This window comes from Lissotriton helveticus, chromosome 1_1 (genome assembly GCF_964261635.1).
Source record: "Lissotriton helveticus chromosome 1_1, aLisHel1.1, whole genome shotgun sequence".
Lineage (NCBI taxonomy): Eukaryota > Metazoa > Chordata > Amphibia > Caudata > Salamandridae > Lissotriton > Lissotriton helveticus.
Window position 1 is genome coordinate 1,999,699,572 of NC_136057.1, and position 576,716 is coordinate 2,000,276,287.

The 576,716-nt window shown below is 45.8% G+C and overlaps 1 protein-coding gene and 1 long non-coding RNA gene across 5 annotated transcripts; one reads left to right on the forward strand and one right to left on the reverse strand.

Moving 5' to 3' along the window:
* The first annotated feature begins 28,573 nt into the window (after window positions 1-28,573).
* CDC14A (cell division cycle 14A) lies at window positions 28,574-465,018 on the forward strand. Of its 4 annotated transcripts, none has more exons than XM_078644501.1 (17): window positions 29,293-30,209; window positions 51,453-51,543; window positions 78,740-78,815; window positions 101,332-101,373; window positions 147,564-147,656; window positions 187,900-187,979; window positions 271,593-271,659; window positions 300,025-300,087; window positions 321,496-321,583; window positions 334,177-334,407; window positions 354,183-354,321; window positions 360,616-360,775; window positions 395,799-395,914; window positions 439,674-439,721; window positions 450,823-450,951; window positions 451,836-452,172; window positions 462,832-465,018. In XM_078644501.1, the coding sequence occupies exons 1-17, from the start codon at window positions 30,113-30,115 to the stop codon at window positions 462,859-462,861; spliced, it is 1,887 nt and encodes a 628-aa protein (XP_078500627.1). In that variant the 5' UTR covers window positions 29,293-30,112; the 3' UTR covers window positions 462,862-465,018. The 4 variants fall into 4 exon arrangements, with proteins under 4 accessions (XP_078500647.1, XP_078500627.1, XP_078500637.1 ...); XM_078644505.1 differs by lacking the exon at window positions 29,293-30,209 and adding an exon at window positions 33,293-33,374; XM_078644521.1 differs by lacking the exon at window positions 451,836-452,172 and having other exon boundaries at window positions 28,574-30,209.
* On the reverse strand, window positions 248,942-250,514 carry LOC144755529 (uncharacterized). The gene is made up of 5 exons (XR_013594924.1): window positions 250,438-250,514; window positions 250,279-250,354; window positions 250,108-250,175; window positions 249,503-249,609; window positions 248,942-249,401 (listed from the first exon to the last, which is right to left on the reverse strand). It is a non-coding gene; the product is annotated as an uncharacterized LOC144755529 (long non-coding RNA).
* Window positions 465,019-576,716: the final 111,698 nt, after the last annotated feature.

Consider the following 576,716-nt stretch of genomic DNA (forward strand, 5'->3'; position numbering starts at 1 on the left):
GGAACTCCATTCCCACAGAAATAAAAACGCTCCCGACCATCGAGTTTTTCAAAAAGGCTCTCAAAACCTATTTTTTTAAGAGGGCCTACCCATGAGCAAATAGGACTTCGTAGTTGTGCTAGCTTCTGCATTTGATTTGATTAGGCGCCTTGACGCCCATTGGGCTTAGTCTGCGCATCTACAAGAATTGTTTCATTCATTCATTCATTCTGGAAGGGGTGTGGTAAATCTGACCATTTCTAGAATGCAAAGATGTCAGAGAGGAGTACACAAATGTACATTTGTGGGTATTTCCAAACTCCCAAGGCAAACATGCCTTAAATGCAAACTTCCCACCCCTTAAATGGGATTCACTATTGTGGATTTCCCTGCATTCGTGGAAGAGATACACACCTACCAGGAAGCCCTCTGTGAATTACCCGTAGTAATGGAAAAAGGACATTTGGTGGAATACTTACATTTAGGACGGTATTAAACTTTCTGTTTAGGGCTGAGAGTTTACAGAATATCGCAAAAAAAGGAATGATAAATTTAGAAGTGTCTACTGGTTGTTAGACAAAGTCTTTCAATCACAATTTTGAGATTAGATCTGAGAATGTAAGGTATACTGAACAAAGGATATGCACAAATGTTCTAAACTGTTATGCTTATAGGATAACATGTATAAGCTATATATTTATTCAGAGCAAATTGAAGTAAGATGTTATACCTTTTAAGCAAAGAGAAGGAAAACTCACGATAGCCTTAAATACATTACTGTTGCTTGCAACACAACCCGCATTCAAAAAGTGTCTGGAAGTCACAATGTAAAAAGAGATCTAGTATTTTCCAATTCAAGTGCATGTTTGAATCAAGTAACCTTTATGGACGAAATATGGGATAGGAAAGTGCTCTTCAGAGGAACATTTCCACCAGAAATGAGAAGGTTACGACAAATTTCCAGGGCAGGGTATAACAATAAAATGGGTCATGGGAGCCTTAAAGACGTTCTCAAAGGAAACAAGTTCCTGTGACTTATGCCACTCCACTCCAGAAGCTATAACACACATATTACTTGTCTGTTCATCAGCAGTGGAGGCCAGAAGGATTTCTAAGGTGATTAAAGAACAGAGTATGCAAGCCAATTTTCATAGCTCTCCATACTTTGTACAATCCTGATTCAAATAACTTCATAGCTCACAGGTTTTTGTGTGCTTATGTGTGACATTTTCATCTGGCTATATTGTGTACATGTAACATTCCAATGCCCTAATATGTGACGTTTTGAGTGATAATTTATTGCAAGTACAACAAAGCAACAATTTTCAGTTAAGAGATCAATTTAAGAACAATATGAAAATAATGAGCTGCGTTATGGAGCTTGGAAACAGTATGCAAGACAGTTATCATCACTTGGGACTTAGTGTGTATGCAGTATGAATGTTCTAGGATTACTTGGGATTTTAAGCTGCTGTTAGTCTTGTTAGGCACTGAGACACAATGCCACATGTGTTTTTATTGCTGATGTCTCAAGTGTGAGGTCAGTTAACACTAACCTGGCATGATAAAAGTAGACATACATACACCACCCATTGTCACCTACTTAATATCACACTCATATTAAGTGCAAAATCTTGTTTCTATAAACAAACTTCACATTATTACTGCAAACCCTAGATTTCTTTATGAGAAAAAATAAACAAGTTTCACAAGTCCTACATGAGTAGCTCATCCAGTCCAGGATCACGCAGGTCACCCAACTGACACTTGGAATCCGTGTATTTGTCTTGGGTACAAGAAGGAGCAGGCCCAGTCCTTCAGAGCTTCTACCAGCTCACAGACAGTAGGCGCCATCCTCTTCTGATCTCCAGGTCACAAAACTGTTCTGAAGTGGGTGCATTGAGATACCATATTTCTTTCTTTCACCAGCGTGAGTGTGGGTGACTCCTGGCCCCTTCTTAGCCAATGGAGTAAAAGTTCCCCAGGCCAACCCTACCCACTTTTTCAGCAGTTCCTGTATGCCTTCCTGCAAAGAGGCCCCAAATGCCATGTGTTTGGGTATTTTCAAGATGGCAAAAGGCTTCAGTCACACTAAACTTGGGTTCTGAGGGCTGGCTGTGTGTCTCTGGATTGTTATAGTTTCAAGTTTTATTTATTATGATAAGGAACTCTATTGAGGTCCACATAAAACAACATATACATACAAAGCAACAAATGTATAAAAAGTTTCCATCACAAACACTTGTAATAACTTAATACAGGTCCAAAAAACATTTGAAGAAGTTGTACAGTTTAAAAGCAAACATTTCATTGGGAGGGTTAATCAAGGCTGCCTTAAACAAAGATGCAGATAATATGTTAAGTTGTAAGCAAGTTGGTCTTAACCATCTACGCCTGCCAGGCATCAGTGCAGGGCAAACAAACATGACGTGATCTAGATCTTGATCATACAATTGGCAAAGATCACAGCGTGCCGAACAACCAAACCAGCTGGCATGTAAAACTTTTAGCGGAAGCAAATTGTGTCTTAATAAGTACACCAGTCGTCTCACACCATGGAAAATATTACAGTACATATACGGTTGAGCTTTCCGCAAGGTATAAGATTCAATCACAGGCGTACAACCTTTTTTCGCTAGGCAAAAGTCTCTATCTAGACTAAACCCCAATTCCCAGGAAACTGACTTCAAAACATTTTTTAATTGATGAGGGGACAATAGAAATAGAGTCTCCTCATCTAATTTCAATTGTAACACAGCAAATCTGAAGTTTTTTACAATCGATGAGAAGTCATTAAAAGATCCTAATAATTCATTTTTTATGAGGTTTCTTAAGGTATTGGGTTCACCTTTAGATAATGCTACTACCCAGCGTATAATACTAGCCAGACCTTGTACCCTGCTGCTACGTTTCAAGATGGCAAAAGGCTTCAGTCACACTAAACTTGGGTTCTGAGGGCTGGCTGTGTGTCTCTGGATTGTTATAGTAGTCAAAGTGTTTGGAACAGGTACTGTACCCACATAAAACCCACAAACAGGTCTAGTAGGACAAAAACAGGTAGGACAAAAGCAGGTCCAGGTCTTAGTAGGACAAAAGCAGGGTCATTTAGCAAATAGAAAATGGATACACAGAATTGTCTTGGCCTCCTGTTCTTTCCCTTTCAAGTGTGCCCCAAGTGTTATATGTAAACTCATAGATAGATGTCTGGTAGGACAAGAGCAGGGTTCTTCTGCACTCAGACAGTGGTATCTACAAGAATTGGCTAGGTATCCTGTTCTCTCCCATTCATATGCGTCCCAAATTTTATATGTGAACCTAGCAGACCTGTCAAGCAGGATTTGAGACTGTGCTGTCAAAACGAGGCCCACAGCACCCACCCTGCTTTTTGTTGCTGAATTCAATGGAGTAATTGAGGCCAGCCTATTGTTTGCTCCTGGGAGGCATTCACACCTTTCTCACACATATTCAGGGCTAATCACTGACTGGGAGGTGGCAGAGGCTTACACTAATTAGCCCTCTTACAGTTCAGGCATGTAAGGGGGAACTTTTTAAAACATACTTTTCCTTAATATTAATTTATAATCTGACTTCGCCATTGAATCAGATTTAATACCTATTAAAAATTGTTGTTTAATTATTTATGCAGATGGCCCCTTTCTGGAGTTATTCATATTAGTATTTTAATCTGCACTTTGGTTTTCTACATAGCACAGCTAGGCTTGCCACAGTGGAAAAAACATTTTGGGCGCTGTGAATGTAGGGGCATGGTAATATTAATTCTCTACATGCTCCATTTTTAAATACCATGCACCCTACCTTGTGGGCTGCAAAGTTTACATGGGGTGACTTACTAATACTTAAAATGGAGGTTGTCCCTTGCAAAAAGGGTTATTTTCATAGGTGGGCTGCAGGTCACTCTGCAGCAGTGAGACTACACAGGGTAGGCCTGAAGCCATGTTTGTAATGCCACTGTAGTGGATGGCACAATAGGTGCTGGAGTCCACTAGTGGCATTTAACTTCCTGGCCCTGGGTACACTTTGTAAAAGATATATTAGGGACTTATAGACACGTTAAACCTACCAATTAGGAATACGCCATGTTAACGATGCATAAACGGGTGGCACAGGCACTTGGCTATTGTTTAGCAAGGGTCAAGTGCACAGAGTTCTCAAGCCAGCAAACAAAAATAAGGTTCAGCACAGGTGCAAAATATAGGGTGACCATGCTGAAAGGGTGGATTTCCTACAATATTGTTTTCTGATAAGTGAGTTCACTTAGTTGAAAGGAAACAAAGACTACAAGTCAGAGAAAGCACAGCTAATTTAAATGAAAGCCCAAAATTAGAAAACTGGAATCCCCTTGACAATTAAGATTGTAGAAGGGCATTCCTGCCCTTCCTGTGACAAATATCATCCTAAATGCAAGTGCACAGCTTCTTCCAATAAATAGCATGACAAATTTATAAGCAACACATATGTATGCTCAACACAAACTATTCAGTAAATAAAGCCAGACCTACAAGTTTTGTGGTAGGCGTTCGCCGTACACTTACCAGCCCTGGCTGCCTTTCCTGTGCATACAAAGTGTTGACCTAAAACTGGAAGGGAGTCTGTAACCTGAGTGAGCTGGGATTGAGGGTTGGAGAATCAGGCCTCATAGGGGTCTTGCCACCAGGAAGCTCTAATAGTCTGCCTTTTTAAAATTAAATATTCATATTTTCATTCAGGTAGACTCGCTCTTTTCTAGTTGTACTAGTCTGAGTTGTGCTGGGGTTACTTTGATGGGCATCACTGTTGGTCTCCAGCAGCAGTGGTGAGCCTCACTGTTGGTCTGCAGCAGCAGTGGTGGGCCTCACTGTTGGTCTACAGCAGCAGTGGTGGTTCTCACTGTTGGTCTCCAGCATCAGTGGTGTGCCTCACTGTTGGTGTCCAGCATAAGTGGTGGGCCTCACTGTTGGTCTCCAGCAGCAGTGGTGGTGGGCCTCACTGTTGGTCTCCAGCAGCAGTGGTGGGCCTCACTGTTGGTCTCCAGCAGAAGTGGTGGGTCTCACTGTTGGTCTCCAGCAGCAGTGGTGTGTCTCACTGTTGGTCTTCAGCTGCAGTGGTGGGTCTCACTGTTGGTCTCCAGCAGCAGTGGTTGGCCTCACTGTTGGTCTCCAGCAGCAGTGGTGGGCCTCACTGTTGGTCTCCAGCAGCAGTGGTGGGTCTCACTGTAGGTCTTCAGCAGCAGTGGTGGGCCTAACTGTTGGTCTCCAGCAGCAGTGGTGGGCCTCACTGTTGGTGTCCAGCAGCAGAGGCAGCAGTGGTGGGCCTCACTGTTGGTCTCCAGCAGCACTGGTGGGTCTCACTGTAGGTCTTCAGCAGCAGTGGTGGGCCTAACTGTTGGTCTCCAGCAGCAGTGGTGGGCCTCACTGTTGGTGTCCAGCAGCAGAGGCAGCAGTGGTGGGCCTCTCTGTTGGTGTCCAGCAGCAGTGGTGGGCCTCACTGTTGGTCTCCAGCAGCAGTGGTGAGTCACACTGTTGGTCTCCAGAAGCTGTGGTGGGTTTCACTGTTAGTCTCCAGCAGCAGTGGTGGGCCTCACTGTTGGTGTCCAGCAGCAGAGGCAGCAGTGGTGGGCCTCACTGTTGGTCTCCAGCAGCAGTGGTGGGCCTCACTGTTGGTCTCCAGCAGCAGTGGTGGGCGTAACTGTTGGTCTCCAGCAGCAGTGGTGGGCCTCACTGTTGGTGTCCAGCTGCAGAGGCAGCAGTGGTGGGCCTCTCTGTTGGTGTCCAGCAGCAGAGGTGGGCCTCACTGTTGGTCTCCAGCAGCAGTGGTGGGCCTCACTGTTGGTGTCCAGCAGCAGAGGCAGCAGTGGTGGGCCTCACTGTTGGTGTCCAGCAGCAGAGGCAGCAGTGGTGGGCCTCTCTGTTGGTCTCCAGCAGCAGCGGTGGGCCTCACTGTTGGTCTCCAGCAGCAGTGGTGAGTCACACTGTTGGTCTCCAGAAGCTGTGGTGGGTTTCACTGTTGGTCTCCAGCAGCAGTGGTGAGTCACACTGTTAGTCTCCAGCAGCAGTGGTGGGCCTCACTGTTGGTGTCCAGCAGCAGAGGCAGCAGTGGTGGGCCTCTCTGTTGGTCTCCAGCAGCAGCGGTGGGCCTCACTGTTGGTCTCCAGCAGCAGTGGTGAGTCACACTGTTGGTCTCCAGAAGCTGTGGTGGGTTTCACTGTTGGTCTCCAGCAGCAGTGGTGAGTCACACTGTTAGTCTCCAGCAGCAGTGGTGGGCCTCACTGTTGGTGTCCAGCAGCAGAGGCAGCAGTGGTGGGCCTCACTGTTGGTGTCCAGCAGCAGAGGCAGCAGTGGTGGGCCTCTCTGTTGGTGTCCAGCAGCAGTGGTGGGCCTCACTGTTGGTCTCCAGCAGCAGTGGTGGGCCTCACTGTTGGTCTCCAGCAGCAGTGGTGGGCCTCACTGTTGGTCTCCAGCAGCAGTGGTGAGTCACACTGTTAGTCTCCAGCAGCAGTGGTGGGCCTCACTGTTGGTGTCCAGCAGCAGAGGCAGCAGTGGTGGGCCTCACTGTTGGTGTCCAGCAGCAGAGGCAGCAGTGGTGGGCCTCTCTGTTGGTGTCCAGCAGCAGTGGTGGGCCTCACTGTTGGTCTCCAGCAGCAGCGGTGGGTCTCACTGTAGGTCTCCAGCAGCTGTGTTGGGTCTCACTGTTGGTCTCCAGCAGCTGTGGTGGGCCTCATTTTTGGTCTCCAGCAGCAGTGGTTGGTCTCACTGTTGGTCTCCATCAACAGTGGTGGGCCTCACTGTTGGTCTCCAGCAGCAGTTGTGGGCCTCACTGTTGGTGTCCAGCAGCAGAGGCAGCAGTGGTGGGCCTCACTGTTGGTGTCCAGCAGCAGAGGCAGCAGTGGTGGGCCTCTCTGTTGGTCTCCAGCAGCAGCGGTGGGCCTCACTGTTGGTCTCCAGCAGCAGTGGTGAGTCACACTGTTGGTCTCCAGAAGCTGTGGTGGGTTTCACTGTTGGTCTCCAGCAGCAGTGGTGAGTCACACTGTTAGTCTCCAGCAGCAGTGGTGGGCCTCACTGTTGGTGTCCAGCAGCAGAGGCAGCAGTGGTGGGCCTCTCTGTTGGTCTCCAGCAGCAGCGGTGGGCCTCACTGTTGGTCTCCAGCAGCAGTGGTGAGTCACACTGTTGGTCTCCAGAAGCTGTGGTGGGTTTCACTGTTGGTCTCCAGCAGCAGTGGTGAGTCACACTGTTAGTCTCCAGCAGCAGTGGTGGGCCTCACTGTTGGTGTCCAGCTGCAGAGGCAGCAGTGGTGGGCCTCACTGTTGGTGTCCAGCAGCAGAGGCAGCAGTGGTGGGCCTCTCTGTTGGTGTCCAGCAGCAGTGGTGGGCCTCACTGTTGGTCTCCAGCAGCAGTGGTGGGCCTCACTGTTGGTCTCCAGCAGCAGTGGTGGGCCTCACTGTTGGTCTCCAGCAGCAGTGGTGAGTCACACTGTTAGTCTCCAGCAGCAGTGGTGGGCCTCACTGTTGGTGTCCAGCAGCAGAGGCAGCAGTGGTGGGCCTCACTGTTGGTGTCCAGCAGCAGAGGCAGCAGTGGTGGGCCTCTCTGTTGGTGTCCAGCAGCAGTGGTGGGCCTCACTGTTGGTCTCCAGCAGCAGTAGTGGACCTCACTGTTGGTCTCCAGCAGCTGTGTTGGGTCTCACTGTTGGTCTCCAGCAGCTGTGGTGGGCCTCATTGTTGGTCTCCAGCAGCAGTGGTGGGTCTCACTGTTGGTCCCCAGCAGCAGTGGCCCATCACAGCAGAGACTGTGATCTGGGTGTATTGCACTTCTTCTGCAGCCACTTGATCGAAATAAAATCAAGCTGAGGCCAGGAGTCTGAATGTATCCACAGCAACCTCTCATCTCATCAACCCTCTGGGTACTTGGCAATGGAGCACTAAATGACAGATGGCACTGGGTGTAATTCATGTGCTGACTGCTTTAGCATTTGGTAATCGAGACTCTAGACAGAGCGGAGCTAATGAAGAGCGATACTGCTTTTCAGTGCTTAACATGCACTGAAGTGCATTAGTTTCACCCATGTTGTGTGGCACTTGGCAAGGCTATAATTTCTACTTTAGATTATAAAGCGTATATATATATATTTTTAATGTAAATGATGAAATCTGTTCCAGATTGGTAAATGGCTTTTGTTGAAGCTCTGTTTTATGATAAAAAAAATATTTAAAAAAGAAACTTGTTTTGGGATTTCTTTTACTGGTGCAACAAGGCAACGGATGAAGTCCATACTCACTCACATAGGTGTTACCAAGGTTGAGTGTGTTTCTGAGGCTAGATGGAGGAGGTGTGAAACCTGAACACTTTCCCTCATTTGAGTATTTTAATGTCTGGCAAGCGGAACTTGAGGTGGTTGGCCAATGCCAAGGTCCTGCATATTCCTCAGCTATGTAGGTCTTTGGGATAAGGACTTGCACGAACAGCTGCAACTAAGATTTAACATAGGACTTGAGATGGACATGTCCAGAATCCTGTTTCTGAATCAATAGCGTATCCACTGTGTCATGGGGCCCAGTGACAAGAAGAGAAGCATTTTGGTGAATGCAGATATATGCTTTGATATTTTATTGATGCACAAAATTTAGAATCACCATGTGGTGCATAAGCTACAATAAATAAAGATTACGGGGCATGTTGTAGGTACTTGAAGGTATTCCAAAGAACCTGTAGGCAAAAGTAGAGAAGAGAGGCTAGTATTAGCTACGGGTAGCGCAAAATGGACGACTAAGCCCTAAGTGATTTGAGATATATGACGTTCTTCACACATCTCAAATCACTTAGGGATTAATCGTCTGGTTTGTGCTATCCATTACTAATACTAGCCTCTCTTCTCTACTTTTACTTACAGGTTCCCTGGAATACCTTAAGTTACCTACAACACGCACTGTAACATTTAATTATTGGTCCAGTATTAATCTGGATATGGATTGTAAACCCGATTTCTCATTTTTCTTTTCTCTTTTTCATTCTTGGGCAGCAATCTTTGTTTTTGGGCCAATATTGTCCTATTGATGAGCTCCAATCATGAAGGTCGAAACACAGTCGACATTTGCCGTTGAATTTATGGATCTTTTATTATACATGATATTCAGCAAAAAATATTGTATCTAAAACATGCATGCATAATAATTAATTAATTTTCTATGCTGCTTCTTTATTTCCATACTCACGTGTTCCACCTGCAGTTTGATGTCCCTGGAATCACAATTTAAAATCATAACTTATGGTGAAATCAGATTTTGAATTGTAATTCTGAAAATGACATTTTGAGAAAGTAAAAGACACACAAATGATGGACAGAGTGCAGAACAAATCAAACATTCACCCCCAGTCAAGAGATCTGGGTTAAATCCATCGTTCTTTTGCTCACCATGCCATCCCTGGTTAGACCCAGTCATATGCAAATCTGTATTGAAGCAAAAGAACTGGGAATCAAAGCCTACTTCGCCCGCACTAGTCTTAAAGTCCCTGTCAGTGTTAATGAAAAAAGGTGCAAACAACGGGCTGGAAGCACAATTCCCTATACTTCCATTAAATTAGAAGCTGATTCAAAGAACCTAGCATTCGTCAATCTACAAACACATGATAGCCCGGCACACTTTGAGTTTGAGTTTAAATTATTTCTAAAGCGCGCGTACACCTGGCGGTTTCATGGCGCTGTAGCTACTGAAGCCTCGGGGGACAGGGGGGGCATGGGAGGAATTATTGTGGGAAAGCTTGTGAAAATAGAAAGGTTTTTAGGGCCTTTCTGAAATAAGAGTATTGAGTTGAGGACCTGAGGTGATCAGGGAGGGAATTCCAAAAAGTGGGGGCAAGGGTGGAAAATTTTGAGCCTCCCCATTTTTTACGCCGAAAGCGGGGAACTGTCAGCAGGTGTTGGGAGGATGAGCGCAGTTCCCTAGCGGGGGTATAGGCTTTGATCTCGGAGGAGATAAAAGCAGGGGCGGAAACTCGCTGAGCCTGAAAAGTGATGCAACCCATCTTGAACTGGGAGCGTTCACGGATGGGAAGCCAGTGCAAGGATTTTAGAAGTGGGAGGGATATTAGCTTTGATTTTTGCGATTTTATCCAAGAAATAGAAATTCAAGGAATCGCATAAAGCCTGAGACGGGGGAGGTTTGAGGGTGGTTCTGTCAGAGTAAGCGAGCTTATGGACAATCGAGAAAATTTCTCTGGACTGGTTCTCGGCAGCTAAGATTTCCGAGGAGAAATAGGCCGTTTTGGTGATCAAGATAGTTTTTTTATATTGCGACAGGAGAGAAGTGTACTGGGCTTTGAGGTTGGGACAGTACTGTCGTCTCCAGGCTCGTTCGGCGTGGCGGACTGTAAGTTTTAAGGCCTTCAGTTCCTCGCCGAACCAGCGATTGGAGTCGTTCGCACGTCTGGAGGATATACATCTAAGGGGGGCGATTGAGTCACAGCCTGACAGGAGCCAGGAGTTGATGGAGTCTGCTTGTGCTGAGATAGGCAGACCAAATAAATCTGGGCTGGAGGAAGAGAGAGTGGTAGCCAGTGAGGCCACGTCCACCCGGCCCCAAGAGCGAACCCAGATGTTTTTGGGAGACGGGGGCTTGGTGGCTGGGCCAAGTAGTAAGGAAAAGGAAATCAGAAAGTGGTCGGACCACAAGCAGGGGGAGATAGAGAGGGACGTACTGGGACAGTTAAGAGACCAGATCTGGTCGAGGATGTGGCCCTGATTGTGAGTAGGGGAGAGGACATGAGGGTTGAAGTTGAGAGAACGAAGAGTATCCGAAAACTCTTTGGAAGTAGAGCATTCTGCTGGGTCGGAGGGCCAATAATTGAAGTCTCCAAGCACCATAATGGAGCAGTTGTTAACTGCTGGGGTGGCCACAAGTTCTTGAAACCCCACAAGGAAGGCTTGAGAGGGTTGGGGTGGGCGGTACATAAGTAAACAGGTAAGAGGTAAATTAAGGGAGAGGGAACGGACAACTAAGAAATCTGACGTGCAGATAGGGGGAAAAATAAGAGGCTGAAAGTGAAGTTCTTTGCGGGCGATCAGCGCGACACCCCCGCCCGATTTGCCAGATGGTCGGTCGGCGCGGAGCGCGTAGTAAGTGGGAGGAAGAGCTGCTAATAAAGAGAGGAGGGAGCAATCACGGAACCAGGTCTCTGTAAGGAATAAGAGATCAGGTTTGTGCAAGTCAAGTAGAACAGAGAGTTCATGATAATGCTTGACTGCGGAACGCGTATTGAGATAGTAAATGGAGAGGGGAGTGGGTTTGGGTACAGCAGGGGAATCGGAGCGAGAAGTAGGGGGGAGAGGGGAAGGGTGGGGCGGGGGGGAGAGAAGGGGTTGAGGCAACGAGTCCCAAACTCTTAATATGGTTGGACGTGGAGGCATCAATCGGCCACGGGCCTTGGAGTCGATGCAGCTGCGCGGATGAGTATAGTCTCGGTCGGGCGTAGTGAGGTGGCCCTAGGCTCGTTCGGTCGCGGACGGGTGCAGACGGGCTTGCCTTAGGCGCGCCTTCGGCGCGCAATCGACGCGCCGGCTGCGCTCGTCCGCTGCGCGTCCGGAAGAGGCACATGATTTGTGGTGGGCGAGGAGGCGGTGGGGGCCTGGCCTCGGTAAGGGGGCGTGGCCTCGGCACTCGCCGGAATGGAGTCGAAAGGTGGATTTGATGGGTGTCTTGCCGCAGCAGCGTTGAGTCGGCTGCGCGGGGAACAGGGATCAGATGGTAAGTGATGTTAAAATAGCTAAACACACAAGTGAAAACGAGCAATTTCAATATTTTAAAAACATTAAGTCGAGCTCCCGGCTTCCGCCTCAGGAGGTTTCAGGTAGACTGAATTGCATAATTTGCAGTAGATCAAAACAGTTCAAAAGGATCTAGTTCCATAGACAATTCGATGTTCGTTTTCAACTTATTCTTTATTTTTCATGCTTTAAAAACTTTTGAAAGCGCCACTTTTGAAACCGCCAACGGTGGATTTTAGTTTAATGCACAGGAGAGGTCCTTAATCGTGTCCGCTTCAAATGGTTCGCCAAAGTGCATGTCACATGCACTTTGGCAAACCAGGTGAAGCGGACACGATTAAGGACCTCTCCTGCGGGACCCGAACCACTGCATCCGGGATACTGCTCTTTACTAAAGACTTGCTATTTGTGAAATACTATCTTGAATACATGAGGAAGTGCATTAAACTAAAATCCAAAAATAACCAGTTGAGAACATATGAAAGATTCCAAATAGAACATTCGTTATTTACTTTTTAAAGCCCTGAAGAAGTCCCAGGAAGGGACGAAACGCGTTGGCGGTTTCAAAAGTGGCGCTTTCAAAAGTTTTTAAAGCATGAAAAATAAAGAATAAGTTGAAAACGAACATCGACTTGTCTATGGAACTAGATCCTTTTGAACTGTTTTGATCTACTGCAAATTATGTATAAAGTGTGCCGGGCTATCATGTGTTTGCAAATCTGTATTGACCCTGATTCTCATGAGAATGGTTCAGCCTGAAATGTCAAGCCAGGTCCTCTCTGGACCATAAACAAGCATCCTGGGACTTTTAGAAAGTTGGCATGTTCTTACTTTATCATTGTAACAACGAGAGAGGAAGGGAAAGAAATCAACGCTCCTAATCCCCTCGGACGAAATCAAAGGAACAACTAAGGAGCGTAATGCCGAAAGCAAGGAAAGAGCAAGCATGTAACAGTAACCCACGTTCGGAGTCACTTATATGAAAAACCTCTTCAGGTTGTTCAGAAGGCCCTCACTCACCAACCTGGTTGGTGACATGCTTCATCATTGGGCCCCACCAGGAGTGACCGAATGCCACCCTGGTGTGCTGCAACGGCAGGTTACTGCGGAGCTGTTTTTTTTTATGTGCAATGTGAAATAGAGTGATTTAAAAATATCCAAATTGTGTTAAAAAAAGTTTTATTAGTTTTGCCAATTGGATATGTATAAAAATGTGTAGGGTAAAAGACCTAAATTAGAAGTCCAGATTTACCCCTTGTGAGGTCAACATGTTTCTGCCTATGTGAAGGTAATTATACAGGCATTCGTCAGGACCAGTGAGAAAGAGTGTAGTGAAGGACCCCTGCGGTATGGGCCGCTAAGGCCCACCCTAACCTGGGATCACTAGTGTTAAAAAAGAAGTTCTCTTATACAAAGAAAAAAACAAGGAAGGTTTAGATATATCCATATCCATTGTTGAAGAATAACATGCTCAGGTGCTCGGGATGTGTGCGCATAGCCATATCAGACGCATGAGTGAATAAATAAAGAGTGTATGCAGGAATAACTTTAGCCCCGTGATGTTTGAGGGGAAGGATCCACGCAAAGGTACCCTAACGTGACTATATAAAATAACGCGGGCTAAATGGTGATAGTATGCCCACAAGATGCTAATACTTAGCATGTGTCTAGAACAATCAAAACAAACGAAGGTCTGGCACAATGCCTCAGTGATATTGGGCAAAATGGGTTAAATGAAAAAGGCAAAACCATCCTTATTGAGGACGCTAACTCTACAAGCACCATGGGTCTCGGGAGGGGGGGTGATAGCGAAAGTGGCACACCCTATGAAAGAAAATGGATGCAAAATTAATGCGGGGAAAATAGTAAAACAGGACCAAAGGACTTATCACGCCCTTGAAGCTAGGCACCCGCTTGGCACCTGCGTATACCTCGTAATGCCGGACTTTGAAGAACAACGTACTTACGGTGTTCGGGGTAAATGAAGGCTTAAGCCTAGGACGCCGCCTCTGACAGCGAGGGCGTCACAAGCAGAATGAGTGACGCAGAACGTGTCATCAAGTTTCTTGAGCCAGTGATAGGCTAGAGGGACAGACATGTGACCGTGACAGCCTGTCACGGGCCAGGTGCCATATCAGCGAAGTGGTGCGCCAATCAAAGCCGGTAATATAGCAAAGGATCCCGGTTGTCAGGGCGATCCTAAACAACAGCGTTACCGGCAAATACGGGGCTCTCCGTATGAATGTAAAATAAAAAAACAGAGACAAAGAGGCTAAATAACAAGCGCCGTACAGGAGCAGGCACAACTGAAGCCCATCTCCATATTGAAGCGCGCAGCTATGATGATTTATTGGACGCGCATATTTAATTAATGAGGCAATACACATGCAATTGCAAGTGGTGCACAGGTAGTCACCCTAGGTGCTGTAAATTACGAAAAATTACATTGGGGTACTTGAACAGTGCACAAAAAATGTACAAAAAACGTGTCCCAAAAGAAAATGTCGGGAGATCCACTCTGACAATCGGGATCCTTTGCTATATTACCGGCTTTGATTGGGGAACCACTTCGCTGATATGGTACCTGGCCTGTGACAGGCGGTCATGGTCACGTGTCTGTCCCTCTAGCCTATCACCAGCTCAAGAAACTTGATGACGCGTTCTGCGTCACTCATTCTGCTCGTGACGCCCTCACTGTCAGAGGCGGCGTCATGGCTTAAGCCTTCATTTACCCCGAACACCGCGAGTACGTTGTTCTTCGGGGTCCGGCATTACGAGGGATACGCAGGTTCCAAGCGGGTGCCTAGCTTCAAGGGCGTGAGTGCGGCTCTCCCTAGATAAGTACTTTGGTCCTGTTTTACTATTTTCCCCGCATTAATTTTGCATCCATTTTCTTTCGTAGGGTGTGCCACTTTCGCTATCACCCCCCTCCCGAGACCCACGGAGCTTGTAGAGTTAGCGTCCTCAGTAAGGATGGTTTTGCCTTTTTCATTAACCCATTTTGCCTAATATCACTGAGGCATTGTGCCAGATCATCGTTCGTTTTTATTGTTCTAGACACATGCTAAGTATTAGCATCTTGTGGGCATACTATCACCATTTAGCCCGTGTTATTTTATATAGCCACGTTAGGATACCTTTGGGGGGATCCTTCCCCTCAAACATCACGGGGCTAAAGTTATTCCTGTATGCGCACAAATACACTATTTATTCACTCATGCGTCTGATATGGCTATGAGCACACATCCCGAGCACCTGAGCATGTTATTCTTCAACAATGGATATGGATATATCTAAACCTTCATTGTTTTTTTCTTTGTCCTGTCTGTTGCATGTTACTGTCACTGTCTTTGTATGTTAAGATAAACTCGGTTCCACTCCATTGTGACAGAATCTTGATATAGTGTTTTTATATAAGAGAACTTCTTTTTTTAACACTAGTGATCCCAGGTGCGGGTGGGCCTTAGCGCGCCCATACCTCCGGGGTCCTTCACTACACTCTTTCACACTGGTCCTGACAAATGCCTGTATAATTACCTTCACATAGGCAGAAACATGATGACCTCACAAGGGGTAAATCTGGACTTCTAATTTAGGTCCTTTACCCTATACATATCCAATTGGCAAAACAAATAAAACTTTTTTTGACACAATTCGGATATTTTTAAATCACTCTATTTCACGTTGCACATTTTTTTTTTAAACAATTCCGCAGTAACCTGGCGTTGCAGCACACCAGGGTGGCATTCGGCCACTCCTGGTGGGGCCCAATGATGAAACATGTTCTTACTTTAGTCATTTGGTGCCTCCTGCATCTCTAAATACACGTCTGGTGTGAGTGACAGCTGGGATGTGTACATTCTCTTTAGGCAGCCACACACAAAGGGAGCTTAGGTGTGACTGATGGGCCATCCACATCCTGATGGGTGGGAAGAGCTGACACTTAAACCTGAATAGGCTGTGTCCTGTCCCTACACAAATGGCTGCATACCCCCCTGTAGTGAGTCTGGAGCCAGGGCCCAGAAGGGCAGGAACTATGTGCACTTCAAAGATGTCTTTCTGAAGTCTCCCCCACTTCAAAGGGCCAAGTGGGTATAAGTACTGGACCTCAGACACCACAACTTCAGTACACTTCTGGACCTGTGGATACTTTGTCAGGAAGAAGGACTGCTGTGCTGATGAAGACTGTCACTCTGCTGGACTGCTACTCTGTGGACTCCTGCTCTACTGACCTGCTGACCTCCTTGTCTGGGAGTGAGAAGGACTGGACCTGCATCTTTCCGATCCAGAACCAGAGTCACTCCAAGGGACTGCTGGCTTGCCTTCTGTTAGAAGACTCAGGGACATCAAAGACTTCCAACTCATCTACTTACAGCACCTGGACTCTGTTATCGGAGAGTCCTGCTCTGCAAAGTGGTGCCATTCGAGTCCTGGGCCATTAAAAGTGGGTATAAAGTGCTGCAATTGCCAAACTCCATGCATCGCCGTCCTTGCGTTGCTCGAAACCGGTGCATATCCTTTAACGATGACACATCGCTGATGGTACAAGTTGCATTGTACCATTAGTTTTGGTCTGGCGAATTAGGAGATTCCCAAATGGCAGCGATCATTTGTATAGCAATAGATATTATGTTGTCCGTTGGTCTCATTTTTTATTTATTTTTGGGGGGCCTACTTGAAAAGTAGGTGTTAGAAATTGGGCTTCTGGTTGGCAGAGGTATCTACCCTTTCCAAGAAGGACCAGCAATACTATTCAGCGTAAGTCAGGTACACACCATAAATTAACCTGTGCTCACCCTCTGGTAGCTTGTCACAGAGCAGTCAAGCTTAACTTAAGAGGCAATATGTAAAGTATTTGTGCCACACTTCAAACAGTTAAAACACCACAGAAAAATATTTCACACCTGGTTGAAAGAATAGAGCTTAATTTAATTAACAAAACAAGACAAAAATCCAATGAGTACAACCAGAGTTATGATTTTGTTTTCATTAAACAGAAATGTAGTGCTTAAAACGAGAAAACACCTACCAGGTCAAATCCAAAAGTTTAGGCTTACCCCAGTGGGGTGAGGGTTGGATACAGGGACCAACCTTTTGGCACTGCAAAGTACCTTGTTTGCGGTGTAGTGAAAATCCAATGTGTGGAGCAGAGGAGGCAATGCGTCTTTGTCGATCATTAGGATGTAGGCGATGTGTCGATTCCGAGCCACAGAAAGTTGGAAATGCGTTGGAAGCAGTAGCGGCTTGATATACTCATGGGCAGGGGGGGGGGGGGGGCGTTTAAAATAAAAATGAAAAAAAAACCATACCTGACCAGGCCCGTGCCACCTCTCCTGGGCCGGGTCCCGTGTTTGGTGTTTTTCTGCTCCGGAACAGGAACAGGAACAGGCTTGCTCCCTCCCCTCCAGTAAGCCAATCACAATGCTGCAATGGCATTGATGTGATTGGCGCGGACAGCGCCCAGCCGCACGCCTGTAGGGAGTCCATTTCCTCTATGTAGGCTGCATGCAGCCGACATAGAGAAAATGTAGAGTGGCCGACCTAACAGTCAAGGTACTCAAGAGTGGTGCAAGCCACTCCTCCACAACTCGCCCGCACCCAACCAGGCACACCCTCCTGCCGACCCCCAACCAGGCACACCCTGCCTTCTGCTTTATCGTAGTGCAAGAAGCAGAAACATAAAATGGTATTTAAAATACCATTTCATGTTTCTGCTTCTCTCACTGTTGAGTTCCAGTTTATACAAGGATTTATGACTCACATATTTTGGGCCGGCAGCCAATCATATAATTGAAACTGTGAACCATCAAATTCTTCCTCAAAACAATTAGGGACATTTTAGGGTTTTACATAATTTGTTATACTAATGGTGCAGAGGGAGGACAACTGGCTTACATATTAGAAGATCTGGTTAATGATGGCAGCTTGAGTGGCCAAGTGAAATGTGGCAAGTAGATGGGGCACATGTACGCCGCCAAGCATTGCAGAATGGGAATCAGACCCTGAATCGTGCTAGAGGGCAGAGGAGGTGTTCTATCAGAGCCATGGCTGCCCAAAAAAATGGGAGAAAGTGTGGGGGGCTGGTGAGACTTCAGGGGCACTGATGGGGGCTGTGTTAGGGTAGTCAGATACAAGCATCACAACTTTATAGTGTAACAGTTCTGATCCTCACATGTGAAAAGCTGGGCTGTAAAAGCACCGTTCATGATCTGCACTTTACAACCAATATTTGAACTGTATGGCATTATAGTGCCACCTTTATTACGTTGACAGCTGTGTTCATCTCCTCTATGCAATGTATGATGAGCAATGCTTTAATAAAGAGTTCTAAAAAAAAGCTTTTCCACATGCAGAGAAAAGTCAACATCCTAAGTCTCCCAGGGAGAAAGAATTAGAGATCCTGGGAGAAGCCAGGTAAAGCTTTAAGAGTTAGGTCTAGGAAGTGTTGAACGCTTTTGTGGTGTGGGTCCTGAGAGGTTGCTTAGCAACCAGTTATAAGGAGAGGCATGTTGAAATATACATTTTAGGTCTTTTCTGACTGTAGTCGTAATTAGATGTAGCATTCACTTCTGTGGGACCACACTACGCCAACTTGAAAATGTTACTGACTGTGTCTAGTGGTACAACTTTCTCCATAATACACTGGCAGATAATTAGACTCTCAGCAGCATATACCCCCACTGTGACCTTTTGGGGAGGACCTGGTAGGAGCTTTATTAGGCATTGAACATTTGCCACCGACACCTGCTTGACTGAGCTGCTCTTCTTGTGGGACACCAAGACCACCCTGCTCTCGGCATTGATATCATCATGGGTGGCCAAAGTAATGTTAAAAAAGACGCCTCTGGAAAAGACCTCCTCGCTATCCCACGGGCAAATAGTCAGACCACCACAAGGACTTTCCCCTATGCATCACCTGCGGTGGACGGCACAAACTCTGTATCAGCCGATGGAGACGAACCGGTCACCCGCGCCTTCCTAGAGATTTTCTTTGGTGTCCTGCAGGAAGGAAGATATTGCAACCCTTAAACAGGACATGGCAGCAGACATAAAGGGAATTACTGGAGATGTGAAGGAATCAGGTGAGTTACAAACATTGAACAAACTAACAACTCACACAGAGGGGAACTAGAAGCATATCGCAATGAACTGTTAGAGTTACAAGATAAGAACATGGAGCTACACAACCGGTCTTGGAGAGTCAATTTATGAATCAAAGGTGTTCCGCTTTAGGGGGCCTGGAAGATTATGTTCGCAGGATCTTTCAACATGTCGTACTAGACCTCACCCCACACGATATAGTATTAGGTAGGACACACAGAGCGGGACGTCCTGCTAAGACACCTGGTATACCCACAGCCATTTAGACATGTCTACATTATTACACTCAGAAAGAAACCATTATGGCAGCCATACGAGACCGCAATGTCATAGACTTCGAGGGTACCTAAGTCTGGTTGTATGAGGACCTTTCTCCCATTACCCTGCAACATAATCGCCTATTGAGGCCTAATACAGATGTCCTGAAGGAGAAAGGAATCCGCTACAGTTGGGCGCATCCATTCCGCCTTACCTTTGTGTGGAATGGTGAGACACGAACCGTGCGGACTTTGGAGGAAGCAAAAATAGTGTTGATAATTGATGAACTGCAAGGGGACGAGACCTCTTGTTCCCTTCCATGGAGTCCTTGACACTCATCAAGAGGTTCCAGATGTTCCACACGAATGAAGAAGACAGGAGCAACCAAACCAACTATAGTGGAGAGCTGTAAAGAACGAGCAGCCCTCCTTCGCCAACTTCAGCATTGTGACACTGTTTCCGACCTTGAAAATTATTGACAGACCCCATGCCTGCAGGGTGGGCACTGGGCCCCCCTCTCGATGTACACACAGTTGTTCACTCTCCTGTAGTGAGATGCTAGGAACCCAATTCCATTGTCCTGGAATAATTTGTGCTGGTGGCAGGGCTCCCTGCTCCACAGATCGATGTACATCCGGCCTTGGTTGTTGTGACATGGATCCCTCTTACATTGCTGATTGTGATCTTTGAGGGAGATCATCTCAGTTCAATTGTTTATCACTGTTGTTTTAGCTATTTCCTTATTTTCCCACCTCTCTCTAACTATCTATCCCTCACGCTGTGACATGGCCATCACGCATTCCCATCACATGGCCCGCCATTAAGACTTACCACCACTATTTTTTGTTTGGGCTATTCATACAAATCATCCCACCAGTGATTTATGGTTCACATAATTTGCTATAATGTCCGAGGTCTTAATGTACCTGCAAAACACTTGGCGCTCCTGTATATGCTACAGGAGTCCAGGTGTGACATCTGTCTCATTCAGGAGACACATCTCCGTTAGGCAGATTGGAGAAGCTTACAATCCCGATGGTTCGATTGTCAATATTTTTTGTCCGGCACAGGGAAAGGGGCAGGAGTGGCAATTCTCTAAGCCTCTCATTTCCCAGGCTGGGTTATTCAGACACAACCCGAGGTCCCTGGTAAACTTTTATCTCTTCGCACTACCATGCACACGTATACATTACGCTGAACACTTTATATGCACCAAATGACCATCAAGGAACTTTAATCTTTGACACACTGGGTCGGGTGATAGCCACTACAGGTACTGATGTTCTGATGGGGGGGGGGGACTTTTCAACCTAGTTCCTGATGCTGGCCTGGATAGATCCATACAACAGGCGGGACAAACAGGTACATTTTCTACACAGGGTTTAACACAACTAGCCACATATGGGCTTACAGACGTATGCATTTTTTTCAGCTGTACGCCATTCGTAGGCCAGGCTAGATCTTTACTTTACAACCCCCCTGTTTACTGGCTGCCACCACCGCAATCGATATTGGTGCAGCAGCACTTTTGGACCACATCCGCTTAATATCACCATACACTTGCCAGGCTGTGACGAGGGGGACCCGGACTCGGGCCCTCCAGGCTTACCTGTTACTATGTCCCCTCTTTCTGAACAACACACTGACTCCTGGAAGACGCCGGACATGGTGTACAACCCCGTGCTCTATACCGAGGACCAGTGTTTCTTTAACTGGGCGGAGCTGGACCCTGAACCCGCCCACCTATCACTGGTAAAACCCAGCCCAGAAATCCCACAGGTGTGTGATTCACCCGGAGGTAGAGAAGTAGAGTGGCGGCGAGAGGACGGAGCAGAGCGGAGGACGGAGGAGGCGAGAGAGGAAGAGCGGAGGACGGAGGAGGCGAGAGAGGAAGAGCGGAGGACGGAGGAGGCGAGAGAGGAAGAGCGGAGGACGGAGGAGGAGAGAGAGGAGGAGGCAGAAGGCGGAGACCGAGGAGCCCAGAACATCGAAGGGGAACGGAGAAGGGACCGAGACTGCAGCGACAAGCCAGGAGGCCAACGGGAAGGCGCATCGCCCAGCCACACTTCCCGGGAAGTGTGGCTAGAGCAGGTACGGTAACGCTTCACGGGTTGGGCGGGACGTAGGTGGGTCAAACCACCCTAAGAAACACTCGGCATTCAGTGCACTGTTTCCCCCTCCCCTCACTGCATCGGCACTTGTACCTGGGTAGTGAATCTGCACGTGTGTACCCTCACTCCCTTCCCCTATCCGCTTCCAAAGCACCAGGCTAACCCTGGTTTCTTTTTCTTTCCTGCTGCTGTGATCCGGTTCACCTTCGAAAACGGCGGAAGAGCGGCCTACAACTCCCAGAAGACAGCGGGAACCACGGCGGTTTGGAGCAGCAAAACACCTGACGGAGGACACAGAAAACCCCCTCCCCTACTACCGAGTGCCGGTCCAGAAGAGGCGGCTGTATAAAATAATAAAACCGGCTTTACCCACAACAGCGTTGTCCGTGAGTCTGTTCGATTCCCCACGCGAAAGCTCACAAGTGGTGGAGAATGCGGGCACTGAACTAGCCATCCAGGACACAAAGATGGAAGAAATGTTACAGGCACTCATTAAAGGCCAGGAACAATTGGGATGGGCGGTGGAGCAACAGCTTGCCTCCGCCCAGCAAGACAGAGACACCTTCAGGAATACAGTGGTGGCACGACTCGAGGGGATGCAACAGACAGCTGACCCTGCCACCAACCCGGTCAGAGACACCCGTCCGCCTCACACCCCCTCAGGTATATCCCTGCAAAAGTACATTACAGGCGAAGATCCCGACGCGTTCCTGACAAACTTTGAGAGAGTGGCATTGGCATGTGGGTGGCCATTGGAGAAATGGCCGTTTTTCCTCGCTCCTCTGTTGACCGGAGAGGCGCAGGCGGCCTACCAGGTCGCCAACAGTAACGGTCAGACCCCATACGGCCAGATTAAAGAGATCATCCTGGACCACCTAGGATTGAATGCGGAGGCCTACCGGGTACGCTTTCGCAAAGAAAGAGGGCTTACGGGGGACAATCCGAAAACCTTGTTCTTTCGGCTCTAGACTGCTGCCGATAAATGGCTCACCCCTATGACTAGCACGAAAGAGGAAATCATGGACAAGATTTACCTGAAGCAGTTCCTCGAGGCGCTTCCCTACGGGACACAGAGGTGGCTGAGGCAGCACTCCAACCTGTCGACTAAACAAGCCATGGAGATGGCTGCCACGTTTGTTCGGGCCCAGCCCCGGTTGCATACAAGTGAGCCGGAGAAACCCAATAGACCACCTTTCAGGCCGGACCGCCGACCTCGGGCCCCCCTGAGCTCCCAGTACCCTGCTTTGCGACCCCAGAGGCTCCACCATTCCGGGGCCCGCAGTGCTTCGACTGTGGGGCCTGGGGACATATCGCTTGCCTGTGCCCACAAAAACGTAACCAGGAGGAGCCCATGGAGGTCGGGTATATACCGAAAGCTGTTAGGTATACCGCAGAACTCGGAGTTGCATATCACGTACGTTTTAAAGTCAATGGGACTGTGGTCAGGGCACTCTTGGATTCAGGATGTACACAGTCCGTGATACAAGGATGTTTTGTGAGACCCCTCCAGGTAATGCCAGATGCCCTAGTCTATATAAAATGTGTGCACGGGGACGTTAAGGGCTACCCAGTGGCATATATTCCCATAGACCTGGAGGGTAGGAGTACACTGGTAGTGAAGGTAGGTGTGCTGGACGCCCTTCCCGAGAAACTCATATTAGGGACCGACAACCCCCACTTCCTAGACATGTTTGAGGGACAGGTACTAAAGGGCAGAACTCCCAACACACCTTCACTCCCTGCACTGACATCCCCTGACCCCTGGGAGGGACACAGGAGCTTTCGTTTTGCCCAGGCCAACGACTCCAACCTGTTCAACGCCTGGGAACAAGCCCATGTTGATCAGTACAATCCCCAGCCAAAATATCCCCGGTTTTTGATAAAAGATGACCTCCTATATAGACAGGCGAAACAGGAAGACCCGCTACAACTACTAGTCCCGACCTGTTTCAGGGAACAGATCTTGTTTTATGCCCACACACACTTATTGGCAGGCCACACAGGGAGCAAGAAGACCACCCAGAATGTGCTGAGAAACTTCTATTGGCCGGGAGTGTACCAAGACATCAAGACCCATTGTCAAACGTGCGATGTATGTCAACGCAAAAACACCCACCCACCGCCTGCTGTACCCCTACAACCACTCCCTATAATTGGAACCCCCTTCGAGAGAGTCGGCATGGATCTCATAGGCCCACTACCAAAGACGTGGAGGGGGCATCAATATGCCCTGGTGATCGTGGACTATGCCACACGCTTCCCAGAAGCCTTCTCCCTGAGACCCCCCACCTCAAGGAACATTGCTGAGAAGTTCCTAGAGTTGTTCTCAAGGGTGGGTTTTCCTAAAGAAATCCTTACGGATCAGGGGACCCCGTTCATGTCAAGAGTCATGAAGGAGGTATGTCAACTATTAGGCCTCCATCAGATCTGGACGTCTGTCTATCATCCTCAGACGGAGGGACTGGTGGAGTGTTATAACGGGACCCTGAAGTCCGTACTGAAGAAGATGCTCACGATGAATGGAAGCGACTGGGACCTACTGCTACCTTTGGCTTTGTATGTAATCCGAGGCCAGAAACAGAGTAGTTTGGGCTGCTCCTCCTTTGAGATGCTTTACGGAAGACAGCCCCGGAGTATTCTTGAGATGACCAAAGAGGTATGGGAAGCAGAGACTTCGGGTGAAACAAGAACCCTGTTGGAATACAGCCAAAACCTAAAAAACAAACTGGGAAAGATACGAGACCTGGCATTTTCACAATTGGAAACCAATCAAAAGAAGCAACAGACTCACTACGACAAGGGTAAGAAGTGGCGACATCTCATCATTGGCGACTGGGCACTAGTGTTACTGCCCTCCTTTACAAAAAAATTCTAGAACGAGTGGCAAGGACCATACAAAGTCATAGAGACGATAGGAAGGACAACCTATCGGCTACAACTGAGCGGGAGGAAAACACAGACATTCCACATAAACCTTCTGAAGAAGTGGTTGGGATCTCCACCCGTGTCGTACAACCTCGCATCCCCCACAGAAAACGTCCCAGAAACCACGTTGAGAGAACTGGTGATCAATGACGAATTATATCAGAGCGAACAAGAAGGGCTACAGAAGATTCTACGACCCTTTGAACCCATATTTTCCAACCTTCCGGGAACGACCAGATTGACGGAACACCGGATAGAGACCCCTGCGGGTGTCACCGTGAAGCAACGACCATATAGGATCCCAGCAGCAAAGAGGGAAGCAATAAGCAAAGAAGTAAAGGAAATGCTAAAACTAGGAGTGATCCGACCCTCCAGAAGCGAATGGTCTTCGCCCATAGTGATGGTGCCCAAACCGGACGGAAGCAGCAGATTCTGCATGGATTTCAGAGCGCTAAATGCAGTATCATCTTTCGATGCCTATCCCATTCCCAGGATAGACGAACTGATAGAGAAACTAGGGGACTCGAAGTACATCAGTACCCTTGACCCGACAAAAGGCTACTGGCAAGTCCCCTTGAGAGAAGAAGATCGAAAGAAGACAGCCTTCGCCACGCCAGATGGACTCTACGAGTTCAACGTACTCCCCTTCGGCTTAGACGGTGCCCCTGCCACCTTCCAGAGGCTAATGAATGAAGTGCTAAGAGAACATCAAGGATATAGTTCGGCGTATCTAGACGATATCATCATCTTCAGTCCATCATGGGACGAACACCTACAACACCTGCAGATTATCCTACAACAACTTCGCAGAGCCGGACTACACATCAACTCAAGAAAATCACGAATCGGGTTCCAGAAAGTCAAGTACTTAGGATACGTCCTGGGACACGGAGCCATAGAACCCCAGCTCGAAAAGGTTAGAGCCATATCCGATACCCCTTTCCCCAAGAATCAGAAAGAAATGAGAGCCTTCTTGGGGCTAGTAGGTTACTACCGGAGATTTATCCCCTCGTTTTCAGACATAGCAGCCCCGTTAACCGACACCTTAAAAAAACAACCCAAGAACCCCGACTTCCAGAGACCGACTCCCGCAATGTGGAAAGCCTTCCAGACCCTAAAAAGTGCTATCACGACAAGCCCAGTCCTTACCTCACCTGACTTCTCAAAACCCTTCATACTACACACAGACGCCTCCGACTTCGGCATAGGGGCCGTGCTGTCCCAAGAAACAGGGGCTGGGGTAGAACAACCCATCCTCTACATCAGTCGCAAATTGTTCCCTAGGGAGGTGAGGTACCCAGCAATTGAAAAGGAATATCTCGCCATAAGATGGGCTGTAGATAAGTTGCGCTATTACCTGGAGGGGCATTACTTTATCCTGTATACAGACCACTCCCCGCTCTTGTGGATGAGTCGCAATATCTCAAACAACCCCAGGGTCATGAGATGGTTCCTGGCCCTACAGCCGTTCAGGTTTCAAGTCCGACACAGAAAGGGGAAGGACAATGCCAACGCTCATTACCTGTCCCGTTATCCTCTCCCCGATCGGGAGAATCCTAGGGGGGAGGGGTGTGACGAGGGGGACCCGGACTCGGGCCCTCCAGGCTTACCTGTTACTATGTCCCTTCTTTCTGAACAGCACACTGACTCCTGGAAGACGCCGGACATGGTGTACAACCCCGTGCTCTATACCGAGGACCAGGGTTTCTTTAACTGGGCGGAGCTGGACCCTGAACCCGCCCACCTATCACTGGTAAAACCCAGCCCAGAAATCCCACAGGTGTGTGATTCACCCGGAGGTAGAGAAGGAGAGTGGCGGCGAGAAAACAGAGCAGAGCGGAGGACGGAGGAGGCGAGAGAGGAAGAGCGGAGGACGGAGGAGGCGAGAGAGGTGAGAGAGGAGGAGGCAGAAGGCGGAGACCGAGGAGCCCAGAACATCGAAGGGGAACGGAGAAGGGACCGAGACTGCAGCGACAAGCCAGGAGGCCAACGGGAAGGCGCATCGCCCAGCCACACTTCCCGGGAAGTGTGGCTAGAGCTGGTACGGTCACGCTTCACGGGTTGGGCGGGACGTAGGTGGGTCAAACCACCCTAAGAAACACTCGGCATTCCGTGCACTGTTTCCCCCCCCCCCCCTCACTGCATCGGCACTTGTACCTGAGTAGTGAATCTGCACGTGTGTACCCTCACTCCCTTCCCCTATCCGCTTCCAAAGCACCAGGCTAACCCTGGTTTATTTTTCTTTCCTGCTGCTGTGATCCGGGTCACCTTCGAAAACGGCGGAAGAGCGGCCTACAACTCCCAGAAGACAGAGGGAACACGGCGGTTTGGAGCAGCAAAACACCTGACGAGGACACAGAAAACCCCCTCCCCTACTACCGAGTGCCGGTCCAGAAGTGGCGGCTGTATAAAATAATAAAACCGGCTTTACCCACAACACCGTTGTCCGTGAGTCTGTTCGATTCCCCACGCGAAAGCTCACACAGGCCTAACCCCTCAAGACCATACTTAGCGCCTTAACCATAGGCTCTTAATATATGAGGAGCATATCATAGATATAGAATGTGTGATTAGCGACTTTCTGAACACCAATGATAACCCCAACACATCCATAGTCCTACTGTGGGACACTTTGAAAGCAATGCTAGGCGGTCGGCTGATCGCATTGGCAGCTCGTCTAAACCGGGACAGAAGAGTTAAGAGGATCACACCTGAGGGGAAGGCGAAGGAGCTAGAAGAAGCACACAAACAATTGGGCTCACATAAGACACGCCGCCAACTCATTGCAGGATGCAAACGGCTCAAGGCTTTACACATGGATAGGGCAGAATATGCCCTCTTACACACCAAACAGAAATACTATGCAGGAGGCAACAAAACAGGACACCTGACGCTTTGTTTACAGGCCCAAGCTGTAAGACAACGGGTGACTGAAATTGAAGGGCCCCAAGGCGATTGGCTATTTGTGGATGAGCAAATTGCCCAATCTGTCGAGCGCTTTTATGCCACTCTATATACGGCCGAGGAACTAAAGGAGGAAGACACTTCCTCGTACTTAAAGCTGGTCGACGTGGAACACTTGACACAGCAAGACGCCTCCCATTTAGATCATGACAATCAAATAGACAAGGTGCAGGCGGAGATTTCTCATTTGCAAACCGGTATGGCTCTGGGACAAGATGGTACACCTCTGATTTTTATAAATTGTTTGCAACTTCCCTGGCTCCCATACTCACCCGATTCTAAAACTCCTTAAGCATCACGGGCTCTCTAACCAACACTATGAAGCAGGCTACCATGAGAGTGCTGCCCAAGCCCGGTAAGGACTCCGTACATTGCTCATCCTACCAGCCACTTTCTTTATTAAATGTTGATGCTAAGATTTTTAACACAATATTGGCAAACCGACGGGCATCATACATGCAGGGCCTTATATCCCCTGATCAAGCTGGGTTTATCCCTGAAAAGGAACTGTAGTGACAATACCAAACGTCTCTGTCACCTCTTAGATAAAACTCAACGCACCTGGATTCCTGTGCTACTACTGTCGGTGGACACGGAGTAAGTGTTTCACCGGGTACACTGGCCTTACTTCTTCTCGATCCTTCAGAAGGTGGGCCTTGGTGAGAGGTTCTGGCGCTGGGTTGGGTGTAGCTATATGGGTCCTCGAGCAGCTGTATGGGTTAATGGCGTGACAGCCTCTCCCTCCGCCATTACCTCCAGCACCAGACAGAGCTGCCCTCTATCCCTGCTACTTTTTGCCCTATATATGAAACCCCTCGTGGAACATATTTGTGGGAATCCTACAATAACAGGTATGCATAGGTGCATAATAATGTCGGCCGCCAACTAAACAAATCCTGATGCTGTTTTCATGTTGGTTATATTAGTGAACAGCATGACAGCAGCACACGGATTGGATAGGGCAAGCAGACAAGGTGCTCCTATACAGACCAGGAGGCTGCGTCTGTGTTCCCTCAGCTCACATGTACAGCATAGGTTGAGCATAGCTGAAATACTCAGGTCAGGTTGGCCGTGGAAAAAGAAACTGCCAAACTGACATGCGCACTCCATTTCACTGCAATGGGCAGGGTGGTTGACAATCGTTATGCTTGGACCAGCACACATACGTAATCGGGTGTGGTAATAGAAGTCACTGCCGGGCCATAATTAAAGTCTCTTTGAAAGTAACTGAAACATTTTTATATTTTCTGTAATCGGCAACTGGTACGCAGCAAAGGAACACCCTGGCGCTCCTATGGATGCACCGCCCCTATGGGGCGCTCTTCCTGCATGAGCGCATCCTACATCCAGCATCAGACTGGTTCCCAAAAAGTTATGCTACTAAGCTACTCGTTAAGAGAAAGGCATCTGCATTTTCACGGAACTCACACAAATAACTTAAACAAGTCTATAATTACAGAAGTGGAGTGACACAAAATTATGTGACAAACCAACACAATCTGCAGCTACAATCGATAACAAATCGGGGCCTTTCTTCTTTCATTTGCCTAGTATGATTGACAACAGTGATACATTAAGTGAAAAATATATGGAGAAATTAAGTATTTTCAGTTACCCATAATGAATGGCCTTTTTCTGCGTGAAAAGGTCGTTAAATAGTTTCTAAGAAGGAAAACATTATTAATTTGGCAGCCGTCATAAACTATTGGAAAAGAAAATATATAAACATGTAAGTCATTTGCAAATTCCAGTGGAACGTAGGACCAAATAAAGTAGTAAAGACGGAGACAAGGTGTGGTTATTCTGTCCACAGAAAATGTGGGCTGGCCGTCCCTCAAAAAACTGGAAAATCATAGACAAAATAATAAGCCTAAAGAAAAGAGGGTTGTGGTAGCTAACGTGGTCTTGGTTGTTTGGGGCTAAGCAGCTAGGCAACTATCATTATGGAGATTAGGCAAGCATACAGTCCCTGCTTCGGTGTTCCTGTATTTATTTACGAATCTTGTGTTCTTGGTTCAACGCGGTCCTCAAAACGATTACACGTTTCGTGATAAATGGCGAAGTTTTGTCACTGTTTGCTAAAATTGAAGTTAATAACATGAACCATATACTTTACGATATTTATACTTGGATCTTCAAAAGTGAGAAACTTCTGCTGGAAGTGGCTTATGCGACATTTTTTATCATATATGCGCCTTATACGCCTTATTTGTTGATTTTTAAACACGTACAGCTGGCTGCGTAAAATGTTAAATGGCTCGTTGAAAGGCACCAGGGTAGCTGCATTCAGTTTATCGAGGGGACAGAAGGTCATAAACCACAGCTCTTTCAGTCCCCACCTGCTAGAGCTGAAAGGGGTCCCATCTGGCCAGAACTGCGTCTCGAAACTTCCATTGAAATGCGCTGGAGAGGGTGACTGTTAAGAAGGGTGGCGGAACTCTTACAAATGATGATAAAACGCCTCAAGGGTAGAATGCCGGTGTCCCGCGTAGAGCGCGGCCGGCCCTGCGGCTGGCAGACGCCGCCATAGCGCCGCGGTGCTCCTCTTCCCTCCCTTCCGCCCCGGCTCGTCTGCCAACACCGCGGTTCCTTCACTCCTACCCCGGCTCGGGCTGAGACAGAGGCGGGGAGAGCGACGGAGTGAAGCCGCCGCCGCCGAGAGACACAAACTTTCCCAGCCCAGCCTGGGCCGCGGCCTGTTCAGACGAAACAAAGCCTTAGCAACGGCCCCCTAGCGACCCCATGATTGGCGCGCGGTAACCATGTGATGTTTCTTTGGGATGTTGCTGGGAGCGATGCCGCCGACACTTTGCGTTGGGTGAAGCCATGGAGGGCAGCAGCGGGCACGGGCAGCGGCAGCGGCGGAGCGGGCTGTGAGGGGAGCCGCGGGGCCGGGCGCAGAGTCGGCGGAGGCGGCGGCAGCCGGGCCGACTGCGGGGTTCCAGCGCTCCGCCTGACTTCTAGACTCCGCCGAGCCGGGCGCGCCGAGCCTCGCGGGCTGCTTCCTTCCTGCTGCCCCGCTGATGATACGGGACGGCCCCACCGGCGGCAGCAGCCCCCGGCTCCTCGGCGGCATGGCCGAGTCTACCGAGCTCATCGGGGCTTCAGAATTTATTAAAGGTGAGGCGTTTCTGCCCCTCGGGGACTCAAGACATCCCGGGCTCTCCCTCCCAGCTACTCCAGCTCTGCCACTCCTACTTCTGTCCACAGCCCCCCTGGCTTCTGCTGCGCATTCCGCCTCATGGGTTTCAGCCTCTGTGCCCTCTTGCCCTGCTCTCATATCCAAAGTCTATTCCAGTCTCTGAGTTTATTCTTGCCTCTTATGCCGCCTCAAGCCGCTGCTCTCCACTGACCCCGTTATTCCAGGGTTCGCTTCTGAGTATTCGTGGTGGTGTTCATCACCAGGCACTGTGTTGCAGCATCCAATTTCCTCTACGATTGGAACCCACACTTTTTAAATTCCAACATTAGTTTATGATTCTATTCTCGAATATAATCTTTGGCTTTTGTTCAGAGTTCTATCTTCCCAGTCTTTGCGTTCCAGCGTTTACAGTTTGTTTTACTCCATAACTTCCAGGGTCCCAGCCACAGACACTTCTCCATGGCCTCTGCGAACAACTTAACCCCAGTGCCCCTTCTTTTCTGCACTTGCTGGTCCGTTCTTTCCCTTTTCTCCAGTGGTCTGCCACTTGGTAAAATCCTATGGGTTCTGCCTGTCACTTTTGTCTACAAGAATCTATGCAGCATACCAGAGTCCTCTACCTTCTTTCCAATCGCCTCCTGGTGCCCGAAATGTAAGCCAGGAAAATGGTACTCTGACCGAATGTTAAAAGCTGGACGAATTTTGGGTGCAGTGGGCATTTCTCATACTTCGGGGTTTGGTATTCCAGGGTTGGACCTGACCCAGTAGCTCGTGTGGACTGCTCTATTGGAGCAGGACCAAGGCACATTTACCTAGTCCCGGCTTCAAGTGGCATAGTGGAGGGGTAGAGCTTTTGCAAACATTCCACCTTTGTGTTTTCTGATGTTTGATGTGTATGCCAATGCGTTTATCCCATGTTTGCTGGGCCACAGGACTCAAGATATTTCTCACTGTTGAGGCCTAACTAGGCTGCAATGGGGCTGGAGTGGCTTTTGTTCCCATTCAGGGGGGACCTTGCCTAGCAGTTTGGGCTGGACTGTTGCCATTGGAGCAGCACCAATTCTTGCTTGCAAGTGTCTTAGTGGACAAACCATGTCGGACTATAACACAGACAAAGACATCTTGCTCAGTGGCTGAAACGTCTGCAAGCTTTCAGCCAATCACCTTTGTGATTTCCTGGCACTATTGCACCTAATGATATCTGTATACCTTGCATTGACCTTTGAAGGCCGTATTACCAGTCCTATCTCAGAATGTGTCAAGTAAGGATCGAAGGCATGTTCATCTCAGCTTCCAAGTCCTATGTCTACCTCTAAAACAACTAGGAGTTTTTAACAGAACCAGACAGTACAAGGACATCTACACATGGTATGGCAAGTTGCAAATGGTATAAGCAGAACATTCTCTGCATACTAGACCCCCCAATATCTGTTTTACAGTTTAAACCTTCCTGTCTCCTGAGCCTGTAGCTTACACCCTACCTCTGGCTATTACATCCCCACCGTCTCTGATTCTCTGGTTTCAGAGTCCTCCTGTGCATTTTTAAGCTTCTAGTCTGTGGTGTCACCTGGAGCCTTGAGGTCCCTGTAATTCTTAGCCTGTGGTCCTGAGGTCTTCTTGCTCTTTTAAGCATGTATCCCTTTTTATGAACCCGTTCCTGTTTTTTGTCTTGGCAGTAACAATTTCACTTAAGTCTGTGTCCCGACCCTCTGGAGGCGGTGCCAGGTGTTCCATTCTCTACCCAGCCCCTGTCCATTTAATCGCGGGCATGGGGTCCAGACTATGAGGTCTATATTACCCCAGATGGGAAACATTTGCCTTTCTGGTGGTCTCAGGCCCAGGGAAGGCATGCTCCCTCTAGCAACCACCTCCTTTAAGTCAGCCCCTAATTCCACTTTTTATTAGGCTCCTTTAAGTGTCTGACCTGGCATTTGAGTATTTCCTCCACAACAGGGGATTTGACCCTGGAACATACCCCTTTTATCTTATGGATTTTTTGAGTCTTCTTCCACACATGTTTTTGATCAACACAATCAGTCTCCTCAGTTTTTCCTTCGCCCACTACCCTTCTTTCAAGTTAAGGCCATTGTTTATCTGTGGAGATGTCTGTTCCTTTGGTGTCAGCAACAGACACACCCTTTGCCCTATCTTAAATACTTCCCTCGGTTACTGTCCTAGAAAATACCCAGAAACAATCCCCTATTACATTGCCAATTTGTGCACCTCTTCCCACTTGAACTCTATAAAGTACCCCTTGATGCAGGATTGAAGTTAAATATTTCTCACTGATGTAGGGAGTATACAGTCGTCATTCCGGGGGATTGTGGATAGACAATAATGGAAAAGTCCTTGTTCAATCTGTGTCCATGGTTTGCTTGTGTACAGGCAAGGAGATGGAAAACGTCCAGCTTGCGCCAACTTGAGTCGCTCATGAGCTTTTTCACCATGGTATTGCTTTGCTTATGCTTTTATTGTAAACCTAACATTTATTGTAAACTGACAGTAATTGTTCCTCAACTGCTAGAGGCCATGTTGCCAGAACCCCAGTATATGGCCAAAATAGAAGCTGAGCCCAACTAAAACGAGGGGTGTGCAGCTCTGTTAGTAAGTTTTTATATCTATATCGCTATTTATATAGCATGAACCTAGCTGGGGCACCATGCATTGTGGGTGATGTTAGTATTCCATACAAGACCGAGTACCTCCAGAGGGTGTTTGTCTTTGAACTACACAATTTACATCGCATTTCACGATTTTACCCCTTCACACATCTATATTTTTAGTGACGGCGACAGTAAGTGATTTTCTCAGAATTGCTTGTTTATTTGGTCAAGTGCCGAGTCGTGATTCGAGCCCGGTATCCATCATCGGCAGGGGCGCTTAACCGCTAGACAACATAGATCACCTCCCTGTTAGTGCTATCTTTTGATTGGACCGACTCTTGGCGCAGCTTCCGCGAGCTGGCAGTCAGTGCTGAAGTCCGGCACTCTTATCGTTTCGGACTCTCTCTGGCAGATAGGGAATTTCCCAGATTCAGACTTTCTGGCAAGTGAAAGAAGCCGAGAGCTGAAAATAAATGTACGCACTCTCTAGAGAAAGGGCAGGCCGCAGCCACGCCAACTTCATCAATTGGGCCACCTCGAGTAAGTGTCATTGAAGCTGTCCTGCATGCGTGGTAAAAGGGGGAGCGAGTTCAAATAAAGGTGTCACACCGGAGGCCGGGCTGCAATGAAAACTTGTTTGCTGCATACATAAATTTAAGGATTTATAAATAGATAAGTGCTAAAAACACTTAATCGCTTGAGGGCAATGTCTGCCTGTAAACAGAACTTTTAACAACATTTGTTTGGCTCTCTGTATCGCCTGAATTCGATGCCTCGCCTGCACGCCCATCCCTGTCTTTGGCTTGCTTGAAACGCCCATCCATTGTCTTTGGCCTGCTTGAGTGATCGCTGAGACCTTTGCAGAGAACTTTTTATGTCCGTAGTACAATTGTTCCTGTCAGAATCCGGTCTGTTCAAAAGGGCATATTATCTAGTTTAATTTTCAGCTGCAGATTAAACGTGCTGCGTCTTGTTTACTTGTTGGGTTACTCTTCTGTGTATGTCACAGGCTTGATCTGATATGAGTTTTGAGGTGTGTTTACCCACTGTAAAATCTTTTTCATCGATATAGATCAAGGGCATTTGTGACTTTAATCTATTAACAAGTACATTTCCTTTAAGGGGTGTTATGTGCTGGTATGAGTAAGGGTCTGTTTTCAAGGTTTTCACCAGGCTTTAAAAAAGTACCTATCATGCTTGTATTTAAGGTTTCAAAAATCACACCACCTTTTAAAATGTAATTTGCCACCTCCATTATGTACTTTGATATGTAGGCTGCAAGGGTTTTGTAAAACTTGGCCAGCAAGCCATTGCTTTTTGTAGCTGGACCGTTCGGAACGGATGACCAAATTATGTGCTATAATCAGGACCACTGGAATTATGCTGCATGCGAGGGCCAAATTATGCGACGGGATTGCATAAATTATGTGGCAAGAAAAGGCAAATTATGTGGCTTAATGCAGCACACTTTGTGATCGTATTACTTCATTATTTTCTCAGTTATAAACTGAACACAGTCAGGGCATTGGTTGCTCCTCATTTATTACCCGTTTACCACCCAATTGTAGCAATAAGCACCAGAAAGGTGACTAGTCCACCTTTGCGAAAGGTATTCCACTGCGCAGCAACTTGTCACTGCATTGTAAGTAACTTTTGAACCGTTAGAAACTATTTTTTGGGGTTACAATCTGCATATTATGGATTATATGGCACCTGCGGCAAAACCGGAGGCCGCATAATTCCAGTGGCCCTGGTTATAATGCAGCATAGTTGTAACCCTATATTCAGTACTTTTTCATTTTCACACAATACTGTACGGGCAAAAATGTCACCTCATTAGTATATATTTAACACATGAATACAGCAATCAGCAACTGAAAGCTGGCCAGTTAACCTTGCACTCCTTGACACCACGTGTGGCACTTTTTAAGTAACTTTTGACCCATTTGAGTTGGATTATTTTTTGTTGACATTTGTAAATCATGCAGCAGCTAGTGGATGATGTGTCAAGTAAATTAGATCCAACATTATGCATAAAAGGCATAAATCATTTAATAGTGTTCCTGGCCAGGGCTATAGTGACATAGGATCCCTTGCTGAAATGTACTTTCAGAATCCATGTCACTATTACATTGGTTTTGCAACATTGCAACAGAGCTGCTAAAATTTTAAATAGAGCGTAGAAGCGCTTTTCAGCCGGGCCACTGGATATATTGTTAAGGGAAAGCAAAAAAGAAAACATTTTAGTAAGAGCATATATAGTGTGATAATGATACAGGTAATATCAACCATTAAGCATTTGGAATGATAACATTTTCATTTAAACAGTACTTGTGATTGTGTGAGAGGTGATGTCTTGTTTTGTAGCTCACTTTTATTAGTAAAACAAATTGTTTTTGTTCATGTTTAGTATTTTTTCTCTTAAAACGATTGCAGTATACCAAGGAACAAAATAGGGTCTTTCTCTTAGAACTAGGGGGTTCATCAGGAGTAAGGAACAAAGTGGAAAGGAAAACCGGGGGCAAAAGGAATGGATACAATCACAGCAGGGTTAACCTCCAGGAAGGAAAGATTTGTATTAAAATCTTGGAATTTGCAGTTATGCAGGCACTTGTTCCTCCGAACACCCTTGGGCATCTCTGAACCTTGATATCAGGATCTACCTTCTAGATTATAACATCTAGTTAAACCATCCAATATGGTCTATTGCTATAGCGACACTTGCCTGTTAATAGATTGAGCTCGCCTTATATCATCAAATTATTCGAGTCTCCAAGGCATCTATTTATCATTTAAGGAATCTAATGTGTTTAGCCTTTCCTCCATTTTCCGCAAATGATTATAGCCATGAAAAAGTTTATTCAAGCTAGCCTTTATTTTAGTAATTTGGTCTACCAAAAACAGTTGCTGAACAAACTGCAGCATATCCAAAATTGAACAACCCATATAGTTTTTACATTGTAAAAATTGTGTTCCCTAACCAGCTCCATTGGCTGCCAGTTCATAATAAATATATAAAATTTAAATCTGTATGTATCGGTCATCGGGAGCGTAAGAGAGCTGGTGCAGTTTTTCCTTAGATTACATTTTTGACCTATATTCCCAAATAAATCATGGATGAAAGTCTAAAGTGTTTTAAATGGCCCCAAGTTTAGATACAAAATACACTCAATGTGTACTGATTTCTGCTTTTATTCAATCCCTTGCCAGACACTCAATTAATACCGGGTTGACCTACCAGAATATGATCTGATTGTGCCACATGTTTGCTTAATGTAGTTACATGGTTAAGTTGTCAAAGTTAAGTGTACCAAACATGTCCCTCCACCCTCCACTACACTAATATTCACCCTCCGCTTCAGGTTACCTTTCTCCAGCCGGCCTTTCCCTCTGGACATGGCAGTTCCATCCACACTCCACTACGACTGTTTCCATGCACTACGTCTTCTACAGACATTCCTTGGTGGGAATGGGTGCTGGCTCGGTTTTGGGCACCCCCAGAGTCTGTGTAAGCTCCCTGTGTTGTATTTCTCACCCGTACCACCCCGTCTCTTCCCTTCTAGTGGGAGATCTGGACCTATGAGTTGACACCCAAGGTCTCCTAAGGCCTCTCTTAGGCCCCCTAACTCAAGAAACCTACCTGCAACTCTAGAAACGTCCTATTTGTCTACTGAACTTAGTATCCTGAAACACCAAGGGGTTGTGCCATCCATTTAGAAGAGCCAAAATCCAAGGCTATTGTTAGGAGCTAGCGGGCGACTTAGTACTCTTCCAAGAAACAAAGATTGGTTTTAAGGAAGCCCTGTTAATGAGCAAGTGCTTGGTGTCAGAATTGACTTGTTCTGAAGCTTGCGGGGGAAAAAGTGATACTTATCCATCGCTCCTAAAAATCTGGTCTATTGATAATTGCATTAGAACACAACACCAATGGCAGATGGCTACTTACCAGACTGAACATCGGTGCAAATGGTCTTTGTTATGAAAATATACACTCCCAACATTGACAATCCAATATTTTGGCCTACACTTAATAAGAAATTAGCAGACATCCCACAAGATTCGAAAATGATACTGGGAGGAGATTTTAACTTCCCAGTGGATCCTATTCTAGATCGCCACTCAGCCTTCAAACACAGAACCCCTATAACACACAAACAGATGTGCAGCCTATGCTCATCACACCACCTCCTAGACTTTTGGAGACTACACAACCCAAAGGGCAATGACTCACATTTTACTCTCTGCCTCACTCAAGCTATTCCCGCATTAACTATTTCCTTATTGATGTCTCACTTTGAAGAGCCACTTATGAAACAAAGATCCACCCCATCATCGTATCAGACCACTCTGCAATATCATTTTCCATTCTTAACCTTCCTGATAAAGGTGAGAATCAAATTTGGCATTTAGTCAAATACAAAAAAATGATCCAGATGTTGCCGAACTAAAGAATGAAGTAGAACACTTCTTCAGTGAAAATAAACATTTGGTCACATCCTCTGTAATTCTATGGGATGCATTTAAATGCGCCATAGGATGGCAAATAAACAAATGTTCCCAGAAAATAGAGAAATTAAAGGAACCCTACAAACTCTAGATACTGAAATCAAAAACAAGGAGGAACTGTTTAGAGACACTAACAATAAGTCCTTGCTTAAGAACATCAAACAATTAAAATACACCTATAACTCCACTGTCGGCAAACAAGCATACCTCTGTGTGCATGCTCAAAAATCGAAGCCACTTCTTTTTCACAGTAGAGCCGACAAAATGCTTGCCTCCACTCGTAAATTTAAAAACTTTAATAACCAAATCATACATATTAAGGCCCAATATGGGTCTCAGAAATGTAACTCAAAAGAGATAATTGAGGTCTTTAACAACGTATGCGATAAACGTTTACATGCCACAAAAGTAAAAACCACAAAACAAAATGCCTTGAATTTCTGAACTCCCTCCCTATGGCTTCAGTCTCCCATTCCAAAAGGACGAGCCTATATTAGCCAATAGAAACAGAAGAGATTGTTTAGGCAATAAAATCAATTCGCTCTGGGAAGGTACCAGGCCTAGATGGCTTCCCCATAATTTTCAATAAAACATTCACAAACTGTCATCAGACATCTTAAAAATACCCTTGATCACTCCGTTCTTCAAGGGGAGGTCTCTGGTATAGCCTCTGAGGTCACCATTGTGGTGATTTCCAAAGAGGACAAAGACCACTCCGACCCCAAAAACTTTCACCCCATCTCACTACGGAATATGAAGACCAAAATATTTGCCATCGTCCTTGCTGCCAGATTAGAAAGTTGCATCCCCAAACTTATCCATAACTCCAAAACGGGCTTTGTCGAAGGTAGTCTTGCCAGACACAACATTTGCATATTTTGCCACACAATAGAAGAGGCCTTCTCCTTTCCTCACACCTGACAGCGGCGATCGCACTCAATGCTGAAAAGGCCATTTGATAAGGTCTCCTGGCCTTTCCTCCGCGGTGTGCTGGAGTCTCATAACCTCAGCAACTCACTTATTAATCTGGTTATGGCTCTTTATGCGAATTCCAAAGCTAATATCAGGATAAACAGCCAATGCTAAAATCAGGATAAACTGCAACATCTCTACATCCTTTGACCTACACCAGGGTACAAGGCAGGGGTGCCCTCTTTCCCCTTGCTCGCTTCTGAAATTAAGGGACTGCAATTTGGCTCTTAATAATACTAAACCATGGCATAGGCATATTACATTGAAAATGTAATCATGAGTATCCCCAACATCATCCACAAGTTTTCTGGGGTTCCTGGATATACTTTAAACAAAGACAAAACCAAGGTCTTTCCCCTGAACTTCTTATGCTTTCCCTCACACTTGGTCACCACAGGTCTTAAATTACAGCCCAAATGATAGACATATCTAGGAATTTGGTTTAGCAATGATCTAACTGAAACAACACAGTATAATGAATCCCAGACAATCACCAACGTTAAAGACCTGCTTGCCTTCTGCTCGCCCAAACACATCTCTTGGTGGGGTAGGCTTCAACATCTCAAGAGGATGATCACACCATTAGTGAATTTTGTGTCATCCACGCTTCCCCTGAAACTATCTCCTTCCTTTTTCCAAGAAATTGATTAGATAACTTCCAAATTCCTTTGGAGTGATAAGAGTGAGGATCTCATATAAGGCCCTTAGGAATAGTTTCCTTCAGGGAAGTTGTAACTTCCCGAACTGGAACCTCTACCAATCAGCCTTCCTGACAGCACAGGGTGTATTCTGGGTAATCAGGTTGGGTTCCTCTCCAGAGAAAGAAATGAAAAAAATATTGGCATATGGTGCATTTTAAGGCAAATGAATGTAGCTATAAAAGCAATGCTTATTAAGCAGTTGGAATGTAGTCTTGAAATATTAAACACATTAAAAACTGCCCCGAATCTTACTGCATTAATATGTTCAACAGTTACTGTAATGTGTTACCCTCGTTCTTTTTGAACTTTTTAATCTATGTTTACTTTGTGATTTTTTTAAAGTTTTTTAATGAAATGTCTAATGTACTTTATGTATATTTTTTAATGATTTGTTATCACTGTGATAAAATGTTAAAATTTGAATAAATACACAAAGTATATATATTTTTCCATACAACTATTTTCTGGCTTTCTTTTTTATCTTGACTTGAATTTAAAGGATGTGTGCTATAGTGGTTTAATTTTGCAATCTTTGGTGGTCTATTGACTGTATTGTTTGGCCTATGTTCTGTAATTTAGCCTCCTGCTCTATATACACTTGTGTGATTGGTATTGTTAAACATTTTATACTAACTAGGTACCATTATTTCACTCTTCACCAACTTAGTGGTAAATTTGTGGGACAAATTTGGTTTATAATCCCTGAAACACCCAACACCCTGCACTGGCTGGATATAGAACAGAGCATATGCTCCCCCTTTTATATTTCATCCTTCATTACAATGTTGAGGTTTAAACCCTCTCAATCCCATTGTGTTCGTACAGACACTGAATGCGTTGAAACCTATTTATAACTCCAGGTTGGCCTCATTATGGCACAATTCTAAAATTAATGTTGAAGTAGCAGCAAATATTGCACATTTGTAGGCTTTCAAAGGCATCAGGCTAATCTGGGATGTATTCGATGACAACAATGATCTACTCTCTTTTTCTGAATTGGCCAAAACATAACCTTTCTAACCTAGACTTAGTCAGCTTTCTAAAGATCAAAGTTAAACTGTCCAAGCTCAATCATTCCAAATACTCAATCCTATCTGCCTGACTTACTGCTTGGCAGTTTTCAGGTCATATTGCCTCAAGATGTGCAGTGGCGGCTGGTGACTTTTGAAAGTGATGGGGGCGTAAACGCTGGGCATGACTTTTATATATCGAGCGATGTGAACAAGTTCAATTGACAAACCTGGGGTTCAGGTTGGGTTCCTCTCCAGAGAAAGAAATGAAAAAAATATTGGCATATGGTGCATTTTAAGGCAAATGAATGTAGCTATAAAAGCAATGCTTATTAAGCAGTTGGAATGTAGTCTTGAAATATTAAACACATTAAAAACTGCCCCGAATCTTACTGCATTAATATGTTCAACAGTTACTGTAATGTGTTAAATGTACAGCATGACAGCTTTAGACCCGTAAAATGTATGCTTGCCCAGTGTCTTGCACTGCACGCAGCATTAATTTTGGAAACATATGCTCTAACCAGACTTCCAAAAGCACCCAAAGATGCTGCTGGTAACCAGTCATATAGCATGTCATATACATTTCTGTGATACCTATAGTGTGCCATCTGACCGGTATTTTGGTTTCTCTCTGATCTGTAATTTTATCCAGATAAATGATACAGCAACTGAAATGCACCGGAACCCTATCAGTATGATTGGCTTTGTCACTGGGTGTTAGCTGTTTAAAGATAAATGAGTAACAACAATGATCTCTTATCAATAACTAACATTGGAAATGTTTACATTCTGAAATAGTGAGTCTGTGAATTAAATAGCATTGAGGTATGTGGAAAGAGTTTTGACCTTCAGTTATGTGTGCTTGTTAGATATGTATCTTCTTTTTCTCTGCATATCCTGTCCATCTGCACATCTTCAACTCCTTTTCTTTCCTCTTCTGGATCCTCTTTTCACTCTTCCCCGAATGCACTTCCTCCCATCTGTCACTTCACTGCCCCCAACATGCACTGCACTCCCTCAAATTTAAGCACTTTAATTTCTCTTACTTTTGCCTTGTAAATATTTTGCCATCTGTGTACCCCCTTCACACACACATCCACAGAATTTCAGTTGCAAATGGAATACATAAACCTTGTTCTTTGTGCTCTGCAGAGGGGCCAACCCACTGATAGGCACTTTGTTTGGATTCAGCTTTAGCACCTGTATGCTCAATCAAAGCCCCCTCATAAAACACCTGACATAGATTAAGCCTCAAAGTATGCACAGAAAAAAAAATATAAAATAGCTAACTCTTGGGGAATGCAAGATTAAGTAAAGCATGTGAAATAAGAGACAAACTAAATCGTTGTAATGTAAGTCAATCCAGGTTTTTGGCATCTAGTTAACTTGGGTGCATGAAGACAGGGCCAGTTTTAATGTCCTACATCAGAGAACTGTCAACTGTAAGCACATGTTCACAGTAAGCACATATCTCTCACTTTGGGCTTGACTCGGATATTTGGATCAACTTTGCAAGGGAACAAGAACCCCTGCTCCCTATTTGGATCTATTTCGGGGGGAACAAATACAGCAGCTCCTCTTCTAAAGGAGCGAGTGATCTGCAGCGGGGGCGTGGGGTGTCCCAGTGGGAGAGGTTAGCGTGATGAGGGGTCTCAACACAATATACATAACACAACATTAGCAGGCAGACTGGTACCATTACTGAGAACAATGCACCAAATCAGACGCCCTTACATCCACTCCCACATATGGCGAAAGGGTGGGATCTTCGCCTTTGAATGACGTACATCTGAAATCATGCAGGGATGAAGTCTCCAACGCTCGAAACCGTGACGCTTATTGCGTCACTGGCCTAGAGAGTGCATACAACCCAAGTTCACAATGGCAATGAAGGGCTTTAAACAGAAACCCTGTGTTGTGCATCACAGTTAAAAAAGTTGATTTATTGCCTGGCTACCGTCTCCTGTTTGAAAGCGAGGCAGGGGCGAGTCGTTTATCGTACTTGGTCGCTTGGAAAACATAGTCCATAGAGCTGTACGAATCTGCTCTGGTAGGCTCTATCACTCCGAATGCCATTCCAGAACCGATTCAGTCAGCGCTAAGGGTTTCCAGGCATCATACTTGGTCGTTCGGAAGTGTGAACGATTCGGTTGGAAACAAGGGCTCTGGATCGGTTTAGGCAAAGCCGAATCAGATTCAGAGCCCTTCCGACAGAGATCTGAATCGACCCCATAGTGTTTAATAAGTGCTGTGTTTGCTGGTGGTGGGCACCAGCACTCCTTCTTGTATAAGAAGGACTTACTCATCCGACTGGGACCCAGAGCAAAGGAGAAAAGTGCCAAAAAATAGGGATGAGTAATAGAAAAGGTGGAAAACAGGGAGAAAGGAAAAAAGCAGAGAGGAGAAACAACCTACAACAGATAGATGGAAATGTCAGGAGGTGGAAGAAAAAGGTATGAGAGTCTAGCCAATCTTTGTTTTTAGCAACCCTGGCATTTGCATTGTCAGGATTGTGCACCTCATGGAAACTCGTAATTATTATTTTCTGCACATTGGGGTAGATGATTGGAGTTGCTCCACGGATCACTTTCTTCAGATTCGGGATAAGAGCGAAACTGTATTTTCCTGCACTCTTAGCATTCTCTGTACTCATATGAGACTCTGGGGCAGCCAGACATGGCAGTGTCCACGAGGCAATGTACTCCGCAACTGCATGCCCCAGGACTCTGAGTTCCTTCAAGCATTAGACCCTACTTACAGACCACTCACTGTGGAATGGTGTCCTGCCAAGTTGCCAACAATGATTTTGTTTGACTGTTGTCGCTAAAATAATAAGCCATTTTGATTACATAGTTTGTAAATATTTGCATGTGTTTCTCTTAATGTAAATGTGTATGTAATTAGTGTAGACGTGCCCCATGGTAAGGATTACAGCGCAACGTATGTGTTATTGCGGGTTTTGTAATGCCGTACCCCATTGGCGACTTGGGCAGTATGCTCTTAAATGCTTAGCCATCTCGAAGTTTGTTTGATACGTTTGACCTTTCTGAGTGGGAGGGTCTATGAGTGCGGGTGTCAGGGGCATGGGAGGACTTACAAAAGCCCAGTCTCCTTCAGAGCTCTGTAGTAGTTTATCATGATAATAGAACTGAAATCTTACTGTGCATATGTTGACCGAATTTTTCATCTTCTAGAGCATATTTTTGATTAAATACTTTGGTATTGCGTGGGTTTCCAGGTATTTGAAAAACATATTGTCCTTCTATCAGCTTTCATATTTTTTTGTAGTATTGCCCTATTGTCTTGAAAAATAGATGCACACGATTCTAAACCCAACGTTGTGCATACCCTGCTGAAAACCACCACTGTTGGGCCAGGGTTCAGATTACTGCACTCTTTCCCCTTCTTGTTTCTCAGACACAGTAGACTTGTTTCCAGGTATTTCGCAAGTATGTGTTGACTTGATTTGCCCAAATTAAGATGCTGTTTGACTAACTTTTCATGCTTGTTAAATGTGGTTTATATGAGAATCGTAGGAGGGATGGACCCAGTGGCTTTAAGCTGACTCGCATCAGCACAAAAATACCAAAACTGCACCAACTGATAAACTAGGCCACGAACAACCTACCTACCTCAAGAGGCCTCCAACTATGTTTTGTTAGTTTTAAACACCGTCATTGAGAAAGCATTATCGCAGATTTGTTTTATTGTGGCAAGCCTGCCAGCAGATTTGGCCCGTACACAATCATCAAAGGAGAGGATTTTCACTTTATGGTTCTGATTGACATCCATCAAATGAAGTTTCACACTTGTCTGTAATGTTCGTCAGATCTGCTTAGGTAAAACATTGCTGCTGTTGAGAGCCATCAACCTGCATTCTTCATGGTGAGTCACTAAGGGTTTCTTTAATCCAGTGACAATTAATTTTATGAGACCATATTGCACGGCCAGTAGTCTCTGTACTAAGAGAAGCTCGCGTGTTTTACGATATGGCACAATCTTCCTGCCTTACTGCACCCAAAGGCAGCAGTGGCATTGTTGGGTTGGTTAAATAAATTAGTGGATATATTTACTGCAATTAACAAAGGGTGTTTTATTTGCTTTAGGTGATTGAGGCAGGAGGTAAAAAGTAAAGATAGTGAACAAAAGCGAGCACATTGGAAAGATATGACTGAGTAGTTTGAGACAGAGACCGAGTCATTTAGATGAATGACAGACCCGTAGATTGTATACTGTTGACCTCAGTGTCTACTAAATTTAGATTGTAGAACATGATCCCAGAGTTCTGCATTTTTTTTAATAGATCTTGCATCCCATTTTGATTTTAAGCTGTATGCAGTCTTATTCGTATAGTATGGAGTCTCTAATTTGTTTTTTTTAACCTATATTTGACGGTATTTCTAAGTTTCAGAGAAGAGGGTGGTCCTTGTTTTAGCATTTACACCATTGGCAGGCTCTATCTTCATCCCATTTGAAGACCATCATTCCATGGTTCTCAGAATGTCCCCCCTCCAGAATTTAGAATGTTAATAAAGTTCCTTGTGGACTGGGGGTTGCTGCGGACCGGAATAACAGGCGTGGAGGCCGTATATACTGGGCTATGGTAGCTGTTTTTATTGTTCGGTTTAACAAGTGAAACAGGAGTAGGTACAGAGGTCTGGGGTGAAGCTGTAGTCGTCTCCCAGGAATATACCGGCTGATGGATCGTCCGGAGGTCTTCACGTCTTCCTGGGCGTTGGGATAACCTCGGAGGGAGATAGAGAAGCAGGGGTTAGTCCTTCCAGCATGGACTATTCAAGTACTGTTACCAACACCAGGGTCGTGCGGGAATAAAGAGGACCGTGAGGAGGGGAACGGGCAGGGGGTAGACGGGAAGGGATCAAGGAGGTGTGGAAAGGGTATAAGAGAGGTGCTCCTGTGGTGGGTCGGGGTGTAGGGACTATGATACAAGTTCTAAGTGCAGTGTCTCTACGTTCTATTATATACAGTGCTTAAGGGTGCTCTATCAGTGCGTGCAATATCTATATAATTACAAGTAGTTACAACTATATACAAAGGGGACACGGAGACGGTAACAAGGTACTCACGTGCCCCGCCGTAACTCTCCCGAGAGTTACGGCCGCTCTCCAGCCACCTCCAGAGGACTCCACCACTCCTCGGTCCAGACGTCCTCCAACTCTCCGTCTTCGATCCTCGCACTCCTTCCGCTCTCCGTCAATGGTTCGCTGCGCGCTGTCTCCTGCCACGAGTCGGCTATCGGGAACGCTCTCCTCTCTTCGTCGTCGGCTTTTGAATGTCCAGGTCCTGGGAAGGGGGTGGGACTTCCGGTTTCCCGGTAGACTGCTTCCGGTTCGGGACTTCCGGTTCCCCGGTAGGCTGTTTCCGGTTCGGGTCTTCCGGGTTCCAGGTGTTCGGGGTTCTCTGTTTCTGGGAAGGGCCGGTGTCTGGTCCTCTGGTCTCGTACCTGCATAGGGAATAAAGAAGAAGGACTCCCGGTCGTCAGAGACGCAGGAGGGTTAGAGGTCGTGGTACCCCCACACGGGTGTCGCCCGGTAGAGGTAGGTGGTATCCCCCTTCCACATCCCCTTTCCCTAGCTGTCTTTCTTGTGGGGGAGGATGGCGGGGGATATCTGGACAGGTAATCCGCATTGCCCTGCTCGGCCCCCTTCCTATGCAAGGTCTGGAATCTGTAGGGCTGTAGGGATAAAAACCAACGGAGCACTCTGGCGTTATGTCCCCTGTTACGTGCCATCCACTCTAGAGGAGCGTGATCCGTGTATAGAACGAATTCCCGCCCCTCCAGATAGTAACGCAGGCTCTCTATGGCCCATTTAATGGCCAGGGCTTCCTTTTCGACTACCGCGTAGTTTACCTCACGAGGGAAGAGTTTCCTGCTAAGGTAGAGGATAGGCCTCTCTATGCCTGCCTGGTCTTTTTGGGAGAGGACTGCTCCCAGTCCCTGTTCTGAGGCGTCGGTTTGGAGAATAAAGGGTCGCGTGTAATCGGGACTGATGAGAACCGGCTCAGAGAGCAGTGCTTGTTTAAGGGTCCGAAAAGCTGTCAGCATCAGAGGGGAGGGATGTCGTAACAAGGATTCTGTTCCCGTGTTCTTCTTTAGGAGATCTGTTAGGGGCACGGCTAACTGAGAAAAATTAGGGATGAACCTCCGATAATATCCTAAAAGCCCAAGGAAAGCCCGGAGATCCTTTTTGGTTTGTGGGAAGGGTATTGACTGGATGGCCTTTATTTTATTATCTTGGGGTCGTATGACCCCCTTCCCAAGGAGGTAACCAAGGTACTTGACTGTTTGTGCAGCAAGAGTGGTTTTAGCGGGGTTGATAGTGAACCCGTGTTCCCCCAAAGAGGTGATCACCCGTGTCAGGTGGGACAGATGCTCTGGCCAGTCATCGCTGTATATGACTATATCGTCAAGGTATGCTCCTGCGTATCGGGCATGAGGCTGCAGAACAACGTTCATAGCCCGTTGAAAGGTTGCTGGGGCCCCATGAAGCCCGAAAGGCATTACTTTGAATTGGAATAGTCCGTCAGGCGTAGAAAACGCCGTTTTCTTTTTGTCCTCACTCTTCAGGGGGATTTGCCAGTATCCCTTGCAGAGATCCAGCGTGCTGATGTAGCGAGCCCGTCCAATGCGTTCTATCATCTCGTCTACTCTGGGCAGCGGATACGTATCAAAACTCGAAACTTTATTGACTTCCCTAAAGTCAATACAAAACCTCGTGGAGCCATCGGGTTTGGGAACAAGCACGATGGGTGAGTTCCAGCAACTGATAGACGGCTCGATAACTCCCATTTTCATCATTTCTTGGGTTTCTTCTTGGATGATTTTCCGGCGGGCTTCTGGGACGCGATAGGGGCTCTGTCTCACGACCTTTCCTGGTTCTGTATGGATCGCATGTTCTATGACCGTGGTGTGTCCCGGAGAAGTGGAAAACACCCTTTGTATGGGGGACAAGACAGTCCTGAGGTCATCCCGTTGTTTCGGGGGTAGGTCTGGATCTACACAACTCTCGAAGAGTGGCCTCCCGGGATCAATCGCGTTGGACAGCACTGGTTGGGGGCCCTCCCATTTCTTAAGCAGATTGATGTGATAGATCTGTCTCTGGTTACGGGTATGATCTAATTCTATTTCGTATGTAACGGGTGTTACCTGTCTCGTCACCGGATATGGTCCCTGCCATTGTCCCAGCAGTTTGTGATCGGATGAGGGAAGGAGGAGTAGCACGAGGTCTCCGGGGGCGAAGGTTCTGGCTTTGGCTCCTCTGTCATATTGTCGCTTTTGTGTAGCCTGGGCGGTCAATAGGTTCTGCCTCACTATTTCCCTGATCTGGCCCAAGTGAGTCTTGAGGTTGGCAACATATTCGGGCAGGGGTCGGGTACGATCGGGCTCGGCTTCCCATGCCTCCCGTGCCATATCCAGGAGGGTTCTAGGGGGCCTTCCGTAGAGTAGTTCATATGGCGAATACCCTGTGCTGCTCTGGACCTTGCAACGGATAGCAAAGAGGGCCAACGGAAGCATTTCCTCCCAGCGACGACTTTCTAGACCCAACAATTTCTTGAGAGTGGTTTTCAGGGTTGCGTTATAACGTTCTACGAGTCCGTCGGTCTGGGGGTGGTAGGCCGAGGTCCTGATTTGTTTAATGCCCAGTTGCAAACATACTTGACGCATGAGAGAAGAGACAAACGGGGTTCCCTGGTCCGTCAAGATCTCTCGGGGAAAACCCACTCGGGTGAAGATGGTTACAAGGGCTCTTGCTATGTTTTGTGTGGTGGGATGTTTCAGTGGAACGGCCTCTGGAAACCGAGTGGCGTAGTCTACGAGAACGAGAGCATACCGACATCCGCTCTTTGAGGGCAACATGGGGCCTATCAGGTCCATCCCAACCCTAGTGAACGGGACATCTATGAGGGGGAGCGGCTGAAGGGGAACTCTTGGGGGCCGGTATCGACTGTTCTTTTGACACACCGGACACTCTTTGCAGTATTGGCTCACTTGTTTGTGTACGCCCGGCCAATAGAATTTTTCCAGTATCGTTTGTCCGGTTTTGTCGTCCCCGAAATGCCCTCCCAACAAATGACTATGGGCCAAAAAAAGTACTTTGTCGCGAAAGGGACCGGGAACGAGCAGCTGTGGTTCTTGTTGGGGTCCGCACTTCCTGTACAACAGACCATTTCGTTTAAAGAAATAGGGACATACGTGCAAGGGATCCTCATTTTCCTGGGCACGTCCCCAGGCGTCTTGTAACACCGGGTCCTCTTGTTGGGCTGCACGAAATTCCCGGTCGGTTTCCCATGGATGCGGGTCCACCTGAACAGTATAGGCAGGGGCGTATGTCCTTTTTTCTTTCTTCTTTTGCCGTCTGGTCTTTGGGACTTTGGTTGTAGGCTCTACGGGAGGCGGGTTTCTGGAAAAGGGAGCCTCGGACCACCATTTCTCCAAGGAATTCGTAGCATCATGCAACAGACGGGGTAGTCCATGATAATCGCTACCCAGGATAACCTGTTCCGGCAGGTTGGGTACTAGGCCCACGTTAAGAGGACTTCTTTCTCCGGAGGGTTGTTGTACTTGTACACGGGTGGTGGGATATCTTCTGGTGTCACCGTGTACGCATTGGATGTCAACGGTGCCAGTCATAGGCCCCATTGGACTGGCCATTTCTTGAGGCCTTAACACGCTTTGCCGACAACCGGAGTCGGCTAAAGCCATCATGGGGTAGCCATAAATTCTCACCGGACACCGGAAGGGAGGAGGACTGGCATCCGTGGTGAGACACACATAGTTCCGAGCCAGTCCAACCTCCATTGGTTCCTCCTTCTGTGGACAGAACCGTGCAATGTGGCCATATCCCCCACAGTGGTAGCATTGAGGGCCGGGATGACTTGGTCTTGGAATCACCGGAAAGGGAACAAAAGGGATAGGTTCTGGTTTTCGAGGTACTAATGGCCTCAGTGTTCGGGGATGACTTCCATGGATCGTTCGTGCTGGAGGTTCGTCCTTCTTCTGGGAGTCTTGTGCACGGCTGAAGGCGCTTGCAATCTCGACCGCAGTGTCTAGGGTGAGTCTTGAGTGCTGACGGACCCATTTCTGTGTAGCCGGGTGAAGGGAGGCCAGGAATTGCTCCAGGTATATCTTAACCATTATTTCCTCCTTGGTAGACGTGGCAGGCTTCAGCCAGCGATTGGTTAGGTCTTGGATGCGAAACGACAGGGCTCGGGGTGTTTCCTGTGGTCCCTCACGCACCTGTCGCAGTCGTGCCCTGTAGGTCTCATCATCGATTCCAAGCCGTTCAAGGATGCATGTCTTTATATCCTGGTACGGTGTCAGCCCTTGGATGTTGGCCTGTTGGAACGCCGCCTGGAGTTCCCCCGTCAGCAGTGGCCCAAGATAGTGGCTCCAGCGATCAACTGGCCAAGCAGCCGCCTGAGCCAAACGCTCAAAGTTTGTAAAAAAGAAGTCCGGGTCCTCTCCTGAAACGTATTTCTGTAATACCACTGAGGGCAATGCAGTCGCGGGTTTAGATTGCCCCATGACTTCGACTAGTTTCCCAAGGGCTCGGTCTTGAGCGGTGTCCTGATCTTTCAGGACGTCGTGCAGCTGGCCACGGTCGTCTTCGGCCGTCTTGAGAAACCGCTCCATCATCTTCCCAAGAAGATCCTGACTTTCTGCGAGTTGCTTCACGGCGGCCTCCATGCTTCCGGATCCCACTTCTGACACCAAGTGTGGACTGGGGGTTGCTGCGGACCGGAATAACAGGCGTGGAGGCCGTATATACTGGGCTATGGTAGCTGTTTTTATTGTTCGGTTTAACAAGTGAAACAGGAGTAGGTACAGAGGTCTGGGGTGAAGCTGTAGTCGTCTCCCAGGAATATACCGGCTGATGGATCGTCCGGAGGTCTTCACGTCTTCCTGGGCGTTGGGATAACCTCAGAGGGAGATAGAGAAGCAGGGGTTAGTCCTTCCAGCATGGACTATTCAAGTACTGTTACCAACACCAGGGTCGTGCGGGAATAAAGAGGACCGTGAGGAGGGGAACGGGCAGGGGGTAGACGGGAAGGGATCAAGGAGGTGTGGAAAGGGTATAAGAGAGGTGCTCCTGTGGTGGGTCGGGGTGTAGGGACTATGATACAAGTTCTAAGTGCAGTGTCTCTACGTTCTATTATATACAGTGCTTAAGGGTGCTCTATCAGTGCGTGCAATATCTATATAATTACAAGTAGTTACAACTATATACAAAGGGGACACGGAGACGGTAACAAGGTACTCGCGTGCCCCGCCGTAACTCTCCCGAGAGTTACGGCCGCTCTCCAGCCACCTCCAGAGGACTCCACCACTCCTCGGTCCAGACGTCCTCCAACTCTCCGTTTTCGATCCTCGCACTCCTTCCGCTCTCCGTCAATGGTTCGCTGCGCGCTGTCTCCTGCCACGAGTCGGCTATCGGGAACGCTCTCCTCTCTTCGTCGTCGGCTTTTGAATGTCCAGGTCCTGGGAAGGGGGTGGGACTTCCGGTTTCCCGGTAGACTGCTTCCGGTTCGGGACTTCCGGTTCCCCGGTAGGCTGTTTCCGGTTCGGGTCTTCCGGGTTCCAGGTGTTCGGGGTTCTCTGTTTCTGGGAAGGGCCGGTGTCTGGCCCTCTGGTCTCGTACCTGCATAGGGAATAAAGAAGAAGGACTCCCGGTCGTCAGAGACGCAGGAGGGTTAGAGGTCGTGGTACCCCCACACGGGTGTCGCCCGGTAGAGGTAGGTGGTATCCCCCTTCCACATTCCTACATTGAATTGGGTCCACATTTAATGAACTACGTGGCACACAGGCTACATAATTATTTGCTCCAGTTCTCCCTTTATGCCGCAGTTTAGAATCGGTACATTGTGCATGAAATCTGTATACTCTGCACATTTTATTGCAGGATGAATAATAATATAAAAGTATTTGTACATTTTCTGTGTATTCGGTTGGCATTGTCTGTCTTCTTCATATAGACCAGGAGGCTTACAAGCAAGTATGACTGAGCGAGAATTGTACCCAGAGCCAGGCTAGCCTGCCGTTCACATGTTCATTATGCATAGTAAAGAAGATGTAGTTTATTATACGATGCCTCTGCCAAGACATGATCTGCAGAAAATGAGATTGATTTAATTTCTCGAGTGCAGCAGAGTGAAATGCCTTTCGAGGCAGCCAGTCTGCAGGAAAGAAACCAATTACAGCCAGCATTCATCGACTGGTCTTCATGTTTCCCTCTAGTATAACTTGCAGGTGTCAACAATGCACCGTGTAATGGAATAAGCATTGATCCAACCAAACAGTGTCGCGGACCTGACCACTCCGTGCATTATTTCTCAGAATTTATGCTCCAGGATTTTTCAGATCTGTCGATTGTGTTTTCAATCTAGTTTTATCAACTGTCTTTCAGATCGATTATATTTTGCAACTCTGAGGAATAAGCCAAAGAGCACCGGCAACACCCACTATTTCTGTACGGACGAAGAACTGGTCTACGAAAAGTAAGTGCATGGTGCTTTGATGTCGGTTGCATGTAATTAATGTGTTGTGAGTGCTCCTTGGTTAGATGTGATTGATTGTGATGTGATTTAATTAATGTCTGTGGTGGAAGAATCAAAATCACCTGGATGAGCTATGTATATTCTTTTATTTACTGTTTATAGGTTTAGTGCAATAATTTATTACGGAGTTGCGATAAATTGTTGCCTTGTTTTTGGTTGGGCTGGTAATGAGGACTTCTTCAGTTTTGTTTTTGCAAATGAGCCTGTTCTTTTCAAGGGAGTTTGAATGAAAAGTGGGGGGTGTCATTGAGGCCAGATGGTGTCTGGCCTCAGAAGCATCTTTTTCATTATAACATATAAAATAATGTCATATATTGGAAGGGGAAAAGTGGAACATGTGAGGGTGTTTACTGTATTATGGCCTTTAAGCTGTTAAGTGTTCCAGATAAAATTATCTGGATTTGCAATAGGCAGATGAATGACTCCAGAAGAATCCGTGTTCTTCTGATATATAATGTTGAAAATAACACCCCACAAGATACTGTTTTTGTGCTAGTTAACCCGTTTCATGCGCCCGCGATTTTGCGGAAGTGCGGCACTTCTGCAAAACGGGTGGGACCTCGTCGGCAGCACTGGGCAGGTAGTGCTGCCGTCGGTCATGGAAGGGGTTAATATCTCCAAATATTTGCGTGTCAGAAAATAGAATTGAGCCATGACCCCTGCTCCTACTAAGTTATCTCAAGCAAGGCTCCTCCAGGCCCGTCCAGTAACGTTAGTTTGGTTCTGTACTGACTTCTAGTTTATATTTCAAAATAGAAGTGAACATTTATGTAGCACACCTACAAATGACGAGTTATATTGTGGCACTGTTAACCTATGATGACAACAGGAAGATACTAATTTGTCAACTTTAGAAGGACAAACATCTGAGTTCTCTTCACTGTGATTCGCACCGATGAAATTGGTTTGTACAGAGGGAGCCGTCTTGTAAATATCGATTGTCTTTGGTTTGTGCTTCTGCTTTTTGCTTTGGCATGATAGACTTGGATAGAGCTTTTCAGAGTAGGTAAACTTTATATGAAGCCAACTTGTTCCGTGGTGAAACCCTGACCAATAATACCAGTGTGGAATATCCTATCAGAAGCCGGCTGTTTCAGCCATTTTTGGACTCCATTATCAAGTGACTCGTGTTCTAGTGTTTATATATTGTGTTTAATACAACAAATTCAGGTTTTAGATGTATGGATGTCTGCAATCAGCTGTTTAACTTGAGGTGTGTTCCTAATGGGCAGGCCAAAAAGTAGGTCTTTTCAGCCAATATTCAGGTTCACTGCATAAGAGGTGCCAATGTACTTCAAGGTTCATATACATAGAGCCCATCAGTGGCTTCGTGTACCTTGAGAGCAAGTTGCCTGCGTGGTTTGTACTGACCCTGCTATTATGAGATCACTGAGAATTTAACTCCTGTCCCAAAATGTATTAAGTTCTGGCATAAGGCGACTGTGGTGTAACCGGGGATGTATGATTATTCTGCACACAGTATTCTGTTGTAAAATAAAATGGAAGTTTCTAGTGAAGAGCTGTCGAAAATGGGGTTTAAGAAGCAGTTATTGAGAAAATTAACTTTTGTGTGCCTCGAAATGTCCAACGCCATTACACTTCTTACCAATAATTTAATTTTGTTAAGGATTACAGTTATAATAAAATGCCTATGTAAGTCATATGGAACAAATGTCGAGACTAGTCTCCAAGGTCACTTTTTGAGTTTACAGACACTTTTATTTACATTCTCACTTACCTAAACTATCTTCTTCACCATTATGAATCTTCTTTGATTTTGTAAAATTGCGCTGTGCAAGTCAAACAGGTTACAAGCAAAATGCATTGGCTGGCAGTTAGAAATGAGGGTCACTAGTTAGCAATGTTTTGCGCCTTGTCCAAGAAGAGACCCTTCCTTCTAGTCAGGATAAGGGAGTTACACTCCTAAAATAACCCCTGCTCACACCCTTGGTAGCTTGACATGAGCAGTCCGGCTTATCTTAAAGGCAGTGTGTGAAGCATTTGCACATAACCAACAGTAACACAGTGTAAGCACTACAAAAGTACACCACACCAGTTTAGAAAAATATCCAATATTTTTATATACTTGAGACAAGACGAAAAAAAGATATAAATCCACAATACAGTACTTAGAAATCTTCAGTTATCAAAATAAACGTGAAATAATGTTCCTGGAAGTCAATAGCACTGTCTGGGGCTATCCAACGTTGTGAGGAACAAATTCCAAACAGATCTGGCTGACCGCAGAGTCGCCGGTCAGCTATGGTGTCGGGAAGACCCACAAAACAGTAACTTTAGAAACGCAGGCCGTTGGTGACCTCGCATTGAGCTCTGAAAGCACGGCGTCGGTTCCGGTGTTCGGTGCAGGAGTCGTTGGGCATGTGAAGTCACACTCGTTGCAGATTGAACTCCTCGCGGTTGAAGTCAGGAGCGATGGCTGCAGGTCATCGGGTGCTGCAGTGCGACGTGCTGCGGTGTGGCGTGCAATGCCCATGGGTCGCGGTGCAAGCAGCGGCTCGGTGGCGGTGTCAGATGGTGTCATTCTTGAGCCCAGGGTCGCGGTGCAAAGTGATGTGGTGCTCGTTGCGGTGCTGGCAGGTCACGGTGCAAGCATCGTCATTGTTATTGCTGAAGCGCTGTCGTCGGCCGACGAACTGGAGTCAACGGCGGCGGTAGGCCATGGCTCCGGTGCGGGATGAGGACTGTGCATCCTGTAACTTTACGAGCAGTGTCCTTGTACCATGGTGCAAGCAGCAGCGTCGATTGCCGGTGTGAAGCGTTGTCGTCTGGGATACCAAGGCGACGAGGCAAAGAGAGGCAGTGCCCACAGGTCACGGTGCAAGCATCGGCTCGGTGGCGGCGTCAGCAGGCGTTGTCGGTGAGATCAAGGTTGCGATGCGCCAGTGCCTTATGCGGTGCCTTATGCGGTGCCTTGAGGACACAGAGTGGGCAGCGGTGTCGTAGACTGTGTCGGGTTGCTTTTTCTTCTGTTGCAGCACAAAACACAGTCCCCAGTGCTGAGGGCAGAAGAACTTGAAATCTTTGCTGTTCCTGAGACTTCTTGAACAGGGGGCACGCTCTACCTCAAGCACCTGGAGAAACTCACAAAAAGAGATTGCAGAAAGTTCAAGTTCAGTCCTTTCACTGCCCAAGACAGAAGCAGCCACTGCAGGCCAAAACAGCAAAGCACACAGCAAAGTGGTAGTTCCTCCTCCCAGCTTCTCCAGCTCTTCTTCTTGGCAGTATTCTTTGTCCAAAAGAGTTCTAAAGTTCTGGGGTCTGTGCCTCCATAGTTATACCACCAAATCCTTTGTTCTCTGAAGGCAGAGAGTGTCTGTATCCAGCCAAAACCAGTTCTGTCCTCATTGGTGCAGCTTCATGGCAGTGGCAGAGGGTGGAAACGGCATTGTGCAAGGCAGACCAGGCCCATTCAGGTGCAAGGAAATCTCCTCCCACTACTCTAAATGCAACCCAGGTCTATTCAGCCCAGCCCTGACCCATCAGACCTCTGGAGCCGCGGCCCCTCCCCAGCCCCTGTCATCTAAAAGCCAGACATGCAATACGCAAATCTAGCAGAGGCACACTGGATAGTTAGGCAAGAAAATACCTACTTTCTAAAAGTGGTATTTTCAAACACATAATGTAAAAATCACCCTCACTAAAAGATACATTTTAACATTCTGAGTTCAGGCATACTAAACGTTATTTTCCCACCTTGTTCCCAGGGCCGGTTATGTTTATAAGATGTTGTAAACAAACTCCCCATTCTGTCCTACGGGAACAGGCAGCTTTGCAATATACTGTAATTCACCACCAGGACATATCACACACAGCATTACATGTCCTACCTCTAACATACCCTGCACCCTGCCCACAAGGGTACATTGGGCCTACCTTTTGGGTGACTGCCATGTAGAACAAGCATTTACAATGCAACGGTTTCGCCTTAGGAAAAGTTTGAGCTATTGGCATTGTAAATGACAAAATTTGTATTTATGTGTTGGTTTTGAAAACAGATAAATAAATGGCATTGTCCTTTACATTGCCAATAGCTCTAACTTTTCCAAAGGCGAAACCGTTGCATTGTAAATGCTTGTTTTTCATTCCGCTTAAAGCCCTGGAAACAACACCATATCACAGTCGCCTCAAGTCCTAGCACTGCATCATGCATGAATCGTGCCCTCCACTTTTTCAGATTGCCTATGTGCAGGGGCATAGTGAACCCTCCGCCACCCCACCCCTTGCTTTAGGAACCACAGCAAGGGTGACATTCTTGATGGGCCTCTTCTGTCTGGAACTCTGCAGATGAAGGCTCAGTTCATAATTACTATGAAAAGGTTGGCGAGTGAGTAAGTGAAGGGATGGATGGATGGATGGATTGGTGAATGAATGATTGAAAAGGTGAATAGATGGATAATGGGCCAAAGGATGGATGGATGAGTGAAAGGGTGGATGATCTGTGAGTGAATGGGTGGATGGATGAGTGAAACGATGGATGAGTGATAGGGTCAATGGATGGATTCACGAGTGGATGAGTAGATGGATAAGTGGGTGGATGGATGGAAGGAAGGATGGCTAAGTGAAAGGGTCGATGGAGAGAGAAAGGGAGGATGGATTGATGACTGAAAAGGTGAATGGGTGAAAGGATGAGTGACTGGATGGATGAGTAAGTGAAAGGATAGCTGGATGGGTGAAAGGGTAAATGGCTGGATGGAATGGATTAGTGTACGGATGGATAGGGTGAAAAGGTGGAGGGATGGATGAGTGAAATGATGGCTGAAAGGATACACAATGGATAGGTTTGCAAAAGGATGAATATGTTTGGATAGAAATGGGATTACTTATATACTATTGTGCGACCTCCTTTGATGTATCTGTAAAACCTACCTTTTGTCCCGAAGATTTGTCCTGAATTTTGACGCCCTGTCCTGAATTTTGACCCTTTGTCCTGAATTTTTACACTCACCGTCCTGAATTTGCACCCATGACAGTTGGTCACCCTAGTTCAAAGTCTGGGGATAAAAAACAGTCCTGGTCCCCAGGAATAAGTGCTGGTGATCATCACCTGCAGGTACCGCGCACACCAGGCCCTGCTTCCCTTCTGAAGTCGCAAGACGCATGCACGCACATTTACTGTCTGTCACCAAGGCACGTCTTTCGGAAAGGTAAAAATACACACATGAAAAGTGATTTCTGTTTATCTGGCACGAGTTAAATCCCGGGGGATTTGGTGTTTTCTGAGATTTTACGGATTATGTTCAGTGAGGAAACTAATTAAACTCAACGAAGAGGGAGAGATGGAATCCTACAGGGTTTAGAAATGCGTGGTCACATCGCAGCTCTCAGAGCGGCTGTGTCAGTCACACAACAGGGCCAGTCACTCTGACATGTCAGTGGTGCTTGGAACATAGTCAGCCTGATGCTTCTGGTAGGGCTGAATCGAGTCCCTTTACTTGGTGCTCGGAGGCCTGTAGGGCTGCGGGAGGGTCAGTCACGTCAAGCTGGTGTTTCCAAAGGGCTATCAAGGTTCGGGAAAGTCAGTCACGTGTCAGGCTATTAAATGTGGATTTAACGGACGATGTAGTCACGAATGTCCTTTTTGACACAAAGAAAACCACCCACCTGGCAGTCAGCTGGCTGGCATCCGTCGAGCTGGGTCTGGTGGCGCGCTCCCCCCGGTGGCTGATGGAGAGAGACCCGCGGGCATCTGCGAAGGAACCAAGAATGGATGTGAGCGCCCCAGGCCGAGAGAGGGAACAGAACAGCCTATAGTGGAAAACAGAGTCTAATATGTTCAAAGTAATGAACTGAAGTTAATTGACAGGGAATGACTTGATGCGGATGAAAATGGACGAGTGGGAAAAAAGTGCAGCACAGTGGATAAACGTGGTAACCTGTGAGGCACTATATAAACAGAGTAACAAACAACAACAGTGGGAAATAGTGTGAAAACTTTGCATACTAAGGGCCACATGCATAAAAAGACAAGCACTCACCTCGGGAACAACGGAGGCCCAGCACGGAGCGGGCATTTCGGCAACCCCGCCCACGGTAATGTGCGCTCGGTAACACATGAAGCACACGGACAGGGGGGGGCGGGAATGGACGGGGGGGTGGGGGGGCGGGAACGGAAACAGAGTAACAAACAACAACAGTGGGAAATAGTGTGAAAACTTTGCATACTAAGGGCCACATGCATAAAAAGACAAGCACTCACCTCGGGAACAACGGAGGCCCAGCACGGAGCGGGCATTTCGGCAACCCCGCCCACGGTAATGTGCGCTCGGTAACGCATGAAGCACACGGACAGGGGGGGGCGGGAATGGACGGGGGGTGGGGGGCGGGAACGGAAACAGAGTAACAAACAACAACAGTGGGAAATAGTGTGAAAACTTTGCATACTAAGGGCCACATGCATAAAAAGACAAGCACTCACCTCGGGAACAACGGAGGCCCAGCACGGAGCGGGCATTTCGGCAACCCCGCCCACGGTAATGTGCGCTCGGTAACACATGAAGCACACGGACAGGGGGGGGGGCGGGAATGGACGGGGGAGCGGGAACGGAGAGCGGGAGGGGGGTCGGGACGGCTTCCTCCGTTGGCGGTCGGCCGAGGAATGGCCCAAAAAACCTGGTAAACAAAAAAAAAAATAAACCCCGCCCACGGCCGCGATGACTACACAGAGGGAACGCCCATGGAAAAAATCTCGGGAACGCCCCTGAATCTGGTCCGTGAATGACGGACAGATCTCTGTTCCAATGGCTAGCCTCCATTTATGGAGCTAGCCAATGGGACAGGGGGGCGTATTCCAGAGTCCTTACTGAAATCAAGAGATTTCTCCTGGAGCGGAGCTTACGCTCCGTTCTCCAGGCGAAACCTAAAAAGGGAAGGTTGGGGCCTAGCAAGTGGGTGCACTTGCCAGGTCGACATGGCAGTTACAAACTGCGCACAGACCCACAGGTGGTTGGTCTAAGTTACCTTTTCAGGGCTACTTCTATGGGTGGGACAATCAGTGCTTCAAACCCACTAGTAGCATTTGATTTATAGGCTCTGGCACTCTCAGTGCACTTTACTAGGGCCTCACCAGTACATAAAATATGCCAATCATGGAAACACCAATCAATAACATAATTTACAACCGGAGCCCTTGCACTTTAACACTGAACAGCAGTGAGAAAGTGCGCAGAGAAACTAAACCAGCAAAAACAGAGTCTAAACCTAGAGGTCCAAAAGCAACAAGACAGGGGAAACACGCCAAAAGATGCCAAGTCTAACACTGGCTATGTGTCTTTATCTCTGAACAATAAGCAATAAAGATTGGTGAAACCTTCTTGAGTCTGATAATTATTGATTGTGTACAAATTACTACATGACAGAAAAGGGTCACAGTTCTGAAATAAGTAAAAGTTCCTTCTTCTATATGCATTTACTTTGAGAACCACGCCAACATGCATGGACATTGAGTTTTAGACTAAAAAAAATTCCACTGTACTTTCCCAGATTACATTCATAAATGTCACTGTTCTAGATTTACTACAGGGGTGTATTTTTACGATTCAGTGTTTGCAGTCCATGCCTATAGATCTTCCACATGGGAATGCCATACCTTAAAATGATCCGGGTAGGGTGTGCGACTGCGGCGTTCATTTCGGAATCTTTTACAAGCATGTTTTGGCAGTTGAAATGTAATGTTTTTTATTGAAATGGGGGATGGAATATATCTGTTGTTTCCAAATGTTGGTCTCTTGCCGAAATCTTTTGCCAAGTGAAGACAATTGTTTTGAGTCTTATGCTAAACGTAAGAATATTTTTTATGTTCTCCTCATAATGTTATGTATGGACAAAGTTACAATGAAGGAAATTCAAAGTGACATGCAGTATCTTATCATTATCAGCAGTCTTTCTAGTGCTAAATTGTAGCGAAGTGATCTTCCAAAGTCTAGAGTTCTTGTGGTCTTTGTATATGTTTAATTAACCGCACGTCACCGGTTTAAGTCCTTGTGGGCCCGCTCAGCCTTTCATCCCCCAAGATCGATAAACTAAGCATGATCGAGTTGTACACGAAACGTGATTAGCTTGACCCATGGGTATGGCATTAGTTTCCTTACTCTTGTATATTGGATCATTCGTGTACCAAATTGCTGCTTTGTATCTAGGTGAACAAGGACAGTCCGGAAAAATGACAGCAAATCATTTGCTCTACTCACCGTTCTCTTAGGTTGCCTTCCCATTGGTCCCTTCCATTTTGGATATTCAAAAGGTTTGACTGGACTATTCAGTCCCTTTCCCTACCTAGCTTGGAATGTCTATGCACGCTTTGGCCTTGCGTACAACGCACATGCCTAACAGATTTACGTAATATTGTATGTTGTAAGGTCTGGCTACAGGCAGCTTTAGATATTTTCATATTTTAGCCTGTCATATAGACACAGTGCTATTGACTAATGGTGCGTACTCATTCATTTATTTTACTTTGCTGTGACAACAATGTTTGATTTACAGCATTTTGTGTTCACATAGTAAAGGCGTGTGTGCGCATAGGCTTTATGGAATTAAAATATGGATGTGGTTCAATAATCACTCCCACTCCAATCGCAATCCCGGAAGACGTTTGGACTCTATTTGTGACTACATTATATGCTCCTAATGGTCCAATGGGGGATACATGTAATCTCGCCCCAAATAGTGAGCAAAAAATAATACTCCCTACTGACAAATCCATAGCTACCGTGATAATGAGTATGCGCTCTTCCGGAGCTATGGGTCCTGATGAACTCCCCATGTCAATAATTAAGCAGGATGTTACTTCTTGGAGTAGGATTCTTCTTCCAATATTTCAAGCATGCTTTTTATCTAGAACTGTCCCCGAATCTTGGAGGGGAAGTATATTAATCCCGATATTTAAAAAGGGTGACCGGGAGATGCCATCTAATTACCGTCTAATAGCTCTATTAGACTCAATAGGGAAAATTTTCGCTAAATGCCTTTTAATGTTAATCATGGAATGGGCAGAATCCAATAAGATCTTACCCATGGAACAAACAGGTTTCCGTGAAGAGCATGGAACGCTAGACAACCTGACATTATTGCAGGTGATTACTGACAAATATGTTCGTGTCCGTGGTGGTGGCATATACGCCGCATTTATAGATTTCTCCACGGCGTTTGACAAAGTGGATCGTCCAACGCTGTGGAGAAAGCTGGCTGTATTGGGTATGCCCGGATACCTACTTGAATTGGTTAGGTCTCTGCATTCGAACACATGGTGTATGGTGCTACAAGGTGGAGAAAGGGGTCTCACTCAATCCATCCCCTCCCAGAATGGGCTCAAACAAGGGTGCATTTTGGCGCCTATACTGTTCTCTTTATATACGGCCGACCTACCAACCTCAATTACAGCTTGTGAGGGACTAGCCCCAATAATTGGAGGGTCTGCAATATCGATCCTAATGTATGCAGACGACATACTTGTTTTAGATTTGACCCCGAAGGGTTTATCTAATCGTCTACATGCACTGAGCCAATTCGCTGTAGCACATCATATGAAAATTAATAAATCGAAAAGTAAAATCATGTGCATTTTTGGTAAGAAAAAATGTAGGTCAGGAAGTTATAATTGGTTTATTGGTGGACAAAAACTCGAGGTGGTTAAAACCTATACCTTTTTAGGTAAAATAATATCTGCAAATCTTAGTGAGAACCCCCACATCGAACATAACTCTCGCAAAGCACTGGCCCATGGCACAGGGTTATGTTCGCTATATAATGCCACCGGGAAGAGACATTTTTCTCTCTTTCTGGATATATTTAGAGCAAAAGTTCCCGCTACTCTACTATATGGAATTGAATTAGTGGAGTTGAAACATTGGGGATTTCTGCAAAAAATGGAAGGAAAGGTATTGCGGAAAATTTCATCTTTTAACAATGCTTGTTCTATATCTTCATGTAGGTTGGAATTCGGACTCCGAAGTTGTTGGGTACAGGGGCTGGTCGCTCTCGTAAGATGGGTAGCCTGCTTGGCCAGAGGTAAATCTGGTACCCTAAGAGAAGTTATTAAAAAAGAACTATTGGGCAATTTTAACGAGTTCTCGTTATTAGTAAAAAGCTTTAGGAAAGCAGTAGCTCTGTTAGAGTTGGATGAGAGTACCTTATTTTTACTCTCACCCTTAGAACTAAAGTCTAAACTAAAATGTATATCTTGGGAACTCTGTTATAAGTTGGATATCCTTGCCCAATCAAGTCTGAAAGGTAGGGAATTACTTCTAAAAACATATATTCCAAGGCAGACCCAACAATACCTGATTTGGAATATTCCCCATGGAGTCCGTAGACTATGGTACCTTTTACGACATGATTTGCTTCCACTTAATTTACTTTTAGCAAAATGGTATGGGGGATCTCCATTATGCTATCTTTGTAATAGTGCTGTACAGGATCGTAATCACGTCTTGTTTATTTGTCCTGCATTGCGCTCTTTGCGCCATAAATGGTTAAAACCAATCTGTTTACATTTAGGAATTGTAAATGCAAAAATGTTCTTCCAAGCACTTTACTGCCCTCCAAATGAAATGTTTTGTTGCAGAATTTTTAAATTTTTCAAAGGGTTCTTAAATATTTATTAATGATGTACAGTGAGAAGTTGATGATTGCTTTACTCGCCGATAATGTAGTGTTTTTCCTCTTGTTGTATGTTGCTATTTTTCAACTATTTTAATTGTATAATGGTGTGTTTAATTTTATGTGGCCCTCTTTGAGAGCCAAAACATAATAAACTTTTTGACTTTGACTTTGAATTAAAATATTGACCTTTTGTCAAAAGTATCTACTATACAATATATGTGTAATAGGCCTTTTAAGTTCCCCTATTACAATGCAGACCTCCTCTTCCGATCCCTTTTCATAACTTCTTTCTTTGAGGGTACATCTTAACTCTGCTAATGCAATCTTTTCAGCTTGGGGCCCTAGTCCCAGCTTCCATGTTATAATCCACCATGTTGCTTCATTACGGGATTCTCATTCTAAGATACTTGGGTGTAACACACCAAAAGTCACAACTATTACTGAACGTTCACACTTAAAAATACGCCAGACAAATTGGCATTGCCGATATTTATTTCTTCGAGACAGGCCTAGATGTCGGCATTGATATCTTGATGGATGAATGGATGGGAGTGGTGGTTCATATTTGCATGGATGGGTGGATTTATAAATTACCACATACATTTGCCATTCATGGTGAAAATGTGTTGCGGATTTTAAGCGATTTAGTGCATTTACTAAATTGACTTTTTGCTGCAGTTCATGCTGGGTAGTGGTTACTGACTGCCGGTAACTGTTAACCACTTCCTCTTGGTCTAGATTTGTGCTCTTGCTGCACTGAGCAGTAGCACAGGCTGTGTTTATGTGCCAGAAGCCGGGTAATAGGCTGTTGAGATAAATTACTCTATTCCGATGCAGTACTTGGGTTTGTGGAAATCCAACGTATATCAATCACTCCCTTTCAGTTAGGCATGCTGTAAAATGTGCATTAAAAAACAAATAGCTTTTGGCCACTGAAAGGAGGGGACCTACTTTCAGACAAAGCTCCAGTGATGTATGAACATCTAGTTCAAGTGGCGGAAGACCTTACCACCATTTGCCCCTCACCGAGCTGTGATCAGGACACCTTAAGTCAGACTCCCTTATACATGGCTAGTAGATTTAGCATGAATGCATATAAAGGGGCAATGAAGCCAACCCTCACACAAGCATGTGAAAAAGCACGTGACTGATTGTTTTATAGCACACAACTAGGTCTCCTATGTCAGATCTGTCGCCTGACACCTGGACCAACAGATGATTTTGCTTGGAAATGTGCAGTTTTCTAATTTGTTTTCACCTCTCCTTTTGCATATCCTCTTTTCCTGTAAATCAGAAAGGAATTTTCCGCTGTTTCACTTTTCAAATTTCATGATGGAGGTAGGACTTTTTAGTTGGATCGCTGCCCAGGCAACTCCATTGGCTTCCTCCAGAGGTGCAGCTGCTTTTCTAGGCGGCTTGTCTTGCTTTCAGGAAAGCCCGTTTTGGTTCGCCTCTTACTAATCAGGCAAAAGAAATACTGTGGAGGTGTGATATTGGCATGCCTGTCTTGTTGAAGCTCCAGCATTTTGACAGCGCATGGTACTAAATTTTAAAACAGTTTCTTATGCTGTGGGCCTTTCCACCTTTTACTAAATTTGGAGTGAGACCCACTACCCAGTTTTCAATAGCGTGGATACCCTGTATGAGGACTGTTTTAGTTCTATAACGGGATGCGCTTGATTGTAGCTCACTTTCATACAAAGTGAAAGGGGTAAGTAAGCTCTAAATAAAGACAAACCCATTTCAGCTCCACTACTTCATGAAACCTGCAGCTTACTCAACGAGCTGCGAAGGTGGTAGTTGATGAAAGAATCTGTAAAGTGATAAATGCACACAACCCTTCGTTGAGTTAGAAGGCGGGCCTCGTCGTCGGGTGATCACTGTTAGCACTGAGTCCGGATAATGGTGCCCAAGTTTCCAAGGACCTTACAGGGCTGGGCAGGGTTTCTGGTTCACATTTTGACCTTTACTTGAACCCCTGCCGCAAGTAGGCCGCTGTCCCCTCAAAGAAGTTGCAACACAGAGTTGTCAGTAAAGTTTGAATTGACTCTCCTTCGCTGGGCTCGGGACTTCTGTCTCCATTGACAGCCATTACTAACAGTGCCTGACAAAAAGTAGCCGCACAGACACATTGGTAATCTCATCTCGGGAAAGTAAATGACCCTTTTAACACCACAGAGACCCTTATTATCTTCATCGTCAATCTAGAACCTGTGGAGTACATGGCGCGGAGTGCTGGCTGTCAGTTGTGCAGAGAGTAATACGTGCTTGCTGAAAATCTGCACTTCAGGCCTGGAGCCGCCATGAGTGACGGGCCCGCTGTGCACTATTCTTAGCCACCGAGGAACAGCATGGCGTTCGGTGCTGTTCCAGTGTAGGGTGACGCAGATTCCTTTGCTTTGCGCCTCAGCCACCACAAAGGCAGTGCTGCAGGTTACAATTTTGTATGTCAGACAGCTTGTGTTGGAGCACAGACAAACAACTGCATTTTGTCAATTCATATTTGCTTCGTTGTCCTAATTTGTGAGTCTGAAATAACACCATGTGGGTGGTTGAGAGGAGAAAAGGACGACTACTGCTGTTTTGTTTGGCCACCAGCTTCAGTTAGGGGCTACTGGTTCAAACGTGGTCCTATTAAAACTTGTCCCAGGGTGAACCTCCACTCCACACTGGCCACCTTGCCGCCTTAGCCCTTCTTGAGAACTCCTGTGGGGAGGCTCTGGAGTGAGCCACACTGGTCTGAGAAGCAAGTTATGTAACCGGCACACAGTGCTCTCCTTTAAATGAGGTATTTTACGCCGCAAGGAGCAGGCGTGGTACTTGGCTTCTAGGGCTTATCTTGTTTTTTAAGTTGACGCCTGCTTTTTATTTTCATAACCTTTGACTAAACTTTGATTGGGCTGTTTTTGAGGAGGCATATGGCAGTGAATTACTCAACACAGCACATTAAATTACTCAAGTCTATTGCAGGGATTTTTAGTTTCGGTATTGGTCATCTACCAAGTGTTTGTTGCTATAGAATTGTGAATATTTTTCTAATATGTCGTCTTTTGCCACCTCTAGGTCTATTTTATGTCTTCTGCATGGGATTTGAGATTTATCTCATGCACTGCTTTAACAAGATCTTAATCTCTGTTCTGTGCTAATCTTGCTCTACTGTGGACTTCAGAGCTGGTCGCAGTAGTCGTTGGTAACTTTCTGAACAGTGGTATCACAACTCCTCATTCTAATGTTAGTCTCTTCTGTTTGTGTGATTTAGCTACTTTAAGGTCAATTCATTTGAAGACTGAAGACCTCCCTCTTGTTCAACTCCTTGCCACCATTGCTGCCCCATATACTGCTGTTTAGAATTAGGAGCAGCAAATTAGAATTACTGAAACGTAGGGTTGCCTCAGTAATTCAGATTGGCTGCCATTCAGTCAATCAGAATTGTCTCCATTTGTAGACAATTTTGTTTGGCTTCTGGTCAGCCGGTCGGAATACGTCAGGCACCCTGATGCATAGACTGCCCTTTGCAAGGTGAGTGGTGCTGATGGGAGATCTCCCATTTGTCTTCTGTTGCCTGGTGTTTAATATCGCCCACTATTACACACATTTTTAACATTTGTAGATCCTGGAAATGAAAGTTTGAATAATGATTTTCTTATGAAACTTGTGGAGCAAAGTACTTATATTTTAACCATCTCCACGCCTAACACAGCTACCCCAGACTGTGAATCGTCCCACTTCTCACCAGACCCCAGAATAGTTTCAACTATTTACAGGACTTCCCAGGTAGGTATACACTGTAGATACTGATCTTAAAAAAGCTTCTCATTTCTTCCCCCAAATTGATTATTTTCTCACACATACCACCCCTACCTACAAAAAAGCCCTGTAAAGCCAGACAAGGTTGGTTCACTTCTCTGCACTCCCACCTCTACTTGCACCACATGAACTTGTATTCTTTTGTGTGCACTTTAAATGCTCAGACAAAAGTTGTAGGTGCATGACTGTAACTTAATTTTTTTCCAAACTTAGAGAGTTACAACTTTGTGGAAGTGCACCTATTTTGAATTAAATGTCACTGGCCACTACTGGCTCTACTCGGAACTTCTTTTACACTACCTTAAGCATAGGATTTGCATACTCTACACGTCCTATGTGTACGATATGCACACATGTTAAAGCGTGAATTCCAATAGCGTTACTTGTGAATTATTTTTTCCCAGCGTAAGTCTCACATTGATGCACACAAGCTTTGTAAAATAGATCTCCAGACGTGTTATCTAGGTATCGTTTTCTTTTTTTTTTTTTTTTTGGTGGGGGGGTTTTTCGGGTGGTGGGATAAGGGAATATGTTGTAAAGTGCTCACATTTATTTCCAAGTGCATTTCAGAGAAAACAGAGACCCCCTTCCCAGTCTTTATGGTCTCTGTCACCAATTCATCTGATATGTATTGAACAACAACGTTCAACAGTGAACCTAGAACACCGCACAAACCTAAGCATTTTTCTCTTGGACACACCAGACTTTTTTTTTCAAAGGACTGTCTGCCAGACAATCTAGTCTGTTAGTGTTGTTTAAAACTGGAGCATTATTTTGCTTGATAATTCTTTAAACAGAAAAAAAGCTCTGCACAATTAAATATCAGATTACATTGTCAATGATTCCAGCAAACAAAACCTATTAGACAATCTAAAATTACTAGATCAAATATTTCTCAAAATACTCTTTGAGTTCGTCTAACAGCTCACTAATAACTACTTGCAAAATGGAAATAAATGTACGTATGGAAGTGGAAAATGTTTTCAAAGGCGTTTTAAAAAAAAATATATGGAGTCTTCAGTCGTTCCTGCTCGCAGATAAGGACACACTTTAAGCCAGGGAAAGGTTTAAAAAAAAAAAAAAAAAAAAAAAGAATTGTACGCGTATTGGTTATTGATGATCGAAATTGTTTACCCTGACCATAATGCAGCCTTCCAGGGGCATGCAGTGAGGATGCATTTGGAGAGGAGAGCTATGATCATAGTAGAGAGCATTGGTGTCTGTGTGACCACTGCATGGGAACCATCACATGGCCCAGGGTGAATTTGGGAAGCGTGGTTGATAACTCATTCCTTGGTTCCATCCAGGGTGAAAGTGATGCATGGAAACTTTTAATAATATTTGGCCACTCAAAAATGTTGCACTATTTTCAAAAAGAAGACTGGGCATCTGAATAGAAAAAAACCTTCAAATAGTTCTGTTTTAGTATTTTGTAATTGAAATCCTAGTGACCCGTCTCATGCAGATTTTGAAGATTTACCTAGCTGAATGCTTCTTAGGAGCCTGATTTCAGGACTGGGTTGCCATCTACGAGCACTGAAAGTAACTCTGCTTTCCTTTTGCCCATAGGTCCCCGCCAGAACCCATGGCCTTTAAGTGCAATGCAGATCTCTGCTTCTGTTGCACGATCAACATATAACCTACACATTTGCTGCAGGGCAGAGTGCCATATAGAAAGCATTAATTGTGCGTTGAAAAAAACTACATTTGTTAGATGATCCAACGAGTTAAGTGAATTTACCACAGTAAGTAGTGTCTTGAGGTGTCCATTACATAGGATTTGTATGGACATTTCGTTAAATGCCAAGAGGGTTATATTAGCTGAAAGACCCATGACTATCTTCCATAACTGTACAGCGAAGATGTTTTTCTTCCACTATGAAAGATAAAATGAAGTTTGTGGAACATTAATCATTGTCTACTGAACGATGAAGGTTCAAGCCTCCTGCAACAACTCTGAAGGTCATGTACGCAACTCTAGTCCGTCACCTCAAAGGAGCAGGGTTGGATGACCATGAACATCTTCACGCCTAAAAACATCATCCATGGTTTCAACAGATGCACAGCCGTGGCCCGTGAAGGGAGTTTCGGAGAGGGCAGAGAGGCGGTGCGCGGCGGGGGAGGGGCAGGGTGGGGGGTGCTAAAAACCGGAGTATGGATAATTGAAGGTAAGTAAACAATTTAATTAATAAAACTCATTTTGTAGCGCGCCCTGCATCGCAAAATGCAATGCAGGGTGCGCTACGAAATATGTTTGATTTATTAAATTGTTTCTTACCTTCAATTATCCATTCTCCGGTTTTTAGCACCCCACACCCTGCCCCGCCTCGCCTCTCCGCCCCACCATAACTCCCTCCACGGGCCGTGGCTGCAGATGCAGTCTGCCACTGCCACCCCAAACCACAAAGACTGGGTGCAACCAACCTGGTAGAAACCGAAGTGATCATTTGAACATTTCGGTCACAGTCATGCCTTCCGTATTGGTTACAGCAAAAACACAAATAATTTCATGACTGTTATAGTAGTTAGGCCTATATTTTCCTTTAAGCTGCATTTCTCCACCCCACCAAAATATACATTGTTTCTGCAAATAGTGCAGAGGAAGAATGGCAGCACCCTTGCTTCTGCTGACACAGACTGATGGGTTGTACTGTTGGAGGAACACGGGCAAATGACAAATTGTCCTGCTGGCACAGCTAATGGGGCCCCTGGCCCTGTTTCACAGTAGCACTTTATGGAATTACCTGGCATTGAGGATGTCTACTCGTGCGGTAAAGCTCACCCAGAAAAAAAACAATCTAGATGTGACCACCAGAGATATGCGGAAGAAGTAATCAAAAGTGCAGCAAAAAAGTAGGCAAAGATCACTAACTTGGCTAGACTCGGAGCAGAATCTGCTCAGAGTCGACATCGGACACAACATTTGGATTAGCGGTGAGGTATTTTTAATCACTGGAAGTTGCTTGGCTATAAAATGTAATATTTAAAGATCTAGTGAGGTTGCCGGTTACCTCATATACTCTTTTATACTGTAAGAACTGTGACGAAGAAGAAGGGCACATACGATTTGTTATCACTGTTTAATAATAAAAGATTTAATCTTATCAAAATGAGTCGAGTGATATTGGTCCAGAACATTCTGTAGGGCCTACCTCTAGTCTAGACTCAAGAAATGTATTTAAAGTCTTAGAACTGCAAAAATGGAAAGATGGATTTCAGGCAAGCATTCTTCATAATTAATCTCCATGTGAAGCTCCCAAAATGGTGCACCTTCTTCAAATGCCCATTCAAATACATGTTTTTTCACCTTACTTTGGATTTAACTCTGTTTATCATCAACCTGTATTTCACATCTCTGGGCCCTAAATGGATCCAGAAGAAAAGACAGTTGGGCCAAGCCAACATCTTTTAGTTGTAGGATGGAGCGAGCACCAGTGTACATTCAGACTGCTCTCATGCATTTCAACCGAGAGATTACAAAAATTACGACTGGGCAAGTACCCAAAGTATGTCCCCTGGAGGTGCCACAATGTCAGTGGTCCTTACCTTTATGCTGACCAGTTGCAGTCCAGATTTGGTTGAGTGCACCCACGTGACAGCGCCCACACACTGTACTCCCTGGGCTCACCAACTGGTAGTAGAAAACTAGGATAAAAGCGCAGGGTACCGTCCTACAAAGTTGTTCCTGGAACTATCAGAGCTATAAAGCTAATTCATATGGATGCCTCCTAGGGCAGCTGACCAGAGCCTACAAGTCACTAACTAAGACGAGGGTTGAAGGGGGAAACCAATATGACCTCCTTAAGCTGAAAATGGACTGATACAGGCTTTTTCAAAACCATTGGAGGGAGGCTGGGTTGATATATGCTCCCCACCCTCTCCTTCCCGGAGTGTGGTCTTGTTAACTTAGTTTAACCTTCGTTCAGTTTTGTGCTGCAAGGAACTTGTGATGCTTGAATAGCTCACTTCTTCGCAGTGACCTCCTCACATGCATCAGTGAGCTTCATCTTGTTTTTTCTCTCACTGGTCAGTGGCCTGCTCCTCTTCTTATAAGAGACAGTACAGCATCGCCCGTCTTGAAAGATAGTTTGTGGCAACAGGGCATCATATCTGGCAGCTTCGTAGAATATTGGTGAGTTCCAAAGTCAATAAAACTACCTGCTGTATGGGGCCATTTTGTATTGTGCTTAGTGGGCTGTAGTGGGCTAGTCATAGCACAAACTTTAAAACTTGAACAATATGCTAGTCTCAGATGGTGTGAATCTTCCAAGACTATCTAACAGACGTGTAGAATTGATCATATCAACTGGTCCAACTAGGTGTATGTGCTTTGACTTACAACAACTTTTAAATCTTTGGTTGGTTGGGGGACACCTGGCACAGCATAAGAAAGGTGGCTCCAGTGTTATGAGAGGCAGAAATGTTTCGGTTTTAGAAAGTTGTAGATCTCCTCCTCTAGCCTGACCTAGTGTTGGATATCGAGCCAGTGGCTAGATGAATGCAAGTTGTTGTCATGTTCAGTGGAAGACAGGCCTACCTTTGTGTAAGCAATCACCATGACCTCCATGAGATACTCTGAACCTTGCACGTGGTACCTTCAGCACAGAGCATTCAGCAAACCATTGCTAGGATACTATGAAATGTAAATGTTAAAGTAACTGTGGCCCTGCGACTATTATTAGTCCCTGGGTCACTAACCATGTCTTTTCACAATCTGTAGCCTCAGGAGCCACTAGCCACCCTCCACTATTGTTAAGGGTACGCTTTAGATGACCCTCAAGGCCAGCAGATCCTTGACCACCACTGGTGAATGTCACAGAATTAATGGAACACCTCCATTGAGCCTGCATGTTGAGGTAACTGATGGAAAATGCACAGTAAGAACAGAAAGTTGAACGCATGGAGGTTTCCCAGCTTTCCCAGCCAAGCAAGAATTTTTTTTATTCATGCAATACTTTTCCTCCTCGGGCTACCAGTGAACCACCTTTGAACCTTAGTTGCAGAGTTTCGAGATGTTAACACAATTTACAGAAAGTAATGAAAATTCGTGATCTGGATGAAAGTGAACATACACTGTTTGCAATTAGCAAAACCAGGCTGGATGAGAATGAGCCTTTCCTGTGAACTTTACTCACCTTGATATCCAGAACCTCAGAGGAGCTGGTCATCTGGGCTACCATCTGAGGGTTATTTGTACATGCAACAGAATTGTTTGGCATCACCATTACAGAAGGGGTTATTGGGCCGGTCTCTGAATAGGGATGCTGATTTCAATAAGCATCATAGAGGTTGCACTGTCTCAACTCCGCTTGTGCATCCAGGACTCTAAAGTGTTTTGAGGTAGATGAACAAATGAAATTATATTGGAGTATTAATGACCAATCGAAAGAAAATAAACTGAAATTGGATTGTTCTTCCATTTGTCCCTCTTCGAGAACCAAATCCTTCATCCACCACGTGTTTGTATGTATAATATGCTGCCAGATATGGCTGGGAGAGACATGGGGTTGGCTCACATATATTTAATTGAGTCTGGGAGTTCCCTTTGGAGAGAGATTTTAGAGAGGAATGGTTCTTCCTGGCCTTTGTGTTCATCCTGAACTCCACCCATGCAGAAAAGAATGGTAGTACTTGTGGTACAGAAAGCTTTCTCCCTCTGTAGTGAAGCTTTCCTTTGTGACTTCTATGGGACTGTGAAGTGCCACTCTTGCCTATTGCAATCCTAAAGCACTGTGGTTGCCCAGGTGAAGCCTACATGGATTTCATGAAAATGACTGATGCCTGCTTAGAACCATACTAGGGCACGCTACCAGTGTTACATCGGGAATCAGGTTTAGGCTTTCACTGTAGCGTGGCGTGTAATTCATCAATACCTTTCAGGGCCATGACTTCCGTTGCTGCTGTAAGGGGATACAACTGTAGTGCATCTTGTCCAACCAGTTCAGGCATTACAGTTATCTGTTGTGCCTGCTTCATCTTGATTTTTCTACTCGCCTTCTTTTATTCTAATTGATGCACTTAAAATCCAGAGTGCTGTTGGAGCAGTACATCTAGTCACTGAATGCTGTAATTTCTCAGTCGAATGGTTGCGGTTGTGTTGAGGCTTCCATTGTTGTCCTCTTACTAGCCCAATCTTCAGTCCTGCCTGTGACTTGCGAAGATGCTGTTGTGGGCTTGCATGTTAATCGTTGGCCTGGAGCAAGGAGGCCAGCCTTCTATTTGTTTCTCGTCTTGTGATCCAATGCGATCCTAGGCAGAAGAGTTCACTTCCCTGTCTCACTTAAAATCCCTAAGCTTTGAAACTATGGTAATTTAGATCCAAGGTACGCATACAACATTTACATTGTTGCATCGTTTGAGTGAACTTGGTGGGTCCATTTTCTAATTATTGAGGTAGAGAAAAATTCACGTCTGGTGCCACGACCAGGCAAGATGAGACGGTCGCCTAGAATGCCACCAGAAATGGAACACCAGATGACCCAAACAAATACAATATGGGCCTATTGCCATATGGGAGAGAAGATGCCAAAAGGTGCACACCCAGAATGCAAAAAATCATTGTACTTGCCTCATAATTAATTTATTTTACCTTTGTGTGCTGTACTAGGGCTCAGCAATGTATGTCCTCGTGAATTGACTTTGTAATACCATTTAGCAATCAGTTGAGACCATATAATCTTTGATGTGGGAGATATTAATCTGTCACATGTTAAATAGACACAAGGTTGGGTTAACTTGCCGGTGATTTAGGACTAGTGAGCTAGTGAATCGACTACCCTTCTTGAGTGTTGTATTGCAACATTTATATAATGCTTAGCCACCCCTATGTGAGACACTGAAGTGCTTGCCTTCATGGGTGACATGCTACGTACGCCATGTAGGGTATGTGGTTGGAAGTGTGTTGTCTTTGTTTTGGTCTTGTATGGGAAGTGTATCCATGTTGCACCTTGGACCACTGAGGTGTCGTTATCATGGTATGGGGTGCAGCACTTAGCAGTTTGATCGATGACGTGTAAGAGCTGGGTAGAACAAATACATAAAGGAATAGTCTTCTCAAGGGCTCTATGCTCATCCAGAAACATTTTTTTATGTCTTCAACCTGTGTATTAGTTAGCATTTTAAGATCTGTTTCCACGAACATTGATGCACTGGCCCTGTTCTTCTCTAATGTTACAGATAAAGTGGTCCTAGACGTTTTATTCTAAATATGGTTATTTGTACTTATTTAGCTATATATAATTTCTAAATACCCAGGTCCTTGGACTATCATTGGGTCACCCCATATATAGTAACCTGTTCTTCTCTAAGACATGCTGCGGAGACTCTGGGTGTCCCAAACAAGGCTTCGATGTGTGACAATAGTGAAGCTAAGCAAGGAACTGTGTTGGTTGGGGAGAAACATGCAAATTGCTATTCTCTTAAAATGTCGCCCTGCGTGCAACATGGTCTCATTCAGTCTTGGAGGACGAGGATGGACAGGGCGTTTCATTCTCGCTAGTGGTGTGGGTGTTATACCAGCCAGTTACATGTGTGGTGCACCTTTTTGATCCTCTAGCAGCGGGGAGGGCCCTCTGCATGACGTGCAGTGTTCAGTGAATTTCTAACGGCGTGACGTGCTCTTTCCCTCTCCCTTCTCCCACCAAAGCCCTAACATAACATAGCTATACTACATTTGATTGACTGCTTGTAGCTCAGACCTACTTGCAGTCTGTTTCATGATTTCCATATTTATCCTGTAGACTCTGCTGTTGTAGAGGGTTTCATTGCTTGCTGTGTCTTAACGCTGAAAGCGTTGTACGACAGATTATCGCAGACATAACCTATTATGTAGGGTTGCATGGCTGATAGCATGTGGTATTCCCCACATGTTACATATACAGAGTACCCAACATGCACAAACTAACTTGCAGGGATTGAGAGCTGAAATCCTATTTTGTGTATTGGCATAATGAAATCACAAATGTACAGGCAGACACATCGCTGGCCAAACCGTATCACTCTTTGCTTCAGTTGCCTCATATACCAAGTTTTACTATTGCTTGGAAACTGGCTTAAGGGTGATATTAAGTGGTTTGTAAATAAACGTGCGCATTGGCAGTGTATGCTGGTTTCTTTGAGGTGTTATGTTTGATCCTGGTGCTTCAAACGTGGCTGTGCAGTAATGTCTGGACAGCCTGTTCATTCTTTGCCAGCAACACTTACTATAACAAAACTAAGGAACTAAGGACTTTAGGTGTGAAAAAGTTAAATATCTGTAGAAAACTGCAGGTCTGATGGTGAGCAACAAACTAATCCCGTACCAGAGGAGACAAATATTATTTTTTCAATAAGCAACTTCAGTCGATTATGAGGAAGACACTTATTTACGACTCCATGGAGAGACAAAATGAAGCCACCGTGATTTTGTAAGAAAACATGCTAAAACTCCATAATGTCGTGAGACCTCCCCAAACAAGAAGACCACATCAGGGTGACTTAGACCTATCCTGATATCCCCCTCCTTGTACAGCCGGGGAACAATGAAATTCTAATGGAGGTGAGAGAATAGGCAGCTAAGAAAAGTGAAAGTTATCATGGTGCTCAGTTCACTTGTGCTGTATGGGAACATCTGTTGTGGCCGGGTTCCACCTAACTATAATTGTAGGCCTTGTAATTTAGAAAAACTCAAGCAGGCCAGGTAGAGGATACTGGCTTGAGCTCCTGATGGCATAAATTATTCCCATAAATTCTGCAAGTTACTTCTACTAGCAATTATGGAGGTCTAACGTCTGGAAAAAATAAAATTTGTTTACCATTTCGCATGACCTTGAACTTCCGAGTAGCCCTTTTCATTACCATATCAAGTTGTTTGGTCTCCTGTAAAGTGAGTAGCATATGCACTGGGACACAACTGCATCCCATCGACCTCTTGGTGGCAGGTATGTTGCATTTTTCAAGAATACCGTGAAAGCACCGTCACTCAGAGGCCCTTATTATTTCAAAAAGCTCTCAGTTGACATATGAAGGTAGACCCCCTTTATTGTTCCAACTCAGTTGTCTTCTTCTAGGTACCATTTTCCAGGCACCTTGTAGATGCTACAGGAGGCCTTTTACACTTAAAATAGATACAGTAGTGTGTTGTTGAAAATTAGTGAAACCATCATTGTTTCCTGCAGTTTAATAACAGCAATGTGGATGCCTCCACCCCTGCCACTCTGGTCACCGAGGCCTCCAACATGACCTCCAACTCCGACACTTTGGTCTTGACATTAGTCATCTTGTAGAGATACTCAAGTCATTCCATTAGAGCCTTCTCACTGACTGTGACACTGGCTCCTTTATCTCTGTTTAGTTCTGCACTAAATGCTGGTGGGCCAAACCAACAGTAACAATGAATGAATTGCTTATTATAATATATTGCACATCATTTACCTCGGCAAGAGGTGTCCAGGCACTATCCTTAAAGGAAAAGAAAAAATGACAGACGGACAAAAGACAGCCTTACAGTTAAGGCAAAAAGGTAAGTCTTCAATTGCTTACAAAAGCTTAGAAAATTATTTTGTGCTCTCAATGATAACGGTATGGTGTTCCAACCTTGAAGTTATTACTGAGAATCTTCTCCTATTCCCACTTTTCTTAAATTTGAAACACAAAGTTGATATTGAGATGCTGATCTCAAAATCTAATGTCATATGGCAAACAAAAAGTGAGGCCATGTAGTTGTCAATTCTTGTATCATGGTGTGTTTTGTGGCATACACTTAGTGTCTTAAAAAGGCTCCTATTTACCACTGGCAGCCAGTGAAGCTTGTGGAGATGATTTGCGATTGACAATGTATGGTTTAGTAGTGGCTGTTCTGTTATCCGAGACGCCTTTTTAGGAGACTGCAGGAATACTTTATTTGGCTCTTATCAAGGAGGCCAACACATCGCATGCAGCTACTTGACCGAGCATACTTGATATCATCACAAACCAGGTCCGGACTGGATCTGCCCACAGAACCTTTCTACAAGCATCGTACTCGCCATACCCATTGTCTGATAATCTTGCCCTGACAAAGTTTAACCTTTGAACGAAATGTGTTGGCTGATGTTTTGCACAAATCCCATGGATTTTTTAAAATAAAGATTGAAAAATCTCACTCTGTGTTTATTCAATACTGCTTCTGTGATCTTCCCAAAAAGTGGAAGTGGAGATATGGGTTGGTAGTTGAAAATTATTAGAGGGTCCAGAGGTTTTATTCAAAAGCAGAGTGACTAGTGCTTCTTTCCACAAAAGTGAAACCATTTCTGACTGAAGGGAGGAATTAAAATTCACAAGTTTAGGGGTTCTCACTCCTTCCGTCAGCACAGATGTGTCCTTGTATGGTCTTGCTTTATTGGGTTTACCTATTCAAGTAAGCAGCACCAGTATAGCGAGCCAACAGAGAAAATATATATCGCACCTCCACTCCTCAAAGTTCAACATGGCATAGGGACTCTGCCAACTCCAGGCCTCTTACACTGGCATTCGGCAAACCAGTTTACGTGCCCTTAGGTATACTAAACCCATTACTTGTGAACACAACTGATCCTAGAACTAAAATTGCCACCTGGGGTAACATTTGATGCACCAACCTGTTTCAGCGCAATCCTTCTCACTGAGAGCAACTCCTCTGCAACTGTGCATGTACAGCTGCATTCTGCCAAACTGCTGTTTTATCATCTTGGTTATCTCTGTTCGGCTCCTGCAAGCTACGATTGAAGCAGTACCAGCACCGATACTCATGAGGTGTCACTATTGGCAATGAGACTTCCCCTTAAGGCTGTGGTTCCCAAACTGTGCGCCGCTGCACCCCAGTGCGCCGTAATGAGGTGCCAGGGGCGCCGCGCACACTAGGGTGACCAACCGTCCGTAAATTCCACGGGCCGTCCCTACGCCTTTTATCTTTAATTTTGGCCATCACAGGGAGCAGCGCTGCTCCCCTGTGAGAGGCCTCACCCCTGCTGATGGAGCCGCCTCGCACTCCTCCAGGAGCACAAGAGCAGCCCCTCCCGCCCATTGTCATTCAGTATGGGGCTGATTGCCACATACAGAATGACAATGGGGCAGTCAGGGGTGTTCAAGCATGTGGTGGCGGCCTCCTGCCTCAGTGTACAGAATGGCTTTCTGTTAGATAAAAAGTAAAACGCCCATGCTGCAATGTTAGAGAACACTTCATTTAAAGAAGCCTGTGAAATAAGTTTAAAAGAACAGGTTATCGTTCTTTCACTGTCTCATCAATTTTTAACTGAAGTATTTTCAATATTATATTCAACAAAGCCATGGTTGCTGCTTTTTATTTTAAGGAACTAGCAACCATTGACAAAGCCAATAGTCCTGGCTTGTTGTTGGTGCAATGATACTAGCTGTATTATATATCTGGATGCAATGACAGAAATCACATAATACCAGTCGGGCGCAACACTATGCTAAGCGCAGATTTTTAGCCTAGGTGTTTTAAACTGCGCTCTTAATTACATCCAGCACCCCCTTTGACGAGACCCCCCAGTTTTTTTTTACACTGCTTAAAGCCCTGGAAACAACACCATGTTACAGTAACCTCATATCCTGGTACTGTGCATCATGCGTGACTTCTACGTTTTCAGTCTGCCTATGTGCAGGGGCATAGTGAACTCTCCCCCACCGCACCCCACCCCTTGCTGTAGTTCGTTCTTGATAGGCCTCTTCTGCCTGCAACTCTGCAGACAAAGGCTCAGCTCATAATGTGGAAAGGTGGGTGAGTAAATAAGTGAAGGAATGTCTGAATGGCTGGATGAATCACTGAAAGGATGCATGTATGAATGAAAGGGGGAATGGATAGATAATGAAAGGATGGATGGATGAATGAATGAGTAGAAGTATGGATGAGAGAAAAGGTAAATAGATGGATGTATGGGTGGAAAGGTAGATGGATGGGTAAAAGTGTGGATGGGTGTGTGTGTGGATGGATGGATGAGTGAAAGGGTAGATGATGGGTAAGTGGATGGATGAATTGATAAGTGAAATGGTGAATGGATGGATGAGTGAAAGGGTGGATGTAAGGATTGATGAGTTGGTGAAAGGGGGTAGATGGACAAAAGGATGGATAGATGAGTGAAGTGAAAGGGTGGATTGAAGAGAGAACGGATGGCTGGATGAGTGAACGGATGGTTGGATGAGTGAAATAATGCGTCCCAATTACTTTAAGGAAGATAACAGGAGGTAGATACCACCCACCCACCGGTAAAAAAATGGTGGGGAGCCACGGCCAACTGTCGATTAGGTCAAGGGAGCCACATGTCAAAAAAGTTTGGCTTAAGGTGACCGAAACTTCGCTTCTCGTGGCTGTTGCAGAGAGCTTGGGGAGAAGCCACTCCTACAGCTTGTGTGACCACACTCCCTTTGTAGGGACTTTTGAGAGTTCTGAATCTAGGCTGTGGAATAAACTACAGTGGTGTTCAAAACATTGACCTTGTTTTATTTGCTTTTGCCTCGTTTAGTATGCATTTAATTTTATATTTGATCAAACAGAGGCTGGGTGGGGGTGACGTAGTGGGGGGGATGGGGTAGTCTTTTTGGTGTGACACTAAAAGCATGTATAATTGAATTTTTCCCTGAGAAAAATATAGCAATGTATTTCAGTGTTGGTATTTTTTATTCATAAATGAGCAAAAATCGTTATTACACAGCAGTATTCTGAATATTTTGACTAATTGACGCATCTTTCCAGTTTTTATGCAGATTTTGGCCCTCTAAACTTGGCATTATTGTATCGCTACTGCTGTAGATTGAACAAGAAGTTTAAGGTGAGTTGGCGCCGCTCCCACCTGTTTGCATGTGCATTGAAATGGTCCGCCTTGGGTTTCAGAAATCAGCGCGCGCCTCTGCTGCGGGCGGGGAAGGGAAGCAAGGCTGCGCGCGAATGTCGGGGGCGGCTTGACCTTGAGCCCTCGACAGAGCTCCTCCTGTCTCGCCGCCACTTGGAATCTGCCGAGAACTCGATATCGTCGCCTTTTATGTTTGGCAGGCGAACCACAAAGGGCATGTTCACCTCTTTCTCTGCCTCAGTTGAGTTGTAATGCAAGCTGAAGGGAGTCCGTGAAGTAGGGAGCCTAGCAGTGGAAGCCAAGGCTATTTTTGGTTGTCAGCTAATGAGGGTTACTCCGGTTCCCGCCATTCATTAGTGCAGCTAACCCCCCCCCCCCCCTTCTTCCCCTAGCATTTCTCATCTTGCTCATTGTTGTTAGGAAGAAATCACGATATTGAGGAAACACTTGGTAAACAGTATTTTTAGAGAGAAAGGTGTTGACCATGCTAACCGGCAACTGCAAATTGCCATGTTTGGTAGTGAAAAATGTGGTTTTTACTTCCTAACTGGGCATTAAGTGTGAAGAGTGTACATTTATCAAGACTAGAAACGAATTCACAAAGCCTCACTTTGCAACCAAAAAAATCCCTAGAACTATCATATTGTAACAGTGTGTATCACATTGTAGTAGCTAGCTCTGCACAACATGGTGTTTCACTTTTCATAATGTAACTCAGTTGCGGTTGTCACTGCCTGTGTATTTATAAATATCTTTATGCATAAAGATTAGTGGTAAGTCGATTAAAACTTCACCTTTGTGCTGGCTCTACGCCTGAGGCTACTGTAGTGAAGTGTGCTGTACTGGAGAAAGTTTAGCTTTCTCCTCTGGCATTGCTGGATCTTGGTGGGTCAGTGCAGAGGTAAAGCTATTTGTATGTTTGGGGCAACGCCGGTGGGTCATTGTAACCTCGGAAGAGAGTGACTGCTTCAGGCAATGAGCAGCATGTGGCTCTGATAAAGTAACAAACATAGGTTATGTTATGTTAAATTATATTTATAGAGCGCCCATCACCGGACTGTCTCTATGACTCCATCCTTGCCCGTAGCAGGATTTCCTACCTGTAGAAGTAGAACCACGAAGTGTCCACTTAGCATGTCAGACTCATGCCTGTGCCGCAAGCTACTTTACACCTGAATTAAATGCTTGGGCTCTTAATGGGGCCTTGAGTTTCGCTGCTTTGATTTGTCGAGATCAATGTAAGGGGAGAGGGGTTGGCCTAACGGCTAAGGCGCTCGACCTCGGACCTGGGGATCTGGGTTCGAGTCTCGGTAACGACGCCAAAATCCCCCTGTGATTCTGGGCAAATCACTTAATCTCCCCGTGCCTAAAAAAAATGAAAGTGCGCCCTCATGTAATGTAACTGGTGCTATGTAAAGCGCTCTGATAACTGATTCGGTTCGGTTCTAGTTCGCGCTATATAAAACTCTGCAAAAAAAAAAAAAAAAAAAATGTACCCCATTAGTGCAGGTGAGGATGATGTTGGGCGGCCTGTTTTTATTGGTCCTTTTCCTTCTTTCATTGAACTGCGGGCCAACTGCTGAAGAAGTTGAAACAACTCCTAAGATGATGCGGGGGAGATTTTGCTAGCAAGCCTTTATTTGTGCAATTTTATATAGCGCAAACTTTACCCGAAGGTGTCAGAGCGCTTTACATAGGATCCAGTTGAAAACATAAGGACTGACGGTTACATGCGTAAAAATGATTGCAAATTTTTGCATTACATAAGAACCAGTTGAAAGCATACAGACTTAGGATTACATGCGTTACAAAACAAAAGGTACAAACAGAAAAAATTGCAAATGTACAAGAGATAAAGTCACACAAGGAGGAGATACAAATGGATATACTCAAGGCCTATACTAGTGATATCTCTATCAACATAGGGAGGGGATACACATGGATATACTCTAAGAGTCACATAGGAATGGTAGAGAGCACAGCAGACTACTGCATATACTAGTGCTTAGAGTTATCTCTATATACATAGGGAAGGGGTAAGACTGGATATACTCTAAGAGTCACATAGGAATGGTAGAGAGCATAGCGGACTTGTATAGATAGTAACATTGGAGGCAAGAGCAGGCTTGGCTGTGGCAGTCAAAGGGGCGTCTTACTCTTGGATTTGGCTTCAGTGTTGTAACTCAAAATTAGGCACCCTCCCTCCTACTGAATTTGATTAGGAACCCTGAAAATTGCAATTGGGGATTGAAGCACCTGTGTTTGCCCCTGCCTCTCTGGACTTTTAAGCACCTTAACTACTTGTTTTTCTGCATGAGTTAACCGTGGAAAGATCGGGACCAAACTCCCTTTTTATGTGTGTGTCATGTTGTAGACCAGTGAATTCTGGAGCAGCACAATCCTTACTTGCATTACAAAGTGCTATTGTCTACAGATTTCTATCATATTACAGTTTTTTGTGCAATCCCATAGTCTTTACCTAAACACATGCTTTACCTTCACAGAAAGGCTCTGTGCAAGAACATGTTCCTCAGCACACATTTGTAGAGCCTCTTATGGGGGCTTCCTGCTTAGTGGGTGTGGCTTTAGATCAGTGGTATTCATGCATAATTGTTCAGTCTTTAAAGCAATTTTACTTTCTTAATTATAGTAGAATTGTCTCGTCCATCAGCAGTGTGGCCCACTTTAGTGGGTAGAGCTTAATTTTAGGTATGAGCTCGCATGATACTTTAGTCATCTGGTAAATTCCAGTTCTGAAACTTTCATACACCACAACTTCAACCTGAAGGGGAATCTCTCCTGATCCTCTTGGAGGAGGAATTGGACAAGGACGGAATCACAATGCCGGCCGGCTTCTTCCTTTCCCTCTTGTCTTTGGCTCTGGCCCAGGCATCTCGGTTTCTATCTGGTCTGTCGTACTGCATTTGAATGTTCTTCCTTGAATTGTGGAACTGCCTTCTGTCGGCTCCTGTGACTCAGTTGTTCTTAAAAACAAATCCAATCTGTGTTCATTGTTTGAATCCACAATCCTAGCGTTTGGGGTTTGTGCATGATGAGTTGATCCCTTTTACATTAATGAGGTAATGTTTCTCCGTTTACCTGGAGGCCTCGTTCTTTGTTACATGTTTACAGGGTTTATAAATTCCGCTTTTGTCCTGCTGCACTAGCACTGTAATGTTTATTACTTTGTATTTGTAATGGGCGGCACAGCTATCTTCTAGGTACCCATCAACAAACAAACCATATTCGAATTCTATTGTGTATACTTACTATTTAGATGCAAATCACGTTATTTGAACTAATCTTCATATGCTTTGTTTCTCATCCCTTTCATCTGTTGCTTCTAAATAAAACTGCAATGTTTTTGTGTTCATTGTATTTTATTGAATAAAATGCATTTTTCTTTCAACGGTCATCTGCAGATCAATGTTTCTTAATCTCTCTTAGTTAAGTTATACCTGTTACTTAGTCCACATGTGTTTTTAGTTCAACATGTTTTGAGTTTATTTTGGATCTGAGGACAAAAGGTACATGAATGCAGTCTTCATTCAACCAGTTGTCCGGAGTTGCCTATTGATGGACGTGGAGTACATTTTACGTGGACTGTTGGGACCCTATTCTTTTGGCTAAGAAGGTGCGATATGCTCAGATGAATGTGTCCTGTTCGCTGTCTAATCCTATAGTCCCTCATCATTCCTTGTCTCTTCAAAATTCCATGCAAAAACCCCTAAACTCCGGTATTGAAGACATACCTGATCATGTTGGAGGTATAATGGTTTTTAGCAGAGACATTGTGGCCTCTGAGGAATTATCCAAGCACACAATTGTCAATTGCCGACCCCTCCGAGTCTAGACTGCAAATTCCTTGCATTTTAATGTATTAAACTCCCTCATAAACTTTTATTATTTTACGTTCAGTTCATTATAGAGGTGAACAGCAGTTACACGTACCAGTGCTTTTAACTAACAATTATCAAGAGTGCTAATTACATAGGGAAGGAGAATCTGTACTGTACAACCTGCCTTAATTGTCCTCTATGAGCATTGTGTTTGTAATGATATAGAGCCGTGCTGCAAGTGCACAGCCCTTCCTTGACCTTAGCTTACAAGGTCTAACCCACGCACTGCTAATGGTTCTTTGGGTATTTGCTTTGTTCTTCGGCAAAGAGAAGAATTTTTAAGTTGAAAAAGCATTGTTCCCATCCCTTCCACCCTTCATCATTTACAGTGCCTCGCTTGGGGCAGCGCCCCGTCCTGTTCTCTAGCTTGTTGGACCAAAAACCTGGGTAGTGCTTCCAACAACTGCTAATAGATGGAAATTGCTTTGACCAGAAGGACTGCAATACTTGCCTTTCTTGGCTTTTTAATACAGAAAATCTCTACCTTCTCTCCTAACTTAGTTTTTTTGATGATTCATTTTCTGTTTTTACTATTAAGAATGTAAACCAGTTTTTGAGATTACAGTCAAAGGATTACAAACCATATTTGTGTCAAAAATTCGATGTCTACCATGGTTTTGTCTAAACGATACTACATGGCCAACAAGCAGACAGTGCATCATGCTGCCACATTGTACCATGCATTGAGAGTAAGAGCTAAATATCTTATGTCTTAAGTTCTCCCAGCATGAGCCTTCCTTCCACTTTGTCAATTGAGCCCAGTTTTCAGGTGCTTTTCTGCACAAAAGGTCCTAATACGATTTTTTTCTGTTTGTCAACCTTTTTGGGTTGCTAAAGAAAGACTGCTATAACCAGAAAACAATTTGAAACCACATTCATATGCCTGTTCCTGACACTTTTACTTTGAGCAACACTAGGTTTTCCCTGCTGGCATATTTCAGATCTCCCACACGTTTGGTGGTATCAAGGAGTGACCGTTTTTATTCAGTTGTCTCTTGTTCTCAGCCCCATTAGCCATTTTAAAAACTTCGAGGAAATAACAGAGGAGCACACCACAACTATGCTTGAAAAGATGCAATCCGGCAGATCCAGCGTCCCCACAAATCCTATCCAAAATTGAAAAAAGTCTCATTCCTAATCTCACCAAAATCCTAAATCTGTCACTAACGCAGTCTAAATTTTCAAATGGATTCCGCTGCACTTTCGCTTACCCTTGGTGCAGGGTTTAATCATAAACCGCCTGGACTATGGTAATGCGCTGCTTGTATTCATAAATGAAAAACTACTATCCAAACTCCAAGTGCTGCAGAACACCGCAGCTAGGCTAGTGTTAAACCTTCCTCCACGTTCACCATCGGCCCCCTCTCTAAAAACGCTTCACTGGCTCCCTATCAAAAAGAGGATCACATTTAAGATATGCTGCCTGGTACAAAAAACTGTTAACAATAATGGCCCAATCTATCTGACAAAGAAATTGAGTAAATACCAACCAGTAAGAACACTTCGCTCGGCCAGCAAACACCTCCTGACCGTTCCAAAGGTCCGCACGGTGAAAAACGGCAGCAGGTCTTTCTCCAGAACAGCACCGGAGATATGGAACACTCTACCTCTGCAGCTCCGTCTTGAAACAAATCGCAAGACTTTTCGTAAAGCCCTAAAACATGGCTTTTCTAAAAACTATCTGGTCTGATTTGCCTTTCAGCTAGCGCTATGAGACCTACGGGTGATATGGGCGCTTAACAAAAACCAATACATACATACATACATTCTAACACCAGTCCACATATACAGTCATCATCTGTAGTCCGTTGCATGATCTCTGTGTGGGATCCCACTGGTGATAAAATACCCTGAATCCTCAATTTTCCCTCCCACAGATAGGCAAGGACCATAATATGGGCCATCACGACTGTTGTCTTCAGTTACGTTGTGTGACCATGGCAAGCTGTATAGATTGAACCTAGACAAAAGGCAGCAGAGGGCTGTATGTGAACAAAGGGACAGAAACAGCCAATGAGTGATTTCATTTGTAGATTGATTCTTAGAAAAGAATGAGGCTGTTGCTGCATTGTGATGTGTTCTTTTAGTGAGGTGCGTCTTTAGCTGGTTCCTACATTCAAGTGGAGTTGAAGCAGTCTTAATGGATATAGTGATGTTGTTCCAGAGCCTGGATGCTTACATGGAGAAGGCCTTCGGCCTTCATTTTTCTTTGTTGCACTGTTTGTTTTCTAGTCTGATGGTGTTCTACCCGCAGGTGTTTTGAGTCACCACAGTTGGTGAGCTTGTTGGCTAGATAAGCAGTTGTGGAAGTCTTAAAGGCTTTGTAGATGATGCAGGTGGTTTAAAGACATTACAGGTGTGCAAGGATATTGATGATATGATAAAATTCCTTCAGACTCTTAATTAGGCGTTATGCAGCATATAGGATGCCCTTAGGGAAGGGGCAGTACAGAGCAGATGTTACTGCCATCCAGATGCAAGAGTACAAGTATTCGAGAGGAGTTGGCACCAGCATGTCTTGTTGTTCTTACCAGTGTGCTCCGTGAGGTTCACTTCAGTGTCCAAAGTCAATCTGGGTGACCTGGTGTTGTGTAAAGGTTGTAGATCGAATATGTTCATGTTGTTGACCCATGTTTGTTCTAGTTGTTGCTTGTTCCAGGTGAATAGCAGTAATTTGGTTTTGGAGGGGCAGAGCATCAGGTAGGTTGTGTAATTCTAATCAAGATAAGCTGCAGGCAGTGCTTGAGGCAAGACTTCATATTAGAATGGTGGGTCTTGGGTTTGTTAAATGTTCGTGGTGTTCAGTGAGTAAAGTACAAAGGGCCTCAGTATAGAGTTTGAAGATGACTGGAGAACAAATGGAACCCTTTGGGACTCCACCAGTGTTAGGAAGTTTCTGGGACCTGGAGAATCCCATGTTAACTGACTGGTGTTAGTTGGATAGATAAAAGAAGAGCTACTGAAAGTTACTGCTGTTGAATCTCATTTGAGACTTCAGTTAAGTTTTAACTTTAGGTTCTCAGTGGAAAAGCCCTTGAAGGATCTGAAGGTTTGTCATTACCCTTTTAGGCTGAATGTTGGGTGTTTTGATGCTGTGCAAGAAGATGGGGATGGCAAGGTGGTCAGTCCAGTGCAGGGGTTAAAGGACATTTGCATTAGATGTTTGGTTAAAGGACAGGTTTGATGATATGATCTTTGCAGTCACCAATAGCATATCCCCTTCTTTTAGTTTCTTTTCTCTAATTACAATTTTGTTTTTTTACTTTGTCATGGCCTGTAGGATGAGGATTATGATGACAGTCACGGTCAGTCATTGCTCTTCTTCCTCTGTTAACTGCAAGCAAACTGAAAATATCTGGTTGCAATTAAGCAAGTTCAGTTCAGCTGCTCCAAAACAGACTTGTTAGTTGTCCTTTAAGTCAATTTATGGACACTTGGCTAGCTTGCTTGTCCCACTGCCTGACTCCAGCTCAGCAGGTTTGACAGTTGGGGCTCCTTTTGAACGTGGCATTTTCCAAGAAGTCCTTCATCTCAACACTAGGCAAGACTGGCTTTTCATAATTGATGGTTTCAGAAAAGATCCTTAATTTATCTTTCGTATTCAGAAAGTATCCATGCAGCGGCCCCCTTTGTCCTCTTACTGATGAACTGAGAGATGGGCTCTATTTTAGCCTGCCTAAATACCAGCTGTGTCTTCTTCCATCGCGGCTACAACATTTTGAGGCTCAGACTTTGTTAGCATAGTCAAAGCAGAGATATTTCTTCTGCAAGGTCGTTCAGTGGAAAACGTGCATTTTAATTTCTGTAGGCACAGGTCCTTCTACTTCCAAGCATTGTATGCAATTTTGAAAGAAATCAATTCACCATATATCCTGAGCAATCCATGTTCGACCACCACGCCGTGGCTTCAGTTGAGTCCCATTGGACTGAAACCAGTCTTAAGTTGCTTGTGTTCCAGTTTAGACAAGACCTGGCTTGGCAGTTTGGGGTGAACGGTTTCTATTGGAGCAGGACCAAGACTAGCTGGGTTGGGTCTACTTTGAGGTGGCTTGGGAGTCAAAAAAAGGATGGACTGTGATTCTGCTCTGAGTACCAGTGGCTGAGATTAACTCACACATTCCATCCATCACTTTTTTGTTTACTTCACTGGAATGGGCTAGAATCTGGTCAATTGAACCTCTACCCCACCACCCATGCACCTTAAGGGAAATGCTGCTACATCAGGGGCTGAGTGAAGGTGAAACTCAAAGGTCTGTATACTACCTGGATTGAGAAGGGAAGTCATGTCATCTGGTTTGTGGTCGGGCTTCCCTTTTGAAAGAGACTCCATGTGTTGTCGGTGAAGAGTTAATTTATGGGCCTTTCCTGCAATCAGGGGGGGTGGGGGTTTAGGTCTTGCTTTTTTCCTGCCGGCTACTTACCATTGGTTCACTCCACTGTTCTTCTTTGCTACCCCCTAATTCGTTGGCTTTGCTGGTACATCACTTCCGTTCAAGTGTGAGGCGCATGGTAAAGTACAGTTTCTCTAGGCTTTGGTTCTTCTGCTGTTGTGTGGGAGAACTCTTTTTTTTTTTTTTTTTTCATTCTTTACTTTACCCCGTCGTCAGCACTTGTCAGTGCTTGTATGCGCTGATGTGTCCTTGTTTCCTCCTATTAGCGTTCCTCAGGAGTGATTGCCTTTGTTTTTCCTGTGCGAGTGCTTCACACCCTGATGCCAGTAAGCTTTACACGAGTTTACTCATTAAAGCATTTTGGAAATTAAGTGTCCGCTTTATAAAGTAGTACAAGAAATAATGCTAGTGGGAAAACTAAATTGAAAAATAAAGGAGTTTGCACCATACAGAATATATTTCAAATTTCCAATTTGAAAATGTTCATAACTCGCATTCTTTAAAATAATTGTCATTTTGTATTCCTGAAACTGTATGTAATTGAAAAGAGAACTGGAACTATCTTTGTTCTAAAAAGAAACCAACATTGTCTCAAAATGGCTACTACATGCATGTTAGGTGGTCTAGTTAAAGGTTCCAGGAAGTCTTTCTTCTATTTTTAAATCATTGCTTGTAGCTCTGTCAGGTACGTGTAAAAGTTGCAATGGCAAGTTCTGTGACATCAAGATGCAGTGTGAATACAGCTTCCTCCCTTTTGCTTGTGAGCGCATGATAGGATCCTCCCGTAGGATTACAACACCTGGTTTGAACAGCATGACTACCAGCCGCTTCTTAACCCACTGTGCTAACCATGCCTTCTGATCGTGTGACTGTAGTTGGAGAGCTCAAGAAACGCATCTCCGTCTTGCCGACACAATGACCAAGAATAAAGGTGAGGCAGTAGAGTAAATGATAGGAGGCGGAGTGTCCAGATGTCCACACTAGGCCTCCCATGGTTGCCAGTAAGGCAAGCACACAGGCCTTGTTTTTTTTTTTTTTTTTTTTGTGAAAACCTTTATTTATCTTATGCATAGTACACAGCGTCTGCCTACAACCACTACGGGCCGGCCGCTATGACAATCAACAACATTCCAGGTCGTCTTACTATGCGGAAAAGCTAAAAATAGGAGCGCTACGGTGTATTAGCAGCAGACATAAGAAGAATAACGTAGGTTTCATTTTATAAATTGAAAGAGGTGTCATACATTCAGACCAGACTACCGAAAGGGCGAGCCATACGACATAGTATCAATTAAAGGAGCAGCAATAGTTAGGATTTGTGCGTTGAACATTGTAGGCAGGATACATAAACACTATACTTCATTCCGCGCCAGTCAGTGCCCACCCAGTCGATATATCCCTTCAGGATTTATTTGCAAACTTAACCACTATATAGCAGGATGTGAGAGGGCACATTCTTACAGCAGGAAGAAAGGATCCAGTGTCATACAATAAAGCGAATTTTACTTGGAACAAGCCATGTAGGAGGATACACGCCCTCTAAGAAATATAATTGGGAAGTGAAAACAGGATATGCGAGCATTCAATGGCTGTGTACTAATATCAACGCCGTACACACAAAATCCAATAAACAGTGCAAACAACATAAGCACAAAGTGCTAAACCCTTCCCAAAAAGAACACCACCCAACCCCCCCGTCTGACCTAAAATATACGAAAAAATGAAAAAGGAAAAAGAAATACAAAAGAAAGAAAAAGAAAAGAGAAAAAGGAATACAGCCAAAACCAAGAAGAATAAAGAAGGCCATAGGAACAAAAAAACCAATAAAAAACAACAACACCCCTCCCCCATGCCCCCACCCCGCACCCCTGCATGTGGCTACGGCCCACCCCCTAGCAGCGTGCCTGTCGCCCATTAGGAACCCGAAATATAGACAAGAGAATAAGAGAAACAAGAAGAGAGGGGATAAAACACAAAAGGTAAAAAGAAGGAAAAGAAGAAAACCAACAACCCACGAATGGGAAAGAAATGTGAGGGAGATTCCCAGTGTGGGAACCCCGACCCTCCCCCCACCGCCACATAACGTTCGATTACTTAAAAATTAAAGTCAGAACAGTAGGAGCACCCACTAAAACAGGATGATGTAATCGCTACGCAGTTCAATTCACACAGGAGGGTGAGGAACTCCCCAGTAGTGACAATGGCACCCGGAGCACACTTGAGACCCACGGGCCCCCAGGATCGATGGTACAGATCGCACACGTCTTGAGATGTCGGGCCAGGTGGAAAGCACGAACTGGAGCACCCAGGTCAGTCCAGGAGAAACCAAAGTCTCGTAAAAGTCACAAGGAGCGGCCCATCGATCGCCAGCAACCGCCATCCACGGGGCCAAGTATACTGTAGTCGATCTGCTGCGAACCTCCCAGGAGTATTCAAAGGAAGCATGTCCACACTGCAGCCACCATGAAGTCCCATCCATCACCGGCCGTAGCCCCTTCGCAGGGGATAGCAACATTTATCTCGCAAGCAGTAACGGGCAAAACTAGTGATGGCTTACAAGTAAGCATTGGTGAAAAATAACCGGAACAGTCTCACGCCATTTCCAGAATAGAATAAAACGGCCCCATAGAGATATCCGTTCGCCCTCTCTCAGCATCCAACATACTCGGCCGCCGCCATATCTAGATAGATTCCATCAAGTCGCCATTTTCCCAGGAAGCACCACCACAGCGCAGCACAGTAAGGCTGAAGAATCGCCGGCCCCCGCCAGAATTACGATTCACCGATGCCCCAGTTATGAAGTAGCACAGGATAACAGTCTCCCCCACCACAGGGTATTGTTCACAGGCCCCCCCAGCACGAAAATGACACGTCGATATCGTGCCCCACTGGCACAAGTGAGCCGGGGCGTGTAGCACAGTTCAGTACGCACAGGCATGCAATGTACCTCCAGGGAGACAAGGCGCCATTCCCTTAGTCCGGCTGCCGATGAAAGGCGCTGGGGGGGAGGGGGGAGAAGCATCCAGCACAAAAGGGCTGTGCATCGCGTCTTGTAGAGGGCTCCGGCGGTGTCGAGAGGTTCACTGAGCGCCATGGTGGGAGATCGGCGTCTCACAGGATAATGTGGCTGCTGGTATTGAACCGGCAGCCGGGTGCACAACAGCGCGAGGTCCCGGTCGCCGGCATCAGACGGGCCGCCCAGAGCGGAGGAGCAGATCTTCGTCCCTGGGGCTCCGATTTTCGCCGGAGTCGGACGCCCCATCACAGCGTCCCCTCCGACGAACAAAAGCTCCGTTCTTGCGCGGGGCATGTAGGTAAATCGGGCGGCGAGGGGAGAAGGTCGGCGGAGCCGGGACTCCGTGCGGCCATCTTGGTCGCCGACCCGGCTCCGCCCCCACACAGGCCTTGTTTTGACTCACCCCCGCCTCCACCTAATTTTTTTTTCTCAGTACTTTTTTGAGCTTGTTTGTTAGGCATGGGCATTTGTGATGCAGCTCCAGTGCCTGTCAAGAGTTCCGCAGCAGTATTCTTCAGAGGTTTAATGTATCTCAGCTGACGCTGCATGTATCGTCGCTGCCAAGTGGTAGCAGTATCCTGCAGCACCATCAAGAGCACCTAACTTTCAGTCAACAGCCATTACATTTTGGAACTTGTAATTTTGCATTTCCAGTATGGTTCTACAGGCGTCCCAAGTGCTCTCACCTGATGTGGGGTTTCATTGGCAGTTGTGGTCAAACATGTCGCACTTGATCAGACATTCGTATTCCTTTTTACAGGCTCCATGTTCTTATTCGTTCATAGTCTGTTTCTGTTTTTTTATTGTGAAGGGTACATGATTTGCCACTTGGCCCGTTACGGTTGTCTTCGTTTTTAGGCGTTCCTCTATACAACACTCTAGTCATGGCGCTGTATAGTACCACTGACGCCTGAAGTGGTCGGTTTGCCCAATACTGCCTCATAGAAGTGCTGCATATATTGTCAAGCGTGCACAGATCTTACATTAGCACAATTTCTGGTGCTTTGCCTGCAAGTGCGATAGTAGATACCTGCAAAAAAAGATGCTTTTGGGTTGTGTGCGCCATGTAAGTGTACTGAACCAGTCCGTTAGAAAACTTCAAGTTTAGGGTTGCTTATACAGGAACAGAAGGACATTAATGTTCAGAATCAAACTTCAAAATGGCGAAAAAGAAAAAATGCTGAATCAAACCCCCATCTGTGCTTTAAGGCTGTTGCGCTTTACCATAGAGCAATGACACTGCGCAGCTGATGGCTTTGGTTTCCCTGCAAATCCTTACCGGTTCCTCTGACTCACAGTGGTGGGGCCCACAACATGGTCACTGGTGGAATCTGCATAACACAATGGTGGGGGTTATCGAGGGAGGCACTGGAGGTTCATTTTCACCACATTCGCTTTGAATATACCAACCAACCAAGAGGACTCTAAAAACAAGCATTTGAAGTAAAATAGGTCTCACATTTGTTAGTTTGTGCTGTTGGCATTGTAAATGACAATGTCTTTTATTTCCGTTTAAAAACCTGCAAGCAGTGATTAAACTTGCACTTCAGGAGCGTAACACAGGCCCCTGCAGCCCCCTCGGTGCAGGGGGCCCCCTCACCCTCCAGGGGGCCCTGTCAGCACCGCACTTCTGCTGGGGAGCTCTAGATTGAGTCCGGAGGGGGCCCCTTCACTTACCCTGCACGAGGGCCCCCTCAAGGTTCGTTATGCCACTGACGCACTTTGCAGGTTTTCTTAACACATAAATAAAAGGTATTGTCATTTACCATACCAATAGCTGAAACCCTCGCAAATGCTAGACCTATTGCATTGCAAATGCTGGTTTTATTTCTTTTTTTAGCGCAATAGAATGCATTCCTCACTAGCAGGATTCCACTCGTTGTTAAAAAGTAAGGATGTGGAAGAGGGACTTTGAACAATCAGTAATTCGAGTAGTATGTTTCTAGTGTTCATAAACGTCTTGAAAACGCAGCATACTTTGTGCCCCATTCCAAAAGGAGAAAGAAGCAGTCGCAGAAATAGATGAAAAACATAATTCTAGAAAAATTAAGAACATCCTTTAAAAGAAAATATTAAGTCCTATGTTCTCCCCATGCCTAAATGAAGCCGTCAATCAGAATAACTAACTTAAATTATTATTTTTCGACCCACGGTGCGTTGGGCAAAGTATGTTTGGACTTGTTTTAATTTCTGCCTTTTTGTTGAAACGCATTTGCCTTTGTGGCTCTGGAGCATATCGGATGCATGGCCGTGTAAAGCACATTTTGCACCAGTAGGTATGATGTTAATGAAGTCTCCAAAATATTAGGCACTTATTTCAGTTTTTTGGGGGGCGTTTGTGGACCAGGACTGGAACATGAGATTATTATACATTTTGAATTTGGCCAATTGGATATCCCAACTTGAATGTGGGGGACTGAGTTTGGCAGCTGTATTTACAAGTTTGCATTAAAAATTTTAATAAAATTTCGCTTCCCTGCATATTCAGCTCCATGTTACCATTACATGCAAGGTTTTCCACAGCATCATCCGCAGTTTCGCTGATTACATACATCTTTGCGCAGCTCATTTGGCCTCTAGTTTTCAGTATTAGGACATTAAAATCACACCAGTTGTCAGATGTCCACTTTAGGCATTTTATACAGATTTTCCCGTTTTCTGTTTTTTAATGAGCTCCTTCCGCGGAGCCTGCATATAATTTAAAGCTGGAGCTAGGTTAGACATGTTTTAATTGACGCCCACTCCTTGTTCGATCTGACTTGCCTCTTCTCCTGCATCCAACCATGCCTTTTTCGGTGTCTTATTTTTTCAGACGGCTAAAGAACCTCCCTCAGGGATTCCATGGTGTGGCCTGAGCTGCCGACTTCGAAGCCGATGCGAACCAGGTTCGAGTCTCTGCGTCAATATCCTGTGATTCTGGGCAAATCACTTAATCTCCCTGTGCCTTCAATTCAGCGCCTTGAGACCATCACGGGTGATTTGCCGCGCTTTACAAATCCTGGATTGTGATGAGTGTGCAATACGTCAAATTTGTCTTTACTTTATCGAACATGGAGGTGATTACCATACAATAGCCTTGGTTAAGCCGGTATAAAATTCCATCTGTGTACGCTTTTAGTTGGAGATTGTCTTGTTCAGTGTATGCTGAGCAGATTGTGGTTCTTGCCCTTAGATGCCTCAGTTGCTATATATTTTTTTCCTTTATCAATTTTACTATGGTGACCTTTTTGAATTTGAGCTATTTTACCAGCTACAAATATCTGAATATAGGGCGTTGTAATCTGAAGAATGAGGTGATGAGCAGTTGTTGCTCTGGTAGATCACAGAGGGGATATTGTTATATAAGCGAATATTTTTATTGCAACAGTTTAATTGAAGCATGCCAAAATATGTAGTATAATAAAAGTAATACAAAAACGAAAGCAACGTTAACATAGTCACAAACGTATGCAATCACTTCAGCATTTTGTAGTTCATTAGCTACATGTACACACTACCTATTCTTGTTAGCAACTGAGATGATGCGAGGAACTGATTTAACAGCTTTCAAATGAGCACCGTTTGAGAAATCTTGGCCTGATTCATTAACACAAAATTCTTTTGGAAGTAGCATATCAAGCCAGACATTCATTTACTCAGATGTTTTGACATTGCCAAGAATGTTGTGAAGTAGTTCTTAATTTTTGGATCTCTAGCAGCCCCCGTAACCTGGAAGAAGTTTGCTATGTGGCAGTTTTGCATATGTTTCACAGGATCTACTAGTTGAAATTGGTTCATTATCCGCTACCTTGGCTGATTCGTGCAACTGAATACAGAAGTTGGTATAATTATTTCACAGCTCAATAATGCTGCCTGATGGGTTCCTCCCGGACCAGTCTGGACAGGGCATTCTATTTTGCTGTTCTCACCCTAAATGAAAAAAACAGTAACTTCGATGACTGCATTCTCAACCCGGATCCAATGTCGCCTTCCAAGTGAATCCCCTACACTGTAGCTGCCTTGTGGGGAACGTCTTTCCAGAATATCTTCCCTGCCTCCTTTTCATCTATGGATGTTTTACAATATGGTAACCAAATTGTCACCATTTGTAATTATGGGTACCAGTTTCACGGGACATGCTTTTATTAATAGTGTAGATGAGTAACCTCAGTATTAACGCCCCCCCTTTAATATGCTACTCTGTTACTTGGTGAAGTATGGCTCCCAACGTAATTTATTGTTAATCATAATATCTATCGGTTTGTAGTTAGTCATGCTGGTCAACTGCTGACCCTTCAAGAACCACTTTTTATTCTTCGATGGCGTCCCGAAAAATACACGACTAAGTATTTGAGAAGTTTATAGTAGGGGAATCCATTCAGCATTGACAAACATCGCGCCTAATCCACATGGCAAGCCTACTGGAGTGTACTCCGGGAGCCACATATGCTCCGCTCACGAGATGAACCTAATTGCTTTTTTGCCACACTGTGTGGTCTGTGCGAAGTCATCATTTAGGTCTAGCGGTTACAGATCGTCTTCCTGCCTGAACCTATTCCAAGTCCCACGTGCAAAATACAGCTTTCTTATGATCAGTTCTCTAGGAGTGACCACCCATTGCGCGAAGCCCTATGAATACCGTCAAAGATGTTTGAGTAGTCTACAAATGCCCACTAAAAAGGAGCCACTCATCATTTAAGATCTTACTATGATGGTTCCCGCCATTGTTCTGTGCACCGTCGACGACCTTTTTCTGGAAAATAACATTCTCGTAGAGGCAGAACCCTAGCATCTGTAATTAAAATATTCAACTTATCCAGTAGTGCCCCAGCTAATTCTACAGTCTTAGTGTTGCTAAGATTCTATATCAATATGTCTGCACTTTTGTTGCACTTTATATAAAAAGGAAAGGAGTATTGTATACTGTATACACCGACTTTTTGCTGGAGGTAGGGTTGTGATTCTGTTTAACTAGTGGTTATAGTATTCTAACAAAGTACACGGACAATATATTCAATTCAAAGTATGGTCTAGTTTTTTATGCATACTTAGCTTTTAGTTCGCTATATTTTCTTTTTTTTCCTTTCCATTTCTGCAGCAGAGTGCAGGCACACAACCTGTCAAAAATGAGCGATTGGCCATCTGTTATCACAAGTTTTGAAATACTTGTGAAACAACTTCCTTTTCTGTAATATGCTGTGAAAGCGCAGAACATTTTTTTAAATCTATATATGAAGCAGTTGATTTTTCTTGTTACCTCCGGGTGTCCGTTTACTCAAAGCATGTTTTGTTGGCACTCCTCTTTCCCATGCTCTGCCACTTTCCCTCATGCCCCTTCATCAGACCACTTTTCACTCACACAATGCCTTTTATTCGCTACCAAACCCACACCACACACCGCTCCCTCTATTCGCTCACCTCCCTTGCCCTTTCTACTCACCCCTCACAATTCCCTCTTCTCTCACTACACTTTTTCACAATCCTCTCCCCTCTTGGTTTTTCTACTCCTCTCCTTTCAACCCCACCATCACACTCCCCTCTCTCTCTTCATACCTCGCGGTCCTCTCCACCCTCCCAGTTTCCTTCTCTCCACCTCTCCTCCTCCCCCCCCCCCTTCTCCTTTCTCTCCCCCCCGTCCCTCCCAAACTCATGACTCCATATCTGCTCTGGTCCTGCTGTCACTCCACTCACCTCCGTTCCCGGATCATCCTCTGGCTCCTCATTAATGTTTTCTTGGTGGTCTCTACGTGACGCCAATTAGTTTTGAAAAAACATATTTTTTTTTTACCCAAAGCATCATAGCTTATTCAAACACCTTAACTAACGCTGTCAGGGAAGTACTGCCCATAATGAAGTTATTGTTGCCAATCCGAGCCCTCACAGCGTCTGTCACCCTACTTGATTATTCTTTTTTCAAATACTCCCTAAATTTGTTACTAAAAAAAAACCAACAAAAAACCAGCTGCGCGATGTACCTGCTCACTTCTGGTTGTTGCGAATATCATACACATGCAGGGGGAGTGGCGCACCCGATAAAGGACAGAAATTTACCAGGAATGGAGCTGATGCAGTTTGTGTTATTATGGTAACAGAAATTCTGTGAAATCCGAGAATTAGAGTTCTTTGCTAACAAAGTCTAGCAAGAAGTACTTTTTTTTTTTTTTTTTTTGAACAGGGCACAATATTTTTTTTTGCTTTAGGGATGAGGTAAACTGAGAAACCCACCCGCCGTCTCTGCTCTGCAGAGGTCTAGCAGACCTGTTTCTTGCAGTTGGGTGGTTTGGCATTTGAGCAACGCCTACTTGAGGTCTTCTACAGTTTTCAACCCAAAATAGAAATGGATTTATCAACGAGTGCTTGTGCCCCACCGAGGGGCGGACTTTCACCACTTGATGGCCAGCTAAGATGGAAGGATGATCAGCTCAGGAAATTATCACGCAGTCTTGTGATAACTGCTTCAACGCACACTTGCCGAGCACACCAGAAAGGGAATGACAACGTGGTCCCTAGACACTTGTCATAAACAAAATATAGCAATAGTTATTTTTCTTTCTGTCTGGGAGAAACTAGGGTCAGTACGGAAACTCTGACCTCTTTCTACACCCATTCGGAGGAAGCTCTAGAAAGGATGCTCATAGAAGAGCAGCCTGTGCCTTCCACCCTATTGTCATAGAAACCTCCAAAACTTGTGTAGTGTTGTGGCATTCCTCTCAAACTCCTGTTGCACAGACCTCTAGCTTCTAGCAGTTGTCAGTCATCCGAGTGGGCATGTGGAACTGAAAGATTGGTTGAAGGTCCCTTCGAGCGCAGGGCCAACATGAAGGGTACTTATGCGATTGGGTGCCCTGGGTACTGAGTATTAGTGGGGGTACAGAATAGACCCCTACCTCCCACTTTCTGGTTTTCGACGCATTGAACAGCTTTCCACTGGGAGGTGAACTAAACATTGATGCCTCTGCTTTATTTCTTTTTCCTTTTTAGAACTACTTAACTCCAATAATACCAAAATGCTTTGTAGTATCGGAGTTTTTTAAGTCTGTAATGCCATGGTGCGCTGTTCTTGAAATCCTTTTTGTGCAGATGCGTTTCCAGCCCAGGTCTCCAAGATTAATCTTGGACTATCACTGGGTGAAAACCTAGGACTTCTAAGGTAGTGACCTGAAGTAATATGTCAAACCTAGCTGAACCTGGATCTAAAGGAAACCTTGGAAAATATCTGAATGGCAGCGCCATATTGCACAGAACAGGTCCTCTTCAGGAATATATGTAGGCGCTACGTAGGTTTTTGCGTTAAAGTGGGCTGAACAATTGGACAGCAAGCTTTCCAAATATATATGGTATAAAAGCATAGGTTTTATAGGAAGTTCTGAACAGCGTATTACTTTAAGCATTATTTATCTGCAGCAGCAATAAATTCCTCTAAGTGCCTAGAGTAGAACGATAAATGTCTGACATTCCCGTAGGCCTGCTTATCAGAGCAATTGCTGGGTCAGGAGTATCCCTAGGTAGATTCAGCCCTGAGCAGGCCCATGAACCTCAGCTTACTGTTGTGTTTCTGCTCTGGAAGGTGGGTGTGTAAGGTTTGCAAAAACGAAAGGAATGCAAAAGGTTTCCAAATTCTGATTTGAATTGCTTCATCACACCCCAATGCAGACTGTTCATTGTTTCCACTTCTTCCTGTCCGCTCTCATAGTGAATGTGTCGAGAACGTGCTGTTATCCTGGAAGCGCGTTATTGTTTCATAATAACAACTGAGATGCGTTGCTGCTTTCCCCAGTTGCTCAGGTTTGGTTGAAAGGTCTATTGTCAGCTTTCAGTAAAGTTCACTCATTTCGTTCACTCTAGTCTAGACTGTGTGAATTTCGATTGTCTTTTAGCCTGGAGCAGAGGTTACCAAACTTTTTAGAACCACGACCCCCTTTTAGAAGAACAAAGTAACGCGACCCACCTACCTTGTATGGAAATGAAGCGCGCTGATTTTTTAATACAGCTAAAGCATCATGTGGTAGCGCATTATCATTTACAGACCGCACATTTTCCATTGAAATGGCCACTATATTTGCAAAGTTCACAGATAAGGAAATCGTGTCGTGTTTCTTTGACTTTCTCATATGTGTATTACAAAGTGTCTTGATTTGCTTTGATGCTATTAAAATCGGTTTCTCGCACACTTGAGAATTACAAAATAAGTAATTCAATTTGCTTTCTTAACTGCTGGATACATTCAATTAATTTACAGGTATTTACATTGTGTTTACTGCAAAAAGCAAAATCCAACATTGTCACATAATTCACTTTAAAAATTCCTCCCACTTTGCAGTTAGAGAAACTACAAGAATAATGCAGCCTGACATTTGATCTCGGTCTCTGAATCACTGGCAAATGTGACAAGTTAAACACCGAATTTAAAGCCTCTTTGTTGCTCTGATTTTTGTCACCCACCAAAAATCAGCTCACCACCCGTCAGTCGGTTGCACCTTCGCCAATTTGCTAATACAATAGATATAAATCATTTTTTTTGTTGAGCGCGCTTATCACCCTGAGGGTATCTATTCGATCAGCCAGGTCTTGTCTGCTCCTGAACTCAGCGAGGGATGGTGATGTTCGGGGGTGAGTGGGGAGGTCGTTCCAGACTTTGGCTGCGAGGTGGGAGAAGGAGCGACTTCCGGTTTGGGTGCGATGGATGCGTGGGACGGTGGCGAGGGTGGCAGACCGCTGGTGTCTGATGGGCTGGCAGAAGCTCAGGGGTTGTTGAGGTATTCTGGTCCACGAACCTTGCTTGACCCTTTCTCTAAAAATGCCCAAATTCAATAAAGTGCTCGCATAGCAGTGGGCACAAGAGCTCTTATCACTAAATTATGTTCATTTAACCAGTCTGTGGGGGTATTAACCGTGCATTTATCGTTCTTTTTTGGCTGAGAAGTATCTGAAACAACTTTGAAGGCAGATTGCATGCAGGTTAGGTATGTTATTGGCTGCCTTTACAAAGGGCTATTGTGTTGCCAAATGTATCTTCGGTTTTATTTTGGCTTGCAAAGAAGAAAAGCTTGTACAATAGTTGAATTAAGGCGCTCTATTCATGCTGTCTGGATTCACGTACCTCACCGACTCGAGTTTCTACTGATATCCTTTTACTGCCTTGGTCCAGAGGATTGCTGCAGAGGTGAAAGAGCTCTTTCTTCAGGAAGGTGCAGTCGAGTTCTGCTAGTCCTTTCTAAGGACGGATTCTTTGAGTATTCGCTCTCTTCTTTGCCCTGGGCACATGGAAGTTTGTACAAAGCTCTCAATGAAGTAAATGACACCACTAGACCCCATCCGCGGCATTGAAAGGGGAGGGCTGGGACATTGAGTGCTTAAGTGGGAGGGGCAACAATGAGACAACCTTATTGCGTGGCAGCATGGAGGGGTTGGGGACACGTAAGCCATCAGTCAGACCTGCCCATTTCCTTCCGTCATTGTCAACAAATTGACACAGTGGAGACCTTATTTTCGCCCCATCCTCACTTCGTATACATAGCAAAGGCTGTGGACGCTTTCAGAATGGTTAAATTAACCTGCAACGTGTTTTCAATGAAAGGAATTGAAATGCACTTTCCTGTGTTGTCCTGTCACTGTGATTGTGTGAATCCTGCGTGACCTTTGAGCTCGTCAGCGTACCAGCTGGACTCCTGACTCCACAATTCTGAGGGAACAAGGGACAGGAAGTGGGATGACCAAGGGGCGTCCTGAGACTATAAGGAGGAAGATAGTGTCTGAGAGTCGCTCTGCCATCTGTAGGCCACTTACGGCCTAATTATGATTGTGGACCGCCATAGCCACTGTCCAGCAGTCGGATCGCCCTGTTACAACCTGGCGGTATTGAGGCCGCAATATGCTTAACGGTGCAGCCGCTGCACTGCCAAGCATATTAAGTATTGCCGCTCTGCCACGGTGTTCATGGCGGTGAGCCCGCCATGAAAACTGTGGCAGAGATTAAACCAAGGGGGCCCCTGTAGGGCCCCCTATTTCCTCAGGGCCATGGGGTGCATGCAGTGGGGCACATGTTGTACCCACCTGTGTGCATGCACCCCAGTTCCTGCATGGCATGGACAGCACCAGTCCATGCAGTGCAGGAACTGCCTTTGACGCTCCCATTCCAGTGCCTTTTTCATAGGCACCGCCGTGGGACCGCCAAAGAGCCGCCCACCAGAGACAAAAAAGTAATAATCTGGTGGGCGGTGTCTGTACAACTTCGGCGGTCTTGGAGTGGGACGGCGGCGTGGCTGCCCCGCTTCAAGGCTGCCAAAGTCGTAATTAGGCCCTCAGAATGTATTAGACATAACTGCAGTACCCAAGTTGTGTGTCTCTTTCCTGCCTCATGATGCAAAAGCCATTCTTAAGAATGGTTTGGTGTGTGTCTCATTGAGTGGCCTACTCTTGCTTTTCGTAATGAATGTTTCCAATACTTTCTGAAAGGACCAAAATAAATTTTAGAGCCACCTAATGTTTCCAAATCAAAACTTAGTCACCACTTGTCAAATAATGCCAGTAATGGTGTACTTCTATTAATGTAACTAAGTCGGAAATATGTGCTCTACAGCTGATGTAAGTAACACTGTTCTGGTACACTTTTTACTTAATGTGTCTTCCTCCCCAGAGTACATGATTCAGGTGTACAGTGACATCGCCGACTCCACTCTGAATGGGCAAGTTCCACCCCACACACAATAGCAGCGCAGTTTAGGTATTGTGTACTGATTTGTGGCGGCGTTGCCAAAGTCGCAGGGCTTCCCTCTACATGTTTTATGCTAGCTGCACCACAAGAATGCAGAGTACAAGAGGCGTGTCTTAGTTTCAGCTTTCCTTTTAACTCTTGGCTCTCAAATTGTTTTCTGAAGTACTGCAGCCTAGTGTAGCTGTACAGAAAGATAATCCTATCGTCAAGGAAGTAAATACTTCAGGCTGGGTGTAACATTGATTGATGTATTGCAATCTATATTTTTTGTTGTTCGAGGGCTTTTAATAGAAGTTTGTTTGCGTGACCAACTTTTTAGAGGAAAGGCTGCTCAATCCAGGTAGTGCTGTTTGCGGGAGTGGTGGGAGATGGGTAAAGTTTTTTTTAAAATTTATTTTTAATTTTTACTTTAGTTGATGTCTTTTTTTTTACTTTTGATAGCATGTTGCAATCATGAAGATGGGTAAATATATGAAACATGTCTTATTTTGTGCAGCAAAAGAACTTCCTCAGAAATCTTGTTCTAAGAAGATTGAAGGTAATTTGCCAGGAAGTCCTGCTTGTTTTGCTGACCTGTTTGTTTGGAGCAGTGATTCCCATGGGGATGAGCTGCTCTGTGGATGGTGGTGTGGTCAGCATGTCACTGAGCGGGAATGCACCCTTACCTAACGACACTGCAGTGTTTGCTACCCTAACTTGTATGAAATGCTTTGACCTATATACACATTGCCACTGCGGTGAATCACCCCACGCTTGTGTGATCTGCACCCTTGAAGTCCTTGTAACCGCACCACCAGAAAGAGTGTAACCACGCACAACTGTTTGTGTTTCCGGTTGGAGGAGCGATGGCTTGTGTGATGCACATTTCTCTGGGTACCTTGCATGCATTCGATCTGTGCCGTGATCCATGAATTGGGGTGCGTTCATTGTGGGACTTGCACAAGAAGCTGTAAGGCATGAATCTCATGTCTCCAAAATGGTTATTTCAGACATGCTGACCTGATTATATCCTACAATTATGGAAAAGTGCAAAAAACTTCTAACAAACCCAGGAAAACACGTTTTCAGAATAGTAAAAGTAGGTAGCAAGCCCACATGTTATATCGTAGTGGGAAGGGGTTTTCTGTAGAGGAAAAGCCTTCTGGAGGAGAAAATAACTTTACATATAAAATTGCAGATTTTTACCTGATTTATTATTGCGTGGCTTCAGCTAGTGAAAAATCAGCGTTAGGAAAATTTGGGAAAAATTCAGCGCTTTGACCTCTTTAACTAAATGTTTTGTGCATTACGTACGGGGAGAACAGCCAATGTAACAGTGTGTTTTCTGACTCACCTGCATTTTCGCATTCAATATATTTTTGTATTCTACTCTTTGCCATACCACTGAAGTCCTTTTTAAGCAGGACTCTTCTTTACCATTTCTGTGTCCGCCTGATGCCATATAAAGCAACCGTTCTTATGTCCACCTGATGCCATACAATACAAGGCATAGACAAATCAGGAATCTGACCACAACTAAGTTCTTGTAAATCCAAAAACATTGCTTCTCTGGGGTAATCTGACTATGGCATGGAGCAGTCTAATGGAAGAGGTGTAGAAAAAAAGACTTGGTGGTGTTCAAAGAAGCTGCTTAAAATAGTTTTTGAAATAAAAAAATACCTGGAATATTGTTAATGAGTGAATGCAAAGGAAACAAGAGGCCACTCAAACCAGAAGTTGGATCAGCAAGGCTCAGAACTCCGGATCAAAAGATGGTGAAAACAAGTTATTCTTTAGGGGTCTTCAGCATCAGTCTCTGACGATAAATTTCAATATAAAGATTCTTTGCAGCAGAATGCTAGTCCCGAGTAATCCATGCATAAAATCCTCTCTACAATTCTGTGGAATAAGAATATACTGAGTACAATAATCCAAACTAGATTGTAGGAGTAAATGACCCATAATGATGATCTAACCCCATTATAAGCAGGATTCAGGGATTCCAACAGTACTATCGACCAGGTATTTATAGTCCAGTTGTTGTATTGGAAAGTTGTTACCTTGGGCATGGGTCAACTATGCCTTTTTTTGTCGACCTTCGCTCGGCCTTTGACCTAGTCCCTAGAAAAACCTTGTGGAGGGTTCTTGCTGAAATGGGGATCCCTGGTTACTTGTTAAACAAGTGAGCTGTGGCGGCGTAGGAGAGCTGACTGATCCGACTGATCCTATTGCAGTGAATAGAGGGGTGAGGCAAAGATGCTTCTTTGCTCCAACATTTTCGTTGTAGATCAATGAGTTTGTTGGTTATCTTGAGTTGTGTGCCAACGATGCACCCAAGCTGACCAACCTACCTGCACCTATGTTCATAGATGATACCCTATTGCTCTCAAAACCTCCAATGGGCCTCCAGCTTGTGTTGGGTCGATTTGTTATTTTTTGTAGAGAGAGGCCTTGAGATTCGCTGGAATAAAACAAAATATATGGTCTTGAACCCAGCGCACTTAAATAGGGCAAATACTAGGCTTGCATAGACCACCCTTGAGTGAGTATGTACCATTGATTACTTGGGCTTGACTCTAACGGGAGACCTGGGATGGCATTTGCACCTTAAGTATCGCAGACTCAAATTAGAGCAAGTGGTGGGAGGCATCATTAAGATGTTATTACAATCCCACTTTCACCCAATCCAGTCAGCCTTTGAAATTTACAATTCACAAGCTTTAGGGTGGCATGTTATGGAGCTAAACTACGTGAAATTCCCCATTCAGCAGTAGTAAATTGCTTCAGGCGGCAGTTGATTGGGCTTCCGGTTGGTACTCCCCTTCTTTCGCTCATGCTAGACCTTGGGTTAAGACCTGTCAAGACCAAGGTAGTGCTGCGCCCCCTACTCTATTGGAGAAGAGTCTGGTTCATCCCAGAGCTCACTTTATATCGAAAAGGCCTAGAGGAAATTCTGTCCATACCTAGTTCAACTGGCATCCCATGGATTAGGTATATCAAAGCCACCTTTCAGGAAATAGAGCTAGAGTCTGTGGAGTTCACCTGGTGCAGCAATGGCAATTTCTAAGACCCTAGTTAAAACTAAGCACTGGCAATTCAAGGACTCTGTACTGCATTCCCAGCCGGGTGGAGGTTCCCTGATAGAAGCTTTTCTGGCTGTTAAAAACTCTAGCAGGATGGAGAGTTTCCTGAATTAAATTAATCCGCCACTAGCCAGGCGATTGTGCATAAAGGTTCAGTATGGAAACCACCTGGCCATTTTACAGCTAAATGGGCTAATCGCAACAACAGGGATCCCAATGTCTTTTGAGTGGGACCCCTATAGAAACTGTTGAGCACACCCTGTTCTGTCATTTCTACCATAATTGCAAGAAAAGATGGATTGTTCCCCTATGGCAGAACCTGGGAATTAAAGGGCATTTGGTGCCTGCTCGGATACTGAGATATGACGAAAGTAGCCCAATTGAGGTAAGCAGATTCTTGTTAGGCATGTGTAATATTAGACCGAATAAGAGGGCAGCTCCAGCTGCATTAGTGTTTCATGAATTAACATTGAGTGTTTTCTGATGCTGTACTGTAAAATTTTATCCAAGGGTTGGATTACCTAGGGAAGTTGATCAGGCACAAGACACTTTATGATGTGAAATCTGATGAATTGTTAATCCCTGTTCTTCAATTACTTGAAGTTGGCTAAAATAAAAGGGAGGTTGTATCCTATGATATAGGGGACATAGGGGACAGACTGTTCCATATGTTTTTATTTACTTTTAGTTTCACTTTTAAGATTGTTTTTATAACTTTACATGTTTTTGTTTTTGTATCCTGCTTTTAGGGCTTAGAGCCGAAATAAAGCATTTTGACGGACTGATAGAGTACAATAGTTTCAGATTTTCAACTGCGTGTGTTTCAGATACATGTGTTATTTCTGAGTAGTTCTATAGTAGACATTTAGAAAATTCATGGTGCTAGATGGCTGGAGGATGATCCAACCCATATTTCACCCTCTCTTGAAACTCTTGTGTTAGGAATTGGTCCCCACCCACCTATGACACTACTCCCTGTCTGCCCCCCTTCACCCAACTAGAGGTTGGAGTGTTCCCCGGCTCCTAGATGGAACTCTATGTTTTCCGGACAAGTTGACTATTGTTTTCAAATGGCGTCATGTCTTTTATCCACCGAGACACAGCCAAAATGTTTCTATTGATTTTTTACAACACGGTTTAGTGAATACTGGAAAATTCAGTAGTCCGTTTGCCACTCGATGTTTATTTCAGTTTTGATCTCCAGGGTTAGCACTGCTCCCATGTTTCACAGTGTTCTTTTTATCTACTCTCTGCTCCAAGTCTGTCAAATCAATATCTGCAGAAGTAATAGTCATCTCCGTTTTCTTCACCCTGTATTTACTTTCAGTGTCCCTTTGTATGTGTAAAACGTCTAAACCGACAATCAGAACATTTCCTCCATGAGATATTTCTTAACATCTGCTACAGTGGTGACTTTACGTACCTTAATGTGTCTCCTTCCTTTGTTTACTTTCCTCCTCACATAATGACTTTTATATAACCTGTTTAGTTCCTCATTTCCCCCTCTGTCCACATACAGCTGCCAAAGAATGATATTCTGTTGTTGTAGTTATGAAAGTTCAACCCCTTAAGTGCTGAGGAACCCCCTGAAATACTCGCCCCTGCTAAGGAAAGTTTCTATCCCTGCCCGGCCATTTACTAACTCTTGAATTGACTGCTCCATTTCAGTCTGTTTTCCAGAATTTTATCTTTGTGTAGTATAAAGGGAAGTAAATGGAGGGCATGGCTTTGATGGGTGCAATGAACAGTGTAGTAATGAGTACCACTTAGTCCTTGCCGAGTACAAGCTTCAATATAGTTGACTCTCCTCTGTTGCAGGAATGCAATCTGCAAAGTGTCGATCCTGCAGCCTTGAAATGTCCTCCACAATAAGTGGAGTATAGGCTACTGCTTCTTTAGGAGTAGGACTAACAAGAACTGTCAACTCGCAGTCAAGGAAGGATATCCGCCTTCCTGTTGTAATCTGACAATAGACCACATTCATTATATGCTACCACATAGATCCAGGGGCTAGCCAAATTCTTGTACCATGTGTGAATTTTAAAATTTGCATCCTGTGGTTGAAGCAGCTGGTCAGCTTCATCAACTGCACCCATGTACTTGGGCTTATGTGCTTCTGCAAACCGCGACCCTCATCATGCATTGACGTGAGCAGGTATGCTTCCCATCTGTCTCAGAATGTCACAGCTTACAGTTTATTGCACCTGCACTGACTGTTTAAGAGCTCTTTACACACTAGCACCTGAGAGCATCTTTTTTGATGTCTTTAAATTGTCCCATACGCCACTGTAACACATTTATCCAGCTCATTGAACAGCTCTACACCTTTATAAAAATTGTCCTTAAACATTTATGAAAGAGTGATTGAGTAAGAGCGCACAGAATCTTTTCACAAGTTCCTAATATGGAAGGGCGACCTAAATAACAATTTGTGTAGACCTTTTCAGTAAAGCCTCATAGGCTGTATGTGTTAATGGTTTAACTCTTGCACCGCATGTAAAGCTTGATGCCACACCAAGGTCTCATATTTGGTATACATTGCCTGAACAGCGCTTGCCCTTTGTAAAGGTGTCAAAGGCTTCGCCAACTGCTATATTCTGGAATGTAAATCTCTAGAAACTTGGTAGAGAAATGCTCAACAGGCTGAATTTGAAACAGTCTATCTTGGCCTGGATTATTCCGTGGTATAGCTTCAGAGTTTTCACTGTAGTACAGCATAGGTTGCAGAATAAAAAACATCTACCCCAGTCAGAAGGGAAGCTGAGAATTGCCTACATCGTAGGAGAAGACCAATACGATTATACATAGGGTTTGAACAATATTCCTATGGCCAGTGTCGGGATCTAAACATTCTTTAACTCCCCAAGTGAGGAAGGAGTCCACATGTGTGCTCTAGAATGAGTGTCTTCATGTACCATTAATAACTGTTCAACATGCAGATTTGTTTGCTGCACAATTTCCTCAAGGAATAAATAATTCACAAAAAGTTGGAATTAGTCAAGTGCCAGTATATATGCAGTGTTGACTTTACATCTATCATCTCCAGGGAAAGTAAGAATCAGAGGCTGTAATCTTTTAGGGGGTTGCCCAGTCAGCAGCACCCTTGCTGTGCACTGCACCAAGGATTGTGATACACTCCTGTTGTCCCTCAGTGACACAGATTGTGATTGTGAAGGGATTTGAAGACTGCATTGCTGCCCTGCATGGCCTTGCTCTTCAGACTCATTTGAAGAGGGGTCCTTACCTGATATCAATTCATCAGCTGAAAAATCCCTTCCAGATTTTAATCCTCTCCCTCGGATACAGTCTCATTATTGAATCCTGCCTCAGAGCTCTACTCCGTTACTTAAGTCATCCAACCAGCAGTCGTCCTACCAGAAGTCATGTTTGTTTCTTATCTAAACATTTTCGCCTAAAATACTGTATACTAGCATACAGAGGTACTCGTAGAAATGTATGATGGTTAGAGTGTGAGTTTGAGCAGAATATGAGAGTGCAAAGCAGTGCAAGCTAAAGAAGGGTATACAGTATTAAAAAAACGAAATGTCTAATTGGAGGCAGAAAAACACTGGAAGCAGTCTACGAATTTAAAGTGAAATTCAAACTTCTCCAGAGGCCGTTGTGGTTCAGCACAAAGCTGCAGGCCAGTGTTTTGTGTGTGAGGTGTCTAAAGTGCATACCTTTAACTCCGAAATTCTCTGAGTTAATGCATACACTTTAGATAGTACAAGTCTGAAATACAGCGAAGCAATTTCTGCTTACACTTTCCAACTTCTGTCTGCATTTCGTGCATTAATTCAGTAAAATTCATGGTTATATGTATTACCTTTAGACACCTCAAGGGCAAGCTCTTCATGATATGGCCCCAGAAGCACAGGCTTCGCAATGTCTCATAAACAACTTCGATGGGAAGATTAAAATAAAATATTTCAACTTGCATCACATACATCAGTAAGGCAAACTGAAATGCAATTATAATACCAATATTAAGAGAAGCAACAAAGCAACATTGTTTGTGATCGGATGACAAAAAGCAGTTTGGGCATAAACTCACTCGATGTTTCCAAAATAGGATTACAATTCATGGGAGAGGGACACTTTTCGAAAAAGGAGTCTCTCCCCTTTCCTGTGTTGTCTTTCTTAACACGGTTTGCCCCGGGTGTAGCACAAGGCCCCTGGTGCAAACATTTTAAGAACAAAATGGCACGTTGTGAATGTCTTGGTTGTCCAGTCAGGAGGGCAGTGTCTTAATCGGCCCACCACATGCTAGGAAAAATACAGAACATTATTTTTGCCTTCAAAGGGGGATGGGGTAGGGGGGTGGAGGGAAAGCCAACAACGTATGCCAGGCTGGGACCCCTGCTCCTTACCCTGGGCACAAAACACTGTAGCGGCTGGCCGGGAATGAGGGTGGAGGGGCGGGGGATGGAGGGTGGTGGGGGCGACAAAAATAAATACCACTTAACTCTTTTAGCGCCCGTGTCTCTCCTCCGCTTCTCCGGCAAGTCCCGGAACCAGGATGCACCCAGGCTCCCCATAGCCAACCACACTGCTCCAATGCACGTTGTGATTGGCTCCCCTAAGCCAATCTCCATGTTGCAGTGCAGCACTGTGATTGGTCTGAGCGCCTTGGACCAGTGCTCAGAGGGGGACTGGGGGCCTGGGCATGTTCCCCACAAGGCTGTGTAAAGCACCATGGTGGGGAACATGCTAAGTGCGCAGGACTGTTCGGCAGGTCCGAGACGGCCGGCCAAGCAGTCATGCTCACTTGGTGTGTAAACCACTCCTCCACCTGTGCCACCTGCCCCGCCCTAACCGAGCGCTGAACCTGCGAAAATGTGAATGAAATGAAATAGCATTTATAAAGCGCATTATTACCTGAAGGCATCCCAGCGCTGGCGCAGAAACCGCCATAAACTGTGGCAATCAGTTAGGGAAAAGCCAGGTTTTGAGGCTCTTGCGGAAGACTGTGTGGTCTTGCTCTTTACATAGCTGAAGCGGCGAGGAGTTCCTGAGTTTAAGAGAAAAGCCGCCCGCCACTTCTGGACCTCTTGATTCTGGGAACAGACACCAGGTGGAGATCAATTGAACGAAACCATCTGTTGGCTTGGTAGGGCTGGACAAGGGAAGAAGTGATAGCCGGTCCCACACCCCCTAGCATCTTATGGGTGGTGCAGAGGGCTTTAAAGTGGACTCTTTCCTGAATAGGAAGCCAGTGTAAAGACCCAAGGGCAGATTTAGCTGACTGGTGGCTTGGAGTACCCTCAAGAATCCTTGCGGCACAATTTTGCATGGTCTGAAGTTTCTTAAGAACCGCATAAGGAGCACCGAGATAAAGAGCATTGGCATAGTCCAGGCGGGATAATACAAGTGCCTGGACCACAAGCTTTATTTCGGATTTGGGGACAGGCACAACAGGGCCCACACATGCTGGCCAGATAGAGAAAACCTCAAGGGGGGGAGGGATTACCGAGCAACATGAGCTCGTTCTTGTCACCTCCTCGAGGCATGGGCCAAGGCAAGTAGGGGAACTGCTTTTGTAGTTAAATGGCACCACTAATTGAGTGTCATTGGCATATATAACTATCTGCACCCCAAAGAGTAGAACGATGTCCGCGAGAGGGGCCATATAAACATTAAGGAGAGTGGGGCTCAGGGATGACCCCTGAGGCACTCCACAGTAAAGGGGCCTAGGGATTGAAATGGCCTCGCCCTCGAAGACCTGGAAGGATCTACCCTCCAGGAAAGAGTACAGCCAATTAGGGCAGTTCCTGTTATACCCAGATCTTTGATTCGAAGAATTAGGATACAGTGATTAACCATATCAAATGCCGCACTGAGATCCAACAATATCATGCCTAGAGAACCACCTGCATCAAGGAGCCTTCTAGAATCTTCCACGACTGCCGGTAAGACTGTTTTGGTCCCTTGAGAGGGGTGAAACCCAGTTTGTGATGGATGCAGGAGTTTTCCAGCTTCAAGGTGCCTAGAGAGAGCCATGTAACATGTTTCTCTGCGATTTTACCGACCCAGGTCAAAAGCGAAATGGGTCGGTAATTGCAAGGCAGTCAGGATCTAAAACCGGCTTCTTCAACAAGGCCTTTACCAGCACCTTTTTCCATAAAGGGGTACCATCCCAGAAGGCAATGAAGAATTAATCACATCTGTGAGGAAGGGACCTACAGAGCCAGCTATTGATTTCAAAATTTTAGGGGGGACAGGATCTCTAGGAGATCCACTCTTAACAAGGGCAGAGATGGTTAGGAATGCCTCTTTGTCAAGTGGAGGAGATGCTTCCAGCAAATGTGCCTCACTCCAGACAATTTGCACCTTTTGATGCAGGATCTTCAAAGTGGATGTTTAGATCCCCTAGGATAATAAAATTTGAGACCGTGCTAGCTAATTTCGTGATTGCTTCCGGTAGGGAGGATAGAAACTGGGCCACAGGTCCAGGCGGACGATATATAAGAATACCCGAAAGGGATAGCAGGGGTGTAATAGCTACGTTATCATTTTATTTTTCCTGCTCAAAGAGCAGTGGGGCAAAGCGCCTTCGCCTTAGCGGAGGAGCCGCCCCTGAAAAAAAAATTAGATGGCTTGTGTAGGATTATGCTCTGGATTGCCGGGCCGCCACGATCCCCATGCAAGAATGTATAGGAGAGGTGCAAGTTCAGGTTCAGTGGCACCCGTCATCACTATAGATGTGATCTTGAGGAGGCACAAGATCTCCCATAACAGACCAGAAGAGCTACAGCCCCACTGGCACCTCAGGAAGGTAAGCCTATGTGCACCCAAAAAAAAAACTAATTGTTTAGGGGAGAGTTCCTGCTTTGGGATCATAGGCCCAGACACAATCCCCAAGTAGAGTTCAACAGGATTGTCAGGGCCAGATTTGTTTCCTGTATTTTTTACGGAAAATTTCCAATCAAGCAGTGGTTCATTTTGTTAGGTATTTATAATGGTTTTGTCACTCTATCCGTAAGAGTGAGTGAAAGAACAGCCTACACATGTTTCACCCCTTTACATGGCCATCCGTCCTGGGGCTTCCTCAGGGCGTATTAAAGGTATATAATCGATGAATCCGTCTCGGTCCCAATAGGGTTCCTGATGCTTCTCTTAATAACGGGCATAATGCCGTTCCAGAATGGCTCTCTCTGTAAGTGATGATCCCCAAACAGGAATCCATAGTAAAGGGCACTATTGGAAATGAGGTGACTCTCCTTTCATTTGCCTCAGGTTAGTGCAAGGGCTCCGATCATAGAATCTGAAACTAAAATTGTTGGCCGCTATTTGGCAGTGGGAGAGCCAGAACTCCATTGGCTTCCCAGAGAATAAAAAATTGTACACTGCGTTTTGCCAGGGAGGAAAGGGAATTATTCTCCCCCACCCAAAAAAAAAATCTCTTGTGTTTAATGAAGGATTACTTCTTGGGGATTGCAGCCAGGCTGCGATCCATGAGCAGGAATCCTTTTTGGCAGAAGCACTGGTCCCTGTTGTGCCTGGGGAGGGGGGGATAGACCTGGACCCTAACATGGACCACGATATATTGGCCACGAATTGAGGACAGCATGCTGATGTCACTAATCAGCTGTGGGGGGGATACAGACATGGAAGAACTTCTTAATTAGCCCTTTGCCAGAGAATAAAAAGATGAAGCTCCCATTGTAAGCACTAGAGGTTTGCCACATCCTGTTGGAGGCCTTAATGTTCACATTTTCCATTTTGATAAGGTAGTGTAATGGGTGTGCTAAAGAATACAAAAAGGGTTGGATGGAATACTCAAATGAATCTCTGCCACTGGTAATTACTCGGGCTGCATCCCAGTCCACCGGTACTTTGCACACCATGCCGCCTCAGTTTGGACCCAGCAATATGCAAATCAGTCTTGACAGTGCTCCAATGCTTTGCATGTTGCTAGATCCAAACTGAGGTGGCATAGTGGGCGAATAATGATGGATTGGGATGCGGCCCGAGCAAACAGCAGTGGGTGACATTATTTCAAGAATTCCATCCATCGCTTACTTTTTTAATGCCTTCAGTGTGATTGGTATGCCCAGACGTGCGTTCCATGCTCACTGTGCAACTGGTATCAAGCTATACCTGGCTCATGAGCCCATAATAAGGGCAACACCAGTCCTGGATAGCTTGTGTGCAGGTACAGGGAACACCGGGCTTCGCAGTTCCAGCTGCACTGTTCCCATTGGAGCAGGGTCAAGACTGATTTACGTATGGCTGGGTCTAAACTTAGGTGGCTTTGTGGATGAAGAACGATGGTTTGGGATGCATCCCATAACGAATGGCAGTAACTGAGATTAATCCAACCATTCCATCCATCGCTTTGTTTTTAATGCCCTAAGTGTGGAGGATGTGAACATCATTTTCCCAGCAGGAAAAAGGTTAATACGACTCTAAAACTAAAAATACTTTCTTTTGTGCAACAAATATTCTATTAGTGTTCACTGTTCACAGACCAGATCAAAAAGCTTCATTCCTTTCTGAGATTCCAACCGTGTTTGATCCCTCGTCTTCCACAGTAATCTGCATTTGGTGGCTTATCTCATGTGTAAAGCTGCAGTTTGGCTGAATTTATTTTATTTGTATATAAGACTTCTATATCTGTTCTGTTAATAGTGCCAACAAAGTCAATGAAAAGGTAGGTGACCCCCTCCCTGACTGGAATAGTGCGCGTTGTATCTTAATACACCATTGTTCAGACTGCATGAGAACTGGGTCACTCGATGCGGATGTCATTACTGAGCCTGGCGTGCGGCCTATCTTGAGCCTTTCAAACTGATGGAAACATTTCCTGTATCCAAGGCTAAATGTTGCACATGCTAAATGCTTTTCATAGCGGGGGTGAATGAAACAACTTTTAAAATTTACTGTCCATCGGTCACCTCCCCTTTAAACAAAATAACAACTAGCTTCCCTTCTCCCGCCCCCACCCAGCGTTCTAACTAGCCTTCATTTTCTTTCCCTGGCTTTTGTCTGTTCTACCTCCGGGTTTTCACAGCCCTTATTAACTTTCACGGGATCATGAACTTGCTGAGTGAATCCGCATATAATGAGAGGTTTGCCAAACCTCTAATTGCATCACTGTGCTTTCAGCCCTAGCCAGCACGGTGTTTTGAGTTTTATTGTGCAGTCTTAAACTATAAAAGCATTTTTAGTTTGGCATATGGTGCAAACTAAGTCACTTGTTTTCTAGCGTGTGAGTATAGTTTCCTGAAAATTACAAAATAAGCACATCAGACAGAACGTTGAACACACATCCCATACATCTCAGATGTTCCATGTACTTGGGTATCTCTAAGCTCATAACAATATCAGCCATAACGAGCATTGGCATAGCCAATAGGTCTCGCCTTGGGACCTTATGAATGTTTAGCCAGAGCTATTAGTTTAGCCAATGTATTTAAGCTATGTAGAGCATTGCGGCTGCTGTGCACCATGTTGAAAAGTTATAATAGTGTTCTAAGCATTTTTGTTACCTTGTATATAACCAAGAAGACATTATGCACAACTAAATGGCCCTATTAAAAAAAAAAAAAGTCTAATAGTTTCTTTGCCCTTGCAATGCTGGAAACTCCTTCCTGCATGTTCTAATGCTTGTTTGTTATAGCCTTTTGTTATTGGGTGGGGGGTATAACCCCTTTGCTGCTTCTGTCGGCCAATGGCCGTCGTGAGCACTACCTCCGTAGTGCTGCGCACGTCAGTTGGCCGATGCGGCCCCGCCCACTTGATTAAACTGCCGCACCGCGGCGGCATTCGTGCCGCGGTTAAGCAGATGAACAACGGAAGGGTGGAGGTTGGAAAATAGTATCTGAACTGCAACATGAGCAGTCGATGGACACTATGGGAGAATCGCCCGATGCCAGAATCTGAGTGCAGATTGAGGTGGTGCTGAGGTGGTGGCATGCTGGTGCAGAGATGGTGCTGTGCTGATGTTGAGTTGGTGCTGCTCTGGTGCGGAGTTGATGCTGCTCTGGTGCGGAGGTGATGCTCAGGTGATGCTGAGTGATACTCAGATGGAGCTGAGTCATGCTGAGGTGGTGCTGAGTCATGCTGAGATGGTGGCGCTGCACTGGTGCTCAGGTGGCGCTGAGTGATTCAGAGTCGGTTCTCTGGAGACGATGGATCAAACGCAGTTTGAATTTCAGAAAGGAATGGAGCATCAACAATTCAGCACCAGCACAACATCACCTCAGCATCAAGGCACCATATAAACATTAGCACAGCACCAACTCCGCTGTTGCTGAGGCGGTGCTGTGCTGATGCTAAGTTAGTGCTGCACTGGTGGTGGTACACTGAGGAGATGGTGTGCTGATTCTGAGGTGATGCTTTGGTGGTGCTGTGCTGATTCTGAGGTGGAGCTGAATGATGCTGAGATGGTGCTGAGTGACGCTGAGGTGGTGGTGCTAAGAGGGTGCTCGGGTTGTGTGTGATGTGGAATTGCTGCTGAGGTGGGGCTGATGGTGAGGTGATGCTGTGCTGATGGTGAGGTGATGCTGATGGTGAAGTGGTGCTGTGCTGATGGTGAGGCGGTGCTGTGCTGATGCTGAGGCGTGTCTAATCTGGTACTGAGGTGGTGCTGCGCTTGTGCGACATTGGCGCTGCAGTAGTGGTGAGGTGGTGCGCTCGTGCTCTGGTGGTGCGCTCGTGCTCTGGTGGTGCGCTCGTGCTCTGGTGGTGCGCTCGTGCTCTGGTGGTGCGCTCGTGCTCTGGTGGTGCGCTCGTGCTCTGGTGGTGCGCTTGTGCTCTGGTGGTGCGCTTGTGCTCTGGTGGTGCTGAGGGATGCAGGCTGGTGCTGAGGGATGCTGTGCTGGTGCTGAGGAGATGCTGTGCTGGTGCTGAGGAGATGCTGTGCTGGTGCTGAGGAGATGCTGTGCTGGTGCTGAGGAGATGCTGTGCTGGTGCTGAGGAGATGCTGTGCTGGTGCTGAGGAGATGCTGTGCTGGTGCTGAGGAGATGCTGTGCTGGTGCTGAGGAGATGCTGTGCTGGTGCTGAGGAGATGCTGTGCTGGTGCTGAGGAGATGCTGTGCTGGTGCTGAGGAGATGCTGTGCTAGTGTTGAGGAGATGCTGTGCTGGTGCTGAAGTGGCGCTGAGGTGGCGCTGAGCGATGCTTTGATGGTACTGCACTGATGCAGAGGTAGTGTTGCGCTGGTAGTGAGTTGGTGCTGCTCTGGGGCTGAGGTGGTGCTGCGCTGGGGCTGAGGTGGCGCTGCGGCTGAGGTGTGGTACTCTACACAGATGCAAATTGTGGAACTGTTTTTTGTAACTTAAATATCTGCCTAGGTGGACAGGATCGAGACCACCGACTCAACACAGAATCAATTAAGAAAGCACCGCGTTATTTTAATTATTAAGTGATTGGTTTGGCTGCAGATCTACACCTAAGAAGTGAATGTCTTTAAAACTTTGTTTCAAACAAATGACCAGCTTTGCCTAGGAAGACTGAAACATTTGAGATGGCATATGTAGAGTTCATTCTGTCCTCCTGTGCATGGCTGGATGAACGTAGACCAGCAGAACTATAGACCATTCTCTTCCTTTTAGCTGCTCCACGATGGCGAAATCCTTGCACTTTATCTAGCAGTACTCTCTGAAGTGTTTAAAGTCCTACAAAGACTACCTTCTGCTATGTGGACAGTGTATCAGTGGTGAAAATGTAAAAACATTACTCTTGGTTACAGCCGAAAGGGTGGAATTCTGCTTGACTGTGTCATGAGGAGCACAGTCATCCGCTTTAACTAAACATTATATGGAAGCACTTTGCCCAAAATAAATGTGATGGCAATTCCGTTTTACCGTACTTTATTCCCCACAGACCGACTGCACTGTAAAATAACTTTTGGCTTAAGAAACCTGCTACAGGGATCTCCCTGTCCCCAGCAATTTCCGGGATACAATAACAGTAAAATAACTTGGGTCGTTAAAGCTGTAATCGGAGAAATGTGTGTGCCCATTAACATTGGTTACTGCTTCTGCTGCAGAGAGATCTGTGTGTTACCTACATCCCTCAAGTTCTAATCCTTGCACTATAGCTCAATGAATTATGAATTGGCATCCAGGTTCTGTCATGGTGACGATTGCTGGTGCAGGGACAAAATCCGCACATTTCCCAGAGTAAGGCGTAGATCCAGGCCAATATAACAGCTGCCGGAACTAGGATCTAGATGGTTTTCCGTAATTTCCAGTGCTGCATGTATTCATAATAGAAGGTATTCGCTTCCATGGTGGCATAGAAAAGAGCATATGGAATCTCACTAGAGAGAAAGCAAAACCCTCCCTTTTGTCACAAATAATCAATAAAGATGGCAAGGTTATGTGAAACAAAACAGTTCTGGCAAACCTACAGGAATCCAAAAGATTTGGGGGGAAGACACCTCACACACAACTTACTGTGGCATGCTTCATCCTTGATAGGGTCCCACATCTCGGTATGAAAATACCACCTCGGTGGACTCGACCATTGCTGGGGGTTCTTATATAGTCTTGCTGGATTAGTCGCAGAGATCCAGATAAAGAATAAAAATACTGAAAGGTAAACCCTAGGATTTTCCTTTATTGCTAGGTACCGTTAGTACGATTTGTTTAATTAATAAGCTTTAACAGAAGTAGTTAAAATGTTATTGTATGTAGCCTTACACAGAATACTGGCATCATAAATATTACCTTCATTCTAAAGAGATCTTTAAGTTCACATGAAAAGCTGGAGGGATAGCTCACGGAGTTGAATGATTGCCTTTTTAACATTAGATGATCTGCAGGTCAAAGTTTGAATACCAGCAACACGGACTCGGCCTTCCTTTCCTAATGTTGCTAAATTGAGTATTATTACATTTGGTAATGCTACTAACTGTTATTTAAAACAATTCGAAATGTCTGACCAGGCGAAAATGAGGTATACAACGAGGTTTTAAATTGTACCTATCATTTCAATATACTTTGCTTTCTTTTTATCGAATTGAAATGATCAGCAATACCTTAACTATTAGTCCCCCAAATGCATGTGATTTGTCAATATTTAGGCGCGAGACTTGCTAGCATTTCATACTTGCCAACATCCTGCGACCATGAATGGGATTTTCTGAGGTTTCAGAAATGGTAATTGGGATCATGATGACATGATGGTGCTTTACTGCTACATGATAGTTATGAAGTGTGTGACCATGAAGAGGCCAAACATCTGGCATTGAACAGTGATATTAAAAGTTTTTAAACTGGATCGAGAATGTGAGTCTATGCCCCAAGAACGTGACTGGAAAAGTATTGCTTTTTATGGTCTGGTTTAAAAGCGAAGCTGCCGACAGACAATTATGTGAACATTACTAGAGAGGGGCTCTGGTTCCGCCAACATGTTGGGAGCCAAGAGTACATGTTAAGATTGCTCCAAGGTTGTGGGCTTCAGACAATTGTTAGCATTATTAGAGAGAGGCTTAGGCTCAGCACACATGCTGGGAGTTCATGTTTTGATTGGGCAGAAATCATGTACCTCCACAAAAAAAGTGCTTGCCCTCTCCACAGCCATAATCATTTTGTTTATTTATGAAGCTGCCTCAATTTGAACTTTCAGAGTGTCTTAGAAAACTCGACAGTTCATGTTGTTTTCCCCGGCATCAGCACAGATGGGAGTAGGGCAGTCATTAAAGTATATGATTTGTTAGGTCTGTGTGCAGCTGTCACCTGCCCTTTTTATCTGCATCAATATTATTCTACAGTTCTTTGCTTCCACACAAATGCACATTAATCCCCATGATATTTACTTGTAATGCTATACTTTACCATACAACATCATTTAAAGCTAAACCAATTGCCATTGCTTGGTTTCTGTGGTGTTACATTGTTTGCAGTCCACAATATGTCGTTTTCTTTAAAGTCCGGTTTCTGCAGATTTCTGATTACTCGGGAACACATACAGTTATCAAAATATATAATCATCTGAAATATCCTCAGAATTGTATGCCGGAAGGGACCTATAAAGAGCTGAGTAGCACCATTTTAAATATTTGGCTTGCCCATTGTCTGAGGAGACTAATAATTCTTACAGCAGAAATAGTCCTACGACTAAGTTTGCAGTCGAGCAGACTGCTCCTGCTGACATGCGTGCCACATTAAAATACAGATTTTTCTTTTTGTTGTTGAAGGGCTTAACCTGGCTGAAATAGATTTTCAGCTTTGGGTATTTTCCATTTAATCATTGTGGCAACCTCTAAAATCTAAGAATATGATCTTCTCTGGTAGATGATCCTATCTGCAATGTTTGTGAATGCGTAGGCTGAGAAGCATGTGGCTGGTGCCAACTTGCTGTTTTTTCCGTATTGTCACTCCCAAGGTAGCCACCATTTCAAATGTATTTTATATTTTTGCTTTTATATAGCAGAGTTGCTATCCAGAATTTGCATAAAAAGGATGTTTCCCCTATTCTCATTAGTCTGGATAAATGGGTAAGTTTTGCATGTTGAACCACCTCACATTGGTAATCTTCTCACTAGTCTTTACTCTGTGCCCGCCATATCAATTGTGAGCGATTGGTTGCTTTGTCCCGAACAGACCTGCCAATATTACAATAACTCCCCACAGAACAAAATCCTCTGGTCCACCTCCCAGCTCCTGTGGAGGTTGTAATTGAATCCAGCTGAGTAGAGCATTCACGCCTGAGCTGGAAAACTGTTCTGTGCAAGGGTTTCCAGCTTGCCCAATGTTAGTGGCTCTATATCAGGTGTCCTTGTGATTCGTGAAGAAACCATGTTTCACCCTGTTGTACAGTGTGCTTTGGCAGCCCTGAACTCGTCTCAAAATATCTAAATACTAATTGCACTGTTTTAACAACCTATCGCAATACTTGGTTCATATTAACTCAGTTGGATTCTAAAGGTTAGGACTTTTTTTGCCAAGAGTTTGTTTCAATTATGTTTGCTAAAGGACTTTTTTTTTTTTTTGATCTCTGCATAATACTGTTTTTGAGTGCAGTCATATCGCAGGGACGTTATGGAAGATTTCTTTAATTTCGCTAGAATGCAGAGGACACATTCAGCAATAGCCTTGGTAGAACTTCAGGTGGAGTGTGAAGCAGTTCTACCCATTACTACTGTCCTGTGGCACCATGCTCTGTGTTGCTCTTATAGCCATCTGTGAACAGCATGTGCTGCCATTGTCAACAGAGCGAAGCACCACAGGGGTGGTCCAGTTTCCATATTGCATGAATGCAGGGTACATAGGGATAAGACTAAGCATTAAAAATCACTCTGCGTGTGCTATTGATGGAAATGGAAGTGTTTTGCTGTGGTGTTTTTAGGTCTCGCCTAGGCAGCGCATGTGCAGTCTCTTCTAGACATGCTGTATCTACTCTATGTATTCTGAAACAACAAGGGAACCCAAAAAACAGTCGACCAGGGACCTTGGGAATCAATTATTTTAGACAACAGAGGCCCCTAGAAAGGAAAAAATTAGGAGACGGGCAATGAAAATAGACTCAATCGTTCCTATATTAGTTTGACCTTTTCAGCCGGACAGAGGTCTGATATTTACTTGTAAGCCAAAAAGACAATTGTACAGCACAATACATAAAATGGGACACAAGCCTGTGTCCTTCTTAGCCAATGGAGTAAATAACAAGGGAAAAATTAACAGGGGTTTCAGGCAAAGCTTGTTGGTTTGTTACACATAGACAATACACTGTGTCATGAAAACAAATCGCAGGAAACACCTTTACAGTGAAGTAAACAAAAGTTTTTGGCGTATAAAGTGTTATTAAAGTGTCGACGGCATTTTGATGCATTGAGCGAATGAGCGGATCATCATCAGGACATTCAATTCATGCCGGTTAGGTAGAGCCTTATAGACCGGCAAGTTCATTAAGGGAGAACTTGGGCTAGAGGACGGGGGCTGCTGCAATAGCTGCTCCGGTATTAAGTTGGAGAGTGCTGAGTAGCGGGATTCTTCACGGGCAGGTGTACACCGATGCGATTGTGCTTTTACGTGCAAAACACCTGCCAACTATCACTTTGTGGTACATAAATAGTAACTTTTATTGGCATGTAGAATTAAACTATAGCCCACCGTTCTTCTGAGTTTTTGCAAGAGCCTTTCCGTGATAACATTTTGTCACCTACTAGAATGTGTCCACCTTTACATTGACTTTAAAGTGTTACATCATATTTTATTTGACTCTTTAGGGGTGAGATACTTTACTGAAACCCCAAAGGTGTCTCTCATTGGAAAAACGTCAATGGCAGCAGTCTCTCTTCTATTTCTTCATCTATGCTGATTCTAAGTTAGCGCTAGTAGTAGACATGTCCATCTCGTGCTCTGCCCCCTGATTGTCTTGCCTCTATCCCAGCAGTCTGTCGCATTAGACGAGAAGCTGGGCTTGTGGGTTGCTTTTCTGGGAGAGCAAGTGAGCTAGAAGGCCCTGGACAGGGTAGAGTGCTAGAAGATGCTGTCCAAGAGCGAGGACTCTGTTTGTGGGGATCCAGGAGGACCAGGTGCAGCAATACAATGCTTGTGGTGCTGCTGTCACAAAACCAAGTGTTAACTTTAGAGGTATATGTACCATGTACCATGTATGACAGATCCTGGCTCCACTGCTCCCTTTACTGTTTTGTACCCAATTACACGTTCATGTTTTGAGGAGTCCTGCAACCCTTTTCTACATTGTCTAGCCTCCCCTCCTTTCTGTCCTTCCCTATTACTTCCTGTCGTCCTTCTCCTCGTCTGTGCTGATCCAGTTCTGCTTCTTCCGTGCCCCCCTTCCCAAGTCCGCCTTTTCCCCCTACCATTCGCCCCAGCTTTAAGTCATTTAGGACCTGCAGGTTTTGGGCTGGCAGTGATTAAAATCTGACTTTGAAACGGGTCTCTATCGGGCTCTAGTGTCATGTTTTTAACTTACAGACAAAAACATGGATAATTTCTTCTTCTCGAGTGCCAGTGACATGCACTCACCTGACAAGGAATAACTCTGGAAAAAAACACATGATAGTGCACCCACGTTCTCCCTTCCTCTGATCCCAGCTTTCCCAACCTCCTGTGGTGCTCTCCACTTTATTGCCTGTGGTGTTTCTTGGCCTCCTTATATTTGTATCTGGATGCATTTTTTCCTACCTTTCGGATGCACACTTTCTCCTGCTCCCTCTGGTTTTCTCGTGCCAACCCCAAATGTGTCTTTTCTTTTTCCTGTCATTCTACTTCCCTCTTCTGGGTCCCTCTTGACCTTTCATTCTGTCCCACTCTTACTGTCATCTTGCCCGACTATTGCTGTCCACCCATGATCAAGACCGATAAATTCAAAGAAATGAATTAAATGAAAAAAACATTTATATAGCGCGATAGCTACCCTGGGGCATCCCAGCGCTGCAGACGAACGCGGACAGCAAGGGAAAGCTCAGCAGTTTAGAAGCATTCGTTACAAAGCAGTGTTTTTAAGAGTTTGCCTAAGGGTAGGAGATTGGGCTCCGTCCGTATGCTTGTGGGCAGAGCATTCCATAGCTTGGCGGAGTTATAGGAAAAGGAACGTCTGCCACATCTAGCTCTCTTTATTCTAGGGAGTAGGGCGAGGGAAGAGGACGCTGAGCGGAGGTGTCTACTAGGTTGGTAGGGAGTTATCATGGATCGGCTGACTGCTGGGCCATTGCTTCAGAAGGCCTTATGCGCAATGCACATGGCTTTGAATTGGATTCTCTCCCTGACCGGCAGCCAGTTAAGGCTCCTCAGTGCTGGAGTTGCAGATTGTCGATGAGGGGTCTGGAGGAGCATGCAAGCTGCACAGTTTTGAATAATCTGAAGCTTGCGTGTGGTGGATTGAGGGGCTCCTAGATGCAGGGCATTCCCATAGTCCAGACTGGATAGAATAAGACCCTGGTCCATGATTTTCCTGAAATGGGAGAAGTGGGAGTATTTCACGTAACATCCTCAGAAGGTCGTCGCAAGTGGCCGAGAGTTTTGCTGCTTGGTAGTTAAAGCTAAGGGCGCGGTCCAGCCAGATGCCGAGGCATTTAATCTTTGGGGAGTGGAGCAGGACCAAGGCATTTCAGCCACAGTAGCTTCGAGTTAAAAGGAGAGTTCTCGTGAAGCATAAGCTCAGTTTTTTCCACACTGAGCTTTAGGCAAGAGAGTACCATCCATTTGGCTACCTCCTTTGGGCAACTTCCTAGGTTGCTTGGTGACTTCTCGGGGTGGTTTAATGCCACCACGAGCTGAGTGTCATCAGCGTAGGTAATGATTTTTATGCCAAATGGACGGATAATCTCTGCCTGAGGACTCATGTAGATTTTAAACAGTGTGGGGCTCAGGGAGGAGCCCTGAGGCACACCACAACTGAAGGGCATACGTTTGTATACAACATCTCCTTCAAAGACATGGAAAGATCGTTCGCCTCGGAAGGATTGTATCCAGGTTCCCAAGTCTAAGGATCAGCGTGTCATGGTTTACGGTGTCAAATGCGGCATTGAGAACAAGAAGAATGATTGCTGAAGAGCCCCCTAGCCTCCTCTGTTACTGCAAGGAGGGCGGTTTCGGTCCCATGTTTGGGACGGAAGCCGGTCTGTGAAGGATGAATTAGATTGTTGGTTTCTAGAAACTCTACCAGAACTGAGTTGACGTGCTTTTTCAAAATCTTACTCAACCAAGGAAGGAGGGATATAGTGTGGTAGTTACCCAAGTTATCCTGGTCAGTGTTGGGTTTCTTTAAGAGAGCCTTTACCATAGCGCATTTCCATGCTGGGGGCACCACTCCAGAGGAAATGGAAGTGTTAAGCAGGTCAAGGACTGTTGGTACGATGTTTGCTATGACTGGTGACAAGGCATGGGGGGGCGCAGGGTCTGAGGGGGAGCCTGATTTAACCCGGCGCATGATGGGGTCTAAAGTTACGAGGTCCAAAGGAGGGAGGAGCTCCAATATAGCTTGAGTTCCATATCCTGAGATAGTGGTAGGGGCCAGTGTTAGTTGGGACTTAATGGGAGAAAAGGCAGAGTATATATTTTGTATTTTCTGGTGGAAAACCTCCGCCAAATTGTTACAGCGGGACTGGGCATCATCCAAGATTGGCTGTTATTGGGGCAGTTTTGAAAGGGTTTTGGCAATCCGAAAAATGTCCTTAGGAGAATTAGATGCTGCATTAATTTTTTCCTCGTAAAAGGAGGCTTGGTTGGCTTTGTTTTCGCCTTTATAGGTTCTTATTGCCTCCCTGTATTCAGATTTGCTAGAATCTGCATTGTTCTGTCTCCATTTCCTCTCTAACCTTTTGCAATGTTTGAGTTCCCATAACTTTGGGGAGTACCATGGGGGAAATCTTTGCCCTACTTTTTTTGTGGGTGTGCCTCTTGGGAAGTAAGTCATCTAGGGAGCTCTGAAACCAATAATTACATTTCTCATTGGCCAAGGTAGGGTTAGGGTCCCTGTCAGGCCTGGTAGCTTCAAGGGCTGAGGTCCATTGTTCTCTGGGAAGCTTAGACCAGTTACGTTCCCAGCGGGAGTCTGTACTAGCAGGGAAGGAGGGGTCCGGGATTTCCCAGGGCAGGGGAAATCAGGAAATGATCATACCGGGAGCGGGGACGGTGCTCCTGATGTGAATTTGGTGCAGTTGATGAAGACGGGATCAAGTGAGTGGCCTACAATGTGGGTGGGTTCAAGTACCCACTACTTTAGCTGAAGTGCGGAAAGGTACATAATCAGCTCATTTTTGGTATGGTCAGCGGTGTTGTCTAGGTGAATATTAAGATCCCCTAATACTGTATAGTTAAACGGCGAGCAGGCCAGATTAGCTGTGGTTAGCCGGAGGGTATTGAGGAATTGACCTAGGGCCCGGGTGGGCTATATATTAGTAGCCCAGAGAAGGGGATAGTGGGGGAGGAATCAATGGAGAAGGATAGACTCTCGCAGTCTGGTACCTGGTCTGCGAAAATGCGGCAATTAAACCGGTCTTTAAAAACAATTGCTAAGCCCCCCTGCCATTCTTATGGTCCTCTCGTTGTATGAGGTAGCCATGAGGGAGAGTTTGAGTAAGGACTGGCTCGGACTCATTAAGCCAGGATTCTGTCAGGAAGAGGGCATCAGGTTTTAGTTCTGCCAATAACAAGGCGATTTCGGTGCCATGCTTAGGGAACGATCTACAGTTCAGCAGGAACATCTTTACAATGGAACAATTTACAAGGGGGTCTGGGCCTTAATGGCTGGCCGATCATTAAACCCAAAGTGTGGGCAATTGATGTGCTCTTCTGCGACATTCAAAGAGTTTCGACAGTTGCCATTTGTCTTTCCTCTTAGGTTGTGGAGGGAATGTGGGCTATAGGATCTCATATTTGTCTGGGAACAAGCAGGGGTTGTGTCCCCTAGCCCCGTCCGGACGCGGACGGGCGCAGATGTGCTTGCCTTTGGCGCACGTTCGGTGCGCCAAAGGCTACCTGTAAGCTACCGGTATAAACATTTTGTGTGAGCCAGGATGTTTCATGTCTTTTATTAAGGCATTGCAGTGCTCCCCTACAATCTCACTTCGCAAGAATGTCCCTCTCTATTCTCCTGACTATAAGCATGTTGCCCATATGACCTAAAAAGCCCAGCAGACAGCAAGGCCTTGCAACAGAAAATAGCAGGACCCTCAATATAGTGGGAGCCAAACTTATCAGCATGTTTGTAAACTGTGGTAGGAAATTCAGGGGCAAAGAACGCTCATGCAACTGCTGGCTGGGATCAGGAAGCATCATCGGGATTTATATATGTATTCTGATCTATTATTTTAGGTTTTCTAGAGTGTGAACTATGCCCCAGAGTGTGTTGGAGTACTTAATATGGTTTTAGGATGCAGTGCCAGCACTTATGTGAAGGGCTTTACAATCTTCACATTCTGTGATTGAAAGTACTACTCTACAAAACTGTTGATCATGTGTACCTAAACACACTTCTCACAGGTATACTGGTGGGAGGCTTCATCACACAGCTTTCGAAACCTGGAAGTTGCTATTTGGTTATTCTTGTTTTGCTCTGCCCCTGTTGTTGAGGTAGAGGAAGCTTATATCCTTGCAGTACCTGTGTGTAGCTTTTCATACCAGCCCTCAGTTGCCAACATTTGTTCATGCTCACATTTGCAGCACTAAAGAAAAAGGAGGCGGTACAGTTCTACTTCACTTTTGAACGGCTGGTAAGTTTGGTCATAATGTTGGGTCTTGTCTCATCAGTTGGACTGTTATTAAACAGGAGGGCAAGCAGTACCTGGATATTCACTTACTCAGTACCTGTTATTGTTTTAGATCCCAAGTTAATGACTGTTGTGCAATCAATATGTTTGCAACTAACAATTGGATCGTCTAAAGACAGGCCCATAGACATTGACATAGACACCGCCAATAGCCCTCGAGTTGCCAAGACCATTGGCTTTGCACATAGGATAATGTGCTGCATGGCTAAACACTTATAAAGTCCAAATGACGAGACCTATTGTCTGTGCCATTGCTTGTTACAAGTTGTTTACTATCTGTGCATTAAGCTTGTATTTCAAAGTATTGTAAATGTGCAGTGTAAGAGCCTGGAGCAGTATCCGAGGTTAATTGAAGTTTTCATGTTTAGTCTTGGGGGGGGGGTAAATACCTAGTGTGGGCATAGTGTAGTTTTTATTTTCAGATATAATGATGCATTCTTTTTTCGTAATAATAATATGTTTGGTCATGAGGATTTGCACATAACCTTTAGCCAGATCAAAAACAGGAAGGCAAAGTATATTTAGGATATCAATTTAATGGCATTACGTAACCGTAGACTGCCATTATTTTGTTAGTTCATGGGCTTTGCAGCCACAGCAGTGGACATAAAGGTTTTATATACTGTGCATCTGCAAATTGATCTAGAATAGCCAGTGTGACGGGATCTGTTGCTGGCACAGTGCTAGACCTGTGTGGAAAGATTGGCACCACTGGGCTAGAGGCAGCCATGCTCAGATGTTTGGACGTCACAAAGTTATTTAGTGGCCAAACATACTTGGTGAATAAATGTGCGGCATGCAATATACACTTTGCGAAAAAGCTACTGCAGCAATTTTGCATAGCTAGTCTTTCACCGGAAGGGCACAAGTTCAGATTGCCACGTTTTGTTATGACTGTCTTTTGACCTGCATTGCTGGCATCGCCTTTGTAGAGGGTCATGCCAGTTCTTTACCTATCATATCTTCTGCAAATTGATCACCCTTTTCCCAGGACCAGACAGCCTATCTTGAAGCTAATCAGTGTGCCCCAGATCTGTCCCGGACTAATGAAATATCCTCTACTGGCGATTATATAAACTACTCGCGGTCGCCGGTAGGCAGTTATCATCAGGACCTAGTTTCCATTTGATTTGGCGCCGTGTGACATCTCCACAAAACATTCAAAATTAATACAATGCTCAGTTCAGCTGCATTGTTGATAGTTTTGGAGTGATCCGTCAAGTGGGGGCTGAGAAAAAGGGAGAGGGTGGGGTGGGGGGGGGGGGGGGGTTTGTTCCAGAACACGTTTTCCCCAAGTTAATTCCCATAGGGATTTTGAACACGACTACAGCCCAAACTCCTGGACAGAAATGCACCAAATTTGGCTGAAAGCTAGCTCTTGATCCAGAAAGTGTGCTTTTTGTGATTTGGTGTAAATCCATTCAGTAGTTTCAGGGATATTAAATGAAAACCAAATTTGTATAGCTAGGGGTGCGAATCCACCATAGATCTGACAGTCCCCGTGCTGAAATCTGACTGACTGCCAATACATTTCAAACAGGAAGTGTTGGAAGCCATCTTGGGACGTTGCTTCAGGCTAGTCCCACAAAATAACTTAAAGGGAGCAGGGTAGGAATACCCTGACACCCTAGTTCTGGTGGTAGGGCCCATAGCGACGCAGCCAGGTTTTTCAATTGTGTTGCAAATTTGCAGCAATATTCAGGAAGAAAAAAAAACATTGTGGGCTCCTGTGCTGGTTTACACTATAGCCCCTGGGTGAGCCAGGTCCTCTGGGAATGTGAGCATACAAAATAAATAAAAGGAAGGTGCCACCCTTCTAGGTTTTTTTTTTTATCCCCGGGGGCCACCACCTCCCCGGGGCTTTATTTAATATGTTGGAGAGGGGCTGTATGGACCCCCCTTCATTTGGCTCCTTGGGTCCCGGGTATCGCAACATCCCAGAGGATAAAATTACACTTTTAAAGGGGGGTCGCATGGACCCTCCGGCCACTACTTCCAGCCATAATAAAGCCAGATATAAGAATGCCTTAAATACCACAAAGAGATCAAAATTGCTGGGGAAAAAATCCTACTTGGAAAGTAGCATCACAAAGGCTGGAAACTGATCCAGGGACATTTTCTAAATAGTGCAAACCTTTGACACCAGTGGCTAGCTCTAGGTGTCAGGTGCCCACCATGGAAGAGTGTGAACAGCTGGCACACTAATTTCAGGATATGATTTTGAACATCTAGGCTAATCTACGCCTGCTCATTCACATACCCATACACCTGCTCACTCATCCATATAGCCACTTACACAGACACTCACTGTCCAATACATCCACTCGCATACAGACTCATTTAACCAAAAAACCACTCAAACATCCACTCAATTACACATACATCTACTTCCACAGTATCACTCACTCACCCACCCATACAGCAACTCACCCCTACAACCACTTGCACACCCAATTACAGACCCATAGAACCACACCCACACAATCACTCAATTACGGTACTTACACACCCACAGAATCACTCATTCACTCGCAGACACACAACCACTTGCACACCCACTCACCTGTAGTGCCACTTACTCACCTGTACAACCACTCACACACCCAGTAAATGACCCATAGAACCACACCCACTCCTTCACCCCCCCACACATTCACTCATACACTAGTAGACACCCACACAACCATTTGCACACCAACTCACATACCCATACTGCCACTCAGACACCTACTCACACGCGGGTACACAGTCACATAGCCACTCACATATGTTAGAAGTAATATCACTCATTAGTAGTACACAATGTACAGTAATTTAACTTTGTAGTAGCTTAATATGTATCTTTAAGTCTCAGAAACTTTTGTAAAACACTCACTGGATGATATCCTCACTGATATCAGAGATGCCCTTTGAGATGTCATCAGTGATGTCACTGACCATATCATGAGTGATATCATATGTGATGTCATTAGCAGTGCATTGCAGGGATGTAAGTTATAGTGAGCTCAGGTAGCTATAACTGCTCAATTTCACTGGTTTTGTACGAGTGAAATCTGTGACAAACTATAATGTCCCTGTACGCTTTGGTTTTTGGGGTGAAGAATTCTATTTATACACACACACACAAATTGTGTATATTCATCCATTCCATCTCAGAAATAAAAATGTAATCTAACCTATGAGCAGTTACCATCTTGATGAATATTGTTTTCAACCATTTGCATTTCTTTGGCACAGACAATAACCTAAAAATAACTTTCATCGTCCGTGGTAAGATCATACCAATGACAGGCAGACAATGATGCAAAACTCTGTTTATACAAATGTATTCAACAGAAAAGTGCCAGAATGAAATTAAACACTGAGGGCCCGATTATGATGCCGGTTTGGAGTTGACCACCGACGACATCACGGATTCGTGACCAACCGACAACTGGTCCCGACCACATAATTACGATGCGTGCCGTCGCATACCCCCATTTCCCTATGTGAGCTTGTGCTGTGGCTGTACACCGGATGTAGCACAAGGTCCCATAGTGAAATGGGAGCTTGTGCGAATCCCAATGCAGGATTTACAGGGGGGCACCATAGTTGGCCCCTCGGCCCCCAACCGGAATCAGCAGGGAGAAGGGGGGCCCGCTGCTTTCTGACAGGCTTTTCATGTTGGAAAGCCCCGCATGGAAAGCCTGTAGGAAACCGACATCGTAATCCCGACTGTGGAAACGCCGTCCTATGGGGATTACATGCTGGTTCCGACTGGCTGAATGGCTCCTTGAGCCCGTCGGAATCCAGCTGGAATGACCGGCCAATTTCACTTTCGACCGCCTAGATTGCAATTAGGCGGTTGAAGTGAAAACGTAGATGTCGGTCGAACAAGCCTCCAACAGCAGGTCAGAGGGTTTTCGACCAACCTCGAAATGGGCCCGTGCAAGTACCTCTCCCTTCCTGGACATGTCTTATGTTTCAAATACTTTCTCCATGTTGACAATCGGCCTATGTGGATGCTATTTTTATCTATAGAACACCGATTTTTCCACTCTTGGTTTTTCAAAACTGGGCATTCTCGGAGCGGTAATGTACATGTGCTTCATTTGATCTAATTGGACTAAGATACTTGCTAAACTGATTTACAAATCAAAAATCAAAGACTGGATCTATTTTTTGCTTGGTGCACAACCTTCGATTTTAATTTGTCAGTCCTGGACAGATGTAATTTCTTAAGCGCAGTTCTGCATTTGTGATTTAACCAATCCAGAGATACCAAGGATGGCCTAGGTATGCAGTATTCATGTACGCTTTACTGGAAAAGAAGTAACGGATTGGAAGGGATTGCAAGTTTAATTATCTGCCAGCAGACCATAATTTTTAAATGTGCTAGTCCAGGATTTAGTGGATATCGATATCGAGTGGATATCGATGCTGCATCACTTTATCCACAGAAGGGCTCAATACCAAGTGAGCATGGAGCCTGAAAAGTTAGATAACCATTACCTCCGTCTGCCAGTTCGCCCCTCCTTCTCTGTCCACCTCCTTTTTGCCTTTCAGGGTGGTGTCTGACCATGTTTGTGGTGCTGGAATTTATTTATTTTTGGCAAGACATGTCATCCACAGAAATGGATTGTCAACGTGCAGTACATCAAGCACTTAAACTAACTCAATAGTGTACAAACAAATGCACAGGTAGTAATGTGCTATTAATGACCATTGTTGAGTGTGGGAAGAGGACAGGGGTCGCAAGTGGCAAAGACTCGCGTGGGTCATGAAGCTTCCCCATAACAAAGATGATTTAATAGCATCCTGCATTCAGCTGTCGTCTGCATGTATGGTTTATGCTATGCTGTTTTTTTCTTGTGCGGTAAAAAAAGGTTTATAACGATTTTTAGAGCACCAAAGGTTAAATCCCTGCAGTGAAACAGTCCCAATTTCTACTTTTGTGTGCATGGTCCCATTTTGTTTTCCTTTGTCAAAGTTTTTTTGAATTGAAGTTGTGAGACAATGCACATTGTTTTCTTAAGTCAGATACACCGTACTGTGGTAGTAACAAGGACGTTTACCGTTGCACCATAGTAATAAATGCATATTTTAGTGGAATTGGTGCAAATATCATGTTTATTTAGCCACATTTGTTTGAAAAGGCGTGGCATACGCATTTATTTAAACCAAAACGTGGCATTGACAGTAATATGGTGACACTGGCATGGCACTTGCATTTATATAGCCAGAATGTAACATTGATAAGAATATGCTGTCATCAAGATAGTATTTAAGTATCTCTTTCCAGCATCAGTCAAAACAGCACATACATCCGTTATTATTAACCTGTGGTCCGTGAACCCCTGGGAGTCCACAACGCGGCCTACTCGGGAGGCCCGTGGGTTTGCATCAGTTTAGAAGATTAAATATTAGCGGATTAATAATGTACATAGACTTAAAAAATAAATGAATGTTTCAAAACTCTGTAGATGTGAGAGAAGTTTAACTTGGACACCAAAAATGAAGTTGGCATTCTTATCCTTCTCTTTATTCGTACGAGCAGCAGAAGTACAGCAAATCTAGTGGGGATGTAAGGTAGCCTCAATTGAAGCAGCACTGGTATTAGCCCACACAAAGAGAATGCACCAGGATAGGAGCAAACGAGACAAAGTGGTCTGTAAATGTCTAGCATATCACTTTGTCATTTAGAAATAAAATGAATGTTGGAAAAGTCAAACCTTCCCATTAAAATATTTTATTTTATTTGTGAATTTTATAAAGATATTCATTATCATCAAAGCGTGATTCGTTCATAGCAGAGATGAGCTATAAAAGCACGACATCTTGAAATAATCCATCATAGTAAATATTAAAAATAAATATATATATATATATATATATATATATATATATATACCCGGTCCCTATGCAGAGCACCGGCTGCTGAGCGCCTATATATATATATATATATATATATATATATATATATATATATATATATATCTATCCCGACCACTTCCGACGTGCGGCGAAGCAGGAACTCAGACCACCACAGCAGCTTAGGCAAGGTACGATTTTATTTCCATTCTTTTACCGCAGCCAGCGCACACAAATCAAATCTCCATTCCTGCTTAGTAATGGCTCCACTCGAACTGAATCCTAAAATTTTAAAACTATCATCTTTAAATAAGTTATTCCTGGATGAGGTGTAAATAGTAAAAAAAAAAACAACCTCATTCTTAAAACTAATTATCAGTTTCCCAAATGAAGTTTCTAGTTGGAGTGCAAGCACTAGGGAAACATAGACCTCATTCTTGACCATTGATTTTCACATTTTGAAACTGGAAGGACTCATTGCTGAGAAAGGAAATGACCTACAAATGATAATTGTAAGGTCTATCAGTTTTCCAACAATCCTTTCCTTATTCTAATTAAATTTGCAGAGCATTTTTCTATGGCGTAACTAACCCTAATGCCGTCAATTTCCATCAAAAATTTGTATGCTTTTTGATAATTCTACAGACCTTCACATAAAAATAGAGGCTTCAAGTACTTTTTTCTACATGCAAAATAGAATCTACAAAAAATGGTTACATACATAATTGATTGTATTGATATGTTATCGCATGGACATTTGACATCATTTGGGGCCCACTTTGTTCCGTTCGGAAAAGCTCCCAAGTGATGTGTTATGGAAAATTGAAATCTTAGCTAAAGAAATCTATGGTGAACATTTCCGACCCTTTTCCGATAACTCTGTAAGCCTGGATAAGTACGGTATGATAAATAAGCCATCACAGTACATTAACAGCCAGATTCATGAACAGAAAATAGGCTCGCAAGGGGCCAGATTCTCAGAATCTGGCCCTTTGCGAGCGCATTTTTTGCATTTGGGATTCATCATCCCAAATGCAAAAATCGCAAATTGCGAAATCGCTAAATTGCGAGGAATTGCATTTAAGGAATCTCTATTTGAGATTCCTTAAATGCAATTCATTAACCATTTTTGATTTGCGAATTCGCTATTTTTGTCCGCTATTTACCGCGAAGTCTGACTTCGTGGTAAATAGCGAAAACTTAGAAAAATGCACTTTAGTGCATTTTCTAAGTGGTATGTTACACACACACGTCCTTTGGACATGTGTGTGCGCAACATCAGTCTACATTTACATTTCAGGGGTGCTACAGGGTGTCCTTTGGACACCCCTGGCACCCTTGAAATCTCATCCTTATTTGCGATTAGCAAATTGCTAATCGCAAATAAGGAATGACTCCCCATTCATTCCTATGGGCCTTTGGGCCTATAGGAATGAATGGGGAGTCATTCCTTATTTGCGATTAGCAATTTGCTAATCGCAAATAAGGAAGCTGTAGAAATCGCAAATGAAATTGCGATTTCTACATGAATCCCGTTTTCCAAGTCCTTAATAGCGATTCCTTAATAATCGCTATTAAGGACTCGCAAAACGGGACAATGATGAATCTGGGGGTACGTCTCCTCCCTAGATTTACTTGCTCTCAAACACCTATCCCAAACATACTGCTTTAGTGAGGTTTTAGGGAATTGTAAAATCTTCTGGCATATCCCACAAATTCCTATCCTTAACTACTATAAGTTGTAGCCACTTAATGACATAGGATAACTACAGTTTATTTATGGGCCTGATCCAATACCATACAATCCCAAGTATTTCCTGGGTAAGTGGGCTCTGGTTTTGTCCAGTCCGAACGCTATAATAGCAATGGTTTGACCTCTAGGATATCTGAAATAGAGAACCAACTCCATATCGACAATAACCTTCTATAAAATGTATCCTCTTGTCGTAGCAGGATATTATTAACCCCCAAACACCCGCTCAATATGTTGCAGCAGATGACGTCTTGACATTAGCCTCAATAGCAAAACTGCTATCTTACTTGAAATCTTATTAGCTTTTGAGAAAAAGGGATAGGCCTTTCATTTCTTGCTTTGGCACGACATTGTGAACATTTTCCCCTGGATTATCTTCAAATCCATGCTTTCGATTAAATTACTAAAAGAGTTAATAAGGGCCTGCAAGCTCTCCGGGGGTTAAAACCAAAATAACAGCATAATGTCTGCATATAGCAGAATCGGTATGGATCGAGCTTCTGCTCCTGGGAGAATCAACTCCTACTGACTGCAATCGCTCTTCTGTTTCATTAATATAAATTGAAAAAAGAAAGGGTGCTAATACATATCCCTGCCTTACTCCTCTATGTATCTTGAATGATCTGATTAGTAGTACCCCCTGCGATCCATAGCGTACTCTTGCAGTCAGATTACTATACATATAAGTAAGCAGTAACATGATGTCTTTCGGGCCCCTAGAGCAATCATGCATTTCCATTTTTTATCATAATTCACCATATCAAAAGCACTGCTGAGATCTATAAAACACTACCCCACCTAAAACTACTTTCTGCATGGAATGTTCAATTGTTATTTTGTGAGAACGATTTTGTAGAAGGTGACTAGATTTTCAAAAACAAAAATCAGGACTTGCCTCAAACCTAGAAGTAGGACTAGAATTTTGTGGTGACTGTGGGGCAAAGAATGACCTAATTGACTGCTCTCACAGCCATAGGAAAAAATACACAACATGCATTTCAGTACAACTTTGACATAACTTATCATCTGTGTTGTGAGTATTGTTTTTTCTGTTGCAGGCTGCTAACTAATCCTGTACAGGTACATGAGAACATCTATCCATCTGTGTTATGGCAATCCTCTTTGAACAGTAATTGTCAAACCCAATAGGTCTTGCCTTTGTGTGACCTATTGGCTTTGCCAGTTGTTTTTCTTCCATGCTGCACAGCATTCATGATGCTGTGCAATGTGGGTAAGGTAAGTGCACGGTTTGGGGGAGCGGAAGTAAGATGGGGGATTGTGGGGGAATGGTACAAAAGGTGGGGTGAAAGGGTGAACGTCCAAGCAACATGGATGGGGATGCGTAAGCAACGTGAGTGGGAGAGCGAGAGCAAAACGCAACATGGGGATTTGGTGAATCAACATGAATGGCGCAGGCGGGGAGAAAGCAGTAGGGAGAAGCACATGGGCGTGTACAAGAGGGAGAGCGGGGAGGAGCAGTCCGGTAGTAGAGGTGAACACCGTGCAGGTGGAGAGATGTACGTACATGAGGGAGATTACTTGAAAACCCACGTGCTAATGGAGCGTTTCAATCCAAAGAAATAAGTAGTACTTCAAGAGCAAGCAGTGGAAGCAGCGTTTTCTACCAATCATAGGGAATGCAGTGCATTGGAGGGAGAAACACAAGATTGACAAGCTGGGACACAGATAAAAGGTAGGCAAAAGAGGGACTAGGAAAGCCAACCAATGGTAAACCATGTACGATATTCTAATCGCTCTGTTGTTGGTGTTCAACAATATGCCTCACAACAGACAGAACATGCGCTGTCTAGTAGGCTAAACCTTCAAATGGGACATCTTGCACAGTTAAAAATTTCTCCAGGTCAGACGCTGAACAATCTGAACTGTACAGGCAAATCCGGGATGTCTGTCTGCACTACTTTTATAGCATATCATTGTCAACAGTTGCCTGTAGACTGATCAGAATGTTCTGTTCTTTTCATTTTTTATTTATTGTTTTACCTTGCTGCAGATTGGTGTGAAACCTACTTTTTGGCACCCTCAATTTTGGTAGATGAGGAAGCTGAGTTAGATGAAGATTAGGGTCCCTGGTCAAGATCGTCTAATTTCCTTTAAGTGATACCCTGGTTCCCAAATTTAATGTAAGACCCCTTTGGAGGTCTTCGTTTGTTCACTTAATGCGTTCGAGCACCTTACTACTTCTGCTGGGTAGTAAGATCTGTAAGCATTTTTAGGTCTGGGCTAAAGATTGCTTGAGTGTTTATCAGCCTGATATAATTAAAACATTAAAAAAGATATAATTATATACATTCGTAGAGTAGTTTTTGTCAGCCCTGTTCATACGTTTGATCTGTTTAGGTGTCATTTGCAATTTGCTTCAGCACTTGACAGCATATAGCATGGACCAATGGCGGCATTTTTCCTAATTACATGTTCACCTCCAGCTGGAAAATAGTATTATACAGTGCCGCTACTGGTGGCCTAAGCATTGCAATAGTTAATTTTTATTTACTTTTACAAGGGCATGCTCTAGCGTCTATGCCTTTTTTAATTTATCTTTTAAATTCTATTGCATATTCTTGCAAAAATAAATTAGAAGAATACCACTGCAGCCTAGGAGTGCTCCGAGACTGACAGAGTCTCTCCTCATCAATACTGTTATAAATCCACCGACACATCACAATGCGGAACCGGGAGTGGGCACCGGAACGCTGTAGCAGCCGTCACAGCTGATTTGAGAGCGCTACAAACAATCGGAAGAGAGTAACGCGGTGTGAGAAGCTCCGGCCTATGCAGCAATCCAGAGCCAGGACCTCGCGCAGACACGGCGCGGCTCAAAAGGAAGCGGGCGGCTAGAGACGAGGAGCAGCACTGTGGGGAGCTGCCGAGGACCCGATGCTGTGACACCTAATACAACCGGCAAAGAGCCGATGGCAGAAGATAGGGCGTAGAAGGGTTCCCATTGACGCCCACAAGGCCTGTTGCGAGAGGTGGAATAACACTGGTGAGTCGCTTGGGAACCAGACGGAGCCCGGAAGGCGAAAACGGGAGGAGGCACTGGCACATTGCAGCCTCTGTCCCTGCAAACTTGGGAGTTCTACACTGTCCCGGCCAAATACAGCACCATGTGGATGCTCAGTGTGAATGCCAAGAGGGCCAGCGGCGGGGAATGAAGAGTGGCGCTGAGGGGTCCCGCCGCTGACCTAGGACCGGGATGCCTGAGGCGACGTACGGAGTGTGAACTGGGAAAGATCGGACAAGGACTACGTCCTGCTGCTGCCTTTCCAGGGAACAATTACATGAGGGGCCATAATCACATTCGATTTGAAGCCCGGACGGAGCGCGAGAAGGGGGCATCCACTGGCGCCACCCCACCGGACAAAAACCTGCATCTTATAAACAACCAGTCACGGCCTACAGTGGATAAAACTGGAATCTGTAAAGCGCAATGTGCAGTCCAGCAACAGGGCGCATGTCAAGAAGGAGCAACTACAGCCGGCATACTTAACCCGGAGGCGCACAACAGTTCGCACTGGGATGACAATGCCAATCTCTGGGGCGAAACGAGACAAACTCTCACCAAAGGACACACATAAGGGCTGAGCGGGACTAAAGATCGGCCTAAAAGATGACCAAAGCCCGCAAAAAGTAGACAAGCACTCAAGGGAACACTGTACTGTCCCGGAGTTTCCATGTGGGACATATACGCCACAGACCTTAAGATCCGTCGGCTGTGGAGGGCGGGAAAACTGAAATGCGGGGCATGGGCGCTACTCATGCAGTCAGGCAGCAGTGGGAGAACCATCAAGAGGTCCTGACACCATGGGAGGAAGAGGCAGCGCACAACGCAACTGAATAAATTAGAGAAATACTCCTACCGAGGAGATCAACCACCTGCCTTGGGGACACAAACTGGCAGCGACGATGGATCTCAGTCCACGGCGCATAAGAAGATAACCCTGCAGGACATAATGATTACCCTGAACCAGATGCAAACATCAATTGGTACTATATCCACTGACATCACGCTGCTGCGTGCGGATGTTTCTAAAATCAGTACAAGACTGACAGAGGTTGAATCCACGACAGCGGCCCTCTCCACCGATACAGCGACAAGTCCGAAAACTGGAACAGGCTCACAAACAAATGGAGGCCAAGCTGGTTGACCAGGTGGGCCGCTCCAGACGTAATAACGTTTACCTGGTGGGAGTACCTGAAAGTGTGAAAGGGCCAGGTCTCGACTTCTTTGTGGAAGAACTTGTCAAGACCAAACTGCAACCACGTGGATCGCCCAGTTTCTTCTCGGCGGCCCATCGAGTACCCGGCGGGCGGCCCCGTCCGGGCGCACCATCCTGGCCTTTACTAGCACTTATGTTTAACTACCGCGACTGGGGTGCAATTCTGCAAGCGGCCCGTATTGTTTACCCTATACAGGTGGAAAACATCACAGTGATGATGTACCCGGACTATACGGCGATGGTAACGAAGCAACGATGGGACTTCCTGGAGGTGAGAAAAGAACTACGCAGTCGAGACCTAAAATATGCAATGCTCTTCCCAGCGAAATTAAGAGTGGAGGCGTGAGGCGTAAGGCTTCGGGGCCCAGGCGGCAAGGATAGCTAAATAGACAGCTAACTGAAAGGTCGAGAGAGTTGACCGCACCGAAAGAGTGATGAAGTGGCGCCACAAAACATGACCAGAGACTCAGATTAGGATTGAATCTGCCATGATAGTGAACTAAACAAAGGAGTATCCCCCACAGGAACGAAGGCCTATGGACCTGACAGCAACATGCTGGTGGTGGAAACAACTGATTCAGACTCCCTGAACATACTCTCTGATCTTACTGGTCCCAATAGGTTGCCGGGCCTACGTCACTGAATGATGTATGTTAAAGCGTGAACAGAACGCAGGACTAAGGGAGAGACTAGGAGTTGTCGTAAGCAGCCCCCCTCACGGAAGTACGCAGTTCTTGGGACTAAGCACTCTGCTAAGTTGGGGTGGCGGGTAGTTCGCCGAGAATGGAGGAGGGAGGGGGAAAGGGTTCAGTTTAGGGCTTTATTGTTCGAATTTCTTCTGATGCACACGATGAGACAGGGTGGCATGCGACTTGGGAATAAGACATACATATTATACAACACCTTCAACCTTAAGGCCAAGAATATCCTAAGTAACAATCAATATTGTATCCATGACAGTTACTGACTCACAGACCCCGGACACTAAAATGAGATCTGCTCTCCGCGTGGTTATGTCCAGGAATGTAAACGGGTTGAGGGATAAGATAAAGAGGGGCCTGGTTCTTCAATATATCAAACTAAAGGGGCCAGCAGTGGCACTGATACAAGAATCGCATCTGACGGGCTCTGCATGTAAGGCCCTGGACCAATGGGGTTACAAAATGGCGGTACACTCAGAATTCACTTCAGGTTCCAGGGGAGTTGGAATCCTGGTCCAGAAGCGTTACCACTTGATACTGACTGGATCCTGGGCGGATGAACAGGGGAGATTTGCTGCGATCTCATGCCAATGGGAGGGGAAACATTATAATACGGTCTCGGTTTATGTTCTACCTGCACTGCATCAATCAACCCTCCCAGCGCTGGGGAAATTCCTGTTATCACTCCCGCAGGGAGAACTTATCATAGGGGGGACATTAATGCTACAATCTATGCTACCATAGATAGAAAACCCCCAGGGATTCCAGTGGTTCCAACCTCAAGCTAAAAGACTTTAACGCGATAGGACTCACGGATGTCTGGAGAGCCAGACACCCAAAGGAACTCCAATATACCTTTCACTCAGGGGCCCACAATAGTCTTTCTAGAATAGATTAACTATTTACACTGGCAGCGGGGATGGAAAGGGTACTAGATGTAACACATTTGCCCAGAGTCATATCGGACCACTCCCCAGTGTTGATCACCTACGCATCCTACATCCCGGGGAGAAGCAGACCTTTTCCGCTATACCCTGGTTATCTAAAAAACAAAGTGATTAGGAAGGGCTTGATCACTACCACGAAACAATATTTCACAGAGAACGAACACTCTGTGCTTGCGCCTTCAACGCTATGGATGGCGTATAAAACAGTCCTACGTGGTCAGGCTATCTCACTGGTGACCAATCATAAAAAGGAGAAACAACACCAGATCCACACATTAGAGCAACAATTAGCACGTGCCGAAACAGACCACGCCACAGATATCACTGAGGACACAACACATCGGCTGTATCTAGCCCAACAAGAATATAAGGCCTTCACATGAGAGGAGACAAAATTCAAACTTGCGACCACGCAGCATACCGTTTTTGAACTGGGTGATAAGGCGGGCAAGCTCCTTGCATGGCTGGATAAAAAAGAAAGAGCTAATAGATCCATAGCTCAACTTCAGGTAGAACATGGAGTCATAACCTCAGACCCCCAACAAATAGTGGACATATTAGCGACCCACTATGAGAAAATATACCCACCATTAGCCCCTACTACAGTGGAGGAGAATTTAGCCTTTTTAAAAGACATCAAAATGCCAACACTAGACCATACTGCCACCCAGTCTCTAGAAGCAGATCTGACCTAAGACAAGCTCATACGAGCAATTAATACCCTACATACAGGTAAGGCACTGGGACCAAATGGTATTCCGGCAGAATTTTACAAACGGGCAGCCACTACTTTCATGCCACATTTACTTAATGTGTATGAGGACAGTCTGAAACCAGGTGAACTCCCTAAGGATCGGCGCCTGGCCACGATAGTCTCTATACATAAACTGGGAAAACCGCCACAGGACTGCATGTCCTATAGACCAATGTCCCTCATAAATGCTGAAGCAAAGATTCTTGCAAAAGCATTAGCATTACGACTGCAACCATATTTAGGAACGGTGATTTACCCAGACCAATCTGGATTTATTCCAAATCGTAATACAGCATTAAATCTCAGGAGACTTCACAGTGTGATGGCGCATAGATCCACTATAGACCAAGATGCCATAATTATGTCCCTGGATGCACGAATGGTGTTCGACATGGTCGAATGGCCGTTTCTTTTCGCAGTCCTTCACCACCTAGGATTTGGCCCCAAGTTTTGTCATTGGGTGAAATTGCTTTATACTAAACCCATGGTACAAGTGGTGGCAAATGGACGCATCTTGGCTGATTTCTCCCTGGGTAAAGGAACAATTTATTTATTTAATCAACTTATAAAGCGCACTGTCACCTTGCAGGCATCCTTGCGCTGGTGGCTACATGAGAGGCGAGAATAAGTGACGGGCGAGCACAAGAGACTATGGCTTAGGAAACAACCAGGTCTTCACAGATTTCCTGAAGGGGAGAAGCTCCCTAATTTGCATAATCTCCCAAGGGAGGCCATTCCACAGTTTGGCAGGGCTGCCCTCTGTCACCGGTCCTATTTGCAATAGTACTAGAACCACTGGCGGCATGGATACGACAGGACCCAGTAAATCATAGACTCAAATGGGCTATGGGATGAGAAGATTGCATCTCACTCTATGCGGATGAGGTGTTATATTTGGCTTCACCCGCACGCTCACTCAACTGCCTCTTAGACATTTGTGCAACATACGGACGAGTGTCTGGCTACACAATAAACTGGGCGAAGTAACTTATTTTTATACTGCATGCTCCCCCCGCGACTCCCACGAAACTGCGACATACAAATAGCTGATATGGGGTTTAAATATCTTCGTATCGATATAACATATAAGGACAAGCTTTTTGAGGAAGAAAATCTCATGCAACCCCTGGCACGCTTTCGCCAAGATGTTAGCCACTGGCGATCCCTGCCACTCACATTGCTGGGTAGGGCAGCCCTCTTTAAGATGATGGCACTCCCCAGATTCCTTTATGCCTTGCAAAACACACCATTCCCGTCCCCACCGGCCTATTTCATAGCGATCAACACCTAAGTAGCTAAGTTGCTGTGGGATGGCAGATTAACCTGCATAGCCATGCATAAACTGGTAAAAAGCTGGTACGACGGAGGTATTGCCCTTCCTAATATAAAAACATACTACTGGGCATCCCAGCTCGCAGTGCTAAATCAATGGCACACGCAACACAAGATGAACCGGCCTATCGCATGGATAGACCTTTCTTGGGAGTAGACTGGATGATGAGGGTGCTCTACAATAGTACCAGAACAATGGCCCTGACAGGGCCAACAGCACATAAAGTTAAGTTATGACATGAGGCGCAATGGGCACTAGGGTGGGAAGGGGTGACGACACAGGCAACACCACTATGGGACACGCAAAAGTTGGGGAAGTTGCGTAATACCAAAGGATTCAGGCAATAGGACCTAATAGGCATTTCAAAGGTGGGTGACATGTGGAAAAAGGGAGAGGTTATCCCATTCGCACAATTGCAAAGTACTTATGGCCTAGCGACATCGGACGCCTTTAGATATCTGCAGTTCAAACACGCACTCACGGCACTGATCCGCCAGGCACACAGCTACCGGAGTTTTCGCCCCTGGAAGACCAGTTACTTGCAGATCACATGACAAAAAAGCCATCTCACGAACATATAGGAAAATAATAAACAACCCGCCACATCCTACTGCAGCCCTTAACACCTTCGGTGCTCATGACGAGCTGAGCTCTTCATGAGCCACGGCGCTCCGGTGCTCATGACGAGCTCAGCTCGTCATGGCCCGTGGAACGCTCAGGTGCGGGGAGAATTCCCCTGCTGTTCTGAGCGTTTCACGGGAGCCAATGCACCTGTGACCAGCTCAGCTCGTCATGAGCACAGGAGCGCCCTAGCTCATGCCGAGCTCAGCTCGTCATGAGCTTGCGGGCACTGTGCGCGCTCCCCTCCCCCCCCCCCCCCCAGCACAGCGGGGGAATAACCCCCGCAGCGAAGGGGTTAAAACAAAATGGGAGGACGATGTGGGAGAATGAGACTAAGCGGACTGCCAAGAAGCAATAACACCCCCTAAAGAGGTTGCGATCCCTTCTAGGCTAAAACGAATACAATTGAAGGTGCTACACCGCACATTCTATAACAGGACACTGCTGCACAAGCTGGGCAGAATGGATACCCCGCTTAGCCTGCGGCAGTGTGGTGCACTGGACACGTTTTGGCATACAATCTGGCACTGCACAAAAATTACGGCATACTGCGAAGCGATCGTGCATACTGTATCACAGGTGACGGGGTGACTATTCAACTGGAACCTAAAAGATGTTTGCTTAACATTTTGGAGCCCACAGATCTTAATCACGTGGCTCAGGATTGGGTGACATTGGGCATGGTAATGGCGAAAATAAATATAGCACAGCTCTGGGGCTCCAGATCGAACCCAACCCTTAGACGCTGGTGCCAGGACATGGACAGTGTATTGATAGCAGAAAAATCTATATATCTGCATAGGAGATGCCCTAAAAAGTGGACCCGGGTGTGGGGAGGATGGAATAGATACCGGGGCAATATCTGTAAACCCCCGCAAGAGGAATCGCAGTCCGCGAGGAGTGACTGATTAACTACTCAGATTAAAATGTTGAGTGATGCGATGGATCTAGAAATGTATAGAGTGGAGGGTGCAAAAGAAAAACCCTGAAAATGTACTGTCGAACCTAAAAAACTGCTGCTCTGAACTATGGTCTTGCACTATGTTGTATGCAAAAGTGAAATATAAGAAATGATGCATCATTGTATAACAATAGAAAATGTTAATAAAAATTTTAAAAATACAAAAAAATACCACGGCTAGATCGATTAGCCATGACAAAGCTTATTAAAGTCAGAGAACAATTTGGCATAACACAAGTACATTGCTGGCCATATTGTGCGATTAGGAATGAATCTTTGGTCATATCACTCCTCCCTTCAGGTCAGATATTCAGGGGTAAGATTATCAGATGACTGTCATCAAGAATCAAGTCTTCCCAGCTTAAACTTTCTTTTTTTAAGATTGTATTTTAATGGCTGGGTCTCAATAGGATGCCCATGCAATTCTTAAATTGAAATGCTGTGGCAACCTTAATGGATCACACTTGGAGGAAAGATATAAGTAGGTCTGCATTTACCAGAGATATATAGCCTGTTCTATGAGCAAGTCAGCAGGCTCTCCCATGCCTCCTCCCCAGCTGTACAACCTACTATTTGATGGTGTGAAATCTGTGGATTCAGAAGTGGTGCGATCCGTTTTCTGGAAGCTCAATTATTTGACTATGGGTTCCTTAAATAAAAATTGCTACAGTGTTGTCTTATTAACCGTAAACACTCTAGACGTCCCAACCCAGTTCAACTAGACAACAATAAAATCTAACAAACCTTTCAGCCCTGGCAAGATGATCAGACAAGCCTTGTTCCTTTGTTCCCCTCTCATCTTTCTAACATTCTATTTTACCTCCATCATTCCTTCATCTCTCCTGAAGTTCCAGCTGTAATTAAGCTGGGGGATCTGGCGCAAGTAGCTGCTCCCTGCTTTAAAAAGCTAGCCATCCAAATTCTCCAGCCCACCAGGATAATGCCAGATGGGCAGTCCTGTGCTGAACCCTTTCTTAAACAGCCCCATTTCCTTAGCTATTCTCCATGAGTGACTTAGCACTTCGATAGAGGTGAACCACAACGTCTCACACACATCTTAGGACAAGTGTTTATGGATTTCCTGAGTAATGAAATTAATGAGGACATGTTGAGTGCCAGGGATATGCTTTCGAAGGGAGATCACTCTATAAAATGCGGAGACTGATGGAGAGCCAAAATGACCAGACTTAGGTGGTGCATCCCCTTTTAGCTCCTTTATAAAGTGTACTGATGAGGAACTGAAAGTAAATGTCCGTGTTTCAATTGGTGACACAGAAACAGAGTTGATCTCTTTCAAGGGAGAAGAAATAATGATGTGGAAGATGAAGAAACTAAGTAAGCCAGGTTTTATCCAAATTAGATTGTATTGAAGGAAGTGCAACCTACACTTGGAAGCAGTGAAACACTAAGAACCTTTTTTCAATTGGGTGAATTGTATTCGAGACCATCAAATGGGAGCAGGATGAGGAGTGTTCTTTTATCAATTTAGCGGTTATTGTTTGTGCAGTATAACAAGGCACATGGGGCTCTTTGATGTATTTCAAGGTTCTTTATCCAGCAGAAGACAAAGTTATACTGACAATAAGTAAAACATTATTCCTTCTTGCCTGGAATATTTTATGTCCATTGCAGCAGTCTTCATCTCCAAAAGGCTCTCTCCAGTTAGACACTGTTCTAAAGCGAGGTACAAGGGTGATGGAAGGTATCTGACAAATATCTATGCAAGGAGCCGCAAAGTATTAAATCTGCATAGTCTGTGACAAATTGGGGAGAAAAGAATGATTAAGGTGCCTAATTATGATATATAGGTCTTTTACGAAATATAAAGATTGGGATTTTCTACTTATTGCAATTTACTAAAAAAAAAAGAAAGGAAGAGCAGATCTGGCAAGTTGCTATGGTGAACGTATGTCAATGAAAGTTTTTTTTATACCCAAACTGGACCCTTTCTAAAATTGGATGGAAGGTGTGAATCTAAAAGCTGCTTAACTCCCTATGCATCACTTCTCCACATCTAATTTGCACATTACCATCTATCCCTACCTCTGCCCAGGCACACGGATGTGAGCCTTTTCACATTTTCCATTTTTCTTTCCATAGATGTTGTCTAATTGTTTCCTCCTCAGTTTATTCATGGGTTGCTTGTCCAGAGTATTTGTGTACGTTGAAGCAAGACTTCGCCATGGCTCCTTGTACAGCATGCTGACAACTTGGGGAGTGCTTTGTAAAAATAAATGCAGCTATTCGCTCTCACTCTTGCACAAGAGTGTTAGGTCGGTTTACAAAGGATCATTCCAGCTTCCTTAGATGTAGGGATTGACTAGGTCTTGCTAAGATGTAATTCATTCAATGTGTATTGCACATTAACAATGCCTTTCAATCTCTGGAACTAATTTAACGTTTAGTCTAAAGAATGATCAGAAGCGTTGGGGCACTGTTTGATCTGGTAACTCCATAAAAAGTGGAGGACATCAGAAACCATGTCAGGCTAGTTCCTGACATTTTTGTAACTGTTGAGTAAGGCTCGCTCTGGCATTTCCCAGACAAGCTGGAGGTTGCTTTCTGAGCAGGATGGACAGCCATGAGACAGCCATACCCCTATTTTAATCACAGCCTCTTACACTATGAGACTGCTTAGAATATTTTTCCCTATGGCTAATTTTGGTTTTCAGCCCGGCCTGGATCAGAACAAACCTCTTTACTTTACTTTGCCAAACCTCAATGCTAAAATATCTTAAAGAAATAATTCTGGAATATATCAGTACTATCCATTGGTAGCCCAGATGGTTGAAAGATATGTGAATCAAAACAATTGAGATGTAGCATTTTCATTCAAAAGCAGGTCTAGTTGTGTGCGCAGTATTTTGTCTTTATGGTATAGAATTGCACGAAACACGTTACCTAGACTAAGAATAGGTACCCTGGGATTCATTTGTCTCCACCACCACCACTTGCACTACTTTAGAGGTATGCAAACTTAAAAACTTATAGCATATTCAGGATTTAAAGAGCGGTACAAGACACAATATTGTGTTTGATTTACAAAAAAAAAGTGTTTAAGTCTTACAATTGTGATATAGAAACAATATACATTTCTTATGTCTCAAAATTACTGCAGATGACGCAGTGCTCACAGTGAACAAATATTTATAAAACATGGAACAAGACACTTAACAGAACCTAGGGTTGCATACACATTTTTGGGAAATAAACAAAAGTAGATATCCTATCTGCACATATACAGTATCTCATAGGGAACCCTGTAATTCTCTAAAGCAATGTAGGGATGGGATGTCGACTTTTCGAACCGTGACAATTTTTCGGGTCTCATCTGGACATGTCTTCCATCTAAAGTTCCCTCAAACTTAAATCTTGGGACCTTCAATAAATCATCCATTCAACATTACACATAGAGAAATTCTAAAAAGGACCAACAATGTACTTTGGGCCGCTGTATTTCCTTAAGGGTCCTGCCTGTAATTCCAAACTAATCAGAGTAGATACACCATTCCAACATGTCAGTCAAGCTGCCACCATGTTTCCATAAGGCTCTCTTTAAATGTTGAATATATCAGTGATCAATTAAGTTTGCACACCTCTAAACTATAGATAGAGGTGGTGATAAATGAGTCCCACAGGACAAATGTTTGGAATGTGTATGTTTGTGCCAAGCAGCAAACCATGGCTTTCTGACTTGTAATACCATTTATATAAAGCTTTTTTTTTTAACCTCTTGCGAGTTACACTGCACTACAACTGGCAGCCTCCCACTTCTATGGAATCTCCCACAGATTCCCTGTTAAGTAGGGAAGTGTGTAGGTTCAGGAAGTACTATTTTCCTTGTGGGAGTTACACTTTAACACATGGCGGTCCACCAAGGGACCCTTCCCAGTGATTGTTTAATCAAATCATTTTCTCTCTGTCTGCCACTCAACACATCGTCGGTCACCTGCTGCGGGTGAAATTGCGCACTTTGGATAATCACGTACAACCTAAATAACGTTGAGTGAATAAGAATATCCGGCAAAGCACACTCCCATTAACTTGTTATTTTATTAGCACAGCTGCTATACAGGGACCCAGGCATTTCTGGGCACTGTAGCCTGGGACAATCTAGATTTATGCGGGTTCAGGCAGATTGAAGTTTAAGTTAAAGGTGCAAACACCAGTTGTCTGTTGTGTGGATTGTTATAAGAACCTGCTTAGCGCAAGGGGATGGTGCGTCGTGTTTTTGCAGAATGCAGCTGCTTTCTGGTATGTGTAAGGAAGCTATCGCCATTGTTGCTCTTCGCCCAGCTCCCCAAAAAGAAAGTTGAGAATCTCATTTGTTAATATTTTGGTTTCCATATAGTTCATCGGTTTAATTAGAGTTCATTATTAAGCATGTAGCATTCACTCTGGCATCTGTCTCGCAATAATAATGACACTCTTGTTGGGCTTGTGATGCTCCAAATAGTGATATAACATATGTTATCCACTAAGTCTTAAGTACATGACTTCTGGATTAAGTTTTGGTCTCAAGTGAATGCATTTTTCCTGTTAATATTTCCTTTCAATATTTAAACATGTTCTTAGAAAATGTATCGACAGATTGGATTTCCTGTTCTTGTGGAAACAAACTAATTGACTTACTGTCATCTGTAGCAGTTCAACAAATTATAGTTAATTGGAAAGCCGCAGCGAATGTTAATTTCAAAGCTTGGTGGTTTGCTGTTTGGCATACTCATTAGTTAGATAATGCCTATGTTAACCCTTTACCTCTTGCTGTCAGAAAACAAAAGCTATGGCTTCCGGTAACACTATTTTTAAACCAATCTAGTTCACTAGCATTATGCGTAAACATTTGTAGTGAAGACGTTAGTAAGCCACTCGGAACTAATGTTTACAATTCTGCTAGTTATATGTTTTATTAGATTACCTCTTCTAATAGGTTGCATTTTGTGTATCTGCCTTTTCATTATTAGCACTGTTGCTTCATATTTATACTACAATATTAGACTATTCTCTTCAAATGTCACTTTTTTGCTCCCCCTTTTTTCCTTTCCCCCCCTTTCTCTTTACTTTGCCTTCACCAATTAAATTTTTAAATCCAAATGAAAGCTTTTAGTTTACTTACATCTGTATTGAAGGGTTTATTTTTTAGGTATTTTATTTTCTAGGAAACAATGGATTGGTTTTTTATATGTATTATGTTTGCCTCTAATAAACCTTCAAACTCCCAAAAATGTGTAGCTGCTTCTTGAGAGACTGACTGTTAAAGTTTCTCAGATAACAAGTAACATTGACTATTTTTCCTTTCCTTTTTTCTTCTACAGTCATTTAGTTTATCAAAGAAGAAAATTGTTCACTATACCTGCTTTGACCAACGGAAACGAGCCAACGCAGCTTTTTTAATTGGTGCATATGCAGTAAGTATTTGCATAAATTCCATAACTTTTGTGTGGTTAACATGTGTATTCTGTGTGCTTACACTCTCTTGTGTATTTATTGGCTTTTTCTTTAAACATTTTGAAGCAGATTTTCTAATTTATTGACCACTAGCTGCCAAGAACAACGAAGATGATACTTGAGCATAGACTTTTAATTCACAGCAACTCTTTTTTTTTAGCTGTAATAGTTGGGCCTGCGTGTTTACATTGTGTATAACATTCCATGGCTCTAAAGTAAGGATCACCCCACTTTACAGCAATACTGATTCACATTTTACATAGACTTGGTTCCAGAGTTTAAAGTCCAGCGTCTTGTCCAATGTATGTATGTGGTATTTGTATAGCATGAACTTAGCCGAAGGCAGCAGAGCGCTGTATAGGGTCCAAGATAAGTATAAAGTCATTGAGCGATAAGAAAGATAGCTGCTTTGTGGACTGTTATTGCATTGTGATGTAGTGGTTGTTAAAGATGTGCAACTTCAACTCATCCCTAACTTGAAGCAGCCTTGAGGCAGTCCTATGGATGTATGGATGTTGTTCCCGATCCTGGGTGCATAGATTGAAAGGGTGCCATGGGCTACCCCTCTCCAAAATAAAGTATCTACCTGGGGCTTTGTCCTACGGATATCACTGTTGGGAAAACTCTAATCAATAACCTACTAGGACCACACCACTCTATTTAAATCACATGCCTATACGAGACAACTGTGTGCGTCCATAGGAAGTTCTCTCAACAGTCATGCAGTTCAGATATACAGTCAATCTTTGCCTGCAACGATTCCTACGATGAAAAATTGCCAAAAGGTTTTTAAAGCTGTGATGATTAACACAATTTGTGTAAAATTCACCTACCAACTCTGATTTGATAGCTCCTCAGAGCAGTGAAAGATATAGTCCAAGTCAATATACTATTCTCAGCTCATTTAACAAGTTAACATGCCCTGAGAAATACTCACCTTTTCTCTGTATTAATTGTTTTATGTGTATTTGATGCCCATACCGATGTCGTTGCACCATACTTTTATATTTCTGCCTGTCTTGAGGCAATTTGAAGCTCAACAAAGGGAAGGACCATTATGAAATCTTACGAGGGCTGCAAGACTTATGCAGCTAGAACTTTTGGGACATAATTTCTGTAAGAAATTGGAGTGTTAGTTGAAGAGGGGGTGGGGGGGTGACAATACATCTTGCTTGATCCCAATCCTTGCCTGGGTGAACCACAAATGTCACTAAATAAACCTGTGCATAAGTCCCTGGTGGCTTGGCACATATCAGTCTGGCTTAACGTAGAGGCAGTGTGTAAAGTATTTATGCAGCCCTCAAACATCAATAAAGTATAAACCGAACACAAACATCCCAAGACAATTAAAGAGTAAAGTATAGTAAATAAAATGACACCAAAACAACAAGAATCCACTGAGTAGAAACAGGGGTAAGAATTTTTGAAGTTTAAGGTTCAAAATAGTGCCAAAAAGCATTAAGCACCAACCATGGTCATCTGTTCGCGCTTGACCTGGACCAGGGTATGGTTTAGGGCCAATCGTGGTGGAGCGTGGATCGGATGCAGGGACCAGGTTTGTCCATATGAGAAGTTTTACCTTTGGACTTTGTCCCCGGAATAGAAGTAAAAAATTTTCAGCTAGGCAAGGTATCAAACTGTGTCCGAAGAGGGCTCCACTCTGTTTGATAGCTACTGGACAAGGTCACTGCTGGACGAGGTCTTGGTCGAAGATGTTGACCTTTGGCGGGAAAGCTCTAAGGGAGAGAAATGCCCAGAAAAGGTCCCTCCCCGTAACATACTGGGCAGAGCATGTACTTTTAATCATGTGCCAAACGCTTTTCAAGGTATCCTTTTGGACACATTGTTAGCTGAGTGGTCATTAGACCATGTGGGAGTATACCAACACTCCAATCCCTGGGACCTACTATGATTAGCATTAGGTATAGGCATAGGAACAAACAGATCACAACTCCCAGTCATTTGTCTCTGTATGCATAGGAGCCCTCCAAGGATGTGAAGCCCTGCCGGTTGGACTTAACAAGCTAGGCAGCTAGTGGTTGCTAATGTGAGGCACCTTTGAGTCCTTTACATCACACTTGTTGTTGTCTCTTCTTTGATTGAAGAGGGAGCAGCCCTCTCTTTTTCAAATCAAATGCTAATTTGTCATTTGGGCTTGGCGTGATCTGTAGGAGACAGCTTGCATGGGCATATCAGTTATGCATATAGGGTGCATGAAATAGGGTTTTTTGTGTTGTAAAAAGTCCCAGATTTCAGGAATTTTCAGGTGGAATGCACCTTTACATCAGCCAATGGTCCAGGACCTTAGAATAGCACTTAAGGGGCAGTGGGGCAGCCAAGACTCACTCCAGTGGGATCCTAGGCTGGTCCAGTTGGAATTGGTCAGCTGGGACTGCAGGGAAAGACCTTTTGGAGCTTGTTGTGTCCCTGTAGCCAAAACAGGAGGCCAGCTTTATGACCCTTGAACCCTACTTCTTCGTCCCAAGTACATGAGTGAGAGCAGGTACAGTCTTGGACTCTTCACAGGTCCCAGACCGCAGGTCCAGAAGTGATCTGAGGAGGGTACTGCGAGTGTCACATTCATGCCTGTTGCCATCCTGTGGGTTGTGAAACTCCGGATCACTCCCGGGGTGGCCGAACCCACTTTTGAAGCACTTCCTGAATAGTTTACTGTAAACTATCCCACAGTGCTCCTCTCTAACTAAACCCAGCATGTAAGACCCTTTCTTCCCTGGCCAGAGCTACCTGCACCCACCGAGAGGTGTGTAAGTGGAACTGGGCAAACCCTCCTTTGTAGTCACCCAAACTAGTTCTGGTGCAGCTCCCACTGGGTTAAGAGCTAATCTGACCAGGAAGACAATGCGTGGGGCAAGCCTAGGTGTCATCTACATCTGCCAGTGACAGGGCGGGTATCCTTTAAAGCTCAGGGATGGCTTTGGCGCAGCCCCCAGACCATTCTGCTCAAGGAGTAAAAACACCTCTCCACACCGAACCCCTTTTGTCCACTTTCTGGGAACAATCCACATGTCACCGCAGAAAGCCATTCAACAGTCAGATGACACTGGACAGTGACAGAAAGGCATATTTGGAGAAGGCAGCATAGTGACAGCTTTCTAAAAGTGCCATTTTAAAAAAAATTGTCATATAAACTCCAATGTAGGAAAGTGGGATCTGTTTTTATGGTTAACCCCACTTTTGCAGGTGTCATTCTGTTTTCTGACTGGTCTGTCTGGGATCCTGCTAATCTGGACCCCAGTCACTGCTTCCTCCCTAAATTTGGTACTAAGTTACCCAGGGCATAGGTACACCAGGGGTCTCCCATGGTCTGCAGCATGTATTATGCCACCCATGAGAGACCACTCAAACTGTGACTACAGGCCTGCCACTGCAGGCTACGTAAGTTGGTGCTGCCACCATTTACAACAGATATAAGTTTCCTTATATCTGTGGTCACCTAAAACCTATAAGTCACCCCTATGGCAGTCTCTTCAGTCCTGAGGGCAGGGTCCTTGGTTACAAGTGTGAGGGTGCCCCTGCATGAGCAGGCCCCCTCTACAAACCCCAGAGTCGATTCTCCAGGCTTCATAAGTGTGGTCGGCCATTTAATACATATAATGGATGTCAAGTCAATAACAAGATGTCCAACCATATATTGGCTGCACCGAAACCAGTCATGTATGGTATCAAACATGTTGGAATCCAACACCGACTCCGGTGTTGGAAGTAGGATCCCATGTACTGGGGGCCTCCCCTAAGGAGTCCCCCTGTATTCCCAGTACCAGCCTTTCAGGGTCTAACAGCAAGCTAGTGCTGCTGCAGTCAACAGACATGATTCTGCCCTTCTGCTGAGCCAAGCCTGAGCATGGGAAGGTAGAACACTAGGTTTCCTGTCACAGGGAAGTGTGATCACCTTCCAGACAGGATTGAATGTATTGTGCTGAGGTGGGGGCGCTTTCCAGCGCTTTCAGGACTGCTTTGAAGGGCACATTTGGTGCCCTCCTTACATACTCCAGTTTGAGCCAGTTCAGGGAGCTGTTGGCTACAGCTCTGGCGTGAAACTGGACAAAGGACATGGGAGCATCCTCCCTTCTGTCCAGCCCCTCCTCTGGGAAGGACCTTGAATAGTCCCTACCTTTTCCCTAGGATACCTAAGGGCTTACCTATGGGTGGCTCTTCCGATTCGTTGTGGGACAAGATTCAAACCTGAAACCACTTCAGCTTCACCCTTCTGGGCACCTTGGACTTGGCCTGTGGGCATCAAGGAAACCCGAAGTAATATATATCCCTTGGAGTAATGGAGTCACTCCCCTGAACCCGTAGGCACAGCAACTAAGCTGACCGTTCTGCTGCTGCTGATGTTCCACAGACTCCGAAAGGCTCAGCAACACAGGTGATTGTTCAGCTCCCTTGAGGCCTGACCTGTCCTCTCAGCAAGTTTGAGCCCAGTATTCCTCATCGGAATTGCGAGAACAGAACCCCTGTGCACCTTGCCGACTTGCTGTTGCCAAGGCTTGTCCTCCAGAGATCTTCGGGCTACAAGAAGCACCAACCTCCAGCATCTCTTCCTGCCAAAATCTTCATCCTCCCCGCATCATCTGCACCGGGGGCCTGCAACTTTGGTGAGCTGCTAGAGGCCCTCTTGCGATTTCTTGTGCCTTCGGCCTGTAGGATCTCTTGAGGGTCTTCTTTGGCTTCAGTGGGCTCCCCTGCTTGCTCGGGCCTGCTCTTGGAGTCTCTTGTCCCTTGTACCCTGCTGGTCTCAACGCTGCACCTTTTTAGTTTACCACGTCTTTTGCTGCTGCTAAGGCTTGTTGGTGCTCCTGCCGGACACCGACCCCCTGGTTCTTGACTTCCGGAGTGGGACAGCTCTTGAATGGCTCCTGGTCTTCCACAGCATCACCTGATCCTCACAGCTGCAGCAACGAGGTCACTGTCATTACTCCTGCATCTTCCGCCATCGGCTGGTCACTTCCGAGTGGCATAGACTCTGTCCCGTCTGCTTGCAGATACTCCTCTTTAAGAATCCATCCTTGGACTCCACCAGACTCTTTCACCTTCTTCGCCAGCAGCATCTCTTCTGAAGTTATCCATTGTGGGCTACAGCGTTCTCAGACGTCACTTCGCACCTATGCACCTGGCTCCCAGGTGTAGTTATCATGGTACCTCGGGTATCAACCGTGGGGTGACCCTCCAACCACCTGTCATCCATTGGGTTTCTTTCAGGGTCCACTAGGAAGGGTCCTTTCTTAAAAACTGCAACTTTCCCATTGACTTGCATGGAGTATGTGGCTGTGTTTCCACTCTGTTCACAGCCTTCGTTGGATTCCTGGATACTTACCTTGGGTGGTTCCTTGGGTCCCCAGCTCTTCTGAGTCTTCTGGTCCAAGTCCTGACTTCAGTTGCAGTTTGCATTCCACTGGTTTATTATATGGTTTGGTCTCCCCTGGAGACCACTGTGTATTCATGCTTACTTGTTGAATAAAAAGCCTTTTTAGGGGCTCACTGATGCACAAGTCCTTAAACCAATAAAGAAGAGATTGGCACGGAAGCTGGAATATAAAAACAGGGTATTTAAATATTCACTCATGAGTGGGACTGCATCGATGCATCACCCTTTGGGCACTGTATGAGGCAGTACAAGGAATACAGAAACCATGGTGCTTGTATACTGTGATAGTTGCAGTGTAAGCATGGCGGTTCAAAACGAGGTGGTACAAGTGTACACACGAATAACATTGCACATGGCTGCCATAACCAAAATGGCTTCAGCTTATGCTAACAGTGATTTCTGCTACTTTCGACAGATGGCCGTTTTAGCATTAGCTGAAGACATCCGCTATGAATTAATAGAAGCATGGAAGTTATCCTGCACATCTATCCTCATAAATCCATTAATATCCTGATCTATTGCTAGGTGGGCATTTACATTTTGAACATTTTGTTTAACTGGTGAGATAAAAGTAGAAATACATGGGGAACAGTGCATTGGGTCACATTAAATACAAAGGCAGCGGGGAAAAAAGGATTGCACCAATTATATATAGGGCTGATAATAGCTTTCAGCCCCATACGGAAAACCGTGTTCAAAATCAACCAGTCCAAGTCCATGTCCCTGAGTTCTAGTGGATTTCAGTGGCTATTTTATTCAGTTTGGAAAAGCCAACAGCATATGCCTGATGCTATGTCTCAATAAAAACATTTTATTGATAGACCTTCTGGTGTTCTTCTTTATGCGGGCTAAGGTATCAATGATATGCTCAGGAGGAGGGCAGAGTAGTATTTATCAAAGTGTGCACAAAATATTTTTCTTGCAAAAGCAATAATATTCCGAATGCAAATATTAAAGCAACTACACATATTGTCACAAAAACAATCTTTGTGTTGGGGGACCAGGAGGACCATACGGGGCCATGGGTATTGGGACGAGGAGCCGCAAAGGGCGGCTCCTCCTAAAAAATGGGACGACCAAAGGGGTACATTGCTAAAAAGTACTTGAAGAATAAAAGCCGCTGTACAACCTGCCAGAGGGGAGTCTTCTCCCTGTGTCTGTCTGAGCCTCGCGGACAGGCTCTTATTATTCTCTTCTCCGAATGTGGAGTTGCACAACTTGCAACTCAGGAAAACAATCACTGCCCAGGTTGAAGAAGAAAACCTACTTCTTTCGGGATAGGTTAATCACCTTCCAGGGCAAACACCCTCAACGATCCTGTCCAGTGTCTCTGGCAGTGCACCAATATTCTTCACTTTAATCTAACAGGCACCAAAGGCACAGCACCTGTACCCTGAACTCAAGTCCTTCCCTAACTCCTGTGTTGCTCCGCTGTCGCACTGCTCTTTTGTCGGGGCAACAGATTGTACCCAGTATGCCCAGGCACCTCTTGATCAACAAACAGAGGTGCAGACTTGCATTCACTTAGGGACTAGGACTCAGAGGCCTGATACTGGAATATCCTTGTTTCAAAGGGGGTCACCTCAAGCAAAACCTCCTTGTCGGTCTGTGACTCTCTCAGCTGGGCATCAAAAACTGGATCAACACAAAGAATTCTCCGTCCTGATTTGTGACCTCATCTTTCGTCCAAGACATTGGCAGGGGTACACACTTTACATTGTTTTAATGGGCCCAGTACTTCCGGCCTTCTACCTTCACTGTGGTCCTAGTTGCCAGCAACGCCTGTTCTGGTTCCTTTTACCTCAGCTCCAAGCTGGATCAGCGCTGACTCCCCAGGCTGGATCTGATGTCCTGGCCCCTCTGGCAATGGTTGTAGGGAAGCAGTTATCTATTGGTGGTCAGAACAAAAGATCTTTAGACAAGGCATACAAATAATCTATCACCGAGAGGATACTCTATTTTAGAAAACTTGTTTAGTCTCGGGGCGCCCCATACATTAGCAGGGCACCCAAGCACCACTTCATCTATCTGAAAGTTAAAAAAAAAAAAAACATACTGGACCTATTAGCGAGTATAAAAGGAACTTTGGTGAACTGACAAGAGCAAAACATTACACGATTTGATGTTTCTCCCAATCCCAAGCAGCCAAGGAAGTCTACTTATGAACCTTTCACTATTTGTACAGGACTGCAGACACTTCTACAATGACTTTTCTTACGTAAAAACACCTACATTTTACGCTTAGGACCATGCTCTCATGTTATAGGGTCAGCGGGAAAATCTAAAAACTGCTAATTTAACAGGGATCCTTACTACATAAATAACTAACAAAACCTCAACCTAGTGGGTACATGAATTTCTTCAGCAGAACCTGCTGTGGCAAACAAACTCCTATAAAGCAATATTTTTCTTCAAAATATTTGCTGAGCATCACACGGGTGTCTTTCCTAACATTGTGAACCCTTGTGCATTCTACTTTTCACGATCTGGACTATTTAATATCATTTTTAGAGAAAAAAAACTATTCACCAGCTCTAATAAGGGCTGTCAGCACTATTACACAGACTAACTAATAAGAAACTAGTAAGGCCCTTGCAAAACTCTATATAGCTTGAGAATAACATGAACAATAATGATGTTATCACCTGAGAATGTTAGAACAAAAACTACCCACATATAGTTCCCCTTAAAGGGCAAATAAGGGAACATCAATCTATTCTAATCATCCTTTCATAATTTCATCAGACAAAATGGGCAGTAACATGGCGTTTTTATTTATTCATTTTATTAATCTTAACCATTTTAAAACTGTATTACTGAATGGCCAATTAGACGTGCACTGGTGAGGTGCTTTTGTCTCAATTTATTTAAGAACATATTCACAGCATCTTGTGAAATGAATGACTAAAGCGAGCCTAACCAAATGTCTCATAGCCGCTCCTAGACAGCTTAGACAGGCTCAAGAGAGAGTGCGAAAAAGAGGGAAAGAGAGAAAACATAAATTTGCTTACCCTTAATTTGCCCAGAGGCGAACCTCCTTTCCCCCATTCGACAGTAGGTAACCTAAACAGGTGACCTCCTGTCAACAATATTTACCCCCCTTTTTGGCAGTTGGGAATGGACAGACTTGCAAGAGGTAAAAGCTAACTATAAAACATTAATCACCAATTACCAATTCCTTTAGCTTATTGAGCTGTGTAACATAATAGCACATTAATGCAAACTTTATTCCATAGCCTTTTTATCTGGCCCTAGCACACCAATTTTGAGTGAAAACCAGTTCTGTATGCATGGCCGAGCCATTCTCTGCACATGGCCTACAGAGGCTGCTACCCCTTGATAATGTTATTCATTAAGATAAACCCCACCTGCACATTTTCTACACTTGTATTATTTCTCAAGAAAACCGTGATATCCCCATGTACTCCTAACAGAATATGCAGTATTTCCTTTAGCTAATGTTACCTAAAACAGATCTGTGGTGTCCAATCTTGTTCCAGGAAGGCCATAAGTTCATTGAAACTATTAAGTAAATTCTTCCATTTCTTAAATGTAATTAAATTACTAATGATGATATCCTAAATATTATTAACATGAATTGAGAATTAATTTTAACCCTAATTTCTCTAGACACATTATAGCCTCAGACATCATTAGAGCAAAATTTACATTACCTGTAGTGTTTTACCCTACAATGTTAGAATCAGAAAATGTTATTAATGCAAAGAAATCCGTTTATTAACCTACTCTACAACATTACAACATTACAAGCTTTCATAGTGTAATGTAGAAATCACACACTGTCACAGTGGCTCCCTGCGTGGACATTTTGCGTTCAGTAGTGCTGGTCAATTCTAAATACAGAACTTGGCCTCTGACCCTTAAACCTGTTGTCCCCTGTCTGAGTAAGGCTATCCCATGCGGCCTTTACAATTCAAAGTAACTCTCAAGAAGCATGGTTGAAAAGCATACCAGCCTGTGTGCTGATAATTTAAAGGTAGGATGCACTTTTGCTGTGATATTTTTGTTTTATTCCTGTGAAATGTGTGTTCTAGCACCTACCGAACTTGCTCAAAATTCCAGTTTTCTGAATGCCATAGTGCAGCCAAAATTCTTGTGCATGATAGATTGATAAGGCTTGCAATGTAATTTATATGTTTGTACAGCTACTCTTTGCATAACTTGTAAGTGCATTTCAGACTGCCGTCAGTAGGCTATACTAGGAAACCTATTTTAAGTTTGTCCCTAAGATTCAGTAATATTGTCATTGCTTAAGAAACTGATATTCACCTTTTTAATTTGGTGCAACAACATATTTTAACTAGTTGGAGTGTTGCTTGTGAGCCATGTGTTATTTACTCAGCTGTGTTTCACAACCAGCAGGTGTCAACTTCTACGCTTGTTCAGGAGAAAAACCCTTTGTTGTATTCTAATGTCCTCAAAAAGTTTGTAAACTATTTATTACCTCAGTCTGTTCTGACAGAGCGCTTTCTTCGGACAGACCGCTTTGAACGGCTGTTTAAAAGCTCTCTTTCTAGCCCAGGGAATTGAGCACTGTTCAGTTTACTTAAAACCAAGGCATTCCAAGTCAGTCGAAATCTATCGTTTTGCAATGTGGTAAAAGAGGTGCTTATATTTTACCAACAACTAATTACTCAGATAATGTGAATGCCTTTTAATATTTAATATAATGTATCTAAGAATAATTCTGTAACCTATTGTATTGAGTCCTAGTCGTGTAATGCACACAAATTTGCTTTTTAAAAAATCTTTCTGTGAGGCCTATTTTTCCCCTATTGAGTGTTAATACTCGTTTTTTTACCATTGTGGCAATATTCACACATCTATACTTTGTTAATGTGCAGCAATTTAGCATATGTTATACAATTTATTCTTTGCATTTTAAAGTGTAATTCTTCCAATGACATCTGCAGAACACAATGACGACAAGAAACCAAATTGAGCTCATTCCAGACATTTTCAAGACGGGGACCACACACACTCAGAACACACAACACTGCAAGCCATTCTTACACAAATAACACAGTTGCTACTTACTCAAACAAGTACTTGACAAGCATCACCACCAGTGTCAGTCCACAAACCACATAGAAACAAAAAAAAAAAACCACAAATCAACACTTGGGACAAAAGCAAGAGGCATCCCACAGACTGTACTCAAACCAAACCTTTTGTAAATTCCAATTGTAAATCTTATGTACAAACGAAAGGAACGAAAGTACTCTAAAAAATAGTACAGAGACTACACCAAGATAAGTAGACAGCTGAAAGACTGTGCCATGTTCAAAAAGACAGGCTCTAGCCCCAGACCTTTTCCAAATACACTGAATTACCAATGGAGCTGGCGGAACACTCAAAAGTGCTCAGTATCACCATTTATGAATTTTACTAAGTGTGTAGATCAGGATCCATTTTGGTGTAGTTGTTCCACAGTGTACTATACATTATAGAAGAAATACGATATTTAATGTGCATAAACCTATTAGGTATCCCCTCTAGGGGAGCCAGCTGAGTACTTTCTAAATCCATATTGGTACCATCAAGACAGCAACACATTCTATGAAGTGTGCTAGGAGCAGGCATGCCAAAAATATTACAATGCAATATAATACTATAATCAAAACATATTTATCCTAAGAATTATCCTAAAGTAGAGAAAAATCTCCTCATTACGTGTCTTTATTTGCTACAGCAAACAAACAAACCAAAATCTTGGCCAAGTTATTTAAAAAACAAAAATCGCTACAACGACCTTACCAAACCAAAGTCTCTAACCTCCACCTGCCAAGCTCTGTGTGACCTAATGGTTGTTTTGAAATACTCACGCCAAAGAAGATCTCAGTCTGGACCGGCCATCACCTAGAGGATCAGATCGGGAAAACTGGAGAACACGTCGGTCTGCAAAGACAAAGGGCCTCCTCATGCAGGGTACCTCCTCAGTGGATTCCTGCCTTCCGCCACGACCACACTCTCGGATGGCCGCGTCTCCGATGAGTCCCTATTCGGGTGCCAATTTGTTGAATAAAAAGCCTTTTAAGGGGCTCACTGATGCACCGGTCCTTAAACCAACAAAGAAGAGATTGGCACGGAAGCTGGAATACAGGGTATTTAATATTCACTCATGAGTGGGACTGCATCGATACATCACCCTCGGGCACTGTATGAAGCAGTACAAGGAGTACAGAAACCATGGTGCTTATATACTGTGATAGTTGCAGTAGAAGCATGGAGGTTCAAAAGGAGGCGGTGCAAGTGTATACACGAATAGCATTTCACATATAAGGGTACATGAGAATCACTTAGTCACAGAGTAGGAGGAGTTACATAGTTGCTGACATCAGTTAAAATAGCCTGACAGTTAAGTCTGTAACAAGTGCATTCTAGCAGCTACAGGCCTTTCTGATCATACATTGCTCTGGCTCAGTGCTGAAGGAGTTAACTGTAACTGATTACTCAAGCAGAAAACAAGGGCAGGCAACAGTGAAGACGGGAGAAGCACATGGCGAGCACACTGTTAACTAAAATGGCTGCCATAACCAAAATGGCTTCAGCATTTGCTAACCGTGATTTCTGCTAGTTTCCACATACTTACCTGTTTTACATTTGAAATATTGAGTGTATTGTGTTTATCTCCTAGTAGGAGATATACCAATGTGTTAGTGAGACTGTATACAAAATATAACTATTTTTAGAACTACACAATGTGGGAGTGTTAAGCAGCTTGTTTTACCAGATCTAATCACTGTGAGTCAGAAAAAAATAAGTGGGCAAACTGATTGAGGACTTTCCTGCAATTCGCGTGTTGCTGGTCAGTTACCCTGTCTGCCACGGCTACTCCAGCTGACCCATCAGCAGGGTGCTGTCAGAGGAGGTCAGGGAGAGGGTCACTCTCTTAATCTTGTCCCTCATCAGTGGCCATGAGCAAGCTCATGTCTGCCCTGTCAACGAAAAGCTTTAGGTGGTTCACATGAAGTTCCCTGTGGGGACTTATAGGAGTACCTAGGTCAACCAAATAGGTGACCTCACATTTGTTTTCTCATGAATAGTGTGGGAGCCACTCCACGTGTCCAGGAGAGATGCTGGGGCCACAGGCTTCAACGCCCACACTTTCTGTCCAGGCTGGTAAACAGTCAGTACAGCCTTTTGATCATGCCAAGCTTTCTTAATCTTCCGGCTGGCCTCAAGGTTTTTGCTGGGCTTCGTCATGTCCTCAGCCATACTTGAACGCAGGCCAAGGACGTAATCCACAATGTTGTGTTTAGGAGGTTTGAGAGGCTGCTCCTAGCCATCCTTAAACATACACAATGGACCTCTAACTGGATGTGCAAACAGAAGTTCAAATGGGCAATAGCCCACCCCATTCTGAGGAACCTCCCTGTAGGCAAAGAGAAGGTAGGGTAGTAAGACATCCCATTTTCACCTGAGCTTCTCTGGGAGCCCCATGATCATACCCTTGAGGGTCTTGTAGAACCTTTCAACAAGCCCATTGCACTGTGGATGGAAGGGTGTGGTAAACTTGTAGTGTACACCACACACTTTCTACATGGCAGTGATGTAACTAGACATGAAGTTTGTACCTCTGTCTGTTAAGGTCTCCTTGGGGAACCCCCATTCTGGAAAAGGCTCCCAGAAGGGCCCTAGCCACTACAGGAACTGTAGTGGTCCTACCTCTGGGTACCTAGTGGCATGGACCACCACCACTAGGATGTAACTGTGTCCAGATTTTGGAGGGTTTAAGGGACTAACAATGTCTGCCCCTACCCTCTCAAAGGAAACCCCAACTGCTGGGAGTGAAATTAAGGGGGCCTTGGTAATGCCACCTGACCTTACACTTGCTTGGCAAGTGACACATGAGTGACATAACTCCTTTGTATCTTCAGACATGTGGAGCCAGTGAAAATGAGGGAGAAGCCTGTCCCAAGTCTTGCTTTGAGCAAGATATCCTGAAAGGGGAAAATCATCTGCTAGGCCTTGCAAAAATGTTAATTTGCCAAGTCCCAATGGCAGTGTAAAATCGCACTACTGGCTGAAACGGTTGTCCTGGAGACATGTTTTACAGTGCTATTTTAGTTGGTGGCTCAATGAGTGCTGCAACCCACTTGTTACATTTAAATTGCAAACAATAGGTACATGTAGTACCATCTACTAGGGACTTAGAAGTAAATTAAACGTTCCAATATGTAAATGATATCAAATGGATTCAGTTAAGCATGGCAAAATCTGGGGAAATACCTTGCGAAAGATGGTAATTTCCAATAGTGTCAAAGTATATTTCTCTTGTAAGTGAGTCAAACTTGTGTCTGAAGTGTAATTTAATGGTAAAACATGTCTCTCACAAACCACAGTAAGCTTTCAGAGACAACTGACTGAAAGGTAATTTTGTTAGAAAGAGCCTCTCCTTTAGTTAAGTTTAATTTGCTGGTCTAATGCACCAACAAGTCTTCCTTAAGATTATTAAGCACCCTTTTGGTAGCTATCACCTACAGACGTTGATTTGCAAAGTGCTTTTCTAACTGTCTGATAATTCATATTGAAACAGGTTCCTTGTTTGATAAAAAACGTGGAGACAGTTCAGTGGTGTTATAGGCAGATGTTTCCTATAGACATGGTTATGAGTTCAAATTCCTACTGTGAAGCTGAAGTGACGGTACAAGTGCAAATCATATTTATTTTGCAGTGAAAGGGACATTGTTCCTATATTCAGGTTGATAATGTCCCTCATTAAAATAATCCCTATTTATGGGGGTAAAAAACCTCTTTCATGGAAAATCCAAGTCCAACAACTGCTAACGTACTGAAAAATACAAATCTTAATCAGTTGAATCTGAGACAATTTGAATTTAGGAATCCCCAACTATTGAACTAACTACTTTCATTATAAAAAATTACAAAACTGTATGTAATTGTTAAATGCAACTATAGTCGAGAAACAAAACAGTTAATGGACATTTCACTGATAATGTGAAGAAATGGAAAAAACAGGTAAAAACAAATCTTTGCACATATACACATCTGCAACATAAGAGACTGGAATCTTGAATTGGGAGTCAATTACACACAAGAACATTGGGCTGGTTTACCATCATTCATCCAGAAACTTGTGTAAAAAGGCTGTGATGGGTCAATTTTGCAGAAAATAATGCAAGACTGTTAAGTAACCCTGAAATGATGTATGCACAGATGTGGCGGGCCCTAAATATGGTGAAAATATAGGAGAGGGCAGGATTATTGTGTTCTTGGTAAAACCATGATCTACACTGGTTGGAAAAAAGCCTAACAAAATTAAACATTTTTAAGAATATAGATATCAACAATCAACTCAAGTTAATCATATTCAGTGATCTAGGGGGACATGTACAGATAAACAATGAATTCGAGATTTGTAAAGAGTCTTTGTATATCATTGTGAATAATGAAAAACAAAGAATAGCAGAAGCTACTCACAGACAAATTATTTGCCCTAGGTGTAGAGTGCAAATCTGTGTACAAAAGTAATGCTCTTCATTTTACCTTCGCTTGATAATATGTCCACTGATTAAACATAAAGTAAAAAAGCACCAACTCTAATTATTTAAATATAACTACGTTTGGAAGTGCTTCACCTGCTCATAATTGAGAAGAAGAAAAACGAACATAGCATTGTGCTTAGAAGTCCACAAGGGCCTCAGTCCTCAGCATTTTATGAAAAGCAAAAAGGTTTTTCTTCAGCTCATACCATAAGCATGAAACTAAAGGACACATTCAAATATTTTACCACTAATATTTGAGTAGTTTTAATGAAAGTTTCCACAACAAGCTATTTCTTCATTGGATGATAACACACCATTGAATAACATCTCTGACACCATTATGTCACTAGTGCAAATAGTAATTCTCCGTGTTGTCTGGCAATTGACTAGAATATCTTGAACCTTCTCAAATTGACTTTTCAAGTGGATGATTGTGATGCCTTTGTTGGAATCCTGAGGTAGTCATTGCTTACTGACATTTACTACTAGCAGTGTTTCTTTATTGGTGCACATCCATTGAATGATCAAACTATTAATTGTGTGCACTTGAGTAACAGTCTCGAGTCTTCAGTCATGAAGGGGCTTAAAAATAAATTGGCATAGTTGGACACCCTGATTTTCTGCAAGCTGTTATGGAGTTGAGGGCCTACATTTGTGCGTTTGTTGTTACATTAGAAGTATGGACTCTTACCCATTTAAATCCCACTTCCTGTTAACCTCTTTTTGTTTTTCACCTGGTTCATTCAGTGAAAAAAGTAGTGCTTTAGTCACTATTTGAATGTTCTTGGTGTCTACAGAAATTATATTCTCAATCATGCCGACTGTCCAGTTGTGTTATCAAGAGAATTTGTATTTACTTTGCAGGTCTCTCCAATGTGGCAACCACCCCTCTGTGCCGTCAGATTATCCTACTTACAACTTTGCCAAAGCCTCTGTTCATGGGTTGTCATGAAAAGTGACTTGCGTAGTAAAGATAGTCTCTTGCTGCTTATGTGGCAAAACCATCTTCATCTCCAGACACTTGACACTTCAGAACTGTATAAAGTGAAACTTCGGTACCTAGATCATTCCACGTTTCTGTATAACCATGCAAGTCCCTCTGATTTCTTTTCAAGCTTATTCATGTATATTTAGGAAGTCCTTCTTCATTACAAGTACACTACGCAATTTGGTAGTATATTGGCATGACTGAGTCTTTTCTTGTGTACTGCATGAGGACTGTGAAAGGCTGAACACCGTTCAAGATTTCTGCCTCCTAATGGATTATACAGCTATTCTCTGAGGGATTCACGCAGTTATCAGGGCACGAGAGTATTTTCTGTTGCTTTCCCAAAATAATCTCACTTTTTGATCAGTAGGACTGGCACTTAACTCAAGTTCACACGCATTCCTTAAAGATCAATCTCTAGATGACAGTTTAAAAAGTAATGCCCTCTTTGATCATGCAGTCCATAGTGGCACTGACACACCAACCTGGCACCCTTTTCCTGTTTATTTTTTGCGATTTGCTCAGACAAGTTGGTAGCCCAGATGAACCATAGCATCAGTTGCACTGGCATTCTCCTTTCAGACTTGAAGGCTAAAGAGCAAAAGTGGCATCGAAAAGAGAGACACAAGATAAGTTTGCATTTTTAAGGTGTGAAGATAGCATACTGAATACATCTGCAGCACATAGGTTGGCTGCCTGCCAGTCAATGGGCAAAATACAAATTTCTCAATCTAATCTTTAAAGCTATTCACAGGACATGGACCCTGTTCAGGCACTACACTCTCCCATGCCACTTCACGCCGGCAAGTAAGACCTCTTTGTGGTTCCTATGTTCCCTTGCATTGCTTTTCGTGCACTATTGTTTCCCTCACTTGGATGTCACCTGTGGAACTCTCTTCCCATTTGACATCCGTGCCACACCTTCCCTGCCGCTTTGAAATTGACCTCGCATCTTCCCCTTCTGAAGCACTCTGGTGCAGCTACATATTGCGTCCCCCTTCTTCTACAAACTGCTTAAAATACCATTTACACCTAACGTGAATATATCCGAGCAGTATTTATTTAGGTCAGCAATGTTCTGTACTTTATAAAGACTTTAATCGGTGATTTCAATCCAGCTGGCCTGTACACAATTTAAATCGACCCACAAGCAGTGCAAAACCTATCAAGCCCAATGCTTTAACCCCTTCCACGCTCATGACGAGCTGAGCTCGTCATGTAATGCGGTAATTGCGAATCTTTAGCGCACAGCGGTAAAACGCTTAGCGCGTATGGGGTTAAGAAGTGGTCCATTTCTGGGTCGGTTCTCGACAGCGCAAGTCATTCTGGTTAAGACTGTGCTTTCCCGTATCAGGTATAATAATAAACATCATCAATGTGTTCTTTCCTATTGTCTACCATCACATAACTTAACTGCAGTAGTTCTTTTGCTGTTAATTTTTGGTCTTGAATAAAACAGCCAATTGGCAATGTAATTATATTCGCCATCGAGGCGACACGCAATGAAGCCTTCTCCTTTTCCACTGCTTCTTTCTTTATTCCGAGTTTTAAGCCGTAAAAAGGTGTGCCTGTGACTTTCTGGTTCTGACTGTTACTCTTGAGTGCAATGGAGTTCAGAGCCATAGATACGATTCCTACTGACTGTCCCAGTGCAATTTGCCAGCACCAGGACACGTGATGCATACATACATTTATTTCTTTTTTTGCATTTTTATATTGCGCAAATTAGGCCCAAGGGCATTAGAGCTCTTTGCAACTCTTTAGATGAGCACCAAATTACATTACACCGGTTCAGAGAATTTATTTTAAGGCACTTTTGGTCTCTCGTAGACCGCGCATGAGCTGTCTGTTTGAGACCTTTTGTTTTCGAACAGTGAGCTTAGAGACTAGTCATTACTTATCATTGTTGGCTTTATTGTCACTCATTGGTTTGCTTCTTATTGGTCAGCTGCCATAAGCTTACTTCCTCTTTGTGTGTTTGCCCATCCCCTGGAGCATGGATGGCTTACTTGTGACCTTCCACTGCTCATTTTCAGTTTTTTTGTTTAATGAGCTACTTTTTTCTTTGTGTTTAAGAACTCTTCCATAGTGCATCTTTTTTCATCGGTCTCCCTTGTGTGCTCCCACCCTCCTCTGTGCTCTTCCCTCTCACGTCCGTGTAGCTTGCCCGATCCATTGCCCCAGCCCTGCCTTCCTCCTTCCGTTGTTGCTTGACCTATCCCTCCCACCCTCTGTCAGCTTGCACCCTTCCACCCCGTTGTCCTTATGCTTGCTCCCTGCCACTCCCTCCCACCTCTCATTGTCTGTGTTGCCTCCTACTTACCTGTGACGCGTCCAGCACTGGCCACATCATTTTGCTTTTCTCCCGCACCCTCAATTGTCTGTCTTGGTTCTCCATGATGACCTCCCTCCCAGTTTCCTCCCTTCCTGGCAGGAATAAACTTAGGCATTGCAGGTTATGTGGGGCCTTTTGAAGCCGGAGCACTACTAAATGAGCTATTTTACTAGGGTTATAACTTGTAACCGGCACGTAACACCGGAATCAATGCAACAGATGTAAGGACCCACTCAGCTTTCTACAGATCTGTGACCTACACACTATGCTCTGTAGCATGCACATTAACCTCCTCATTACCTAGAGGTTTTAACCTCCTGACCCGACACCTTGTATTTCGTACAAACAAATAACTGCTACAGAAATGTCTGGCGCTCAAGTGATAAAAGCATTTGTTTTTTTAAAACAAGATGAGAGTGAAAAACGATCCATTCACTCTGCTGTTTCTAATCCCCATTCACTGGTCCTTCACTATATCGGCACCCATTATTCTGCATTTACTATCACCTAGTCACACATTCACTACCCATCCATCCTTTTTAGGTCTCGTCTAAGCCATCGCGTTAGCGATGCTTTGGCGAGATATAAAGTAAGGGGCATTCAAAAATGCTCCCAAAGTGCGGATCGTGTACAGTGCATGTGCGCCGGGCGCGCGCACCATTTGTCCGCCTGCTGATCACATTCGTGGCCGCTTTGATGTTCTCAGTGAGCCACACGGCCACTGAGAACATCAAAGCGGCCGCGAAAGTCATCGATCACCCTTTGCCATCGAAGCCCTCACTTTACTGCTTTGCTTGTCCTATAGAGCCACGTAAGTTTGCCTATAGCGCAGTACTGTGACAAAACCAAAAAAATCATCAAACAGTGTGCAAGCCAACTCTCACCTTTACAAGGGGAAAAACGTTAGCCCTTAACAAAATAGAAATAAAACGTGAAAAATTGAGATATGCTCATTTCCGACTCTTTAGGCCAATACCTCAATTCACCACTAGGTGTCACACGAGGTACAAACTGCACGTGCATACTGGTGGAAAGCCACGGGCATTTGAAGCAGCCTAAGATTCTTTTCTCATCAGGAGAAAAAGAAAACCGAACCGGTATGCTGGTACACATTACTTTGCAGCTAACTGTGAAACGGTCTGTATTCATTCCTCGAGTCAGTTCTGTGACCACGGCCTCCTATCGAGAGTCCACGGTTGGGTCATGTTGACTTACCAACTATAGTCACACATCAGTGACACAGAAAGGCATAAAACATGGCCTTAATGAGACGGTAGTAAAATATGCAGGCATTCTAGTTTAAAGTGCGTTTGCCAATTTTCTACTTGCTTCCTTCTGACACTTTCAAGAGGCAATCCATTGAAGAGAAAATAAAAACAGCTCTCTTTACCCAGTTCTTCTCCTAAAATCACCAACAGGCGTTTATAAAATGTTCCTCCGTTTGATAACGTCCGCTTGGATTTTGAGACTTGGTGTGACATCATTCACTGTTCAGCGAATAACACAGGGGCACTACACCAACTCCCTGCAGCCATGCAGGTTCCAGCCTACCATTTGCATGCTTGCTCGTTCTATGACAGAAGTGGGTATTACAGTCACTCCATGCCCACGGTAGGAAAAGGTATTCTTCTGATTCCCACTGTGACCGCCCGGACTCGTTCCTGACCGGTTGCTCCCTGCTCGCTCCTCTCCCATTACTGCTGCTGCCTGCCTGGTGATCTTCGCACCCCTAACTGGACAACACGGTATCGGCTGCGCTCAGTTATTAGCGCAGTGTGATTTTAAAAAAGCTGCTCACTATAACGCTATCCCTGCATTGTAATTGACCGGCTCATAGCGCATGTAATTGTAGCGCCGCCCGCCCTGCTTTGCAATTATCTGTGTTTGCTTACTTCTGCCAGCAACTTCAATTTTATTTATTCCACTTTCGGTGACTCAGGCGATTTGCTGCCCCTGCCTCGCCTCCCCTTTGATCTCCATTTTGTTTGCTGTTGTTGTTGTTCCCAGGCACGCCCCTCCTCCCCACTACCGCCTCCCAGCTGCTGACCCTCCCACCCACGTTCACAGAGCTCGCCTCCTCCTCTCAGCCCTTGTGACCGCCCGGACTCGTTCCTGACCGGTTGCTCCCTCCTCGCTCCTCTCCCATTACTGCTGCTGCCTGCCTGGTGATCTTCGCACCCCTAACTGGACAACACGGTATCGGCTGCGCTTAGTTATTAGTGCAGTGTGATTTTAAAAAAGCTGCTCACTATAACGCTATCCCCGCATTGTAATTGACTGGCTCATAGCGCATGTAATTGTAGCGCCGCCCGCCCTGCTTTGCAATTATCTGTGTTTGCTTACTTCTGCCAGCAACTTCAATTTTATTTATTCCACTTTCGGTGACTCAGGCGATTTGCTGCCCCTGCCTCGCCTCCCCTTTGATCTCCATTTTGTTTGTTGTTGTTGTTGTTCCCAGGCACGCCCCTCCTCCCCGCTACCGCCTCCCAGCTGCTGACCCTCCCACGCTCCGCCCCCTCCACCATCCATTTATGGCCATTGCCCCCACGCGCAACGTCCACGCGCTGTGGCCGCGCCGAAGGTGCGCCAAAGGTAAGCCCGTCTACGCCCGTCCGCGCCTGGACCGCGCCCAGCGCCAGAGCCCCTGGTCCTCGTAATGCCCGCCCCTCCCGCATCACTTACGATGCCACCACCCTCCTAGCCCTTAACCCCAGCCGTTCCCCCAACTGCGTCCAAGCCGCTCCTGGACACACCCATGGACCCTTCTCCTGCTACTCCTGCAAGTTCAGCGGCACCAAGAACAACCCCTCATCTACAAACACACAACAGACATCCGACCCCAACCACCTACAATGCATCCTGCTCAACACCCGCTCGGTCCACAGACACGCCATTGACCTCTGGAATCTACTAGACACCATCTCTCCGGACGTCGCCTTCCTAACAGAAACATGGATGAACGCCACATCAGCCCCAGACATCACCATTGCCATCCCGGAAGACTATAAGATCATTCGCAAGGACCGTACCGGCCACACAGGAGGAGGCATCGCTATCGTCCATAAGAAATCCATCCGCATCTCAACCAGCTCTGACGTCAATCTCGCCAACACTGAACACCTTCACTTCCAGATCCACATCGACCCCAAGACCACACTCAGAGGCACCCTCCTTTACAGGCCACCAGGACCCCGCACTCAATTTAGTGAAGACATCACGGACTTCATCACTCCACACGCGCTCCCCTCCGAAGACTACATCCTTTTGGGAGACCTCAACTTTCACCTTGAAAAGAACAACGACCGCAACACCACCACCCTTTTGGACAACCTCGCCAACCTCGGACTTAAACAACTTGTCACTACCCCCACCCACATCGCAGGTCACACACTCGACCCTATCTTCACCTCCAGCAAACATGTCTCCTACAGCCACACCACAGCTCTCCTTTGGACTGACCACAGCTGCGTTCACTTTACCTACAACAAGTCCACATCCAACAACCACCCCCAACCCACTCTGCGAAGATATTGGAACAAAATCACCATCGACCAGATCTCCTCATCGCTTCTTCATAACCCCCCCCCGCCCACTCCTCAAACCCCGACCAAGCAGCCACTAACCTCACCCTATGGTTATCCAACAGCGCCGACATCCTAGCACCACTGAAAAAACGACAAATCAAACTAGGCAGCAAAAAGGCCTCCTGGTACAACGATGATCTTAAGAAATCCAAGAAACTCTGTCGCTCCCTTGAGAAGGCCTGGAAAAAAGACCCAAACACCAGCACCAAGGACGCCTTCAAAAACGCCACCCGCATACACCACCAACTGATCCGGAATGCCAAGAAAGCCGCCTTCAAGGACCGAGTAGATAACAACGCCCACAACAGCAAGGAATTATTCAACATCGTCAAGGAATTTACCAACCCCTCAGCCAACTCCAACGACATCACCCCCTCTCAAGCCCTCTGCGACTCCCTAGCCTCATTCTTCCACAACAAAATTGCAGACATCCACAACAGCTTCGACAACCGACCCGAAGACCAACCCACCCAACCCCCTGCAGGACCCCCACCCCCCTTGAACATCCTCAATGACTGGAAGCCAATCTCCACTGAGGACACCATCCGTCTGATGAACTCTATCCACTCAGGATCCCCCACAGACCCATGCCCTCACCACATCTTCAACAAAGCAGACTCCATCATAGCACCTCACCTCCGAGACGTCATCAACTGCTCCCTCAACTCCGCAACCTTCCCGGAAAGCTGGAAACATGCCGAACTCAGCGCCCTCCTGAAGAAACCCACAGCTGACCCCACCGAACTCAAAAACTACCGCCCTATCTCACTCCTTCCATTCCCGGCCAAAGTCATCGAAAAAGCGGTCAACAACCAGCTCGCCGCATTCCTCGAAACCAACAAATCCCTCGACTCCTCACAATCCGGCTTCCGAGCCAAGCACAGCACTGAAACCGCCCTCATCGCAGCAACAGACAACATTCGAACTCTATTGGACAATGGAGACACAGTCGCCCTCATCCTCCTCGACCTCTCCGCAGCCTTCGACACAGTCTGTCATAGCACCCTGCTACAACGCCTCAGAAACATCGGAATCCAAGGAAAAGCACTGGACTGGATCACCTCGTTCCTTGCAGGAAGAACCCAGAGAGTCCGCCTCCCACCATTCAAGTCAGAGGCCACTGAAGTCATCTGCGGCGTACCACAAGGATCCTCACTTAGCCCCACCCTCTTCAACGTATACATGAGCCCCCTCGAGGCCATCGCACGCCAACACAACCTCAACATCATCTCCTACGCCGATGACACTCAATTGATCCTATCCCTCACCAGAGACCCTAACACTGCCAAAACCAACCTGCATAAGGGAATGAAAGAAGTAGCCGACTGGATGAAGCACAGCCGTCTGAAACTGAACTCAGACAAAACAGAAGTCCTCATCCTAGGCACCTCCCCCTCCGCCTGGGATGACTCTTGGTGGCCTGAGGCCCTTGGAAAAGCACCCATCCCGACAGACCACGCACGGAACCTGGGCATCATCCTGGATTCCTCCCTCTCGATGAACAGACAAGTCAACGCCGTTTCTTCATCTTGCTTCAACATTCTTCGCATGCTCAAAAAAACATTTCGTTGGATCCCCACCGAAACTAGAAAAATGGTCACCCACGCTCTGATCACGAGCCGACTGGACTACGGAAACACCCTCTACGCCGGTACCACCGCAAAACTCCAGAAAAAACTCCAACGCATCCAGAACGCTTCAGCCAGGCTCATACTAGACATCCCGCTTAAAGAACACATCTCTGGTCACCTGAAAAACCTCCACTGGCTCCCCATCAATAAGAGGATTACTTTCCGGCTCCTAACCCACGCACACAAAGCACTCTACGAAATCGGACCCGAATGCCTCAACAGACGACTGTCCTTCTACACCCCCTCCCGCCAGCTACGATCCTCCAACCAAGCCCTTGCCACTGTACCTCGCATCAACAAAACCACCATGGGAGGTAGATCCTTCTCCTACCTGGCAGCTAAAACCTGGAACTCACTTCCCACTCACCTTCGCCTCACTCAGAACCACCTAGCATTTAGAAAACAACTTAAAACGTGGATATTTGACAAATAATTTCCCACCCTTCTTCAAGCGCCTTGAGACCCTCTGGGTATGTAGCGCGCTATACAAATTTTTGACTTGACTTGACTTGACTGTGCCAAACATTTGCACATTTGCAAAAAGGGCGGTGTTGTGCCAAGAAGAAGCACAGGTCACATCTCCCTTTGAAATACGGTGGACAGACTAGACAAGACTGGTCTCAGCTCAGCTACCAGCACACCAAAGTTCACATCACTGAAAGCACCATCGCAACTGACATTAATTGGAGCCTCGGCTCGGTTTCCTTCATAAAATGCACCTACCTCGAGACTCAATTGGCCATCATTTGTGTCTACATATCCGCCTACCAACAAAAGTGCACGCTTTGCCACCATGCGCACACACCACCAGCCGTCAGTGCACGCTTTTACCAGGCATACACACCACCTGCCGTCAGTGCACACTCACCAGGCACACACACCACCAGCCATCAGTGCACAATTTCTACAGGCACACACACACACCACCAGCCATCAGTGCACGCTTTTACCAGTCACACACCAACAGCCGTCCGTGCATGCTTTCACCAGGCACACACCACCAGCCGTCAGTGCACGCTTTCCCATGAGGAACAGGGTAAAAACTTATTTGCAAATGGATGAGTCTGTACTGGGGTGGCGAAGTGAGCTAAAGAACAATGATTGATGAAACCCAGGTCTGTCACTGGGGTGAGTGTCTGAAAAGTTTCCATTCTCTATCCATCATCTCCTTGTGTTTCATCCAGCCGTCAGTGCAGGCTTCCACCAGACACACACACACCACTAGCCATCAGTGCACTCTTCCACCACACACACACACCACCAGACGTCAGTGCACGCTTTCAGCAGGCACACACACACACACACACCATCAGGTGTCCGTGCACAATTTCTACAGGCACACACACCACCAGCCATCAGTGCACGCATTAATTGTTAACGCATCCACAATTAACTATTGTAGCAATCGCAGTATGGCGCACTTTACTTTTAAACATGTCAGCGCACGCTTTTCCACCAGGCACACACACCACCAGCCTTCAGTGCACGCTTCCAGACACACACACCACCAGCCGTCAGTGCACGCTTTGCCACAAGGCACACACACCATCAGCCATCAGTGAGCGCTTTCACAAGGCACACACACACACACACCACTAGCCATCAGTGCACACTTTCACCAGGCATACATACCACCAGCCGTCGGTGCACGCTTCCACCAGGCACACACACCACCAGCCTTCAGTGCCCGCTTCCAGACACACGGTAAACAACGATTACCGCAAATTCTTTACTACGTGTTACCTTTACCACGTGGCCGTTACAACGCAAGTCGTTACCACGACTTGCGAAGGAGGGCGCTGTGGGATAAGGAATTTTATAAATTTATATTCCAACACCTTCCCTAGTATCCACGGGGACTGGTGTTGGAATATAAAATTATAAAAATCCTAAATCCGCGCCCTCCAACGCAAGTCGTGGTAACGACTTGCGTTGTTGCGGCCGCGTGGTAAAGGTATGCGTTGTTACAACCTGCGTTGTAACAACGTACATCCAGACACACACACACCACCAGCCGTTAGTGCACTCGTTGCCACCATGCACACACACCATCAGCCTTCAGTGCACGCTTTCAACAGGCACACTAGGGGAGAGGTGTGGCGCCGCGGCCAGGGCGACTGACGCTGGAATCTGGGGATCACGGTTCGATCCCCGGCGGCAGATTAGCCCAGCACCATGTGACTCTGGGCAATAGCTCGCTTAATCTTCCCGACGGCCCCCAGCGCCTAGAGACCCTTACGGGTGATTGTGCGCTTTACAAATGTGGACTTTACACACACACACCACCAGCCGTCAGTGCACGCTAAACAAAACACACACACACACACACACACACACACACACACACTCACTCACTCACTCACTCATTCACTCCCCCCCCCCCCCCCCCCCCCCCCCCCATTGTAGCAATCGCAGTATGGCTCACTTTACTTTTAAACATATTCATCTAAAGCGCAGCATGCCACCATTGCTACATGAATAAATAAACATTTTTTTGGTCTACAGTTTATAGACTTTTGTTGCAATAGTTCGCAATGCCAATAGCTCAAACTTAATTAATGCAAGACCTATTGCATTGCAAATGCTTGTTCTTATCGATATTCACTCATCCTTCCAATCACTCTGCCATCCACTCCTCTCATTTGCTTGCGAACTCATTCAGTCAGTGAACCATCTACTCTTCCTCCCACATGGTCATCAGAACCGAAGACACTCCAGTTGTGGCCATTCGAAATTAACTCGGTGCTCGAGACGTGTGCTCCAGAACAAGACACATTGACAAAAAGTGGCATCTTAAATTGGATACATTACAAGATCCGGCCCCATACCTGGTAAAACACTCTAGATTAGTACTCTAGTCCTAAACACAGTGAGAGCTGACCTCCATAACAGGGTTCTGTGCTGTAGACTAGTTCTCCTGAACCGGACCGGACACAGTACTTACTAGTTGTTTCATCAACTAGTGTTGTACTTTTTAAATGTTCTCCATGCAAGGTGGCATTCTAGAAGGCACTTCTTTTATAGTAGAGACGCTCTTGATGAAAACAGCATTGGCTTTCCTTGCACCCAACTTTTGCTTGTCTCTTGCTGTATTTGTTTACTCACTTTTACAGCATCCGAGCTCTAAAAACAATAGACTGGGATATGAACCCAGTGTTTTACAGATTCTGAGATTAACTGAATTTCAAGCATTCCTTCCATCACCTTGTTTATTTTTCATTAGACACCCTAAGTGTGACAGATATGTCCAGGTGTGGGTCCAGTGCTCACGATGCCACTGAACCTAGTTGTACTCCACTGCTTTTCTGTTGCTTGTGTTCAGTTTGAAAGAATCCTGACTTGGCAGTTTGGGCTTAACTTTTACGATTGGAGCAGAATCAATCCTGATTTGTACGTGGTTGGGTCTATTCCGAGGTAGTATGGTGGGTAAAAAAGCAATGGACTGGGATGCAACCCTGAGTAATTCCCAGTGGCTGAGACGAAGTCAAGCATGCCATTCGTTGTTTTTTTGTATTCCTCAGTATATTTGTGTGCATCAGAGTTCTTACATTGCTGCTATCAGCTGCCCTGTACGGATCTGTGTTAGAAAAACTTGCCTTGCTGTTGCTCATTATGCGTCTGTGTTGTCTGCGAGTTAATCTTGGTAAAATCACTAAACACAAGCACAAATAATTGTCATTGGTCGAGCTTCTTTCATCACCTTACACAAGTCAGTAGTAGATTTGTTATCTTGGTGTATAGAGAACAATGGTAAACATGTCCCTGCCTGTCCCTTATTTAAAGATGTTTGAAAGACCATGTTCTCTCTAGGCTCATGTAGAAAAGATTATCAAGTGTTTCTCCTAACCTTACTTTTTGTCAATATATAAAGTGTGCAGGTGCTAGGCTAAAGGTCCTCCTAGGCTTGTAAAATGAGTAACCTGTGTTTTTTCTGTAGTGTCCGTACCTGTTTCCCTTAGGAAGTGTGACAGTCTATTGCTGCCCTACCGACCGCTTTTCTACCTAGTCTTGTTTGGTGGCGGAATGTGGATGTTTGCAGCCAATTTTGTGTGTTCAGTTTTGCTTTTTGAGTACTTGATAACGAACAGTGCTTTGTGTTAAGCTTTGCTAAATTGGAGTTTGATGCTGGCTCACAAATTTCTCACCATTTTAACTTTGCCTATCTTAACGTGTCCGGTGTTTTCAAAGTAATAAACTTGGCTAGGTAGTAAATACTGATTGTGATTGTGATGCTGTACTCTGTATAGTATCAAACATCACACCATCTCTCGTTAGCTAGACTTTGATTGTTCAACCAATCTACCCTGGAGATAGATTCTTTGAGGGAACCAGTTTCAATCACAGACGCAGTACCTAGTATTCCTGGTCACTAGGGAACAATGCACTCTTGACTTTCATATTGCTAGGTGACCCCTCCAACTTGAGGGATCTGGGAAACATTCTGATAACCCTAGGTTCTACTGATAGATTAATATGTATCTCAGGATGATCTATTAAAGTGGACACCAGTCAGTAAGTAATATGCTTTCTTGACAGTATTGCTGTCGCATATTACATTTTTTGCTTGCATGTTTCCGGCATCTTACTACTACAGTTGCATTCTCAGGATCGACAGATGGAGGCTTGTCCTAGGTCAGTGGGAGAAAGCTCCCCGATAGTGCCTTCTATAGATAGATGACATCCTCGCAGCACTGGGTCGTTTGCTGTAACTGCTAAATAATAGAGAAACGGGTCTGTAAATCTCAGTCAACCTTTCTCATAAAGGGGCATAATGTAGTTAATTCCCGCTCTCTGTCATGTCCACTTTTGTAATCTGGTGTAACATGATCAAGAGTTGTGTTTCAGAACAGTCCAGATTTATTTTTGTACTTCAGTCAGTACCACTGCCTCTTTCTCCCTAGTTACATGTTTGCGAAATTTTCGTTTTCCATGATATATTTTTTCAGAAAAATTGCTGCTTTCCCATGTTTGTATCCTTCTTTAGCCTTTTGCTAAACAATGTCATTTCAAAACAAAATCTGAGCACCTTTTCCGTTCTCATTAGTATATTTATTTCCTCGCTCCACCACTTTCTTCTCGGCTCGGTCAAGACTGTGGGCATAATAATTATTTTCATCGTACAACCCCTTAAAATGCATAAATGGGTTTGTTCAGTAGATTCTTTATTATCATGGGGTCTAGGGTGCAGTACAAACGGTCGTATGATTTATCACTTAGTGGTTTAACACATTTTGTTGATTGGCACAAAAATAGCCACACAGCAAGTGCCACTGAAATTCTAGCAGTAATAGACATTCGTCATAATCTATCCGAGTTTGCCAATGAAACAAATGCTATAATGGATTCTCATCTATCTTCTCGTTGGACAACACCGCCTGCCCTGTACATCATGAGATGGTGGAGGGAGTTGGAATGATCAGAATAAATGTGAAGTTCTATCAATTTATGAGGGTAACTGCTTCATTTGCTATGGCTTGATGTCTGCTGAGACCAGTAGTTGAATCTTCACTGCTGTCATTTTTCTTCCTTTGTTTAGCAGATCTTGATTAAAAATAAATAAATAATACAAAAAAAAATTAGTGCACCCTAAACATATGATGCGTTTTTCCCTCTGGGTGAATTGTAAAATGTTTTTTCTTGGTAAGGTTTGTAAGGTATACGAAACGTATCTATGAGTTGTATTGCACATCTCTTCCTGCCACCTACATTTGCACCTTAAAGAATACAGATGGCTATTCTTTTCTCTGTTCCCTGGTTTAGAAGTTTTGGTGGACTTTATCTCTGAGCCTTGTATCGATGTTCATTTTGTGAGGGTCTGTCTTCTGCTTCTTCCCTTCTTTGGATCATTTTGTAGATCCTTCCTTCATCTTGCTTTCAGGCAAGGTAATATCTTATTAAATGGACTGAAGAACCATGTACATTTCAGCAGACAAGTTTTCTTCCTCCCCAATTACTGCCAATTTTCCTGGAGAGCAGTCATTGGTAGTCTTTATTTTAATTATTATTTGTGCACAGCTTGGAGTAATTCGCCATCTTTTAATTATGGAGAGAATATACATTTGAACTGTGTAATTCCTTATCTCCTGGTGCTGACAACATGCAGGTGACTGTTCAAGAGGCTGGGAGTGCGAGTATAAGCATTAACGCAACTATTAATCTCTTCCTAGTATTACAGATGTGCAGTCTTTTGGTAGGTGGCCCGGTTTAGTTGTGATATGTGGTATGCTTAACTACCTAATGTAATTCAGCACTACTTGATCAGTAGTGGTACAGTTATTGCTGGCTTGGGCCTTAATAGTGCTTGGCAGCATAAATCCGAGGTCATTCATGCAACATTTTCTTTTCGTTTTTTGTAGGCCCCTGCCTGTATCGCAATCGGGCTGCTATTAATGAGTTATAATTCATGTCCGTTGTAAATGTGTCTGTCCCCTTTCTATTTTATATGAACTGCTGCACCTGTGATGTCAGTCTGAGGTTGGTCTGATACTAGAGAGCAGTACTATAGGGCCGAGTCTGACTCCCCTCTCCGTTTTGGTTCTTCTGACCCCTAGAGTAATTGTGAACCAAAGCAAGCACCCCGCATTCATCGATCCTGCTTCCTTCACAGAATTTCATAGCTATGGAGCACAACTCTGTCAAATCTCCCTTAATTTTCCACATCAGGGGCATGGCTGCTTTCCTTGGAACAGGATCCATGTCCCAGGAAGGACCTGTAGCCAAATTCGCAATTGTGTTAGGTGTGATATGGCTGACTCAGTCTTGGTTCTTAAGTGCACAGGACAGAACGATGACTGTGGTTATGGCCCTTTAGTGTTCCATAGGACTGAGGCCTCTAGCACTGCTCAATTCTATCTGATTCCTTTCAGTTCTTAAACTTACTAGGGCTTTCTGCTTAAGTTGCGTGCAATAAAGATTCCATCTGTAATGCTATCACTATTCCATGCTAGCATGGGTCCTGACATCCAGAAGTTGCATTCTTGGAGCCAACTCACAAGCACCCTTTCCCAGTAGCGGCTACTGCCAATAACACTTGGTGGACGGGGGATAATAAAAAAAACATAAAAGAACTTACCTGCCGCTGCTGGTGCCTGAGGCCACCTTGAAGCTTGTCTGCTCCACCTGCCTCAATGCTTCTCTGCTGCTGTCCCCACCCAATCATGACGCTGCTGTCACATGAGAGCAGCGTTGTGATGGGCCTGTTAGGCCCTATGAGCCTGTGCTGTTTCTCCACCCGGCTGTGCAACCCAGCCAGGTGGAGAAATGATAAGTGCGCATGACTGTTTGGCCAGCCTAAGATGGCTGGCCAAATAGACATGCACACTTAAAGTGCGCCTACCACTCCTTTTCCCAAGCTGACGCGCTGGGAAAGAGGATAGCCCTGCCCCGCACTCGACTCGGTGGACTGGAAGAAAGTTGATAATAAAATGATAAAAAATAGTTTGGTTATAATTGTATTTCTAAACTGCTGCCTTTCGGCAGTGGGGCTACACTCCTCCCCCTCTGGCCTCCCCCACCCCCAGCTATTCTTCGAATGTTTTTTTCTGAGTAATTAATTATGCCTTTGGCTTGTAGATTTTATATAGATTAAGTATATTTCATGATTTATCAATGGTACTTATTGTATCTTAATTTGTTTGCACATACCCATAATAAGGAAATTATTCTCCGTTGTATAATTTATAAACAAAATAGTGTTTTGTCATAATCTGTGTTTTTGACGGGACAGGTAATGTTTGTAGATTTTTGTGGGGCTGGCTTTAAAAACCTTTAGCAGTCTGGAGTATTCATGTAGCCCTTTCTTCATATAAGTACAATACGAATAACCGAATATTAGCAGGCTTCGGGCAATCTTTCAACATTTGTTTTCATGTGTTTATCATAGTTTGCGATTGCTTATACAGCCTGAGGGCCTGGCCTTTGGATAATAGTAACATTGTCTCGTTTGTGTTCCATTAGATTTTGGTGATGGGGCATCAAATAGTCTTTTTGTTAGCTTGCATATGTGACATGACCTGGAGCTTGTAATTAAAAGCTTGTGTGTACTCTTGATGGATTTACTTTGCGGACATCATGTCATATTAATTCCTGATGTGGGCTTTTTTTTTTAGGAAGCGATTCTGTTTGGGTGCCTCACCTGGTCATAAAAACAGTTCCATTAACAAATCCCAATGAGTGTTCATTTGTTTTACTTTGCTGCCATGAGAACATGCTTTTAGATGTACTGTTTTTTTTCTTCAAATGGTTAGGACATGCATGCACATAACCTTTCTTAAAGGTGAAACTATTGGCGTTTTGTCAAGTGTCTACTAAACAGTGTTTTGCTGTGAATGCTTTTTAAGTACACCATTTGCAGTGCAAAATTAATGATGTGTCTTTTCATAACTTCTATTTGCGGGTTCCGTTTAACTCTACTAATGCAGTATGCTCAGTTAAGCACTTGACTCCCAGCTTCACTATTGAAGTAACCCCTGGTGTTCTTTCATTATGGGATTTTCTTATGTGACTGTTGGGGTAACACGCATAAAGTGCCCAATTATTGACTAACCTTTCCCCTAAGAAAAAGGCAAACCTAACGGCTTTGTCAAAGCTTCTTTTAACGTTCACGCCCAGCCACTTTGTTTCCTATACTTGAAAAAAAATCTTATCTGTAGGACGGCTATATACATTTATCTATTGTGCTTTTGTTGCGAATGATCAAAGCGACGTTGTTCTTATGCTTTCTCATCACCAGGAGACAATGGTTGCATAGGTTCAAGAATACGTTCCCATCATCCTTGGATTCAGATGAATACACATTGGGATTTCTAGAATTTGCAATACTAAAGCCTTCTGAAGACAAAGGTTTTTGTTTTTGGCACAAAACAAATCGCATAAACCCAAACTGCGTCTTCAGGTTGCTGATCATTGTGCCGGTTTGATCTGCATGCGTTTCACGTCACCACATCCTAGTTCTTGGCAGAGTAGCACCAATCAAGGAGGTAGTTTACAATCCTAACTCTGGGTGGTCTGAGAATTGGTGGTCTGAGAATTGGTTCATCGTGCTTTTCCTTTTTGGGGTGACATTTGAGTGCATTTATTTGCCCGACTTTGCTTTCGCCTGATCTTTAAAACCAACATCTTATTCTGATATTCCATAACAACTACTTTATTAAGGATAATTTTTGTGAATGGAGTTGCTCCCTCCCGGTTTAAGTTGGAATTTATATACTTTTCTTTTGAGAAAGCTCAATATGGACTACATTTTCAGTAGCTTTTTTCCTGTCGTACTTTACTCCGGTAAAGTCATTGCAAGGTTGGTTGTACAGCAACTTCAAACTCTTCTCAAGTGAATCAATGTAAGCAAATCTTAGCAGTCCGACTTTTTTCTATGCCACAGGCTTGAGGCTGCCCCTCTTCACGTGTGGGAAGATCTACTTTGCCTGGTATTGAGAGGTGGGTAAGGAAGACACCAGTTTGCCACTGTTGCTGTCTCACCGTCATGTGCTACAGTTCATTGAGGGGCACTGCTCCCCTTTCTACCTTTGCGCATATGCTTTTAGGGAGAAGTTTAAAAAAATATCTTTTTACCCTCTGGTTCTTAGTTTGCCCAGTTGGGTTCTCCAAAGTCTTCTTCCCTTGCTGTTCCATGCAGACCGCTCCAGGGATTTATCCTGTCATCCATTATTTTTGGAATGTTTGGATCCCCTGCAGGATCTAGGTGGAGATCTTGGGGTAGTATTTGGAGATATTGGGGTGGCATAGTGTGTTGATCCAATAGTCAGCTGATGACACTGGATTATACCTCATAATGCCTTCCAAGTCAGACATTCTTTAGCTAACAAACCACGTTTTAGTAATTAAAGCTTGAATGAAAATTCAATCCCGCACCTGTCCAAGGAAGGAATTATCACCATTATTCAAGGGACAATAGTTTAATATAGGTGGGCATAATGCCATAAATGGCTGTAATTTACTAAGATTTACCAGTATTAGCCGCTGGAAAGCATTATGTCGTGGTTGAGACACATAATTGTACCATGGATTGGAATCCTGCCATGTGTATGCCCTCAGTTTGTCAAGAATTATCTCCATTATACAAGGGCCAATATATTGCTAGGGAATTACATTATCCTATAAATGCCCACAAGTTGTGATGATTTAGCAGGAGTATGCCATGACCAGGATTTTACCAGGGGGTGTCTTCCTGAATCGCATGCCCACAAGTTGCAATGAATTATCACCATTGTTCCAGTGGCAGTGTTTTACCAGGAATGTGCACTGGGCCTAACACTAGATTTTAACAGTGGTGTGCTGAGTGCCATAAAGACCCAAAGTTTTAAGGGATTAGCTTGAGTATATCAGGGACATAATTTTATAAGGGTACAGATTACTACTTGTGCTCACACACACTCCTGTAGACACCTACCCACTGATCCCATACAAGTCTTTTTTATTTAGTACTTTAGTACCTTCCTCTGCCACAATTTTTCAGAACCCCACAGGTGTCTCAACTTAAGCTCTCGGCTCACTGCCTAAACGTTCACGGGTGGAATGCAGATTTCTATCTCACATGTTCATTATGGTTGACGGCATGCTGCCTACGTTACTAATCATTGTGGTAAAGCGTGTGCCATTGGTGAATTATTCAGAAGCGAGATTGTGCAGGACCACGCTGACGCATGGCTGTACTTGTCCTGCACCCTTGCTGCCCCAAAGAGTACTGGCTCTCAGCGTGTCTAAGGAGAACTTATAATACGCAAGGAATGCATTCAGAAGTGTTGTTACCGAGTCCCAGTGAGTAGCAGCCCATTTAAAGCCCTGGACATACCATCTCGGATACAGGGAGGTTACATGATGTCGAGGTTTTTGATCACCCGTGCACTTTAGCCAGCATTTGATCCGCTGGCCTGCATATATAACCTGATTGATGCACTGCCCGTGTATCTTTCCAGAAATGTCTGTTATGGTACCAATGTTTTGCCCAGATTTACGGCAGGTAGGAATGACCCCACCACCCAAACGGCAGCAGTTGGTGGTGCTCTGTCTCCAGAGAACAAAGTAAGCATCCTACACTGGTCTATGCAAATCGCGAGACTGAGGGAACACTATGTAAAGTAAAAACACGCTGGATGCGTTTCACTGAATAATGCGTGTATTTTAACCATTCGTTATGTGAAATTGGTTAGGGGACGGCGCAACCTTTGTTCCAAGTCTGATGCCCTCGTTAAATAATGTTTCATCCGTTTTGAATGAGCTTGTTCAGTGAAACTGATATTTACGGTGGTAGGTTCCAGATTTTTGAATGGAAATATCAGTTACACTGAACAAGCTCATTCAAAACAAATGAATAATTATTTAACGAGGGCATCAGACTTTGAACAAATGTTGCGCCGTCCCCTAGCCAAATTGCTGTCTTCACATCACAAATGGTTGCAATGAAGTATCTTATCTTTTTAGAACTCTGAACAAATTTGCTAATTTTCTGGTAATGTTCAGCTTCTGCGCAGTGTGTGGACTCCGGCAAATCCCCCAGACAGATTTTCAGTTCATAACCTCTACCCAGACTACAGTAATTAGAACATTACAATTATTAGCACAGTTGTTAATCATGCTGTAGTCTCATGAGAAACCTCAATTAAACCTTTAAATTGACATCTTTTAATTAATTTTAAAAGTTAATAGCTGCCATTCTTCCTCACTATCATTTTGAGATGAGCTTTACCCATTGGGGATACAGCAGAGTGCCTAATCGTAGTTAGCAAAGTGAAGTTCGACAAGAAGAGGAAAGCTTTTTGGGCATGGATGGAGGGAACCGGGGAAGTAATGGTGATCGATAAGGTGTTGCGCTTCTGTTCATTTTACGTAGAGTACAGTTTGGGAAAGGGTGGGCAGGGTGTTGAGGCGCCATAGTGGCTATGGTTAATTAAAACAGTCATTTGTTTGTATTAAAGAAATCTCTGACCACCATACCTGCACAAGAATCATTAAATAAATATTTTCAATTAACATAATTGTACCTTTCAATGTTAGTCTCATCATTGTGTAGCAGAAAAATGTATAGGGCATAGTCAATACCTGAGAATGTTGCTGAAAAAATAAGCTGTAATTTTAAGAAGCGTGGATTGATTGGCATGACCTATTCATCTCTATGTATCAAATTGCTTTGCAAGCAAGTTTGTGTATTTTCTTAGAATACTATTTTACATATATATTGTCGTGACAAAAATCTGGACCACTGGGATATTTAAAAGCAACATTTGTCAATTTTTTTAAAATTGACTCGTAGAGGTGGTAATACACCAGTCCTCCTTTGCAATTGATTCTAAAAAATGCTCCTGGTACTGGCATGCTTTCTTACCCTACCATGGCAGCGGAGGAGGGAGCTACATTTGCAGTGGCGGTGGGGAGGGCATCTGAGGTACTGGACCCTAACTTGCACTCCGTTTCAGTCAAGACTAATGTCTTGACGGAAGTGCTTCTGCCAGGAGAGTCCCCATCAGAATCGCTTCTCCCTTTCAAGAGGCATTTATTGACTTCCTGCTTGGGGCTTGGTACAAGCCCAACACAGGGGCTCCTGCGTGCATGATGATTGCCTGCTGCCACCTGCCACGCTCCGCGGGACCCAAATTTCCTTACCCAACACCCTACCCCGGGGAGCTTTGAGGTCCAAGCTTCCACATCCCAACTAAATCCTGGTGCATTCTCGATCTCACCGCCGAACCGGGAATCTAGGAGGCTGGACAATCTTGGAAAAAAAAAATTTTCTTCCGCCAACCTGGCACTGCGGTCTGTGAACACTGCATGCCTTTTGGGCAGCTATTCCCACACGCTGTAGGATACGGTAGCACTGGTGCTGCTTAGGGTTCCGGAGGAGTCCTTGGCTGTACTCTTCCAGGCTATTTCTGATGGGAGAGATGCAGCGAAGTTCCCCATCCGTTGTGGACTTGATACCACCGACTCCTTAGGCAGAGCGTCTTTTTGGTGACAGTGGCCCTGCCACGCCTGGTTGGGGACAACTGGCTTTACTGGGGATGTCCAGTCCTCACTCAAGGACATGCCCTTTGATGGCTCCTGTCTCTTCGGAGACCAGATGGATTCGGCGCTAGAGCACTTTAAGACCAACAGGCCTACATCCAGCTCCTTGGGCTTTTCTGTGGCCCCTTGTTACCCTCCCGAAAGGGACGTGCAACCATGTCTTTACCTGCCCGCCCACTGCGATATGCAAGCTTTATAGCCTCTGCTTGACCACAGACGTGGTGCCAACTGGTCCTATGGGTCAGGTGGTCTGTAGTTTGATCAGTCCACCACCCCCTGCTGCTGCAGCCTTCAAACCCTCCTAGGCTGCCCACTTATCATCGTGGGCACCCAGTCAGCAGCAGGATTTGCCATTATCTGCCCGGCTGGCAGTCCAAAACATTGGACATGTGGATTTTGCACATTGTCTGAAGGGTCTACTCCCTCCCCTTCAAGGCTGCCAATCCCTCCATGCCACCCACTTATGACATACTGACTGAGGACCACCTGCCTCGTTCCTGCCAGTAAGTGACAGCTTTCTTCGCCAAAGGAGTCATAGAGCATGCTGGTGCCAGAAGGTCGTAGTTGCTATTCCCGCTACTTTCTGGTTCCAAAGAAGGACAGAGGCATTTGTCCTATCCTCGACCGGCAAGCTGTTTCTTCCTCAAGAGGGAGAAATTCAAGATGCTCACTCTGGCTCAGGTCCTTCCTGCCCTGGAGACTGGATGGTAGCGCTGGACTTTCAGGATGCATTCATCACATTCCTGTCCCTCCTACCCACAGGCATTACCTGCGGTTCATGGTGGGAGACAAGCATTTTCATTAAGCTGTGCTCCCTTTTGGCCTCCCCAGCACCCCTTGAGTGTTTACTAAGGTGATGGTGGTAGTTGCAGCTCATCTGAGATCACAGGTGTCAATCTTCCGCTATGTCGACGACTGGCTGTTAAAGGCGGCCTTGCCACAGGTTGTCGTATCCCACCTCCAGACTATGGCGCACCTCCTGCATTCGCTGGGGGTCATTATCAATGTGCCAAAGTCACACCTGACTCCCTCTCAGATGCTCCTTTTAATCTGAGCTGGTCAGGACATGGTGCAGTTTCAGGCCTATTCTCCCGAATGACGAGTCCAGGATATTCAGGCTATGATGCCGATGTTTCAGCCTCTAACCTGTATTTTAGTGAGACTGATTCTGAGGCTGCTGGGCCTCATGACCTTTTTCATCCTGCTTGTGACAGATGCTCGTTGACATATGCGGGCTCTGCAGTGGCACCTGAAGCTCCATTGGGCGCAGCATCAGAGGGAATCTCTGACATGATCCAGATCTCAAAGGTAACTGCAAAGGATCTGCAGTAGTGGTTTATGAACTGCAGTTTGATCAGTGGCAGACCTCTCTCCCTTTCCCAACCACATCTTACAGTAGTGACTGATGCATCACCCCTGGGATGGGATGGCTATCTGGGACAGGCGCAGATCAGAGAAGTCTGGTCTCTGGTGAAATCAGGTCTCCACATCAATCTGTTGGAGCGCCGAGCGATCTGATTGCCGTTGAAAGCTTTTCTAGCCTTCATCCAGGGAAGGCTAGCGCAACTATTCACAGACCACACCACCGCCATATGGTACTGCTACAAGTAGGACGGGGTGGGTTGTGAATATTCTGTTAAGAGGCCCTGCATCTCTGGACTTAGCTGGAACAACAGTGCTTATCCCTAGTGGTCCCTGGCGGGTTCTCTGAACGCCTGAATGGACAAACTCAGCCGAAGGTGTCTAGTGGATCAGGAATGGCATCACCTTCCAGAGATGGTGCAAGGTCTGTTTCAGCAGTAGGGAGATCCTTGGTCAGATCGGTTTTCCACTGCTGAGAACACACAATTTCCTGCGCATTGGAGTTTCCAAGGTGACTCAAGCTCGGAGATGCTTTTCGTCTCGAATGGAGCTTAGGCCTCCTGTATGCCTTTCTGCCCATTCCACTCCTGACCAGAGTTCTCAAGCAGATAAGGAATGACCGGGCCCAAGTCATCCATGTGGCTTCAGACTGGGCAGTATTCCGAGCTGTTGAGCATGGCCATCAGTCCTCTGATCAGTCTGCCGCTTCGGAGGATCTTCTGTTGCAGCAGCAGGGAAGGGTTCTCCACTCAAACATGTCAAAGCTCCGTCTTCTTGCATGGAGATTGAACTCCAACAGTTGGTAGTCTCAGACCTTCCGTCCGAAGTCTCTAATGTTATCTTGGCAGACCGGCGTCCCTCTACCAAGAAGGTTTACACTTGCCATTGGGCTAAATTTGTGACATGGTATTTAGAAAGACACATCGATCCCTTCTCTGCGCCCCTTGATCAGTTGTTACTGTTCGTTCTTTCTCTTGCCCAGCTGGGCTCTGCTATGGATAATGTTAAGGTATATCTATCTGCAATTTCTGCTTTTCTTCCATTTCCAATCCTCTGTTGTACCTAGGTTTTTCAAATGTTTTATACATATGTTCCCTCCTACTCCTTTCGTTATGCCCTAGTGGGATCTCAATCTTGTCCTCACTGTGCCTTAGCAGACCACCGCCCTATGGATCGTGCTCTGCATCAAAATCTGCTATGCATTGGCCAAAAAGCAACCCCCTGAGGGTTTGCGTGTTCATTCCACCAGCGCTAAAGCTGCAATCACTGCGTTAGCTCACAGAGTTCCGGTCCTGCATATCTGCCAGGCAGCAACTTTGGCCTCATTGAACACATTCACCAAATATTGCTCCCTGGACAGCCAGGTCCGTTGAGGTGGGCTTTTTGCCCATTTGTTCCTGCAGAGCTTCCTCGTGTGACATTGGTCCGCAGACTCACCTCTGGGAGGTGTTGCTTGGGGATAACTTCTATGGTAACGAACCTGCGGCTAGAAGTCTGTATCGATGAACAAGTTACTATCCATCGGTAACACCTTATATGGTAGAGACTGTATCCGTGGACTAGGTTTTTCCTTTTCAGGGGCCTTGTTTTCCACACTGGTGGTCAGTGTACTTCGTGGCTCTGCTCTTATGGCATGGAAAGTCTCAAAGTAACTGAAGTCAGCATGCCTGGTGGTGCCTAAATAGGCACAGCTAACGTCACTTATGGTGTGGAAGACTCCAACGACACCACTTGGAGCCGAACAACGCCACGTACCAGCTCACAGCGGTATTACTCATGAAAACCTTTTGGATCCAGTCTGACGCCAGGGGATAATTCTATCATAAGGAATCTGCAGCTAGATAGTGTATACCAGATAAGGCTTTACTAAAGGTAAATAATTTGTTCATTAACTTCTTCTTTTAGAATTTTCTTTAGGAATCTCAGAAATGTCCATTACCGCAGAAGCCAAGATCAGGCAGGCCTAAACAGAAGTAAACTATTTGGCCTTATGTTTTAGATGATGGTTATGAATTGCAAATCTCTTAAGCATTTTTATTGGAAGACTGCCATTACAGGAATTGTTTGTTCCTTATTCCTTCTTCATTAGAGTTCGCCTTTTCCATGCCCTCTTGTGGGTTTTGTTTATTTATTTTAATTACTATAAATATTCCCACTTATTAATTGCATGTCATTTTGTTTTAAGACCGCAAATTTAATTAATGCATCCTGTAATAAAAATCTAAACCCTATTCACCCATTCACGAAACCCTGTACTTTGCATTTAACAATCTCAGTTGTAAAAATGCACACATAAAGGTGTAGCCAGGATCAGCCCTGTGATTACTTCACTGAGACAATGTGCTTATTCTGAGATGTTGTTTTTCATAGGTCATTTATTTACGGAAGACGCCAGAAGACGCCTACAGAGCACTCTTGTCTGGATCTAACCCACCATATCTCCCTTTCAGGTATTTCTGCAAGTTGGAACACTTTTGATATATAGATGGTGCTGTTCTGTGATATATTGTTCATAGTGTGTGTACATGAAAGGTAAGCCTTCACTTTCTTTGTTCCCATCATAAAAATTGAGGCTAGATTTTGTATTGTGCTAATGAACATTACTACTGGAAGTGAACCGTGTTGTGCACAGTAATCCACACATTATCGTTCCACGATTTGTGAACTGTTTGCAGATCTTTCAAAGTGGCGTATGTAGGTACATAGAAGAATTGTAGCTTTAGGTTCCTCTAGACGTGCACTTCTGTGACATACTAGTTTTAGATAGAAACTTTCTAATGGAGGCAAAGAGGGAGTGTGTAATGTTGGTCTTTATTCAAGTGTGGGAGGTGAATGAAGGATTGAAACAATTATTAACACCAGAGTGCACATGGAATGTTTGGAGCAGAACGCTGAGGGGGGAGGGGGGTGTATACTAGTGTTCATGATCAGCGAAGGGAGATGAATTGAACAGTTGTCGGTGTCTCTTCTCCTCGTTGTCCTCTCGCCCCCGCCTGCTTTTAATTAGCCCTCTGTCCCCATCTGTGGTAAGCCCTTCCACATCCTTCCTCTTTGTGCAGAACGTCCCCGTGCGGCCAGTTACACCCATTTACCGTGTTTGCACTCCACGGTGAGTTTTACTGTTCTATAAAAAAAGATATATTGCACCATCATCTCTGGTCTTGTGGTTCGCATCTCCTCCTGCCCATTGTGGACTCCTTCCTCCTCCTGGTGACACTGACTCATTCTCCTTCACTCCTGTTAAGGGAACAGCCTTACTCTGGGTGAACTCGGACTTCCACTCCTCGGTGGCCTTTCCCACTTCCAACTTTTCTTGCGCCTGAGTGATTGCCAGCCAGTCACTCAGGCGCCTCTGAGAACAGGACACTAGGCCAACCTCGCGGCCATAATGTGCGCTTCGTTAGTGAAGCGTACAATGTTGGTACACGTCATACATTGGTATGACCCTTTGGTACACGTCATCATACATACCATGAGCTATCACAATGCTGCTAGTTTCTTACGTAAATCTATACCTCGCTGCCTCTTGCTCTGTGTCCTCCGCAAAAAGCGTCCTTACATTCATTTCTCTTTCGGCGCACAGCGAAGGTCTCTTTTATGGTGCTGGTTACTAGGATTCCCGTTTAACATGCCCATAAATCCGTGATTAGATCGCTTGCAACACCGACGCATCTTTGTCAACATGAGCGCGAGCACACGTTTCTTCCAAGCCGCGAGGGTAGCGTAGCAACTATCTGAAGCCAGGATGCAAATGCAGGTCGCGCCTTAGTTAAAATGCAACCTTTGAAAGAGCAGTCGAGGCGCCCTTCTGCTAGCCGAAGGCTGTGTGCGGATATACAGAGATTGCAAAGTTCAGCGGTGGGGAATGTGAACGCATTGTGTGCAAGCAGCATCAGGACGGGGTTTGTTAATATGTGTGCCTGTGGTAATCTCCACAGCTAAAGCGCTAGATTTGATGCTGCCAGGGGCTCTGTTGCAGCAGTAAGGGGGCTGCCCACCTCTCCTTACGAACTTAACGATCCTGTGTGCCATAATGCCATTTGCAGTATGTTTGTTCTTTAGAGTCTTTAAGCTCCCATATTGAAACTGAGGGGCATTATACATGTCCTCTTCAAGCTTTGCTTCTTCTAAAGCTACTGTGACGCCTAACTGTGCAGCAAGATCTCCAGAATGAATAGTTCACGTAATGTAGTAAAACTGTTCACACTTCAGCAACAGCTAATGCACTTGCAGCAGAGTAGTGGCTGTTTCGTGACCGACATTTAGAAGTCAGGCTGTTAGAGCTGATGTGCTCTCGCCACAGAGCCAGTGCTTGAAATGGAAAAACAGAAGTGCAGGTACTCTGACAGAGCACCTGCTTGTTTCTGAGAAGTGCTGGTACACTCCAATTAAATGCTGCGTTTTTCTTGAAGTGCAACTTACTCTCCCTCTGTAAATAAAAAAGTACCAGACAGTACCGGCCCTCTTAAAGCACTGCCCAGAACAGAACTTTAAGTCACGTACACACCATTACTAAGGTCTTAAACTTGTGCACCAGGCTTTATGTACTGATCCTTATACAATCTCAGGATTAGTTAGTTTTAATATTTCCATTATCTCATTTCTAGGAAGGAAAGAAGTAAATCATATTTAGATATCTACCTTGAGGGCACATGAATTTTTAGCGTTCACTTTGAACGAAATTCTGGGACTACAAGAAAAATTCAGGCTTACTATTCTAATGAGCCAAGTTAGCTTTGTCAGAGTATGGTATTACCAAGAGCAGTTACACAAATTAAAAGCATTGTAACTCACAACATCGAAATGGTCAGTCATGTGGCAAAAGTCTTGCATAGCGTTGTGACTGCAAGGGTAAGTGATGTACTACTCCTGAGAGCAGTGTGCTACCTGTAGTATTCCTAACTGTCTCTTGAGACGCAATCTCAGTCCAGGAATGCTGTCAATGCAAAATAACCACTTATTAACATTTCTTAAAATACTTGGGTAATTCTTAATTACACACACACACACACACACAGACACACAGACACACACACACACACCCCACCTGGACTGCAGTTTGAATAGTACATAAGCCTCCTGTACTTTTTTGGAGGATAGTTGCGCTTTTCACATATATACTAGGAGTGGAGTTGTATTTGTAAATTTGACCTCGCACTGTCCACCGCTACGTTTCTGGACATCAAAGGAGGATGTTGTCAGGTATGCAATAGGAAATACGCCTCTGGTCACACTGAGGTTGCTAGGCACTCCTAATTATGATAAGATGCATTCTAATTATGTTGTAAACAGGTGCAGTGTTTCCATTAGATAGTATATATTTTTATTCTATTAAACCTTCCAAAAATGCACCATTGATAAGAGCGCATATCTTTATATTATGTATCTAATAACTGACAACAGCGTGTTTTACATCCTAGTTGTTGCGTAATACATGTATGAAAGTTTGTAGGACAGCAGGAGACTAGCTCACTTTTGCACCACACAGTTTAAGGGTTGGCAATGTTGACACGGCTTCTGAACAACACATTTGGGTTGGGTCCCTTGCCTAATACTCATTAGCTCCCTGTGACCACAAGAATTTTGGATATGTTATGTGAATCTAGCTTTTTTGCTAGAGAACTTTTGCTGTAAGTTAATTATTGGACAGGCAGCTTCTCTTGCTTTTTTCCAGTACTCTTGCTCTACTGTGTTTTGCTGTGCTTTGCTGAGCTGTTAGAGTGGTCCAGCAGTATACAACTCGCTGTATTGCCTCTGTAACATTCTGCAACCCTCTATTGGGGTTTGGTCTGGAGCAATACTCCTTCACTATTTGTTATGCCAGTCATAGATAGTTACTGCTCTTCATTGGGAAGGTCTACGATGCTTTATGTGGACTCTTTTGTGTAGCAGAAGGCATGTTCAGAAATATCTAAAATCGTGATTCAAAGTAGAGTAACCATCATGAATGCTGCCCCAGATATCTTGAGGCACTCTGCCTGTTTGGATGTGAAAACGTAACATTTTCAAAATCGGGGAATGGTGTTTTTTTACACACATGACTGGTTTTCAGATTTCTTAACCATAACTGTCCTGAATCAATTTTATTTAGATATAAAGTTGGAAAAAATAAGATCCCTCATGGATTACACACACACTGAAACCTATGAATTCGACCTGTACAGTAGCACCGACTGCCATCTACCTGACAGTCTTCATGCAATTCTTCAGCAATTATTTCTGCTAACATTTGCTTGTTGTACTCTTTGTGATAGGATTTCGTGGTCCAGGGTGACTCAAACTGCTGATGAATGGATCCCTTATACCAATCTCAGCCCAAAAGGGGACTATGAATTGTACTATCACAGCTTTTGTTCCTGTCTACAAGATAAAAACTTGTGTATACCTTAGTTTTTCTAATTTTTTTGTTTTTGTTTTTTGAGAGGTGACTATCGCCAGAGACAGGACTGTGGTAAAAGGGTCTATCAACTGTGATGCTTGAGGCGGAGCAAAAGGTTCAACTCCTTGTGTTGTCTTTGTTATTTATTTCCCATGGTAATCTGAGTGAGTCTCAGGGATTCCATGTGTGCAGAAATGAGTTCATCTTATACAAGCGGTTGAACTTTTCTAGTACCCCCAGGCCTCAAGTCTCAAACTTCCAATAGTAAATGTCTATCTGGACCTGGTGGCCAGTAGACTAGGTAAAGTTCTGGGGAGACTGGAAAGCGAGATGAACATTTTTACTAGTGGTGGGCAGAATGTTTCTTTCCAGCAGCGGAATTGACTGTTCTCTCTGGGTTACTCTTGACCGTGGACTTGTGGCCAAATTCAGCTGATCGCAGCGTGGCAGAATTTATCTCCCACTAGGCTCCAGAAAATGCAAGCTGGGGAGTGAGATTTGGTGAGCGCTGCACGATTTTTCTGACGTGGTCAGTTGTCAGAAGGCTGTTTCTTGAGTAGATTTGATGCAGCCCAAGTAGATTTTTTCCTCTAGCGATGGCTAAATCAACTTCAATGCCCATGCGGTATTGTGCAAATCATAGTGCTGTTCTAGCAAATTTTTCAGCACTGCCTACGCTACCAGTACTAAATTGCAGTGCGAGAAGCATGAGCTGCATATTTCCACCCATTGGCAGAACCCTGTAGAACCTTGTTGAGTTTATATATAACTCTGTGGCATTCCGTGGAGTGAAACTCCTCCAGTTCCAAGCACCGCACATTTTTCGCAGGCAGTCTGCGTCATTTGTTAGTTTAGTTTTCATTTTCTTTGTGTCATTTCTTTGTAGTTTTGGACCCTAATCCCACCCATTTTCCTAAAAGAGTGTGAAGTTACTTGCAATGATACCAGGCTTATTGTTTGTAAGGCTGAGTTGCACCTGTCCTTCAGTAGGCCATGACTCCGTAACATGAAACACATTGATCCCTCTCCAGTCATCTCATCAATTGGCACATTAACATAGTTTGATTTCACTGGCCTTTGTATTATGACATGGCCAAACTCTAGTCCACATGAATGCCATAGGCTCTCTGTTTTCAAAATAACCTGACCTTACAGTGGGTTGTACTACTGAAGATTCCCTCTTTACCTACAAGAATCTTGTAGGTAGAATATCCCGGAACAAAATATTGAAAGGTCAGTGCTTAGAGGGAAGTATAGATTTACTATCCCTAACATACACTACATCTACGTACCTTGAACAAATCTATATTTCCATGGTACATATATGTGGAGTTAGGTGTTCTTTGATATTTAATTTGTATAGTTTGTCCTCGCTATCTATTGATATTCTGGTTTCGATATTCAGTGTGCAAGCCCTTTCATTGAAGGCCTGCTGAACGTCTGTTAAAAAAGAAAGTCACTTTTTGGAATTAGAAAATATGGTTTTAGCTCTAAAATGGCAGCCTGGCCGTTGCTCTGGCTAGCTCCGGCACAGAAGGGGCAGATTTCCTGCTGCTAGATACTGTGTTGCATGTATGCTACTGCAGGGGTTTAAATTGCTTGCCCATAACGTTTCTTGCTAGGTGCTCAGTGACGAGCCAATTTTAAATGCCTAATTGTTGGATCCACCTTCAGTGTTTAGAGCCTGCACTTCAAGACAAATTAGTATTTTAACTCCGAGCAAACAGAAGAGATTCCCAGAACCTTTTCAAGAGAGGAAAAAGGTTTTATTGATAACAAGAAAAATATAAATCCAAGATAAATGTGCTGATTTCTATCAGATTATTGTGACGGTTGTACATCTATTTAGTTGCAAGCTCCAACTATTACCCCTTCGTTTGAAGTTTGCATAGGGGTACAGCTGCTGTGCCGATATTGTTGATTTGCCCATGAAACCGTCTGCTTGAATACATTTCAATTATGAGACTATTCTCTTTAAAGTTAATAAGAGGAATCAAGCTAGCCACACACTTACAGATTTTCACACCATCCAGCTGCAGCTCTCATTTATTTCCATATTTTTGCATATCGTTTCCCTCCTCTGGCTTTGATCTGTCTATGGCTTGATTTTTCTAAGCATCTGCAATCACTTTCATCTGTCCTCTGCCAGTGGTCTGTTCCCGGTCATAGATTATTTCTTCTGTCCTCCCACACAATTAGTTATCGGCTATACTTTAGAATGCAGACCAAGACTTTTTTGCTGTGTTTTGATGTGTTGGTGACTTTACCAAGCTTTGCTTGTGGAGTTGAATGCTTTTAATTCAGATGCTTTGTAGAGCGTTGATAAAGCTCAACCGATTTGTGGGCTGTGTAATTTGTGTAGTATACAAGGTGATTTTAGATAATTATACCTGTTTCCATCTTTCATTTCACTCACCGCTATAAAAAAAACCTTGTTTTAAAACCTGACAATTTTTTTAAATTTGATGTTCCACCCAATCCCCCCCACCCACCCCCAATGCTTTCAACAAATCGGATTTTATTCCCCCAGCACAATGCAAAATATAATCCTTATATTGTCATGGAGTCTTTAAGAGCACTTAACTTCTGTTTATTTGAGAGGTTTGTACTGTGCTACATGTGTTCTTGTGGCCAATTGAGAGTGCTGGAAAGTTTCCTCCCAAAACAGGTTCAGTGGTCCGTTGGTCTGGTCAGAAAAGGGAGCCTTTACTGATGTTTTACTTTTGCAACCTTTTCTGGCAGCCATCTTAGAAACCTTTCATTAGCAACATTCAATCGAAGTGGGTGCCCAACCAGACACTAGCCTATACGGCAAATATTTGAGATTCTTATTTTGCAGTCGATGTCACCTTCTGCATATGCCCATAAACCTATATCCTATTTGGGGATTTTATGTAAAAGACCTTCAAGAGCTTTATAAAACGTATAATGCCATTTGAAGTAATTTGTCTTTGCACCGATTTGAAATAACCTCTTCTGTAAATGGCCAAATGTATAAAAACTGGTTGTGATCTCCAAACCCACAAAAATTACCTTATGTTGTATGTATAATTGTAACTTAATGTTTTTAATAGCAGTATTTATGAATGTTCGAGAACAGATAATTAAAATCTGTGATAATTAACTGGTCCATGCTCATAATTAACTTGTCCATGGTCAAGGTGTGAGAAAGCCTTTGGGTTGCATGACGCTACATATAAGTTTGGATGCACATGTCCCTCCATGTCCCATTGATCGAATTGGTAGCATGGGGAAGACTGCCTCATGTTATTGATTTATTATCGCTTGCTTTCAGAAAATATAGGATGCCTCCTTCTATAATGTGAGACTGCAGTGAAGTCTACCACATTTTTTTTAAATTGTGGACCTGCAGTTGCAAAAATGCTTAACCATTATTGTAACTACATTTTTTAAACATTTCTATAAGATATGAGGCAGAGTAAATTTGGGTTAAGATTTAGAAGCAGAATAACGCATAGGAGAAAGTTTATACTTTGATTTTGGTTTGGGAAGCATTGGGTTCAGGATGAGGTTGGTGCTGTTAGTCAGAGCAAGGAGTAGTGTTAAGGTTTGGATTATGTTAAGGAAACTACAAGCACTGGAAAAGCCATTTAGTCTCCTCTTTAAAAGGCAAGATCTGCCAGTGCTTGTTTTCTTTGGTGCTTCCACACGCGCTATTTTCTATTTTTAAAATATCATTCTAAAATGGCTGACGGACATACTGGAACATAAAATTAAAGATGCAAAAAAGCCTACTGTTACGTTATAATTCATACTTCTACATAGCAGCTTTCTAGAAAGGTCTTTTGTTTTCTTAATGGTGAACACTATTCCAAGAATATTGCCAATGCATCACTATGTTTGGGCGGCCATCCTGAAATCTATTTCATATAAAGAAAATAAACTCCACTGCAAGATGGCTGCCCTTTGTGTGCATGCATTGTGACACACTGGTGGCCATTTTGGCATTTTTAATTGGCTGTTTCAATATGGCTGCCAGCCATTTTAGATCGATAAATTGAAAAAAAATAATGTACAAGGTGCACCAAAAGAAGCATGCGTCCTAGTAGCAATTCGGAGCTTGCAGGCCTGCAAAAAGACATTTTTTTTAAAATAAGCAAATTGTGAGTCCGAAGGCGAAGAACAGGGGAACAATGGATACGTTAGTTGGGATTTGGGGGTTGTTTAAAAGCGGATAGTGTGGGCCCTTGGAAAAAATACATTAATCTCAAATGATTAAAAATAATGGGAACATGTTGGGAGCAATGATAGTAGAGAAATCTTTTAGAAGATGTCAAAAGTCCAATTGCAAGCAAAAGGGTTTATTCAAGCTTAATATATTTTTCCTAGGAAAAAGAGCACTGTAAACGAAAGAGGCATTTTGATGGTAAGTAGAGCTACATCAAACTTTTTGAGTGCAAAAAAGAAACCAAGAAATAGAGTGCATTTTCCTTAACACTTATCCAGAATAAAATTCGAGAGGCCATCCTCCATTGTTCCCTGGAAATGTCTAATGTACCTTATGTTATGATGTAATTAAAAGGATTCCCATGACTTAAAGAACATATGATTAGAACAATTAGATAAGATTAGAATGTTAAAGCTCATACAATATCAGCAGAAGAGTGCATATGTGCACACAAGCAGAACACATGACTAGAACTAAGTGGTTAACAAATAGTTACAACTGCAGTGCATCCCATTGGGGTGTGTATATACATACCAGAAGGCAGAGAGTCTTCGATATTGTCCAAAGCTACATCACCTTGAGGTTTTCCATTTAGGTGCAGATTAGTTTGATATATATCACAATTCTTCACCACGTCTATGTATTAAAGTAGTCATACACTTGCTAATTTTTATATGTATTCCAGTCTAGCTGGCATATGTCGATAGCCCCTCTTTGTGCAAGTGAGTTTATGAATGAGAATCTATGCATGTAGTGCCAGTCATGCTGGATTAGCCCAGTAGCATTGCTGAAAAATAGAATTCTTACTGGTGAACGCACAATCGGTATCTCATTTCTAGGAGACTCTTCAAGTTGAGAGCAGAGTATGTATCCTAATATAAGCGACACAATTGGTTTAGGGTCCAATATCTATCTCTGTGAATGCTCATCCTTAGAGACATGGCTCAGCTCACAATAGTAACGAGACAACAGGAGCATATCATTTGTGCACCTGTAAAGCAATGATAAACCAGGCTAGAGCTAGTTGAAACGTTCTGACTTATCTGCCAACCAGCATCAAGTACTCCAATCACTTATTCCAAAAAGCCACATATACCAGCATGTTGGAATCACCATATTCATTTCTTGGATCATTAACAATGAAACCTGAGTGCCAAGGTCTGAGGCTTACTTTTGCCTAGAGCTGTAATAAAGTTATGGATTTCACACCTTCCTTAATTTGGACTTGTGCTTGTGCATTTTAACAATTTGCATGATATCTAAAAGCATATAGGGGCAAGCAGTTTTGTAGATAACTTAATCCGCATTTTAGCCCTCTATTTATGACTTTCCTTGCCAAGGGACTTATGCAAGTCTCCACAATTCAATGGAGCACAAACTCTGGAACATACTGTGTGTTTCCAAGGGTACATTTTTCTTTCTTATGTTGAACAGGGACGATTTAAAACACAATTTTTTAAAGGAGTTTGATGAATGTGGATCCGTGCCAGAGTTTCAGGATCTCCACATAATTCACATTCTATCTAAATGGAACTTTTTAACATAGTCACTTTTGATCCTTTAAATGTGGTGTGATTCGAGCCCACCTGGACCAAGCAAAGGATTACTCTATAGAGCCCATGAAAGGTGGTGAAAATGTTGCTGATGGACCTAATTATCTTGAGTTCTTCTTTGGGGAAATAAAGATATGGCACTGTTGTCTTTCAGGTACAAAGGATAACGATTCGTTTTTTTCAGGTACATTTACAACTGAGGTTCCTATCAATCATTGATGTAAAATAGATTTTGTGCCATACATCATTGAATCGAAATGTAAATATAATAAATATATTGTAAGGCTAGAACTTTTTCTGGAAGATTTAAGTACAAGTTATAGAAACACATTAAAATGCGTACTTTAAATCAGTGCCATTTAGAGCTTGGCATAATCTGTTTTGAAATACCAATCTCCAAGGATGTCTTTACACTCGAAAAAGAGTATTTAAAATGACTTGGTTAACAGAGCATCACAGCCTTAATTCTGCATTGCTTATGACCCTATTCATAACTGCATGCGCAACACAGGCGATGAAAGTGATGTTTGTCATGTAGTGGTGCCACTAATTAGATCATTGACCTTCGGTGAATACCCAAATACGCAAATCAAGCCAAATTTTAAAGGACCCAGCACAGAGGTTCTGATATCTAGGTGGAAGGCCATGCGTTGAAATGCCTGATCTATCGCTTTGATAAAATCATCCTTCTACACTTTAGTAAGGTATGTAAAGACTGCACTCTCTAAACAAGCTTTTGGTCCGTCAGTTTATTGGAGCATCCCTCCCTCTTCCCTTAAATGTCCTACATAAAAGGCACATAATACTCTCGGACCTTGCACAACAGACCCCACAGGACGTTATGTTATTAGTATTTCTAAAGTGCAGCGGTTACCCGAGGGTGTCCTGGCGCTAGCTACTGCCATCTGAACAGAGGTTGACATGGGAATCCTATATACCGAAAAGCCAGGTTTTCAAACCCTTCCTAAACGCCGGCAATTATCCACCAAGCACTCGTCCTCAAATATAGTCTCTAGGGTCTCAATGTTCAAAATTCATTTATTCCAAATAATTCTTCATCAGATTTCTTCATCCAATATACGACAAATACCAGCCAACACGTGTTTCGTCTGATCAGTATATGATATACAGACTTCTTCAGGGCTGTAATTAATACAGTAACCAAAAATTACAAGAAATACTAAATACTGGGCTCAGTATTCACAATACAATTCACCATAAAATTCACCGAATCCGTGCAAAAAGAGAAAGTAAATCTAAGAAGTGCCCGTCACCAAGAGTAAAGCTTGAAAGCCCAAAGTGTATCTATCATACTCAAGTACCCAAGTATGAGTACATTTATTTGAAATCATATATTTATCAATCACCTGCAATACCAGTTAGGACCCAGTCACCAACCACACCAGCAGGTTGGTCATCGTGCTAGTAATAATAATATTAAATCATCAGTAACTCACCATTACACTTAATGCTAATGGTTGTGATTCGTAATCCTCGTGGTAAAAAACAAATTCTTCAATCCAAAACAATCGTAGTAATAGTCTGTAAATAAAACTAGTATCTCTTAATATACAATTCGTTCGTATAGTCACGCACATGCGTCAAACTGAGGCTTAAATACACTTCACTATCTTCCTGCTCAATTGCTGTGTCCTCCAAGTTGGCCAGCATATAGCATAAGTATTGGCTAGTGATATGTATCACTCTCCCACAAACTTCTCTGTACTCAAAATTTATACAGTCTATGATTAATTAATAAACATTTACATCAATCACCATTAAATACCTTAATGTGTAAGTTGAATCGCCTTCCAATAATTTGATTCGTCTCAGAGTTATAAAGTCAGCGTGGTCTAAATCAGACCCTCGTAAATATTCCACAATCTCTCGTTGTCCACGTATCTATAGACCGAGATCAGTATATTACATTTATTAGTATACATTCTTGTGTCAATAACGTCGTATATGCTGCGTTTACCAAACTCTAAATATCTGTATTATTATCAGTGATCAATAAGTACCTCAGTCTTTAGGTAAATTCTCAGTCCAATATGATTCCTGGTATACTCCGTTTCTAGTCAGCAGTAAGACACTCTCAAAAGTAATCCAAAGTTATCGCTATCCTCATAACAGTGGGCTGTAGACAGATGAAAGTATTACATTAACAAGCGCCCTTCTATCAAATAAGCTTCTTGCGCCCAGCATCCGTATTGTTATTCAGCTCACCGCATAGCTGAATAACAATACGGATGCTGGGCGCAAGAAGCTTATTTGATAGAAGGGCGCTTGTTAATGTAATACTTTCATCTGTCTACAGCCCACTGTTATGAGGATAGCGATAACTTTGGATTACTTTTGAGAGTGTCTTACTGCTGACTAGAAACGGAGTATACCAGGAATCATATTGGACTGAGAATTTACCTAAAGACTGAGGTACTTATTGATCACTGATAATAATACAGATATTTAGAGTTTGGTAAACGCAGCATATACGACGTTATTGACACAAGAATGTATACTAATAAATGTAATATACTGATCTCGGTCTATAGATACGTGGACAACGAGAGATTGTGGAATATTTACGAGGGTCTGATTTAGACCACGCTGACTTTATAACTCTGAGACGAATCAAATTATTGGAAGGCGATTCAACTTACACATTAAGGTATTTAATGGTGATTGATGTAAATGTTTATTAATTAATCATAGACTGTATAAATTTTGAGTACAGAGAAGTTTGTGGGAGAGTGATACATATCACTAGCCAATACTTATGCTATATGCTGGCCAACTTGGAGGACACAGCAATTGAGCAGGAAGATAGTGAAGTGTATTTAAGCCTCAGTTTGACACATGTGCGTGACTATACGAACGAATTGTATATTAAGAGATACTAGTTTTATTTACAGACTATTACTACGATTGTTTTGGATTGAAGAATTTGTTTTTTACCACGAGGATTACGAATCACAACCATTAGCATTAAGTGTAATGGTGAGTTACTGATGATTTAATATTATTATTACTAGCACGATGACCAACCTGCTGGTGTGGTTGGTGACTGGGTCCTAACTGGTATTGCAGGTGATTGATAAATATATGATTTCAAATAAATGTACTCATACTTGGGTACTTGAGTATGATAGATACACTTTGGGCTTTCAAGCTTTACTCTTGGTGACGGGCACTTCTTAGATTTACTTTCTCTTTTTGCACGGATTCGGTGAATTTTATGGTGAATTGTATTGTGAATACTGAGCCCAGTATTTAGTATTTCTTGTAATTTTTGGTTACTGTATTAATTACAGCCCTGAAGAAGTCTGTATATCATATACTGATCAGACGAAACACGTGTTGGCTGGTATTTGTCGTATATTGGATGAAGAAATCTGATGAAGAATTATTTGGAATAAATGAATTTTGAACATTGAGACCCTAGAGACTATATTTGAGGACGAGTGCTTGGTGGATAATTGCCTTCGTTCAGTCATTTATGACATTTACCGAGTAGTGGTAACCTACTCGTTCCGCTTTGAGCACCAATTGGACTTGTAACTGTATTTACTTGCTTATACATGCTGTGCGCTTCATAATAACTGTTACCATCATATTTCGAGCCTTCCTAAACGCCATTAGATCAGTGGCAGTTCTAATACGGAGAGGGAGTTAATTCCCTGCCCTTGCGGCACCGGTGACAAAACTTCTCCCTCCCCAGTTAACTTTTTTAATGGAGGGTACTCACACCCTCTTAGCTCCTGAGGAGTGGGGGGCTCTTTTAGGGACATACCATTGAAATTGACGTTTCAGATATTCTGGCCCTGTTCCTTGCAGGGATTTCAAAACGGTGCATAAGGATTTAAAATGCACCCGTTGTCTAACTGGGAGCCAGTGCAGCCTTTTGATTTCCTTGGTGTCGGATACAAATTTTGGCATGCCGGTAAGCAGTCCGGCTGCCGCATTTTGCAGAAGTTGACGTTTGTTTAAATGTCGCTTTTGAATATTCAGGTGGAGGCTATCGCAATAATCCAACCTTGATAGAATGAGAGATGTTATAACTAAGCGTTGACTGTCATCTGGCAAGAAAGGCATTATTCTCTTAATCATTGTAAGAAGGTGGAAGCTGGCAGATGCAACCGCATTTATCTGGTCCCCGAAAGTGAGTTTAAAGTCCACTATAACTCCCAGATTTTTTGCTTACCTCGTAGGTTTTGGGAGTGTGCCTAATTCTTCCGCCCACCAGTCTGGGGTCCAGAAGGTCCAGAGGTGACACCTCAGCGACCATTTTTGCATCTTGTTTGAAGCATGCAGCTTATCTCTCAACATTAAGAGGACTTAGATATAGTGCTAGCGCTTGTTAATGTTCTCATTTCTGATATGCCATCTGGAGTGTATGAAGATTTGGGGACATGTAGGTTGCCTTACTCTGTCAGCGTAATGACTTTTCCCTTTATGATATTATTTACTTAAAACTCTAGTTTTATGTTAAGGTATTTCATCAACATACCTTTATTTCCTTTTACATCCCCTTGTTTTTCAGTGTGGATATGTGTGTACTTGTTGAAGTGTCTACTGCGCACAGTAATTGCGGAGTTGAACACGGGTACACATACAATGTGGCAGATACACTCTTTTGACTGCCAGCTTAATGTCCCCTTTCTTTGCTCCTGAAAGGGGAAGAATGCTTTGGATTTTTTCCCATGGATAACATTTTGTGATTTGGGGCGGCTAGTTAATGACACATTATTTAATGATCTCCGTCTTTGCCTGGCTGCTCTGACACGGCATGCAGTACAGTATGTGACACACCACAGACTGCAGGAAGTGGGTCTGTGTGCCAGACATGCCAGCTGAAGGCAAGTACAGCAAAAACAATCGACATGACCCGTGCCAAGTTCTCTCTCGTTACACTGATACTTGGCATTTTCCGAATGTTTTCGATCAGGCGGTGAGTCAGTTTTGGTACTGTGTGCCAAACACACCATTTGGCCTTTCCGGGTGTTCTTAGACAAATCTCATTTACATTTTGATGTCGAAATGTTATGTGGTGGCTTACCTGATCAATGCCAACATTGTAGTCCTAGCTCTTAATCAGCAGGATACCTTTTGCCAATGTTGAAATGGGAACCTTGTCTGGGTGCCTTGTTCACTACCTGTTGGACAGTTGTTGCCCAATGATGGATAGTGTGTATGCAGCACTGTTGGAAATGGAGGGGTGGGCTGACGGTTGAATGTCACATGGTCAGCGCACAGAAGAGGGAAATCGATTATTAACGGTGAATAGAGGACAAAGCAGTGGTGTCATTTACAACATTGTGGGGACGCCACAACGCCCAAAAATGTATGCATCTTTGCATTAATATGGCAATGGCTTTTGGGTGTGGGAAGGCACCATGCAAGAGCACATGATTTGAAATGGAGACGTCTAATATTGCATACCAAATAAGTGATGAATTGATTATTTTCTAGACTAGTCATAATTGTTTGCTTGTTTCATTAGTATTTTGACAGCTGAAATATTCATTTTCTGATCCCTTTTTGTTGCCAGCGAAAAGCTTTGCTTACTTGCCCCTAAAACCAGGCAAATGAATGCTCGGTACAATTGACAGACTGTATTCTGAAGCCAAGGGTGCTGGCAAAATGCACAAGTGCTTGCTCTAACTCACACAAAGGTAATTGCAAGGGACTCCTGTTTATTATTTCTTTGTAGTGCATTTAGCCAAGTTGCTGTCAAAGCAAAAAGAAAATTGTCCGAAATGGTGGAGCAGTTGTGAAGCATTCTTAAGAAGCTGCTCCCGGCCTTCCGTGCTCCTACACTAACCACCTTCCTATCTCTAGTCCGCTGTATCACCACTGCTCATCACAATTTAATCCCTCTATCGTAATACTTCTAGACCTATCCTCTGCCTTTGACGCAGTCAGTCTTACTCTGTCCAATCACATTTCTGTAGGCCTCATTCACAAATGGATTGAATCTTTACTCTTTGACAGCTATTTCTTAGGCGTCCTGGCACTCCCAGTGGGTTTCTCTCAGTATGGCCTGGTACTGCCTAAGTCCCCTTTTACTTTTAGACCTAAGACCACCCTTGGACGTGGACTCCCTCCTCCAAGGTAAGCACTTCAAACCACACTCTTTCGGATTAAGGGGAGTAACCCCCCCACCCCCGGCCGTACTTATTACATAATTAAAACATTAACTTATTATTTAAATTATGTCCAAGTACGCAGAATGTCCAGATACATTGATTAATACATGATGTTACTTGACTAACTTTAAAATGTTTCTAGTACATATCTCTTAACATGTATATACTTTACTTTCTGCGTGTCCCTGCTAGAGCCTACGGCACGGTCAATGACTGGCAGCCCCAGATCCCGGTTAAACTACAAAGACTCCACTGGAGTAAGATTGCATAGGGGGTCCAGCTTATTGGACAGATATTTTCCCCCGGCCCGCCCCCACGCCCTGAGCCTTAACTCCATAACAGGGTGCTGCAGTGTTGCATCCTTGTGCCCTGATGCGAATGAGCGTGCGGGGGTGGCCGACCAGCCTACCGGAAAGCGTGACTCCCTGGCCCCCACACCCTTTCAGCCTACTGACCGGCTGTAACTGCCCCTGGAGTTCCATGGTGCTAAGGACCAAAAACTATGCCTACCATTCATGACCTTACCGCCTGGCCAGGGAAACACAAACTTAAAATACGACTATTCTGCAACAAAATATCATATACTGACACTTTTATTACACATTACCATAACATCAACACCCAACTTTACATTAAACTTTACCTGTACCTAAAAACAACATATACTGACACTTTTATTACAAAATACCAAAATCATCAATAATCACAACTTCACATCAACCATGTCTCCTGAGATACCTGCAACAAAATTTAAGAGAACAAAGCAAAACGCATATGACTGCAACACTCATATGAACAGCCTTCCTTAGGGGATGGTGGGTGGGGAAAAGCAAGTTACGGGCCTCTGATGGCCCAGACCTGTATTCTGGGGAGGGAGAGAACAAGAGACTGTTTTCGCTCCCCCAGCCCCCTTTCAAAGGGTTGCCGCAGGACAGACCAGTCAAAACTGGCCTGCCCCAACGTTGTAGGATCGCGCTGAACCGGAAGCACAAAAGTGCTTCCTGTTCACGCCCGCACCGGGCATAACCATTGGCTGTTCAGGGGAGGTGGGGCGCCACGTCACTAGTGCACGTGGCGCCCCTTTCACCTCCTCCGAGCTCAGGGGACCGGCGCGACCGCCATAATGGCGGCCCGCACAAGTTTGTGCTAAGCCTTGCCCAGTCTTTCCTCCACCCCCTCATTTTCTAAATGTACACTACCTCCCTGGAAACATTATCACTTCATTCAGTTTTTTATACCATGTTTAGGCTGGTGACACCACCGACCCTTCTCTCATTTACTTTTTCACCCCTCCTACCGCATCTTTCACTGGATGAAGACACTGTCTCTCTTGATAAACGCTCAAACTGAGATCCTTTGTTTTCACTGCTCACCAGCACCATTCTCTTTAACTTACTCCTACTTCCCTCCGGCATCCTAAACATTTGCCTTCTTTGAGGGTAACCTCGGTGTGCTGGCAGACTTTCCATGTGGATGTGATCCTTCAGGACCACTGCAACAGCACAATATCAAATACTGACTATATTTGAGACCTGCCCACACATCCCATGCAATGTATCTAATATTTATCCAGGGCAAAAGTTCTAAAGGAAATAGTGGGGAGGCTAATTTGCATAATCTGTAAATGATGTTATATGGTTTAATGTCACAGGAGGTGGTCAGACCATTTGATGTCAGTCTTTTACTTTTTAGCAGAATGTGTCATTTTTTTCTCTTTCATGCCCTCATTATCCACGTTATGTGACTGCTACCCAATCTTCATCAAGGCAAACAATGCATCCGCAGTGGTGGCTCTCCGATTTGGAAAGACGCACAACATGTCTGTGATTGCACAAACAGCGTGCTTGCATTCAAATCTCTTCCAGAAAGTTTGGCTGGGGAGTGTCTAGAGGTGGCTGCACTTCAGCAAGTAACACTGACCCAGTAGGTTACAAATGTATAGACATCCTTCAATATCTGGACAGTTGCTGTGCTGGTTTTTAGTCTGGAGTCCAGCACAGTAGTTTTTAACTGACTTCAGCAAGGCCTCTTTGTTAACACTTCCTAACTCTGGATCGCAGATTTCTTTTCACCAGTGACATTTTGTGAACCGGTATTTTAACACTTGCCGTAGTACTAGGCAGAATAAGAAACCCAGGCACTCTTGCAATGTGTGTGATAGAGAGTGTCAGAGTGAAAGTCCATATGAGAACAAGCATTTACAATGCAATGGTTTCGCCTTTTGAAAAGTTTGAGCTATTGGCATTGTAAATGACAACATTTGTATTTATGTGTTGGTTTTGAAAACCGATAAATAAATGGCATTGTCATTTACAATGCCAATAGTTTAATCTCTGGCAAATGCCACACAAAAACACACAGACCCACACACAGACCCACACACAGACCCACACACAGACCCACACACAGACCCACACACAGACCCACACACAGACCCACACACAGACCCACACACAGACCCACACACAGACCCACACACAGACCCACACACAGACCCACACACAGACCCACACACAGACCCACACACAGACCCACACACAGACCCACACACAGACCCACACACAGACCCACACACAGACCCACACACAGACCCACACACAGACACACACACAGACACACACACAGACACACACACACACACACACACACACACACACACACACCCACACACAGAGAGCCACACACAGAGAGCCACACACAGAGAGAGCCCCACACAACCACCCAGAGCCCCACACAACCACCCAGAGCCCCACACAACCACCCAGAGCCCCACACAACCACCCAGAGCCCCACACAACCACCCAGAGCCCCACACACACTCACTCAGGAGAGCAAGCACAGCCAGGGGGCAGGGGAGCAAGCACAGCCAGGGGGCAGGAAAGCAAGCACAGCCATGTTGCCAGTGCTTGGCTATTTTGAACAGACCCACACAGACCCACACAGACCCACACAGACCCACACAGACCCACACAGACCCACACAGACCCACACAGACCCAGACAGACAGACAGACAGACAGACAGACAGACAGACAGACACACACACACACACACACGCCCCACACAACCACCCAGAGCCCCACACAACCACCCAGAGCCCCACACAACCACCCAGAGCCCCACACACACACTCAGGAGAGCAAGCACAGCCAGGGGGCAGGGGAGCAAGCACAGCCAGGGGGCAGGAAAGCAAGCACAGCCATGTTTCCAGTGCTTGGCTATTTTGAACAAACCTTTCGGGCTGCCACTCAAACGAAAACAACTCCCAGAATACCTTCTATGAGCATTGGTACCCAGGAACCTGCACTAGCCTAACTGACTTGATAAAGTAACAGTGACCAAGTGGTCTCACTAGTGGTGTGACACCTTGAGCCAGTTCGGACCTTTTATACAATCGCACTTTTGACTCTGGGAATAGTGAGTCGTTGACTTGTGACTGCAGTATGCGGCTACAGATCCCTACGCACATTGCAACAGCTGGTAAACGTCAGACAGTATAGTACTACCTATTGTGTGTGGGAAGAGGGGGTGCACACTGGTTCGAAAATGCTTGGGCATATCTTCAGCCCTGACTATTTATAGGTGGGGGGAGCCAACATGTTAACAGGACTTAGTTTTCTTTTTATCCAAGGGCCCCATGCATCCCAGAGGGGCCGTGCTTGATGCTAGAGGGACCCATGCTCCACAGAAATCTTCTAATAGCCCTGGATTTCAAACTCCTGACCTGAAGCCAATCAAAAATGAGGCAATAAAAACCTACAGGAATATCACCTGAAGGGAGGTGTAAGGCTGGTTAAGACGTCCCTCGAGGCCACCAATGACTGTCTCAGGTGGAGAAGCAGTGGACATCGGCACAGGGCCGACTCTCAATGTATGAACAGCTCTGACTGGACTCTCTGGGACCGTAACACGGATTAATGTATATATATGGCTTGGAAAGACTAGCAAGGCAGCTCTTGCAGATTCTTCTCATCCCCGCTACCTCCTTTTGTCATCATTGTCTACGTTTCCCTCTCCTACTCCCTGTCAAAGTCTGCTCATGACAAATTCCGATCTTCAGCAACCAGCACAAATTAAGCACTGCAGCTGCAGCCACAATGGTTGGTGAGCCCCCTCAGATCACGAGCTAAATCCAAGGCCTCCCACAAAGAACGCACTTTAAACTTGCACTGTAGAAACCTTGTGCACAATGCCTGCACAGTGCTTCAGGACCACCAGTGGTAGCAACGTGCTGTGCAATACGGAAGCCAACAAAATGCCACTCAACACAAATAATGTTTCCATCATTTTCAGGGTATCAATGATTTCGCTCATGGTGGTTCAGTTCTGCGAAACTCAACTGTCCAGGTGTCCTGCTTTCCAAGCATTGGATGCCAAACAGGAAAAAGAAGTAAAACTCATTACCTGTGCAACCCATCCTGCCGGCTGTTTGTTTAAAGTCAAATTGCAAAACTCCTCCTGTCGGGTATCAGCAGCTCCCCTGCGTCAGTGTGTGTCAACACAGAGGCCGCATACCGAAGCTAGCGCCTCCATGCAAAAGCAATTATGCAAAAGCAATGGGTACAGGGGGGGGCAAGCCACAACAAATAAAATAAAACAGAGCATGTAAATATCAGCAAACACAAAGGGCTTTTGTTTTTCACAGGTTTACCAGGATACACAGCAAGGTGTTACTGCCACCTTTTAACACACAAAGGAGAGCGGAGGAACCAGACAGAGCACCGCAGAGGTGCACCTGTCTCACGGCGGCCTGCGTGGTGACCCTTTCGGCCTTAAGCAAACATTCCCTAAATTCAGAAAGCTACGACCGGTACCAACTTGTTTCCTGCGCTTGTGCAAGATTTACAACTAGCACCTTCTCCTTCCATTCCCGAAACAACCTCTGTAAAGAGCTAACAAAAAAATAAAATAGTATAGCTCCAACATGACTGCGCAGACGTTATCACAGGTCGCAAAAAACAAAAGTGTGCAGTAAAAACTTCTCTAGAGCGTAATATCGAACTCAGATCCCTCTGTATCACCCACGGAGTGTGTGAAACAGAACACCTGGCCTATTGAAAATCTCATGAAAGAGGAAAAAGAAAAATCACTAGGCATGGCCACTGCGAGTGTGTAAAATAAATTACAGGGCGTAGTAAATACCAGTGAAAAGCATAAAAAGAAACCTGGTCTCCAAGTTTCATTCGCCGAAGCACAGAGTTTAGTAAAAGGCAACGTCTGTAAAGTACAAGAACTGGAATACACAATCGCGCAGAGCAAGCGAGTTAAACAAATCATAAGGTGTAGTAAGGCCTTCCTAAAGTGGAACACCCCCGAATTCCCAGTATCGACAATGCGGGAGGGGGACGGGCTCACGGACAGCGGGAGGGGGGGACGGGCTCACGGACAGCGGGAGGGGGGGACGGGCTCACGGACAGCGGGAGGGGGGACGGGCTCACGGGCAGCGGGAGGGGGGACGGGCTCATGGGCAGCGGGAGGGAGGACGGGCACACGGACAGCGGGAGGGGGAACGGGCACACGACCGCAGGAGGGGGGACGGGCTCACGGACAGCGGGAGGGGGAACGGGCACACGGACAGCGGGAGGGTGGACGGGCACACGTACTGCGGGAGGGGGACGGGCACACGGACAGCGGACAGTAGGAGGGGGGACGGGCACACGGACAGCGAGAGGGGGGCGGGGACGGGCACACGGACAGCGGGAGGGGGTGCGGGAACGGGATAAAAAAAGTAGTAAAATATGCCGCTTATCTGCTAGCAACTCTTGGACAATGAAATCGCGCAGCCCACCCCTGCAAAGCACACGTTGGAAATGAAACCAACATGCCGATACGAAAAGAAAAAAAAAAGCCCACCGCCGCATGACGCACGAAAATGGGCGGAGAGGGAAAAATCGACGGAACGCCCACGAATCGCCTCGCACAATGGAATACAGAGGCGGGACAAAGCCACATACTATTCTCAAAAGATTTCGCCTGCGCGAACGCTGCTGCGCAGCGGATCGCCAGGCGAAAGCTAAAAAGGAGCTAAGAAAATGAAGGACCATAAAAGAGATGGCAGTGTGTGAGGAAGCTAAGGCCTGTGAAAGAGTAGAGAGTAAGAGTCTATTTGAGAGAGGTTTAAGAAGGAAAGGTGAATTTGACAGAAGTCAGTGTACATGTGAGTGGACGGTTTTAATGAGCTTCTAGGAGTGAAAGTGTTTGACAGCAGGTTGATGAGCAGTGTTTGGGAGACAAGAATTATATAGTGAACGGTGGAGAAAGAAAGTGAAATACAAGATATGGAAAAGGAAGTTTAGAGAAGTGTGAGGATGAGGAGAGGAGAATAAGGAAGAGTGTGCAGTGAGCAAGAGCAAAGTGTGCGAGGGAGACAGCAGGGTATCTGAAGATGGCGATTAAGGGCACGCGAAAAAGCTTTAGCTACAAGGATAAGTGGAGAGTATACGAGATTGGGAAATTGGATGATGAGGTTTAGAAACAGTGATGGGGGAGCATTTGTTTAAGAAGGAGTGCGAATTCAACAGAGAAGTTGTGTGAAAGAGAATGCTATGTTGAGACAGAGGAGAAGGGGCTGTTTTGGGGGAAGGGAATAATAGATGGATGGCACAACGTCCTTCATATTACCTATACTAGAAGCAAATGAGGACAACATTACTAGATGGTGGAATGAAACATGTACCTTCACCTAAGGTGGCAAAAATTCTTGCACTTGTCATGGGATGTGGTGTTGGACATTAAAGTAAGAGATGCAAGGAAGTAAAAAAGAAGGTGGTCAAGAGATAGGAGAGGATGATCAACGAGTGGAAACAAGAGGAGTGTGTGAAAGTCAGTGGACTAGGAGGCAGAGAAAGTGAGGTGCAAGAAAAGTTGCGTGGCAGTGAGGGTAATAGAAACGTTTGGAAATAGATGAAGGTGAAACAAGAGGAATGGAGAAACGAATGAGATGAGAGAAACTCAGAAATGATAGCTAAGGAGTTGAATACATAAATGTGAGAGGCAGCCTATGGGAGATCAAAGGAGAGGTCGTGAGAGATTTTGTTCTGAAATGACCCACTGGGTACTGGTTTCTCCCACTAGCTCTTTGCACTCTCTGAATAGGGGAAGCCATTGTAAAAGTGTAATAGTACCTACAGTGTCAGATCGAAAGTTTATCAGAAAATGTGTTTTGCATATATCTCGGTACCAGAATATCTGGGGCTGCTGTATGTCAAGTCTGAGGTACTTTGATCTTTGGTTCCTATCTTAGGTCATGGTTGAGACACCTTGACAAAACTGTTCGGAAAATGTTATACTGGCATGCCTGACCGAGGTCTTATGTCGTACTTCTATATTGACCTGGAACAAGGCACACTATCAAAAGCCACCTACCTGCTTTAGTAGATAGCTTACTGGTCTGTTGTATTGTATTCTCGTGTCACTCTAATTTCTCTGCACTCTCGATTTCTTTCAGTTTTCTTCTCATCACAGTTTCTTGGCACTCCCTATCACTCTCTTCCGCTCGTTTCTGAATTGATCTCTTTTGTCTCTCTATGGACCTTGTTTTTTTTAGGTTTATATTTGACTGTGCAGCTGTGTAAACTAGCATATTGTTTCCAGTTTATATGGAGTATATATAGAGTGGGCTTTTGGTCTGCCCTTATTTAGCTTTTGCCTTAGAATGTACTAGCACTTTTTGTTAGCGTACAGTGGGTTTAAAGCCCATCCCTAGCGGTTGATTAGTTTTGTCACTCATTTGTTAGCGTGTGTGAGCTCATCTTGTTTGTCCCTTTCCTAGAGCATGGATGCATTACTTGTGTCCTTCCACTTTTCCCTTTTCAGGTGCTACTTTTTTCTTTTTAAAGCACTCAACTAGAGTGCCTGTGTTTTCAAATAGCTGCAGTCTCCCTCGTGTGCTACTTCCCTTCCTCCGAGCTCATGTTGCTCTTTCCTGGCTGTGTGCTTCTCACAGCGCATGTCTGCTTAACCTTACCCATGCCTAATTCTCCCTGGCCACGTGTGCTTCTCCCTGCCCACGTGTGCTTATCCATCGTGTTGCTTTTTCACCTCTGATTCTCCTCTCCCATTCCCACGTTGCGTGCTCTCTCGCCCATTTGCTCTGTGACCCATCTGAATCATCCATGTTCCCCCCCCCCCCGCCCTGCCCTCTATCTTCCTCCCTCCGCATCGTACATGTTGCTCCCTCCTCTACACGTGCCCTTCATGTTGATTCCCTTCACTTTTGCCCCCTGTTACTTTCACTCCCCTCCATGTTGCTTTACCCCCACCATCCTACTTTTTTTGTTTTTTCTGTTTAACGGTTCAGCTTGGGTCAGCATTTTGCAGGAGTGCCATGCTTCATGCCTGCCCCTACCAAGTAATGTCCACTCGGTTCATAGGCTTTTTTTCTTTTTTAAAAGTTATTTGCTGCAAGGCATTGGTGATGCTGTGCAGCATGATTAGAGTCCTTGGCAAAAACCTGTTGTCCTTGCCAAAGCTTGTTTGACCAGCCGCTTTCAACCATTGACTTGACTTTGTTAATCATATCTTGGCTTGGTCCCAGTAGTATTTCTCAGACCTAATGCTCTTTGCTGTTTGTATGCATTCTTTCATCTTCAATGGAAAGCATGCTTGGCAGTACATGAAGGATTATTTTACATCTCCCTGGTTCTCCCTCTTTTGGCTCCTAGTTGCTAACACTTGCACAAACTCATGTCTTTATTTACGTGAGCCATCACATTAAACTCAGACCTATTGACTACGCCATTGCATTTTCCTCCATGTCTCGCTCCCACAATGGCATTATCTTAATCTCTGTACATATTTCTACATCACTAAAAGGAATCCACTTAATAAGAATTTAACAGCAGTGCCATTTCTCCTTTTGACTGTGGTTAGAAGAAGCACACACACAAACCTTCAGCTTGCCGGTGGATTTATTTGCTCGTTGCATGCATGAAACTTACTACGTTTTACAGAGTGCTGTTTTAGCACCACTCTGGGAAAGCTGTGGGAGTGGTACTGTATACAGTACTGGTATACCACGCAGTTGGTAGCTGGACCCCAGTTCTAACCTTGCTGTATACAAAGAATGCTTTGCCGCCGCTACTGCAAAATGCAGGAGGATTGTAGTGTAAAAAAATGCTGCGACCCCCCCCCCCCCTCCCCTGCCGAGCACTTTGCCAGGTCCGGTTGTGGTTCCTAGTCCGGTCCTGAATAGAGAGGGTGTGGTCTCACGGCCAGTGAGACCGACTTTGCAGCTGGGTACCAGGTTCGAGCCTCGGCTCACCTTCCTGTGATTCTGGGCAAATCACAACCTCTCCCTGTGCCTACCAAAAAATGAATGTGTCCTTGTGTAATTTAACTGGTGCTCATGCAAAGCGCTCCAACACCTTCGGGTCGAGTTTCCGTTATATAAATATGCAACAAAAAAAATAAATAGAGGGTGCAGCTGGATCTGTCCTTCTGTATCCCTGATGTTGTGCTGCTGTCGTGGCTTACTTCTACAACATAACATAAAATGTGTGTTTGTAAAGCGATGATACAGGGCAGGTTAGATGGGCGCCCCGTTGTACTGGCTTCGGTATATGCCCCATATGTAGACCAGCAGTGATTTCTTACAGAGTTATCTGCGGTCCTGTCCCCCTGGCATGGCCTCCCCTGGCTTTTAGGCGGAGACTACAACTGCATATTAGACGCTGCGCTGGACCGCTCCTTTCCACCTCTTCCGGGGGCACCCATATTAGGGACCATGAAAGCATTTAAATCCTGGGCGACCCAATGGGAGCTGCATGGCGCTTGGCGCAGTCGGAACCCCGACACCCGCATATATTCCTTTTACTCGAGCGCACACGACCTGCATATACGACTAGACAGATTCATGCTCACGACCGATTTGCTTCCACAGGTGACAGACACACACTACGTGGGCCGCATGCATTCGGACCACAACCCACACTTCCTATGCTTTGCGCGGACACACACACATCCGCCAATCCCCACCTGGAGATTGCAGCCAGATCTGCTGTTAGACGCCCCGTTTCGGGACTCCCTGTCCTCTCAGATAGGCCATTACTTCGAGGACAACACGGGTACGGCATCCACCCCCCCGGGTGGAGTGGGATGCGTTCAAGGTGGTGATTCGAGGGCACTGTTTTGGCACACAGGTGAATCTTCGACGACAGTTGGAGAGGGACCTAACAAAGGTAGAAACGGAGCTACTGCGACAGGAGCAAGCTGTAGTTGGGGGCGGAGAGGGTGGCCCCTTGGAGCTCAGAGAGGAACACGAGAAGTTACTAGAGCGGTTACGGTGCCTTAATTATGCAGTCCATTCGGCACGCACACACCACAGGGGGGAGAAACCAGGCAGACTGCTGTCTTGGTTGGTCAGCAGGGAAGATCGGACACGCCCGGTGACGACAATACAGACGGATGGGGGACAACTGCTTTACACACAACAAGAAATTCACGATGCCTTCACTGCCCACTATCGCACACTTTATCGTTCCTACCTGCAGGCCACCACCCATGACATTGTCGATTTACTTAGCGGACATGCAATTGCCGACGCTGAGTGATGCACAACGTGCAGAATTGGACGCGCTTATCACGGCGGACGAACTCCGAGAGATTATAGCCGCACTCTCTAATGGTAAATCCCTGGGCCCAGACGGTCTACCGGCGGAGTTTTATAAGGCGTTCTCTGCCCTACTAATCCCGGCATTGATCCGGATGTACGAAACGGCATTGGATGACTCATCGCTCCCACCCACTCTTAATGAGGCCACCTTGATCTCCCTCCTGAAACCCGGCAGAGATGGGAAAAAGCTGGGGTCATATCGACCCCTAGCGCTCCTTAATACAGATTATACAATTTTAGCGTCTACTCTAGCGCAGAGATTGGCTCCACTCACACCAACTCTAGTGCACACGGACCAGAATGGTTTCGTGCCCATTCGTAGCACCTCTTATAACATCCGTAGATTATTTAGGATACAGGAATACGCCACGACCCACTGGCCAAGATCCGGGTGCTTGGTGCTTGACCTGGAGAAAGCATTCAACTCTGTGGAGTGGCCCTAGCTCAGGGAGGTAATGCTAAAGTTCAGATTGGGAGAGGACTTCACGGACATGGTTAGCCTAAAAGTACGGAGGGGCACGCGGCAGGGCTGCCCATTGTCGCCACTGCTTTTCTCCCTGGCGATTGAACCGCTGGCGGAACTGCTGAGGAGCCAGGGCGCCGCATGGGGTATCCCTTTGGCGGATGGGACCCATGCGATTTCATTATACGCGGATGATTTACTGCTCTATGTAAAGGATCTCACACAGATGCCGCAGGGGATCGCAGACAGGTTACAAGACTTTGCAGCCCTCTCGGGACTTAAAGTTAACTGGGGCAAATCTGGTGTGTATTCCTTCAGTCTCGACATGCAGGAATGCGAGGTGCGACTCGGCGGGGAGCAACTGGCTTGGCACGCCACCACCCTCCGCTACCTCGGGATACACATTTACCGAACCCCAGAAGACATACTGGAGGGCAACCTAGTCAGGGCCATCTCTTCCCTCCCGGCCCAGATGGCCTTCTGGAAAACGCTCCCCCTGAATGTACCAAGCCGAGTGGCCCTAACAAAGATGATCGTGTTACCCCGACTCCTATACTATTATTCCAACACACCGATCTATGTCCCCACCCGCATCTTCCGGGAATTGGAGACTATGGTACGGGGGCTCATCTGGAATGCAGGACGGCCCAGAGTAGCGCTACGAAAGCTTTATGCCCCTACCAAGATGGGGGGTCTGGCGGTCCCTGACCAGGAGCTCTATTACCTAGCCGTACAGCTGCAATTGGTGGTCTGCTGGCTGGCCGGAAGAAGCCTGGGTGATACGTCCTCAACAGCCCCGGCCCTGACGCACACTCAAGCCCTCGCGTTGTTCCACCCCCTGACTAAGGCCCCTCGCCCGACACAACTACATCTAGCCGTGGCGTATCGATGTTATAGGCGATGCTTGTGGCTCACGCGGGCGGTGATACCCTATGCCCCCGCCCTTCCACTGCTAGGAACCCCCAGTAACAGAGGGACCATATCGGCTCCCATGGTAGAACACTGGGTGCAGGCAGGGATAGAAACGATGGCTGATTTATATACAGATGGTGTCCTTCTTACATTTGATGAGCTACGAGCGGACACAGGCATACCAGCAGGACAGTTCTTGTTACACGCCTCCATAGTGCGCACATGTACGGCGACATGGGGGGACATGTCAAAGAACCGCAGACACACCTTCTAATACAGTACTTGCACATTATGGGAGGTGGGACACACGTGATACACTGGCTAACGCAGGCAATGTTGATACACACTGTTTGTACCCTTCATTCATTGCGAGAGAAGTGGGCTGCAGATAGAGGCAGGGATTGGTCGGACAAAGAATGGGAAAGGATCCCGGAGGGGCCAAATAATATTTCTCGTAACTCCCGATTCAAGATCATCCAGTTCTACATTATGCATCGAGCATATTTGTCACCGGACAGAATAAACCGATACTTTGACACTAACACATCGGAATGTCCACGCTGCTCCCTGACAGGAGCGGATATACTTCACATGCTCTGGGCTTGTCCCAGGTTGCACACTTACTGGACTGCGGTGTCGACACTACTGACGGAAGGGGCTGGGGCGGAACTACCACTAAAGTGGGAGGCCTGCTTACTCGGGTTGTTTAGGAGAACGAAGCACACCAAGGTGCACTCTAGGTTCTGGGACTTAGGACTCATCACCGCCAAGCGACTAATCACCAAATGCTGGAAACACACAGATCCACCACTACTCTGACATTGGTACACCTCTTTTAACAACTGGGCGATGGCAGAGGAGGTAACCCTACGCAGGGAAGAAACAGCAGGCCTAAGAGCCATACCGATAGCACAACTATGGGGAGATATCCTACAGGCTTTCCGCCAAGCATACACCGCCCAAGAAGACACTCAGATACCGCCCACCCCTGCTGATCCTCCCATGATAGCACCGCCATGAAGGCGAGGGGCTGGAGCGTGTGATGGGACGGGAGAGGACACCATCGTGCTGCATTCACGGTGCGGCTAATGGCCATCTTCCACTGTTGTCCTGATCTGAGAGGCTCCTCACCCGAAAGCACCGCCGGGCGGCGCTACCATACTATGCCCCTGCCCTGGATTAGACTGCCCTCCCTGATTACTGAACCTCCACCTATACGAACGCATGACTACACCCACTCTGCGACGCACCGACACAGCACTCACCTTCACACCCCACCGGACGTGTCTCGATAGCGTATCCCCCCTGCTCTCTTCCTCCTTCCTTTCAAGTCCTCATTTTTCCCTCTTTCCTTATACACTCGTCCTTGAACATGTCAAGGAGCCTCGTCCTGAGCTTCCTTCTATGACATTCTCCCCCTTCCCGTTTGTCCAGTTGTTGCTCCTGATCCCCCCTCCCCACTTACCCTAGTTGGATATATGGCAGAGAAATGACATCAGGACGACATAGCTACCCCGATGACAAATAGTTAAGAGATTAACACTGAACATCACTGACAGTGGCTACGGTGACACCCCACGCGTAGGCATCACAGGATACGTCTGTCGTTGTGGTGCGTGGTGTGGCGTGGACAGCCCGAGACGCCTGACTATAGGAGTACACACACCATGTTACCTTCCTGCCACGGTTGGGAATACAATCACTGCTACCTTTTGTCATCAGGCTTGTTAGCACATTACACATTGAGACATGGCTATTCAATAATTGTCATGCATCAGACAGGATGGAAGTGTCGATCTTACCACACCTGACACAACACTCAATGGAGATAATGAGCATGAGCTCATATTGTGAAAATGAGGACTTGCTATAAGACTTACATGTACCATTGCTTCCAACACTGATGCCCGAGACATGGGGCCACTGCATTGTGTAATAATGATGTTATATGTTTTCCGCCATACCTAATGTGATACTGCCTCCAATTGTCTTATTTGAAAAGTCGTAATATATGATATTTTACTGCTATATTCTCAATAAAATATATTCAAACAGAAATGACATGGAGCCACGTGGCAGCAGTGTAAAAAAGCAAAATAAAATGGAATTTGTTGTTTTATGACTTTATTCTCCCCACACTCTCCAACTGAATGGAATTTCTGAATTTTCTTTGGGCTTATATTTGTTCACAGTTTGTATAGAGAAAGTTGTTCATGATAAAAACCTGAGTCCTGCTTTCCAGCTGGGACTGTTGCCCTGACCTCTGCTCCAACAGGACTCCAGTGGTTCTGAAGGGCAGTGTGATCAAATATAAAGGGGGCAGAGAAGGCATTTAAAATGCAAATCTTCCCATCTCCCTGTTAATGTGCACATACTAGATGCATACTTCCCAGAACAGTGACAGGCTACAGGGGGTTGGGCATTTGGACACTGCACCACATGTGAGCCCCACCCCTGCTGTGATTAAGCTGTTTGAAAGAAGCCACATGTTGTATGAAGGGACACTCAAAATGAATGTCCTTGCACCAGATGGAGCTCAGCTGCCAGTGTGCAGCTTTATAATGAAAAGCCTCCTTCAGCCCTGGGTGAAAGGAGGACAGGGTCCTCTAGCTAAACTAGTGGGCGGCAAGGGGGGGGGGGGTTGCTCCTTCCACCCAAGATGTGTGCCCTGCACTAGCATTTAACAAAGATCTAAACATCAGGCGGCAAATTTAAATAATCTCCCTGGCCATGCTCCCACGTTAGGACACCAAGTAGAAACATGCCTCCCCAGGAGATTTGTGACACTTTTGCCTTAAAAAGTATGATCTTTTCTCTTAATTCCAGTGGGATTGAGATTTTGCTTTTTTTTATCCTGTGCCTCCCTCGATTTCGTCAGGAAGTTGGCTTCCCTCATTAATGGGCAATGGTTGGCATGTTCAGGAGGGGAGAGGTGTGTATTGCGTTTTTCGAGACAATAACGATCTGCTTACTCATTGGTTATAACTGTGACCGTGTTGTAGTGATGAGGAGCACCTGGGTTCTGGTTGGGTGACAATCGTTTTGTGAACCCATGGTGAGCATCACTCAGTGGGAACAATATAATCACTTGATAAAAAATGAGTTACCACACTCGGTAGTGTCTGTTGTTGGAAATCACGTACTGTACTGCCCTACCTCCACCGTCCTTTGTCTGCTCTGTCCAAGGAGATATGGGGGTATGGCTGTGGTTTGTGAATTCTGTACCCACACTCCAGGCAAAGCTGGATGGGCTGCAGTGCTAGGAAAGGTGGGCTTTTCTTAGAGGTTCCAGAAACGGCCCGGCTATTGCTGGAGCTGGGCATGAGTAAAGAAGAGCTGGCTGCTTGCTTGGGCTTCTGAAGCCAGGTAGTCTTCTGACCTCACGGAATTCTTCCAGAGTGAAGAATTGTCCAGCCCCACCTTTATAAAGATGAACTACTGAACCATTGGAGAGGTGTTGTCGTTCATCACTCCCTGAACGGCAAATCTCACCTTTTGCTTGGGCTGTCTGTTCTGGGGATGGACTGCCTTGGAAAGTGGAGCAAGTGGGTGGACTCCCCTGACCAGGTTTTTCTCTTCTGGGGGTTTCTCTCTTCAGCCAGTGCATTTCGGGAGGGACGCAAGAGAGCTGCTTCAGCCATGCTTGCACAGTCAGTTAAGACCAACCATGTCAGCAGTGCAGTCTACCAGAGATGTATCCCTGCGAGCATGGATCTCTCAGGCACCACGTTTCTCTAGGCTCCTGTGAACCCCTACCTCCTGCTCTGGGTTGTGACGTCTGCCGTAGTAAATCCTGCGCCCTCTCAACCAACAGGGCAAGTGAGGCTTTTCTGCTTTTTCACTAGGTGCCAACGAGTGTTGGGGATTGGGTGGGTGGGGTTAGGTGTGTGGGGTGGGTGTCCTGCAGTTTCCTACTGCATCTCACCAGGACTGTTCAGCTGCTTGGCTGAGGTTCCCTGGAGACATTCAGATTTTGCTTTGGAGACTTTCCACCTTATCGTCAAGTATTTCACACTTAAACCACCAGTAACTCCTCCTGGACCTCTAATCAACCTTTTCTGTCACTATTCAGTCTCTGACCATTTCTTTAAAGGCATCTATCATTGTACATGATCTTCTTCTTTCCTGGCACCTCATTTGTTACAGGGCTGTTTAACCATTACTTACTCCGTTATGTAGGCTTGCCTTAGCATTCCATCAGCAACGCGTCTGCATATCCCACTCTCCTCTAGCTAACTCAGATTTGCCTTCTTTGCTGGTCCATGGACGAGGCAGTTCCTTAAAATTCGCACAGCCTTCCATTGTCGTTGACACTGCTGGCGTCCTCAATCTGTACGATCGATCTCTGAACTGCTTCGATTGCTTTCTGCAACTGTCCCAAACTGAGCTCTGTCCATGGCACTTTTTTTAAACTGCCAATGAAATAAAAGCGATTGCCCCTCTGCCAAGGGCTTATAATACTTTGGTGTTGGTGTGGAAATGGCCAGTTTATGTATATAGTTTACCATACAGTTGCACTGATCATGCTTGCGTCCAGCTAATTCATCTTGTGCTATACATGTTTTTATTCCGTTTGGTTTGCCCTATGCACTCTGTTCTGTTAAGTTGTTGCACAGGTTTGACCAGCTGTTATACGTTTTGGGAGCCTGCTGATTCATAAGGGCCCAGGTATTTGATTTCTCTGTACCATCATTTGTTGGCGAGGTACAATGTTCTCAGGCACCAGCACTAGGTAAGGAAACCCTTCCCCTTCTCAACTGGAGGCAGCATTCTCTCTTCCTTTCACTACAATTCTGGTCTCATATTCTTTGCTCAGCCTGCGTTCCAACAAAGAGGATGGCAGTGAAATGGCAAAGATCTAATGTTTGTACCTGAAACGGAACCAGGGCAACTTCCAAGAACATACTATGGTTCTTTGGGAATTTTTTGCCCAGGTACAGTCCTTATATCAAAAATCGTAATAGTCAACCCAACTGAGTATTCAAGCAAGTGTATACAAGACCCTCTATGAAACAAGAAAGATTCTGTATTCATGTCGCAGACAAATAAGTAGTGCAGACGGCACGATGCTCAAAGTAGTGAATATGTGAATTGTACAAACTGATACACAAGTATTCCCTGGGTTGCCAAACAATGCATAACGGAAGAACTCCATCATAATCTTTCAAATCTCAATTCAGAATAATCAGTAGACAACCCAATGCATAATGTAGATGTTTCGACCCAAATGTGTCAATCTGGGGGTCCTATCAGGACATGAGTTATCTGTATGCCGATCCTTGCTCATGAATAGAAATTCATATTCAACAAGTCAAGTGGGGTATGGCGTCTGGCCTAGAGCCGACTGGTGTCAGCAATAACATGTTACATAATGGATGCAAAGACTGCAGATTCAATTCTGTACAGACTCCAGCTGTATCGATCACTGTTGGATTCGATAGATCTGTGGAGACCGTGGAAGACATGTCTATTCAATGTTGATTCTCTACTGTACATGAATATGCAGTCATTCTGATTATGTAGGGGGGCTCGTGTGTATATTTGTTTGAATATGTTCGGTTTCGGTGTTTTTTTTGGTTATGGCTTTTGATGTATGTATGTACTGTACCAGTGCGAAGGAATCCCACGGAAAGTGTACTGTGTTCCCAGTATAGCACAGCACCGACTCCTGTTTGCCCCTGAGTTTCAAAAACCTGCAGCCCTTCTTTACAGTGGGTGAAGTTTCCTCAAGTTGTCTATTTTGTATTTATCGTATTGGTAATAAAGTGGACTCTGCCATGGTGGTTGTGTTGCTATTTCAGATCTTATCATTCCTGCAGTACTTAAGCAGTGTTTGCTGTGGGAAGTGTAATCACTGTGTGCGTCTTACCGCTTCCCTGTGCCCAGATAAAAGCTGAGACGCTCCCTTGGAGTCTTGTTCCTGGCCATTGAGGCGTTGCTTGGATATACCCCACGCCATGTTAGCACTCGGCCTGCAGAGGCCATTGTTGGGGCCGCCTGGGCATGCCAGCACTTGCAGGAGAGACGCGCCCGCCGCCCAGTGAGTTCAAGGCCACGGTAACCCTCCGTGAAAGCTGCTGTGTTTTCAGTACCGCACTTAATGTGGCCATTCACACCTAAGCCTGTGTGTTTAGGAGAGGCCTGGTGAGCGGTTCACCTTGTTAGAACACACACTAGCAAGCTGTGTGCTTGTGGCGTTGTCTGTGGGAGAGCGAGTAATCCCAAGTGAGTGAATAAGGAGAGCGGCCTTTTCAGGATTTTAGTCACACTTTTTATTAAGGATTTGTTGAACTTTTTTAATTGGTAAGAAAGACTCTAATGTACCACAGCACCCCCCCTCCCCATTCAAGGGTGTGATTATAGCAACTTAAAACTTGGCTGAGTTATTGTGGCTGGACCTCGGGTGCCTTTTAGTTAATCATTTAGTTTCCATCTCCTTTTGAAAGTTTCTGTTATCCACTGTTTGTGAAGTTGTATCGTTGTAGCTGCCTGAAATTTGTTAGGCGGTCATTAACTCTAGTCTCGTTCTCAAATAATAATACTAAAAAGCATGGTTTTACTGAAAGGCTATATAAATAACTAGAAAAACAGCCACACAAGTGAATGTTTTCTTGCTGCTGCAGTGGAATATTGGCTGTTTACAGAGCAGTCAACATTCTACCTACCCTTTAAGTTGTACGTACGACTTTCTGCCATTACTCTACACAAGAGTGTAGGTACCGGGAATTTATTATCCCTACTCTTACAGTTGCTGCTATTACTATTTAGATCGAGTCTGCAAGCAGAGCGCATGCGGTTGTATCCGTTTAAAAAAAAAATGAAAAACTCTCAAAAAGGTGCTTTTTAGCCTGCCTATTACTTAAGATTTGTTGGCACCATTATCACTCGTTTGCTACCTCCTTCTAATTCGGCAGCCCATGCGATGTCGTCACTTTCTTGTCTCCGTGTGGAGCATAGACCAAGTACAGATGAATGTAACTTAATTAGTCTCCCTTCGCCCCTTGTGCTGTGATTTAGGTACTATATTAGATATTATACCTTTTTTTTTGCATTTTTAAACTGCGCAAACTCAAACTGCGACTGCTCATATGAGCACCAGTTACATTACACAAGTTCATTTACTTTTTAAGACCGGGGAGAATACGTGATTTATCTGGAATCAGGACGTTGAGGTGACGCCTAGACTCGAACCTGGTTCCCCACCTCCAAAGTAGGCATCCTGTCTGCCTACACCTCCCATCCCACCACATCCGTGCTTGCTATCATGCAAACAATACACTCTATGCCAATCTACTCTGCACCACTGCACTGTTATGCTCTACGCAACTGCACTCTGCTCCACTCTATTCTACACCAATCCACTATATGCCACTGTACTGTACACCATTGCACTCTACGACACTACTCAGCAGCACTGCACTCTCTGCCACTCTACGCCACTGCACTCTTCTCTGCTCCACTATATTGCACTCTAAGCCAATGCACGGTACGCTAATACTCTACATCACTGCTCTGTTCCACACTACCCTTCCCCACTCCACGCCACATCGCTCTACTCTGAAACTCTAAGCTGCGCCACTCTGCGCTGCGCCACTCTGCGCCACTCTGCGCTGCGCCACTCTGCGCCACTCTGCGCTGCGCCACTCTGCGCTGCGCCACTCTGCTCTGCGCTGCGCCACTCTGCGCCACTCTGCGCTGCGCCACTCTGCGCTGCGCCACTCTGCGCTGCGCCACTCTGCGCTGCGCCACTCTGCGCTGCGCCACTCTGCGCCACTCTGCTCTGCGCTGCGCCACTCTGCTCTGCGCTGCGCCACTCTGCGCTGCGCCACTCTACGCTGCACCACTTTGCGCTGCGCCACTCTTCTCTGCGCCACTCTTCGCTGCGCTGCGCCACTCTTTGCTGCGCCACTCTGCTGCGCCAGTTCACTCTATACCAGTTCACTCTAAGCCAGTTCACTCTATACGACTTTAAGCTAGTTCACTCTATACGACTTTAAGCTAGTTCACTCTATACCACTTTAAGCTAGTTCACTCTGTACCACTTTAAGCTAGTTCACTCTATACCACTTTAAGCTAGTTCACTCTATACCACTTTACTGGAAGCCATTGCACCCTATGCTCCTTCACCTACGTCAACTAATTTGCACCACTGCTCTTAATGTCACTATACTTTATAACATTCTACCCTATGCCGCCACACCACTCTAGTCTACACCTCTGCACCCTATGCCACTGCACTTTACACCAATGCATTCTACACCACTTTACTCAAAACAATACTCTATGCCACTGCACTCTATGCCAATCTACTCTCTCAATTGCACTGTACACCACTATATTCTGCACAACTGCACTCTGCGCCACTCTATTCTACACCAATCCACTATACGCCACTCTACTGCCCACCACTGCTTTCTATGGAGCTCTGCTCAGCAGCACTGCACTCTGCCACTCTACTCTGCGCCACTGCCCTCTTCTCTGCTACACTCTACTGCACTCTACGCCAATGCACTCTACGCTAATGCACTGTGTCACTCCACTCTACACACCTTCTCTGTACTACTCAACTCGACCCTTCACCACTCTGCACTACTTCGGTCTACTCTGAAACCATGTACTCTGCGCCACTCCACTGTGCGCCACTTCTCTACGCTGTACCACTCTATGCCACTGCACTCTATGCTACGCTACTGCATTCTATGCTATGCCACTCTACTCTAAACCAATGCACTTTAAGCCAGTTCATTGTACACCACTTTAATTAAAACCAGTGCATCTTGTGCTACTGCAGCAACACAATATACTTTGCGTCACTGCACTTAATGCCATTATACTCTATAACATTCTACTCTGTGCTACTGCACTTTACAGCCCTAAACGGTGTGTTACTCTACTCTAAGGACCCACTTTGGAGAATCCTGCTCTGCACCACTGTACTCTTCTCTGCACCACTGTACTCTGCGTCACTGATCTCTGCCCCATTCTACTTTGCGCCAGTATACACCATTGCATTCTACGCCTTCACACTCTGTGAAAATGCTCTTTATGCTACTGCTCTCTTTGACACTGCACTCTAGGCCAGTGTGCACTCTATGCCACTGCACTCTAGGACACTACATTCCAACACTCTACTCTTCATGACTTCACTCTAGGACACTACATTCCAACACTCTTCTATTCATGACTGCACTCTATTCCACTGCACTATACTCTGCACCACACTAACCTATGCCAGTGCACTCTGTGCAATCCTACTCTGCATCACTCCACTTTATACCACTGCATTCTACCCTTCATGACTCCACTCTGCATCACTCCACGTTATGCCACTGCACTCTGTCACTATACTCTGCAGCACTGCACTCTTCATTGCTGCATTCTATACCACTCTAGTCTTCGTCACTGCACTCCAAGCCAATGCACTTTGCAACACTTCACTGAATGCCAGTGCACTACACCACTACTCTATTCCACTCCACTATACACCACTTAACTACCCTGCAAAATCTACTCTGCCACTGCAGTCTGCACTGCAGCACTCTACTCTGCCACTGCTGTCTGCGCTGCAGCACTCTACTCTGCCACTGCAGTCTACGCTATACCACTGTGCACTAAACTACTATTCCAATGCACCACTCTATACCAGTGCTCTCTACACCACTTTACTCAAGACCAACACACTCTATTCCACTGCTCACTATGCTAATCTACTCTGCACCACTGCACTGTACGCCACTGTACTCTATACCAGTGCACTCTATCCCACTTGACTATGCACCATTGCATTCTTCATTGCTGCATTCTACACCAATCTAGTCTTCGCCACTTCACTCTACGCCACACCAATGCACTCTGCGCCACTCTGCAACGCTTCACTGTACGACAATGCACTCTATGCCGCCGCTCTGCTCCCTCCGCTCTGCTCCCTCCGCTCTGCTCCCTCCGCTCTGCTCCCTCCGCTCTGCTCCCTCCGCTCTGCTCCCTCCGCTCTGCTCCCTCCGCTCTGCTCCCTCCGCTCTGCTCCCTCCGCTCTGCTCCCTCCGCTCTGCTCCCTCCGCTCTGCTCCGCTCTGCTCTGCACCGCTCTGCTCTGCACCGCTCTGCTCTGCACCGCTCTGCTCTGCACCGCTCTGCTCTGCACCGCTCTGCTCTGCACCGCTCTGCTCTGCACCGCTCTGCTCTGCACCGCTCTGCTCTGCACCGCTCTGCTCTGCACCGCTCTGCTCTGCACCGCTCTGCTCTGCACCGCTCTGCTCTGCACCGCTCTGCTCTGCACCGCTCTGCTCTGCACCGCTCTGCTCTGCACCGCTCTGCTCTGCACCGCTCTGCACCGCTCTGCACCGCTCTGCACCGCTCTGCACCGCTCTGCTCTGCTCTGCTCTGCTCTGCTCCGCTCTGCTCTGCTCTGCTCCTCTCCGCTCTGCACCGCTCTGCACCGCTCTGCTCTGCACCGCTCTGCTCCACTCTGCTCCACTCTGCACCGCTCTGCACCGCTCTGCTCCATTCTGCACCGCTCTGCTCCATTCTGCACCGCTCTGCTCCATTCTGCACCGCTCTGCTCCATTCTGCACCGCTCTGCTCCACTCTGCACCGCTCTGCTCCACTCTGCACCGCTCTGCTCCACTCTGCACCGCTCTGCTCCACTCCTCCTCTCTGCTCCGCTCCTCTCTGCTCCGCTCCTCTCTGCTCCGCTCCTCTCTGCTCCGCTCCTCTCTTCTCTGCTCCTCTCTGCAACGCTCCACTCTGAAATAATCCCCTCTGTGCCACTACAGTCAGCGCTGCCCCATCTCCACTCTACGCCACTGCGCTCTGCTGCGCCACTCTACGCCTCTGCAGCCTACGCTATACCGCTGTACTCTAAATCACTGCACTATATGCTAATGCACTCTACACCACTTAACACCAATGCATCCTATGCCCCTGCACCTACACCAACTACTTGCTCCACCTCACTTTACGCCACTATACCCTACAGCATTGTAGGCACTGTTTTCTGTCACTCCACACCATTGCATTCTACGCCACTCTATTTTACTCTACACCACTGTACTCTACGTCACTGCTCTCTACACACACTACTCTGCATCCCTGCACCACTCCACTCTAAGCCACTCTACACCACTGCACTCTACACCACTGCACCCTACGCCACTTCACTTTGCATCAGGCCACTCTGCATCACTCCACTCTATGCCACTCCACTCTACACCCTACCATACTCCACTCTGCCCTACACCACTCCACTCTGCCATTTCACTCTACGCCACTCTACTCTTCGCTATGCCATTGCATTCTACGTCTTTGCAATCTACTGTCACGGCGCTCTGTCACGGCGCTCTCTTACGGCGCTCAGTAACGGCGCTCTCATTAAACTCTACTTCAGTGATCTACTCCACTCTATGCAACTCCCTCTATGCCACTCCGCTCTGACACTCTATGGTATTCTGCTCTAAGACACCACACCACACCACACCACACCACTCCACTCCACTCCACTGTATGCAACACCCTCTTAGCCACTCCACACCACTGACTCCACAACTCTCCACAACACTTCACTCTACTCCACCACACTCCACTCTACTCCACAACGCTCCACTCTACTCCACAACGCTCCACTCTACTCCACAACGCTCCACTCTACTCCACAACGCTCCACTCTACTCCACAACGCTCCACTCTACTCCACAACGCTCCACTCTACTCCACAACGCTCCACAACGCTCCACGCTGCTCCACACTGCTCCACACTGCTCCACGCTGCTCCACGCTGCTCCACGCTGCTCCACGCTGCTCCACGCTGCTCCACGCTGCTCCACGCTACTCAACTCCACTCTACTGTTCTCCAATCCACGCCACTCCGTAACACTCCACTTTACGACACTCCACGCCACTCTCCTTTACCCCACTAACTGAACAGCCACTCTGGTGTACAGCATTGCTAAAACATATTGTCAAAGTCAATAGCTGTTACATAGGCGAGACTTAACTGGCTTTGCCAATGCTTGTTCAGTTTGTAGGTGCAGAACAAAACCGCAATGTTAGGGAATTTAATTGAAAGTTCCCTTTCCTAGGGTTGCCACCTATCTACATGTTGTCAGGGCACCATGTTTCCAAGTACAGTCTAAGTTTATAGGAGGCAGTTCCCTTGCGGAACTCCCTACAAGGTGGTGAAATCGAATTCCCCACTATACATGGGAAACAAGCCCACAACTTCTGATCATTCTCACAGTACCTGTTGCATTTGGTGTATTTGTAAATCACTGCTAGGGTATTGACAGACTGAAGACTAGAATTTGCAGGAAGGAAAGATATATAGACTAGATCTACTCCTGCTATGCACCAGGGATTTGGACCATTATATCCTCACTGATCTAGCAGGTACACTCCCTGCTCTACAAACCCCTCATTCCTCTACCACCAGATGGAGAACAAACTCTATCTTGTTTGACCTGCTGGTGACGAGCCCACCTCTGAGGGAATCCCTCTACCGTCTACTCTTCCCATAACACTTCCTCTATCACCCACTAGCCTCTCTGCTTTACTGTTTTTATTTTGTACTTCCTCTCTTCCAGTTTTTACCTCATTCTGTACATTGGCCGTATAATGTGTTTTCAGCGTCCTACTCATAGAGCCGTTCAATTGACCCCATTGGACTGACTGACTTGATAAAAGTAATTTGTAACGAAATGTCCTGGATTAATATTGCTGTGTCTGGTGACCTGGAGCTTAGTGGGGGGGGGGGGGGGGGAAGGGGAGCTACTTTTTTGCTTTGTGAAAAGAAACTCTTTCGAAGCCTATGAGAATGCATGTAGCCTGAGCAAATCGAGACAGTGGACCTGAATGGTTAGTAGTGTGAAGGTAGCATTTAGTACTTATTTTGCAAGTGTACCTCACGTTACTCTATTAAGTAAATTGTCTTTGATGGCAACCGAGACATCTTCATCATGTTGGGCGTGTGGATCCTAGAGTGATTTGGTCCAAAATGAGGGATTTCTTCAATTGCACCCATATCAGAAAGGGGATTATTAATTTCAGAGTGGGTACATGTACCAATTTAATAAACACACCTTGGTTAAGTAACGACACAGTTAGAAGAGAAATTCTGCTCAAACACTGATGTGGCATAAGCAGCCGGCAATTTCCAGGAACATGCCTACTAAGGTGAAGCTGTAGAAAGAATCTTAAAGTCAAGAAACTAACAAAATAAAATTCCCAAATCAACTTCATGAGCAAAAATACTCCAAAATGATCAAACTGGTATAAAGGGAACAGAAGATCGGAATTAATCAAACATCAAAACAAAATACTAATCAGTAGTACAGTTTCTGGTAGACTGGGATCTCTGTGTGTTTTCGGTTCAGCCATTATGAATTTGGATCTAATATGGTTGCACAAGTCAAAGTTTTTACCTTAGTGTCTTAGTGTTTTTGATGCTCCAAGTCCTCCAGGCGGGACAGGAAAGAAGCAGAAACCTGTTAGTCACTAAAAGCCCTATACCCAATAGCGATATCACACCTAAACCATTGGTCTTGGCGCCAAAGCTCCGAGCGATGGAAAGCTAGACTACGCAGCCACCAAGGCCACCTCACCACAGGAGTATATTTCTCACCCTGTTCCAGTATTAACTTTAGACTCGGTCACCTTTTGGTTCTGAAAATATTTTAATAGGTTATTGCTGAAAGCTGTAGTCAGGCAAGGCTCAACAAGGCTAGATGCCTTGGCTTCCAAGACCCTTTGAAGTGGTTTTCAGTGCCACAAAAAGCTCTGAGCATTATGAACCTGGTTTTCCTGATGGTTGTATGTGTGTCCTCACTGTAGAACCTTCGATTCCTTTTCCTGGTCCTCGGGAAGAAAATGACTAAGACCGCTGTTTTCCAACTAATGGGAAAGTTTCCTCTGGTCACTACTGCAAACCCACTATCTCTTTTCCAGTTAGGGATTCTGCAAAGTCCAGTCCTCAGTGGCCACATTGGCCTTCTTTGAATAAGATGTGCTTTCACATTTAGGGTCCCTGTAGCAAACACTTGACCCCTTGCTAGCTGCTCCAGTCAATGGATGTCCACGTCCTCTTCGCGTCATCTTCTAGTGGTCAGGCATAGTCCTATTGCTTCAGGGTTCTTTCTTACCAGCCTGGCTCTGAAGTGGTGTTGAGGTGTCGTGCTACTGTGCAACATGTCCAGAAATTGGAGAATTCCATAACCCAATCCTGGCTACTTTCTTGCAAAATTTCATGATCCTTTATCAGAACTTACTTCTTAATTTGCTGCAAACCTTCTCACAGACTCTCAACCAAAGTGGAGCCGTTTTTCACTTGAAGGAGCCTCTAGCCACTCCCTAATGGATATGAGGTGTCTTTTCTTTTGGTGGTGGTGCTGCTCGGGATGCAGATAAACAGTTTTCAGAGACTTTGGAAATCCATGGTTGCAGTTCCTGAGAGTCCTATTTTGTATTTACTCTTCAAATGAGGCACTCTGAAGGCAACCCTTTTTGCTGAGAGCTGGCCCTGTCCTCCCTCGAAATGGCTAATCCATGCTACGTTGGTCACGTCTGCCCCCCTTCCTGCTTCTCTACTGCCAGGGGCCAACCCAGTGTCTCAACAGGAGGGCCTTTAACAAGTCAGCCAATGATGTGCTTTCAGTCTGGAGCAGGGATGAGATGCAAACCAGTTCTAAACCGGTTTACTCTCAGGCTGCAAAAAGAACACTCCAAATTTCATTTCCACTGAAGTTTTAATGACTGCCTAGGATGTTTCCACTCATGGACGCCATTTTATTTATAACTGGTCATGTTTGCAGAAAATGCAGCTTTGCTTAAACACTGAAAAGCCTTTTTGCAGTTGTTCATTGTCAGAGCATACTTTTCTCAATGCCCAGTATGTCCAGTGTTACTATAGTAAGCACCCAGCCATATTTGTTTAAAAGGCCCACTGTAGTTGTGACCGAGCTAAAACATAAGAGATTTTTCGATGGACCAATGTCCTTGTTTATTCCTTTTCAGTGATTTTTAACTGCGGCTCAGCCAGGGCACAATTGTGATCGCTGCAGCCATGTATTTTTGCCCTTTATGTACACACCAAAGCCCGCATATGACATCCACGACACTGGTGAATTTCTTGCGCCTTCGACAGTTGTCTTTATGGAAAGAAAAAGACAATTGGATGAAACCAATGCACAGTGCCTGTTTTAGAGAACACATATATTGTATGCCGCTGTTCATCAGTAGCGTATCCTAAAGCCATGATAACCAGGCAGGACAAAGGTGGTGGAAGGGACCATGCCAAAAATAATGTCCATACGCACGGTGTGCAAATGCTGATATTTTAGTAATGATGGGAAGTTGCATAATAGACTACAGTTGGCTCAGCAGGATTAAGGAACGTTTTTTCTGCGGTTGAACCTTGTCCTGTTCTAACATAGTATGTCTTTTAGCAAATGCTATAGCTACTAGGATAAAAGGTCTAAATATTGGTATGAAAGACACCTGCGAATCGAGCCTCTAAATAAGTGGCTTTAAAGTTTCCTAAGCTTTTCCTTTGACATGCTGCTTGGACTAAATTGCCGTATGGACAGCACATTACAGGCACTGTCCGGGGTAAAATGTCACTGGTTTGCGTCCCTTTGATCTTGCCATGCTAGTGTTTTGCTATGTGACTGTAAAGTTTGGCTATGGAGCATTGGTGAGAGTCTTTGACCAAGTAGAATATATTACTAATTATTCCGAGGAATTCTTTCTCCTCGGGGTATGCGGCGACTCCAGTGTGATACGGATTGTCTCTAGCTTTTAATATTAATGTTTTAAATTCTGATGCCTACAATGGTTTTGTGTTTGGACTCTGCGCAAGTGTAGGATTGTCAGTTGTGGGTGCCAATAGCTTTGCTTAATTGTCTGCATGGATTTTATGGGACTCCATTCGCAAGATGGAGGTGTTTCAGGAAAGGAGTTTATTTGCTCCATTCAATCAGATGTTACCTCTTCTGAGATTTTGGGCTCTACTTATTAACAGAGTGGTTAATAGTGGTCTACTCTACTTCTCCTTTGTGTCATTGGAGATTAATGTAGCTTGGCAAGTTTTACGGTGTGTATTACTTTGGTTGGTGCATGTTTGTTTATTGTAGCCTTATGGAAACGAAATATTGTAGTTTTACTGGAGGCTTCAATTAATTGACTTTAATCCACGTTACCTCTTAAGGGTTAAGTGTTGATTTTTAGTAACCCGAAATAATGGTTGTGAATAGATAGACCAGAATGTTAACGTATTGTTTGAATAATGGTTCTTTAGCCTCCGTCCCTTTGTTTGGAGGGGTTGCTCCACTGGTAGTATGACTACTGGTTGCTGGTCTTTGGTTTTAACTATTTTCCAGAGAAGAATTTCTATAGGGTTTTGATATTGAGAAGAATGTGTTATTTGACCCATTGCAAATGGTTATGTGCCAATATGTTAAACCAGCTGAAGGACCCTAATGCTGGGAACTTATAGGTGCGAGTAGCTGCCGAGCAGTTATTCTCTTTCCTCTATGCTGCAAATACGGATCTATCTTTATACACAGACTGGCTAAACTGTTGCCAACCAAGAAGTTACTATATGGCGCCTATAATTATGCGGCCTACAAAACACGGTTGAAGGTCATTGTGCTCTTAAAAATCAAACTGATGGGAGTAAACAGGGTTGTGTAAAGTTTTATGGTGGACAACTACAATGAATCAATTACATCTTTAAAATATATTTGAGTATTTATTTGCAAAGATAATGAGTGAGTCATAGCTCTTTAGAACAGCCATACATATATATTAGCTGTGAATTATGACTGCTTCACCTGGTTATCAAAGGCTTTTGGGCAGTTATTTATACTCTGCCTTATCTTGAGTGTCAGACCAGGAACATATTTCAAGGGCTTTGCGAGAAAGGTTGCATGGTGCCTCGCTCGCTCTCTCTTGGCTCTTCTCCACAGCTCTCCGTGAGTAATGCTTGGATGTGTTATCATTGGATGTCAGGTCTCCCATTTCTTTTTTCTGGCCTTAGCCAGGTGTTTAATATGCCAATTAAAGGTTTAGATGGAGGCTTAGTCATTAAATGCCTACCTTCCTCCGTAGCAGGGCTTCACAAACATTCTATTGATGTGAGCCAACGCCCCGCCATCAAAAAGTAGTTCATTTACGAGTGGCAGACAGTGTATGCATCTACTTTATACCATTACAACTATGAGACTAAATGGGAAAGCACGTTCACTTGATGTTTGTAGTTTTTTTATCATTTGAGCAGGCCTCCCGAGGCGATGGACTGATGTACATGTTAAGAAATAGAACCCCACCTTGTAACAAAATTACAACCCGTACAGTGCCCTGCTGGTCAACCACTGCCTTTGGGACATGGTCGACATTGACCCTTGCCCTCAGAGCTGACAATGCGTCGCTTACGGGACGGGTGTGTGTGTGTGGTGGGGTGGGGGGGTATGCATCTCCACCATTTAACGGTCCAGAGCATGTGATCACTGCAGCAGTGGGTCCTCCACATCAATTACCTTGAGCGGCTGGCCATTGAGCTAGCTGCTTCCTAAAACCTCCTCAAGAGCACATGCCCATCCTGAAAACTGCGCGCAGAACCACTATGAAGGCCTACTCTGCTGCTAAATGGAAAGGGTTTGTCCACTATTGCATTCCTAAGCGCATAGACCCTTTTCAGCCTTCAGTCAAGAAAATCATCGGTTACCTTCTTCACTGACAAAAATAGGGTCTCTCCTATACATCCATACGCTGGCACCTAGCCGCTATAGCTACCTACATGCAAAACGAGGAAACACTTCCTTATTCAGAATCCCTGTAGTGAAGGCCTTCATGTAGGGTGTAAAACGTATTCTATCTTTCAGACTACACCCCCGCACCAATTGAGAACACCAATATCTTCCTTAATACACTTATGGATCCTCCTTTTTAACTTTTAAATTCATGCCCTTTACAGTTCCACTCTTAGAAGTTGCCGTACATTGTCGCTATCACATCCTTAAGTGTTAGTGAGTCACACACCCTCACTCTGGAGGATCCATTCTTTCAAATTCCCAAGGACAGGATTGTTCTTAGAAGTAATTCCAAATTCCTTCCGAAAGTTGTAAGAAAGATCCCCCTTTTGCATGGCTGCCTGCACTTTTTGCCTATTGTTGGTATACTTTGAGTGTGCCTGTCCACCAGGTTCCCAGGGCCTATATGATTTCCCTAAACTGTACTGCTGCAAAACCCAATTGGCAACTCTCTGGCCACATGCAAGTCCCTTGCAAAAGCTACCACAAGTACCAAGGACACTGTGACCAGGGAAGGCCTATAAGGGCTGCAGCACTTATTGTGCTACTCTTAGAGGCCCTGTACCTTTTACACACACACGCTGCCATTGCAGGCTGCGTGTTTTGGTGCAGAATAAATTGAAGTGTCGACATGGCACTCAATCTGTGTGTTGGCAAACTGTGGTATCCCGGTGCACTCAAAAGTAAACACATATATTTCTTGGTGGTACTCAAAAAGTTTATGGTAGGCGCCACATCCGACACACGTAGTCCAAGCGTGCCTTCAATAAATCATCGCTGTGGAGTGGGAAAAACAATTTCTCACAAGGGTGTGCACTCTAATTTACTAGAAACTAAAGAGTTTCTTAACAGTTCAAACTTGTAGATATATTCAATAAATGATTCTAGGTCAAGAAAAAGTTCTTTCTGTATTTATTCCAATGTTATCGATCACATTGTGTAGTAGTAAATTCCAAATTCCAAATTCAATTAATAACCATCCATTTCAGATACCCAATGCATTTCGGGTCTCAAATCAAGGACCCTTCATCAGGGGTCTATAAGAAAAGGAGAATACAGGACCAGGGTAAATATATGCTCCACAAATAAAAATGTCATCAGAAAGTAAACAAAGGTGGCTAAAGGGACCAGACGTGAAGTATGCCATATACGTGAAATAAGGAAAAACAGTTGGATCACCACACAACATAACATAAACCCATACACCAATAGACAGAGGGAATTACAGGACGTGCGCATAAAGTGAGAAACTCAGAGCAGGAAAAACCCGGTATACCCGACACGAGGAAAACCAGCGTGTGTCATTTAAAAAAGACGCTAAAAAGTGGACCCGCCACCGGAATGTTGCACACTGAGCGAACTCAGGGATAGGAAGACTTACGTAAAAGCCGGACGCTAAACGTCTCGAAGTGGATAAGTTACTGGAACTGCCGAGTTCGGTGAGGAGACAGTGAACGGAATTAGAATGTTTGGCGTGTGACGTCAGACCACGTGATCGGGAAGAAACAAAGGTGACGGACACTAAAAAAGGACTGAAGATGGGGGTGCACGAAAACAAATGAATATTCATCGCAACAGGGACGACGAGAACGTGAAAAAACGTACATTGACATAGACAATGTGAGGAATAATCGCAATTAATTACATAAACATTACCAAAAATATGCATCACAAATATCAAACAAAAATATTGGTTTAAACAAACATGAAAGAAACTTGCAAGAGTTTGGCTCACTAATAGAGTTCAGAATAGTTCAAAAAATGCCAATGCTGTGAATTACAAAAAACAAGAATGTTCAATCCTATCATTCATCCCCAGTGGTAGTAGGGCATTCAATTTTTTTATCCAAAAATACTCTGCTTGTAATCTCTGTTTAACAGGATCAATGTCTCTGCGTTGTGTGATAACCTCCAAAATTGTGCATCGCAATTGGGCAATTTGATGGCCCGCTTCTTTCCAGTGGTTTGCCACCGTAAATTTGGTATTCAACAATCTAATGTTACTCTTATGTTCAGTTATGCGTACTTTTAATTTACGCTCGGTTTGTCCCACATAGACTTTGCCACATGGGCATTTGATAGCATAAATGATGTTTGTGGTATCGCATGTACTAGAATGTTGTAATGGAATTTGATATCCTTTGGTTGGGTGAGTGAAAGTATTACCAACAATGACGTTTCCACAGTGTACACAATTCTGACATCTGGACATGCCTTTATAGTTTCGTTTATCTTTTTTGGGTGTATTCAAAATTTCTTTCAGATTCCTAGATCTCTGGAATGCAAAGGTGATCTTTTCGTTATAAAGATCTTTGAGATCAGGTTCCATTTGGATGAGATTCCAGTGTCTATTAATAATGCTTCTGATCTTCAAAGCCTCAGTGGAATATTTCAACACGCAAACCGTTTGTTTAGATTTGGGATTTGATGTTGCTTGAAGTAGCATTTCCCTGGGTTTCACTCGCACTTTATCCATTGCCATTTGCAAGACTTCTTCAGGATAACCTCTTACACGGTATTTGTTAGTAAGTGTTTCCCACGCTGCATGCAAGTCAGTGTCTTGGGTGGTGATTCTTTTGAGTCTAGTGTATTGGGATGTCGGCAGATGTTTTTTTAGAGTCTCAGGGTGAAAGCTATGAAACAGAAGGCTGGAATTCCTGTCTGTCTCCTTGATGTGAACCTGAGTAGTAATCATATTATTTTGAAGTGACACAAGCACATCCAAAAATGCGATGGAGGATTTCTCAATGGTGTAGGTAAATTTGATACGGTCATTTTTAGTGTTCAAGGACATGATGTTTTCTTCTAGCGTGGCTCTTTTTCCTTTCCAAATTAGAAAAATGTCGTTGATGTAACGTTTGAACAACAGCAAATTTGGAGACCAAACAGGATTGTGCAAAATGTAATCGGACTCGAATTTATGCATGAAGATGTTAGCGTATGAGGGGGCCCCCCCGAAACCCATGGAGGTTCCATTGCACTGGTTGAAGAATTTGTTCTGCCATTCAAAGTAGCTATGGTATAGCGAGAATTGCATCAATTCCAATATGAACAATTGTTGGGATTCTTCAAGTCCACTGTTCAGCAGGCTCCATTCTAGAGCCTCGATGCCCTCCTTGTGAGGTATGGAAGTGTAGAGGGAAATTACATCAATAGTACAGAGCCAGTAGACTTCATTAGTCTCTAAAACAATCGCATGCAACATGTTCAAAAAGGAAGTAGAATCCTTGATGTATGTTTCGCTTTTTTGGACAATCGGTTGTAAGAATTTGTCTACAAATTTGCCAATAGGTTCGGAGATGGAACCACACGCAGAGACGATTGGTCTAAATGGTGGTTTCTTTCATGTTTGTTTAAACCAATATTTTTGTTTGATATTTGTGATGCATATTTTTGGTAATGTTTATGTAATTAATTGCGATTATTATTCCTCACATTGTCTATGTCAATGTACGTTTTTTCACGTTCTCGTCGTCCCTGTTGCGATGAATATAGTCCTTTTTTAGTGTCCGTCACCTTTGTTTCTTCCCGATCACGTGGTCTGACGTCACACGCCAAACATTCTAATTCCGTTCACTGTCTCCTCACCGAACTCGGCAGTTCGAGTAACTTATCCACTTCGAGACGTTTAGCGTCCGGCTTTTACGTAAGTCTTCCTATCCCTGAGTTCGCTCAGTGTGCAACATTCCGGTGGCGGGTCCACTTTTTAGCGTCTTTTTTAAATGACACACGCTGGTTTTCCTCGTGTCGGGTATACCGGGTTTTTCCTGCTCTGAGTTTCTCACTTTATGCGCACGTCCTGTAATTCCCTCTGTCTATTGGTGTATGGGTTTGTTATGTTGTGTGGTGATCCAACTGTTTTTCCTTATTTCACGTATACGGCATACTTCACGTCTGGTCCCTTTAGCCACCTTTGTTTACTTTCTGATGACATTTTTAGTTGTGGAGCATATATTTACCCTGGTCCTGTATTCTCCTTTTCTTATAGACCCCTGATGAAGGGTCCTTGATTTGAGACCCGAAATGCATTGGGTATCTGAAATGGATGGTTATTAATTGAATTTGGAATTTAGAATTTACTACTACACAATGTGATCGATAACATTGGAATAAATACAGAAAGAACTTTTTCTTGACCTAGAATCATTTATTGAATATATCTACAAGTTTGAACTGTTAAGAAACTCTTTAGTTTCTAGTAAATTAGAGCGCACACCCTTGTGAGAAATTGTTTTTCCCACTCCACAGCGATGACTCAATCTGTGTGTGCCATGCCTACAACCCACTGCACTGGCATAGGTGTGCACTATACCATTGGTGAGGGTACAGGTGAATGAGCCTTGTACCCCTACACTGTCTGTTAATTCTTAGCATTGTAAGTGCAGTGCTGCCATAAGGAGTATATGGTCTGGGAGGTTGTCATTATGAACTTCACAGCACCATCATGGCTTTGCTGAAAACTTGGAAGTTTGGTATGAAACGTCTCGGCACATTAAACCAACACTGCCAGGGTGGCATTTAATAAAAATGCACTTAGAGGGCATCTTAGAGATGCCCCCTGAAAAACGACCTAACTCAAGTGTCCTGGCCGAGTGGCTGCTCACCAGCTGCCTCCACCAGACATGTTCCTGGACCCTGAGGTCCTGAAACAGAGCACACCCTGCGATGAGGTGGCAAGCCTTCTCCCCCAGGATGCGCTGGGTCCACGGCCCGAGTTTGAGTGGCCCAACACCCCGAGGAATTCTCCCTGGCAATCCTGACCAGAGACCCAGCAACCCCTGACCTGCCTCAAGTCTCCAGCGGATGCCTGCAGCTTCAATCCGGGGGTCCCCCTGAACAGGAGCTGGTGAAAAAACCCGACACCAAAGGACACCCATGCACTTGATGCCCCACGGCCTTGGGTGGCCCAACAGACGGTGTTCTGGCAACACCCAGCATCCCAACTCACCTCTCCAAGTGGTGGTCGCCTTCAGAAGATCTTCGTCCCCGAGCCTGCAGTGCTTTTGCCTACCAGAGAATCCCTGTTGGACCCGGCCTCGTGGCGTGGTCCTACCCCTCCCGCATGGCGGGCCCCGGACGACATCGGCCCTCCATCCAGCCCGGGTCGGCCTCGGGCACACCTCTGCACGACCTACAAACCACCAGATCCGCCACCCGGCGGCCCACAACCACTGACACGGCACACTCGGGCCGCCCCAGCATTACCGGTCCGGTGCCCACCCCGGTGCCCACCCCGGACCCTCATACCAGGCCCGACGCCATCTTGGGCCCATCACGTCACAGACACGTGGTCCCGGCCCAGCCGCGGCCACGGCCCCAGCGAGCCCGCCATCGAGGCACAAAGAGCCCTCCGGGTGGTAGAGTGGCCACTCAACCAGAGACAAGGAGAGGGGAGTTTCGATGGCTCACCAACCGTCCCCGGATGCCTGGTTTCGATCGGCCTCCGGCCTCCCTGAGCGCTGGCTCCACCCCCTGCTGGGTGTCTGGACACCATCATCCCGGCCCCTCTGACCCCCAGGCGAGAGGGTCCGGACATCAAAGGACTCCAGACCTATATCTGGGCCAGCCCCGGAATAGGACAGCAGTTGTATCCCGGAGTCGAGAAGCCCTGCTGACGCTGTCGCGGCTGACCCTGAGACGAACTCACCTTGCTGTTCTACCTGGACCCTGCTGGCGCTGCCGCGGTCCATCTTCGCTGTAACCACCTTGGAGCCTGCTGGCGCTGCCGCGGTCCATCTTTGCTGTAACCATCTTGGAGCCTGCTGGCGCTGCCGCGGTCCACATTCGCTGAACTCGCTGAACCATCTTGGAGCCTGCTGGCGCTGCCGCGGCCCAACCTTCCGGAACCCCCCAGCTCGAGGATTGAGAGCTGGGCGTAGAGTCTCTTTGCAACCGACCATCTATAAGACTGTCCCGCTACCTTGCCCTTTGTCACGAGACTTTCCAGATCTCGGGATCTGCTGTATATATTGAAACGATACTTATTGCCAGATAAAGATTGAAAACTCTATCTACGTGTGGTATACATTTGTAGTGGTGTGGTTACTCTGCTGTACGATTCTAGGAGAGGGCCCTCACGTCGGAGGCCCCTCGACATCGCTCGGTCCCTTCTCTGAAGGAGGGGTAGACCTAGGGGTGGTCAGTCAGACACCTTCTGCCTCCCCGGGTTCGCCTTTCTAACATTGGTGGCAGCGGTGGGATCCGAGCCAACGCAAAATCGTACAGAGTGTGATCTACCCGCTATGACGGAAAAACACACAGAGACCATGACGACCCAAGGAACCAACCTACCTGCCGAATTCCAGAAAGAGAAGATAGAAGAATACAGCTACAAAGAACTAAAACAATTCTGTAAAGACATGGGTATCGCTACCACTGGCCTGAGCACAAAAGAGGACTTCAAATCGGCCCTACAAGCCTGGGTGGAAACCCGAGACAGACCACCCCAAGAGGAGAATAGCCCGAACGGGCAACAGGAAAACAGCGCACCCCCGACGGGGGAAAGAACCGCAACACTAAACGCAAACCTCATCTATGAAGACGCTCGAGAACGAGAGCGCAACCGGCTACACGAATTGGAGCTTGCACGACTCCGGCTAGAAGGAGAACTCCAGCTAGCGGAGAAAAAGATAGCCCTCGAGCAACTACGGCTGGAGGGGGATCTAGAAGAGAAACGGAGACAACGTGACCTCGAAGAAAAACGACTAGCATATGAACACGAACGAGGCCTGAGAGAACTAGAAATCAAAGCCAAGATCAACGAAGATAGCGCGGCCGGGGCCAAGACCTCGGCCCCTCCCGTGGACACCAAGGTTCACCTACCGAAAGATGTAGTCAAAGAATACTACAAGAATGATGATATCCAGCAATGGTTCAAAGCCTACGAGGTGGCCATGACCGCCCATCGGGTGCCCCTGAAGGATTGGGGCGCCGGCCTGTGGGGAAAGTTCGTCAACGAAGGGAGGGACGCCCTGCTGGAACTCCCTGACACCGAAATGACCTCCTATGAACACATGAAAACGGCCCTACTCACGCGCTACGGACTCACCCCCGAAATGTACCGGCAGAGGTTCCGAGACTGTAAAAAAATCCCCGGTACCACTTGGGTGGAATATGTGAACTTTTTTAGCAGAGCCTTCGAGGGGTGGGTCAAAGGCAGTCAGGTCACTACCTACCAGCAGTTGGTCGACCTTATGTTATGGGAGCACCTCTTCAACAACTGCTTCATTGAACTACGACAGCACCTCCTCGACAGCAAGTTGACCGAGCCGCGAAAGCTAGCGGTCGAAGCAGATCGGTGGGCGAGCAACCGCGTCCACCGGAACACCACAGGAGAATACGGACGAGGGTCCCCGGGGAACCACCGGCCGCGAGGCGGCGGGTCTGGCATCAGCCGAGGCCGAGACCTCCCGCCGGGGTCTTCGCCCGCCTCCTCTACACCAGCCTCCAGCCCGAGGGGGGCCCATCCAGCCCGACCGGGGCCACGCCCCAACGTTACGTGCCACAGATGCCAGCGGCTGGGTCACTATGCCAATGATCCTCTCTGCCCCATGAACCAGCGGCCCGGCACCAACGGGCCCCCTGGTCGACAAATCACTGCAGCCGCTCTGAGCGAAGAAAAGGATGAAGAAGAAGAGGTCCCTATGGAACCAGAAGAATGGGAGTCCTCGGCCATGTGCCTCGCCTCCCTGGGCGACAAAGACATGATCCCCCGAGACCAGATTCCGATCAACACCCAGAAGTACCGCCAGTGGGTCACCATCAACGGACGCCGGGCCGAGGCTCTCCGTGACACGGGGGCCAGCATAACCGCCGTCCGCTGCCATCTGGTGACCCCAGAACAAATCTTGCCCCACGTTCTGTGCCCTGTCCGGTCAGCGGACAATTCCGAGAGCCTGTGCCAGATGGCTCGCATCCCCTTCGAGTGTGGAGGAGTGTCCGGCATGCTGAAAGTCACCGTCCAAGACGATGCCCCGGTGGACTGCCTCCTAGGGAACGACCTGGAAAGTTCCCCCTGGGCACAGATCGAGCGAAGAGAGCATCTGGGGATGCTAGGCCTTCCTGAATGGGTTTGCGTAACGACCCGCTCCATGTCCACCCGGGACGCCGTCCCAACCGAAGACAATCTGCCCGAAGAACCTGAATGGCCGGCACCTCCGCCACCCGCCACTGCCACAGCCGAACCCGAACTGGGGCCGCAGGGCCCCAGCCATGAAGAACTTCCCGAGCTCGGGCCCCTTCCTGAACTAGCCCAGTGGCGCCAAGAAGGGGGCCCCACCCGCGAGCAGTACCGTCGGGAACAAAAGACATGTCCTTCCCTTGAGGGACTCCGACAACAAGCCGCCACGCAAGCCACAGGAGACTCCTCGGGGTCCCACTGGATCTATTGGGACCAGGACCTCCTGTACAGTGAACAAAATATCGCCGAGCTGGGGGCCGGCCGAGTGCTAGTCGTCCCCCTCCACTTCAGAGACTTTCTCTTAAACCTGGCACATGATGTGCCCCTCGCCGGGCACCTGGGGCAGGACAAAACCTACAGCCGCCTGGTGACCCACTTTTATTGGCCGAAGATGCGCAGCGATGTGTACAACCACTGCCGAACCTGTCCGACCTGCCAAGCCACCGGAAAGAGTGGGGGGGAAAATCAAGGCCCCACTCCAACCGTTTCCCGTGGTGACCACTCCCTTCGAGCGAGTAGGGATCGACATCGTGGGGCCCCTGGATCCTCCAACCTCTCAGGGGCACCGCTTCATCCTCGTCCTTGTGGACCATGCCACCCGCTACCCAGAAGCTATCCCCCTCCGGACTATCACAGCCCCCGTAGTGGGTCGGGCGCTAATGGGGATCTTCTCTAGAGTCGGCTTCCCCCGAGAGGTCGTAAGTGATCGGGGCACAAACTTTATATCGAAATATATGCGGTCCCTGTGGCAACAGTGCGGGGTCGCGTATAAGTTCACCACCCCGTATCACCCTCAAGGGAATGGACTAGTGGAGCGATTTAATAGGACCCTGAAAGGAATGATCAAGGGCCTAGAAGAGCCCCTCCGGCGCAAATGGGACGTTCTGCTGCCATGCCTCCTGTTCGCCTACCGGGAGGTACCCCAGAAGTCCCTGGGGTTCAGCCCCTTTGAACTATTATATGGACACCCTGTGCGAGGCCCCCTCAGCCTGGTCAAGGAAGGCTGGGAGCTGGCCGCCTCCGATACTCCGCCCGATGTTTTCCGATACCTCTTGACTCTCCGCAACCAGACTCGGAAGTTCCGGGAACTGGCCGAAACCAACCTGAAGGCCAGTCAAGAGGAGATGAAGCGCTGGTATGATGAAAATGCCTCGTCCATTGAATTCGAGCCGGGCCAGCAGGTCTGGGTCATGTCCCCGGTCGACCCCGGCGCCCTCCAGGACAAATGGACGGGGCCCTTCAAAGTGGTGGAGCGCAAGCGCCCCGTCACCTACCTAGTGGACATGGAGTCCCCCCGGAACCCCCTCCGGGTCCTACACGCCAACCGGCTCAAGCCCCACTTTGTCCGCACCGAACTGAGCCTGTTGTTGGCTACCGATGACGGAGCAGAGGACGACTCAGAGCCTCTACCAGACCTCCTGAGCACCTCCGAGAAAGATGGCTCCGTCGAGGGGGTCTCCCTCTCTCCCGCGCTGACACCCAAACAGCGCCAGGACTGCCAGAAACTGCTGGGTCAATTTGCGAACTTATTTTCCCTCACCCCCGGAGTCACCCAGTGGTGTGTTCACCACGTCGACACCGGGGACAGTCCGCCCGTGCGGCACCGAGCCTACCGCGTCCCTGACCGAGTCCGGGCCTGCATCCAAGCCGAAGTTTCCAAGATGCTAGCCCTAGGGGTAGTCGAACCCTCAGACAGTCCATGGGCCAGTCCCGTCGTCCTGGTCCCTAAGGCCGCCGCCCCCGGGGTGCCCCCGGAGCTGCGGTTCTGTGTCGACTACCGGGAACTGAATGCCGTCACCAGGACCGACGCCCATCCCATTCCCCGAGCGGATGAACTGATCGATCGCCTGGGAGCCGCCAGGTACCTCAGCACCTTCGACCTCACGGCCGGATACTGGCAAATCGGCCTCACGCCAGGGGCACAAGAACGATCCGCTTTCTCGACCCCCGATGGCCACTTCCACTTCAACGTGATGCCCTTCGGCATGAAGAATGCTCCGGCCACCTTCCAGAGACTAGTGAATCGGGTGCTGGCAGGGCTGGAAGAGTTCAGTGCCGCCTATCTGGACGATATTGCGGTGTACAGCCTCTGTTGGGACGAGCACCTGACCCACCTCTGGAAGGTCCTGACGGCCCTCCAACGGGCCGGACTAACAATAAATAATTTTGGCAGGGTATGCTCAGACGTGAGTCCCTTGCTCACTTTGCCACTGGATTCAAGCAAGCCGGGCTGAAGACGGCTGGAATGCCAGAAACCGGTCCTCGGAAGCTTGTTTCCGGTCCAGGGAAGACATGGCTTGGCAGTTCGGGCTGGACTGTTCCCATGAGGCACAGGGTCAGACTGATTTGCATATAGCCATGTCTGAACTGGAGTGGGCTAAAGAACGGTGATGGATTAAACCCAGATCTTTTGACTGGGTGTGAGTGTTTGATTGATTCAGATGCTCCGTCCATCACCACCCCCTTTTGTAATTATAAAAGTCAGCAAGTGCCAGATCGGTCAAGGGTCCGTGACCTATCTGGGACACCAAGTGGGGAGCGGCCAAGTGGCTCCCCTTCAACCCAAGATCGACGCCATCCAGGCCTGGGAGCCCCCCGTCACCTAGACCGCCGTCCGAGCCTTCCTGGGGCTCACTGGATACTATCGGCGGTTCATAAAGGACTATGGGAGCATTGTGGGGCCCCTCACAGAACTAACCTCCAAGAGACTACCCCCGAAGGTGCACTTGACCCCCGAGTGCCAAGTAGCCTTTGAGACACTAAAGACTGCCATGTGCACCGCCCCGGTGCTCCAGGCCCCCGACTACAGCCGAGAGTTCATCGTCCAAACTGACGCCTCGGAACACGGCATTGGGGCCGTACTCTCCCAAATGAACTCTGACGGAGTCGACCTTCCTGTGGCCTTCATAAGCCGGCGCCTGCTGGCCCGAGAACAACGATGGAGCACCATCGAGAGGGAAGCATTCGCCGTCGTATGGGCCCTAAAGAAGCTCCGGCCCTACCTCTTCGGCACCCACTTCCGAGTACAGACCGACCACCGGCCCCTGCGGTGGTTGATGTAGATGCGGGGCGAGAACCCGAAGTTGCTACGTTGGTCCATCTCCCTCCAAGGGATGAACTTCACCGTGGAGCATCGCCCTGGCAACGACCACGCCAACGCTGACGGCCTGTCCAGATTCTTCCGCCTTGGCGAGGAGAATCCCCAAGAAGATGGGTGACTCTCCCCTGCCTTCAGCTGGAGGGGACGTGTGTTGGACCCGGCCTCGTGGCGTGGTCCTACCCCTCCCGCATGGCGGGCCCCGGATGACATCGGCCCTCCATCCAGCCCGGGTCGGCCTCGGGCACACCTCTGCACGACCTACAAACCACCAGATCCGCCACCCGGCGGCCCACAACCACTGACACGGCACACTCTGGCCGCCCCAGCATTACCGGCCCGGTGCCCACCCCGGACCCTCATTCCAGGCCCGACGCCATCTTGGGCCCATCACGTCACAGACACGTGGTCCCGGCCCAGCCGCGGCCACGGCCCCAGCGAGCCCGCCATCGAGGCACCAAGAGCCCTCCGGGTGGTAGAGTGGCCACTCAACCAGAGACAAGGAGAGGGGAGTTTCGATGGCTCACCAACCGTCCCCGGATGCCTGGTTTCGATCGGCCTCCGGCCTCCCTGAGCGCTGGCTCCACCCCCTGCTGGGTGTCTGGACACCATCATCCCGGCCCCTCTGACCCCCAGGCGAGAGGGTCCGGACATCAAAGGACTCCAGACCTATATCTGGGCCAGCCCCGGAGTAGGACAGCAGTTGTATCCCGGAGTCGAGAAGCCCTGCTGACGCTGTCGCGGCTGACCCTGAGACAAACTCACCTTGCTGTTCTACCTGGAACCTGCTGGCGCTGCCGCGGTCCATCTTCGCTGTTACCACCTTGGAGCCTGCTGGCGCTGCCGCGGTCCATCTTTGCTGTAACCATCTTGGAGCCTGCTGGTGCTGCCGCGGTCCACATACGCTGAACCGTCTTGGAACCTGCTGGCGCTGCCGCGGTCCACACTCGCTGAACCATCTTGGAACCTGCTGGCGCTGCCGCGGTCCACACTCGCTGAACCATCTTGGAACCTGCTGGCGCTGCTGCGGTCCACACTCGCTGAACCATCTTGGAACCTGCTGGCGGTGCCGCGGTCCACACTCGCTGAACCATCTTGGAGCCTGCTGGCGCTGCCGCGGCCCAACCTTCCGGAACCCTCCAGCTCGAGGATTGAGAGCTGGGCGTAGAGTCTCCTTGCAACCGACCATCTATAAGACTGTCCCGCTACCTTGCCCTTTGTCACGAGACTTTCCAGATCTCGGGATCTGCTGTATATGTTGAAACGATACTTATTGCCAGATAAAGATTGAAAAATCTATCTACGTGTGGTGTACATTTGTAGTGGTGTGGTTACTCTGCTGTATGATTCTAGGAGAGGGCCCTCACGTCGGAGGCCCCTCGACATCGCTCGGTCTCTTCTCTGAAGGAGGGGTAGACCTAGGGGTGGTCAGTCAGACACCTTCTGCCTCCCCCGGGTTCGCCTTTCTAACAATCCCCATTGAAAGTAACAGGACATCCAACGCCAAACCAGCACCTTGTGCCCAGCCGTCCTAATGCCGCTGTGGATACACCTTATGTGCTAAACTGGATCCCCCCTTGCCCTGATCTTAAGTCCAGGAGCTTTGATCCCTCAACCTTGTGGCCTGCTTGTAAGCAGCGACCAACCAGAGGACCCCCCATCCCCCACTGGATAACATTGGGCTTCGGCACTCTGTAGCTGGCCGCCCTAGTGCCGCTGTGGGTACTTTTAGAGTGCATCCTCAACCTTGCGGGAACCCTGGTTCTAACCCCAGAATACCAACTCCAAAACCGAAGTACTTACCGATAAACTGATAACACTGTTTTTCTCCCATAGGATTGCATTGACTGCTTTTCTGTGAAAAGTCTTCCAAGTGTGGAGTTGGTTTGTATGAAAACCCTAAGAAACTGCATATGTGTAAAAACTGAATTTCTTACCTTTTGTCTAGGAAATGTACTAGTGTGATATCTATGCAGATCACACTGATTAGCAAAAGTAACTTAAAAAGTAATCCAAGAAGTAACATGCACAGTAATGTACAAAGTAACTGAAAAGTTAATTTGACTGTTGACTTACCTTTAAATCAATCAACTGCATTGTATCCTGCATTCAACTGTAATTCACTGCATACATATTGCAAAGTATTATTATACTTACCTTACCTATACCTGACTTGGTTCTGGAAAATAAAAAAGAACTAAATAATAGTTATGCAAATTGATCTGAGTTCAGTCTTTGAGAGTGTGTACAATAAATGCTTAACACTACCCTCTGATAAATCCTTACTGCTCTCCCACATTACCACAAATCGAGAGTAAGGTATTTTCTACTTTTACCTCTGCCTGCCTTTGGGGTTCCACTGGACTCTGTGCACACTGTAACTTACTTTGGTATTGTATATACAGAACCAGCTTCCTACAAAAGTGATCCCTCCATCCAATCTCAAACCATTGAACTTCCATTGTTCTTCCCACAAACAAACTTCGTAGCAGAGAGGGCTCTTCACACTCTTGATGTTAAGTTTGCCCTCATGTACTACATCATTTGAACAAGGCCCTGTTGCAACACTCAGCAGCTATGTTTTGCTTTTGTCAAACCGCACAAAGGTTCTGCCCTTTCAAAGGAGGGCACAGCTTCGTAGCTTGGTCAGATGCATACAGACTTACTATAGTAAAGCTAAAAGAAATCAGCCTGTCCTGCCCAGGCCTCATACCACTCGCAAGAAAGGAGCCTGTTTAGGTAGAGCAGCTACCTGTTCCACTCAACACACATTCACTAAACACAACTGTGTGGATGTCTGGTTACCAATATGCACATGTTGGCTAAGCGGTCTTAAGGACTTTTTTTATAACTTATATTATTGATTTTTGACATAATAAAAAAATAAAGCAACAAAGATCATGGGCACAGTCATGTTTCCAGTGACATAGCTGTGGCACACATTGAATATCATTGAGGAGAATATACAGCAGTACCTAAGTATTGTTCCATGGAATCGGCAGCAACACAGTCATTATAATGTTCTCAGAGTTCCGTGTAAAGGTGCACATTAAGAAACGGGGATCAATGGACTGCATCGACCCAATGGATGGGGTAGTCCCTCCGAGTCACCAGTGGAACATTAATCGGACCCAGTGGCACCCCCCCCCTCCAAGGGGCCCATATACTTTCATATTTGTGAGGGAGCCCACACGCTTTGTAAACTAACTATTCCATAATAGTGCAATGGTCTATTCCCCTCTCACACTCATGAAAGGAAGGGACAGATTCATCTCCAGTGGCAGCTAGTATGCTACAGACAGGAGAGTGCATGTGACGTGAAGTCCCCCCCCCCTCCCCCTCCCCAAAATCCATCCATCCATCCATGATCCCCAGCAATATCTCTTTGGGGTTGAGCTCCAGCTGAAATCCCAGCAAATGACTTTTTTTTTCAATCTTCTGCAACATCCTCCCTCTAACCACCACTTGTGGGAAAACTGCTTTATAGTCTATGTAGATCATATGTACCTACAGCCACATAGCCACACATACTACAAATGAAATTTGTTACGTACCTTTTAAACGTTTGTTCATAGCATGTAGTGCTGTAGGTTCACTTGCACCCGCCCACTCCCCAGAAGCATTTGGTTGTTATAGATTCATACTCTATTATCTCACTTCTAAGTTTTCTTACCTTTTGCATTATCACTATGATGTTCTATCTTATACTTAATCTTTGCACTAACCCGCTGAGCGGAAAACAGTCTAACAATGGAGCCGGTGCACATGAGCATTACTAGCCAAAGGAGGAGCCAATATACCTTACGACTTGTGCTGTTGACCCACGCACATAAGGCTCTGCACAACCAAGGACCCGCCGACGTTAACCACTGACTGAACTTCCACCAACCATTAAGAATACTATGCTCTGCCTCCCTTTCACTTGCCCGATACTCACCGCATCTACCGAAGCAGAAGTGGAGGTCGCGCCTTCTCCCACATTGCATGGGATAAATCTAGGAGGGTTATACCAAATAAGTCACTAGGGACCTGGGTGCTATATGGTATACAAAAGAGGGGGTCCCAGTGAACCGTTATGTATTTATCAAATTTATTCACATTCAATACATAATTTTGTCAAAGCGCACTGCTATTTAATCACAATGAGCTGGCTTCACAATACATTGAAGATGATAATAACATCATGTTCGTCATAGTGCCCCAGGGAGGGTAGGGAAATAGTAGTGTGATATAGTGAAAAGGGAAAAAGGGATGTGCAAGAATAAATAGTTAGTGCAACCACAAATTATTTCGCATTAAACAAACAAAAGTAAATTGGCTTCAGATCCCTGGGCCAAACAATGGAATAGTTTATCTCCAAAATGTCAATCAAATATCATGTGTATGACGCTGGTACTCAATATCCATAATAGGGGTGGCGTCAACTGATGTAGAAGGAAGTAGCCATCGACGTTTCGACCCCAAGACTACAACTGTAGGCGTAATTAGCACCTTACACTGGGGTCTTCATCAGGACATAAAAGTGAAACCCAGGGGTACACTGGTTGTTCTATAAAAGTGAATTAAATAATATATTAGTCCTCTCACAGCCAAATTCGGAGAGAATATAAAGACATAGCGTCAGCAATAATGAAAATAGGAAGACTTTACCATGGTGGGTGGGATAACATTTTTTTTACAGATAGTGGACCAAAGCACAGGGTCAATCAATCAGACAGCTTCGTTATCATACAGATGCTTCACGGATCATCAAATATCTGAAAAAATGGAGTCCCAATCAGGACAATTAATTACCACATATTCACTATCAAAGTAAGAGAGCCACATAAATGAATCTTTAAAAGTAAATTCAGATATTTCTAAAAGCAACACAGGACAGTCGGTGAACCAAAACTATACCAACACAGTGAGATGGAAACATCATTCACATGTCACTCCCAGCATAATGGTACATTTCTAAAGCTAACGTACGTAGGTCATTTGGAAATCAAACGTGGTATATGTAGCGTTCAATTGTCATTAGCAGTCTGTCACTAGCATGTGTGAATTAAGAAACGAATACGATCCTAAACTTTGTCACACCAAAAATCAGTAATCATGGTGAAAGCACACTCTACAGGGTATGTAAACTGTAATGGCGCAATCACACTCTACATAACATGTATGTCATTACTTAAAGTCTGATTGTGAGGTCACATTTCAAAACAAGTAGGCAGGTCAAAAAGCATGTTCCAAGTATATTATAACGTTCCTACCTTTAGATTGTCAAAAATTTTCTTAAGTCAATTAAGAAAAGTCCCAGTTAACAGCACCACCTCGGGACCTTGGAAGTAAAAATAAAAGCGCAGGGGATTGCGAGTAAGTAATCAAACCGCTTTTTAGTCTCTCACAACCAGTATATAATCGTGTACCATCGTAACACGTACCTAATCCTGAGGGGGTCTCCCATTAAATTAGGCAAGGGTGTCGGCAGCTGTAAATCAGTCCGATAGAAATGTTCTCCTATGGAGAAAAAGGTCGTATTAGCCGGGCAGTTACTAAGGGGCTTGAAACACCTGATAATGTTACTTAGCAGGCTGTCCTACCTTAGTCGGGGGATATGTCTCATTCCTTTGCGTCCACTAGCGCACCAATCGTTTCCGGGTCAATCACCGGAATAGCGTGACGTTAGTATGGGGCTACTGATATAGAGAAAGGACTAGTCTATGGCAATGGCTATAGAGGAAAGACTATGCAAGGGCCGAAAAAAAGAAAAAACAGCACCTCTCGTGACGTAAAGGTGGGCTACATATCGCATCTTGCTTGATGAAAAATATTTCAACAAATTAATAGCAGGATGAGGCGGAACGGTTTAAGAGGAAATAGTGTCATTGTAACCCAATACTAGCGATATGACATCAGATAATTAATATCCTGGAAAAGATCTTATGATATGTCATATTTTCATACATCTTGGAGAGACAAACCACATATTCATCATCAGAGTTAGTGTCTGTACATTGTCACAGAAAAAAGAGGTCTAATTCATTGGAAACAAGAGAGGGGCAATAAAAGATGCGCAATTAAATATGTCCTGCCTCCAGGTCAGCCACACACCTCTCACACAGGAGGGTGAAGTAGCGTTCCTCTCACTATGTACAACGGAATATCATAGTGATCATATTTCTGCGACCAAGTGAGACGCCCCTCTCACACAGGAGGGTGAAGGCCACACTATGTACAACGGAATATCTTAGTGATCATATTACTGCGACCAAGTGAGACGCACCTCTCACACAGGAGGGTGAAGGCCACACAATAGAAACCCAAATCCTATGACCAAAGGTATTAGCGCCCAAACCTCGCCAGTTGCACATAGCTGCTGTCAGCTTCATTTAAACCATTCTGGATAGTATCCAGAATAGTCATCCATTTAGATTCTCTGAGTGTGAGAATGTGTGCAATATCCCCACCCCTCTGGCCTAGAACAATTTTCTCTAACACAAGCCATTCTAAGGCATCAGGAGTATGACAATGTCTGGTACAATGGTCTACCAAGGGGGCCCCCCGGACGTTACACCTAATTCTGCTGCCATGTTGAAGGATCCGAGCCTTTACTTTTTGTTGGGTTTGGCCCACATACACTAATTCACACGGGCATTTGATCAAGTAAATTACGTTTGTCGTGTTACAGTTAGTGTGTGATCCTAATATGAAGGAACAGCCTCTGTATGAAAACTCTTTCGTCTTGATTGTTGTTATACATGCACCACATGCCCCACATCTAGTGTGACCCATGATGGGCGGAAGATTCCACACAGTTAGAATTGTTGGATTCTCTGGTATGCTTAAAAAAGATTGGACTACTTCATCCTTGATATTGCGTGCTCTCTTGAAAGAGTGTAAAGGGAGGGCTTTTTGTTCGATGTCATCCGCCACTAAACCCCAATGTTTATTTATGATTCTTTTGATGTCATTACTCCGGGTTGAAAATGTAGTCACACAAATTAAACGTTCAAGGGCTACGTCTTGTTTAGCCTCCGGTACTAGCAATACCTCACGTGGATTATACCACGCCCTCTTTCGTGCACGCTTCACCAAGCGTGCCAGGTACCCCCGTTCCAGAAGGCGATTGGAGAGTTCTTGTGACTCAGTCATATAATTCTGTTTATCCGAACAATTTCTGCGAATACGCAGAAACTGACCCACAGGTAGGTTATATTTCAGACCTCTCGGGTGGTGGCTGCTGTATTCTAAAAGGGAATTCCGTTCTGTTGGTTTCCGGAACAGTGTAGTTTGCAAAAGATTTGTTTCTTTATCAACATAGATCATAATGTCTAAAAAAGGGATTTTCTCATTGCTAGATTCCAAAGTAAACTGGATATCAGTGCTGTTGCCATTGAGCCAAGTATGGAATAATGTGAGGTCAGGCTGTGTCCCATTCCAAATACACAGCCCGTCGTCTATATACCGGACCCGCAGATCTATCTGGCTACCAAATGGGTTAGTATCACTGAAAATAAATTTCTTCTCAAAGTCGTCCATGAATAACACTGCCAGATTGGGGGGAAAAGTGGCCCCCATCGCCACACCCTTTGTTTGGAGGAAGAATTCAGTTTGGAACATAAAGAAATTTCTCATCATCGCGAGTTCCAATAGTTCCAGAATAAATTTGGTTGGCACAGGGACCGGTGCGGTCCTGGTGTCTAGAACCTTCTCCATAACTGCAATCGCCTCCAATTGTGGAATACTTGTATACAGTGACACAATGTCACATGTAACTAGTCATTGTATACTGGGGTCAAAAGGTCTGTGGTCAATTTGGTTAATGACTTGAGTGGTGTCGCGGAGATAGGCCCTAGTCTGCATGGCCAGAGGTTTCAGAAAAAAATCTATGAATTGGCAAAGGGGTTCCAGCATTGAACCACAACCGGACACAATCGGGCGTCCGGGTGGGTTGTCTAGACTTTTATGCACCTTTGGTAAGGTGTAAATGGTCGCAAGGCGTGGGTGACTTTGATTAAGGAATTTAAATTCCTGCTCAGAGAGGAAACCAGCATCCAGACCCTTCTGTGTCACTTGCAAAATAGCCAAAGCCAAATCTCTTGAGGGGTCATTACTGATTTTCTTATAGCTGATGCCATCTCGTAATTGCCTATAGATTTCGTCCTTGTTGGTGTCAGTGTCCTGAATCACAATCGCCCCGCCCTTATCGGCGGGCTTAATGACTACTTCTTTGTTGTTCTTTAGTCCCTTTAAGGCTAGTTTCTCCCCTTTACTAAGGTTAAATCTGGTATATTTTGATCTGGACAGCAAATTTTCCACATCACGGGTGACCACATCCTCAAAGGCAAGAATTTTATTGCTCATAGCATAGGATGGTGGAAAAAAGGTTGATGGTTCCCTTAACCCCGTCACTGAAGGTCTCTGTAGAGTGGTCGAATGCCTGAAGAAATATCGTAGGCGAACCTTTCTAAAGAATCTGTACAGTTCAGTTTTTAGTTGGAACTTATTCGGCGGAGTTGTTGGTACATACGAAAGACCCTTACTCAGCACCTTATTCTCCTCGTCCGACGGTTGATATTTGGATATGTTCACTATTGGATTGGAAGCAACTCTCGATGTACTTAAGACCAAATCAGGCGTATTTTGTACAGATGGTGTGATTACCACCGGTAGGTGTTCTTCCTCGTGGAGATCTCTCTGTGAGTTTCTGGGCGGAAAGTCACTTGCTTCTGTGCTCTCCCTCAGCCTCCATTTTGGTTGCCTGCATTGGGCTGTTGTCCTCGTTGACCACGGGACCAATTGCCACGTCCCCGAGGTGGTCTCCATTGGCCCTGGCCTTGGCCTAAAAAAGGAGGAGGTGGCGGTGGATACTGTTGGTAACCAAAGTCCTGGTATTGGTAATTATATGATGGCCCAGGTGTCGCTTGATCTGATTCACTTCCCGAACTATATGAGGAGTCAAAAAAGGTAGTATAGTTTCTACGTCCTCTATATCCTCCTCTGCCACGATTAGCAAACCGTCCCTGACTGTCCTGTTTGTAGTAATCAGGTTGGAGATAGGGGTAGACGTTCTTCTTGTCAAATGCCCTTAGGTCTTTGGCCAGTTTCTCCAGTTTTTAGGTCTCGTCCTTTACCATTCCGAAGGAATGGGAAATGGCCGAGAATTCAAGTGCTCGAACTGATTGTCAAACCACCGCTTTTTTTCGTGGCGTTTTCTTCGAGTGCACGTACAGGCACGCGCTTTTGGCCCATACACTTTCATGGCCATCTGTTCCTCAATGTCCCTCCCACCCTTCGTCAGGCTAATGGCCCTCCCCCCTCCCCCAGCACAGAGCGCGCATCGCGGCCGCACAGCACATCAAAGGGCTTCTCCCAGCGTGTGCTGTGCGGCTTCTCATCCCCTAATTATGTGGCCGGCCGTTTCCCGGCCGCTTCCCGGCCACTCTTGTATTTAATTAGCAGCAGCAGCATTTCTCCTGCGCCAGGCCACATCAAAGGCTTTGTGCCACTTTCACCCACACAGCAACACTTACAGACGCGCAACGCCACTCACACCCACGCAAGCCCACTATCATCCACGCAACGCCACTCACACACGCAACGCCACTCACACACGCAACGCCACTCACACACGCAACGCCACTCACACACGCAACGCCACTCAGCCACGCAACGCCACTCAGCCACGCAACGCCACTCAGCCACGCAACGCCACTCAGCCACGCAACGCCACTCAGCCACGCAACGCCACTCAGCCACGCAACGCCACTCAGCCACGCAACGCCACTCAGCCACGCAACGCCACTCAGCCACGCAACGCCACTCAGCCACGCAACGCCACTCAGCCACGCAACGCCACTCAGCCACGCAACGCCACTCAGCCACGCAACGCCACTCAGCCACGCAACGCCACTCAGCCACGCAACGCCACTCAGCCACGCAACGCCACTCAGCCACGCAACGCCACTCAGCCACGCAACGCCACTCAGCCACGCAACGCCACTCAGCCACGCAACGCCACTCAGCCACGCAACGCCACTCAGCCACGCAACGCCACTCAGCCACGCAACGCCACTCAGCCACGCAACGCCACTCAGCCACGCAACGCCACTCAGCCACGCAACGCCACTCAGCCACGCAACGCCACTCAGCCACGCAACGCCACTCAGCCACGCAACGCCACTCAGCCACGCAACGCCACTCAGCCACGCAACGCCACTCAGCCACGCAACGCCACTCAGCCACGCAACGCCACTCAGCCACGCAACGCCACTCAGCCACGCAACGCCACTCAGCCACGCAACGCCACTCAGCCACGCAACGCCACTCAGCCACGCAACGCCACTCAGCCACGCAACGCCACTCAGCCACGCAACGCCACTCAGCCACGCAACGCCACTCAGCCACGCAACGCCACTCAGCCACGCAACGCCACTCAGCCACGCAACGCCACTCAGCCACGCAACGCCACTCAGCCACGCAACGCCACTCAGCCACGCAACGCCACTCAGCCACGCAACGCCACTCAGCCACGCAACGCCACTCAGCCACGCAACGCCACTCAGCCACGCAACGCCACTCAGCCACGCAACGCCACTCAGCCACGCAACGCCACTCAGCCACGCAACGCCACTCAGCCACGCAACGCCACTCAGCCACGCAACGCCACTCAGCCACGCAACGCCACTCAGCCACGCAACGCCACTCAGCCACGCAACGCCACTCAGCCACGCAACGCCACTCAGCCACGCAACGCCACTCAGCCACGCAACGCCACTCAGCCACGCAACGCCACTCAGCCACGCAACGCCACTCAGCCACGCAACGCCACTCAGCCACGCAACGCCACTCAGCCACGCAACGCCACTCAGCCACGCAACGCCACTCAGCCACGCAACGCCACTCAGCCACGCAACGCCACTCAGCCACGCAACGCCACTCAGCCACGCAACGCCACTCAGCCACGCAACGCCACTCAGCCACGCAACGCCACTCAGCCACGCAACGCCACTCAGCCACGCAACGCCACTCAGCCACGCAACGCCACTCAGCCACGCAACGCCACTCAGCCACGCAACGCCACTCACACATTGTGGGTGCAGATTGTGGGTGCAGATTGTGGGTGCAGATTGTGGGTGCAGATTGTGGGTGCAGATTGTGGGTGCAGATTGTGGGTGCAGATTGTGGGTGCAGATTCAGGGTGCAGATTCAGGGTGCAGATTCAGGGTGCAGATTCAGAGAAAACTCAGCAGCACCACCACCATTGCAATGCAATAGGTCTTGTTTTAACGCAAATTTAAGCTATAGGCCTTGTAAATGACAAAGCCTTTTATTTATGTTCCAAAAACCAGAACGCAAAAATAAAGGGCATTATCATTTACAATGCTAATAGTTCAGACTCGCGTTATTGCGAGACCTATTGCATTTCCAATGCTTGTTTAGTTTGGGTGGTAACATCAAAATCTTTTAGTGTAGCATCCAAAGTTTCAAGTGCAGATTTCGCATTGGTTAGGGTGTTATCCCCAAGAATTTCTGCTCTTAATGCTGCGATTTCCTTTGTCAGAGACTGTACTTGTTTAGCTGCCTTCTCCACTCCCAGCACCATCCAGTGCCGGGAACAATTATTTGCGACGTAGCTGAATCCCTCTTTAAATTTTGGCACATCTACAAATATAGCTGGTTCGATTTTAATTTGTAGGCCTACTGGGATGATATTTTCTTGCAGGTACCTTGTTAGTAGATGGCCATGAAGGCGAGTCCTGATGAGTTTTTTCTCTAGCCTTTCCTAATCTAGTAACTTTGTCATTCAGAGTGACATCTATGTGTAAGACTGTGTTGGATAAGAATTGGTTAGAGCAGTCCTGTATCAATTGATTAATGTAGTCTTCCGTGTAAGAAAGTAATTCACTATCCACCATGGTCTATTTGATAGAATCAAAAGGTTAAAAATGGTCAACCTCGCAGTTATGCGCCTGCTCAGATTAGATAAATCTAGGGGGGTTATACCCAAATAAGTCACTAGGGACCTGGGTGCTATATGGTATACAAAAGAGGGGGTCCCAGTGAACCGTTATATATTTATCAAATTTATTCACATTCAATACATAATTTTGTCAAAGCGCACTGCTATTTAATCACAATGAGCTTGCTTCACAATACATTGAAGATGATAATAACATCATGTTTGTCATAGTGCCCCAGGGAGGGTAGGGAAATAGTAGTGTGATATAGTGAAAAGGGAAAAAGGGATGTGCAAGAATAAATAGTTAGTGCAACCACAAATTATTTCGCATTAAACAAACAAAAGTAAATTGGCTTCAGATCCCTGAGCCAAACAATGGAATAGTTTATCTCCAAAATGTCAATCAAATATCATGTGTATGACGCTGGTACTCAATATCCATAATAGGGGTGGCGTCAACTGATGTAGAATGAAGTAGCCGTCGACGTTTCGACCCCAAGACTACAACTGTAGGCGTAATTAGCACCCATCACTGGGGTCTTCATCAGGACATAAAAGTGAAACCCAGGGGTACACTGGTTGTTCTATAAAAGTGAATTAAATAATATATTAGTCCTCTCACAGCCAAATTCGGAGAGAATATAAAGACTTAGCGTTAGCAATAATGAAAATAGGGAGATTTTACCATGGTGGGTGGGATAAAAAAAAAATATCCGGATAGTGGACCAAAGCACAGGGTCAATCAATCAGACAGCTACGTTATCATACAGATGCTTCACGGAACATCAAATATCTGAAAAAATGGAGTCCCAATCAGGACAATTAATTACCACATATTCACTATCAAAGTAAGAGAATCACATAAATGGATCTTTAAAAGTAAATTCAGATATTTCTAAAAGCAACACAGGACAGTCGGTGAACCAAAACTATACCAACACAGTGAGATGGAAACATAATTCACATGTCACTCCCAGCATAATGGTACATTTCTAAAGCTAACGTACGTAGGTCATTTAGTAATCAAACGTGGTATATGTAGCGTTCAATTGTCATTAGCAGTCTGTCACTAGCATGTGTGAATTAAGAAACGAATACAATCCTAAACTTTGTCACACCAAAATCCAGTAATCATGGTGAAAGCACACTCTACAGGGTATGTAAACTGTAATGGCGCAATCACACTCCACATAACATGTATGTCATTACTTAAAGTCTGATTGTGAGGTCACATTTCAAAACAAGTAGGCAGGTCAAAAAGCATGTTCCAAGTATATTATCACGTTCCTACCTTTAGATTGTCAAAAATGTTCTTAAGTCAATTAAGAAAAATCCCAGTTAACAGCACCACCTCGGGACCTTGGAAGTAAAAATAAAAGCGCTGGGGATTGCGAGTAAGTAATCAAACCGCTTTTTAGTCTCTCACAACCAGTATATAATCGCGTACCATCGTAACATGTACCTAATCCTGAGGAGGTCTCCCAATAAATTAGGCAAGGGTGTCGGCAGCTGTAAATCAGTCCGATAGAAATGTTCTCCTATGGAGAAAAAGGTTGTATTAGCCGGGCAGTTACTAAGGGGCTTGAAACACCTGATAATGTTACTTAGCAGGTTGTCCTACCTTAGTCGGGGGATATGTCTCATTCCTTTGCGTCCACTAGCGCACCAATCGTTTCCGGGTCAATCACCGGAATAGCGCGACGTTAGTATGGGGCTACTGATATAGAGAAAGGACTAGTCTATGGCAATGGATATAGAGGAAGGACTATGCAAGGGCCGAAAAAACGAAAAAACAGCACCTCTCGTGACGTAAAGGTGGGCTACATATCGCATCTTGCTTGATGAAAAATATTTCAACAAATTAATAGCAGGATGAGGCGGAACGGTTTAAGAGGAAATAGTGTCATTGTAACCCAATACTAGCGGTATGACATCAGCTAATGAATATCCTGGAAAAGATCTTATGATATGTCATATTTTCATACATCTTGGAGAACCAAACCACATATTCATCATCAGAGTTAGTGTCTGTACATTGTCACAGAAAAAAGAATTCATTGGAAACAAGAGAGGGGCAATAAAAGATGCGCAATTAAATATGTCCTCCCACATTGCAGCAAAGACCTGGAACAGCCTCCCCACACATCCCCGGACCATCACCACACTTTCAGAATTACAAATGTTCCTCAAGCCCTGGCTGATCGAGCAAGCACCTGGATACTGTACTGGGCGATTAGCTACTCTTTATAAATCCCAATTGACTGATTGACTTTAAAGACTTCTTCGAAGAAAAACAACTTGTAAACGTTTGAGCACAGCACTAAACGGCAGGAGTATGCAGATTGAATATATGATGTCAGACCGCAGACAAACATCCCGCATACCTTCATACCGCAAATTTGATCCCGCAAGTACTATTAGGCCGCAAATAAAAAGAACGAATACTTTTAAAACGAATATGCCTTTAACACGCATGACTTTACAACGAAAAGGCACGCATATTAAAGGTATACTCGTTGTTAAAGTAGTTAAGGTAAGTAGGAGTACCCTACCCTACCCAACCCTACACTACACTGTAATGTAGTACCCCTGCACCACCCACCCTTGACACACAGTCCTTTTCCTACATTTGCACAACCCAGCACGACCCCCCAACACTACCATAAAGCACTTTACTTCCCTACACATACACTACACACTACCTTAATACACTACCCCCAGCATGACCCTACAAAAACACTACAATACTACCCTAAACCACTACACCCCAGCATGACCCTACACTACACAAACACTACAACACTACCCTAAACCCTAAAACACTACACCCCAGCATGACCCTACACTAAACAACCACCACAACTCTACACTACACTAACACAACACAACACTACACTGCACAATAACTACCCCAGCACAACCCCCACCCCTAAAAAATTAACCCAAACCCCCTTACCTCTCTCGTCATTGTGGTTTTCAAAACGCAAATGCATTTACCATACATGCCTTTACAACGTAATTCGTTGTAAAGGCATGCGTGATAAATGCACATGCGTTTTGAAAAAATGCGGCATGATGGTATGCGAGGTCAATGTCCTTGCGGCTAAATGGTATGCGGCCTGAAAGTCCGTGGGATAAAAAATGCGGGATAATGGCTGCAAACCATGCAGATTATGTAAATCTACAGCACTATGTGCTTTGAACAGATGCTTAACATATTCCTTACAAACTCCAAATCCTTATACATAATATTTGGGACCCTGAGAATAAGTTATATTGTGCACATTATGAATGAGCATGTTCGGTTATTCCTGAAGCATACATGCAGGCATGATCCCAAATGCAGGGGTGGATGGTGGCTTCATGCACAGAAAGGATGGATGCTCAATGCATGTTGCATGGTATGCTGGCATACTTGAAAATGTGAATCTACTCGTGGTAATTTGTACAAGAGTGCTGAAATCCATTGCTACTGAACTGATGTCGGTTTTCATTGCGTATTTCTCATTCATTTATGTAATTGCTCTGTATTTTACTGGCTTGTATCCCCTGCATTCAGTTCACAGTGCCAGCAAGTTGGAAATCATAATTCCATGTTATAAGTTTGCAGGTTTTCCTCCAATGCATTGGAAAATGATGATTGATATGGGAGGAGGTGAACTCCAATATTTGAATCTTCAAGCAGTGGACTTATGAGGGTAGTGGGAAATCATGGCACATTTTCACCCATGCATTGCTGTGGGTTATGGAACTGTACCTCTATCTTGACAATTTTTCCCACCACAAACTTTGCTATCCATCTCAGTCATGCCTGAAGATGTCTCCTCCCGCCCCCTAAGTATTATCTACATATCAATTTGCAATTAAAATGGAACATTGACAATTAAGGTATAAGGTGGATACATTATTTATCGGGGTCATAAAAACAGCCTTACAGTGGCCCAGACTTCAAATCAAAACATGGAAGTCCTAGATGTCTTGGTCATCAGTGTGCATAATTCAGGTCACTATTGCGTTGAGGGGATGGGACCCATCATTCAGACCAGAAAAGAAAACCAACCCATTTGTTGGTCATAAACATTTTAATTGAGATTTGTAATTATTTCAAACCATAAGAAAAGAAGATAACAAGCCACTTCAGCACTCCTGTATATATTCAGTTAGTGTATATCATAGAGACTCATATGACTGTATTATCAGTCCAAACTCGTTTAGCATGTCAATTATTAGTCCATGATCACAGTTTGTATGATATCCAATATTCGTAATCAAACAACTCCAAAATTTAGAGATCCAAGTCAGGTTATGTTCCTCCAAAGATTCTTTTATTAGGTATCAAAAGTTATATAACGACTTCACAGCTCACACCGCCGACACGTGTTTCGTCTCACAGAGACTTTTTCAAGGCAAAGAAAAAAAGGTATGCGGGCGAATGTTGTGCAGAGACCACAGTATTTTGACAAGAATATTCCATCCAGCAGTATCTCCTCACAATAGATAGGGGATAGGTAAGTAAAAACCTTCCTTCCTAGCAATATAATTATAGCTGTTATATCAGTTCAGTTGAGACACCGTATTCTTGTCAAAATACTGTGGTCTCTGCACAACACTCGTCCGCATACCTTTTTTTCTTTGCCTTGAAAAAGTCTCTGTGAGACGAAACACGTGTCGGCGGTGTGAGCTGTGAAGTCGTTATATAACTTTTGATACCTAATAAAAGAATCTTTGGAGGAACATAACCTGACTTGGATCTCTAAATTTTGGAGTTGTTTGATTACGAATATTGGATATCATACAAACTGTGATCATGGACTAATAATTGACATGCTAAACGAGTTTGGACTGATAATACAGTCATATTAGTCTCTATGATATACACTAACTGAATATATACAGGAGTGCTGAAGTGGCTTGTTATCTTCTTTTCTTGTGATTGAGGCACTCTTGCCTTATTGACACCCTTGGTGGTGGGTGTGTGCCAGGCCATAGAAGCACCCTTTATTCAGACAGCCTTAATAATCATCTTGTTCTTAATTATACGTCTCAAAGAACTATACTGTGAGGAATATTACTTTATGTGCGGACGTTTTCCCCCTGCTTAGGGAAACACTACCACCTACTTCTTTGCTTATTTCAAACCATGTTTAAAGGGTGAAATTGAAGTGTGCAACTAGCCTTCTTACTGGCTGTCCCAATGATTAGAAACGCCATTGACCATCAATAGCCACCAGGGCTACCCTCTACACCAGCAATGAACCTGGGCGTCTTATTTGGAAAGAACAGTGCTTTGTATGAAGAGTATTTATAGTTTAGGAACATTCACGGAGTATAATTCTGTAGAACTAGTCTGTCATTATGAGCAACATCTGGGGTGTGAAAATCTGTATTGGGTTAGTCCTACACAAAGGTGAATATTACATTTCGGTGCAGTGCTTTTGTGGTGTGCATTGCATAATCTGGTGTATGTACAAAAAGTCAAGTGATATTATATTTGGACAGGAAACGGGGGTCTGAATTATTACATTTTTAAGGTTCTAAACTAATGCGATTTCTCCGTTTATTTGTCTACTTTGTTGTTTCAGTCCTAATAGCTGTAGGTCCGTGGGTCAACATGAGGAGAAATTGTAATTCAGACAGCTGAAAAAAAATGAAAAGGAGTTGCCAAGTGATCGAAAATATAGTGTCGCTCTACAGTCAATAAGGTGCAGCTGTTGAAACTTGTAAATGGTTCCCAAGTGTAGAAGAATGATGTCCTCTAAGATAAGGCGGCATGGGGGATTTTTTTTTTTTTGAAAGTTCATACTAGATTGTGAGTACAATCAGCTAGTCCTGATTATAAATTTGGGAAGGAAAGTTTACTCTTAAGTATTGTGAAAAATGGGGGGGGGCAAAAAATCTTATATATGAGGCAATTTCAACAAAGATATTCATCATCAATAAGTTAATTCCATATCGGAGCACTCTTGATGCCTTTCATTTAGCATAATTGTGCATAGTACATGCTAGAAATGAGAATAAGCTTTCCGAGGATAATCAAATCAATTCGGTGTGAACAAATAATAAATGAGAATATTATCAATATCAAACATGTTGTATGCAGGTACCCAATGTGTTGTACATTGGAGTAAAGTGAGTAAATACCGGCTGAAAAGTGGACCAAACTAAATTGAGTGCAGTTAAAACAAAACCACGGTTTGTATGCAAGACACTAACAAGCATTGGCATAGCCAATAGGTCTCGCATTTGGGACCTTCTAAGTGTTTAGCCATGCAACAGTTGGTGTTGTTGCACCAAGGATATTCTGCTGCATAACTAAATACCTATAGGGTCCAAAAAGCGAGACCTATTGGCGATGCCAATGCTTGTTTGTTTTTTGTTGCTGTTTTGTTTAAGTTGCAAGAGCTACAATAGCTGGACATGGTTTTTGTTTACAGTTCTTTTCATCAAAAGAACTTGTTTTCATTGCTTTGAATGTTGTTTCAATTCTGGTTGTAGGAAGCAGTCATTCCCGGGGGTGCAGGGGCTGCCTAGCTGTGCGCATGCGCCGAACTTTGCAAATGAGAAAAAGCCTAGTGCAGGCGCAATTAACAAGTGTGGAGTGAGTTAGCCCCAGGCAGCATGACTCACTCACACAGGAGTTCATGCACTGCACCTGCAAACTCAGCATGGTTTAAGGAAACTCGACCCACTTCCTCCCAGGCATCGAACAGATATTTACCAAGAAACTCTGAGAAGAGCCTGCCTGCTGCACTGAGGCAGGTGGTGTGTGTGCCTGGTCCAAGCGTGCACTGATGGCTGGTGGTGTGTGTGCCTGGTGAAAGCGTGCACTGACGGCTGGTGGTGTGTGTGCCTGGTGGAAGCGTGCACTGATGGCTGGTGGTGTGTGTGCCTGGTGGAAGCATGCACCGACGGCTGGAGGTGTGTGTGTGTGTGTGTGTGTGTGTATGTGCCTGGTGGAAGCATGCACTGACGGCTGGTGGTGTGTATGCCTGGTGGAAGCGTGCACTGATGGCCGGTGGTGTGTGTGCCTGGTGGAAGCGTGCACTGACGGCTGGCGGTGCGTGTGCCTGGTGAAAGCGTGCACTGACGGCTGGCGGTGCGTGTGCCTGGTGAAAGCATGCACCGACGGCTGGTGGTGTGTGCCTGGTGGAAGCGTGCACTGATGGCTGGTAGTGTGTGTGCCTGGTGAAAGCGTGCACCGGCGGCTGGTGGTGGTATGCCTGGTGGAAGCGTGCACTGATGCCTGGTGGTGTGTGTGCCTGGTGGAAGCGTGCACTCACGGCTGGTGGTGTGTGTGCCCCGTGAAAGCGTGCACTGACGGCTGGTAGTGTGTGTGCCTGGTGAAATCATGCACTGACGGCTGGTGATGTGTGTGCCTGGTGAAAGCGTGCACTGACGACTGGCGGTGCATGTGCTTGGTGAAAGCGTGCACTAATGGCTGGTGGTGCGTGTGCCTGGTGAAAGCATGCACCGACGGCTGGTGGTGTGTGCCTGGTGGAAGCGTGTACCAACGGCCGGTAGTGTGTGACGGCTGGTAGTGTGTGTGCCTGGTGGAAGCGTGCACTGACGGCTGGTGGTGTGTGCGCCTGGTGGAAGCGTGTACTGACGACTGATGGTGTGTGTGCTTGGTGGAAGCAAGAGCATTCACAGTGATAGAAGACACAAATTAAACTGATGAAGAGGGACGGGGGAGGGGGTAGTGCGAGCAGAGGAGCATGATTCACAGCTAGAAGACACAAATGAAGCTGACCAGCAGGGAGGGGGAAAAGGGAGGGGGGTAGTGCAAGCAGAGGAGCCTGATTACAGCAATAAAAACACAGATGGCAGCTGTGCACAAGCTCGTGAACGCAAGCTGTAGGCCAGCAAAAGCCTCTGGTGGCGCTTTTAAAAGCCACTTACTAAATGTCTCGATGCGCTGTCTCAGGCGAGACCTGAAAAGGGCAGCAAAACACACAAGGTGATGGACAGAATGTTGCACATTTGCAAAACATTCACCCCCAGTCACAGATCTGGGTTTAATCCATCGTTATTTTGTTCACCTCGCCACCCCAGTTCAGACATGGCCATGTGCAAATCAGTCTTGACCCTGTGCCTCATGGGAACAGTCCAGCTCGAACTGCCAAAAAGGGTATCCTGTTAGTGTTCTTTGTATGGCATGATTTGTGACTTCCAGCAACAGCAAAGCGGTTTACATCGTTGGCTCACGTCTGTCCCATTGTTGCTGCTCTGAAAAGGAGGCCCTACTACTGTACCTTTACAATGCTTGTTTCCACACTTACTTCTTTGCCCACTGAAGATTGATGTGCGAAGTGGTGGTCTTTTTTCTTTCCTATAGTAAATTATTTCTGTTTGAAACATCTTCCACATCAGATAGATGATCTTGGAGGCCTAACTTCAGAGAGCTTGGCACCTGTTTTGGCGCAAAGTCACTGATTGTTCACTAGCCAAAAGCGCTTGTCTTCTCATGCCTTGATAATCCTGCCATTTTGTTGCAGTTGCATAGTGTTTGAACAATGGATTTACTGCGTGGTACAGAAGCAAAAACCCTTTCACATCTAATCTTTTAACTCCTTACTATCTCCAAAATCGATGGCTGTCGAGCCATTTATCATGATATCTAAAGTTCATAATGTTCCAATCAAAAGAAGGGAATTATTAGTTGGAATTATCAATCATGAGCTGAAGGAATGGGTGTGCTAAGAGCCCAATCAAGTTAACAGTTTTTGTTTAGGTTTGGCCAATGTATTGGCAAAGCAGAGCTGTGCTACTAAGCTTCCAGCAAAGTTCTGTTTTTCGAAAAAATAGCAATTTTTGGCATCACAAAAGAGGAGATGGCTTAGATGGCAATGCCATTATTACTAGTTATGGTGCAAGTGTGTTTATTTATCAGTCTGTAGTTCTGTTGGAAGTCATTGTAGATTAGGACAGATGAGAGCTAAGGACTAGTCAGGATTTCATGTCCACTTAATATGTGTATCTTTTAGAGGGTCATATGTTCTGAATGTAGTCTTATTTTGTATGAAATTACTATAACTTTACCCTATAGCATAAATGGGTTTATTGGACAGTATGACCAGCACTAGTGTGTGCTTGCAAAGCCAATTGGACATCTTATAGTTACAGATCAAATGCATAGGTTTTTCTTAGGTACTTTAGAGATTCATGGTTATATTTTTGTTGGTTGATGTCATTTAAGGTATATTTTAGTAAATATACTGTATGCGCGCTAATCCATAATCTCTTAAAAACGTGTGTAAATTATGATTTAGGTGTAACTCTACAAGATGTGCTTTCCCACCTGTGGGGGTACTGGTGAACTTGGTTCAATGCACCAACGATGAAACAGGAAGACCGGTTATTGTAGCCCTACAAGATGCTGTTCGATGTGTAATTGACATAGGAGTATTACTTTTGGATTACTAACACTCCCATAAAAGGATCAGGGGCACTGTGGAAACCGCAACGCGTCGACGCATTTCATAGTATAATTCTTCAACTCGGACACCTGTGTTGACACATTAATAGACTGTGCATAACATATGGGGGTCGGATAGAGTTTGAATATACACTCAGTATTGCACAATTGAATGTCTCACTGTTGTCTGTCCTTGTAATTTGTTTCAATTTTGCAGGTCAATCTTGAATCCCATGTATTTTGATCATTTGTCTTATTAATTTTTTTAACTGTTTTTATTTGTGTAAGTGGTGCTATTGTCCACTTGGTATTTTAAATAAATTGTGTAATTTAATAAATTGTAATACAAAATTTTTTTTTTTGCATAATTGTTGTTGATTTTATGTATTGAACTACTTGCTTGGAGTTTCAAATTGTTTCACTGAATATTTTTCAAGGGAATATCCTTTGTTTATTGGTTGGTTAACCCTACTTCCCTTGATTTTAATTTAAAGGGGTACCTCATTATTTTTACCTATCAGCCGTCTTCAGCCAGGATAGCTTGACTCTAGTGGCTTATTGAGCAAGGGACCCACGTCTGGGCATACCCTTCCCACATAGGGTGAACAGCAAAACACACAAGATAATGGACGGAATGTTGTACAATGGCAAAACATTCACCCCCAGTCACAGATCTGGGTGTAATCCATTGTTATTTTGCTCACCAAGCCACCCCAGTTAGACATGGCCATATGCAAATCAGTCTTGACCCTGTGCCTCATGGGAACAGTCCAGCCCGAACTGCCAAGCCATGTCTTTCCTGGACCGGAATCAAGCATCCTAGGACCGGTTTCTGGCTATCAGCCATCTTCAGCCAGGATAGCTTGACTCCAGTGGCTTATTGAGCAAGGGGTGGCTTGGTGAGCAAAAAACCGATGGATTAAACCCAGATCTGTGACTGGGGGTGAATGTTTTGCCATTGTGCAACATTCCGTCCATCATCTTGTGTATTTTGTTATTCAAAGTATGACACTATACTGAGAAGAATTACCACTTTTAAAATAAAAGTATTTATTAGTACAGGAACAATATTTCTCAGTACATCTAAAACAACAACATAGAATATTATAAAAACTGCAAAAAGGCATGTTATAAATAACAAGAATAAAATTAATATTTCTAGCATATTTTAAAATGTCATCTAAAACCTAACACCCAAACGCCTACTTCTGTGCGCTATACAAAGAGAGCAAGGAGGGCAGAGCAACTTGCTGTCTAGAGCTTCTTAGGTAGAAGGGACACACAGCATGCCTTGGTAACAGCAAAGGCTGTCTTTATGAGCAGAAGCATGAAGTCTATTCCCTTTAAACCGCAAACGAGTGGTCAAGTAGCAGCCCGTATAGGCTAATTCTTATCAGAAATTGGAATTTCTGACATAAGTTTAGGAATGTGTGACCTAGATTGTGTATCGAGGTGTGCATCTGAGACATTTCCTTATGAACATATAAGGTAAATGGACGTCAATTCAGATTACTTTATTTTGGTTAAATGTGTCTCTGTTCTTATTTAACCTTGACCTGGTGAAGAATAGACATTTGATCCAGACGAATGGCTCATCAGACGTTGTATCTATCATCAATCGGATGGCTTGACGCTTTCAACAGTCATAGAAAGATCTGGTCGAACGACATCTGCGTCTAATGGTAGACATAACAATGATTCTGCATAAATAAAAAAATATGTTTACTTCCATTGTTTAAGAGTGATGGGGCCCTCCAGTGGCCAAGATGGAGTCAGGGCCTACAAAAGATGTAGTCAGTCCTTGGGGGCTTTGTGTCAAACTGATCCTGATTTTATATATTCCGTATGTTGTTACTCTTCCATTCAGTTTGATCTAATAATGAATGCTCAAGACCGCCATTGGGGTGGTGGTACTATATAGTACACAGCTCTTCACACCCCCCTGCAGAGAGCAGCCCTGGACTGCAGCAGGCATATTTTGTGGCACTCTGCATTTTTAAGACTATTTATTGGGACAGTTTTCTTTCCCACATGTTGGCAGCGTGCACAAGTTGATTTAATCACCGGCTGTTGGAGATGAAATGAGGACATATCTGTATTGTACTTATTTATTTGACATGGTATGCTCACCGTCTTCAAAAAACACCACATTTCCCTTCAGATGCTACCGCTAGCATTAGATGGATCACTCCTTGAGAAGCCAACCTAATGACCTAGAACATCTTGTGGCGTATACAGTCCCAATTCTGTCTCCTTAAATTAGAAGTTCATGTCTGGTCATTCTTTAAGCTGGTAGATGCTGTGCTGGTTTGCGCAGGGATGTTGCTGTGTACTGGCCACCTCTTTTCCAATGTCAAGTAACAAGATGTACTGGATGCAGATTACAGCCCCCCCATAAGCCAATTGGTCATACTGAGTCATTGCTGTACTTCCAAGCTTCAGTTATTGTTATTCTTTAAAATGGTATCTCTGCCAGTGTAATTCTCACTTGTCATGCATTCTGAATGCTTGGCATTCATCATAGTCTACCAAATTCAGCAAGCCTTTTCCTCCGCTTAGCTCGTTTAAAAAGCACCATGTAATTTAACTACATGAGGTCCGTTGTTTTGTGCGAGTAGAAGTCAGCTAAGAGTTTAAACTGTGATTTTGGGAGAGCATTGGGCAGTGGATTCATGAAAGAAGATGGCAGGACAGGTATGCTTGTGAACTGGGAAAGCCATGGTGGAGGTGGCAGGATATGAGGTATGTTTGTTTGAGGCCGGAGTAGGTAGCAGAAGACCTGTTGTAGCTGTGCGGCTGCCTTTTAACCTTCCTCCTTTTTTCACCCCTTCACCTAAGGTATATGAGACAGTTGGTGGTGGTGGTGGGGTCGACACTCTGGTAACTCATGCATAGCAAAACCTGAGATCTTCCATCACCTTTAACAATTGGCTTTTCCTGGCATCTTGAGTTACTCTCTCATTCATTGTGGCTTTAACAAAGCGTATCCTATAGTCAGGGGTGGGGCTGGGGGAAGTTCGATGAGTGGAGAACCACTTTTGAGAGATGGCAGTAGCGAAATGTATGACTTTCTCTTGTGAATTATCATCTGCCCTGGTCAATCTTCAACTGTTGTGATAAGTAGTGTGTAATGTTGATTTATTGACTTTCCAACCCAGAGACTGATACAGACCATGTCCATCTTACATAGCATAGCTTGTCACAGAGCTTTCTGATGGTTTAGGCAGTGCCTACAGTGACCATCAGTCTGGAGTATACCAACATGGACTAGTCCTTCATCTTGATTTTTGGGTTGTGCTTCTATGAGTGTTCCCGTATTAACAGTTTCATAATTTAATCCGTACAAGTAGCTCTGTGATGGCTAATTTGTTGATTGCTGTTAAATCCAAATGGAGGTCAACTGTGTGCCATCCAGGTCATTGCCCTCTTTTGCTAACAATGCAGTTTTTTGTATATTGAACTCTTCTTGCCGTTCCTCTATGGCAGGAGCCCTATTAAACTAGGGTGACCATCTCACTCCAAGACAACATGGATAGTGTTTCCAGTCTTGGGCATTTAATCTAAGAATCTTTGGGATCCAGTGCATAATTCGAACGCGTTTAATGAAAACAAACCGAAACTACAACACCCAGAATGCATTTAGTTGTGAACTGAAATTCCAAACAAGCCTGAAAAAATGTCTGTGAACCTGGTGAGATGCATCTTAGGTGAGTGCAGTGCCCATCTTCCTGTAAAAGCTTTCTTCTGCATTACCCTTCGTCCAGTAAGTATACATCACATTTCTATACCCTGCATATTTCGTTTGCTGTATCGGATGTGTTTCTAGGACAACTCTGTCCTAGATACAGTGCCCGTTTTACTAAATAACGCAGTTGGCCTTATAGTTATATTGTATGAGGAGAAATTTACTGTTCCTAGAAACATTTTGTGTATTGAAGAGCCATCTTCCATTTCGAAGTAGTTCTCATCCACATCTACTTACCTCTAAGTAGCCAGCTAAAATAATAGGACTTCTACCAGGGCAAAAGTCATGTTTTTTTTTTTTACTTTATATCATGACCTAGATAATAATATATTGTTTGCAAAATTGTATTCTTCATTTGTATGTTAAAAATACATTCCCATGTTTCCTTGTCTGTCTTTATTATTGATATTCAGTATTTATTATTGAATAAGTAATTCCATATAGCTTTATAGTTATATGTTCCACATATGTAGTGGTATATATAATACATGCGACAGTTTATGATCCATTCAACGCCTGTCTGTCATTTTCTAAGTACTAACGAGTTCTGGCGTCATCACTCAATAGCAAACCGAATAAAACCTCACTAGTTGCTTGTAATTTTCTACAGGTGAGTCATAATATTGCAAAGTACCTACAGGCACTCGTGCCATGTTGGCTAAAAACCCAAACACATTTCCACCTTGTAAAAACAAAGTTTAAAGACAGACAGGTCTGCCTAGCCCTCCTGTGCTTTTTTTACAGTCACTCGTCAGACAAAATTTAATATTCTCCAGCTGGTTACAAAGTTGCTTTGTAATGACCCTTCTGTGAACTACTACAGTGCCACGAACCAATTTTACTCTAGCATTTTGTTAGCGAATGCTAAACTTCATGTTTTTAAATGATCAACTGGAATAGCATACTGCTTCTAAAAGGTGCACATGTAGAGAATTTGAGTTTATTTTCTTATGCTACTTTTTATCCTTGTGAAATATATTTTATGGATGAGTAATACAAAATGAAAATGCTAGCAAATGTATCTAATGGGGATATTGAAAGTTACCATGATGTTCCATCAACTATGAAGACAATCGGTCGGCAATCTTGTCTTAATGACGTGGAATTCCTTGGTATTTGGCAATATTAAATACATTGAGAATGTTATTGAACTACTCCTAGTTCAGGTATATGGCCCTTAGCCAATCTTTACTTCTTATTTCAATCACTTAACCTAAATTTTCAAATGTTGGTCAAAATTAGTCCAAATTTTCAGAGGCAGTCCGTTTCTGTGTCTTTTTAATCTAAGATTGTAATTTGTAAATAAATAAATAAAATGCAATCTTTGCCCTCTGCCGTATTTGGCTAGGAATTGCTAGTTCACTAGGCTGTATAAATGTTTTTTCTCCGTTTGCTCGGCAGCACAGACCCTGGCAGTGTTTGTGGTTTTTGCTTCTCTTCTCATTAGTAGTTGTATTGTAGTATAATGCGGTTCGTTATCCTACTTTGAAAATTAATCCAGTTTATCAGGGACTGATTCAGAGATCTACCCTCCACTGACTAAGTATGTAACACAGATGGTATAGTGTGCACGGTTATTTTGTACTATTCTGTGTTATTTTTTGTAAAATGTATATATTTTTTTCATTTTCAGAGATGCCTCATTTGGAATCTGCACGTATAACCTCACTATACTGGACTGTTTGCAAGGACTAAGGAAGGTATGACTGGAATAAATCATCCAGTAAATCATGCTCATCTTTTCCAAAGTTTGAACATACAAAAGTTGATGAGTTCTTTAGAGAAATTTGGGCCCACATCGGGAGGGGGGGCAGCACATACCACAGACCAGGTTGTTGGTGTGTAAAAGGCCGCTTTATTGGAAACCGGTGCACCTTACAAATAAATTGCCTTGGCCTGTGCCGTGCAAAACTAAACCTCACTAAATATATACTTCCTAACATACCCCCACCCCCTCCCCTAAACATGGTTCCCCCCTGCAAACAATTATAAACACCAACTTGGAATTTCCAACTTTCCTAACTACCTAACTGTATAACTTTTTGTATCTACCCCAATTGTAAACCAGACCTCCTAAAATCCCCCCCAGTACTTAGGAAAAACGCCACTACAAAGGCCTGTACAAACACACCAGCACCTGCTCCAGCGACAAAAAAACCCATACAATGTACCCCCCATGCACCCGTTCTCAACAAAACCACCTCGCCAAGCCACAGCTTGCAACGTCCAATAACTAGTTACAACCCAAAAAAGAAAACTAACCATGCAAAAAAGGGCGGTTGGGAGGGAAAATAAAAATGCCCCAGTACACCTACAACCGGCTGCTGGGTCACTACCACCAAAATGGTGGGTAGCTCCCCAAAATGGCCGGCTAAATATGCCACAAGCCCAAAGATAGCCCACTCAGCCCAAAAGGAGCCCACAAAGCCCAACTGGCCTAACTGAGTTGCTGGCTGCCCCCCGGCCCAAAACCCCCCAGGAGGAGCAGGCCTACCGCTGGCTGGCCGGCCGCCCCTCCCAAAGCCCTAATGTGCTACATTAATTTTGTTATAGTGAATCGTACAACTTTGGATATAATTTTTTCTGAGGAGTTTCTCGTCTTCCTCCTTCATGGGTTGTTGATTATATTGGTTCTTTACAGGATATCTTTCAAAAACAGGTCCTTAAAAATGTTTAAAAGGTAATGTTTATAGTAAGAAATGCACTTCATGATGGCAGTGGAGCCAAAGCTCTCTCTCCTGCAGTGGCGGCTCCCCTATTGGAGCGTGGGGGGCGTTCCCACACTGCTTTCTCGCAGTGCGAGAAGGCAGAAACATAAATGGCAATAACTACCATTTTATGCTTCTGTTTTCTCGCACCACGAGAAAGCAGAAGTGCCTCGTTGGGGGGTGGTCCTTTTCGAGGGCAGGGTGGGAGTGGCTTGCCCACTGTTGTGCATACTGACTGTTTGGTCAGCCCTGGGGCCGACCAAACATTCAGTATGAACAACAGTGGGCAAGCCACTCCCACCCTGCCCTCGAGCTGGACCTCTCACTCTCCCTTGTTCTCTATGTAGCCTGCTGCATTCAGCAAACTACATGGGGAAAATGGCCCTGATGGGGCGCGCTCCAATGCGCCTCACCAATCACAACGCTGCCATAGCAGCGTTTTCATTGGCGGGAGGGAGGGAGGCTGCCTTTCCTGGCTGATGACTATGCAGGAATTGGAAAAGTCAGGGCGGGAGTCAGGATTCGGACCATCCAGAAACTGAGGTGGCAGTAGCCCAGGAAGGTAAGTTAAGTTTTACTTTATATATATTTTTTAATTAAACAAACCCCTTCCGCCTCCTACCATTCCCCCCAAGGACCCCATTTCCACCCCCTCTCTCCCCCGCCCGTCATGACGGCCGCGACTGGTGCTTTCTAAAGGCCAGTACTTCGGCATCGCTGCTGGTACTGGGCCGCTGCTGGTACATGCAGCGCAGATCCTTTGTTTTGTAAGAATTGCTCGCCAGAAACGCGTGGGGGGTTTGCCATGATTCAACTTTTGTCATGGTTACATGCGTCTTCGCATTTTAGTGAAACCATTACAGGATACTAAATATGAGTGAAATGCCGAAGGAAACCTCAACATAAAAACTCCCCCTGCGCTCAGCGAGAGGTTAAACTCCACCTTAAACATTTGCAAGGGTACGGCATTTAACGCATATTTAATATCCTGTAATGGTTTCACTAAAATGCGAAGATGCATGTAACCATGACAAAAGTTGAATGATGGCAAACCCCCCACGCGTTTCTGGCGAGCAATTCTTACAATACAAAGGACCTGCGCTGCATGTACCAGCAGCGGCCCAGTACCCGCAGCGATGCCAAAGTACTGGCCTTTAGAAAGCCCATGAGAAGAGCTCTGAATTCGACTTTCAAAAACAAAGAAAAGTCTTCTACAACTCCCTGTCCGACCTGCTGGAGGCCCCTGTGCTTTGCGAGCTTAGACAAGGAGAGAAACTGTAAACTATCACTTTTTAAATCGAATATAATCCTGGTGTTAATCAGGTTCCAAATAACTATTTTTGAGAGGCAAAAGAGAAGCCGAGGCACTTTGTGTCAAGGTTTTAGTGTTCTGCCAGGACACAGTCTAGTTGTTTTCATGTAGCCATACACTGAACACCCACCCACCACAGACGTCACTGGGTCAGGTGACGCTGTTAATAAAAGAGGCCGAGCACACGTGCTCGAGGCCAGAAGTTACTACCCCTAACTGGTGTCCTGTGTCGTCCTTCATTCTAGCATGCGGGCCTAGGCCCACATCACCACAATGGCGACGAGGCGGAGCCGGTGCCCATGCGTGCACCAGCCTAAACGTTGGGGGGAAAAGAAGGAGAGTGCTGCTGTGCCATGAGCAGTCCCCCCAACGGCAAGTGACCTCCAACGGAGGCCAGCAGGACGTGAGCCAAGCACCGGGCCGACACGACCAAGGAGGAGGCGACCGGGAGCCCGCCCCGCATCTCCATGCCCAGCGTGCGCCTCCCTGCGCGAGGAGAAAGTGCAGCGGACCGACCAGAGCCCACCTGTGCCGGCCGCAACTGAGCGCCACGTGGAGGCGCGTCCCGAAGTGCCCGGGAAGAAGCGGACCGACCGGAGCCCACCTGCGTCGGCCGCAAGTGAGGCCCCACCGCGTGGTGACCGAAGCGGAGTCCACCCACGCAGTGAAAAGGCCCGTCGGCCGAAGGTGAGCCCGTGACCAGCACCGAAAGCGGAGCCCACCCGCTATAAACATAAACTGTCCCCCAAACAGTACGAGTGGTGCCAGACATTGTCCCTGCAATAAAGCAAGACTCGCGGAGCCCACCCGCAGCCTGCCTGCAGCGACCTCCGCCCGCCGCACAGCGTGCAACTGTAGCTGCTACCGCGGTGGGGAGAGTGAGCCCGCAGCATGAAGTAAGCTGCCGGGCGCCTTATAAACAAAGCGGAGCCCACCCGCGATAAGCCACATCATCAGCGGAGCCCATCCGCAGTAAAGCACCAAATACTCCCCACCCTGCGCCGTTTGTGATGTGCAAGGCTGCGGCGGCAGGGTGGAGAAACGTGCAACCAGCGTACGGCCCGCAGCCGGTAAATGCGATATCGTGACACCCCTGCGCAGCCGGCCCAACAGAAACAAGAGAAGCTGTCTAGCGGCGATCGCCTGCCTCGCTCCACGCCTGAGAGCGAAAAAAGCGGCTGCTCCCTGTTTGAGTGGGTAACGGAGGGTGAAGACAAGCAGAAGAGGGCATGGAGACCATGCCGCGCCGGCCTGAGGCTCGTGTCCCCGCGCCAGGGAGTGTGAGGAGCCTGCTGTGAACGGCAAAGAACACCAAGGGCAAGTGCGAGTGCACCAGTGCTGGCAAGTGGAACAAAAGGTGGAAAGCACTTACTGAGGTCCCGGTGCCCTGGTTTTCCCCAATTGCACTAGGGCCCAGCACCGGCATAGAACAGGAAGGCATACAACGTAGGTAAAGACTGCCGTTGCCCACCGAGGGGCTACCCTGCCATCTAGTGGCCACAAAATATTAGTGCAGCCCATGTTTGGAAACAACAACAAGCACTGGCAGAGGACAGGGAAGGAGCTGAGAACGCCTCTAGAAACAAAGCAACACTGGCTAATCGCGGAACTGCACTGACAAGCCACAACTAACTCTGCAACAAGCGTTTGACAATCCAAGTGCCACAGCCACAGATCCAAAGCAGCCAGGGAAATACCAGGTTCAAAGCGAAGCACGGAGACTGCACATTGCAACACATTACCTGCAATCAAGTCCAGGGTAGGTTGCACCTAAACCAATCAGGAGACGGCACAGGAACGCGCCAGAAGCACAGAACCGTGCCAGGAGCCGCGAGGAACGTGACAGGAGCACAAGAGCTCCACACCCGCACGCTCCCCCCCCCCCCACCCCCCACCTCCTGCTCAGTCCAAGAGGAGCAGGCCCTGCATGAACAAAAGAAACCTGGAAGGAAGAAAGTCAAGAGTCAGAGGTTACTACGGGACTACAGCCCAATATACTGCCATCGGATAGACACCAGGCGGTCCTGCGCCTGATGCAGCAAGCAAGCCTGCAACAACCAGACGCACAGGGATTGCCGCGAAGAGATGACAAAGGGCAGCAACCGGCCCGAACTCAAGTCACGGAAACTTCCGACTGGCCCCACAACGACAATAGAAGCACCCAATCCCCAGGACGAAAAGAAAAGCAGTTTTGGACAGTGAAGACAGTTGCATGCGCGATATAGTGCACAAGTGTCCTGCTACCCCACGACACTCACAGGAAGTACCACCACGTACAGCCAAGAATGCACCAAAGAATGTCCTGCAATGCCGACCGCAGTGATGCCAGGACCTTACCCCGGGCTTAGGGGGACAGACTAAGCACAAGAACTCCACGTCAGGACAGCGCAGCACTGCGCCGGAACGTGCCAAGAGCGCAAGAGCGCCAGAGCGACGCTGCATAGCGACCCGTCAATGCCACAGGACAGCACACAAAGGTCCTAGAGTGAGGCAGCGACGTCTCACAGCCACCAGAGCACCATCATCAGCAAACATGACGGCATGCCCAAGTGAAGGCACAAAGAGTGGCAACGGAACCACCACAGCGCCGATGAAGCCCGCTAACGCTAGAAGCATGAAGCCTCATGTCAAAGATGAAGCCAACCCACCAAACAGTCGCATCCAAGCAAAGAGCCGACCACCCAGTCTGGTCGCCAAAAGAAGAAGCAACAGTGAAGATTGCGCCGACCGGTCCAGTCACAAGAAGAGAAGATCAGTGTCGGAGAGCCATGCCCAGACCAGAGAGAAACAGGTGGAGTGCACGCCGCCTGGAGAAGACGGTTTGGGAAGACCAAGACAGCACAGTGACCAGACCGCGTCGCGAGATGGAACAGGGGGAATAAGGGCGCGACGCCACAAAGAAGGAAAAGAAGACAAGAAGACAATTCGCCAGATAATTGCAGAAATGCCACTGAAGGAGGAACCTTAGAGCCAAAGAAACCTGATGACCAAGGAAGAGTTCTCCTGATGGAAAGCAAAAGAAGTGATCAAGTAAAAGGAAGATACGACGGCAGGTCTAGTCACCAAACCAAGTGAAGACAGTGTCCCCTTGCGCGGACAAGACCAGGAGGAAAACATGTAAAGGGCCCGCTACATGGTGAAGCTTGGTTAGAAGGAGCAAGCAAGAAAGAAGACTGATTTGCGTCGAGGAAAGAGAACGAAGAGGAAGGACGGAGTAACACAACATCACTCCACAGAGGAAGAGAGAGAACCACACTCAGCACACAGGAACATCGGTGCTGTCCAAGGAGCATCGCATCACCCGTATGGATCCCAGTAATCCTGACAACCTGCAGTTGAGGAGACCACCCACCGAAGAACCATAGAGGTGTCCAGTGAACCTGGAACTTGTCGAAGCAGAGCATACCCGAGCACTAGACGATCCACCCTTGTGGACTACACAAGACTCGACTGTGGCCTTGTCTGAAGTCCCACAGCGACCCGCACAGCCCACACGGTCACGTGGCAGTCCAGGGGACAAGGGCCTTGGCGGAACTCCTGTGAGAGAGGAATCTGTATAGGAGAGGTGCAGCAGCGGCAGCTCCACGACAGGCAACAGGAAGCACGAAGACCCCAGGCGAACACCTGTCACCGAGAAACGGTCTGATGAAGGCACTAGACCCATGTCCTAACGGCAAGACCATACTGGCTAGTGACATCAATACCTCCGAGGGCAACATGAGCGACTTGGCAGTGAGTCCATTGGAAGTTGCTCAGCGACGCCTCTGCGCGGCTCATGCGAAGCCCCGCATGGTCCATCCGGTCCCATCGTGTCCAGCAAGAGGGTCCTCCCAGCAACTCTAGTGAGAGGAGAGTCCAAGCGCGAGAGGCCAGTCTTCCATGCTCCAGTGAGAGAGGAGTCAGGCGAGAAAGGCACGTCTGAAGGTACTTGGCCAGCAGGAGGTGCGAAAGCACCCAGGCCAGCGAATCCAAGGAAAGACCTCTGGTGCCGTAGTCGTCTCCAGCAACCAACAAGCCTTGTCATCCACCGGGCTTGGAACACCTGCGAGACCCCTCAAGAGTCACATCCATTCTGCTCCCGATGATCCAAGGAATGAACACTCTTCAGAAGAACCAACGCAGCAAGACAAGGATGATCTGAAGTACACCGCTGAGGTAAAGCTCATCTGATTGACTTTGCAGTCCAGAATGCAGCCGATCCCCAGAAGCGAATGCAGTGGGGCTATATTTTTCTGTTCTGTTTTCTTGCAGGTTGGACATTCATTTTTCTTTTCCTTAAACTTTGGGAGGAATGTAGTGTCCTGCAGGGACACAGTCTAGTTGTTTTCATGTAGCCATACACTGAACACCCACCCACCACAGACGTCACTGGGTCAGGTGACGCTGTTAATAAAAGAGGCCGAGCACACGTGCTCGAGGCCAGAAGTTACTACCCCTAACTGGTGTCCTGTGTCGTCCTTCATTCTAGCATGCGGGCCTAGGCCCGCATCACCACAAAGGTGATTTTCTCGCCCCCGGGCCCACCCTATCCCGCTCCCTGGCCGTTTTACACAATATCACCTCTGCGATCAGATATTTATTGAGGGGCTATTAAGATTTCAGCTAGTTTACACCTTTAATTGAATGCTCATGAATTATTAAGATGGTATAAATGGAATATATATATATATATATATATATATATATATATATATACATACAAAAAGGAGAAACGCTTCTTCCGGGGTGCTGGGACCCATGGGAGTTGGCGCAGATACCGGCGAAGCAATCCGGTTTAGTCAATATCCAAGAAAAACAAAGTTCGTCTTGCGCTCTCGGGTAATCAGACAAAGGAATCCAGAGTGTAATATCAGCAGTTTATTACACAACGCGTTTCAGCATAGAAGCCTTGTTCACGTGTAACACAACAGAAGTGACTCCGGTATTTAAACAAAAGTTTCAGCGTGGTCAATTACCAACATAAGCGTAGGACTAGTAAACAAAATGTGTAAAAGGATGGCAGACATGTTGGAATGGTAACATCAACATCATAACGCTCTCTGTAGACATCATATGTACAAAGGAATAACTGTACAGCGAAATAAATGTATAATACACAACGTCAACTGAAAAATGATTATTGTTAGGTAGTTTTAGATATTTAATCCTGACTAGTTATTGGTTTTACGCTATGCGCTCACCAAGAGTATAGATTTAATAAGCAAAACAAATGGCTGACCTGTTGCACAAATAGTCACATCACTGTCTAGTTTAGAACAATATTCAGCTGTATATGTCATGCGGAATCAAAATATAATCTGCAGTAGATCAGACTGTATCCTGGTCAAATGTAGATCTAGCTGTAAACCCTTCGTTTAGGAAACAGTTTAACGTGTATGACCCTGTCAATTATCGAGCGTAAAACCAATAACTAGTCAGGATTAAATATCTAAAACTACCTAACAATAATCATTTTTCAGTTGACGTTGTGTATTATACATTTATTTCGCTGTACAGTTATTCCTTTGTACATATGATGTCTACAGAGAGCGTTATGATGTTGATGTTACCATTCCAACATGTCTGCCATCCTTTTACACATTTTGTTTAATAGTCCTACGCTTATGTTGGTAATTGACCACGCTGAAACTTTTGTTTAAATACCGGAGTCACTTGTGTTGTGTTACACGTGAACAAGGCTTCTATGCTGAAACGCGTTGTGTAATAAACTGCTGATATTACACTCTGGATTCCTTTGTCTGATTACCCGAGAGCGCAAGACGAACTTTGTTTTTCTTGGATATATATATATATATATATATATATATATATATTGTAATAAAAATTCGTCTAGCCTTAGTGAAGGGTGTAAATATGAGAGTACTGAATTCGCACTGTAAATAACATAAAATTGAGTGCATGCAAAAAAGTGAAAACTGCTCCGTGCGCATTTCCTCGCCCACGAAGATTATGCTTAGTAGGTAGACTCCTCCAGGATGTTTGGAATAGCACCATCCTAATAATGGGACAATTTGGGAACGAGTGTAACTGTGATCGGTGCGTTTCGGCACAGTTTGTCGTACACATTTTCAAAGGGACCTCTTTGTCGACCACAGCAAAGGTTAGTGGTTTGGGGGTGTGAATGCTCATCTTTTTATCCTGTCCTGCACATATTGCACTAATTCACTATCAGTGCAGGGAGCGGGGTCTCTTTCCTCACTGGAAAGAGAATATTCCCGCATGTAAGCTTTGCACTTTTGAGCATGTTCACTTTTAAAAACACAACGGTGGTGGCCATTTACACATCAAAAATGGAGTTGAAGAAATATGTGCACATGTGGAGCATGAAACCAACTAATTTTGACATCATTAACAATAAAGCGAACTATTTTAGGTAATCTGGGTCAGGGAGAACAAGTTTGCGCAATTTTGATAGCAAAAGTGAGTGTTTAATAGTAATACTATGAGGGGTTAAAAGTATTTTTCATACCCCATTACCTCCTATTACTAGAAAAACAAATTTGGTAAACTGTTTTAAAAGAAGCACAATCACTCTTGTTTCCAAAACGGGATGTAATTAATTTACATTCTGTTTTAGAACAAAGAGTAGCGTGCTTCTTTTAAAACCGTTTATTATGTTCACCAAAATTGTTTTCCTAGTACTATGATACGCATAAGTTGGATTCTGCCTCAGTCAGGTTACAGCTAGTCAGTACTTTTCTAGTTGGGCAGTTTACATTTGGTATCATTTGCGAGCCTTCACTGCTATTACATTTTGTATTTGCGGTGAAGTGTCAGCATAGTAGTAAGAAGAGGAATAAGCAAGAAAAGGAGTAAGAAGTGTAGGACTAATTAGAAGTATGGTTTGGTGTAAATAGGACTGAGTAGGTGCAAATTTGTGTAAGTATGAGTAAGTAGAAGTAACTGTAGGACTAAGAGTAAATAGAGATGTGAAATATGATTAAGCGCAAGTAGGATTATGTGCAAGGTTATAGGAAGGAGTAAGAGTGATGACGGAAAGAATGAAAGATAATGGATGAGAAGATTAAAGGTGCGAGTATATAGAATGATTTATTCACGTTCTTGCTTTTTTGAAATGTGCTTGAAAATGCACCATTGGCCGGCTCTTTTTTCAAAATGTTCTCGAACCACACACAATAGCGTCGAGCTCGCTCCCTAGCCACATTACGCCATACCTCTTTCAAATGTCACCAGCCGCCACTGCTCTCCTCACTAAACCTAACCCCCGCTTCGTCTTCTGATGTTTCCCACTAGAAACCTTGCTGCCCCCTGCAGTTGTAAGTAACGCCTATAGCTGTGTTTTGATTGTCCGTTATAGGTTAGTTATGGTTTAGTGAACAAAATCTAGGAAAAAATTTGAAACAAAACCCCGGACTTTTTCCAGTTATGGCCCCCAAAGCATGCCACATTTCACGCCACTCACCATGCTCAGTACAGCACTCTGATAATGGCACTTGAAAAATAAGTGCCCTACCAAGAGCTAAACATGCTACGCAGTGTGTTATGTAATTTCAGGGCTTTGTCCAATTTGTGATCGCTGAACCCTTTAGTAACATTTAGCTGTGTTTTTTTCCAGTAATTTTCTTGTTTTTTTGTGATATCCTGCTTTTGCTTTCCATGTACCTGTTCCAGGCTGTGCACTCCTTCTGGCTGTGTGCAGCAGGAGTTGGCCCTGCGCTCCGCCCCAGTGGGTGGATTACCTCCAGGAGAGGGGCACATGGCTCGGCCTTTAGACTCCAAAGCTAAAGGACGATTGTGTACTGAAATATATGAAGCAATGTGTATTGGCCATGTGATGATAATCTAGATTTTAACCCTTAAACGTGTCTGTCTTTTGTTAACCTTAATCAGTTCTAATGTATATGTATTAGTTGACACTGTGTGGTTAATTGTCATAAATGTCGGGAAAGTAATGTGCAGTTAATTTAAGCATGACAATGTCACCTTATGCGACTAAGGCTTATGGGGCATTAAGTGGGCAATGCATGGATAGAGGATCTAATTAAAATCAGTTAATTGTTAGTGCATATGTAATGAGCGCATCTTAAATGATGGTTAAGTCTGAGAGTTGGAAAGGTGCAGAATGTTCATTGCCTGCTTTGAACTACATCTGTGCATGCTTATCTTCGAAAATAACAAAATTCTGGGTAAATTAAAGAAAAATGAATACACTGGTATATATCGGTAACAAAAATATCAAAGCAGCACCGCTCTTCAGTATTATAGACCTTTTTCTGGGCATTGGCATTGCAAAGATTCCCTAGGCCCTAATGCAAGCAAGAAACAATCTCCCCACCCTAGTTTGGGTGGAAAAAGTCTGCCATAATGTGACTTAGCGGACCTTTGCACCTCTGGGCCCGGTGCAACTGCACGGGCTGCACTAATGATAGCTACTTTCTCTCACTGTTTTTTAAGGTGACAGCCATCCTGTTTGGAGAGGAATGGCCACATAGGTACAATGGGAAAGTAAAGAAGCAAATTGTGGGTACCAGTGCACAACTGCCTTGAGGTCATGGTGCCCTCTCCTACCCCATTCTTTTCCACCCGAAGTTTCAAAATGCAAAGAAATGATGGAAAACACTGGGTGTTTTCTGGAACCTAACCTTGGAAGTCTTTTGTGGTGATGCATAGAAAAAGGAGAAGGGAAAGCAACCCTGATCAGTTCTACCATCCCATTCCTGGTACGTCACAAGGCCTGGGTACATGCCAGATTTTCAGGCTATCACTTACTCTTAATACGTTGCATTTAGATTAATTGTATGCAAAGTAATAGTTTTTGCCTGAAAGTCTGTTCTGCATTGGACCCTTCTAAATGTATGTTCCGTACCCCTTACCTAGGTTGTACAACGCCAGATGCTAGCGATAATGAATACTCAAAGCACTGAATTACAAAGCAGTTTATTCTGTGAGGCTGAAGAGGACCAAATAGTTTCTTTAGGTTTCTTTTAACCCACATTTGAGATGGCGAAGAATAGGTTATATTGGCCCACACCAAGTCCTAACATTAGATAAATCAAATTTCATCTATAAAATGTTTTTAAATTCTGTATATTTAGTAGCTTTTTGTGAAGAAGTGCACCCCGTGATTCAGTAAGATGCTGAACCCCCTCTAGCAGCAATAACGTGGAGAAAACCTTTGCTATAAACATTTATCAATCTCTTAATTCGCCTGGAAGGAACTGCGGCCCACGTCACGTTCCAAATCTGTTTGATGGCATTTGTGTATACACAGCTCCTTTTCGGTTCTGCCACAGCTGTTTAATGGCGGTGAGGTCTAGACTTTTACTTGACTGCTTTAAAATACCTCTCCCTGTGCATGTTACACCTCGAGAACCCATTTTGATTAAAAACAAAAAAACAAAAAAAACTCACACGGAAGGGGCCCACTTGCCTGATGCTGCTGGTCTTAATTGAAGGTGGTATGAAAGTAAGCATCACCTATATACTCAGAAATTCTACAGATGCCACCACCAGCCAGTGGCTGTGCAAGGAGGTCTTGGGGCTTTACTCCATCAATACTGCGGGGTGAGTGAAACCAATGGGCACGCGCCTCCGTTTCAGGGAGTTGCAGAGCTGTAGTTTGACCAGTCCCTCCTTAAAAGGGGCCACGCAACCTAAGCACATAAGTAGAGAATACAGGGGAACCTCAGACCAAAAGGGAACCAGCATTGTCAAAGCCAATAGGTCTGCCTTTGACTGATAACATTTAAGTTTTCCCAACTGTTTTTATTGCTAATGGTTTTGTAAAAGGTTATTACATAAACATTTTTGTTCCGTCAAAAAGCCCACATTTGGCCAATACTCCGACACTAAAGGGGACTACTCCTGAGAGTTGGCTCATTTCCTTATTCTGCAGTAGTGGGTGGAAGTAAAATGTGAATGAGACTACAATAGACCAGTGGATGAAGAAACCTTGCGGAAAGACCCTACAAATAGGTATACTATAAGTATATCATTTGACTAAAATCAAAGTGTCTGGTCTAACGCCAGACCTAACAAGCATTTGCAATGCAATAGGTCTCGCATTTACGAGAGTTTGAGCTACTGGCATTGTAAATGACAATGCCTTTTTTTGTGTTGTTTTTAGGTTTAAAGCATTTTATTGCAGAGTTATATAAGAGGAAAACAGTACATACAACATAAACTCGTCGTCCAAGAGATGCTATTCAGAGTCTCTACATCATGAGCGCCATCAGAATTGCAGACATTCCACTCAGAACACGTTGTAGAGCCACATGCAGTGCTCAGGAGCGATGACGACTGACCCCAAAACCATCCCCCCCTCAACAGAACTGCCCCTCCTTGCCCTCCCCCCGAACCCCCCTTACTCCCTCCTCCCCCCCCCTTCGGGAGACGATTTCCTCATATTCATTTTGAAGCCCGCCACCGTGGCGAAGGTGTCCATCTCGGCGATGCAAGCCGGGAGTGCCTTCCCCGGGTCTTCAAGCATGAAGATCACGTCATCCGCGTACAGGCTAATGGTGTGAACGTAGCCCCCCATCCGGACACCAGTCACCTCCGGGTTCTGTCTGATCCGCTGGGCAAACGGCTCCATGTAAAGAGCAAAAAGAAGCGGGGACAGGGGGCATCCCTGCCTGGTCCCCCGTTCAATCGCAAAGCGGTCGGAGCTGCACCCATTTACCCGCACCACCGCGGCCGGGTGCTTGTAACAGTTAAATACAAGTGTGCAGAATTTCTCCCCTATGCCCACTTTGCAAAGTACTCTTTCAAGGTAAGACCAACGCACTCGGTCGAACGCCTTTTCGGCGTCGACTGACAATAGCATGCGTTCCCCAGGGATGCGGGAGGCCTTTTCCAGGACGTGCACCACTCTCTTTGTGTTGTCCACCGTTTGCCGACCGGGGACAAACCCTGCCTGATCCGGGTCCACAAGTCCTGGCAGATGTTGCGCCAGACGAGTCGCCAGGATCCCCGTGTAGAGCTTGAGATCCACGTTCAACAACGAGATTGGCCGGTAAGAGCCGCACTCGGTCTTATCTTTCCCCGGTTTGGGAATAACCGAAACCGTCGCCCAGAGCAAGTCCGGAGGAATGGCTCCTGGTTCCGCGAAGGAGTTAAAGAGTCGCGTCAACAGAGGGACCAGGTCCTGACAGAACGTCTTATAGAAAAGTGGGGAATAGCCGTCCGGGCCCGGAGCCTTCCCATGCTTAAGCCGGGAGATAGCCGCAATCACCTCCTCCGGGCGGATGTCCCGCTCCAGGTATTCCGCCTGTTCCGGGGTAAGAGCAGGGAGCTCGACCGATTCCAGGTAATCTGCCTCAGCTAACCCCGAGGGGGGCTCGCCTGTGTATAAGTCGGCATAGTATCGGCGGAATCCCTCCGCGATCTGAGGGTCCTCCGTAGCCTTCGCCCCGCCTGGAGTCGATAACTCAGCATACGCTGATGCTTCATACGGAGTTTGTTCGCCAGGAGGCGGCCGCACCTGTCGCCGCCAGTGTAATATGCATGCTTCAGGCGCAGCGCCGCATACTCCGCTCTGTCCATATCTAGCGCGGAGAGCATTTTCCGGGTCGCCTTAAGCTGCCTCCAAACTCTGGGGGCCCCTGTTCTCTGGTGCATTTGCTCCAGCTCCCTCACCTGGGTCGTAAGCTCATCCCGTTTCTGCTGTCGTTCACTATTCTCCGCAGATGAGATGGCGATGAATTCCCCGCGGAGCACCGCCTTCAAGGCAGCCCACTGTGTCGCCCGGGACGTGTCCCCATTATCATTATGGGACCGGTATTCAGAAATCGCGTCGTGTATCTGCTTGACCACCGCTGGCTTATGCAACAGGGCGTCTCTGAGGCGCCAAACTCCCCGAGAGGGCGATACCGGCGGCAGTTGAAAGGAACCCGACACCGGGGCGTGGTCCGACAACGAGAGAACCCCTATGTCAGAAGCCGTCGCCAGCGCAGCCATCGGCCCCGTAACTAAGATGTGATCCAATCGCACGTATGTCCTATGCGCATGGGAGTAATAAGAATAGGCTCGGGAAGTGGGGTGTAGGCGTCTCCATAAATCATGCATATCGAGATCACCTAGGCGGGAGTGACTCAGTTGCGAGAATTCTCCAGTGTGTGGACGTCGTTGCGTGGATCTGTCCAGGAGCGAATCAAAGACCATATTCAAGTCCCCCCCGATGAGTATGTGTCTGTCCGGCGTAGTCGCAATGTGTTCGAGGGCGGAGTGTAGGAAGAGGTCTTGGCGGTCATTCGGGCTATAGACGGAACCCACAGTGAACAAAAAAAAACCCAGCTTGACCCTATAAGCTAGGAGCCTCCCCTTCTGCTCCGCAACTTAGTGTAGGACCTCTCCCCTAAACCTTCTAGAGACTAGGATAGCAACCCCCCCCCGTCTTAGTGGGCCCTGAGGAGAAAAACTGTACTGGGAACTTCGGTGATCTCATTCTAAGGCAGTCCCGGGCCAAGAGGTGAGTCTCCTGTAAAAGACAAATGTCCGCCTGGGCGTTCTCAAGGAGGGATAATATCGCCCTACGTTTGACCGGGTTGTTCAGTCCCTTCACATTGAGGGTAACTATCTTAAGGGCCATGAATAGTCGTCACAAGAATAGCTGGCAATGAGGCCATGGCGGCAAGGATCGTCTTGAGGATCAACGGCAGAAGGCCGAGCAAATGCAGTAGCCCAATAGCACCGATTCCGTGACCCAATGCGTGCAATGCGAGGCGAAAGGAGGAATAGCAATTAAACCTGACAGCCCAGCACAAATCCCAAAGTCCCCTCCATGCAACCCCCAACCAAACCAACCCCCAACCACTCCACCCCAAACTTCTGGACCCGTGGCTCCCCAAAACCCCTCCCTCCAATCCCAACCATCTCCCCCCCTCACCCCACCCGGTACCCCAACATCCCCACTTCCCCAACTTCCCTTGAACAAAGACCATTGTCCCAGTCCGGTCCCTATCGGACAAGTCTGTGGTAAGTTATTCGAGTGGACGTCCAGCCACCTCCTGCACTCCCCCGCCGCCCCCTCCCTCCCGGAACCCCCGCACCTGCTATGAAGATGAGGCCATCAGGATCTCCCCCCGGAGAGTGCTCAGGCCGTCAGGGCCACTTCACCAGACGACGTGTCTCTGGAAACCATCAATATTGCGTCGTCCCTTTCAGCTCTGACCGTGGGTGAGTCCGGTCGCGCAGGTAAAGCAGTGGGCCGGCGCCGTCGGATAGTCTGCCACCCATCTCTGGTGACGCGTCGTTGGGAGGATGTAGGAGTGTCGGTTTCTGTTGCTGTGATCCCCAGTACCTCGCAAGTGTCCTGAAGGGACCGGAGTTGATGCAGGGTGCCGTTCCAGCGAAAGATGAGCCGAAAGGGATGGCCCCAGGAGTACTGTGTGCCGTGTTCCCTCAAGAAGTCTGTGGCTATCTTGAAGGACTTGCGCTTTTGAAGAGTGACCGTGGATAAGTCCTGAAACAGCGCTACTGGATGATTCCGGAAACTCAGCGGTTGCCGACGTCGAGCCTCGCGTAGGATTCGTTCCTTCAAGGGGAAATCCGGCAGGAAGGCTAAGATATCTGGGGCTGGTGCAGAGGCTCGTCGCTGTGGCCCCACTCTGTGTGCTCTGTCTATCCTCATCGGAAAGTCTCCAGGCTCCCCCAAAATGTCACGAAACATACCGCCCAGGTACGCAGCCACGTCTTCCCCTTCTTCTCCAGAAGGAACGCCCCGAATTCTAATGTTGTTACGCCTGGACCTGTTCTCGAGATCTTCTGCGTGGGCCTGGAGGTCAATTTGCTGGTCTCTGAGCCGTAGAACTTCCTGCTGCAGGTGCGTCATCTCTTCATCATGGGTTTGGCCAGATTCTTCCATAACGGTCACTCGCTCCCCAAGGGAATCGACCTCTCGTCGCACCTCACGGACTTCCCCCGCCACTTCCTGCTTCAGCGCCTGGAAGTCCTCCCTAAGGGTGCTAAACAACGACTCCAGAAATGATCGAGTCACTGGAGGTTCCCCTCCTTCGGCCCCTCGAGAGCTGGACGGAGGGCTCGGGGCGGGCTGGGTTCTATCCTGTCTGGGGGCGACTCTGTTCAACATATCCGGCAAGGTGCGGTCACCTTTCTTACCCCCTCTGTTGCCCGACATCGCAGCAACAAGCGTGGACCTTGACTCAAAGGGCACCGAGAAGGTTCTGGGCAGCGTGTGCCGAGATGCCCGCGTCCGCACCCCTCCCTGCGGCGCCACGTGGACTGAGCACAGCTGTGGGTCTTCTTCCGCGTTGCCACCCCGAGGTGGGTGCCGTCGTCCACCCGGAACGCAGGATATCACCTCCGGCTCACCATGAGGAAGAGAGCGTCTAGGGACAAAGGTAAGTAGGCCACGCTGTCTTACCACCCCTGTAGTAGCTGTAGGCTGTAGGAGTGGAGTCTGCTCGGAAGGGCTCGGATGGCCTCTCTCCGCACCGCGACAGAAGTGGCACAAGTCTATGTCTCTCGCGGCTGGTGCCCCTCACCGCAGTTCCTGAGCCGCACAATGTTCCCCTCGGGCCTATGGTCCGCCACCTGGAGTGTCCACGCCGAGGGGGGGCCTCGGCCTGGTTCCGGCGCGAGGCGCGATGAAGTAGGGAGGGCCCCGTCGTATTCAAGGCCCTTGGGCCGGACGTTGCTGTCGCTCCGGAGGCCTACCGAGATCCACTGGAGAGATGGACGGTGGTGCGGTCCCCACAGCCCGCCCGGGCAGCACAGGGAGACGTGGCGCCCTCTACAGTCGTTGCGTCAGCCCTCCAGACAGATCGAGGCGCACTGGGGGGCTCCAGAAGCCCAGGCTCCGGGGTAGGCCTCACCGTCCCTCGAATCCCCGGGGTCGCGTAGTTGGGGCTTCCCGGGTTCGGTGCGGTGTGTTTCGGCCGATGCTCCGTCGGCCCGCCGTGGTGTATTTCTCCGCTGCCTCCCGATCAGCTCGCTCTGGGAGGCGCTTCCTTTCCGGTTGTCCCGGTTGCGTCGCTGGGGTTTCCCGGCGTACCACCGGCCGGCTCCGCAGGGCGGCCCGCTGGGGCTCCCGGCCCGGCGACAGGCCTCACCTCCGGGGATCGCTCAGCCCGGCTCCGCTGCACCCCGGAGGGCACCGGGACGCTCTAAGTCGCTTCGCTGCCCTTCTTGATTGCGCTGGGCACCGTGTCCGCCCGATCTGGGGGAGATCAGCGGTAATTGGCGGTGCGTGGGCTCCGGGTCTTCGGGAGCTCACGAGGGATGCGTCCTCTTAGCTCGCCATCTTGGCCACGCCCCTCTTTGTGTTGTTTTTAAAACAAATAAACGGCATTGCCATTTACAATGCCAATAGTTTAAATTCTTGCAAATACAAGACCAATTGCATTGCAAATGCGTTCGGCACATGTGCTAAAAGTGTTAGGAGAGCGCGTGTCCTGTCGGCAACAAAAGGCAGGACAAAGCTATTTGAGAAAATATTGCTCAGAGGCTGTAATTAGAGGCTACCGAGTAACAGCACCCGTAACGGGGGGTGTCCTCATGGGAGGTTACAAAATAAGACAAGGTGGTACTAAAGCTGTACTACTAAGCCTGTTGACAAATTAAAAGTCCCAGTTTATTATGGACAATGACACCAGCCAATCAAAAATATGGGCGGAGGGTGGGCGGAGAGTGGGCGGAGCTCCAAGTCCATACCTGACTACAGCATGCCTCACAGAGCAGCTCATGCGCTGCCCAGGCTGGACCTAAAAATAGAAATGTTAGCATCCCAGATGGTCAGGGATTTTTCTCCTTTGTTTTCCATGCTGAGCACAATGTTACATGTGACATGGGCCTCTTGTTAGCTATGACTAGCATAGGAATCTGTCTGTGTGGCACGCAAAGCCTTCCTGTGCATTTCTCTGTTACTAAGCTTTAAAGCCGATAGGTTTTGTATGTCATTGCGTGCATTAATTGCCGTGTTAATGGAAGAGATCTGAAAATAGATCCTTTAATTTGCAATCGCATCCATTTTAGAACTATTGCTGCCTAGCTCTCCAGTGTACTTGTCCCTTGGTATGATATTCGGGCAAGTGAAGGTATATTATCAAACCTTTTCTCTTATTTATCCCTGTGTAAAGGAGCTAGAAAAATTGTATGCATGGCTTTGACTCACTGCATGAAAACACTTGCATTGAAATAAACTAGTTTGCCTCTGTACCCGGTCTGACTGACAAGCTTCAGGCCTTCCAAGTCCCTGCTGCCCACGTCTAAGCTGTTGCATGTAGTTTTGGGACCGCACACCAGGGCTGCACATATGTTGTTTACATTGTGAGCGCGCGCACGTTGCTTTACACTCAGAAGCTTCACGTTACCTCCACTGCATACATTCTCCTATTGATAAAGTCGTAAAGGTTTTCGGCTCTGTTCAACTTAAACAACGAAAGAAATGGACCTCCATATGCTATACTAATGCAAGTTGTTGTGTACTCTATGCGTGCTGCCCTTCGATTCGCCATAGAATAATTTTGTTGGGAGGTGGAAACTGCCTCTATTTTGTGAGCAAGTACATGTCGATAAAGCTACAGTATGTCACCCTGAGTAAAATAAGCGATGTTACTGTTTTTGCTCGGTTGTTTGTATTTGGCTACTTCATGGTGAAATAGAACAAATATGTTTTGTATCTACATATTTTATTTTCTTTTTTAAAGTACCAGTGCCACTCCATAAAGTGTAAAGTGAAAAGAAGCTTGAGAACTGCCTGAGCTGTATTTGTGTGTCTGGCTTACTGTGTTCATGATAAAAGATGTGGGTGTCCTCACAGCAAAGAAAATGGTTGTCCCGCCTACTGCAGAAGGAAAAAAAACTTCCAGCAGGAAGGAAATGACATTGGAGATCATGAGTCACCTGGGCTGTCGTTTCATATTCTATTGGTCACTACCCCGTGTGTCACAAACTTCCCTCTGATTGTTGCTGGACAACGACATTTCTGGTTCAAAGTGTTTGCTTCCTGAACCCAGTAGGAGCCAAGGTTGTTCATAAAGTGCCTGCCTGTGCTGGATTCGCAACACTGAAGTGCAGAGGTTTAAATCTACTGTTACTACTAATAAGTAGGAGCGGCTCTACCAGAATCGCAAGCAAATTACCAGTGAAGCTCGCCAGCTTCCCGCTGTTGTAGATTCATAGTGAGGCCTACAAAATTCAATACACATTCATCCTTCAATTTTAGATTTTCTGTTTCGTGAGCCGATCTCGAACACTACCACGAAAGGGATAGGTACTGCTTTGGTATCTGTTCTATGGTGAGGAAACTAGTGTTAGAAGAATTTATCAGAAGAGCATGTTACTTAATTTTGAGTCCTTCTTTCTGATGGAAACTCTGTTTGACCGCTGATTCCTCACTGACCTCCTAGGTCTATGGAGTGGAAGAGGTGTGGCGCTGCGGCCAGGGCGACTGACGCTGGAATCTAGGGACCACGGTTCGACCCCCGGCTCCGGCGGCAGGTCAGCCCAGCACCATGTGACTCTGGGCAATAGCTCGCTTAATCTTCCCGACGGCCCCCCAGCGCCTAGAGACCCTTACGGGTGATTGTGCGCTTTACAAATGTGGACTTTACTTTACTTAGCATTTAAAAAGGTCTCAAGTTAGGAAGCTGCCCGCTGGTACTACCAATTGTTCATGCTCCATGTCTGAGGGCACGGAAAGAGACAATCAAGAAACATACATCAGCGTTCAAAGTGCTGCTTATATGTGGCTCTGCTTCTTCACTTCTGGGCCATATGGGGTCAACACAGAGCTGCACAGCGCCACCAAGCAACACGTTGCTGGTGAAAGCTTTCGAGCGCCAGACTGATGCTTGGGAAGTTTTCAAATGCGAGGAATCCGCAGTTAGATTGAGAATCCACGAGAAAGAGTGTAATCGAAGATAAGTAACTTATTTGTTTTGTCTTCTATTAAGAGGATGGGTAGGTAATTGGGTGTTTTTTATGATCTAACTACAGCTGGGTGTGGCCTAATGGCTAGAGCGGTCTACCTCAGAGTTGGGGAACCGGGTAACTGTCTTGGCAGGGACGCTCAACATCCTGTGACTCTCGGCAAATCACTTAATTTCCCCTTGCCTAAGAAAAGAAAATGAATGTGTCAGTCTTTAGCGCAACTGGTGTTCATGTAAAGTGCTCTGACACCTTCGGATCTAGTTTGCGCTCAAACAAAAAAAAAAAACAAAAAAAAAAGCTACAGAACCTATGGACTAAAAGTTAAGTGGAAACAAAAATTGGCACTTTTTTACAGTAGACAGTAGAGCAATATTGTAGCTTCAAATTCAGGGCAAAAGTACTTTTTTTTTTTTTTTTTTTTTTACAGATTTGATGACTAACTCCAGCTGGCACCAGGATGAGTAGTGCTCATATTTAACACAGTATACCTCACATTATCTTACATTGCAGAAAAACATATATTCCAGGCAATACAAGAGCCACAGTATTGAAAAGGCAGTGTTACATTTATCTACCCAATGTTATTTCGAGAGCACTTATGAGCCCATCCCCAGATGTGTAAGAATGCATCTTGAAGGTTATGATCTGAATTACCCGGCTACTAAATTCAGTGATGGTAGCTGAAAATACAGAGTTCTGTCATCTACTTAAGGGTCAGGAGTTCATATCATAAACTGAGTCAAGATCCAGGACACCAGCAGTTTGACTCTGCCAGGTCTTTCTATGGGTTTTTCAGATTTGATAGCATGCAAGGCTCTTGGAAAGCATCTGTGTCCCACATCTAGACAGCCTTTCCCATAAAATTGTCCTTTACCATCTTTTAGGGTGCTATATTCACCTCGTCTTTGGGCTAGTACAAAACAGTTCCTCTATGATGCTTTCAGAGGTTAAAATGTCTGAATTGCAATTTTAGCCGCAGCCTGGGCTGTCTGGATGAGAGTACGATTGTAGCTATAACACCCTAATTAAGTTAAAGGACTACATTGGCCAAGTATAGTTTCAGCATCCATATTCACTTCACCGTGGGCACCTGCACCAGAGATAAGCTAGATGTGTTTTTCTGATTCATTTATTTAGCATATTTCAGGTATTGCCTATTTTTCTCAAAGTATGCAAATTAGGTCCTGACTGCATGGACATTGCACATATTGGTGCAGTGCCCGCAATAACTTGGACTCAATGTACTTTGCTATCTCTTTACACTAACCTTTCTCGAACCCTAAAAACATCTTACTACCCCTTAATGTTACCCACCCCTAAACACTCCTTAATGCTACCCTACCCTGAACTGGGAAACCTTACTTCCCCTTAATGTTACCCTTCATTGAACCCTAAATACTCCTTACTACCCCCTAACGTGGTCCTTTCCTGAACCCAAAAGTCCTCTTACTATACCTTTGTTATCCATCTCTCAAACCTGAAAACACTTATGCTACGCTTCCCTAAACCCTAAAAACCCATTGCTAACACTTAACACTACTCTTCCCTGAACCCTAAAAACCTTACTATCACTTAAATCTACACTTGGCTGAGCCCTAAAAAACCTCCTCATGCCTTAAAGCTACTGTCCCTGAACCCTAAAACCTCCTAATACAATTTAACGCTACTCCTCTCTAACTATAGAAACTACTATTCATTAATGCTATGAATCCCTGAACCCTAAAAACCATTAACCCTTAATATTACCCTTCCCAGAGCCCTAAAAAAACCCAGCTACCTCTTAACTGTACTTGTATGTTTATTTATTTAAAGTTTTATATAGCGCTGGCTAGACCCGGAGGTATCAGAGCGCTTTACATGAGTATCAGACAATAATTGCAGGTTACATCTTTACAAAGGTTACACCGTTATTAGAGCATGGCAACATAGTGACAAGTAAGGTTGAGACAAACAAAAAGGAACATATAGGTAAGGGAAAAAGCAGGCATGGGGAGATATTCCGGGGAGGGGTGAAGGAGTTCTAAAAACTCTAACTACACCTTAATGCTACCCTTCCTTAATCCTACAAACTCCTTGCTACCCCTTAACCTGGACCCTACAATTCCTTTACTTCCACTTAACGCTACTCATCCCTGTACCCAAAGTCTGACTCCCTATTAACGGTACTCGTGTCTGAATCCTTAAAACCCTTAGTACACCTTAATGCTACTTACCACTGAATCCTAAAAATCCCTTGCTACCCCTTAGCTCTACTCTTCTCTGAACCCATAAAAGTTCTTACTACTCTTGAACAAGAATATACATGGACTCTCATGGAGAAAGAACGAAAAAATGAGTTCCCTAAATGTGAGCAGGGAAGGATATAACTCAGCCATTCAAAAAGGATGGTAAAGAGACTATGCTCCAGGGAAGGTCCTACCAAAAAAGGAAGGCAAGCCATTGAAAAAGAAGCCAGCAGATGAGTGACAAAAAAGTCAACCATTGGAAGCCTGAGATAGCACCGCATTTGAACAGTCCATAAGTACCTGTGCACCAGAGGGTGGTAGCTTGTCAAAGATTCTCATCAGAATAGATAACTGTAACTCGGGTAATGAAGGTTAGTATAACATATTTTGTGATTTTGCCAAGTCTTTGTTCTATCCATGCCTATTCGTCATAGCTGATTCACCCGGGGAAGGGGAAACGGCAAATAAGTCAGTATAATATATACCGATCAATACAAAAGATAGACAAGCAAAACCATGCTGGTCTAAGTCACACAAAATACCATGACAGAAGAAAATACAAATCTAAACTTATTTATGCAAAATACGTCAGAGTTAAAAATAAATCCAACACATCGTAGCAGCACAAAGATGCATTTAAACAAAATGACGGTGCAGTGCAGATAGGTGAACCAAGGTGCAGAAAAAGCTGTACAAAGGATAATGAAAAATAAACAAACAGTAGTCTATATAACATGTAGTTATTAATTGGGACACCGGAACATTTCTGAAGTCTGAGATGAATAAATAGTGCAGATCGTATTGTATAAGAAATAGCCGACGTTATGACTCCAAAGGTTTACTTGACAAGGTCGTCATCGGGACAGAAGTTGAGACACTTCAGCCTAATAGCATACCTAACGCAACCTAATAGATATTAGATAGAATGCATCAAGCCACAAAGATATTTTAGAAGCAAGGTACATGGAACCTGAAAAAACACAGGAGCACGGTCACAAGTAAAGCGTCATCATCCAAAGGAAATCATACATGAGAGGTCTGTCCAATATCTTAGGCAGGTACGTGGGACAAGATATTACGGGTAGGGGCACATTGTAGTTGTCCATCATTCTGTAACCGCAGAGAACAGATCAGCAAAGGCAAGGCAGGCAAACGTACACAGCTCGAAGAAGACAACCGGGGCACGTAAACACAATTTAACATTCTGGGGTGTAGCTTTTTTGGAGGGGAGGTGGGATTGGGTGTTTCACCTCCCAAATGTAATCTGTTGTAAATAGTCTGGTAAAGATGCTTTAAGTTTGGTATGGTGAGGTGTTTGTCGAATTTTGATTGGGATGTTTACATACACATGCAGACAAAAACACACACACTCATCTCTGATTAAATGTCTTAAAACATTGTTATTTTACAAAAAAGTTAGTTTTAAGTACTTCTCACAATCCGCGTTCCTACTGCTCCTTAAGACCCTGCACTGCTTCTCATATGATGTATTTTGACCAGCGTCATTGTTGGGAAATAGGAATCTCACACCCCCCCAATCTTATTGACGAACTATGACATCCAACCCAAAACTCCGCCTGACCATGCACAATAGATTCAATATTTGTTTGTTGACTACCCCAAAAAACAGAAGATTAAGATACCCCACAGGTGTAGAACAGTATTGCCTATTTTGTTTCAGGTTCTACTTTCATAGTTGTATGTTGGACCTTGCTTCTAAAATTAATTTTTGCCTTGATGCATTCCATGTAATATGTTAGGTTGCATTTTTTTAAGTGTCTTTTGACATATTGCCTGATAACGACCCTGGTCAAGTAAACCGTTGGTGTTGAATTGTCATTAGAAGTAATGGGGTAACCCAGTAACCCTCAGAACCTGGGTATGGAAACTAAACCACAACAATGGTTCTGTTGGTGATCACAACTAAGTTGAAAAACTGTAATTAATACAAATCAACACAATATATCCAATGAAGGATATATAAGGAGACACACACTGACCACAATGGTTCTAAATGTAAATATGTTAGTGTAAACCTTGTAGTGAGTTCATTCACAATTTCATGAATAGCTGTCCAAAACAAACAGACACATGGACTATGTATATTGAGTGAATAGGGAGTGACTGGTGACAGAGTGCTGTACACTGTTAAACGAGGTGACAAAATAATCATACATATAGACAAAACATTACATCATGAGTGTCCACTTTACAAAACAATTGTCACAACTGGATAAATTATTCCCTTGTTTCGTTGAGACTCTTTGTGGCAGGTTACATAAAAAGAACGTTGACGTTTCGACCCTATGTAAATGCGCAGATTTGTGTGCATCTGTGTCGGGTCTTCATCAGGACTAAAAGAGGAAGATAGGGCAGTCTGATTCTAGGTATACAAGTCTTTAGATTGGTCCTGCAAAGGTGGGGAGGAAAATGTCAGCCGACCGACTCCATAGTAATGCTTGGCGATAGGATTTCTGGTTTCTTTGTACACGATCTTCTACACTAGCCGGTGGAAAGATCGGGAGGAGGATCACTTGGTGAAGCTGCGAGGAAGTCTGAATCCTTCTGCGCGTCTAATTGAATTGTCGGCTGTTCCTTATACAATAGGATCTGCACAATTGTTTTTTAACTCCTAAATAATTCTGTCCAAATTAATATTTGTATCATATTCTCTATAGCAGACTATTCGTTTTCCATTATTCTTTGTATCACTGTTTCTGCACCTTGTTTCACTGAGTAGAACTGCACCGTCACGTTGTTATTATATATCTGTGTGGTGCTATGATGTGTAGGTATATTTAGAACTCTCACATATTTTGCATAATTAAGTTTACTTTTGTATTTTTGTCTGTCACAGTATTTTGTTTGATTTAGGCCAGTGTTTGCTTACTTATCCTTTGTGTTGATCGGTATATTTTGTACTGACTTTTGTTTGCTGTTCCCGCTTCCCTCGAGTGGGGCCATTTACTTAATGTATTGGAATTACCCTGGTTCTTAGTGTTATAGGGTTTACCTTGTTGTTTGGTTACATGCTCTTCATAGCTGGCACACACTTAGCCGTGAAGGATACAATGGAAGTGTTTTCTGTACTTAATGAGAACGGTCATGAATGGTGAAAAGACAGGGTGTATGTACCCCACCAGTCAGGGAAGCATAAATTTAGGTGACTGGACTCTGGCCAAAAAGAAGGTGGAAGAGGGAGGGGGTGTGCTGACGGAGGGAAACGTCAGCGGCCACGCGTCAACATCCACGATTGCACCCCAGCAGGTCCTCCGATTTCAGGTGTCACAAAACAAGTGCCTTGTTATGTTATGTTAATTGGGCTCTTCTAGAGCGCAACGGCTACTCGCAATGGAGTGTCCCGGCGCTTTGGCGAAGAGGGCCTTTATTGGAAAAGAAGACATAACAGAGAATAAAAGACATCACAATTCCTAAATAAAAAGCCAAGTTTTTAATGTTTTTCTAAAAGACAACAGACTAGGGGCCTGTCTAAGAGCAATCGGGAGTTCATTCCAAGCACATGGGGCCAGGTAATGAAACGATCGCCCCCCTTGTCTAGCTCGTTTGATGGATGGAACGAGCATTTTGGACAAGGAGGCGGAGCGAAGAGCTCTGCTCGGTTGATACAATGCAAGGCGCTTTCTGATGTACCTAGGGCCTACATCATGGAGGGCCTTGTAGGTTAGCGTCAAGCTTTTAAACAGCACCCTTTTGGCTATAGGAAGCCAATGCAATTCCTTCAGCAGGTTTGAAGCGCTAGCTCGTCTTGGAAGCCCATAAATAGCCCGCGCAGCTGAATTTTGCACAACCTGGAGTCTCCTTACAAGATATTTAGGAAGACCTAAATAAAGGGCATTAGCATAGTCCAGGCGCGACCCTACCAATGCCTGGACAATAACCCTTCGATGGTTCACAGAAATCAAAGGGAGAAATTTTCTGAGCATTCGCAGAATGCCAAAGCACTTTCCTGCAAGACAGGCTATTTGAGGTCCAAACGTCAACTCGTTGTCAACAATAATACCAAGATTTTTAGCCTTGGTACTAGCATTGGCAGGAGGAAAGAGATCCTCAGGCCACCAACTTTTCCAGTTAGGTTCAGAGACACACCCGAAAAAAAGCAGCTCCGATTTGTCGGAGTTGCATTTCAGGCCGTGTCTCTTGAACCAGTCAAAGACTGCTTCTAAGCAGCCTCTGATACGGGTCCCATCGAACACCTCGTTCTTATTCTGAGTGAACAAGAGCTGGGTGTCGTCAGCGTAGGACACGATCTGGGCACCATACAACTCCGCAACCTCTGCAAGGGGGGCCATGAAGATGTTAAAAAGCAGGGGGCTAAGAATAGACCCCTGCGGGACCCCCACTTCCAAGGCTGACATAGCTGCGGAGTGAGGTGGCGCCCAGATCGTTTGTCGACGGTTGGCTAGAAATGATTTAAGCCATTTCCACACCGTCCCCCTAAGACCACAATCCCAGAGTCGAATTAGGAGAGTGTCATGGGGAACGGTGTCGAACGCCGCCGACAAGTCTAGCATAACCAATATGGCCTTTCCTCCCGAGTCTAAGACCTCTCTGATGGCAGTGGTGACTTCCAGTAATGCGGTCTCTGTGCTATAATTCGCACGAAACCCAGATTGAGTACTGTGCAACAAGTTGTTAGCCTCGATAAAATCGGAGATGGATCGGTGCACATGTCTTTCCGCCACCTTTGCCAGAGCGGGGAGGAGAGAAATAGGCCTATAATTGGCATGTATGATGGGATCCAAAGTTGGTTTTTTGATTAAAGGAATAATACATGCACTCTTCCAAGCCTGTGGAACAATGCCAGAAGACAATGAGGAATTTAGAATAAAATTAATAGGACTATTTAGCACCGTGGCTATTTTATTAAGACACGAGACCGGGCAAGGATCCAGAGGGGAGCCCGATTTCAAGCCTGTTAAATGATCTAATGAAGCAGCAAGGCTTAACTGCGGGAATTCCCAAAAGGTGGGATTTACCGAAAAAATAGCATCCGGATCAACAGCCCGAGGCTGATTAGAATGAATGGCAAGGTCAGCCTGAATAGTGCTTATTTTCTCAACAAAATAATGTGCCAGTTCATTCAGCCAAGATTCTGAATGAGAGTGCACAGAAGTGGCTAGGGATGGAGAAGTGAAGTCTCTAACAATTTTAAAAATCTCCTTACAGGAATTATCCGATTCGTCTATCCGACGTTCATAGTAGGATTTTTTTTCACTCCAAATCATCCTATGGTAGGATTTAGTCAAATCTTTAAATATTTCTCTCTCGCGAGGATTATAGTCTTTCCTCCAAACTCTTTCTGCTCTCTTGCAATTTTGACGTACTTCTCTAAGCTTAGAGGAAAACCAAGGAGCAGAAGAACGTTTCATTCCAGGTTTAACAACTCTCTCAGGCACGAGATCCGCCAATATGGCTGTGAGCCACTCCGTATAAAGGGGTAGGTCAATTTCCACATCACCGGACAAAGTGCAAGGTGAGCGAGCCAAAACCTGGATCAACGTATCACTAGATAACAGATGGAAAGGCCTAAACGAACGTTTGGCCGCGCTAACAGAGTTCAGTCTGGGAGAAGAGGCACTTGAAAGACTAAAAGTAATTAGAGAATGGTCCTTGCGCACTGCGGAGGGTCAATGATAGGTTCTCCACTCTGGTACAAGGAGACCTGCATTTTAATATCGCCTATGACGCACATTGGGCAATTTAAACATTGTAACCCTCCGCGTGCAAGATACGATTACCGGTTGGGGTTTAATAGCGAATTTACATTGCTGTCGTTATTTTTGTGCTTGAAACCAAATCTACACAGCCGTTTCCCACGCGCTTGATTCCTGTGGCCTATCCATCTCTTTGGGCCTGAATGGATTTGCCGGGGGGAGAGGGTGTCATTGCTTAATGATATGCGAACTTCATTTTAAATTCATCATAATTTCTTTTCTTTTTTTTCAGGCGTTGCAGCATGGATTCTTCGACTTCGAGACGTTTAATCTTGACGAGTATGAGCACTACGAGGTGTGCGCATTTTCTCTGCCTTACTCTGAAGTGGAATGTTTTGTTCACGGCTTGTTCGGACACAGTGATTAGAATGAAATGCACGGAAAGTACTGCTCCCCTTTGAGTGGAAAGCTGCGCCATTGTTGCCTGCCTCGCGCCCTGTTTGTGTGCAGGGTACAATTAGTGTGCCTGTGGATAGTGAGGCGGGGGAGAGGCGGCGGCCGCCCCCTCACTTCTATTTATATGCGTGCTGGATGCAAGCGGTACAGGCTCAGGCGATTTAGGAGGTGCGTGTGATGGCGTAATGTACCTACCCCCAGTGCTTAGTTATGTAAAAAAAAAAAAAAGCTGTAGGGCCACAAAGTTTCCAAGGAGGTCGCCCGGCAGGACGGGACTGGGGAACAATATGTGGAAAATGCTCAAACCAGCCCTGCTCCCTTCGTTTTCCCCCATCCATTCATTCTCTGGCCTGCTCTCCTCTTTCGTTCTCCCTCTCTGGTCGTTCTCTCTCTGTCTTCCTCCTCCTCCCTCCTGTCTTTCTCTCCTAAAGCCTCCCCCTGTCTGTTGCACCGGCCAGGCAAGGTCTACGCCCTGTTCCCAAGAAAGCGTTAGAAAATCCACCTATTTTTGAATGCTTTATTTGTCCGAATCTAACACATTGAATGAAACTGAAAATAGTTAAACCCTGCTCCAGAAGTGGCACACGTTAGTGATGACGGTAGAAATGAGAAAAGGCAGAATCTTGAGGGGTGAAAGCACCACAGTAAATCAATATTCTGGAGCAGGAAGCATCAATGGTTTCCAAATGGTACCCCCTCCAAAGAAATTGTCCTGAAGGGGAGGTAGTAATGCTGCTTTGGTATGCGTTTTGCTGACACAGAACATATTGCAGGGTAGCTTATTGGGTTAATATGCTTGCTGCAGAGAGATGCGTGTAGTGTGCTGGTTTACCAGTATGAATTATCACAACATAACTTGGAAGGTTATGGTGCCTTCAGTTAAGGTTCAGTAGTTAACACCTTCGGGCCGTCATGAGCAGCGCTTGAAATGGAAAAATAAAAGTGCAGGTACTCTGTGGTAGAGTACCTGCTTATTTCTGAGAAGTGCCTGTACTCTCCAATTAAAGGTATTGCCTTTCTCTTGAGAAGTGCCGGTACTCTCCTCCTCAAAATAAAAAAGTGCCGGTACTCCGTACCGGACAGTACCGGCCCATTTAAAGCACTAGTCATGAGGCACAGTGGAGCTGTGCTCATGACGAGCTGAGCTCGTCATAACTGCCGTGGAACGCCCACGCAGGGATAATTCCCCTGCTGTGCTGGGTGTTCCATTGAGCGGGCGTGATCATGACTAGCTCTGCTGTGCAACGTGACGAGCTGAGCTTGTCACAAGCACCGCGGCGCCGCACGCGGCCCCCCGCACCGTGGGGGAATTTGCCCCGCGGGGAAGGGGTTAATGATGCTGTTGCAGAGATCCTGGTGTAACAAGTTATAGTCCTTATAAGGCAGGTCACTGGGCTATGCACCTGCTGCAAACCAGTGGCGTAGCTAGACCTGGAGCTGCCCGTGGCGATGCTGCGAGCGCGAAGTAAGTCGTTTTATTTATTTAACATTACTTATCCCGTCGCTTGTCAAGCTCCTGCACCCCTCTGCCCACCCCACTGCTCTTACCTGTGCGAGCTGCTACCGTCCAATTTCTGATGGGCCTCTCGAGCATGGCACAGCACACATTTGTTAGTGCCTGCACCTTGCACCTGGGCACACAAGGGATGTTCCGGTGTGGCTGGATCCTCGTTGTGGCATATGAATAGCTGGCCCAGTCCAGTGGACTACCACTCTGCCAACAAATACACTAACAGAAATTCTTAAAATGTGCTAGTATGGTGGTTGTTTTTGTGAAACAGAAATGCGTTCTTGATGTCAACAGTGAACAGTGGCGGTTCCCCCATTTGGGCGTGGGGGCGTCGCCCCACTGCTTTCTCGCGGTGCGAGAAGGCAGAAACATAAATGGTAATAACTACCATTATGTTTCTGCTTCTCGCACTGCGAGAAAGCAGAAGTGCGCGGTTGGGGGTGGGTGGTCTTGCTTGAGGGCAGGGGAGAGTAGCTTGCCCACTATTGTTCATACTGACTGTTTGGACGGCCCTCGAGCAAGACCGCCCACGCTCCCTGTTCTCTATATATGCTGCTGCATGCCGCAGCATACACATAGAAAATGACCCGGGTGGGGCGCGGCCTCACCAATCACAACGCTGCCATTGCAGCGTTGTGATTGGCAGACGGGAGGGAGGGGACTGCCTTTCTTAATGACGAGTAGTAGAGCTGCAACCGGAATTCGAAAGCGCTGGACCAGACGGCAGGAAGCTGTGGTGGCGCAGGAAGGTACGTTTTTAAAACGTTTTTTTCTACCTTTACTCTAAAACTGCCCTTTGCAGTGGGTTCATGGTCTTTGCCTCCAGTTCTTTCCATACACATGTTTGAGGCTTTTTTTACCCATTTCTGCTGGTGCCTGGTGCCAGCCGCTGGCACAAGGCCTGGTGCCCGGACCTGTGCAAAGATCAGACTCCGGGCCTTCTGCCCTCTGGAGCCCCTGGTTAGAAAGAGGGCTTAAAACAAGCTGCTTTTTAAAGTCTGCAGTTAAACAAGACTACTTTTTGTGCCGAACCTGCTTTCCGATTCCCTTTCTAAACTGTGGCTCGTAATTACCGTATTTTATGTTTCCTGGAGCCCGCGTATGAAAACAATGCGAAACTGACCTGTCCAAGGAATGGGTAGGGGAGGAAATGACGAAAACAAGGTGTGTGAGCACAGTGTACCTAAAGCATGCCCTTAACACCAGAGGGATGTGGGGTGCTCATGGCAAGCCAGAAAGAATGAAATCATTAATTAAAATGGATGGAAAATGGATGAGATGCATTTTCGAAATGGGATTTAAAGTCCCGAAGCACAACAACCTTGGAATCCTCAATCTCAGTTTCAAACAATGCAGAGGATTGGAAGTCCAGGGCTTCAAGACCACTATTAGCGGTGTCCATAATTAAGTGAGCAAATACGCAGGGACCAGAAAAGGACCTGAACTTTCACAGTAAGGGTTTCTAGATTGGAACGACATTTTCCAAACATTTGGCCCCCACCAAGTCTCCCCGGATGATGAACATGCATCACAGAACGATCTGGAGTCAGACCCCTTCAAAATATCCGGAGTGCCATAGTGGAGCCATGTCTCTGTAAAATTTCTTAAATCACATTGCCATCCTTGAACTATGGAGAAGTATAACTTATCGCTGCCAATCATGCATTGACAAAGGTCTCACGCAGTAAAAACTGTGACTAATGTGAAGGCGGGAAGGGGGAGCAAGATTGTTCATTATATAGGCCCATATCAATTATGCTGAGAAGTTGCAAGGTTAGATGTTTCCATCTTCAGAGGGGCATCGTTGTGGGATGCACCAGTAAAGGAAGTTGGTAGAATTTCTCAGTGATATGAATTAAAGAAACACCCTTGGTAAAAAAACATACATACCCAGATGCCAGTTTTTGTCAGTGGGTTCACCTAGGTGGGTTCAGCTAGGAAACAGTATGGTAGCACCATGCGCTTACCTCTAGGGGCGCTGCTGTTGCCTCTTTATTCCTGCAAGTTATGTAAAAGACAGCCAGCACAAGGGAGGAGATGTGATAAAAGACAGCAAACACAAGAGAGGAGATGTGATTAAAGGCAGTCAACACAAGAGAGGAGATGCAATAAAAGACAGTCAACACAAGAGAGGAGATGCGATTAAAGACAGCCAATGCAAGAGAGGAGATGCGATAAAAGACAGCCAACACAATGGAGGAGATAAAATAAAAGACAGCCAACACAAGGGATGAGATGCAATAAAAGGCAGCCAACACAAGCAACCAAAGTCGTGGCCAGTGCAACTAAGGCGATGTTCACGTTGATAAACAGAATCCAGCCAGTCGGTTGGTGCATCAGTATATGTAGAATAAACTCATTAAAAGTGTCCCCATTTACAGCCAATGGGGTTCTAGGTTTTTAGAGTATGCATGACGGTCAGTTTGAGTCAACGTGTGCTTTGAAAGGAGAGTTATCCGACATTATGATGTCATAGGATTGTGTAGATTTGTGAGTAGAGTTATGGAGAAAGTAAATAGAACATTCTGATGTTAGAGTGAGAGAAAACCAGACAGGTCATTGCTTTGTCAGAGGGTCATGGAACAGAACATTGGGATGTCAGGGTTAGAGCAAAAGGCAAGGGGCATTGTGATGTCAGAGGGTGGAGACACATGTGATGCGACGAGAACATTGTGCTGTCCAAGTGTGATGGGTCATGGAACAGAACATTGTGCTGTCAGGGTTATAGGAAACGAGACAGGGCATTGTAATGTCAGAGGGTGATAGGTTATGGAGACAGGACATTCTGAATGGGTCATGGACAGAACATTGTGATGTCGAAGGGTTATGGGTCGTGGAACAGACCATTGTGGTGTCGAAGTTATGGTAAACGAAACACAGCATTGTGATATCCGAGGGTTATGGTCATGTGAACAGAACATTGTGTTTTGGGGCTATGGGAAACAAGACCATGCCTTGTGATGTCAGTGAGTTATGGCACTCTGGTTTAGATGGTGTACTGTGGCTCACTTTATCAATCTTGTTTAGGAATGAGCATCGTTTTTATTCTGCAATCAAGATTTTGCTAAACCTTTAATTTTCGAATTGCAGTGCGAGCCTGTGGTGTTTGTGTGTTTCCGTGTGTGTGAAAGAGAGAGAGTGTGGAGAGGGAAAAATTATATTTTTTCAGCGATATGTATGCTCTATCACGGTAGGGGTTCTGGTGACAAAGTACACAAAGATGGCTTTTTGTATTTGTTATACTGCATGTTTATTTCAGGTACTATTAGCTTTAATAACGTACGTGTCTTCCGCAGAATAATGTTTATTGAAAACAGTATGTGAAACACTGGACAGTGCGGTTTGGTTGCAATTAGTAACAATACCAACATGTTCAGTTATGTTAGTCACAAGGTGGAGTTTTTCTGAATACTTTGAGACACCCATCTGTAGAAGATGGAGCATTTTTGGCAGGCCTTTGTCACTGAGCACTTGAAATGTTGTTCTTATGGTGGCAGTAAAATCACAGAAGACAGGATGCCTGGTCTGACAGCGTCATTGTGCAGGTCAGGCGCAGCACTTTGTTCAGCCACTCATTGGTATTAACACTGGCGAGGTGAAAGTGGACATCTGCAAATTAGTCAAGAGGGGTTTATGTGACTTCAAATTTGCTTGAAAATGCACCATTTGTCCACTCTTTTCATATTTTTCTCAGGGGATGTTAGGGCTCGCTCGCTACGGTGCAGTATGACAATCATTTTACGCTTCACCAATTTCAAATGTCACCAGCCGCCACTGACAGTGAAATACAACCAGCTTCAGTTTTTGCTGCATGTCGTAGTGGTACTTGGTTAGAACAACTTGGTTGCTGGCATGCAACATAGTATTTTATGTAGGAAGCCCTGGGTGCTCATCACAGTAAATTGATAAACATCTCTTTCATGTTAAGAATCAGGAGAACAGTCAATATACAGTTTTTTAAAGTATGGTTTCATTCATATCCACAATATTTAGCTTAGGAATTTAGGTCCTAATAGGGCCAAGCGGATGGCCAGTTACGCCCTAAAACAAGGGACACTGAAATTTTGCGATTCTGCTGTTGTGGCCTTTTCTGAATAATTATGGATTTGCCACATTTGCTGTACAACCCATCATCTGCTGCATTATTCATACAAACAAAAAAATGGTTGTCTATAGCTTAAACAGATTAAAAGTTACACACAAAAAAAGCAGCGATATGTTACCTGCAGTAGAAAGCCGTTTGTAAAGATTGGCTGGTCAACTTTAAATAGCTTATTGCTGCATTTGGGTGTTAAAGTAGTACTAATGAAGTGAAACCTTTGATAAGGCAGTGTTAACATGGGTAAAAATAACAAAATATTGAAGTACCACCATACCAACATGTGCTGCATTATGCCACATATTTTAATCAAACTTACTGAATAATTTGGTCCTCTCCTGCCACATAGTTCCAGTGGCTCTGTCTGAAACCTGGGTTACACAGTCTGGAAATTCTTGCCATTCTGTGTTCCACCCCTTTTGGTAAGAATAGGGCCTTTGTATTCTGACGTACCTGTGTTCTTCTGCCACCTTGTGGCTAAATCTAGGGCGTTTCGCTATAACCTCATCGCTGCGGCGGCTATTCCGCCGCAGCGCTAAGGGGGCGGGGGGCCGCGCGGCGCGCACATGCTGGTGACGGAACCGCTCCGTCACCAGCCGCGGTTGAGCTGTGCTCATGACGGAGCGGTTCCGTCATGGCCCCGCCCGCTTAATAGAACGTGCCGCGCAGGCGCGAAATCAGCGCCACACAGGCGCGTCGGGCAGGCCATGACGGAACCGCTCCGTCATCAGCACAGCGCCACCGCGGCTGATGATGGAGCGGTTCCGTCATCAGCATGGAAAGGGATAAACTTTGGTTAGCTCAAAAGTGGAAGTGTATTGTAGGAGAGTAGGGTCTGCAATCCTATGATCACCCAGATTTTTGCTTTTTGCTGCACTGGTTTACGACTTTCCCTGGCTGTGGGCCTGCTAATCAGACCCACAGCCTAGCTGTTCTCTCTATCCAAATTGTACTCAGGTACTGAATTGGCACTGGGCCCTCTCCAAGTCCCTGTACCCAGGGCTGAGGTGTACCCAGAAGTCTCCCAGGGGCTGAAGCATGTATTATGCCACCCCTGGGCTGACTAACTAAACTGACACAACTGGCTGCACGACAGCTGGGGCAAGGTGGTGTACTCACCCTTTGCTTTAGATATAGTATACCTATATCTAACCCTAAAATGGACACACAGATCTCCTATCAGTCACTCCTATGGCAGGCCTTAACAATCCTGAAGGCAGAGTGCTTGGAATCGTGTGAGATGGTGCTCTGGCATGAGCTGAGCCTGTCTGCGGCTTTCGGGATCCATCCCTTAGCCGTTTCCATGATATCGCATACCATATACTCTTAAGTGCATTATAATCCTCGCGGTTATATGCCAACTCTGGTATCGCTTTATCAAAACATGTCGAGTAAGGTGTCATATGAATTGGAATACTAACCCCTCGCCAATTCTGGCGACGGGGTTAACATTCCACCCTTCTAGAGGGACACGACATGTATGTAACCCCTAACCCCGGTTAAAGTCAAACAGAGCCTCAGCTCCACAAAATGGATGCTGCCACCGAGACACAAGTCTGCCCTCCTGCTGCTGGGAGTCCTCCCAGAGCAGGAGATAAGGACAAAGGGTTTCCTGCCAGGGGCGGTGCCAGCACCGTCCCAGACAGGGTTTTGTGTATTGTAGGTAGGCAGGGCTTTAGAGGAAGGTGACTGCACGTGGCACCCCGGTGCTCACTGTGCATAGGCTGGCTGGAACCAGTTCCAGGGTCACTCCAGACCCTGTGCTGGGGAAAAGCCCGCCAAGGAAGTGGGTGTAACCACCCCCCTCCTAGTCCCACCCCTAGGGCAGGACTTAGTCGCGTGCCAGCCCCTTTTTACAGGATAAAGGTAGGAACTGGCCCCCTTCCAAATCAGATCATCTTTGAATCCTGAAACTACTTTCCACGAAAGGAACTCAAGACTTCTTCCTAAGATTTCTCCCTTGTGACTAAGGAGTAGTCACCCTGCATCCGCAGGCACCATCTTAAGAACACTGCGGTCTGCTGCAAGTCTCTCCTCCGGATCAAGACTGCCCAGCTCGACGAGAACCGGCTTCCCTGGCACCTCTGACCTCTACCTACATCATCAGTCACGCTGAGATTCGTGGGTGTGACGAGACCTCGAGGGACCGGCCATCTTCAAGACTGCACGACTTCTGCACAGCAAGCCCGCCGAGTAATTTCCTGGTGAGTGCTTTGGGGTCCGAGAAGCCCCGACCCTGAGCAGCTCCAGCACCGAAGAGTAGCCCCCCAGCATCTCCACGATCGGCGTGGGGCCCTTCTGCTTTTTGCTGCTCACCGCGTTGTTTGGCTACTAGCCCGCTGGCTTGTGGCCTCCTGAACGACGCCCGACGACATCACTGCTGCTAGTCTGGTTGCTCCAGACTGGCCCTTGCTCCCTTCCAGAAGAGGAGCACTCCGGACCCTCCTGGTCCACCCAAGATGCCATTTTGAGTCCACCGCGTGGGCTTGAATTAGCCAAGGCTTGTTGCCCAATCCTGGGTAACTTCGACGCCGACAGCTTCATCCATCGTGGGACAGCTCGCCTCTCCATCCTGGTCGCCGACAACGCCTCCTGGTCCGTGAGATCTGCAGAGCCAGCGTCGCCCACTCACCTAGTCGAGGTGACTTCGCCCGGTGCCATCCTGGTGCCCACTTAATCACTGGCTAGTGATTCAAGAACTTGGTCCCCTCTGCTTTCAGGTTTTCTTCTTCCTTGATCCAGGCTTGGATCCATCGAACTTTCCTTCACTGGTCGCCTGCCAGCAACTTCCTTCTTCCAGGCTCCTGGTCCGGCAACGAGATTCCCGACGTCTTTTCAGACCTATGCAGCTGCAGCCCCTGGGCTAGGTAACTTCGGCACTTCGGTGTCCCAGAATAGCCTCACTATCCAAGGGTCAGGATCCACTGTCGTTTTCTCCCTACCAGGTCGGGTTCGCCCGTAAACACTAACTTTGTGAATTCTAGCTCCCATAGACTTTGTCCCGCATCCCGCGTGAGAGTGCACACTCTGCACCCGAGTCCCCTGGGCCTCCTAGTAGTAATCTAACGATTCCCTAGTCAAGTCCTAGCGATTCCAAAGCCTATTAGTACTGTTACTTACCTGCTAGTAATTCGCATTCCACTTTTAGAATATATGGGTTTTCGTGCCCCTCGGGCATTTGTGTATAACGTGCTAACTTAAGTATTTTCGTAAGAGTTTTGTTGTGTGCCTAGCACCCTGTCCTCATAAAGAGTACAGGGTTGTTGTGATTCTAATAAATACATTGTTTATTTTCATAACACTTGTGTGGTGTCCTTTCACTGGGTGTTCAAGGGGTAATGTGATGGTAAAACAGCTGGCTTAACACGCCCTCTAGAGTCTTAGCCTTAGACTGCTCGTATCCATGCTACTAGGATAGCTGGTCTATAAGGTTGACTTACAACCAATCATCAATAAGGGTTGTTTGGACTGATATATAGTGATCACTAGAATAGTGAACACTGCACATCAGGCCAACTTCTCACATTGGTGAGCAGCGGTTGGGATTTGAGCTTGCTGTTGTTTTACCACACATGCCCTAAGAATATCTTGTGAAAGATCACATAAGTACTAAAGGTACATATAACTTAGCTTAGAATACTCTGAGTTCTACTGAACCAGCTGTTGTAGCTCCTAGGGCCTAGCACACCCTAAACTACAACTCTAGCAAGGGATCAGTAGGCAAACATATAGTGTAGGTAAGTGCACCACTTACACCTCACTAGAAAAGCATGTCTACCCAGGGAGATTCTACTGAGACTCCCCTGGTCAGTGTTGACCCTCCACAGGTCACTTCAAGATATGCAGCTCTCAGTTTCCAGGAGATGAGACAGATCTGTGTCTCCAGAAAACTGAAGCAGGGGTCTAACCCCACCATTCCCTTTCTGATAGGTCTCTTAGAGACATATGATGCCAGAAAGCTTTCTCAGTTACATGAGAACATGCCAGCCTTAGAGGGGACCTCTGGGGATCCAGACCTCCCCAACACTGCTACTGCAGTTGAGGAGGAGGAGGATCAGGAGGAACTCTCTGGGGATGAGGTAGACAAAGGTCTTGAGGTAGTCAGAAGGCTAACCAGGGCCAACTTAGACTTACTTGGGCTAGGATCTGGGGGACCCCCAGTACTAACCCGAAGTGGGCCTAACCTTGGAGTTAGGAGAGATAGATCTCTTTCTAGGGACTCCAATAGATCTCTGCACTCTAATGCCTCTTCTCAGGGGAGAAGGAATCCTCCACAGAGGAGATTTACTTCCCCTCAGAGAAAGGAGCATGAAGCTAGGATGAGACAAGCTGAACTGAGGATTGAAAGGGAAGAAATTGCCCTGGCCAAAGAAAAGCTTGCCCTGGCAAGAGAGCAGCAGATGAGTGGGTTAGCTCCCACTGGTGGCAGCAATCTCCCAAGAGATAGAGAGAAGGGTTTAGACACTAAACACCTGACTAAAATAGTGCCCCCCTTTAAGCAAGGGGATGATATCCAGAAATGGATGGCTGCTCTGGAGAGGGCCTGCACTGTGCAGTGCATTCCCCAGAGTCAGTGGGCAGCTATACTGTGGCTCTCCTTTGATGGTAAAGGTAGAGATAAGCTCCTCACTACAAGAGTAGAGGATGCTAACAATTACCAGGTCCTGAAGAATACACTGGTTGATGGGTTTGGTTTAACCACTGAGCAGTACAGGTTGCTGTTCAGAGACACCCAGAAAACTCAGTCTCAGGACTGGTCTGACTTTGTGGATTGTGCCACTAAGGCTTTGGAGGGCTGGTTGCTGGGTAGCAAGGTTACAGATTACACAGGATTGTATAATCTAATGATGAGAGAACAAATTTTAAACAATTGTCAGAACCAGTTGTTGCACCAGCACCTTGTTGCTTCAGATCTGACCTCTCCCCAAGAATTGGGAAAGAAGGCAGACAAATGGGTCAGGACAAGGATCAAGCAGAACCAGAACCAGAACCAGGGTGGTCAGAAGAAAGCAGACCAGAAGGGTAATGCTAAGAATGAGCAAAATGACCAGAAGTCTTCACCAGGTCCCCAACAAACCAAAGAGGGTGGGGGTCAGGCTTCCCAGAAGAAGAAGACTCAAGAAGGCCAGTCAAAAAGGTGGTGCCAGTACTGTAAAAGTAAATCTCACTGGTTTAGTGAGTGCACCAAAAGAGGAGGACAAACTCCTGCCACTACAGCCCCTAAGGCAACTGCACCCCCTAGTACAGTCAGTAGTGGTAGTGTACCTCCCAAGGCATTAGTTGGGTTAACCTTGGGTACTGAGGGGTCTGACAACTTAGTTGGCACACTCACTCAGGCTGTCCTTGTCTGTACAGGGGATGTGGATATGTCCCCTGAAATAAGTCCCAATAGTTAGGGCAAATACAGGCAGACACCTTTGATAAATGGCAAAATGGCTCAGGCCTATAGGGACACTTGTGCCAGTGTCACCATGGTGACACCTAACTTTGTGGACCCTGGACAGATCATGCCAGGTACTGATTTCCTGGTGACCAATGCCAGCAATGTCACTACTAGTCATAGTGTGGCAATTGTGGCTTTCTCCTGGGGTGGAGTGAAGGGACAAAAGAAAGTTGTAGTCAGTTCAGACCTCCCAGTTGATTGTTTGTTGGGCAATGATTTGGAGTCATCACAATGGTCAGAAGTGGAGCAGAGGACTCACATGGAGATGTTAGGCTTGCCAGCACATGTGCTTGCTGTGACTAGGTCACAGGCCAGAAAATGCCCCACTGAACAGGTGCTGGATCCTGAAATTATGGACCAGACACCTTCCAAGAAGAAGAGCAGTAAGGGTAAGGCTTTGCCTTCCCCCTTACCCCAGGTTGAGGATCAAGTCTCTGAGGAGGCTGATCTGAGAGAACTGAGGGAAACTGAGCCTAAAGAGCTTGAACTTGATCAAGTTGAGTTTCTGGGCTCAGGGGGACCCTCCAGAGCCGACCTGGGGAAGGAACAGTTGAGCTGCCCTTCCCTTGAACCCCTCAGACAGCAGGCTGCTGCTGAGGCTGCAGGGAATGCCACAGGTGCCCACAGGGTATACTGGGAAGATGGACTCCTGTACTCTGAGTCAAGAGACCCCAAGCCTGGTGCAACCAGGAGGCTGGTCATCCCCTTGTCTCTGAGAGGTTTCCTTCTCACCTTGGCCCATGAGATTCCCCTTGCAGGTCACTTAGGTCAGACAAAGACTTGGGACAGGCTTGTCTCACACTTTCACTGGCCCCATATGAATGAGAATACCAAGGAGTTTTGTCGCTCCTGTGTCACTTGCCAAGCCAGTGGTAAGTCAGGTGGCACAACAAAGGCCCCCCTCATACCACTACCTGTGGTGGGGGTTCCCTTTGAAAGAGTGGGGATTGATATTGTTGGTCCAATGGAACCCCAGACAGCATCAGGGCACAAGTTTATACTGGTGGCGGTGGATCATGCCACCAGGTATCCTGAAGCTATTCCCCTTAGGACCACTACAGCACCTGTAGTGGCAAGAGCCCTAGTTGGAGTGTTCTCCAGAGTGGGTTTCCCTAAGGAGGTCGTTTCTGACAGAGGTACAAACTTCATGTCAGGATATCTGACTGCAATGTGGAAGGAGTGTGGTGTGAACTACAAGTTCACCACCCCCTACCACCCACAATGCAATGGGCTTGTTGAGAGATTCAACAGGACCCTGAAAGGGATGATTCATGGACTACCTGAAACTCTTAGGAGAAGATGGGATGTCCTGATCCCCTGCCTCTTGTTTGCTTACAGAGAGGTCCCACAGAAGGGGGTTGGCTACAGCCCTTTTGAGCTTCTGTATGGACATCCTGTAAGAGGACCCCTGTGTTTGGTGAAGGAAGGATGGGAGAGACCTCTCAAAAAGCCTGCAACCAACATAGTGGACTATGTACTTGGTCTCCGCTCCAGGATGGCTGAGTACATGGAAAAGGCATCTAAAAACCTTGAGGCCAGCCAAGAACTTCAAAAAGCTTGGCATGACCAAAAGGCTGTTCTGACTGTGTACCAGCCAGGACAGAAGGTGTGGGTGCTGGAGCCAGTGGCCCCAGCAGCTCTGAAAGACAAATGGTCTGGGCCCCACACCATCATTGAGCAAAAGGGAGAGGTTACCTACTTGGTGGACCTTGGAACTCCCAGGAGCCCTCTCAGAGTGCTCCATGTTAACAGGCTCAAGGCATATGTTGACAGGAAGGACATGAGCTTGCTCATGGCCACAGATGAGGGACAGGAGGAAGAGAGTGACCCTCTCCCAGACCTGCTCACTCAGAATCCTGATGATGGATCAGTTGATGGTGTTGTCTTTTGTGGCAGCCTCACTGAACATCAGCAACAGGATTGCAGGCAAGTCTTGCAATCCTTCAGACATATGTTCTCTCTGACACCCAGCCAAACTGATTGGTGTACCCATGATGTTGACACTGGAGACAGTCTGCCTGTCAAGAGTAAAATCTACAGACAGGCTGATCATGTTAGAGACTGCATCAAAACTGAAGTGCAGAAAATGTTGGAGCTGGGAGTCATTGAGCCTTCAGATAGCCCTTGGGCTAGCCCAGTAGTTCTAGTGCCAAAGCCTCACACCCAGGGTGGTAAGAAAGAGATGAGGTTTTGCGTAGACTACAGAGGCCTCAATGCAGTCACTAAGACTGATGCCCACCCAATACCAAGAGCAGATGAACTTATAGATAAATTGGCTTCTGCCAACTTCTTAAGTACATTTGATTTGACAGCTGGGTATTGGCAAATCAGGTTAGCTGAGGAGGCCAAACCCAAGACAGCATTTTCTACCCCTGGAGGGCATTATCAATTTGTGGTAATGCCCTTTGGACTGAAAAATGCACCTGCCACCTTCCAAAGGTTGGTGAATCAAGTCCTCACTGGGCTGGATGACTTCTGTGCAGCATATCTAGACGATATTGCTGTCTTTAGCTCCACCTGGGAGGATCACCTGGTCCACCTGAGGAAAGTGTTAGAGGCCCTGCAAAAGGCAGGCCTCACTATCAAGGCCACAAAGTGCCAGATAGGGCAGACACAGGTTATGTACCTGGGCCACCTTGTGGGTGGAGGCCAGGTTCAGCCACTGGAGAGTAAGATACAGGCCATCAAGGACTGGACTCCTCCAATCACCCAGACTCAGGTTCGAGCTTTCTTGGGCCTGACTGGGTACTATAGGAAGTTTGTCAGACATTATGGGTCCATAGTGACCCCTCTTAATGACCTGACAAGCAAAAAGATGCCAAAGAAAGTTCAGTGGACAGCAAGCTGTCAGAAAGCATTCAATGACCTAAAGCAGGCCATGTGCACAGCACCTATCCTAAAGAGTCCAGATTACTCCAAGCCATTCATTGTCCAAACAGATGCTTCTGAGTTGGGTGTGGGGGCTGTTCTGTCTCAACTGAATTTTGATGGTAATGATCAGCCTATTGCTTTCATTAGTAGGAGGTTGACACCCAGAGAGAAAAATTGGTCAGCTATTGAGAGGGAGGCCTTTGCTGTGGTCTGGGCCCTGAAGAAGCTGAGGGCCTACTTGTTTGGCACTCACTTCACCATTCAGACAGACCATAAGCCCCTCTTGTGGCTAAATCAGATGAAGGGTGAAAACCCCAAACTGCTTAGGTGGTCCATTGCCCTACAGGGGATGGATTTTACAGTGGAGCATAGACCTGGTACTGATCACAGCAATGCTGATGGGCTCTCCAGGTATTTCCACTTAGAGCAAGAAGACTCACCTGGTCAAGGTTAGTTTATTGTCCCAAAGTTTGGGGGGGGGGTCATGTAGGAGAGTAGGGTCTGCAATCCTATGATCACCCAGATTTTTGCTTTTTGCTGCACTGGTTTACGACTTTCCCTGGCTGTGGGCCTGCTAATCAGACCCACAGCCTAGCTGTTCTCTCTATCCAAATTGTACTCAGGTACTGAATTGGCACTGGGCCCTCTCCAAGTCCCTGTACCCAGGGCTGAGGTGTACCCAGAAGTCTCCCAGGGGCTGAAGCATGTATTATGCCACCCCTGGGCTGACTAACTAAACTGACACAACTGGCTGCACGACAGCTGGGGCAAGGTGGTGTACTCACCCTTTGCTTTAGATATAGTATACCTATATCTAACCCTAAAATGGACACACAGATCTCCTATCAGTCACTCCTATGGCAGGCCTTAACAATCCTGAAGGCAGAGTGCTTGGAATCGTGTGAGATGGTGCTCTGGCATGAGCTGAGCCTGTCTGCGGCTTTCGGGATCCATCCCTTAGCCGTTTCCATGATATCGCATACCATATACTCTTAAGTGCATTATAATCCTCGCGGTTATATGCCAACTCTGGTATCGCTTTATCAAAACATGTCGAGTAAGGTGTCATACGAATTGGAATACTAACCCCTCGCCAATTCTGGCGACGGGGTTAGCATTCCACCCTTCTAGAGGGACACGACATGTATGTAACCCCTAACCCCGGTTAAAGTCAAACAGAGCCTCAGCTCCACAAAATGGATGCTGCCACCGAGACACAAGTCTGCCCTCCTGCTGCTGGGAGTCCTCCCAGAGCAGGAGATAAGGACAAAGGGTTTCCTGCCAGGGGCGGTGCCAGCACCGTCCCAGACAGGGTTTTGTGTATTGTAGGTAGGCAGGGCTTTAGAGGAAGGTGACTGCACGTGGCACCCCGGTGCTCACTGTGCATAGGCTGGCTGGAACCAGTTCCAGGGTCACTCCAGACCCTGTGCTGGGGAAAAGCCCGCCAAGGAAGTGGGTGTAACCACCCCCCTCCTAGTCCCACCCCTAGGGCAGGACTTAGTCGCGTGCCAGCCCCTTTTTACAGGATAAAGGTAGGAACTGGCCCCCTTCCAAATCAGATCATCTTTGAATCCTGAAACTACTTTCCACGAAAGGAACTCAAGACTTCTTCCTAAGATTTCTCCCTTGTGACTAAGGAGTAGTCACCCTGCATCCGCAGGCACCATCTTAAGAACACTGCGGTCTGCTGCAAGTCTCTCCTCCGGATCAAGACTGCCCAGCTCGACGAGAACCGGCTTCCCTGGCACCTCTGACCTCTACCTACATCATCAGTCACGCTGAGATTTGTGGGTGTGACGAGACCTCGAGGGACCGGCCATCTTCAAGACTGCACGACTTCTGCACAGCAAGCCCGCCGAGTAATTTCCTGGTGAGTGCTTTGGGGTCCGAGAAGCCCCGACCCTGAGCAGCTCCAGCACCGAAGAGTAGCCCCCCAGCATCTCCACGATCGGCGTGGGGCCCTTCTGCTTTTTGCTGCTCACCGCGTTGTTTGGCTACTAGCCCGCTGGCTTGTGGCCTCCTGAACGACGCCCGACGACATCACTGCTGCTAGTCTGGTTGCTCCAGACTGGCCCTTGCTCCCTTCCAGAAGAGGAGCACTCCGGACCCTCCTGGTCCACCCAAGACGCCATTTTGAGTCCACCGCGTGGGCTTGAATTAGCCAAGGCTTGTTGCCCAATCCTGGGTAACTTCGACGCCGACAGCTTCATCCATCGTGGGACAGCTCGCCTCTCCATCCTGGTCGCCGACAACGCCTCCTGGTCCGTGAGATCTGCAGAGCCAGCGTCGCCCACTCACCTAGTCGAGGTGACTTCGCCCGGTGCCATCCTGGTGCCCACTTAATCACTGGCTAGTGATTCAAGAACTTGGTCCCCTCTGCTTTCAGGTTTTCTTCTTCCTTGATCCAGGCTTGGATCCATCGAACTTTCCTTCACTGGTCGCCTGCCAGCAACTTCCTTCTTCCAGGCTCCTGGTCCGGCAACGAGATTCCCGACGTCTTTTCAGACCTATGCAGCTGCAGCCCCTGGGCTAGGTAACTTCGGCACTTCGGTGTCCCAGCATAGCCTCACTATCCAAGGGTCAGGATCCACTGTCGTTTTCTCCCTACCAGGTCGGGTTCGCCCGTAAACACTAACTTTGTGAATTCTAGCTCCCATAGACTTTGTCCCGCATCCCGCGTGAGAGTGCACACTCTGCACCCGAGTCCCCTGGGCCTCCTAGTAGTAATCTAACGATTCCCTAGTCAAGTCCTAGCGATTCCAAAGCCTATTAGTACTGTTACTTACCTGCTAGTAATTCGCATTCCACTTTTAGAATATATGGGTTTTCGTGCCCCTCGGGCATTTGTGTATAACGTGCTAACTTAAGTATTTTCGTAAGAGTTTTGTTGTGTGCCTAGCACCCTGTCCTCATAAAGAGTACAGGGTTGTTGTGATTCTAATAAATACATTGTTTATTTTCATAACACTTGTGTGGTGTCCTTTCACTGGGTGTTCAAGGGGTAATGTGATGGTAAAACAGCTGGCTTAACACGCCCTCTAGAGTCTTAGCCTTAGACTGCTCGTATCCATGCTACTAGGATAGCTGGTCTATAAGGTTGACTTACAACCAATCATCAATAAGGGTTGTTTGGACTGATATATAGTGATCACTAGAATAGTGAACACTGCACATCAGGCCAACTTCTCACATGTATGCATTAGGTTCTGATGTCTCAACTTGTTAAGTTGTGTTCTTCCCTGAGCTTCTTCCTGCAAAGAAGGCCAAGCTCCAGACTGCTCTGTTTGTGATCGACTGTCCAGGAGTAAATGTCGCTGTTCATTTGGCGACCTTAGGGGCCCAATACATTTAGGCTTTTGTCAGTTGCATCTCTGTCAAAAGTTTAGACTGTCATCATTCGCTTGGCTTCAATGAGGCTGGTTGGGCTGGGCATGCTTACTCCACCATGGTCTCTCAGTATTTTTTCCCCAGCCAAGTTGGGCCTGAGTAGTCCAACCACTGTTCCTCAAACGGCTCATGCACTCCTGTACTGCTACACTTGCGATCCGTGGAGGCTGTAACACCAAAGAGCTCACTGAATGGTTTACTATAGTGGTTAAGGCCATGTATTCATGGGACTTGGAACTGGTGGCCTCACCAGGGACTGTCTTGGCAGATGAGCAGGACCAGTTTCAAGCTTTGGAGTGACTTCTGGAGTCTGATCGTCAAGTAACCTCGCATTATTGGAAGCTCACCAGACACTGGAGTCAGCTAGTCTCCTGGTAATCCTCTGGTAAGGAGTGCATACTATGTGTGGTGGTCAGCCTCTGTTTGTAAACCCTTCCTTCTCTGGTATATTATGTCCCTACTAACAGTCTTCTCTGGGAAGTGGAGGGTTTGAGGACCCTACTGCCAAGTGTTCTTTCATCCCCTGCCCCAGAAGTGAAGACCAGCTGATGCTGCTTCGGCTACAGAATGTGGTTGTTCCACCAGGTGCAGCTGCAGAGGTCACATTGAGAGCCAACAGGAGGATGGATCTCTCGCGTGGTATATCTACACTTCATACGCCACACAATGATGATAACCAAGATACCACTGGTTCCCCATTGTATTCTGTGGGTTCTGCACTTGCTAACATCTCAGCTGAGGCCCACTGCTGCAATCATATGGACAGTTAAAACTACCGTCAACCCCCTCTCACCCTCTCCCCCCGAACCTTCCTATCAGAGAAGGAAAAGGCAATCTTATTCCCTCATGCCCATCCACATCGGTGAGGGTTCCCCAAGGTCATTTTGACTATGCTTCAAAGACCTGCCAAGTGATACCCAGTGCATAAAACTCTGATTCCACCGCATCCGGTGGTCATTCCTAGAGGCCACGGCTCCGTCGATAGATTTCACACTGCCAGTTATGTCCACGTTCAGCGTAGAGTTGATCTTTGAAGGGTAAAATGAACACCAGGGTCCATGGAAAAATCTTCAAGGACAACTGATCTATGCCCTGGCTAGTGCTCATCTTTTGTTTCATTATGTCAATGTACTTAGTAGTTCACTTGCACTAAATAAAGACTGCTTTCCTTCTAAGATTAGTCATTAAAAGGTGTTTGGGATTATTTCATTGTTGCTAGTGTTTGCAGTACAGGTTTACTAATGTTTGTATTGCCAGGATTGCTCTTTCCCCCCGATGTATATGCACAACATAGACATGCACATCTTTGGCCTAAGAGGAGCACATACACCTCACACACGTCACACACAATCATCCACAGTGTGAGGGAATCCTGCACAATATATCTAGAAGCTCTTTTCAACACCTTTGCTGCTATATAGCCCTGGCCTGCATCCCTGCCCGCTTCCTGGACCACCAGACATTCAAAACCCAGCTAAAGAGCTCCCCAATGACAGCAGAAATGGAGATCCTGAAGTCAGTAGGAGTTGCTAGTGAAAAGACCCCTTCCTACAACAGGTACAATGAGATAGTACTGATGGTTACACCAATGCTCGTGTACCAGAAGGACCCGTGGCTTCTCTACTGCTGCAACCTTTGATGCATGGGGGTGAAAATGTGGTCCTTTGGCAGATTCACGTGACCAGTTTTCAATAATCAGTGCTTCAGTGTTAGCCTGGCCAGTTTGACTTGCTCAACTGCCCCTGTGATGAGGGAGACTCCATTGATACCCCCATGTTTGGAAATGTACTTTATTCAGTTTGAATCTTCCCTCTAGATCTGCTTCCTCGCTGACATGGCATTATGCCATGCCCGTTTCTCCCTGAAAAAGGTGGTGATGTCTCTCTGCATTGTCAGAAAGGGCCTGGGGACCATCCACCTTCTCATCTTTAGCAGCGTAATATACTCCTGCTTTTTTCATGGGTCTTCGGGCCATTGACATCAGCTTGTTTGAGGAGTTTTGGAGATTAAACCTCCAACAAAACCATTACTTGCCAGGTCACTCCTGTTTTCATTTGAGGAACCATGTCTTTTGAGTACAGTGGTTTGTCAAACTTTAAGCAAATTTTGTATCTGCTCCCGAGTTGCTGTTAGCTACTTGATTCGCGTATGTCCCCTTTAGGGTATCTGAGTGTCTTATACTATGTTTTGGGTGTTTGTCTTTTTTTTTTTTTAAATCTGTGTCCGTGGGGCTACTGCTCACTCAGTTTGGTCACATTTCCATGTATGAAGAAGATAATTTGTCCTTCTTTCTCCCTATGGCGAGAAAAAAGCTGTATATTGGGCTCTCATTTACGGTTAAGCTTTAGGAACAGAAATATGAATCATTGTCTAAACCTGGATTCTTTATTAAGGAAGCCATATAAAAATGTATTTTGCATCCCGTACAGCCTGTTTTCAGTGTTGTAGATCTTGTGAGACACATTTAGGTGTTGATATTCTATTGGTGAAATTTAACCTGCAGCCATGGACAAGCACTACAGCAAGGACTACTATAATCTTTGGGTTTTCAGAGCCCTTAGTTCATTGCCATAGTTGGACCATACTCCACAACCTTGATCTCCGCAAGGATTTCATTAAGTCTCCCGTGGCATCAAGGAGAGAGCAACTGCGAGGATCACTTTGAGTCCGTTAGCACCTGCATCAGAAGGAAATTATAATAATAGGGTTGAACAATTGGAATATCATGCCTTCTGACTGTCTTCCCACCGACTGTGTGGAGCAGCAGCTTTATGTGAAGGTTGCTGTGTGCCTCATGCACACTCGGGACTGTTTCCATTCCTGTAAGTCCTGTACCCGTCTTTGGATCCCATACACAAACGATACATAGCATGAAAGTGCCCTGCTTCCGCAGTGAGACTTAGAACCATCAGAGACGGTTTTCCATTTTTTTCTACCTCTTAAAATTAGAAGTGCTGAATCTTCAAAACCTTAAACACTCAAACTCATTTGCAACTTTAGCTAGTACTTTGTTCTCTGTGTATTTCACAAATGAAAAAGAGCCCTGGTAATTAACTGTTGCAAAACTTTGCCTCGTACATCAATTCAATTAAATATGTGGCATGTCCGATGTTCATAAGCAATGGATTTCTCCCTCCTTCACTATCTTCTTAAAGTTTTCTGACCCAGTTTCTCGTGTACTCCAGTCTCCCCTTCTTTTCATTCAACAATGCTTCTATGGGCTCTTCATTGTTGGAGGTCTTCTTCCAGAGTTTGTGGTTGTTGCTTAAAGTCAGCATACTTCCTGTGTAGACTGCTACTTGTACCACCAGATAAGCTGTGGTGAGTCACATCCATGACATTTGATTCCACAACCCAGAGCCATCCCATTTTACATTTGCACCTTTGTTGCTTATATTTAAAGCAGAAGCTTGACAGTATAGAAAGTTTTACAAAGTATTCATCAGAAGAGAGGAAGGTGGATAGATTATGTTCACAGAGGAGTTGGAATAACGGCTAGGGCGGTCGACCTCGAATCTAAGGAACGAGTTAGAGCCTCGGCAAGGACACGCAACATCCTGTGATTCTGGGCAAATCACAGAATCTCCCCGTGCCTAGCAAAAATGAATGTGTTCTCATGTAATGCAACTGGTGCTTGTGTAAAGCGCTCTGATAACCGATACCTATGGGTCAAGTTTGCTCTATATAAAACTCTGTAAAAATAAAAAAAGAGGACAGGCGACAGTAGGGAATATTGTCAGATAAAGTTCTGGATTCTTAAAAACAATTGGACATGAAGGGATTGCAGATATATAATAGTGCACCGATTTATATCTCAAAAAGGCCGTGAACAGTAAATGGGGTTGCATTTACCTGTAATGGGTTATTTCAGTTTAGCGGGTTTAACAGACTTGAGAGCGGGAGATAAATAGACGTTTGGCTTTTTTAGGAGACCAGCATCGTCTGTAGGCTGCTGGCAGTTTCTTGATTAATTATTTTCTTTTGATTTTCTCTCTAGCGTGTAGAAAATGGTGACTTCAACTGGATTGTCCCAGGGAAATTTTTAGCATTCAGTGGACCGCATCCAAAAAGCAAAGTTGAAAATGGTAAGGTGTTTTACTTTTTTTGATTTTTAGTGTGGTTTTATCGTGTGTTTTATAACGGTTTTATATGCAATATGAATTTCACCCAGTGGGAACACTTCCTCAGACTGTGTTGCTGTTCTGTACTCTTTGAAGCGGTCTGTTGACACCAATAAGGTGGGCAGAATGTCCTTCTTAGGGCGTAGCTGTAGTTTAAGAACCTGGAATTATATCTTTCTTTACTTAAAAGGCAAACATTCCTCTATGAATTATGGATTGCTTCTACGTGCTTACCGTGGGTAATGTATGATGTAGGATATGCTGAGTTCAAGTGAATGCAGATTACTTCAAGAGTTGAGGAAAGGAGTGTGATTAATAGGCAGATTTTAGTTTGGGTCTGAGTGATAAATCAATGTAGCAACAGCTTTCACCAGGTGGGGAGTAGATTCAAAATTTGGACTGGCACTGTTTGATAAGACTTGTGACGAAGAAGGAACTAGAGTTTCTCCCAAACCACCATAGTAGCATTATAAATGATAAAATCAGCGTACATGTAGTGTTTTTTACAGTAAAGTATTTCCTTTGTATGTGCATGAAGTACAATGGGGTTAAGGATCATTCCTGGGCTAGCGTATGTAGTCAGTTTTTTGTTTACCTGTCCAGGTGGGCGACTTTGACCCTTAAATGTTAAACGTTTTGAGCACCGTTTCATAAAATTCCAAATTTGCAGATGTCACTTCCTGTCGATCTTGCTTTGCTGTTTCTGAAAGGTATACACAAGTGGCTGAAATTCCTCTCTCTAAGAGGTAATCCATATAAGGCACAGGTCAGTCGACTGCTTTAGCCTTTTGCCTTTCTTCTTTCTACGTAAAGAAAAACAAAATACATCTTATCCGCCTTCGCTGCCCCTCCCCCTCCCCATTAGAAAATATCTTTGTCTCTTTAATGTCGACAAAAAACTACCAACAATCAGTTGGTTCTTGGGCTGGTTTGTGTCATTGGATTGAACAACGTACTGCCCGGGACAGTCCTGAAGTTCCATGTGTGGGTCTCAAAAGGAGGCTTTTCATGGAGTCGCTGCTCATGACCTGATCAGCTACAACCCCTGTCGATCATCTTGTCTGTTTTTGAAGAGTCGTCTTTGGTCTCTTGCCCTGCTCTGGTGAGAGTTGTAACCAAGACTATATCTTTACCAGAGGCATGCTTCCTTCCTTCCTTCCTTCAACGCTTAAAACAGAGCAGGGTACCAGTGGAATGGGATTGCTGTTTAGTTGGTGACTAATCTTTTGATGAGCAAGTGGTAAGTGTGGAATCGCCGGTATTCCCCAATCCCCCAGTTTCTAGGGTGTGGTCATTGTGAAAGAACGGGCACATAACTAGAAAAATATTAGTTTCATTTGTTTCATATCTGGACTCTTTGGGCAAAAGGGTGGTAGGGAAACAGATCAACACTTGTTTCTTCTATAAATACCTTTTGTTGCTAAATTCAAATGATTAGGTTTCGCCTTCAATTGGCATCATCTAGGTAGAACAGCATTTTTTCAATGTATCTTTCGCTGCCACAGTTTTCCACTAGCTCTAAATAGGTTATTATTAACCAACTTTCTGATGAAATGCTGACTTACCCTATTCTGGTTTTATGTGCAGTCACACAGATGTCAGCAGAAAATGCTGAACATATTGACACTGTTGGGCTGCTGTTCCAGGAAAATTATCTGTGGCTACGGTGCCGCTGTTATTTCTTTTTTGTTGGTGTCCTTATCAAAGCTTTCACTCGCACACTCAATGAAGTGCAAGCTGTTTCGGAATTGCATTAGTGAGCATCCTACATAAGTGTGCTTTAAGAGTATAATGCAGCAAGACTGTTCCACAGATTGTCGCACGCTGTATAAGAAACACGGCTCTCACTGGGAAATGTAGACTGCAGTGGCGGCTGGCAGGGAACAGGAGAGGCGGTGAGACAAAATATATTTTTAAAAACGTACCTCCTCATGGACGCAGTCTCTCCTCAGAAGCAGGAAGTACATAGGCTTCCCTAAGCCAATCACAATGCTGCAATGCAGCGTTGTGATTGATCTGTGTGCTGTGGTTCGGCGCTCAGTTGGGGACTGGGAGCTGGACATGATCTCCACCTAGGATTTGTATTACAGCCCGGTAGAGAACATCTAAGTGCGCATGACTGTTTGTCCGGCCCAAGACGGCCAGCCAAATAATCATGCACACTTATTGTGCACAAACCACTCCTCCCCCTGTGACATGAACCCCGCCTCACCCTAGCTCAGCCCCATAGCTACGAAACAATAAAATGATAATAACAATGTTATTATTTTATTTTTCCTTTTCCCTGCTCTGAGAGCAGTGGGGCGACGCTCCTCCGCCTTAGCGGCTGGCGGGCTGAGTGGAGTTATTCTGTACTAAGATGCTTCTGGCATTTTCGAACTGGGCACTGTCATTTCTGAGGCTAGTTTGTCATGTATAAGCTTGCAAATCGTAGTGGAATCATATGTGATAATCCCAGGTAAGAAACCGCTTCTCCTTTAGATACGAATACTACAATTATTATGGATTAATTATAGTTACCTCTTACTTTATTTTTAACCAACTGGACTGCTCTTTAATAATGATAGATGTCAATAGATGTATTCAGTCCTTCTACTTTATTTTATTTCCTCTTCTTTTAATAATTTCTTTCCTCTTTTTTATTTTTTCCCCTAATTATTATATTCTTCAAAAAATTATGCCTTTCTGTTAGTATAGTAACAAAACTTCTATAATTTGGTAATTATACTGTATGTTCTATTTTATGTAATATTTCTTTAATAAATATTTTATTAAACTCAAAGGAAAAAAGCTGGCCAGTCGTGCAGTTGCCACTGAAAGTGATGAATAAAAACTGCTTGATCCTTAAAGGCTGCTTTGTTCTTAACTGTACCTACTTCCTCACAAATGTTATTATATACACTATAGTGTACGGAAAGAACGTAAGTTTCGTTTTTTCCTTAAAATTAGCCCAATACCTGTTTGATCATGGAGAGGATCTGCCTCTAAATGTAGGCACGAAGCATGTCAATATTACAATTTGCATGACCCACCCCTCTTTTCTTGTGTACAGAAAATACGGCTCAGATCAGTCACCAGAGAATAAAACTTGTATAAATCCACTTCCCATCAACATGATGACTTTACTACTGATGCGTTTCTTTAATTTGCCTTACACAGCTGGAGACCTCTCAGCTGGACCTGAATGTTTTTTTAAAATTCACGCAGAAGACCTACATCGCTCAAGGTTTTACTTGCATTTTTGTCTCTACTGGGATTACAGATATCTAGACTTTCTTTTGAATGGGTGATTGGATCTTGGCGAGTAAAGACAATCTGCTGAACTTGCATGTATACAAGGTTGCTGTCTGTTCTGTGGGGAGCCGCGCTAGGTAGCATTCTGCACCACAAATGCAAGGATACCCAATGTGTCCTCCTTTGAAAGAAGAGTATGATCGGCAGAACTTGATCTTTTGTGGCTCCACTTGGTGTCCATATCAATGAATTGCAGCATTTATATCGTACTTACTCCCATATGTGGGGCCCTGAAGCACTTGCCTACATTGGTAGCACATAACACCATGTAGGGTGTGTGGCTGGAAGGATGATGTCTTTTTTTTTTTTGATCCTATGTTGGAAGTGTTTCAATGTTGTGTGTGATGACCACTCAGGTGCAGTTATTGTGTTACGGGACACAGCGCATGGCAGTGTGTTGAATGATGAAGTATAAGACAGACACACAGTTTTAGCTTATCAAGTATTGGGGCATCTTTCATAGAATCACATGCCTGAATCATTCCCCGTCGCAGAGGCGGGAGTCCCATGGTAAATTGCAAAAGTAGTGCCATAAGTAAATAATTGTAGTAGGGTAAAAGAAAAAGGCCTAAGGCCTAAATCTTAGATGCCCATCTACATCATTATAGTAAAAAGAACCAAAAGTTAGCTCCAACCAATCTGCTACCAGCACCCTCTAGAACACTCTCAGCAGAGTCAGTTCTCCTCAGATTTTCACAGCACGTCGTGTGGAAGGGAGTCTCCCTGAGTGCCTACTCAGTTCTACAGTTCATCTCTTCAGGATGTCTGACAAGAAAGCTCTCTTTAAACCCTGCAGGACCTGTGATAAGAAGAGGGTCCATGTTGATGACCAGCATAAGGACTGCATTTACTGTCTTTATCCTAAGCATGTTGCTAAGGATTGTAGAATCTGCCGGACTTCCCCTACTAAGACTCTTAGGGATAGAGAGGCAAGAGTGCTTTTATGGCTTAAATCCTTCTCGGCTGAGGAGGATGACAGAGCCTCAACTTCGAGCCAAAGAGCTAGACCCCATGACAGCTCTTCAAGTGAGGGAAGAAAACACCATAAAACTTCCCATGATAGCTCTGACCCTCCACAGAGGTCACCTAAGCTTTCCTCTGGGTCAACGCTGTCTCCACCCTCTACATCGGTCAAGGAATCTAAGAGGCTATCTACTTCAAAAACCGTGAGCAAAAGCCAAGTTAAATCTCTCACGTTGACTCCATCGTCGACGATTTCTGTGACTTCTTTTTCCCCATCGTCGACTGCTACTGTCTCGACGACGGCCATTACTTCGCCTATTTTATCTACTAAGATTTCTATCACGAGTAAGAAACCTGTTCTTGAAGAATGGTCGACGGGGACGTCATCGACGAAGTCTCCGTCGGGGATCACGTTGACGTCAAGCCCATCGACGAAGGTTCAGTCGACGAAGCCTCCACCGTCGATGCAGGTACTATCCATGAAGTCTACGTCGTCGATGTTTGCCATGTCGACGATACCGTTGACGAAGAGCCTGCCGACGATGATCCTGTGAACGACGAAGAGCCCGACGATGAAGAGCTCGTCGACGCCGTCTTTACCAGTTCAATCTCAAGTATCAGCAGTGGCACTTTCGCCTTCACAATCAACACCCATATCATCTGCACCTTTTCAACTTAAAACTTTTCAAAGACCGGATTACAGTAAATTATCTCCACTTTTGCCATCTCACCTTTTGGGAACTTACGTTGACGATGAGGACGATGAGGACTATGAGGATGAAGACAATGAGGAACCATTTGGCACAGCTCACCATCCTTCTGAGCTTAACATTGTCAAGATGATGATGACAATGAATACCAGGAACACTGTTATCAAGAAAAACTTATGGTTCCATACCATAGATTTCCTCAAAGGGAGTCGCGCCAGAAGGAGATGTGTCATCTCCCTCCAACGCCCATACAGGATTTCCATGCCATGCTGGCGGACTATCGTCAAAGGTTTCCCCCACAACAGGCAGTCCCAGAGAATCCACCACCACCAGCGGGGATCCCTGATCCATCACCTCAATCTGAGGTTCATCTTTCGCCGCCTCATCCTTCAGGTCCAACTGAACATGTGCACCATGACACTACATCTTCTGAAGAGGAGGGTGAATTACCTGACAATACTAATATTACAGATCCCTTGGACGAATATATTATACTGATGCTTTCTCCACCCCTTCCTCAGCCTTCTTATCCTCCCCCTGAGGACATCGGGGGCTTTCATAATTTGATGCAGCGAGCAGCATCTAGATTCCAGTTGCCTGTTACAGTAGAGCAGACAGACTGCTTTTTGCATAATTTCAAGGAAGCGTCTAGGAAGATCACGCGAGCTGTTCCTATCATTGATTATATCTGGAATGAAGGGGTTAAAATCATTAAGACGCCTGCGTCTATTCGGGGCTGTACTTACTCGCATTGAGAAAAAGTACAGTGCTCCGGCTAATAGTCCATCTTGTCTGATTGGTCATCCACAACCAGATTCAGTGATTTCTCTAGCCGCCCAACAAAGATCTAAAAATCCTGCGACGCCTATTACCACACCGCCTGATAAGGAAGGACGGAGGCTGGACCTTATAGGTAAAATATTCTCCACTATGGCAGCGGCCTCCATTAAAGCTGCAAATTCTCTGGCAATAATCGGTCGGTATGACCGTCAGATGTGGTCAGATATGGCGGGACCTATTGACCACATCCGTGAGGACCGTAGACAAGACGCAAGGAAGATTCTCTTGGAAGGAGAACAAGCTGCATCTGAAATCATAGATTGCACGCTGGACATTGCGAACACCAACTTACTTCAGCTTTCGGGAGCTGCAGTGCTTAGACTCCAGGGATGGCTTTAAAGCCACAACTTTCAGACCTGAAGTCCAAACTAAGATTTTAGACATGGCCTATGTCAGAGAGTCTTTATTTGGGAAACACATTGATGAGGCCCTCCTTGCTATCAGAACTGATACTGATACCGCTAGATCGTTAGGCGCATTTCAATACAGGGGCGGATCTTTCAGAGGTGCAGAGGACGTGGTTTTGCTTCAAGAGGAGGATACCAAAACCAGCAAAATAGGCGGTATCAATCGCAGTATAGACAGACTTACAACCAGTCATCGTACCGCCAATCCTCTTCGGCTAGTTTCTCCCATCAGGGTGGTCGAAAGCGAATCAAGGTCGAGATACCAACAGGAAACCATGATCTACGCAAGGCGCAAGCCATAGTACTCTCCCTAACCGTGGGCGCAAACATTTCAGCTTTTGTTCACAAGTGGCAAGAAATGACTTCAGACCGATGGGTTCTAGACCTAGTAACAAACGGTCACACCCTGGAATTCATCAAACCGCCATCTACTACTCCACCCTAGGGTCCCTCTACCACTCGTCTTCACTTATTGTTCAAAGCCTTAACGATGCTCCTCACGAATGCAATAGAGCAGGTTCCATCATCTCAAAGAGGAACCGGTTTCTATTCTCGTTTCTTCCTCATCAAGAAAAAGTCAGGGGAATGGCAACAAAATTCCTCAAAAAGCAAAGTTTCCGGATGGTAACACTTTCCGAGATCTTAAGGTATCTAAACGAAGGAGATTTTATGGCTTCTCTGGATATGGAAGATGCATATTTCCACAACCCTATCCATCCCAAACATCGCAAAGATCTTCGCTTCACAGTAGCTGGCGCCCACTATCAGTTCAAGGTGCTCCCATTTGGGCTGAAAACGGCGCCAAGAATCTTCAGGAACTGCTTGGCACCAGTGGCAGCGACATTGAGATCTCGAGGAATACAAGTGTTCCCTTATCTCGACGATTGTCTGCTCGAAGGTCCTTCGGAGCAAGCACAAAGATGCCACAACAGCACGTCTCCATCTCTTCTCTTCTCTGGGGCTGACCCTCAACAAGAGCAAATCGCAGTTGCATCCACTACAAGTCATTCCTTTTCTCGGGGCAATGCTAGACACGGTCCAGTGCAAAGCATTCTTGCCACAAGACCGTCAAATGCGTCTACAAAAATTTGCAATTTCAATCTCAAAAAGGTCGGTTTCTGTCTGGATGTTTGCTTCACTTCTAGGGATGTTCTCCTCTGTAATAAATCTCATACTCTGGGCACGGCTCAAAATGAGACCTCTTCAGAAGGAATTAGATCTTCAATGGCAACAAGCCATGGGTTCGTTCGACGATTCCATCAGGGTCACGTCGCACATGATAGATTGTCTGCATTGGTGGTCTCAGACAGCGAATTTGGCCCACGGTCTCACATTCCTACCAACCATTCCAGACTTTGTTTTAACAACCGGTGCTTCCATGGAAGGATAGGGAGGTCATCTGCAAGATTTTCAGATTCAAGGAAAATGGTCTCAAGTGCACAAACAGCATGTCAACCGACTGGAGCTCCACGCCATCTTTCTATCTATGCAAGCATTCCTCTCAAGGATCGCGGGTTCCTCAGTGCTGGTTCGTACCAACAATATGACCAGCATGTATTTCATCAGCAAACAAGGAGGAACAAAGTCAGCTACGCTCACGCAGGAAGCTCAGGAATTGTGGGACTGGGTCACATTCCACAAGATAACCCCGAGAGCCGAACACATCCGGGGTCTCCACAATACTCTGGCGGACACGCTGTTGTATAGCATTTTAGGACCCTAGTGTAATTTTCCAGATTTATGCCTTTTATAGGTATAAATCACCATGTCCTTATATAGGCATAGAAATCATAACCATATTTGGATATAGCTCATGCAGTCCAAATACGGCATGGCTACTTCCACTAGTTCCGAAAATCCACAACGATTTCTTGGAAAACTCGGCTTCAGCAGTTAGGGACTTTCCCTTGCTTGAATATTGATTTGTCCAAGAACTCATGCAGTTTTCAAAGAACTGAGACTCTTGATGACGTTATTATGTCCACCTTTATGTCAAACTCGCCACCTTCAAGGTATAAATATGCCCACACTTGCCCAAGCAAACACACGGTGGTGTGGAGCAGTTTGACTATCTACTTGCCCGACGCAGCTCGCTACAGCAAGTGCCGAAGGAAGCCGACCCTCGAGCAGACGCACTGAGAGAGACGTTGTCTTTTCTCTTGCCGAGAAATCCAGCTCCAGTGTTTCCAAGCTCCCCTTGCGGAGTGTTGGGAAATCGAGTCCTGAGACAGAGATACCAGACCTCCTTCATTCTAAACAAGGTATGGAGCTGATTAGACCCTAAGTGAAATCTTGGATAGATTCTTGGCAAAAGAATACTAAGCTTATGCTACACCACACTTACTTCTTCCCTCGTACTAGACTTAGGTTAGGTACATCTGGGTAGGCGTATTTTAGAAGCACCAGTTGCGTACTTTTAGTCTTTATTTATGTACGTATTTTATGGCTTAGAAACCATACCATGCTTTTACAGTATTATTTTATAATACTCTTCTTGCTGTATGCATTATACTTTACAGCCAGTATTCCGATTGTACCAGTTCATTTCTTCTGCATGAGAAAGAAGACTGTTCAATAAATACTTTTATTGAAAACGCCCGTCTCTCTATTTCTCTGCAACTCTGGTGAAACGAAGCATGCACGAATGACTGAGTAAAATATCTATCTATTGTTTCCACGACTCTGAAGATCAGTTTTATCTTGGGGAAACAAAGTGGTCATGTTTATGCGGTTGTCAGAAACTAATCCCTTCTTGTTCATCGAGAAAGTTTCTAGTGACCTCTGAGCTAGCTGGCACTCATAATTAAGTCTAATTTATTCGATAGAGACCTAGTTGACCTAAGTCCTACGTCACATCTATAGGATATATTATTCCAATGCGCAGAGCCTATTGGGAATATAGGAACTACACTACAACGCTGAGCAGATCTCAATCGAACTGTCACGAGTGGGAACTGGAGGAGAAGCAGGTGAACAGAGTGTTCCAAGCTTGGGGCAAACCAACACTGGACTTATTCACCAGGAGGGAGAACAAGAAATGCGAATACTATGCCAGCAGATTCCCTCAACAGGGCTCAAGGGGGAATGCCCTGTCCATGCGATGGTCAGGGATTTGTGCATACCCTTTTCCCCAATACCATTGATCTGAAAGTGCTCCGCAAGATGAAGATGGAGGGTTGCTGTCTGATTCTGATTGCACCCCATTGGCCAAGACAATATTAGTGCCAGGAACTTCTTTTAATGTCTCAGAACAAACCTATTCGCCTTATTCTGATGCCCACGATGTTGTCAAGGGACAGAGGCCAAGTGGTTCATCCAGACCAACAGTCCCTGCACTTACACGCATGGCTCCTGATTTCTTAGAATTCAAGGACCTTAACATATCTCAGGACTGTCGTGAGATTTTGGCCAAATCTTGTGCCCAGAGCACAATCAAAACTTATAGTTTAAAATGGAAGCTATTTTTAGTGCTGTGTGATTTTCCTCTATGGTTTAATTATTTTTTTCTGTAAATATTGTGTCATGGTCACTCCGATGTGATGGATATGTACAGTTCTCAATGTGCTTGGGAAAGAAAACCATAAAAACAACAAATAAAATAAAATGGAAGCGATTTTGCTGTTGGTGCAAGGCGAATAATATCCACCCAGTTCAAGCTCCTGCTGAACAACCTATTCGCTGTCTCTAGCCAAATCTGGGCTTACTTTTTCATCGGTCAAGGTCCATCTTGCTGCTGTTTCCAGATTCAGAAAATGCGCCAAACTTCCTTCTCTCTGTTCATCTTCACTTGTCAAGCAATTTATGAAAGGGCTTTTCTGAGCCTTTTCTCCAGTGCGAGCACCCCCTACAGAGTGGGAACTCAATACTGTACTAGCGCAATTATTGAACCGACCATTTGAGCCTATCCACAAAGCTGATCTTAAATTCCTCAGGTGGAAGGTTGCCATTCTCCTGGCTCTTATTTCTGTAAGAAGGGTTTGTGAAATCCAAGCTTTCACTATCACAGAACCCTTTCTACATTTCACTAAGGACTACGTAACTCTTCGAACAAATCCTAGATTCATCTCAATTTCACTTGAATGAACCGGTAAGCTTGAATGAACCAGTAAGGTTATGAACTTTCTTTCCGGATCTATCCACTCCAGCTGAAAGAGCATTACACTCTCTGGATGTTGAGCTCGGTTTGAAAATCTACCTACAGAAAACTAAAGACATCAGACGATCCAACCAACTGTTCGTGGCCTATGGTCAAGCGACACTTGGTACTGCAGTGACAAAGGCAACACTAGCAGATGGCTGGCTTCTACAATTCATTTCTGCCAAGACAAGGCCAACACGCCTTTACAGAGGAAAGCCAAAGCTCATTCTACGAGTACTGTGGCAGCTTCTACAGCAGTGTTTGCTGGAGTGACTCTTGAAAATACCTGTCATGCTGCTACATGGAAAAATGGCCACACGTTCACAAAGCCTTACTGTCTTCAATCTGCACAACAAGATGATGCAGCTGTTGGACAAGCGGCTCTACGCCATCTCTTTCATTAAGGTCAGATTCAGGTATTTCTTCTCTTTTATATGCTACCATGTTTCATTTAACATACATGTTTTTATGTTTAAAGAGCTGGATATATAGAGATATCTGTATGCTAATATTCATGCTTTATTTCAGTAATGTATTTTAATATAGATTTGGATTTCTTAAAGGCTTGGTTATGTTAACATTTCTCATCCATTATGGATGCAATATGGGAGTTTATAAAAACTTGTCTCCCACCATCCGCAAACGACAATGCATTTGGCTTACTGCTTGCTACTCCGATTCAGGCGTGTGAATCTCTGAAAGATACCCCAATACTGGAAAAGAAAGCAAGTTACTTACCTGTAACTGCAGTTATCCAGTATTGGTATCTTTCATAGATTCACATGCACCCACCCTCCTCCCTGGCGAGTCAGTTCTTTATGATTTGGGAATCCTCTTCCCACTTGTGCTAAGAAAATCTGAGGAGAACTGACTCTGCCGAGAGTGTTCTAGGGGGTGCTAGTAGACAATTGGTTGGAGCTAACTTTTGGTTATTTTTACTACAATGATGTAGATAGGCTTTTAAGGTTTAGGTCTTAGGCCTTTTTCTTTTAGCCTACTACTATTATTTACTTATGGCACTACCTTTGTATTTTACCGTGGGACTCCTGCCTCGGCGTTGGGGAATGATTAGTCTTTTTTCCTATTTTCAGTTTCTATTTTTGGTAAATTCTGGTGGGGTTTTTTCAGTGTTTTGAAGTGATTTCAATACCTTAAACAGATGTTATCAGTGGTTACAAATTTCCGTGACACTAAAAACAGGAAAAATTGTTTTTCCTGTGTTTATGGAACGTTTTGCTTTTATTATTGCTTGCTTTCTGCACTGATAGAACATGGTATATAGATAGTTTACGTATAATATATATGAGGTCCGAATAGATTTTTGCAAATTAAACTTATTGCAGTACACCATACAATACTTCTTCAGCGCCCGCTCTTTCCTTACTCTGTAAAGGTCTGAGAAAAGACCCTCAACATTGGCACTTGAAACGGAACAGCCAGTGCACAATTTATTAACTCTGGCCACTGACATAGCTTTCCATGCCAATACTGGTGCACTTGAAGATTGCGATTCTCAGGGCAGGTTCTGCAACATTTGCATTGAGCTGGGCGCTTATTCCCTTAGAGTTATTAAAGCTGTCAAAAATGAAGCAGCACCTTTGAAACTACGGAGGAAATTCTCCTTTACTGAAGGGATCTAGAACTTGTACAGAGTACCACAGTGAGATTTCTTTGACTTCCAAAGCCATTGGTGGTGAAGGGACATTTCTATGCATCATTAAAAGCCATTTCTCATACATCACTATACCTTGCACTGAATGTTTAAAGCCTGAGGTGTTGGCAATTCACCTACTTTGACTACTGACTCAGTAGAAACTGCGGGCTGATGTATTAAGGGTTTTTACCCATTCTCTGTGGGTAAATGTGGACAAACATGTAAATGTGGTAAACGTAGGACAGTCCCCACGGGGGCACAACAAACACTCAGTTGCTGTAGGTACCGGTTGCGGGCCCCAATGCTAGTGAGAATGCCATGATGAAGTTTAGTTCTTCAATCGAACCACATGCATTTGGAAGCTATTTCACTACAAGCACAACACAAGACTAAAGATAAACCAGCTTGGGTCTCATTGTATTTTCTTGTTTAGATGTTTGCCTTTCTAATGTAGCTGTACAATTAATTGTATTGCTGTGGTAATGGACCAGATGATTTTTACGTTCTGCACATTTCAATCTGTTTTGACCTGTTCATTTTCTTTAAAACAGGTTACCCCCTCCATGCACCCGAAGCTTATTTCGCCTATTTCAGAAAGCACAATGTCACTACAATCATAAGACTGAATAAAAAAATTTATGATGCGAAACGCTTCACGGATGCTGGCTTTGACCACCATGAGTTGTTTTTTATCGACGGAAGCACGCCTAGTGACCTCATCATGCGAAGGTTCCTGAATATATGTGAAAATGCTGCAGGTGCCGTTGCGGTGCATTGTAAAGGTATGTGTAGCCTATTAAGAAGCATTGGCAAACCCAATAGGTCTCGCCAATGCAAGAGCTATTGGCTATGGTAATGTGTTTTAGCAATTATGTACACCAGTCTAGCGGCTGTTCAGCCTGGCTAAAAGTTAGTGCAGTGAAGTGGGGTAGAGTTGAGTGGAGGTAGAGTAAAATGTGGTAGATTGGTGTAGATTGAGTGGGGTAGATTGGTGTAGAGTTCTGCATGTGGTGGGAGGTTTGTGTGTTGGGTGGGTCTTCGTGTGGTAGTTTGGAGTCTGGTAGATAAGGGTGGAGTGGGGCAGATTGGAGTAGATTGTGGTAGATTGGAGTGGGGTAGATTGCAGTGGAGTCGGGTAAACTATAATGTAGTGGGCTAAATTGGAGTGAGGTAGATTGGAGTGGATTGGATTTGGGTCTGTGGGGAGTGTCGGGGTAGATTTCAGTGGGGTTTTTGGAGTGGATTGAGCGGAGTGGGGTACATCGGAATAGGGTAGATTGGAATGGGGTAGAGTTGGGGCTGTGAAGTGGAGGGGCATAGAGTGGAGTTTCATGGAGTGAGTGGTGTATATTGGAGTGACGTGGAGTGTCGTAAAGTGTTCTAGAGTGAAGGGGTGTAGAGTAGAGTGGAGTGTCGCAGAATGGCGTGGAGTGGAGTATGCATTGGGTGGTAGTACACTGCGATTACAGAAAACACATTTACAATTGAAATGACCATTGTATTTGCACCGAAATACGGTTTTGCTGCACACAACCAATAATGTGTGCAAATGTCATCGCCTAGTGTATTGATGTGTCTTGATCATACTCAAATATTTGTTTGCACCACACTTCAGAATTACAAAAAAATGTGCTTCATTTGTACTAACTGATATATTCTGAAACCTCAGCGTAGTTAATTTTTTTGTATGTGCTAGAATAAAAAACACATCCTAATCTCTCTCCTCTTACATGGCTACTCAGCAGTATGATCACATAAATTCTCACTTTAAAATCAGAGAAAGAAAAGTAAACGCCAAGCTCCCTCTTAAGAGAAAGCTTGACATTTGACCTATGTCTTTAAATCGTGTTCTCATCTAGTCACATTTGCTGTACATTTAAAAGCCTGATTGCAGAAAGTGAATTCATGGAAGAATAAAGTAAAGAAGGTTTTGGCAACTGGAGAGACAAATTAAAACTGGACAACCTAAAACAAAACAAAGCCAGACAATGTGAATTACAGAACACAAAGTCAATCGTAAAAGGGCGGAATGCATTCCTAGGTCAGCTTTCTGAATGTCCCCCAAGACTTTGTTAGCAAACCAGACGGCTGTGCTGTCGGCTAGGCTGCAACCTAAAGGAATGATTTTAAATGAGTTTTAACGCACTTGATCAGCACTCACTGTACACTCCTTACAAAAATGATGTACATTTCATATAATCTGGGTTACATAATGCACAGACTCCATTCCAGTTTGTATCTATAAAAATGTTCACGTTTTTCTTAGATATAAACTGGAATGAAGTCTGTACATTGTGTAACCCAGATTATATGAAATGTACAATAATGTTTGTAAGGAATGTACAGTGAGTGTTGATCATTTGTGTTAAAATAGTTTGCGGATTGGTGTTCTTCTACGGAGGTTTAGGGGGCTGATCCTCCAGATCTGGGCACCACTATATATCCACTTGAAGTGATAGATGAGATTTTAGAAGTATTGTATTGTATTGTAATTGCATTTATATAGTGCTTACTACCCCATACGAGGCGTCAAAGCACTTTTTCGGCGAGTAGCATGCTACTCCGGGACCCATAGAGGATTAGTGCTGAATTAGTATAGTGAAACATGCAAGTACATTTTAAGTGGTGGATAGGTTAGTCAGTTATTTAGATTTGGAATGATAGAAGAAGGATAGAGGAGGACAAAGGTTTGTATTTATATAGCGCTTGTTGACGCACGCTATTCAGGAAGCCTATAATGGATTAGTGGTGAATTAATATGGTGAAATATGACGTAATTTCAGTGGTGGATATTAGTCAGTTTTTTGGAGTGAGAAGGATAACGGAGGGATTAAAGGGGAAGAAAGATTTGCATTCATATAGCACTTGTTACCCCTGATGGGTGTTGAAGCGCTTTTCTGGCTTTAAAGGATTAGTGTTGAAAATTAGTATAGTAAAATATGAAGTAATTTGAGTAGTTGATATGTTATTCAGTTATTTGGGTAGAGAAGGGTAGGGGCGGGATAGAAGAATGAAAGAGGTTTGTATTTATATATCGCTTGCTACCCCTGATGGGGTTTTGAAGCGCAAGTAGCACGCTACTCTGGCACCCATCAGGATTAGTGTTGAATTAGTATGGTGAAACATGAGAGTAATTTTAGTCTCGTTTTGTATATACATTGGTTTTAAGTGAAATTTGCATGGATTCCATTGAATTCTAAAATTAGCAGTTAGTATCTAGGATTTCAGCATTCGATTCTTAATTATTTGTTTCTGGTGTTCGAGACTCGCCGCGGCATTTGCCTGCCACTGAATGGGTCACCAGCTGGATTTAAATATGGCGGACGTTTCAGTGTTTCCCGTGGGAATGCCAGGTGGCTGCAGATTAAAATGCTTGCTTGCTGTACTTTATTTCATTTATCAGTGAATAGGGGAAATAACTTGAAAAATAAAGCCCAATTTATGTCAGTCGGCGCAATTTCTCCCTCCGTGCAGAACTTTCTTTAGATTGCCAGAGTGGTGTAAGCAGATATTGCTGTATGCGTCCCAGCCAACCACTACGTTCTGTTTAAACCACGCAGTACAGTTGTAATCTACCTTCTCTCAACCGCCCTAAGGAGTCCGTGGCCGGAGGTCACTAGCTTGGGTTCGGGGTAAAAGCTTGTGTGCGGCGAGAAGAGGACGGCCGGAGACTACGTGTCCTCCTATTTGAGACCAATGCCGTCTCAATGAATGTACATGTGGAAAAGCTGGAAAAATATTTCCAAGAAATCGAAACGGCACCATCGTGCGGTGGAATGAAGAATAACACATCTTAGAAGTTCACAGCTCAGTTACATTCTTATTTATCGTCTGTTTTTATTGTCCATACCCATATGAGTCCCTCAGATGTTCGACCTCGATGATAAATGCCTGCAAATGTTGGCCACTACTCTTTCCCTCAAAAGAATATGATGTTTAGTTAATATACAGAAATGTCTTCTTTACCTTAAACGTAGAAGGGACTCCCAGTCTGTTATTACTGAATTCTAGTGAGAAAGGGACAGGTTGCAACAAGTGGTCGCAAACTGTGCACTGGCTTTTTTGTGATCTGTCTCTCATTTTGTGATTAGACCTATGTACTAATTAGTCATATTACAAAATTGGAAGGCCTAGTCGCAGAATGACTTGTCTAATGAATGTCAATTAGGCAGGTCTCTATTGACTACAAGCACGGATCTGGATGGTGGCAGCAAGGAACAGTTGGCCACCATCCCTGTTTTGTATTCTGAAACGGTAAACGTTTTTCTTTTTCATTTTCTTATATCAGCCCGTGTTCCTTAGAGGAACCAGAGCTGCTTTAAAAAATAAAATAAAAATACGTTTGTAATTTGGGAAAACATCAGTATGGAGCAGGCAGTGGGTCCCGGGGGCTGCCACCCACTCCCACTGAGGTTTCCGACACATTTCACAAAGAGGAAACTGTCATAAGGTGACACCTTCCCGTTTGCGAATCAGGCACCATCTCTTTTGTGGTGTCAGTAACTGATAAAGGTTTGCATTCGCAAACCATTGATGCATACCATTATAACTCACAATTTAGCGGGAGTGCCCCTTTCCTGCTCCCTCATTGTTATTCTTAATGGACTGCAAACCCCAATTTGGAAGTCCGAAAGGCTTTTCCAACACATCCAGGCCTGATGGCCAACACGTTTTGAGAAATGATTTTTAGCAACTTCCACATCCCCACACTATCTTGCTAAAGTTTATGATAATTTGTACATACTCATTTAGCGTTGTACCCTCTTTTCAGTATCTTCTCTACCGGCATGATGGAACTACCATTGTTACAGCGCGAAGGCAGCTTGAATAATAAATAGTCAGGCACCTCCTTCTGTGACAACATGCATTACAATGTTTCCTTTCAACTGAAACTTAGCAGATAGAAAATATTTTCAGAATTTAACCCCCAACATGCTAAGCTTGAACATGTTTCTTGTAGGCAGTTACTCAGTCCGTATTAACGTGTGAAGTAGTTTCTAGTACTGCAAAGCCAAAAGTATTTCAAATACCATTCAAATATGGTTCTATCTGTATGCTTTGAGTGGTTCCCTCATGACCGCACTCCCGGCAGTGCCAAATCTGAAAGAAACAGGTTAGTGTTAGATTCCTTACCTCAGAATATCCCCAGGCATCAGACTGGATCCGGAAAGTTTTGCATAGCGGTACCCCTGCGCGTCGGTATCCGTCGTCTGCGTCGTGGTCGCCGGGATGACGTCGTCCAAGCACTTAGACGCCACCCTTGCACGCTGACGTCAGTTCTTTTTTCTGCGCCAGCAAGGGCAGTTCCGGGAAGAGCAGTACTCCTAGGCACTTTTTGACTAACTTTTTCGCCCGGGTTCAAACCTGCGACGACCGTAACCAGCTGATGTTGGTTACCGACCCCCACCATCGGTGCCTTTATTGCTTCGGGCCAACCACTATGACAAGTCGTGTCCCGACTGCCGGGCCTTGACGTGGAAGGCTAGGCGGGAGCGGTCCCGTAAGCGCCTCGAGATCCGGCAGTCGGCCCCACGACGTTCGAGGTTCCGGTCCAGGAGGAGGTCGAGGGACCGGTCGCGGGGCCACAGTCATCACAGCTCGGCGAGTCAACACCACTCGTCGGGCTCCAAGTCCTCAGGTAAGTCGAGGCACAAGAAGTCGAAGAAGCAACATCACTCTTCTGACGCTCGTGCGACGTGGCCGGGGGGTCGGTTGACACTGCCCACGGGGCTCCGCCGGATCTGCAAGCGCCGCGTCCAGCTCCACACCAGCCGGTCCCTGGGCTGAACGCGACGCCGGAGGAGATCAGCGCCTTCCTCATGGCCATGAGGTCGCGCTTCCCTCCGTCGGTCCCACCGAGGTGCCTTCAGTCCCCGCGGATCCGTCTGGGAGCCCAAGCGGGCCGTCAGGTGCTTCGGCCCCGGCGCCGTCGGGTGCTTCGGCTCCGGCGCCGTAGGGTTCCTCAGGATCCAGGCCTGGATCTGTGACGACGCCTGTCAACCTTACGACCCCTCCGCCGACGTCCTCACCAAGGGTGTTGCCCCCGGCGCTGTCCTCGTGCGTCGTCGGACCGGTGCCGCCTGGTGCAGTTTTTGACGCCGATCGGTGAGCCCTTAACCGACGACCCGGCTCCATAATTTCTTCCTGACCTTCAGGAGATGGATGACTAGAGGGATTGGGAGTGGTCTGAGGACCGTCTGGTACTGCAGTGCCAGTTGAGCCAGGACTGGGCAGACGAACTGGGGGAGGCCAGTGGTCTGGACACTTCGCCCGACACTGGTTTTGTCTCCCTTCCTACCGGTGCTACGGAGGAGGGGGCTGCTTACAGCGTGGTGTTGACTAGGGCAGCCAAGGCCTTGGCTCTTGAGCTCCCAGTCGCGGCCGTGAGGACTAACCTCCTCACTGAGATGCTAAAACCTCAGGCAAGCTCCTCGGAGCCTCTCCTGCCGTTCAACGAAGCCCTCACTGATGTTCTGTTGGACACCTGGTCCAAGCCCTCTACAGGTCTCCCTGTAGATCAGAACGTGGCTCCACGCCACCGCCCGGCTCCGGGCGACCCCAGTTTCCTGACTGTTCACCGCACCCCTGAGAGCCTGGTGACCAGGCCTCAACTTCCCAGACTGCATTCCCGACCGCCCCTACGGATCAGGAATCCAAAAGGTACGACCAGTTCAGTAAGAAGCTGTTCTCCTCACTGAGTTTGGGGTTGCGGTCTGTCAACACCGCCTGCCTTTTGTGCCGTTACTCCCACTCTTTGTGGGATACGGTTGCGGAGGTGCTGCCGCAGTGCCCAGCGGTGGCCCAGGCAAAGCTTACCCAAGCCCTTGCGGAGGGAAGGGATGCAGCATGATATTCTATTCGGTGTGGACTGGATACCACGGACTCACCAGGCAGGGCGATTGCAATAATGGTGGCGGTTAGCCGCCACGCCTGGCTGAGGTCCGCCAACTTTTCGAGCGATGTCCAAGCCTCTCTTATGGACATGCCCTTTGATGGCCGTCGCCTCTTTGGCGACAAGGCGAACAGCGCGCTGGAGCGTTTCAAGGACTCCAGGGCTAAGGCCAAGTCCTTGGGCCTCGGCCAACGGCAGCAGACTTCCGCCTTTCGTCCCTTTCGTGGCCAAGGAAGGGGCGCCTCCACACGTCCAGTTAGCCACAGGCCGCAGAACCAACCTCAACGCGATCGGGGACGTTGTAACTGCCGTGGCAGTGCCGGGGGACACCGGCAAGGTCAGTTCACACCCGCCCCCTCAGCATCTGCCTCAAAATCCTCCTAGTCCGCGTTTTCAGGCCCATTCGACGCCAGTGGGGGGGCAGGGTTCGCCATCACTGGCGCTCCATCACATCGGACAGGTGGGTGCTGCAAATCGTCCGAAGGGGCTACTCCCTCCCCTTCGATGCACCCCTCCAGCCATGCCACAGCAGTACCACCACATGTCGGGGGATCACTTGCAACTTCTGCAGGAGGAAGTTACGGCCCTCTTGGCCAAGGGGACCGTCAAGCGCGTTCCTGGGCCAGAAGTAGGACGTGGTTGCTATTCCCACTACTTTCTGGTACCCAAGAAGGGCAAAGGGGGCCTACGCCCTATCTTGGATCTAAGGAGCGTCAACAGCTTCCTCCGGAAGGAGAAGTTGAAGATGCTGACTTTGGCTCAGGTCCTAGCTGCCCTGGACCCAGAAGACTGGATGGTAGCGTTGGACTTGCAGGACGCTTATTTCCACATCCCCGTCCTGCCGGCCCACCGGCGTTACCTGCGGTTAACTGTAGGCCGCAAGCACTTTCAGTTTACCGTGCTCCCCTTCGGCCTTACCAGTACCCCACGGGTGTTCACGAAAGTGATGGCGGTGGTCGCAGCTCATCTGCGCAGATATGGGGTTTCAGTCTTCCCCTATCTCGATGACTGGTTGTTGAAGGCGGGCTCGCCCCAAACAGTCGTCTCCCACCTCCAGACTACGGCCGACCTCCTGCACTCGCTGGGGTTCTCCATCAACGTGCTGAAGTCACACCTGTGCCCCTCGCATAGGCTCCTTTTCATCGGAGCGGTTCTGGACTCAGTGCAGTTTCGGGTTTATCCCCCCAACAGTGGGTCTTTCCGCCTTTATCCCGAGTCTCGGTCAGGTTGACGCTGCGGCTCCTAGGGCTGATGGCCTCCTGCATCCTTCTGGTGCATCACGCCCGGTGGCGGATGCGGGCTCTGCAGTGGGACCTGAATTTTAGTGGGCACAGCATCAGGGCAACCTGTCCGACTGCGTCCGGATCCCGGAGGGTACTGCGAGCCAGTTGCAGTGGTGGCTCACGAGCCGTGATTGGGTAAGCGGCAGATCTCTCCCTTCCCCAACCGGAGCACGTAGTAGTGACAGATGCGTCCCTCCTGGGATGGGGAGGCCACATGGTAGAGCGGGAGATCAGAGGCCTCTGGTCTCCGGCAGAGTCCTGGCTTCACATCAACCTTCTGGAGCTGCGGGCTACGTTGCACTGAAAGCATTCCTTCCCTCTGTCCGGGGAAGTGTAGTGCAGGTGTTCACGGACAACACCACTGCCATGTGGTACTGCAACAAACAGGACGGGGTGGGGTCGTGGTCCCTTTGTCAGGAGGCTCTGCGCCTCTGGACATGGCTGGAACACCAGGGCGTCACCCTGGTGGTTCAACACCTGGCAGGTTCCCCGAACGCCAGGGCGGACTAACTCAGCCGCCGGTGCATGATGGATCACGAATGGCGTCTGAACTTGGACGTGGCGCAAGGTCTTTCAGCAGTGGGGAGAGCCTTGGTTAGATCTATTCGCCACCGGAGAGAACGCGCAATGTCATCAGTTCTGCGTGTTGGAATTTCCAAGGCGGCACTCGCTCGGCGACGCTTTTCGTCGCGAGTGGAGCTGCGGTCTGTTTTACGCCTTTCCGCCTATACCACTTCTGCCCAGAGTGCTGAAGAAGATCAGGCGAGACCGGGCCCAAGTCATCCTTGTGGCTCCGGACTGGGCCCGAAGATACTGGTATCCCAAGCTACTCAGCATGTCGGTCGATCCCCCGATTTGTCTGCCTCTTCAGGAGGACCTTCTGTTGCAGCACCAGGGGACGGTCCTCCACCTGAACCTGTCCAGCCTCCACCTCCATGCGTGGAGATTGAGCGGCGGCAGTTGAAGCCATTTGGCGTGCCTCCTGACATCTGTGATGTGATTCTGGCAGGCAGGCGTCGCTCCACAAAATCGGTATAAGCCTGCAGGTGGAACACATTTGTGGCATGGTGCACAGCAAAGGCTGTGGATCCTCTCTCTGCCCCCCTTTCAGAGGTTCTCCTCTTCCTTCTTTCTCTTGCCCAGCAGGGTTCTGCTCTGGGCACTCTTAAGGGCTACCTCTCTCCCATTCTGCCTTCTTGAGGCTTCCTGATCAGCCTTCTCTTTTCAAGTCCCCTGTTGTAAATAGATTCTTGAAGGGCATCATGCACATGTTTCCTCCTGTTCCTTTAGTGATGCCTCAGTGGGACTTGAACCTTGTTCTAACCTATCTGATGTGCGCTCCTTTCGAGCCAATTCACAATTGTCCTCTTCGTCTTCTGACTCTCAAGACTGCATTCCTGGTTGCCATCACCTCTGCCAGGAGAGTGAGTGAGCTCCAGGCTCTATCTTCTAAGCCTCCTTTCCTTTCTGTCCATCCGGACAAGGTTGTTTTAAGAACGCGTCCTTCTTTCCTGCCCAAGGTGGTTACGGCCTTTCACATTGGGCAGTCCATCACCTTGCCCACCTTCTTTCTGCCTTCGCATCCCTCGAAAGACGAAGAGAGGCTCCACCGTCTGGACCCAAAACGTGCGCTCTCCTTCTACCTTGATCGCACTTGCCAGTTCCGGGTGGATAACCAGCTCTTTGTTGGTTACGTGGGCGCAAAGAAGGGACGGGCTGTGCACAAACGGACCATCTCTCGCTGGGTCGTGTTGTGCATCAAGGTCTGTTACTCCTTGGCTAAAAAGGAGCCCCCTGTTGGGCTGAGGGCCCATTCCACTCGGGCCACGGCGGCTACTACTGCCCTGGGTCGGCGAGTCCCCTTGCAGGACATCTGTCAGGCAGCCACATGGGCCTTGCTGCACACGTTTGCTAGACACTACTGCCTGGACAGCGAAGTCCGGAGAGATGGCTTTTTCGGCCGTTCCGTTCTCCAGGACTTTCTGGTGTGATCTTGGTCAGCAGACCCACCATCGGGGCTGGTATTGCTGGGGTATCTATTCTGAGGTAAGGAATCTAACACTAACCTGTTTCTTTCAGATGCACAAGTTACTTACCTTCGGTAACGATATATCTGTAAGAAACAGTAGTTAGTGTTAGATTCCTTACTGCCCCACCCATCCTCCCTGTTCTACGGACCGATACCTAGGGTTAAGGTATTTCCCTTTGAGGGCCCTGGTTTTATGGCACCAGTGTCGGTCTCTGGCATGGCTCTGCATTCCTGGCGCGGAAAGCGATGTACAAGAACTGACGTCAGCACGCGAGGGTGGCATCTAAGTACTCCGACGTCATCCCGGCGACCACGACGACGGACGGGGAGCCGCAGACGACGCCTACCAACGCGCAGGGGTACTGCTACGCAAAACTTTCCGGATCCAGTCTGACGCCTGGGGATATTCTGGAGTAAGGAATCTTAACACTAACTACGGTTTCTTACAGATATATCGTTACCGAATGTAAGTAACTTGTGCATTACAACTCTTCAACACTTTTTAAAAATTCCTGACATTCCTGGGATATTTTTTTAATTTCCCCACAATATTCCTGGAAGGAGGTTTGCACATCCATGGCGGTTATCTTTGAATGCATTTTTAGTATTTTAATAAATCCAGCCCAACTATGGAAACACATACATTCGCAGTTTCTCTGACTGACAAGTTCACCACCGGAGACAACTTCTACACCTGCCTGATCAACATAGCAGACTGGATGAGATCTAACTGCCTTAAACTTAACTCAGACAAGACGGAAGTGCTGATCTGTGTTTTAGGTTAAACCTTAGGTTAAACCTTAAACCGTCATTCATGTGAACGATAGTGTGTGAAACTTTAACATCCACTGACATTCTGCAGTGTTTTCACATCACATTAAACATCTAGCAATTAAACAAAGACGTTCTTATGTACCAATTACTTTTGTATTTCTTACATTTAGAAGTTATATACTGGACATCTTTGGATCTAGCAATCTTCATCTATTATGAATGATTACAAATTCTAGGACCACGAGGATGCCCATCTTGCCACATGCTTTAGCAGTAGCTTAGTATTTTGCAAACTTCTCATCAAATAACACTACACACTTTTGTTTTGCAAGGAACTGAGATGTCCTCGTTTTTAAATAGTCATGAGAACATGAGTCAGGGAGAGATGTGTACTATCACCCAATGCTTGCCGTCATTGTCATCTTGTCATATGACCTTATTATGTACATTCTTACAATTTACGTCTCATCCTCACTCTTCTCGCACACATCCCTCCTCATCCCTCACTACTGAGCTACGAGTCCTCCATACTCACACCTTATCGTTCATCCAGCACTGTTCAATCATCATTCCTCAGTATTCCTTTCTGTTAGAAATAGGATTTCTGGTTGGCTAGGGCATGCACATAAGCCAGGCAAAAACCACCACTCTAGTCAGGGCAATTAAGTTACCCACCGAGGATAACCCCTGCTCACCCCCTTGGTAGCTTGGCATGAGCAGTCGGGCTTATCCCAGAGGCAATGTGTAAAGCGTTTGCGCAACACACTAGCTACACTACAAAAGAAACTCCACACAAGGTTATAGAAAAAATAGCCTTTGTATTATCCAAAACACATTAGAATCATAATCACACTTATACACTGTGCCAACTGGCACTAGGCAGTATTCTCAGGGAATTATATACACAGGACAAGTGTCAGGCCACTATCAAAACCTTTAGTAAGCACTAGTAGCACATATGAAACACAACCAGTGACTACTGGTAAAATAATATACTTGGCATCATATATAGAAACATAAATCACATTCTGCATGAACATGAGAAGCATAAACACCCTAGGCATGAATCGGATTTGGCAACCATCATCATGAACACATTATGCATACATTAGGCAGTGCACCACAATAACACTAATTAGGTGCATACATCTCCTTAGCGGCCTTGCGCCCTGTCTATACCATAAGGCTGACCCCATGCCAACTGGCCGACTGTGGGGCTCAAATGCCCTTTGTCCAAAATGTCAGGGCTTGTAACTGGGTCCTTTCACTGACCCTTTTGCTTCCAATGCAGCCAAAATCAAGGTGCGTGGGGTGCTTCTCGCCCCTTCCTTCCTATGAAAACAAAATGCCCCCAACGTTTCAGCTGCTCGCGCTCTCGCGGTGCAGCTGGAGAAATCACTCTGAGCACCGCAGTGCCTCCTGAGCCCCACTCTGGGACTCTGAGAACCAAAGTGCCCCCTTTTCGGGGCTCTTCTGTGTCACTTTGAGGCATCGACCGGCCTGATTCCAGCCCCACTCACCGGGGCTTCTAGGCTGAGCCCAGAAATCGGCACCACCAAGGTGCTCTGAGAGCCCCCCCCTAACCGGGGCTCCTCTGGTGCAAAGATCAGCAGGCACCGTCAAGGCTCCGCTACAAGCTCCCACTAACCGTTCCTTGGGGGTTGGGCGTGCTGCACGTCGCGGATGGCGCCGGCTCCTGTCTTGTGGTCTGAAGCACGAGCCTGCCTCACCCACCTGCAACCAGGTCCTGCCTGGCTTCTGACTGCTTCCGTTCGCGGAGGGGTAAATGCGGGGGAGGCTCTCGCCAGGATGCAGACCTAGTGGCGTCTCTGCCACCGCTAGGCAACGCCGGACTTCCGGCGGCCTCTCCTGCTGATGGGAGGCCGCAAGGGCGGAAAAGCAAGCGAGGCTCCGCCTCTCCTGCCAGCCGGTCACACCCTCAGTAAGGCTTTACTCCTGCCTGGCTTCCGGTTTCGCCGCTTGTAGCGGCTCTTCAGCTTTTCAAGTGCGGGATAGGCTCCTGCTGTTAAATATGAATGCGGGGTGGGCTCCCGCTTTATCTTCAGGGAATCACCACAATGTGGGGTAGGCTCCCGCTTTACCAGGCATCAATGCGGGGTAATCCCCACGTCGGGATTCCCTCGGAATCTGTTGCAGCTCCGCGCTGCAAAGCCCCAGCACTCTTCCCGTCCTGGGAGAGCAATATAGCGCCATGAAGGCACTCAGGCCAAAGTTCCAGGGGCACAAGGCTGGGCCGAGGCAGGCCAGCTCACAGGGCCCTCCAGCAGGGACGCAGTCCCTTGTGGCGGTTCCTCCTGGGGCCCAGCTGCAGCCAGTCCCCCCCCCCAACAGCAAAAGGAAGCACAAAAAGCACAACCTTTTCATGGGGTCACAGCCCTAATGTTTATAGTACCCTTTCCTTTGCCTGCCCTTGGGCCAGGGCTTAGGGGAACCAGCCTGAATTGGTTCTGGTTTTTTTTTTGGAGCACTGTGTTTACAGGGCTCCTCTTCCCCTTCGTCAGGTGGGGGCTCGGTCATCAGACCACCACAGGGGGGCAGAGCCAGCCTTCACCTAGGCAGGCACAGACCTATTCAGGGGACTACTCCTCCCACTACTCCAAATGCAGATCCCCCATTCAGCCTAGCGCTGACTCGCCCTGTCCTCCCTGGAGCCACACACACCTCACCAGCCCCTGTCCCTCCAAAGCCACACATGCAATCCACATCAGGCAGGCAGACACGTAGCACTCAGAAATGCCAACTTCTAGAAGTGGCATTTCTAAAATAGTGATAATAAATCTGCGCTCACCATTGCGCAGCATTTATTATTACTATTCCAACCATACCAAACTTCACCATGCTGCTCCTCTCATATCGGGAATTACCACTGAAACATTTATCAGGGAATCCTCAATGCATTCCTGCGAGAGGGCAGCCTCACAGCAGTGAGAAACCAAATTGGCGGTTTGTCACTACCAGGACATGTCACACACTTAAGGTACATGTCCTACCTTTTACCTTCAAGGCACCCTACCCGTAGGGCTAGCTAGGGCCTACCTTAGGGGAGACTGACATGCCGTAAAAGGGGGGTCACAGATGTGGCACACACTTTAGGTGCCATGTCACAGCGGCAGTAATACTGCACCCACAGGTCCTGCAATGGCAGAGGCTTGAGACAGGTTTGAAGGGCTACTTTGGTGGGTGGGGCAATCAGCGCTGCAAGACCACCAGTAGCATTTAATTTACCAGCCCTGGGTATCTGAGATACCACTTTACAGGGGACTGACAGGTAAATTAAATATGCCAAACATGTGTAAACCAATCTTACCATGTTTACCACAGAGAGCACACACACTTTACACTGGACAGCAGTGCTAAAGTGCCCAGAGTCCTAGAACCACCAACACCATGTCCGAAAAAAGGCTAGGAGGGAAGTCAAAAGTTCAAGGATGACCCTACAAAAAGGGCCAAGTCCAACACTTTCTCATCTATTTTTTACTCAAGCTTCATTCCTCACCCTTCATTCCTCATTGCTTGTTCCTCACACCTTAGCCCTGATCCCTCGTCCACTACTCAGTTGTTCTCTAATTCACCAACCTTTCTCTTTATCCCTCACTTGTTCTCTGCAGCCTCACTCCTCACACTTTCATTATCACTTCTGTCTAATGCCTCATGATTCAGGTGTCACTCCTTCCTCATCACTACTCACTCTTCACCCCTCGCTTTTTATCCCTCACTCTCCACTCTTCATCCATCAAGCCTCATTCCTCCTCATCAGTCTCTGTGTTCACCTCTCCTCCCTTCAAGAGTGGTGATTGAACTGACCAAATTATTATAGCCTTAAATGTATGTTACTGTTAGAAACCGGGTCTCCAGGAGACAGAGGTATGCACCATGTCCCCAGCAGGGACCACAATCCTAGTCCGGGTAAGTCTAAACACAATACTAACTTATCCTGTACTGACTCCCCCCAGTAGTTTGGCTCTGAGCTGGCAGCCTGAACGTAGAAAGCAATATGTAAAGTATTTGAGCAATATCTCATACAACAACATAGTAAATACAGCACAAAACGAGACTCCACACCATCCACGTTAGAAAAATAATGATTTTTTATCTGTGCAGGGTCCAACCAAAATGACAGAAATCCAATCAGGATATCACGAGTTATGCTAATGTAATAGCAAGGGTCAAAATTCAGTACCAGGCACCAGTGAGGCTCTTACAGACATTACTGTAAGCCTTTAAACATCGCAGAAAAATAGAACAAATGTGCTTCAGGAGTTGGCACTTCCCTTCATTTCAGTACCTTCGGGGCGTCTGGAAAGGCGGCCTGGCCTGCTCAGAACTGTGCTGGGAGGAGATGAAGCACCCCGCTCACTTCTCAGACTTGCCAGCAGCAACACAACGAAAAGCATTCCAGAAGAGTACTTTGGGTAGCACCGCAGTCCTTCTGACAGCGTTTCAGTCCAAGGTCCAAAAGTTTCTGATTTGATGGGTTCAGAGACCCAGTACTAATACCCAAATGTGCCTTTGAGGTGGGGGAAACTTCAAAGAGTGGTTTTGAAGTGCACCAGTATCCCTTTTAACCCAGCCCTGGCTCCAGACTACCTGTGGGGGATCAGGCCACTACCCTTTGAAGTGTAAGTGTGAGCCCCTTCCTCCCATCCGCCCAGTAAGACCCATCAGAATGCAGATTGGTTCTCAATCACACCCAGCTCTTCCTGTGTTTGTAATTGTCTAGAAAGAATGCACAAAGAGGAACTGTCACCTAGCCCAGACTTGTATTAGAGACAAGGCTGTAAGGCACACAGACCCGTAAGAGAGAGGAAATGTCCAATTTGTAAAATTGGCCTTTCTTTACCAGTTAAGAGGATTTATCATTACTATTCCAAAGATATAAAACATGAAAAAGCTAATCCTTTCTGATCAGGAATTACAGCTTAAAGGTATTTTAAGGAATTCCCAATGCTAGCCTATGAGATGAGTAGGCCTCATAAGAGTGAAAAAACTATTTAGTTGTTTGTCACTACCAGGACAGGTAAAACCTGAAAATGCATGCCCTACCTTTTATTTACATAGCACCCTGCCCTTTGGGTTGCCAAGGGCCTTCCTTAGGGGTGACTTTTATGTAATAAAAGGAGAGTTTAAGGCTTGACAATTAGCTTTAAATGCCAAGTCGAAGTGGCAGAAACCCAACGATGGTTAAGGAGCTACTTATATGGGTGGCACAATCATCAGTGCTGCAGGCCCTCTAGTAGCATTTAATTTACAGGCGCTGGGCACATGTAGTGCACCTTACTAGAGATTTATAAGGACATTAAATATGCCAATTGGATATAAGCCAATGTTAACATGATAAGGGGAGAAAGCACAAGCACTTTAGCACTGGTTAGCAGTGGTAAAATGTGCAGAGTCCTAAAGCCAACAAATATGAGTACAGAAAAAGGTAGAGGAAAGCAAGAAGTTTGGGGTAACTCCTAAAAGAGGGTCATTTTCCTACAGTTACCTTGTCTATTTTAGGACATCCTTATTCCTTTCACCATCTCTCCATCCTTCTCTCCTCTAGAGGGAGAAAGTGTAGATTGTTTTATTTGTACCAAACTAGACAAGAGTTTACTGTTGGAAATTATGTCCCTTAACACAGAAGCAAATATATAGTTTGAAAAAACATTTATTTGGGATTAGTTATTTAAACACATTGTAGGAAAGTTACCCTTTTTGACGTTGTCACCCCCCCCCCTTTTTTGCCTGGTCTCTGATGTGATTTTGACAGGAAGTGCACTGGTTTCCTGCTAACAAGTTCCCCAGTGCCATACTTTTTCCCAAAACTGCATTTATTTACCCCAATTGGCAAAACCTTTAGCACCCTCTGTAAGTCCTTAGTAAATGGTACCCCTGGAACCTAGGGCCTGAGGTACTAAAGGAGGGCCCTAAGGGCAGCAGCATGAATTATGCCACCATAAGGCACCCCTCACCAAGCACATGCAAGGCTGCCATTGGAGGCTGCATGTCTTGGTGCAGATAAAACGTGAAAGCACAGCATGTCACACACCCCTGTGTGCCATATCGCCTAACACTACATGTGATAGTTGTAAGTCACCCCTACAGCAGACCTGACGTCCCTAAGGCAGGGTGCTGAATATTACATGTGAGGGCATACCTGCATGTGCAGATGTGCTCCTGTGCTGGTCAGTCCTATTACTGCCAGTACAGGCGACCAGGGAAACCATTTTAAAACGTGCTGGATAGTGGTGAAAACGAGTTCCCAAGCTACATGATGGCTTCATTGAAGATAGGGATGTTTGGTATCAAATATCTCGTATTGATAAACCCACACTTTTTCCAGTGTTGGATTTATCAATACATGCATCTAGAGGGCACCCTAGAGGTGCCCCTGAAAACCTACCAGCCTCTGGTGTGCTCCCTGACTGGTTTCTGCCAGCCTGCCACCTGAGACACTGTTCTGATATGTTAAGCTGAGAGCCTTTGATCTCAAGAGACCCCGAAAAAAAGCGTACCCGGGAAGACGGTGTAACACCCCCTCCCACAGGATGACCTGTTCATTAGCCTTCCTAGGCTAGCAAGCTTCATAGAGCTGCCGCCTTTCAAATGCAAATCTGGCTCCCCCTCACAAGAGAGGAAGCTGACTTTGGCACCTGGACCAGCGGGAAGATTAACTAGTCGGGTAGACGTGCCACTCCCAGGGTGATAACAGACCTTAGGTGGGCTAAACTGAGATGGACATGAGTTTTCAGAAGTAGAACTCATTGTGATGGCATACTTATGAATTCTGGGACAGGGTTATAACCACTTCTAACAGGAAGTAGTCATATGGGCGTGTAGTGAACCCAAGGGTCAGTAGCCCATTGGCTACTAACCTATACTTGTCTTACACCCTAAATTGAGTATTGCGTGGAGTTCCTGGCACCAGAAGAGGAGATCTTGATTACCTGATAAAAGAAGACTGATAAGAGTCGCACAGCAAGAACATAAGACCCCGCTACTGACTTGGTGCCAACATTGCAGACCTGTCTGCTGATTTTACCTATTGCCCCAAAAGTTAACTTGTCCTGGAGCTGTTGAGTCCCCAAACCCATGGGGGACCAGCCAGCCTTCTCCCAGGAACTGTCCCCTACATCCTGCAGACAGCAGAATAAAGACCAAGAAGACTCCGGCCCGCCAAAACCTGCTGCTAAGCCCCACTGCACCCCAGCCTGTGTCATAGTGGGCCAACTGTGTCAGCGTGGTACTCAAGGTACAGAGTCCACTGTGAAGTGTCTCCCCTTGAACTCCCAGACGTTGCCTGCAGCCTCTGTTGGCAGGCCCCCTCAAACGTGAGTGTTATCGGACAGAGAAACACGAAGCCCCATCCCAAGGGGCAGAGCACCAACTGTGTCCCCATGTCCCTCAACATCACAAGACCCGAAACCACTCTGTTTTACCAGACTGGTCTCACAGTGCCCTCCTGCAGCCTGTTTGTACCATGGCCATTCTCAATTAGATAACATTAGGCACACAACACTGTTGTGCACCTAGTCACCTGGCCGTCCTAGTGCCGCTGGTGGTCTTCTGCTGGTACTGACTTGGACCTTGCCCACCACTCGCCTTATATCCTGGAGAAGGGTACCATAAGTTCCTGACAAGAACCGATAAACCGCATATGCTTTTCCTCCCATAGGTTAACATTGTAGAACTCCGAAATTGCACTGTTGACTTTTCAAACTGAAAATATTCCTATTTAAAAACCTACTTAGCTGAATGGTTTTCTTCTGATGCCTGAACATATATTACGATACTTGCTATTTTTATAAATTGGTGTGTATCTCCTTTTTGAGCCAGGTGTCATTTATTGACCATTGTGTGTATTTTGAGATGTCTTGCACACCTCTGTGTTAGTGCCTAAGGCTGCTTGACCACACTACCACTTAACAGGGCACCTTGAGGTTGCCATAACCAGCCCCTGTCCACTCATAAGGGAACCCCTGAACTCTCTATAAGATATCTCATTTGTTTTATCATATAAAGAACCAGCTTCCTACACACATGTAGATAGAAAGTAGGTACACATTATTTTTCATAGACTGTGCAATCCACAGGAGAGAACCAAATGACTGAAAGCCATATGCAGGCGCACAGTATGTGGGCATTACATATTTGCATATTTTGATTCCTTAGCACTATGTCATTTCATTTCCTATTCACATGCACATATACTTATCTTTCTTTGCTGTGTTTCAGCCCACTTTTGCAGTTCTGTTAATGTAAGAAAATATTCAGAACACTGTTTTCACCAATATTATGACCGAAAATTCAAGGGGAGTCGTAATGATTCATTGATATTCAGAATCCGGGAAACATTTCCTATTTGGAAACCGAGAAAATGGGTGGGTGGAGTTGTGCGACAAACAGGGTTCACTTCTATTGAAGTTGAATTATTGAGATAGTTTATTGATGTGCCTTTAATCATTTATTACCCCGCAACAAATTATACCATCTTTCTAATAGCATTTCATGAATCAGTTGAACCCACCATATAGCATAAAACACCTTTTCACTTTGGTGTGCATGTAAATAATTTCCAGCACTGAATGATTTTGTTTTTCGACCACAACTAAAAACATAAGTACTTTCTCTCATCACCAGACCCTATAGGAGAGGGAAGCTGGATGAGAAATGGGAAGCGGGAGCGAGGATTGCGGATTCAAATATAGAGTGAGGAATAAGAACTGACGAGTGAGGGAAGAGAATGATCTACAACAGATAGCGTGCGTTCTAGTAGACTATCATCATTTACCCATAGCACTCATTGCTCTTGAGGAGGGCGGGACGAAGAGGGAGGGATGTGAAATAACGGGGAATGAGGTATGCAGAGTAAAACATGACCAATGGGGTAAAGGAAAGGAGGGGGACCAATGAAGGGGTGTGGAGTAACCTAGGATATGATCTGAAGAACAAGAAGGGAGGGATGAGGTTAAGGATGCTGAACAAGGATTAAGGAATGAGGAGATAATTTATGATCAATGAATGCCAATTAGAGAGGGATAAGCAAGGAGTTGTGGGGAATGAAGAATGAGGGGAGTTAAGGAATGAGCAAAGCGAAAGCTGGAAATGTCCTAAGTGGATGCTGTACTATAAAGAAAACTCATCCAATTCCTCTCTGTAGCAGCCTTTTATGTTTTAAAGAATGTCTTTTTTTGTAAGTCTTATTGCAGCCTTTGAAAGGTGTTGTCTAATTCGATTTAAGTCCCATATATTTGCTTCAGTGCCTGTGGGCCCCTGTACCCACACCTTAAAATTCTCACGAATCCTGCTGCAATTTTCAGGTCTGTCACCTTTTTGTGTTTTTTAGCCATGTTAAATTATAATTTCTTAAACTCCAGTATCCAGTGCCATTTTGATTCTCCTCTTTTGGATCTCCCCTCTTTTACATGTCAATAGATGTTTTTGCCTTAAATGTGAATCTTGCCTTTGCTTAATGTACTTGTAAGTTGCCTGAAGTAGGCAGTTTTACACTCCTAATGAATTATGATTGTAGTAGATGCAAATGCATTTTAATAAAAACACATGTCTCATTTGCAGCGGGTCTAGGAAGGACAGGTACCTTGATAGCATGCTATATGATGAAGCACTACAGATTTACTCACGCCGAAGCTATTGCTTGGATTCGAATATGTCGTCCAGGTTCCATCATAGGACCGCAGCAACATTTTCTAGAAGAGTAAGTATAGAAGAGCAAAAATGGTGTCAAGCGCTTCTAGTCGTTGGCTGTCCCCTTAATGTTATCCGTAGCATGAATTGTATGAATTACAAACCTTTCTGCCAACCCTGAAGCACATGTGCACCAAATCCAGTATGTAGGATGTGGAGAACAGAGGCCACGGTCCTGAATGACGTCTATGCCTGAGTTCCCACACTTCCTGACCAGGGGAACCTTAGAGTGTAAACCAATGTTTCCTATGGGGTTCGTGACCCACCTTCGGTAGTTTGCCCCGAGTAGCACTGCAGAAGATAAGTGATAATATATGACCAAGATATGCGATGTAGCAACACAATATTGCACGCCAAGCGAATTTAAAAAGATAAATATGCAAGGTCTGAATGCCACAAAAATAGAATAGGATAAATGGTTCAGTATCAACCATTACAAAATTCACATAAGCATTTGTGGAAGTCAACCACTTAATGCTGGTCATTCTTTATGGTGGAAAATGCTTCAAAAAGAGTTCACTTTTGGGACTTTAGTCAGCCCTGGTGACAGTGTGAGTCTGACCAGCAAGTACATGGAATTAGATTGAAGTTGAGTCTTTGGATAATACAGGATTTTTCTTTGGACTTGCCACGGCTAAAAATGAGGCTTTTGTAGTGCTTATCTACTCTTCTGTCTGAGCTATTTTTTTTAATGCTGCAGGTTTTGCTGGTCAAGGCCAGTTAAACATATCTTCAATAGGATTGCCGCAGATTATAGCACAGGTTTTCAAGTCACTTGTGTCCTCTAGGAAGGAAGGCTTAAGGCTCCTCCTCCAGCCAGGCAAACAAATTCTTCCTACTGACTATAGAGCCAGCCTCTGAGCATTGGTTCAGCTTTCAGGTACTTTTGGAGTTGAAAGGCAGGATACAGATCAAAATCCAGCCTACATAATCTGATTCTGCTTTCCGTGGGAGACATCTCCGAATACTGTCCACAGCTGTGCTAGTTGGAAGAGGTTTCATGCAGAGGTTCAGGTAAAGGTGCAGACTTCACATTTATTTTATTATTGATTTTAGTTTGAGAAGAGTAGATTTGAACCGAAGTTCAATGGATCTACTTTTTTAGGTATAGTCTAGGTACGATTGCTTTCAGGATATGCGTGTTAATGTTAATTTGGAATTTATAGAGCGCAAACTGTCGCTCCGAAAGGAGCATCCTGGCGCTGTGTAAATCTCTACACACTTTCCACCCATCTTTTTAATTGGCTTGTGTCCCTGTCCTTTGTAAATGGTGGCTTTTCATTGGTAAATAGGCTCAGTAGTCCCTCCTTAGTACCGCCTGGTCTTCGTTTAACTCCTTAGGTTTTAATTACAGCCTCAGAGCACTATTTTCTTAAAGCGCTAAAGGCAGGACACACGCTTGGTCCGAAGTAAGGCTGGCAGTGGTTACTTTACTCACTAGCACATCTCACATTTATATGAGACCTTCTATACATTTCCTTTCATCAGCTCCACACAGGGTACAACCTAATCCAAAATTAATATAGTAATACTTTTGTCATATTTCAAAGCTACTAATTGTATATATGGACATAGCTATTTGAATGTACTTGTGGTACTTTCTTGCATGCAGTGCATTATGGGAAGGGTGGTTTTACCATCATCTGCAGTGTGCAGTACCATATGTGGCCAAAAGAGGTCCGATGGCACATCTTTTGGCCACATATGGTACTGCACCCTGCAACATGGCTCGGTAAAAAAACATTGGCATTTATAATGCCAATAACTCCAACTTTGCAGGGTGCAGTACAATATGTGGCCCACAAAATTCATATTCCATTGCAGGAGTGGCCCTGTAGTCATACTGTCAACTTATAGTATACTTTGTATGAAAATGATGACCATTGCCAGAGGCAGCCTAGACACTGGTCTATATGTTGGACTTGGTTCATTTTAACATAGATGCTCAGAGATTGCTATTTTAAAAATAAGTGCTCAATGAACTGTAATAGAGGTGAAGTGTCAAGGTTATATATGCCCATATATGTGGCGACTGTCTTGGGAAACTGGATTTCTTATGGTATGCGCGATGGACAGCAATTTTTTTCTAAGTATTTTAGCTTACAGACAGGATTCGGATTTGGTTAGTCCTGTGCCTTATGCCAATTTTTCTTTTTTTCGTTCCCTTTTTTGATGCACCATAGCTAGTATATTTGATCTTCAGCACCCAGATTTAGGCATGGATATCCAGGTCGTTCTGAAGAAGGCAAAAATAATGTGCATAAAATAATCGTATCTTAATACCCAGAATGAGGGATTTTTTTTTGAGTGGTGGATGGGTTGGTGGTGGACCAACCTGAGCTCAACGGTAATTTATTCTAGAATAAAGACAGTGGCCTGCAACAAATTCTTGTAGTTGCACCCTACTTATTATAACACACAAGTAGATTTCTGGATTGTTTGTTGAATATCTCTTTACTAACTTCTTGTATACTGGTTGGTGTGTCCTCAAGGAATGCAATACAGGCACAACTGTACTAATGGCCAGAACTGTTAATTTCTGTAACACTTTGCCAAAGCCAACTGTTTTGTTTGCAAACATGGCATCTACATTGAAAAGGTTTTTCAGCATAAGACTTAATGGTATACACTTGTAGAATTCTAGCTGAAGAGGACTTTCCACTGAAACAATCTGTAGAAATAAAACAGGCAGGCATGCAAAATATCCAATCCAACAAGAAAAAAATGGAACAAAGGTAGACTGTACAGGCTGGCACAGGAACCAGTGTGTCAACCCCTATAGTGATTAAGCTAATAACTTAGTAGACACTCTGTCATGAGTGGAGTTCTACAGCACTTCCACCTAGTTCATCCTTCATGAGTTAAAAATAAGGGTTTAGCCCTGCTCTGAACCATTGGAAGGATCATTAAGACTCGATAATGCAGATGTTACAAATAGCTATTCTGGTGGCCTGGGAATAGCATGGAAAGCAAGCGTTGCCATTGTCATAAATTCATTTGTCTTAATGAATCACAAACATGCATATTGGGGCACAAATCAGTAATCAAATATTTGTTAGGCACGCGTTGGAATGTGCATGTAAACCTTAGTTTTCGAATGGCAGGTAATGACATTTACATTCCAAGATAGCAGTACAGAGTCCAAGATGAAATCACTGGAGCATGACGTGTGACCTCGTTGTTACGTTACTGTAGTACAATGTTGGTAGTATTTATATTCATTCTCGAGTTTGTCAGAATGAGGGAAATGTACAGTAGACATCTCACTTCTTGAGTAGTACTGTATGTAATTGCCATGGAAAAACAAAGAAACAATTGGTAGAGTGTCTCAATTAATCTCTGCCACTGGTACTCACTCGAGCTGCATTCCAATCCATCATTTGTTTGCCCAGTATGCCACTTCAGAACAAGAACCTCCACATACTAATAAAACGTAGTGTTGTCCCAATTTGAACAGTCTTCCATGAACTACACGAGCATGTACCATCTAGGCGTTGAATACCAGCAACTCCGGCTGGTTTTGGCCTACTTGGGCCTCCTCAGTGGGGTGCAGTTCAAGTCCTGTGATAAAATGAGTATTGGAGCCCAAGTAGCGGCATACCCACGACGCGTATAACGTCCCACATCGGAATAAACAAATATCTTATGGATAGAATACTTGATTTAATCCCAGCCACTGGAGGTTACTTGTGCCACTTTCCAGGCCATCATTTGTTTGGGCAGATGTCAGTCTCTCACGACTGACATCTGCCACAAGAAAATCAAACTTGGTTCAGCTTTAATACAAACAGTCCTGTCTTAACCAAAAGGGCATGATCCTAACTGGGGAGCAACACAGAGTATTGGGAGATGACGAAAGCTTTGTAGCTGGCAGCACGGTGGGATACTTAGACACATTTCTTTGCCTGGTAATGAAGCGCTACAAGTGCCAACACTCCCAGCTAGAGACACAGAGTGATTCAAAATGTCACATGTAGTGGCGCCTCCTGGAAGTTAATAGATTGAGTGTTGATGAGAGAGCAGGGAGAGCACCGGGAGGCAGTCTGAGAACTAGAAGTGGTTGAGGGGTTGGGTACATAGTGGCTGCGTTTTAGGCTGAAGGATGTGGTGTACAGACTTGTTTAAGGTGGAGGTGAAACAACCTTGGATGCGGACAGACTGTTGCTGCAGTGGGAATGTAGTGAGGGTGTGAGAGACGTGGTTAGTGGGCAAACGCAGAGTAGAGAAAGGAAAAAGTAAATTGAAAAGGCTAAGAGCCAGGGGTACATTCACAAATTCCCAATTAGTGGAACACATGCCCTCAAGGTTTGCTCACAGCAAGAGAGAGACCCACTCCCAATCATAAGGAACCAGGCCTATAAGGAAGAGGGATACAAAAGGGGATGATGGACGGAGCGTTTGAGCAAATCAAACACTCACCCCCAGTCAACTGATCTGAGTTTAATCCATCACCATTCTTTAGCCCACTCAGCCACCCCAGTTCAGACATGGCCATATGCAAATCAGTCTGACCCTGTGTCTCATGGGAACAGTCCAGCCCGAACTGCCAAGTCATGTCTTCCCTGGACCGGAAACAATGGTGGTGCCGAAAATGCATCCTGGTGTGACCATTGGATCACACTGGGGGGGTTCACAGTGGGGGCTGGCATGGGGTCTCATCACTAAATGAGCTGTAAATCAGTGCAGCAGCAGGCCCACCAAAGGAAGCCGTTTTCGCTGCTGATTGATTGCTCCTACAGTGAAACACTTCTCCTACAGTGTGGCCCCAGATACAGAGGGGAAAGGGGAGGAGGTTCCTCAATCTGCATTACACAGGGCTGGACTATTACGCAATACTTTTTACATTCAGACCATCACTGCCCTCCTGGGCCGCATTTTCAAAATAAAGAAGTAGGGGAACGGACTGAGTTAAATTAAAAAAGTAGGGGCACGCCGTGCCCTTCCGATCCCGCCTACTTCTATCACTGAAGAGGACCACACATTTTCACTATATAAGTAAGACCATTCCCACTGTTTACCCTAGATAGACACACTGTCTCTGCCTTTCAATATTAGGCACAGTGAAAGAATTAATCAGTGGTATCGAAGGTTCCTGTTAGTAAATGAGTTAGGCCCACACCAAGTAAAGGAGCTTTCTCGCAGGCGAGCGAGACTGACTTCCTCTGGATGCTTCTTTCCGTTTCAGAGACTTGCATAGGGAGGCCGATTGAGTGATTATAGGACGAGAGCATGGGTTGTAAGGTCAGGGGTTGAACTAGCTGGGCAGAAGAGTAAAGGAACATGGGTTTATAAAGGCACGGGTAGAGCAGGCTGAGAGCTGGACTGGTAGGTGTCATGGATTGAGAGCGCCAATGAGCGAGGGAGACTGGGAAGGGAGAGCAGCAGAAGCATAGGGTATGAGGCAGGCTGAGAGCTGAACAGGAAAATGGTCTTACTGAGAGCCGGGGCAGGAAAGGAAGCAGATTGAGAGCTGTGTGGAAGGTGGCCGTACACACGGTTCCAGGAAGTGAGACTTGCTCCCAGTGAGTGAGTGACTCGCTTCCATTTAATAGCCCAAGAGGTTATTTGATGTATTTGTATCAAACAATGGCTAAAAACGGTAACTTGGAGTACTGAAGTGTCCGTGATAGCAAGGTAGTAGCTAGAAAATAAAAACACCCCACTTGAACCATATCCCTAACCATACCGCTAATCACACTTGGGTGCAAAGTGAGCAAACCTGACCCTGGTTAGAGGAATGCCTTTCACCCCTTTCATCATCTTTCCTTTCTTCCTTCCATCTATCCATCCTTTCACCCTTGCTTATATTCACCAATTCATCTGTCCATTTCCATCCTTTCACTCAACCACCCATCAATATATCCATGCATCTGCCGACCCATCCTTTCACCTGTTTATCTTTTCATACTTCCATCCATTCCGTTTTTCATTTGTTTCACCCTTCCTTGCTGCCTGGAGAAGTTAGGCCAGGGGCTGAGTGCTACCATTGTTAAGGGTCCGTAAGAGAGTACATGGTTTGCTGAAAACATTAGGTTCCATGTGCTTATGTTTATGGATCTTCCCGGGTCTTTGTCTCTCAATTTCATTGGTTCTTCAATCCTCTGGTTTGATTTCTCAAATTGTTCCCCCCAATGGTGTATACTTTGAATGCCTTTTTAATGTTAATGCTTTGCAATGTGGCACCAACACTCAAATTCCTATAGCACCTTTAACTGTATGTATATTTTCATTAAAGAAGCGGCAATAACATTCTTCCCTTTGATCTGCAATAAACGCTCAATCATTTCTCATTGTGATGTAACAGAAAGCAAGCAGGCCTCTGGATCCAGGGGGATATCTTCAGATCGAAGCAGAAACCAAGAAGACTGGAGGATGGCGGCATGACCAGGATCCTTACTGGGTTTGAGGACATCTCTATTAGTGGCAATTATAACAGAATACCGAGCTTGGATAGAGGTGGAGAAGTAAGATTTGTTTATATCCTTTCTACTAAAACCACATTGGCCGTTTCAGATGTTCACATTGATCAGTTCATCATTGATCATTCCACACTATCTTTGTTCTTGTTAAAAAACGCTGTTCTCATATACCCCTTTGTGATAGGAATTATTTTTCAAAATATTAGTGCTTTCATTAATTGTGCATTATAGAAGTCCTGGTGTCCATACAACATATTGTATTAACTGTCAATGTTGTAAACTAGATGGGTATCTTGATTGGTCAGATGGTGAAACAAACTCATCAATGTAGATCCATTTAATAAGAAAGTCATTATTCACTCAAGAAATATCCCGCATGAATTCACGTTGTCACCATTATGAAAAACATCCCTTGTCCACGTCTTTTTATATTTTGTGTCTTCCATGACATTCCGCTGTCTATTCTGAATAAATAATGTATCTAAACTTTCATTTTTCTGAAGTGTATACTTTTTCTTCTTTATTTAAGTGGCCTAAAACCTATTTCATTGCCGAATTTTCTCAGAATATTTACCAAAGCGATAAAACAACCAAGAACTCAACCATATCAGTGCTTAATTTGAGCCTGTGGTTTCCGGTGCTCGGCACCAGCACTTAATTGTCAATACCGGCACTTACAATCAACTAATGCCTGCCACCAATCTCATCCTTTTTGCTTTGGAGGCCTCACATAGTCTGAACTGTCGCACTTGTAGCAGTGCAATATTAGTAGTTGTGCAGGTACTGTCATTTGGCACTGCTGGACGGGCAATGGGTAGTGCAAGCTGCAGTGGCCTCCTTGCAAGGGCCCTGGCACTTACTATTTTTTGTTTACAAATTAAGCATTGAGTCACGCACTTACACATACAAGCAATCACATCCAGATCAGGCTCAAGCAAGGGGCACTGCACTACGACAAGTTATTTTCCTTACAGTTCCTTTGCACAAATGCCTTATTTCTTACATGCTGTTATTGTTTGTGTACTACTTAGTGCATCTTTATTTTGTCTTGTTCGAAAACGGGCCAGAGAAGTTGGTCTGCCTTTTGAACTGCCATTTAAAAATTAACATATGTTTATGACCATTTAGTTTTGGGATTTAGAATGCACTTAACAAAAGTAACTTTTGTAATCATGAAAAACACTGTAGTTTGATGAATCTTTATAGTCTACAGATTCAGATTGTTAGAGGCAAGTCTGCATTGGGGTACTTTGGGTCCCTGGGAATGTGCTTCTCCAAAGTTGCAAGCACTTTCCCTGTCTGAAGGTGCTTCCTGTGAGAAAGACAGTTTCATTTTTTCAGTGGTGTGTGTTATTGGTATGTAATTTCCCAATCTAGGTTTTATCCTCGTTGTCAAACTAGGAGTTTAAATTGTGTTATCAAGAATTGGGAGTAAGAACAATTTGGGATGTCAGAATTATGACTTTGCAATGATTTTTTATTGAGAATAAACCGCAGAAGGCTGAATTGTGTAAAATCAATCTTAGATCATGTTGCATGATGAGTATGATGGAAAGAGGATATTCCCACCCTCGAGAGGACCACTATTTATTAAATTTTATTAGAGAAATCGTAACGTCCTGTTCCATACACCTTTGACAGTGCAGTGATAGGTCAAAAAATACTTGGCTTATTACAGATTAGTCTGAAGTACTAAAGCCTTCGATAGAACGCCTGTATAGGAGTGAATGACAGTAGTGAGACAACATCCACATGCAGTTACATCATTAACCCTTTAATTGCTGGGCTCCATAACATTTTGTTCCACATTATGTATCCACGCCAAATTTGCATCCCTTTTTTTCCCAACATACTTATGATTCTAAAGATACCCAGGGTTTGTGGATACCCCTGGAGGGGACCGAGAAAATAGGCAAAATATAGCCACGTTTCCATTTTTGGGGGGGAAAATAGGAAAAAGTGGTCCGGATTAGTGTCTGGTTTTCCCCTAAAAATGGCATATGCGAACAGTTTCATGTGATAGTTACTATCTTCCCAACTTTCAGAAACATGCAGAGCTGAATTTAAAAAAAAAAAAGATTTTTTTACCACAGTTTTGGCATTTTTAAAAGAGGTAGCCAATTTTTCCTGTTTTTTGTGCGCTCAACCTACTTCCAGTTTGTGGTGGAAACCAGTGTGAAACCCATGGGTGATCCAGGAAAGCTATAGATTTCTGTAAAGTACACAGAATTCTGAATTCAGCAAGGGGTCATGTGTAGATCCCTCAAAGTTTTCCCATAGAAACTAACTGTTGAAATAAAGAAAATTGGAAATGAGTAGGAAAACAATGGCCATTTGTGACAAAGTTTTCACCTGTCACAATGGTCAATTTACAAATGCAAGACCCGATGATCCGGGGTATGCGCTGGTCTCCGGAGTGGGAGGACCGCATCTCGTTTTATGCACATGATATCCTACTTTATCTGACTTCTCTGAGGCGGTCCCTGATTCTTGTACTGGACATTCTGGCTGTTTTTGGCAGGTTCTCCCGGTACTCTATTAACTGAAGTAAATCCCTGTGGTTTTTCTTGGCAGGCGAGCCGCCTATCCCGCCAAAAGGGTTATGTTATGTTAATAAAAAAATTATTAAGCGCACTCTCACCGGTTGGTTTCTTGGCGCTGAAATCGACAGTAACATAATCGGGGACATGGAATGGAGAATTATTGATATGCTTGTCTGTAGAGCCAGGTCTTTAAAGCTTTCCGAAATGAGAGGAGGTCCAATACAGAAAGGGTGCCCAATACAACTACGCACTGAGGGCTTCAAATATCTGGGGATTTTTCTCTCCCTAAACCCATCACTTTACTACTTTCGAAATTTTCTCCCCCACCCCCTCCCCCCCTGACCAGGCTGCGTAAAGACATCAACAGATGGAAGTCCCTTCCTATTTCCCTACTGGGAAAAGTGGCCCTTTTTAGGTTTTGCCTAGCGAAAGCTGCGCTCTGCGCAGCTTTTCGCGCAGGCGAAATCCTGTTGAGAACTGTAGGGTGCTTTGGGTCGGCCCTCGTCATTGATTGGCTGGCTCCGTAAACGGAGCCTTGCCATTGGACGAGGGGCCTGTCCGTCAATGCCGGACCAGACACGGGGGCGTTCCTGACATTCTTTGCCTTTTGCCGACGTCACGCGACGCCGGGAACGCCCCCGAGTCTGTTCCGGCATTGCCGGCACCTCCCTTGCTCTACTGTCATCACCACAACACTGCGCCCATTTTATCCCAAGCTAAACACTCGGAGAGGCGCAGTGACCGGGTCTTTGAAGGCCGCTCTCCCAATGAAAACAAGTTTTCTCTCCGAGTCAGCACGAGCAGGAAGACGAGCAGCGCGCCTCCCAGCTGGCCTCTCGCATCAGCATCCAGAGCTGCCCTGCGCGGTGTGTAGCTTCAGTGGAGCTTCAGAGTGCAGAGTGGAGCTTCAGAGTGGAGCTTCAGAGTGGAGCTTCAGAGTGGAGCTTCAGAGTGGAGCTTCAGAGTGGAGCTTCAGAGTGGAGCTTCAGAGTGGAGCTTCAGAGTGCAGAGTGGAGCTTCAGAGTGCAGATTCAGAGTGGAGCTTCAGAGTGCAGAGTGGAGCTTCAGAGTGCAGATTCAGAGTGGAGCTTCAGAGTGCAGAGTGGAGCTTCAGAGTGCAGATTCAGAGTGGAGCTTCAGAGTGCAGAGTGGAGCTTCAGAGTGGAGCTTCAGAGTGCAGATTCAGAGTGGAGCTTCAGAGTGCAGAGTGGAGCTTCAGAGTGCAGATTCAGAGTGGAGCTTCAGAGTGCAGAGTGGAGCTTCAGAGTGGAGCTTCAGAGTGGAGCTTCAGAGTGGAGCTTCAGAGTGGAGCTTCAGAGTGGAGCTTCAGAGTGGAGCTTCAGAGTGGAGCTTCAGAGTGGAGCTTCAGAGTGCAGCTTCAGAGTGCAGCTTCAGAGTGCAGCTTCAGAGTGGAGCTTCAGAGTGGAGCTTCAGAGTGGAGCTTCAGAGTGCAGCTTCAGAGTGGAGCTTCAGAGTGCAGAGTGGAGCTTCAGAGTGCAGATTCAGAGTGGAGCTTCAGAGTGCAGAGTGGAGCTTCAGAGTGGAGCTTCAGAGTGGAGCTTCAGAGTGCAGAGTGGAGCTTCAGAGTGGAGCTTCAGAGTGCAGAGTGGAGCTTCAGAGTGGAGCTTCAGAGTGCAGAGTGGAGCTTCAGAGTGCAGAGTGGAGCTTCAGAGTGGAGCTTCAGAGTGCAGAGTGGAGCTTCAGAGTGCAGAGTGGAGCTTCAGAGTGCAGAGTGGAGCTTCAGAGTGCAGAGTGGAGCTTCAGAGTGCAGAGTGGAGCTTCAGAGTGCAGCTTCAGAGTGGAGCTTCAGAGTGGAGCTTCAGAGTGGAGCTTCAGAGTGGAGCTTCAGAGTGGAGCTTCAGAGTGGAGCTTCAGAGTGGAGCTTCAGAGTGGAGCTTCAGAGTGGAGAGTGGAGCTTCAGAGTGGAGCTTCAGAGTGGAGAGTGGAGCTTCAGAGTGGAGCTTCAGAGTGCAGAGTGGAGCTTCAGAGTGGAGCTTCAGAGTGCAGAGTGGAGCTTCAGAGTGGAGCTTCAGAGTGCAGATTCAGAGTGGAGCTTCAGAGTGCAGAGTGGAGCTTCAGAGTGGAGCTTCAGAGTGCAGATTCAGAGTGGAGCTTCAGAGTGCAGAGTGGAGCTTCAGAGTGGAGCTTCAGAGTGGAGCTTCAGAGTGGAGCTTCAGAGTGGAGCTTCAGAGTGGAGCTTCAGAGTGGAGCTTCAGAGTGGAGCTTCAGAGTGGAGCTTCAGAGTGCAGATTCAGAGTGGAGCTTCAGAGTGCAGAGTGGAGCTTCAGAGTGGAGCTTCAGAGTGCAGAGTGGAGCTTCAGAGTGGAGCTTCAGAGTGCAGAGTGGAGCTTCAGAGTGGAGCTTCAGAGTGCAGAGTGGAGCTTCAGAGTGGAGCTTCAGAGTGCAGAGTGGAGCTTCAGAGTGCAGAGTGGAGCTTCAGAGTGCAGAGTGGAGCTTCAGAGTGCAGAGTGGAGCTTCAGAGTGCAGAGTGGAGCTTCAGAGTGCAGAGTGGAGCTTCAGAGTGGAGCTTCAGAGTGGAGCTTCAGAGTGGAGCTTCAGAGTGGAGCTTCAGAGTGGAGCTTCAGAGTGGAGCTTCAGAGTGGAGCTTCAGAGTGGAGCTTCAGAGTGGAGCTGCAGAGTGCAGAGTGGAGCTTCAGAGTGCAGAGTGGAGCTTCAGAGTGCAGAGTGGAGCTTCAGAGTGCAGAGTGGAGCTTCAGAGTGCAGAGTGGAGCTGCAGAGTGCAGAGTGGAGCTTCAGAGTGCAGAGTGGAGCTTCAGAGTGCAGAGTGGAGCTTCAGAGTGGAGCTTCAGAGTGCAGAGTGGAGCTTCAGAGTGCAGAGTGGAGCTTCAGAGTGGAGCTTCAGAGTGCAGAGTGGAGCTTCAGAGTGGAGCTTCAGAGTGCAGAGTGGAGCTTCAGAGTGGAGCTTCAGAGTGCAGAGTGGAGCTTCAGAGTGGAGCTTCAGAGTGCAGAGTGGAGCTTCAGAGTGGAGCTTCAGAGTGCAGAGTGGAGCTTCAGAGTGGAGCTTCAGAGTGCAGAGTGGAGCTTCAGAGTGCAGATTCAGAGTGGAGCTTCAGAGTGCAGAGTGGAGCTTCAGAGTGGAGCTTCAGAGTGGAGCTTCAGAGTGGAGCTTCAGAGTGGAGCTTCAGAGTGGAGCTTCAGAGTGGAGCTTCAGAGTGGAGCTTCAGAGTGGAGCTTCAGAGTGGAGCTTCAGAGTGGAGCTTCAGAGTGGAGCTTCAGAGTGGAGCTTCAGAGTGGAGCTTCAGAGTGCAGAGTGGAGCTTCAGAGTGGAGCTTCAGAGTGCAGAGTGGAGCTTCAGAGTGGAGCTTCAGAGTGGAGCTTCAGAGTGGAGCTTCAGAGTGGAGCTTCAGAGTGGAGCTTCAGAGTGGAGCTTCAGAGTGGAGCTTCAGAGTGGAGCTTCAGAGTGGAGCTTCAGAGTGGAGCTTCAGAGTGGAGCTTCAGAGTGCAGAGTGGAGCTTCAGAGTGCAGAGTGGAGCTTCAGAGTGCAGAGTGGAGCTTCAGAGTGCAGAGTGGAGCTTCAGAGTGCAGAGTGGAGCTTCAGAGTGGAGCTTCAGAGTGGAGCTTCAGAGTGGAGCTTCAGAGTGGAGCTTCAGAGTGGAGCTTCAGAGTGGAGCTTCAGAGTGGAGCTTCAGAGTGGAGCTTCAGAGTGGAGCTTCAGAGTGGAGCTGCAGATTCAGAGTGGAGCTGCAGAGTGCAGATTCAGAGTGGAGCTTCAGAGTGCAGATTCAGAGTGGAGCTTCAGAGTGCAGAGTGGAGCTTCAGAGTGCAGAGTGGAGCTTCAGAGTGCAGATTCAGAGTGGAGCTTCAGAGTGCAGAGTGGAGCTTCAGAGTGCAGAGTGGAGCTTCAGAGTGCAGAGTGGAGCTTCAGAGTGCAGAGTGGAGCTTCAGAGTGCAGATTCAGAGTGCAGAGTGGAGCTTCAGAGTGGAGCTTCAGAGTGGAGCTTCAGAGTGGAGCTTCAGAGTGGAGCTTCAGAGTGGAGCTTCAGAGTGGAGCTTCAGAGTGGAGCTTCAGAGTGGAGCTTCAGAGTGGAGCTTCAGAGTGGAGCTTCAGAGTGGAGCTTCAGAGTGGAGCTTCAGAGTGCAGATTCAGAGTGCAGATTCAGAGTGCAGAGTGGAGCTTCAGAGTGGAGCTTCAGAGTGGAGCTTCAGAGTGGAGCTTCAGAGTGGAGCTTCAGAGTGGAGCTTCAGAGTGGAGCTTCAGAGTGGAGCTTCAGAGTGGAGCTTCAGAGTGGAGCTTCAGAGTGGAGCTTCAGAGTGCAGATTCAGAGTGGAGCTTCAGAGTGCAGAGTGGAGCTTCAGAGTGCAGATTCAGAGTGGAGCTTCAGAGTGGAGCTTCAGAGTGGAGCTTCAGAGTGGAGCTTCAGAGTGGAGCTTCAGAGTGGAGCTTCAGAGTGGAGCTTCAGAGTGGAGCTTCAGAGTGGAGCTTCAGAGTGGAGCTTCAGAGTGGAGCTTCAGAGTGGAGCTTCAGAGTGGAGCTTCAGAGTGGAGCTTCAGAGTGGAGCTTCAGAGTGGAGCTTCAGAGTGCAGAGTGGAGCTTCAGAGTGGAGCTTCAGAGTGCAGAGTGGAGCTTCAGAGTGCAGAGTGGAGCTTCAGAGTGCAGAGTGGAGCTTCAGAGTGCAGATTCAGAGTGGAGCTTCAGAGTGCAGCTTCAGAGTGGAGCTTCAGAGTGGAGCTTCAGAGTGGAGCTTCAGAGTGGAGCTTCAGAGTGGAGCTTCAGAGTGGAGCTTCAGAGTGGAGCTTCAGAGTGGAGCTTCAGAGTGGAGCTTCAGAGTGGAGCTTCAGAGTGGAGCTTCAGAGTGGAGCTTCAGAGTGGAGCTTCAGAGTGGAGCTTCAGAGTGGAGCTTCAGAGTGGAGCTTCAGAGTGGAGCTTCAGAGTGGAGCTTCAGAGTGGAGCTTCAGAGTGGAGCTTCAGAGTGGAGCTTCAGAGTGGAGCTTCAGAGTGGAGCTTCAGAGTGGAGCTTCAGAGTGCAGATTCAGAGTGGAGCTTCAGAGTGCAGAGTGGAGCTTCAGAGTGGAGCTTCAGAGTGCAGAGTGGAGCTTCAGAGTGCAGAGTGGAGCTTCAGAGTGGAGCTTCAGAGTGCAGAGTGGAGCTTCAGAGTGGAGCTTCAGAGTGCAGAGTGGAGCTTCAGAGTGGAGCTTCAGAGTGCAGAGTGGAGCTTCAGAGTGGAGCTTCAGAGTGGAGCTTCAGAGTGCAGAGTGGAGCTTCAGAGTGGAGCTTCAGAGTGGAGCTTCAGAGTGCAGAGTGGAGCTTCAGAGTGGAGCTTCAGAGTGCAGAGTGGAGCTTCAGAGTGGAGCTTCAGAGTGCAGAGTGGAGCTTCAGAGTGGAGCTTCAGAGTGCAGAGTGGAGCTTCAGAGTGGAGCTTCAGAGTGCAGAGTGGAGCTTCAGAGTGCAGAGTGGAGCTTCAGAGTGGAGCTTCAGAGTGGAGCTTCAGAGTGCAGAGTGGAGCTTCAGAGTGGAGCTTCAGAGTGGAGCTTCAGAGTGCAGAGTGGAGCTTCAGAGTGGAGCTTCAGAGTGCAGAGTGGAGCTTCAGAGTGGAGCTTCAGAGTGGAGCTTCAGAGTGGAGCTTCAGAGTGGAGCTTCAGAGTGGAGCTTCAGAGTGGAGCTTCAGAGTGGAGCTTCAGAGTGGAGCTTCAGAGTGGAGCTTCAGAGTGGAGCTTCAGAGTGCAGAGTGGAGCTGCAGATTCAGAGTGGAGCTGCAGAGTGCAGATTCAGAGTGCAGAGTGGAGCTTCAGAGTGCAGATTCAGAGTGCAGAGTGGAGCTTCAGAGTGCAGATTCAGAGTGGAGCATCAGAGTGCAGATTCAGAGTGGAGCTTCAGAGTGCAGAGTGGAGCTTCAGAGTGCAGATTCAGAGTGGAGCTTCAGAGTGCAGAGTGGAGCTTCAGAGTGCAGATTCAGAGTGGAGCTTCAGAGTGCAGAGTGGAGCTTCAGAGTGGAGCTTCAGAGTGCAGAGTGGAGCTTCAGAGTGCAGAGTGGAGCTTCAGAGTGGAGCTTCAGAGTGCAGAGTGGAGCTTCAGAGTGCAGAGTGGAGCTTCAGAGTGCAGAGTGGAGCTTCAGAGTGGAGCTTCAGAGTGGAGCTTCAGAGTGGAGCTTCAGAGTGGAGCTTCAGAGTGGAGCTTCAGAGTGGAGCATCAGAGTGGAGCATCAGAGTGGAGCATCAGAGTGGAGCATCAGAGTGGAGCATCAGAGTGGAGCATCAGAGTGGAGCTTCAGAGTGGAGCTTCAGAGTGGAGCTTCAGAGTGGAGCTTCAGAGTGGAGCTTCAGAGTGGAGCTTCAGAGTGGAGCTTCAGAGTGGAGCTTCAGAGTGGAGCTTCAGAGTGCAGAGTGGAGCTTCAGAGTGCAGCTTCAGAGTGCAGAGTGGAGCTTCAGAGTGCAGAGTGGAGCTTCAGAGTGCAGAGTGGAGCTTCAGAGTGCAGAGTGGAGCTTCAGAGTGCAGAGTGGAGCTTCAGAGTGCAGAGTGGAGCTTCAGAGTGGAGCTTCAGAGTGGAGCTTCAGAGTGGAGCTTCAGAGTGGAGCTTCAGAGTGGAGCTTCAGAGTGGAGCTTCAGAGTGGAGCTTCAGAGTGCAGCTTCAGAGTGCAGAGTGGAGCTTCAGAGTGCAGCTTCAGAGTGCAGAGTGGAGCTTCAGAGTGCAGAGTGGAGCTTCAGAGTGCAGAGTGGAGCTTCAGAGTGCAGAGTGGAGCTTCAGAGTGGAGCTTCAGAGTGTCAAGAGCAATGCCAATAGCTCTAACTTTAACAAAGGCAAAACCATTGCATTGTAAATGCTTGTTAAAATGAGGTCTTTGCCTCAGTTCCTATATACCCTACAGGAGTCCTTTGACCCGGTCCCAATGTCCTACTTCAGGGAAGTGGTAGGCCTTCAGCGGGACTTATTGTGGAATGGTAAGCCACGCATCGCCCTCAGCAAACTTACCCTGAACTGGTATGATGGGGGCATCGGCCTCCTCTATATCAAAAATACTATTGGGCGGCCCATCTAGCTGCCACCAACCATGGCACTTATACGCGTCCCGGAGATCTAGGCTACAGCATAGATAGATGGCTCCTATCGGGTGGGAACTATAATCGAGCCCTTTACTCCAGACCACGACGCTTTAAACTCACGGGGCCCACCAAGCATTCCGTCCATGTCTGGCATACGGCTACTGCGGGCCTTGGATGGAAGCACAGACTCACACTTGCGACCCCGCTACGGGATTCAGAGCAGTTGGGTAGTTTGTGGAAAAGTAAAGGATTTGCCAAATGGGACCTTATAGGACTTTCACACATAGGCGATTTATGGGACAAAACGGAGATCTACTCATTCGCCACTCTGCAACAACAATTCGAGCTAGCTGACACGGAATTCTTCTGTTATACGCAGGTTAGACACGCAGTGCGCTACCTTCTCCAGAATGGCACCACCCTACCTGAATCCTACCCATTAGAAGACATAGTTTTAGACAGACATATCCCAGATAAAACTATTTCACTGGTATATAAGGAATTGATTAACAACATACCAGACCCTCTTCAGTCACTGCGGGACAAATGGTCCAGAGATGGAATCGAGATGGACAACGAGGAATGGCAGGAAGCTGTCTCCTCGCCTAGAACCGTAGCAATACCTGCGCGCCTACGACTAGTCCAACTTAAAATACTCCACAGGAATTATGTAACAGGACCCCAGCTGGTACGGATGGGGAGGATAGATGGGGGCGACTGTAGACGGGGATGTGGCCAGGTGGGTACCTTCATGCACATCATCTAGGACTGTGACCATATTTAACCCTACTGGCATAATGTACACAATACCATTAATACAGTGTTATCCATGCAACTTTTGTTTGAAGCTCGTAAATGCCTTCTGAATATATGGGAGCCGACTGATCTAAACGATTACTTAACACAATGGGTCACTCTGCGGCTTATGCTCGCCAAGAGAAATATTGCACAGACGTGGGGAGCATCTCACCCTCCTGTGGTGAGTGACTGGAAGAAATATTTGGATTGGTCAATGTATAGAGAGAAGGCAGTATATGAAGCCCGCGGCTGCCCTAAAAAGTGGGCACGTGTTTGGGGCTTGTGGAATTCTTATCGTGGGGAAATATGTCATCTCCCCTGTCAGTGAAGACCCCCCCCCCTCTCACCCTCGACCTTCCTAATGCTGTAGTGCACAGATTGTTTTTTCCTATCGTTCTCACGTGGCTTGTCTTATTGCTTCCTAGGTAATGTACCTGATATGCTGATGGTGTGTAATAAAAAGTTTGACAATTTTTTTTTTACAAATGCAATATACCATTACATCCGCTAGACTCTTATGGTTGCAAGATTTATATAGGGTTTGTGAGTTCTCCAAGAACCCAAGGTACCCAGAGTCAACAACTGAGCTGCACCTTACAGTGATTTTTCATTGTGTACCAAGTACAGACCAACTCATATGGGGAAATATGTAAAGTGAAAAATCGGTATCAAGGAAACCTACGTATTTTTTAAATGGCAATCCGATATGGAGTTTAGGAGCAGTGGCTATTTGTGCATCTCTGAATTTGTTTGGGCCCATCGTTGCGTATGATTTAGGGGGTATTTTTCCAAAACTTCTTCTTGCTTACATTTGGAAGGCATGAATGCAATGAAACTAATTGGTTATAACGCCTGTTCCACTATTCTATGCTCCCACATGTCTTCCTTTAAAAATGGTACCCCACATGTTTGCATTGCCTAGGACCCGCAACAGCAAACTGGTACAACACAATATGGACTAATAACCTTTTGCCACTAAAAACGGATCCTTTTTTCCAAAGTGGATAGGTGTGGATCTTAGACCCTAGTTTATCTAGCACCTTGGGAAACCTAGTAATCTTGCACATTTTTTAAAACTAAACACCTGGGGGAATCCAGTGTGGGTCACTTGCATGGCTCTCACCAGGGTTTTTTTAACCCAAAATCCCATGCAAACCTCAAACTTTGACCAAAGAATACACATTTTCCTCACATATCTGTGATGGAAAGTTCTGGAATCTCCAGGGAGCCACAAACGTCCTTCCACCCAGCATTTTCCAAAGTTTTCCAATACAAATAGTTCCACACGTGTGTGTGTGTGTGTACACACCTAGTGGCCATGACCGGAAACTGCCCAAAGCGCAACTTGGACACATCACATTTTTCCTCTCAAAACTGACTTTTTTTAAATTTTGCGACCTGTTGTGGACTCTTGGTCCAGCCAGACAAGTGGCTCAGTGTTTTTATCAGCACACATGGGGTAACGCTGGGTGGTAGCAATTTTGTGGATTCCTCCTGATTCCAGAAGTATCCATCACTGAAATGCAATGAAAATGTGTGATTTATGCAAAGGTTGAGGTTTGCAGGGTAATGTGGGTAAGAAAACTTCCTGGGATCCATACAAAGCACACCACTCATGTCCCCTGTCGATGTCTAACTTTCTGAATTGTCTGGGTCCGGTAGTTTTCTCCAGATGGCGCCTTACCCAAGCCCAAACTTGCAGACATTCTCCATGTTAAGTAAAAAGATATTGTAATTTAGCCCCACTCTCCTGGTCTATATGGAAAAACAACACCCAAAAGAATCAATTGTTATTTCTCTTGCCTGTGGGATGGGATGTTCTAATCCCCAGGAGAGCAAAAGATTGTTGAGGCCTTAGGGCCGAGGGTGGGGCCCACTTCATTATTTTATAGATAAAGAAAAAAGTCCAGGGGTCAGAAAGACACGATTGCCCCTTCGGAGGCAGGGAAATGGTTCAATGCCAGGGTAGCCCCCACCTCTTTTTGTTAAGTTTGATACCATTTTGAAATCCCTGGTGTATTCTTTGCTTTCAGCAGGTTGGGAGTGAATATCCCTATCCATCCTAGGGTGGGAGAGCACAGGCCCATGCTCAAGGGGGCCCTCCAACCCCCCTCCCCCAAAGCAATTCTTCATAAATGCAGCCCTCTTGTCTAGTAGGGAAGTAAAATAAATCACCCCCAAGAAGGGCAGAAAGAATATTGAGCCCTTTTTTGGGTTGCGGAGCCCCCACCCCTATGTTTTTACCTCACTCCTATGTTTTTCCCTGATATCTAGTGAATGAGTTGCCCCCGGAGGCAGATAGGGAGAAATCACCCTCATCTGCCACCCATAGGGGCAGAAAGACTGTCTGTGCCCTTTCTGGGTGGGGTAGGGCCATTCCCATGATGTGCAGCCTTCACCCCTATGTTTATATTTTAAACTTTTACCCTTGTGCCTAGTTGGCTTTCTGTCCCCTGGGAGGCAGAGTGTGGATAATCCTTCCCCCTTGGGTGGGGAGGGGGGGAAGGGTTAGAAACAATGTTCCATATATTTTGGAGGTGGGGGCATGACCATACCGTGGTGGGCAGCCATCAACCCCTATATTTTTTCTTCAAAAAATAATCCCTGGTGTCTGGTAGGTGGGCAGGGGGTCAGATTGGGGCAAAAAGACTGAAGGTTTGTAGGGTAGTTTGAGGGAGCACAAGCCAGTGCCTAGGGGCCGCTCACCCAGTCCCTGGGCATCTAGTTGGTGGATCTCTGCTTGGGGATCGCTCTTCTGTGTCGATCCCCAAGCTTGGATCCACTAGGCAAAGGTTCCATTGGAAAGGGGAGATTATCCCCTTTATAATGATACCTTTTCCATGAGATGTTCCAGAGTACTGATTCTGTGAAAGTAAAACAAGCTCATTGGTTCTTTTTAGGTCTCGCACATGGCGACGCAGTCGCCAGCGAGACCTATTGTTACCGTATTGCCTGCCATGTGATACAGACAGGGGCACGCGCCGATTGGGGTCTGTGTACGCGCCCGTGAAAACGCGCATGTGCACATCTCCCTTCCGTCATCGCAAGCTCCACTTTAATTTTTGTAATGCGCAGCAAGCTCTGTCTTGTTATTATTCTGCATTCTTTTTTACACGTAAACAAAGTACTCTTTGCGAGGTTGTATGAGATGCGTTTGCACAAAATAAAACATCTACGAAAGCCAAACATTAAACAGTCCGATCCAAGCTGCCAACTCTGCTCTGTGCGAACATTCCCACCGAAAGCAAATGCCATTAAAAGAAACCAATCTCCTAAACACAAACAGTGCCACATATGCAAACAGTTAAGGAAACTAAGAGGGAACTACAGGAGCAGAAAGAGGGCGACACCCCTATTCGGCCACTAAACCACTGTATTTTAGGGAGAGATATTTACAAACAAGGCGGTCACAAACTTTAAGTCGTGTTAGCATGTTTGAAGAGATAGAACGAGGGGTTTCCTTCCTAAAACGTATCCCACCCGAACTGTGCCAGCCCAAGTCTCCCACAGACCCGTACCTTCCTCCCTGGCTGCTCGCTGGTCCTCCTGCGTACGTCACTGGGCCGCGCCGGCATGCGGCGGTTGCAGGGCGACTGACGTGCATTGTGCGCGCCGTGCCCTGGTTGTATGCGAGCGAGTGTGTGCATCTGCTGCTCCCGCCGCTTGCACCGTGTCTGGCACCGCATCCCCAGGCACCACCGGGGAGCCCCACGGGGGGCAGCGGAATTGGCTCACCAGGCCCGCGGGAGTTCCATGTAGAGCCACCACCTCCATGCACCTTCTTGGGCAGCGAGGCGCCCCTTTCAGCAATACATCACTGGTGAGTGTGGGGAAGATTAGTGTCAGAGCATAACTTGTATTAAACTACCTGGGGAGCACCTTCCACACCCCTTGAAAATGCACTTGCCAGCAACCTCAGCTGGGCATCCCTCCTGGTGGGCATCTCCTCTACCATGTGCCCGCCAGCTCCCGCGGCGTGCCCTCTACCCATATCCTATGCCTCTCCCTCTTAGTGCTCAGTGAAGGATGCGGAACCCGCCCCTCGCTTTGCCGTCACCCTTGGGATGGTATGTGTGTGGCACTCCAGACCACGGCAGCCTCCGGGAGTTGTGCTAGGGACCCTGGGAGCACTTCTAGGCTGCCAACCTGCATGCATCGGATGCCCTGCAACGGCTCTTTGTACGGTATGCGGCGCTACACGCAGCTCTTGTCCTGATTTAACCTTGTCTGTCACACGGATGCTGAAGCTGTCGCCCTGTCTCGTTATCGCGCCCCACAGCTCAATGCTATTGCGCACCTATCCGAAACATGTCACTTCAGTGCTCGCTCGAGTCCCAGCGTCTGAGCATTGTGATCTGGAAGCCCTTGCAGCCTGGGACTGGATGCTGGCTGTCTGGAGCAACAGCACGAGAATACCCGCTGCTTGCTTAGCATCCTCCAGCGCGCCCTACCGCTTATTGCCTTTTCCAGGACATGTAAATGCACGTAATCCCAGTGAAAGCTGTAACCCCCCCTGATCTGTCTCAAAATGTATTTTTATTAATTATTTTGTTTTATTTAAAAAGTTTTATATAGCGTTAGCTTGGCCCATAGGTATCGGAGCGCTTTACATACATACTGTAAGAAAACAGACGGAAACAATACCGTACTGCGTTAATCTATTTGTTTTAGAGAACACGGTGTATGCGCCCATCATTCGGATTGTCGGGTTTTTATGGATGAATTCCTGGCACTTCTCAAATAGACTGTAGCATCCTCGTTGACGCAATACCGGCACTCCTAAAATAGGGCTGTGTCTGTTTTGTTCGGGTGGTGCCAGGAGTTCTCAGCAGGAAGTTTAACTGTAAGCGCCGATGCAATTCAACAGCAGTCCAATACAAATAGTGAGACTGCCATATCTTGTTGATGGGGCTACAATATTTTTAATGGCGGTACCTATTCTTCACGGTCTTCTCCATTCTACTACAATGCTTGTATTGAGTGTTAACATTTCTCCACAAGAATACAACTTTAAATTGCGTAGTACAAACACTGGCCAGCGTTGTTGAAGTAAATTTAAAGGAGCACTACCAGCACTCACTGACAAGACTGGAAACGTTTAAGGCGGTCAGTACCCATACATCCTAGTCCAATTGCGATACTTTTAATTGATAGTATGAACGCTTGTCAATAGGACTGTACCACTCTGCCGGTTGGAGGGTGGACAATATAAGCACTAATCTACAGAGAGGTATTACTTTCAACATGATGATATAAACACTTCTCTCCCTCACTGGGGCGTATTCAGTTGAACCACGCTGGCATTACTTCCAAGGGCAGCAGTACTTTTAATTGAAGGTGCCAGCACTTACCAGCTGTAACACTGGATGTAATCTTTTCAATGGGAATACCAACACTTGCCATTAGGACTATAATACTTTTAATGGAACACTGACATCACCTTTCGCTTGGACTATTAAATTATCAGTTAGTCAGTACCATTATTTCTCAATAGTTCTGTTATAATCTTAATGAGTCTTCACCAGTTCTTCTCAGCACGACTGGTATACTACTTTTAACTGGGCAGTATCAGGAAAACCGTAAAACATTTCTAATTGCGAAGTATTAACAATTCCTCAGTAGGATTCTAATACTTCTATGAGACCATACCAGCACTGCGCTGTCAGAAGCGCTCTGATACCTCCGGGTCTAGCCAGCGCTATATAAAACTTTTCAAATAAATAATACCTTTAACCCCTTACCTGCGGGGCTTATTCCCCCTCTGTGCTGGGGGGCGCGCACAGCGCCCCAGTGCTCATGACGAGCACAGCTCGTCATGAGCTACGGTGGCCGTGTGCTCATGACGAGCTGAGCTCGACACAGGCACACCCGTTTCTTCAGAACATTCAGCACAGCGGGGAAATTAGCCCCGCGTGCGAGCGTTATGACTGTTGTCACGAGCTCAGCTTGTCATGAGCACACGGCCACCGTGTAGAATAAGCAGATTTTCCCCAGATATCCTCAAGCACTGCTTGGCATTATTCGCCTCTAATTCATTTGGTAATTTATCAAATAAAGAGGCGGGCGCTGGCAACTGGAAAGCAGGAAACGGGTTTATTTCTTCGAAGGAAAACACGTCTGATCGGACAAGCAGAGTGTCGTCTCGAGGTGCTCGGTCTGTATCTCTGCGGCCTGGCCTATTATACACAATCTTAACTCTTTATTGCAGTGTAACACATTCCTGACATTTCTTTGATGCACATTAACCATTTCTGGAATCCCCGCTTTAGGCTTCTTCCCACACATATTCACACAGTAAATGTCCCCCACCCCAATCTCAATAGGTGATGGCTATCGCGCAGCTGGGCATTCCGGCAGGAGCTGAAATATGCACAATCGGTCGGATCTCATGGGGTTGTGGCATCGATTAATTCCGGCTCCTTTGATGGGAGGCGAGATCCTACTGTACGGGGTCAATAAACTGTATCCGCAGGGGTTGGTTATGGCCTGGGATCGGATCGCACAACCAGGTGCAGGGGAAGAGGTTATCAAAGGGGTCTGTTCGAGCGCGAGGGATGAAAGGGCGTGTGGGTTCGGCACGGGAAGTGACTCCGGGGCAGGGTCGCACTTAGGATGCTTTATGGTTCTAGCATGATGTGTGCTTGGGGGCTGCCAGTGCGCGGGGGATGATAGCGAGGTCAGGGAGACGTGCAGGCGATCGGCAATGTACGAAGTGGCCATGGTGTCTAAGATGGCTGCCGCTTACGCGCTCGTACGGGCCTAGGTTCGGACAAGATGGCGCCGGTAGTGTTCATATCGTAATCTAATATTCCACAGTCCTCCCTTTGAACATATCCTAGCCAACTTGTCAATTTACATCAATGTCCATCATATTTCGTATCTCTGTCATATAATGTTTTCATATTTTTAAATTTAGTGTCCAAAGTCTTAGGGCAAATGGAGTTTATAAAAAGAGAGCACAGGGGCGGTATGCATTGTATCCCCAGGCAACAACCACATATTATGAAAACTGGCACCAATATTGTCATCAATAGTTTCCAACCCCAGTCTTTCGAAGTGTTCCAAAACCAGCTTCCAAGTGTCCAGCCTTCTTGTTCTTGGTGGATCTCTGATGCCAGTCGGTGAAGGTGTTCGATAGCTTTATAAACGGAAGGTGAATTATCTGGTATGAAGGTGCAGCAGCTGGCACCGATGATGCGGCATGCTCCTCCACGTTCGGCTAGAACCACGTCTAAAACAAGACGGTTGAGGAGGAGCCAAGCTCGCGTCCGAGATGGCCGCGTTTTAGCTCGGCTCCGTTCACTCTCCTGTTTGCAACAACTATCCTGTACTTTATCCTGCCCCGGGACGTATTCTACGATGTGCGGTGGAACGACGATACCTCACCGGCGCTTACCGTTTGCTCCGGTGGTTCCTGGGTGTCACGGATCCTGAGTTACGCCCCTGTCTGCTTCGGCCCTCCGGAGCGGCCGGGCCTGGCACTTCTTGGCGGCACCCGGGCTGGACGGGGTGCGGTGGCCGGCCCTTGGTGGTGGTGTGGAGTCGGTCGGAGAGGCCGATGTGCTAATAGTCCGATTGCGGCCCCCCGGGCCTGGTCCGGCGATCCTGCGGCCTGGTGTTGGGGCGCTGCCTTCCATGGACGGGGTTAACCGTACATCTGGCTCGTCTCCCCTTTGTTCTCCGACCCGGCCATTTTGAGTTCCTCCGCCCGGGCTCGGAGAACGGTGCCAGCGGCGTGTGGGGTGCCGGCGCATCGCCTTCTTCTGGTGGCCCCCTTTCCTGCTCTGGTGGCACCTCCGCCGGTGGCTACCGGTATCCTATTTGGCCCCGTTGGCATCCGGGCGGGGGTTGGTGTTTGCAGCGGCCCCGCCGGGCTCCTAAGATGGCGGCCGGCCCCATGATTCTCGGCCTTGCTGGGACCGGCGATGCGGATCCGCCGCACGGCACGTTTTCTGAATACTGCAAAGGTGATCCTACACTTGGCGACATCCTCGCCGCCCTGCGCTCCTGGGGGGCGCCCATGACCGCACCTATCGCTGTCCTGGAGAGAGGTCCCTTGGCTGGGCCTGCCGGGCCCCCTCCGGTTTGTGCGGCTTCATCTCTGTTGTGTGCTGCTGGAACTTTCCTTGGGGTCGTGGACCTGGAGGCTGCTGTTGGTGTGGATATACGGAAGTCCGCTGCCCTTCTTCATCCTGTGCCTCCGTCTGCTCCGGAGGTTCGCCAGCCGGATCCCGTCTGGACCGACTTTGATGGGTCTCCTTTTCCTCTTTTGCCTCACATGGCCGAACGAAGATCCTGTGACTGTGCCGCTGGACCGGCCTTCTCCGTGTTCTCTTCGGAACTGTGCCTGTTTTGCTTGAGGTGGTTACTGTACTTTCTGGATCATCCGTGTCGTGATCGCTATGACTTGAGTGTATTTGTGATTCGACTCCCTGTTATTCACCTCCGTTTCCATGTGATCTGGTTCCTGCTTTGTTGGACGACTACAGTTTGCGAAAAACGAGGACAGGGTTGAGCTGCTCTTGCCTCTGTGGACTGTTATTTTGTGGTATGGTTGGGTGATCCGTTTATAATTGTATGATTCTGTTTGATATTTCTTAACGTTCCTGGAGCTTATCCGTGTATTTACTATCTTCCCGTGGGCTCTGAGTACTTTCGGGCGGGGGGGTGGGAGCCGAAGGGGTTTTGATTCTGTGGCTCCTCTCCCGTTGTTTTTCCCTGTTGTCCCTTCCCTCCCCCTTTTTATCTACGTGATTCTTTCTTTCTATATTTCTTCTATATTTCGGGTTCTAATTAGGGCGACAGGCACGCTGCTGGGGGGTAGGCCATAGCCTTCTGCAGGGGTGCAGGGTGGGCTGTGCGGGGTGGTGGGGGGGTCTGTTTTATTGTATCTTCTTTTGTTCCTTTTTTGGTTCTATGGCTCTTATGTATCCCCTAATTTCGTGGCGCGGTGTCGGCACGTCGCCCCCCGGGGTGTTTGTGCTGGCATGGCCCCTTTGGTATGTCTGCTGTTACGGTTTACTACGCATCCGTTTCTCCTGTGGCCTCTAGTTCCTTGAGCCGAATTAGTATTGGGTGCCCTGTTTGCCGTGGGGGGCGTACACTGACGCTGCGCCCTCTCTTTCCCCCTCCTTTTTTCCGATGTCCTTTTCCTCCCTTATTTTCCCTTTCCCCCCCTTATTTTTCTTTTTCTTTCTTGGGTTGCTGTAACGGAGGGCTTTTAGTTTCGTAAGCGTCTTTTTCGCTGTTTTATTATTATGTGCCATGGTAGTGGTGGGAGGACGTTGAGCAGCGAACGTGATTGTTATTGATGTGGGACTCACGTTCTGCCTTCAAAATGTGTCTGTTCTTTTGGTCTTTTCCTGTATTCGAAACTTCGGCTTGCTCACGGCCCACCGCGGCCCTCTGGACTCTACAGATTGTCATTATTCTGCGAAAAACCCCTTTTTCTATTATAAAATTAACCTACTCTTATCCTGTCCGTGATGGCGGCTCGACGACCTGTTGCCTTTGTCTTCATATGAGTTGTTTAGATATCCTGTTGTCACTCCTGTATTGCCTCGTATGTCAATTTATTGTGGTGGCCGGCCCGATGGGTTGTAGGCCCGTATCTGTGAGCGCCTTCTGTACAATAAAGGTTTTAAAAAAAATTTAAAAAATAAAAAAAAAAAAAAACAAGACGGTTTTGTAGAGCCACCAGGCGGACCGCCTGTAGCTCAGCTGTGTTCTTTGTGAGGATGCCCGCTGTGATGTTCAATGCTGTTTCGATTGCTTGGGTCAGATGCCGGATGGCTCGACTGTTTGCCATCGGACCCCACAGAGGGATGAGTCCTTTTGCTGCATCGAGGAACTGTGATGCAGTGGAGTCTGCTTGCCCTGTGTCATTTGAGCATTTCTCTCTGTGATGGCTTGCTGGTGCTACGTACGTTGGAGGAAGGACAAAGGCAATGTAGCAGGTGCCCCCCAGCCCTTTGGGAGCCAGGTGTAAGCTTTTGTACCGCAGACAAAGTACATATTTGGTGATGCAACAAATGAAGGGGGATCGGCAGTGTTCAGAGTCTTTTTTATGGGGCAGGAGCTGTGGCCCGCGATTTTCGTCCTGTGGCCCTCAATGCAAACAAGGCCTGAGACGTTCACCACAGATAGTGCGACAGTCAGAGTTGGAGCAGTCTGTTTTCGCAGATATGAGAAGGTAGGTCTGGCTGGGTTGTTGAACACTTGCATTTTGATTTGTTCTTTTTCTGGAATGTTCATTTGAAAGGTTGTGTTTGAGGTCAGAGGGCAAAAGGGAGCAGAGGTTTTCCCAGTTTTGTTCAGCCAGAACTCGTTGTAGAACTGTGTGATTGTTCCATCAGATGTAGTATTGTCTTTGTAGCTCTCTTGCAGGAGCATTAACCAGGCAAGGCAGGATCCATGGACGGAGAAAGGTGAAGGGATGAAGGGAATAGAATGTTCGGTTGCATGTGGTAGCAGCCCACAGATCCAACAATTCGTGGCATTGGCAGCAAGGTTGTGTTGATGCAGCAGTTGTACAAAGGAGTTGTTCCAAAATTCTTTGCGTCGTTCTCGGAGATGGGGTGACAGTGAAACCAGATAATGTTCTTTCTTGGTGGTGGGCTGCATAGTGGGTATCACTGTCTTGTGAGCGGGAGCACTTTCTTCCAAGATCCAAACTGTGACCATTAGCAAGAGGCTGAGGAGGGATGAAACGAAAAGTACAATTGTCTTTGTGCTATGCAGCTCGGCAGTGTTGGGGTCTTTGCGGTGGGTCTTCGGCTGTCCGGGATCTTCCATCACCTTCAAGAGGCTCGGTGACTGGCAGAACCACATACTTTGTCTGGCGTCTCTCCTGGTAGCCTTTGTAGTATTAGCTACCGAAAGGGAACATCTTTGGCTAGAAGGGAAAGTAGGGGCTTAACAATGAGACTAAAGTTCGGCAACCACTGTCGGGAGAATGAGGTGAGGCCTACCAGAGAGCGGTCTTGCTTCTGGCTCTTAGGGATGGGAGTGTCTTGGATAGTCTGGATTTTGTCAGGTGTGAGTTTCCTCCCTTCCTTTGAGGTGTCCTAGATATGTCACTTGGGATTTACAAAACTGCAACTTCTTTCGGGAAACTTTGTGACCATTCTCTGCAAGAAAGTGTAGGAGCTGGATGGTGGCTGTGACTGCAAGTGGAGTGGTGTCGGCTGCTAAAAGGATATCATCGACATACTGTATCAACACCTCTCCGTCCGGTAACTGAACTGCATCAAGCTGTCTTTTGAGCGCCTGGCTATAGATACTCTGGCTTTCGGTATACCCCTGGGGTGCTCTACAAAATCTATACAAGCGGGATTTTAGGGTTTATCTGAAGAGGTAGCGGCTGTCTGGGTGAATGGGTATGGAAAAGAAGGCATTTTTGAGGTCAATGACGGTGAAAGTGGTGGCGGAGGACGGGATCAGGGTCAGGATGGTGGTGATGTCAGAGACTACAGGGTATTGTGGCACGACTATCTTGTTGATCTCTCGTAGGTCGATAATGAAGCGGTACGCTTTCTCATCTCCCTCTCCTTGCCTTTTGATGATAGGCAGAATTGGGCTGTTGCAGATATTGCTTACTACTTCTTCTACTACTCCTGCGTCTACTAGCGACTATTATTTCAATCAGTGCTTTCTCACCTTCTGGTGATATCTTGTACTGGGGTACTTTCGGTAGGGTCGCGTCCTGTCGTACAGTCACATGCACTGGGCCTATCATCATTCGTCCTACGTCTGAGTCAGCTTTTGCCCATAAGTGCGAGGGTAAAGTATCAAGTAGGGACATGTCTGCGTCAGTAATGGGGTACATGTGTCGTGAAGGGCAAGATCTGAGTAGGCTGGGGTTGTCATATAGGATGACTCGGACTCCGTTGGGCGAACACCTGATAGCTGCTCGAAAATGCTTCAGCAATTCAAGACCCATAATGGCGTCTGGGGTATTGGAGGAGAGGAGGAATGTCGTGTCAGTGATATTGTTTTCAAGGTCAAAAGGGATCGGTTTGGACAAGGGGTTGGTAGAGGGCGTACCATCAAATCCTATTGATGTCACGTGTGAGCCAGATAAGGGTGCCCTTGGAATCAGTCGTTTGGATAATGCACTACGTGTTGCTCCCGTGTCTACCAGAAATGGAGACTTCGTGCCTAGGACCTTTGTGGTAACATAAGGGCCTTGCTGGTCAACATAGAGCTCGACTGAATCCCTCCCTTGCCCTTGGCAGTTCTATACAAAGTCGAAAGCGTTGTCGCAGTCAGATTGCTGGTACTGATTCTGTCGGGGATGGTCAAATGTATTCGTCCTACCTGGCCTTTCGTCACTAGCGTCGTTTGCGTATCCTCGTCCACGTCCTCTATTTCTCGGTCCATTCGCTAGTTCTCTTGTCTCTTTGTTCCTGTTCATGTCTAACAGGACGGGACATTGAGACTTCCAATGTCCGTACTCTTTACAAAATGCACATTGGTTCTTGCCTAAGTCTCTACGTCCAGCGTAGGGTACGGTGCATTGTTCCTGGGCGGTGGAGTTCTAGTAGTATTCTGTTGATAACCTCCCTTGTATTGTTCTTTCCCTATATTCACACCTTGTAATTGAGCTATCATAACTCGTTCCTTTAAATCTTTCTTTTTCCTTTCAGAAGCTCTATCGCTTTCGTTCTTCTGGTGTTCGTAATACTGGGCCATTTGGAGGATGGCCACGGGCTTTGAGGCAGCCCAACTGCTTTCACTAGTTTGTAATTTCTGCGAAACTTCCGGTAATAGACCTTTAATGTAATTCTGTACAAACAAGTGATGTCCGGTTGCAGTGGTCATATCCTGTCCACTGTAATCGGAGAACACCGTTTCGAACCGAGAGAAGTATTCGGAGACGTCTTCTTGGGGTTTCTGGCAGCAAGCTGTTACTATAGACCACTCTACCTTTTTCTCGGGGATTAGGGTCTTTACTTTTAGCACGATCTTATCTGGGAGGTCTAGTATGGCTTTCAGAGGTTTCTGTCCAGGGTTTCGTTGCTTATCTAGGGTGTCGAGTTGTTCCCAGGTATGTCCTAGCAGATCAGTGTGGTTGAATTTCTGGATTTGCTTCCACACATCAGCGGGCAGACATAGACATAGCCCAAAGAATAAATCAATATCGGCAAGGGTCATGATTGTCGATCCTAAAGCGGTACCCATTTCCGTATAGAACGCGGTGGGATTATTTCGCAAGTCCAGCAAGGATTTGCGGAACGTCAGTATGTCCTGTCTATCCCAGGGTTGATAAACCCAGTTGTATACTACTCTTCCTTTGGCGTCCTGATGATTTATGTCGTCATGAGTTCCCTGTCCTCTTGGGGGAACCCAGTAGGGGGCAGCTTCTTTTATGGGCATCATTTTGTCTAGTTTTTCTATCGGGGGTTTGACTACTACAGGGGTGGCGCTTTTGACTGTTCGTCCCTGTTCTATGAGGTGGCGGAAGACTTCTAAAGTGTAGGAGAAGAGTTCTGCTATGTCACATTCACTCTCGTCCCCTGTGTCCACCTTTCTATATAGAGTCATGAGTCGGTCAGGCCCTACATTGTTGTATTTTTCTTCGTACACTGTGAGGGTGTGATGACAAAAACGCTCAACGAAATGTCGTTTGTAATTGCCAGCGTAAGAGTTACACGTGTCTGTTATATATTCTTCGGCTTCTTTCCTATCAACTAAGGTCTTAACTATTTTCTCGATGCCGGCCCGTTCAGTTTTGCTCAAATGGGGAATTCTCACCGGTTCTTTCTATTTGGTTTCGATATTTTCTGAGGTGCCTTCTGACGAGGTGTTTTGCACGAGAGGCTCGGTCGGCGCGGAGGTTGTGGGTACCGAGGCCCTGGTGCTACCTTCAGTTAAGTTCTGGGGTTCTAGGTGCTGTACTAAGGGATGGGTTTGGGCATAAGGAGGAGGCATATAGATGATTGGGGGACCAAAGAGTAAATCATCGTCTTTTATTTGCTTCGATGGGAGCTCAGGGTAAAACGCTGGGGGTGTTCTGACAGGGCATTGGCCGGAAGTTTCTGATTCTCGTTCTTTTCTAGCTTTTTCTTTCCTTTATTTCTTCCTCTAACTTTTTACCAGCTAAGTGAGCTGCTTTTCGTAGCTCTTTATCGATCTTTGCTTCGTCTCTCTTCTTACGTTGCGTTGCTTCTTTTCGCCACATGCTGAGACTATCAAGCATGGTTGGCGTGGTTTTATTTTTGTGAAGGGCTATCTCTAGCGCTTCGATTTTTGCAAGGTCAAAAGATCCCATCAGTGGCCACTGACTTTCTCGATCTTTCTTAGTATTTTTATGCCATAGTTTACTGTAAGCTACGGCGACTAGTCCATATTTAACATACATGTCCTTATTAGGGGTGCCTTCCAGTGGAGCTGGATGATCTACCTCTAATAAACGATCCGGGTTAAACCAATTACCAATCAGTGGGGAGAAGATAGGCATGACGTATATCGGACAAGTGAAGATCTTAAATAATGGTGGACAAAGGTCCGCACTACCTGTCCTTCACTACCTGCAAAGACTAGACAGAATATTTCTATTCTTCGTTGTTTGCAAACAGAGAATATCTCAAAATGAACCAATATATCGATTAGCAACGGAGGTTAAACGAACCAATCAATGAGTAATACTAGTATTTTCCAAACAACCAATCAATCAATCAAAAATAGTTGTGCTGCACGACCTTACCCGGACCGTATGGACTGTTTCTCGTCTTCCACTTCCAGCACCCGATCGTCCTCTAATCTCCGTTATTGCCGCGGCACTCCTGTGGGATCCCAGTCAGGACCGTAGATCACTCGAGAGTGGTCCGTTCAGAACCTGTGAAGGTCGGATGATCGGCTGCCAGACGAGGGTCTTTCGGGCAGGAGCTCTTCCCGATCGTTGCAGTCGTTCACTCCGTTGTTAGGACCTCTCTCACTGGACCCACGTGTCGCTGATGGGCCCCGTGGTGGGACGCCAATTGTAGAATAAGCAGATTTTCTACAGATATCCTCAAGCACTGCTTGGCATTATTCGCCTCTAATTCATTCGGTAATTTATCAAATAAAGAGGCGGGCGCTGGAACTGGAAAGCAGGAAACGGGTTTATTTCTTCGAAGGAAAATACGTCTGATCGGACAAGCAGAGTGTCGTCTCTAGGGGCTCTGTCTGTATCTCTGCGGCCTGGCCTTTTATACACAATCTTAACTCTTTATTGCAGTGTAACACATTCCTGACATTACTTTGATGTACGTTAACCATTTCTGGAATCCCCACTTTAGGCTTCTTCCCACACATATTCACATAGTACATGTCCCCCACCCCAATCTCAATAGGTGATGGCTATCGCGCAGCTGGGCATTCCGGCAGGAGCTGAAATATGCGCAATCGGTCGGATCTCATGGGGTTGTCGCATCGATTAATTCCGGCTCCTTTGATGAGAGGTGAGATCCTACTGTACGGGGGCAATAAACTGTATCCGCAGGGGTTAGTTATGGCCTGGGATCGGATCGCACAACCAGGTGCAGGGGAAGAGGTTATCAAAGGGGTCTGTTCGAGCGCGAGGGATGAAAGGGCGTGTGGGTTCGGCACGGGAAGTGACTCCGGGGCAGGGTCGCGCTGAGGATGCTTTATGGTTCTAGCATGTGTGCTTGGGGGCTGCCAGTGCGCGGGGGATGATAGCGAGGTCAGGGAGACGTACAGGCGATCGGCAATGTACGAAGTGGCCAAGGTGTGTAAGATGGCTGCCGCTTACGCGCTCGTACGGGCCTAGGTTCAGACAAGATGGCGCCGGTAGTGTTCATATCGTAATCTAGTATTCCACATTGGTCTTCTGGTAATTTAGGTGAATGCTAGTTTACAAGAATGGCTTTACAGCACCTTCTTATTTTTAAGGCTGGACGCACTGCTGCACGCCTCACACTGCTGCACGCCTCACACTGCTGCACGCCTCACACTGCTGCACGCCTCACACTGCTGCACGCCACACACTGCTGCACGCCACACACTGCTGCACGCCTCACACTGCTGCACGCTGCACGCCACACTGCTGCACGCCTCACACTGCTGCACGCTGCACGTCTAACACTGCTGCACACCCCACTGCTGCCCGCCACACACTGCTGCACGCCACACACTGCTGCACACTGCACGCCACACACTGCTGCACGCCACACACTGCTGCACGCCACACACTGCTGCACGCCACACACTGCTGCACGCCACACACTGCTGCACGCCACACACTGCTGCACGCCACACACTGCTGCACGCCTCACACTGCTGCATTACTCACACTGCTGCATTACTCACACTGCTGCATTACTCACACTGCTGCATTACTCACACTGCTGCATTACTCACACTGCTGCATTACTCACACTGCTGCACGCCGCACACTGCTGCACGCCGCACACTGCTGAGCGCCTCACACTGCTGCGCGCCACACACTGCTGCGCGCCACACACTGCTGCGCGCCACACACTGCTGCGCGCCTCACACTGCTGCGCGCCTCACACTGCTGCGCGCCTCACACTGCTGCACGCCTCACACTGCTGCACGCCTCACACTGCTGCACGCCTCACACTGCTGCACGCCTCACACTGCTGCACGCCTCACACTGCTGCACGCTTCACACAGCTGCACGCTTCACACTGCTGCACGCTTCACACTGCTGCACGCTTCACACTGCTGCACGCCACACACTGCCTCGCGCCACACACTGCCTCGTGCCACACACTGCCTCGCGCCTCTCGCACTGCCTCGCGCCCCTCGCACTGCCTCGCGCCCCTCGCACTGCCGCACGCCTCGCACTGCCGCACGCCTCGCACTGCCGCGCGCCTCGCACTGCCGCGCGCCTCGCACTGCCGCGCGCCTCACACTGCCGCGCGCCTCACACTGCCGCGCGCCTCACACTGCCGCGCGCCTCACACTGCCGCGCGCCTCACACTGCCGCATTACTCACACTGCCGCATTACTCACACTGCCGCATTACTCACACTGCCGCATTACTCACACTGCCGCACGCCTCACACTGCCGCACGCCTCACACTGCCGCACGCCTCACACTGCCGCACGCCTCACACTGCCGCACGCCTCACACTGCTGCACGCCTCACACTGCTGCACACCTCACAACACCGCCACATCACTCTGGGACACCGCCACATCACTCTGGGACACCGCCACATCACTCTGGGACACCGCCACATCACTCTGGGACACCGCCACATCACTCTGGGACACCGCCACATCACTCTGGGACACCGCCACATCCCTCTGGGACACCGCCACATCCCTCTGGGACACCGCCACATCCCTCTGGGACACCGTCACATCCCTCTGGGACACCACCACATCATCACTCAGCACCACAACAGCATCACTCAGCACCACAACAGCACTGTCCTTGCTTGCTACCAACAAGCATTGCCATAGCCAATAGGAGTCGCATTAGGAAAGTGTAAGCTATTGGCTTTGTGAATAAAAATGCTATTAATTTATATATTTTCAAAGCCAACACACATTAAAAAAAATTGTCATTTACAATACCAATAGCTCACACTTTTCTAATGCGAGACCTATTGCATTGCAAATGCTTGTTACTTGCAGTTTAGGAATGTAATAAGGACAGCATGCCCTGTGCACCGATCGCCATTGCAAACCTAAAAAAACCTCAGGCTGCTCGGGAAGCTCTACCTGAACAATTTGAGCCTCAGGGATTGGAAGGAAGCCCTCTGGTGCAAAGCACCAGAGGGGTTTTCTAACCCTTCCCAGTTTCGGTGAATGGCCAGTAAATGCATTAGGGAGGGAGTGTGACCATTAGCCAATGGCCTCGGACTGCTGCACGCCGCACACTGCTGCACGCCTCACACTGCTGCACGCCGCACACTGCTGCACGCCTCGCACTGCTGCACGCCTCACACTGCTGCACGCCTCACACTGCTGCACGCCTCACACTGCTGCACGCCACACACGGCTGCACGCCACACACTGCTGCACGCCTCACACTGCTACACGCTGCACGCCACACTGCTGCACGCCTCACACTGCTGCACGTCTAACACTGCTGCACACCCCACTGCTGCCCGGCACACACTGCTGCACGCCTCACACTGCTGCACACTGCACGCCACACACTGCTGCACGTCGCACACTGCTGCACGCCTCATACTGCTGCGTGCCTCACACTGCTGCGCGCCTCACACTGCTGCGCGCCTCACGCTGCTGCGTGCCACACACTGCTGCGCGCCGCACACTGCTGCACGCCTCACACTGCTGCACGCCTCACACTGCTGCACGCCTCACACTGCTGCACGCCTCACACTGCTGCACGCCTCACACTGCTGCACGCCTCACACTGCTGCACGCCTCACACTGCTGCACGCCTCACACTGCTGCATTACTCACACCGCTGCACGCCACACACTGCCTCGCGCCACACACTGCCTCGCGCCTCACACTGCCGCGCCCCCCACACTGCCGCGCCCCTCACACTGCCGCGCCTCACACTGCCGCGCGCCTCACACTGCCGTGCGCCTCACACTGCCGTGCGCCTCACACTGCCGCGCGCCTCACACTGCCGCGCGCCTCACACTGCCGCGCGCCTCACACTGCCGCGCGCCTCACACTGCCGCACGCCTCACACTGCCGCACGCCTCACACTGCCGCACGCCTCACACTGCCGCACGCCTCACACTGCCGCACGCCTCACACTGCCGCACGCCTCACACTGCCGCACGCCTCACACTGCCGCACGCCTCACACTGCCGCACGCCTCACACTGCCGCACGCCTCACACTGCCGCACGCCTCACACTGCCGCACGCCTCACACTGCCGCACGCCTCACACTGCCGCACGCTTCACACTGCTGCACACTTCACACTGCTGCATTACTCACACTGCTGCACGCCTCACACTGCTGCACGCCTCACACTGCTGCACACCTCACACTGCTGCACGCCTCACACTGCTGCACACCTCACAACACCACCACATCACTCTGGGACACCACCACATCACTCTGGGACACCGCCACATCACTCTGGGACACCGCCACATCACTCTGGGACACCGCCACATCACTCTGGGACACCGCCACATCACTCTGGGACACCGCCACATCACTCTGGGACACCGCCACATCACTCTGGGACACCGCCACATCACTCTGGGACACCGCCACATCACTCTGGGACACCGCCACATCACTCTGGGACACCGCCACATCACTCTGGGACACCGCCACATCACTCTGGGACACCGCCACATCACTCTGGGACACCGCCACATCACTCTGGGACACCGCCACATCACTCTGGGACACCGCCACATCACTCTGGGACACCACCACATCACTCTGGGACACCACATCATCACTCAGCCCAACCACATCATACCTCAGCACCACAACCGCATCACTCAGCACCACAACAGCACTGTCCTTGCTTGCTACCAACAAGCATTGCCATAGCCAATAGGACTCGCATTAGGAAAATGTAAGCTATTGGCTTTGTGAATAGAAATGCTATTAATTTATATATTTTCAAAGCCAACACACATTAAAAAAAATTGTCATTTACAATACCAATAGCTCACACTTTTCTAATGCGAGACCTATTGCATTGCAAATGCTTGTTACTTTCAGTTTAGGAATGTAATAAGGACAGCATGCCCTGGGCACCGATCGCCATTGCAAACCTAAAAAAACCTCAGGCTGCTCGGGAAGCTCTACCTGAACAATTTGAGCCTCAGGGATTGGAAGGAAGCCCTCTGGTGCAAAGCACCAGAGGGGCTTTTCTAACCCTTCCCAGTTTCGGTGAATGACCAGTAAATGCATTAGGGAGGGAGTGTGACCATTAGCCAATGGCCGCACCAAAGGGGTTAAATTTGTAGAACAGTAAATAAATATTACTAATTCTTATGATCCCTATAAATGCTGGTCTACCAATTTCAGGAAAAATAAAACTGGTTGTAATAGAACTATGTTTAAAAATATACCACAAACAAAGGAGAATTGGAACGCAAAAATAGCTGAGCCCTTCAGTCCATTGCTCTTAAACAATGAATTAAAAACTGCTGAAAGTGCTTGTCTCACGAGAGCCATACATTCTTGTACTAGGCATAGGATACCGTGGGCCAGATGCACTAAGATACCGATTGCAATAGGTGTTTAAGAATTGGGAACAGACTTTTTGCAAGTCCTTTCTATTTTTGAGAACTAATCTATGTACTAATATCTCCGTTCGCATTCGCAAAATAAGTAACCATATGTGATTGCTGGAGGACATACCTAATTAATAATAAGTTCAACTGGCTACGATCTCAGGGATGGTGGCCATGAAGGGGCAGCAAACCACTATCCCTATGACTGCATTTCAAAATTGAAAACATTTTGAATATTTTAAAGGAAATTTGGTTGCTTTAAAAAAAAAAAAAGTCCGTTTTGAAAAACCAAAGTGAAAGAGGTCCAAAGATTCAGCTACCACCCTAAGTAGGGAGTCTGTAACTGTTCATTAGTTTGCAACCAGAATTACGATCTCAAACTATTAACTTTACCAACTCGTAAAATGGCTAACTAAATGAGAAAAGAGGATTTTGAGGGCAAATGCTGTGATTTCGGTTGTCACATGGCTGCAAAATCCCTTAGATTAGGGTTTACCAGTCTGTGGACTGTGACCCACTAGTGGGTCGCCAGCCGATTTTTGGTGGAGCACAAAAGTGCAAGCAATAAATAAAGAAGCTTTTAAATTCTGTATTCATCTTGTCACGTTTGCTGCACTTCAAGGACAAGGGCAGATGTCAGGCTATGTCTACTGACAAAGTGCTGCGTATTGTTTTTTAACGTGGGGATTGGTGTTTAAAAACTCAGCTCACTTTGCAGTCGGAGAAAGAGAAGTGAATTGTGTGACAATCTTGCTGAAGTATATGGAGGGTTGAAATAAATGCTGTAGGATGTCATTTTGTTTGTATCACACAAGCTATAATGTGAACTGTACACATTCAGCGGTTCGGAACGGAGAAATTGAGCGCTTTTTCGTAATTCTGAAATGTGATGAAGACAAAGATTTTAATAGGATCAAATCAAGACAGTTTACTTGAGGATGCAGAAATTATGAATATTCAACTAAATTAGAGTCCCACACATTTGTGTGAAATATAGTTTTGTCAGTAAAACTGTATGTCTTTGGAAATGTAGCAGACATTTCATTGGAAGATGCGCTGTCTGTAAATGACAGTGCTCTACTACACAGTGATTTAGTCTCCTGCCTCATTACCATGGTCAGGTGGGTTGTGAAAGTTTGTAGTTCTAAAAATTGAGTAATGGTTCTAATTTGTTTGGGGAGCTGTTGGAAAGTGGGTTATTGGTAGGGGCAAATGTAGGTCTGCCACTGGCAATAAGGCCACTAACACATGGTAGGACTCAGCATAGGTCTTAGAAAATTATTCCTATGCTCAACTCTTGGTAACGTGGCTGAGAGCAGACAGGCTTAACTTCAAAGACAGGCATGTAAAGCATTTAAAAACACCATTTCAGTAAATAATTAAGACACAACACAACACATAATAACACATAATAAAAATCCAACACCAATTCATAAAGATAGGAAATATTTTTATCTTTAAAATGACACCACAACATTCCAATGTAGGGAACCGGAGATATGAATTTTCAAATATCTAATAAAATATTATAGCACCATATTGTGATACCTGCTCGCGATAGACTGGGCCAAAGTCAAAGTTTGAGACCGGGCGCGATGGGGCCCTGAGCGGCTACAGATTGCGGCAGGTCCCGGTCTTAGTTTCTACCTCTGGACTTGAAAACGTTTCTGGAGCTTTTCTCCTCGAGGCCCCTCGAAGCTCCCAACCAGTCTGGATTCGGTGAGGGTTCGCCGGCTTGACTTGTGACGAGGTCCCGGTCAACCTCCCTGGAGCGGATTTTGAAAATTTCTAAAGATCGCTTCAGCTGGGCAACCCAGGAATTCAGGCCGACACGCGATGGAAGGCAGGCGGCTTAGCATTTGCGGTTGCTCCAGGTCACATTTTCTACGAACGGACGTAGAAACTTTTCCTGAGCTTTTTCTCGCTGGGTCTCTCGATGCTCCTCATGTAGCCGGATCCGGTGAGTGTACGCCAGCTTCAGATTTTCTCTAGTCCCGGTCAATTTCTGGAAGTTGGAGCGATGGAGCTTTTAGCGGGATGAACTTAGTTGGCTTGGCCTCTATGGAGCTTTTTTCAAAGTTGGTCCAAAGTTCTCCAAACTTCTTGAACTTCTTCCTGAAGTTCCTCAAGGGGTCCCAAAGTGTCTCAAACTCACTCCTAGGGTCTGGACGCTCCAAGATGGTCCTTAAAAGTGGAGGACTTCAGTTCCCACAATACACTAATACAAAACCCTTACAAATCCACTGATAGTTCTCCAATGTGGAGATTTAGTTGGTGGTGTTCCAAATGAGCTCTTTTAACCTGTAGCTTTTAGGGAGTCCACTCTTTAGTTCTTTTTCAGTAAGATAATCCACAGGGCTGTAGTTTCAGGTGGTGCAGTCTTCAGACGTCAGGCCTTAGAAATCTCTGCACAGCAAAACGTCTCAACAGGGCACTTCTTGCTTCAGTAAGTTTCAAGCAGCAGATCTGGAGTGCTTTGCCCCTCTCACATACTTATTCCAAGTTCTCTGGGTCATGCAGGAGGTCACTTCCGACCAAAGGGAGCAGGGTAACTCCTCAAAGTTATGATCACATCCTGTAGAGTGTGGCATTATTTTGTCCCAGGGTGCATCAAATCTTCCAAATACATAATGGCGGACTTTCCAGCAAGGAGGTAAGAGGTGGCTAAACACACCCCTAGGATGACTAATTTACTTACTCTCTCTCCTGCATCTGCTCATGCCTTCCTTAATCCTACCATCTGCCTAAGGTGGGAAGTTCAGAACTGTAAATGACAATGGTCTCTGCTCTCCCCTAGCATAGTTTACGACTGCTCCCCCTGGCCTGGCATTCTTATGGAACAGCACACTGCCCTGCCAGCAGAGCTGGTTAACCCCATGGGCTCTTTATCACCTCTTCAAGGCAGCCTGGCTAATCCACTTAACTCTGACCAATCAGGGAGACCACTGGAAGGCTGAATTTGGACCTACAAACAAGAAAGTCTTATAACTTCTTGTATGTACACTTTAGGAGAAATTCAACAATATGATATTGTTGGATTTATTAATACCATTCTAGGAAGTCTTTGAATGGGATTTCTATCCATCTCCTATCAATAGTTACTAATCATTAACTTTATACCATGTTACCATATGTAACAGGGGATTTGCAATGGGAAAAATGACTTGGGCCATTTTTCCAGCACCAGGACTTACAAAAACATATTTTATAAGTACTTGCCTTCTATCTACAGGAACCCCACCCCATGTGCAACTAGGGGAGACTTTAGGGGTTCTGAACCTGTAGAAATATTGCAGATTCTCCCTCTACAGTACTCCTAGCATCAAAGTAGAATTTGAGCAGCACTTTACCACAATGTGGGGAGTGAAATGTGAAATTTCACTTAACCTAGGCATATAAAAACTCGTTTTATAAGGGTGTACCTTATAAATAACTGAACCCCCACCTCTGGGATACTTAGGGGAGACCCTGGGGTCCCTAATATGCCAAAACATTGTAGGTTATCCATTTTTAAGTGCCCCAAACACCAAAGTCGAGTTTGGGCACAAATTACTTTTTAAAAGCAGTCCTGGCACCCAGGGCTGTTTTTAAACTGCCATACCTAAGGGTACTGGGGACTTCTAGGTAGTTTCAATCCCCCTGCCCTATTTTATACTAGGGGCCGATAGGGGAGGTCATGCCAATCACAGGGGTACCCCACCCCACCATACCATTGTGTACCCTAGTGTATGTAGGTGTTTTAACTGTATCATAATGTGTCTCAGCATAGCACTGGACCTGTCCCTGGTTAGGCAGAGCCCACGGTCAGTCACAGTCAGTTACCACCAGAACCATTCAGCAAGAAGTTGGGGGGTGCCCAGAGCACAGGATGGCTTTGCAACAGGAGCACTGCCTTAGATGATGGCACTTAAGAGATAACCGGCCAGAAGTTCTGTTTTAGAAAAATCCACTTGCTCCTATCTGTAAGGCAGTCTGCTGCTAAGAAGCGCTAATGTCGGTGCCAGACGGCCACCAAAACCACATTCTCTTCCTCTCCTTGTTTAAGAAGACTGAAGAGCTGATTTTCTAAATACTCTCTTACTCACTCCTGATAAGGTGTACAGACCTGCATATATATATATATTTATGTATAAACTACCTGAATGAACTTCGCTCCCCAGATTTGGGATGATAGTTTTTTTTAATACTTGACTAATAATTTCATCAAAGTCTCAATCAAGTTTTGTTTTGTTTTAATTGCTGTTATAATTTCCTTCCTACACATCGTTTGATGTGATATACTTACATATGACCTTGTTTATGTGTTTTAGGGGGAGAAAATGGACTGTGAATATAAAATGTAAGGTGGAATCGTATTTACTTCTATCTAAATGTATAAATGATTTTAATGATTTACATCTCAAATGTTTCATGTAAGCAAATTAAAACTTGGTAGTCCTTGGCCTTCAATTGTGATACATTTGATTGGTTGCTCAGCTCAATGTAGAAATGTAATGAACCTTGGGATGTCATTGGCGAACAGCACTATAGATTGATGTACGTCTCCTATAAATGTTCCTTATAGAATGATTGTGAAGATGATGGCGGGTTGGAGTCGAGGAATGGTATGACACAAGGAGACAAACTGCGTGCCTTAAAAGGCCGAAGGCAGCCAAGGTCTGCTACAACTGGGGCGCTAAGGTAATACATCTGATTTTATATTGTTTTTCTTCTCAGCATTATGTTATAGAATTGCATGAACTTTTATTTTAACATTATGAAGATAATCCGATTTAGAGGACTTAAAGGTTTATTTGCAAGAGTGTAGCAGAAGTAGCAGAATTGTTCTTCTAGGTAAAATAAAATGTTAAATATAGTTATATATATTGTATTGTATCGTATTTGCCTATCTGCCAGTCGTCATAATATAGGAAGTTCGGAATTATCTACTTTTGTTATTTTCTTCTTAATATCTGTTGCAACATTTGCACTACCATATATTGAGATGCAGAAAATGGAACACAGCCATGAACCACAAAGCATGTCTGTGGATTTTCTCAAATTCTCTTTTGTCACGTTTTACAATGCATTACTGTCTCCCCATTTATATGCAAATCAAAAGAGAACCAGTATGAAATTATACTAAAACAAAATTCTTCTTAAAACGTCTATTAATCTCTAATAATGTTTGGAACTTCAGTCTGCGTTTCTCCATTCATACCTACTTTAAGTACGCTTATTTGTATCCTAACACAGTACAAAATCTAACAATAAAAACGCAGATAATATCCAGTTAGATTGAGATGAGACTATTATATGTAAGTCCAAGAGGCCTTTTTTACAAAATAGATTTTTTTTGTTTTATCCACCCCTGAAAATATTTATTTAAAAGTATAGCAAAAAATCTGTTTTTGTATTTTATGATCATCCATTGGTGCTATCTGATGAGGTCACTATTGCCCTGTTAAGTCTCAACTGCCATGCAGTCAAACAGGAAAGACATCAGCTGACTGCTGAGTAGTCGTATGATTATAACAGAAAATAATGATTGCTAATGATTTTAGTCATCAATAACTCTACAATGGTTCTGTCACTGAACTGTTCGTGAACACTAGTCCTGATACATCAATTTTATCCCCAAGTGCACGCACATAGACAAGTCTCTTACAGGTGAACATTTTCAGTGAGTTCAGTACCGCTGGCAAGTAGCTTAAAACCATTAAAGACCTGTAGATTGACAGCTTTGAAACCTCTATTAATGTAGAAAAGAGTTGACCACATTTGTATTTGGAATATCTTTGTTCCCCAGCATTTTCAACTAGCTTAGTCAGTCATTGGGTGTGTTGTCTCGCATATCCACATAGTATCAATTTCTTTTCAAATTGCAGCAGGGGTGAAATCAACTCTGAATTATTTTGGAAAGTGCCCTGATATGCCAATCTATTTTGAGTAAATGTAACAATCTGGTTCCTATTAAAAGTAAAGGTCTGGAAAAGTAATTATGTGGTTACATTATTATTATTATTTTTTTTTTTAAATCTTTATTCGGATTTCAAAAAAATCCATAAAAGCACAGTTTTTAAAATACAATTCAGCATATTTAAAATTACAAGTACACTAGATGCAATAGATGTATAAGAATTGCATATTAGTCATATATTTCCATTATCAAAAATGCAAAGGAGATCAATAATCATTAAGAGTACAAGTAAATCAAGGGCATCCCATACTTCTATGAACATTAAAAATAACTTCTAGGAAAGTGCTTGTGCGGAATATGGCTTTAAATTGCACAGTTAAAGGTTAAGCATGCTTTACACAAACCTTTAGGCAACGTCGTAAGTAACAGTGTTCTAAAAGATCTAGTATTTACAATACATAAAGTTGTTATACGACGGTTTGGGACAATTAAAAGCCATTGAAAAACTACTGCCATTACTTAAATGGGGTCCTTTGCCCACTAGATTGTAGTCAATGCCCCGGGGACTAGGGGAAAGCATGTAGGACGTGTTAGGATAGAAATCATGTAGATTCCAAGTAGAAATAAGTCCATCGCCATTTTGAGATAGCCATGTCTGCATGTATGGCACAATGTGTCTGCTCCTAAATCGTATTAAGATCAAATCGCCCAAGATGTCTTTTTTAAGGGGTCCAAGCCAGCCCACCCTCCGGACACTTATTATTCGGCCATCAAGAGGGTAGGGCAAGGGTCTGTTTTTGGACAGCCAGAACTTGACCTTGTTCATGAGTTCATGTTGTCTCTCAGCTTTACCTTTCACTAGTTCGGGAACTCCCGAAAGAACAATTACAAAAGGGGCAGCTTCTGGAGGCAGATGAATATGGGAGGTACGCACATGTTGAAATGGAATCAGACGTGCTGTTGACAATTTCGGTGGGGCTTTAGGATTAATAGGCAACAAGGAGGTTGGAGTTGGCAATTGAATAGGCACCGCTTCATAAGGTGTGATCAGATTTGATGGGTTTAAAGGAGCAGTTATCGGCGGGCATTGGGTTGTTGCAGCATGGGTTGAGTGGTTCAGGAGACATTCAACAGAGTTCTCCAACCCCGTCAGCTTCTCCCCCAACGTAGTGATTTTGTCCATCAAGGGGTGTATTAAAGATGTGATCAGGTGCTCAATCATAGTCAGGAAAGCCTGATGGGAGGATGGTGGTGAGTCGTCCAGGTTAGCAACAGGTGGCAAAATAAAGGATGAGTTAATTAAAGATGGTATAGGGCTTAAAGAAGGTTTATCAAGTTTGGGTATTTTAGGAAGACTCCCATTCACTTTGTCCCCATCGAACTTCCTTTTGGCAGGTGTAGCCCTGGGAGGTGTTTGTTGAGTATCAGGAAAAGATTCCAGCTCCCTTGGACGTGGTGATAAGCTGCGGCATTTTAACGTGGGGGAAAGTACTGCTGGAACGTACTTAACCTTACACAGGCTATTTAAGTCCTCCAGCCATGGAAAACTACAAGGAGAATGTGCAAATATGTCATACGGGATTTTATCGGGCATATTCCTTGTTTTGGGCTTCGGCATTGTTGAAGTAAGTACAAGGTGGATAATTACCTCTGGACTAACAATGGGGGCGGCCCGTCCCCGTCCTCCTCGGTCCGATGAGGGCCGTAGAGGGCCCGCCCTTGTCCCGGGCTTCTCCCGGCGAGCTCCCGCGAGCGACTCGCGGGGCGAGAGGCGTTCCGGTGTTTTCTAGCGCCTCCGGGCGCGTCCGCGGTGACCCTGTTGCGCCGGGGCAGCTGGGAGCTGTAGTTCTTCCTCAGCTGCTGCTGGATCCGGCGTGTGCACCGAGATGCGGTAACCACCCGTGCCGTTGCCCTCACGGCGGAGTTAGGTGAGTGGTATGGCCGTTGCCCTCACGGCGTGCATGCAGTTGCTTTGGTTTAGCCCCCCAACGAGCGCTCGGCGCTCCGGTGTTTTCTAGCGCCTCCGGGCGCGTCCGCGGTGACCCTGTTGCGCCGGGGAGCTGGGAGGTGTAGTTCTCCCTCAGCTGCTGCTGGATCCGGCGTGTGCACCGAGATGCGGTAACCACCCGTGCCGTTGCCCTCACGGCAGAGTTAGGTGAGTGGTATGGCCGTTGCCCTCACGGCGTGCATGCAGTTGCTTTGGTTTAGCCCCCCAACGAGCGCTCGGCGCTCCGGTGTTTTCCAGCGCCTCCGGGCGCGTCCGCGGTGACCCTGTTGCGCCGGGGCAGCTGGGAGCTGTAGTTCTCCCTCAGCTGCTGCTGGATCCGGCGTGTGCACCGAGATGCGGTAACCACCCATGCCGTTGCCCTCACGGCGGAGTTAGGTGAGTGGTATGGCCGTTGCCCTCACGGCGTGCATGCAGTTGCTTTGGTTTAGCCCCCCAACGAGCGCTCGGCGCTCCGGTGTTTTCTAGCGCCTCCGGGCGCGTCCGCGGTGACCCTGTTGCGCCGGGGCAGCTGGGAGCTGTAGTTCTCCCTCAGCTGCTGCTGGATCCGGCGTGTGCACCGAGATGCGGTAACCACCCGTGCCGTTGCCCTCACGGCGGAGTTAGGTGAGTGGTATGGCCGTTGCCCTCACGGCGTGCATGCAGTTGCTTTGGTTTAGCCCCCCATTACATTTAATAATTCAGTTCACACAATGCTTAGCCTGAGCCTGCCACATGTGACCTATATTTAAGTTTACTCAAAGGGAGGTCCAAGTAGGGCTGAATTTATAAGTGAGGGGGCTCGGAACTACCCAACAGCCATCGAGCCATCAGCTATTGTAATATATTTTCAAGATTTCTTTTTTTGAAAAACTAAAGATAGGTAAACCTTAACCCCTTCGGCGCTGATGACGAGCTCAGCTCGTCATCAGTTACGCCGCTCGCACGCTGATGACGAGCAGCACGAAAATAGCCGCAGCGCGCATGCGGTTAAACAGATTTTTTTCCTAACCCCAATGCAATACAGGAATTGAGCCTGAATTAGACCATCCTAGTTAGAATTCATTATCTGAGGAATCCTTTTCGCCTTGGAGACCTAATGGTTCCAAGTGAAATCAGGAACTGTGAGCCCATCTCACTGGACAAGAGTCTGAGCCACTTGTATATCAACACTCTTTCTTATCAAATAAAAGTAGAGCTCAGTGCAGTTGTTTTTAAGTATATATGAAAGTGGCCCTAAAAAGGTAAAATTTTAGAATCTTAATGAAAGTAATGTTCCTAGTCACCCACAGTAGATGTTTATCCCATTTATTTACATTTGTCTGCTCATTCCCTGGAGTTGCTCGAAGTTGACTGCCTAACTCGGCGGTGGTTTATAAAGTAGTGTTGCCCCTGAGATGTCCCCACTGCAATGTACAACAAGTTTACTGTCTGCTCAACACCCTGAACAATAAGTGGTAGGCAGATCTGAAACAATCATAATGTTATCAGAGGGTAAAACGTGAAAGCGATTTTCCATCACTACAAATACGATTGACCAGAGCAATTTTACAAATAAAACAAGCATTTGCAATGCAATACGTCTCGCATTAATAAGCGTGTAAGCTATTGGCAATGCAATAGCTTAAAAACTATTGCATTGCCAATATATATATATTTTTTTACTAGCGCCCATGCAGCGCTTTCACATTCATAGAGGCCACGCACCTTTCTTTAAACAAACCGCGTTTAAAGAAAGGGTCGCGCCCGACATTAAAGTGAAACCGCGGCATGGGCGCTTTTACCAAAAAAAGCATCTGTTAGTCTAGTTGACAAACAGATTGTTTTATTGGGCTAAATGCGGACAGCACTGCTAAAATAAATGAATAAAAAAAGGTGGGAGCTATAGTTAAAGCGTACCGCCATTAGTAAAAATCAAAATAAAAGTGGGGCGCGTGCTGCGAGATAGTCGGTGGAATAGGGGAAGAGCATTAAATAAAATAGTGCTCACCGACTTACAAAGCAGACCATTAAAAGGTCCAGTCGTTATGAGTGGTAACAAATGCAGACACGGCGTTACCAAGGAGAGACTGACGAGCCTAATAACGACTCGGAAGCTAGCGTTTACGAAGGACAATTACACAATTCAGTTACAAATATGGGTGGAGAGTAGGTGGGGCTTTAAAGCCATACATCACTACTGCCCAGGCTCGACCTAATAAAGGGCCATGTATATAAATTGAACAAAGATCCATAAAATATGTGGGTGCCTTCAGTGCTTCAAGTAGGGGCGACGGACAATTGTGAATGGCAGCCCCTGATCATTTATGGTGTTATCAGATTAAGAGTTAATATTCTCTTTGCAGGTAGGGCTGAATAAATCCATTTTGTTTATCGTAGTCTACAGGGGAACGCATCCGGTTTCAGATGAATCCTTACTATCCATATTTGAAAAAGAAATTGGATAGTATTATGATCAAATAGAAATGTTAATCTTTATTCACGTTTTTAAAGACAGGGAAGTATTTTTTTGTATTTTCTGAAATACTGTTTGGAATAATTAGCAGTGACCGTATTTTTTTAACTGCTTATAAAATTAGATTTGAAGTTTTGCTAACATGGTGTTTGAGCCATTTGTTTCACCTCTGGGCACCTTTTCTGGTCTCTTGAGGCCATGTGAACTTGGACACTGTATTGTGCTCGATTTCCTTTTCTTATAAGTTCTCCTTTGTAAGCACAATGTTTCCTGCACTGGTTACCCCATCTCTTGTGGGTCTAAGCTAATGGCAACTGTCTTCATTCTTTTACTATTCCAATATGTGCCTCTTTAGTGCTGTATGCACATCACCTTTTCAGAAAATGTCCCCAAAATGTGGTTATTGTTATTTTCATCTTATGTTTTTTTGTGTGTAATACTACCTTTTTTATGCCCTCCAAAGAATTGCTTTAGTCTAATTGTATTACTGATATAATAGCCTTTGCGCTGTCCTCCTAAAGAAATGTCTCACTAAACCATAAAGAGATCTGGATGTTGCTGCTCGACTCCAAAGCAAACCTGCAGTCATTGGCTCCCTACCTAGGAGATATTACAATTTATTACACCATGCTTAATCCGCAGTTGAGGCAATTATGACGCCCCATCATACCTACCAGCCTCAAAGGCCCTTGCAACCAACCTCCCCAAATGTATTATATTATTTGTTCAACAAGGATTCGATGGAAGAACCTTTCATGTTCAAGTCCAGCCCTCTGGAGCTCTTTACCTCCCTCCTTAGGACTTTTTTTTGATTTCAAAGTATTTTATTTATAAAGAAGTGTCAAAGAAAATAAGGAACAAAATACAACAAAAGTGATACAATTGAATCAAGATAAATACTCAGTCAGGGGCTAAAAAATAAGATGTAAACAAAATAAGCGTATAAAAAAGTAAAGGCAACGTAGTATATAATACAGAAACTGAGTAGGTAAAACTTATCATCAAAGCAGTAAATAAAAGTATCACTATCAAATTTTGAAATAGAGATAGGGGAGGAAATAGCAGAAAAAGAAAGAAGAAAGAAAGACAGAGCACTAGGAAAGATGAAAAAGGATAGAGGAAGAAAAGAGAAGAAGGAAGAAGGAGGATTCCCACAGGAGTAACCCATCAGATAAACTCATATAACACCACGGAGACAGACAAATCAAAAAGGATACTGAGCAACCAACCCTTTTGATGACCGATCCATATAATCATCCAAAGCTTTCCAAACCCCACTAGAGATAGAAGGAGAGAGATGAGCATGATCAATTGAAACGTGAGCGCTGCGCAAAAAGGAAACCCACGCCCACCATGTATGATAGGAAATCGAAGAAAAGGATTTCCACTCCATAAGTATAATTTTCACCGCAACAGTCAAAAGAAGATCCATCAATTGTATTTCCATGGGAGTCAAGGGGAGAGGAGTAGGGGCAGCAAGTGGTCCCAATAATATTAAAGGGAAAGAGAGTTGGAACTCAATACCAAAGATAAGAGAGAGATGTTTATGGATGAGGCTCCAAAAAGGCTGAAGCAGGGAACAGCCAAAAAACATGTTGAAAATCGCCCGGCAACAATCCACAGCTCCAACATAAATTGTCGTCTTTAAGATTGAGCGAATGTAGACGCACGGGCGTCCAGTGAAGGAGATTGAGAGAGAAAAATTTAGACTGCATCAAAGATGGAGCAATTTTATTGCGAAGAGAGAGTTTACCAATCAGTTGCCAAGTATCTGAGGAAATATGATCCGTAATGTCAGGAGGAAAATGATGTAACCATTTTTGCTGAGCAACCGTCTGTGCGGGTAGTGAAGCAGATGATAAAAATTTATAAATCTTGGAGGCAACGTGACCAGATTTAATCCATATATGAAAAAGTGAAACAGTAGAAGAGGTAGGATGAAGACGTACCTTAGCAAGGGCCACTTTAATTTTGAGAAAAGTATAAAAATCAAGATTTGTTAAGAGTGTTTCGTAGCCAGGGTGGAAAAAGGTAATGGCTCATCAGAAGCGCCATAAAGGTGATTAACAAGAGAGATCCCTTTAGCTGCCCAGTATGACATGCGGACGGGAGTAATGTCGAGTTTAAATTTAGAGTTCCGCCAAATAGACGTCCACCTAGTTTTATGTAAAGGAATTGCCATTTTCTTATCTATTTTCCTGACCGCCGCAATTGTATCTATAATTATAGCACGAGAAAACAGGATATGCAAATTAGATGTGGTGCAAAAAGAGGCAAGAGGCAAAGGAGATGCTAATTCCTGTTCTATTAGCAGCCAAGAAGGAACATGAGGAGATGGAGGAGAGAACCACAAGGCACCTTGAGAGGCCAAAAAGGCAGTTTGGTATTTGTCCCAGTCAGGAAAATTGCACCCTCCCATATCGCAAGGCCGGCGTAAAAATTTGTATGCAATTCTAGCACGTTTGTCGTTCCATAGAAATTTAGACGTCAAAACATCAATTTCGCGAAAGAAGGAATCTGATAACTTAACCGGAAGCATGGATGAAACAAAATTTACAATAGGGGTGATCATCATTTTGAGAGTCTGGAGGCGACCCCACCAGGAAATATGTTTCGGAGACCATGTGTCCAAAAGACGACGCACTTTAAGGAGAGTCTGGGATTCATTATAGGCAGTAGTGGCATAAAGGGTAGAGCAAAAGTAAATCCCTAAGTATTTCAGATGTGTAGACTGCCACTTAAAGCCCGCAGAACCCATATGCGAAGGGAAACAGTAGGCATTGAGAGGGAACATTTCCGTCTTATCTCTATTTAGGGTATAACCTGAAACCGATGAGAAGAGGGAAATGATATTTGAAATAGCAGGTATTGCTAGGGGTATATTATCGGAAAAAATAAGAACATCTGCGTAAGCAGCAGTTTTAATACAATGAGATCTGAATGAAAAACCTTTAATATCTGGGTGTAAGTCAATTAGTCGAAGAAGAGGATCAATAGATAATAAGAATAAAAGTGGAGATAAAGGACAACCCTGTCGAGTGCCCTGATGAAGATTAAAAAATGACGATGTAGCCCCATTAACTCTAATGTTAGCTCTAGGTTGGGAATATAAGGACATTACCATGTTAATGAAAGAGTCCCCAAGGTTATGAGCGCATAAAACCGCTCGAAGAAAAGGCCAAGAGACCTTGTCGAAGGCCTTTTCCGCGTCAAGGGCCAAGGCTGCGGCAGGGAGTCGAGATCGCTTAGCTGCACCAAGAATATGACAAAATGTGCGTATATTGTCTCGCACAAGACGACCTTTTACAAAACCGGTTTGGGAAGGATGAACAAGATGAGGGATAAGGACTTCCAATCTTTTGGCCAGGATTTTAGCAAAGATCTTAGCTTCCATATTAAGAAGAGAAATAGGACGGAAGTTTTTGGGATCTAAATGGTCTTTCCCTTCTTTTGGGATCACTACTATAGTTGCTTCCGCAGCAGTACCAGAAACAGACCCATCTTTAAGAAAAGAATCAAACACAGATTGTAATTTGGGAACAAGTGTAGGGAGAAAAGTTTTATAAAATAGGATAACCATCAGGGCCTGGAGCCTTACCAGAGCGAGTAGCTTTAATCGCGGCAAAAATTTCCTCAGGGGAGATTGGTCTATTTAATAAAATGCGATCATCCTCAGAGACCGACTGAACCGGAACCGATTTTAAGAAGTCCCGACAATGATCAAAAGAGGATTGATTAGAAGGAGTATATAATTTGTTATAAAAATCACGAAAGACTTCAAGTATTTCATCAGTTTGGAATTTTTTAGATCCCGAGTGGTCAGTAATAGAAGAAATGTGCGAGGACTTAAAGGAGCAATCTTGGAATTTCAGTGTAGCCGCCAGAATTTTCCCAGCTCGATTTTTTAACAATAAAGTTTTGGATTTCTGCGCTTGTACTCCAATATGGGCTCTTTTAGTAACAATAGTATTATATTTGTATTTTAGTTGTTTTATTAGCTGTAGACAAGATAAATCCTTAGAATGTCTAAAAGTGGCTTCCAGAGTTTTGATTTCAGAGGATAAATCTGTGAGCTCTTTTTTAATAGCAGAATTCCTTTTTGACATACAATTAATAACTTGACCACGGAAAGTGCATTTAAACGAATCCCAGAGGACGATTGGGGAAGAAACAGAGCCTTCATTCTCATGGAAAAAAGTGTCTATAGCCTTAGAAAATTCATGAACCTGAGATACATCGTGCAAACCTTCGGTATTCAATCTCCAGGAACGAGCATGTGATTTAGGGGCAAAGGATGATAACGTAAAAGTAACCGCAGCGTGATCAGAAATCAAAATAGGGTGTATAAGCGGAGAAAAGGCAGATGAAACAAGAGAAGAATGAACAAGGAGATAATCAATACGCGAAAAGGAAGAATGAGGCGAAGAAAAGAAAGAGAAGTCACTACCAGTGGGATTGTGAAGACGCCATATATCTTGAAGGTGAGTAAAGGAGCACATGTTAAGCATTTGTTTGTGGGATTTAGGGGGCCGAAACTGAAATGCAGAATTTCTATCTAAAAGAGGATCCATTGGTAAATTGAAATCTCCGCCAACAATCAGATTGCCAGAATGCGGGGTGTCATTCAATTTTTTGGTAACAGATTTCCAAAAATTCGGATCGTCAACGTTAGGAGCATAGATATTCATCACATAGAGATCATGATGCCCATCCGACAGTTTAGATAGCAACCAACGACCCTCAGAGTCATGATCAGAAGAGATTATAGATAAGCCAGAATTTTTTTAAATTAAAGTAACAACCCCATTCCGTTTGCCCAAGGCATCCGAACAGCAAACATCCGCAACCCATTCTTTCTTCAGAAATACTGCCTCTCTGGCAGTGACCTTGGTCTCTTGAAAAAGGACCAGATCAGAAGATAGAGACTTACAATAATCTAAAATCTTCGACCTCTTCACCGGATGATTCAATCCCTTAACATTAAGGGATAATACATTTAAACCCGGCATGGAAGTACATAAAGATAGAGAAAAGACGCCATGGACAATAGTGAAGCAATCATCCTCACAGAGACAAAAAAACACTCAGAAAACAGAAGGAACAAAGTGGGAGAAACCATGTGGGGAATCCGAAGAAGAAAAAAAGAAAGAAGAGAAGAAAAAAGAAAAGAGAGAAGGGAGAGAAGAAGCAGAAGCAGGAGGGGAGGCCTAAAAAAGACCAACTTCATACTAGGGAGAACGTGGAAAGGTGAGCAAGGGACCCGTACAAGGAGGAAAAATAACGAATAACAATAGCCCCAATAATATACTACGCTGATGGCATGTAAATGAGAGCTGGGAACAAGCAAAAGTATCAACGAGCAACAGAGTAACATTAGAAAATATCATAGTGCAATGAAAAAGCATTACAGTCTCAATGAGTCATTACTCCAATAACAAGAAATATAAGTATACTAAGGAATAAAACTAGACGATTCAATAAAGAGACAAAACACTGTGGTAAATCATGAACAATATATGAATGCATGCAGATAACCATGTATATCCTAGAAATAAAGATTTAATTAATGAACAAGCTATAACTGTATAAATTAAACAGTAAGTACCAGAAATTGAGAATTCAGGAACATATAAGCAAATAGGAGAAGAAAAGGAGAAAACATGAGAATAAAAGTCCAGAAGATAGAAAATGACACATGACAGGAAAAAAAAACAAGATATCAATTAGGAATAGATAAAAATCAAGAAAAGAAAAGTGGACCTGAAACGAAGAGTGAACGGAAAGAGAAACAAGAGAGACAACAAGGGCAGTACCAGAAGAAAGAGAAGAGAGGCGGACATATATAAATAGAGTAAGCAACACGAGTAGGAAAGAGAAGATAGTCTAGAAAGGAAAAATAGGAGAAAGAGGAGTAAAATAGAAGATCGGAACACCTATAGAAAAAGGAATACGAGGAGTAAGTGAAAGAGGAACAGAAGGAAATCGAAAGAAACCTAGATCCAAGGAAGAGGGATATGAAGACCTTGCGGACACAAGGAGAACAGAGAAACTTCAGCAACAGAGGTGGAAGTCAAGAGATAAATAGAAGCTCAAGAGGAGCAAGGAGAAAAACTCAGGCATATAGAAAACCATCACCAAGAAGACAGAAGGAGACATTTCAAGTGCCCGAGGCACCAGGAACATGCGATGTCGCTCTTTGAATCTCCATCTCGATCTCCAATTGGTTGTCCAGGAATGTAGCTAAGTCAGCCGGTTCATCGAAAAGTCTGGAACGCCCTTTGTAAGTAATGCGAAACTTCGACGGACCAGAAAACGAAAAGGGAATGTTCATCTCAGAAAGACGTTTCCGAAGATTAAGGAAGCCCTTTCTTCTTATAACCGTGTCTCTGGCAAAGTCCTGAGAAATGGAAATTCGATGACCTTCCCAGACGACCTGTTTCACTTTCCGCATATGAGAAAGAATCTGTTCAGTATGTTGATGTCGCAACGGCTTGAAAATTATTGCTCTTGGCTGGGTTGCTGATTTAGATCGAAACGTTGGAACACGATGTGCTCTTTCTATCTCAAAGTCTCTCAGGAATGAGATTTGTAAGGTGTCCGGAAGCCAATGAGATAAGAAGTCGATCATAGACGAAGATGATTTCTCTGTATCTTCCGGCAGACCAAAAATGCGTAGGTTAGATCTACGGTTACGGTCTTCCTGCTCAGTGAGATCTCTTCGCAATGCCGCCATTGAACGCTCCAAGTGGCTGAGGGATCTGGATTGTTTCTGCATACCATCCTCTGCACAGCTGATTCGTGATTCCGTAGCAGATACCCGAAGAGAGAGGGCTTTGAAGTCAGATCTAATAGCAGACACCTCCACTTGCAGTAAATCCGTATTAGTTTTAGTTGACTGCGCAATATCATGCACTTCATTAAGGCGCATTAATATTGTGTCCAGAGTGGAGTTAGTATCTGACTGAACCGACTCAGGCGTAGGGGACACTGCCTTAATCCTCTGAAGCGATGTGCCAGCATCCTTTGAATCCTTGTTGGTCGAGGAACGACCCATATTTGCACCCATGTAGGAGCAGCCACCAAGAAAAAAATGCGCAGCCACTTGAGGAGAATAACAAAAACTGCGCAGTCTGTGCCCCAAAAAAAAAAAGAAAGACAGCACACTGAGCGCACTGGGCGTTAAGTAAATACTAGCGGCGGACTTATATGCAAGGCAGGCAGACACCACAGTAATGCCAGAACCACAAACAGAGCAGGAGGGCACAGCAATGATATGTAAGAAAGAGCTCCACACCAGCCAGGGATAGCAGCACTGAAGAAAAAGCGACAGCGCAGGAGCAACCTTAGTATCCAGCCAAGCAGCAAGAAAAGATCAGGAAAAAGAATTAAATGTTACCAACTGGAGACATCCTAGAAGAAATGTCCTGAACAGCCACCACAACCGGCAATAATGTATCCAAAGCGGCACTTCTGAGGAGAAAAATGCCAGCTGCGTCAGAAGCGCGAAAATGGCGGCCGTCCGTGAGAGGAACAGGCGTCACAGGCGCTCAGCAAAGAAATCATGCCTCTGATGTCAGGAAGCTCCGAAAATGCCGTCAATCAGCTCCCAGCATAATCGGCTGTAGAAGGCTGCCGTTTCGGCACACAGGGGCAGTCAGGAAGCGGAGAAAACAGTCCGACGGGACACCCTCGCTGCGGAGCTCAAGCGCGACCCGCCATACTTCAGCGGCGCGCAAGCCACGCCCCCCCCCCTCCCTCCTTAGGACTTGATGTGAATTTCTTAAGGTTCAGAAATTAATTGAAATCCCATGTATTTGTACTCAGTCACCAGACAGTCAAATCTGACTTGAAGGTCAGTAAATAAAATCAACTCCATTAATCTTGTCCTGGCACATTCCCAATGTTGGTGGCTTCTCGTTCTGTCACTTCACTGGACATTATTTTTTTGCCACCATACCATTATTCGAAGTTATTACTTATATCTTCTCCACATTACCTATAGAAGTAGAGCCAAATAGATTTTTATTTCAAAAATGAAGCAAAGGCAAGTCCTCCTCCTCGTATTGCATTTCACTGTCACTATATTCCCGTTAGGAGGCCGTAACACCTGTATAAAAGACAGTCTCTAATTTAATAATTACTGGCGACTTGTGACATACACCTCTAAACACCTGTCTTAATGAAATAACGAAGCTGTTCAACTGTAATAAGTCGTTGCAGTTGAGTTCTGACATCACAGTACTCGATCCCTGAGTCAGCAGCCAAGTAAAAAGGCAGGTCATGGAGAATAATTGCAGATGAAGTTTAAACACTTCACTTCTCGTTCATATGTTCTGTTTTTCTAAAACAAACCGTGATGGACGGAGCAGATCTACATATGGCACTATTTATATTTTGCACACGAAAGAACATTACAAGAAAAATGGAATGTGTGCTTTTTTTTAATACACATTTTGAACCTAATTTTTGATCCATCTTAGATTAAACAAATTCGAACATCTTTCTATTACAAGTTAAAAACAGCGTTTTGACGTGGTTATTTTTGCACTCGATTCTGATTTTATTTTTCATGTCAGCACTATGTCCGTCTCATGAAAGCACAACACATCAAGTATTTAGGGGGTTTGAAGGAAGGGTGCTGTTTTGACTTTGTATTGTAAGGAATAAAATCACCAGTGAGCTACTTTTTAAGGATATTACAAGCTATCCATTACCTTTTAAAAGAACTTGGCCTTGTTCCTCTGTATGGTCACAGAACTTCTCAGTGGCTTGCAATATCCTTATAAGGTACACCAGAAGCACTTTAATCCATATATATAAATGTATGTATGTAAATATGTATGTGTTAATGTATATGTAGCCATAATTTAGAGCTTGGTCCAAAAAGATGTTAGTGTGATCCCTTCCCAAATCTTCCCTCCAAGAGAATGGCTTTGCCTCATAATTACAGTGTATCCTGAAATAATGCCTTCTGATTTTACACTGAACTTTCATCCATGTCCAGAAACGAGTAGTCCTCCTTGCTGAACAGCATGCTATTGCCAGTCCGCAGCCTCAAAGTTAATTTCCCTATTATAGCTAGCAACTAACGCTTCTATTACCTGGAAATGTTTCCTTTCAAACATTTAAGTTTACATGTTCATTTTTTAATTGCAAGCATATGCAGAGCATGATGACACTTCTACATCGTGCCCATATGCCATATGCTTGCAATGCAAATCTGAAATTGTAGAATAAATTAACAATCACATGATGTTCTAATAGAAAAGCACTTGTGCTTTCTAGCACGCAGCTATACTTAAATCTGGTATAGAAACCGTTTTTCTTTTCTTTTTTTATTTCAAAGTATTTTATTAATTTTTTTATAAGCAATGCACATCAGAGGAAAATGTTTCTTTTGATTCTAGACAAAAAAGGCACTATTGGCTTTAAATTTCTGTAACCGGAAGACGAAATGTAAACAAACAGAGATGGTTACAATGAAAAAGGATAAGGAATGGAAAGAAGAAAGCATTAGCAAAGTAAAGCTCATTAACCGGTAATGCATCAAAACTTCGAAATTATTGCTTCCCTATTATTATTATTATTATTATTATTATTATTATTATTATTATTAGCTAAATATATATACTTAGAAAAGGAGCACTTCACATACTCTTAATTTACAACATATTTTCAACATATATTGAAGTAAGGACAATGAAAATACTGAATTGGTTATGGTCATAGGGCTTAGTGGTTAAAATTAGAAGTTGGGAGTTAGGGGGATATAAGGTAAAGTTTTGTATTTAGGGTTTGGGGTATAGAGTATTAGGGTTTGGGGTATATAGAGTATTAGGTTGTACGTCTAGGGGTTAAAAGTGTAGGATTAAGAGTTTGAGGTATAGGGATATGAGTTAGTTAAAAGGTAGGGGCATGAAGTTAAAGTTGTGTGGCATATTGGTAAGCTTGTGGTATAAAGTTAAGGATATATGGGTTACTGGTGTGGGTTAGCGATGGAAGGTTAAACTCTTAAGCTCTTGGAGTTGAGGGTACGGGGTTAAGGGTTATGGATTTGGCGTACAGGTATTATGGGATGGGGCTACGGTTTAGGGATACGGGATTACAGGTTATGGGGGTTAAAATTATGCTGGGTGTTAACGGGCTTGGGTATAGGGTTTATGGTAGGTAGTATATGGGTTATAGGTATGTGGTTAAGGCTGCAGGTTTATATGTATAGAGTCAATGTTAGAGGGATAAAGGTTTGGAGTATATAATTAAGTGGATGACCTGTAGGGTCAAGCACTGTGAGTACAATTTGTTTAGTACCACTGATGAAAATGTCTTAAAGGTGTGAATAACTTTTACAATTATTCTTCATCTACTCAAAATCAAAAATGAAACGTTGATTTACACAGTAACACTAACTCCTCGTAAGTCATTTCAGTGAAACCCACTACAGTTTGGAAATGATGGCAATAAGAGTTTTTAAAACAAACGGATTCTATTTTTCAGTCAAATAATCAATTAAAAATGTACAAACAATAAACTCTGGCACTTAAGTGCACTCCTGTTTTGGTGGATGCGGTGTACTCCTTTTTCCCTGGATGTGTGCATATGATCAGAAAAAATTCAGTGATTTGCATGCCAAGAGAGCCAATGGCTAAAGTGGGCTGACCATTGCCCATGCCGTGTGCTGCGATCTGCAGAAGCAGAATGGGAATGACGGTTGATTAGAGCAATGGATGCAGAGGGCTGACACAATGCCCCTCTCTGTATATATGAATCTGTTCATCCATATTTTAATCGTGATGATTTTTTTTATTACATGGCGCTCGGATTACCGCTAATATCTCTGTAGATTAGACCTTAAAAGAGGGATGTTTTTATTTGTATTACTCAACGTGGATGTATAGTTTTGCACATTCTGTATACTATCTTCTTTCTGGCACATATGCTCAAATAAAACCTGGGTATCTGCATAGTGGCGTTTGGTCACACTAGAAAAAGCGCTTGGCTTGAAAATCCATTTGATCACAGTTTAAAGTCGCTATGCAACTAAAATACATTTAAAACCGTATTTTACCACATTGTAGGTGAGTTAGTGTCAAATAAGTTTTAGGAAGTTTAGTTTTCATTTTCTCCACCCCTTTGTTAAGTAGGTGTACGGCACATAGACAAACGCCGTGTGAGATTTTCGATTGCCTGGTGACTGCACGCAATTTAAATCGGAAACAATAAGACTCTTTCCTACATTTAAGTGCATTTATCCGTGTTTTCCCTGCACCAAAGAGCACCTTCTGTTGTATTTTTAGAAATAATTGTATCACGATTTCCTTGGTGAAAGGCTTATGACGCGCAGTTCTTTTTTTGGATATCTATTGTGCCTTGTCAGGCTGAATAACAAGGCACTCAAAGGCTGCAGCGCGTGCGGGTCTGGTTTTCCCCTATTGGCTGTTCAGAAATAGACACAATGGAGCAAGCATGTCAGTCAATGCTTTCTGCTGTTTTATTAATTGATGGAGGAACTAAGCTGTTTGTCGTTTATCGTGCAGTACAGTTGAAAAGAGCTTTTTGAATCCGGACAGTGGGGTGTAAATATGACGGACGTGTTATGGAACAGGCAGCGTGTTTTTTTTTTGCGTTTTTTTAAACGTATTTAGAGCCTACAGACTGTTAGTAGTCACAACGTAGCTGCCTCATATTTACACGGCCTGACAAAGACTTCTGTGGGATTTTCAGGGTTTGACTGATCGAGAACACCTCTGCTTGCAAGTGAAGTAAGCACTATGGCGTTTACCTAATCTGGGTACGCGTGCTCTGACCAGCAGGTTATGGACAATGGTATTGATGAATATTGAAAACAGACTTGAGACCAATGCACACAAGGTCAGATGCGTGGAACGGTCTCCCTTTCCACATCGGAGCCTCCTTCTCGAATTCTGCAAGAAGCTGAAGACCTGACTTACCGGCCTATCGTAGGTAGAGCGAGCCACACACATCTGCTCAGCGCCAGGATACCTTTGCAAGCAATAGTGCGCTTTACAATACACGTAACATAGCATGCCTCTGTCACCTGGGACACCATGGTCCATTCCTTGACCTTCCATCTCCAAACCAATATTTTCAAGTGTTTACTGTTGCTTTACTGAAAAGGAACCAAGAACACCGCTTCAAGAATGCAATAAGTTGTGAATGGAAAGGTCAGAGCACAAGAATGCTGCCCTGAGAACACTGATGCCTTGTATAACTGTAAAGACACCCCCAGGTCGAGCTCCTGAGTATAGAGGAAGAAGCTGGTGGTTTAACTCTTTATCCCATGAGGTTTCCTTCATTGTGGTCTCTCACCCCACAAAAGGGTCATCTGCATGCAGTCAAAACTGATAGAAGGTCTAGAAAAAAGTTCTGTTCAACAGAAGAGGATTTTTATGTGCATTCACTGTAGGTGAAATGATTTCTCCGTTGAAAGCACAGCCTTACAAAACCCAACTGGCGAGATAGAGAATGTTTTTTCACTATTAAAGATCCACGAATGTCTCCTAAAAGTAGCCTCCCAGTGATGTTGCCTAGTCCATATATCAGGCCTACAGCGCAATAATTTCCTGCTTTGTGCCCTTCCTGCTTATTGATTAATGTAACACATTCTGATCATGACTGGCCGTAATTCTCCTTTTCAGTAATGCATGAAATACCACATATAAAACTGTGGAACTCGAATGGGTCAGCTGGAAAATTATTCAAACCATGTGCTTTTGCTGAAGGTTACAATTCTCTGGCCTGCTAATTCCATCAGAAAAAGTGAATCAGAAAAACTTTATTGATTTGTTAAAATCTTAAAAGTACACTTCCCACATTCCGTGATAAGAGAAAGAACAGCAACAAAACATGACAATATTCAGCAAGAGAAAGAGCAGCAGCATAACATGATAATTTTAAAACCACAATTACACCTCGAGATACATGTAGTTTAACTTCTCTTGTTCCTTTTAAAATGGAGTATTATAACATTTATTTATTAAAATCGCTAAAAAGAAATAAAAAAATATATATATATATATATATTTTTTTTTTTTTTTGCCTATACATGACTTCTTCAGAATGCAATTTTTACTACTGTTATACCTTGGTGTCTCTACCTTTATTCAAAGATAAGGGCTGCACTATACATGTTCTTCTGAAAAAGTGAATGGAATTTCTTTAAATAATTCCTACTACGTACTATCACTTGTTATGTCTACATCCTTTTCAGAAAATTCCTCAAAGATTATTTCTGTGGCTACCCAGAGATGGTATTAGTGTTTCCTTTTTCTGTGTTTCTTGGGAATATGTTCTCCCGTACCAGAGACGACCAATTACAGACTAGGCCCGAGGTTCAAGGGCAGAGGCAGGCTTTTGACCGGACGAAGCTTCCCTGGAGTGATGTGGCAGGGTATCTTCTGAACAGTTTTAGGTTCAGTTTGATATTTAGCACGAGCTTGCTGTAAGTTTTAGTGGGCCTGCTTTGTATTCATTTCCAGTTGACAACTATTGGTGTGATCACATTTAACCCACTGTTCTAAAGACCTCTCTTCCTGTTTACCAGATGAAGCAGCAGTAGTTATTATTTAGATTAACTCCTGAAAGCGATCAGCCCAGACTTGCATCATAGGTATTGTGGCATAATGTGGACGAGATGTTTTAACAGGTTACTGAGCCCTTTTCCTCTGCGTAGCTAGGTAAATTGGACTATGGTAAGTAAAAGTTGTGCCATCTACTTCCTATATAATAGGTTGCCATTCTTTGCCTAAAGGTTTATATTTCCTTAAGCTTGTTTTAGTGCATGAACCAGAATGCTACATTAGTTGCCTGACAGATAATATAGGGCAAAAAAATATCCCAATCCCCTTTGGACAATGACTTGCCATTCTCATTAAGTAATCCTGTCGTATCCAATGACCGTTTACACTGGTTTGTTGAAGTTTCCTTTTTTGTGCTTTTAAAATAAGACCCCTTAATTAAAGCAGTCTCACCAGACTGACGTAAACCCAATCAATTTTACAGTTCATATGATTTTTTATATTTTTTTTAAATTGTTTGTTTTCACATCTATACTTAAATACAATATAAAAATCAAAAACGTACTACTTAGTTGTTTATGGTGTATAATGGTTTCTTAATAAAAAAAAGTATGCATGCAAGAGCCGTAGTGATTTACATTGAAAATGCTTAGTTATTATTAAAAGAAACCCGTATGTTCACAAATTATAGAGAGCTGAGCGATGTGATTAATCTGATTTGATCAGAAGAACCAAGGTATTTTCGAGCTGTCGATCTAATGTCCTTCCCCTGAGCCAAGTAGCTGTTCAAGGTGGCTTATAGCCTGAGAGTTCGAGAAGACATTTAAAGTGTTTCAGATCGAACAAATCCTGACGACATCATCTGCAGAGGCACACTTGAACGTTGCACTTCTTTTGGCATTGGATTACCTGGGCAGGTGTCTTACTTAAGCAAGTAAAATGAGACCTTTACCTAGCCTGTGATTAATCATGATTGTTTCTAAGTCAGAGCAGGGTCAGAATTGGTAACCTTTTAATCAGACTATATTTAGTTTGTGAATGGGATACATCTTAACAAGTGTAGCTTGAAAGTTCCTGAACCACCGAGCCCCTGTCTGATAAAGCCAGTTTCTCAAAACATCCACAACACAGATGGAAAAAGGTGTTGAGATTTGTTCAACCACTAGGCTAATCTTCATTAATCAGACTATATATAAATGTTAGGTAGTCGTCAAGGGGCAGGTCGGTATGCCCTCTGCAAACACCTATACTAAACTAGCTTAAAAACATTCCCAAAGTTTTGGTTCACACTTAAACTTAATCATTACTTATAATGCCACTTTAGTTGGCTGACAGACTGTATGGCACCGATATAACCAAGTCCCACTTGGACTACGACTTAACACTCTCACGGAGTAATCCTGCCATTTCCAATAAGGTACCTCGATTGCTACCTGGTCTATTGTAAATGCTTTAAAACTCCTCCTTATGGAGAGAAACCACTTTTCGAGTACTCTGATCGGATTCCCCTCCTCTTTTCACCAAAGTGGCAGGTCACCTACCTTTGTTCAGAGCAGTCGGTTACCACAGTGGCATTTTCGAGAAAAATATCACCACCTTTCCTCATAATAACCGATTTCTTTCTGAAATGTCCTAGCTCATGTTGTTAACTAACCATCTTATGTCTTCCTGGTCTGTAGGAGTAATAGTGTTAACAACAATCTTTGTGACCTGGTATGTCATTCCCTAAGTGAACCAGTGAGTAGCGTACTACTGCTGGGAAGCACCACGGCCAAAGCAGCCTTTGGTGGTAATTGCATCATAGCAGTTTACCACCATTAATGCTGAATGTTTCAAAAGAACTGCTCTGCTTATTACAGAAATGGAGTTTAAGTCCGGTCTGTTGACAAGTTTTACATGATGGATTTGACTCATTAATATTAGTAACATACTGTTTTATTTCCAATGCATTTACCATATTTTGAAGTCCTGCTTATCTAGGCTTACCCTGCTTTAAAAACATGCAACCAAAACATGATTCTGGTTCATGATTGGCTTACCCCTCTTGGGCCTGTCAGTGATTCTGACGCACTAAATATTTGCTAGAGAAGTCAGGTCATCTTCATGTAGGCATCTATTTCTAGACCTCTGATACAAACTACATTTAGTAAGTGCTGGAATGTTTGGATCTTAGTAAACTCAAGTCTTGTCTTTCTTATGTGAGCAAAACTGATGTTCCTTCTGCCTGTGGGGGTTGTCTGTTCAGTCTGGGAATTTACAGTAGTGCTGTAATGATTAGGGCTCCGTGGTAAAGTGAGTCTTGATGCCAGGTGAAATGGTAGTCCTGTAGGAGGTCTAGCTTGAAGGCAGCTAGCGACACCCTTCAGTGAGTGCAGGGGAACCCCAGCTTGACTGTTGGCAGGGCTATGTTGAATGTTTGAACAAAACAGAAAAGACAGAATGAAATGGGGGGGGGGGGTGGAGGGGGGGAGAAGGCCTTGGTGACCTCTATTGAAGCTCTTCTAATAGCAATGGTGACTAATACTGCATATTCGAAGTGAGGCTTCTCCAAAGAGTAGCTTGTGAAGCACTGATATCTCTCCAGCTATGTGTAAGTAGCTTTCCTTTATTCAGCCCAACATAATACATTTGAAGGTTTAGTTTGTTTGAATTACTCTAAGTATGCCAACATTGAAAAGTATATATATATATTTGAGTTGGAAGTTTTGTATTTTCAAAGCTTATAAGCTTATGTTTGGCGAAAAAGTGCTGCTTTTCCAAAATATAGTTATTGATGATATTTGAGTGATAAACCATGCACCAGGAAGAGTTACTACCAATAATATTGACTTGGTGCGAGGGTGCTTTGCAGTAACTTATGTATTCCCCTTATAGAGGCATTCCACATTGACAAAGCATTTTTTTTTTACATTCTTGCATATGGTGACGTGTTATATATTCTTGTCTGATGTGGTCGCTATCACAGCTCCAATAATAATAGTAGCTCAGAATGATTTTCATTAAACATAAATATTACCAAAAAGGTTGGCTACCCTGATGTAAGTGCAGGAGCTGGTTTGAAGAAAATGCAACATACACTGTTAAAAAAAAAAGAGACCTCCATTGAAAGCATCCCACAAAAACGAAAGATTTGAGATCGAATCTGCATACCGCTGACTGCTTCAGGTAGGGTTAAAAAGTAGGGTACATGTCTGTAAGATCCAGCTGAAGGATCACGCAGGACACAGCATATAGTTGTAAAATTGATAGGTTTAATCCAAGGAAAGAGAGACACATCCAAGCCACAGCCTGGTTAGGTAACAGCTCTCACTCAATTCAAAGGAATACATTCTAAAGCTTCAGGCTAGCACAGAACCACTAGTGTGATGTCATGTGTTGCCAAGACATCTCATTATCTTGAACATACCATGTTAAAGATACTACATGTCTATATGCAGCAGGCTTCCAACATGCAATGTGTGCATATCAGTTTGAATCAAATACCTTGACTTGCAAAACTCCTCAGTTAACTGTTTTTTCTTCTTCAAATGAACTGGGCGATGAAGAGTTTCAGGCACCCATCAATAGAATTTGCCATTGGTTTGTTCAGCAAGAGCTCTATTCTAGAAACTCTGAAGGATCTCGCCGAGACATGTAAAACCAGCCAGATAGGCTTGGCTCGCAAAACTCTATCGCTGCACCTCATCCCACAGATGCAATTAAGGGAGATAGTGAGTTTGTTATAAGGAAAGTATAGTTTGGTCTAGAATTACAGGTGTCTGTTTGTCAGCTGGCAGAGGACTGATTCCAACACATCAAGGTAAATGTTAGTTCTTTACAGAGATAATTGTGATGTTTTTGGGTATTGTACTTTGGAATGGCTGCTTGCCAACACTTAAGTTTGTTTCTTTTTTTCATGGTAGGAGTGATGTATGCCTGGATGTTTTCTTTTTTGATTTTTTCCTCATATGCAGAAGAAAAAAATATGTACAACTTCTATTTGATAAGATGAGAAAGCCTCCCTAATTAGGAAATGTTTGTTCAGCACCTGGGGGAATCTTTAGAATTTTTACTGCTACACCGGTTTGGTATCCTGAAGGCTGTGGAATCGTTTAATAAACAAGCATTTGCAATGCAATAGGTATCGCATTAGGTAAGTTTGAGCTATTGGTATTGTAAATGACAGTTTTTTTATGTGTTGGTTTTGAAAATAGCGAAATTAATAGCTCTGTCATTTACAATGCCAATAGTTATAACTTTTGCAAATGTGACACCTATAGCATTTGTAATGAATCAGAATCAGAAAGTACTTTATTCGGTTAAAAATCGTTAACCATGAAAGTAACAACATGAACAATACACACTATATATAAAAAGGAGCTAACTTAGAATACATATTATCATTATATTTCATTTACGGTAATAGATTTCCTTAATTTCAAAACATGTTTAAAATAGCTTAAAAGAACCACAACAGTAAAAACAGTATCCATTCTCTGACATTCTAGAAAAGCTGAACGACATCTTTTTATGTTCATGTCTTTAAGAAAAGGGAGTAAAAATTTTCGGCGAGGAATAATATAAAATTTACAAAAGAATAAAATGTGAATGTCGGATTGGGTCGAGGAATCATCACAGGGGCAGGTTGATAAAGTCTGCGACCATAAATTCATTTTTGGGAAGGACAGAAGTCTAAAAACAAGATTCAATCTAAGCAGATTGGACAGGCCAATAAAGAAGGGTGGTGGTGTTGCGATAATTTATAGAGATCATTTCAAAATTACAACGAAATATTTAACCTGTCCAGAATATGAATCTCTCCTTTTCTCGTTATGCCTCTCCACTAAATCTTCCTTCAAGGGCATATTAATTTATCGCCCACCCGGTTCAAGAGCTAAGTTTCTAGCAAATTTAGGCAACTTAACTGAAGCAGCTGCAGATTCCGCCCACTTTACGCTACTGGGTGATTTTAATTTTCACCTTGAAGCACTTGACAACCATGATACTTCACAACTAATATCAGACCTTGCAGCAGCCGGCATGACTCAGCTGATAACTTCTCCCACGCACCAAGCTGGCCACATTCTGGACGGTCTGTTTACTAACAACCCCTTAGTAAAGATCACTCGAATTATTCCTCTCGTTTGGACAGACCATGCAGCGATTTTCTTCACTATACAAACTAATCCATCTAAACCAACAGTCTCAGCCTCTTCCCAATCCTCATACAGAGACTGGAAAAACATCAATCTATCGCACTTAGCGGAGATGATGCAAGAAAATCACATTCCTGAAGAGAATGACCCCATCATAGCGTCCTCCACCTACTTGAGGAATCTAAATATGGCCTGTAATAAGCTAGCCCCTATCAAAATCTCCTATCGAAATAGGAAAACACCATCAGCACCATGGTTCACTGAATCCCTTAGGATGCAGAAGCAACACTGCAGGAACCTTGAAAGGCGCTGGCGACGCAAATATAGTCCGGCAGATAAAACGACCTACAAACACGCCCTGGCCACCTACAAAGGACTTATAGTTGCTGAAAAAAGCCGCTATTACACCTCTCAAATCGAGCAAGCAAAAAACTCAGCAGGAGAACTCTACAGAGTGGTCAACACTTTGTCCAACCCCCCGGCACCTCACCTAGAAGGCTCCCAGTCATTAGCGGACGCCCTGGCCAACTACTTTGAGGAAAAAGTCAGATCCATCTTTATTACTTTTACGAATTCTGCTCCTCCTCCCTTCCGAGGCACCCCCTGATAACACCCTGCCCTCCCTATTATCCTTTGATACTGTCGAACAGGATCATATTCATCGTTTGGTATCCAGCATCAAATCCGGTTCCCCTCTTGACCCTTGCCCTCCAGCTATTTTAAACCGCATCTCTGATGCAATCTCCCCTGCTCTGACCACCATCTGCAACGCCATGTTTGCAACTGGAGTATATCCTTCAGTTTGGAAGGAAGCCATTATCAAACCCCTTCTAAAGAAGCCCACACTGGACCCTCAGCTCCCAGCTAGCTACAGACCCATCGCCTGTCTCCCCTTTCCAGCCAAAATTTTTGAAAAGTCTATCAACATCCAGCTTTCCAAATTCATCAATGATAATAATCTTCTTGATGAGACCCAGTTTGGTTTCAGACAGGGTCATGGGACGGAGACGGCATTACTAAAGGCTGCAGACGAGATCAGAGCAACCATGGACATGGGAGGAGCAGCGGTCCTGATACTTCTGGACCTCTCGGCTGCTTTTGACACGGTCGATCATGTCACTCTGATCGACCGTGTCTCAGCTTTAGGAATAAGAGGCAAAGCTAAAGATCTGATTGCCTCATTCCTAGCCAACCGCCCTCAGACCATCAAGATGGGCAATTTCAACTCCCACACCTTCTCCCTCCCTTGTGGTGTTCCCCAGGGCTCCTCGCTGAGCCCGACGCTGTTTAATATCTACGCGTCGGACTTAGCGAGGGTGATCAAATCTTATGGAATTGCCCTCACTACTTACGCCGATGATACCCAACTTGTATTATCGGTGCACAACAACAATGGAACTTCCATCGCAGCCAACTTCCAGGAGGGAATGAAGGCGATAGGCTCCTGGATGTCATCAAATTGCCTTAAGCTCAACTCCGATAAAACGGAGGTGATGACATTCGGGAGCTTGCGCCCAGCATGGTCTCCTCAGTGGTGGCCACCTCAGCTGGGGCCCCCACCCCAGCCGGTGGCAAAGGTTCGCAACTTGGGAGTCATTTTTGACAACAAGCTGACGTTTCACCATCATGCCAACGCCATTGTTTCATCTGCTTTGTATACCCTCAAAAAAATAAAAAAACTGCTTCCTTACCTCCCACAATCAGCAGGAAAAACCCTCATCAGCACATTAGTGTTCTCGAGAACCGATTACTGCAATTCACTTCTCCTGAATGCGCAGGAAGGAGTTCTCAATAAATTACAAACAGTACAAAATGCTGCAGCCAGAACGCTACTGTCTATCCCCAAGTTCGCATCTGTGTCCCCGTACATCAGAAAACTCCATTGGCTCCCTATCAGGAGCCGAATCAAATTTAAAGCTATGTGTATAGCTTATAAGACCCTGAACAACACAGGACCACAGTTTTTAAAAGAAGCTCTCCGTCCAGTTGAACAACATAGGATTTTACGGTCCTCTTCAGCCTATCTGTTGAAAGTCCATCGAACAAAGAGGGCCAACTGGGGAGATAGACGCTTCACCATTGCCACGGCCAAACTGTGGAACACTTTACCGCTCCACATTAAAACTGCTCCCACGCTTCTAAAATTTCGTAAAAGCCTCAAGACATGGCTATTTTCCTCCTCCTAACCTCCCGCTCAGACATGACTATCCTACGCCTTAACTCCCCCGACATCTCTTAGTGAGTTCTATGAATTTAGCGCCGAGACACCCTCACGGGTATTTGTTTGCGCTTTAAAAATTGCTAAAAATAAATAAATAAATAAAAAATAAATCTAAAGCGGGTTAAAAGAAATCGATCGTGATTTGACATCATCAGGGTCAAATAGGGCTGTACTTTTACTCCAGTCAATATCAAGTTATGCAAAGCAACTGTTTTTTTTACTGGCTTCTGCTCTTCTTCTTTTATCCTTGAGGTATTCCAAACTCAGTTTTTTCAGAAATCCTCTGGGTATAGTTCCCATAGATAATGGATCCTCATAATATTCGCAGTGTCCAATATCAAACATAAATTGCTTGATGTATGCTAACCATTCGACATTGGCCGTATTTTCCATGTTCAGTATGTCCTGTATCACAGCCCGATTAACAACACATTCATTAGTAGTCCATACCCGGTGCCACAATAGAATGGGCTGTATTCTAATTAAATCTGATAGGTAAGGTTGACCCACCTCCATGTGGCAAATCTAGGATGAAACACTCTGCGGTACAGATAAAACATCCCGCATAAATTTGTTTTCAACAATTTGTAGTGGGACAATATTAGAAAAGCCCCAGAGTCCCGCACCATAGAGGGCTACGGATGTACATGTGGCGTTGTATATGGTCAAGATTTCTTTTATTGGTTTTTCCCCCAGCTTTTTCAGGAAAGTCTTAACGGCCATTATGGTTTTTTGTAACAAATGGTTCTAGCCTTTATGGCGCTTGACCATCCCCCCCGCTCATGAAACAAAATTCCCAAATAGGGGAAAAACGAAATGTTTTCCAAGGGAGCGTTATTTAAAAACATGCTTTTCGACTTTTTTCCAGATTTTGTGCCGCAGTTCATGGAGTATGTTTTACCACAATTAATTTTCAGGTCTAAGCTCAACATGAACTTTTCAAAGGATACTAACAATTTCTGTAATGCCAGGGGGGTTCGAGCCATTAGGACGGCATCATCCGCATACATGAGCGCAGGGATCGGCCTCCTCCCCACTCTAGGCATGTCCCTGCACTCATGCACGAGGTGACGCTCGAGTCCATTAATGTAAAGAAGAAATACGAACAGGGCCAGAACACAGCCCTGCCGTACTCCACGTCCCACTCCAAATCTTCTAGTACATTCTCCCCCACGGCCGTAACGAACTGATGCAGTTGCTCCTGAGTATAGATCTCTCAAGAAACAAATTATTGCATCGTCGACGCCTAGCCCTTTCAAAATATCCCACAATTTAGTGTGCGATACACAATCAAATGCCGAAGACAAATCAACAAACGTAAAATATAACCGTTCCCCTTTAACCCTAGTATATTTTTGTTGGATAATCATTAAATTTAAACATTGTTCAACGGTACCCAAGCCTTTCTGGAAACCGTACTGTAGGTCGCTCAAAATTTCATTTTCCTCAGCCCAGTTCTGGAGTCTTGCCAAAATTATTCTACCCAGAATTTTAACGGATGAATCAAGAAGTGAGACTGGCCTATAGCATGCACAATTTTGTCTCTCACCCTTCTTGTATATCGGCACAATTATCGAGGTAAACCAGGATGAATGCAACAGTGGCTGAATTAAGCCTTTTAACAGGCTTTCTAATTTTACTAGTAGACCAGTCTCACCCCAAGAACAAGAATCAGTTATTCTAGGGGGTAAAATTGGGAGGGATGATAGGGTCGTCGCATCAGTCGCGGCTGGAGTCGAGTTCCTCTTCTGTACTTTAGCTTCCCTAGCCGGCATGGGACAACCCCCTCTTTTTTTAGTAATATTGGTAGTGATTTTCAGTGGCGACATCTGGGTTAAATTAATAAGTGGAGCAGGAGAAAATCTGGGGGAGTCAGATAGGCCTTCTTCAACATACGAACTACTTGGGCTCATCTTGTGTGGTTTCAAACTAACCGGAGTTGTTAATATGGAGATCTCAGTTGTAGAATAATCAGATACACCAGTTTTATCCTCCCTTTCTCCCAGATTGGGAGACCTAAGTTCTTCCACACTACTATGTGCACGTGAACCTAATGGGGCTAACCCTATGTTACCCGCACAAGTACTTTTACTTATCTTGTTTACCTCTTGTGAATTATTCCTAGGTACTTGTACTTGTGCTTTTTGCATGTGCTTCCCCCTTCTCTTTCGTGTTTTTGCCTTTTTAAATATTCTTACCGGCGGGGTGTGTTTTTGTTTTTCCACGATATCTGGATAATCAGAAAGTTTTATAACATGGACCTGTGCGGTCGCAGTGACTACCTTGCCACAGGGAGTAAGAGTTTTTTTAGGCGGAGATATATCTACAAGAAGCGCCTCCTCCTGGGTCAGAGAGAGATTTCCCTGGCCAAGGGAGGCGCGTCTATTAGAATTAATCTGCGTAATTTTTTGGATTAAATAATTATCCATAGGCCCTTTATCTAATTTCTCCTTAGACATTTTAATAGCTCAAATTTATACAGATTCTGAAACAATATTTCAAGTAAATAAGAAAAATAATAATGATATTGGGACAAAACAAAGCAAAACACCACAGCTGCAACACTCAGTGTCGGCGCCTTTGTCTCTAATAGATATAACATAGAATTTAAAATTTCAATGAAAATACCTAGCTGTCAAAAGTCCCAAGGGCACCAGCACCTAGTGCCCAGTCCAGTCTCTGCAGGCCTCTGAGGGCCTCAGAGGGCCCGCCCTTTGCCCGGGCTTCGCTCCGCACGCGTCCCGCTAGCGCGTTTAGGGCTGTCTGTAAATAGCTGGAGGGGGCGGGAAGAGGACCAGCTGCGGCGAGTCAGGTAACGCAGCGCCCGCTGGTCCTCGCAGTCCCGGTAGGTGTTTGTGTCCCTCGGCGGTCACCTCGTGGGTCAGGCAATCCGGCAGATTAAATGCAGATTAAATGCCGCGAGGCGTGGGACAGCAAAAGGCAGAAAGCAGGGAAATCCAAAAGGCTCTCAGCAAAGTCTCCGTGTGCAGCGGCAGCACCGAGCACACCCAGCCCTCCACTCTTCAAGTCCAGGCGGGAGGGGGCGGGAAGAGGACCAGCTGCGGCGAGTCAGGTAACGCAGCGCCCGCTGGTCCTCGCAGTCCCGGTAGGTGTTTGTGTCCCTCGGCGGTCACCTCGTGGGTCAGGCAATCCGGCAGATTAAATGCAGATTAAATGCCTCGAGCGGCTCCCGCGAAGCGGGGGCCGCGAGGCGTGGGACAGCAAAAGGCAGAAAGCAGGGAAATCCAAAAGGCTCTCAGCAAAATCTCCGTGTGCAGCGGCAGCACCGAGCACACCCAGCCCTCCACTCTTCAAGTCCAGGCGGGAGGGGGCGGGAAGAGGACCAGCTGCGGCGAGTCAGGTAACGCAGCGCCCGCTGGTCCTCGCAGTCCCGGTAGGTGTTTGTGTCCCTCGGCGGTCACCTCGTGGGTCAGGCAATCCGGCAGATTAAATGCAGATTAAATGCCTCGAGCGGCTCCCGCAAAGCGGGGGCCGCGAGGCATGGGACAGCAAAAGGCAGAAAGCAGGGAAATCCAAAAGGCTCTCAGCAAAGTCTCTGTGTGCAGCGGCAGCACAGAGCACACCCAGCCCTCCACTCTTCAAGTCCAGGCGGGAGGGGGCGGGAAGAGGACCAGCTGCGGCGAGTCAGGTAACGCAGCGCCCGCTGGTCCTCGCAGTCCCGGTAGGTGTTTGTGTCCCTCGGCGGTCACCTCGTGGGTCAGGCAATCCGGCAGATTAAATGCAGATTAAATGCCACGAGGCGTGGGACAGCAAAAGGCAGAAAGCAGGGAAATCCAAAAGGCTCTCAGCAAAGTCTCCGTGTGTAATGAAATATGTGTTGTATTTACGTAACTTAGATGTATTGATATTTCAAATAACAATGGCTTTTAATTGTTTTAAATAATTAATACGTAAATTAAAGTGATTGTAATTTATAATGGCAATAGCTTAAACTTTTGTAAATAACTTTTGTGAAGATTATGTTCAGTGTTTTTTATTGTGACGAAAATCCAAGAACAGAAGTAAAATATTAACATCTTTTTGTGACATTTGTAATTAAGCTTGAAACATTGAGAGAACAGATTTGAACCAGTTGTTGTTGAAAGGTTGCACAGATTGATCCTGTGCGGGGGCTGAGTGATGTTGTGGTGGCGACGAGTGATGCTGTGGAGTTCAGTGATGTAGCGCATAGTGATGTTGTGGTGCCCCTGAGCGCTGCTGTGGTGGTGCTGAGTGATGCTGTGGTGATACGATAGATTGAAAGAGTAAGGGTGATAGATAAGTGAGGGCGATAGATAGAGTGAGGGCGATTGATAGAGTGAGGGGCGATGGATGGAGTGAGGGGCGATGGATGGAGTGAGGGGCGATGGATGGAGTGAGGGGCGATGGATGGAGTGAGGGGCGATGGATGGAGTGAGGGGCGGTGGATGGAGTGAGGGGCGGTGGATGGAGTGAGGGGCGGTGGATGGAGCGAGGGGCGGTGGATGGAGCGAGGGGCGGTGGATGGAGCGAGGGGCGGTGGATGGAGCGAGGGGCGGTGGATGGAGCGAGGGGCGGTGGATGGAGCGAGGGGCGGTGGATGGAGCGAGGGGCGGTGGATGGAGCGAGGGGCGGTGGATGGAGCGAGGGGCGGTGGATGGAGCGAGGGGCGGTGGATGGAGCGAGGGGCGATGGATGGAGCGAGGGGCGATGGATGGAGCGAGGGGCGATGGATGGAGCGAGGGGCGATGGATGGAGCGAGGGGCGATGGATGGAGCGAGGGGCGATGGATGGAGCGAGGGGCGATGGATGGAGCGAGGGGCGATGGATGGAGCGAGGGGCGATGGATGGAGCGAGGGGCGATGGATGGAGCGAGGGGCGATGGATGGAGCGATAGATTGAATGAGGGCGATTATTTTTTTAAATAAACCATTTAACTGTAACAAAGTCAATAGCAACATTTAGTCAAAGTTCTGAAATTTGTCCCAAAGCTTACTTGAAGTAGCTCCATTAGACAAACCTTTGTTTAGTACAGGAAGGGTTTGTAGTAATGAGTTCTTGTGGCTTAGACTCATTCACGTAGGTGTTTGCTTTTGGTTTTCACTTGAGCTCTCAGCAAATATTTTAACACTGAACGCGGGTCACTTAAGAAGTGCTTACGGCAGAAGAAGCTCGATAGGAGTGCCTTGGCCCAGGACTGACTGCCTACAAGGGCACCTCTCAGGACTGACGTTTACATAAGTAGAGGCCCTGGGCATTGCAAACCGCTCTGCTGCTAATTACTGTATTTGTATCCTAATGGCTGGTAATTCACGCTTGTGGGGCTCTATGTATGTAATTTCGGGTGCACTCTAGTGATGCACACCTTTTATACAATTTTTGTAATGGGAGTTTGTTAATCGTATTTATTCCCGTTATTCTTTCCTGCTGCTCATAGTCTTTTTGGTGTGTGTTGCATATCAATCGTCAGTGCATTTTATTAAAGAAAGTTCCCTGTTTTCCTAATATTCTATGAAGAGAAATAAATCTGCTTTTTAATGAAGGCTCTCATTTTTCTTTTACATGCTCTTACACATACATGTTGAAAGTAATCTTTATCGCTGTCTCTACGTACTTTAAAAAACTGACATTAGACCATCATTTAATGTCTATCCATGCAGTCACTCAAGCTTTTAAGGCCACGGTATGTGGCTATTAACATCATAGAGCTTAAAAACAAACAGATGAGCTTTCCTGATGAAGCTTATATAACTGTTAATACACCCACAGTCTTGTATTACTATACTTTTCAGGTGATTGTACTGCTTTATTACGTATTGCTCCTTTGCGTACACAAATCCTGCTGATGTTTAAGCTCAAGTTCCAATTACATGTAAAGTACTTGTGGAGGTATACCATTTTCCACTTTATTTTTTTCCGCAAAAAAAGGATTATTTAATGTTCAAAAGGACAAAACAATATATATCTTCACTTGTAGAAAGACATTTCAAAAAATAAATAACATGAAACTGTTGATGAAAATAACTTTGGGGCCCGTTCTCAACCATACACTGGCAAAGGCAGTGTTTTGCCCTTTGGACCTATTGTCTATGCCAGTTGTTTTTAGCTAAGCTGTCCAGCATCTGCAGTGTTGTGTAACATGGCTAGGGAAAAGAAGTAAATGTTTCTTTGTTTTTTTAAATTTAAAAGGCGCTATTACGTGGAGGTCACGTTATTTTGAAGGAGTGTATGAACCACCTATGCTCATGCCTACAAAATGACACTTTTTTTTTTAATTTACGGAACTAGAAATGTAAATAAAAAAAAAAAACCTGCTGATAGCAGAGTAAGACGGAGGGTCGGTGTGGGCAGAAGCAATACTGAAGGCGCAGGTTGGGAGAAGTAACACAGAGGATCAGGGTTTGTGGTAGAAGTCACATGGAGGGAGCAGGTGGGAGTGCATGAGCAACACGCGGGGGCGAAGAGGAGAGCAGGGGGATGTGGGTGAGGTGAAGTAACAGGTAGGAGAAGCAATGGGTAAAAGAGCAGTGTAGAGCGGGCGGGGGAGAAAGACGCTGGCGACAGAGTAACATGGAGTAGATTGGGAGAGAGGTGCACATGAGCGACGGCTGAAAAGCAAACAACACTCTTTTGAATATAAAAAGATCAACGAGGCACAGAATAGCGGCAATGAAAGTGCACAGAAAAGTGGGGATTAAGTGGGAGTAAATGCAATGAAAAATAAATGAATTCATGTAAGAGGCACAGAAAAGCGGTACTGAAATGTGCACAGAAACGTGGGGACAATGGACTATGCACAATAGTGTGGGACTTACATGGGAGTCACTGCAACAAAACAAGCAGGAAGTGGGATAAGGGAGGGGGTGGCAAATAGTGTGCATTTTCGCAACTGCTTTAATGTTCTTAGTGGCCGCGCGACTCACTGAGAACATCAAAGCAGGCGCGAAAGTCCTCCCAAAGGCTGCAGGCGGACAAATGGTGCGCGCGCCCGGCGCACATACACTGTGCCCGATCCGCCTGCAGACTTTGGGAGCATTTTTGAGAGCCCTTAACTCTTGCAGAGCAACGCATGCGCGTTAGCTCAGCGAGACCTAAAAACTGTGAGGAACTCCGCTAATACATTACAAATAAGAGAAGCGACCATTCCAAAGAACATTTTCCACATGGAACACTACTTAAAGGGGAAGTTCAACTCTACTGATCTTGGGGGTACTGGACGAACAAGGACAGCAACGCAGAACAAGACTGTGACTTTACTTTTTTCGAGTATCTTTGGTCACTTTTTTTCAGCTTAAAGAGTTGAAAGGTAGCACTTTACAGGTACATCTTTCTCTTCTACTTGTTAATCTGTCGCACATTCCAATAGAAATAGAGACACATTATTTTTGGTTCTTGTGTTGAGCACTCGAGGCCAATACATCTACATGAAGTAGCAAAGTAAAACGCCCATCAAGATTTATACTGGTTTCCAACAAGGTAATGCAAATACTTTATTGGATTCTGCTCATCTGCAAAGTTCTTTTTGCACAGTAAGCACGAGCCTTGGTGCTAAAGCAGATTCTTCTTTGGTGTGTCCTTTTAAAGACTTGTTCCTAACAGCACGAAGGATATAGCCAAGCTCACAGATAATGCTCATTTCCTTTTGCAGACCGAACTCTTGGAAAGCTTATAGTCCGGATTCATCCATAAACTGTCCTGCTTTCTTTTGAGGTGATAGGACTAATGTGAGACTTCTACTGCAGGCATTTTTAAATCTGTTTTTTACTCCATTTTACTAAATATTTGTTAATATCTCTTTAGAATCCTTATTTTATTCTGCACTACAGAAAAATATTTTGTTTGGATTTGAAAATGTAACATGGTGTGTTTGTGTATGATTGAAGCACTCGTGTTACCCAGAGCAGCATTCGTTCATACTAGATAAGAGGATTCTGTGGCATCTTCATTCCTACGCCAAACATTCTCCCCTTAGTGTTCTGTCCCCTGCTACTCAACCAGAGTGACTGCTGTAATTAGAATGCTGATGTGTGTCTGGTCGAGTGAATCTCAGTTGGAGTGCGTGGGCTGAGAACAAGGATGCTGCTCCCAATGGTGCTTCCTTACAACCATCTTTACCTGTTACCTGAGAGTCCTACCTTGTTAATAAATCTTAGCCTGTTTCACTATACTACTGGCTACATTGATTCTTCATTTACCAGAGATTCATTATTTGCCTCTCCGCAATATGGCCCTCACCCATAAAGGCATAGGGCAGTGTAGATCGTGAGTCCCAGAAGTCCAAGCAATAATTATAAATGCCTTTAAATTCTGTATTTATTTTGTCACATTTGCTGCTTCATAATCAGAGGTCAAATGTCAGGTTATGTCTTCTGCCATTTTGCTTCTTTTTTTTTTGTGGATTGGGGTTTACACAATTCGCTCACTTTATAGTCAGAGAAAGAAAAGTAAAGTGAATTATGTGACATTGTTGTTGGGGTGCAGGTGTGACAAACAAAAGGCTGTAGGGTGTCGGTTTTTTGTAACACAACAACATGTAAATACCTGTAAATGAACTGTTCACATTCAGCAGTTAGGAAAGCAAAAATGAAGCACATTTTATTGTAATTCTGAAGTGTAATGCAAGCAAAGATTTTTAATAGGGTCAAAACAAATCAAGACACTTTTCTGTTTGGTGCACAGCTAATAAATTATCACTGAAACCCAATTTACACACAACTTATGTGCAGGATAGTTTTATCAGTAAAACTACATGTGTATGCACACTTAGTGGCTATTTCAGTGGAAAATGATCAGTTTGTAAATGACAGTGCACTACTACAGGACGCTTTAGTTACACTAAAACAAAACTGTCAGCCTCATGTCCATTAAATATCAGGGGGTCACGAAGATTGTTGTTCTAAAAATAAGGTCATGGTTCTAAAACGTTTGGGAACCACTGGTATAGGGGGTTGTAGCACAGATCTAGTAGTCAAAACATATTTGCTAGAATTGATCATTTTCAGGCAGTTCCCTCCGCGGGCTCGGATTTAAAGATTTGGCATCTTTTCTCTGACTGTGCTGCAAGTATCATAGCTTTATTCACTAAGTACAATGTTTTTTGTTTTGTAATACTTGAGAGGGCCAGATTAAGGTTTTGCTGCCTCTAGTTTTTTGGGGATAGGGGTGAGTGTGTGCACAGTTTATGATTGATTCGCTGTGAGTGCAAGAAGGGGCTCTACCCTACCTCCCATTGCTTTGGAAGATTATTCCCCATTCATGGCACAACTTTCTGGAGCATCATACACCTACATGATCTCTCCATGTTAAGTGAAGGCTCGAGGAATATTACCGTGGGTGTCTACCCCCTGCGAGTTCTTACTTGTGTGTCTGCTTTGTGTTTAATCCCAAAAAGTCTTTGTGAAAGGCTAATGGAGACCTCCACTCATGTTTGAGATCAAATACTCCTTCCACAAGACCCCCTCAATCCATAACAACTGAGCCTCTATTGTAGAGACGTGTACGTGGGGGTACCCTGCAGGTCATAAATTCTGAGCCTAAAGGGAAATCTCAGCAACTACACGTACCGAAGGGAGAAGAATGACACATTGGCCACTTTTCGAAATTAGTAACGCAGCTCTGTTCCAATAATGCATTTACACAAGTGAGCAACATTCGGTTTCAAGTATTACCAGCTTCACATTTTGTACCTGAACAAAAGCGAAAAATCGTATTCTTTACAGATCAAATAAACTAGGTTTACATTCCAGTTAAGAGTGTATTTGGGCCCCACCCTCAGTGCCTTTCTACGCACTTACAAACATGGCTCATGTACTCTAAATATATTCTTCCACCCCTGGTTGTGGTTTTAAAATGTGCAGCATGATCTCAGAGCGTTGCTGGGGGTTTCCCGGAGTTAAGATTAAAGTGTTACATTAGGCTGCTTAGTTGTACGGCGTCACAAATTAGATTTGCTAGCCAGCCTGACGCCATCAGTCGCGCAGTCCTTGATTCACTACAGCCACATCGACATTGCAAGCACTAGATGGTACCAGCGGGTCTTCCAAACTCGATGGTTTATCAAACGCTTAGCGAGGTAGAGAAAATGCCTTTAAATATGTGCGGTGATCTCTCTGGACATTCATTTCCAAATTCAGTTTTCGTTTAATAATGGTGGGCCACAAGAATAAATATTAAAAGTGCGCATTTGATTGGGCATCTTTTCGCGTGTCCTTTGTTAATGCCGACACACGGTAAACCCCGGTTACTCCCATGATGCAGCAACTCTCACCTGGCAGATCCGAAATAGCACAAGTTCAGATAAACAAACAAGCTCTCGGCATAGCATGGTGGGGGCGGGGAAGCAGCATTGCGGGGCAGGGGGGGGAGGAATCGGCTTCCTTTGAAGTCAAATGGTTGCGATGTGCACGCGCCCAGCTCACATGCACTGTATGCAATCCGTCCGCCTGGAAAAGCCTTTGGCAGCATTTCTGAAAGTCCCTTAAGTCTCGGAGACCACGCATGCACGTTGGCTCACGAGACCTAAAAACTGAAAAATAAAAATGGCTGAGCCATTTTCACACTCTGGTCCCATATTTCAGATTTTGTGACACTTGTCTGCAGCTCATAGATTTATATATAGTACTCTGTTTGTGACTGCTGGAAATCGAAGTTGCTCCCTGCAAAGTAGGTTTCCTCAAAATACCTGCCGGTGTAATGTGTGATGCCCTCTAGCGTGTACCAAACATTCTTGCTTATGCACGGAGCTTAGACCATATGCTCCCTCAGTTACCTTTCTGCTTTTGAAAATGCCAGCGAGAGTGTGAAATTCATGCCAATGTAGATAATGTTTATTCTTTTTAAGTGGTTATCTACTACTACACATTGGATAGAAGCAAGTCATGTTGGCTACCATGCAAAATGCTTGTGCAGGTAATGTTCTCGCTTTCTTTTTGTCTAATTTGTATTGTGCATTAGAGAACCTTTTGCCACACCATGAGCCGTGGCATCATCCATTTCCTCTATTTAGGTTAATCTGCTGTACAATTTACCACACCTATGTGAGCTGCTGTATTTGTTCACCAGTGTAATGTTCTATGGGTACCGAGAGCAGGATGGTATGTATTCATAGGTGTGTTCCCTTGGCAAGATAGAATTACCAAATGGCAAAATTATTGATTTTTTATTTTTTATTTTAATGAGTGTGCTTGTTTGGTTGAGAAGGATAGTTCATTTAAAAAAAAATATATTATTTATTATTTTTATACATACGAATCCCCATCCCGTGCCCCCCACCCTTCTCAGACATTAAACATAAACATAACTTTGTGACAGATTTCGTAAATATCATAATAGCAAATCTTAGTTCTGCTGGTGCTACAGTGTTCATCACAATCTATACTTTCAAATTGTGGTTAATTCAGGTTTAATTTTCACCATTATATACAGTACGCATACAGGCACCTATCCACACCGGTTATGGCTGTGCATCCACTGCATTAAAGGATCCCATATTTCCAACCCTTTTTTGCGTTTATTATGCCCTCTTCTTTTATATATAGCTACCTCTAAGCTACATGTCGCCAGCAATCGGACTCTCCGTTGTTGAAACACCGGCAGGTTTGGATCCAGCCACGCTGAAGCTATACATATCCTTAGGACATCCATTGACCCAAAGATCAGACCTTGCATGTTTTTTGGTCGATTTACTCTAGCTATACCTAGGATTATTTCTTTCACTGAGATTTCTATTCTTGTTCTTAAAATTTCTGACAAAAACCTGATAAATCATTAATTAACTCCTGTAATACATCACATGATGCGATTATATGCATAATGTCGGCTTCATATAAAGCGCAGTGTGGCCATGCCGTTCCTTTCCCACACCCCCACTTAGCTATCTTACTTGGTGTATAATATATTGAAAAAAGGTCTTGTAGAATTGGGCTTGTAATCTGGTAGACATTAAGAGAGACTGAGATAATTCATAAGAATGGTAGAAGGTTTCCGCCTAAACCTCCAATTTAGCCTGCCATTTTAACCACTTGGATGCTAAGGTGTTTTATGGCTTTGAATGTAATTTCCATTGAAGTCAATGGAAACTCCATGACGAGCTGGGCTCGTCAAAAGCGTCGAAGGGGTTAAGAAGCATTTATCCATATCATCTGGAGAGGAAGCATTCATATAGTCGTAGACTTCTCCAATAGTTACTGTTGTATTTTTGCGTAGGATTTCTATGATTTGGATTTTTTTAAATTTGGATCCACCACCCCCTTTTCTCAACAGAAAAATCCCTAACTTGGAGAAATTTAAAGAAATCCCTATGGTCAAGTTTATAATAATTTTTTAATTCCTCAAAAGACTTCTGCCCTGTAGTAGAGTAGAAACAACCTAGCTGCATGATCCCTCCCCGCATCCATCTATTCATACAAGCATCCTACCAAATCTCTGATAAATTGTCGTTTTTAAATAACAGTGTATAATAAGATAGCGGCCCAATTCCCAACATTTTAAGTATATTGTTCCAAACTTTGTGAATACCAAAAGGGTTTTAAACCGGACTCTCTTAAAGTAACTATCGTTAGAATGCCGCCAACGTCACCCCCTGGTTTCATCACCCAATATAAGTTCTTGCGGTGTTGGGATACTAATATTTGTTCTGTTGTCAGTCCTTATCAATAAAGTATCTTAATATGGTAGCCCAATAACAAAGTTTAAAGTTAGGAAGGCCTAATCCACCTCTATCTTTAGGCAAGGTAATAAATCTTCATGCTCTACGTGGTCTCTTATAGCCCCATATAAACCGCGAAAATATGCTTTTCGTAGATGTAAACAATTGAGGAATAAACTCTAAACATATTGTCCTGAAGAAATATAATTTTTTTGGATAAAAATAAAGCATTTAGATCACGTTCCATCTGCCCCAATGGGTAGATGAAAATTATGAAATCGTATATGATCTTTTTTCGTGTGTTGTATTAATGGTTCAAGATTGTTATTAACTAAGCTATCCAATTTTGCTGTTTTGCTAACACCCAGATACGTAGCTTTTCCCACTACTCGGTCATCTCTCATCTTGATTTATGATTGAGAATTATCTGCGTTTTATCTTGATTCAGCTTATATCCTGATACCCCTCCAAAGATTTTAGCCTCCTCTTCTGTCTCATCTATCGCATTGACAGGGTCACTGGTGACTACGGCAATGACATCCGCATAAGCCAATGTTTTTGTTGACCAGTTTGGTGACCATATTGGTGGTATTAACATGTTATTCTCAAGTCTACAGATGAAAGGGTCAATAAACACCGCAAATAAACGAGGAGAGCTTGGGCACCCCTGTCGGAAAATTACATTTTTTTACTGTCGAAATTTGAAACTTTTGAGTGGTGAGAATCCCTTGCCCAGCGACTGCTGACTGCAGTTTCAGTATGAGGAATCAGTGACGCTGCTAGTTGGAGTTTCCTAGCAACGAGGACTCTGGTGGAGATTCCAAAGCTCATTCCACAGAGGCCATGACAGCAAGAGGAGGTCGAAGCAAGACGCGCTCGAGTTAGCTGCCGGCACCAGCACGACTGGTAACTGATCCGAAAACAGACACGGACTCAAAGAAATGTGAACCGCGTACCGGTAAGGGAAACAAATCATACAAGGATAAGACTGAGCTCAATAAAAGTATTGTTCAGAGGGGCATGACAGCGGAGAGCAGGGTAAAAAGCTGGTTGTTATAACAAGTCTGTTTTCACCTGTGGGCATAAGCGGAAATGAGAAAGAGAGGGGGATGGAGACGAGGCATGAGGAAAGCTGGCTGACTCAAGCAATACCTCTACTGGTGAGGAAACAGCCAACACCGTGAACCCTCAAAGTTTCTCACAGGATAGAATGCCAAAACTACAGGAGGAGCGAGTCTTGTTGGGGTCAAACTGTGACAACACTGTGCTGGGAACTCCGGAGATACTTGTCCGCGCCCTCCAAGAAGGGGATAAGGTTGAGGAAAATATAAGCAATAACTACAAAAGCGATAAGTAAACCTGAGGTGATAAACTAGATAACTCAACTTGCTCTCACAGAAGGGTGTACACAGATGGCGGCATACCTCTCCCCCGACTCTATGGAAAAATTCTTCTCTTTGAATGAGGAGTCTGGCGTGTCGGACATAGAGGTATCAATCAGTAGTAATGACGTGTATTGCGGGGATTCCTCCTTGAGTAACTATAGCCAGCAAGGGGGAGAAGGTTACCTAGGAGAACAAATTGGATATTGAAAGGAAAAAGGAACAACCGCAAGAGAAATCTGGGAGAGGAAGAGGGAGAACTTGGATGGGACTACTCAGCCACACAGCTGTTACCCCATAATGGCTCACATGAGATGGGGAGGGTGTCCAGAGAACATTCGGGGGGTATGGCCGGACAGAGAAATTACGAACAGTCTGCAGAGCCTTCCCTTTAACTGATCTTACGATCCCTAAAATCATTCCAAGATGAGGTCAAAATGGAAAATCGACAAGCACGACTGCCCTCAAGAAAACTACAAGGCTCAATGCGCAAAATTGGGAAAACCTGTAAAGAGATAGCGGAGAGACCAAGCATGGTGGAAAATCGTACTGAAGTGCTAGAAATTACGATGGATGCAGTGAAAATGCAGGATACCTCCCAAGAGAGTACATTGTAGGATGTGATGTGGAAGTTAGAAGAGGCAGAAAATCGCCAACGTCGCAATAACCTGAGGCTGCTAGGGGTACCGGAGAACATTGAAGGCAGTGACATCAGGAAATTCACAATAAATATGTTGAAAAACTCTTTGCCAGAACAAGCACACTGGGATTGGGATAAAGAAATCCAATGTGTACATAGATTCCCTTTAACAATATCCAAACGCCCCTCGAACGCTCAGCCATATCCACGTGACATATTAATCTATTTTGGAACTTTTCGGCTCCAGCAGGCCGTTTATGATCTGGCCAGACCCAACAAGAAAAAGAATTGGGAGAATTTCTAATTTTTTGCAAAACCAGACTTTGCACACGCCACAGTGGAGAGAACTTATAGGCTCAGGCAACTTATCTCACCATTTAAAAAAACAGCAGCTGCTGTTTTTTTACAGAATCCAGCTAAGTTAAGTCCTCTTTTAAGGTCGAAACTATCATTTCACTTCTGAAATACAAGCTCAGAAAGTGTTAGAGGAGATTACAGCGGGGAAAGCTGGGGCTGCTGAGAGCAAATATGTGCTAATATGGAAGGCAATGGGGTAGTGACCAGGAGTTTTTGTCTTGTGACTGGTCTGTCTTTGCCTGTGGTCTGTTTTTTCACGTTATAACATATGTCTTTCCCCCTTGTTTTTTTCTCTTTTTTCCTAGATTAGATGCTTTACCTTTGTTTCATCTTGATTTTGTTTCTCATCTTTCTAAGAGCACGTTCTGTAACATAACTGGTTTTGATCAGGATTATGATGGCTAAAAGCACGCCTGAACATGAGGGGAGGAGAGGGAAGTGGAGAGTGGGTGAGGATAGTTCAGACACTATCATACAGGCTCAGGACTGAGCCTGATTGCCTAAAGGATGGGGGGAGGGAGAGAATTCTCAAACAGGTGGTAGATATACAGGTTGTAACTAAGAGGGACCGACTTGGATATAAGAAAGATAGAAAATGGCTGGAGATATACAGGTGGAAGGTGGCCCGAGAGAAGAATTCTACACAGCCAGGTCTCGATAAGAATCAACATGGCTAGATTGAAAATCCTCACCGTTAATATATGTGGGCTCAATGATTCTAAGAAAAGACAGAGTGTCTGCGGGACTACAAATGACAGGGGCTAATATCTGTATTCAGGAGACACACATCGAGGGATTACAACGGTATCTACTTAATACACTAGGGTATAGACTGATTACTGCAACAACACATGGAGTAAGGACTAGAGGTGTGGCCATTTTGGTGAAAGGGAGTGGGTTGCAGTTTGTTCGATTTTCATCTGAGAAGTATGGGCTGTGGGCAATTACAGAATGTCAGTACAACAATGATAAAATTACATTATGTACAATATATGGAAATGTTAGTGATGATTCGAATGTACTGGATTATATTTCTAATGAGCTTGCTCACTGGCCTCTTCCATTGATAGTTTGTGACGATTACAATCTGAACCTTCCCTGTGACTGGTCATTGGAAGCGGGATTCAAATATCGGAGGAGGAAACCAAAAGTGTTTCAGGCTCTTAAAAACTTATGTTGGACCCATTGCTTCATAGATTGTTGGCAAATATTGCACCCGAATGATCCAGGATTTACCTACTTCTCTAATCCACATTCTATACATGCGAGACTGGATTATATGTTTGTCTCAAGCACTGTGAGCTCTAATTGCTCAATAGAAAAATTACCACGGGTCCTATCCGATCATAACCCTCTAGTTCTAAATATAGAAAGTGGGGCAATAAACCCCAATGTAAAAATGTGGACGTTCAAAAGAGCATTGTTGTTAAACAATAAATATTTCGCCACATGACTATGTGGATACCAGGGCTTTTGGAGGCTAATATAGGTAGTACTGCAATCAATGTGCTTTGGGACGCCCTGAAGGCAGGGATCAGAGGGGAGACGCTACGATTTTCATTAAATCTTAATAAGGAGGATAAACAAAATATGATGGCACTGCAGAGAAATTTGGGTGTAGCAGAGGAAGGATTGATAAGGGCAGTTCAGAAGGGACGGGAAATTGAAAGTGAATTAGGACGTGTGTTGATCGCTAAAAACTCTATCATCAACATCCTGAGAAGGATATTTCAAAAGGGATTATCTACGGAGGTTGCGAACCTTGAAGATTTTTCGGATTGCATGTTACTTATTAACTAATTCCTGGCATTGTCACAATCCCTGTTTAAAGTCTCCTCCTTTGATTTTTACTTCAGATGGTTGAGTTGCGGGTATAACTTGCTTGTCTACCAGGCAGACTAACTCATCTTTTAGATGATACCACAACTGCCAGGTTTTTGAGTATTGACATCACCAAGTAGGAGCTAGCCCACAAGCCTTTTCTTTCTGGATTACAATGAAAGCTAACGGAAAAAACTAAAGTGTTACAAGTTAAGCTTTCATGAAACATGTTCTTTGTTAAGAAAACTATCTTGATCAAGAGTTAACAGGGTAATCAGGTAATACATCAAATTATGTTGCTATCACTGATGTGCTTTGTTTTGTAATCTTTAGATAAACTTTTACATTTTACTCGTGTTTAACCACAGTCGTATTCTTTCTTTAGGATGGACGATATGAAAATGCACACTAGATCAACTTCTCAGCCTTTCAGGTATGTTTGCCGACTTCATAGCCCCATTGTTGCATTGCTTGTGAGTAAAGGAATCTGCACCATTGTGATTGTTCAGTTATGATTCTTCACTGCATTAGCCCAATTCACAAAACACTGAGTAAATCTACAAGTTGGCAGGCAAAGCGTAGGATTTTAATATATAGTAAAAAAAATTTGGATTCACAAAAATATTTGAACAATCTGGCGGTTTAGGGTCAGGGAAAATGCACAATTGAACATTGTTGCCTTTTTAATATAGAAAATATTTTTAATTGTTAGGAAATCTGTTTACCTACCCTACTCTTGTTTAGATCACTACTCTAAAAGCATATTTACTCCAAAGTCTTTAGATCTACGTTGGCACATGCTTTTATCCTCCAAAAATGCGTTGGAAATGTTTGAACCTTTGCTGTGCACATAGCGCTGCTCGTCTGAAGCGTGCTGTTACTGGCTACTTATAACTTTTAACCGCCCCGTTTTGTCGCTTATTTATTTGAGTTGTTCGGTTTTTCCCCTGTTTTTAAATATATCTTAGAATTGTTAAAACTTCATAGTCCCCCCTACCTGTGTTCTTTAGTCACGGACCGCATCCTCACACTGTGGCACTACGCCACTTTCACTGCCATTTGGGCAGCCCGGTCCCAGCGCTTTGTTGACCTGGGGGCCATCTTGGGTGGGTCGAGGTAGTCGCTCTTCAGCTACTGGCTGAAGCCTATCACGTGGACTCACTAGAGCCCTTCATAACTGTATGGATATGACGCGCAGCGTGTACGCGCTTTGTGGGCGCCGCAGTAACGCCGGAGTCACGCCAGAGTCCAGCCCGTCTGCGCCCGTCCGCGCTGAGGACGCGCTGGGCGGCTGGACTCTGGATTTCGATCATACTATATCACCTTTCCATAGCTACTCCCTGCAGGAAATGCTGCGCCTGAAACCTCGCAGATCAGGTTGTATGCATTCTTTTGAACCTGCCGATTTTCTTTCTCCTCTACAATGTGGCTGCCATCTTAACCCTAGGCCTATTAACTCCCCTCAACATCTTCCCTCTGGCCACTCGGATCCCACCACATCTAGGACCAAGGGAGTAGAAGGCATTCTGGTTAATGCCCGCTCCCTTGTTAAAAATAAGATAATGTTCAGGGAGATGGTTTTGGATAGAATGCCTGACCTTGTATTTGTCACCGAAACATGGGCTAAAGAGTCGTCTGGTCCCGACCTAATTGAAGCATTCCCGGAAGGGTACTGCCTGGCTAGACTTGACAGGCAGGGTCGAGTGGGAGGGGGCATAGCGATCTTTTATAAAGATCACTTACAATGCCATATTGTACCTATTCTTGACTTCCCGGAGTGTTTTCAAGCCCTTTATTTTACCATAAAGGAAGTACAGCGCCCTTTCCTTAATGGTATTCTATTATATCGACCACCTGGCCCGCGAACTGGTTTTACCTCCAGTCTTCTACAGGCCCTGGAACCATACTTTGGTCGAGAGAATTTTACCATCCTTGGCGATTTTAACTACCACCTAGAACGACATGATACCTCTGACACTTTAAGTCTTACTGAGGGGCTGGCATCCTGTGGACTCTTGCAGTTAGTCCGCGGGGCCACTCATCGGGCAGGCCATATGCTAGATGGAATATTTTCAACTGACGTCCGCCTAACCACTAAGGATCCGTTGCACTTGTCCTGGTCTGATCACCTTGCAGTCCCATTTCATCTGGAGTATGATAGGGAGGAAGGAGGCAAAAAGGGAAATCACGTTGTGGAAACGGCTAGAAACTTTAGGAATATTAACAGTCACTCTTTTGAGCCCTGGGCTGCTAGCCTTTCCACTACGGGCATGGATAATGTACAGACCGCAGTCGGTCACTTTGAGTATGTTATCACTGAGGCTATGAATGAACTGGCCCCAACACTGACCCGCCGCCGAGCCAGGAAGAGACCATCTGCCCCGTGGTTTTCTGACTCCCTCAGGCTCCTTAGGCAAGAAGTGAGGAGGATGGAGAGGCTTTGGCACTCTAGCTGGGACCTCAAGAATAAAGAGGCTCACAAACTCCTTATCAGGAAATATAAGGCAGAGATCGTGCAGGCTAAACAGGATTACTTTGTAACCCTGACATCCTCGCTTTCCTCACCGAAGGAGCTTTTCAAAATTGTTGACTCCCTTGTCAATCTACAAGCCCCTGACCCCGTCGTACCTTCGCAGGATTTATGCGATAGGATTGCCTCTTTTTTCCACACTAAGATAGAGGACATCCACCTAGCTCTTGAAAAACAAAGAGCCTGTATTAGTGTGCCTACTGCCATGGCCGAGATAAATATGCTAGCCACCGACCCCTTTTCATTGGGCACCCTGGACTCCTTTCCACCTCTTACTCTGAAGGATCTTGAAATCTTGACTAATAAGATCAAATCTGGTTCCCCCATGGATACTTGCCCACTGAAAATCATCAAGCAGTGTAGGGAGACCCTTTTACCACCGCTGCTAGAAATAATGAATCTAGCTATAAGAAATGGTGTCTTCCCTTTGGAGTGGAAGAAGGCAGTGGTAAAACCACTGCTAAAGAAGGCCTCCCTCGACCCGGAGGTCTTAAAAAACTTCCGTCCAATCTCGTTGCTTCCCGCTCCGGCAAAGATGCTTGAGGCACATCTGAACAAGCATCTTGCGGTTTTTGTGGAATGCTCGGGCTGCTTGGACTCTTCCCAGCACGGATTCAGGAGGGAACATAGCACTGAGTCGGCCCTCACCATTGTGCTCGATAACATCCGTAGGACAGTGGATGGGGGCCAGACCACCCTCCTGGTCCTTTTGGATCTGACTGCGGCCTTCGACACCCTCTCCCCCTCAGTACTTACATCTCGTCTGAGGGACGTGGGGGTGGGGGGGGCAGCTTTAGATCTACTGACCTCCTTCCTTGCTGGGAGGGAGCAAAGAGTCAAACTGGGTGAGTTTCTATCTCCATCCCGACCTGTGCTATGTGGGGTCCCTCAAGGGTCGGCTCTTAGTCCGACCCTGTTTAATATCTATGTGACCCCACTGGCCAGACTTATAAGATCTTTCGGGATGGAGGTAGTCTCCTATGCTGACGACACCCAGATCCTCGTCTCTCTCTCCCATTCAGACGTGCAGACCGCCTCCAAGTTTAGATCTTGTATGGAGGCGGTTGGTCACTGGATGATTCAGAACTCTCTTAAACTGAATGGGGAGAAGACTGAGGTGATGGTGTTCGGAGGGAACAACAACATCTGGTCAGCCAGCTGGTGGCCCAACTCGCTTGGAGCTTGCCCTTCCCCCACAACATCTGCCAAGAATCTGGGGGTGATGATAGACCCAGTCCTGGATATGAATGGACAGGTGAGCAGAACCATCTCCACCTGTTGGGGCCTAATTCACACCCTGCGAAGGATTAGGAAATATCTTTCGTTACAATCCAGAAAACAGGTAGCTGTGGCATTAATAGGCTCACGGTTAGACTACTGTAATGCGCTGTACGCGGGGCTAAAAAAGAGCCTCCTGCAGCGCTTACAGGTGGTTCAAAATGCCACAGCAAGATTTGTTTTGGATGCTCCCAGACGTACTTCGGCTACGTTAGCCAGGAAAACACTGCACTGGCTTCCGGTAGAATACCGAGTACGGTTCAAGGTCCTGTGTATGACATATAAAGTCATCACAAAAAACAGTGACTCGGGAGTAAGCTCCATCATTTCCAACTACATCCCTGGAAGGAACTTGCGTTCCTCCGGGAAATTGCTTCTGTCAGCCCCTCGCATAAGAAGAGCCAAATGGGGTGGTAGGGCCTTTTCCACCCTTGCCCCTAAATGGTGGAACGAACTCCCTTTGGATCTCAGGTCCTTGCCCACGTTACAGGCATTTTGTGGTGCACTTAAAACTCGCCTCTTCCTGCAAGCTTATGTGTAATGGATGAATGGTTCTACTTTCTGATTTTATGGTTAGGCGCCTTGATACCTCCGGGTTATTGTTTTGCGCGTTATAAATTATTTTCAATCAATCAATCAATGTTTGTGAGTACCCACCCAATTGCCAGCATTTTAAATCAGTTTAGTTTGTGTTAATCCAAAGTTGTTTTAGCGCTCCATGCATTATTTTGTGAGACCACCTATAACCTGAAGATTTGCATCTCCTTTATCCAACGACCTAGGCACCTCCACTCAGCAGAAATCCTGCTTGCATACACATAACCATATCACGAGGACAGGTGTTTTCTTACATCACTCCTAAAGTGTGGATTGTCCTCCAACTCCACATCCGAGCCTCCTTCTCTCTCTTCTTGAACTCCACAAAAAGGCTGAAGACGTTGCTTTTCAATTAACCAACCTACCATAGGTGGTGCAAGGCATAAGTTCAGAACTAGTATACCCTCACTGGTAATCGTGTTTAACAAATACACATAACATCAGACTTTGGTTACTGGCTAGTTATTTTCAACATTCAAGGGAACCTTAATCAAATTAAATGCTATAGGTAATTAGACGCCATGTCGCAAATTTGTGAAACACAAGATTGTCACTTTTTTTTCTTCTAAACCCAGTCTTCTGCTTGCAGTTAAATTATTTAGCATTGTGCAGTGCTGAGAAGGTGTTGTAATCTGGTGATTGTACATAGTAACACACACTTTTTTTTATTGCTTTATACCTAAAAACAGGAATTTGATGGCAAGTAAACAGTCTGCTCTTTTCTCCTTGATCAATAGTTTTCTCTTAACATACTTTTGCTTTCTTGACTCATTCTCCTCTTTCTCAGTTCAGCCTTTTTTGATTTGGTAACTATAATTTTGCCTTAGATACTGTGCTCATAATTTGGGTTTCTTCTTCATGCTTTTTCAACATCCCTTACCTTACTTGTGAAATATACTTGACCATCCAGGGAAGCGATGAGTAGTCTAGGCTTACTCTATACGGTAAAAGGGGATAGCAAATCAGATACAGTATAACTCAGTAAGTAATACAATAAAGCAAACACCTAGCCTGTGCTATAACTGCAAATAAGATTGGGATTTGATGACGCACAGTGAAGCGAGAATGTGTGAAAACCTTGTTGGGCCCAAATATGAGCACAAATATTTATAGTCTGTACACACAAACTGCTACATTTGTAAATAACAAACTCTAGCCAGTGTTGGAAAGCATGGCAAATGCTTGGAGCGACTTTGTGGACCTGATGGATTTAATATAATGTTTGGAAGTGTTTGAAAAATGTTCTAGTCAATGGCACTAAATTCCCAGGTAAAGCATAACAATGTAGCAGTTTGTAACAGTAGCCCAAACATCTACCACCCTAACAAAGTAAATACTTAAGTGCTTATTTCATTAAAAAAAGGTCAATCGTAACAGTCTTGATATCCATTTCAATAGGAATACCTGGTGTTGACTAGTTTTTTTCCCTCCAATCAACATGCAATTGAAGAGGTCATTTGAGGTCTCTGCTAATCCCCAAGTCTCTCCTGTTAAATTGAATGGGGATAAATGAAACGGTTTCTAAGCACCCACTGTTTTAACTGGCAGTCTGGTCAGCTCCTCTCCACTCTGGACATTTCAGTTCTTCTATTGCTTTGCCAAAGCAGTAAGGATCCTTCAGATTCCAGGGTTATCACCCTTACCTAAAAGGTCACATGCATTAGCAAAGCTTAATTCCCATCAAATGTCCCTCCAAACACTGGTATGAATAGCTTCTTAAAGTCCTGGTGAAATATGACCTACTGTCTCGCTGGGCAGTATTTATCCCACTTGGAGGGCCCATGTGAGATTCCTGGATCAGTCAAATGGCTGGTTTATTTTAAAGTTTTGAATCTTCATCTGATACACAGAAAGTACATTTTGGTCATATTCCTCGACTTGCTAGCATGCAGCAGGAGTCATGGGTGAGGAGATTTGGAATTGGGCAATGTTAGGATCTGTATCCAAGCCAAACTGGTGGAACTAAAGAGCTCAGATTAGTATGAAGCTAGCATTATTGTTCAGCATGTGCATGTGTGTTTAACCATGAGACTTATTCTTGGCTAGGTATACTTAGTGGTGCTAAGTAACATGGTACAGACCAGTTGTATGCAAAAACCAGTGATTGAGTTAGCTCCGTGGTCCTTGACCTTATCGGTAGAGGTTGAATGGATAATAAGGCAAAGTTGAGTAGTTGGTAACTAGCAACCTTGAATTGACATGAATGGTCTGTCCAGTTGGATAAAATCAGCAAAATGTTGTATTTAATATAAGGAGAGGTTCAGAAAACCACTTCTAGGCAATGGAATAATTTGAGCAAACTGAAGGATTAAAAAGAACTTGTATAGACCAATTCTTATCTAGAACCGACACATTCCTGATTATTAAAACACAACTTTGGAGTTCAGAATCAACTGATAACATTAGTGTATGTTAACAACAAACAGCGGTAACAGTTACGCAGGAGTGCACAGCGTGTATAAGTAAGTCACCAATATAAAGTCCAGTTGGTGCTCAAAGTGGGCAAGAGCCAGTTACCACGACTCTCTTGTAAAGCCAACAAGCGGCTTCGTACAATCTCAATAGTTCCACCAAGCACTCAAAGTATTACATCAAAGTCCACAATTTTCAATTTCTACAAATTTTCTTCTTTAATTCCTTCATCCAACGTAAATGCAGTTCTCAAACACAGCCAACACGTGTTTCGTCCTGTCAATCTGTGACATTAGACTTCTTCAGGGCTGTAAAATTACAATATCCGTGGTTTAAAGCTGATTCTATACTTGTTGTATACATCAACAACATTATCGCCAAATACAACAAAATAGAATAATCAAAAGTCACCGAGTTTCCAATAGGAAAGAAAAAGTAATTTGAAAGACAATACCGGTCACCAAGAAGAAACCTAAATCACCCAAGTGTGACAGAAGAGTTTGCCAAGTATGCAGAACCACAGGTTGAATCCCATAATAGAATGAAATAGTCCTTTTTAGGCAGAGTAATAAACATACCCCTTAAACATCAAGTTCTTCTTAATAGCCGTAGTCATAAAAAGTAGTACTCCAAGTGTTTCTAAAATGTAAAAACACCCCGATCACAAGCCACTCCTTCAAGATAAAGTATACTCAATATTCCATGTACTAAATAAAACTCACCAATATAAAGAATCTATGAATCACGTAGCACAAGTTTCAGGGTTAATTGTTCCTAAACCCACATATCATTCCAAAGGGCTCAAAATCACGTAATTGAAGTCGAGTTTGTAATTTACTCTGTAAATATAAAGTATTCCAACCTTAAGTACGAACTGTTCGTTATAGTAACCAAAACGACTCAGCACACCACTCTATTCATAACACAACCACGGTCTTACCTGTCAGGATGAATAAAGTGGTGTGCTGAGTCGCTTTGGTTACTATAACGAACAGTTCGTACTTAAGGTTGGAATACTTTATATTTACAGAGTAAATTACAAACTCGAATTCAATTACGTGATTTTGATCCCTTTGGAATGATATGTGGGTTTAGGAACAATTAACCGTGAAACTTGTGCTACGTGATTCATAGATTCTTTATATTGGTGAGTTTTATTTAGTACATGGGATATTGAGTATACTTTATCTTGAAGGAGTGGCTTGTGATCGGGGTGTTTTTACATTTTAGAAACACTTGGAGTACTACTTTTTATGACTACGGCTATTAAGAAGAACTTGATGTTTAAGGGGTATGTTTATTACTCCGCCTAAAAAGGACTATTTCATTCTATTATGGGATTCAACCTGTGGTTCTGCATACTTGGCAAACTCTTCTGTCACACTTGGGCGATTTAGGTTTCTTCTTGGTGACAGGTATTGTCTTTCGAATTACTTTTTCTTTCCTATTGGAAACTCGGTGACTTTTGATTATTCTATTTTATTGTATTTGGTGATAATGATGTTGATGTATACAACAAGTATAGAATCCGCTTTAAACCATGGATATTGTAATTTTACAGCCCTGAAGATGTCTAATGTCACAGATTGACAGGACGAAACACGTGTTGGCTGTGTTTGAGAATTGCATTTACGTTGGATGAAGGAATTAAAGAAGAAAATTTGAAGAAATTGAAAATTGTGGACTTTGATGTAATACTTTGAGTGCTTGGTGGAACTATTTAGAGTGTATGTTGTAAGCAATATTATTTTCCTTCCGATTTGTAAAGTAATGAAATGTTTTTGTTAGGAACCTGCCAGGTTTTTATTTCTTGCAGTGTGCCTTTTCCAGTACTCTAATGTAATTGCATGCTGCATTTTGATAGATGATCAGGGCCAGTTTTTACCATAATATATTATGACTTCAAGCAATCACTTTAAGGGCAAGGAGGAATAACTGAATGAAGGACGCATTTTATTCCTGGATGGGCCATCCACTTTTGAGCTTGCCAATTTGCCGCCGTCTTTGCGCATGTTGACACCGGAAGAGATTGGTGCCCAAGGCAAGCTGAACAAATTATTACAAATATATTAAAACAAAAAGGGGCAGTTAAGGCATAATACTCGAGACAATAACATTGAAGTAATTGAAGCATTGCACTTGCAGTTTCTTTCTTAACCGGAGTTTGAAAAAGTGATATTGTGTGCAGAACAAAGAGCCTAGTACATGGTCTCCCATTTTTCTTCCTCACTGGTGCAACAGAAGGCGGACCCTCCTAGAAAAAGAAATACAGTTGAGGAGGAAGGAAGAGTACATAGGTTAATCCCTGGAAGAAGTACAATTTCCGCTTAATTAAGAGTATTTTGGAGAAGAAGTGTTTTTAATGTATTGAAATCAGATAAAGTACTTTTCCAAGAAAAGAGGCGGACATAACAGTAAGGGGAAATGTTATGGCCGTGGTTTTTTCCAAGGAAACTGCTAACAGGAAGAACCTATAAAAATTAAAAGAGCAGACTGTTTAGACCTCCAGCAACCAAAGAAACAAGGGTGGAATATTCCTCACATGAAAAACTTTGGTACACCGAACATGATGCCTCTCGCTGAGCAGACAAGAGTTTAGACTTCTCGAACAAAGCTCAGTCCAGCTGACCTGACATTAAATATTAGCGCCAGAAACACAAAGCAGTGGGAGGAATGCTAGGTGGCATAGTGGGCAAATCCTGATGTGTTGGAATGCACCCAAGGGATTGCTAGTGGTTCAACTGTTTTGCCAACACTTCTTGTGTGGTTGATGCAACACCCTAAAGTGGCAAATGGTATGCCCAGACATGAGACCTGTGCCACTGGAAAAAAGCTGCATCCAACTGAAGCAACCCAGCTAGGCTGAAACCAGTCCTGGGTTACTTGTGCACTTGTTCTTCTTGCGGCAGCACCATGGTTGATTTGCATATCGCTGGGTCTAATCTGAGATGGCATAGTAGGCAAAAATGAACCGGTGTTTTAGAATGCTACCCTTAACTATTGCTAGTGGTTAGACAATTTTCACGCATTTCCCCTCACATTTTTGGTGTTTGATATAAGTCATAGTAAGCAACCTAAGGGGCATAGGGTCTACAAAAAAGTGCGGAGAGCATGTAGAAACGGATATAGAAAAGTTGAATTCAAAGGAGATTGATATCGCCTGTCATAGCAAAATTTCACCTAACATAACCAAAGGCAAAATCATAGGTTAAAGGCAATGCTTGACTCTTCAGCAAACCTCAAGTAGAAAGTCTGACGAAGAACATGAGCAAAGTGCAGAAAGTGATGAGCCATGCCCATAACCAGGAAAAATCTCTTATAGAAATAGTCATGCTAGATAATTCGATATCTTAACATCTATATCTTTTCACCATGACCATTAGTTAGAACAGATAAACCCAAATGGCAAGTCAGTACCAAAATAATCACCAACAATACCATGAAACATCTATGAAAAAGCTTGTTGATATAAGAGGAAGTTACATAGATTAACTACACAAAAAGAACAAGTGAAAAGGTTTGAGCATTAAATGAAAAGATAGATGTCCTGTTCAAAAAGGTCGGGAATTGCTGAGACAATAACCCAGATAAAAGAACAGGTTAGGAAACTGGAATTTAAATTGTAGAAAGTAACAATAGAGCAAATTCTATGCATGAAGAGCCTTGAATTTGAATGCAAGTGTGAGGAAAAAAAAACTGCTCAAGATGGATTAATATAAGGATAATTTAAGGATAGTGGGGATTCCTGCAGGCATCGGAGGTGCTGCATAAGTGAAGTCTCTAATAAACTAGATGCCCCCCACTTGCTGAGGGATGAGATACTAATGGAAGAAAAACAATTGTACCCAGAATTATTGATTGCTAGTTCACACTGGATCTGTTTGCCACCTCATAATTTGACACTGTGCCCAGAACTGTTAAAATGTTCTCCTTGATGAGAAAGTCTTGGAAAAAAAAGCATACGAGAAAAGGCAAATCAGGTCCTCAGTTGGCTCCATATTTCTAGACTACCCCTTTGCTACCTGATTGTCTACTATTTTTGAACTCTTCAGCCTTCCAATTTGTGAACTGTCTTCAAAATTGAGGCATTTCATTATTTTTAACTTTTAAATATAATTGCACCGCTGAAGTACTTTTTGATATCCTGCTGCATTAGGAATTGTATTACTTTATTTCATTTACTTTGGCTAAAATACAAACAGTATTTAGTGAAAACGAATTGCATTATGCAGCGTTTTGTATTTTAATCTAATCTGTAAAGTAAAGCTAGGATTTTAAAGATACATAAATAGTTTCTGTTTGTTATTGCACAGTTTTTTTAATTCAATATTCTACTTGGTTTTCCAGTTGTAGTTTTTCTTATTTTGCTTTTCTTTATTTTAATAATTTTACTTTCCATTTTTATTAGTCTTCAGGATGCAAGTGAGAGGGCCAGATTGTTGTGCAACTGTTTAATGTATGAGAAATGTATCTCTTATTTAGTATGCTCTTTCTTTTCCCCTATAAAATTACAAAATTGATTTGTGTGAAAAGCTAGGCTATTTTGAGACTACTCTTATTTTTTGAAGTTCATAGTGTTACTTTAAATTGATTGGAAGCAAATTGTTTTATTTCCATTTTAAGCCAGATGGGATTTTGGGTCCTATTAAAGTGATAACGTTAAACTCCAATTTCAATGTTTAATGAAAAATGAAACTGACATATTTCTGTGTTTCAGGGTAAATACTTCAAGTGTCGCACAAGGTTCAATGTCTCCTCTGAAGTCATCCAAAGTTACAGCAGCTCCTTCGGCCGCTGCTAAAAGAATAGGCAGAAGTTCTACATCTGCCAACTCCAGATTAAAAGGGTAAGGTTTATCGGCATGCTGAAACTGGAAAATGTTCTCCCTCATCCTGAAGGGGGGAGGTCCTTTTCTAACTAAAGATTCTTAACCCTCACCTTGTACAGCAACAACCTGCAGAATAGTTGTCCATTGTAGCCGTGAGGGTGGGATCAATATCAGATCTATATACAAGGGATCTAAATGAAACTCAATCACCCTGTCAGCAGTTGCCCTGAAAATCGGATGGGGATCTGGCACTTCTGGAACTATCTGGGCCACCCTGCTCTAGTTGCAATAGAAATCACTTGGATTTCCTCCAACCAGGATGTTTTGGCCCAGTTTATTCTTGACCCATATTGTGTCATTTTCAGCCAGCAGGGATTTTTAGTCAATGGCGCTTTGCATACTGGGACTTGAGACCAATAGATAAAATAAGAAATGTGAAACAGCAAATGCCAGTATGGAGGGTGCTGTTGCCTAAGAAGCCTAGCCTGTCTGACCACTTGTCAACACAAATGGTTTATGGCAGGTAAATGTTATGACATGAGGTAAAATCCAAACTACATTTATACAATAATATTGTTAGCAAAATGTAAAAAATGTTTGGCTCTTTGACCGGAGCTATTTCTATATTTAAATAGGTTCTTAAGTTAATAGTATGGATTCATGTATTTAAATTTGTTAGATTGGTCCTATAATTAGGTTTGATCTAGAATATAAAAAGGCACACATTTTATATTTAACAGTTCGTTAAATGTGTTGCTTCTTTGTGCTTTATGTCAATTTTGAGCATGTTTATTTTTATTTTGCCGTTTATCCTTGTCCTACCATTTGTCTTACTGTGCCATGTCTGCATGATACATGTATACATACATTGTGTATTTTTCCTTCCACCTGTTTCCATTCAGCTTTTCCATAAACTCAAGACTAGCCAATTCTCTAGGGAACCTGAAAGATGCTTCAGATGATGCAGGCAGCAAAGTGACATCTTCACCCTGTAGGACAGGTTATTCCCAGAGTCTTTCCTCCAGCTACTCGAATGGCAACTCTCAGCATATGTCCAGAAACTACCAAGAGCTTAACAACAACAACCAGTACAACAGAGGGAGCAGCGGTAATGGCAGCAGCAATTTCAACAGCCCTACCTACCTTCACAGCTGCGCGACTGATGATTACAGCTCCTACCGACCCACATACACTGGGCTAAACACGCCTGCGACGCGGTACCTGAGCCGTTCCATTCCTGTAAGTTTCCAGATACAAATTGAGAAATGGAAGCGGGGACGAAAGCTATCTGCCATACTACTTCCCAAAAGGTTATCTGAAAAGACGCCTCACCCAACCCAGAAGGCTTCCTGATACCTGTACACCTTCAAAATATAATCCTATTGTTTTAATATCTTTTTGTCTTGCCACATGGTCTTAATCATGTAATTCCTTTCTTCACATTTCTGATTCTGTAGTTGATTCCTATACTAATCTTATCTTTTTTTCTTCTTTTGCTAAACTAATTCAACTAGACTTTCTAAACTATAAAAACCTACACATTTCCAATCGCCTCCCTTTTTTGCTAAACCTCTTTTTCTTTCAATTTCCTTCTTTTTGTGGTTTACTCGTGTCTTGACTAACGTGAAGAAAATACATATTTTAAAAAGACTAGAATTTGCTTTAGAGAGCAATTTAGTTCTATGTCAATTTATGATGTTGAAGTATTCAGCACTGAAGACTTCCAATTTTTGTATTACAGCCATTATTTTGTTTGCATCTGAGAAGGGACATTTTTAAGTTCAGTTTAGGTGCCTTAATCACTGGCAACATTTAAATGGGTTATTTGTACTGCTCTGATGTCAGTCGATTATAAATTGACAGGCCTCGTATTCACTAAACCTCTGAATGTTTAAAGGAATGTGAGGTCTGCAAATTAAAAGTAGACTGACAGACCGCACCAATTAAAACAATGTATAAATACAAGCACTGTCAATTCCAGTAGGTCTGACTTATTACTGGAAGTGTCTCTTCAGTTACTGTCGGGTGTAGGTACTGAATATCTAATCATTCATGCTCTCTGTCACTCATAATCCCAGTGATGCACCCATTTATCCACCCAATGACTCATTCTTAAATTCATCCACTTTCCCATCCTCAGAGAGAAAAAAAAAAACACACATATGCCACAACGATATCAATGATAAAGGAGAAGAATGGAAATAGAAAAAAAAGAAAAATGCTACTTCATAAACGTGGAAGTCCTGTGCTTGCAGGTCAGAATATGTAAAAGGAAAAAAATTAAGCATAGCAGCGAACGACCATCTTGGAACAGTATCGTGTGTAGTGAAAGAACCCTTCATGATAGCTGCCCTATAGAGACATCTGTCAGATTCCATGTAATAACATTCTTGTCTACAGGCTTTAATACAGAGTAAAATCAGTCCACCCTAATAGTACTATTTGTTTTAACATATGCTTCTCACAATAAAAATCAGTCAGACTGCCTTTGTTATAACTTTTAAACCAACAAGATCAGAACTGTGGCATCTGATTAAAAATTCCCAAATGAACCTGTCCGGCCTATTTACTTCCTAATTGGTTTGCCAAGACGAATTTCATTTCCTAGTCGTGAATTGTATTTATTTTTATTTATTTTAGGAGTTTTATATAACGCTTGCTGGACCAGAGGGTATCAGAGCGCTTCACAGCAAGTAACTTATGTGCAAATAGGCAGTACAGAAAATATAGACCAACATAGGGGTTTGCGCCGGATCTAGATCGAACAAAGGAGTGATCGAGCAGAAGGAGCATGGAGGGTGCAGGTCAAACAAGCATTACATGCACATATAAACAACAAATGTTACATGAACATATAAGCAGGGAGAGGGGTTGGCCTAACGGCTACAGCGCTCGACCTCGGACCTGGGGATCTGGGTTCGAGTCTCGGTAACAACGCCAAAAACCCCCCTGTGTTTCTGGGCAAATCACTTAATCTCCCCGTGCCTAAAAACAAAAAAAAATGTAACGTAACTGGTGCTATGTAAAGCGCTCTGATAACTGATTCGGTTCGGTTCTAGTTTGCGCTATATAAAACTGCAAAAAAAAAAAAAAGCAACAAATACAATAGACGTTCCTTTACAATGACATAAAACAATTCTCACAATATCAGTAAAAAAACATATAACGTACTACAATTCTGGCATATTATACAAGAAAATATATGCAGATTGTCCCAGAAAGAGTCTTAGTTATGTAAAATAATAATCCACATTCCTTAAGTCGAGTATCCAAAAAGTTTTATTGATCAGAGTCAGTGTCACCGGTCACTTAGTTGAAGTTAAGTGGAGTGCCGGCTAAGGTACTTTCTTGGCTCCCATCGGTTTGCTCGAGAGCGGTCGAAGAAGAGGACTTTGAGCAGGTTTTTGAATTTTGGAAATGAGGGGATCGTTCTGATGTGGGGGGGATGGAATTCCAGAATTTGGGGGCGTTTCCAGCAAATGATCTAGCCGCAGTTTTGCGCGTTTTCGGCGGGATGAGTAGCAAAGTGTTAGAGCTCCTTAAGTTCCTGGACTGGCCGGCCCTTTTGAGTTTAACGGCTAGGTATTCCGGTTTGCTTGTGTGCAGGGCTTTGCACGTGAGGCAGGCTGTTGTGAAGCTGGCTCGCACTTTAAGTTCTCTGAGTGCAGGGGAGATGTGTTTGAATATCTTAGTTCCGGTGACCATTCTGGCTGCTGCATTAAAGGTTGTTTTCTGGGAGGCGAGGTGGGATTTTGCTGTACCAGTCAGGGCTACAATCCCATAATCTTTTCTGGAGAGCACCAGTACTTGGGTGGCTTGTTGAAGGTCCTGCGGCAGGAGGAAGGGTTTTATTTTGTACAGTAATTTCAAATTGAGAAAGGCACTTTTAGCGGATCTTATGATGAGTTTTTTCATGTCCAGTTTCGGGTCTAGGGTGATACTTAGAAATTTTACCGAATTCGCCAGGGTGAGGTATCTATTGAAGGCGTCAATAGCTTTGAGCCATTCTGCAATTTGGGGGTTTTCGTCCTTGTTGGAGATGAGGAGTATTTCCGTTTTCGCTTGATTGAGTTTCAGGCAGTTACTTGAGAGCTAATGTTGTACCTTTCTGAGCGTGGCGTTGAGTCTCTGGATGTCGTCAATGGAGGTGGTTTCTAGATATAACTGTGTGTCATCAGCATATAAGTGGAAAGGGATGTTGGAATTCCTGAGTTAGAGTGGTAAGGGGTTCAATGTAATAGTTGAAAAGCTGAGGGGAGAGCAGTGACCTTTGTGGAACACCCCTGTTAACGGGGTGGAGGTGGGACTCGAAATTTAAATTTTTTATTCTTTGTGAGTGGTTGTGGACAAAGGAAGAGAACCAGTGGAGGACCGTCTCTTCAAGACCAGCCCTTTCTTGTAGAACCTTGATGAGAAGCTTGTGATCAAAGGCATCGAATGCAGCCGATAGGTCCAGGAGGATGAGAAGGCAGCATTGGTCCGAGTCAAGAGACTTGCGTAGATCGTCTATGACATTGTGGATTGCGGTTTCAGTGCGGCAGCCTTTTCTGAAGCCCGACTGATGAGGATCTAGAAGGTTGATGTTGTCCAAGTGTTGGGTCAGTTGAGGAAGTATACATCTTTCCAGGATTTTGGACAGAAGAGGTAAGTTCGAGACAGGTCTAAAGTTATTCAGAACCTCAGTGTCTGGTCCTGGCTTTTTCAGCAGTGGTGTGACTTGACCAACTTTGAGGTAATCTGGTACGACTCCTGATCTCAGTGAGCTGTTAATGATCTTGCACCGTAGCGGGCCTAGGACGAGCTGCAAGTCCTTGGTCAGTTGAGGGGGTAGCTGAATCGGTGTGTCAGCATGACAAAAACTCAGTCCTACTGTTTTCAGCCTAATCTGACAAATTACCTATGTTCACGGGCTATAAAATATGTGAGGTCAATCCACCATTAAAATCCTTTTGCCATTAAACCATTCTTTTAACAAAAAAATGTCGGGCCTGCTGCCTTTGTAATTACCTTTCATTATAAGCAATGCAGACCTATAACATCAGTCTACTTTTCCTAAGGAACCAATCAGGTCGATAGGCTTCATTCACTTCTGAAAATACCCAACTCGGGCCTACTGTATTGAGCATAAGGTTTCCCTCAAGACAACAGCCAAACTATTTACAAAATTACAGCTGTCAAAACAACATACAAGTCCTCCTAAGCAGGAATGTCAGAAGACTAATCTTCTGCCCTTACCGATTGCTCAGAGGGGATAAGCAACATCAAACCCTGCCTGCTACTGTAATCTATGTGATTTCATATAACAAATTTTCTACAGGCTTGAAAAAAGCATTACAATCCACACACTAGCACCTATCAGGAGCAGAATATGGAGGAAGCAGTCCAGAGTCAGTTACAAGTGTTAAATCATGGCAGAAATCACAGTTTCCAGAAACAAATATGAGGAAAAAAACACAATATAATAGTTTTCTGCATCGTAGGATTCTCAGTTAGTACTAGACGTAGAATAATCCTGCCTGGACATAGGGACCCCAGTAAAAAAAAAAAATATATATATATTTATTAGTCTGATTTTGGAGCTAGACACCCCACTGTTTAACACTTCGATATCACACCCAGACGTCTGTGACAAGCCAGATTTAACTGCACTTTTTGTGGATACCTATGGTATTGTAATTAAACCCAAACCACATTAAAGTATTTTGCGTGTAATGCAATGTATAGTTAAAATTCCCTGAAATCCTACTCTAACTGCAGAGAAAAATGAAGGGAAAGATGATTGTCGGGTAACAAAAAAAAGCACTAGCTGTCCTCTGCATACAATCTAAGCTTCCATTACCCAGCATTTTGCTTCACAGCCTTAGTTCTTTTTTCTGTATCGTGCTGACTGGATCCCAGTATACTTCAGGGGTTTTCAACCTTTCTTTTTCAACAGTGTTTCTTTTTTCAGAAAATCATTTTTCACTACTGCCCTTCACAGGAGCATCTATTGACGTCAAACCTTGAGCACAAACGTGCTCTCTATCAAAGGGACACAGAGCGCCCAGGTACCTGTGACTTTGTCTGGCGTTCCACGGTCAATAATGACTGCTCCCATGACATCAAGGCCTCCTCCTTTGGCAACACCATCTGTGTCTAATGTTGACTCATCACAGACCAACAATGACACACTTGAAGATGGTAACTCCATGACAACATCATTTGATACCACAACACTTCACTGTCCTCGACATGAGAAACAATCCTATCTTGGCACTAAACCATAAGATTGACCTGGTTTAGGTTGAGACATTCAGCAGTCTCTGTTCCCTTGGTATATTCTGTTCACTCTGATGCAATTATTGGGAATTACATAGTTATTCCATGTAAGATACCACTTTCCCAATAAGCCCTAGACTGGTCATTCCTGCAGATCTACTGCAAGGACCATTACGACCTCTGGATTTTCCGCCTCTTCCCGAGCATGTGTTGCCACACCAGGACATCACCGCACCAGCAACACAGTTGCGACGAACATCAACTCAATTGGTCCAGAACCTCAGTCGATGACACCCCATCAACCACGTAGCACTGACAGATGTAAATGCAAAAAATCACCTTCCACAAACCTGAGCTTGGCCATGTATCATGCCTTGGATTAGTCCTATACTCACCATCTTCACCTTTGGCATCTTCATTACCAGTAGATATCAACTTGACCTTTCAAAATTAAGCTTAACATCTAGATAGTTTCCGCACACCAAGTTCCTGGTCATTATGGACACTTTACTACCAGGGAGCTGGAAAATATGCTGACAAAGGTTGTTGTTGTTAAAAGTGGTCAGTGTATTTGGAAGCAGGTTTCGATGAAGGTCTGGACTTTATTGGTGGTGGTTACTGTTGTCCTCCAAGTTTCTGCTCCAGTCAGAATGACTGATTTTATGTTTGTTAAAAAAAAAAAACAAATCTGTTCTTGTTTTGCAATGTTAGGCCCTTGGAGCTCTTGATCTTTAGTTGAATGAAGGCAGCCATGCTTTGCCGATCTTGCCTTGATGGTTACAGATATTACTAAGGTTTTATTGAGATAAAACTAAACACAAAAAGAGGAGTCATTTTCTTGTAAATGATGGTCTATAGACATGATTACCATCCTCCAAACAAACTATTGCTTGATTGATTGTATCCTGCATTACGTGTTAAAATTTAGCAAATAATTTTTTCCCTGGTAGACTCGAGGCACACTTCATGACCGAAAAAGTGGTGTCCACCACTTAGGTAAAAAAAATTCCAGTTTTGAAAATATGTAAGGCACCTATCTGGAAATCTAGTCATACGTTCACTAGACATTACTGTCTTGATGAAACTGACACATTGGTGGGTCAGGCAATTCTATGTAATTTATCTAATGAACCTACCTAACGTTCTTCTCACTTATGATTATGACCTACTTAGAAACAGAGTTATCTTTACATTGAGAACCTTGCAATGGAGATATGCTTGCTACTTTATTCTATGCTTATGACTATCAGAGAGAATCCTACAATGCAGATGGAAGTGTTACTTATAATCCTATTTCTGACATCAAAGGTATTCTCACAGATGTCACAAACAACCCTCCCTTCTCCCTGATTGTCATTGAAAATCATCCTTTCTTCTCCTGATATCCTCCTATAAGACATCATATTCCTCTCTTCAAAAAGAACGAAGGCTGTGAGGCATACTGCCAGTACAATGCATGCCCCCTTCCTTAAAGTTAGTGTGTGGTGAATACAACTATTCAACTTTTGATCTGTCTGGCACCTTTCCTTTCATTTTTCTCTGCAGTTAGAGCAGCATTTCAGGTTATTCTAGTTGTATAGACCATTTCTGCACTAAATGATGCAATGTGATTTGGGTTTAATTACAATACAATAGTTTACTACATAGAAAATGCAATTAAATGCAATTAAAGCTGGCCTGGCACTGACTTATGGGATAGTCACCAAACTATTCAACATTGGGGTGTCTACCTCCAGTGTCAGAAGTGTGTGTGAGTGTGTATATGTATGTTTGTGTGTGTGTGTGTGTGTGTGTGTGTATGTGTATATATATATATATATATATATGTGTATATATATATATATATATATATATATATATATATATATGTATGTATATATATATATATATATATATATATATATATATATATATATATATATCTTTGGGTGTTCACACTGGGAAATTGTATCCTACTCACTAAACTTTTATGCAGTATATTATGGGTTTTGTGGTGATGCATTACAGCAATGCATAATTGGATGACTGCTAAATCTTGGACATGAGTCGTCAACATTTAGTGGGCATGTTCTAAAAACATGGACGGTCCTCTGTACTTGTGTTTTTTAGAGAGGTTTATTGCAAGCATATTCCACAAAATGAAAATGAAAAAAAGAACATGCTTCCACCTAAATGTGGTGACCATACACTTAAAATAATTGTTTTTTAAACATGCCATATCATTTCAATAGTACAATGCACTTCTTTCTATAAGACAGATGTACTTAAATAAGCTGTAGAATCAATCAAAACATTTCTAAATAAGGTGTGGTTGCCTGAAAGGTGTCCTGGCACTGAGCTTAAAGGTACAGCAATTCCTCCTTAACACCAATTACACAGTAACCCAGGTTTTGAGCAGCTTCCTGAATTGACTGAGGTTCCACGGTCATTCGAAGAGATATTGGCAAGCCTTTACATAAACAAGCAGACTATACTGGGAACACTCTACCCCACCACCCGAGAGAGTTTAACTTTTGACTGTATCAAAAGACTGGCCACTGCAGATATATAAATAGCTGCTCGCAATACAGAGTAAGCTTGCTCCGCAGGTACACAGGACCAACCCTAAGGAAGGCCCTACGAACACTACAAAGAAATTTAAAGAGGATCCTTTTAGATGTTTTTTATTTCTTTAACACAGAGGAGGCTGATGAGGCAAGTGGAAGTGAGAGGGCCAGGCGAGACACAGCATTTTGTATACAAGAGAGGCGTTTGATAAAAAATTCTGGAAAACCCAGGAATAGAGAGTTCTCATACTCTAACTAAGAATGGTGGCTTGGACAATCAAAGGTATGTGTTCGGCCAGAAGGAGAGTTAATAACTTCCGAAGCACTTTATGTAATGAAAAACAAATGGATGCCCGTGATTTGTATCAGAGAAAGTACGATTCCTATTACTACTGGCCTTGAATTATTATAATCCTAAAATGTAGTTTAAAGAGCCCAGGGCAGCTCAAAAATGAAGAAAGAAAAAATGGAAAGAAAAACACCTTGGAAATATTAGGTATTGGCCAGCCAGTCCTGGCTGGTCTTCTTTATAAGTGCATGTTTACATGTGATCTGATAAAGTGCTGTTACTAACACTGAAAAAGGACCAGTATTTTAAATAAACTGACCACTGTCCCATGGTGTATGCTGTGGTGATTGGAACCAACATGTGAATCACAGTTGAACAGCCCAATGGATAAATGGCCGACTGACCCAGAGCCTCTCTTTGTAGGTATGTAATTTTTATTTGAAATTGTTTGTTGGATGAGGCTGGAGAGACGGCAAAAGCAGCCTCTAGGAAGAGCCTAAGAGTAAACTGACATCCCAATCATCCCCACCCGAAAACACCATGCCTAGACCACTTTTCTCACACTTCTACCTGAAACATATGTGTATTTTGATGCAAACAAAATTGTGTTCTATATTTTTTATCCCCTTTTTGTCATTTTAAAGTTAACTGAAAAACAGTGTCCAGTGTTTTACTAAGCAAATCACGACCTACGTATTTGAACTTCTGTCAGGATTTGCAAATCCAATTCCATATATTCAAAATAACTATCCTACCCATACCATACTCTTTAGGTACTTAATTTTAGGACATTTTGCAAGTAACTGAATTCCATGAAAGGGTACTACCACAACATTAAATGTCTCCTGAATTTGTATAGTTTCTTTCATGGTTTTTTTGTTCTTTACTACCTGTGAGGTTTGTGCCTAGGAGATCTTTTTACAGGCAAAACCGTGCTCCATGTTGCTCCTATATGGCAGGGCTGGACATGAGATTGGTCCCACTTCTTTAATGGCTCAAATAAAATATAAAATGCAGGAATGCTTTTTCAATAAATCAAAAGTAAAAGCTCCCGTCTTTAATCAATGGCCAAACATTAAAATTGCTTCTTGGTTCTGTCCAACTCGAGTTTTTATAAGAGGAGAATCCATTTCTTATGTCCCTGTGCATCTCTAAATCACTAGTTCAGTAAGCCAAACTAGCTAGACTGGTTGGACATGCTATGTACATTAAGTACTTTAATGTAGTTGGGAGCCTGTTACCATATGGCTACAGAAAAATATAATCCATGAAATGCACATTCACACTTTATATGGTATACTAAAACAATGTGTTGACAGTTGATACACAAATCGGTTTCCATGCTCCACAATATTTACATCCAATATATAAGAAGTCCATATCCATGTGTAGGTGTTTGTCTACTATTCTCCCGCTGGTTGATGACAGTGCACAGAATTTCAGCCAACTCATGTTTCACAGTCAGTCACCCACCTTCATCATGGCTTAGAAGATTTAATTTTGCACTGCCAGTTACATAAAACTATCTATAAGTACCTTAAGGTGTCCTTTTATTGTCTCCCTTTAACATGGTTCAACAATCATATTACTTAATTTAGAAAGAAATGGAGAGATTTTCAAATATAATACGTGGATGAAAGTCCTTTGTGTCAGCTGGATCATAATCATTTAATATCTGTATTAAGTTTCTCTTTTTGCAAGATAATAAAAATGAATCTCAAAGGGCTTTCTTAGAGTAGTTTATGCCCCCTCATTAAGCTCTGTGCGCATCTAACCTTATGGGTTTTTAAGAGGATAAGAGAAAAACTGTTTCAGATGGGCCAGTGCCTGGCTAAACCCCTAAGCCAGTAACCCAAATCAACTAGACAGATTGAACATCCTATATACATAAAGTACTTCTCTATAGGGGAAGCATGTTTTCACTTGACTGCAGAAATAATAGAACAAACGAAATACATAGCCACAGTTTCAAAAATCTGCATCTCATTGTAAGAGCCATAAAGGACTCCTTGGAAGTCCTGTCATAAACATCCCCTTTATCTCATATACAATGAAACTCAAACATGGATATTAAATGATCTAGCTGACTAAAACCAGTCTTTCTGCATCGAACATCATCCTTTCCTGCTTAACCTAAAAAATGTAATATTGGTACCATGTTAAAAACAAGATAACAAAAGGACCCCTTAAAGTACTTGCCAATATATGGTTTCATGTTATAGGAAGTGCGGCATAAATTCTTAAGCCTAGAGAAAGTTTGGCTTATGTGACCACAAATGTACTGGCTGTAATTCTGTACAACAATTCCGAGATCAGTAGACAAACACCAACAAATGCTTATAGACATAGTGTCTGTTTGTTGTTAATATTGTGGAGCCCTTTAATGGATTTGTGTGCCAATAGTCAATAAATATTTTAATTGCACCATACATATCGTGGGTGACTATTTCCTTCATAATTTTGGTTTTTAGTTATGTGATAACTTGCTCCCCACTACAGAGAAGTACTTTATGTACATTGAAGCGTCTTCATATTAGTTACATTCCACCATTTGTTTAGTAGGGTTATACAGCAAGTCAGTTTGTGTGCATCAGTAAAACCTATTTTTTTGGCTTTAATTTAGATACACCTCTTAAAATTAGGCGTCATGCAAATACATATAGGCATTTCAATTAATCAAATGCTTTCCTTTTCCTCCAACTTTTTCTTTTACTTCAATATTTGTGTCAAACCTGTTTGTTCACTTGGTGATAAGATTTTATTGTTTGCTGATTTACTTGACTGATCTTTTTCTCTTCTCTGCAGTCCCTTCAGTCTGAATATGTTCAATACTAAGGCCTTGCTACTTCGGTGAAAGCAACTCGGCTCCTAGATTCCTTACCACAGTACCCTCGGGTGGAGGAGCAGGGGAGCAAGCAGGAATCTACCCTTCGGGTGGACAGTCCTACCTTCATATAAAAAAAACTTTCAGAAATCAAGGAAGGGAATTTTAGTAACCAGATGTTGCTCAATTGACTACTGCAAATGCACAGACAAGCTCTGTGCACTGAAATCACTATTACTTTACATACCAGTGCAGGATTTATTTTTAATTTAATATCATTTTTTGGAGTTTCTGCTGACTAATTGAATGAAAATGATTATTGTTTGTATATAGTGGTCTCATGAACTGTATGTATTGTCAAGTAAAAAGAATACTATTTTGATATTCCTAAAAAAAAATATATATATATATATATATATAATCTATATATACACAAATGTATAAAGTTTGAATATATTTTAATTTTTCAAATGTTTTTGTTTTTTGCTACCAAAAATATGAAAATGGGATTGTTTTTCTTATAGTCATTTTAACTATTGTTTGTAAATTAACTTTCTTCCAGAACCATATTTTTGCTGGTTAATCTGTGGAGAATTGCCGCTTTGGATAAATTAGTTTGTTTTTAACTATCTGTTCTGCTACTGTAAGTAACTTTGTCGAAACCTGTGACCACATACTAGTGAAGACATTATGAATGCTGGTTAAATGAGCATCCTTTTTTAATGAAAGTGGTTGTTTAAACATCCTTTGAAGTGGATGTTGTCATTTTAATATGTTTACTTTACCATTTCAAAGGTCTAACAGATTAGCACAGGCTCCTGTACTGTTGAATTATTTGTCCTTATGGATCTTTTCATTTAAACTAAACTTCCCTTTTTGCTCAGCATTGTAAAACCATTATAGTTCTTTCACTGTTTTTCCATTTTTTAGACATTGCAATATGATCTTGTTACTTATTCTAAATAATATATTCTGCAAGGTTTCTTTTTTCAATAATGTTGCTATATGCATCATAGCCTACAATATACACCTATATGGTGGGAATCAGATTTTGACGTGATAAATTTGAACATTCATAATAATATGGGTACAATAATGAATACGCTTTAGAAATTAATGCATTTTTTTTGTTTTTAATTTGTTCACAAAAAAAATGTATCTGGGAACTTGCAAGTGTGCTTTTCTATCATTGGTGTGTAGATTTTCGTGACGTTTCCCCAAAAAGGGCAAACCTGGTTTGTGTAAAATGTTAACAGACATTGGAAAAGGTTTGTTGCAAATTCCCGCCTATGAGTGGATTTTTATGTGAAGTATTTTTTTTTACTCTTTCTGTGACATTCTTAAAAAGCACACTTCTCTTACTGTAAAACTTCTGCTAAAAATGCTATCTGGCAGCAAAATTATGTGGTACATGTTTCACGATAAATAAGGGTTTCTGTAATTTGTTTGGTTGATAGAATATTTTTCAGGGATGCGATGACCTTTTTAAGTGCTTTTAACATAAATCAGAAGTATCATTCCTTGATAACAAGGAGGGAAATCATGTATATTTTGTAAATTACATACTTGTGTCATATAATTTGATACAATTTCAATCCTAGGAATGGCAGCTACAGTAGTAAATCTTTTTATATGTGTGTTTGTGCGTGCCCTTTGAGCAGATGCCTGAGACAGCATAAGCAAAATATGAAGATTCCTACTATATCCGCAATGTGCATTCTGTGCAATATGAAAATGCACAGTAGCTTTTTTCTTATCATTTCAGAATTCGTTTTATTATTGAACAACAGATATAAATGAAATGCAGATTGAGCAGTAATTACTAACTTTCTCTTGTTGCGAAAGACCATTAATAGGTATGTTGGGTTTGTTAAAAATAGTGCTCACTGTGAAATCGAGGATACTTGTATCTTTGCAATAATTGAAGTTTTGTTGATATTAATTCAAAGAAGGAAAAGACCAGGTCGTTTTTGTTGGTGTTATTTTATAAGGATGATTTCGTTTGTTACTTATCGTATCATTTGAGTGCAGCTATTAAAATATTATTGTATAAAAGTTCTGTCTGGAAAATACTGTATGTGTTGTACACACAGACTATTAAATATATTTCTGCTAAGAGGATTGCTGGACAGATAATGCTACCTCTAATAAAGATTTTTTTTTATGTTTACCTGTATTTGTTCTTTGTTAAAACTTTCTTAAAGGTCTTGGATTTTTCCTAAAACTGTTAAGACTTTTGAAAGATAACTCTGAAATTACGTACCTATTGGTAAATCCGCTTGCCATTTTAACAAGCATGCAATGTCCTTGTCATGGCGTTGTGGCATGGAGGCACTTTTACCTAGCCAAAAATCTGGTAAGAAGCAAAACAGATCAGAAAAGCCCTGAATGTGTGTATGTTGCTCCACCACACACATCCCCCGTCTCAAAGTGCTTTCTCAGGTTGCCAGCTCCCAAACGTCGTCTTCAGGCTGTCACGTGCACCAGTTATTTTGCCTAGCTGTTTTATCCTTCCTTTTATTGGTGGATTTCTGTTTCTCCTTTCTACACTGGTGTAGGCCACATACGTGAACTTTGGCTCCAAGGTTTCCTCTCCAGTTCAGTTTGTACTTCGTGTTTATTCACACAAGTGATTCATCTTATCACTGGGCTTCCCTCCTTAGGTATTCCCTACCAAGCTGAATCAATGATCATTCTAGTGTTTAAGTCAAGAGGCCCTCCTCAGACTTTACATTAGGCACCTAGTGACTCAAGGGACGTTCATGTGGCGTGTTGCCTTCCTGCTTGGTCGATCGTAGGACCTTAGTTTGTTTCAGCAGTCTATAGATTTTATTAATATTGGGCCGGCTTATCTTATTTTGACTGTACCTTATGATGACCATCCATATCCTTCATAGTTGTGGCCCTATGAGGCATCTGTACTTTCATAGTTCTGAATTGTTCACTGTCAAGTGTGCCCACTGACTCCCCTTTAAACATTGGGTCACTATTACTCTCCATCTGAAGTATGCAAAATGGGGCTATGGCATTCCCTCGCAGTTGAGATACGAGTGTTCAATGCCAAGCTGCTTGCACCTGTATCATCAGATTACAGGCCAGAATGACCAAATGATGGTTCAACAGTATCCAAAAATTTCTCCATGTGGCTTCATTTCTGCTTTGACCTTCCTTTGGGATACATGGCTCTGAGTTAGTCATTCCTTGCAGAGCTCCTATGCTACTTCTCATAAGAAAAGGCTGCCTTTGATAGCTTTTGGCCAAGGGAATTTGGGCGGTTTTATCCTTGTCCTAGTTCCTAAATAAATGCCTTAGTGTTGGATGCCAGTGGTTCTACCAGGATTTCTGTGTTCTCTTTTGGACTCGTTGGTATCACCTGGGGAGCTTTTTCTCTCTATTCTTAGTTTAGTCTCTCCTTTTCACCTTAGGCATGATGAGCCAGTGAGCCCCAAATCGCTCTATAAAGCTGTTGAAGTTTGGAGTCCGTCCTAAAGTCTCCATCACTTCGACTGGGCTCTGTATGCACTGGATTCAGAAATCTTTTTCTGTCTTAGCATGGATGTGACCTGGCTTTCAAAATCTATGACTGAGCAGAGGGTTTCAGGCAGAGCAAACAGTTTACTGCCTTGCTCTTCTGCTATAAACAGTTTGTGTGGCAAGGAATAATGTTTCCAAGTTAGGGTGAAACGACAGAAAGATTAGTGCCTTCAGGAGACTTTGCAGACTTTATTTTACTTTGCTGTTGACGCGTGAAGGAATAATAGGCTTCACTACCAGAGATAATGTTCCTACAAAGAGACTAGCTAGACCTAGATGAAGCAGCAGAAACCTAACGTATATATAACAGTATGGTACGCACCTGTAGAAATAAATGACAGAAGAAGGCATACAAGAGACACCAAGATTCAAATGCATTCATGGAATAAACTTCATTTACTGTCTCCTGTGGCAACGAAAAAAGTTAGAAAAAACATTGCAGTAAATTTTATAGAGACCCAACACATGTCCCAAGTGCACAGTCTACTTTCTGCAAAGCACTGCAGTTCCTTTCCCAGTTGTGTTCACAATTGGCACCATTGTAGAAATGTTTTAAATTGTGGGTTGAAACCAGGGTGGGTTGTACAGTTTCGGCGCCATCAGCATGGGCGTGATCAGAGTGCGGCCTTTGTCAAATTCAGGCCAGTGCCAACTCAGTTGGAAATCACAGTACGATGTGCCTCATCTTCCTCCGTCCATTTAGCTTGAATTGATGTGTGACCGGCAATGGACATTGAGCCTGATGTATTCGGCAAATGTGTGGTAGAGGTCTCACAATGGTATCAGAGTGTCTAACTACTGCTGCGGGTGACCCCGCCAGTGGTATCCTAGAAGGAGGACCTCTTGGCTCCAGGGGACAGCAGGCATGCCAGTGGTAGTCGATGGGAACCTGAAGCATCACAACTTGACCTCGCAGTACTTTTGGATCTGTCGAGTCGAGGATGGCCCAGGGAGCTCTGATTCTGCTGGGACAAGTTGCGGAATTGTCACAGACATCGACCGACATTAGACAGGATATCTAGAGGCATGGCGACACCCTCATGCCTTCTCAGCTGTAGGAGAGTGGCAGGAATTGGCAGAGTCCTGCTTTTTCTTGACCTTGCCCGAGGATTTGGAGCGGAATCATGGTTTACCACAGGATTGACTTCTGGAAAGTGATCAACGCTGAACTTTGGACTTGGACCAGTCCCAACGCGGGGTGTTGATCTACTTGGCGATGTGTGGCTTTGCGTCCCGAATGGCCACCTGATTCGTGGACGCATAGCCATTACAGGCCTTAATCATGTCCCGACCACAGGCATACCTAATGTGGGTTTGTCACAGACATTTGCTTGCGACAGTCCTTTTAGGTTTTAAAACCTGTTGTCTTGGAGGTGAGATGTCCCTTGCACCCAGTGTAGATTTGAGGTAAAATGGGTCTCGAAAGAGATGGGAGATAGCTCTGTATCTGTGTCTCGTGGCGCAGAAAAAAAAAGAACGGACATCAGCGCGCAGGCATGGTGTCTATATTGGCGTTGCAAGTTAATTCCGGAGCGGTACAACATCAGTGCACGGAGTAGCACTGCCCCACCTGGCAGCATGTAGAGGTACTGCTCAAAAGTTTACAGTTCCAGGTGCCTAGGGAAGTATTCAAAAGGTGTACCGGAAAGCCCATTACCGAAGGTAAGTAACTTGTTGTTCTTGTCCCCTGGCACTGATGATGTTGCTAAGTGTTGACATAGGAATGTCACCTGCATGGTAAACTTGTATATCCCTTCCCTGAGTGACAGGGCTGCATATGAAATCGGAATCTGGACTGTTTTCGGCACAGCCAAAATGCTAATCTAGCACATTGAGTCCTAGACCTGTTCATAATATTCTGATGTCCAAAACCTGTTCTGTGACCTGAAGGGGCGCACAAAGTGTGCACTCGGTCTTAACACAGGACTACTGTCATCGTCCCTGATTGTTGACATAAAGCGGTGGTGGAAGTAATCTGTTGTTGGCTGGATCATAGTACTGAACAAATCTGTTTTCTAGTACTGATGGAGTGCAGTTCCTACTGGCCTCACATGTTTAAAGCTCCACTTGTATATGATACTCAGACCCCTGCCCTATCATCTCTTGTGCATGCAAGACAGAATTGTTGGCAGCTAAGACTGTTTTGTGGTGAGAGTATGGTTGCTGGGACCAGTGGGACCCATTCTGGGATTTTACCTGGTTTGACATCGCACAAGATGGAGTACAGTTTCGGTAGACAGTCAAAATGTATTGTCTGCATTCCAGGAATTAAATGAGAAGCTACAGATACTAAAGTGTGGGAGGATGGAGACTGGGGTCCCCTTAGGAAGTCAATGAGAGCCTCTAACCACTGGCATTTGGCTAATGGTAGTAAAATGGTTGTGAGGAATCTGTTAGAAGTTTCTTAGCAGGGCCTGTCCTTTTTTTTTTTTTTGCCTTTTTCAATCAATCAATCATAACACTTGTATAGCGCGCTACTCACCCGGGAGGGTCTCAAGGCGCTTGGAGGAAGGGGTCCGCTACTGCTCGAACAGCCAGGTCTTGAGTTGTCTCCTGAAGGCGAGATGGTCCTGGGTCAGTCAAAGGTGGATGGGGAGGGAGTTCCATGTCTTGGCCGCCAGGTAGGAGAAGGATCTGCCTCCGGCGGTGGCTCTTCGGATGCGTGGTGCGGCGAGGGCGAGGCTAGTAGATCGTAGCTGGCGGGTGGGCGTGTAGAAGGTCAGGCGGTCGTTGATGTACTTGGGGCCCAGGTCGTGGAGAGACTTGTGTGCGTAGGTGAGGAACTTGAACGTGAACTTCTTGTTGACGGGGAGCCAGTGCAGGTTCCTTAGGTGGCCGGAGATGTGGCTGCGTCGGGGGATGTCCAGGATGAGTCGGACGGAGGCGTTCTGGATGCGTTGGAGTCTCCTCTGTAGCTTGGCTGTGGTTCCGACATAGAGGGTGTTTCCGTAGTCCAGTCGGCTGGTGACGAGTGCCTGGGTGACCGTCTTCCTGGTTTCGGTCGGGATCCATCGGAAGATCTTGCGGAGCATGCGTAGAGTGTGAAAGCAAGATGAGGAGACGGCGTTGACTTGTCTGGTCATCGAGAGGGAGGAGTCCAGGATGAAGCCCAGGTTGCGTGCGTGGTCTGTTGGCTTGGGAGTGGTGCCCAGGGCGGGGGGCCACCAGGAGTCGTCCCAGGCGGAGGGCGATGGTCCCAGGATGAGGACTTCCGTCTTGTCTGAGTTCAGTTTCAGGCGGCTGTTCTTCATCCACTCAGCGACGTCTTTCATCCCTTAGTGTAGGCTGGTTCTGGCGGTGTCGGGGTCCCTGGTGAGGGAGAGGATCAGCTGGGTGTCGTCGGCGTAGGAGATGATGTTGAGGTTGTGTTGGCGTGCGATGGCTGCAAGAGGTCTCATGTAGACGCTGAAGAGGGTGGGGCTGAGTGATGAGCCTTGTGGTACGCCGCAGATGACTTCGGTGGCCTCGGATCGAAACGGGGTGAGGCGAACTCTCGGTGTTCTTCCGGCGAGGAACGAGATGATCCACTTCAGTGCCTTCTCTTGGATGCCGATGTTGCTGAGGCGTTGAACTAGCGTGCGGTGGCAGACAGTGTCGATCGCTGCAGAGAGGTCCAGGAGGATGAGTGCCGCTGTTTCCCCGTTGTCGAGCAGGGCTCGGATGTCGTCGGTGGCTGCGATCAGGGCGGTCTTGGTGCTGTGGTTGGCTCTGAAACCGGACTGCGAGGGGTCGAGGGATCCGTTCGTCTCGAGGAAGGCAGCCAGCTGTCTTTTGACCATCTTCTCGATGACTTTAGCAGGAAAAGGGAGGAGCGAGATGGGGCGGAAGTTCTTGAGGTCGGTGGGGTCCGCTGTTGGTTTCTTCAGTAGGGCGCTGAGCTCGGCATGCTTCCAGCTCTCCGGGAAGGTGGCGGTGTTGAAGGAGGTGTTGATGATGTTCCGGAGTTGGGGTGCGATGGTGGAGTCGGCGGCCTTGTTGAAGACGTGGTGGGGGGCAGGGGTCGGTCGGAGATCCGGAGTGGATGGTGTTCATCGTGCGGGCTGTGTCTTCGGTGGTCACCGTGGTCCAGGTGCGGAGGGTGGCGGTGGGGGGCGTTGGTTCGATGGTTGGGTGCGTGGATGGTGCGCCGAAGCTGTTGTGGATGTCGGCGATCTTGCGGTGGAAGAACGTGGTGAGAGAGTCGCAGAGATCTTGTGAAGGAGTGATGTTGTTGTTGCCGGTGCTGGGGTTGGAGAACTCCTTGACGATGCTGAAGAGTTCCTTGCTGTCGTGGGCGTTGTTGTCCAGTCGTTCCTTCAGTGATTTCTTCTTGGTGGTGCGGATAAGCTGGTGGTGCTTGCGGGTGGCTTGTTTGAGGGCGGTCATGTTGTCTGTGGTCTGGTCGAGGAGCCAGGCTTTCTCGAGGGTGCGGCAGTTCTTCTTGGAGTCCTTGAGTTCGTCGGTGAACCAGGAGGCCTTCTTGCTTCTCGGTCTGCTGGGAGGGTTCTTCAGTGGTGCGAGGTCGTCGGCGCAGGCGGTCAGCCACTGTGTGAAGTTGCGAGCTGCTTCGTTGGGGTCCGTTGTGCTGGTGGGAGGGCTCTGGCTGAGGGAGGTGGTGAGCTGGTCGGTGGTGATCTTGCTCCAGCTCCTGCGAGGAACCTGTTGCGGGTGGTGGTGGGTCGTGGTTCTTCTGAAGCTGAAGTGGACGCAGCTGTGGTCGGTCCAGTGGAGTCCGGTGGCATGGCTGAAGGTGATGTGCTTGCTGGAAGAGAAGACGGGATCAAGCATGTGGCCGGCGTAGTGGGTAGGGGTGTTGACCAGTTGCTTGAGTCCGAGGTTGGCGAGGTTTTCCAGCAGGGCGGCGGTGTTGCGGTCCTTGTTGTTCTCCAGGTGGAAGTTGAGGTCCCTTAGGAGGATGTAGTCAGCGGAGGGGAGGGCGTGCGGGCTGATGAAGTCCATGATGTCTTCGCTGAATTGTGTGCGTGGTCCCGGGGGGTCTGTAGACGAGGGTGCCTCTGAGGGTCGTCTTTGGGTCGGTGTGTATCTGGAAGTGGAGGGGCTCCGCAGCGTTGAATTTTAATTAAGGAAGGCTCATGACTACCAAGTGCAGAGGTATCACGCTTCATTGTGCTCATGCTTTAGATACTTCTGATTGGAGCCAGCATCATCGCTAGCTGCTGCGAGAGCAGTCACTTTATTTAAATTTTACATGTAGTGCGTGCCAGGACCTGGAGCATCAGAGCTCTTTACATAAGAAGGCAATAGAAAAACAAGGATCTTTGTCAAACATCAACATAGTACACACTTATCAAGGGCAGTAAATAACAATAGAAGAGCACTTATTTTTTGAAGAGGAGGAGTCCAAAACACCTTGGTGCAAACCACAATATCATATGTAGTGGGTGTCCTTTAAGTAGGCTAACTACATAGAAGCTTTTCCTGCCTCAGTCATAGAGGAGTTTATGGGGGGTAGGGCCTCTGCCATTTTCATGACTTCTGGAGTGGCTAATATCATGCAGCATTAAGGGTTAATCCAAGTCTGTGTTTCCAGGCTGTTGCAAGCAGAGGCTGTGATGATAGTCCATTCACAACTTTACTGGTCTGCCTGGGGTGGGGTGGGGTGTGGTTGGGTACAAATGTATTGAGTAGGAAGGCTTTGATGTGTCTTCTAAAACTAAGTGAGAAGAGCGTTAGACCAACCGGGGGAATAGTATCCTATTTTAAGGGCAAATCCAGATTTCAAGGAGGAGGGAGTTTGTGCTCATCTGTCATGATTCTCATCAGCACTTCGGTTTCTGATAAAGACTACTAACTCCATATTGTTCTCCTTTGAATATTCCCCATGCATCATACTGGATCCACTTCTGAGCAGTACCTCTGCTCACTGGTAGGTGGTGCCATGTGGATCTGCACTGATGCCGCTTGACTCTGGAAATGATGTGCAGGATGCATATAGGTGCCAGAGTGTGATGTCATTCCCTTTCTTTCCTTGCCACCATACGCAATCTGGGGCTACCACTAATCTTTTTGACAGCTTTTCAACCAAAACTTTATCAGTATACAAGGGAAATGTCACCTCGTAAGGTGTAGTGACTGTGAGAAACAAATATCTGTGACCGATCCTCATCTGATTTGCCTGTGGTGTCTGGGGTCTAGCTGTAGGTCTTAATGCCTGCAGTGACTGGGTCGATGAACCCGAGACCACAAGGTGCAACTCTTGATGCCATGCTCCGTAACAATCTGTGTGGAGACTGGTCCAAGTCAAAGGGTTGGTCCCGGTCCACTTCCCAGTCCAGAAGTTGCATGAGTCATTCTTGAGGTTGGTTATCGTCGGTCTCCAAGTCTTCAGGTAAGTCAAAGAAAAAACACAAAAAAATCCAAGCGGGACTTTGCCCCTTCCTGCCACACACATACCACTGAGAAGGCGCTAGAGCATCATCATGCCACTCAATCTCTCTCCCACAGTCAATCGCTGCAACCTGATTTCCAGGGCTAACACTGAGGCAAATTGAAGAGTTCAACAAGGCCGTGCTCCTACTCTTTGGATACTTACCGATTCCTTCTAGTGCGCTTTTCGGCCCCAAGGAGCAGAGAGACCCTTCATCTGGAATGCCACTGACGGGCTCGCACTAAGCACCAGTCGAGCTCTCCAAATCCACCACTGGGCCACCAGATTATGTTCCAACTCCACCTCCGGCACCATGCTACATGCTGACTCCATCGACGCCAGAAGATGTGCTCTCTGAGCTGGTGCTGCTATGACCTCGATCGAGGCCATGCTCCGCTTCCATTGAGGCCCCACCTCCTCCACTAGACTTGCCATCCCCACAAGGAAACATATCTTGCATCCCTTAGTTGGCATTGATTTGTACAGTTGTTATGATGCGGGTGATGAAATAGGGACATGAGGAAAATTGATATAATGGCCTACATGAAGCCAGTGGCCTTGATAATACCCCTGAGTCGGGCCTCCTCCTATCCTCGTGGTCTTGTCGCCAAGGAGAATGCTTCTTGTGCTATGGTCATGTATAGGCTAGCCGAAGCTCTTGACCGCAAGCTCCCCACCTTTGAGGTTAACACTAGGGATGGATTGACCTTGCGAGTTTCACTCCGTGGAATTCCGCAGAGTTCCATTAAAGCTCAGTGAGAATCCACGAACGTTCGCTAATGGGCAGAAAATATTTGTTGTGCTGCAATTTAGCGTTAGTGGCAGAGCAGTGCTGAAAATCAAGCACGAACTGAACCATGCTGAGCGCAAGAGCGCACAACCATTCTAGTTGATTTTGCTGCCAATCGAGTTGAAAATCTATTTGAGCAGTACCAAATCTAATCAAGAAGCAGCTCTCTGACCGTGACTGCCCACCTTAGAAAATGGCACTAAAGGGCACCAAATCTCACTAGCATTTCTGGAGCCTTGCAGGAAAAATTCCACTACGCATTGGCGGACTTTGTCTGGAACTCTGAGTTACAGGAGTAACGCAGAGTTGCTAAATTCCGCCAATTTCATGGGCAGAATGAACCATTCCACCCACCCCTATTTAAAACAAGTGTCTTGACTGAAGTGCTCCAGTCAGGCCAAACATACACTGAGCCCCTTCTGCCCCTAATTGAGGCACTTCTTCGTACTCTTTTAGGGGCTTGGGCAAAGCCTTGCTCTGGTCCCCTGGTAAATTGCCAGATTGTAAAACGCCACCACCCTGTACCTGGTGACCCTGCATTATTTTCTCACCAACCCTCCCCTGAAAGTTTGTTGATGCAAGCGTCTGCAAGTCAGACAAACCCTATCACCTTCCTAACTACTTCCCTTCTGATAGGGAGTTCAAACAGGTGGGGACCTTTTGGAAGAGAGTATTTTCTTCCACCACTTTGAATGTCTGGTTTATAAATGCCAGCTACCTCCTGGGCCCACTAATCCCATGCTTTCTGTAATTCAGTGGCTCAAGTTGTATTAAGTGTCCCAGAAGACCTCCAACCAGTCCTACCCCAAACCATCCAGAACTGTTGTGATGCGGCAAAGTTCATAATTCGTTGTGGCTTGGATGCCACAGATGCTATTAGGCAGGTCATTGACACCAGCATCTCCATTTGCTGCCACACTTGGCTGCAATTCAACAGTTTTTTCAGGAGATGTCCAACCGTCCCCTATGGGCATGCCCTGTGACAGGTCTCGACTGTGTGGGGACTATGCAGATTCCACTGTGGAGCAGTTCAAGGAGAGCAGTCCTCTGAGCTTATCTTCCCTGCCTCGCCAGCCGCCTCGGCCCTACCATTCATTTAGCGTCTTAGGCTGAGGTACCCTATGCCCTCTGCCAATTGAGTACCAGTAAGGTGCTCAGCAGTTTGGTGCCTGTGGTGCACACCAGTGGTCAGGGTCAGCTAGCCTGAGTTCACTGCCTCCTCGCAGCCCCAAATGTCAAACCCATTTAAAGTGCCCTTAGTGGAGCATAGCTTTCCGGTTGGACGCCTGTTACGACGATTCAGGCCAGTCGGCACATAGTCCGGAAGGAGTACATCTTGTAACTCTGTCACACCTTCCTCCATCCCCAGAGCGATTGACAGAGGACCACCTGTCCATCTTACATTGTGAAGTGCAAGTGTTTTGTTGATCAAAAGGCTATTGAGAGGGTGACTGTGCCAGAAGTAGGGTGTAGCTTTTATTCATGTTGCTTTCTGGTCCTGAAGAAGGACATTGGTCTTCATCTTACTATAGACTTGCACACTCTCAATCCCTTTCTGCGGAAGGAAAAATGTAAGATGCTGACACTGGCCTGGGAATTGACTGCCCTTGACTCTGGAGACTAGGTGGTGACGTTAGACCTGCAAGACACCTGTTTCCTTATACCCACTCTGCAGGACCATCAGCGCTACCTGCAGTCTGTGATCGGATGAGGACATTTTTAGTTTGCTGTGCTCCCCTTTAGTCACTAGAGTGCCCCTCAGGTGTTCATGAAAGTAATGGCAGTGGTGGCAGCAACCCTTCAGAGGTCCAGAATACCAGTCTTCCCCCTACCTCCATGACTGGCTGTTGAACGCGGATCCACCCCAGGCAGTCTCCAACCTCTTCAAGACTACGGTGAATGTCCTGTCATCTTTGTGTTCACAATCAGCATGCCAAAGTCACACATGACTCCTCAGATGCTCCCCTTCATTGGAACCATTCTGGACACAATTCGGTTTGTGCCTTTCCCCGCAAAAGAGTCCAGAACATTCAATCTGTGGTCCTTATCTTTCAGCCACTGTCCTGGATTTCAGGGAGTTTTACTGATGGTGTCCTGCCTCCTGCTGGTCAAGCATGGCAGGTGGCATATGCAGACTTAGCAATGAGATCAGAAGTCTCAGTGGGCCCAACATCAAGGGGCTCTCGTAGATTACATCAAGATTTTGTGTGAGACTGCAAAAGATCTGCAGTAGTGGTTACTGGACCACAAGTGGGTCAGTGACAGACCCCTCTCCCTACCCCACTCAGAGATGGTGGTGACCAATGCATTCCTTCTGGGTTAGGGCAGCCATCTGAGAGAGGTGGAGATCACCAGCCTTTTGTGTCCGGTAGAGGTCCAGATGCTTTTCAGTCTCTTGGAGCTGAGGGCCATCTGCTTGGTGTTGAAATTCTTAGTTAATACATCAAAGGGAGGTTGGTGGTGCAGGTGCTTTTGGACGACTTCACGTCATGTGTTATTGCAACATGCAGGGCCACGTGGGATCCTGGACCCTGTGCTAGGAGGCACTATGCCTTTGGAAATGGCTGCACCACCAAGTGAACTTCCTGGTGGTGAACCTACTGGCAAGATCTGTGAATGCCAGGGTGGATGAGCTCAGCCTTCAATGTCTAGTGAATCTTGAATGGGAGGTTGTAGCGGGGTGGCGTCGGCCGCCCCACCAAGTACTGATGCAGGGACTGTACATTGGGACCGTCGTCACTTACCCCCTGCTTGTTCCCCCGTACAGAAAGAACTCCCCCGTTTGATTTCGAGGTTGCCAGGGATTCCGAGGACGACGGGGAACACTGACCCTTTAAGTGGCAGCCCTCGGACGAGTGGGCGGAGCCTTCCAGGGACGCGGCGGCGTCAAATGCGGAAGCAGAGTCCGAGAGGGTGTGCTTGTTCACCGGAGGCTGGAGGACGGAGAAGGAGGCGAGAGAAGAGAGCAGTGAGGAGAAGAGTGAGAGAACGGAGGAGAAAACCCGCGGAAGAGGGAGGGACGTACCATCAACAGAGGAGACGCCTGGAGGCCACCGACACGGCGCTTCCCCCAGCCACTCACCCGGAGGAGGTGTGTGGCTAGCCCAGGTACGGAGGAGAGTTGCGGGTTGGGTTGGAAGGAAAGGCGGGCATGACGAGTGAGTGGGATTCCTGTTCAAACCCGGTGACCCTATCCTTGAGCACTACCCCATACCGTTTGAGAGCCCTGTGTGCTGCACTAAGGAAACTCCCTCACTCCCCATTCCTAACACTTTTGCGTTCAAGAGTACTTCCCTGACACTTCCCTTCTCTTTCTTTTGGGCTATCGTTACCTGGGAGTCACCACGGAAGTCGACAAGCCCCTGAAGAGGAATAGCCCGGAGGGACTGAGGAGAGCTGAGGCGCCCAAGTCCCGAGTCCGAAGACGGAGCAGGAGCCGATCCCCATGCCGGCCTCTACACCACCGAAAGACCTGCACTGACTTTCTTTTTGCTTCAATAAAACCCTCTTTGACCAGAACCCGACTCCTGCCCTTTCCTCCTGAGCCCGTCACAATGGTGGAGAATGCGGGCACAGCACCCATCTGTATAGGAGAGGTGGACATGGAGACGGTGGTGCAACAACTAGTGAAGGGGCAGGAACGCCTGGAGTGGATTGTGGAGCAACAACTGACCTCGGCACAGGCAGACCGGGAAGTTCTAAAACAAGCCCTGACCACCAGAGACAGCGCCGGACAACCGACTTGGACGGAAGCCCCTACACATGGAGGGGGCAGTGGGGAACGAATGATATCCCATGGGCCAACAGGGGTCTCCTTGCAGAAATATGAGCCCAGGGAGGACCCGGATTCCTTCATCCTAAATTTTGAAAGGGCGGCCCGTGCCTGTGGATGGCCGGTTAGTAAATGGCCCTTTTTCCTAGCTCCCCTCCTAGTAGGCGAAGCACAGGCCGCATATCAGGTGGCCAACCCCACAGGAGACACCCCATACCCGGAAGTGAAATGCAGTATATTGGACCATCTAGGACTAGATGCGGAAGCCAACCGTCTGAAGTTCCGCAAGGAACGAGGCTTACCTGGGGAGAATCCGAAAACGCTGTTCGTTAGACTGAAAATGGCGGCGGATAAATGGCTTAGCCCCAATACTTGCTCCAAGGAAGAGATTATGGACCGGATTTATCTTGAGCAATACCTTGAAGCCTTGCTGTATGCCACGCAGCGGTGGCTACGGCAACACCATAACCTCACCACAACCATGGCCATTGAAATGGTCGCCAGTTTTGCCAGAGCCCAACCAAAGACCACTCCATGGGAATCCGATAAACTCTCCCGGCCTGTTCCTAAACCCGAGAAACGGCTCCCCCGGGGACCAGAGGCTCCACGGCCCGTCCCTGGAAACCAGAACCCCCTCACCCGGCAGGACCTCAGTGCTTCGACTGTGGCCAGTGGGGTCATATAGCCAGACTTTGCCCACGACGAAAACCCCAGGACGAACCAATGGAAGTCGGCTTCCTCCCCAAGGCCGTGTTGTACTCTGCGGAGATGGGGAACACGTTCAGGGTACGCGCAAAGGGAAACAGGTCCTCTATCCATGCCCTTCTAGACTCGGGGTGCCGGCAGTCAGTGATCCAACCCCAACACGTAACCCCCTCACAATACATGGCAAGGGAGTTAGTGAACATCAGGTGTGTACATGGGGACATAAGACCTTATCCAGTCGCCCAGGTACCCATCCATCCAGTGTTAGGAGAGCCTCACGTTGTTAGGGTGGGGGTCTTACACTCTCTCCCCGAGGACCTGATCATTGGTACCGACAACCCGGGTTTCCTACAAATGTTTCGCAAGACCCTAGCCCAGGGACAGGGCCCTCATGGCCGTGCAGACAGAAACCCTCCCCGCGCTCCGCTCCCAGCGTTTGTATCAGCCCAACCATGGGTCCTAGACCGGAGTTTTCGGTTCACACAGGCCAATGACAGCTCCCTCTTTAATGCCTGGGAACAAGCCCATCAAGCTACGGATGTGTCCGCACCTACCTATCCCCGATTCTTCATCGTCAACGATCTGTTGTACCGACAAGGGAAGAAGGATGACCCCTCCCAGCTACTGTAGTGTAGTTCCTATTATCCCAATAGGCTCTGCGCATTGGAATAATACCTTCAATAGTATAGGCCTAGACCAGACGTTAACTAGGTCCACTACTGTCGATATTAGACTTAAAGTTTTGGGTTTTGCCAGCTAGCTCAGAGTTCACTAGAAACTTTCTCGAATAGGCAAGGAGGAGTTGAACCTCCCTGGATAGACAAGAAGGGATTTAGTTTCTGACAACCATAGAACATGACAACTTTGCTCTCCCCTAATCAAGAGTGTATCTCTAGAGTCGTGTGAAAACAAAAGACGACTTATTTTACTCAGTCAGTACGTGCATTCTTAGTCTCACCAGATTGTAGAGAAAAGGAAGAGACGGGCGTGTTCAATAAAAGATGTTATTTATTGATCAGTCTCTTTTCTCATACAAGAGAAATGGATCGATATTATTGCAATACTTATGGTTAAGTAAAGTGCATACAATAAAAGCAGAAGTATAAAATAATACTGTAAAAACATTGATATGGTTTCTAAGCCATATAAAGGTTTAAAATGAATAAAATGAATACATACACATTTACATTTGACTAATCGTACTCAACTGGTGTTTCTAACTAGGCCTACCCCGTGTACCTGACCTAAGCCTAATACGTGGGCGGGAATAGAAAGTTACAGTTTAAGTTAAGTTTATTTTGCCAAGTGACTGACTAAAGAATTCTCTGCAAGGGGTTATTCAGTTCTGTACCTGGAATCTAGGATGAATGAGGGATGGTATCTCTCGTCTCTGGTCTCGATATTCCAGGCTACCTGCGAGGGCTACCCGGAAGCGCCGGAGCTGGATTTCTCGGCAGGAGAAAGCAGCGTCTCGTTCTCAGCGCGTCAGGAAGGCGGGGCTGCGCCAGCGGGGTCTGCTCTGCTCTGGGCTTCGGCAAGTCTGGCTGCTCCGATCTCGTCACCACCGCGTGTGTTTGCATAGGGCAATATCGGTAATATTTATACCTTTAAGGTGCCGAGATTGACGTAAGGATGGACATAGATACGTCAATAAGGATGTCATACGACCTGGTCGTTAGCACATTCTTTTGCTGAAGTTCTCGGTGAAATAAAAACAATGGCCGCAGGGTTTTCCCCAGGTCTGTCATAGGTTTGATTTGTTTTGAGAACTCCGTATGCCTTATCAGGGGCTGGAGGAATATCGCTTGTCTAATTAGATGGCAAGCGTTATGACCTAATCAGATAACACGTTCCTGTGCCGTAGTGTGGCTTTATCAGATAACGGTTCCTGCATCATGGGGGTTTTCTGCCTCATTGGATGGCTGCTAGTTAACTTGTTAACCAGAATAGGGTCAGGAATAGGGGGATCGATACAGAACCTATAGGAATACATCACACCCACTCCACGCTAACTATGGACATATTTACGAATCTATGCATAGTAAAACATACTGTAGAGTATTGTGTATACCTTACCACCCCAAAATACATAAATGCATTTTGAAATTATCAAATATACGAAAAAAAAAAAACATTCACATGTAATATATGGACTCAAGCCGTAGAATAATGCTAAAGTAATCACGCATATCTATACATTATCACTAATTTGTATATGAGAATTTACACATGAAATGGCTCCTAATACAGAAAAAAGTTTCGAGACCATTCCATCACAGAATAAAATAATTATGAACATACCAGCGGGCAGCTAATGTCTATAAAGTATCTAAAAATAGAAATCTTAGTTCTCTAAGAATAGTTCTTACTTTAAGCAGAAAATAAGTGTCCCGAAAAATTCGTAAAAATATTTTGGGGCTGCTGAAAAAAATTGCTGTCCGTGAACTGGAGGGAAAATTGTTCATGGTATTTTGCTATTCTAGTTGAAGGCCAAATTCAGGGAACGCCGTGTGCGAGCTTGCTCAAAAGTCTCTATTTCTGCTCTGGTGAGAACATCATATCATTTAGACTCTCGAAAAAGTTGTCAACAGCTTCCTGGGAGAGTTCCACTAACTCGGAAAAAGATGTAACCATGCATTCGTGCGCATGATTGTCTCCATTGACGCTTTGATTAGTATTGCTGACAGAAGGTCGTACCTGATCAATGCTGCTTTCATCTTGAACTTCACTACCCCTTAATCGTAGTGGTGAAGCTTCCACGAATGCCGTCATCAGGATTGGTAGCCGTTGAGGGCAGCACAAAGTATGAGCCTTTATTGGACTCAACAATGTTTCTGCATCCATTGGCGCATCTGATTGTAGAGTCAGACAGGTGTCTAACACGCATTCTTCTCCGCATAGCAAGCACCTTAATACAGGTAAAACACATCGATGCCACATTGGTCGAAATGAAAGAAACCAAGTCATGTTCAGGTCTCTAAGCCGGGATAGTCCCAGGATTTTTGATATCCGGTCCCGGTATCCAATGGCTAGGATTGTTTCTTCCCTTGTCGCAGGTGTTTTGTCTGTGACATGGTTTGCCATAACGAAATATAAGGACTAAGAATAGGATTCCTGCAATTAGTCCCAAAATGAGGGGAAGTCCGCCAAAAATCGAATGGACGAAATCTGGAAAAATACCCAGTATGGCTTTGAATGGTGTTAATGCCATCGGAAATACTGTCTTAAATACTTTTGAGACTCCACTGGTATCAGAAATATTTAAGATTTCATTCAGGATTTCTGCGAAATGTATGGGGGAATTAGTTGATAATAAGGAGTGAATCTCTGCAGTCGTCCTTGCGACTAGGAGATCATACGTTTCTTTCGATGACGTGAGTCTGGTCGGCGTCTGAAGAAGCACTGTTTTCATTCTGCTTAAAGTATCTATTCGAATAGAAGTAATCCCTTGCCTCCCTGTCGGGAAGGGAGCTGGGGAACAATAAGCGTCCACAGCACTTGACCTTCGCAGTTGTAGTTACGAGATAAGGAGTCCCGGGCATAAGACTACAGCATCTGCGATCTACAATTAGAATGTAACTCCCATTATAGAGTCTTTGAAAGAATGGTTCTATCTCTGTTGCAGGTGCGCCTAGCTGGTGACATGAAAGGTTATTTGAGTTCCCTTCACAGGCTCCATGCAAACTAATTCCATTACACAGAAGTGTACCGCTCAGTGACATTGCACAATTATTGCCACTAAGAAACACTTTCTGGCCTTTATTACTGACACATGCATGTGAATAGGGCAAGTTCCATGTTGTTTTAATGTACCCCTTTCCCAATTTTTCGTACATGCCAGCCTGTATATATTTTTGGCAGTATTGAAACCTGAAGGTTGATATTGGAATATTAATTATCCCATGTATTATCCATTCACTGACAGGTCGTTCTGACATTGTCACTGGTAATCTCTCGAGTTTCTCAATGCTCAGGATTGTATAATCAGCACCCTTCTGGGCCATACTGATTTGTTTATCAGTAAGGTTAAAGATATTGAATAGTGACGTTGTGTTGATTAAACGCCAAGGCACATAGCCTGAACGCAGGTTTTGTAACGTCCAGCCAAGCTGTACAATAGAACGCAATTGAGACTGACCGTGTTGTAACAACAGTAAGTCTTGCGATATTATGTCGATTCCTGAAGACACAATGCTGTCCAGAGAAAAAATTCTGGAGGACAGAGTCATTAACCCATTGTCCACTACAGAAAGTGATTTTTCCAAATTAATACGGTCAATTTCCCGTATTCTTTCTGCTGTCTCAATTTGAGTCACCTTCCAGGCCTCGTTGTATGCTGCATATACAGAGGCTGCTATGAAACGTTTCTGACGCTGTTTGCGCGGTCCCATAATGAAATCACGCAAGTCAGCACCATCAGTAAGTAAAGTTAGGTGTTGCTTAATTTCTGCCAGTGTGGAAGTCTGTAGCCATTGAAGGCATAATTTGCCCACACTGTAGGTGGTTATTATTCCTGGGTGTTGTCTTTGGGAATATCTAGGGTCTGGCCTGGTCATTTTGAACCCCTGTGTTTTGTTCAGGAATCTGTTTTGACAGTTATTAGTATCTGTGGGCCAGATCAACCACTGTTTCCAATCAGGATGTGTTCTGTTTTGGTTTAATACATAATTTACGTCTATCTCTTCATCTGTGGAGCTATTGCTGTTCATTGTTGGTTTTGGAATAGACGGTTTATTTAAGTCTTTGATTTTGGCTAAGCCAAGACAGGTAGTTTGTTGAACAGTGTCATTTAAAAATATAATTTGTTCTGGGATCATGCAGGCTCTAAACAAGGATTCTATACCCTGTACTTGCCATTCTTTTGTACCCCAAACACTTTTTACTTCAACATTTTTGTCCCAATAATCAAAACCAAAAGTATTCATTTGTTCAAAGAATGAGTCTGAATATATCAATTTCGTGTTTGTTATCATGGTCTTTGTCCCTGTCTTATTTGACAATTTGAAATAAAATGTTTCAGCATTACTTGTGTTGAAACCTGAAAAGTATGAATATTTGTCATAAATGGTTCTTGAGCTTCCTTTCGGAGGGGTTGCACAATGTTCCCATTGATTATAATTTAAAACATTTCTAGGTTGTGCAGATCTATGTAGAAAATGGTTACCATAGTGGTTATAACAGTACATACTATCATAATTTGTCGAACCCTGCAAATAATCATGTTTGGTAAATTTAGCAGACATCACTAAGTCAGATATCATATTATTTATACTTTCAAAGTCCCAATCATCAGCAAATGAGCTCGGTTTTACAAAGTCACTCAATGAGATCTTAATTTGGTGTGGATATTTCAGGATTTCAACCGGACCATAAATTTCGTAGTCAGTTTTGTCCCATGCTACCCCACCCGGTATAGGATTGGCTGTGAAGTTGACTGAAGAAAGTTCTCTTTTCTCGACGTGTGAAGATGTGTGTGGTTTGAGGATCAAGTTGATTTTCTGACTTGCTGTGTCCATTTTAGCATATTTTCCCTCAATGAAGCGTCCCAAAGTTAGTACCATGATGAGCCAAAGTATGAGGATAAATGCACCAAAACCCACCCAAAATTCAATCTATGGAGAAATTAGCCAAAGTATGAGGATAAATGCACCAAAACCCACCCAAAATTCAATCTATGGAGAAATTAGATATGTTTCTTTCAGTTGTTTCAAAAGTACTTTAACTTTATCTTTAAAGGTTTTTGTTGATGGCTGTGTTTTTGATTCAGTGAAGCCTTCAGAGGAATCATCGAAGTTTATGAAGTAGCCGGATGCAGTTCTGTCTATTGTTCCAATTGCTTCAGGATTACTGTTTCTTGCATAGTCGTTTGTTACTTCATTATAGATTGGTGTGTCTCTGCTAAATGTTTTTATTTGGGTCTTCAGAGGTCTAAGTTCCATTGCATTGTTGCATAGTCCTTGTTGTAGTTCTGTAGGCGTTTCGAATGTGATTAGCCTCTTAGATTGAACCTCTGTGTTAGTAGCAAATCTTGGTGTTCTACTACTTCTCGGGAGTCCACTTGGCCTACTATTTGTTATCGGCCACATGTTGTGGTTTTACCAGGTCGATGGATACAACTCGGTTCTCCTTTTTACCAGCAAGCGGCGGTAGTACAACTGATCTTGTCCCGTTGACAGACAAGACAGGAACTGCTTTTCTGTAAGAAGGCCCAAATTCCTTCTTTACCGCGATCTTTTCTCTGACCAGATCCCCGATTTTTGGAATCCAGACAGGTCTTGCTGGGACAGGTGGTGGTTCTTCAGTGGTTGTTGGCTGCTGTTTCAACTTTATGTTGCTCAGGTCTTTTCTTGTTTCGTTTAAGTCCTGCAAAACAGCCAAACGATCTTTGATATCAAAGCATTTTTCCTTCACCACTGAAGTCTGACTGTCGAGATCTAAGACTAACATCCTAGTTCCAAATAATAATTCGTACGGACTGAATCCCTTCAGAGAATTTCTTGGCAAGTTATTTAGACTACGTTGGACACTTATTAGATGTTTGACCCACCCAGTTCCCGAACCTTATATCCTTTCTGTTATAGATTGCTTTATGCCTTGGTTTTTTCTTTACACCATCCCGTATCCCTCAGGAAGGAAGTGAGAAGAGTCTCGCTGTGCTATGCTCATTTGGCCATGTTTCCCCTCAGGCTGGAGGGCTGGAGTGAAAACAATGGTCAAACGTAGCATGCTTCTAGCGTATATGCCATTTAGACTCGCAAATCTTTGTATAACAGTCCAGACGTCAGCCGAGTGCTGGTGATCTACATTATAAATGGAAACTAGCCTGTATATGTTAATCGGACGCTTTGCTTTTTACTGTTGATTTTTTCTGGAGTGAAACGACACGGTATTACACCGTTTCTCTCACCACTGCGATTTCTGTTACAGTTTGGGCAGTTCTTTACAAAAATGGTATGATGCAGGCTCATGCCTGGCCACCAGTACCTTGATTGTAATTCTTCCAGAGAATCTTTTAGTTTGAGGTGTCTGAGACCCTCGCCCATATGTGCGTCTGCTATTAACAAGTTTCTCCTGTCCATGTTTGGAATCACTCTATCCCCCACTCCAGGGATTCGAGCAAAAGGGACGGAGTTTGCATCGATTATGTATGTATAATTGAGTGGATAGTTGATCGGTAGCGCCGAGCAGTCGCCTTTTAATGACGTTTTCACTGCCAGCACTGTTTCACCGTCAATATACTTCACTGTATGCTTTTTTCGAGCTACGGAAGCCGATTTAGTTGCTACCGCTGTGGCTGTCTCAGCCAATGAATTCCCTGCAACGTGAACGCCATCACGCTGATGACTCAGTGAGTGTGTCACGTGAGTCTTTGGTAGTTCTTTTTGTAAAGGAGCTATTTGTTCCCAAAGCAGTTTTTGCTTTATTGTTGCATCTGTGTCATCTTTGTAACCGTTTTGAATCCATGTCTGCAAATCGTTGTTATAAGATTTGACGCAGTAATATGAATCGGACACTATAAGTGTCGGGAATTCGCGATCCGCATTATCTAGCGCCATTTTCAATGCTATTATTTCAGTCTGTTGTTCTGAATTAGTTTCTACTGAGTGTGTTTTTGTTAATAGAGGTCTTAGTTTACCTCCGCGCCACACTTCTTTTGTAATCTCACATGTGGGGTTGTATGCTTGTTCTCCCCAAACGGAGGGTTGAGCATGTCCGTCTGTATAGATTACACAAGCGTATTGTCGTAAGGGCAGAATGTCGATAGGCAGAGGGAATGTTCTTTCATATTCTAGATTTTGCAATTCCTTTAGTTCTGGATCAAAGTAGTAGTATACTTTGTCCGTTGTAATTGAATTCACCCATTGTATCCATTCCGGATTCAATGTTGTTGTTGGTAAATTACAAGGTGTTGTTAGTGCCTCAAAGGCTGATTCTGCTGTTCTGATTGTGATATGTCTACCGTCCGCTTGATCTTCTTCTCTAGCTATTGCGGTTTGAACTGCATGAACAATGTTTTCTTTAATGCTGAATTTCTTTTCAGCTTCTGTGTACAAGTGTGATTTGAATGCAATTGGTACCTTTTCTCCCTCATTAGAGGTCAGGTATGTGAATCCGCATCTTCCTGGGATGACTCGAATCACAAGATTGCGTGTGTTATCACGTGTTTCTAATTTTGTTTTAATTAACATGTCTGTTTGTAAGGATCTCAAAATTTCTGTGTGTATTTGAGTCCAATTGGTTCTTTTAAAATCTGGTTTTATTAGATCATAAAGGGGTTTGACCCTTTCTGCGTAATTTGCGATGTATGTTCTTCCGAAATTTAGGAAGCCTAGAATTGACTGTAGGTTTTTTAGTGTTCTAGGTGCTTGGAGTACGGCACATTTCTCTAGGAAATTGTCAGCCAGGCTTTTGCCTTCACTTGATAATTCGTATCCTAAGAACAGGACTGTTAGATGGGCAATTCTGGATTTTTTAAAGTTGAATTTGTAACCCTCTGCTGCGAACCCAAGTATTATGGTGTTCACTCTCTTCAAGTGAGTATCCAAGTCATCATCTGTTAAGTATATGTCGTCGACGTAAGATAATGCTTCGTCATCGTATGTTTGTAGTAATTCTGTTACTCTCGCTGAGAATACCCCTGGGCTATTCTTGTACCCCTGGGCTAACCGACAGAATTGTTTTTGAGTGCCATTTATTGAGAATGCAGACAAATATCTGCTCTCTGGTGCTATGTTTTGACAAAAGAATCCATTAGAGATGTCTAATGTTGTTTTGTATTTTTTGCGCACTATTATTCATTAGTGCAGCACTATGCGAGTTTTGCACTGCAAAAGTTTTGCAACATGAGTTAAGGTGTCGATAATCCAAAACTAGACGATATGAATTGTCTGGTTTGGAGACCGGAAACAAAGGGTTGTTCATTTGTGAGGTGCAAGTTTCAATCACCCCCTGGTATTCTAATTGATCTAGGATTTCTTTTACCTGTTTTTTAGCTTCTTGCTTAATTGGGTACTGTCTTTGTGCAGTAGGTTGTGATTTTAACTGGATTTTGTGAGGAGGAGAGTCCTCATCCCATCCTACATGATTTTTATATAAAGCAGGAGCTTGAGCTACTGCCCACTTTCTGGCAAGTGTGTATTTTTTATGAATTGGGATATGATTTGAGAAGGCAGGCATAATTATTTCTTCGCCATGAGGGCACTCCCTGACAAACTCTGGTGGCCAGTCTGTTTCAGCTAGAAGGATGTCATAGCCCTTGGAGAGATTATCCCAAAATAGTCCCCTTATTTTTCTAGTCTTATCCCCTTCTATACGTAAAGTTATTTCATATATTTTGTGAGGTTTGCTAACTCTGGTGTCCGCAGTTTCCACTTGAAGATATTCATTCGTGTCCACTGTCTCCAGATGATTCATAAGGACTTTGCGAGCTATGCTCACTTCTGCTGCGCTGTCTAGCATTGTCTGAGCCCATTCTCCGTTTTTCAGTTGTGTCCTCAGTATTCTCGGCATTGTTAACTACCTTGATACTGGCTACCTTCTTTTTAGGAAATTGTAATTTCTTTTTTAGATGAGCAGGTTCCTTGTCTTTGGACTTGGCGTGCTCTTCTCTTTGTTCTGATCGTCCTCTTCTTTCCGATTTCTGCGAGGAAGTCTGAAAAGATTGAGAGGGACGTGTATCAATGTCTTGATATCTATCAGGCTTTTTTATATTATCCCTATTTCTAAGGTTATATCTTTTCCCAGAGGGGTCACTTTGGGGTGACCTGTGTCTTTGGTTCGGAGATTTTTCTCTCCGCCGAGGAGACCTTCCTCTGGACTGGAATTTCTTTTCTTTAGGATTGGATTGTTTGTTTCCATCCCAGCTCTTTTTTTGTGATGTTGAATTATTATTAAAAAATATTTTTTCAGGACTTTCAATCAATTGTGGTTTTACTGGTATTCCACCTAAACTATCTCTACCTAGTTCCTCATAGGATTTTTCTATAATTCTGGCAATTTCAGCTGGTTGGTCTGCTATATCTGTCTCCTTTAACCTCTGGCGGATCGCCACGTTTGCTGCTTCTCCCTTTATGTTGGCTAATAATATAGCCGAGACCTGCTTGAAGTCTTTTAGTAATTTCATACCAAGAGTTAAAGCGGGTTCTGGACCGTATTCGTCTTGAATTTGTTTTAGCACATCTGGTATTACCGAAATGGATGGAACACCGTGCGTTTTTGTGTAGATGGAAGCAAAGACTGTACCCCAAGTGTCACAGTCCTCCACGTGTGGTGCGATTCCCATTGGAAGACAGATAGTCAGAATCCTGTGTTTTTCTAACTGGGTGGTGTCTGGAAACACCGCCTCTATTTGGGTGATTTTTTGTGCTAACCAGAATGGTATTTGTTCCCGTTTAGCTGGTACTTTACCTAGGCAGGATTGTATGTTCTGTGGTGTAATTTTATTTGTGTTCCCCTGGTGAGGGGTCAGCTGTGGAATTTTAATTGCTGGTTGAATTGTTGAAGTCCGCATCACATATTGGACTAATTGTCTATGTAATTTTATTAATTGTTTTAGCTGTGTTAAAAGCTCTGCTTGAGACATCCCATTGATGTCTGGATGTGGTGTGTATCCGGCTAGGACCGGCCACGTTGCTCCTGGTCTACCTAATGGACCGAGCCTGGTGATGTGATTATTATGTTTTAGGGCGCCATTAAATAAGAGCAGATGCTCTTGAAATTTAAGTGGTACTTCCACCTCCTCGAAAGGAGTGTACTCATTAGGAGGGACCTCTGTTTTGTAATAGTGGAAGTACTTTGTTACAGCATTTGCTGCTGGAAAGTGTATCCATGAATAATATACCTCTGTCTGCCGATATTCGTGTGCCTCAATCACGAATATGACTGTGCCACCTCTAGGTGTCAGTCCATTTTCTATAAGTTTTAAAGTTATAGATTTCCTCTTGATGACCGGGATGAGTATTATATCCGGGTCTGTGTCTTGCAGTGCATTATCAGCAGCTGCGAGTTCAGTTGCTATCCTAACTGTCTCTCTTTCGTCATCACTGTCTCCCATTTTACCGACAGGAACGTTATTTAGTTTGTTTGCAGATCAGGTTTCTTATGGAAACAAAGATTAGATGCACAACATTTTGGAACAGTGTATCCTTCAACGTTGACTAAACCAAGAACCATACATAGGAGTTTCCTCCTGCGAGGTCTGGCGGATATTACCTTTTACCCACTCCAGACGTCTTTGGAGTATTATGGGAAAAGGGGTCTGAGTGAAAAAGCACGACTGAGTTACTCTAAATGTCTTACGTTAGTTTTATCGCCCTTCCAAACGCGTTGGGCGCCATGTAGTGTAGTTCCTATTATCCCAATAGGCTCTGCGCATTGGAATAATACCTTCAATAGTATAGGCCTAGACCAGACGTTAACTAGGGCCACTACTGTCGATATTAGACTTAAAGTTTTGGGTTTTGCCAGCTAGCTCAGAGTTCACTAGAAACTTTCTCGAATAGGCAAGGAGGAGTTGAACCTCCCTGGATAGACAAGAAGGGATTTAGTTTCTGACAACCATAGAACATGACAACTTTGCTCTCCCCTAATCAAGAGTGTATCTCTAGAGTCGTGTGAAAACAAAAGACGACTTATTTTACTCAGTCAGTACGTGCATTCTTAGTCTCACCAGATTGTAGAGAAAAGGAAGAGACGGGCGTGTTCAATAAAAGATGTTATTTATTGATCAGTCTCTTTTCTCATACAAGAGAAATGGATCGATATTATTGCAATACTTATGGTTAAGTAAAGTGCATACAAGAAAAGCAGAAGTATAAAATAATACTGTAAAAACATTGATATGGTTTCTAAGCAATATAAAGGTTTAAAATGAATAAAATGAATACATACACATTTACATTTGACTAATCGTACTCAACTGGTGTTTCTAACTACGCCTACCCCGTGTACCTGACCTAAGCCTAATACGTGGGCGGGAATAGAAAGTTACAGTTTAAGTTAAGTTTATTTTGCCAAGTGACTGACTAAAGAATTCTCTGCAAGGGGTTATTCAGTTCTGTACCTGGAATCTAGGATGAATGAGGGATGGTATCTCTCGTCTCTGGTCTCGATATTCCAGGCTGCCTGCGAGGGCTACCCGGAAGCGCCGGAGCTGGATTTCTCGGCAGGAGAAAGCAGCGTCTCGTTCTCAGCGCGTCAGGAAGGCGGGGCTGCGCCAGCGGGGTCTGCTCTGCTCTGGGCTTCGGCAAGTCTGGCTGCTCCGATCTCGTCACCACCGCGTGTGTTTGCATAGGGCAATATCGGTAATATTTATACCTTTAAGGTGCCGAGATTGACGTAAGGATGGACATAGATACGTCAATAAGGATGTCATACGACCTGGCCGTTGGCACATTCTTTTGCTGAAGTTCTCGGTGAAATCAAAACAATGGCCGCAGGGTTTTTCCCAGGTCTGTCATAGGTTTGATTTGTTTTGAGAACTCCGTATGCCTTATCAGGGGCTGGAGGAATATCGCTTGTCTAATTAGATGGCAAGCGTTATGACCTAATCAGATAACACGTTCCTGTGCCGTAGTGTGGCTTAATCAGATAACGGTTCCTGCATCATGGGGGTTTTCTGCCTCATGGGATGGCTGCTAGTTAACTTGTTAACCAGAATAGGGTCAGGAATAGGGGGATCGATACAGAACCTATAGGAATACATCACACTACTAGTACCGGTGGCTTTTCGTGATCAAGTTTTATTCTACTCTCACAGCCACCTGGTCGCAGGTCATACGGGTGCTGAAAAAACTATACAGAACATCCTTCGGCATTTCTACTAGCCTGGTATATATAAGGATGCAGCCATATACTGTCATGAGTGTGGGATCTGCCAACGTAGAAACATGACGAAACCCCCAGCCGTCCCGTTGCAACCACTCCCCATTATCGGGAAACCCTTCGAGAGGGTCGGGATGGACCTTATCGGACCCCTGCCCAAGACCAAGAGGGGGTATCAACATGTATTGGTCGTGGTGGACTACGCCACCCGATCCCCGGAGGCCTTCCCCTTAACTACAACAACCACCAAACAAGTAGCAGACAAAATGGTGGAACTATTCATCTGGGTAGGTTTCCCAAAGGAGATCTTGACAGATCAAGGGACCCCGTTCGTATTCCGCCTCATGTAGGAAGTATGTCATAATCTCGGAATCCAGCAAATAAAGACCTCGGCGTACCATCCCCAAACAGACGGTTTGGTGGAGCACTATAACAGGACCCTGAAGACAACCCTGAGGAAAATGCTAGAAGTCAACGGGACGGAGTAGGACCACCGATTACCCCTGGCTCTCTACGTGATCCGTGGACAGACCCAGAGCAGCCTAGGCCTCTCGTCCTTTGAGCTTCTTTATGGACGAGAACCCCGATCCCTATTGGATATGACGCGGGAAGCTTGGGAGAGGGATGTTCCAGAAGAAACAATGACCACCCTAGAGTATGCCCAGAAATTGAAGAGCAAACTAGGAAAACTGCGAGACCTAGCCTACACAAATCTTGAGAAGAGCCAAAACCGACAAACATGCCTACGATAAAGGCAAGAAGTGGAGACTCCTGCAGGTAAAACGAATGGGCCCTTGTACTGCTTCCGTCGTCCACGCAGAAATTCCGAGCCGAATGGGTCGGGCACTAAAAGGTGATTTCCAAGATAGGAAGAACAAGTTACAAGCTCCAAGTCAGTCCGAACAAGACGCAGATATACCATATAAACCTGCTGAAAAAGTGGTTGGGCCCGCTTCCTTCCGGAGTGCACTTGGCGACTGACACCAAGGACACTTCCTCAACATCAACCCTAGCCCAGTTGGTTGTAAACGATGAGCTGGAAGACCAGAAAACCCAGGAACTGCGAGACACCCTGAAAAGATACGAGTTACTCTTTTCAGATATACCCGGCAGAACCATCATGGCCGAACACTGCATCGAGACAACACCAGGAAAGATAGTCAAGATAAGGCCATACCGGGTACCAGAGGCCCGACGAAAGGACATCCGGAAGGAAGTAAAGGACATGCTAGACCTGGGCGTCATCCGACCCTCGAGAAGCAACTGGTCCAGTCCCATTGTGTTGATACCAAATCCGGACGGAACCCGACGCTTTTGTATGGATTTTCGAGCGTTGAATGAAGTCTCGATATTCGATGCCTATCCCATACCCCGCGTTGATGATCTCGTGGAAAGACTTGGCGATGCCAAATATATCACAACGCTGGACTTAACAAAAGGGTACTGGCAGGTGCCCCTAAGGGAGGAGGATCGAAAGAAGACTGCGTTTTCCACCGAGGATGGCCATTATGAATTCACCGTCCTCCCTTTCGGTCTTCACGGGGCACCTGCCACTTTTCAGCGGTTAATGAACACGGTGTTAAAAGATCTGACCGGGTTCACCTCCGCCTACCTTGACGACATCGTCGTGTTCAGTCCCGACTGGAGAACCCACCTGAAACACCTACAGGCAGTATTTGAGGCTCTGAAGCAAGCCGGACTAAAGATAAACGCGAAAAAGTCTCGCTTGGCCTATCAAAAGGTGAAGTACCTCGGGTACGCTTTGGGGCATGGACTCATCGAGCCCCAAATTGAAAAAGTCAGGGCTATAGCAGACACCCCGGTCCCCGAAACAAGGCGTGCAGTGCGTGCCTTTTTAGGCCTAGTAGGGTACTATAGGAGGTTCATCCCCCAGTTTGCCCATTTAGCTGCTCCGCTTACTGATTCCCTTTGCAGTACTGGGACGTCCTCCACCCGGATCGTCCCAACCCCAGCGGTGCATTCCGCCTTCCTCTCCTTGATGGGGTTGGTCAGAGTTGAAAAATTTCAATTGGGCTTAAAGAAAGCCAATTATTTAAATGTCCAATGTTCACACAATCAACAACTTCATTTTGGATTAAACTTAAGAAGATTCAATTTAAACAATTCAAATCAAAATATTTTTTGGCATTTATTTACGCAAAGTTCCAATCAAATTGCAGCCAAAGGTTCATTATAACGACAAAGTAAACATGTAATTGTAAATTCATTACATTCGAACATTCAAAACAGTGCTCTCAGTGAGAGGGGAAGGGGTGAGTGAAGTGAGTGGGACACAGTAAAGGTGTGGTGACATTTTTGTGGCATCATTTCGCAATTAAGAAGCCTTTACACCTAAATCAATTGGCAAAGGTTCCAAATAATCATCACACATAGAGGGCGAGACACAGTCTCTTATTTCAGTCCTATGGTGTGAAGTAAGCAAAGCGTAGTTCTACGTTTCGACCCCTGGATTACGCTAAAGGGTTGCTTGCAGCCTCATGTTGGGGTCTTCATCAGGAAAGAGGGGAGAGAGCCTAGGGGGCAAGATAGACACATGTATCAGTGATTGTGTGTTTAATTAATTAAGAAGTGAGTATAAGAAACACGGGATGTGGTATTACCTACATCGATAGACGGTAGACGTCTGTGCCGTCTAGAACGGGGCCACGGTACAGCTCCCAAAGTTTATCTGAAACATTAATGAATTAAAGATCGGCGTCAAGGTGCTAGTAAATACCAAACTGCCAGGGGGTGAATGGGCGAAAGGAGCGGGACTTACTTTTACGTTGTACTATTACCCATAGTACAGGCAACACGCTGTGGGCAAGTCCCTCAATCACGGGGACCTCAATTGCTCCTTAGCTGTAATGATAGAAAGGTAGCGCATTGAAGCATGCCGGACAAGGGCATGGATTGGCAAACAAAGTTTGTGAGAAGAGTTAGTTGTATGGTCAGGCAGGAAGGGTTCTAATCTCACCTTAGGACGGGACCGCAATGGCTGGATTCCCGCTCCAGCTGCGCGCTGCATCCGAGTGAAGACTCGCGGTGCAGCCGCTGGATGCCGGTAAAGCGAAAGAAGGGGCTCGTCACACTCAGCCAATCAGCACGGAGGTAGGGCGGAACCGTTCTGAAGGACCAAGGGAGCGTCTACTCTGGATTGACTTGGAGCGGAGGATTGCAAGGGGGGATCTGTAAAGACCTGGACCGGTTGTTACAGTAAACCCGTGATGTTTCAGTAAAAGGCAGTCGCTTTTGCATCAAAGGAATTGATCGAGCAGTCAAAATTGCACACATGAAACTCTAATGTACACAAATGATTATCGCATGCCATATCGAGATTTAGACAGAGCAAGGTTTGATCATTAACATATGAACCTACATTATGGTTAAGAGGTACGTTAGAAAGTCCAATTTCAAACATTGTATCTTATAAAATCGCAAGCGTCACAAAATCAGAACACATTCAAGTATGAATAGTTATGGCACATTGAGAGGTCGGTGGTGAGTTGAGCGTGCGCTACACAACAGAATTAACAGTGTATCTTATAAAATAGCAAGCGACCAGAATCAAAACACATTCTAGTGTGAATAATTATGGCACATGGTGGTCAATTCAGTGTGGGCTACATAACAGAATTAAGTAGTCATTCATGGATATACCGGTAACAAGACCTAGAGCATTTTAAAAAGCCATAAATTGTTGTAGGATTAAAGTAAGACAACATAAGTAACCACTATTCAGCTAATGCACTGGAGAGTAAATTATGTGGAGGAGGAATTTAAGAGTCTATGATGACCCAGAGTGTTCATTCTGGACATAAATTAGCCATCTGAGAGAAATTCGCCTCCAGTTCATTCAGCCCTCTCCTTATAGTTTGGAATTTTTGCATCCACTTGCATTCTCTGGTGTTGAGGATGGAGGTCAAGTTGCCTCCCCGTGGTCCCAGGCATACTTTCTCTATCACTAGCCAGCGTAGAGATTCAGGTGTATGATTCCTTTCTTTGAAATGTTCCACCAATGGGGCCCCGGTTGTGGAGCACCGGATTCTGCTGCAATGCTGAAAAATACGGTTCTTAACCTTTTGTATAGTTTGACCTATATACATGAGGTCACAGGGGCATAGAATTGCGTAGATCACTCCACTGGTGTTGCAATTGGTCAGCGACTTGAGATTAATAGTGAAGTTGTTATATTGGATTTGTTTGGTCTCCCAGCACATAGGACATGCTTTGCAGGAGGTGCACTTGAAGTGTCCAACAATTTCCGGTAGATTCCATAGGCTCTGGATCGTGGGTGCCTGTGGAGTTTCAAGCAAGGATCGTACCACCATGTCTCTAACGTTTCTCGCTTTTTTGAAGGCGTGCATAGGAGGTTCCGGCACCTCAAGGATGTCTGCCACCAGACCCCAATGTTTGTTGACACTTTTTCTTATAGTATTACTCTGGGTGAATTTACTCTCCAGTGCATTAGCTGAATAGTGGTTACTTATGTTGTCTTACTTTAATCCTACAACAATTTATGGCTTTTTAAAATGCTCTAGGTCTTGTTACCGGTATATCCATGAATGACTACTTAATTCTGTTATGTAGCCCACACTGAATTGACCACCATGTGCCATAATTATTCACACTAGAATGTGTTCTGATTCTGGTCGCTTGCTATTTTATAAGATACACTGTTAATTCTGTTGTGTAGCGCACGCTCAACTCACCACCGACCTCTTAATGTGCCATAACTATTCATACTTGAATGTGTTCTGATTTTGTGACGCTTGCGATTTTATAAGATACAATGTTTGAAATTGGACTTTCTAACGTACCTCTTAACCATAATGTAGGTTCATATGTTAATGATCAAACCTTGCTCTGTCTAAATCTCGATATGGCATGCGATAATCATTTGTGTACATTAGAGTTTCATGTGTGCAATTTTGACTGCTCGATCAATTCCTTTGATGCAAAAGCGACTGCCTTTTACTGAAACATCACGGGTTTACTGTAACAACCGGTCCAGGTCTTTACAGATCCCCCCTTGCAATCCTCCGCTCCAAGTCAATCCAGAGTAGACGCTCCCTTGGTCCTTCAGAACGGTTCCGCCCTACCTCCGCGCTGATTGGCTGAGTGTGACGAGCCCCTTCTTTCGCTTTACCGGCATCCAGCGGCTGCACCGCGAGTCTTCACTCGGATGCAGCGCGCAGCTGGAGCGGGAATCCAACCATTGCGGTCCCGTCCTAAGGTGAGATTAGAACCCTTCCTGCCTGACCATACAACTAACTCTTCTCACAAACTTTGTTTGCCAATCCATGCCCTTGTCCGGCATGCTTCAATGCGCTACCTTTCTATCATTACAGCTAAGGAGCAATTGAGGTCCCCGTGATTGAGGGACTTGCCCACAGCGTGTTGCCTGTACTATGGGTAATAGTACAACGTAAAAGTAAGTCCCGCTCCTTTCGCCCATTCACCCCCTGGCAGTTTGGTATTTACTAGCACCTTGACGCCGATCTTTAATTCATTAATGTTTCAGATAAACTTTGGGAGCTGTACCGTGGCCCCGTTCTAGACGGCACAGACGTCTACCGTCTATCGATGTAGGTAATACCACATCCCGTGTTTCTTATACTCACTTCTTAATTAATTAAACACACAATCACTGATACATGTGTCTATCTTGCCCCCTAGGCTCTCCCCCCTCTTTCCTGATGAAGACCCCAACATGAGGCTGCAAGCAACCCTTTAGCGTAATCCAGGGGTCGAAACGTAGAACTACGCTTTGCTTACTTCACACCATAGGACTGAAATAAGAGACTGTGTCTCGCCCTCTATGTGTGATGATTATTTGGAACCTTTGCCAATTGATTTAGGTGTAAAGGCTTCTTAATTGCGAAATGATGCCACAAAAATGTCACCACACCTTTACCGTGTCCCACTCACTTCACTCACCCCTTCCCCTCTCACTGAGAGCACTGTTTTGAATGTTCGAATGTAATGAATTTACAATTACATGTTTACTTTGTCGTTATAATGAACCTTTGGCTGCAATTTGATTGGAACTTTGCGTAAATAAATGCCCAAAAAAAATATTTTGATTTGAATTGTTTAAATTGAATCTTCTTAAGTTTAATCCAAAATGAAGTTGTTGATTGTGTGAACATTGGACATTTAAATAATTGGCTTTCTTTAAGCCCAATTGAAATTTTTTCAACTCTGACCAACCCCATTTTTGTAATGATTCACTGACCCAGGTCTGGAGTTCGTAAGGGCCAACCCCTTTTTTGTACTCTTCCTCTCCTTGAAGCACCTCATCACCTCCACACCCGTCTTTTCCTCCCCGGACTTCTCTAAACCTTTCTCACTGCACACGGATGCCTCTGACTACGGCATAGGGGCCGTCCTCTCCCAGGTTGCGGACGATGGAATGGATCATCCGATCCTTTACATTAGCCGCAAACTATTCCCTAGAGAATTGAAGTATCCGACCATAGAGAAGGAATGCTTGGCCATTAAGTGGGCGGTGGAGAAGCTGGCTTATTATCTGGAGGGGCACCCGTTTATCCTTTACACAGATTACGCCCCGTTACTCTGGATGGCCCGAGCTAAATCCAACAACGCCAGAGTTCTGAGGTGGTTCCTGTCCCTACAACCCTTCTCCTTCAAGGTGTTGCATCGGAAAGGGTCCGGCAACGTGGGCGCTGATTATTTGTCACGCCTTCCTCTCCCCGATCGGGAGCGTCCAGGGGGAGAGGTGTGTAGCGGGGTGGCGTCGGCCGCCCCACCAAGTACTGATGCAGGGACTGTACATTGGGACCGTCGTCACTTACCCCCTGCTTGTTCCCCCGTACAGAAAGAACTCCCCCCGTTTGATTTCGAGGTTGCCAGGGATTCCGAGGACGACGGGGAACACTGGCCCTTTAAGTGGCAGCCCTCGGACGAGTGGGCGGAGCCTTCCAGGGACGCGGCGGCGTCAAATGCGGAAGCAGAGTCCGAGAGGGTATGCTTGTTCACCGGAGGCTGGAGGACGGAGAAGGAGGCGAGAGAAGAGAAGAGAACAGCGAGGAGAAGAGTGAGAGAACGGAGGATAAAACCCGCGGAAGCGGGAGGGACGTACCATCAACAGAGGAGACGCCTGGAGGCCACCGACACGGCGCTTCGCCCAGCCACTCACCCGGGGGAGGTGTGTGGCTAGCCCAGGTACAGAGGAAAGTTGCGGGTTGGGTTGGAAGGAAAGGCGGGCCTGACGAGTGAGTGGGATTCCTGTTCAAACCCGGTGACCCTACCCTTGAGCACTACCCCTCACCGTTTGAGAGCCCTGTGTGCTGCACTAAGGAAACTCCCTCACTCCCCATTCCTAACACTGTTGCATCCAAGAGTACTTCCCTGACACTTCCCTTCTCTTTCTTTTGGGCTAACCTTACCTGGGCGTCACCACGGAAGTCGACAAGCCCCTGAAGAGGAATAGCCCGGAGGGACTGAGGAGAGCCGAGGCGCCCAAGTCCCGAGTCCAAAGACGGAGCAGGAGCCAATCCCCACGCCGGCCTCTACACCACCGAAAGACCTGTACTGACTTTCTTTTTGCATCAATAAAATCCTCTTTGACCAGAACCTGACTCCTGCCCTTTCCTCCTGAGCCCGTCACAGAGGTATACCCAGAGGTGGCGCAACAGCGCTTCTGTAAATGGAAAGAACCTTGGCTTGATCTATTCGCTACTGCTGAGAACACGCAATGTCAGAAGGCACTGGAGTTTCCAAAGCGCCTCTTGCTAGGGGACGCATTAAGCCTCAAGTGGAACTCTGGACTCCTGTATTTCTTCCTGTCGATACTACACCTGTTCTAAGTTCCGAAGACAATCAGGACGACTGGGCCAAAGTCATCCTTGTTGCCCTGTATTGGGCATGGGGAGAATGGTATTCAGAACTCCTGGCTTTGAGCATCTGTCCTCCTAGCATGTTGCCCCGCCTGAAGGACCTGGTGTCGCAACAGGGCAGGCATCCCTACCTTGGCCATCGCAATGTCCATCTTCATGCATGGAGGTTATGCAGCGACAGCTAACACCTTTGAACCTCCTCTGGAGGTGGTTGATGTCATCTTGGCAGCGAGGCGCCCCTTAACAAAAACTGTATACACCTGTTGTTGGGTCAAATTTGTGATTTGATGCAGTACACATGGGATTGACCCCCTCCAGACCAAAGTTATATGACATAGTTTTGTCTCTTGATTGGCAAGAGTTTGCTTTGGGCGCAGTTGTAAGGTACCCTTTTGGCATTTTTATGGTTGCCGGACAAGCCTTCATTATTTAAGTCTCTGGTTGTGATGTGTTTTTTGAAAGGTCTCAACACTTGTTTCCTCCCTCCTTCCGTCATGCCTCAGTGGGACGGTAACTTGGTCCTCACATATTTGATGTGCACTCCCTTTGAGCCGTTTCACAGCTGTACCTTGCGGCTCCTCGCAAAGGCTGTGGTACTGGTCACCTTCACCTCGGCTAGTTAGTTAGTTCCAAGCAGTCTGTGTTAACCGGCTGTACACCACCTTCTTCCCAGACAAACTGGTTCTGCTGATGCGAACATCCTTCTTACCTAAACTTGTGACACTACTACACGTCGGTCAAACCATCACCCTGTTGACTTTCTCTGCTCTGCCTCACACCTCTAAGGAGGAGGAGAGACTCCATAGCTTGAACCCCATAAAGGGCACTAGCTTTTGCATCTATCATACTGTAGGACATTGTGTGGGTGATTAGCTCTTTGTAGGGTCCACAGGGGCAAACAAAGGCAAGTCTGTGTAGTAGAGGGCCATCTCCCGTTAATAATTTGCATCAAAATCTACTACGCACTGGCCAAAAAACAGCCTTCTGAATTTCTTTGAGCCCACTTTACCAGGGCTAAAGCTGCTGCCACTGCATTGGCATGCAGATTGCCTGTCCTTGACATTTGTCAGGCTTCTACATGGGTGTTGCTCCCTATGCTGACAAAGTACTACTGTCCGGACAGCCAGGTTCACAGAGGGGCATTTTGCCTGCTCGGTCCTACAGTACCTCTTGGTTTGAACCACTTCACAGACCCACCTCCTAATAGGTACAGCTCTGATATCTATTCAAAAGATAAAGAATCTGTGGTTAGAAGCATGTATCAGAAGAACAAGTTACTTACCTTCAGTAACACTCTTTCTGGTAAAGACTCTGTCTAACTGCAGATTCCTCACTAACTCTACCATCCTTTCCTTTCTATGAATTGGGCTCTGCCCTTTAAAAAGAGCCCAAGTCTGGGAATCTGCATTCTGCTCAAGGCCAATTTGCTTTTGGCTCTGGGGACACTGATAGCCTTGAAAGCAAATGACGTCAGTGAGCAGGAGTGGTGCCTCTGTAGGCCCTATGCATCATTTCCAGAGCAGAACTGCACCAGTGGGGAGACATGCAGGGCAACACCTACTGGCCCTCTGAGGTGCTGCTCAAACGTTTCAGATTCCAGTCTATTACCTTTAGAAGGTTAGGAGGTGAGGAATCTACGGTTAGACAGTCTCTACCAGAAAGAGTTACCGAAGGTAAGGAATGTGTTCTTAGCAAGTTAATGAGATTGGTCAGAGTGAATTAGTTAGGCATGCAACTTTAAACAGGGATCTCCCTTCAAAAGATAGCCAGTTTATGGAAAACACAATTCATGTGATCTGATCAAACCGGTTAGTCCCTGTGGCCAGACAGTGGCACATAGTCAGGATTTCACAGAGGCAGTGTGTGTTTTTGGTGATCCTGGCTAGAATAACATTTCTATAGTCAAGTTGTGATAGCACTATAGCACTGTAGCTTATATAACCTTCTTCAGGTCTTGCACAGGTAGGAAAGGTTTGATACCCTGGATGAGCTAACGATGTAAGTGGGTGTCCAAGTATGTCTTGAACCATTCTAAAACTCTTTTTCCGGTCCATGCAGTCTCGGGTGTAGATAAGGACCTTATGGTTAACTGTATTCAAGACTGCTGAAAGGTGTGGTAAGATAAGTAAGTATGAGTCTTCGCTATTTCATGATCTTGAGGGCGTCATCTGGTTTTTGTAGGTGGGCTATCTCAGTGCTTCAATCTTCTCGAAGCCCGACTGGAATTAATCAAGTAAATTGATTAGGGTGTGTTTTGATGCAGCATTCTAGTGTTTTGGCAAAGAATGGAAGTCCTGAGACATTAGTGGAAGATGTCATGTGTTCACTTGTGAAGAGACCTGTCCTATTTTTAGGCAGTCTGGGAAGGTGCTTTGATATAGGGAGAGGTTTCTAAAGTTAGACCACTGAGGTAGTATGGTATTGCTCTTCTTTTTCACTAGATTGGCCGTTAATGTGTCTAGGAAGTGACTGAATGGATTAATTTTAGATATGATATTTCTAAGCTATCACTGGGCATGTCTCCAAAGTTATACGAGGTTTGAGGGGATTTTCCATTCAGCATGCTGTCAGTATTCATGGTCTGTATATGGAGAGATATGATTGAGTTTAGTGTCAAAAAGTGTGCAAGTTACTCGCATTTTCAGGTATTCTTGAGTGGCACTAGGCTTGGATGCTGCTAACTCATTTAAAAAAACTTTCTCGTCTGTGTTTGGCTGACTTAATTTGGAACCTTATGGACTGAACTTTACCTTCATAGATATGTTTTTTGTAGGATCTTGCATCATGCAGGACTTCGAGGTTGCCCCTGGAGGGATTATGCGTATGAGCGTTCCAAAACTCTGAGGGAAGTTTCCATTATTCATTAAAATATTTAGTAAGGCTTGTTTTTTTTTCGTCTTCTCTTGAATCTTTCTTTTAAGGGCACAATGTCATCCATGAAGATGTTGAAGCTAGTGGTTGCTGTATTTCTATCCTTTAGTGCTGATTGGTATGGGATATTGACTGCTAAACAAGATTTCAGAGTTTCTCGAATGATGTTCTTTGTGTCTCTAGTCCATATTTAGAGTTGTTTTGGTTGTCCATAGGTCCTAAATTAGAAGAGTTCAAAGGGGGTCTGGATGTGGCCTAACAAGTCAACTGCAAAAGGGTCATCAGTGTCTGTTTCTGCGATAATAACATCCAGAGTGGCTTTCTTTCTTCATTTTATTTTTCAATTTTTCCATAAACATCAACAGAAAAAGTAAAACAGTTGTTCAGCTCAGCTACCTGTGACACATTAATAAATATACAACAATATATCCAGGGTAACTTCACATTAATAAGTATACAGGCACACAAGATTTCGAGAATCAAATCGCAACCCATCTTTCCATTTTGGAGCTACCACGAGCAAGGAATGCTACCCAAGTATATGGTCCCACATGCTCCCCCCTCCCCAGTGTCCAAGCCTTATGTAGATGGTGCAGGAGTACTTTGCAATTGCAAGTATACTCTATAAGGCTCCCAGAAGTCCCCTGGCTACGCCCTTGGGTGAATAAGAGCACTATATACCTCAATACCTGTACGACTGTATGCCATATCCTTCAACCATGCTCTTTCTATGGGGTCATCCAGTGCATCGTTACCTGTGGTTTGGTCATCAATACAGCTATTGACCTGAATTGATGGATCAATATGGGTAAATCTCTATTAAGGCCTAATGGAGCCAATTGCAGGGTGGTAGCCAGAGAGACCTCCAGCATCTTTTTCAGGGTGGTGCATACTGCTTCCCAATATGCAGAGAGGGCAAAGTAGTCCCAAACCATATGCTGGAATGGAGCATTGATTGTCCTACACTTCTGACATTGTATAATACTGACAGTTGTAAAATGGGAAGTACGTTCTAGTGTATAATATAGGCTATGCAGAAATTTGAAATGTATGAGTTTGTGTCGGTAAGTGAAGGGTGTTTCTTTCACTTGGGTGGAACAATATTGAAAATCCTTGTCTGAAATAGTCCTTCCCAAGGTAGAGTTCCCACTCCCATCTAGTGGTATATAACTGTGGTGCCATGCCAGTCATCACCTCCTGATAGAAAAGGACATTTTTAGCTGGGTCTTTTCTCAGTATCAATTTAGTGAGTACTGCTAATTCAGCCAGTTCAGTTTTAGCCCAACAGTATAGCCTGTGATATAATAGTACCACAAGCGCAGTATTGCCCCCACCCCATTTCCTGAAATGCCTGAGATGTAATGAACTGTCCCTCAGGAACTATATCATGTAGTGTCTCCATCTGCAACAACTTCAGTACTATGCTCACTGAATGCTCAAGCAATGGGGGAAGGATGGGATTGTTTTCAGGGGGCAGTGGAGTACATCCTATCTATACCTAAATATTTTTGCTATGTGCTACCACGGCCTTGTCGTATTACCTATTACATCCTCCTCCTCTCGAGGTCGATGAGGCTGGTGAGCATCTACTGTAAGCAAGGAATCGGGTCGAGCAAGAGTTCTCTCCACCTTCACATGTGGGAGTCCAATGGCTTCATTATACTAATATTTTGCGTAATTGACCTGTGCTACTAAGTAATAAAGATACAAGTCGAGAACCACCACTCGGCCGCTTTCAAGCGGCTATATCAGCACAACCATCGAGTTTGTGGTTGCTGTCCTCCCAGATTAAGCCTGGTGAGTACCCGCCAAAACTGGTGAAAAAAACTCATAGCTAGGTCAATTGGAATATTGAATAACAGATAAAGGAAATTCAGTAGAATCACCATTTTAATTAGTGAGATCCTTCCCATCATCGATATAGGGAGACATATCCATCTCACCATTCATGTTCTGAACTATTCAATGGTTACTACAAAGTTCCGTCTCGCTAACTCCAATATTTCTTGTTACGTGGATCATAAGTATTCTACCCCATCCAGCGCAGCACATATCACCCATGCCAAGGTGAGATCCTCTATGTCAACAGGAATATTTCTGAGTTATCCGCCTTAAATTGTAAACCTGAGTAACTCCCAAACCGTGTTACATCTCTAATGAGAGGATTTATATTCTCTGTCGGGTGTTGAAGGAAGATCACATCATCCGCATACAAGTACAATATCACTGGCGCAGACCCCACCCCTTATTCCAATGTGTGAGTGGAATTCCCTCAACCAACATCTCAAAGGCTCCACTGTTAAAGCATAAATTAAAGGTGTCCGTTGCCACCTTTGTTATGTACACCAAGCAATCAGAAATTGCTCTGTCAATACACTGTTGACTCCTACTTGTGCAGTTTGGCCCAAAGGAAATATGCCCCAAGTCCCAACCGCTGCACCACCTCCTGCATGAAAGTCCACTCCAACGATTCAAATGTGTTTTAGCATCTATTAGGATCATGGCTGCTCATAAATCCGGATCCACTCTATATAATCCATAATAGTGCTAAGATTGAAGGCCATGGACGTTTGCAGGAAGAAATCAGTCTGGTCTGCTAGAACCAGTCGATGCATTAGAGACTGCAGTCTTTGAACCGATATCTTTGCAAGAATCTTATTATCTACGTTTTAATAGTGACTGAGGCCAGTATGAGGACAGAGTCATGGGTCCTCACCCGGCTTCAAGAGTACTTTTATAACAGCCTTCAGTAGTGATCACGTTAGGGTACCCACCTCTACATCTTCATTATATTCCTCTACCAGCCTCTTTATAAAACTCCATTAATAAACCCCCTTTCTGGGAGCTTTGCCATAAGCCAATGCTGCTATAGCCAATTTCACATCTTCCAAGGAAATGAGAGAGTTAGGCAACTCGCGTATGTGCCCTTCCACCCATGCAATTGCCACATTGTCATGGTAGTCAGCAGTTTCTTGTTGCGCACGTCCCTCTCTAGAAGAGTACAAGTCCCGATAGTAGTTGCAAAAGGTCGCTGAGAAATCCCCTATGGACGTTTTGATATCCCCATCCTGGCCTTGTATACTCACTCTTTGTGCGTGGTCTCTGCACAAAATACCCATGCCAGCTTCCTGCTTGGCCTGTCCTTTTCCCCAAATGTTGAAGCCCTCATCTGTTTCCCTACATGGAGAATTTGTCTTTCGGAATTGTCAAGGAATTATTCCATATTTTCTTGTATAGAGCTCAATAAAGAAGAGTCACGAGTTTCATCATAGTCCACTTGTAATCGTTTAATCTTGTGCTTAAGTGTGTCCAGTGACATTCCTTCCCAAGCAACGTCCACAAATCTGAAATGCCATACCTACACAAATCAGGAACCCCTCCTTCTTGAGCTATAAGAAACAGCTAAATAAACACCTCCTCAACCAGCGTCCGAACTAGTGGACGTCAACCGACCACGACACAGGACCTTTACTCCCCCAGTTTCTCCCTTTGCCCTCTCTCTTGTGCCTAAAATTGGTTTAATATGATTCAGCTCAACTGTACTGATTTTACTCGTTATCTTCATATGTGCATGTACTTATGTAAAGCGCTCTGATACCCTCAGGTCTACCCAACGGTATATAACACTCTTAAAGAAATAAAATAAATAAATCTAAGAATGCCAGCGCCCTTAGATATGCACACTCCCTGCATGTATGCCTTAAAGGCATACAAGAGCATGTCCTTCTTGGACCCTGAACCCTCATTATTTATAAAATAGTCTATGATACTGCCCCCAACCTCGGCTTTAAAAACCGGGTCTCTAAACTCACTACCCATCAATCTCTATGGTAAATGTACTCGGAATGAGCAGGAAATTTCTAACTATAATTCGGCTGGTGAGTTGTAAGACAATGTTCTTGTAAGGATGTCAGCTGCTCATGCCAGTACCATAGCTGAGGGTGCCAGTTGCCAATACGAGAACTGTTGAGTCAAACGTATAGTCAGATGTATGCGGTAGGAGCAATCTCCATGCGAACGAGAACTCATAGAGTTCCATTATCTTGCCATGTGCTAAAACAGTCTGTGGGGGCAGACTGTGCACATTTGTGGATCATTCACAATACTTACATATAGCTACATTGAAGTCCCCATCCCAAATCATTGGCATATGGGCAAATCGATGGCACCTGGCCATAAGTGCATCAAAGAAATCAGGGCTATCTGTGTTTGGGCCATGAATTTTATGAAGAAGGGTGTGTCATGCATTTGCTCCATCACCAATCTTCAGCGCCCCCCCCGACAGTCTGCTTGCCATTTCTGCAATGTAAAAGGTATTGACTTACGTATGAGGATCTCTACTCCCAGGGAATAAGAATACTAGGACATGAAGAATCTGTTTGACCCCTTGTTAGCAGCAAATCTTGTATTTTCTGCAGGAAAATAATTCCCGCACCATGACTTGCCACATAGGCCAATACCTGCCTTGCTTTTTGGGGTTATTCAGCCCACGTATATTCCAACGTAACGCTTTAAGTGCCATGTATGAATGATCATGCCTAGTCGAGATCTAATCAGGTCAGAAAGCCTGTATCACTTTGTGATGAAGTCAGAGTCCCAGTGCTGTACCTCATGCAAGCATGTGAAATGGTCAACAAGAAAAAACATCTCCACAGTTGCATTGCCTCCTTCTCCCACCCCAATATGAACTGTCCGCAAAAGTACCCTCCCCAGACAAAAATGTAAGCGCTCCCACACAACAGTGTTCACAACTGCTGCTGTGTACTAAATGCTTTGGGGGGGCGTTGGGGTCACTAATCAGCGCCCAGCCGGCCCAGGCACCATGTGGGTGTCCATAGCTGAACTAGCAGGGGTTTTATTGTTCCCAAACAGTCAATCATCAGGGTGGGACAATAATCCTGAGGAAGTCCCCCCTCTCCACCTGCATTCATACCTGTGCTTCTCACTCATGGTCTGGAATTTTGCTCCTCAAGTGAGCAGGGGTGACAGAAATGTGCTGAGGTCATAACAGTCGTGCATGAAAGCAGACCCCCCCTACCTCTGGGCTGAGCCATCGCTGACAGTACATACTATGTTAGCCCCTTCGGATGCACTCTCAGGATGTCACCTATTGGTCTTTCTTTAATCAAAGCTCATCTGTGCGAGGTGACGATGAGGACAGACCCCATGCATTCTACATAGCTGTGGGCACCTCCACAGTCCGCACATGGTCAGCAGGGGTAGAAGTATGCCCCAAATAGTCCAAAGCGTCCTTTGACCGTGTAAAGGAATGCGCCTTGCCTGGCAATTCCATGCTTAGCGTCACGGGGTACAGCATTGAATACTTGATCAATCATTTGCGTACTTGCCTCTTAATCTCAAGAAAATATAGTCTAGTATCCTGAACCATAGGTGCAAACTCCCGGTAGACAGCCACTCGGGAGTTACCATGCCACAGGTCCGGTTAAAATAAAGCCCTGTTAATTGTCAGTATTGTGTCTCTATCTCTATAATTCAACAAGTGAGCAATTACCCCCAGGTCCCTTATGTCCTCGTCCCATTCATTACTATATGGAGATGACCATCTCCCGACAGAAAACAACAAGAGGAATGCTGGGACCCTAATATTGCCCCTCCCACCGGGAGTACATAAGCAGTACTTACCCAGCATCCTGCCTGTTCTTTTTTTCTGTCTGTCGACCGATTGGATGGTGTGCTGGTGCTGCTCCTGCTGGGCTGGAGTGGCGGTGCTTCTCTTCTCCCCCCCGCCCGGCTGCCTGGCTGTGCGGGCGCGGGGTTCCCCGGACTGTCTCCTGGCCTGCCGGGCGTCAGTCTCTGTTGGAGTTGGTGTTCTGCTTGCAGTTCGTAGCCTCCCGGCCCTTTGCGGCTGGGGCTGCGGCTGGGTTTCCCGGTTTCTTCCGGGTCGCGGGCTCTTCTTCCCGAGCCTGGCCAGGTGGGACCTGCCATGCTAGATGGGCTCCTGCCAGTCTCCTGGATGTGCTGGCGTTTGGAGTGGGGGTCTTGTTCCTGGGGTTGGCCCCCACTCCGGGTGAGTCCCGCTTGCGGGGTTTTTGTTTCCTTCTCGCCCTCCCCTGCAGCTCGGCTGGCTGTTGCGCAGTCTCTCCGTGCCTGTTTTGAGACTGTGTTGGTGTCTGCTTTGTGTGAGCCGTCATGTGTTTTCTCTTCTGCTGATGTTTACAGTGTCAGTATTGTACATGAAGTTTTACCTATGTGCGATTCTTATGGGATGCAGCGTTTGCTCCGAGGTGTTATGCAGTTGGTGACTGCGGCACAAGTCAAATGAGTTACGGCACATGGAGTTTGCTGTTCCTCTTCGCATTTATTATGGTATTTGCTGTGAGGATGTTGTGTGGCCCGTCCAGTGTTTCTGTCTTTCCTGGTCTTTGCACACTCTGCCGGATGGGTGTCGTGGGGTTTTTTGGCCCTTGGATGCTTTGCTTTTCTGTGGTACTGCTGTGGTGGCAGGCTGGGGTAGCAAAGGGTGAACTTGTGATGTTTCTCCCTGTGTCGGTGGGGGCCTTGTTGTGCTGTTGGCCTCTGCTCTGTCTGTTTTCGCTCCTTTTTCTTCTAGGTGTGCCGGTCCTGGTATGGTAGCGGTCTGGCCTTCTGATCCTTGCTGTGTTGGGGCGTCAGTACCTCCTGGGGATGCCGGGATTTGAACCCAGGGCCTCATACATGTAATTGCATGCGCTCTTCCACTGAGCTACATCCCCGCTTCTGTCCTCCGTGGTGAGTTGTGGCGCGTTGGCCTGCGCGGCTGCCTCCTGGTGCTCTGTTCTTCTGGTTCGCCCCCCTATGCGGGTGGTCTCCATGTGGCCGGCGTTGGTTGTCTCCTGTGGCCGACGGCGCTACAAGTGTGGCTTGGTATTGTTTTCTTTTTTCCCTTGCTCTTGATCACTGCTTCCTCTGCTCCCGGGGGTTGGATGCCCGGGTCTTGGATGCCCGGGTCGGGTGTGACTTCGGTTGGGTCTGTACTTCCTGTGTGGACTCCTTCCTGGTGCTCTATGGGGCTCTCTGTCCCCGCCCCCGCCTTCGGTGGTTGCGTGTGTTTGTGTGGGGCCGCCCTGCCCGTGTCTTGGTGCTGGCCGTCTGCCTCCGGGTGTTTCTTTTTCATGCTCTCAGGTGGTGGGGTGTGGCGCTGTGGTCATGGTTTCCCCTTGAGCGCGGTGGTTCCGGGGTCGGTGCTAGTCAGCGCTAGCTCCTGGGCTCCTCTCCCTTGGTCTCCGTGGCCTGCAGCCTTGCCTCCTGCTCACCCCTGCTCTCTTTTGTTCTATGGGGTAGGGCGTGCAGAGGGTCTTCTTCCTTTGGGTCGCTTCTTACTTCCTCGGATTGGCATGAGTTCTGTGGTGGCGTGTTCCTTTTTTAACTGGTTCTGCATGTGCTTGCTTCTTGGGTTCCCAGTGTTGTTGGTGTCTCCCTGCCTGTTTGCTTTTGCCTTGCCCTCTGCTGCTCTTGTGTCAGTGTTGCCTCTCGCTCCTTCGGCAGCGGCCTGTTGGGAGTGTGGCTCTGTTCCCTTCTGCTTGTGGCTCCTCTGCGGCTACCTTCCCCCTGCTGGTGGTGGGTTGGTGTTTCTGCTGCTTGGGCCGCTGAGGGGGGGGGGGGGGGGGGGGGGGGATCCTGCTGGCCTGCCGCGGTTTTCTCAGCTTTTCTTTGCTGCGCCTCTGCATCCCTGCTTCTCGGGGTATCGCGGGTGAGGGTGTCCTGGCCTTGGGTGTGCTGCATGCGCCTTTTTTTCTGGTGCCCTTCCCTCCGCTGTGGGCTGGCTGTTGTGGTCTCTGCTCCGCTTGGGTGTCCTGGTTCTTCGCCTCCGCTTCCTGGCTTCTGCTTGGTTGGTCGGGCCATGGTCCGGTTGGCCGAGTGGTCTGGCTGCTTCTGCCCTGGCTCTCCCTATGCTTGCCTTTGGCTTGCTTATGGTGTTCCTGGCCGCCCCTCCTGGTACTGTTATAGTTCCTGCCTGGTTGTTCCTGGCTGGGGGGGCCTCCTGGGGGTGATGGGGGTTTTTCTGGCTGGTGTGGTTGGGCATCTGCTCTTCTTTTCCCTGATGTCCTGCCCTTCCCCCCGGTTTGTTTCCCGGTGGTGGTTCGCCTTTTGGTCCATGGGGTTCGTGCCGCTGCTGTCTGGGCCTGGTTGTCTTTTGCTGCTTCCTTGTCCTGGCGTGCCGCCTGTTTCTCCTCTTCTACAGTTCTCCAGGTTGATGGCCTGTGGTCGTGTCCCCCTTTATGAGCCGGCTTTCGTCTACTTTCTGTTTTTTTGCATGGTCGGGCCGGGTTGGTCCCTGCCTGGCCTTCTGGGGCTGCCGGGTGCTGTTGGCTTCTTGGTCCGTCTGCACTCGGGTGTGTTTGCTCCCTGGGTTGTTCTGGTCTCATCTGGTTCCCGTGACTGGGTGTCTGCTGGGGCTTTTCCGCTCCTTGTCGGGCTCTGCTTCCTTGCCTGGGCTCTCTTTTGGGTCCTGGTGGGGTGCTCTGCTGTTGTGGCGGCGTCCTGGTGAGTCCTTCTGGGGTCCTGTGGCTCCAGGTCTGCGGGCTTCCTGCTGGTTCGGGTTGGCCTCGGGCTGTGCCTCCTGGGATTTTCTGGCTGTGCTGCCACTTTTCGGGCTGCTGTTGTGTGTTTTGCCGGACTTTTCCTGGTTCTTTCCTGGTTCTGGTGTCCTGGCTCGCTTCTACCTCCCTTGCTTCTCCGGGCTTTGTTCCTTGTGTGGGTCTGTTTGGATGCCCCCCCCCCGCCCTCCCTCTCTGGTTGGGGTGCGGTTCTGTGGTGCTCGCGCCTCTGTGGGTCCCTCCCTCCTGGCTGCGGGTTGTCTGGGGTTTTCCTGCTGCTTGGCCCGCTGCCTTTTCTGCTTCCTCCTGCTTCCGCTTTGGCCTTCTGTGTGGTCCGGCGGTGTTGTGCTGGTGGTTCCCGGTGCCTCCTGCCCTTTGTTTTGGTCTGGGCGCTGCGTGGGCTCCTTCTGAGGTTTTTTGGACCTGCGGGTCCTCCTGCGTGGTCAGGTTGCTTGGCTCTGGTCCTGGCTTCCTGGTTCCTTTGGCGTGTGTTGCCCTGGCTCTTGCTGTTTGCTTGGCTCCTCTCTGGTGTTGCTGGGTTCGGGCCTTGTGGTTGTGGTTGTGGTCTGGGTGCTGTGCACCCTGGGACTTTCCGTTGCTCCAGCCCTTGCTGCTGGCCTGGCCTGGGTGTGGGGTACCTGGGCGCCTTCTTTTTTGTGCTGCCCTCTGTGCCTGGTTTAGGGGCTGCTGGGGTTTCCCGGTTGCTCTGTGCTCCCCTCCTGCCTTGTATTCCCTCCCTTTTGGGGTTGGGGTTTTCTGGGGGTTGTGGCCGGTGTCTCTGTGCCCGCTCTTGTTGGGCTTGTTTTTTGTTGGTTTCTGGTCTTGTTGGCCTCTCCTTGCTTGGTGTGCTTTCGGCTGTTTTTTTTCTCGGGTCGTCTCTGTGCGGTGGTCTTTGGGTTGTTCTGGTTTTGGTGGCCTTCTGGTTTGGTTGGTGGCCTCCTTCCATGTGTTTTTTTTTGGCCTTCTGGGGTTTTTTGGGTTCTTTCCCCTTCCTTGTCTTTCGGTTTGGTTCAGGTTCTCGCTCCTGTTCGGCTCCTGGGTTCTTGTTGCTTCCTAGGCCTCCTCGGGCGGGTTTCCTCCTCTGGTCTCTTTGGGGCCCGTGTCTTTTGGTTTGGTGAGGTGGTCCGGTTTCTGGCCTGTGCTTTCTCCTTGCTTTTTGATCTGGGTGCTTGTGCCCGCGCTCTGTTGCCCGTTTCTTTCTTGGCATTCTTAGGGGATGTCTCGGTTTCCTTGTGGGACTGCCGGGTCCTGTGTGCCTTCCTGCTGGTTCTGGGCTTGGCGGCCTTGTCCGGTGGGTTGTTTTGGCTTGTCCTTTGTGTCCTGGTCCCGGTTGCCCTTTTTCCAGTTTCTTGGGTTGGCAGCCTCCTTTTTTGGGGCCCTGGCCTTCTGTCTCCGTTCCTTGTCACTGCTGTCCTGTTCTGGGTTGCGGGACGGTTGTTTCCTGCGGTCTTCCTTTCCCTCCTTCTTGGTGCTCCCTTGGTTTGCTGCTTTTGTTGTGGTTTACTGGGTGTGCTTGTGGGTGCCGAAGGCCGGATTTCTGCTTTGGTATTCTCCACATAGTAATGAATGGGACGAGGACATAAGGGACCTGGGGGTAATGCTCTATTACTTACCGGTAATCTTCATTACTCTGGGTCCCGTTGTCCTCGCCCCATTCATACGCACCTCCCTCCCTCCTGGATGGCCGGCCTTCCTGTCTGTGCTTGGTTGTACAGGCGGGATGCTGGGTAAGTACTGCTCATGTACTCCTGGTGGAAGGGGCAGTATTAGGGTCCCAGCATTCCTCTTGTTTTTTTTCTGTCGGGAGATGGTCATCTCCACATAGTAATGAATGGGACGAGGACAACGGGAACTGGAGTAATGAAGATTACCGTGGAGGCTGGTCCAGTTTTGGATGGGATGCCAGAGATCGATGAGTGTGTTCCGCAATAAAAACTGGGGAAAACCCATCCCTAGTGAAAAAGGATTTAAGCATCTGCTCCCCAAACGTTTCCTTGTTCATCTCATTTTCTCCCGGCCCCATGATCCTGGCATTCCATCAGGAGTGGCCTTCCAAGTCATCATTTTTCATTTTCACCATAGAGAGTTCTTTAGATATTGTGCCCAGCTTGCGAATGTGCACTCGAGTGGTATCCTTTAATTCTGACACCTTAGTTTGAGCCTCCGTTAATTTAGTATCCTGCTTAGCCATCCAAATATGAAAGTGGGCCATACGAATTGAGAGATGGTGCATCCTGGAGTCGATGGTTTTCAGACATTCCTTCAAATCCTTAAGGAGTCTGGTGACCTCAGAGTCCCCTTTTGGCGTGGGCACTTGCTGTAGTTCATCCATTTGTGTGTCTCAAGTTGCAGGTTTTATTGTTTCTGGTCTCACTTTCTCATGGCGATCCCATCCAAAGACAATCGCCACTTCAAGCTAGACGTCCATATCTGTTGGCTATCTGGCCATGATAGGCTACCCAGCCTGTCACTTTTGGGAGTGGTGGGGCATGTAGCTGTGCAGGCCAGAGGCAGGGAAAATAGGCTGTGTACACTTGTGCAGGTGCAAATGCACCTCTCCCCATTATGTGCAGTGCATATCCCTCCAAATGCTTGCCTTATGTTCCCCAGTTGAGTCCCACTATTCAAGCCTCCGCGGCCCCCTAGGCACTGGAGGCATGATCCGTATCTTTAGGCATGCAAAGAATGTCACCTTGGGCAAGGTGAAAGCAGACTTGACCTCATGGTGCAACCACATGTGTAAAACAGTCCAGGGACTAGTCGTGGTTTGGAGCTTCAAGATGTTGGTCACACTCTAAGAGTGCTCCGGACCCCGCCGTCATCCGCCCAAGCATCCTTCATCATCGGCATAATTACAGCTGCCCTAAGCCTGGTGACACCCCGCTGGGGCCAGACGGAGTGTCCCGGCAAGAAGTGGCACCGTTGAGTAGCCGCAGACAGCTTGTATTGAGAGGCTGAAATTCGGGCACCCTCGCAAGATGGCGACACAAGCTGTGTATACTGCGGAGCCCCATTAGGGGAGCCTCGGACGCTCTGGCCTCATGTGGCCAAGAAGCAAAAAACCCTGCAGCGGAGTCTCTAGACCTGAGATGAGACCCTGACGCTGCCCAGCGCGCTGCTAGGGTGAGGGGACCGCAAGCTGGACTCGAGGCGGACACAGTCCATGAGAGGAACCTGCTGCAGCAGAAGCGGTGAGCGCAGAGGCCAACCTGAATTTGGTGTGGAAGGGGCGGCCCGAGAGAGATCAGGCCCTCGAGACTCAAGCTTCGGCTGCGCACTTGAGGCCCGGACGAGCTGCAGGGGCCCGCACCCCTGAGTTCCTTCCTGTGGAGCCGGCTGGGAGACACCCTTCGCTGTGGAAAGCCTGATCGCCCTGGGCCCTGCGCGTCCTCTGAACCTGATGCGAGCTGGGACGCCCAGATGCCACACAAAGGCCCGGAAAAGGCAGGTGGGCCTGACCTATAATAGCCTGGACTTGGACCACTGAGGTGCAGTGGAGAAAACGACCCCTTGGGCCGTTGTGGTGCAGTTGCATCAAAATCTGCTACGCACTGGCCAAAAAACAGCCTTCTGAATTTCTTTGAGCCCACTTTACCAGGGCTAAAGCTGCTGCCACTGCGTTGGCATGCAGATTGCCTCCCCTTGGGCCGTTGTGGTGCGGTTGCATCAAAATCTGCTACGCACTGGCCAAAAAACAGCCTTCTGAATTTCTTTGAGCCCACTTTACCAGGGCTAAAGCTGCTGCCACTGCGTTGGCATGCAGATTGCCTGTCCTTGACATTTGTCAGGCTTCTACATGGGTGTTGCTCCCTATGCTGACAAAGTACTACTGTCCGGACAGCCAGGTTCACAGAGGGGCATTTTGCCTGCTCGGTCCTACAGTACCTCTTGGTTTGAACCACTTCACAGACCCACCTCCTAATAGGTACAGCTCTGATATCTATTCAAAAGATAAAGAATCTGTGGTTAGAAGCATGTATCAGAAGAACAAGTTACTTACCTTCAGTAACACTCTTTCTGGTAAAGACTCTGTCTAACTGCAGATTCCTCACCAACTCTACCATCCTCCCCTTTCTATGAATTGGGCTCTGCCCTTTAAAAAGAGCCCTAGTCTGGGAATCTGCAATCTGCTCAAGGCCAATTTGCTGTTGGATCTGGGGACACTGATAGCCTTGAAAGCAAATGACGTCAGTGAGCAGGAGTGGTGCCTCTGTAGGCCCTGTGCATCATTTCCAGAGCAGAACTGCACCAGTGGGGAGACATGCAGGGCACCACCTACTGGCCCTCTGAGGTACTGCTCAAACGATTCAGATTCCAGTCTATTACCTTTAGAAGGTTAGGAGGTGAGGAATCTACGGTTAGACAGTCTCTACCAGAAAGAGTTACCGAAGGTAAGGAATGTGTTCTTAGCTAGTTAATGAGATTGGTCAGAGTGAATTAGTTAGGCATGCAACTTTAAACAGGGATCTCCCTTCAAAAGATAGCCAGTTTATGGAAAACACAATTGATGTGATCTGATCAAATCGGTTAGTCCCTGAGGCCACACAGTGGCACATAGTCAGGATTTCACAGAGGCAGTGTGTGTTTTTGGTGATCCTGGCTAGAATAACATTTCTATAGTCAAGTTATGATAGCACTGTAGCTTATATAACCTTCTTCAGGTCTTGCACAGGTAGGAAAGGTTTGATACCCTGGATGAGCTAACGATGTAAGTGGGTGTCCAAGTATGTCTTGAACCATTCAAAAACTTTTTCCGGTCCATGCAGTCTCTCGGGTGTAGATAAGGATCTTCAAGCTACAATGCTGCATATTCAAGGTTGGATGGATCAGAACCAACTGAAGCTTAACCCCGGGAAAACCGAATTAGTGCTGCCTGGGAAGAGTCTTATTAGTTGGGGACCTCACTTCTGGCTGGGCGAATTTGGCCCCCCTCCTGTTCCGTCCCCATCAGTGAAAAGTCTTGGAGTGACCATAGATTCTGATCTCTCCCTGAGGGGTCATGTCGGCACTGTGGTCTCTTCTTCTCTGTTCCAACTACGTAAAATAAGAAAGATCGCTTACCTGTTGTCTCATCAAGCCTTGATCCAGGTGGTGATTGCGCTGGTGCTCTCACGCCTTGATTTTTCCAACTCTCTGTACACCGGCCTCCCCGTAGGCCTGGTCAATCGCCTACAAATAATTCATAATCCGGCGCAAGACTGATTTACAAGCAGCCGAGATGGCAGTCTGCCAGGATGGTATTGCGCACCTTACATTGACTACCTATGGCGCACCGTTATGCGTTTAAGTCGGGATGTATAATTTTTAAGGCTTTGCATTGCACCAGCCCTAAATTCCATAACAGCTTAATCAGGAGACACGTCCCCACACACAAACTTCGTTCCGCCCATCTTCATCTTTTGTCTATCCCATCAATAAAACTAAAACGACTAGGCAGTCCGAGGGTTTGCCTATTTGGCCCCCAGGCTTTGGAACTCATACCCACTCCCAGTCAGGAACTGCGACAGTCTCTTGGGATTCAGAAGGGCATTAAAAACCTGGCTTTTTGGACAAACCGATTAATCTGGATCCTCGCAGCTGCTAGTGTAGGAACAGCGCCAAGAGACCTATGGTGTAAGTGCGCTTGACAAGTTCATCTTAACATAACTTTATGGTTAACTGTATTCAAGACTGCTGAAAGGTGTGGTAAGATGAGTAAGTATGAGTCTTCGCTATTTCATGATCTTGAGGACGTCATCTGGTTTTTGTAGGTGCACTATCTCAGTGCTTCAATCTTCTCGAAGCCCGACTGGAATTAATCAAGTAAATTGATTAGGGTGTGTTTTGATGCAGCATTCTAGTGTTTTTGCAAAGAATGGAAGTCCTGAGACAGTAGTGGGAGATGTCATGTGGTCACTTGTGAAGAGACCTGTCCTATTTTTAGGCAGTCTGGGATGGTGCTTTGATATAGGGAGAGGTTTCTAAAGTTAGACCACTGAGGTAGTATGGTGTTGCTCTTCTTTTTCCCTAGAGTGGCCATTAATGTGTCTAGGAACTGACTGAATGGGTTAATTTTAGATATGATATTTCTAAGCTATCACTGGGCATGTCTCTAAAGTTATACGAGGTTTGAGGGGATTTTCCATTCAGCATGCTGTCAGTATTCATGGTCTGTATAGGGAGAGATATGATTGAGTTTAGTGTCAAAGAAGTGTGCAAGTTACTCGCATTTTCAGGTATTCTTGACTGGCACTAGGCTTGGATGCTGCTAACTTATTTCAAAAAGCTTTCTCGTCTGTGTTTGGCTGACTTAATTTGGAACCTTATGGACTAAACTTTACCTTCATAGATATGTTTTTTGTAGGATCTTGCATTGCAGGTTGTCCCTGGAGGGATTATGCGCATGAGCGTTCCCACACTCTGAGGGGAGTGTCCTTTATTCATTAAAATCTTTAGTAATGATTGGATGTGTTCTTCTTCTCTTGAATCTTGTTTCTTTTAAGGGCACAATGTCATCCATGAAGATGATGAAGCTAGTGGTTGCTGTATTTCTATCCTTTTGTGCTGATTGGTATGGGATATTGACTGAAAACAAAATTTCTGAGTTTCTCGAATGATGTTCTTTGTGTCTCTAGTCCATATTTAGAGTTGTTTGGGTTGGCCATAGGTCCTAAATTAGAAGAGTTCAAAGGGGGTCTGGATGTGGCCTGACCAGTCAACTGCAAAAGGGTCATCAGTGTCTGTTTCTGCAATAATAAAATCCAGAGTGGCTTTCTTTCTTAATTTTATTTTTACATTTTTCCATAAACATCAACAGAAAAAGTAAAACAGTTGTTCAGCTCAGCTACCTGTGACACATTAATAAATATACAACAGTATATCCAGGGTAACTTCACATTAATAAGTATACAGGCACACAAGATTTCGAGAATCAAATCGCAACCCATCTTTCCATTTTGGAGCTACCACGAGCAAGGAATGCTACCCAAGTATATGGTTCCACATTATCCCCCTCCCCAGTGTCCAAGCCTTATGTAGATGGTGCAGGAGTACTCTGCAATTGCAAGTATACTCTATAAGGCTCCCAGAAGTCCCATGGCTACGCCCTTGGGTGAATAAGAGCACTATATACCTCAATACTTGTACGACTGTATGCCATATCCTTCAACCATGCTCTTTCTATGGGGTCATCCAGTGCATCGTTACCTGTGGTTTGGTCATCAATACAGCTATTGACCTGAATTGATGGATCAATATGGGTAAATCTCTATTAAGGCCTAATGGAGCCAATTGCAGGGTGGTAGCCAGAGAGACCTCCAGCATCTTTTTCAGGGTGGTGCATACTGCTTCCCAATATGCAGAGAGGGCAAAGTAGTCCCAAGCCATATGCTGGAATGGAGCATTGATTGTCCTACACTTCTGCCATTGTATAATACTGACAGTTGTAAAATGGGAAGTACGTTCTAGTGTATAATATAGGCTATGCAGAAATTTGAAATCTATGAGTTTGTGTCGGTAAGTGAAGGGTGTTTCTTTCACTTGGGTGGAACAATATTGAAAATCCTTGTCTGAAATCGCCCTTCCCAAGGTAGAGTTCCCACTCCCTTCTAGTGGTATATAACTGTGGTGCCATGCCAGTCATCACCTCCTGATAGAAAAAGGACATTTTTAGCTGGGTTTTTTCTCAGTATCACTTTAGTGAGTACTGTTAATTCAGCCAGTTCAGTTTTAGCCCCACAGTATAGCCTGTGATATAATAGTACCACTAGGGCAGTATTGCCCCCACCCCATTTCCTGAAATGCCTGAGATGTAATGAACTGTCCCTCAGGAACGATATCATGTAGTGTCTCCATCTGCAACAGCTTCAGTACTGTGCTCACTGAATGCTCAAGCAATGGGGGAAGGATGGGATTGTTTTCAGGGGGCAGTGGAGTATATCCTATCTATACCTAAATATTTTTGCTATGTGCTACCACGGCCTTGTCGTATTACCTATTACATCCTCCTCCTCTCGAGGTCGATGAGGCTGGTGAGCATCTACTGTAAGCAAGGAATCGGGTCGAGCAAGAGTTCTCTCCACCTTCACATGTGGGAGTCCAATGGCTTCATCATACTAATATTTTGCGTAATTGACCTGTGCTACTAAGTAATAAAGATACAAGTCGAGAACCACCACTCGGCCGCTTTCAAGCGGCTATATCACCACAACCATCGAGTTTGTGGTTGCTGTCCTCCGAGATTAAGCCTGGTGAGTACCCGCCAGAACTGGTGAAAAAAACTCCTAGGTAGGTCAATTGGAATATTGAATAATAGATAAAGGAAATTCAGTAGAATCACCATTTTAATTAGGGAGATTCTTCCCAGCATCGATATAGGGAGACGTATTCATCTCACCATTCATGTTCTGAACTATTCAATAGTTACCACAAAGTTCTGTTTCGTTAACTCCAATATCTCTTGTTACGTGGATCCATAAGTATTCTACCCCATCCAGCGCAACAGATATCCCCCTTGCCAAGGTGAGATCCTCTATGTCAACAGGAATATTTCTGATTTATCCGCCTTAAATTGTAAACCTGAGTAACTCCCAAACCGTGTTACATCTCTAATGACAGGATTTATATTCTCTGTCGGGTGTTGGAGGAAGATCACATCATCCGCATACAAGTACAATGTCACTGGCGCAGACCCCACCCCTTATTCCAATGTGTGAGTGGAATTCCCTCAAACAACACCTCAAAGGCTCCACTGTTAAAGCATAAATTAAAGGTGTCAGTTGCCACTTTTGTTATGTACACCAGGCAATCAGAAATTGCTCTGTCAATACACTGTTAACTCGTACTTGTGCAGTTTGTCCCAAAGAAAATATGCCCCAAGTCCCAACCGCCGCACCACCTCCTGCATGAAAGTCCACTCCAACGATTCAAATGTGTTTTAGCATCTATTGGGATCATGGCTGCTCATAAATCCGGATCCACTCTATATAATCCATAATAGTGCGAAGATTGAAGGCCATGGACCTTTGCAGGAAGAATCCAGTCTGGTCTGCTAGAACCAGTCGATGCATCAGAGACTGCAGTCTTTGAACCAATATCTTTGCAAGAATCTTATTATCTACGTTTTAATAGGGACTGAGGCCAGTATGAGGACAGAGTCCTGGATCCTCACCCGGCTTCAAGAGTACTGTTATAACAGCCTTCAGTAGTGATCACGTTAGGGTACCCACCTCTACATCTTCATTATATTCCTCTACCAGCCTCTTTATAAAACTCCATTAATAGACCCCCCTTTCTGGGAGCTTTGCCATAAGCCAATGCTGCTATAGCCAGTTTCACATCTTCCTAGGAAATGAGAGAGTTAGGCAACTCGCGTATGTGCCCTTCCACCCTTGCAATTGCCACATTCTCATGGTAGTCCGCAGTTTCTTGTTGCGCACGTCCCTCTCTAGAAGAGTACAAGTCCCGATAGTAGTTGCAAAAGGTCACTGAGAAATCCCCAATGGACGTTTTAAAGTCCCCATCCTGACCTTGTATACTCACTCTTTGTGTGTGGTCTCTGCACAAAATACCCATGCCAGCTTCCTGCTTGGCCTGTCCCTTTCCCGAAATGTTGAAGTCCTCATCTGTTTCCTACATGGAGAATTTGTCTTTCGGAATTGTCGAAGAATTATTCCATATTTTCTTGTATAGAGCTCAATAAAGAAGAGTCACGAGTTTCATCATAATCCACTTGTAATCGTTTAATCTTGTGCTTAAGTGTGTCCAGTGACATTCCTTTCCAAGCAACGTCCACAAATCTTAAATGCCATACCTACACAAATCAGGATGAACCCCTCCTTCTTGAGCTATAAGAAACAGCTAAATAAACACCTCCTCAACCAGCGTCCAAACTAGTGGACGTCAACCGACCAAAGACACAGGACCTTTACTCCCCCAGTTTCTCCCTTTGCCCTCTCTCTTGTGCCTAAAATTGGTTTAATATGATTAATCTCAACTGTACTGGTTTTACTCGTTATCTTCATAGGTGCATGTACTTATGTAAAGCGCTCTGATACCCTCATGTCTACCCAACGGTATATAACACTCTTAAACAAATAAAATAAATAAATCTAAGAATGCCAGCGCCCTTAGATATGCACACTCCCTGCATGTATGCCTTAAAGGCATACAAGAGCATGTCCTTCTTGGACCCTGAACCCTCATTATTTATAAAATAGTCTGATACTGTCCCCAACCTCGGCTTTAAAAACCGGGTCTCTAAACTCACTACCCATCAATCTCTATGGTAAATGAACTCAGAATGAGCAGGAAATTTCTAACTATAATTCGGCTGGTGAATGGTAAGACAATGTTCTTGTAAGGATGTCAGCTGCTCATGCCAGTACCATAGCTGAGGGTGCCATTTGCCAATACGAGAACTGTTGAGTCAAACGTATAGTCAGATGTATGCGGTAGGAGCAATCTCCATGCGAACGAGAACTCATAGAGTTCCATTATCTTGCCAGGTGCTAAAACAGCCTGTGGGGGCAGACTGTGCACATTTGTGGATCATGCACAATACTTAGATATAGCTACATTGAAGTCCCCATCCCAAATCATTGGCAACTGGGCAAATCTATGGCACCTGGCCATAAGTGCATCAAAGAAATCAGGGCTATCTGTGTTTGGGCCATAAATATTATGAAGAAGGGTGTGTCATGCATTTGCTCCATCACCAATCTTCAGCACCCCCCCCCCCCTCCCTGACAGTCTGCTTGCCATTTCTGCAATGAAAAAGGTATTGACTTACGTATGAGGATCTCTACTCCCAGGGAATAAGAATAGTAGGACATGAAGAATCTGTTTGACCCCTTGTTGGCAGCAAATCTTGTCTGTGTTCCTGATGTAAGTTAGGTTTCCTGCAGGAAAATAATTCCCGCACCATGCCTTGCCACATAGGCCAATACCTGCCTTGCTTTTTGGGGTTATTCAGCCCACGTATATTCCAACGTAACGCTTTAAGTGCCATGTATGAATGATCGTGCCTAGTCGAGATCTAATCAGGTCAAAAAGCCTGTATCACTTTGTGATAAAGTCAGAATCCCAGTGCTGTACCTCATGCAAGCATGTGAAATGGTCAACAAGAAAAAACATCTCCACAGTTACATTGCCTCCTCCTCCCACCTCAACATGAACTGTCCGCAAAAGTACCCTCCCCAGACTAAAATGTAAGCGCTCCCACGCAACAGTGTTCACAACTGCTGCTGTGTACTAAATGCTTTGGGGGGGCGTTGGGGTCACTAATCAGCGCCCAGCCGGCCCAGGCACCATGTGGGTGTCCATAGCTGAACTAGCAGGGGTTTTATTGTTCCCAAATAGTCAATCATCAGGGTGGGACGATAGTCCTGAGGAAATCCCCCCGCTCCACCTGCATTAATACCTGTGCTTCTCACTCTTGGTCTGGAATTTTGCTCCTCAAGTGAGCAGGGGCAACAGAAATGTGCTGAGGTCATAACAGTCGTGCATGAAAGCAGACCACCCCTACCTCTGGGCTGAGCCATCGCTGACAGTGCATACTATGTTAGCCCCTTCGGATGCACTCTCAGGATGTCACCTATTGGTCTTTCTTTAATCAAAGCTCATCTGTGCGAGGTGACAATGAGGACAGACCCCATGCATTCTACACAGCTGTGGGCACCTCCACAGTCCGCACATGGTCAGCAGGGGTAGAAGTATGCCCCAAAAAGTCCAAAGCATCCTTTGACTGTGTAAAGAAATGCACCTTGCCTGGCAAATCCATGCTTAGCGTCACGGGGTAAAGCATTGAATACTTGATCAACCATTTGCGTACTTGCCTCTTAATCTCAAGAAAATATAGTCTAGTATCCTGAACCATAGGTGAAAACTCCCGGTAGACAGCCACTCGGGAGTTACCATGCCGCAGGTCCGGTTAAAATAAAGCCCTTTTAAGTGTCAGTATTGTGTCTCTATCTCTATGATTCAACAACTGAGCAATTACCCCTAGGTCCCTTATGTCCTCGTCCCACTCATTACTATATGGAGATGACCATCTCCCGACAGAAAAAAACGAGAGGAATGCTGGGACCCTAATATTGCCCCTCCCACCGGGAGTACATAAGCAGTACTTACCCAGCATCCCGCCTGTTCTTTTTTTCTGTCTGTCGTCCGATTGGATGGTGTGCTGGTGCTGCTCCTGCTGGGCTGGAGTGGCAGTGCTTCTCTTGTCCCCCCCCGCACGGCTGCCTGGCTGTGCGGGCGCGGGGTTCCCTGGACTGTCTCCTGGCCTGCTGGGCGTCCGTCTCTGTTGGAGTCGGTGTTCTGTTTGCAGTTCGTTACCTCCCGGCCCTTTGCGGCTGGGGCTGCGGCTGGCTTTCCCGGTTTCTTCCAGGTCGCGGGCTCTTCTTCCCGAGCCTGGCCAGGTGGGATGTGCCATGCTGGATGGGCTCCTGCCAGTCTCCTGGATGTGCTGGCGTTTGGAGTGGGGGCCTTGTTCCTGGGGTTGGCCCCCACTCCGGGTGAGTCCCGCTTGCGGGGTTTTTGTTTCCTTCTTGCCCTCCGCTGCAGCTCGGCTGGCTGTTGCGCAGTTTCTCCATGCCTGTTTTGAGACTGTGTTGGCGTCTGCTTTGTGTGAGCCGTCATGTGTTTTATCTTCTGCTGATGTTTACAGTGGCAGTATTGTACATGAAGTTTTACCGATGTGCGATTCTTATGGGATGCAGCGTTTGCTCCGAGGTGTTATGCAGTTGGTGACTGCGGCACAAGTCAAATGAGTTACGGCACATGGAGTTTGCTGTTCCTCTTCGCATTTATTATGGTATTTGCTGTGAGGATGTTGTGTGGCCCGTCCAGCGTTTCTGTTTTTCCTGGTCTTTGCACACTCTGCCGATGGGTGTTGTGGTTTTTTTTTTGGCCCTTGGATGCTTTTCTTTTCTGTGGTACTGCTTTGGTGGCAGGCTGGGGTAGCGAAGGGTGCACTTGTGATGTTTCTCCCTGTGTCGGTGGGAGCCTTGTTGTGCTGTTGGCCTCTGCTCTGTCTGTTTTCGCTCCTTTTTCTTCTAGGTGTGCTTGTCCTGGTATGGTAGCGGTCTGGCCTTCTGATCCTTGCTGTGTTGGGGGCGTCAGTACCTCCTGGGGATGCCGGGATTTGAACCCGGGGCCTCATACATGTAATTGCATGCGCTCTCCCACTGAGCTACATCTCCGCTTCTGTCCTCCGTGGTGAGTTGTGGCGCGTCGGCCTGCGCGGCTGCCTCCTGGTGCTCTGTTCTCCTGGTTCGCTCCCCTACGTGGGTGGTCTCCATGTGGCCGGCGTTGGTTGTCTCCTGTGGCCACCGGCGCTTTGAGTGTGGCTTGGTATTGTTTTTTTTTCCCTTGCTCTTTATCACTGCTGCCTCTGCTCCCCCGCTGCTCCCGGGGTTTGGTTGCCCGGGTCGGGTGTGCCTTCGGTTGGGTCTGTACTTCCTGTGTGGACTCCTTCCTGTTGCTCTATGGGGCTCTATGCCCCCGCCCCCGGTGGTTGCATGTGTTTGTGTGGTGCCGCCCTGCCCGTGTCTTGGTGCTGGCCGTCTGCCTCCGGGTGTTTCTTGTTTATGCTCTCGGGTGGTGGGGTGTGGCGCTGCCGTCATGGTTTCCCCTTGAGCGCGGTGGTTCCGAGGTCGGTGCTTGTCGTCAGCGCTAGTTCCTGTGCTCCTCTCCCTTGGTCTCCGTGGCCTGCAACCTTGCCTCCTGCTCACCCCTGCTCTCTTTTGTTCTATGGGGTAGGGCGGGCAGAGGGTCTTCTTCCTTTGGGTCGCTTCTTCCTGCCTCGATTGGCATGAGTTCTGTGGTGTCTTTTTCCTTTTTTAACTGGCTCTGCATGTGCTTGCTTCTTGGGTTCCCAGTGTTGTTGGTGTCTCCCTGCCTGCTTGCTTTTGCCTTGCCCTCTGCTGCTCTTGTGTCGGTATTGCCTCTCGCTTCTTCGGCCGCGGCCTGTTGGGAGTGTGGCTCTGTTCACTTCTGCTTGTGGCTCCTCTGCGGCTACCTTCCCCCTGCTGGTGGTGGGTTGGTGTTTCTGCTGCTTGGGCCGTTGGGGGGTTCCTGTTGGCTCACCTGGGTTCCTGCTGGCCTGACGCGGTTTTCTCAGATTTTCTTTGCTGTGCCTCTGCATCCCTGCTTCTCGGGGTTTCGCGGGTGCAGGTGTCCTGGCCTTGGGTGTGCTGCATGCGCCTTTTTTTCTGGTGCCCTTCCCTCCGCTGTGGGCTGGCTGTTGTGGTCTCTGCTCCGCTTGGGTGTCCTGGTTCTTCGCCTCCGCTTCCTGGCTTCTGCTTGGTTGGTCGGGCCACGGTCCGGTTGGCCGAGTGGTCTGGCAGCTTCTGCCTTGGCTCTCCCTGTGCTTGCCTTTGGCTTGCTTATGGTGTTCCTGGCTGCCCCTCCTGGTTCTGTTATAGTTCCTGCCTGGTTGTTCCTGGCTGGGGGGCCTCCTGGGGGTGCCTGATGGAGGTTTTTCTGGCTGGTGTGGTTGGGCACCTGCTCTTCTTTTCCCTGACGTCCTGCCCTCCCCCCCCGGTTTGTTTCCCGGTGGTGGTTCGCCTTTTGGTCCCTGGGGTTCGTGCCACTGCTGTCTGGGCCTGGTTGTTCTTTGCTGCTTCCTTGTCCTGGCGTGCCGCCTGTTTCTCCTCTTCTACAGTTCTCCAGGTTGATGGCCTGTGGTCGTGTCCCCCTTTATGAGCCGGCTTTCGTCTGCTTTCTGTTTTTTTGCATGGTCGGGTTGGTCCCTGCCTCGCCTCCTGGGGCTGCCGGGTGCTGTTGGCTTCTTGGTCCATCTGCACTCGGGTGTGTTTGCTCCCTGAGTTGTTTTGGTCTCGTCTGGTTCCCGTGACTGGGTGCTCTGCTGTTGTGGCGGCGTCCTGGTGGGTCCTTCTGGGGTCCTGTGGCTCCAGGTCTGCGGGCTTCCTGCTGGTTCGGGTTGGCTTCGGGCTGTGCCTCCTGGGATTTTCTGGCTGTGCTGCCCCTTTTCGGGCTGCTGTTGTGTGTTTTGCGGGACGTTTCCTGGTTCTTTCCTGGTTCTGGTGTCCTGGCTCACTTCTACCTCCCTTGCTTCCCCGGGCTTTGTTCCCGGGGTGGGTCTGTTTGGATGCCCCCCCCCCCCCCTCCCTCTCTGGTTGGGGTGCGGTTCTGTGGTGCTCTTGCCTCTGTGGGTCCCTCCCTCCTGGCTGCGGGTTGTCTGGGGTTTTCCTGCTGCTTGGCCCTCTGCCTTTTCTGCTTCCTCCTGCTTCCACTTTGGCCTTCTGTGTGGTCTGGCGGTGTTGTGCTGGTGGTTCCCGGTGCCTCCTGCCCTTTGTATTGGTCTGGGCGCTGCGTGGGCTCCTTCTGGGGTTTGTTGGAGCTGCGGTTCTCCTGCGTGGTCAGGTTGCTTGGCTCTGGTCCTAGCTTCCTGGTTCCTTTGGCGTTTGTTGCCCTGGTTCTTGCTGTTTGCTTGGCTACTCTCTGGTGTTGCTGGGTTCGGGCCTTGTGGTTGTGGTCTGGGTGCTGTGCACCCTGGTACCTTCTTTTTTCCGCTGCTCCTGACCTTGCTGCTGGCCTGGCCTGGGTGTGGGATACCTGGGCGGTCCAATGCCATGTGGCCGCCTTCTTTTTTGTGCTGCCCTCTGTGCCTGGTTTGGGGGCTGCTGGGGTTTCCCGGTTGCTCTGTGCTCCCCTCCTGCCTTGTATTCCCTCCCTTTTGGGGTTGGAGTTTTCTGGGGGTTGTGGCCGGTGTCTCTGTGCCCGCCCTTCTTGGGCTTGTTTTTTGTTGGTTTCTGGTCTTGTTGGCCTCTCCTTGCTTGGTCGGCTTTCGGCTGTTTTTTTTTCTGGGGTCGTCTCTGTGCGGTGGTCTTTAGGTTGGCCTCCTCTGCCCATGCTGTTCTGGTTTTGGTGGCCTTCCTGGTTTGGTTGGTGGCCTCCTTCCATGTGTTTTTTTTGGCCTTCTGGGGTTGTGGGGTTCTTTCCCCTTCCCTGTCTTTCGGTTTGGTTCAGGTTCTCGCTCCTGTTCGGCTCCTGGGTTCTTGTTGCTTCCTGGGCCTCCTCGGCCGGGTTTCCTCCTCTGGTCTCTTTGGGGCCCGTGTCTTTTGGTTTGGTGAGGTGGGCCGGTTTCTGGCCTGTGCTTTCTCCTTCCTTTTTGATCTGGGTGGTTGTGCCTGCGCTCTGTTGCCCGTTTCTTTCTTGGCATTCTTAGGGGATGTCTCAGTTTCCTTGTGGGACTGCCGGGTCCTGTGTGCCTTCCTGCTGGTTCTGGGCTCGGCGGCCTTGTCCGGTGGGTAGTTTTGGCTTGTCCTTTGTGTCCTGATCCCGGTTGCCCTTTTTGAAGTTTCTTGGGTTGGCAGCCTCCTTTTTTGGGGCCCTGGCCTTCTGTTTGTCTCCGTTCCTTGTCACTGCTGTCCTGTTCTAGGTTGCGGGACGGTTGTTTCCTGCGGTGGTCCTTTCCCTCCTTCTGTAGTAGGGGTATCTCTGTTATAGTCATAATCTAGTGAATAGTCCCGCCCATGTGCGTGGACCCCGGAGCAATAAAAAATAATCTCTTACAGTGTCAAAAAATGCAGAAATGCATAGACACTTAAGAGAGAATTTAAAGACAGATAATGCAGCCAAAAAAGGCTATACTGTCCAGTACTTCAACTAGAAATTCCACCACAAAATCCACAAAACAGCAAAGCCTGTACAGATTTCCCTTGCTTAACAGCAAAATCCCTCAGGAATGATAGAGAGAAGAACCTGGACAGACAAGCCCCATAGGCTTCCATTATGTGGCTTAAATAGGATACTGTGCCTTTAAGGAAACTTCCAGAACCGTCTCCCAGTATCCCAGAATGCATAGCAGGTCCAACTTAGTTTCAGTTCTTTTTTCCGGCTCCTGCAAGCAGGACCCTGGAGCATTGAGCTCTCCCTTTTCAAGGGTTTTGTTGGTGTTTTTCACTAAATTCGATTTTTGTGTACTTTTAAAGTACTTTGGTGACTTTCTTCTTGGGTTCTGCACTCTTTTGTTGTCCATAATGCCAGCATTATTTGACAAATGCCCGGAGTGCTCCAGGAAGAAGGCCAAATCAGACCCCCTGAGGTCTGTATTCTCTGCCATCCCTCTTCCCAAATCCCTGAGGATTGTGTGATCTGTAGAGGCTTCTCTGGCAGGACCCTGAAGGACAGGCGGAAGATCAGACTTCAGGGACTTGAAGAAAGAAGATTGAAGGCTCGAGGTGGGTCTGGAGGGGCTTCTACTGCCCATGCTGTGGCCTCTGGGGGGCTCCCCAGGGACAGGAAGTCCAGCTCACGTCCAAGCTCTCCGTCTGGGTCAGTTGCGATGACCACGACGTCGAGAGGAAGGTCCACGGCCAGTTCCCGGTCTCCCCAGGGCTCTGGGTTGAGAACACGGCGTCCGTCGACGTCGAGGGACGTTTACAGGCCGCCGTCGAAGCCGGTGTCGATTTCCTCGTCGTCGCCGTCGGCGTCGAGTGGACGACATCGGAGGACTCGGCGTCGGCGCTCGCCGTCGAGGCGACACCGCCGTTCGCCGTCGAAGACATAGTCGTCGAGGGGATCCTCGTCGTCAAGGTCGCCGTCGAGACGGGAGAAGTCTCCTGCGCCGAAGACGTCGACGTCAAGACATTCAAAGAGATCGACGTCGAGGCGTTCCAAGAGGTCGATGTCGAGACGTACGAAGAGGTCGAGGTCGCCGTCGAGGCACCATCGCCCGTCGTCGAGATTTCGTGGTTCGTCCAACTGGTCGGGGTCGACGTCGAGACGTAGACACCGGTCGACGTCGAGGAGTGTGGAACGGTCGACGCCGAAAGGCCGCTCGACGTCGAAGGACCCACGGTCGTCGTCTGAGCACCGATCGTCGGCGTCAGGAGGTCGTAAGGCCAGACCCAGGACTGTGGGGGGCTCCCCACAGTCCGGACGGGGTGATGGTTCGCCGGGAACGGCATATTCCGAGGTATATACCCCGAAGAAGCCTTCTGCACCTCCTCCTCTACCTCCTTTACCCAGGGGTCCACCTCCGAGGGCTCCGACCCCTCCTCCTCTGTTGCCTCCTCTGCTGGCTCCGCAGGCCCCGGTTCCGGTTACCCCCCCTCCCCCGGTTCCACCGAGAGCGGTGTCGATGCCCAAGTTTCCGACTCCGCCGAAGAAGACTCCTAAGTCGAAGGTTCCTCCGAAGCCTAAGGCTTCCGAACCGGGGAGGCCGACGGAACGTCCCAGGCCCAAGAGATCGAGGTCTCGCTCGGGTAGAAGAGACAGATCTAGGAGTGGACGCGGATCTTCCTCGAGATCCAGGCATCGCCATAGGAGGCGTAGGTCCAGGTCACGTTCTGCCTCTGGGACCCGTTCTTACTCGCCTACGCTGTTTGATTCGCCGGAGACTAGAGTGTCTCCGATAGACGATATTAGCACATTCCAGGAGGTCCTCCTGCGTGGGGCGGCGAAGTTGGGGATCAAGGTTGAAGCGCCTACACCTTCTACTTCTGTGATCTTTGAGACATTACATAAGAAACACATGTCTCGCCCCCTACTGCCTTTGGTGCCAGGACTCCTCGAGCCGGCTGAACAGCTCTTCCTAACACCGGCAGTGGTGAAGTCCGTGCCTTCCAGGCTCCTCAAGAAATACAGAGCTCCAGACTCGGACCCAGCCTTCTTGAGAAAGGACCCGGTACCGGATTCAGTGATTGTGACGGCGGCTTGGAAGCTTCATGCCACCTCCCCTGCATCCACTGTGCCTCCGGATAAGGAGAGCCGCTGGATTGACTCTGCTGGACGGAAAGCGTGTGGTACGTCCTCCTCATCGATGAAGGCCGCCAGTGACTCGGCGTTGTTGGGACGATACGACCGCGCACTGTGGGACTCTATGGAGCAGTTTGCGGACCTTGTTCCTCGAGACCGCAGAGAGGACTTCATGGAGATCGTTCAGGAGGGGATGCTGGTCTCTAACCAGGCCATCAGCGCCGCGGCAGATATCTCCTTGCTGTCTGCGCATGGATACTGCCACGGGATTAATCAGAGGCGCCATGCTTGGCTCAGATTGACGTCACTTAAACCGGAAGCGCAACAACGTGTGGCGAATCTTCCGTTTTCTGGAGACACCCTCTTCGGAAAACACGCAGATGACGAGATGGCCAGGATGAAGGCCGAGGCGGAGACCCTGACGGCGGTGGGCTTGGAGAAGCCCAAGGAAAAGAAACCCTACCGCCAGTTCCAACGGCGGTTCGGGTCACAGGGTCGTGGAAGGGGACAGTCTTCTGGGCAACATCAGAAGCAGCAACAACAGCAGCAATACAGAAGACCCTTCCAGAAGCGTCAGAGGGGTAGAGGGACTCAGCAGTCCTCTGCCGCGACCAAGGGCCCGGCCGGGTCTCGACCCTGAGCGGTTACTTCCCCCTCGTCCGTTACCCGCTCCGGTGGGGGGAAGCGTTCAATTTTTTCTGGCAGAGTGGAGAAAAATTACTCAGGACAAGTGGGTGCTGAATATTGTTTGCAATGGATACAGTCTTCGGTTCATCAGCCCGCCTCCATCGATCCCTCCGGTCAGCTCGCAGTACCAACTGCGCGAGCTCCAGGCGGAGGCAGACATCCTGCTAGGGAAGAGGGCGATAGAAGACGTACCTCCGTCTCAAAGAGGAAGACGTCTTTATTCTCGGTTCTTTCTTGTCCGCAAGAAGGACAAGAACGAGTTCAGGCCTATAATGGACTTGCGACAGGCAAACAAGTGGATTCGCAGAGAAAAGTTTCGCATGCTGTCGTTGCATCAGATCTACCCTCAGCTGCAATGAGGAGATTGGATGTGTGCCATAGATCTACAGGATGCATACTTCCATGTGCCAATTGCATGCAAACACAGGAAGTTTCTGCGCTTTCAAGTAGGCACCAATCACTATCAGTACACGGTGCTTCCCTTCGGGCTGAAGTCTGCACCCAGGACATTTTCAAAATGCATGGCAGTGGTAGCGGCACACCTGAGGAAGAACAAGGTGTTTGTCTACCCGTACCTGGACGATTGGTTGATCAAGGCCTCCTCCTTCTCGGAAGCTCAAGCACACTTCCAGAAGACGTGCGTTCTCTTGAACAAGCTGGGGTTGCACATCAACATGTCCAAGTCTGTCCCGACTCCGGTCCAGTGCATCCAGTACTTGGGAGCCTCCATCAACACGCTGTCAGCAAGCGTGTCTCCTTCGGAGGAGCGACGTTTATCACTCCTTCGGAAGGCTCAGACTCTCATGTCTACTCCATCCACGACAGTGAGGACGGTGTCTTCTCTGCTGGGATCGATGGCCTCGTGTATCTTCCTGACGCCACATGCGCGGCTGCACATGAGACCGCTGCAGGAGTGCTTGGAGGATCAATGGGACCAGAGGAGAGGATCTTGGGACGACAAGATACGACTGTCTCTACATGCTCTTCAGTCTCTGAAGTGGTGGTGCTCGAAGGAGAATCTCCTCAGAGGGGTTCCCTTCCACAAGGACATTCCCACACAGACTATCGTGACGGATGCTTCTCTCCAGGGCTGGGGAGCGCACTCCGGAGACTTGCAGATTCAAGGGACGTGGTCCCAGACGGAGGCCACGTACCACATCAATTTCCTGGAACTCAGGGCTGTGCATTTGGCACTGAAGGCTTTTCACCCGTCCTTTCAGACCAACTCTCTGCTTGTTCAGACAGACAACACGACAACGATGTATTACCTCAACAAGCAGGGGGGCTCGAGATCGCGCACTCTGTCGCAGGAGGCGCAGGCGATCTGGCACTGGCTTCTGGCTCGAGGACTGTCGATAACGGCCACCCATCTGCCAGGTGTGCAGAATGTTAAGGCAGACGAACTGAGCAGACTCATTCAGGAAAACCACGAATGGGTCATAAGCGACGAAGTTCTGGGAGAAGTCTTCGCAAGGTGGGGGACTAGATCTGTTCGCCACCGCCGAAAACAGAAAATGCCGAGGCTTTGCCTCCAGGTACTACCAGCCGGGGACGCTGGGGAACGCGTTATGGATCAACTGGTCGAACAGCTTTCTGTACGCTTTTCCACCAATTCCCCTGATTCCGGCGGTTCTCATCAAGCTGTCCCAATCCAGGGCGAGAATGATTCTGATTGCCCCGGAATGGCCCAGACAGTGGTGGTTCACGGACCTGCTTCACCGGTCTCTCCTTCCTCACATGAAGCTGCCGTGCAGGCCGGACCTTCTCACACCGCCCACCCCAACCTCTCGTCTTTGAGTTTGGCGGCATGGCTCCTGAAATAGTGCAATATGGCCATCTGAATCTCCCAGAGGATTGTATGGACATACTGAAGGAGGCTAAACGACCTTCCACTAGGACTTCTTATGCTTACAAGTGGAAGAGGTTTTGCATCTGGTGCAAGTCTAAGAACTTTAACCCTACGACATGCAAGGAAGATGTCATCCTTCCATATCTACTACATCTGGCGCAGTCGGGCCTTAATGTCCATTCCATTAAGGTTCATCTGGCTGCTTTGACTGCCTACAGGAAAGGCCCTTCACAGACTTCCTTCTTCCAGATCCCTGTGATCAAAGATTTTTTGGAAGGCTTGAAGAAAGTATTCCCTCCTGTCAGGCTTCCTTCACCTTCGTGGGACTTGAATGTGGTGCTGTCCAGATTGATGAAGGAGCCTTTTGAACCCATTCATAAGGCTTCGTTGCAGCACCTGTCCTGGAAGGCGGCGTTCCTCGTGGCCATTACATCGGCCCGCAGGGTGAGTGAGATTCAGGCGTTGTGTTGTCAAGAACCTTATACTGTGTTTCATGCTGCTAAGGTTGTTATGCGTACTCACCCTAAGTTTCTTCCCAAGGTTGTTTCTGATTTTCATATCAATCAGACTATCACTTTGCCTACGTTCTTTCAGAATCCGTCATCTCCAGCGGAAAGGTCTTTACATTCCCTGGATGTGAGGAGGGTGCTGAAGTTTTATCTTGATAAGACTAAAGATATTCGTAGGTCAGACCAATTGTTCATTAATTATGGCTCAGTCAGGACAGGTCTTGCTACCTCTAAACAGTCCATCTCGAGGTGGATTGTGTCCTGCATACAATTGTTACTGCAAAGCTAATAAGACCTTAGGGGGTAAACCTAAGGCTCATTCCACCAGAGGCAAAGCTGCCACGACAGCTATGCTTCGTAATGTTCCCTTTGCAGAGATCTGCAAAGCGGCCACTTGGAAGTCGGTCCATACCTTTGCTAAGCATTACTGCCTGGACACTGATGCCAGGGCAGACGCTCAGGTTGGGCAGGCTTCGCTGCGGAATTTGTTCGCACAATAGTGGCGTAATTTCATACTCTCCACCGCCGCTTGATGTGGGGATGGGCTTGCCATTCTATTCACTAGATTATGACTATACACAGAGATCCCCTACTACAGAAGGAGTAGTTTCTGTCCTGTAACTCCAGTTCTGTAGTAGGGGTATCTCTGTTATAGTCATAAGCGCCCTCCCGCCTCCCCGGTGGAGATTTGTTCAGGTACATAATGCTACAGGTCTGGCGTTTTTTTTTTTTTTACGCCTTCAAAAAGAACTGAAACTAAGTTGGACCTGCTATGCATTCTGGGATACTGGGAGAAGGTTCTGGAAGGTTCCTTAAAGGCACAGTATCCTATTTAAGCCACATAATGGCAGCCTATGGGGCTTGTCTGTCCAGGTTCTTCTCTCTATCATTCCTGAGGGATTTTGCTGTTAAGCAAGGGAAATCTGTACAGGCTTTGCTGTTTTGTGGATTTTGTGGTGGAATTTCTAGTTGAAGTACTGGACAGTATAGCCTTTTTTGGCTGCATTATCTGTCTTTAAATTCTCTTTTAAGTGTCTATGCATTTCTGCATTTTTTGACACTGTAAGAGATTATTTTTGATTGCTCCGGGGTCCACGCACATGGGCGGGACTATTCACTAGATTATGACTATAACAGAGATACCCCTACTACAGAACTGGAGTTACAGGACAGAAACTACTCCTTCTTGATGCTCCCTTGGGTTGCTGCTTTTGTTGTGGTTTCCTGGGTGTGCTTGTGGTGCCGAAGGCCGGATTTCTGCTTTGGTATTCTCCACATAGTAATGAATGGGACGAGGACATAAGGGACCTGGGGGTAATGCTCTATTACTTACCGGTAATCTTCATTACTCTGGGTCCCTATGTCCTCGCCCCATTCATACGCCCCTCCCTCCCTCCCTCCCGGATGGCTGGCCTTCCTGTCTGGGCTTGGTTGTACAGGCGGGATGCTGGGTAAGTACTGCTTATGTACTCCTGGTGGGAGGGGCAGTATTAGGGTCCCAGAATTCCTCTTGTTTTTTTTCTGTCGGGAGATGGTCATCTCCACATAGTAATGAATGGGACAAGAACAACGGGACCCTGAGTAATGAAGATTACCGGTAAGTAATAGAGCATGATTGGACGTGGAGGCTGGCCCAGTTTGGGATGGGATGCCAGAGATCGATGAGCGTGTTCGGCAATAAAAACTGGGGAAACCCATCCCTAGTGAAAAAGGATTTAAGCATCTGCTCCCCAAAAGTTTCCATGTTCAGCTCATTTTCTGCCTCCGCCTGCCCCATGATCCTGGCATTCCATCGGGAGTGGCCTTCCAAGTCATTATTTTTCATTTTCACCATGGAGAGTTCTTTAGATATTGTGCCCAGCTTGCGAAGGTGCTCTCGAGTGTTATCCTTTAATTCTGACACCTTAGTGTGAGCCTCCGTTAATCTAGTATCCTGCTTAGCCATCCAAATATGAAAGTGGGCCATACAAATGGAGAGATGGTCCATCCTGGAGTCGATGGTTTTCAGACTTTTCTTCAACTCCTTAAGGAGTCTGGTGACCTCAGAGTCCCCTTTTGGCGTGGGCACTTGCTGTAGTTCATCCATTTGTGTGTCCCCTCCCGTCAAATTGCAGGTTTTATTGTTTCTGGTCTGACTTTCTCATGGCGATCCCATCCAAAGACAATCGCCACTTCAAGCTAGACGTCCATATCTGTTGGCTATCTGGCTATGATAGGCTACCCAGCCTGTCACTGTTGTGAGTGGTGAGGCATGTAGCTGTGCAGGCCAGAGGCAGGGAAAATAGGCTGTGTACACTTGTGCAGGTGCAAATGCACATCTCCCCATTATGTGCAGTACATATCCCTCCAAATGCTTGCCTTATGTTCCCCAGTTGAGTCCCACCAATCAACCCTCCGCTGCCCCCTAGGCACTGGAGGCATGATCCGTATCTTTAGGCATGCAAAGAATATCACCTTGGGCAAGGTGAAAGCAGACTTGACCTCATGATGCAACCACATGTGTAAAACTGTCCAGGGACTAGTCGTGGTTTGGAGCTTCAAGATGGTGGTCACACTCTAAGAGTGCTCCGGACCCCGCCGTCATCCGCCCAAGCATCCTTCATCATCGGCATAATTATAGCTGCCCAAAGCCTGGTGACACCTCGCTGGAGCCAGACGGAGTGTCCCGGCGAGAAGTGGCACCGCTGAGTAGCCGCAGACAGCTTGTATTGTGAGGCTGAAATTCAGGCACCCTCGCAAGATGGCGACACAAGCTGTGTATACCGCGGAGCCCCATTAGGGGAGCCTCGGACCCTCTGGCCTCATATGGCCAAGAAGCAAAAAACCCTGCAGCGGAGTCTCTAGACCTGAGATGAGACCCTGACGCTGCCCAGCGCGCTGCTAGGGTGAGGGGACCGCAACCTGGACTCGAGGCGGACACTGTCCATGAGAGGAACCTGCTGCAGCAGAAGCGGTGAGCGCAGAGGCCAACCTGAATTTGGTGTGGAAGGGGCGGCCCGAGAGAGATCAGGCCCTCGAGACTCAAGCTTCGGCTGCACACTTGAGGCCCGGATGAGCTGCAGGGGCCCGCACCCCTGAGTTCCTTCCTGCGGAGCCGGCTGGGAGACACCCTTCGCTGTGGAAAGCCTGATCGCCCTGGGCCCGGTGCGTCCTCTGAACCTGATGCGAGTTGGGACGCCCAGATGCCACACAAAGGCCAGAAAAAGGCAGGTGGGCCTGACGTATAATAGCCTGGACTTGGACCACTGAGGTGCAGCGGAGGAAATGACCCCTTGGGCCGTTGTGGTGCGGTTGGCCTCAGTTGTACACGAACCTTAACCCCCCCCCACCCACCGCCCGGACATATCGATAAGCATTGGAGCCTGAAGGCTTGGCACGACGGTGGGGGCCTGGCCTCTCCCCGCATGGGCCACCTGATCACTATTAGATCAACCAGGGGAGACCGAGGGAGTGCTGTGGACCCTGGGGCGGCCTGCTAATCATGATCCCGGCCTCACAAGACTACGGGCAGGCTGGGACAGACCACTACCAATCTCCACGCCCCTCCCACGAGTGGTAATCAGTGGTCTTGGGGGAGCACCCTGGTGGGACCCCCAGGACCTGGAGACACAAGGCACCAACCGGGTTGACTGACATTCCGCCCGTGAAGGGCCTCCACTGGGAGCATGCCAAAACTTTGACTTCCCCACAGAACCTTGCAGCACTGCTTGCAGAGGCCCATGCTCGACCTAACTGCCCGGCTTGTGGACCGAGTGCCTGGAGGAGCCCCGAGAGAGCTTGGTCACTCCTCTCGCTCTACCCGGTCCTGACTGGAGGGCCCCCCCCTTTGCCTTGGATGCGCATCCTGGCTCTTGGCCTGGGGCTTTAACCCAACATCCTGACAATCCTGTGTTGCACCCTGACGTTCAGTATCCAGACCAGAACGAAGAGGTTGCGGCTGCTGGGACACCCATGGAGAGTCCTACCAACGTCCCACTGCGCCTGTACTTACCTGCGATGCGGCCCTAAACCACCGGAATTGATTTCTTCCTTTCCATCCACACACACGTCAATGAAGCAGTGACTATTTACCCTCTCCAAACACAACAGTCCACACTCTGGAGTGGCCGGAACAGAGACCGCCTGCGACAGACTGTCACCATGGGGGGAAGACCGAGGGCCCAAGCCTCCTTCAACACAGACCAAAATGGACCAATATACAACCAATGACCTGGGAACAACGGATGGGACCACCGAGAAACCCACCCCAGCTGCTGCAGATCCCAACACTATCCTACAAGCGATCAGCGCCTCACAGACCTCAATTGAGAATAAGATTGGTGAGGTCCGAGTAGACATGGTTCTCCTCCGACAAGATCTCCGGAATGCGACGACCCCTCTCAAAAACTGAATCCCGCATTCCTACTGTCGAGGACAAAGTCACCCAACTAAAGGAACAAGTGGCCCGCCTACAGACCCAAACTAGGGAGCTACACAAAAGGGCAGAAGATGCCGAAAATAGGTTGAGGCGCAATAACCTCTGCCTAGTGGGGTTTCCAGAAGGAACAGAACCGGGGCAAGTGGAAGAACGTATTGCACAATGGGTCAGATCTTGGATGCCTAAAGACTCCCTGTCCCCATGGTTCACGGGGGTATGGGCCCACTACTCTCTGGCACCCAGACCTCCACCCGGAGCACCACATAGGCCCATAATTTCCAAGATCCTTAATTTCAAGGATAGAGATTCCATCCTGAGCAAAGTCCGCAACCAGAAGACTTTGACTTACCGTGGCCACCCATACTGATCTTCCCAGACTACACACAGGAGGCCCAGGCCCAGAGGCACTCATTCATTGAAGTGAAACAGAAATTGCGAGCTTTGAATCTTCAATACACGTTGCTCTTCCCAGCCTGCCTCCGACTCATTTCTTCAAGTCTCCTGAGGCCGCCTGGACCTGGGTGACCTAGGAGCACCCTCTCAGGATGGATGCCTTGGCTCTGCTCTCGGGCCCGAGCTGTGGGCACCCAAGCCAAACAGAAGGCGCACATGTTCCTGCAAGGGGCGAGGAGCTCGCCGAACTGTCAGCCTCACCCGCAGGTACTGGTTTACACCCTGGAGATCAGGTACTTTTGAACAACTCCCGCTCCCCCTGGCGATCTGGTTCCATGGACCGTTCGGACTCCAGAGACACTTTTCCTAAAACTCTCCACATTGACTCTTCTGAGTCAGACCTCTCTCACAGTCCAGTGCTTCTGGGGTGACTGGCCCGACGAGGCCTTGCTGTCCAGCGCGTCGCCAAAAGGAATACACACATATTGCCATGGTTTATGAAAATCTGTAGACACTTTTGCCGAGATAATGAATATTCTTATGTAAGTAGGGGTCCTCCACTCAATTCCAAACCCGAACGTTTTCGTTTGGTCAGTTAACCTCACATTAATTGGGAAAACAGATGCTTCTGTTCTCAAAGGATAGGGCGGGGGGTTGGGACCGCTGTCCTGAGTTTTTGTTGTTGTATCTTGTTTGTCACACCAGCACTCTTACTCTGCAGCAGGACAGCCGCATATATAACTCACAAGATGACACTACAATTATCGCCTTGCAGCTAGAACATAGCACAATCAATTCCATATCCAGTCTAGGTCCCACAGGCTTCCCAATTCACCCGAATCCAACATGACACATACACGAAATAGCGGGGATCCCCTCCGAATACTATCATGGAATGTCAATGGGCTGCTCGACAGGGTCAGACGGATGGCAATCTTGGGATATGCCCTACGCCAGACATCTGACTTACTCCTGCTCCAAGAGACCCATCTCATAGGCAACAACTGTCTCTTTTCTCACGAGATATGGCTATGACAGAGTTTGGCACTCAGGGTTTGCCCAAGGGTCACGAGGTGTGGCAATTCTCCTGCAACACAACCTTCCCTTCGTACTCAAGCAAGCCACTAGTGACTCTCCGGGATGTTTTGTGGCTCTGAGTGGAACAATAGGAGAGAACGCCCTTAACTTAGTGTCCATATACTCTCCTCCCTCGACGCTCACACTGACCTTGAAGTGAGCCACTTATCTTATTGCTTCTCTACCCTGGGGATGACAGTGGTCAGGGCGACTTTAATGCAGTCATGTAGCCAGAACTTAATACCAAGGGCACGACCTCCACCACGAGGACCGTGTACGCCAAACACCTAGCAAACTGGGCAAGTACCCTGGGCATCTGTGACACCTGGAGGACTTGGCACCCCCCACAGCAGGCAATTCACTCATACCTCTGCAACGCACCACACTCACGCAGAATCAATAGCATCTTCATGCCGCCCTTGACTGCCAGAAGATTAGAGAGGTCACTGTCCTTCCCAGGGGCATCTCGGATCACTCACCTCTGCTTCTGAATGTGGGTGACCCCCCTGACACACTCCGTCCGACGTGGAGGAGGAATGCATGGTTACTTCAGGACAAAGACTAAGAAAGCAGTTGAAGCAGAGCTTCAGCAATACTTTCTCACCAACAACGGCTCAGTCTCCTCTCCGGGTACCCCGTGGGAGGCAGGTAAGGCCACATTCCTTGGCTTCACCAAACCCCACCTCAAATTCAAATGCATGGCCCGACAGCCAGATTACCCTCCTGGAAGCCCAGGCGATCCTCCTCGAGAGACACCTGCCTGGAGACCGGGACGACATTCAGACAAGGCAGCTTGAGCATTTGAGGGACGAAATCAAACAAATCTCTATGCAATCCGCTAAGCTATTAAGGAGATCCACCGTAGCTCGTGTGTATGGCTGGGGGGACAAGAACGGGAAGATTATTTATAGATTAGCCATATACCTCATGGCCAACCGCATAATCCCAGATATTATCATCCACGCTTTCCCCCAGCAATGGCTCAGACCTTTGCTACCTATTATTGTAAACTCTACTCAGTGCAGCAACCTGGGGATTTCCCCTCGGAGTTGATCAACCTGGAACGCCTCCACCTCCCCTATATCAATGCGGCGGAATCAGCCAATGTTGATCTCCCCATTACCACAGGAAGAATTCAATGAGGCCACATCGTGTACCGCATCTGGTAAATCTCCAGGCCTGGATGGTCTCCCACAGGAATACTACACCGCCTACCGGGAGATAATTGTCCCACAACTCTCTGACTTATTCGCTGAAGCCACTGAGAAAAGCTAATTTCCCCCCAGAAACAGACACAGCCACCTCGTCAAACTGTGCCGAATAGCACCCAATCTCTCTCATTAACACAGCGGTTAAAATATTTGCCTCTGTCCTGGCCCAATGACTGAGACCATACCTCACCAAACTGATCCATCCCGGCCAGTGTGGATTCATGCCATCTTCGGGACTTGGCTCTAGTGAATTGCCAATTATTAACTCCATATCTAGCACTTCTCCTAATTGATTTTGAGAAGGCCTTTGACTCTGTGGATTAGCAATACATGGAGGATGTGTTAGTTGAAATGGGCCTGGGCCAACACTTCCGCAACTTGGTTAGGGTCTGGTACTCTAGACCTCAAGCATGGGTGCTCATCAATGGGGTACTTTCTGGGATGTTCCCCATCAGGAGGGGTACGAGATATGGCTGCCCCGTCTCGCCCCTCCTCTTCGCTGTGTCGATGGAGCCCCTGGTTTGCCTTATTTGGTCCAATGACCAAATTCAAGGATGGAAGTGGCAGGACTCAGAGGAAGACAAAATCGCTTTGTACACGGATTACGTCCTGCTCTTCCTTGCCGAACCGGCCCAATCTGGCCCTCACTGCCTCCAGGTATTGCGCTCCTTCGGGCAGGTCTATGACCTACGACTGAACTCAAGCAAGTCTGTCCTGGTCCCTCTGCATATATCGAAAGATTGTTTCGACTGGTAATCCACAATACCTATCACGCGGCAATTGTTTAAATACCTGGGAATCTGGGTCGCATTGCTCCTTGACCTCGCCTGGTCGTTCAACGTTACCCCATTAGTGAAAAGAGCCAGAGACGACCTCCGCAAGTGGCAAACACTGCTGCTTAACCCCCTACGGAGAGTCGCCCTCTTCAAAATGATGATCCTTCCACAGGTTAATCTACATGATCCCCATTCCACTTCCACTGACCTTTTTCAAAGAACTGGACAGTCTAGCCACTAAGTTTCCGTGGGATGGGCAAAGACCACAAATGGCATTATCGCAATGCTGAATCTTGCCCTTCGACGGAGGCATGGGCATGACTAATTTATATCTGTACTATCTGGCAACCTGCCTACAAACACTGCATGACTGGTTTAATGGGGGCTGGTCTGACCCAGCATATAGAATCTAACTGAACGACCTGGGCCTTCCCAGGATCCAGGCGATGATATATGGAGAGCCTCCACCCAGAACTCTGCCTGTGGTGACACAAACAGTTCTCCTGGCCTGGAACGCTTCTCTGCCCCATTCCCAGTGGACGAACAAACTAACCCAATGAAAAACGCTCTGGCATGGCACCTTGCTCAGGGAGGTTAGTGAACTGGAGGGGTTTTGGGCTTGGGACCTGATTGGTATCTCTCAGTTGGGAGATGTGTGGATCAGTGACCATATGCGCACTTTCCCCGATCTGCAGACCCTCTACTCCCTATATTCATCACAATTCTACAGATACTTGCAATTACACCATGTCCTCCACGCACATACACCAAGCTAAACAACACTGCCAGAATACAGCCCTCCAGAGGCACACACCATGATGGGAAACCTGGGGAGGGGAGGAGTTTCACGTATCTACCGCTCCCTAACCAACAACACTCCAGCCACTCTGGGCTGGCTCGGTAGTCATTGGGAGGCCTGGTTGGGACCCCTTGAGGAAGTAGATTGGAGGGACGCATTGATGGCACCCAAAACCGTCACCACCTCAGCCAGGCTCTGTCTGCTCCAACTGTACTACCTGCATGCTGCCTACCTAACCCCAAAACGTCTTCATAGCGCTGGCTTGAACCTGACTCCATCCTGCACTCACTGTGAACAAGACCAGACAGACTTCTTCCACATGCTGTGGACCTGCCCCCTCCAAACACAATATTGAGAGACTATAGAAAGGGAACTCACAGAGGTCCTGGTTTAGGAGGTCCCACATACTCCACTGAACACACTCCTGGGAGTCCCAGATGGGTTGGATAGGTCCAGAGCTCACAAGCTGTTTCTTAGCACGGCCATGATGTTGGCCAAAAGAGATATCGCTGCCAACTGGAAAAACCCTATCCCATCTAACATAATGAAATGGTGCAGAGGGGTGGATTGGTGTGTGGTGCAAGAGAAACCTCTGTACGAAGCTAGACGATACCTGGCTAAACATTGCAAGGTTTGGGACAAACGGTTGGGTCTGGTAGAATAAGCATGCTCTACTCCACTAGCTATGTATACTGTATGTGGCCTCATGGGATCATGGACTGCAAAGCATACTAAACTCCAGAGACTTATTGTGGCGGCGACCTATCATTGCTGTGATGTGCTGTGTTTTATTTTTTTCACCGGTGTTCTCTTGCTTAAAAATCAATAACAGTACAGGGAATATTGGCAATATGCTGTGGAGCGGTGAGGCGGGGGCGGGGGCGGGGTAGGGTGGGGGTAGTGGAATCGGACATATGACTGCAATGTGAAAGCAAACAAAATAAATAAATAAAAGCACTTCCTTTGCGCTTACTGCACCGCTGAAGTCTGTGATGCGGCGAGCGCAAGAATAGTGCTTTTATTTATTTATTTGTTAGTTTTCACATTGCTGTTGTATGTACATTTCCACTACCCCACAGCATTTATCTGTGCGAGTTGTGGCTGCTTTGTACCCTTCTTAATAGTTATACAGTCCCTTATTATATCTGTGTAAGCTTGCCTCCTTAATGGTCCAGATCACTATCCACAGCAATAAAGAGGCCAACTACAATATCTCTGAAATTCCCTGTAGGTTTAACTCTGATTGGATAGCAGAGTGAGAGCTGGATGGAGGAAGACAAAGGAGCCATCTACAATTACAATTTTCCTCTGCCTCTGTTGCAAGGATCCTGCTCATACACAGAACTGTGCACAGAGACCTAGGACATCAGTGAATTGTGGTGTACCAGAAACTCACATCAGTACCTAGAAAAACCCCAACCAGCTAGCATCAGTGTCCCATTAGCTCTTCGTCCTATAGCAAAGTAACCAATGATTAGACAACCTAGAACATGCGACTTAGGACCATCTCAGTAATGGTGGGAAGTGAGAACACTCTTTTGTTATACTCTCATACCAGTCCACAACAGGAGTAAAATAAGAGACACGGTAAAGTTAAAATATTTATTTTAACAACGTGATCTCAGGTGCAGTATTTTAGCCAACATAAGCAGACTAAAAATAATATGGTCAGCATGGTTACAATTCCATAACATACAAAAGGAGAAATCATATTACAATGATGGTGCAAACAGGTCCTATAGTGCCTAGTTTTAACACCCTCCCTATATAGGAACTATGTATTATAAACTAAAGAAGGTCTCTTAGGCATGGTTTGGGGGACCCAATTACCTTTCTGCTCAGTAACACTAAATTACATCTGGCTCAGCATAAGCTCTCTGCATCCCTGGAAACGGAAATCTTCCAAGTATCTGAAATCATGACAAGTCGCCAGCATCTTACTTGGCTCACAGCTGCCAAAATGTTGTGTCTAGAATGCGCTACACGGACATGCAGAAAAACAGCTAACATGTTTTGATAACCTTGACGGCTCAGCTCTCACTGTTCAGATTAGGGGCATGATGTAAGTCTAGAGATGTCGAAAAACAAACCTTTTCTCATGTGTAGAGTTGTAGACCTTCGTGAAGGCTAACGTAGAAAAACAGCTGTGCAGTGTTGTGTGCAAAAGCAGCAAAAGGTAAAATGGCGTGTAAACTTCTAATAAGCAATGCTAACATAACATGCACACAAAAGTAGGCCTTAAACCATACTACACCTGCAAAGAAAAGATGTTAGAATACCCCCATATCATACCGAGCTGCTGCAACACATTGGGCTTTATAAATGGTCAGCAAGGGGTAGAGTTGATCTTCCTACGTAGTGTGGGAGATTGAATATTGCACCTGCCAATTTAGTTAATTTCAGGCAAGAATTCCTAATCAGTGACTGCCAAGCACCCAAGGAGTTGAAATTAACTTCCAAATAAGGAAAGCTATTGACGCTACTCCGAGACTAATTGCAGATCCGTAATTTGAGAATATTATTCTTTCCTGGCCCACATGCCATAATGTGTGACTTTCCAAAATTTGTAGCGAAGTCCCAGTGGCTGCTGGCATGAAACTGGAGTGGCGGGAATATAAAAAAGAAACAATTACCCCCCTCATGGCGGCCATCTCTTCTCCGTCATTGCTCTGTTTCCTGACTTCCTGGAAGCAGGAAGCACACAGGCTCCCCTAAGGCAATCACAACGCACTGCAATGCAGTGTTGTAATTGGTCTGAGCGTCGTGTTTCGGCACTTAGACAGGGACTGGGAACCTGTGCATGTTCTCCACCCAGGCTGGGTAGAACAGCCCGGTGAAGAGCATGCTAAGTACGCATGACTGGCCATCCAAACCGTCATGCACACTTATTATGCACAAATCACTCCTCCTCCCTTGGTTTGACACCAGCACCAACCTAACCCAGCCCCATAGCTACGAAAAAATAAAAGGATAATAACAAAGTGCAACTAAATTTGGTCAGAATACCCATCGCATGGACAGGCTGTTGTAGTACTGATTAAAGCACTCTGACCCTCCCAAAAACACAGAAGATGCCGTGCCGTGCTCTAAACCCAAACAGGAGTGACCTTTCCCACTGTGTCAGATCTAACGTTATATAGAACAACGATGCCCCAAGGTCTGATAACATGCATTCCCTAATGGAGCTTTTGCTAGATTCTGTGTGTAATCTCTAGGAACGATGTTATTATAGTTTATTTTTCCTTTTCCTGCTCTGGGAGCAGTGGGGAGACACCCCTTCTAAGTCCAACTTATGAAGGAAGATCACAACAGTGTACGGATAGCTCTCTGTGTGTGTGCCATGAGTACCGTATCACTTGCGTAAAGTAAAGCTGAGATTTGAGAACTCCCTATCTTCGGGACATCTTTTGTGGTACTAACCAGGGAGGAATTCATATCATTAATATAAATGGTAAATAATGGGGCAAGGGGGAGTACGGTCTTTGTGCACCCCTCTAGCCAATGTGAACGGCTCGGACCGTACTCCCCATTGGACGAAACAAACTTTAGCGGCGAAATTGTCATGCAGACAATAAAGGAAGCTGACCAGTGCTTCATCTACACCCAGTTCTAGCCACATCAACCAGAGCTTTGTGTGATTAACACAGTCAAAATATGTTGAAAGATCTATAAAGGCCAGGTACAGTGGACAGCACCTGGAGATGGTATACATGCCAATGATCAAATGTAGATTCAGGCACTTTTCCATTGTGCCCAGCCCTTGGCGAAACCTGTATTGACAGAGACTCATAATCTTATGCTGAGTCTTCCATAATCTTAAACGGGAGAAAACCACACTGCTCGAGATCCCTACTGAACTGTCAATTAGAGATATAGGCCCATGGCATTTGGGGAACGTGCCTTCCCTTTTTTTAAATATGGGAATTATAATTAAAAGCACCCAGGAATGCAGAATATTATTACACAGCGAGTTGTTGAATGTGTTCATAAGCAAAGGGCCCCACAGGTCAATGTTGCATTTGATGAGGTCCATGGTGACCCCGTCTGGCCCTGGAGCTTGGGCCACTTTCGTTAAAGAAAGTGAGAGACTAGTACTGGGATCTATTTAATTTGCTCACATGTAGCTTTTCTTGATTTCCTTCATTCATTTGCTAATAAATCGATTTAAAGTGTTTCGCCCACTTGCAGCCAGTTATGTTGGAAAAGAAAGAATTGACTGGGGCATCCCTTTGTCTGAATCTTATCACCGTTTTCCGAAACATTTTCATGTTCTTTGCACTTGCAGTGCTCTTTAGTCTGCTAACTAGTGCTAACGTGAATGTGTGCGCTCCCTAAAACATGGTAACATTGGCTCATACCCAATTGGCATATTTAATTTACTTGTAAGTCACTAGGAATGTCCACTACATGTGCCTGTGGCCTGTAAATTAAATGCTACACTGCACTGCTGCACTGCTTGTGCCACCCACCTAAGTAGTCCCCTAACCATGTCTCAGACCTGCCACTGCAGGGCCTGTGTGTGCAGTTTCTGTAGTAGGGGATCTCTGTGTATAGTCATAATCTAGTGAATAGTCCCGCCCATGTGCGTGGACCCCGGAGCAATCAAAAATAATCTCTTATAGTGTCAAAAAATGCAGAAAAGCATAGACACTTAAGAGAGAATTTAAAGACAGATAATGCAGCCTAAAAAGGCTACACTGTCCAGTACTTCAACTAGAAATTCCACCATAAAATCCACAAAACAGCAAAAGCCTGTACAGATTTCCCTTGCTTTACCAGCAAAATCCCTCAGGAATGATAGAGAGAAGAACCTGGACAGACAAGCCCCATAGGCTGCCATTATGTGGCTCAAAACAGGATACTGTGCCTTTAAGAGAATCTTCCTGAACCTTCTCCCAGTATCCCAGAATGCATAGCAGGTCCAACTTAGTTTCAGTTCTTTTTTCCGGCTCCTGCAAGCAGGACCCTGGAGCATTGAGCTCTCCCTTTTCAAGGGTTTTGTTGGTGTTTTCTCACTAAAATCGATTTTGTGTACTTTTAAAGTACTTTGGTGACTTTCTACTTGGTTTCTGCACTCTTTTGTTGTCCATAATGCCTGCATTATTTGACAAATGCCCGGAGTGCTCCAGGAAGAAGGCCAAGTCAGACCCCCATGAGGTGTGTATCCTCTGCCTTCCCTCTTCCCACATCCCAGAGGAGTGTGTGATCTGTAGAGGCTTCTCTGGCAGGACCCTGAAGGACAGGAGGAAGATCAGACTTCAGGGACTTGAAGAAAGAAGACTGAAGGCTCAAGGTGGGTCTGGAGGGGCTTCTACTGCCCATGCTGAGGCCTCTGGGGGCTCCCCAGGGGCAGGAAGTCCAGCAAACGTCCAAGATCTCCGTCTGGGTCGGTTGCCATGACCACGACGTCGCAAGGACAGTCCACGGCCAGTTCCCGGTCTCCCCAGGGCTCTGGGTTGAGAAAACGTCGCCCGTCGACGTCGAGGGACTTACACAGGCCGCCGTCGAACCCGGTGTCGATTTCCTCGTCGTCGCCGTCGGCGTCGAGCGGACGGCATCGGAGGGCCCGGCGTCGGCGCTCGCCGTCGAGGCGACGCCGCCGTTCGCCGTCGAGGGCGAGGACATCGTCGTCGTCGAGGGGATCCTCGTCGTCAAGGCCGCCGTCGAGACGGAAGAGGTCTCCGGCGCTGAAGAAGTCGACGTCGAGGCGATCGAAGAGGTCGCCGTCGAGGCGTTCGAAGAGGTCGTCGTCGAGGCGGTCGAGGTCGCCGTCGAGGCACCAGCGACCGTCGTCGAGGTTTAGAGGTTCGTCCATCTGGTCGGGGTCGACGTCGAGGCATAGAATCCGGTCTACGCCGAGGAGTGCGAAACGGTCAACGCCGAAGGGCCGCTCGACGTCGAAGGAACCACGGTCGACGTCTGAACACCGGTCTTCCGCGTCAGGGGGCCGTAAGGACAGGCCGAGGACTGTGGGGGGCTCCCCTCAGTCAGAACAGGATGGTGGCTCGCCGGGAACGGCGTATTCAGAGGTGTATACACCACAGAAGACTGTTATACAGCCTCCTCCCCCTCCTTTGCCTAGAGGGCCTCCTCCGAGGACTTCGACGCCTCCTCCATTGCCTCCTCTACCTGCTCTTCCGTCAGGACCGCAGGCCCCGGTGCCTGGTGCTCCTCCTCCGGTTCCACCGAGATCGGTGTCGATGCCCAGACTTCCGACACCTCCGAAGAAGACTCCGAAGTCGAAGGTTCCTCCTAAGCCCAAGACGTCCGACCCGGGGAAACCGGCGGAGCGTCCCAGACCCAGGAGATCGAGGTCACGCTCAGGGAGAAGGGACAGATCTAGGAGTGGACACGGATCCTCCTCGAGGTCCAGACATCGCCATAGGAGGCATCGGTCCAGGTCCCATTCGGCCTCTGGGACCCGTTCATATTCGCCTACATTGTCGGATTCACCGGAAACGAGGGTGTCTCCGATAGATGACATTGGCACGTTCCAGGAGGTTCTCCTGAGAGGGGCGGCGAAGTTGGGGATCAAGGTGACGGCCCCTACGCCCACAACTTCTGTGATCTTCGAGACTTTGCACACGAAGCACCTGTCTCGCCCCCTACTACCTTTGGTGCCGGGACTGGTTGAGCCGGCTGAACAGCTCTTCCTTACGCCGGCGGTGGTGAAAGCTGCTCCCTCCAGGCTTGTCAAGAACTACAGGGCTCCAGAGTCAGACCCGGCCTTCTTGCGGAAGGACCCTGTGCCTGATTCGGTGATTGACGGCGGCTCGGAAACTACATGCTACCTCCCCGTCCTCCACTGTGCCTCCGGATAAGGAGAGCCGCTGGATTGACTCAGCTGGACGGAAGGCGTGTGGGACGTCTTCCACGACGATGAAGGCCTCCAGTGACTCGGTGTTTTTGGGACGATACGACCGTGCACTGTGGGATTCCATGGAACAGTTTGCGGACCTTGTCCCGCGGGACAGGAAAGAGGACTTCATGGAGATTGTCCAGGAAGGGATACTGGTTTCGAACCAGGTCATCAGTGCTGTGGCGGATATCTCCCTGCTGGCCGCGCATGGATACTGCCACAGTATCAATCAGAGACGCCATGCTTGGCTCCGGCTGACGTCGCTCAAGCCTGAAGCGCAACAACGAGTGGCAAATCTGCCGTTTTCCGGCGATACCCTCTTCGGGAAACACGCAGATGACGAAATGGCCAGGATGAAGGCCGAGGCTGAAACCCTGACGGCTGTGGGCTTGGAGAAGCCGAAAGACAAGAAACCGTACCGCCAGTTCCAACGGCGGTTCGGGTCGCAGGGTAAAGGAAGGGGACAGTCTTCTGGGCAACAACAGCAGCAGCAGCAGCAATACAGATGACCCTTCCAGAAACGTCAGAGGGGTAGAGGTGGACAGCAGTCCTCTACCGCGAACAAGGGCCCGGCTGGGTCTCGCCCCTGAGCGGTTACTTCCCCCATTCGTCCGTTACCCGCTCCGGTGGGGGGAAGCGTTCAATTTTTTCTGGCAGAGTGGAGAAAAATTACTCAGGACAAGTGGGTGCTGAATATTGTTTGCAATGGATACAGTCTTCGGTTCATCAGCCCTCCTCCATCGATTCCTCCGGTCGGCTCGCAGTATCAACTGCGCGAGCTCCAGGCGGAGGCCGACATCCTTCTAAGGAAAAGGGCGATAGAAGATGTACCTCTGTCTCAAAGAGGAAGAGGTCTGTATTCCCGGTTCTTTCTGGTCCGAAAAAAGGACAAGACCGAGTTCAGGCCCATTCTGGACTTGCAACAGGCAAACAAATGGATTCGCAGGGAAAAGTTTCGCATGCTGTCGTTGTATCAGATTTATCCTCAGCTGCAACGGGGAGACTGGCTTGCGCCATAGACCTGCAGGATGCGTACTTCCATGTGCCCATTGCACACAAACACCGGAAGTTCCTGCGATTTCAAGTCGGCACCAATCACTATCAGTACACGGTACTTCCATTCGGGCTGAAGTCTGCGCCCGGACGTTCTCGAAGTGCATGGCAGTGGTAGCGGCACACCTGCGGAAGAACAAGGTGTTTGTCTACCCATACCTGGACGATTGGTTGATCAAGGCCTCCTCCTTCTCGGAAGCTCAAGCGCACTTCCAGAAGACGTGCGTTCTCTTGAACAAGCTGGGGTTGCACATCAACATGTCCAAGTCTGTCCCGATTCCGGTCCAGTGCATCCAGTACTTGGGAGCCTCCATCGATACGCTGTCGGCAAGCGTGTCTCCTTCGGAAGAGCGACGTTTATCACTCCTTCGGAAGGCTCAGGCTCTCCTGTCCGCTCCATCCACGACAGTGAGGACGGTGTCTTCTCTGCTGGGATCGATGGCTTCTTGCATCTTCCTGACGCCACATGCACGGCTGCACATGAGACCGCTGCAGGAGTGCTTGGAAGATCAGTGGGACCAGAGGAGATGCTCTTGGGACGACAAGATACGACTGTCTCTGCATGCTCTTCAGTCTCTGAAGTGGTGGTGTTCAGCGGAGAATCTCCTCAGAGGGGTTCCCTTCCACAAGGACATTCCCACACAGACTATCGTGATGGATGCTTCTCTCCTGGGATGGGGAGCGCACTCCGGAGATCTGCAGATTCAAGGGACGTGGTCCCCGTCGGAGTCCGCGTACCACATCAATTTCCTGGAACTCAGGGCTGTTCACTTGGTGCTGAAGGCTTTTCAACCGTCCTTCCGGACCAACTCTCTGCTTGTACAGACGGACAATACGACCACGATGTATTACCTCAACAAGCAGGGGGGCTCGAGATCACGCACTCTGTCTCAGGAGGCGCAGGCGATCTGGCGTTGGCTTCTGGCTCGAGGACTCTCGATAACGGCCACTCATCTGCCAGGTGTGCAGAATGTTCAGGCAGACGAGCTGAGCAGACTGATTCAGGAAAACCACGAGTGGGTCCTAAACGACGAAGTGCTAGGAGAAGTCTTCGCAAGGTGGGGCACTCCAGACATCGATCTGTTCGCCACCGCCGAAAACAGCAAATGCCGAGACTTTGCCTCCAGGTACTACCAGCCAGGGACGCTGGGGAACGCGTTATGGATCAACTGGTCGAACAGCTTTCTGTACGCTTTTCCACCCATTCCCCTGATTCCAGCGGTTCTCATCAAGCTCTCCCAATCCAGGGCGAAGATGATTCTGATTGCCCCGGAATGGCCCAGACAGTGGTGGTTCACGGACCTGCTTCACCGGTCTCTCCTTCCTCACATGAAGCTGCCGTGCAGGCCGGACCTTCTCACGAAGTTCGGTGCACCCCAACCTCTCGTCTTTGAGTTTGGCGGCATGGCTCCTGAAATAGTGCAATATGGCCATTTGAATCTCCCAGCGGATTGTATGGACATACTGAAGGAGGCTAAGCGACCTTCCATTCGGACTTCTTATGCTTACAAGTGGAAGAGGTTTTGCATCTGGTGCAAGTCTAAGAACTATGACCCTACGACATGCAAGGAAGATGTCATCCTTCCATATCTGCTACATCTGGCGCAGTCTGGCCTTAATGTCCATTCCATTAAGGTTCATCTGGCTGCTTTGACTGCCTACAGGAAATGCCCTTCACAGACTTCCTTCTTTTAGATCCCTGTGATCAAAGATTTTTTGGAAGGCTTGAAGAAAGTGTTCCCTCCTGTCAGGCTTCCTTCGCCTTCATGGGACTTGAATGTGGTGCTGTCCAGATTGATGAAGGAGCCTTTTGAACCTATTCATAAGGCTTCGTTGCAGCACCTGTCCTGGAAGGCGGCGTTCCTCATGGCCATTACATCGGCCCGCAGGGTGAGTGAAATTCAGGCGTTGTGTTGCCAAGAACCTTATACTGTATTTCATGCTGCTAAGGTTGTTATGCGTACTCACCCTAAGTTTCTTCCCAAGGTTGTTTCTGATTTTCATATCAATCAGACTATATCTTTACCTACGTTTTTTCAGAATCCTTCGTCTCCAGCGGAAAGGTCTTTGCATTCCCTGGATGTTAGGAGGGTGCTGAAATTTTATCTGGATAAAACCAGGGATATTCGTAGGTCAGACCAATTGTTCATCAATTATGGATCTGTCAGGACGGGTCTTGCGACTTCTAAGCAGTCTATCTCTCGGTGGATTGTGTCCTGCATATAGCTGTGTTACCAAAAAGCTAATAAGACCTTAGGGGGTAAGCCTAAGGCTCATTCCACCAGGGGCAAGGCTGCCACGACAGCATTGCTCCGTAATGTTCCGATTGCAGAAATCTGCAAGGCGGCCACTTGGAAGTCGGTTCATACCTTTGCTAAGCATTACTGCCTGGACACTGATGCCAGGGCAGATGCTCAGGTTGGGCAGGCTTCGCTGCGAAATCTGTTCGCACAGTAGTGGCGTTAATTCTCTTTTCTCCACCGCCGCATTAGTGTGGGGATGGGCTTGCCATTCTATTCACTAGATTATGACTATACACAGAGATCCCCTACTACAGAAGGAGTAGTTTCTGTCCTGTAACTCCAGTTCTGTAGTAGGAGTATCTCTGTTATAGTCATAAGCGCCCTCCCTCCTCCCCGGTGGAGAGAGACATATTCCTTTATGGAATGCTACAGGTCTGGCGTGTTACGCCTTCAAAAAGAACTGAAACTAAGTTGGACCTGCTATGCATTCTGGGATACTGGGAGAAGGTTCTGGAAGATTCTCTTAAAGGCACAGTATCCTGTTTTGAGCCACATAATGGCATCCTATGGGGCTTGTCTGTCCAGGTTCTTCTCTCTATCATTCCTGAGGGATTTTGCTGGTAAAGCAAGGGAAATCTGTACAGGCTTTTGCTGTTTTGTGGATTTTATGGTGGAATTTCTAGTTGAAGTACTGGACAGTGTAGCCTTTTTAGGCTGCATTATCTGTCTTTAAATTCTCTCTTAAGTGTCTATGCTTTTCTGCATTTTTTGACACTATAAGAGATTATTTTTGATTGCTCCGGGGTCCACGCACATGGGCGGGACTATTCACTAGATTATGACTATAACAGAGATACCCCTACTACAGAACTGGAGTTACAGGACAGAAACTACTCCTTACTGCCACTTCGACTTGGCATTTAAAATTACTTGCCAAGCCTTTAAAAACTCCCCTTTTTAACATATGTCACCCCTAAGGAAGGCCCTCGGTAACCCAAAGGGCAGGGCGCTATGTAATTAAAAGGTACTTTTATGTGTTACAGGTTGGTGTGACAAATGGCCTATTTCGTTCTTCACTACTGTGAGCCCTACTCCTCTCGTAGGCTAGCATTAGGCATTCCTTAATACAGTTTTAAGCTGTAATTACTGATCAAAGAGGAGTGTCTTTCTCATGTTTGGAATGGTCTTGATAAATCCCCTTTACTGGGGAAGTTGGATTTCATATTACTTTTACAAAGTACACATTTTCTGCTCTTAGTTTTTTTGTGCCTTACAGCCCGTGAAATCCCTCTAGACAGCCACAAACACAGGAAGGTGAATCGCATCTGCAGCCTGAGCACTCAGCTGCATTTCTCTGCATTCTGATGGGTCTTCCTGGGCAGGGAGGAATAGATGGAGCTGAAACACTTCAAAGGGTAGTGGCCTGCCCCCACACAAATGTCTGATTACCCCCACAGATCGCCTGGCAGACAGTACTGGGTTGAAAGGGATACTGGTGAACTTCAAAACCATTCTTTGATGTCACCTCAACTTCAAACTAAACAAAACCAAAGGATGATAACCCTAAACCCAGTTGAGACCTGGGTGATTAGTATATATAGCAAGCAACAATGTCTCAACATGTAATAATAAGACAGTTTTAGAAGGAATGCACGTTACTTGCAAAGGGAGGAGACACAGACAGTAATGGTAGTAGCAACAAATGCAAAGAGTGGCCTGTATTTAAATAAAGTAGGAGTAAATGACAGCAGTCTATTACATTGAATGTACATGTAACCTGTACAGAACTGTGCTCATTTGTGCTCATGAAAAACAAGGTTAATGGCCAAGTGACAAGTGAGAACAGCAAAAAGAATTGCCTCTTCTCCACCATGGACGCTGTGATTGTTGCATCCACTGAGGAGTCAAGGCCACGTGTCAGGGCAGACTGTTCGAGGGCTAGGGAAGCGGCGCTGCCATGGTGGAGTGAGGTAGGTCAGCACTTCTTGTGCTTGTGTGTGTTTTCGAGCCCCCACTGGTTGGTAAATCTGGAGTCCCAGGTTACTTGTGGAGGCAGTGGTTGCTTTATCTGCCATGGAGCCCAGGCCATGCATTAGGGCAGACAGCTAAAGAGCTAGGAGAGAGGTGCCACCATGGTGGAGTCGGGCAGGTCATGACACTCATCCGCCACTTGCGCTCCAACACCTCTGATGGACAGCAACCAGGTTGTTGGTGGATTAGAACCTCGCTATAAACTTTGCTAGTATGGGATCCATGACTGCATCTGAGAAGGAGGTGCCTCAGAAGATTCGTAAATTAAAAAGGAGCTGTGGGCTCGCTGGAGCTCAGAGAGGAGCCGCAATTACACTTGTGCTCCAAGCCACAGCCCACCCCTCTGATAGATACTTGTAACACCACAAACCTCATCTTTTGAATATCCCTCAAGCATTAGGCTTGATCCGTAAACTTTTTAAGGCGTACCCGTGCAAGTCCCTAAGTTGCATTATGCAGCCCCATGTCAACATTGTTCTGCTCTATAAATGACCACATATAGGCACAACTTGTGCGCACAGGTATCAGTCCCTCTGTTTCGGTGGAACTGGATACAGTTAACAAGCAAATGTCTGTGCCAGATTCCCCATAAGGCTTGCCTATAGTGCCTGGGACCAGAAAGTAACTCCAAAGCCTGCAATGACTGTGCCTTAAACAATCCCAAGGCCATCTGGCACAGTGAGGTGAAGCTCTACATCACCAAGCACAGGAAGTCTCTATGCCTTGACTGAAAGTTGATCATTGTTTCAGTCGAAGTCTTCGGGTAAGTCAAATAAAGAACATAAAAAGTCTAGGCTGCTCCTTCTTGCCACTCTCAAACTCCAGAGAAGGCGCACAGGCTTCAAAGTGCCTTCCGGTTTTGCTCCCGAAGACATTTCCAATGGGAGTCGATTCAGACCCCTGCCCTGAGGCAACTTGAATGTGCTGGGCTGTCAGCGATGCCTCAAGAAATCAAAGACGTCCATGAAGCAATGCTGTAACGTTTTGGTACATTACTGGTTCCCCAGGTGCACCTCCGGGTCTCAAGGTACAGCTAGGGCCTCCACCTAGGATTTCAAAGGCTGGTCCACTCTCTGCACCCACTGGACCTTCTACAAGCTCCATATCAGCTTTGCAAGCCTGGTGCCGTGACTTACACCAGACTCTAGAGAATCGACATTGATGCCAGATGACCTATTATGCTTTCAGAGTCGATGCCACTCCGACCTCGGCTGAGACCGGAACCACTTGTACCGCATCCTTTGGGCAACGCGTCGGTCTCTGATACTTTGCCCCTGCCTCGAGGGAGTGCCCACATTTTGCATACTTTATTGGGAACGGATGATTGTGACAACAGTGCATAGGATGTTGTGGATTAATTTGCTCAACCCTATACACCTGCCATTAGGACAAGTTTGTGGTTTGGTGCGATACTTGGCAGATTGACCCACTTCAAGACAGTTTATATGAAGTATTGTTTTTCTGTGCTTTCCCTTGTCCAGCAAAGACTTGCTTTGGCCACAGTTAAATGGTACCTGTTTGCTCTATTGGTCTTTTTGCAGTTGTCGGATGAGCCTTTTTTGTTTCACTCACCTGTTGTCATGTGTTTTTATGTTTCCATCTTCTCCCTTTATCATGCCTCAGTGGAATCTTAACTTGGTCCTTACCTTTCTGATGTATAATCCTTTTGAATCGATGCAAGCTGCCCATTACAGCTTCTCTCCCTGAAGACCGTGTTCTTCATTGCCATGATATTGGTGCAGCAAATGAGTGAGCTCCAAGCCCTCTCCATAAACCCACCACACACTACATTCTTCCCTGAGAAGTTGTCCCTGATAACTAAGCTTACTTTGTGATGAAAGCAGTGACTCCTTATCACATCGGGCAAAACATCACCCTATCGGTGTTCTTTGCTCCATCTAGCCTCCCTAAGCGGAGGAGAGACTTTATCGGCCGGATCTTAAGAGCGCTTATCTTTTTTATTAAATGTACTAGAGGACATCATGTGGACAATCAGCTCTTTGTGGGATTCACTGAAGGGAAGATAAGTAAAAAAAAGTTTAGCAGATGACCATCTCTCAGTGGGTTGTGCTCCGATTTAAAATCTGCAATGTATTGGCCAAGAAGTAGCCCCCAAGAAGGTTTGTGTGCTCCTTCCACCACAACCAAGGCTGCTACCACTGCACTGGCACGCAGAATGCCTGTTCTGGATGTTTGTGAGCCTGCTACATGGGTGTCACACTGTATATTCATAAAACACTACTATCTGGACAGCCAGGTCCATCGAGATGGTCCTTTTGCCCACTCAGTCCTGCAGGACCTTTTGGTTTAAGCCAGTTCACCAACCCACCATCTGGGAGGTACTGAATTGGTATGTATTGAAATGGTTAGGCCATATGCAAATCAGTCTGACTCTGTGCCTCATGGGAACAGTCCAGCCAGAACTGCCAAACCATGTCTTCCGTGGATCGGTAACAAGCATCCTGGGACCGGTTTCTGGCTAATCAGCCGTCATCAGCCAGGCTAGCTTGAATCCAGAGGCAAAGTGAGCAAGGGACCCACATCTGGGCATACCCTGCCAACTTAGGGCGAATGAAGTGATACCAAAGGGGATGATGGACGGAGCGCTTGAGTAAATCAAACACTCACCCCCAGTCAACTGATTTGGGTTTAATCCATCATCATTCTTTAGCTCACTCCACCACCCCAGTTCAGACATGGCCATATGCAAATCAGTCTGACCCTGTGCCTCATGGGAACAGTCCAGCCCGAACTGCCAAGCCATGTCTTCCCTGGACAGGAAACAAGCATCCTGGGACCAGTTTCTGGCTAATCAGCTGTCATCAGCCAGGCTAGCTTGAATCCAGTTGCAGGGTGAGCAAGGGACCCACGTCTGGGCATACCCTGCCAACCTAGGGCGAACAAAGGGATACCAAAGGGGATGATGGACCGAGCGCTTGAGCAAATCAAAAACAAATTGAAACATCCAGGCTCCCAACATTTTGGCATAGAAAAAAAGCTCTTCTCCTGGTTATACACACATAATTGTCTGCGCTGTCACAAGACCTCTGCGACAAACTCAGCACCTTCTTTCACCACAAAATCAAGAGCATCTACGACAACTTCAACGAAGACAACCAACACATTAAACCCCCACCAACCATCCCCGACACACTGAAGCCAGCGATTGACAACTGGACAGCCCTCACCACTGAAGACAATGAAGTCCATCCACTCCGGGGCCCCCGCGGACCCCTGCCTCCACCACATCTTTAACAGAGCTGCCGACACCAAAGCTCCCATGCTCGGCCACACCATCAGCCGCTCCTTGGCGACCGCTTCGTTCCCTGATGACTGGAAACACGCTGGGGTCAACCCCCTCCTGAAAAAACCCTCGTGGACCCCACTGACCTCAAAAACTACAGACCCTTGCTCCCGTTCCCAGCGAAAGTAATCGAGAAAGCCATCAACAGCCAACTCGCCACATTCATCGAAGAGCACAACATCCTTGACTCCTCCCAATCAGGCTTCAGAAAATACCTCATAATGGAAACATCCCTCCTCGCCACAACAGACAAGATCCGCACCCTACTGGACAAAGGAGAAAAAGTAGCCCTCATCCTCCTCGACCTCTCAGCAGCGTTCGACACAATCTCTCACTGCACCCTAATACGAAGCCTCCACGACGCAGAGATCCAGGACAAGGCCCTTGACTGGATCCGCTCCTTCCTCTCCAGCAGAACGCAGCAGGTCAGACTCCCCCTTTCCTCTCGGACCCTACACCAAACACCTGCGGAGTCCCTCAGGGGTCCTCCCTCAGCCCTACGCTCTTCAACGTATACATGGCTCGTTAGCCCCCATTGTCAGAACCTAAGGACTCAACATTGTGTGATTTGCAGACGACACCCAACTCATCCTCTCCCTAGCCGACGAAACCAACACCGCCAGACGCAACTTTCGAGAAGGCATGGAAGCCGTCACCAAATGGATGAAAAACAGCTGCCTACAACTAAACACCAACCAGACAGAAGTACTCATTATGGGCCCAAACACCGACGCCTGGAACACCACCTGATACCCCCCCCCCGCCCTCGGAAACCCCCCACCCCCACAGACCACGCACGCAACCTGGGAATCATCCTGGACTCTGAGCTCAAGATGGACCGCCAGATCAACTCTGTCTCGTGCTCCTGCTTCCACACCCTCCGCCTCCTACAATAAGACCTTCAAATGAATCCCCCTCAAACACAGAAAGACAGTCACTCACGCCCTGGTCACCAGCAGACTCGGCTACGGAAGCACACTCTATGCCAGAATAAACAAAAACCTCACCCGCAAGCTACAGAACATCCAGAACGCCGCCGAAAGACTGGTCCTCAACCTGCCAAGACACTGCCACATCTCCCAGCACCTGGATACACTCCACTGGCGCCCCATCGAGGCTAGAGTCACCTTCAAGATGCTCACCCACGCACACAAGGCCTTCCACGACACCAAACCAGCATACCTGAACAGCCGACTGAAATATCACACACCCCAAAGGACCCTACGGTCAGCCCAGCTCTCCTACACCGTGGTCCCCTGCACCAGAAAGACCAGATCGGGAGGCCGCTCCTTCCTCACGGCCAGAGCCTGGAACGCCCTTACGCTCCACCTCAGACAGACAACATTGCTTCCCATCTTTGCAAGAAACCTTAAAACCTGACTCTTCGACAGACCCCCTTCTTGATGGACTGGAACTTGCAGCCCGTTCCCCAGCGCCTTTAGACCCTTATGGGTAAGTAGTCACGCTCAAAAAATGCCTGATTGATTGATTGGCCAGTCTGTAATGACAGAGCATGTTCAAAAAGAAGATTTAGATGGCCATGCATTTGGAAAATGCATCAGGTATGAGAATGTCAACTGTGCTATTTTGCAGAAGGAAGTCTGTGTATGCAGCAAAAATATTTTCCATCACTCTAAATCTCCAACTCTCCTTTTATTCCACAATGCCTTCTCAAGATATTACTGCCTGTCTTGCACTGCCCTCTTTCACACACGTTTCACTACCCACCAGCTACTTAAATCCCCTTTCATACATACACAATGTCTTTCATTTACCTCTTAATTATTTCCTTTTTGTTAATTTTTTTTTTTAGTCCTCATACACCATGTTGGGCATTCTTGAAGGGATTCGTCCAACTCTTCTTATCCGGCTTGCAGGTTCCCGCCCTGGCATTAAGCCAATTATGATAGGTAGATTAGGTACCAAAAAGCCTAACCTGTTTTCTTAATCCAATCCTGTTCACCCCACAAAGCATGAGTTACTTAGGAGAGAAAGGACCAACAGAGCCCGGGCATAATCATAGGCCCGTCTTTACTTGTTACGCAAAGCCACTATGGCCGACCATATCTTATCTAGACTCGTATGATCACAGGCAATATCATATTCACTAGTAAAAATGATAAATGACAGGCATTCAGCAAATGTTGGAGGAATAACGGATTTCCAGGCCCTACAAATCTCTCTCCTCGCCAAAATCACAACATAGAAAATAAATTTAGATGCTAGATCTTTCAAGCAATAGTCGGTCGTCAGGCCCCAAAAAATTGTTCTAGGGTTAACCTCCACCTGTTGCATGAGAACATCTTCAAGAAACTTTTTAACCTCTAGCCAGTAACTAGTGATCTTCGGGCAATTTACAAACATATGGAGGTCATCGGCCGCCAGGTGCTTACATCTAGGGCAATGATATTCTGTCCCTATCGCCTTAGCTAGCTTCCCTGGGGTCCAGTAAACCCTATAGGCCGTGTAGAGGTGATTTCTCTTAATGGCAGCAGGTTTTACTACTGCCCGCAACATAGTGAAAGAATCCCTCCAGATGTCACCGAGTTAAACATATCGGGGCCGAAGACATTACCCCAGAGATTCTGGGTTTCAGATGCCGCCACTTACTCGTCTTCCAGTAGGGCCTAGTACCAGAAAGAGATTTCCCGCTTCCAACCTCCCCTTCTGGAAACCGAGTTGAAACTTACGCTCACATCTTCTACATCCCAGGACTGAGTTGCCCACCACCCCGACAGTTGATAATATTTAAATCTGGTGAGCGTGCCACCTGTCATATCAGAAAGAGATTCCCAGCTCAACAACTGCGAGTCCATCTGGAGATCCCCCAGAGCTTAACCCCTGCCGATTTCAGTGGCTGAGAAAGATGGTCCTTGAGGCAAGCAGGGGTCCCCGGGTAGTATCAGATGGGAGCCTGACATGTATAGTACGAGATTTTAAAACTCTTTCTGATAAAAATCCAATTTTTTAAAGCGGCCCCCAGTACCTTGAGCCTAACCTTTTTAAAAAACTTGGGGTCCCCAAATAAAAAAAAAAAAAATCCTGCCCTTGAGGAACAACATGAAGTAATGCCTGAAACAGCAAGCCCAATGAAGACGAATCACACTTGCTGGCCAATCTTCTAAAGTTCTTAAAGTGGAACGCGTGACAATAATTAAGTAGATCAGGTAGAGCCAGACCCCCCCCTACTCGGTTTCTCCTTAGCTTTTTCCAAGCAATTTGGGGGGATTTAGTATTCCAAATGAAGGAGCCAATTTTCCCCTGCAATTTTGAAATGTCTGGAACACTAAAAGATAATGGGATTGAGTTGAATAGAAGGGTTATCTTGGGCAAAATGATCATTTTTATAAGGTTGACTCTCCCGCATATGTTCAGAGGCAGGCTTGACCAGCGAAGAAGCAAGCTACAGACCTCTTAATTATTTCCTGTCAGTGATTTACTATTTACTCTCCAGTGCTTCCCCCAACCAAGCACCTCTTAGAAACCGCTTCACTGACTCTATAAAATCTGAACTGCAATTGATTTGAGCTGACATTCTCAAACTAGTTCTTATCACCTCCAAACCTGAACACAAGTGGTCCTCACACTACTCATCTCCAGACAACCCCCTAATCTCCAGCTGACACTCTGACTCTATCCCTGCACACACAGTGGACTCATAACCATACTGGAAATCCACACCCAACCTTAACCTCTCCTCCCACCCCAATAGGCTAGTCAGACAGCTATCAAACAATGACATACCCTCCTTCTTTGAAACCTACAATCTTGGTCCAGACAATCACACGTTACCAGCTACAAAAATTGAGACTATTATCACGGTCAGGTCATTCCACCCTAGCACTAGGTTTATAAATAAATCGAACCTCAAACAAGATCAAATCTCACATATGTCTACAACTACCTGCAAAACAACCCTGAAATGTGTGTTACTAAACTGCCGTTCAGTCGTGAAAACATGTAGCTGACATAGCCGATCCTATACCTAAGCATGACCTGAACATTCTCATGTTCCCTGAAACTTGTTTAAATGAAATCTCAGCACCTATTTTGGTATTCTGGACACACGTATCCCCACCAGCCATGACATCATTAGACTAGACCATTCATGACTCTCAGTGAGTGGCCTAGCCTGCATATAGAGATCCTCACTCTCTGTGAAAAACTCACACGTTATGTCTCTCTCCTCTTGCGAATACCTCAGGATCGACATCACCAGCAATAGCAACTCAAAATGCTCCTGCCACTGACAAAAGTGCAACCCTGACTGACTCGTAACCACTTCAAACTCAATGCCCTAAAAACTGAATCTCACCACCCACCACCACCACTAACATCAAAGACCATCATGCTCCGGGGTCACACGCTGATGGGACGAGCAGTGTGCGACCTCATTCGGACTTACTATTTATACAGGCTCCCTTGAGCCGGTGGAGGTGACGACCTCGAGACAACGCACCTGCGTGCCTTAAGAGGTATCTGGACCAATGAATATTTTCGGCAGCCCACGCAGCAACCCCGTGCACACGCCTAATCCCTGCTGATGAGCGTTAATGAACGCGAAACACGTGTCCAGGGATGGCAAGCACACCAGTGAACACCCTCAAGACTCTAAACTCGGGTAGAAGCGCACCCGCTGATACTGACCACATCGACCATCATGCTCCGGGGTCACACGCTGATGGGACGAGCAGTGTGCGACCTCATTCGGACTTACTATTTATACAGGCTCCCTGGAGCCGGTGGAGGTGACGACCTCGAGACATTGCACCTGCGTGCCTTAAGAGGTATCTGGACCAATGAATATTTTCGGCAGCCCACGCAGCAACCCCGTGCACACGCCTAATCCCTGCTGATGAGCGTTAATGAACGCGAAACACGTGTCCAGGGATGGCAAGCACACCAGTGAACACCCTCAAGACTCTAAACTCGGGTAGAAGCGCACCCGCTGATACTGACCACATCGACCATCATGCTCCGGGGTCACACACTGATGGGACGAGCAGTGTGCAACCTCATTCGGACTAACATCAAAGACTGGCTCCCTATTCTCAGTGCCTTGAATTGTACCCCACACATCATTGACTCTGCCAAAACCCTAGAAATAACCCTAGACAAAGACCTCCTCATGCAAAAACACATCCGCACCATCATTAGAGGAGGTAACCATCAGTTGGATATTCTTAGGAAACTAAAACCTTGCCTCCCCGAGGCAGACCTCACAACTGTGGTATATGCACTTTTGTTATTGAAATTAGACTATGGTTCTACTACACTGGTTGGCCTCCTGAAAACTTCACTTACACCTCTGAATGGTACACTGAGTAAAGCAGCTAGGCTCATCACTAGATCAAAAAAGGTGATCATATCACCCCAACCTTCAGTCACTGAAAGGGCTACCCCATGAGGCAAGGATAAATCTCAAAATTGCTTAAATGAACCACAAAGCGCTACACCATAATATCCCCTCCTACTTGTCCCAGAAACTGACCCTATTGGGTGGCAGCAGATATTTCAGAAGCACTAGCTCTTTTCTTCTTAAGCCACAAAAATTCAAGAAAAAGAAAACCTCCAACTGATGCTTCACCTGAATTGCCCCAACAAATTTAAACTCTCTCTCTACCAAGATTAGATGCAACCCATCCATATCCATCTTCAAGACAGAAGTAAAAATGTTGCTATCAAACAAATTCCTCTCACACCGAGGTCTCGCCTTTGTCTCCTTTTGATTGATCCTCAAACCTATCTGGTCGTTGCTTCTTGACTAGCTGGAATATGCTTTGCCTCCTATCTCTCTATCAGTTTACCAGATGCACATGTACCTACATTTTTTCTTGTTCTATCAGATGCTTTTGTACACTATCAGTAAATTGATCTGTCATCTTGTTCGCAATATATAAAACTCCAAATAAATAAAGTATCCCAAATTACATATCTCCCAGATATTTTATTAATGAATTTCCAAGTAAATGGATGCCAGTGATCTTCTGGAAAGAACCAGTAACATTTTATTGTCTTGGCACTAAATGTTTTTTAGCAGCAGGTAGGGTGTTCTCTCAGTTATCTGACTGAGGCTAAGCCAGTCTGAAGTCTTGGCAAACTAAATGTAGAATACCCCTTTAATGAGGTAAAAAATAGGATTGCATAACAGAAGAATAAGTAACAGCCTTATTTAGAGTTTAGCAGACTAAATACTATGTCAAAACGTGATGGAAATCCTGTTCCCTATATAAAAAGTGCATTATATTCTATGACACTTGTAGTTCGGCAAACGGGATACTACATCAAACTGTGATGGATATCCCAACCACCATATTACAAGTGTTGTAGTCGGTAATGCACTTCTTATATGATAGACAGCAAAGCCTCCATATTTGTAACAGAGTATCCCATGTGCCAAACTCTACATAGGATCCTTAGACTTCACTTTAGATAGTTTCTCAATTTTGCCTGTACATGATTATACTGTATATCTGACATGCTTACTCAGAGCAAGATACGCAATGACGCCATTGCGAAACACAAGTCACACAATGCACTGAACCAGACTTAATGAATAACTCACCACAATGGCTTTAGTTCTAAAGCTTCTTTTTTGTTAATTTAACTTTAATAGGCAACCAAACTATACTGGTCAAAGACTTTCTTTGACTCAAACTTTGTAAACATATCTCCCATGTTTCACCTACATTGTATCCCAATGTTTGGTAACTTGTTAATTAATTACAAGATACACCAGGAACATGAATGAGAACTTTTGAGCGTCTTCTCAAACAAGAGGATTCATCTTGAGGTTAGCAGCATATCAATTTTGGCAGCCTATTAAACAATGGTGCCCCTAGAGATCTCAACAACATTGCTTGTATATGAGCTCCTTAGCATGCTTTACCCCAAAATCTGAAAACCAGGAGTAGTGTGTGAGAAGTTGGCCTGATATATAATGTTCACTATTCTAGTGAACACTTTGTATCAGTCCAAACAACCCTTATTGATGTTTGGTCGTAAGTCAACCTGATAGACCAGCTATCCTAGTAGCATGGACACGTGCAGTCTTTAGGCTAAACTCTAGAGGGCGTGTTAAGCCAGCTGTTTTACCATCACATATACCCCTTGAACACCAAGTGAAAGGACACCACACAAGTTGTTATGAAAAATAAAGTATATTTATTTATAACAAGACTACCCTGGCTCTTTATGAGACAGGGAGCTAAGCACACAACAAAACTCTTGAAGAAATACTTAAAGTCGCACAATTTACACAAATGCCCGAGGGGCACGAAAAACCATATACTATACAAGTGGAATGCGAAATACTAGCAGGTAAGTAACTATTCTCATAGGCTTTAGAATCGCTAGGACTGGACTACTGAACCTTTAGATTACAAGCAGGAGGCCTAGGGACGTCGTGTGCAGAGTGGGAACTCTCACGCGTAAGGCGGGAAAAAGTCTATGGAGGCTAGTAAAAGCAAAGTTAGTGTTTTCGGGCGAACCCGACTAAGTAGGTCAAAAACGAAAGTGGATCTAGACACTTAGAGAGTTGGTCTACGCTGGAGCACCGGAGTACTCGGTTTACCTAGCCCAGGGGCTGCGGCTGCATAGGGTTCAAATGTCTTCGGATTTCTTCGTTGATGAACCAGGAGCCTGAAAGAAGAAGTTGCTGGCAGGCGACCAGTGAAGAAGTTCTTGGGGATCCAAGCCTGGATCGGGGAAGAGGAAGACCTGTAAGCAGAGGGGACCAAGTTCTGAATCACTAGCCAGTGATTTAGGTGGGCACCAGAGTGGCACCGGACGAAGTCACCTCGACCAGGTGAGTGGGCGCTGCTGGGCTCTGCAGTCTCTCGGACCAGGAGGCGTTGTCAGCGACCAGGATGGAGGTGCGAGCTGTCCCACGAAGATATCTGCTGTCGACGTTGCTGGACCCAGGATTGGGGCAACAAGTCTTGGCAAATGCAAGCCCACGCGGTGGACTTAAAATGGCGTCCGGAGTAGACCAGGAGGGTCCGGGGTGCTCCTCTGTTGGAGGGGAGCAAGGGCCAGTCTGGAGCAACCAGACCAGCGGTGTTTGTCGTCGAAGTTCGTCGTCAGAGGGCCACTAGCCAACGGGCAAGTGACCTGGACAACGCGGTGAGCAGCAAAGAGCAGAAGGGCCCCACGCAGATCTCGTGGATACAAAGGGGCTGAACTTCGGTGCTGGAGCTGCTCAGGGTTGGGGCTTCTCTTACCCCAAAGCACTCGGTCGAGGGTCACTCGGGGGTCGTGCTGGGCAAGCGTTGTGCAGTCTTGAAGATGGCCGGTCCCTCGAGGTCTCGTCGCACCCACGGGTCTCAGCTGGGCTGAAGATGCAGGTAGTGGTCAGAGGTGCCAGGGAAGCCAGTTCTCGTCGAGCTGGGCAGTCTTGATCCGGAGGAGAGACTTACAGCAGACCGCGATGCTTGGATGGTGCCTGCTGCTGCAGGGTGACTACTCCTTAGTCACAAGGGAGAAATCTTGAGAAGAGTCTTGAGTTCCTTTCGTGGAAAGTCTGTTCCGGATTCAAAGATGATCTAATTTGGAAGGGGGCCTGCTCCTACCTTTATCCTGGGAAAGGGGGCTGGCACGCAACTAAGTCCTGCCCTATGGGTGGGACTAGGAGGGGGGTGGTTACACCCCTCTCCTTTGGCGGGCTTTTCCCCAGATCAGGGGCTGGAGTGCCCCTGGAACTGGTTCAAGCCGGCCTATGCACAGTGAGCACCGGGGTGCCACTTGCAGTCACCTTCCTCTAAAGCCCTGCCTACCTGGGATACACAAAATCCTGTCTGGGATGGTCCTGGCACCGCCCCTGACAGGAAACCCTTTGTCCAGGCCTCCGTTGCTGGAAGGACTCCCAGCAGCAGGAGGGCAGACTTGTGTCTCGGTGGCAGCATCCATTTTGTGGAGCTGAGGCTTGAGTTAACTTTAACCGGGGTTACAGCTACATACATGTCGTGTCCCTCTAGAAGGGTGGAATGCTAACCCCGTCGCCAGAACTGGCGAGGGGTTAGTATTCCAATTCGTATGACACCTTACTCGACATGTTTTGATAAAGCGATACCAGAGTTGGCATATAACCGCGAGGATTATAATGCACTTAAGAGTATATGGTATGCGTTATCATGGAACAGCTATTAGGACTTGGTTCCGCAAGCTGCAAACGGGCTCAGCTCATGCCAGAGCACCATCTCACATTATTCCAAGCACTCTGCCTTCAGGATTGATAAGGCCTGCCATAGGAGTGACTGATAGGAATACATGTGTCCATTTTAGGGTTAGATATAGGTATACTATATCTAAAGCAAAGGGTGATTACACCACCTTGCCCCAGCTGTCGTGCAGCCAGTTGTGTCAGATTTGGATGGCCAGCCAGGGGTGGCATAATACATGCTGCAGCCCCTGGTAGGCCCTGGGTACACCTATGCCCTGGGTACCTAAGGTACACTGTACAGGGACTGATAAGGTGACTCAGTATCCAGTTAGATATGTACCTAAGGTACATGGAATCCATTTTACAGAGAGAGCAGTGGGCCTGGGGTCCTGAATAGCAGGGCCCAGGTCAACTAAGTCAGAAAACCAGCAAAACACCAGGAAAAAGTTGGGGGCAACCATAGTCAGGGATCTACCTTCCTACATAGTGCATGTTCACATTTAATTCTGCACCTTAATGCAACGGTTGTTTGCAGCACTACCTGTGCAACGTGTTTAACAAGCGTCAGGATACCTTTGCCGATGAAGATGCGCTTTACAAATACACAGAACAATAAAATATCTAATTCTCTGACTTTGAGGTGGGACTTTGTTTTCAATGTCTCCTGTATCACCTGCTCTTCTGTCTTTTTGCCAGATGCATTTGCCACCCACTACCAGCTACTGAGGAGACACCAGGATGTGGTCTCTTTCCCATGCTGCCATGGGCAGATTTAGATGTCCTTCATCCCTCAGGACCTGTGACTCTGTTGACAAGGAACACTGGGCATCATATCATAGAGGACATCCTATTCATATGCCAAGCCCAAAAGGGACCGCTATATGAATATCACGCAAGAACATCATTCACTGGATTCTCCTATACGTAATCGATCACTGGTGGTGTCATTGTAGACGTCAGGTGGTAAGGAGAGAAGGCATAGCATAAGCAGAGGTGAAAGGAGGAAAAGAGATAAAGGAAAATAAAGTCAAGTTTATAAGGGTGAGTAAGATAGATGCAATGATGGCAGTAAGAGGAAAGGAAGAGGAGACAAGTGATGTAATTCGTTTAAAGGAAAGAGTGATGAAGAAAAGACAGGGTTACCAGGGATAGGGAGAAAAAGCAGGGATGGGAACAGAGAGATGAGTGGGATGGGTTGAGAGATGAGACTTTGTGGAGAAGTGGGAAGTAAACGTAGCTGAAGGTGGAAAGGAATGGTGATGGAAGGTGAAGAAAAGATGGAAGAGAGTTGAGGAGAAGGTAGGTGGAGGTGATGGTGGAAGAAAGAGTAGGAGACTGGTGATGATCAGAGGGTAGAGAAGGCAAATGATGTGATGAAGGCAACACACAGAAGGGAGATGGGATTAAAGCAAGAGGAGGGAATTGAATAGAGCAGAGGGGAAGGAATAGAACGTAGATGACTTAAACAACAGGATTTATAGAATGGGGATGATGTGGGGAGAGGAAGAGATGGAAGGGGCATAGGAAAGAGCAGAAGCAGATTTTAGGGGAGATCAGCGAAGGAACAGATGAGAGAGTGAGGGCAACGAGAGGAGTAGAAAGAAAGATGGGAAGGGAGGGGTGAGAGTATCTAGTGGACAGTCGGTGCTTCAGTGAATGACACCAGGATTTACAACTCCTAATAATAACTTATTTGCACATAGTGATTCATACCACACTTCTGCTCTTTCTAAGCACTGTCAATATCAGATGTTCTTAGCCACCTATAGTACAAGTTACCAAGCTTCAGGGAGAGTGGAGGTGGAAGGATGTATCCACAAGGAATTCGACCTCTTGACCTGCTGATCACTCCTATGTTACAGCAGAAAACGTTCAGCTCATTGAGCTGTTCCTCTGGCTTCCGCAGAGCTTATTTGCACTAGCTGAGCACTAACTGAGTCAGGTCACTGAAAACACAAGCTTATGAGTGCTACTCCATTCGTATAACTTAAAGTCTTGGAATTTGTGGAGCATGGACATTGATTGGAGCTTCTTGTTACTCCACTTTAGCCTGAGCTTCATGGTTGTACCCTGTAACATGACTCAAAGGGTATATGGAGGGAGTTGGACTGGCCTACTGGTAATAGTTGTAACTGTGCCCTTGAGTTCTTTCCTACTCTGCTAAGACTGGAGTGTGATATCACCAAGTTTGATGAATGGAGTGTGGTGAGTACACTGTGGGGCCCATTACGATGTCGTTTGGAAACTGTTCCAAACAAATGGGTTCAGAATTGTTTCCATATGAATCGGGTCCTGCGATTCTGACCGACCGATTACGATGCTTTCCAGCATCGTTCGGGTTGGACTTGCATTGACTTCAATGGGAGCCTGAGTTCCGAACGAGAACACAGGCTCCCATTGAAAAAAGGTGTGGTTGGGGAAAACCTTACACCCTGTGGTGGGCCCCCCATTGGTTCCTGCCACATTGTGCATGGTTGGGAAGAGGGGTCCCTTAGGTACCACCATGAGCCCCAAACGGATGCCTCCGGTTGAAGGGGGGCCCACAAAGACAGATTCCGACAGCTGTTTCGTGTGAGGCAGACTGAATTGGAACGGCTGTCGGAATCAGTCATCGTAATCGCTCGTCCAGAAACCGTGTCCATAGAGCTGTACGATTTGGTTCCGAAAGACTCGGGCTGTCTGAATGTCTTTCGGAACCGATTCAGACTGTCCTAATGGTTTCCGGGCATCGTAATCGGTTGTTGGGAAATGTGTACAATTCATTCGGAAACAAGGGTTCTGAATCAGATTCTGCAATATTAAATCTGATTCGGAGCCTTTCCGAATGACATTGTAATCGGCCCCTGTGTGTGTCAACAGTGGCAGTTGGTAGCTAAGCATTGATGATGTTGCTGATGGTAATTTATAACCTATGTATTGAAAACTATCTTCAATTATGAGATGGAGCAGATTAAGTGCCTCAGACCTATGGGCTGAGATGTACTTTAATTCTAAATGCAATGTTGAAATGATTGATGGAATTTCATTTACCACCCTCTGCCTTAAAACACCCTATCAAAATTACTAATCACACAAAATTATTGGGACATCTTTAAAATAGCAGTTATGGGGAGCCTGCCAAAAATTGGCCAGCGTCAGCTGGTATATAGTCTATTACTGGTATTGGCTAGAAAAAAACTCTCCTGGAGATTGCTTTAAAAGGAACAGTAACCCTCAGTCATATTATCTGGCAAGCTTATTCATTGGGCTGTACCTCCCCATATTGAATTTGTTTCAGTACAAGTCTGCAGCCTTCTTACTGACTCCCTTCCGTAACGCGCCAAGACAGGTTCTCAATAAAGTAATCCACACCCACAGGGTTTTTTTTTTTACTTTCAATTTTTTATTTATTAAGGAAATGCAAAAAAGAATGAACAAGGGACAGGAAAATGCACCACAGGACAAGGCATATGATGGACAGTCAACTATCCAAGATAACACTGTATCATGTGAGGCCATACAATAGAGGCAGATGCTGTTATGTACCACATGTTCAGCAACAGGAGCACTGTAAGCAAAAGCAGCATCCAACCTGTATGACTGGAAACTGTGGAAGAGAAAAACCCTCAAGGGGCATCAAAGCATATGTCAAGAATGTATGGATACAGAGAGGAATGGGAAGGGAAAGAGGGAATCAGGGGTATAACAGTCTGGGTCATGTGCAGGCTAGGAATGGGTAGACGGAAAAGGGGGCACCCCGATCGGGTCAAACTGTAAGCCCCGCGAGGAGGGGATCAGCGTGCCTGCATCATAGGACTGGTCATCCCCCCCAGGGGTATCGGCTCCAAAGTCTGTGAAGGTGTGTTCAAAGAGTGGGAGGGCCCTGAGCCGGGGTGATATAAAACAGGAGCATTCAAATTTTGAGAAAGTCAACCAGTGGCTGCCAGATATGGGCAAACTTGGATTCGGTGTGCATTATCCTGCATGATAAAAGTTCCCTTGCCATGAAGTGCCAAAGGCATGTGAACCACAAGGTGATAAGCAGTGTAACGGGTGTCTTCCAGTGGAGGGCAAGCAATTGTTTAGCTGCAGTTAGCATCTGTGCTATAAGGTGCCAACCAGCATGGATCATGGTAGTAAGTGCTATTAGGTGCCAATCAGCATGGTAGTAAGTGTTGAGAGTCAGATGCCCAGAATGACAGTTTGGAAGAGGAAAGCCTATGGTACCCTTAGTGTGGCACAAGACTACCTACCAATTTAGGGTTAATAGTGGGCAAGACCACCAAATGTGAATGAAATTGCTGGTTTCTGAGTGACAATGCCAGCAGCAGGGGGAAGAAGTTGGGTACATTCTCTCTAGGCGTGAGAAGGTATAATGCCACAAGAAAACTATAGCATATGGAAAAACTTCTCCTATGCCGTAAGGACCGAGAGGCGGTTTCTAATGGGAGTACACCCTCCCGTGTTATTCTATTCCACATAAAGTACCCCACAAGTTTGCAAACTCCGTTTGCGTGCCTGAATTAAACTTGTTTGGTTGAATAAGGGAAGATGGATATGAAGCTATTTAGTTGTGCCCACTAGATGGTGGGGAAGGAAATCATTCCTTATGTTTTAATTACCCTCACACATTCTAGTAGTGTCATGCTTCATCATCGTGTCACCCTGACACCTAAAAGTCAGGGTGGGCTTGACCGTATTCCAGGGAGCTCTTGGAAAGATATGGCCTGGGGGGTATTTAAAAATAAAAAATCCTCAGGCATATCCCAGTATCCCTTTATTCATGGAACTGTCAGGAATAATACAATTTTAAACTATAGGGGGTCAACAGGAATATTATGGTCCTAAGACCCTAGTGCCAACATGTTTCAGTCCACAAATGGCTTTAATCATCCAGGACTTTCTTCAGGGCAGAAAAAAGAGGAATGAGGGTTCCTCAAATGGGCAGGTAGCTGCTCCTTTTAAAAGCTAGAAACAAGCGAAATGTTGCTTCTGAAATTCATTTACTCTATCTGAAATGAAAATGAAAGACAGAGAAAAAGATCATAGTACAACATTATTGTCATGAAATCAACTCTTCCCATTTGTGATGTGCAAACAAATACACCCATGCTTCTCAACCAGATTGGGTGCATGAACGCCATCATTGTTCACACCAACTTGGTATGCCACTCACGTACTATATATCAATGCCACAATTGGCTCAGTGGTGTATATATAGTGTTGTGGCAATATATATTGCATATCAATACTTTTGAAGCTTTTGTGCATGTGGAGTAACAAACAACCATTCCAGTGTCACTCTCTTCAAACCACACAGTACTGTATTTGTTCACCCAAGTGTCCTACTCGCACCCTCATGTAACTCATAACATTCTCCCTTACCCCACTTTGGGAGAGTATATACATCACGGGGGACATAGGAAGATAGGGTAGCTCTTTAGTCAAACACTGAGCGTGCCCTCACACACCCTTTCAGGTGTCATGCTTCATCATATGGGCTACTCCTCGTTAGTCCGGCGGTGTAATGTCCAACGGGCTCCCTAAAAAGGGGCACTTTATCGGAGATCTTTTATCCAACAGCCGTATGGTGAAGTGCGGGTGTGAGGCCAGAAAAGTGTAAATGTGTAGTGGTGGGTTAAAATTGGCTTGGAACAATTTATTCGGGGGTGTCACACCAGTGGTAGCAAAGTGCTATATAAGCTGTGTATTGCAATACAGGTATGCTTATGAATGACTAGGGCTTGCCAGCATGGTCAAGCACAGGGTCAATATTAGAAGAGGAAATGGTGACTCAAGCACCTTCCTACTGGTGGATACCTAGCTACCTGCCTGCTCTTATGTTGCCCGATAATGAGATCCATTTGCTGTTATGGGTCTCCTTTCTAGGGGGTATGTTGCATAATACCTCCATGTTTTCAAGATCATCGCCTTGCATGAGCGTTCTCCCCTGCAAGATGAGGCATAGCAATGCATTGTGCCACAAAGACTAAACTGGAGGCTAGAGACCAAGAAAGTTGTAAATCTGCGCCCACAAGTTGACTTTGTCACATGGGTGCAAATTTATGACATATTAATTTAAATATTTTCCAAAAACTGTGCCTGGAAAGAGCGCTAGTCGTAAGTTTCAGGAGTATGCCTAGAAGAGTTTTTGGTGAATGCCTTTTCCTCCTGCGATAAACACATTTGCATTTGCATTTTTCTCCTACATGGAGCCAGCATTTTCATTGTACAGAAAGCCCTACATCCTGCACCTTAAGTTTGGGGTGTGTGCCTTCTTCACTCCCTGGAAAGGGATTTAGTTCTGCGCTTGACAAGGATTGTAGAATACAGGGTGTGAAGTGTGTAGTGAGCCACCCGGCTCATACCCTACAATGTATCACTTTCAACTCACTGGGCAGGGCGCACGCCAGGGAATATATAATAAACGTGACGTCCGCATTTGTGGCTGACGGCACAGCTCCCATATTGAGTGTGGCTGTGTACTTATACTCTTCCCCCCAAGTAACAGGCCTGAGACCTGCCTGGCAAGGTAGGACCCCCCCCCCGCAACATTGGCGATGAAGCTGAAGGAAAGACCGCATGTCGGCAAGTCAAGATTACTGTTAGCTTGAGGTGCGGTATCCAGAACAGTGACCCCTTTGCTGCGACGGGCTGTGAGCGGAGAAGTGAGGTGGCAGGCAGCGGACAGGCGAGGTAGCGACCATCATGCCAGTGATGTTTGGTGGGGAGGTGCAGCGTTGTAACCGGAGGAGCAGCTGCCGCTGGCGAGGAGTCCCGTTGAAGCAGGCCCAGCTGGTGAGTGCGTGCCTATGCACGGTGCGGGTGTCGTGCCTCACCTTGAAGAGTGAAGCCAAGCTCTGCAGTGACGAAGGAAGCGTAGGAGACGCACCCTGTGACCGCGTGGCTGTGCGGCGAGGGAGAGGCTAGCTGCAGAATAGTGCGACCCTGCAGGGCACACACATGTCCACTAAGAACACTCAAATACACTATAATAAGGAATAGAAAAGAAGAGGAAACGTGGAAGGCAAGGCGAGACACCACATAGGAAAATTACATCAGCGAAGGAGGGAGAAGCACATGACGCAGGATGAGCCCATGTGGGGACAGACACCGAGGTAGGAGAGTGTGTTGAATGCTTGCAGGGGAGACGCCAAGGAACAGACTGAGGTCTAGGAGATCACTGCTCAGGAAGAGGGAACAGCGGACGCAGCGAAGAGTTCAACAAAATCCGGAGCAATGTCGGTGCAGGCAGATTGTGGTGCACATGGGGCTGGAGAACAGAGCTCTCAGACAACACTGAACGCACTACCACCATTCAGTCAATTGGCTTACCCAGCCACAGCAGCGCCAAGGTGGCGCAAATGGATTGGGCAATTAGAAAACGATTTCATCACAGTGCACGAAACAGATGGCGCAGTCAAAAGGTCCACCATGTTGCACATGGGCAGTGATGATTTGTATGAACTGTTTGAAGATCTACCAGACACTTGTGATAGAAAGGACTACGACAAAGCAGTAAGGGCCCTAGACTGCTACTTCGACCCTCCGGTCAATCCGGATTTTGAACACTTCAAATTGTGGCAAGAGAAACAAAAGGAAGAAGAATCTGTGGACATGTTCTTTGCGCAGCTGTGGAAGTTGGCTAGTTCCTGCATGGAATCGAAAAGCAAATGATCCAGGGATGCTTGGATTTACGGAAACTTATTCTACTCCAGCCAGTGATATCGCTGGATGATATATTAGTATTGGGGAAATCTCATCAATTAGCAGATGCATGAGCAGGAGAAATGGAGTCTGCGCTGCTGCGAAGATCAATGGGACACCCGCTAACGCATCCCGGCATAATCAAGGAGGAGAGGGTCAAGGCTGTTCGGAAAGGGGCTGGCCAGGGAAGAGGAGGTGCAAGTGACCACCTGGGAGGCCGAGGATGTGGTAACCGCGGATGAACAGCCATCCTTCGTGGGGTTGGCCTGTACAAGGCAAACCGTGTTTGTGATGTGGCAAGATCGGACACTTCGTGAAGGTATGCATGAGTGCAACAAGACCATCCGCCCCAGGGAGCAAACAAAATAAATTTGGGCCCAATAAACACATGGTACAAATGGCGGAGGGGACAGACGAGGTGGAAAGCAGGTGCCCGAGGATGAACATTACGGAAGATGACGAAGTGTTTGTCATATCGTTCACGGGAAGAACAAATCCAAAGAAGAGACCACTGCCAATGTGTCAGATATGCATAGGGAAAACAAAGTCACTGCACTCATCGACACAGGAGCATCAGTATACATCCTAGACGTTGAACAATACGACTGACTCATACCCAAGCAAGCCTCTCTTTAGCATGAGTGAGAATTTTCACGTATGGGGAGACACACCCATACCGTTACAGGGCATGATTGAAGTTGAGGTGACCCATGGAGAGGTATCAGTAACATCAAAGTTTCACATGACCAAGGACAGTGCGGGGACACTGCTTGATTGCTACTCGACATAAGACCTGGGGTTGGTGATGTTCGCACAACAGATACACCAATTGCATGGAGATGACATCATCTCAGAGTTTCCTAGTCTGTTCAGGGGGCTTGGATGACTGAAAGGAGTAGAAGTCAAACTTCACATCGATGAGACACTACAAGCAGTGGCTCTGCATCACAGAAGAGTGCTGTTCCATCTGCGTCTGCTGGTTGAAGCTGAGTTGGAGAGACTGAAGAAGGCTGGGGTGATTGAGAAGGTGTCTGGGTGCACCCCATGGGTGTCACCACTTGTAAATCACACCAAAGCCCAAGCAACCTGGTGCCAGTCGTCTATGAGTAGACATGCGCTTGCCAAATAAAGCAGTTAAGAGAGAGAGAGGCATACAACCCCTACAATAGATGAAATAGTGGCAGACACCAACAGAGCCCAATGGTTCTTAAAAGTCGATCTGAACTCACGTTATCTCTACCTGTTACTGGATGAAGTCAGTCGCTATATTACCATGTTCTCCATACACGTTGGGTTGAGAAGGTTCAAGCGACTCAGCCTCGGGGTGTCATCAGCAGCCGATATATTTCAAGACGCTATTCGTGAAGCCCTGTCTGGGTTAGTGGGAGTGATAAACGTCAGTAATGATGTGCTGATATTCTCAGAATCCTTGGAGAAGCACCATGAATGCCTGAGAGCAACTTTGCAAAGGTGGGTAGACCAAGGACTGATGTTGAACAGGGAGAAATGTGTATTCTTTCTACACCAACGAGGTTAAGTTCTTTGGATACAAATTTTCGACTCATGGACTACAATTGGATCCGGCAAAGGTAGAAGCTATTCGAGCTGCGACTACACCTCAAAACAGAAATGCGAAGCTTCCTAGGGTGGCGAACTACTGCGGCCGATTCATTCCACACCTGGCCACTATATCGGAGCCGCTGAGAGCGCTCACCAAGAAAGATGCAAAATGGCACTGGACCAGTGAATCTGCAAAAGCATTCCTAGAAGTCAAAGGAGCTCTTTTAAAGGAAGCGACTGTAGCATACGTCAAACCAGGAAACCTGACAGAACTTGTAGTGGATGCCTGCCCGGTAGGATTGAGTGCAGTCCTCCTTCAGCAGGACGGCAATGAAGAGTGGGTGCCCATCGCATATGGTAGTCGAGCACTAACAGCAGTGGAGACCAGGTACGCACAGATTGAAAGAGAGGCGTTGGCAATCCGATGTGCATGTCAGCACTTCGACATCTATTTGTGTGATCACAAATTCAAAGTGGTTATGGACCAGAAGCCGCTGGTTCCGTTGTTTGGAGGGACAGTAAGTAGTGGACCGCCGTGCATTGGAAGGTGGGCCGTCCAGATTCAACATTACAACTTCGAGGTGGTGTATAGGCTGGGAGTGAACATTCCTGCGGACTACCTGTCTCGACATCACTATGCGATAAATCCGATCTTCCACAAAGAGGTAGATGAGGGAGCTGAATAATTTATCTCACAGAAAACCAAAGCTGCCTGTCCGCGAGCACTCTCACTAGAGGAAATAGTGGTGGCAAACTGGAGAAGATGCATGCCTGGCGTCAGTCAAAGAGACACTGCTCAGTCATTAATGGAAGAATTTCTTGGAGGGAGCTGGCGGGATGACAGAGGAAGAAAGAGAAGCAAGAATGGGTGTGGAGGTGTCGAGAAGAACTTAGTGAAAGTAGCAAAGGATTGTTCTCTGAGCCACGAAAATAGTAATGTCAGCCAGATTGTGGGAAAGGACGGTGGACCTAGCACACTAAGGTCATCAAGGAATCAAGAAAACCAAAAGCTTGCATACAATCAAAGGTGTGGTTTTCCGGAGTGGATCGCAGGGTCGAGGAGAAAGTGAGAAGTTTTAATTAAACAAGGGTAGTTTGGGGTCTCAGGGAATATTTTTAATGACCACTCAACACTATACTCCCCGGAGGTAACTGAACAAAGAACAAATAATAGTGGAGGGTCAAAACGGCGAATTTCAAAGAAACCGACTATGTGAGAAGGCCAGTGGCTGTAGTCCACTAGTCAGGGTACAACATTCGTGGTTGTTGAAGAATACCCATCAGTAGCTCTTCCTTGGCGCCCTTTTCATCATGTGGGTTCCTTCTAACCATGAAGGATGGTATTTTGATATGGTCAATATTGACTGCATAAGGACCAGTGATGATATGACTGGGTCACAGGGGGCTACTGAGAAGCAGTGCGAGGGGGTGTGGTGAAGTGCAATAAGTGCAGGGTAGTGATGGATAAAATTAGATAACTATGAGGAAAATATGTTTATTGCAGACCCCAGAGTTTCTAAAAATTAAAAAGAGCGAGATTGGTAGTTTCACTTAATAGCTACCAACAGGTTGGTCGACATGTTTCAGCAGAATTTCGGATCACAGAGGTATCCACTGCATTCCTCAGGACCTGTGTCGCTACTGCTAGTGTTGTGTTAAAAAGAATAAGGAAAAATTTCACCTGGGTATTAGTGAAGAGTCATTCTCCCAGCTGAGAAATCCAGTGGAGAACAAACATAGTCGAGAACAAAGAAAGAACATATCATTAGTATATCAACGGTATCCAAAACACTTTAATGGTGTACCATATCTATAAAGAGAACATATAATGCAATCCTCTAAGTAGTACTTTAATTCCTACATGTGACCACAATATCTTGATATGATATGTACTAGGACTCTCACTTACCATGTTGTGCAGGAGAGTACTGCCTCACCTCACCTGGCTCACAGCGCAGGTAATTGAAGCACCGCTCTAATGTAAAAAGAAAGACATACAAAGACGCGTCAGCAACGGCTGACTTCACACTTAATCACGACTTTTACTGGTGTTTATAGTCTACTGGCTGGTCAAAATAGGTCAAAATGCCCTAGACTTGGGCCTAGGCAACATTTGGTAATATAGCAATGGCATAACCTTCGTTGGCAGAGAAAGATGCATTGTGTCAGTTGTTATTGATAGCATAGCAATTATATCTCAAACCCAGCAGGGAGCGTAAGCGGCATCTGTGTGGGCCTAGAGCACCGCCTAGTTATTACACATGAATATATCGTGTCTCCCTTCGTA

What these genes read in the sequence shown, in the direction of transcription:
- CDC14A (XM_078644501.1), top strand. Translation starts at nt 30,113, where the DNA reads ATGATACGGGACGGCCCCACCGGCGGCAGCAGCCCCCGGCTCCTCGGC. An exon ending in CCACCATATCTCCCTTTCAG is followed by an intron (nt 187,980 to 271,592) that starts GTATTTCTGCAA and finishes TTTCATTTTCAG; the next exon opens with AGATGCCTCATTTGGAATCT. An exon ending in CGTTGCGGTGCATTGTAAAG is followed by an intron (nt 334,408 to 354,182) that starts GTATGTGTAGCC and finishes TCTCATTTGCAG; the next exon opens with CGGGTCTAGGAAGGACAGGT.